Source organism: Hippoglossus hippoglossus, chromosome 7 (assembly GCF_009819705.1).
Source record: "Hippoglossus hippoglossus isolate fHipHip1 chromosome 7, fHipHip1.pri, whole genome shotgun sequence".
Lineage (NCBI taxonomy): Eukaryota > Metazoa > Chordata > Actinopteri > Pleuronectiformes > Pleuronectidae > Hippoglossus > Hippoglossus hippoglossus.
Window position 1 is genome coordinate 18,987,572 of NC_047157.1, and position 573,629 is coordinate 19,561,200.

General features: G+C 41.8%; 31 protein-coding genes and 1 long non-coding RNA gene across 96 annotated transcripts; 16 read left to right on the forward strand and 16 right to left on the reverse strand.

Annotated features, from left to right (window-relative positions):
* The first annotated feature begins 524 nt into the window (after positions 1 to 524).
* LOC117764600 (metabotropic glutamate receptor 7) lies at positions 525 to 62,439 on the forward strand. Of its 2 annotated transcripts, none has more exons than XM_034590514.1 (10): positions 525 to 2,212; positions 24,666 to 24,882; positions 30,316 to 30,451; positions 31,091 to 31,245; positions 35,793 to 35,930; positions 37,841 to 38,041; positions 44,790 to 44,929; positions 48,728 to 49,663; positions 58,103 to 58,355; positions 61,448 to 62,439. In XM_034590514.1, the coding sequence occupies exons 1-10, from the start codon at positions 1,709 to 1,711 to the stop codon at positions 61,549 to 61,551; spliced, it is 2,784 nt and encodes a 927-aa protein (XP_034446405.1). In that variant the 5' UTR covers positions 525 to 1,708; the 3' UTR covers positions 61,552 to 62,439. The 2 variants fall into 2 exon arrangements, with proteins under 2 accessions (XP_034446405.1, XP_034446406.1); XM_034590515.1 differs by having other exon boundaries at positions 694 to 2,212; positions 61,351 to 62,439.
* Positions 62,440 to 72,797: 10,358 nt separating this feature from the next.
* LOC117764664 (dystroglycan-like) lies at positions 72,798 to 84,747 on the reverse strand. The gene is made up of 3 exons (XM_034590626.1): positions 84,444 to 84,747; positions 77,893 to 78,457; positions 72,798 to 76,686 (listed from the first exon to the last, which is right to left on the reverse strand). Exons 2-3 carry the CDS (start codon positions 78,313 to 78,315, stop codon positions 74,377 to 74,379), a joined length of 2,733 nt encoding a protein of 910 aa, XP_034446517.1. The 5' UTR covers positions 78,316 to 78,457; positions 84,444 to 84,747; the 3' UTR covers positions 72,798 to 74,376.
* Positions 84,748 to 98,510: 13,763 nt separating this feature from the next.
* Positions 98,511 to 131,238, forward strand: pcbp4 (poly(rC) binding protein 4). Of its 6 annotated transcripts, XM_034590738.1 has the most exons (15): positions 98,511 to 98,646; positions 98,763 to 98,902; positions 110,997 to 111,186; positions 111,377 to 111,400; positions 112,718 to 112,750; positions 114,588 to 114,704; positions 118,289 to 118,420; positions 120,050 to 120,178; positions 121,368 to 121,442; positions 122,987 to 123,058; positions 124,840 to 124,896; positions 124,997 to 125,093; positions 125,598 to 125,647; positions 129,009 to 129,178; positions 130,232 to 131,238. In XM_034590738.1, exons 3-15 carry the CDS (start codon positions 111,079 to 111,081, stop codon positions 130,566 to 130,568), a joined length of 1,401 nt encoding a protein of 466 aa, XP_034446629.1. In that variant the 5' UTR covers positions 98,511 to 98,646; positions 98,763 to 98,902; positions 110,997 to 111,078; the 3' UTR covers positions 130,569 to 131,238. The 6 variants fall into 6 exon arrangements, with proteins under 6 accessions (XP_034446629.1, XP_034446630.1, XP_034446634.1 ...); XM_034590739.1 differs by lacking the exon at positions 98,511 to 98,646 and having other exon boundaries at positions 98,697 to 98,902; positions 111,002 to 111,186; XM_034590743.1 differs by lacking the exon at positions 98,511 to 98,646 and having other exon boundaries at positions 98,697 to 98,902; positions 124,997 to 125,072; positions 130,232 to 130,568.
* Positions 131,239 to 133,580: 2,342 nt separating this feature from the next.
* On the reverse strand, positions 133,581 to 180,791 carry dock3 (dedicator of cytokinesis 3). Of its 6 annotated transcripts, none has more exons than XM_034590970.1 (54): positions 180,044 to 180,791; positions 173,677 to 173,760; positions 172,487 to 172,527; positions 169,793 to 169,848; positions 167,494 to 167,590; positions 165,903 to 166,051; positions 164,235 to 164,319; positions 162,869 to 162,910; positions 161,599 to 161,825; positions 161,314 to 161,395; positions 161,172 to 161,232; positions 160,916 to 161,063; positions 159,816 to 159,904; positions 157,562 to 157,687; positions 156,133 to 156,257; positions 155,822 to 155,984; positions 155,578 to 155,684; positions 154,402 to 154,573; positions 154,206 to 154,303; positions 153,682 to 153,765; positions 153,478 to 153,578; positions 153,299 to 153,380; positions 152,708 to 152,878; positions 151,899 to 152,091; positions 151,641 to 151,768; positions 151,294 to 151,440; positions 151,076 to 151,174; positions 150,893 to 150,987; positions 150,625 to 150,700; positions 150,358 to 150,458; positions 150,204 to 150,262; positions 149,511 to 149,659; positions 149,291 to 149,376; positions 149,156 to 149,182; positions 148,949 to 149,044; positions 148,807 to 148,867; positions 148,630 to 148,723; positions 145,665 to 145,813; positions 143,483 to 143,569; positions 143,158 to 143,262; positions 142,080 to 142,221; positions 141,414 to 141,580; positions 140,142 to 140,228; positions 139,821 to 140,000; positions 139,611 to 139,694; positions 139,398 to 139,514; positions 139,072 to 139,193; positions 138,836 to 138,971; positions 138,128 to 138,209; positions 137,798 to 137,913; positions 137,629 to 137,713; positions 137,425 to 137,547; positions 137,234 to 137,316; positions 133,581 to 136,461 (listed from the first exon to the last, which is right to left on the reverse strand). In XM_034590970.1, the coding sequence occupies exons 1-54, from the start codon at positions 180,078 to 180,080 to the stop codon at positions 135,853 to 135,855; spliced, it is 6,312 nt and encodes a 2,103-aa protein (XP_034446861.1). In that variant the 5' UTR covers positions 180,081 to 180,791; the 3' UTR covers positions 133,581 to 135,852. The 6 variants fall into 6 exon arrangements, with proteins under 6 accessions (XP_034446861.1, XP_034446860.1, XP_034446862.1 ...); XM_034590969.1 differs by having other exon boundaries at positions 139,072 to 139,196; XM_034590971.1 differs by having other exon boundaries at positions 139,072 to 139,214; positions 161,599 to 161,753; positions 180,044 to 180,790.
* Positions 180,792 to 183,665: 2,874 nt separating this feature from the next.
* Positions 183,666 to 197,695, reverse strand: LOC117764870 (DDB1- and CUL4-associated factor 1-like). Of its 2 annotated transcripts, none has more exons than XM_034590975.1 (25): positions 197,479 to 197,695; positions 195,986 to 196,106; positions 195,814 to 195,890; positions 195,656 to 195,729; positions 195,430 to 195,543; positions 194,561 to 194,698; positions 193,786 to 194,382; positions 193,068 to 193,169; positions 192,814 to 192,972; positions 192,311 to 192,490; positions 191,919 to 192,128; positions 191,574 to 191,743; positions 191,327 to 191,451; positions 190,722 to 190,957; positions 188,827 to 189,902; positions 188,540 to 188,738; positions 188,193 to 188,275; positions 187,591 to 187,675; positions 187,266 to 187,499; positions 186,686 to 186,779; positions 186,196 to 186,300; positions 185,935 to 186,008; positions 185,708 to 185,803; positions 185,369 to 185,613; positions 183,666 to 184,742 (listed from the first exon to the last, which is right to left on the reverse strand). In XM_034590975.1, exons 2-25 carry the CDS (start codon positions 196,096 to 196,098, stop codon positions 184,691 to 184,693), a joined length of 4,638 nt encoding a protein of 1,545 aa, XP_034446866.1. In that variant the 5' UTR covers positions 196,099 to 196,106; positions 197,479 to 197,695; the 3' UTR covers positions 183,666 to 184,690. The 2 variants fall into 2 exon arrangements, with proteins under 2 accessions (XP_034446866.1, XP_034446865.1); XM_034590974.1 differs by having other exon boundaries at positions 183,666 to 184,746; positions 185,373 to 185,613; positions 197,479 to 197,694.
* Positions 197,696 to 198,145: 450 nt separating this feature from the next.
* On the reverse strand, positions 198,146 to 203,581 carry ssuh2rs1 (ssu-2 homolog, related sequence 1). Of its 5 annotated transcripts, none has more exons than XM_034590984.1 (14): positions 203,352 to 203,556; positions 203,228 to 203,259; positions 203,063 to 203,130; positions 202,410 to 202,529; positions 201,052 to 201,127; positions 200,746 to 200,875; positions 200,545 to 200,605; positions 200,043 to 200,164; positions 199,873 to 199,935; positions 199,693 to 199,775; positions 199,515 to 199,607; positions 199,230 to 199,335; positions 198,562 to 198,669; positions 198,146 to 198,461 (listed from the first exon to the last, which is right to left on the reverse strand). In XM_034590984.1, exons 2-14 carry the CDS (start codon positions 203,248 to 203,250, stop codon positions 198,321 to 198,323), a joined length of 1,194 nt encoding a protein of 397 aa, XP_034446875.1. In that variant the 5' UTR covers positions 203,251 to 203,259; positions 203,352 to 203,556; the 3' UTR covers positions 198,146 to 198,320. The 5 variants fall into 5 exon arrangements, with proteins under 5 accessions (XP_034446875.1, XP_034446878.1, XP_034446874.1 ...); XM_034590983.1 differs by having other exon boundaries at positions 198,321 to 198,461; positions 203,228 to 203,250; positions 203,369 to 203,581; XM_034590986.1 differs by having other exon boundaries at positions 198,321 to 198,461; positions 203,369 to 203,581.
* A 147-nt stretch (positions 203,582 to 203,728) lies between these two features.
* Positions 203,729 to 207,012, forward strand: rpl32 (ribosomal protein L32). Its single transcript, XM_034590988.1, has 4 exons — positions 203,729 to 203,864; positions 204,531 to 204,631; positions 204,741 to 204,922; positions 206,848 to 207,012. The coding sequence occupies exons 2-4, from the start codon at positions 204,536 to 204,538 to the stop codon at positions 206,975 to 206,977; spliced, it is 408 nt and encodes a 135-aa protein (XP_034446879.1). The 5' UTR covers positions 203,729 to 203,864; positions 204,531 to 204,535; the 3' UTR covers positions 206,978 to 207,012.
* Positions 207,013 to 208,530: 1,518 nt separating this feature from the next.
* Positions 208,531 to 241,664, forward strand: LOC117764871 (glutamate receptor-interacting protein 2-like). Of its 5 annotated transcripts, none has more exons than XM_034590977.1 (24): positions 208,532 to 208,937; positions 215,736 to 215,816; positions 216,529 to 216,667; positions 219,100 to 219,245; positions 220,966 to 221,049; positions 221,148 to 221,223; positions 222,175 to 222,320; positions 223,331 to 223,478; positions 223,553 to 223,722; positions 227,323 to 227,451; positions 227,648 to 227,809; positions 228,524 to 228,710; positions 230,578 to 230,723; positions 230,825 to 230,905; positions 231,254 to 231,317; positions 231,719 to 231,864; positions 232,354 to 232,498; positions 232,767 to 232,906; positions 233,469 to 233,651; positions 233,745 to 233,904; positions 236,383 to 236,497; positions 236,814 to 237,041; positions 238,094 to 238,240; positions 239,571 to 241,664. In XM_034590977.1, the coding sequence occupies exons 1-24, from the start codon at positions 208,766 to 208,768 to the stop codon at positions 239,766 to 239,768; spliced, it is 3,393 nt and encodes a 1,130-aa protein (XP_034446868.1). In that variant the 5' UTR covers positions 208,532 to 208,765; the 3' UTR covers positions 239,769 to 241,664. The 5 variants fall into 5 exon arrangements, with proteins under 5 accessions (XP_034446872.1, XP_034446868.1, XP_034446869.1 ...); XM_034590978.1 differs by having other exon boundaries at positions 216,532 to 216,667; XM_034590979.1 differs by lacking the exon at positions 208,532 to 208,937 and adding an exon at positions 211,722 to 212,291.
* A 969-nt stretch (positions 241,665 to 242,633) lies between these two features.
* On the reverse strand, positions 242,634 to 258,139 carry slc6a6b (solute carrier family 6 member 6b). The gene is made up of 14 exons (XM_034590276.1): positions 257,925 to 258,139; positions 255,614 to 255,843; positions 255,375 to 255,509; positions 252,997 to 253,231; positions 252,304 to 252,436; positions 251,489 to 251,623; positions 251,126 to 251,229; positions 250,861 to 250,985; positions 249,322 to 249,434; positions 248,154 to 248,291; positions 247,626 to 247,728; positions 245,917 to 246,017; positions 245,601 to 245,771; positions 242,634 to 244,372 (listed from the first exon to the last, which is right to left on the reverse strand). The coding sequence occupies exons 1-14, from the start codon at positions 257,933 to 257,935 to the stop codon at positions 244,217 to 244,219; spliced, it is 1,890 nt and encodes a 629-aa protein (XP_034446167.1). The 5' UTR covers positions 257,936 to 258,139; the 3' UTR covers positions 242,634 to 244,216.
* A 9,992-nt stretch (positions 258,140 to 268,131) lies between these two features.
* abtb1 (ankyrin repeat and BTB (POZ) domain containing 1) lies at positions 268,132 to 274,510 on the reverse strand. Its single transcript, XM_034591773.1, has 12 exons — positions 274,255 to 274,510; positions 272,990 to 273,052; positions 272,851 to 272,906; positions 272,587 to 272,731; positions 272,250 to 272,409; positions 272,081 to 272,126; positions 271,505 to 271,621; positions 271,227 to 271,339; positions 271,033 to 271,131; positions 270,766 to 270,933; positions 269,957 to 270,157; positions 268,132 to 269,490 (listed from the first exon to the last, which is right to left on the reverse strand). The coding sequence occupies exons 1-12, from the start codon at positions 274,308 to 274,310 to the stop codon at positions 269,284 to 269,286; spliced, it is 1,431 nt and encodes a 476-aa protein (XP_034447664.1). The 5' UTR covers positions 274,311 to 274,510; the 3' UTR covers positions 268,132 to 269,283.
* Positions 274,511 to 276,194: 1,684 nt separating this feature from the next.
* On the reverse strand, positions 276,195 to 279,217 carry LOC117765325 (deoxyribonuclease-1-like). 2 transcript variants are annotated; one of them, XM_034591782.1, is made up of 10 exons: positions 279,087 to 279,217; positions 278,908 to 278,990; positions 278,490 to 278,578; positions 278,304 to 278,390; positions 278,109 to 278,221; positions 277,777 to 277,889; positions 277,448 to 277,605; positions 277,213 to 277,309; positions 277,005 to 277,131; positions 276,195 to 276,398 (listed from the first exon to the last, which is right to left on the reverse strand). In XM_034591782.1, exons 2-10 carry the CDS (start codon positions 278,986 to 278,988, stop codon positions 276,277 to 276,279), a joined length of 987 nt encoding a protein of 328 aa, XP_034447673.1. In that variant the 5' UTR covers positions 278,989 to 278,990; positions 279,087 to 279,217; the 3' UTR covers positions 276,195 to 276,276. The 2 variants fall into 2 exon arrangements, with proteins under 2 accessions (XP_034447673.1, XP_034447674.1); XM_034591783.1 differs by having other exon boundaries at positions 278,908 to 279,008; positions 279,087 to 279,197.
* Positions 279,218 to 279,899: 682 nt separating this feature from the next.
* LOC117765321 (keratin, type II cytoskeletal 8-like) lies at positions 279,900 to 283,577 on the forward strand. Of its 2 annotated transcripts, XM_034591774.1 has the most exons (9): positions 279,905 to 280,253; positions 280,364 to 280,572; positions 280,657 to 280,717; positions 280,879 to 280,974; positions 281,105 to 281,269; positions 281,478 to 281,603; positions 282,394 to 282,614; positions 283,179 to 283,225; positions 283,320 to 283,577. In XM_034591774.1, exons 1-9 carry the CDS (start codon positions 279,996 to 279,998, stop codon positions 283,421 to 283,423), a joined length of 1,287 nt encoding a protein of 428 aa, XP_034447665.1. In that variant the 5' UTR covers positions 279,905 to 279,995; the 3' UTR covers positions 283,424 to 283,577. The 2 variants fall into 2 exon arrangements, 1 of the variants encoding a protein (XP_034447665.1); XR_004614555.1 differs by lacking the exons at positions 283,179 to 283,225; positions 283,320 to 283,577 and adding an exon at positions 282,765 to 282,904 and having other exon boundaries at positions 279,900 to 280,253; positions 282,394 to 282,695.
* Positions 281,884 to 282,366, reverse strand: LOC117765329. Its single transcript, XR_004614556.1, has 3 exons — positions 282,091 to 282,366; positions 281,955 to 282,011; positions 281,884 to 281,910 (listed from the first exon to the last, which is right to left on the reverse strand). It is a non-coding gene; the product is annotated as an uncharacterized LOC117765329 (long non-coding RNA).
* Positions 283,578 to 284,215: 638 nt separating the features above from the next.
* On the forward strand, positions 284,216 to 289,192 carry si:ch73-233m11.2 (NACHT, LRR and PYD domains-containing protein 12). 2 transcript variants are annotated; one of them, XM_034591772.1, is made up of 10 exons: positions 284,216 to 284,437; positions 285,039 to 285,171; positions 285,226 to 286,676; positions 286,762 to 286,923; positions 287,029 to 287,202; positions 287,316 to 287,489; positions 287,860 to 288,033; positions 288,140 to 288,313; positions 288,397 to 288,564; positions 289,021 to 289,192. In XM_034591772.1, the coding sequence occupies exons 2-10, from the start codon at positions 285,046 to 285,048 to the stop codon at positions 289,088 to 289,090; spliced, it is 2,673 nt and encodes an 890-aa protein (XP_034447663.1). In that variant the 5' UTR covers positions 284,216 to 284,437; positions 285,039 to 285,045; the 3' UTR covers positions 289,091 to 289,192. The 2 variants fall into 2 exon arrangements, with proteins under 2 accessions (XP_034447663.1, XP_034447662.1); XM_034591771.1 differs by having other exon boundaries at positions 285,039 to 286,676.
* An 84-nt stretch (positions 289,193 to 289,276) lies between these two features.
* Positions 289,277 to 298,267, reverse strand: LOC117765323 (ceramide synthase 5-like). Its single transcript, XM_034591779.1, has 10 exons — positions 297,694 to 298,267; positions 295,426 to 295,528; positions 295,077 to 295,207; positions 294,889 to 294,946; positions 293,024 to 293,074; positions 292,780 to 292,872; positions 292,153 to 292,281; positions 291,196 to 291,302; positions 290,556 to 290,712; positions 289,277 to 290,181 (listed from the first exon to the last, which is right to left on the reverse strand). The coding sequence occupies exons 1-10, from the start codon at positions 297,867 to 297,869 to the stop codon at positions 290,038 to 290,040; spliced, it is 1,149 nt and encodes a 382-aa protein (XP_034447670.1). The 5' UTR covers positions 297,870 to 298,267; the 3' UTR covers positions 289,277 to 290,037.
* A 2,632-nt stretch (positions 298,268 to 300,899) lies between these two features.
* On the forward strand, positions 300,900 to 308,207 carry slmapb (sarcolemma associated protein b). 3 transcript variants are annotated; one of them, XM_034591776.1, is made up of 11 exons: positions 300,901 to 301,116; positions 301,431 to 301,491; positions 303,511 to 303,639; positions 303,738 to 303,812; positions 303,923 to 304,225; positions 304,638 to 304,678; positions 304,733 to 304,908; positions 305,060 to 305,231; positions 306,691 to 306,825; positions 307,251 to 307,338; positions 307,719 to 308,207. In XM_034591776.1, exons 2-10 carry the CDS (start codon positions 301,440 to 301,442, stop codon positions 307,332 to 307,334), a joined length of 1,167 nt encoding a protein of 388 aa, XP_034447667.1. In that variant the 5' UTR covers positions 300,901 to 301,116; positions 301,431 to 301,439; the 3' UTR covers positions 307,335 to 307,338; positions 307,719 to 308,207. The 3 variants fall into 3 exon arrangements, with proteins under 3 accessions (XP_034447668.1, XP_034447667.1, XP_034447666.1); XM_034591775.1 differs by having other exon boundaries at positions 300,907 to 301,116; positions 304,638 to 304,684; positions 304,739 to 304,908; XM_034591777.1 differs by lacking the exon at positions 307,251 to 307,338 and having other exon boundaries at positions 300,900 to 301,116; positions 304,638 to 304,684; positions 304,739 to 304,908.
* A 1,495-nt stretch (positions 308,208 to 309,702) lies between these two features.
* abhd6b (abhydrolase domain containing 6, acylglycerol lipase b) lies at positions 309,703 to 316,371 on the forward strand. Of its 2 annotated transcripts, none has more exons than XM_034591780.1 (10): positions 309,703 to 310,025; positions 310,906 to 311,012; positions 311,295 to 311,421; positions 311,832 to 311,988; positions 312,535 to 312,648; positions 312,761 to 312,893; positions 314,299 to 314,456; positions 314,617 to 314,671; positions 314,766 to 314,866; positions 315,984 to 316,371. In XM_034591780.1, exons 3-10 carry the CDS (start codon positions 311,297 to 311,299, stop codon positions 316,161 to 316,163), a joined length of 1,023 nt encoding a protein of 340 aa, XP_034447671.1. In that variant the 5' UTR covers positions 309,703 to 310,025; positions 310,906 to 311,012; positions 311,295 to 311,296; the 3' UTR covers positions 316,164 to 316,371. The 2 variants fall into 2 exon arrangements, with proteins under 2 accessions (XP_034447671.1, XP_034447672.1); XM_034591781.1 differs by having other exon boundaries at positions 310,985 to 311,012.
* An 89-nt stretch (positions 316,372 to 316,460) lies between these two features.
* Positions 316,461 to 320,345, forward strand: kctd6b (potassium channel tetramerization domain containing 6b). The gene is made up of 3 exons (XM_034591785.1): positions 316,461 to 316,627; positions 318,108 to 318,209; positions 318,883 to 320,345. The coding sequence occupies exons 2-3, from the start codon at positions 318,183 to 318,185 to the stop codon at positions 319,567 to 319,569; spliced, it is 714 nt and encodes a 237-aa protein (XP_034447676.1). The 5' UTR covers positions 316,461 to 316,627; positions 318,108 to 318,182; the 3' UTR covers positions 319,570 to 320,345.
* A 1,448-nt stretch (positions 320,346 to 321,793) lies between these two features.
* Positions 321,794 to 325,165, forward strand: LOC117765328 (small integral membrane protein 4). Its single transcript, XM_034591787.1, has 2 exons — positions 321,794 to 322,130; positions 324,533 to 325,165. Exons 1-2 carry the CDS (start codon positions 321,977 to 321,979, stop codon positions 324,622 to 324,624), a joined length of 246 nt encoding a protein of 81 aa, XP_034447678.1. The 5' UTR covers positions 321,794 to 321,976; the 3' UTR covers positions 324,625 to 325,165.
* ognb (osteoglycin, paralog b) lies at positions 324,738 to 326,807 on the reverse strand. The gene is made up of 6 exons (XM_034591784.1): positions 326,627 to 326,807; positions 326,464 to 326,539; positions 326,024 to 326,188; positions 325,733 to 325,935; positions 325,537 to 325,629; positions 324,738 to 325,438 (listed from the first exon to the last, which is right to left on the reverse strand). Exons 1-6 carry the CDS (start codon positions 326,723 to 326,725, stop codon positions 325,271 to 325,273), a joined length of 804 nt encoding a protein of 267 aa, XP_034447675.1. The 5' UTR covers positions 326,726 to 326,807; the 3' UTR covers positions 324,738 to 325,270.
* A 1,793-nt stretch (positions 326,808 to 328,600) lies between these two features.
* Positions 328,601 to 333,097, forward strand: LOC117764408 (14-3-3 protein beta/alpha-1-like). The gene is given in 7 exon segments (XM_034590152.1): positions 328,601 to 328,878; positions 330,005 to 330,249; positions 330,251 to 330,307; positions 330,430 to 330,553; positions 330,766 to 330,929; positions 331,082 to 331,177; positions 331,269 to 333,097. Coding segments are annotated over 6 exon segments (735 nt in total). The 5' UTR covers positions 328,601 to 328,878; positions 330,005 to 330,012; the 3' UTR covers positions 331,326 to 333,097.
* Positions 333,098 to 333,272: 175 nt separating this feature from the next.
* Positions 333,273 to 343,274, forward strand: LOC117764407 (embryonic polyadenylate-binding protein-like). Of its 7 annotated transcripts, XM_034590145.1 has the most exons (17): positions 333,273 to 333,414; positions 334,752 to 334,956; positions 336,441 to 336,634; positions 336,948 to 337,063; positions 337,215 to 337,298; positions 337,641 to 337,780; positions 337,872 to 337,966; positions 338,517 to 338,654; positions 339,312 to 339,407; positions 340,062 to 340,322; positions 340,831 to 340,918; positions 341,005 to 341,124; positions 341,219 to 341,355; positions 341,973 to 342,081; positions 342,180 to 342,310; positions 342,603 to 342,678; positions 343,133 to 343,274. In XM_034590145.1, exons 2-16 carry the CDS (start codon positions 334,764 to 334,766, stop codon positions 342,663 to 342,665), a joined length of 1,965 nt encoding a protein of 654 aa, XP_034446036.1. In that variant the 5' UTR covers positions 333,273 to 333,414; positions 334,752 to 334,763; the 3' UTR covers positions 342,666 to 342,678; positions 343,133 to 343,274. The 7 variants fall into 7 exon arrangements, with proteins under 7 accessions (XP_034446036.1, XP_034446035.1, XP_034446038.1 ...); XM_034590144.1 differs by having other exon boundaries at positions 342,603 to 343,274; XM_034590147.1 differs by lacking the exon at positions 337,215 to 337,298.
* A 1,013-nt stretch (positions 343,275 to 344,287) lies between these two features.
* rbm39b (RNA binding motif protein 39b) lies at positions 344,288 to 353,840 on the reverse strand. Of its 6 annotated transcripts, XM_034590014.1 has the most exons (17): positions 353,707 to 353,775; positions 352,832 to 352,899; positions 352,169 to 352,226; positions 350,584 to 350,633; positions 350,298 to 350,489; positions 349,342 to 349,395; positions 347,739 to 347,804; positions 347,524 to 347,641; positions 347,285 to 347,437; positions 346,807 to 346,944; positions 346,657 to 346,722; positions 346,371 to 346,575; positions 345,889 to 345,975; positions 345,721 to 345,817; positions 345,214 to 345,319; positions 344,923 to 345,001; positions 344,288 to 344,813 (listed from the first exon to the last, which is right to left on the reverse strand). In XM_034590014.1, exons 3-17 carry the CDS (start codon positions 352,217 to 352,219, stop codon positions 344,713 to 344,715), a joined length of 1,563 nt encoding a protein of 520 aa, XP_034445905.1. In that variant the 5' UTR covers positions 352,220 to 352,226; positions 352,832 to 352,899; positions 353,707 to 353,775; the 3' UTR covers positions 344,288 to 344,712. The 6 variants fall into 6 exon arrangements, with proteins under 6 accessions (XP_034445905.1, XP_034445904.1, XP_034445909.1 ...); XM_034590013.1 differs by lacking the exon at positions 352,832 to 352,899 and having other exon boundaries at positions 353,707 to 353,840; XM_034590018.1 differs by lacking the exons at positions 347,739 to 347,804; positions 352,832 to 352,899 and adding an exon at positions 351,919 to 351,994 and having other exon boundaries at positions 353,707 to 353,803.
* Positions 353,841 to 354,628: 788 nt separating this feature from the next.
* On the reverse strand, positions 354,629 to 395,192 carry slc12a5b (solute carrier family 12 member 5b). Of its 4 annotated transcripts, none has more exons than XM_034590011.1 (26): positions 394,853 to 395,192; positions 375,306 to 375,409; positions 375,064 to 375,204; positions 371,753 to 371,899; positions 370,281 to 370,335; positions 369,939 to 370,069; positions 369,380 to 369,627; positions 368,765 to 368,976; positions 368,513 to 368,680; positions 368,061 to 368,159; positions 367,886 to 367,943; positions 367,329 to 367,503; positions 366,731 to 366,849; positions 366,511 to 366,609; positions 366,157 to 366,276; positions 365,819 to 365,923; positions 365,230 to 365,398; positions 364,914 to 365,109; positions 364,006 to 364,175; positions 363,718 to 363,849; positions 363,441 to 363,548; positions 363,127 to 363,243; positions 362,010 to 362,221; positions 361,756 to 361,770; positions 361,555 to 361,672; positions 354,629 to 356,246 (listed from the first exon to the last, which is right to left on the reverse strand). In XM_034590011.1, the coding sequence occupies exons 1-26, from the start codon at positions 394,905 to 394,907 to the stop codon at positions 354,948 to 354,950; spliced, it is 4,572 nt and encodes a 1,523-aa protein (XP_034445902.1). In that variant the 5' UTR covers positions 394,908 to 395,192; the 3' UTR covers positions 354,629 to 354,947. The 4 variants fall into 4 exon arrangements, with proteins under 4 accessions (XP_034445902.1, XP_034445899.1, XP_034445901.1 ...); XM_034590008.1 differs by lacking the exon at positions 354,629 to 356,246 and adding an exon at positions 359,419 to 360,417 and having other exon boundaries at positions 361,539 to 361,672; XM_034590010.1 differs by lacking the exon at positions 354,629 to 356,246 and adding an exon at positions 360,279 to 360,417 and having other exon boundaries at positions 361,539 to 361,672; positions 362,010 to 362,194.
* A 14,033-nt stretch (positions 395,193 to 409,225) lies between these two features.
* On the reverse strand, positions 409,226 to 421,960 carry eif2d (eukaryotic translation initiation factor 2D). Of its 2 annotated transcripts, none has more exons than XM_034590966.1 (15): positions 421,657 to 421,960; positions 420,254 to 420,444; positions 420,080 to 420,163; positions 419,895 to 419,985; positions 419,708 to 419,815; positions 418,332 to 418,609; positions 417,913 to 418,030; positions 417,333 to 417,378; positions 417,131 to 417,237; positions 416,869 to 417,027; positions 414,227 to 414,316; positions 412,558 to 412,653; positions 411,339 to 411,459; positions 409,497 to 409,671; positions 409,226 to 409,404 (listed from the first exon to the last, which is right to left on the reverse strand). In XM_034590966.1, the coding sequence occupies exons 1-15, from the start codon at positions 421,710 to 421,712 to the stop codon at positions 409,334 to 409,336; spliced, it is 1,791 nt and encodes a 596-aa protein (XP_034446857.1). In that variant the 5' UTR covers positions 421,713 to 421,960; the 3' UTR covers positions 409,226 to 409,333. The 2 variants fall into 2 exon arrangements, with proteins under 2 accessions (XP_034446857.1, XP_034446856.1); XM_034590965.1 differs by having other exon boundaries at positions 412,558 to 412,689; positions 421,657 to 421,872.
* Positions 421,961 to 426,756: 4,796 nt separating this feature from the next.
* Positions 426,757 to 430,227, forward strand: fmodb (fibromodulin b). The gene is made up of 3 exons (XM_034590824.1): positions 426,757 to 426,826; positions 427,005 to 427,898; positions 429,256 to 430,227. Exons 2-3 carry the CDS (start codon positions 427,010 to 427,012, stop codon positions 429,405 to 429,407), a joined length of 1,041 nt encoding a protein of 346 aa, XP_034446715.1. The 5' UTR covers positions 426,757 to 426,826; positions 427,005 to 427,009; the 3' UTR covers positions 429,408 to 430,227.
* A 1,332-nt stretch (positions 430,228 to 431,559) lies between these two features.
* csf1b (colony stimulating factor 1b (macrophage)) lies at positions 431,560 to 440,449 on the reverse strand. Of its 10 annotated transcripts, none has more exons than XM_034590825.1 (9): positions 440,214 to 440,449; positions 436,202 to 436,321; positions 436,059 to 436,121; positions 435,782 to 435,952; positions 435,403 to 435,601; positions 435,175 to 435,311; positions 432,212 to 432,252; positions 432,048 to 432,120; positions 431,560 to 431,950 (listed from the first exon to the last, which is right to left on the reverse strand). In XM_034590825.1, the coding sequence occupies exons 1-8, from the start codon at positions 440,253 to 440,255 to the stop codon at positions 432,084 to 432,086; spliced, it is 810 nt and encodes a 269-aa protein (XP_034446716.1). In that variant the 5' UTR covers positions 440,256 to 440,449; the 3' UTR covers positions 431,560 to 431,950; positions 432,048 to 432,083. The 10 variants fall into 10 exon arrangements, with proteins under 10 accessions (XP_034446716.1, XP_034446721.1, XP_034446719.1 ...); XM_034590830.1 differs by having other exon boundaries at positions 440,210 to 440,449; XM_034590828.1 differs by having other exon boundaries at positions 432,083 to 432,117; positions 440,214 to 440,438.
* A 5,354-nt stretch (positions 440,450 to 445,803) lies between these two features.
* On the reverse strand, positions 445,804 to 451,053 carry ren (renin). The gene is made up of 9 exons (XM_034590823.1): positions 450,860 to 451,053; positions 450,322 to 450,472; positions 449,746 to 449,869; positions 448,818 to 448,936; positions 448,511 to 448,707; positions 447,877 to 447,999; positions 447,643 to 447,784; positions 447,445 to 447,543; positions 445,804 to 446,793 (listed from the first exon to the last, which is right to left on the reverse strand). The coding sequence occupies exons 1-9, from the start codon at positions 450,931 to 450,933 to the stop codon at positions 446,632 to 446,634; spliced, it is 1,191 nt and encodes a 396-aa protein (XP_034446714.1). The 5' UTR covers positions 450,934 to 451,053; the 3' UTR covers positions 445,804 to 446,631.
* Positions 451,054 to 464,919: 13,866 nt separating this feature from the next.
* On the forward strand, positions 464,920 to 558,414 carry LOC117764102 (membrane-associated guanylate kinase, WW and PDZ domain-containing protein 1-like). 15 transcript variants are annotated; one of them, XM_034589603.1, is made up of 25 exons: positions 464,920 to 465,737; positions 492,855 to 492,971; positions 518,773 to 518,892; positions 520,837 to 521,025; positions 522,161 to 522,428; positions 522,728 to 522,775; positions 523,036 to 523,118; positions 523,718 to 523,756; positions 526,162 to 526,219; positions 526,355 to 526,485; positions 527,918 to 528,037; positions 528,499 to 528,684; positions 528,924 to 529,535; positions 537,493 to 537,527; positions 541,151 to 541,406; positions 544,419 to 544,510; positions 545,150 to 545,345; positions 545,457 to 545,759; positions 548,558 to 548,761; positions 550,963 to 551,047; positions 551,138 to 551,195; positions 552,863 to 553,006; positions 553,230 to 553,368; positions 554,005 to 554,096; positions 554,906 to 555,107. In XM_034589603.1, exons 1-25 carry the CDS (start codon positions 465,440 to 465,442, stop codon positions 554,960 to 554,962), a joined length of 3,930 nt encoding a protein of 1,309 aa, XP_034445494.1. In that variant the 5' UTR covers positions 464,920 to 465,439; the 3' UTR covers positions 554,963 to 555,107. The 15 variants fall into 15 exon arrangements, with proteins under 15 accessions (XP_034445494.1, XP_034445496.1, XP_034445481.1 ...); XM_034589605.1 differs by lacking the exon at positions 522,728 to 522,775 and having other exon boundaries at positions 523,721 to 523,756; XM_034589590.1 differs by lacking the exon at positions 554,005 to 554,096 and having other exon boundaries at positions 464,924 to 465,737; positions 554,906 to 558,414.
* A 1,728-nt stretch (positions 558,415 to 560,142) lies between these two features.
* On the reverse strand, positions 560,143 to 561,604 carry LOC117764105 (rhodopsin). The gene has a single exon (XM_034589607.1). It carries the CDS (start codon positions 561,539 to 561,541, stop codon positions 560,483 to 560,485), a length of 1,059 nt encoding a protein of 352 aa, XP_034445498.1. The 5' UTR covers positions 561,542 to 561,604; the 3' UTR covers positions 560,143 to 560,482.
* Positions 561,605 to 564,216: 2,612 nt separating this feature from the next.
* Positions 564,217 to 566,340, forward strand: LOC117764104 (kinesin-like protein KIF3A). The gene has a single exon (XM_034589606.1). It carries the CDS (start codon positions 564,229 to 564,231, stop codon positions 566,338 to 566,340), a length of 2,112 nt encoding a protein of 703 aa, XP_034445497.1. The 5' UTR covers positions 564,217 to 564,228.
* Positions 566,341 to 570,357: 4,017 nt separating this feature from the next.
* LOC117764106 (SUN domain-containing protein 2-like) lies at positions 570,358 to 573,216 on the forward strand. The gene is made up of 12 exons (XM_034589608.1): positions 570,358 to 570,417; positions 570,506 to 570,562; positions 570,749 to 570,820; positions 570,937 to 570,951; positions 570,985 to 571,019; positions 571,518 to 571,613; positions 571,742 to 571,834; positions 571,949 to 572,027; positions 572,168 to 572,283; positions 572,419 to 572,592; positions 572,731 to 572,820; positions 573,093 to 573,216. Exons 1-12 carry the CDS (start codon positions 570,390 to 570,392, stop codon positions 573,207 to 573,209), a joined length of 972 nt encoding a protein of 323 aa, XP_034445499.1. The 5' UTR covers positions 570,358 to 570,389; the 3' UTR covers positions 573,210 to 573,216.
* Positions 573,217 to 573,629: the final 413 nt, after the last annotated feature.

Sequence of the window (573,629 nt, forward strand, 5' to 3'; positions counted from 1 at the left end):
TCACTCATTTAGAGCCTGACAATCATTTCATTCTTAAAAATGACATTTGCTTTAAATCATCTCCCTTTCCAAAAAAAAAAAAAATGATTGCCACAAATTGCCAAGTGAGTCCCTGGCTGGTGCGTGCTACGAAAACGAATTATCATAATCTGCTTGTTTGTAAACGCACCATCTGTGCAGTTAAATAGTTTGGTGATGATAGTGTTATGTTAAGAAGATGTGAGGGCTCCTTGCTGCTAAAGATGTGGTTAATTATCACCAGTTCGTGTGCCAGTATGCTGCCTGCATAGTGTGTGTGTGTGTGTGTTTGTGTGCGTGCGTGCACAGGATGAATCAGGAGTGTCTTCTGAAGAAGGGTTGCCTGGGAGACCAGCCTGGACCCCTCCAAACGTGTCTGTGCTGCTCTCCTCCCCCTCTCCTCCCCTCTCTTCCGTTTTTTTTTTTAAAGGTGCATCAGTGATGGATCCAAAACAATTTAAGGAAAAAGGCACTTTTTAGTCGGCGGGTGCAGGCTCTTCATATACCTCCAGCCCCTGATCTCCGTTTCATGCCTTCCACCGTCAGCATTAGAGGAAGAAAAAACGCTCTTAGACTTTGTGAGTGCGTTTGCGCGTGTGTGTGTGTGTGTGTGTGTGCGCGCGTGTGTGCGCGTTTGATGGGGGAATAAAGGAGGGGATGGGAAATAGCGAGAGAGAGAGAGAGAGAGAGAGATTATATGCAGGCTGAGACGCAGCGCGCAGAGAAGAACAATTGTCTTATTCAAGTCAGTAAGTGCATGTGTTCGTCTTGTTTACCTTCTCGTTCGCACTGATGTTTGAAGACACTAAAGCTCCAACTTCCTGAAAATCCTGAAGTGATGCTACTTTTATTTTTTATTTTTTTCCTCCACCCAGCCAGCTGAGTGACGTCTCGCAAGGAAAAAAGGGGGCTGAAAACTCGGCGCACGCAGTGAATCCCTCGCTGTGACTCATTCATTTTGTATAAACGCGACCGGTTGCGGAGAACCGAGAGAGCTCCGGCTTTAATTAGCTGGATCTCCTCCGTGCAGGGCTGCTCCGTGAAGGCACGTTACGGCTCCTCGCTGTAGACGCGTTTTTCTTTTCCTTCTCTCCTTCCATTTTTTCCCTGAGACCGTGGAGATGATATGCGCCCCTGGGAGACGGACACCACAGCCGACCGAGCCATCCCTGCGCTCCCGTGGAGTTGGTCCGAGCGAGGAGAATGTCTCCCACTTCTGCCGGTTCTAACATCTAAGTGCTGGATTTGAGAGATATTCACCCTTTTAAACCACTACGTGTTATTCGTTAGGTCTCTGCCGCTCCAGGCTGTGAAGATATGCCAGTTATTAGCGGAGGCTTCGTTGTGTTTCAATAAGGCGCTTTGGTTTCGGCGTAAACGGACAAAATTAGGCCAGTTCATCCGCGGCGGCTGCTCGTGCTCCTTCACTGATATTTTAATTTCTCATGGATGTTTCCTTCCTTCTCGCGAAGGGACTGATTTCACCGTCTCTATTCAACAAGCTGCACTCGCTCCTGGCCGCAAAGCGATGGGCGCAGTTTGTCTGAGCCATCCACAGCGTCTTGGTTCCCCAGCCCCGCTTGTTGAATCTCCTCCCTGGTGACAGGAATGGGTTCGTATTAACACAACTTAAACTCTGGTTCTATCATCGGCGGATTGCAGACTCCGTCCTTCCCTTAAAAAGTTCGCCATGGCTCGTCCCGGGGTGTGCGTGAAGCTGAGCACCGTGTGGAGAGCGCTTTGGCTCATGAGGACCGTGGTGGATTTCGCGCTGCCACAGGAGACTTACGCGCCCCATTCAATTCGGACTGAGGGCCACCTGACCCTCGGCGGACTCTTCCCGGTGCACGCCCGCGGGGCCGACGGCACACCGTGCGGGGACCTCAAGAAGGAGAACGGCATCCAGCGGCTTGAGGCCATGATGTACGCTTTGGACCAAATCAACCAGGAGGATCAACTCCTACCCAACATTACCTTAGGCGCCCGGGTGCTGGACACTTGTTCGAGGGATACCTACGCGCTGGAGCAGTCTTTAACTTTCGTCCAAGCCCTGATCACGAAGGACACCTCCGACGTGAGGTGCACCAACGGGGAGCCACCGGTGTTCGTGAAGCCTGAGAAAGTGGTGGGAGTCATCGGCGCCTCGGCGAGTTCAGTATCGATTATGGTCGCCAACATCCTACGCCTCTTTCAGGTAAAGTCTTTGAGCGTGTGCAGTACTTTTCGTGTGGACACTGAGGATAGTCTAATAGCTGAAAAAAATGTTCGTGCTCTATAATCAGCTTTTATGGGAAGAGAGTCACAGTGATGCGCCTCCTCACTGCTTCCAGTAACGGGAAGCAGATGAGAAGGGATGCCAAGTGGTAAACAACCCAAAACCTTATCTTAAATGGAAAAAGATTGTTGTTACAAGAAAAACAAATCTGCTTTCCGAGCCGATAACATGCATTTATTTTTACTTTACTCAATTTTGTATTCATTTTGTGCAATGGCTAATTCTCGTAAAGAATTCTCTCCATGTGAATAAATGGAAATAAGAGGACGGTGAGGGTATTTCTTTTTCTTTTACCCTCTTCTAATCTATGTGGCTGAGACGGCTGAATGTGCTGTTGCTTGTTCCCGGTGGTGCTGAAAGAACAGCTCCCGTCTGTTCCAGCCTCACTCTGGAGTCTGGATGAGTGGGCACTGGCAGCCTGACACAATCACACCCAAACTCAACAAACCCCTCCTGAGAATAACAGGCCTGCTCCGTGTGATTGCACATGATTATATGAGCCTCCTACATGGCAAGACTGCAGGCATTTTATGAATTGTTTTGAACCTGAAAGCCGTGATTTATGGACGAGTTGCCTTGTTTTTTATCTACGGGGTTCCCATGGTGAAATGAGGTGGTTTCAATCTGTCTGCGCCCTAATTGAGCTCGATGACTGCAAAGTAAATGAAATGAATTTGCACCACTAATTTCAAAATGAGTTAGCTCGGGTTTATGGGAACACATCTCTATTCCTGTTGGCTGCGAGTCAACTAATGGAGTCGGCCCACTGCTGGCGCTGCAGTGGAATGGGAAACGCAGCAGGGCACCAGTGCAACAGATTAATTATTTAACGTACATCTCCATAGCAAAACATCTAATAACTTGAAAATGTGGATGCTTTTGCAAACATACACACTCCCCTTCCGTTTGACTCGTGTGAAGAGAGCGGTGTTCATTCGAGGAGGATTACCTGAGCTTCAGTGTTGATGCCAAAGATTTGTGGTTTGCGGATTGTAACTCAACGTCTTGTCTGTTTTGTTTCGGTTCAATCAGACAAACCATGGGCCTGGCTCCAAGTAGCTGTTTAAATGCCACTGTAAAACCTCAAAAATATTTAACACGCTTTTAGCAACCATCCCCAATGACTCCATTGGCCCCATTGGCTCAACGGATAGACTGAGGGTCTCGACTGCAACCCTCAGCCTGCCTGTGGTTCTTCTTCATTCTTTGAAGACTGAGTTTAAATATTTAATTTTTTTATCATACCAAGTTAGTAAATGCCTCCAGTCATGCTTTGAAGCATCCTCACTATACACTCTTAGTTTGTTGCAGAATGCGAGTGTTGTAATTCTTCCTTTTTTCCAGGCAAGCATGTGAAATTGAGAGGGTTTAATGGGAGAAAAAAAACATCTTGTAATGCCCACTTCTCTTGCCTCCTCACAACAGGTGTAGCAGGATTTCTGTAAGTGTCAAGCTGTGGGAGTGTAGGTGTAGACCATGTGTGATGTTGCACTGCAGCTCAGACTTTTTTAATCAAGCGCGAGGAATGTGTGGATTGACAGCGGTTGTCATGCGGCTCTGTCCATCACTCTGTGTTTCTTCTCGTTTCTTCTGATGCCAGAAAAGTGGATTAATCACCACAGCCAAATCTGCACACTCCAGGAAAGAAAAATTCAGTCTACCTCTGAATCTGCTTGCCCTTCAGCACGCTCATTTTTCCCCCCTCCTCTGGTCCCAGTTGTGATGATAGGACGGATAATAACGATGATCAATTAAACATGAAGCAGCGTGATACTGTATAATCAATACATACCAGGAGTGAAAGCTCCCAGCCCATTTACTCTCATTAGTCTTACAGCATTTGATTAGTGTGTGGTCGCAATTACAAGTTTCTGAGATTGCTTTGAACTGCAATCCATCAAGTATCAAATGATTCCAGTCAAAAGTGTCAAAAGCTCGAGAGAACACCTGTTCAGATAAAATCAGAGAAGCAAAGCTGATATTTTTTTCTCCAATCAAAGTGAAAGAAACATCAAATGGGCTCAGTGCAGTGTTCAGTTTCACGTCTTACCTGATTCAAATTAGGATTGATTATTGGATACGCTGCATAACTAAGCAGTGTAATGAACTTTGCATTCAATTTTCTACACTTGAAGCCTGCGGACAGTGACCTCTCCCTGAGCTCTCCTCCCACCTACTTGTCGCTTTGTTCTCAGTGAAGCTCATCAGGTCATTTTCTGTTTCACCCCTGTGATAAATGAATCATCTGGGAAGCTAAATAGTGATTGTAGATTTTATTGCCAGACGCTGAATATCATGGCTGTCTATTCAGGACATGAGTAGCTGCTCAACTGTTAATGCTGGGAAATTGACATGAGGGATAGATTTTTCTGAGGACCCAGGAGGGTTGATCAATACAGTTGCCATGGTGAAGCCGATTTGCTGCTAAGATGTTTTTATTTCACTGCCTTTCATGCTGTGTTGGAAATGAGAGGCAACAATGCCACAGGAGGAAAAAAAAATCAATCAGCCGAACTTTTGGATTGTTACCAGGAGCTATGATGTTGTGCACCTTTTTGAAAAATCGTCCGATCCTTTACCCTCTGCACCCAGTCATACTCAGGGAGGACAACGCTGCACCTGAACAGACAGGGCAACTTTATCCATTTGTAAGTCCTGGCCTCTTGAATGAATCATGAAATTGATTTTTATCCAGATGACATTTACATCAGGGAATGCCGCTTGCTGTCCTCTGTCACATCTCTTCTCCAAAGACCAAGACAAAACTTTGTTCTGAATGCAGGTGAGCTCCGTCTCGCCCCCCCCTGTCTGGGGAAGCAGCCCCTTCAGATGAGCTGTCTAAGTGAGGCATTGACGTTGTCGGCCCTCATAGCCCTGACAGGCTCCGGCCGCCTTTTTATCTCCTTTTCTTTCACACAATCATATCTGTGATTGATTTGAAGGAGATTGAAGCCTTGCAGTGTGATCTGCGCAGCTGACACGGGTAAAGAGGGACACCAGAGGACTGTGTGTGTGTGTGTGTCTTACATAACAAGCTCTGAAACTGACACCAAATGTCAGAGGTTAAATATGTTTTTTTTTTTCATACACGGTTGTCATTTGTACACAGATGCAGGAAGCGGCACAGCTCAATTAGTCACATCTCTGGTACTGTATTTAGCCCAATCGCAAGAGATATCACAGCTGTCAAGTATGCAGCATATGAGGAGATACACACACACATACTCTCCACACACAAAGAGCTCCATTACCACTGCTGAAGGAAACTGTCTCATGGATGTTTCATGATCCACATCAGTGATGTTGGTTGTTGCATTTTCGCTCCATCATTTACTAATTGAGTGCGACACACTCTGTACATAATAACTTCATGAAAGAAATTTATTCCAGTTTCTAAACCAACTTAATAGTAATGTTCACTCTCTTCCTTAAAACGTAAAAAAGCTTAAGCCAAACATGTAATGTTTTTGATCTTTTGTTCATGTTTTGAAACATGTTCTTATTACGCAACAATCTGCACAAAAAAAAGACAAAAAAAATGCCCACACAAACACTGCTGTGTAGATAATAATAGATTATTATAATTATAATCTACTATAGTAGTAGATATTAGTTAATAGTCCCCAGTTCTTTTATTCTTAAAGGACACGGCAACATTTTACCATAACTGGTCTTCCTCCGGTGGGGGTGTGGGTGTGTGAGCTGAAGTGTATTTATAGATTAGCTGTGATGGCACGTCATGCATCATCTGTGAATGTGGTCATTCATAATAACACTATACATGTAAGGACAATGCTGCATATTATTGAAATACAGGCAATGATCTCTTAATACCCACATCAATCATATGAACATTACTTTTGGAGGTCGACTCTCCAAATAGTTCACATATGTAGGTACTTTCTGTATGTGTATTTTTTTCTGTCATTAATAATTCCCTTTTCGCACGCAACAAAATGGCTGACCGTCTTTAAAGCGTTATTGAGTCATCAGTTACACTAACACATTTATGCAGATTTTGTAGAAAAGCTACTGATCATCATTCTCAGTCCTTGGGAATGAGAGCCTGCTGGTTTTCATTCCAGCCATTTAATCAGACGCTGACTTATGGCCCCGTCAGACCAGAATTGGCAAGGTGACATTTACACTGTTTCAAGGAGCAGGTGGGACAGGATATATTGTGGGCAGAGTTACAAGCACAACCAGCATGTGTTAGCATGGATAAGACGCTAACAATAGCATTCCACAAGTGGATCAGTTGCCAGCGATTTATCAATTACATTATTCTCTACTCTGTCTTTCTTCATCAGTGTCCTTGTCCTTTCCAGCCACACAGCATGAACCCTCTTCTGCTGCTTGGGTTCTTTCAGCATGCAGTTATACAAACAAGGATACAAACAATCAATAGGTACTTAAGGGGAGGTCAATCCCACCTGCTCTTTCCAATTGGCTGGATATCGTCAAATCACGGTCATTTCGCAGGTCACAGTTGAATCAGATTAAACTGTGCGAGAAGCCGACAAGGTGAGACTTCGAAATGATGGGGAGTTAATTTATGACATTGGGTCTGGGACGAAGGGGGATGTATTTACCTGAAATTGTCAGGCTGGACAGAATGGCAGCAGGGCAGAGTTTAGAAACCAAACAACTACTGATCTAGTGAGGCGATGAAATGCATAGGTTTGATGACAGAATCGTATGGAGACAAAACGAAATAAAACAAACATAGACTGACAGGGCGGCACAGTGCAGTGATTACCATGGTCACAGCAAGACGGTTCTGTGTTCAAATCCCGGCTAGGGGCCTCTCTTTGTGGAGTTTGCCTGTTCTCATTGTGTCTGTGTGGACTTTCTCCGAATACTCCAGCTTCCTCCCTTACTTCAAAGACATGTGGAATTGGGTTATGTTAATTCTAAATTGTCTGTAGGTGTAAATGTTCGGGTTTTTTGTCTCAATATGTTGGCCCTGCGACCTGTCGAGGGTGTACTCCACCTCCCTCCCAATGCTGATTATGGTCGGGCTCCAGCTCCCCCATGACCCTCAAAACATAAGCAGTGTAGATAATGAATGGAAAACTAGAATGGCAGTAAATAGAGCATATACCTCTGCCAAGGCCACCAGTCCCTTTCAATTCAATCAAGCAGCAGCAAATGGCGCACACTCTTCGACATCAGTCTTCAAAATATGACAGATCCTTTTCCCATCAAGATCCAGTCATTATTTCCTGGGAAATCGGGGAAATTGTCAAATAAAACACAAATCTCCTGGAGCTGCCTCAACATTTAATTGGTTCTTTTTGGCCCGTGTACCAACCTTCAAGCAAGTTTCGTGGAAATCCGTTCGGTAGTATTTGTGTAATCCTGCAGATACACAAACAAACAAACAGACAGACAGGAGCGAAAACATAACCTCCTTGGCAGAGGTAACAGCATAAAACCGGAGCAGGAACTGTGCTCCAGCAACTAATCTGATAACCACACAAAGAAATGTGTGCTTCAGTCTGATTCTCCAAATGTCCCTTCATTTAGCCTTTTAGGTAGAAACAGTGTTGTGAAGGAGCGCTGTTGCCCTCAGCATTCAGGGGAGTAGGTACAGTCTATACTCGCACACGCAAACACAATGCAGTGTGAGCCGCTGATGCAATATTAATAAAATGAATAAAATATCCCTGTGTCAGACAAGTTGTCATTGGTGCTGACATGGGGTCATTAGGTCAGCAGCATGCCACGGGGAGAATATGAGAAACCATGCACGCCTTATATTAAGGTCTTGGCTATTCCCACAGGCCTTGGGGGGGATGGTGCACTTGATTATTCAGCTACATAATAGCATGCTATATGAATAAATGTTTCTCAATGGAAAGAGGGGTGGTAAACTCTCATTTGTGTTCAGACATATTCGAGTTTGTAGCCTTGTAATGATTCTATCACAGCTGGTAAATATTGATTCAGCTTGTGTAATGCAGGGCCATCCCTCATTAATGCTTGGGGTGTGGGGTCTTAGCTTGATGATTGTGGCAGCTTGACTCTCCCACTCGGGTTATTACACACATTTTCCCCTTTTGCATCAGAGGGGGAGGAGGGCACCTGCTTAACAGCTTAGCTCCGCTCACAGTGAGGTCACACCGGCATTCCTTCAAAGTGTATTGTCGGCGTGGCTGTAAAATGTGACCAGAATAGCACTCTTAGACTTTGCTGGAAGTTTTCTGCGGTTTAACTGGCGAGCAGAGTGAGCCGGAGAAGTAGAAACCCCATTACATCCGATCCTCTTACAGAGATGAGTGGAGAATCATGAGCATGTCTCGGCTGGCTGCTGGTCTTAACTCATTCATCGTACCAAAAGTAAAATTGTCACCATTGCTTTAGTAGAAGACAATCCTCACAGCCATTTTTAAAGGGGTCAGTGTTCTGTTGTGTGATCCATGCAGCATTATGGACAGAGCCTGGATTTCCAAAGTTACTCAACCATAGTGGACTTCTGCGCCGTTGAACTAAATAACATTCAAGACCCTTTTTCACAGCAGAAAAATCTCATAAGAGCTCAAAATGTTTTCATAGATCGATGAGAAATTTGCCTTTTAAATCTGTTTTTTACCATGGGCAAACACAGTTTCTCCGTTCCTGGCAAATGAGTCAAGTGAATTTGTTAGAAGGCGGCTTTCAGAGCTGCCCGTGAGAGTGTCTGCAGCTTCAAAAGGAGGAGGATGCCGCATGGTTCCTCTTAGACCTGGGTTCTGTGCTTTGTTCTCTGTTTGATTGCTTTCTTGCCATTTTCCACATCCAGCTCGGGAATCACAAGGCACCTCAGAAATTACACTGCACTTCACACTAATCCGGTGGATCTACTTCTCAGGGTGAATTCCCTCTCAACACATAAAATAAAGTGTTGGCCTTGTTTTATTCTGTCTGCTTCCTTTTTCCTTGAGGTCCAGCATATTTGAAGTCCCCCTATTCAACATTTATAAGCAGTATGATACACATGTTTGTACCACACTAAAATGTATGTCCTCAGTTGTTAATAATTTATCAACAACTACGTAGATGTGGGTGCAGAAACAGATAATTTAGGAAGGAGTAATAAAATGCAATTAGCCTAACTGCTATATACATTTAATTAATTAACATCCCACCTAAAACCACATATGTCAATCTCAAATGTCAGGGACTCACCAGAATCATAAGGATTCATCCTCTGGAGATCTTAAACATCCAAACTATTTCTAGATTCATGGCAATACATCCAATAGTGGTTAAAATGTCCGGACCAAAGATAGTCTGGACCAAAGCGGTGGATCGACAAACTAACCATGATGAAGTTCAGCACATTTTCTGTGTCTAAATCCCACTCACGCAACAGCAACAGCCACATGTGTCTAAACGGGGCCAATGCATGATACATTAGCCAACATCCTCAGTCTGTGGCTACCGTTAGATTCCTCATGGAACACGACCTTGGCACGTCTCTCCCTCTAATGATCTGTGGATGCACTTTTAGATCAAGTACACTCTAGCTGCAGAAATGCTCTTATCTTGTGTCCATCTTACCAAGGCTAAACTGGCCAAAGATTTACCCCAACACCAATGTGCCAGGTGCCTAATACATAATTTTTAACATGCCTTGCTTTATGCACATTTTGGTTTGCAAAAATAAACACCTAGAGTGACGCATTCAATATTGACCCGATCCTGTAACTGCTATATTCAGCATATGTCTTGAAGATTGATTGTCCCTCAAACATATATAATGCGTTTGCCTTCGCTAAGTCATTGGCCTGACGTCTAATATTTTACACCAGAGGAGTTCAAAACCTCCGTCTCATGACAGATGGATCAGTTGGAGAAGATAAAATTCACCTTGAGCAGCGACAAGGATTAGTCTCTGAAAGTCGAGATGCCTTTTTCTGATTTACTTTGATGATCTAACCAAAGTCAAGAGATACCACTTGACTTAAGTCTCCACGGCACAACTTGTATTAAATGCTGGATGTTAGTACTTCTATACGTTTGTTTGGTGAGCAATATTGAATCTGTGTTTGTTTGTTTTTTGCTTATTGTCTTCATGTTTGTCTCTTGCTTCTCATTTTCTAAATTGGATTTCAGCGAGAGGAGTTTTGGGTAAGGAGGGAGGTGGTGGGATTTGCTATCTGAAAGTACTTAATGTGTGGTTTGTCCACCACATACTGAACACGACGTTGAATCCCAAAACAAACTTTGTGCAGTGTTCTGTCAACTTTTATAGGGACAGGAGGTGCTTTTGTCACATGGCAGTCTTGCCGTCCCCGGAGTCTGGTGGCACGAGGCTGTGTTTAGACTGCATGCCCATGTGAGGGCCCTAATGTAGATAGGGCATGCCACTGAAGAGCAGCAAGAAATAGACACAGTCACTGCATGCCAGCTTGAGCTGCAAGAGATGGAAGAGAAAACACAACAGTCCTTCTGCTCCAGTGTTTGTAGTTTCTCAGTTAGGTCTAGTGGTATCGAGCCGTGCAGATACAGTCGTTTTTCATTTTATGTGCTCTGCTTTTGACGTTATTTCTGAAAACAAATTTGCACTTGATTCGGTTGAAAGTATGTTTTTTTTCTCTTTCACCTTCATTGCATTGGAGTTGTGGCAGAAATCTTAGTGGTGCATAGTGCGGCAAGAAGCAATAAAATTACACAAAAATAAAGTTAAATGGCACTCAGAGGGCGTACCTCCAAGGCCCAACAGTCCCCTTAAGAAACCACATTTATATTCATTTGATCTGGATTTTTTTTGCACCAAATTACACACGCATTAATATATGAGTCCCCTAACTATCCCTGATATCTTTTGTCATCAAGATCCATCAATTATTCTTGAAAAAAATCAATACAAATGTTGAAAAAAGAGCATCTATCTCACAATGTTAAAGAAAGATAAAAGAATTTCCTGGATCTGCGCTCTGATCTTTGGGTCGTGCTCTCACAGTAGTTTTTGCACAATCCCGCTAACAAACAAACAAACATAGACAAAAACGTAACCACCCTGGCAGATCTTCGGAAAAAAAACGTCCTCATTCAAAATCTTACATAAAATAGTGCTGCAAGTAAAAGTGCAGCACTATTGTCGGCTAAATCACAGTCCAGTGCAGTATAAAATGTTTTTACAGTTACAGTAATCATAATGCAGAAGATCTGGTCTTGTGAATGTTATTATATGTGAAATATTATGTAAATATTATTTATGATGTGCTAATGTGGAATTAATCATAGTATTTGAGTGTTTACTTGTAGCGAGCTGGAGCGAGTTTTGAAAACAATATATTTTGATGAGTTATTCAATCAATAGCGTAAATGTTGTGTGTATAAAATATATGTAGTGAAGTAGAAATACGTTGTTATCCTTTAATGTTAAGCTATTACAAAGCATAACATGTACAAGTAGCTCAGAATTGTACACTTAATACAATCCTAGTAATCATACATTGAAAAATATTTGACATTGCCCTGCCAGTGTTAGAAATCTAGGCCTAATTGAACTAAAACTACTGTGTGTGTGTGTCCATATCTCTACAGACAAGTGATGTATACAAAATGTTAAATTCACTGTCTGTGTGTGTGGGTGTGTGTGTGTGCGTGCACTGCATTTCTACGTATCTCAGTGATGTCCTGGCCCAGTGTGCACTCGCACAGCATATATATAATAAACTGTCATCAGGATTCACTCCCTGTCCTTCAGTCGTATTATTGCGGCAGAGCCTGGGGGTGCATCAGACCGGTTGCTAACAACAGATATTAATATATTACCATCATTATCGGCCTGGGCAATCTGGACCTTTACAAGGAGACTGAATTATTAGAGTGCCACACAGGCTTTGGTTTGCTACGCTCAAATACCTGTTGATTTTACATGACACATTGTGGAACTTGGGATTTCATTAGATCCATTTTGTCATATTTTTGGTGAGTGTGTTTTTTCTCCTCGTCTGGCTGGATGCGCAGTGGTGTGTGAGTGTGTGTGTCTGTGTGTTCTGTTGAGCTTGAAAAGTATACTGTGCAGCGGAAGCCAGAGCATCCATAAAAAAATCAGTTGAAAGGATTACTGTTTTCAGATGCAAATCCCGTAGGATTTGAAGTGCTCTCTGAAACGCCTCCAAGTGACAGTTACATTGATTTGGGGGAAGACCTCAATCACCACTGACATTTTACAAATTAGGGAAGCTCTCTCCTTTCAAACAAGGTTGCTTAAACGACAATTGACTACTGGACAAGAGCTATTGATGACAGAATATAGTGTTTTTTAACTGCCTTATTAGAGCTGGAGCATTCACATGTGGCCCAGAGAGAACCTAAGCGGATCAATAGCGTGTCATTTGTCAATAGATTATGCATAGAGGTGTAATTCGCTCTGTACATGGAGGTCGAAGGCCAATCAGATGTCATGTTTGAAAGTAGATTTACTTGGGCTTCTGGAAATGAAAACCATCCATTTGCTGCAGCTGCCAGTCAAACCTTTATCTCCCCGCACTGCTGCGAGTAGAGAAAATAAATTACATTACTTTTGTACAATCTTGATCAAAAACCTCCATCAGTTTTGTTCAGTTTTCATACTGCGGCTGATGGTTTTTTCTTGTTAGAAACCTGCACATGTCCTGATCACATTGTTGGGACAGAAATACGTTTGAATAATCACATTATGGGAATTCACCTCCCATCTTTTAACCCCACGAGGTTTACCAGCACATTTCAGGTGAATGTTAGTCAGGAAGTGGTTAAGGTTAGGGTAGATCGAGACTGTCCTCCCAAGAAAAAGGAAAGCATTGTTAATTCCAGCAAATGCCCCAGAACAATGACTGTTTGCATTTAAGCAGTAAACCTCTGTAACAGCTGCAGTAATTATCACACTTGTCCTTGGGGACTAAAGGAAGAAGTAGCGTGATGTTGTTATAGAGCAACAAGGAGCACAGAGGAGGGAGGTCGATGTGGATGAGTGAAAACACGGTGATGTTGTCCTGTCAACTGTGGCATCGGATCACAAAACACTCACACTGTGTGTTGTTCCAAGGGGCAGTTACAAAACGACATATGCTGTAGATTAATTTGGGTGCTGTAGATTAAGTTGGGTGAGGCCGCAGGTGATAAATGTTAGTCCACATTAGTGTTTGCATGTTTCCTTTATTGCATTAATCATTTACCCTTCCTCTGGGGACAGATGAGCTGGTCCCTACAAGGTAATTTTATTTGGGGGGGTTTCCTTTAAGGATGGGAAAGGGTTGAGGTTAGCATTGTGGTTGTGGCTGTGGTTATGCTAACTGGTGTATGTCTGTCTACACAGTCACATAATGGGGACTTCCTTATGGGGCCAAAAGTCTCCACAATGTAAAGGTTAGGTTAAGTGTTAGAGAAGCAGTAGTTATTGTTAAGGTTAGAGAAATGCTGGTGTCAAAGTAGACGAGATATTTTTGTCTGTTAAAATGACCCCTGTGTCAAAGGAGGAGATTATTGAGTCATAAATTCTTGCCAAGTCTTGGCGAGAGATATGACAGATTACACGTTGCTTCTTGACCAATCAGTGTTTGTCGTCTTTTACGACGTGCTTGTCATCACTGGAAAGGAAGTGCACGTGACTGACTTCCAGGGCCTCCTGGTTTCCCTCTGTAATCCTTTGAGGAAACATTAAAAGGTGGGAGGTGCAACCGCTTAATGAACCTTTCCTCTGCTTCACAGTTCCAACATGCGACACCAAGAACAACATTCCTCTTTCGCTTCTCCATGTTAACATTAGCAGAGCACTGTCAGCTGAGCTCAATGTCACAGCGGTGAAGAAAGATCAGACATGCTAGTCTCTCTGTTAGGCTGTTATGAGGCGTTCCCAGATGTGGTGTAGGTTCTCGTCCATGACGGCACACCACACAAGATTAGGCTGATATTGTGTAGTCTGAGCCCGAAAAAGTCTACAGGAAATGAATGTGTGTCAACGTAATGTCCTCTGAAGTCATGGAAGCGTGTTTGTGTGAATCCTCAGGGTGGCAATAATCCTACCCTCTCAGTGCTCAAGCAATTTTCCAGTTACTGTGCACATTTGGAAACACGCTTTCTTATTTAGAGAAACCCTCCACAGAGAACCGTCCATGAGCCAGACATGGTTTTGAACAAACAACAAATGAACTTAAAGTCAAGAACTAAATGAACACTCACTCTTTGGGTCATACTACCATTGGCTTGGAGCAGCCTGTTTACCACAAGACTTTGATGTGTTTATATTCACCTGACCTGTGATTATGTGTTTTTACATCCCGGACATATGCAGCTCACATAATACTATCTTGCCTCAATACTGTATTCATGGGTTTAGCTTCAGTAATACTGCTACAGAGGAATTTTCCTTCTCTGGACCCTGTCATCATTTCTTTTATGTTTTATGTATTTGAATTACTGTCTGAAATACTTCTGATGGTGAAAGCTATGGGTTTCTTGAAAATAAACTGGATTTAAAATCTCCTTTTAAATTCAAAAGCAGTTTTTCCAAAACACGTTTCGGATGATCAATGAACCGATACGTATAAAAGCCTTGTTTTCTGATCTTTTAGATATATATATATATTTAGGGTGTTGTTGTGTTTGTGTTTACTTCAGCTCTTCTGACAGATAGTGTTATTAGCAGAGTTGAGATGCAGGAGCTGTATTGAGAAAGATGCATCTTAGTGCTCCTGTTGAAAATAAAGATAACCCTTCAGTAGTCGTGTGTGACAGTTCCATTGTGTTTGAGTATGGCCCATTCCTGTTACAGCTGGTTAACTTGTCTGAGGGTAATTGTCTGATCTGGTGTCTGTTGCGCATCTCTGATTCTGGCTCTGAAAAACATGTCAATGCGCTGCCTTCTGACACTTTGTCTCACTGCGAGTGGAAGTTATGTGAAATGTGCGTGTCACAGAAACACATTCCACATAAATCTTCTCGGTCCATTAGTCGAGACACTTGCTTTGATGAATCATAATCTCAGTGAGAATGAGAGTCTGTTTACACAGAATAGCTCCATCCAAAAGACTGTGTCCAGTTTCTCCAGAGTTGGCAGGTTATTCAGTGCGGCACTGGAAAAAGCTTCTTGTGCTCGATAAGTGGACAATTGCCCATTGTTCTGGCTGTGCAGCGGAGCCAGTGTGTTGCTGAGAGGACTACCAGATCAGAGGCCAAGTGATGCACCACACCAGCAGCACAGAGCAGAACAGAGAGCCCATGGCAGGCCAGGTCACGATAGGACAAAGGATCATTCTCATCAGTGAGAGCCGCAGGGCGGATGGCAGACGTACGGAGACTTTAATAAGCTTCTACAATGCTGCAGCAGTCACCCCACTATGTAGCAGCAAAAAGAATGGCCTATGTCTATGTCCTTACAAAATTTCATGGCAATCCATCAAATGGTTGTCGACATATTTTGGACGTGACCAAGGAAATAGACGGACAGACGGACATTGCCATCCACATATCAGCGCTAGCGATCACAGCTAAATAGCAGATTTGAAAAACAACCATTTTTTAAAAACTAATAGGATCAGGAAACTTTTGCTCTCACATTTAGAGAATTTTTCCACTTTCTATTCTGTTGCCTTGAGCAGCCAAGTAATTAAACATGCAGCAGTCGGAATTTTAACCAGGAAGGGACGATCCAGCCTTAATTTTGGCATCGCATCCTTGTTTACAAGATTTAAAGTTAAACCTCTGATCAGAACTTTTATTTCAACATGAATCACACTGAGATCCCCAGGCTGTTGCGACTGTCCCCTGTCGTCTAGACAGAGGAGGTAAGGAGACTGTGCTTTCGTCATTAAAGGACCCAGAGTCTGCAGAGTAGATGGGCTTTATGGCCCTGAAGTGAGCCTCCCGGGCTGTTGCTACACTTCCACTAAAAAACACTACCAAGGAAATACATAGGGTTAAAATATGGGGGACCAATTAGAGTCCAAGTCCAAGATCTTTGTGTTTTATTTGACAACTCACAGTTGCCTCTTTATAAACAATTTTATAGCTATGTTTTGAATGTTTGATCCATTTCTGCATTTGTTTATTAATTTTTTCTTTCATTTGCTCTTCCAATTCAATTTAATTAGTTCTCTTGTGAATGTTTTTCTGGGTTTTAATGTTCCTTTTATAGATTTTAATGTTGTTTTAGCTGTTATCTCAGTTGTTGCAAAGTGGCAGTCACCAAGTATGAATATTTGACTATGAATGTCAGTTTAAGAAGCTAATTCTGCTTATTTCCTGTAATAGATGTCTTTTGCTGGAGCATTTATTAATCTGCACATTGTTGTTCGACTTCCCTGACACAGGTCCATACAGGCTGAGGGTGGATTTTGGTGTGTGTAGTGAAAAGCAGGTGTGGCTGATGCAATATGATAACCTTAACGCTGAGAGAGTTCCAAGGCAGCATTGCACGTGATACCGACTGAGAAAATGACTATTAAAACATTCTGCTCTGTGCTAAACCAGTACATACGGTATATCCAGTACATATATCTCCAGTCGGTGGGGCTCAGTCACAGTAACAGAAGGAATAGGATATCTGTGATATTTTCCACTGCTGTGATCAGTGTGTAATTACATGGCCCTGCTAAAGAATTCTTTGTGAGGAGCAGACAGAGAGGAGCGATAAGATTGAAGAGCCTCACCCTCATTGTCTGCGCTATTAGGGGAGAAATGGGCCTGGAGATGATGCTCTGTTGAATCCGAGGAGAGAGCTATGCAGGGAGAGATGGGGGGGGGGATAGTACAGAGGGAATCATTGGGATGCAGGTCAGAGTGTTGCAGGTGCACTACTGACAATGAATGTGTCAGACCCTGCATGCTCCAGGTGTAGGTTGGAAAAAAACATGCACCTATGCTCGCTCTGTGGTGAATGATGTGTCTGGGCCATATTAGGGTTGGACGGTGTAATGAGGCAGAGCTTGTATAAAACAATACCTGCAGCTTAAACGAGAACATTTGTATTCTGATGGCTCTCGTGAACGAGTGCTCTTGTTCTAGGCATAATGGCATGCAGATTTCAGTTTGGGGTTTATTGATCTTTCATATTTCTCCGAGAAAAAATAAGTTTTCATCCAGGTTGTAAAGAGCACCGTAGAGATAACAAAGCTCTGTCCAGTGCACTTTGCAGTCAGGAAAAATCAATACAGCCATCTGTAATGTGAGACCCTGTGGATATAAAGGCATATATTTAATAACACTTAGTCATAAACCCGCAGGCTGTGTTTTATTCTTACTGTGAGTTGAGCTTCTGTCGCACCTGGAGAGAGCACACAGCAGCGCCTCGACGATAAGGGATGTTTGACTGAACTCCATTGTTCTCTGCTCTGTCTTGTGCGAAGCCTGAATCGGAGGTTATAATGGAATGACTTTAAGTGTCGCTGCGTGTTGGCTCCATTTGCAACATGTAATCTACACCTTCACACCACTGGATAGGTACAGACTCTCCAATGGAGCTTTGAGACCTGTTGGGAAACGTTTATTTCTTTGAAATACCAATAGAGTTGGAATAGCAGTCTGTTTACCAGATGGAAAGATGGAGGTCGGTCGGGTTCCCTTTGTGAGCTATCCACACTTTCCTCCCACGCTTCGGCTCTACTCTACTGTGTGGCTCTCCTGGTCAAATATCTGATTTGTGAGTCATACCTAGCCTCTATACCCATGGAGAAACATGCTGGTTGTCTTAAAATACACTCTGGCAGTGCAGCCATGCAAGAGCTCAGGCCCAGCACAGAGGACTGGAGCTGCCCAGGGGACTGGCATGGAGCGAACAGGAGAGACGGAGGGTGAGGGAATCGACGAGGAAAAAAGAGGAGTGGGTGGAAAGAAGGAGACGGTGGAAGGTCGTGTTAGAAAAAAGGATTATGAAAGCCTAACATTCTGTCATGTAACAGCAAGGCTAGTTCAGTGGTGTGGGCAAGTCTAAAGGGTGGTGTTTGTGATTCCTGTAGGAAGAAAGCTGCAAAATACAGTGAGGTTTCGACAAGGTAAGTTTGCTTTAAGAATAAGGGCCTAAAAAACTGTTGAGAGTGTGTTGGGAGGCCGGCTTTGGTAAGGTGGAGAGGGAGAAAGTACAGTAGGTGCTTGGTGGTATTTGTCAAATACCAGGTTGAGGGGGAAAAAATCAGCTTGGGTTATATTTACCACCAATGCTTCTGGGCGATACAAGGTTGCCGTTGAAGGTTGGCTGAACAAAGCACAAGGTCTCTGACAGTGGAGACTGATCCTGTGTCTTATGTTATGGTATTTACAGCTAAAGCACTAAATTATGAAACACGTGTTTTGTCTCGTCTGATAATCCAAGTCAGCAGTGAGTTTCTCATTATGTGCAAGTGACCATGATGTTTCGCTCAAGCTGTATAATCCATGACTATGTTGATTCTAGTGATGAGCAAACTGAATTATCACACAACTCTGCAGTTTCCCTCTAATAGACAAAGTATTTCAGTGTCTTTCAGCCAACTTTAACATTTTTCATTAGCCAGTGGCAGATGAACATACTGGAACATTTTAGCAGCTACAGCACCAGATGTTTTCTCAGGACTTGGTGGGAAACAGAGCTAACGGAGCACTCACACGCACACGTTGGAGGCTTAAACAGAGCCAGGGCTCATTCACTTTAAATGGGGTGATGTTATGCATGGCCACACTGCATTGTGGTTCCGTGGCTTAATTTTGCTTTTGCTGCGTAAGATAGAAGTTCAGAAAAGCTCAACTTTTCTAGTGCATACATCACCCAATCAAATGCCCGAGAGCAGGCCAAGCCAATCACGTCATGCAAATGGAAATACAGGTCCAGCCTGACATCAAACATCAAAATGAGGATGGGGAGAGGAGGCAGAGGCTGCTGCGTACTTCCCTATAGCATTGCATGGACAGCTAGCATGGCAATGTTGGCAAGAAAGCCAGCTATGTGATTGGCTGTCGTTGTTAGTTACAGCAATGTGCACATGTGAGTATTAAAAGGAGGATGTATGTTGCAATATCAAGCTTTAATTGCTACAAGTGGATATCATAAACAAATTCTTGGTTTGCAGATATGTTCATGTGAATATTTTTGCATTGGCAATGAACACTGGAGGCTCATTATTTATTAAAACACTGTCAATTTTGAGGATTTAGGGTTGAAATGAAAAAAAGGGACAAAATTGGGGGGGAAAGATAAACACTAAGGACATGGAGGAGGGGAGTGTTGGCTGGCCTTCGAGCCAATGACTGAGGGCAGATTGTCTCGACTTGGGGGGAAACTGGCAGCCTGAGGACCTCTGTGGGCAGGAAGTGTCTGCTGATCATCTGTGTGGGCGTGTCTGCATGCAGATAGATGACCGCGAGGGAGGGATGGAGAGAGAGACACTCTGGAAGACGGGACTCACTTTTGTCTCTTCGATGGGGCTGAAGCACACAGAGGGGCGGGGAACAAGGGCGTGAGGCAGAAAGTCACAGGTTGCGTGAGGCCACAATGATGAAACGCAGCCTTGACAAAAGGAGAGTTTGAGTGAGAGACACAGATGGGCAGGAAGAGAGGGTGAGAGAGTGACAGAGAGAGGGAGGGAAAGCTGTCGGTCTCCGCCGCCCTTCCTCCCCGCCTCCTCTGCTGTGCTGTGCTCTGGTGAAGAGAGATTACCAAAGCCCAGCCCGAGGTAGCATGTATAGACACAGTCATTACCTCTGTCCTACTAACAAATGGCGCTGCTGTGTGAATGCAAAGCAATGACTGTGTGACCCCCGCATGTCCCTGCTAGATTTGCAGAGCCTTGATTTAGCAGGAACGGTGTAAAACGTGATAACTGCTCAATATCTTTATAGGCCTGTTTATCATACTGATTTTTTTTGTTCGTGAGATATTGACCGTTGCTGTTTTACAGCACCAGGCACTGGGGCTACAAATAAATCTTTTGACGGGGGACCCGAGAAAATATTTATTCCACTGTGAATGGGGGCGTGGAGTGTTTCAAAATGGCTCCTCAGCCTGTACATAGGAATCATATTTACAGTTTGTGTGTACGTGTCGTTGTGCTGGTGTCACAAGGACAATCTGTGCATTGGCATCCGGCCACTGGCAGCATGGGGCTTGAGTCGGGTCTGTCAGAACCCGCTGTCATGTCCGCCGTCACCGTGGAGACTCTTGCAAACAGCCTAGCCGAGCCTGACTGATGTCAAGATATACTTAGAAGCTAATCATGCAGCAAATAGAGGCACAGGGATTCCTGCAACAGGAACTGCCTGGCTGCCCTCGCTCCAGTTAAAGCCGCTCATGGGAAACTTTTCAGCTCTGCCACTCACAGCTACTTTTCAGCTGTGTTTTTGAGTGCTGTTCATTAATCGATACCAAAGCCAGTCTGGACAAGTCTCTAGTTTTCCATGCCTCATTTTTTGACACTAATGGTGTCTAGTCAGTGCTGCCTTTTGTAGATAAAAGATCTGTGTTTGAAAGATAGCTTTTGTGTTTTGTCATAGGTTTTCTTCTGTGTAGACAGGCCGCCTTTTAATATCTGCAGACTACCTTCTTCTCCGAAGGCAAGGATAGATGGTTGCCATTACCCCGACCGAGAGTCGTGTGGTGCCATATGCTGCCTGCTTTTCCTCAAATAACATTTCTTTCTGCATCAGCCGTGAGAGAGTGAGGACGGAGCCGGCGCGGCACAGCAAGCTGCATCTGCACGAACTGCTCTCAGCTCGTCAGAATCATTTCCTTCACATCAGCAGAGCAGGACGGTTAAAGCACAAACATTTCACTCTCTCGCCTTTCTCCGCGCCTACCCCTGGTGCATGTGGGCTGCTGTATGTGAAAATGCGACGGAAAAGGCCAACACACTCTAATTAGCTTCACCTGGCATTCCGTGTGTGAACGTGTCTAACCTTTGCACAACCTTGCTTAGTCACCTCTTCTCCTAAAACACAGGTTGAAATTCTCATTTAATGTCAGTGAGCAGATTACCTCCCCCCCCCTAACCCACCACCGCTTCCTCCCACCCGGCCTCCCTTTCGTCTTTTTCTCAAAACCCCCTTTAGACTTCAGCAACAGATTTTTTATTCAGGGCGGCCGCAGCACTTTGTGGTGGTAAATCAATATAACAGTGTCCCCTATAACAGACCTCTGTGTTTTCCTCCTATCGATCCTGTCAGCCCAGATACATTCAAGAGCAAGCCAGTGCGATTACCCTCAGCAATCCGAACTTTGATCTATACTGCAGATGACAGGTGCCAGACATCAGCTTTGGGTAATTGTGATACTGAATGGGGGCATTGTTAACCACTCGTTCTTGGCCTGAATTCAGTCGCTCGCGATCGGTCTGCGGTTCTCGTAGTCGACGACCAATGCCGGCCGCTCGCAGGCATCGCTGTCACACTTTGCCCTCGCTAACGCTGGAGCATTATCATGTTGTTGTGTGTGATGCCATGCTTCACATGTAATAGCTTCAAATGAAATGATGTGCAAACAGAGTCAGGTGTAACTGAGAGAAAGGCAAATTCCTCATACGTCAGGATTAAGAGAAAATAATCCCCTATTCATACACATTCTAATCGAATTATTTACAGAAAATAATTGAAAAATCTTGATAAGAACATCCTGACTTATTATCTCTGTTTTTTCAGCTGCGGTGAAGAAATTCAGATCTGCTGCAATTTGTAGCAACAAGGGCTTAATTGCTATTTTTATATGGGTATCAATCATCAAAACTCTGACCAAAGTGTAAAAGTTAAACTTTGTTGCTTGAAATCTACTGAGGCATTATCTCTTTCAGAAAGGTTTAACTTCACTCATCTATTTCATAATGAAGGTTGAATTACTAACTTGCATTCAACTTAATTTATAGTCCATTAGCTCTCAGGGAGGTAAAAAAACCCCACAAAGATGTTAGATTGTAATCAGTGTCAGTTAGTCTGCAGCTCCCTGTGTCGTGATTCCAGCAGGTTTAATCCTCCCCACACCTCTGCATTTTCTTAATCAAGGTTTCGATCAAGCCCCTTTGTTTCCTGGAGATCGAAGTGGTAATTAAAAAAGCAAAAGGCTGTAAATGTGGATGTTTGTTCTGCCAGCTGTAGATTCCTGGGGAATTGGGAGGATTGGAGAAATTATATCGACAGGGTAGCAGCCTGGGACAAAGTAAAAAGACATCGCCATCTTAAATGTGTCCCGCAGCAAAAAGCTCCAGTGAGACAAATGTTCATGCAGCTTTCTATCACAGCTGGGGCGAAGATGGGACGCGATCCAACAAACGTATATCACCCTTTGACTCCATAGTATTACTGTAGCAGCTCTGTTAGGATAGATCCAGTATCAAATTCTCCAAATATATACTTTACTTTTCGGAAAGAAGGCTCTTTTCAAATGCAAATCACCGGAGCTGTTGCTTTTCCATTACTTTGCTATGCTCCCTCTACGACCCGGTGCGCTCGGTCTAGACGGCGCTGCAGTGATTCACCTCGTGACATCGCCGTCGCGTTCCCACGTGTGAATTTGTCTAATTGCATCACTGATTTTGCGCTCGCTGATTTTGCGAATTAGCTTTTTATTTTTATTTTTTGTTGAAGTGAAACATTTGAGTCATCTTGAGTTCAACCACCTGCTTTGCTCCTCAATTTGTCAGCTTTGTGCAGTTGACCCCCTTTGAGTTGTGGGTCAAAGCTATAACTCACACTCTGGGAGTTGAAGCAACCCCATCAGCGTGCCGCGGTGTCCTCATTCCTGTGTTTCCCCAGCGTCCGCCTGCTTTTGATCACTCTAACAGAAATGGATGGCATTCATACAGTGCTTAGATTAGGCTGTTTGATGAGGTACAGCGCTGGGTTCAAGAGAAAGAGATGCAGGGCCCTGCTTGTGCATCCACTTCTCGAACAGGAGGTGGACATTTTGATCCGAGACAAACCAACAGGTGTGATTGCTTGTTTCAAAACCTCTGATGATGAGATGCTCAGGACTTGATCAGGCAGCAATGTGCAATCAATTGAATTGATGCTGGGCTTTTGATGATTACCATGAAAAATGTTAGTGCAGACAGAGACATTACCTCCTACATTTACTTTCCTGAGTTGCTGTGCTTGTGTTTAACAAGACTGAGGGTGCGCCCAGGGAGAAGGTGAAGTGAATCTAACCCTTGCACCATTTTTGTGGATGTGACCAAACTGCCCCCAGCAGCCAGTGTACTGCACCAACTGTTCAGATGTTAGCCGTGAGCTAGCCAGCAACAGGCACACACGGCGACTGTGTCTGCGGGAGTGTGTCTGTGTCGTTCTGCTCAGCATCAATTCGCCAGAGACTCCTCGTTATTTCTGTAATTTCCCTCCTGCATTTCCCCCTTTTCCTCTTGTGTTTATGAAACAGAATGGTAAAGCCATGCGAGACATGCAGATCTTTCAGTAAAGTTCAAACACGCAGACACGTTTTTGCAGCAATTTGCGACACCCGCGGTGAATTAGCATCTAATCATATCTTTCTATTCCCTTTGTAGGCAAATTTCACCACCTCCAAAAGTCACTTCACACTCTGCGTGAACACTCAGTCGTCTGCATTGGCTCTAAGCGACTGTGTTTGGTCACAGAGGTGATTTGAGCTAAATTTGCATACTGACATGTTGACAGCATCTCAGTATGCTTTACCAATTAGCACTAAACACAAAGTACAACTCAATACTTAGTCATAACCCAAAAAACTATTGGACACATTTTAATGTGATGATGACGTTAAAAAAATTAAATCAAGGGATCACAAAACACAAATTAACAAATCAACTGTTACCTCCATAGAGTTTTGCTGTTAGCTTGGCTGCAATTTCAAATGTTAAAGGGTAAGTGCAACACCTGAGGTCTATTAAGGAGTCTGTTGAACATTAAGAAAAGTGAGTGTGTTGCATCTTTCTGCAGAGCTTGATTGATAAAACCTTTCTGTATTTCCTCATGAGATACCCACTGTTAGGTTGATTGAACGTGGCAGTTGTTAGCTGATCGTGATAATTAAGTGTGATTACGCTGCTTTCCGTTAGAAGGGGAACATTTTGTACAACTGCAAGTTAACTTGCACAACCTCTACTCACAAGATCCAGACAAAGACTTAAGATTATAACAAAATCCAGTTGAGAGATTTATAAAAAAAACGTATTTTCTATCCCCTTCTGTAGCCTTCAACTGCATCCAATGGTCCTCGGTTGATGGACTTTTCTCAGTTGCTGCACAGATAGATTAGTTTCAAGGGTGAAAGGTTGGACACTCAAATAAAATGGTGAATAGCACATCTCAGTGTATAAGGAGGGATTTTGTACTTGGCTATTCAAAAATGTGTTTTTATCAGAACAGTCACCATAGCAACCAAATGTGATGCTGAACCACAATAACACCAACACATGAGCGAATGTATTCCAAGTCTCCCTAATGCCACCTCTTCTCTTCCAAGATCCCGCAGATCAGCTACGCGTCCACAGCCCCAGAGTTGAGTGACGACAGGCGCTATGACTTCTTCTCGCGGGTGGTTCCTCCAGACTCGTTCCAGGCCCAGGCCATGGTGGACATCATCCGAGCCCTGGGATGGACGTACGTCTCCACCATTGCCTCCGAGGGCAGCTACGGAGAAAAGGGAATAGAGGCATTCACACAACTCTCCAAAGAAGCAGGTGAGGACGTCATGGACACCACAAAAGGTTCTAATACTTTTTTCACATTTTTAATCAAATATTTTTTTTTTAAACATGAACTTGCATTTTTGACCCAGAGAAAGTTCAGTGTTCCTTTTCACCGTGAAATCGCTTTTCGCTGGATGAATTATTGATCTGTTTGGCAGCTTCTGCCTTGGTTCCCCAGTGAGTTGTGGAGTGTTACTGGAAATGTAGACAGAGAAACAGCTTGTAGCGAAGATGCCACATAACAATAACGAGCATTTTCTATACCCTGCTTTTTTTTCTTTTTTTTAAATGTAAGCATTTCAGCTTTTTGCTTGGTGCAGCCTCAGAAGAGGGATTGTCTCAAATGTTCTAATGTAGTCTCTTTGGCCAACGGAGTGGAGAGCACGTTCTGGCAACTAGTCATGTGGGAGAGTTTTGTTTTACACTCTGCCTTCCTGCTTCACCCAGCCTCATTTTTTATTCTCGCTAGTGAGAGTGCACAGCTCTAAGGACGTTAATGATGGTCCGTCAGCTTTACGGGCAGTCAGTTCAAACCACTCTGTTCCAGTCGTGTGTGTGTGGGTGTAGGTGTGTGTGAGAAGCAGCGGGGATCTGCATCTTACATATTTAGTCTGTTTGAGAAAAGAACCCGGCTTCTCTGCTGAATGCCTCTAGACATTTTTTCCGAGGAAACCATGTGAATAAAGCAGACGGAGAGAGAGAGAGAGAGAGAGAGAGAGAGACTGTATGGTCTGGGAAGCAAGCAATTAGAATCTTGTTTGTTGGGTCGTGTAATGTAACATTAATGTTGATAGTTTAAAGTAGCAATGATCTTTGCTCAGGCCCTAGCAGTTCAATTGTTATGTTTCGATGTGTCTTTGGAGAGGTTGTAAGGACCTTGAAGAGTACTTACAGTACAGCAGAGATTTGCATGCAGACAGGATGTTGCAGTTTCGCCTGCAACTGGGCTGAAAATTGTGCACATGCTTGACTCAACTGCTTTTTCCACATTGATGCCGTTGTTGACATGTGGTGGTACATGAGAACCAGGAGCCGTTCAGGATACATTTCAGCAATCACACTGGATGATTGCAAGAGGGTTTTTAGTGCACAGAGGTCAGCTATCGCTGTGTTCAAGACTCCAATTCAAGTCTCCATCCTTTTGAGAGAATGCTACCCGGGTTTTGAAAAATGACCCTCCATTATCCTTGATAGCACAATCCATGCAACAAGTATTTGGCTGCTTCTCACCTTCCCCCTTTTGGGGATCCCAATCCATTTCCTATGAATCTGCAGGGAGTGATCTCTGTCTCTTCTAATAGACTAATGTGCGGAAACCTCTAAAATGAGGAAAGCTAATGACATCCCACAGGCACCGATCAGAAGTCCAGCATGCATGAATATTTTATCTGTGTGCATTCATGTCCACCGTGATCACTCGTTAAAACCTTAAGAAGCTGTTTGTGGTGGAGTAATTTGCATTGAGACAGAGACAGACAGAGAGAGACAGACAGAGAGAGAGAATGAAGCTCGTATGGGAACAAATAAATAAACGCCCTGCTTTAAGGCTCATATTGGAAGTTTCGTTTCATCTTATATCCTGTGATAAAGGCAGTTTCCTCCAGCTGGTTTTCTCAGATACATTTCCCGCTTTTTTTCTCGGTAAACATTATGACTCCTGCATAGCTATGAGGAAAATGGAATCATAAGCCACTGTTGTTGTTGACTCATCCTGTTGCTTCCGAGCTGCAGTCACTTTGCTATATTTTGTATTCATGTACAAATGGGAATTAAACCCTCTACAGGAAAGCTTCCGGTGCCGAAGCCATCTTATCGTTAATAAACACATTAATTATGTAATAGCAAGACTATACATTCACAGGATTCACTCAGAGGAAGCCCTTCCGCACCAGAACTGACTAAGATGGATTGAATTTAAGAGGCAAACATCTTAGTGAATATGGAAAGGGAATATCTAGAAAAGTGTGTTATAAGTAAATGTATGCATCATTTTTAAGAAATTGCTCAGCTGCAGAGTCACACTTTTGGGTGGATGTTGTTGCAGCATCCCGGCCACTTGATCAATGAGACCTTGAGACGGTTTTTCGTGGCTGCCTTGTTTGGTTGCAGTGAAATGTCAGATGCATTAGTAGGATTCTCGCTTCACCACTTCAAGGAGAACCTTCCAGAGGACTAATGCAATATGGCTGCCCATTACCCCAAGCTGAGACCGGAGTGATGGTCAGCCTGTATTGATCTCTCCTGTTTTCTCCATTCTTTTATTCGCTCTGCATTCTCTCTCCAGTTTAGGCACTGTTCCATTGCGCACCTCCATCCTGGCTGCAGGTGAAGCTGGCAGAGATTAATCTTGTTTGTATTTTTCTGTGTCTGTCTGGACTCAAGCCAGAACGATTGAGTTCAGTTTTCCCATTTGATAAAAAGACTTGCATTTGAGGAAAACCTCCCACAGAATATCCCTGCGGAATTGATTGCAGCAAGTTGCCAACACGATGCTTGCTTACATCAGATCTGAGCCGTGTGAGGGGAGAAAATATCCAGTAAAAGTGAACCACTCATTTTTAGCAGTAGGTATGGACAGTGGGAAGAACCCGGTGCATCGGGAAAATGGCGTAAAATACACCATTACATGATCCCCCAACATCTGACAGGTCCCAGAACAGCAGTGCAAAGGAATGCAGGGCACACAGATGCCAGTTGCGTGTCAGTGCGTTTTGATGTTCTCCCACGTGTTCAGGCAGGAGAGACTGGCGGGAGCAGGTTTGCCTTTTGACTGTCAAGGTGATAAATATAATTGCAGTGTTGTGGGTCCCCTAGAGATTTGGGTTTGCAGGGTGTTGAGTAGGCGGGAGAGGAGACCAATCGGGAGCTTCTAAAATTAAAGGCTTTTGTATTTCACTAAGCTAAATTGCAATGTTAGATTTCTCGCCCTGCAGTGCATTTTCAGAACCAAGGGCACAGAGGATGAATAATTAAAGCAGTTAATGCAGTGCATGACCTATGGCACTTAGACAGATAAGTGGAGAACTTCCAAGACCTGAGGAATTTAACCATCATGATCATTAAGCTGCCATTGATATATTAATCAAATATGGAGCAGAGGGTAGAGGTTAACAATGTATTTACATTTTGTATTATGTTGTAGAATCATCAGGTAAATTAACAGGGTGCAGCTCAAATTTGCACGTCAAACCAGCACGTCCTTACTTCTATTGTCAGCAGAAATCTGATGTTTTCAGTGTTTTAGATGGATTTTAAACAAACATCATCCTCACTTTTTTTCTCACTGTCTCTTAGTGACAGCTGGACAGTGCAGTGTTACTATAGAAAACTTTAACAAGTGGTAATAAAACACTCTTTTCTCCCAGAGCCTGACATTTATCTGTCCCACATCTCCAAGCCAAGACAGACACTCGCAGCTCCTCTTTAAGTCCACAGTTTGAATCGAGGACTCTTTCAAGTCCTCACATCGCCTTCCAGTGGCAGGTGAAGCCAGTTCGGCCCACAGCACAATGCACTGTAAGCACACGACACAGTACTTGCATTTCCATCATGCCGGCCTCTTGAACTAAAGGACCGTCTGACCATCTGACTGACTGACAGAGGAGGCATTCTGCAGGCGTTCAATAATTTAGCCACCACTGCACAACCACCGGTCCGCAGCCTGTAGGGCAGTCGAAAGCCAGCAAGCCCGTTCAGCTCTGGTGCTCTTTTTTCTCTGTAGATGAAATCTGCTCCAAGCGCTTCTTATCTTCATCAGTGGCTTGTGTGGTCGCTCCCTCTGTTATTAACTGTTGTGACGTACAATACATCTCTGTTCAAGACTTTTACCATTGTAACTCCTCAAACAAGGTTTATGTCATAATGGAGATAATGGCAATAATACATTTTTCTTCTAGTGTGTGTGTATGTGAGTTATACCTACCTGCAGACATACTGTTCCCCCTAGAGCTGCTCATACACCAGAATCAGATGTTAAACAGTGGAAGTGCAGTGTCATATAGTGGGATTTATGGCTGAAATCAACTAAAATCTCTGCTCTGAATCGTGTCATCCCTTGGAGACCTAACAATGCAGGCTGCGCCGCTCAAATGACACAGAGCACGTCTCACTTTAACAGGATGCCACAAACCCTGAGCAACAGCCAGACCATTGGCAGCGTCTCCATTTTTGCGTGTGGTCCATTTAAGCAGGATAACAGCAGCCATCCCAGAGTATTTTTCTTGCATCAACAAACATCACTAATCCTGCCTGCTGATAATAGAAGAGTGTATAGTTAAGATGCGGTTCAGGAATCCTTGTTTTGCTATCTTCTGCCTTTAGAAATGCCACAGTAAACTGTGACTGGAGATGTGTGATCTGGCAGCTAAAAGCTGTTTATATCAAAGTAATGAGCCTGAGGAGAACGGCAATTAGGAGATTCCTTCCATTTCTTTGTCTACTAGGGGAAATTCAAACTGAAAGGTTATTGGGTAGGCTATTAAAATGCTTGAGTGGGAGAAATTTTAATTGGTTTTTTTTGTGTAAAGTTTTGTTGTTGACTCAGGACACAGGCTGCTGCCTCGGTCTAGGCCTACAGTAGTTAGGATGTTCTCTCACACAGGTGATCGTATCTGTTTATCCAAAGTGCTTTAAAGGTTAGCCTGTACTTAGCGCTTGTAATTACCGAGCGGAGCAAAACTTTTTTACTATTACTTTGCCTCTCTATCTGATAATGAGCTACGGAATATAACCCAAAGGACAACCACAGCTAACAATTTACACACTTGCAATTATATACCGTGCTTAATACAGTATGTAGCAAATATTTAGCAACGCACGGAAACGGTCGGCACCCTTCATCCTGTTAAAACTCATTAGTGGTGCCCTGTCTGAGAATGATTTATTGTCAGTATTAATATCCTCTTTGTTTGTTATTGCCAGCTGTGCTATCTGATTAGTTCAGGGTCCAGCAAGAGATGTTTGATAATGACTTTAAATGAAAAGTCAATGAAAAGCTGCTGGATTTTCACCGATCTATGATATAAAATCTGTAGCTTTACGTCCCTGTTGGTGTGGATTATTGGATTCGCTATAGCAGATATGTTTATAACTCCCTCACTCTGTGAAATGATGCTGGTGCTCAGTCGGGAGGCGCAGTCGGAGTGTTGTGTTGCATGCTGCTGTGGTTTGTCGATCATTGCCAAAATGTAAATGTATACACTGTAGGACTATTGTTCAGACTGTACAGCGAGCATGACGGCATCTTTAAAACCTCGCTGTTTTGTTCAGATGCGTTTTTTCATTTCCATATGGGGGAGATTTCCATAAGAATAAAAGCAGCCATTATGACCTCAGGCTTTGTGTGTTTGTGTGTGTGTGAGAGTGAGTGAAAGGGCGAGATCATCCCAGAGGCCTAATCATTTCTTACTCTTTCCCCATTAAAAGGTGGGATCTGCGTCGCCCAGTCTTTGAAAATACCCCACAACCCCAAGGTGGAGGATTACGACAAAGCCATCCAACAACTGCTGGAAACGCAGCACTCGCGGGCAGTCGTCATCTTTGCCAGTGAAGAAGACATACGGTGAGGAGCACAGTGCATTGTGCCTTCATCCATGTCGCTCAGGCGTGTTGATGACTTGCCATGTTGGGGTCTTTAATCTCCGAGTCGCAGCTCCTGAAGTCAGGCTAGAGGCAGAGATTTACCATGTGCACAGGATGTCTGCTACACAAATACACCTCCAACAACACAAACACCAGCGCGCCTCGGAGGAAAAGAGGGAATAGAGATCCCAACAAAGCAGCAGAGATATTGTTTCATTTACAATGCCCTGTGGGGAATGTTTATGTAAAGAAACACCGAATCAAACATTTAGTACCTATGAAGTCAGAATGAAGGATCTAGTGGATACTCCAGTTAAATAAATTAAAAAAGTAAAGACAAGAAAGGGACGTGGAGATCAATGACTTTAACTCATACGTCCTATTGTGTTTAAATGAGATGTAAAAATAACATCTTTCATTCACACAAAACAAAACATAAACCAGTTCATGCAAAATAACCCTAATTTCCCTCCTTTATTTTTCACCTATGATGTGAAGAATGAATGAAGAACGGTAAATGACAGAGCTGTAATGTCCAAGCAGCTCCTTAAAGCCAGCTGTTCCTTTGCGTGATAGGCGTTAGATCGCTCCCTCCTAATTCACACGGATGTCCTTGCAGGGGGGTTCTCAATGCCACCAAGAGGGCCAATCAGGTGGGCCATTTCCTGTGGATCGGATCCGACAGCTGGGGAGCGAAGAGCAGTCCCATCCACCAGCTTGAAGACGTGGCGGTGGGAGCAGTCACTATACTGCCCAAGCGCTCCTCCATTAGAGGTACACACACACATACACACACACACACACTCACACGTATATTGTTTGTCAGTAGGATTATGCAAAATCTACCAAATGGATTTCCACAAAAGTTGATGGAAGGTTGGGATGTGGGCCATAAAACAACTCATTATATTTTGGCGCAGACCCAGTCATTTTTTTTTTCACTTTCTTTAACAATTCAATTTTATTTGTATAGCGCCAAATCACAATATACATTATCTCAGGGCACTTTACAGAGAAGGTCAAGACCTTAAATATTATAGATAAACCCAACAGTTCCCACAATGAGCAGCACTTTGGCGACTGGGGAGAGAAAAAACTCCCTCATTAACTGGGAGAAACCTCCTGCAGAACCAGACTCAATGTGGGCGGCCATCTGCCTCGACCAGTTGGGGTGCGCAGAGAAAAATGGGGAGAAGGGTGGAAGAGAGGGGAGAGAGAGGAGAGAGAGAGACCAGGAACAGTTGTGCACCATCAGGTTAACTTTGCAAGATGAGGTTTGTTTTTTTTCCACCAACAATTTCTCAGAGAATAATTTATTGATCTTGATGAAAAAATCCGTTATGTTTAGGGGACTGATATGTGTGCAACTTGGTGCAGATGCAAATAAAAATCCATATCTATCGAATTTGAATTAAAATTTCATAAGGGGACTGTTATGCCTTGGCGGAGGTTTGGGCTCTACTCAGTGACATTCCAGTATTATATTGTATAATAATAATCATAGTAATACATTCTATCCGTATAGCATTTTTCAAAGTTACAAAGTGCTTCACAAGCAAAACAACAAACACTATAATTATGCCTAAAACTTTTACTTTATCGATTACAATTACGTATAAAATTTCAATGTAATTTTATTACATATACACTCACTGCAAGGGGTCACATTTAATGAAGGGTTTTACTTCATGTTGAGTTGCATGGGAATAATCAAATAAGAGTAAGAATGATTTTATTCAATAAAGCGTGAGTTTAATGCATATATTTATGTATAAATGTAAGCACCATTGTGTTTGTTTTATTGTGAAAGTACGCTTGCTGGTTTCATAGACAGGAAGTTAGGAAGTAATCTTTTATGGGGAAAAGCTTCCGTAAAAATAAACTAGCTACGGCCGGGAGCAACACGGTCGTTTTACCGTTGCAGACTCGACGCGTAAATCAGTCTCTTGTTGACGCTCGTAAAGTGGTTATATGGAGAAGGAGTAAGCAAGAAAGTTAAGATAGAGGATAAACCCAATGTAAGAACAATAAAGCCACAATAATAACTTTAACTCTGTTATTAAATCACTCTGAAGTTATTTGGTCTATTCACACTAACTCGACATGATAGAAAACACTCAGGGTTATTAAATGTGACCCTTTACATTGAACTTGGGAAAAAGTTACATGGAAATTTAAGACCTAATTATTTCTTAAGTGAATGAAAGGAGAGAGATAAAATTAATAAGCAGTGCAGATAAAATCAAGAAAGGCTCTCTGGGATAAGTACGTTCTGAGGTACTTCTACCAGTAGAATAATGTCATATTATATTATAATTATTGTATACTATATACTGCAGTCCACCACATGTACTATATGATTTTATTGGTACAAATTCCTTTTTTTTATGCCTGGTTTGCTTTCGTTTGTGTTAATAACAGTTTTTAAGAACAGCCCACAAAAATGTATTTAGTCTAATACAACAGTCCTGCAGTAACTCCCACCTGATGACGGTTATAATGTTCAGTTTTTAATGACGCTGTTTCAGAGAGGTGTTGATTCTGTGTGAGTGAAACAGTCTGATCGTTGTGGACAATTTAGTTTGTGGTGCTGTTGAGCTGCATTGTAAAGAGATGTGTTTCTGTTATTTAGCCAAACATCACCGATATAAATGGGAGAGTGAAATAAAAAGAGACACCTGTCCGTATAATGCAATAGAATTCAATAACAGCACAAACTACATCCTCCCTGTTGCCTATTGAAACCTCCAGCAGATAAGGGGGAACTTAAGCATTCATTTAAAGTTGTGCTTCTGGCCTCTGAGCAAATGTTTGATCAATAGTCACTCTCCTTTTAGCTCTGTCTTAGGTCTTTACTGACTCCTGAGATAAATATCTGGTTCTTTAGCTGCTAAATGCTCCCCGATGTTCGCCAGCTGGTCTCTAAGTGCGTCTGTCTGCCATTTGATGCTGAGCAGGTAGTTTACAGTGAGTGTTTAGAGCGTTTTGTGGGAAAAAAAAAAAGATAAAGCAGCCCGATGCAGCTTGAGATGATGCTAATGAAGGAGGTGAGAGTGAATCAGCAGGACGGTGAAGTAAACGGTAAAGTTTCAGGTAAAAAAAACAATGAGCTCAGAGACAATGAAACGCTCCTCAGAGCCGAGGGGAACCGGAGAGACAGACGATAATTGTCTCTGGATTAATGAGCGATCCCTTTTACATTCAATAAGTAGCACCATTAATACAAAACATTGTTAGTACCACTTGAAGAACAGAATAAAAAATTTTTAAAAGCATTTTCATGTGTCCCTGACTCACTCACAAGACCATATAAAACTGTTCAGACATTAAGTTCCTGGAAATTTGGTGTGGACATTTTTTCCGGAGTTTGCCTTTCACATTAGAAGAACACAGCAGGTGATCGTTTTCGGATCCCCTATCCCCCTTGTCAAACTCAAAGTTGACATCTTCATGTGCGTCTTTTACGCACATCAAACCCCTTTTGTAATGCAATTTTTTTCAGATTTGCCTCTGTTGCACATTAGAAAAATGCCCTCTCGCTCTCTGTGAATTTTCTGGACATTTTCCTGCTGTATTCTCGATTCTCACATGCAGGGCTAACGCGCACATGTTCTGGATATTTTACAATCCTGAGCAACTGGCATCTCACATACAGCCCCTTCCGGATCATTTCAGGAAAACGTGATCTGGAGTTCAGTGCATGTCTGAAAGCAGCTTCAATGTCTGGAAATCAGTGCAAACACTGAAAGAAATTAAATGTACGATCTAAGAAACACATTATAGATATACTGTGCTGTGCAGAACTCTGCGATAGACGATGCATTTCAGAGATGACATTTTATTTCGCTTCTTTTATTCTCTGTTCTTGTCCCTCTGTCTCATCTTTTCTATTTCAGTCGGCAATTTCCAACTTTTCTCTGAATGGCTTTCAACAGTCCTCAGAGAGCAAGAATGACCTTTTAACATTAGTGCTTATTGTACACGACCAGACTAAAATCCGTTTGGATAATATTGGCTATTTTATTATTAAATGCTGAACCAGTGAATGTCACATACACATCGATCAGCGTGGGCTTACTTGCTTTACAAGTTGATAATCTCCTCTCTCAAACTGCTTGAAACAATTGGCATCACTGATCTCTGCATCGTTATGGAAAGAAACACAATATAAAAAGTCTATAGCTGGAATTCTCTTTGCCCTTTCGATCATTTCCAACATTTTATGCCGATAAACTCCAAATGAAATACCATTACTGCTTGTTTTTATGTGCTTAGGTGGTGGATTTCTCTCTAAAGCTGCAGCATAAATAGTCCACCCGCAAGAAAAAAGGAAGACGATGGGGAAATTATGCTGCTAATTATACGCCGCATTTGCCAGGACATGTACAAATTCACCACACAAATAGAAGGTCCTCAGCAGGAACCACCTCATTTAATGTTCTGTCCAGTGTCACAGGCCTAATAACCGTTCATCACTACAATTGAGCAAATTTTTAAGTCTGCGTTTTGTGAAGCTTTGCTTAATTAGGGGAGGTCTAGCCAGGACGACTGTACACTCTGACGGCAGCAAGAAAAATTATGAATCCACCATGCATCACTGATGGTCTTTTGAAAGGAAAATAAGCTGAGTCATTCAGCTCTGATTAGCCATTATCACCTCTACCCACGACTCGGCTGATATGACTGCGTAAGAGAGTGGAGACGTGGACGGAGAAACTTTAAAATGTGAAATTCATAATTCAAAGACGGATAAAAGACACTGCGCCGTGAATCTCGCAGTGACGTTTACTTCCCTGACCCACATTGGGTGGGGAAGTTGCACAAACAAGAGAGAAAAATCCAGCACGCAGGCTTTCTTTTCTTTCTGCTTTGTCGCTGCAACTTATCTCTCGTTGAGCTAATGCATCATACAGGCACCTAAGCCCTATTAGGCTAATATATCATTACTTCAATCTGATTCTGTTGTAATGGATTTTATGAATTGAAGAAAACCTGTTCAGCACCTACAGGACCTCACAGCCCGAGGCAACAGGCTGTGGCACCACTTACAATCCCTGCGTTATTTATTATGCATCCTGTTTTTTAATTAATGTAATTTCCTAGATGAAAGAAGTGATTAAAGTTCCATGGGGCTTGAGAGGAAGAGGAACCACCATGGTCAAATTGTGATGAAGAAGCGCTTGCTGGTGTACTTCCAACACCTAGCGGCCCAGCATCACGCCGCCGCCGCCGCCACACTGCTGCGCTTCGTTTCCTCCAGGTTTGAATTGGTCGATAATTGGTCCGGATCTTAGCCATTCTCCTCCTTCCTCTCTTCCCAGGGTTTGATGAATACTTTACGGCGCTCACCCTTGAGAACAATCGCAGGAACGTGTGGTTTGCTGAGTTCTGGGAAGAAAACTTTGACTGCAGGCTCCTCAGCGCCTCGAAGAGAGAGGATACCAGCCGCAAATGCACAGGTACATGAGTTCTGACATTAGCAAATTAGGAAACATGTCTGTAAAACACTAAAGGATGATGCATAATTTCCCTCTCCTGAATCATGCTCAAGTGAACTTGACCTTTTGTTCGTATTAGAAGCTGCAGATAGACTGTTGGGGTTTTAATTCAACCTCTCTTGTCTGCGGATCAGCCAGGAAGTCTAACGCCAGGTGTTTCTGCCCAGCGGGTGCAGGACAGGCAGAGTTTATTATTAGAATAATAATGCACCACGTGGTCTTAGTCATAGTACAGTTACAGACCGTCTGCTCCTGTGGCTAATGTCCTGTATCTCTAAAATCCCATTTTCTCTCTATATTCCCCCTTAACCCAGTCACCTTGACAGCTCAGCACAGTCATGACGCGTATATTAACTGCACTGCGCCACAGTGGACTTCATTTAGGTTGGAAATTACAGGAAGGGAAACTAAGTAAATACTGTCCATGCCCCCCGTTCTGCTTTATTGCCACCATTGTGGCAGCATTAATGACAGAGCTGCTGATAACATTCTGGGATGTTCCTATTACTTAAACTGTGGCTGCCAGCATTGTGACAGGCAATGCGCTGCGTTTATCATCTATGCGGATGATGCCTGTGATTTGGGATGCTGTATTAATCTTGCTTTCATATGTGACGACGGTAATAACAGTGTGACACAAATTACTGTTTGCTGAGGGATTTTGTTTCCTTTATCATCTTTTTGTTTGGCATCTTTAGTCATGCATCAAAGACCGAGGATGGTTGTCCCACTTCATGTGCCCCACAAACCCTCTGTAAAATGACTATTAATGTCTGTTATCTTTTCTCCAGTTGCTCTGAAGACGACTGCACCACTGTCAATTTATTCTCTCTTTAATTTGTTTTTACATCTAGAGTCAAGCTCGGTATTTATGAATGTTAAATACGAACTGAAGGCTTTTGCATTGAACCACTGTCCATTGAGCGCTCTATGCGCAGCTCGAAAAGGTAAAAAGGTTACGTGTGGGCTGAAATGTGTGTTAAGTTCTGAGAAATTGGCAGAAATGTCAGCACAGATTGCCTTTGACCCTCTTCAGTTTATGCAAGTCTCCCACATCATCATATGTGTCCTATTAACATAATGCGCTCCTCCACTCAGCTTGGAAATTACGACCGGCTATCACCGAAGAGAAAATTGTCTTTTAGTATTCACCGTAATTCTCTTTATGTTTATGATGCAGGTTTGTTATCCGGGAGCTTGAATAGTATGATTATCTTGATGATGATGGTGATGGTGATGATTATCATTAAAATTAGCAGTAGTATTTTTGTTGTGATTATTTCCATTCACCCTTTGAAACACAGCTTTTATCTACCCTGAGTATAAAATGGCTAATTCGGTTGGTAACAAAAACAAAAATCCAGCAGCGGTGGCACATTAGTTATTCAAGCGGTGTCTCAGCAGCATGAGGCAAAAACCTTTAGAGCAGCCCGTGAAAGAGCAGTAGACTGGGAGGAGGATATAAAAGAGCAGGAAGCCACTGTAGCAGAGCATGTTACTAAAGTTCACGGTGATCTTCATCACCTTGCAGATGGGACAAATGACATACATTCTTAGCAACCTATTACTTTGTAATACACCACAGTAATTCAATCTGAATCTGCTCTGTTTGCCACAAACACATTTTCTCACAGTTCAGCCTGATATCTTCCACTCCGGGACAAAATGTGTTTTCTTATTTTCTGTGCCACGTCGTCCCTTAAGGTGTTATTCCTTCAAAATCTAAATTCAAAGCAAATGGTGAATGGGGGACGAGAAACAACAAAACCAAGCAGGAGATGATGAGGCGTGCTGAGAGAATGTAATGTCTAGTGGCTCGTGGTTTATTTGGTTGTTAGTCATCCCTCTTTCCTTTTTTTTCTTTCCCTCAGGCCAGGAGCGCATCGGGATCAACTCCAAGTACGAGCAGGAGGGAAAGGTGCAGTTCGTGATTGACGCGGTGTACGCCATGGCCCACGCTCTGCACAACATGCAGAGGGACTTGTGTCCTGATCATCTTGGCATTTGTCCACAAATGGAGTCTGCGGAAGGGAAGACGCTGCTGAAGTATATACGCAACACCAGCTTCAACGGTGAGTGACACGCGGTGGGAAGATTCCTACAGAGAGCATGGATCATAACAGGGAAATAGTCTTGGAGACTCAAATTAGATCACTTGCTGCTTATCATAGCTGCAGATGATTTCTCTTCAGTTGTTTTCTTCCAACAGTATGTTTCAGGCTCTATTGTGTGGATACAGAACAATCGAGCATACTGTCAATTTGAGAAATACCAGAATAATGTGCTTACGGATGAACCAGCAATAACATAATATGAGATCTGTCTTTAAAATTATATAATGTTTTCTCTCAGTGCATGAGTGTAAATGAACTTATACAGCCACTAGAACATTAAAGGAAAATTTTGTGTTATTGCTGAGACTCATATGAGAAGATGGATGTCATTCTCCCAACTGTACAGTAGATATGCAGCAGGAGCCGGCAGCCAGTTAGCTGAGCTATTTAAAACATTAATAACCATCCATTATCTATACCACTTATCTTTTGAGGGTCACAGGGGGAGCTGAAGCCAATCCTAGCGGGCATTGGACGGACATCAGGTTACACAATGGGCAGGTCGCCATTTTATCACAAAGCCAATATACAGAGACAAACAATCATTCATACTAACATTCACACCTACGGTCAGTTAAGAGTCTCTAATTAACCCTAACCTCAATCTGCACGGCTTTGGACTGTGTGAGGAAAAGCCCGGAATACCTGCGGAGATCTCACTCAGACACAGGGAGAACATGTGGGAACCTCTTTGTTGTTAAACCATGCATGCTGCACCAAAACATGTTTTTTGAATCTGTTAAAATAAAGTGTGGTTATGGTTTTACGGACGATTACTCTGCCAATAGTTGCTGCTCCTACGTGTGACCCACTGTAAAATGGAAAATTGCTTTAACCCTTTAGTTTTTCAATAGACTAAACTGCATAAAGATGCAATGTGTTGATTAATTGGGTTTAGAGGTGCTGGTGAGCGACTGTTTTTTAACCTTTTGGAAAGAGCCAGGCTAGCTCTTTCCCTTCTGTTTCCAGTCTTTATGCCAAGCTAAGCTAATCATCTTCTCGCTTCAACAAAATCTTTACCAGACAGACTTGGCAAGAGAGCAAATAAGAATAATTGAAATACCAAACTATCTTTAACTGCTACATTGTCTGAGAATATTTTTGCACAAAGGTGCTGCGTGTTCATATCTCTCTCCAGTGTCAAGATAAAATATATCTTAGAGAAAAACTAAATAAAGGACATAAAAGCCAGAGTCATCTCGGACTATAAAAATTGGGTAATGAATTCTTACTTTACCACCTCCTCTGTGATATGCATCATATGCAGTCGCTTGTGGGCTGACTACAATTTACATTTGCATTTAGATTCATTTATAGTTAAAAGCACCACAATGTTTTCTTGATCTATGTAATATTTTCAGCCTATGTGATGTATTATGGGTCTACCGGTACTTGAACCTCTATATAATTCAGCCCTGTGAACAAAGTGATGTGGATGATACTTAACAATTAATTCCAAGTAGCTATAAATGACAAATACTCTGGAGTGGAGGAGGAGAGCCAAATGGGAGCTGGGGTCTAAAACAAGAGAAACTTTTGTCTTTACAAATATGCTGGTATGTGTGTCAGCCAGTGATCATTAGAGCCTCCTCTGAAGTGCATCGTGTCTTTACAAAATGTTCTAGATAAGATTCTGCTGTTTAAAATCAGAAATCCGTGTAATCTTCTCTGGAAACTGTCCTACTTTTAGAGGTAGACCCAGCTCACTTTGAGCTTTAAAAAAACACTGATGTAATTTAATGGATCGTGTAGGAAATGTAAACTTGTTTCGACATATCGTTCTAATGAATCCCTTAATATCCAGGTCTTTTATTTCATTTCATTGTCTATTTCTCAGCGTAATTATGTGTACACTTCCGACATGATTTCTCACGTATATAATATAAACTGCAGGCTCCCATGGCTGAAAACGATCAGGGAGAAGACAAATCTTGGTTCGTTGCCAGGTTAAATAAATGACTGAAGAAAATATTAACACAGACAGGCTTTTTAAAAAGATTGCACCATGAAGAATACGAACTAAGTGTGGGCAGCAGAGATCAAGTCATTAGTTTTCTCTTGAACCTACAGTTCATCTCAGGTCTGATGATCAGACTAAATTAGGATTTGCTTTCACTTCATTATTCAGTCAGAGATGTTTCACGTTAACTGTTTTCTGTCTGACAGGTGGAGATATTTTGTTTTGTTTTGCCCAAACCGATCGGTGCCAGCCAGGTCCCCATCAACACCCTTTTCAGGCTATATAGGTAGTGGCTTGCTGTCGGATCACACAGCGCAGTGCTTGACCAGTTAAAGCTAAAAATAGACATTAACAATACTGTTGCAGAAGGGATATCTCTCCTTAGATCTGATCTCAGAACAGCAGTCTGTCTCAAAAAGGATCTGATATTGCCCGTTTGCAGTCATCTCTGAACATAGGGCTTTTTGTTTGCATTCATGTGTTTTCTTTTAACTGAGGAACATGTGTTGCTCTTCGATATTCACGCACTTGCCGTATTTGAATCACAGTTTTATTCCAGAGGGCCTAATCCCTTTATGTCCATTCATAATTCTATCTACAAAGCTCTGATTTGCCTTATTTTTGTTTTGTTTTTACTTCCATACACCAACAGACCGACTTGAAAAAAAACATCAAAAGATGTTGGCAGTGATTCAAAGGTCTGGAGTCAGCCTTTGAAATTCCTACAAGCATTATATATAAGATAAGGCTCAAATCCCAATAAAACACCATATGCATTCATTTCTCTTAATACTTTCTGACTGCTCTTCTTTTCCTGTGGCGACCATTTGTTCCTCCCTTAATCTAAAGACATGCAGACCGGGGTGATGTTATTTGGAGACCCTAGATTGTCCGTAGATGTGAATGTAATTGTTTGTTTCTGAATCTTGGCCGTGCGATTCACTAGCAACAGCCATCAGGTAAAACCTTTTAAATTCAGCTGCGTGAGATAAAACAAAGAAACCTTTTGGTTAAAAAAAACAAAAAAAGGTCGGGGGAAGGCTATTATAAAAAGACGTGTCTTAAGGTTTCTTTTTAAACCGTCAGTAGATGCAGAGCCCCTAAGACCTTCAGGGATGCTGTTGCACAGTTTTGGGGCGTAATTAACAAAGGCTGCCGCTCCACGACTTTTAGTTTTGACGTCGGGAACGATCAAAAGGTTTTTTTCTAGTTGGAGGATATCAGCGACCGCGCAGGCACATATTTTTTAAGCATGTCTGCCAGGTAAGATGGGGGGGAAAGCCTTCCAGTGATTCAAAAGCTAGTATAAGAATTTAAAAATGTATTCTGTGACTGACAGGCAAACAGTGGACACAGATTAAAATTGGAGTGATGTGGGCTCTTTATGTGTTTGTGTTTTTAAGAACTCATGCTGCTGGATTCTGCATTCAGACAAACGGGAGTGTAGAGAGGGATGGACAGTTTTTAAAAGCCCTAAATCAAGCTAATGTGACATTAACAGGAGTCATAATAGCAGAATTAAATGGTGCATTGAGGACGTTCAGTTGTATATTAAGTGTATCAGAATTAACTACTGAAATAAAGGAACATCCAGAGCAGTGATGCATTTTAAAATAGTTTGTGGATAACACTGTAGGCCTGTGGCACAGAGGTATCAAATGTACTACCAAGCTACACTCGGCCACACTAACAATACTGTTGGTATTTCCTCATTACATTGTTAATGGGATTTGTTGTCAAAAAAGGAATAAGATATCACTTAACATGTTTTGGCATAATTAAAGTATAATAAGGATCTTGATTCATTAAACGTTTGGGTTCTAATCCTGTAGTGCATCTCATCTTCCTTTTGTTTTGTGTACAGTCAAGGCATCGTAAGAGTTACACTTTATGATTATCTATGTACAAAAATGTGTGAAAGCGACTTCCCAGTGAGCTAAGAGCTAAAGACATGCCTGCCTTTGTCTAATTCGGTCGCTATGGCAGCAGTGCAGAGTTCCAGAAGGCAAGAAGCCCACCGATTTTAAGGTGGAACTAAAGGAAGAAAATAAAAAGTCCAAGGACACCTTAACTAGGTGCAGATTCATGCATGGGACCGGGAAGCTGCTGTTCAATCTCAATAACCATCTGGGCTTCTGTTGACTTTTCTGGGGGTTTTCAGCGTCTGAGTGTGGCTCTGACAAAGGAGCCTCATTTCACCTGAGTCAAACAATAAGATGTCCACCTTCTGCATCTACTCTACCTCTTCTCCTGTCTTGCCGTTGTATTCTCTGCCATTTTTTACCGGCGAGTGAATGTTGCTCTCCCGCAGCTCCGTCAGGCATATCTCGCTGTCCCTCATTGCATTTCGACTGGAACCACGCACATTATCCTGTGTACGTGCCACCGCTAATGTGTGTTTGAGAGTGAAGGAGTGTAGGCCTCCTTTGTTGATCCCCCCACTGCGCCGGAGTCACAGAGCTGAGGAGTGAGAGGCAGAAAAAAAGAAAAGAAGGGGAGAATAATGATGCGAGAGAAACACAGCAGTGGATCCCCAGTCCACCCACACTGCTCAGCACAGCAGCCGTGCACTTTTGTTAGGTCTTAGTTCAGAGCCTCATGCAAATGCATGAATCTGTCATCTTAGACAGCGGTCTCACGAAGGTGTCTACACAGACAATTTTGTTCCCGCGAAAATAGCCAACAGAAGATGGGAAGGAATTTCTAATGCCTTTTTATCTGCACAGACACAGACACAGCACTTAATTATTTGCTCTAAAGCTGAAGAGCGTCAAGTGCCCAATCACTCGTGTCACTTAACTGAGCAACTGTGTGTGTTTTTGTTATTTGTGTAAGCTGTTAGATTTTTCCCGTGCTGGGGGCGTGGAGTAAGAATAGTAACCCCGCCACGGTTATTGCCTCAATGAGTCAATACCTTGTCAACATCTTTTTACAGTGTGTCAACAAGTCGGTCGTGTGTTTGGTGGAAGCAGAAGTGACAGGACGGTGACTGCCACCCGCCAAGTTTTAGTTTGGTTTTCATTAGGTTTTTCACCATGGGCTTCACAGGGGCTTCGCAAGGATAAGTCCCACGGCTAATTACTTAATGAACGAATGAAAAGGCTTCATAAGAACAGTTGAATTCATTTTGAACACTTGTCCAGATTCATTCCCTGTGCTGACACATGGTTTTTCAATGAAATAGTCCCCGACTTTTAAATGAAAAGACAGATGGTTCAAATTACTCCAGCGGTGCCATTTCTGTATTGTTAATGTGTAATATGTGTGCTGCCACTTTGCATAACAGCCGATAGTGAGGGATGTGTGGCTGCTTTAAGTCTTATCAGCTGACGTTAATGCACAATAGTGTCACAGAGTCAGGGAAAAAAATAATTTGGTTGCTTGTACTGAGCGTTTTATTAAATTGGCCTCACTGGCCTGTGAAGGTTTTTTTTCACTGGCTAGTTCTGCTTTTCTTTCTGTTCTGCAAGTCTTTTGCCTTGAAACTTTTGTACAATGTTCAATGACAAACGTCCTTGGAAAAAAAAAAATGGAGGGAGATGAAATTCCCTCCTGGCTTTAAAAAATAAGGAAAAGGTTCAGTGGCCTTCCATCCGAAAGCCACGAGCTCTGTTCTAGATACAAAAGACAACACGTTCCCAAAAGTGTTTTGGAAGTATGCTGCTGCTCCTTCCTCTCCACTTTTTATAGCCCGAGCTATTAAAGTACTTAATTCCCATGCTAAGTGTTATCAGGCTCCCCCGTCCCATTTCAAAAATGGTATCTCCATTCGAGCTGATGAACTACTGTATTCAGTGCCAAGGTGAATAGACTTGCAGCATTTTTTTTTTTGTTCTCTTGCAGCATTGTGCGAAGGTAGAAATGACCTCATCAACCATTCAGCCCTCATGTATAAAATACAGCACAACCATTGTTCCCATTAATGCCTTTCAACATTCACTGCTGCGAGGGAGAGCTCATGTTGAGTGACATCTGCATTAAAACGCCGCCTTGCACTCACTCCGCAGCCAAGAGGATTGTTTTATTGAATTAACCTGCACACATCCACACACATTAGTGGAGGCACAACTGAGGATTGAGAGCTCCCACAGCTACACATTAAAAAAAAACTCTATTACTATTTTATTCCTTTCCTCATGCGTGTGTTCCAGGTGTCTGCAGTCCTCTCTGAGCTAATTAGTGAAATCTTCGGGGCTCTGCTTGACACAGGCTGCTCCACGCTGAGAGCAGATGGGGACCATATGATGCTTTGGCTGACCTGTTTATCCTCGCTACATCTCCTGTTGTTGTCCACTGCGTGACTGAAACGCGGTGCTTTTAACCCAAGGAGGTGCACGCTCATTGTAAACAGCGGTCGATGTCGGATTTCAGGGCGCAGCTGAGAGTCCACATGTCCGACCGTGTTTTGAATGTGAAAATATTTCCCCCCCTGTCACCGGTGTGCAGCCACGGTGATGCATAGGAAGCAGGTGAGTGAAGCGTTATGTTGGTCAGTGGGGAGCCCGATTCCCTGCCCCAGATTATCATGAAGGTTCAGCATGTAGGTCATGATGTGTGGAGGAACAGACGCACACACACTGAGATCCTTCATGTTGTCCACGTGTGGGCTGCCACGCAACCAAAGGCAAGGGGTTAAAAGTTCATGTTTCTCCTCATATAACAGGAGGTGTTTTACCCTCTAAAACCAGCGTCTAACACCTCTCTCCTCTGCTGTCCTTTTGTGTCCTTCTCTCCTGCTATGTACAGGCAGCGCCGGCACCTCTGTTGTGTTTAATAAGAATGGCGATGCTCCAGGACGCTATGACCTGTTCCAGTTCCAGGTGACCAACTCCTCCACCCCAGAGTACAAGATGGTAGGACAGTGGGTGGAGTCGCTTCAGCTCAGGGTATGACACTTTTCTGATACCAGGACCCCAAATGATGTAAAATGGTGTTTGTATGCTTGTGTCTAAACAGGGTATCTACACTCAGTGATGCAAAAGATTCACTTGAAGCCACTTGATGGCTTTATGTGTTTTTCCAAAATTGAAATTTCCTATGTGACAAGGAGGTGCATATTATTTGCATCTCAAGTACGGAGAGCACTCAGCTGCAGACAGGCTTTACTTACATTCTAATTGATGCATATTAGATGCAGAAAATGAATCTGTTTGTGCAATTTAGCAAGAAAAACAAAGTGTTGCTCTTTACCCAGCAGATAACTCTTCAAAATTCCATCAGGTGCAGTGTTGTCCTCCAGCAGTTAACATGTTCAAACACACAGTGTTGTTGATGTGCAGCCTGCTTACGCATTCAAATGATGAATCATATCCCATGTTCCTACAGAGAGTTACTTTTAGACTTTATTTCACAAATTAAGTGTTTATAGTCGTACTTGAAACACATTTTTTTTCAGAGGTTATTAGCGTCCAAACAGCTGCTCTTAAGAAGAGAAAAACACGCAATTAAACCCACAATAGATTTTAAACTCGGGATTGTGAAGAAGAATAAAAGGCAGTAATTATAGTGCGATGCGTGTTGTGTGCTATTAATCTGTTTCCACCTGTAAATGAATGTTGGGGCAGAACAACAACCTCAGACAGGGATTTGATTTGAGGGTCCCAACATTAGAAAGAAGAAAGCAGTAAAGAAAAGAAAACAGCGAGGCTCGCTCTCACTCGGTTGCTGGAGATCACGCTTCTCCCACTTGTATAGGTTGGAGGAGTGACGGTGAAGGAGAGTGGGAGGAAGAGAAAAAGAACATGTTTTTAACCCAAGTGTCAGTCCGTATATGATCAGTCTTTGGCAGCAGAGAGCAGCTGAAGATGTTGACGCTGTTAGAAACCGATGTCTAAATACACATCTCCCGTGTCACAGTTGGTGCTCGGCAGCTTTTACTGCAGGTTTCACTGTACTGTACGTGATGGAACTCAAAATATATGATCCAAAAATTGAAATTTAAAGTGCACCCCAGAGTGAGAGATAAATCATATGGAATGCTCTAGGTACTCCAAGGATTTTAATATAAAAATAAGTGAAAATGTAATTTCATTTTTGGCATTTCCAAATGATAGGAGTGGAACCCATGGGGTAACAGAATGGAAGAGTCATTTTTCATTTCGTGGAATCCTTAAGTAACTTGAATTCACCTGTAAAAAAAATATTTTTACTACCACATTAGTGGTTGGGGCAGCGCTAACTTAAAATTACACATACTCTATGATAGAATGACACCTGAGCTGGAAGTTTTATGTTTTTCCATGGAACTCAAATTATAATAAAAGAAAAACATGACATTTACATACAGATGAGGTAACATTTGCATAATAGTGCCCCGGATCAGAAGAATTAAATTCAGTCGAAGGGATTTGATAGCACAGGTGGAACAATGTCTGCTGCTGTAGTTTAGTGCTTCATTCTGTTTAAGTGTGATTACAAACCAAATGCTGTTACAACACAATTATATTCCGATGCAGTAGACATTACCTTGTTCACTAACACATGAAGAGAAATGTAATTTAAAGGTTACCCCGGAACGAGCATGCTGATGTACTTTGCCACCGTCCATAAAGCTCAATATTAGACCAGCCCAGCTCGCAAAGGCTCAAATTAACTGTAAAATGATCAGCTACAGCAAAAACCCAACTGAAAACTATAGCAGCCATACGAGTCCAAGGTGTCAAAAAATCTTGCTTCTGGTTTCCATGGAAACAGAGCATTTGGTCTCATTACTGTTTCCACACTGTGTGTAATCGGGAGGTTTTCCAGAGAGCTCCATTTATTGTCCAAATAACAAATTCACCTTCATGCCCCCAGATAAATGGCAGATGATAATCTACACAGACACCACAGAAACAACGCATTTGTCATAAAGGTGTGTGTGTGTGTGTGTGTGTGTTTGTGTGTTTGTGTGTTTGCTGCATACCTGCACCTTTTGTATCTGCAATTATAGGAAGCTGTCACATTGTGAGAAGGCTATTCTATTTTTGTCAGTATGTTATACTGTACGTGATGGTATTTGTACCTGGAGAAGTGATATCTACCGATGTTTTTTGATAACGAGTTATGGTTTTGCAGGGGATTTTGTGCAGGACTATTTCTAGGAGTCTTCCTGGAGACACGCTATCATCATGACATTGCCAGGCAATCAGCAGTCAGTTTTTGTCTTTGATCACGTGAAAAATAACAGTCAGTAACTAGTATGTCCGCACATGCTTCCACTAGGGTCCGACAGCCTAAGTTTAAAATCAATCCAACTGCACCAACTTTTGGACATTCACTGATATTGATTCCCAAACTATGCCTGGTTTTTTCAATCAGGCTCTATGAATTATTCCGTGGGGAAGTTGTGAAAATACTGCAATTTTAAAGTCAGCCCCCTGTTTTGGATTTGCTCCAAAATATATATTCGGTTCTTCCCTGACCCATATCACACCAGTGCAGTTTCATGCAAATCTGTGCCGTTGTTTTTGTGTAATCTCGCTTACAAACAAACAAAAATACAAAGGTACACGGGTGAAAACCTAACCTCAGCAGAGCTAATCAGTGAGTTTTAGAGGTGTTTGATTTACCTTTCCTCTTGTTTCCAGTCTTTATGTAAAGCTAAGCTCACTGTCTCCTGATGGTGGCCTCAGATTCAAATGATAGATCTCTCAGCAAGAAAGAGAATAATACTTCAAAATGTTGAACTATTCATTTAAGTCATGAATTCACTTCACATCAAGGTGTAATGTAACATGAATTTCCCGCTGTTGTGACTTTAATGCAGGGATTAATGCACCTTTTAATTGTTTGATATCAGCAGTTTTAGAGGATAATAAAAATATGTTTAATAATTTTACCGGTACTAAGCTTATTCTATATTTTAATGATTTTATTTACCCTGGTGTAATCACTGATACTGTATATTGGTGTGAAACTGCCTAAACCATGCATCTTTAATCTTCTGGTGCTTTAAGAGTCATGGATCAGTACATGTTCATAATAAATCAAAAGATCGGCTCCGAGTTTTATGAAAGCTTTTTTTAACTCCCCCACCAGAATATGCAAAAGCCCTAAAAAATTCAATTTCTTCATGGCTTTTTTGGGCCGAGTTGTACATTAAAACTACAGTTTGAGCTTAAATCATGAAACAGCTCGGGGTGTTTTGGATCGGGGATCCAGATCGTTCTTCAGTGCATCTGTATACTGCACTTTTTTTATTTTGATGGCAGGATCATAAATAGAAATAGCTCTGCAAAATCCAAATGAGGCATTTTGCAATCCCAAATCCCATTCTCTCTCCTTCTCATCACATATTTCATACCTCACTGGCTCCTGTATTAAAACATAATGTCTTTTGCATTTCACATTTCTTTATTTTTATTTCAACGAACAAAGGTAAGCTGCGTTGCCATGGGGATTTCAATTACTTTCAAGTATTAGGGAAAGGCAATCCCTCTAAGAAATTGGCAGGAGAGATGTTGCACTGTATTAGGTTAATCGTTTTTTTGACTACTTTGAATTATTTTTGCTCCTCTGATTGCATTGTTCCTTGTTTTTGCAAAGAAGGCAATAGTAGTATTAATTAGTGGCCAGTTAATAGGCTGTGTCGGAGCAGTAAAAGTATTTTTCACGATCCACATGGTTGCTTATCTCTATTGGTAACTCTGGTTTATCTGCCTGTCTCTAACTTTTCTACTCGTGCTGTGTCATCTCTCTCCCAGCTGGAGGAGCTTCAGTGGCCAGATGGGGAGCAGGATGTGCCCATCTCCGTGTGCAGTCTGCCCTGCAAGACTGGAGAGAGGAAAAAGAGGGTAAAGGGCATGCCATGCTGCTGGCACTGTGAGCTCTGTGATGGTTACCAGTACCAGTACGACGAGACCTCCTGCAGACTGTGTGCCTATAACATGAGGCCCAACCCCAACAGAACCGCCTGCCAGCCCATCCCCATCGTCAAGCTGGAGTGGCACTCTCCATGGGCGATAATCCCCGTCTTCCTGGCCATGCTTGGAATCATCGCCACCATCTTCGTCATGGCGACATTCGTGCGCTACAATGACACACCCATCGTGCGGGCGTCGGGCCGAGAGCTGAGCTACGTGCTGCTGACGGGTATCTTCCTGTGTTACATCATCACCTTCCTCATGATTGCTAAGCCCGATGTGGCCGTGTGCGCCTTCAGGAGGATCTTCCTGGGCCTGGGCATGTGCATCAGCTACGCCGCGCTGCTCACCAAGACCAACCGCATCTACCGCATCTTCGAGCAGGGCAAGCAGACGGTGACGGCCCCGCGATTCATCAGTCCCACCTCCCAGATTGCCATCACTTCCAGTCTGATCTGTGTGCAGCTGCTGGGCGTGCTGGTGTGGTTCGCAGTGGACCCACCAAACACCATCATCGATTACGATGAGCAGAAAACCATTAACCCCAAGCTGGCCCGCGGTGTGCTGAAGTGTGACATCACAGACCTTCAGATCATTTGTTCACTGGGCTACAGCATCTTGTTGATGGTGACCTGCACCATCTACGCCATCAAGACGCGGGACGTACCGGAAGACTTCAATGAAGCCAAACCCATCGGCTTCACTATGTACACCACTTGTATAGTGTGGCTGGCCTTCATCCCAATTTTCTTTGGCACAGCCCAGTCGGCAGAGAAGGTGAGTCATTTTTTACCCTCTTCGCTTTCTCTCCCTCCCTCTCCGTCACCACCCTTCTCTTTGTCTGTCTCTCCCTCCTCTCACAAATTTCCCTTTCATTCCTTCAAACCTGTTTTTATCTTGTCCAAACACATGCAGACATGCACATTTGTGCAAATGCGAAATGAAAACACAATCAGAACATAAAGAGGGCACACACACACACACGCATGTGCACTTATTGGTTCAATTTCTTTTTGATTTCCTATTCACGTGGTGCAAGGAAACCTACACTAGGACACCGCAGACAAAAATAGGCATTTACAGTAAAGGCGGAGGATGAGTTGATGTTCATGCCTGAGGAGTAATACGGATGGGGGTGCCCGCAGATCCAGATGCCATTATCTTAGCTCTCACGCGTGGAGCTCAACATATAGCATCAAGCCTTATTCTGCAGAGGGAGACAAGCGGGTTGAGGACGTGGATGAAGAGGAGGGTGAGGAGATGAAGGAGGAGGAAGCCAGGGAGGAATGGGGGGGAGGGGTTGTAAATAGAAGTTGGATTCGACACATTCCATCTCCTGACAGCTGCGCTCCACTCAACAAAGCATTTGACATTGGGTGCTACTGGAGTTGATTGAGAATATGACATTTTGACCTTCTGTGCTAGTCATTGCTTATCTCACCAGCGCTGGGCAGAATACAGATGCATTCATCTGCCGGACTCATAAGTTGCGCGTGCCGCATGGCGGAGGGGGGAGTTTTCCACCGACAGGACATCGATGCTGACAGGAAAGTGTTACTCCTAACCTTTTGAGAGGCACACCGTTCAATATCCTTCCTGCTCGGCCACTGAACTGAGATGGATCAGAAACTGATTTTCCTCATCTCAGTTTGCCACTGATTTCATAGATGAATTACACCCTCAGCAGCGATTAGGAGTTCATTATGTTACTCCCGGTGACGAGCAAGCAGTAATGTGTTTATGTTTCCCCTTTATCCAGTTAACTCTTTCTTCACACCAGCTCCTGCACTCCCGCTCACCTCCAGTTCACACCACATTTTCCTGCTGTAATGGCCTTTGCGGGTGCATTTCTCCACACTCCCCGGCCACTGCTGGTGCGAAGTGCCTTTACATGTCTTCATAACATCCTTCTGCAAAAGCTGCAGTGTAGTTAAGGTGAAGTGAGGCCAGGTTATCCATCATTTCAGCTTGTTTATGCTGAGGGTTTCAGCACACATTCCTCACATCTGTTTCTGCTACAGCTGTATTTACTGGGGAACAAACCTCCGTCATGAATACTTTACCAATGGTACAAAATACAAATTTATAGGAAAGTCGTGTCATTAGGTGATAAATAGCGTTGACGTTGTATGTTTTTGTTTGCAGACTCGCACATGAATAAACTACTGGAGGCTAAATGTGATAGTTTAGACTATATCCTCATTTAACGTTCTTTGCCCTATTGGGTTTTTATGTGCAGATGTGGCTCAACACCCACACAGATTGGAGTAATCTCTCTCACTGCAGGTTGTCCAATATCAAAAGACACTGAGATGATGTGATGCCAGTTTCCAATTATAATAAAAGAGAAATGCTGCGTGTACGGCCTCATGTTGTTTTGTTACATTCTGCTGCAGTGGAAGTTGTGTGTTTCTTTTAACTCAGCACCATTAAATGCCCTTATTTTCCACACCTGTGCCTCCCTCCCTCTGGTTTGCTCATTCAAACTCATGTTGTGGGAAACCGTGTGGAAATGGTAGCAAAAGATCACAGAGCAGCCCCCCCCCCCCCCCCTGCCCGTCCGCCTCTTCTGCACCTGCGTGTGCTCAGTGAGCTACTCAGCACTCTCAAGTTAATGACTGTGAGAGTCACCAGCATCAAAATTCATCTGTCCTCGGGCCAAGAGATCAAATCACTTATGAAAACAAACCGCAGGCCTGCGAGTCACTACAATCACACACTCGGAAACAATCACCCACCAGAGACATCTGCAAAATGCTGGAGCGTGTTGTATATATACAAACATTATGAATCTGCTGGATATTTTACAGTTTAACCATAACCTTTGTTTTAAATAACTATAATCCAACCAAATAGATAAAACTGAGATGAAGAAAATAAAAAGGAATTCCTGTAAAATGTAACCCTAAATGCATTTCTCTACTGCATTGTTTATTCTGTAAAATAAAATGTTTCGTGCACATCCAGTAAAAAATTGATGGTTGCTGGATTATCGGAAAAAAGAACAGAACTTTGGGAAAATGTTTGCATGTCTGAAAAACATCGACACGCCTACAAGCTCCTGGTAAATGACTTTATTTGCTGTAGTGACTTTTTGAAAACTTCTCATAGATACGCCATCTTAAATACCCACAATCCATGTTGACTCAAATATTGTACAAAATACATCAACCAAGGTTAATCATAAAAAGTATATCATCAAACACATCATTTAGGGGAAGTCAGGGTAACACCACAGATAACAATACAACCTTCAATAGGACGTGATGGAGGAGGTAAAATCACAGAAAAAGTCTAACATCTAATATAATAAGTCTTTGTGTAAACCTCCAAGGGCTGGAGTGCCCATTGTGTTCATCCTCAAAATGTCATGCTTAAGGGCACAGAGTTGAATATCTCCCCCTCGGCCAACATCAATACCAACATCGATTAGTCTGCTCACGTTGGTCAACCAATGTTTCAGTGACACCACTACAAAATATTGTTAAACCCAGTTTTTTTACGTGACTCTAAATGTAAAGATTCTGTCAATGAACACGAGAACCAGCAAACAGAACAACTGATAATACAATGAAACACTTTCCCTGAGGCTCCGAAACTTTCGAGTCAAACACCCACACGAGTCACGCTTTAAAAGAGAACATCATGTCACGACAACTCACACAATATACAATGAAACTCGCATAATAAATAAATAAAATTGACGTACATGTCTGGAAACCACTTAGGCTCTTGTAAGACGCCTCCTGCACCCGCATGAACTTCTCAAAGATGGACCATCCTGCCAAGAATCATTAGCAATGACAAACTATACTTGCGAAAGCGTTCTCACTCCATCTTTCAGGTTAAACGACAATTGCAACTTATAATCCTCTTGTCTCTCTGCAAACAACTGCACTTGACAGGAGTTCGACCTGACACTTCCTGCCGAGATGTGGAGTTCTTTTCAAAGTAATGTGAGATTTCCAGGCCGATCAGTTTTATGCTTGAAACCTTCAGCGGATTGCACCAGAGGCAAACTGCAGGCAAAAACTAAACTAAGTCGAATTGGTCAAGTGTAGTGCAAAGACAGACAGGTTGCAATTTCTATTCTGAAATCGATGTAGAACATTCGTCGTGATGAAGAACATACCATGACCACCAGCTTCTTCTTCTTCTTTTTTTTATCAAGCAGGAGAAAGCGTGACGTCCCTGTTTTAAACGCCTCAGCTGCAAAGTAGAAGTTGTGATAACATGCTGTAGTTTTCAGTTGTGGTTTTACAGAATGAGACAAGGCGGAAAAACTGTCGTGCAGAAAGTAACTACACTTTTTATTCCTAGCTTTGCTCTGTACTAGTGCTGGGTCCATTGTAAACCTGCCTGTTGGGAATGAGCTGTTGGCTCTGCTGGTTGCAGCTTTGTTTCTGCAACTCTAAAAGTGACTTGCAGTTATTTAATTTTACACGTGCATTGTTATGAACACTCTGTGGCCATGATCAACAACGTCACTTACTTTAATTAGTCTAACGCTGCTACCACAGAGCCTGTTTATTTAAAATTCATTAATATTGAATGAATCGCGTGTCCAAATCCTATCAAACTCGACACTGCACTTCCTTGGGCTCTGAACAATACACACGCAAGGTGTGAAGCCGACAAGATAAACAGTAATCTCAAGGAATGCGAGCCATGGACAGACAGACGGAGATTTCAGGAATAATTAGATAGAAAGGCTAAAAGGTATGCAAAACTATAATTCAAAATATTTTTTAAATGATAATTAGTTTATCAATTTGCATATACAAATTGAAAATAACAAATGTTAAATAAACAAGTACGATGTGCAGGCTTAGGCAAGATGCCTTGGTGGTCTGGGAATCTTCCTCTGAAAGATGAGACAGCAAAGTGTAACCAACAACTCCAAAATAATAATACAATTTTATATTTCTATCTGACCAGAAATAATGGGATTCAAGTTTGATTTAATTTATGCTAGCTGTAATTACTGCTCCTGGCAGAACAGTGGTTGATCTGGGGGGGGGGGGGGCAATTATATGTCCAACATTAATGCACAATTCCTGATTCGGTAAGGTTCACATTTTAGTAACACCTTGTCTACTTTTAGAAAATGGTGGTTTTGTTCAAGCACATTGTAAGCACACATAAATTTAAATAAAAAAATATTTTAATTTACTTATTGACTTTATTGTTTGTAAGTGACGTATTGACAGGACAGGGGTCAGGGTTTGACAGCAGGGGCCAGTTCGATTTTAGTGCCTCCCTGGCCCCCGCCCCCCCCTGGAACCGCCCTGTGACAGAATCACTGTTGCAACCCTTTATTTTCCTTGTCTGGGGAAAAAAAAGCCTAACATTGTGAGGACATTGCTTCTTGTTCCCCTCTGCTCCAACACAGTGTCAGCCACAAAATTACTATGTTTTCTTCAAAACAGTATCGCTGGAGCTCCCATAAACTCTGACCAGGGCCTGACCAGTAAGGAGTTATTTCCTCCTCTACGGTGCTTGCTTAAATAAACATGGGCCCATGAGCTTTAACACAGGCGGAGCAGGTTTTATGTCGCACAGCCTCTTTCTGTGCGAATGTTGCAGCCAAGAAATGGGGATCACCCGTTTAGAGTCAAAATAAAGGGAAGACCATCCACACACAGAGCTGTGTCTCCAGTCGGGGTGTGCTGCAAAAAAGCCAGACAGAGTTATTCATGACACGAGGCGGGCGAGAAAGTAGGCCACCCAAAACAACAGGAGACACGCAGGTAGTCGAGAGGAGACTTCAAATACTCTGGATCCATTATTGAAGGCGTTCTCTAATGGGGCAGAGAGCATCCTAATCGCCGCTTACAGAATCAAGTTCTTCTCTGTGTGCATTTATACTAACCATCCACAACTGAACTATACCCAACTAAATTGCTTTTGCGGTAAGTATATCCCTCGTGGGCGTAATTATGAGAATTACCCTCCACAGCTTTTTGTCTAATGGAAACACATGCCGCTTGTTGTGGCTGGCTGTTGGCGTTTGTCTTGTCAATGAGATGTAAAAATCTCAAAATCAAACGTTTGATTCCTGATGAGGACGTGAATAAATCATCACGCCGGCTATAAATAGAGGGTTGCCAAGCAGTTGTGAAAATGACTTCATGTATTTATTTATGTTAAAGCAACAGAAATTAATTATGAATGTTCTGTGACAAGCTAAACATTCCAGTGGTGGGTGAGAGGGGCTACGAATTTGGGTCAAGCTCATGGAGAGGCAGAGAAAAACCCTGTCTCGCTGATTAGAGACGGGAAGAGAGAGATTCTAGCTTCATTAGAGGGAGCCTATATACCAACACGTATTTATTTATGTGTGTGTGTGTTTTTGTTTGTGATATATCTGAGCAAGCACCTAATGCTCACTGTGTGTCTGCTCAGTTCTCCTGCGTGGTCAATAAATCAGTTGCGATAGGGTCAGCATTGCAGTGTCTAGCACATCAGAATCTCATTAAAAGCGTATTCCAGCCGTGTTTAGTTGCTCGCACCAAACTCTGAAGTGTTGCTATGGATACCAAACAGGTTTCCAACCACCAAACATGGAAACACGGCGCCGGGCGGAGATCCTCCCGTGATTTATATTTGACACCGTGTTGTACTTCTTGCAATACTTTGATCACTTGTCCCAATATCTAACGGTAAAAGCTGCCAACTCGCAGCTCAGGACTCTCAGAGTAGGGACAACATTTCTGTCCTCCCCCTGCTTAGAGCGACGCGGCTCCGAGAGCACCGAGAGCATTGTGAAATTCATACAGTTATTAATGCATGGTGCACCAGCCAGATGACTGCCTGTGATGCCGCTCTCCACAGACTAGCGGGGAGGGGGTTGGAGAGAGGGGGAAGCAGTAGAGTGTATTGGCATGTTGATGATATCAGGCAGGCGAGTGATTGGCGGAGATCGGAAGACAAAGGCATGACTGGCATGTAAATGGCTCTTGTATGAAAGAAATTACCATTAGTCGTGATGTTTACCAGGGAAAAACTCTATGCAAATGGTGACATTTCTTCCTCTCTGTGAATCTGTGAGCGTTTTGCTGCTCTGCAGATACTCTGTGGTGGCTAATGTGCTTACGCTTGTATCCTCTCCCCGTCCACATTACCAGTGGCTGACTGGAAGGCTGCATATAAGTGACATCTGATGCTTTCAAGTGCAGTAGATTAGTGAGGAGCATTCGCTGACGTGCTCTTGAAACAGTAATGTCCCCTCTTGAAGGGATTCTTTCTCATTGAAGACCCTTAAATCAAATAACAGGGTCTCATGTGTCTCCTGAATGACTGACTTCACTACCTCAATGTGAAATCATTACCTTTTTAATGAAGTCACTGTAGGATACCCTTGCTAACCTGAATCATGGCGTGACGCGGGTTACGTAAGCTCACAATTACATTTTGCCAATTATGTAACCTCTGAAAAGGAATGTCATGAAAAGAGAATGTACGAGTGTGAGGCTCACATGAATGGTAATCTTGTGAATGATCTTACCACTTAACGCAGTGAGAGCCTTTCACAGGCGGCACTCCAATGCTTGCAGAGCTGCGAAAAAAATAACAAACGCAGACCCGCCGTATACTGCAGATACAGTGCTTTAGTCTTTTATTGTATTTTGCATCAAAATGGGCCCGGCTACAGGAACCGGTAGAGGAGGAATGAGATGCTCGGTGGCTGCAGATTGCAGCGGTCACACATGAGACAGTCAAAAGCAAATCTCAATTCTTAATCTACAAGTCTGAGGCAAGTGCATGTAACTGTAGTCAGAATTAAAGTCAAGTCACCGATGATTTACTCCTGTTTTCACATTTAAATCAATTCAAACATTTTATATGGAGCAGAAACAAAAATAGTCTGGCTATGTGTTTGCCAGTGTGTTAATAATGCATGTTAGACGGCAGCATGTGAAACTAATAGTCACCATTTGTGACCCGACCCGACCGACCAGGTTATGTCAGATGGACATTGTGTGAACTGTTGGATAACCTAGTTTAAACCTAACGTTAGCACTGCAGCTAACTCCCCAGCTGAAAAGACACATATCTGTATCCGTGGGTTTTACAGTGATGGATTAAGGTGGATTTGGTGGGAGCCATGTCACTGACTTTTGAGCTGCAGACCTTGCATACCACGGCCATCTTCTTACTGCTGTCATCAACACCATAATAACATAATCCTCAAATCCACATCTCAATATTTTCGGACTATACCTCCTACATGAAAGCTACCCTGTGCATCGGCTCTGCGGGTCTTCAGTAGGTTGTTAGGTTTGCACACATTGCACTGCAAATCTATTAAAGGGGTCAAAAACAAAACGTGATTAAAAATGTAATTGTTTAATTAAAAACATAAATTCTATCAACTTATCGGTTATAAATCAAATCCAAAATCTTAAATTTTAGTTTGTCTTTTTATGACTCGTGTCCTCTGGTCTGACGAATGCTTGAGTGGTGAAATATAACAAGTGATATAAAGGTAAAACAGAGGTGACTGCAACATGTCCCAGTCAGGGTCAGTAGTCGGGGGGTCCGAGCGCACAGTGTTGTAGAAAAGAGGCCATGCGAGGACATTTCCAAGTCACGGTGATGCTTCCGCTCTTGTCATTAATACGCTTGAACCGTCTTTGACTTGAGTGAGTTGCTGCAGGTCAGGCTTTAATAAATGCTGCTGGATTATGTTACTGTGCGCATGGATGCTTCTGTCCCCACAGCTACACACAGCAAATATACAGACCACCTAAGTATCTGATAATAATGTTACAGCGTTAAAACAGGAATTTTGTTATTTAATGAAATTACCAGGAAGTTTTATATTGTACCCGTAAATCAAACAAAAATATCTCCTGATGACGCCAGCTCCTGCGTCAAGGGATGTTTCTTCTCTCCAGGTTTGGAAAAAGGACGACCAACGACCGTTTTTCACTGGATGCTCATATCGTGTTAACAGGCGGTGGTTATTATTAGGTCTTGCCTCATTGCTGTGCTCAACAGTGTGACTGTTCTGTAATTGGCTGCAGATGTTTGGCCATCATAGCTGTCTTGTCCCTCTTTTTTATTGATTAGAATTTAAATGCACATCCCCATTTTAAACCCATTTTTTAAGAGATGTCAAATTAAAGTTTATGCCACAAGGAATTGTTCAAGCTGCTTCTGCTCTTCCACTCTGCACTAAAATGTCTTTTACCTGTCTGTGCTTTGTTCCAGCTGTACATTCAGACCACCACCCTGACCATCTCCATGAACCTCAGTGCCTCGGTAGCACTGGGCATGCTCTACATGCCCAAGGTGTACATCATTATCTTCCACCCCGAGATGAACGTGCAGAAGAGGAAGCGTAGCTTCAAGGCTGTGGTCACAGCTGCCACGATGTCGTCCCGTCTGTCCCAGAAGCCCAGTGAGAGGCCCAACGGAGAGGCTAAGACTGAGCTGTGTGAGAACCCCGCTGCTGACCCCATGAGTAAGTGGCCCACCGAGACCATGGCACAGCCTCAGAGCCACATGCATATGCACCACGAACCATGTTCAGTCAAGCTTATATTAGATTACAATGTTTAAAAGATGACATCTGGTCAGAATGGATTTAACACAAAAGTTATACACTCCTTCTTAGTTAATTATTAATGAAAGTATTCAGATATTTAACAGTAGCAAATCACTATAATATAAGTCGCTATAAAAACTGTTTAAGTGCTCATTATTAAACTAAGACTTGTCCCATTCTGAGAACAGCGTCTCACTATATTGTCATTATTTGTCTCGAGACACCAGCCGACACATATTAATAAACACTTATATTTGCTTATGAGGACATGATACAGTAGTGTGTTATAAACCCTTGTACCTCTATACCACTGATTCATGCAAAAGAGGTGATCTTAACTATCGTATCTGCACAATAAAAGTTTCTATTGGTTATAAATGTTAATTTCCCAGGAAGAGCGAATGAGATGTCTCCCCATTCGGTCTCATATCTTTCTCATATATCCTTTCTTGACTAGAAAGACCCATTCCAGCAGTTTAATTGGGTGGCTGCTTGGGTAAAAAAGTATGTATAATGTCCCGTAGAATGGACGGAGTCATCTTGTCTCCTGATAAATGGTTAGACCTTTAGCCCGCTTGCACGGCAGAGAGAATGAGACAAGATGGGGGACTTGCTCTGTGAAGAGATTTGAAGAAGCAGGGCTTTGTCACCAAGAATAGAGGGAGATAATCTGCCTCTGAAGCTGTGTGTTACTCACACCACCCTTCATCTGAAACAGTAAGCATGATCCTGTTAGCAAAGATAATGCTGGGTATTAGTGCATGAGTGGGGTAGCCTGCACACCTTCCCAGGTAGGTGATGGGGAAACACCAACTCTAATAACTGGCAAACTGCAGCAACTGTATTTGAACCCAGTGTTGCCATGGAAGCTCTAAGCTGCTCTCGTGTTGTCACGATGGAGACAGAGATGATTGACAGATCATGCAAAATCTCACATCACAGGCTCCAAAGGTCTCCTCTCCTGCAACGCTTCTAATCACAGAGAGCGATCATGGCACCCACAGGTGCACCAGCCCCTCAGCCCCTCTTTGAATTATGCCTGTGTGGTGACAGATCTTCCCGGGAATTTCTCCAAACAACCAACAGTTGTCACACTCATCTGTCATGAGCCGAATGAGCTTGTGTGTGTGCGTGTGCGTGTGTGCGTGTGTGTGTCCAACTGTGACAGTTCATCTGTGCGTGCGCTTTGCAACGTGTGTATCAGCGTGTGACTGAATGTGTGAGTTACGCACATTCAGTCAGAGAGATGATGCAAGTGTATCAGGGGGATTGGGAGTACATCCTTGCCAGTCACACATGTGGCTCCTCCAGCACCTACACATTCTGCATGGAGGGCGAAAACCTAAACATCTGTCGCGGCAGCACATCAAAAGTCCCCGAGCAGGGCACGCGGTCTCCGGGAGGCCCTCCCAAAAGTGCAGCGTGTCATCTGCTCTGCGCGTCTCTCACCTTCTGTCTCCCCCTACACGAATGTCTTATCGCCTCGTCGCTCCTCCCAGCGCACTCTCTCCCCCTCTCGCCCTTCTTTTTCAGCAGCAGTGGAAGTGACATTTATTAATGCCGAATTTATGTGCATGACCGACCCGAAACCTGAACTGTGCCATGACCGTCCCTGGAGACTGTCCGTCAATTCCTGTAAACATCAGGGAGCCAAATATCCCCCCCCCCCCCCCCCCCCCCTTCAGGGCCCGTCAGCGCCGGACCTGACCACTTGCTGTGATTTATAGGATTAGGAGCATTAACGGTTCTGCTGATTTCTGGTGGTATTGATACAGTGTAATGGAGGATTTCTCCTGAAATAAATCACCATCCTGTTTTTCTCACACGCAAATGAATAAAACAGGCACACGTGGATGCTCCGATTCCTTCCAGTAATAATTCATTTAATCAACAAACGAGTGCTGTGGTGAGAAAACCTAACAAACATGAATAATCAACAGTATTAACAATTGAGAGGATAGTGTAGGTAGATCCAAGACGAGTCAACACACACAGACACAAACGGAACCACCTCCATCAAAGTGGCAGCTCTTCCTGAAGACCGTTTGTGGTTTACCCGCAAGAATCGGTTGTACATTTCCTAATGTTTTATTCATCACTCTTTCTGGCCGAGACTACAAAATGCAGCTGTAAAGAAATGCTGGGACTTTAATTGCGTAGCCCATGGGAGTTGGTCGGCATAGCGACATTAAAGCAGCAGAATGTGAATTTATAGCAATGCCTGTGATTAAGAAAATGCATACTGCACTGCGTGTGTGAGTGGAAATACACATTCCTCTGCTCGCTTACTACATTTTCATTCATCCTATCCCAGTTTTACCCACCGCAGCATCACACCCTGCCCAAATATCAACTGAATCCAAAGAAATAACCTTAACACCAGTGGATTCATGCCCTAAAACAGCCGTTTAAAGAAGTCATGAGAAGCCAGAGGGGCCGGCGTTTACAAAAGAATTCCCTCACCCTAAAGGTTTGAGACTCAAATTGGTTTTCACAACGCCAGATATAACGAGAGGACAAACACACACAGCACCTAGGCTCTCCGCCACATTCAGATATGTTTCCATGGCAATGCAGACTGGGATCACATTGCATGCCCTAGCATTTGTTTGGTGCCCACTTGTGTGGTGTTTGTGTTTTTTTATCACTAGTTACCATCTGAAAATAGATTCTCAGGCTTTACACGGGGGCACTGAGAGTTGGATTAATACACCGGGACACAGAGCGATGCCACCGACTGCACACAGCTGATGATAAGACGGCAACAGCGTCGTAGGATGAGTTTCCCAAAGCGTTTTGTTTGTCCGCCTCTGCTCACAAATTTGAAGGATCTTTTTTTTCTTTTGTTTGTTTTCTCAAAGTAAATCTTAATCTTTTTTCTATTTTTTTTTTTTTCATACTCTCTTCTCAGGTCAAGCAACCAAGAAAACATATGTGAGTTACAACAACCTCAGGATCTGATCTGCTTGCAAATCAATGCAGTTTGTCCTTTATCTGTGATTGAAAAGGGGAAGGGAGCGGGAGCGGAACAGAGGAAGACAGACAGAGACAGGAGAGACAGCGCAGGCATCCCAGCACCTGCAGTACCTATGCACTCCAGGACTGTGGATAGCATCCAACCTTCATCCAGACATGATACATGAGTCCTGGCAGCAAACTAGCACAGCTGTAGGCCGGTGTGTTGTTGGGCCTCCAGAAACCAAACTGTAGTTTTAAAGCTTGTGTTGTGGCCCCCTTCTCTCTGACAGAGAACAACTTGCCTGCTAAAAGGGGGTCACTGTGAAAGAGGACCGACGCAAAAAAAAAAAATAAAGAAAAAGAAAAAAAATACAACGGATCTGCTTACGAGATATTTTCTTTTGAAATGTCATTAAAGCCATATTCTCTTGGGGTTCCCATTATCAGATTTCTGTTTTGTATTGTTTCTGAGTGATTTTCTTCTGTGCCTCTTTTAAGTTAATTTGATGACCTTGAAACAGCAAGCTCTGCCACATACAGTATTTTGTTTTACCAAAATCAACTCCGATCAGTCCCAGATGATTATTATGTTAGAGTGATGGGCATTGTAAGTATATTTTTTTTGTACATATTTGAGAGTATTTTCATGTTTGGAGTACAAAACTAGATATCCAGTCTTTGTTCAATTGGATTTGGATGGTAATGACAAAGTACCACAAAGTGTTCACTTTGCATGTGCCAATGTATGTCTGTTATATTTGATGTAAACAAAAGAAGAAAAAAAAAAAAGTGAAATAAATTCTGAAAATGACGATGAGCTTCAGCATCCTTCTGCGGTGTTTTCTTGACCAGGACTGAGCTGCAGAATATGGCTTTGATCTGTTGGTGACCTTCCCCCGTCCCAATCTGCAAGCATGTTTGTTTTACATAGTTTCGTACATTATTGGGTGACATTATTAACAGAGCAACCATGCAAGTATGTTGTGATATCTGTCAAATTATGAACATGTAATAAAAATCATTTTGTTATCTTTTCTACAATGAAGCCTGACATCATATCACAGTTATTTCTGTGCGTGTGTGAGTCCCTGTGTGTGTCTGTGTGTGTGTGGGCATGTTTGTGTTTCATATGTTGACACTGGCCTATGAATAAGAACAATTAATCACTGTGTTGTTGACAGGTTTCTGTAAACCGATGTGAATGTCATGTGCTCGTCTACTGTCTCACCCCGTGACGGGGCACATTAGCGAGCTCGCTGAGCAGCGCTGTCACGCAGAGACGAGACCCCTGCGAGAGGAGGGGACGTCCGCTCGTCCACTCCTCCGCTCACCCTTAGCTCGGTCCGTCTCATCCCCGTTGCTTCTCCCTCCACGTCTCACCACCGATCCCCCCACATTAATAATATAACATGTCAGATCAATTTGTCCTGCTGATGACCAGGCCTTTACGAGCTAACCGTTCGTCATCCCCGTGCCTGCCTGCAAGCATAATGTTGGTGTTTTCGACATTGATTATTATATAAAAACATGAATAGAGCACTCATAAGGGGGACTCCTGTTTCCACAGCCGGTAAGCCTCTCCCTCCAGGCTGGCACATGATATATGACTGAGAGATGCTGATTCCTCTTTTCTGTCTGTGTGTGTTTGTGTTTTGGGGGGAAATAGAGGGATAGAGGATCCTTTCCCACACAGGTTTTCTGTTGTTTCTCTTTCTATTTGTTTGGCATCTCGCTCCGCTCCTGTGGGACCAGATGGTCTTTACTTCTCATACACACAGTCTGTCATTTTCTGCTGCACGCGGCCAAGAAAAATCCCACTTATGCCCAATTAAGACTAGCCTCTCCCCCACCAAATTAATTGGCTGTGTCAGTGTCTGTGTAAGTAATCAGCTGGGGCTGAACAGAGTTTGGATTTGCAGCTCAGCGAAAAGAACAGAAATGCTAAATGGCTTGAGCCATTGCATTCTAGATCTTTGGAAATAGAGAAACTGTGAAATGCAGTAAATATTTAAAGGTTCAGTGTGTAGAATTTAGTGACATCTAGTGGTGAAGTTGAATGTTGCAGCTGAATACCCCTCACCTCACCTTCCCCTTCCAAACCTGAAAGAAAACCTGTGGAAGCCTTCAGTCGTCATAAAAACTCAAAAGATGTTTAGTTTGTCCAGTCTTGGCTGCTGTAATAAAGATGACGGCCTCCGTAGAGAGGACCCGCTCCTGATGTAAATATAAAGTATTTAAAGATAAAGGGCCCATTCAAGGGTAAAGAAAACATCTTTAGGATTATTTTATATTCAAATTCTGACAATAGATCCCTTTCACCTAAATCTCACACACTGGACCTTTACAAACCGAAGCTTGGCTCGTTCCGGGGGAAGGTTTCTCCCCTTGAATAGCGTGAAGTTTGGTCCCCCCCCCCCCCCCCCCCCCCCGTGGCTGCAGCGCGAGGGGCCCACCTGCTCCGTGTGCACCTGTTCGGCAGGCTGCACTTCCCTGGGAGAAGTCGACAGCGGCAAACATCAAAGGGATGAAACTAATCTTGGTGGACGGCGAGGAAGGCGCGCTCCACCGGGACCTGAATGTTTCAAACTCTGACGACTGTCACTCACGGATTATTACGCATGTGGAACATTTGAAGTTGAACAATAGAGTTTATGGACTTTAAAAAAAAAAAAATGATGTACGCTGTGCATGCTTGCCAGGAGATCTGACTCTTAAAAGCTGTCTAGTTACAAAAGTTGTCAAAACTGTCCGCACCGTGTAGGAATTACAAGTCTGCATGACCCAATTCAGATGACAAGGTGACACCGCTGCTCTATTAAACGCACATTTCACTTTGCGCCTCATGTGAAATGTATAAATGGCAGCATCAAAGTCTCTGGGTGTTTTTTGGGGGGGTATTTTTCGCTGTCTGAGTTTTCATGTCACTTCGGTCCAGCTCCGCCTTTGAGGAAAGCCTTCTTTATCTTGTCAGAACTCCTGATGCGCTCTTTCACAGACAATTTACTGATGCCGCCTCTAGATTAGCTCTGTTTCATGGCTCCTGGGCCCCGGGCTCTCCTATCTCTCCATAAATGTCCAATTATCCAACTCCAGCCAGAGTGAAACCTTATCTGCTTCCTGTCAGTGACCAACTGAGGCCTGATGTAATGCGGGCTGGATAAAGACACTCTTCACTCTTCTTATTTTTTCCCCCCAGTTGCATCTTGTACTCACAAACCTCCTTACGAGGCTTTTTTCTTTATCCGGCGTCTTCTCTGCATCTCCTCTGTTCTCGGCAAACAAGGCCAGTTACTGTTACCAGCACAGTGACACTGGGATTTTCATAATTAGCCGCACAATAAGACAGAGAGTGATTAGATGTGACTCAAACCTTCCTCCTTCTCACAGGCCCTAATTATCACCTAGAGGAAGCTTACATGCAAATCTCGGGAATGCATCTCCACTGCGTTTGTTTGATTTGTTGTTGTTTTTTACGAGGGGACCCAAGAATCAGTTCCTATGTTTCGGAGTGTATGCATTAGTTTGGGGTCACTTGGTGCCACTTCAGGGAGCTACTCCTCGCCCCGTCGTGCTCAGGCTGCACCGTGTGTTTGTGTCACGGCTTTATTGCATTTTTAATCGGCGGAAGGGACCAGGCATCATTCTCATCACATTAGTGTCTCCTGGTGTTTATTCATCCCTCTCTCTCTCTCTCTCTCTCTCTCTCTCTCCATCTCTTTCCCTGCATCGCACCATCTTTTCTCCTGGGGGGGAGTCGGGTGGGTGGAGAGAATACATTATAAATTTGCTCACTTGACAGTGGTGGGAGATATGGATTCTGACAATACACAATTAGCTCAGTCACCTCCTTTATCTCCACTCATCTTTTGGCTGGGGCATTTCGAATGTGTTGCCTCTACTGTAATTACTGTTCTACCTCTCTCGCTGTCTCCCCCTCTTATCTCGTCCCCATCCGAGTTTCAATTCCATCTCCCCTCCAGTTAATGATTGTTTGAAAATTACATATCTGACTTCTTTGTGGATTTAATTGACTGTTGTGTTATTAAGACGGTGGAGTGAGAAATGAAGGAACCGCTCTCCTGAATTCGCAGCCGAGTAGGTTTACTAATCTGCCTGCTTCTCCCCCCCGGTCCCCCCCCCCCTGTCTTGGAGAAAATAAAGTACAAAGTGCTGGCGTACATCCTGCGACTGTGCTGCATGTTTGTTGTGATTCGGCTGCGTGAACCTTTAGAAGCTCATGTAAAATAAAGTGGTCGATTTTTTTAGCGTCGTATCGCAGCTCAGGTTCACGACACCGACAAAAGCCAGCAGCATTTGAACCGAGGCAGATCATCTGTAGCTTAAACAGGAGCTGACAGAGATAAGTGCTGGCTGGCTATGGAATTTGACTAGAGAGCTAAGCCCTTTCAAGGAGCACGGCATAAACAATGCATTTCCTCCTCCCACGCAGATCACTGTTATTTCAAAGAAAAGTAAATCCCTTAGAGAAACAAATTTTGAAATGGAAATGAATAGTTAGGGAGGAGTGATAGAAATCCACATCAAACAAAGATGAAGTGACATTGAGAAGCCCAAAAGGTGCAGAGAACAAATCCCATTCCTGCTTTTTTGTTTGTCTCGGAGTAGATTAGTAGAAAACAAATGTCTCTACCTCGTGTCCTTCTCCTTAAAAACTGATCCCAATTCTGCCTCCTAATTCCCTCACAGGAATCCACCTCTGAAAGCTGAGCGGCGACGGGTGGGGTTGGACTCTGGGCATTGTGCAGGACACTGTACACTCAAATGATTATGAATCAATTCAAAGCGTGAATTATAATCTTTCCTCGCAAACTACATCGCTGAATATTCTGTGTCTCATTTTTCAGTTGGCGCTGGAGTGTGGAGCGCTCTCCATTTGATTAAACTCTACCCAAAGGCGGCATCAATTATGTATCTTCACAATGGAGTTAATGGACTGCAATAACAGCTGAAGATGACTGGACTAAATTTCCACATGACATGGCGGAGAGAAATCTCACGTCGGTAATGCAACCCTCCTCAACAGCTTGTCTGAAACGATAAAAGAGCTCCTCCGCTCCGGGCACGTTGAATAAAATCACATTTTCTTTTGTTAATTCCATTGTTAATCTGTAAACATTCTGCCCTGTGACAGATCTATCTCCTGCAGGAGTTTGCTATGGAGCTCACGTCGGGCCTGCTGTGCACGTTGTAAATGTACCTGCGTGTGCACTGAATTCATATGCGTGTGTGTGTGTGTGTGTGTATGTCTCAGCTCAGCTTGCGACCCATCTAGCTTGTGATCCCACTATGATTCCGGACTCTGGGGTTTCAATCCCATGAGTGGACCCTCGCCGAGAACAGAAGGGGCCTCGCCAAGCCCCAGCTACAGAGCCACTGACCCATCTGGTCATCGGGCCAGCAGGGAGCACGCAGGACGCCGAGACCAAAGCTCTGCACAGACATCCTGCGCTAACACGAGACTGGCAGATCACACGGCGCCTGCAAAGGAGAGAAACGCTGCACCGTGAGCGCATACCGAGCAACCCTCATGTTTTATTTTCAGATCTTGTCTGTTGTCTGAGCTCCAAGTAATGACGCAGGAAAGAGTTTCCAGATCAACGCAGACCACAGACAGGAATGTGGTGCACGGTGCGTGAAGAGACAGTGATCCCGCTGCTGCGTTGTGTATAATTTAGAAGAAAAGCATCATGTTGATTCAGCTGTGATCTTTGCGCGTCAGGCGGGCGGTTGCTTTTAGACGTTGCAGAGCAGGGGGGGGGTTCTAACCTGACCTCAGAACCGCTGCTTCCTCTCTGCACTCAAATGCACATCCATGTAAATGTTTCTAATAACCTCTCACACGGCGAGTGTCTGCCTTTGGCGCCTGCAGCGAGCCTCGGCTTCAGATGCTGCTCACACCATTAACGCCGATGCATGCAGCCAGTACAAGGAAGCATCTGTCATGTTTTCTCCTCTAGTTGGATATGACCCCCCCACCACCCCACCCCTTCTATGCCGCAGCCGCTTTTTCAACGCCTCTGAAAATCCACAGCATGCACACGAATGGGCCTCCTTCTTTGACTGAAGACGGGGATTTCCATCCCCGGCTCGGGAATGGATCCAATTTACGAGATAAGAAGGAAAATGCAATTAGTCTACACTTTCTAAATCTGTGACTGAATGATGACAGCTATTCTAACTTATCTCCCTTTCCAATTACGACTGCGAATCGCGGCGAGTCCGCACATTTTATTATTAACAGGAATTAACACTCGCTCGCTGATGATCTGTAATAAAGATGCAGACATCAGTCACATGTTTTGATTCACATTCAGGTTGGGAACTGATTTTAACACCAAATATCTCACGATGGGATCTTGTGGTCCACACACGCTGCTCCTGATAAATGATCGTGGCTGTACTTTGTTTACCACAGCTCAAGGCTACTTGTTCCTTTGTCTATGAAAGATATGATGATCTCATGTAAAGGTTATTAATCAGCAGCTGGGCCTCAGTGTGATGCTACTGCCATCTACTGATGCTGCAGTGATGTCTGTCTCCCTCTGCTTTTCCCCCGTCGTGCCTCAGAGCCACGCTTTCCCCACTGTCTGTCTCCAAATGTAAGATCTGCACGACCACCACCGCAGGATGACAACACGTACTTCTGAACAGACTTCCTGTTCAGTGCTCGGGGGCAAACAAGCTCATTGTGTCTGCACTGACGAAGCAGTCAGATGAACTTGCTTCGTTCTTTCACAAGATGGAGCTGCAGTCATTGGCAGTGGGAGGAAGAGCTGCAGCCTGAGTTGAGATGAGGACTTTGCTTCATCAGGGAGAGAGTCAGTGCTGCACCAACAGACACAACACACTTGTTTTTATCACCGAGGACGACAAAGCCTTCAGTGACAATCACTTCTTTAATAATAACTTAAACCGACTGTTTTCCAACCTGAAAAGCCTTGAATTGGACCAGTGTTTGGATGTGTTGTTAGAAATGGAGGCCTGGTTTTAGATCAGGTGACAAATGCCAAAACTTCTCCAGAAGAGCAAATGCTCTAAAAGATCCTGTATTTTTAAACAAAAAAGCAGAAGGACACTCAGTAGGGAGCAGAACTCCGCCAAGGCCCATCAGTCCCCTTATGAAACCACATTTAAATTTTAGATTTTTATTTGGATCCGCACCAATTTTCAAATATCGGTCGGCTGAACATGCCTGATTATTTTTCATCCGGATCCATGAATTATTCTCTGAGAAATGAAGGAACATGTTGGAGAACTCACTATTTTGCATTTGTTAAAGAGAGTAAACAAAAAAATAATCCTGTATCCGCCCCTGATTCAGATACTAAATGAAATGTTTTTTTCCCTGGGTTATGCCCCCCCCCCCCCCCCAAAAAAAATATCATAAAATTCGCTTATGTCGTTTTTTCATAATCCTGCTGACAAACAAATGAAATGTGTGAAAACATAACCTTGACATAAAAATCCACATTGAGAGTCAAATAAAAAAACAACCTGCATTTTTACTCAAAGCATCAAATCAGTTCCAAATAGAGTTAAGAACACTTCAGAGACACAACAAACCCGACCTGCTGTGACCTCAGGGTTCACAGGTCACGACCCTGAGTTGATTCCTTGTTCGTGCTTTATCTAAAACCACGTGAGAAAAACAAATGATCTTATCACTCTCTAGGAAAAGGAGAGAGGTGACATTTCCTGAAATGCTGCGTATCTTTCTTTTCCCACCTTCACAAAATGTTTCACTCAACTGATTTACCGACTATTCACATTCTTTTTTTGGGCAAACACCAGGTAACTATTCAGTTTATCCCTCGACACCAGACTGCACTCTAATAAATGATCCAACGGTTTTGTACCCAGCTTCTTCTCAGCAGGGAAAGAGATGATACAGCAGAAAATCAACGAGACTGAGAAAGACATCAGCAGGAGACATTGGGTGAAGTCTGCAGTTGTTGTCTTCACCATATTTTCTGAGTGAAACATAAACACAACTGTGTGAAACTCTGTTCCGCTGTTTTAAAAGGCTGATAATGTCATTCCAAATTACAGACTGTACTTTTATAACGATGGTAAATCCGTTTTCTACGTCCCTCACACCTGATTCTTTTTGTTGTTATGTAAATGTTGAAAAGAGGTGTCAACACGTTGTTAAAATACTTTAAACACATAAACACTCAAACACATTTTGTTCACAGCGTCACATCCCAGTGGGAATAACGACTTCACCTCCAACAGCAAAGTGAAACTGTCAAAGGATCAACATGCTTCATATCAGGATAAATGAAACTGGCTTCAATTTGATTCACTTCCTGTTCGTTATGCTTAACCGTTAGAATCTGTATAGTTGGTCTCCAGTTGAACTGTATCTGTAACAGCACATTATTTATGATCAAATATGAAAATATGAAATATATATATACAGCCCTTGCTTCTCTGACTATAGGATAAATCATCCTTTATCATCACGGTGTCTTTTGATCATTGTGCTTTCAGCTTAATGGGAAACAAAGTGACACATTTCCTGGGCTTTGGGGATCTAATGAGGCCTATTACTGACTTGTCCACATCGTGTGGTGCTGCCCACCATCACACAGCGGATCACCTCCCCGCCTCCTCCAGCTCGGTGCTGCACACGAGGACTCGTTCCTTTGTCATTTCTCAATCAAGAAAAAATACATTTGTGTCAATGAAACTGAGAGGGGAAATAATGATCCTCCTGTTAACACTGAGGCTTTGGCCTGGCGCGGCCACAGGCCTAATTAGAGGTGGTTACGACCACAGGATCTTAAAACACACTTATAAAACGGTGGTTTAGATTAGTGCCCTGACAGAAAGGTGCTGCGTAAACAGCGACTCTCTGAAGCACTTTCCAACAACCACACAGCAAAACATTCATTCATCTGCACTTTTTAAACTGCTGTCATCTCCCTTCAGTGGTTTTGTGCGCGGCGATGCAAGCGACCACAACAGGAGGCTTTCAAGCCCAGTGCAATAGACACATCAACAACTTATAGGTCACTCCCTCCTATAGGTTTTCATGAGGTTATACATTTTTCATCACATACATTAACATTAATTCCCTGTACATTATTTATGAGCGCACACAGGAGGTTGATGAAGAAAGAGACTGGCAGGGCATGAAATAGCCTCGGCTCCACATCTTGATACACCCACATTATCCCTCCTACTGGCTGCTGCTATCGATTAGCTCCAGTCCATTTGTAGATTCAAACTACTCAACCGCTGTTGTAGCGCTTAGATGATCCTTCAAGGAGTATTAATAGAAAGCAGAGCCCAGAGTTCAGGAGATGTGCTTTGAGAGAATTACAGTAGGTTGTGTACTTGTTTCAAGTCCCGGTGTACAAGCTGCAGTTCATTGATCCACTGAGGCATTAAAGAAGTCATTAAAAATACAGGTGACTCGGTAAATTTGAACAAGTTCGACTTTGTCAATACTTTCAGATCTTTTTTTTTATAAGTTTGCAATTGTCCTCGGTTCTGTTCTTTGTTCCAACCTCAGCTGCAAAGAGCTGCTCTCAGTCGCAATATATCAAAGGATGTGACTCGTGTCCCTCAGTGACCAGCAACCCCCCCCCCCCATCAAGTCCATCATGTGCTGAAGGATCAAAAACATCCAACAAGTGTATATTCAAGAGCGTCAGAGGTCATTATTCCTGCAGCTGTATGTTTCCAGATGTCTTACTGAACACGAACTATGTGTAATGAAGAGTCGATTAAAAAAAAAAAAGACTTGTCAAAACCTTTTTTAAAACCTTCTGATCTCTGCCACCGACAATTATTTTCATCACCAGATAATCTGATTGTGGAGTCAATTGATTCTTCTATAAAACCTCCCAAAGAAAAGTGAAATATTTCCTTAAGTTTACATCATCACCTTTATTTATATGGCAACTTTCAAAACAGCTGTTGCAAAGCGAAGCTTGGCTGTTTTGAAAGGTGCTGCATGAATAGTTATTATTATAATAAATAGATGTTAAGAAAAAACAGCAAATCCTTATAACCATCAATTAGCATAACAGCTTCAAACTGACTTACAGAATTAGTTGTTTCTAAACGTATATATTAATAAGACTTATTGTTGAAACTCCATTCAAATTGGGATATTAAAGCTGGATAATCTAAAAGTCAGATGTAATTTCCGTTCCTTCTTGAACAATGTTCTGCTTCTAAAACTTACTGTGGGCGACATCGTGATTATATTGTGATGTAATGTACTGAATGTTTTATACTCTTTGTATATTGATACACAGAATGAGTTGTGTTTAATAAGGCTGTAGCTACAAGTCCAATGTTACTAATATCTGCTGTGAAGGAGTCAGTCGCCCACACTTAGACGATTGTTGCCTAATTGATAAATGACTCTTTTACTCAAATTGCAACACAACCTCATAATTACCAATTATGTGGAGTGATAAATTGGACTGGTGAGACTGGAGCAAATGAGATCAGGACAAAACGTAATTATAGCACCGTCATTAAAAAATACTTTCTCAGTTTCAGTCCCTACAGTAAATTAATCATAAATATATACAACCACTGTGAACACGATTGGTATGAGCTTTTTTCAGGGAGCTAAAAATTATGTTTTTCCCTTTCTGGAAGATCAGTCAGGAGACCACCAGGGGGTTTTGAGTTATTTTTTTTGGATGGTACAAATGGGAGAATATTTTGATGAATTCATAAAACATCGTACATTATTGACAGAAGCTTTCACAGCAGTTGAGGGATTTCTTTCTGCGACATCACAAGCATAAGGTCTCATTTTGCAATTTTCTCTGAAAATGTTCATTTGTCTGCAACGAGACGTCCAAAGGAAGGTTTTGACCTCTCCTGAGTAAGTCATCATCACACGAGCTCAGTGCTGAAAGAATTTAAGGGCAGCTATTAGTCACCGTTATTGATATTTCTCCAGAACAAAAAAAAGCCATGCCCACCTGAATGCCACAGAAAGGGAGCGCTTCTCTAAAAATATCAGTGTCTCGCAAGGGCAGCCTGCTGTGTCTCTTTATTACAACAAAGAGTGTGAAGCTCATGTTATAGCCAAAACGCAGCCGAACATTCCAGCCAAATGGGGCTTTTCTCCCAGACTGTGTCAAGACTATATTTTTTAAGCAAGACTACAAAAATGACACAGGTCTTTGATTCGCTGCTGTAGATTCACAGATGAAGAATGAGTGGCTGGACTTCTCATGAAGTTACTGCTTTGAGTCAGCTGCCGACTGTGAAAACAGAACACAGTGACTTTACTGTATTTTGCATTCTACTTACCTGACATGTTGTTGATTAGCCCTTAATATTGTACATACAACATAGTAAATCCACTTGCTTCCACAAAAATGAACGGTACACCATCTTTGAGGCTTTACAAATAGTATTACATTTTATTAATATATTTTCATAAAACAAGTTTAAGACTGTATCAAAAACTCAGTAAAAACATTAGATCTTTAACCATTTTTCTTATGGTGATATCAGATATGAAATGTACATAATTCACATATTGTTGTTGTTTCTTTGTTGCCCATCATATTGAGATAATGCATTATTTTTTTTTTTGTGATGGGTAAGTAAACGTTCTTTTTGTACCGTCACAAACTATAAAGTCTTTTTCATGATTGTGATCATAAATCTAGACATACAATTAAAAAATAAAATAATTTCCCACGCTGGCCCTCCCCTTTCACCCCCCCGACTAGGTTTACTGATAAAACACTAACATTATGGAGTTGTTTAATTTCACAGGCACACAATTATGTACATCCCCACGTCCCCATGCCTCATCTGAGCCGACAACAGGCAGAGCACTCAACTGAACAGTGCAACCCCTAGAGGCAGAGCAGTGATATTACAGTACTCTTGTCCACCCACCCCACACACACCCATACAACCAATTCAATATAAGACAGTGGATCCGCCTCGTTGACAGTTCCCCCCCTCGCTGTGGACCACAGAATTCCATTGGCCCGTTCATTATTGTTGTAGCAACCCTCAAAGGATTGCCTTGTGCCCACAGACGTCACCTTGGCAACAGCAAAAACCAGTCATCTCACAAGCAGATTCAGTAGCACAAACATTGAGAAAAAAAAAAAAGAAGTTATTTGTCTTGTAACTTAATTAGGCTACATCCCCAACAGGCATGATCCGTGTAATGTCCTTCGTGATCAATTACCAGAGGAATCTCAGTCATGTGGCGAGTTCAAGGATACAAAAAGATATTTTCTTCTCTTTATTGGACTACCACCTAAGTGTGTTCAATTCTGTGCAAGACACATAGTGCAAGGTTTAACAAGAATTTGCATAAGTGCAAGGTTTGCATGTTATTATCGAGAGGGAGCAAAGCATAAAACAGAACACAGAAAGATCAAGAAGAAGAAACAAACTGATTCTTGTGTAAATTAAGTGTTTCATGCTTTCAGTTTGGCTTTTTGTATTTCATTCCCCTCTAGAAATAACAGGTGCAAAATCTTAGTAAACCTAGCTGAAGGACAGATAGAGTGATATAGAACTTATAAAGATTAACATTGTGAGGGAGAGCCTCGAGTCTGTTGTCATGGTGACATCTGCTCAAAGGCCCCATGGGCTTCAGTCTTTCCTGCTTCTTCATTATTTTCTATACAATAGAAATAGTACGTCATTGAAGATAAAACTGACAAAAAAAGAATATGCAAGAAGTCAAAAGCAGATTTGAAGGACAACAAAAAAAAAAAAAAAAGAGTGCTGGCAATTACAAACTGTTCCCCATCCATTTGCCCTGTGCCAGTAGTAGAATTTGAGAGATACAGTGTTTTATCCATGATGGTCAAATATATGGGTATGGTTGCCTGCTCCTCTACAAAGTCAAAGCCATTTCATTGAACATTAAAGTTGCTCCTGCAGTAGTTTTCAACAAGCATCCTTACATTGCACCTGCTTTCCAAACTGAAAGCTCCAGTGTGCGTTAGGGAGGCACATAAGGAGGTGGTGACCTGTACGATGTCATGTTCTTGGGGCGAGAGCCTTTTCCCTCTATGGGGACAGTAAATGGTGGTGGGGGCATGTAAGGAGGGGCATTAGGGTCATCATCTTGATAAACAGAATACTCCTCTAGCAGATCCTGGTTAAGCAGGGTACAGTGGGGGCCAGCCATGTTAGGGTACTCTGGAGGGGGAAGGGGGGGCTTTTCCTCCTGAAGGATAAGGGGGATGCTGGAAGACGGGGGTGACTTGGAATCATCTAACTCATCTGCAAATATAATAGGGACTCCTTTCTTGATGAAAGTGGCCTGCTCCTCTATGGTCATCTTCCCTCTGCGCTTCTTCCGATAGCAGACCATAGCAATGATCCCGGCGATGAGCAGTAGAGCTGCTACCACTACAGCTGGAATAACAGTGTGTAGGTAAACATCATCACTGCTCCTACGACCTGTCCCAGGTGAAGGTGTAGCTGTAGGAAGGACAGGCACTGGCACCTCTCCTGGTGGAATGAATATGTAGCTGTGACATTTATTAGTACCACGAATGGAAATGTTGATGGGTTTGAAGTCGGGCTCCATGGCTTTGATGAAGGCCAGTTTAGGTGTACCTTGGGGATCAGAGATCCTGTTGCTCAAAACTGTAATCTGGTCCTTTGGGCAAGGACTCTGCTGCAGACTGTTATTGGTCCATTCAACCACAATGGAGCCCTTTGTGATGCTCCTCAGGGTCACTGTGCTGCTATTGCGATCACCAAGGGCATAGGCCAACTTTTTAGTCAAAAGAATCTTCTTCTGAACATCATTGCTTAAAGTTTTGGGGTCACCATGAAAACGAGCAGCAAACACAACTGATGGTTTGTCGTTTGTAGACCATCGGTTGACTTGTACCTCAAAAGCATCCATGATGCTCTTCCCGCCCTTATCAGTAGCCAACATAAAGTACTCATGTTTCCCCTCATGCTGCTCCTCTGGAAGCCCATACAGAAGTTGAATAGTGCTGTTGAATTGGATCCAAGATGTTTCGCTCACTGCTTCTTTTGGGGTCTTCTTCAAAGTCAAACGCAGATTATCAGTTGTACCATCCTCCTTGTCAAAGAAGGTATCGGGAGGAATCTTAACCTCAAAGTAAGTGCCAACCCACGCATTCACCTGATCAATGGCATTACGGATCTCTGGGGTTTGATTCAAGTCTGGAGGCAAGGGGGGAGGAGTGGTGTGTTTGGGCGGTTTAGTTGTGGTAGACTTGGGTTCCCGGAGAGCTGGAGTGGAAGCTTTGACTTTCTTGGGTTTCCTTGTGGAAGAGGGTTTGGGTTTTTTGGTGGTGCTTGGGGGTGTTGGCACAGCAGTGGCCTCTACAATTGTAGGCCTGGTCATGGTTGGCTGGATAGGGATGGTGCTTGTAGTTCCTAGTACTCTTGTGGGTTGGGGGGGGGCAAAGACAGGTGTGTGGGCAATCTGATCCCTGACCCTCATTGTAGGCTTCACTGGAAGCGGCAAAGGGCCTCGGACAGGCGGAGCCGAATTGTCTGTTGCTGGGGCAATAGAGGGCGAAGTCGGGGTGGGAACAACACGTATAGGGGGCTCTGGGTGGGAAGTTGGAGGAAGCAGGGAGGGCACTGGTGTAGGAGTATTGTTCAATTGCCGTCTGACCCGTTTCACTCCATGGGGCTTTTTGTTCACAATGTGCCAGCCAACCACTGGGTACCCCAGCCTGGCTGACATGGTCCCATCTTTTGCTGAGGATTGAACACTGCTAATATCAGGGATGCTGCCCTGGTCAAGGGCACATCCAAGTTTCCATGACAGTAGAGCACCATTCTCCACCACCTTCTTAGCATTCCCTGGTCCAGCCATGAAAGCAGACATGTCAAATAAGCGGTTGTTAACAACAGGGACCACCCTCATGTGCTCCAGGGGCACGTGTGAGAATTTTCTCATGATGCGCAGTAAGTTGGCCCTCTGTTCAGCAGCCATCTTTGTCAAATCAGCATCCAAGATGACAGTGAGGACAGTGACAGGTTCCTCAGAGCCACAGGTGAAAGGCTGGAGGCCACTGATGTCAGACTGTAGCGTAAGCAGGGCTGGTTCAGTGTCTGCCCTTTCTTCTGGGTATACTTCAACAGAGAAGACTGTACTGGGGAACACTTGGCTGCCAGTCTTCTCGGTTATTTCCTCTCCAGACACCAAGATATGATACACACCTTTATCCTGCTCCAGGGCCAAACCTCTCAGGATGCAGCTTTCTTTGTCCCAATATAACCAGGTGGGTAAAGTCTCCTTTCCCGTTTCAGTGAGCTACAAGAGGAAAAAACCATATCATCAATACCATTTTACACTATAGAGAAACCTCTGAGATAAAACTTAAGTACTGAACTGCAAAACTCATTACTAACTTTAAGTGATGATCATATCAGAAAATGAACATAAAAAGTTCCCAGGACCCAAGTAATGACTGAAAAGTGCTTACCCAGTCAGACTAGGAGCTTAACTTTTATTATCATTTATGAGAGAAGGAAATCTTTGAAGTATAAACTGGGAGATGTTTGGTTTTATTTGATGCACAACTAAAACAGTGAATCAATGATCAAACATATAATTCTGTATTCAGTTCTCTGTTTCATATTGACCAAGTTGGCAGTTAAACAGCAACTACAAAATTCTCGCAGATGAATGTTAAACATTCAAAATATGTAGAGCAAAAGCAGAAAAGCTTTCACTACCTCTACAACCTCAAACCCCTCCCAGTTCCATTCAGTTTATCAAATCGTGCCAAATGTGAACAGGAAGCAGAGTGAGCTGCTATTCATAATAACCACTATGTGAGTCATCACTCTTTATTTTGAGTTATTACTGTATGACAGGATATCATTCTCCATCACCACTTGGGCCAATAATAATCTCATCTCATTCAAAAGTCTGACTGGAACAAATTGCACCACAGGCAGCTTCAACCAGCAGTGATACAGTGATCAAATCTGACTGGAGGAATACAAACAGTATATCGTGTATTTCTACAATGACAAAACATATTTTGGCCATGTGAACAAAGTAGTCCCTGTGGGGACATAAATCTACAATAACAAATGTAATAGTGAATTTAAGTTCACATAAAAAATGGCCTCATCTTTCATGATACAATGAGTATAGCTGAGGCCAAAATAAAGTGTTATTGTATATACTGTAACAAAATTAGGCTCAGCTTTTAGTCATTTTATTTAGCATTAACATCCGGGGAGGAATACATTTTAGATAGTTTTAATGTTAACCATGAACCTTGTACTGTGTTGTGTCAATTCAAACAAACAAATAAAAGTAAACGTCAGTCCATCGATACAACGTAATTCCACACCACATTGTTAGTCTCTTTTCATTCACACAGATGCTGCTCTAATTGACTGATTCCTTGTGATCTCATTGAAATTAAGGTGTTTAATGCAATTATTTGTAAATTCCACAAAAAAATTAGTTTTTCTTGTTATGTCAAATCTATAGTGTACTTACATGGACATTACAGCTTGCATTGGCAGGCCCGGTTGGAACCTTCAACTGGAACACCTGGCCCACGATTGCAGAGGAGTCAGGTATGCCAGTGTGCACTCCCCCATTCTTTGCAGAGGAGTCTAGGATAGCTGTAGGTGGCCCTTCACCCATAGATGATGAAGCAGCCTGGAGCTCAGCGAGCACAGAGGACTGCATGGAAGCCTCCAACTCGAAAGGTATCATCTCCACCACTGTCTCTCGCTGTTCTGGCAGAGCGCCCTGGGCCATGGTCACTAGAAGCCCTATTACCAGGGGGATAGTCCTGCATGAAGGAAGCCCGCTCCTCCAAGCATCCCCTCGGCCCATGTCTCTCCTCTTAAAGTGCATAGCAACAGGGCTTTTGGCTGCCCAGCAGATGTCTATGAACAACTGACGAGGCCACATGCACTGAGTCAGTCTGATGATAAACTGATGAGTCAGATTCCTTAGTTATTGGCTAAGCTCACAGATGTATTTTCCTTCTTTGTTGTCCTTGGTGATCCATGAATATATCTCCGGCAGCCTGTTAGACAGCCATATCAGCCAGCTACGTGAGAAAAGAATACAAAACAAATGTCAGTGCCAAAAGACAAAAACATCAGTGGAATGCAAACATGCTTACACAGTAAACTTTCTGCTCATAATGATTCATATCCTGCTCTCCCCACCACAACGCTATTAACACAAGTGTATGTTGCTTCTTAGAACTGCATCTTGTGTGTTCAACACCAGTTTAAAAGGATTCATCAGTATCCTACACACACACCTTCAGTAATGACACTAATTGACAATGATTTATAGGTCATCTCAGATATTCATGTCCGAAATTAAAATTTACGGCTCATTACAGGGCAAACTCCACAGAGTGTCTATTATACATGAAGTAATGAATGAGTCAACAGCAGAGTGGTCATAGTATTTGTCTTCCCACGACAATTTTTAACTGAAGCAATATTTGGAAGTAACTCTCCCCCTTGTCTTTATGTATTTTTCTTAAAGAACAGGTTCTCCTACTGATACGGTATTCACTTATCTGTCTTTGTATTTTGAGTAACAGTCTTTTCATGAGATGTACGAGTGTCAAAGGTTGTTTGTAAGTTTTAATTAGATGCCCTGAGGGTTGGAACCAGAGCCTCCGTTGTGCTGACCCAGCCAACCCCAATCCTGTAGCACTCACAAACAGACAGAGCGGGGACAGCCAGTAGCCGGGAACCCTAATGCCTGACTGGCACATGGCTTCTAACGTCTGTGCCGTGTTAGTAGAAGGTATTTTATACAAATTCCTCCAATAATTCCTCTAATATTGTTCTATGCAGTTTGAGCTCACCCTTCCACATCCCTATGACTCATGACCAATGAATGATCAAGAAATGACCAGTAAAATATGGCTGCACTGCAATGGGACAGTCACCTCGCAGGCCAACAAACGATTTATGTATTTATCCAACACAGGCAGTAAAAGTCGCTCAGTTTCAATGTTTGAGGCTAATCTATCAAATTTAATAAGCGTAATAAAAAGGCAGTGATTCTTTAAATCAGCCGTGCATGCAAACCATGTCTTGTAGTTCAATCCTCTCACTCGCCCAGTAAGACAAATTAATACATTTTGCCCAAACCTGAATTACATTAAAAGAAAGTACCATTCCAATCAAATCCTAATAAAACTATCACTGCTGATGTGATATATTACATTTACGCATTTAGTTTAAATATGTTCCTACAGGAAATAAAATAGTAATAATATAAATACAAATAGTAATAATAAAAAAGTATCTGACACACAAGGACACAATCACCATAACGTTTGTGTTCTGAGTTAGTTCTTACTATCTGAGCCATTTCTAAACACCTTTACAACCCATTTAAAAAGACTTGTTTGCAATTCATGTATTCTAACTGTGCCCTATTAAACACATGAGTGCCTGTATTTACCCTGCTGAATGGGGCAGAAGGATTTTCAATAGAGAACACTGTTGCAGGTGGAGCGATCAGATCTGTGGGAACCGGCTGTGAATCCTCAGAGTCTGAGTATAGACCTCTTGGTGTCAAAGTAAAACTAGACAAATAAAACACAGAAAAATTTATCAGAATATCCCTTCACCTTTTTGGGAACACATTACATATAAAACATTAGGTCAATAATCAACAACACAGCCTTTTGTATTTGTATCTCGCTTTTATAACTGAAACGATGCTAATACATCAAATGTTTCACTTAATTCTAATTCTACCAAGGCCACTAAAAATCAAGTGCCTGTACAACTATGAATTGTGTAGTTGCAATTATCTCCTTTCTGACAAATTAAATATCAGCCTTTTGTTAATATGCCAAAAATCTTACCACTAAAATCTATTTTTGCTTGAATTTGAGCCGAGTCCGTCTCCTTAACTCTGCTTTTCTTTATTATTCAACTGCAAGGAGCGCACATCTCATCTCATTGCTATTGACACAGACCAACCCACTGCTTTTGCATTTAGAAATGTATGATTCATCACTGGACAAAAACCTGTAAAGATAACAGAGGCAGCAAATGTGTACTATATATTTGCTGGGAACATCTATTCTGTCAGATGGTCTACTTTTGGTGACTAATAAAAACATGTAGGCTATTAAAAGCAGGACAAAAGAACTCTAACTATATCGTGAAATTATGTCCTCAGTGGAAATGATGGTGATCTACTGTGGGTATATATTGTCTACAGAAGTGGACTGTTGTGACTAGACTGCCAGCTGGGACAACTAAAACATACAATCAATTCACATCCGCAGGGATCCTGTAGCCTCCGTCACCATTTTGTCTAGTTGCTGAATGGAAGTCTTACAGAAAGAAAAATCTGTGACAATCAGGTATAGCGAGTCCTGAGTCATGTCTCTCCTAACCCATTAACCAGGTTGAGACATGTACCTTATCTGTGATCTTTATCTACCCAGTCACTCAGAGGGATTTACTTACACCCCGTGACCTTCTCCCCAGTCCACCTCCTCCTGAATCAGAAAATCTCCAAAAGATAAAAAAAACACTAGAATGTCACTCAGTAAAGTGCATATCTCTGCCAAGGCCCAACAGCCCCCTTAAATGAAACCAAAATGTTATGGGTTCTTTCTTGGCCGATGTCTCATCCTTCCAACAAGTTTCGTGGTAATCCGTGCTACAAACAAACGAAGATGAAAACGTAACCTCCTTGACAGACATTAATTGTGCAGGGAAACATCTTACTTGGTGCATTATTAAAAATATTAGGTCTGCCTTCCACAATGACAAATTTGGACCATACACTGTCCCAGATATGATTGCGATAAATGATATTATTGTCATCTTGAAACCATTTTACACCACTGACATATTGCAGCATAATCATGCAAGTAAAACCTTTCACAGAGCAATGAACCTTTAGTTCTTGAATGTTCTGTCTGACATTCGAAATTCGAATTTAAAATAGCCAAATATCCTGAATAAATAAAACATTATTAGCTCTGCTAACATAAATTGCTCTTGAATAAATATTAAACATTTGGCACAGAATATATGTTACCAGCTCGGTAAACAGGATGATTATGCTTTAGATGAGCCTTAAGGTTTGTACTGTATTAGGTTAGTATTCCACTAACCTAATACAGTGTGTGTTTGTGTGTGCTCATCTCTGTTAGCTATTAATCAATGGTGTTGGACTATGAATCTGGATCGTTCCAGTCACTTTAACCCGGATGTCCTGGCTGTGTATGTCTTGTGTTGTGTGAAGCAGGTAAAAATGTTGCCCTTTAACATGGTACAAACCAACTGCTTCCCATGTGCGACCAAAATCTTTGGCGTGGCTACCCGCGATGAAGACATTTTACCAGCGGTAAACTACGTAAAAATGAAACTTTAACAGTTTGATAAGAAAAAACGATCAAAGGCAAATCTTCAATGACTTACAATGTCAGCTGAGTGTAAACGTATTGCTTGATTCAGCCATCCTTTGGTGTTCATATGTAAAACACAAATTAACATCAAAATAGATTTAGCCCATAAGCTTAATTTAATAAAGATTTGAGCACTACACTTCACCTCAGGCTGTTGCCATGCAAGGAAAAAAAACACCCATCTGAGCATCAAAGTAATCTCTTCACAATGTGGCCTAGATTTTATCACATTCTCATTTAAAAGTGTGAGTAATTCAGAATTCAATTCAAACAGCTCATTAAGGAATATGAAACGTTTTCATATGCTGACTTGCAGTGTTTCAACACGCCGTTCTAATGAGCAACTAAACAATATTAAAATGAAACGCACACAATAGGTTGCAATTGAGATGGGTAAATCTTAACAGTAACAAAGATTTGTTATTTGAGGAAACAGGTAACTGAAACAGGACTCGACAAGATTAGAAATCAAGCTGTGTTGCCTGTAGTTCAGCAGATTGACCTTGAGAAGCTTGAGCAAAACTTGCTTGTTTGAGGCGTTTGATTCTATAAATCCATGATTCAGCTCAGACATCGATCTGTGACTAAAGGTCCATTCAGTAAAGTTAGGGTATCGTTTCATTATCCTGTCTCGCAATACGATCACGGTTTGAGTCCCTGTCTGAGACCTGTTACACCCTCATTCATTATTCTTCATCACAATCACTCTGCCTGTAAAAGTATCCGTGAACACACCCACTTTAAAGACATTCACATGGGTCATTGAGGGAGTAATTGTGCCTCATTGTTATCATATTGATCATTTCTTTATAACAGAATTGGGCCCCAAGCTATGTGGCACTCATGCTAGAATATAAAAAAAAAAGATATAGTTTCAAAAGCCTCAGTATCAAGGCTCATGTAAAGATCTTCATTCTGGGGAAATGAGTATAATAAGATGGGTGTATTTTCCAACTGTTTAAACTTTAAACACTTTAAAAACCTCAGTTTCTATGACAGGACCTTTTTGTATTTATATCATTGTACTTTTTGTAATAGAACAATGAAAGTGGCTGGAGTGTGGGTGATTTCTGCCCACTACGCTCTGAGGTCTGCACGACTAGGGGGACAAAACCATTTACAACCACAGTATCCATGTTTTCTGCAATTCAACTGTAGTTAAAACATGAAAACCATCAAAAATAATTAGGACACCGATGCACAGTGGCACTCGGGGCCGATTGAATTGACGTACCACATCCAGCAGCCTCTGGATAGTGCATGAGCTGAATAACAAACATATCCACAAGACAAGCTTGCTCTGCAATTGGATGTTTCCCTTGTGTTGCCCTCCGCACTGTTCAGCAAAGTGATGAAACATGTGGGGAGAGGGAGAACACAAAATGGGCCTTGGCCGAGTTAAAGTGTAACCTAGCGTGATGACCACAGAGCAAACTCGTTTAGCCACCGCCATGTGCTGTCAAACCCCAGAGTGGAAGTCAACAAATCATTTGTGTTTTTCATGAATTGAGAGGAGCGTGAGGCGAGAGCACAGTTTCGAGCATGAAAACAAAAGGCGAAGATAAACATCTGTTCTGCTGAGCTTCTCAACAACTTATCAGATGTTCAGATGATCATCTCGCTTCCTGTGAACTGAATCATTTCCTGCTACTAACAACAAAAAAAAAACAGGTCATTTGCGGCCACACATTTACCAGCTCGTTACACAAGGTGAAAACAAACCTACTGGATCTACTGCAACGTCAAACACGTTGGGGAATCCAGGCTAATATTAGGTTAGGCTACATCCATCCTGCGAGAGGAAACATTACCAATCATGTGTTGTAATTACAACACATCCCAATTCGGTGTGATTGAATAAAACAGACATTGATGTTATAATCAAATGTGTCAGTGGTTAAAGGTTGTTATGTCCCAGTAGCCAGTTTAGTCCTGCAGCTAGCATTAGCTAACTAAAAAAAGAGAAAAACCTTAGCTACCGGGCCCCGCTTCACTTGCCCCCGTTTCTGCCGGACTCGGTAGACGAGGCCCTTGGAAGTGTTAACACCACCTTCGACGTTCCACCTTGATAAACCACCCAGCTGCCCGCACTGGTAGACCCGTCTTCATGGTGGAAGTATCCCCCCCAAAGACTGCGCACAGACGGCCGCCTTGTTAAGTGGCTGCGTTAAGTGTTTTGTCCTGCGTCTGTGTGGTTAGCGCAGAGGTGCACCTGTTTTTATTCTAGGCGGAAACGAAAGAAAAAAAACCACCGCTCCGGCGCCTGGCTCTTTCCAAAACACTGCGGCTAACGTTAGCCCGAGCCCCGGCTACACCCGCCGGTACCGCCGCCTCCTCCCGAAGCCGTAACCTCCACACACCGCAGCGGTTACCGTGAGTCAGCGCCAACCGCTGCCCGAACGTGGAGCATCAAAGGCGGGTGGAGAGGAGAAAAAAAAAACCGACCCGCGGTAGCCACCGAGCGGGGCTAACCGACATGCTAACGTGCTAAGAGTGAGCGCCCGATGACAAACATAGCCGCGGTTACCTGTCCTGTGTGGATGGTGTGGGGATAATGAGCGGAGTTAGCGAAGGGGACGTGGGTGCCATTTTTAATAGGAGAGCGACAGAAGCCACCATTCAAACTGACCTTGTTGTGGAGCTAACGTTAGCTAACTCGCGCCGTAATGTCTCCTCTTGTGCCCGGGGAGCGCCGCGGAGACTTTCCCAAACGCCATTAAAACCAGCGCTGTTTCCCCCGCACCGCCGCAGAGAGATGAGCAGCAGCAGCGTCTCTGAGCCCCCGACGAAGGGAAGGTGTTATTCCTAAGATTTGTTAAATCACAGCAGCAGGTCCACCGCTGTGTGTACTGTAATTATGTCGGCAGCTACCCCTCCCTGCCCCGGCTGCCTCTGTCCTCCTCACCGACAGGTCCACAAGTTGAGCCCGGTCCTGTGTGACTCCGCCTCCCGTTGATTTGGAGACATGCAGGTGAAAAGATAACACTGGTGGGTTCACTGACATTAACTGGGTTAGAACTGATCACTAACTGGGTTAGAACTGACATTAACTGGGTTAGAACTGATCATTAACTGGGTTATTACTGACATTAACTGGGTTAGAACTGATCATTAACTGGGTTATTACTGATCCATAACTGGGTTATTACTGATGGATGCTTTTAATACAGCACCACACCTCACACTAACCACTGGACAGGAATTCCCCCGACTGAGATTGAGGTTTAGTCGTCATCTGAGTGATCTGGAGTAAATCACAATCATGCTCATAATTATAGCAACTTCAGCACCTTTCAAAACAGTCATTTACAAGGTGATTCACAAAGAGGACGGATAGAAAACAAGAATACAAAACAGCAAAAACAAGAATCAAATCAGTCCAATGTCTGTGTGGAGATTCTCAGTCATCCAGGTACTTGGATGAGGCCAGTTCACCTGATTTTTTTTAGTACTTGGACAATCCAATGTCATTTAAAATCAAAGACAGCAAATGGTGTTATATGAATATGTGCTGGCAAAAGGATGAAAGAAACATAAGTAATAGTATAAAAAAAAGGTAAAGGCTGGAGTCTACAGATTGAACACATTTTGTCTCGATGTCTTTGTCGGGACAAAAACAAAAGTTCCCTGTGTAGCCCCCCCCAGCAATGAGGCTTCTTCATCATATCTCTAAGAACACTCAACGCCATTCAGTAACAGTGTGTGGCCCTTGCAAGCTTATGCATTTACGACCTTGAAGTCGTTGCCATGATTTATTCGTTTTCATGCTGTAAAAATGAAACAGAATACTTCTTTCTATAAACGTTGTGGCTGTGGGAAAGTCGCCGTGGGCATGTTTGTTTTATGTGGGACACTCTGTTGTTCCTTTATTCATTTTAAAAGGACAAAACAAACATCTTGACAATAGAATAGACGGAGAAATACATAATATTTAATATCCTCGCTTCCTCTCTCTCTGCGATATTGCATGGCGACTATCAGCCAACAGGAATGGCCTGGACCTTCACGGCTTTATCTCCTGCCATTACAGATTACTTATGGTTGTATTTTCTTTCATAATACAGTGAGCATTAAATGAAACGTAAATCCATTCATTATTTGTAAAATGCAGCGCAAAGATTTACTGTCACAGATATAATCATGACTTATCACATTTGACAAGTTAAAGCTGGTAGTTGTTTCTTAAGTGCCGGCCTTTCTCGAAGGACAGTTTAATAAAGATTCATTGTATTTCATTTAAATGTCAGGTTTTTTCTTTTTTTTTATTGAGCCCTTCACCATAAGTATATCTGGAAAGACTTTAGAGAGAATGATCCTACACATAATAAAAAGCACAGAATGAAATGATGCAGCAAAGGGAATTGTACACAGCAAAGGATGCATAGTGGTGCATTTTAAAGACATAAATGAGGTGAACTTATGCTATAACTCAAAACTTATATCGGCTTCTCTGCCCACCCAGAAGTGCAAACAGTGAAGACAAGTATAAACCTGCAGAGCCTGTTCTGTTTTATTAAAATGTATCTCAGTGATAAAGTTTAAAACGCCAATGTCCTGCCTTGGGTGTTCTATTTTAGTGTTGAAAATAAAATACATTCCTGATTTGATCCCTCTGTACTTCATAGCATTACCTGTAGGGTCTAATAGCTATAGATTGTTAATGCGTGTAAAAGTTGTGTGTCAATGTTTTCTCAAGTCACACAGTTGAGACGACACTATTCACAGTCTAAAGGTTATATTTGTCCAAAGAGCCGTATTGAAATGATTAACAACACAAAAGACTTATTCTCTCTTTTTACAGTTGCAAAATGATGTCAGCATTTACACTAATCGTTGAAATATCTCTGTACCGCCCCATATCTACATTTAAGATTCTTTGTCAATACAAAAGTCTCACGTTGATTTTAGCATCGATATTTATAATGCCATGGAGAAAACCAAACTACAGAGGAGGCAACTAGATGAAGATCATATTGTAGCCGAGCTGCTTGGTTTCTCTCTAATATATTGATATAATATATCTGTAAAGTGCCTTAAGAACTTTTGTGTAATAATTTAGCATATTTGAATTGAAAATCGAGACATTGTGGGATTTGATCGATGAGGCGTGTAGTGTAGTTTGGCACAGAAGGATTATCATACCACCGTGTTGCACACAGTTTCCAAAAAAATGTGGCCCTGCATCAGTGCATTCAGAGAAACACTTGACTGCTGAGTGAAGGCATCTGTGATAATAGTCACAAGACACGAGCATGTGGTTGTTTAAAAGTTCAAGGGTTCAAACACCAAAGGATGAAGAGCTGTCAGATCAAGTTAACTTAGTCAACGTCCAATCCAGGCTTTCATATATTAACTCTTTACAATCTTTACAAAAAAAGAAATTATTTAACACTGTTGTTGTCTGTTACTTCACTTATTGTTGTTGCGATCCTGGAGAAGTCCGTATTGGTTTGGGGCTCTGTGGGCCAGTCATTTAAACCACTTCTTGCTCTCCAGCATTCTGCACTGCAGAGGATTTCTTGAGATTGTTTCTTTTTCACCTTGACGACTTCCTACCTTCCTCTTTTAAGGTGAAACGGATACATACAAAGAAGCAGCCGTTTCATTGTTGAGATTTCTTTGAGCTTTCATGAATGACTGGTTATATTAGCCTGTATTATTATGGGTTTAAATAGGCCAAGAGCTCTATTGGGAACTATACTTTAAAGAGCAGGGAAAAGTTTAAAAAAGAGGAACATCTCCTCGACTGACAGCCAGAGTTGAAGAAGCAGCACAGAAAAAACAAAAACTCTGCATGAAACAGCAATCACAGATTGCATTATACTGTCAAATAAAGCTGCCAAATAAAACAGAGGAAATGGCTGTTCGTATCACTCGCTTTTGCCAACAACTGATTAGCTGTCTTTTACCGCGCTGACAATATTTGCGTGAAATATGTAGTGCCATCTATGTGATGCTATCATCGCACATTAACATAAACTGTACACTGTATGAATATCTTGGAGCGAAAATGAACTTGATGTTCATGGCAACAAAGAAAGGGCCGTCATATACTAATAAAACCCTTGGCAAGCCTGATTAGGATTTTAAGATAGAGAAACAGAGTCTGTCTCTAACAGTTCATGGACCTGTCAATCATCGGAATCACTCTGACTGGTTCACCCCTGCAAGGCAACAGTAAGAAAAAAGCATGTGCACTCAGTGTCTACATGTAGACATTTAGAGAAGAGATTGTTTGATGAATAATAAAGTAATGTTCTATTCAAAGCAAACGCTTGCATGTGATGAAATTCCTTAATAATTTTCCTAATGTAAAATAATCACGAGTTAATAAAAATGTATTATCTCATAGAGTATACATTGATGTTCAATAGATTCATTTTTTTAAATACCTGATTTAATTTACACATTACATAGCGCATGCAGAGTAATGAGAATCTCTCTCATGATTATATTACGCTTCTTAATTGTCTCTAAATGTAATGAATACATCATCAGAACAGACACATGTAAATTATATCATGTCCGCTGAGAAGAATACACGCATTTCCCCACAGTTGCTGTTCTCTCTTCCTGTTGTTTACCCTCGAGGCATATTATGGATGAGGGATTCCCATTGGAAATGCATCGCCCGGCTCTCATTTCGTCAAAAAGACAGATACACAAAAACACCTGCAGCTTTACTAGACCATGATAGCCCCACCGCAGAGGGGCTTTCATGTGATTGCACATATCAATCTGACTCTTGATGTGTGAGCACAGGGCGAGAAAGCGAGCGGATTAGGAATCAGCTGACTCCCCACATTTTCTTCCAAGTGACTTATTAGAGGGGTTATTCTCAGCAGACTGTTGGACCACTAAGGGGTTTGGCTGAGTAGCGAGACCCTTGAATGGAGCCAATCTCCTCTCTCTCACAACGCTGTATTACTTTAGACAGCCCTTCTCGGCTTTAATCGGTAACAAACGGAAAGACCCTTTTCTGCTTTTTCTACGCTGCGCTCGGAGATCTCTCTTTTTCTCAGAGATCTCTCTTTTTCAACACAATTCCTGTCACGGTCATAATTTAAAATATCTGCCATATAATAGCTTTTTTTTGTTCCTGTTGTGGAAAGAGAGCTGGCTACAGTATTTTGCAGGAGCATTTGATCAACGTTGTCACACGAACGTAAAGAATGTTTCATCAACACACCATTTACCTGTTAGGTTTTGTTTCGGGTCTGCAGTGGGTGTCTGCTTGATAATAGAACAGGAAGAGTGAGGATTTCCTTCAGGCACAGTTTCTATAGACCAGAGTGCAGCTCTTGTTTGTTCCTGCCCTCTGGTTCTCTCTTCTCACAGCTCAGCCAAATAAGGTTTTCCAAGAGGTTCCATCGTCACTTGAACATGTTGACACTGAAAATGATTGTTGGCGAGCCGCCGCTCGAAAAAGTAATGATTTACCGAATATTATGTCTTATTGAAATGCAAATTGGGACTTGTAGTTTCATCTTGTCTTATTTATATGTACGTATCTCACTGTAATTTAATCCCGTCGGAGACTTGCTGAGGCAATTTAGCTGATAATTCACAAATTGCACTGCATAATTAATCCACCCTCAGAGACCCCAAAGGCAATTACAGTGGATTCTTCATTAGCATTTCTGTACGTTCGACCAGTGGCAGATCAGGCTACTCCATTACATAGTAAACGCACAACCCTCAATGAGGCCACATGATAAATGAAAGTCTGAGGGAAAAGCCCCTGATGGCTTTTGTTAGGGGGTAATAGTTTTGTTATCAGAGAAACAGTCCTAATGACACTGAAACGCATCAAGAGGACATCAGCAAATACAGAGATCAGCAAATGGCGTGGCCACAGGATGACCCCAGTGAGGAGCAGAAATCAAATCAGAACTCAGATGAGTGATTAGCACTCCATTGTAGCCCCTAAATGTGGAAGGCAACTCTTCAGCAATCACCTGAAATAACTTTAACCCAATCCAACGTTGTCGTAACGTGATTGCACTTTTCTTAACAGGAGTCCAAATTACTCTCTCGCACGTTATAAATATTACCAACGGTTGAGAAACTGTAGTAATCAGTCTAATGGGTTCGACTCACAAACACTTAAGTTTAGTTATGACTGTAATTCTGTGTGGAAGTGACATGAATACATTAAATCAAGTGATTGGCGGGATTACAATCACGATACTGTGGACATTTTTAGCCGTGCTAGTGGCTAGCAGCTTGTCAGTCATTATTCACACACATTATGTTACACTTTACATAAATCATAATGACTTTGGTCATGACTTCACTTTTAACGGCCACCATCAAGTTTGAAATTGTCCAATATTGGTGGTTTATCACTAAAATGACATTCCTGAGCTGAAATTTGTGTTTTGTGCCAATTTGCAAATGTTAGCATGCCATCACACAAAAGAAAGATGGGCAACTTGGTAAACATTATACCTGCTGAACATTATAATGTGAGTTTGTTAGCATTTAGCTTTAAAGCACCAAGTACAGCCCCAAAGAGCTGCTATCACTGCTGTTGACTCTAAATCTTTTTTATTTTTCCCTTTAGGTAACCTTAGATGTCAGATTTACCTCCAGTGTGCGGCTTATATATCTGGGAAAGTCCAATCCCTGCACAAAGTGACAAGCCTGTTCAGTGTAACCCGATTCGTGTCCTCTTCTGTTACCTCTCTGGTCTAGATAATCATCACCTTCCTGTGTTTTCGGTCCTCGGCAGGCTGAGAGATTTATTAACCAGCAAAGACTGTGTAAGGTCTCAGGAATGTGCTCTAGTTTCGTCCATTGGACCTGACGGTGACTGGCACTCACGCCTAATGTGGCCGGCAGCTCTGTCTCAGTAGTCTGCATGGGCTGCCAAGTTTGCGCTGGAGCCCTTCTGCTTGATAACTGAGGCCCTGGGCTTAGGGAGAAAGTTTGGAAAACCTAACGTTGGGTCCCAGGTGTGCACTTAACACCGCCTATCAATTCCGGCCCGGGGTGAGGTAGACTACAAGCCAGATGAAATCATGAGACCGAGATGGAGGGTGCATTTCAGCCTGCCTCATTGCCTGGCTAGTCACATGGTAACACTGCAGACCGAGATGGAAGGAGTTAACAGCTTCGGGAATCACAGCCACACATCCAGGTGATATGTGGGAGAGTGTGAATTAAATCTAGACTCTGGGGCGAATCACTCGTAATCCCATGTTTGTCGTATCCACAATACAAGACAACCAGGAGGAAAAAAACTGCGGCATTCAGGGAGAAGGAACAGCAGCGTCTGAAGCTGCCTATTATGTCTCTCGCCATATCCACCCACTGCTTGGTCCAAGGCTGCCTGTGCTGCTTAGCTCTTGCACAGGGACTCTCTGTTATAGAGCAGAGTTCTCTGTGCACAGAGCGTGGTGCTCAAGCCAAAGCACTGTTATTCAAATCCGTCGGCACTGTCTCATTTAACAGATAAGGGGCTAATCTACAGGGTGGGCAGGAGATAGACCTTCAAGTACAAGGCCCCTCTTGTTGTTCGCTCACCATTCTCCACATTCCTGGAATCTGTACCGACATGTGCAGACAAACAAAACCTTGAGGAGCTTTTCCTTCTTTATCCCCTCAAGCTCAGACGTGCCCTTATAGAATGTAAATCACAATGTATTTGAAAAAATGTATCCACTATAATTGTTATCTTTTCTTTTGTATGTGGTCATTAGACCTTCTGTTTATATTGGAGTTCCAACCAGAAGGATAATGCTGGTGCAAAAACATTTGTATTTATTGAGTTAATCAGTGTCCAGCATGAAAATGTTGGTTGCACTAAGCCTCTAACTGTAATTTCTCACCATTTATTGTATGGATGCTTTATAGACCTGATGAAAAATAATCTGTGGTCTAAGTATGCCCATAAACCTAAAGTCTGTTGGCTCCTAAATAGGCCGCCAGTCTTTTCTCTACTATCGACTCACTTTGCGTTTAAGCAGTACAATACTATTTTCCATAAACACCCCAAATAATGCTTTTACTTTGAGAATTATACACTTGTTGTTTATTTATTATAAAAACCTTTTTAAGTTCATAAAGAGAGAACTCTTGAATATTAAATGCAAGCAACTCTGCAATTGCATGCTTCTGTATTCAAATTATGTAAAACTAAGTTTAAGGGCCTACCTGATGACAGATAGTGCAGATGACCTGCCAGTATTTAACAGCACTTAAAGCTCTAACATACTTTGATACAAAGAAATGTCACCTCTCACCAAGGTATTAGCGGTTTAATACTTGGCCCTGATCCCCTGCTCATACTGTTCATTAGATAACAGGAGAACATTACTGCTAATCTAGTTAGCTTTCATTATGTGCCCTGCATAATAAGGCCTGGGACAACACAGGGTTAATAACCGATGAATAAACAATGGTTTCAATAATTAAAGCCCGGGGCACAGAAACAGGCACAAACTGGCACGCTAACCAGCTCTCTCACAGCATGTTTCTTGTAAATTGTTTTTGTCCTTTGTTGGCATAGTTACAAACATTTCGGCCTTTATCCTTTATGTCAGCCCTTTATCGCCACAAATCATGTGCTCTATTGTTGGCCTGACAAAACCTTTGTATATGAGGAGCTCATTATTAAGCTGCTGTAGTGTAAAACTTGTGTTATTTTAAGTTGCAAACATATCCATAATTCAATATTAGTGTGCATTCTTTTGAATATTGTTCAGCCACAATAACTTTTTTTTTGCCAAAGTTGCTGAAGAACTTCAAAGTGGTTGGTGTTGCCACACTGTTGTGCTATTGTGTACAAGTACAGTATTGTGCTCGTGCACAGATCTCATTACCTGTTTCCCCACCTCAGTGCACTTTCAAGATCAAAAGCTGTTTGAAGGTGCTTTTCCTACCTGATACATGAGACTCTGCAGATAACCCTGTCTCTGACGTCACAGTCAAGAGCTTTGATGTCCTGGGACAGCAAGTTATCATCAAGCTGTGTAAAAACTTTATTTCACACTTTTCTGTTTGAATTTTAAGATTCAATACAAATGACTGATACAAAATCTGCTCCGTTCTATGTAATGAGCTCCATTTTATCCTGTGCTCCTCCTCTGACACTCCATCCTTCAACGTTGTCTGACATCGCCATCCTTGTGCATAAGGCAGTTTCAGGGTGTTGCAACATGAAGTGCAAAGCAGGCAATTGCCCTTGGTCCCCGAGCTGAGAGGGGGCCCCAGAGAATACCTCATTACACTTCACCGATGACAATTCTGTGAGAACCCCCTCGAATTCATTGATCAGCTATGTACAGGCCACTACAGCAACCCTAAGGTTGGATACCACCAATAAGGCCCCTTGCCATTAGCTTTCTAACAACAGCTTCGTAATTTATTTAGTAATAGTTTGATTTGGAACAACGTAGCGCCCTCCATCTCCCTTCTGTCTTGGGACCCCAAAGTTCCTTCAAACACTACTGGACAGCTGCAGTTGAGAGTATTCTTGTCTGTGATTCCCTGATGGTGGCACAAGCCACCGAATGCTATCGGAGCATTAAAACAGAGCCCCGCTCTGTTTTCAAGAACCTCTTGAAAACTCATCTCTCCTAAGAGCACCGAAAGTGCACTTACCGTGCACTTCTATACCCGATCTCCTACTATTATTGGATCTAGACTCTAATTGAACAGATTTAGCTCTTTGTACTTAGGTCTACACTTAGGCTCCAGTGTCGTTCCTCAGTTATAAGTAGCTTTTTATAAGTGTCTTCCCAAATGAGCTAAGGTAAATGTACATTTCATCAAACTGATTATTTATTCCGATAATTTTGGTTTCATTTTGAGTTACTCTTCCCTCTCTTGCACCTCTTTGAAAGTCAGAACTTCTCACACCTTTCACCATACTTATCAGATTGAGTTCCTGCCTTCAGGCTGTTTCCCACCGCAGCATAGGAACTACACTGTCGTAATGTTGCCTACCTTGCATATTTGTTCACCTGCTGATGACACAGGATCCTTTGGCCTGTTCTAGACGCAGCCTGGAGGATCACTTCCTCTCACATCTGGCATGATGTCATCATCTGCCTTTTTTTTTTCTTTTTTTAAATCAGATACTGATTTCAGGGACCTACAACCAGCACCGTGGCTGTGTCTCGTCATTGAGACATTCACCAGTTACATGTTCGGCTTTGCTGCATGATTGTAATAATGGAAAAGTGGAACCTGCATGAAATCTTAATTTTTTTTATTGATTCAGTTATAACTGGAACACGGTTTTGAACAAAGCTTAATTTATACGGGTGCAGGAGGAGACTCATTATTGTTAGATGAAAGAGAAATGTAGTTATGATCTTTCTCTTCAATAAAAGTAAGGAGGGCATTAAAGTATTGCCTCCACAAGGCTTTAAAATATTGTTTTTTAAAGTCCTGTCCTGAAGATGTTTTTTATCATAAAGGGGTGCCACGGTGTAATGTTCAGTTTTAAATCTAAGGACAAAGGCGATAACACAATGTCATGTCAGCTCTGTGGAAATTGCTTTTAAATCTTTATTTAAGATATATAGTTGTTTTATCATCTGTGGTGTGGTTACATATCACTCTTGAACACCACATATACCATGGTAAAAGTGTACTGAATATTCTGCACTTTTATCGTGATAAATAAATGTGGAATATGAAATTATTATTTGTTTGCAGCAGTTTAAATGTGCTCATTCACCTCAAAGCCATGTTTGTGAAGTCAGAAGCAAGCGAACAAGCCTTGTTCAAGGACATGTCGATGAGAGCTGAGAAGAGTGAGCATTCATAATTCACTCTCCAGCCCACATTTCACTGACCAATGCTGAGATGTGACCTTTCACCTCACTGCCTCTGTAACAACTAGGCCAGCACTGCTCCTTACAAGATGATGTAAGGACTTAAGTAGATTACATCGCCATGTTGACATATTTAATCTTTTCATATATTTGTCCATGTCACGTAATTACTTGACTGTTTTCAGCCACCAATGCTCTCTAGTGGAAGAAATTCTCTGATCTTTTACATCAGCCCTACTGCAGTGTAGAAATACAAGTAAAAGTCCCAAAGTAAGAGAATAAGTAAATAAAAATAAAGTAAAGTAAACTCCAACTCCCGAAAGTAAAGAGACTCTTTTTGTAAAAAAAAAGAGTCTAGTCAGTGTTATATTGGAATATGATAATTGATGCAATAATTCTTTTCACCTATTACTTTATGTAGTACTGGGTATATTACTGGGTATATTGTGAATTTCCCAAAGGGATTAATCAAATTAGATTTTATATAAATCTATCATACATCTTTTGTGCTATCAATCATAATATGCAAAGTAAGCACCCGGCTGATGTAGTGCCATGAAAAATATAATATTTGTCTCTTAATTGTAAGTATATAGTAAATGTCATGAGGACATTTTGAATCATACTGTGAAGCAAAGAGTTGTAGATGACTCCTGTTAAATTCCATATATGCAACATAATTTCTTTACTGCATTAATGAAAATATCTCTATTGGTATTAGTATCACACCTAAAATCTGGTGATTTGGTTAACTGACCATGTCAGAGGACTCACTGACTTACTGAAAATACTGAACACACTGAACACAGCGGAAAATCTTTTATTCCTCTTTTTTTTGTCATAGTGATCTTAGATTTGATTCAAACATCGAAAATACAACTAAAAGTTAATTCTGTAGATTTATTTAAAGCTGCTTTTGTTGAACTGTCATTTAACTTTTATTTAATTCGATCTTTTCTATTTACTGTCTCCAGAGTACGTTTATTATATTTTGACTGATGGGAAAAGAAGCAGGTAGAAATTAAATCTGATTATATTTCATTTATATGGAAAATAAATATGGAATCAGCTTGTCGTCCTCAGTGCTGAGCATTATTTTCCTTGAAGTATATACAAAACAACACTTGCCGAGCATGGTAAACATAATCCTGTTTAATACTAAGTCTTCTATTAGTATTCCAACTCCAGTCTGTTCTGTCCAATGTCTCCTTCGCCTCCATTGTTGTAATTAATATACTTGCTTCAAAGCAAAGCCTTAAATCTTCAAAGAAGGATATATGGAAATGTGCTTTCTAATATACATCAACACTCAGCATCTAAATGCAAATCACTGTCACGGTGGCAAACCCTAAATAGGACTTCACTGTTCAAGTGTATTTTATTTATGGGACTGTTTTGGTCTTTAAACAGATAGAGCAGACACTGAAACACCTGTAGCGTCTGCGGTTCATATCGTGCGAATCATGAAAGAAGTTATTTTGGAGTTTTCACTAGAACTCGCTTTCATGTTTAATGAGCAAACATTAAAAAAGAAAAAAAAAGAAGAACGTCAATTGCTCTTTGTTTGACAGGGAATGAAAGATGATTTCAGCTTTCAAGAAGATCAAGCTCCCGCAGGAGTTCCTTTAATGAAAGGCAAGCCCACTTTGAGCTCCGGCATGTGGAAGCAGACAAAAGCTCCCCCCCCCACCCCCACGTGTCTTCAATCACCATTTGTCAGGACACACTTTTTTTCAAAAATGCCATGAAATCCAATGTAGAGAATGTTAAACTGTGTTTGTTTGTGCATGAGAGAAGAAGAGAGATATTCCACGTCTGAGTAATTGTAGTAATTGTGTTGCTGCCCTGGTGTCGTCTCTCATTGTTTCAGTGCCATTTAGTATGAGAGGTACTTGTTAAGCTTATATGCTCCCAGACAAGCAGGGATGATGTACATTGTGTTTGCCAAAGCAAAATGGGAGTCTGTATATTATGGCTGATTTCATCGCAAACAACGCTTTTGTGAATTTGACATCACTATCTAATTTCCAGCTCTATTGGATTTTTCGAAAATCGTGATATTACAGTGAAAACGCATGCAGGCAGTTCAGGCTGAGCCAAAGTAAATAGGAATTTATTCAAATGCAAATCCCCCATGTGTGTGGTTCAGGCACTGAAAAGTGAATCCAACCCATTCAATTCAACCTAAATTAACATGTGAATCTCTGTGATGCATCTGCATTGCATTGTACGGATGCAATCACAATTCCCTCTCCTAGTTGATGGCTGCGTCAAATCCAACTGTGCACCTTGGCTGTTCTGAAGCCACATTACTGTGACTGATGGCTGTTTGCAGCGGGTCTCGGGCCCACACCCCTATGGTGGTTGCACTTTTTTTTATTTTCATAACAAAGTGCCCTGTCTCTGCAAGATGGATTTGAAATCACACAGCACCTCCTACTGTTTGAAACACAACATCTCACCCTGTCAGTGGGCCAGGTGGACCACAGCGAGTTACTCAGTAAAGCTTTTACACGGATAAGTGCTTGATTCATAGGGTGCTATTATCTAGAAGCTATAGATATGCCTTTTGCAGTGGTTGACATATTATAAAATATGACAGCGTATAGTTCTGCAATTGCTTCCTTCAGTGTTATGTTTCCCTGCCAAAAGATTTGAGACACATGATTATTTGTCTTTCCTCGAGCTGAAGGTCTAATGTGACTTTATTCACTCTGATCTGGGTTAGAGTTGTAATCACGCCTGGTAATTCCATCTCTTTTATCTCAATAAGTGACTCTGCGAGTGTTCAAATTGAGCAGCTCCCCGAGTCATAACTTTCATCACACATTTAGGAAATAAACGGCTAATAACCTTAAACAGCGTGAATATATCTTCCGTAAATATCTGCTTCTATTCCCAGAGCTGATCTTTACTCACTTTAGACTCTCAGTCCTATTTTGCCAGGACAGAACGTCACCATCAGATAGACAAAGCCAATAAAACACAACTGACGATAATACAAAAATGTCAAGTGACGATGAATGAAGTGTGTTTTATTTCGAATTATAAATACAACCTCACATCTGTCCCCCCTTTTTTTTATTCTTTTATGTGAATGAGAGGCACCTGAGAAACAACTGAGATAATTTGGGAAATAGATGGAGATGTCTCGCTCAAATTAACCGTCCACCCAGCAGCAGTGCGAGCTGTCGACATGTCTTCCTCTGAAGTCTTTAAGTTGATGAGTTATTTTGTCAAACGGAAATTCAAAACAGGAGCGTTTTGCTTACGATCTAAATATCACTGGGTCCCAGTCATGCTGTTTGTCTCACAAATGACAAAGGTTTAAAAGCATCTGCCAATTGCTATGGATACCCGGACTTTGTAATGGTAACTGTCATGAAGATGATGATGATGATGATGATGATGATGATGATGATGATTATTATTAGTATTAGTTGTAGTATTTGTGATACAACAATCCAGAGCCTGTGCAGGTATAGAAGATGAATGGATGGATGGATAGTTGCATTGTTCTGCTTTGCCCAGCAATGAAAAACTGGGTCGCTTGGGAAAACAATGCAACACCACGACTAATACGCAAGATGGCGCTGCCTGAGAGAAAGTGAACCGATGATCTCACACCGAAAACTTCAAAAGAAAACGTCAAGGGCATCAGCCTCACATCTGCACCAAGTTTGATGAAGACAATGAATCATGTCTCCGGTTTAAATTCGGTTTGAGATTCATAGGAGGCTTATAGTTGCCTAAACCCTTAGATAAAAGGTATGACTTCTCCTGAGCGTTGTAAATAATCCAGTTGACACAATACCGCACATTTCTGATCGACATGGTTGATTCATCTGATTTATAAGCGCAGCTCCTGGATGTGCACATGTGTCCTGCAGCGCACGGTGCGCTCCCAGCAGCTCCTGTGGGGACAGGGAGGACCACAGCCACCGGGGACACTGGACGCACCGGAGGCTTGAACGCAGCTGGGCCACAGGATCTATTTTACCCAGAGAGCACTCGGCCCTCTCCCACGGGCTGCCTCGGTTAATGGTGAGCAGGGTGGTCGCTGCGTGCACGTGCACCCCCCCGTATCTCTCCCCCCCCCCCCCTCTCTCTCTCCGTGTGTGTGTGCCTCCTCCTCCTCCTCCTCCTCCCCTGCACTCCAGGCTGCTGACACACCGGGAGGACAGTGCGCACTACAACGTCCGCGTCACTGGACTCTACATGGATGCAAAGCCCGGTCAACGCAGATACATGGGGATACTTTAGCGGGAGCTGCAGCCTGAGACCTTTTACAGGAGAACCGGTAAGTGGCTCCGATTGTTTCCGGACGGCGTGTTCCCAATTCTCCAACTTGAAACCGCTCCTATCTAATAGTGGGTGACGGTCTTGACAGCTCGCGACCGTCAAAACGCAGTGTTACAACCCTCCACTGTGTTATTAACTGTATTTAACGAATAAAAGCCTCAATCGGGTCTGTTAACTAGTGGGACCCTTGCCTCTCTGAATCACCACAGTGTGTCATGCTTTAACTTGGACGCGCTCACATGAGTAGATTAGATTCAAGGATAAAATAATCTGCTATGTTCACGCGTCCGAGCTGAACTAATGGAGCCATAAAGTGACCGGGCTGTTACACCCAGCATATGGCAGAAAGTCGCCAGATGAGCAAGGGGACAACAATGAGACCGAGGAGACAATTGGTCTCTTGTGTGTGCGTGCGTGTGTGCGTGTGTGTTTTTACGATAATGAAAGTGGACCCCGTTGGCCGGGCCAGCCCTGAACACAAAGATCATTCTCAACAAGATCCTGTGGGCGCCTGCTTGGTGCTGAGGCAGCGAGTGTGTGTGACAGCACCATTATTCACCAGGATGCCTTAATTGCATTAGTCTTACAGTGGATGGAGAAAAAAAAAAAAAAAACTGTCCTGATGAGCTGACCCAAATGAAATCAAAAGTCAGTGCAGATGTTGTTTGGTTGGACTCGTTTTCTTATTTTTTTTTTATTCCACAATTAGATTTCAGATTTAAGCAACATACAGTTAGCCTCCATTAGCGTTAGTCTTCCTGCTTGTATGGTTTCCAGATTGCTTAATTGCTGGACTCAATAAACAGCCAGTGGCTTATTTTCATTCAGCATAGATGGCAAAACCGACTTGTTATCATATGAATTCTTTGTACTCTGGGTGGTACAAATTCATTTTGATATTTTCTTTCAGATTTTTTTAAATTGCTAAAAAAATCTGACCTGTTTTTGTTTCTTTCATCTATTTTGCATGGTGTGGGTACAACAGGCCCATATAAAATTCATCTTTAGACTTGTAAGTACAACGCAGTCGATAAAAAAAAATGTCAGGCGATTGATTAAGGAAATCCAGGGTCTTGCTGCCCTGAGGAGAAGCTCGTGAATCTTACATGTGCACCTCCACTATGCATCTGCTCAAACTGAAATAGGATAGAACGGGGACACGATTGGAGAATCGCTCGTCAGTTAGGGAGCAACAGTGTGATTATATTCCTGATTTATCTTCACAGCAGGCACATAACGGATATCAATAAGGAATGGGATTTTATTATGTCTCTCTGAGTGTGTGTAGTGAGGGGGGCATCTGCTTGAGTGCAAAAAAACACTGTCTGTTCTTGAAAAGGGAAAAGGGAATGGCACGTACAATTTGGCTGATTCGAGAGGCACACGTACCTTTTAGCGGGACTCCAGGGGGCACAATAACAGACCATCATGCATTGCTGACTCTCCGTCCAAATGCAATTCCTTAATGCACTCTGAGAGTCGGAGATCTAATAAGAAGTGGAAGAGCATCTTCAATAATGAAACCCCACCTGCATCCCTGCTGCAGACTGAGGGCTGGGGCTGAGAGGCTTCATAAATAACAGAAGCCAGACCTGACACGTGCTGCTCCGACATCTGCGAACTGCCAATATAATCCCTCTCATCTACTAAGGTGCTGTTCTTGCAGACTGAAGGGGGGGAGGGAAATCGGCACAATGCTAAGTTTTAGTGTGCAGTCATCAAGTAAATGCAGCCCAGTTGAGTGGCTTCACTCTATTAAACAGATCTGCAGAGAGAGCTCGTGGATATTCAATCAACTTTTACTGTCGAGCAGGATAAAAGACGAGCTTCTCAAGATAATTTCAACATCACAGTGGAGCGTAACTGTTCCCAAACATCTTAATTCGTATAGACTTTTTGTTTTATTTTCTTATGTCACGTCAACTTCATATTCAGTCTCGAATTATTTCTATTCCGACTTAACACCTGGAGTAGCTTATAGGGCTTTTGGGCTTTGCATTTTACGAGGCAACTCAGCATCCCCATCATTACTCAGACATTCATTTAGATGTTGTTGTCACAGGAGCGTTGTTGTGAAACAAATTAATTTCCTCTCCAATATTTGAGATAACCCCCCTGTAGCAATTAACCTGCATTTGGGTAATTAACCTGTGCTTGTCACTATCTAATAACTCCAGACCCTTGAGGCTTAGCTCCCATACCTTCCCCGTTTTTTGCTGCGCTCATTACCCTTTGTTTTACCATGAAGTAGGCCATGTCGTGCAAGAAAGTCATGGACCAAAAATCACATGAACGCCTCTATGCAAATAAACAGCGTAGATTTCCTTTTGTTTTGGACTTTCTGGCTCTGCAATGAAGGGAGCCTTTCTTCTAAAACAGAGTGTGACCCTCCCCGTCGTTCTTAAGACTGCTTTAGTGGCTGACAGAGCCGCGGGCTGTCCCTGCTATGAAAAGATAGCACTGTGTTGAGCTCCGGAGATTGACCCAACAGGCCTCATGACTCTGCTGTTGTGTCTCTACAAAGAGTCTCATGAGCGTGATTTATTTAGTTCAGAAGTTACCCTGAAAGAGCAGCTTTCATGCCGCCTCTACTGTACAGAGAGCGCCTCAAGAAATGAGGATAGGTGCATGCTAAGTACGCCACTCCAGTGAGCAAGTGCTGTATATCAGGCGAATAAGCTAAAAGTCTGCCTTCGTGACGGTAATCCGCTTTGCTGCACACTACGCTAAATGGAGGTTTTTTCTTTCAATTGGCCATCTGCATCTGTGTGTGTGTGTGTGTGTGTGTGTGTGTGTGTGTGTGTGTGTGTGTGTGTGTGTGTGTGTGTGTGTGTGTGTGTGTGTGTGTGTGTGTGTGTGCGTGCGCGTGTGTGTTTTTGTATTGTGACCAAGGAGGAGAGATGCTTTTTATCCCCCAGCCCTCCCTCAGCTGCTGAGTGCCTGAAATATTTAACAGGGACTGCACTATTTTTGGGTTTGTGTTCAGTTTGTTGTGGGGCTTATGTAATGTGTAGTTTCAGCTTGGCGTGCACAGTACCACTGCACACTCAACAGCACACCATTGGCTCGGCTGTAAGTTATGCTGTGAACAGTACGATTTTGCAGCAAGGCTGTACGCCACCATAAAGAATATTGTACAGTAAAATCGGAATGAGGACTCCTGCAGCATCTGTGCGCTGATGAATTTAATCTCCATGTTTTTTGCCTGCTGCCTTGTACGTCGAGGAGGGGGCAGGGGCAATCCACATCTTCTTGGGTTACTTGTTTCTCTGAAATATTGATCAACTCCCCTTTCCTCTTTTCTCCGGCTGCATGTCCCCATCTGTCCCTCTTTCTCTCCCAATTTTTCTCCCCCATCTTTATCTCCCTCCTCTCTCTCCCTCTTTCTCTCCCTCCGAGGTGTCAGATTCTCTGACTCATGCCCTGGTGTGGAGGATGGGAGGAAAGCAGGGATGAAAGAGAAGAGAGGAAAGTCATTTTGCAGATAGAGAGTGTGACCTTCATCCAGTGAGAGGGATGGGATAAAAGCTGGAGTTAATACCCTGCCAAAGTGTATTCTCCACCATGCCAAAAAAAACCATTCAGAGTGATATATGGTCCCTAATAGAAGCTCTCTAATAAGGAGAAGCATACCATTGTAAGTCAAGGCAAAGCAAATGACCAGAAAATTCCAACGTTGAATCCAGAGGGACAAACACTCTGGAGAAGTCAAACTGTATAATCGAATGAAAACAGGATGTGACATTCGGACCCAGTTAGTTATTTCATTAAAATAACTGCAAGAGACCTACAACATGGAAAACATCAGTTTACAACTGAGAAAGAGCTGAATTAATTAGATGATTGATTGATAATCAAAGCAAAACCTTTATGGTGTTTGCTTCTTAAATAAGATGACTTTCTTCTTTTCTTTTAATATAAATAGTATTTTAAATATCTTCAGGCTTTGGACAGATACTTGGAGATAAAACAAGGAATTAGAAGACATCACACATGTCTGGTAAGTTATAAAGATAACTATTCATATCACAGCCTATGGGCTCGGGCCACACTAACCCCACCACTAAATGAAGCTAGTGTAAATTCAGGCTCCGGCGGTGTCACTTTGTGTCTGGAACCAGCAGCCTCTTGAGAGAAGGCAACTGTCGGCTCAGAAACACGGCCCTGCACGCTTCATTATCTGTATGTTTGTGTTGTTTTATCCTCAGCGGCAATAATGAGAAGGAGGAAGGAACTTAGTTTTACCTAATGAGGAGACAGGATCCTTTGTGTAAACAACACTCGATCAATGTACGTTTCTCGCAGGGTGGCCATGTTCTTTCAAAGGTATTCTTAATAATAACCACTGAGCCTGAACTAACTTAGAACCAGTCTGACAGTCACAGTCGCTGAGGGCTTAGGATAGACCGCCATAATAGAGTGTCAATTACCCTGCTGTTCATTAATTACCGGATTCACCCGTTATTATGCAGACTCTGACTCAGAAGGTGATCTGTGTCGATGCGGCGCAGACAGATCGACGCGATTGTGAGTCGGTGTAACACGACGAAGCCCCCGGAAGTATTGATTGTCACTTTGAGATATGACAGGATTTGCAAAAAAGATGCCGTTTCTGGTGTCAATTATTTGTAAATGTTGTTGCTCCAGAGCTGTCATCGCTCTGATAAAAGGGGAATGTGTTGATTATATATTCTGCCTCTGTGTGTTGATAAGAGACTTTTATTTCTGATCCAGTCAAAAAAAACATGGTTTAGGCATGAGGGAGAATTTTGTCACAAACAAGAAGCTCATTTACTAAGCAACATGACAGAGCTCCAAATTCTTCACGTCAGCCAGTCAACCCACACAGCTTTTGAAGATGCTTAGAAATCCCTGCGACAGTCATTTTGTCACAGCGGTTTGAATTAGAAAACTTTCATTGCAACCTTTCGGCAGATTTGTTCGTACGGTCTGCAGGAAAATCTTTTTTGAAACGCCACAGAGTATGGATTAAAAAAAGCACTCAGGCTAATCTGATCAGCCCACATTTAGGTGCAGTGGCTGCAGTGAATGCTGCCGTTGGACTCCTCTTCTGGTGCAGGGAAGCCGAGCTGGCTCCAGGAGCAGCGGGCAGCCCCGAGGTTCTGATAACCTTCTCTGGGGCCCTGAGGTTGACTGGCGGCTCGCGTTGTAGGCCGACACAGTTGTGTATTAACACCACATAAAGCCAGAGGCTGATAGGGAGAGGACAGTCCCCTCTGCGCTGAGGCCTGACCCCTCCCATTACATATGACACAGCCGAGACAGACATGCTGAGAGATGAAACACTGCTCCATATATTCAAGCCTCTCCTGTTTCACAGCTTAAGACCCCCCCCCCTCCCCCCGCCTGGTCTCTTGTTCTTCTCTCTCTCTCATCTCGATGGAGAGATTTTGGAAATACAGAAACCATTTCATCTAATCAAATGTTTCAAATTGTAAGCGTATATAACAGACAGGAAAACATCAACTTATTATTATTAGTGATGGGGTCCAATATGGACGCACAATTTCATACCAAAGACAGATCAGCTATGGTGGTTCTCTTATAAAAAAGTAGTCTTTCTTTTCTCTGTGGATCAAAGTGGGTGAGATTCAGTGATGTCTTGTGCACATATTTCAAATTGATGATATTTAAATGTAAATATTGACGGTTGTCAGCACTGTGTGAGGAGGAGGATTAGCTGAGGTTTTGAGGATAAAACACTGAGGGTTCTTGACTTTATTGTGTATTTAGTCACACGACAATTTAAAGACACTGAGAAACACTCGAGATTTGAAACCAAGTGTTCGGGAGCTCGAACAGTCCAGTTGGCTGTAGCTGCAGCTGACAGTAAGATACATGAACATCTGAGAGGAGGTTTAAGAGCAGACTTCATTTACTCGATTCAGTCGGCTGAACCCCTATCTGTTCTTCTGTCAAGTATACTTACTCCTCTAAAATGACCTCTCTCTCTTTCTCCCTCCCTCTATCATTCTATCTATCCGTCCATCTATTGATCAGACTCTAGCTCTTTCTAAAATAGGATTTACTACTTGTTTACTTGGAAACTTGTGTCAGGTGGAACATGGAACTATAAGGGATTGAAAGTGCCTTGTCTGTTTGGATTCAGCCTCATTTGTACGTCAACTAAGACATTCTCCAAATAAATGAATGCACGAGAGGTTAATGTTATCTATACATTATCCTCTCTGCTGTTTTAATAATTCTCTGCCGCACAGCTCATAAAGCTAATCCAAACATTCAGAGCCTCTTTGAATATTTCATTCCACTGGAATTGAGTTCATTTAATCAAGGAGCCTTTTCAGCGTCGTGTTAATATGCAGTCGTTAGCTGTGTTAGTTCGACGTCTTCCTTTATTTAGAGCTTCTACACAAGCTCGCTCGTGTACAGGATGTAGTCAGCTTCATAAACGACATGTGTTTCTGTGTGCACCCTTGTGTGTCCTTCTGTGGATTTGTGCGTGCCCCGTGTTTTTTCCCCGGGCGTCTATTTTAAGTTTGGAGGAGAGTGACTGATCACTAGCGGAGAGGAATCTAGAGGTTTACTTTCCCATTTGTTCTCGAAGTCATTTTTCCCTTCAGCGGACGACACTCTCATTGTGTCGTCCACGTAGTCATGTCGGCGGAGTTTGTCCGTGACGGATAACTGCAGAACGTCGTGTGGCCCTTCTCAGCAGATCAAAGTCTGTCCACACTTGGGCTGTGCACTTCTCTGTGTGTGTGAATTGCTGCCTTCTTTCATCCCAGCAGCTGTATGTGGGTTTGTGCGTTCTTTGTTTTGGTGCACAGAGACATGGGAATGTGGCTTCATGCGTGTGTGTGTGTGTGTGTGTGTGTGTGTGTGTGTGTGTAGGGTCGCATGTGTCAATGGTCTCTCACCTCTCGCCCTCGCTGTGCGCGTGTACACACGTTGACACCCTCTCAGTTATGGCTCCATACGGTGTGCGCCCACCCGAGGAACACCCCACCCCATCCCGGCCGACTCTGTGGGTTTATCGAGCAGACACTCAATACCACCGGTCCTCTGTATGTGCTGTATGCAGAAGGGAGCTCTGTTTTCCTCCTCCGCCATGGAGACCAGGCGTGCCCTCATTCCTTCTTCGTTTCCTCTAAGCTGGTTCAGAGCCCGTCTGTTTGCTGGTTCTGTTGGGGACACAGTTGTCTCAGAACAGGTGTCCAGTCCTCCAGACAAGCAGGATGAACAGCATCCTTTTCATCTTGACAGTCTCGCTGAGTAGATGCTTCTGAAAAACAGGGCCAGGAAAAAAAAGAAATACTGCTGGCGGCTGTCGAGGGATGTATACTGGCTGCTTTTATCCATGACATCTTTGATGCACGCCTCATGGAAGTCAAAATATACTTCTGGATATATTAAAGGATATTTTTTATTTCATTGTTTGTTTGGTGATAAAAAGGGTCTTTTTTCTATAACTGCCAGAATTATAATTATAAGAGCCAGTAAGGCAGATATTTGTGTCTTGTAAATTATTCATGCCATCACATGTTATTATATAGTTTTATGTATATTTTGAAAAGTGTATTATGGGTTGGCAGTGCTAAACCCAAGTATGTATATATATATATATATATATATATATATATATATATATATATATATATATATATATATATAAGGTAGTACTCTTACTTTGAGTGTTAGAATAGCAGTATATTTTTTAATTACAGTAAAACATAAATTGCATGTAAAGGATAAATGTCAGTTGGGTGAATGATGAATGGAGAAACACAACCCAGTTATTTATCAGAGCAATAGTCTATAATAAAATGTCAATAACTTAATCAAATCACATGAGAATTTAACACTCCATTTTTCAATTCACATGCATCTTCATCACCTCGGTTATTAATTTAGAAGCCCAATCATTATGTTGTGTTATTTCCACCCTTGAGGTACTTTCCTCAAATGATAAATGGCAATTTTAAGGTTAAAGGATGAATAATGTGAATATGAATAAACTGTTTTCTGTTTTCATCATATCACAACTGTTTTAATCAAATCAGCTGTAAATCAATCGTTGATCAATTATCACTTGATAATTCATCACTCAGCTTTTCATTTCATATCCATTTTTAATCGCTCCATTTTTCAGTTCGTACGCATTTTCATCATCTCCATTTTTATCAGTTAATTTCTGTTACTTCCACTCCTCATGTAGCTGTAGCACAGAGGTGGTTTAAGGTCTGCTAACTGTCTCACAATGACAGTATTACATGCAGGTGTTAGGCTGATGTGATGGTCACCATTTTCCACATCTATTGTTAACATGCTGACATGTGGTAATGTGCATTAAACACAAAGTACAGCAGGTACGTCATTAGTTGTGCATGTTTTTTGTTATGAACAGAGTTTTAATTTTAACACAATGATCCAAGGGTTGGGGAATTTCCCTCAAAGACACTAATGTCAAGCTCATGGTTGGCACTTAAGGAAAAGTCAACGCATCACCAAAGTCACATGGATTTATCCCAGTGGGCCGGTGTAAAAATAATTCACTGTAAAATGTTGACTTGCTGCTGGTACTACAGGAAAAGTCAGTGGATCACCAACGTTATCAGGGTTTACCACCTGGGGATCATGAATATCTGTACAAAATATTCATTGCAGTCCATCCAATAATTTTTTACATATTTTAGTAAAAGGCATAAATGTCAACCTGGTGTTGGCGCTAGACAAACAGTGGTGGATCAACCGATAGCGTGACGCTCGCATCCCAAGAGCAATTGCTGCTTGCAAGGCTAAAAACTAAATATAACATTAATTCACAGACTGCCCATTGTAAGCATCTAACACAATGAACAGACCAACATTGTAGTTCAGCTTTGACCTAGTACACACTGTGCAGTGAGAGATCATCATCAACAATTCAGGTGGACTCACTTACAGCATCATCTCATGTGGGATCATAACTGATAGACGTGATTGCCAGTTGTGCAAAAAGTCTTGTTTAAGTTGTAATAGAGCAGAATTTGCATTTAATGTTGTTGTTTTTTTACATCAGCTGTGTATTAGCAGACTGAGAGGAGGCGTGGCTTTGTGGCCATTTGCTTTCGTGTCATTTGATTTCACAAAGTCAAGCTTATTATAGTTTATATAAATATGAATACAAGCAGTGACTCACAACAGGGGCTCCTGCACACTGGGTTCAGTCAGGCAGAGCAGGACCAAGGTTAACAGTCAATGATAGAGGAGCAGGACAGGAGATGGGCTCTGTGCCTCTCTCCTGGTCGGACTGTATTTTGGCAGCCCGGCACTGCAGTCTGCACCACGCTAATTCCCTGTTCTGTGTTACCAGGTCTAATTTAGAACAGAGGGGCTCTGTTCATCCCGGAACGCTGCTGCTTGGGATTCTGGAAATGAGGAGTTCAGAGGCTCACCACCCTCACACAAACGCAGAGCACATGCCTTGTTATCAACCCACAGAGCAGCACATAATGATCCCTCAAACCATTAACTCCTAATGCAATAAAGTGCTAACATTTTAGCCATGCCCTTCAGTGCTTAAACATAATGAAGTTAGCCCACGGGTTGTACAAATGTGCTCTGTGATATGCATCGATCAAGCTTAAAGTCATGATTACTTGGCCCCGTGTCTGTAGCTGACAGCGAGCGAAATGTTCCAGTTTTTTTTGTTCATCTCCAGTCAACCCCCTGGTCTTTGTTTGATATTTATGGACGTCGTATGGAGATCAGTTTCTAAATGATAGTTTTTTTTAAAAATAATATCAATGAGCATCCCTTCCAAAAGAGTAGAGGGGGAAGTTGGATTTACGACAATCTAATACAGCAAAATGACACCATGCTCCACTTACTGCCACGTTTTGACAGACTGCCACGTCAAACTGTGTCACAGCCATGGAGGGAATACAAAACTCACACAGGCAGCGAAGCTCTTAAAGCAGCGAGCATGCGAGCGTCTGAACGTGGCTTTGAAAGCATCCAGTGCATAAATAAGTCAGCGAAGCAGCAATGGGCTTGTGCACTGAGCAAAGGCAATAAGCCCACCTACAACAAGTCTCATACGAATTGGATCTTGTAAAATAATACCAATTTATTAAACATGATATGCTCACATGGCTCAACAGATCTGCAAACAGCATGCAGATTTCTATAAAACACACACACACACACACACACACACACACACACACACACACACACACACACACACACACACACACACACACACACACACACACACACACACACACACACACACACACACACACACACACACACACACACACACACACACACACACAGGCCAGGCGCTGTCTGTAGCACAGGGCTGGTATACAGTGGCTCTGTAGGCTGGTTGGAATTCACTTGGCAGACAAACAAGTGGCCTTGATAAGTCAAAGAGGGGAGAATAATTTGTTTCTGTGTTGTTTGTCAATGCGAGTGCTTAACATGATTTACGGCAGTAAAGAATTCCACAGTTTTCACCCGAATGATTGAGAAGCAGCATTAAAAACATTTGAATGACGCATTTAAATGAGAACTGGCATAATTATATTATTCTTAGTTTAGTGGTTAGTGGAAATTATATGCATTCGTCAATCATCTGAGCAGTGGTGGGAGAAGTGTTCGGATTTATAGAAATACTTTGTTGCTATTAGGGTCTGCATAACGTAACTGAGATACAATTACAACAGTGTAAGTACCAAGTGTAGAAGTACTCAGAATGGCCCCTCAGAATAAAATGTATTGAATTATAATTATTGATTTATCAGTCTGTACATCACTTAAATATTGCAGCTGTTGAGATGTGGCTAGTTCTGACTTCAGTTTATAATAATGCATCATAATCAATTTGTGGATTTTGTAGCTGAAGGTATCAAATTATTGTAAACTGTTCACGACTTGAATACATTTACTGACTTATTTTCTACCTCCACATCTGGAAAATGTGTTCCGCTAATCACGCAGCTACTTTTAACTATCACATATTGATCTATCTACTTCCTCACTGACAAATGTAAGGAAATATAGATCAGGGTGGAAAGTGAGTCCATGAACTAATGGTACACATTATACTGAGAGGGTGAGCAGCTGGCTGACACACACGTTCATCATACTGTATGTCACACAACTGACACGCACGTAGCTGCCACCACATTGTTATTCTGGGATCATTACAGATGCTCTTCATTTGCTGTCGCTCTATAAATTCTGATCTGTCACCTCAGAACTATTTGCATATTTTTTCCTCCAGCTGACTGTGATGGAGCCGATAACACCAGGTCCCCGAAGAAACTCCACCACTTTCCAATGTTACTTAAACTATTTCAAATTGAATTTGATTAACGTTGCATGAATCTCATGCCGCGCTCGTCTGAAAGGAAAATTCCTTTTCTCTTGTTTTTTTTTTTCTAGTCCAATTTCAAGAATCACTCCTCTCACTGTGAGAGAAACTGCTTGTCGGCTAATGAAGACACAGACAGTGTGTTAGTCATCAATGGCCGCCCGCAGTCTGTCAGGACCCCAGAGCTCTGGTGAGCTGCAACACTGCTGACACTGCTGGTGCTTATGGTCAATATCCTGCACACACAATGCTCCTCGTTATGACTTTGTTATGAATCACCATCAATATTACATCGACTCCAACTAATGAAGAAGTTCCTCACAGAGAAACTTGAGCTCAGCGCCGCCTGAAATGTCTTTGATGGCATGAAAGTGTTTTTTTTTTATATTTTATTTTTTTATCTGTCCTCTCTTCGGCTGAATGTCTTTCATCTCCGGGAAATTATCATTCAGTCAACAGTGCAGTTAAATACAGAACAAGCGTGTGGTTTCCGAGAACTAAACTAGAACACAGCCATTAGTTCTAATAGTGGTACATGGTGTTCAGTGAATAATGATGTTGCTTGATAAGGGAGTCCCGTGTGTGCAGCTATGAGCTACATCGTGATTGTACGCTGAGCATGAATGCACATGTTTATGACTTTATAACACGAGAGAACAGTCGTGTTTTATGCTCCTGAGCAAATTCCTTTGAAACACTTGACAGTTTATTTCAACCTAGGTTTTTTCTCCGTCTCTCTCTCTCTCAGAGCAGCACTGAAGAACCTTGAAGAGCCAGAGAACGAGCGCTGGCCTTCGTTTGACTGTGTGACCAGCGAGTGAGCCTTGTTCATGCGTCTTCCTGCATGCCACTCCCACATCGCTATGAACTGTGAGCAGGACTTCGCAGACGGGGGCTTGGGAGTGACCCTCACACTACGACTGCTCATGCATGGAAAGGTACAAGCCATCTGCTCGCATTGTTTATGAATGAATGCCTGCTGTAGCTCTCTGGGCTTTTTTTGCACATTTGTTACAGCTTCATGGTCAATAGACATGATGAATTATGAAAGGTTATTATCAGGATTATATGCATTTTTTAAAAACTATTTCTATTTGAAATAAATTCTTTAATCTTTTTGTCTTTTAGGAGGTTGGCAGCATCATAGGAAAGGTGAGATGTCCTATTTTCTTTCTATTATACAAAATACTGCATATATTTCATATATTATATATTTTATACATAAAATAATCATAAAGACAGATGAATAATCCTTAGTGAGATCAGGTAGATGTATTAAAATGCTACACCTGTGTCAGATATGCAAATCTATACTTATTTCCCATCGAGCAAAGCCACAAATTTATTTATGTGAATTCATAATAAGCCGTTGTAAAATAATTTCCCCCTCTGTCTTGAAATCAACGCAGAGCACAAAGCCCTCTTGTTCTGAACATCCCCATCCTAAATGTAATTGCCCTAAAACCAACCCTCTTAAGACCTCCCCACCACCCCCACCACCCATAATGCAACACAGTAATCCATCAAACAAAAACATTAGTGCATTGACTGCAAGCCTCCTGTTGAAACTGAGCTCCAAAGACATATTACCGTCGGCCCCTTGTGGGCACTTTCAGCGTCTGTTAGGAAAGGGCCCTGCTGCACTGTGTTCACTGGAAAACAACACATACAACACACATCAATAAAAGGAAGAATAGATGAAAACAAAATGCGTGAAGAGCGTTGGAAAGAAAGACATCACAATGGATGCTTCGACGTGCGAGAGAAATCAAAATACCTCGGAGGAAATTGAGAATAAAAAGAAAGAGGGAGGAGGAGAGAGATGAGCTTGGCTCACGCCGAGCAGCTCGACAGAGAGAGGCACTTGATCTGCAGCACTTCGACTAATAACTTGCCACTCCACCCTCCAAGCATTTCTTTCTTCCTATCTCAAACCTCTCATCTCTTTCCCATCAATAGAGGGCCGACACCAGTCCACAAATAATAGGCTTTCCTACAGCGTAACATAAATAACGGTGTAGCCCAGGGTGTTGGATGATACTGGTTTTGATGCTCCTGTAAGAAAGTGATTGTCAGTGGGTGCATTTAAGGTGGGAAACGAAGGGTGCGGCAGCTTGGGTGGACATTAGCCAAAAGAAAAATGGGGGCGAGGAAAAGAAGCAATCCCAACCAGAGCTGCGACACAAGTCTGACAAAATGCGCTTTCGTCTCACACACTGAATACACGGCCATTATAGGGCAGGTGTACATATCTTTTTCCGACAGCAGTGCAGAGGCCACCACCGCCATGTATCGCAAATTGAAACTCTAGTGCAAACTCGCTGTGATGAATTCTAATCAGACGCGGGTTTGTGTTAGCTGGTTTCACTCGGACATCAAGGACACTGATGCAATTGTAATTTTCAAACGGAGCGCATTTGATTCTGATTAAAGCTGTCCTTAAAGCTGTCCTTCATCTTTCTTTTTCAGAAAGGAGAGACTGTGAAACGAATACGAGAAGAGGTACGTTAATTTGTGCATTTATGAGCATGTTCTCACTGATCTCAGAGTCGGTGTGTTGAGCTGTGTGCGTGTGTCAGCAGCCGTTCAGCTGAAGTAAGCCCATTTTGCCCCCTATTTCCGATACTAACCCTCAAACCGAGGCCACGTCTCTTTTATTTTCCACAAGCAGGTCCATCTGAAGAGAGAACCATGATTTAATTTCAAAGGCTCATTTTGAAACTGGTCAGGATTTATTTCAGATGCGTGTATTAATAATAAAGCTGTGGGAGGAAGCTGATAATAAAGCCTGTTTGGGAGTTTTGAGTCTGAAAAGCATACAGGACGTGTACATTGTCCAAATTGCCTTTTGGGCAATAACAGCACCTTTTCAATTTAAATCCTCTCTCTCCATCAGTCACTACACCTCCCCTCGCTGCTCTCTCTCTCTCCAAATCCCTTTCTCTTTCTTTGCCTGCTTCAAACAACTTCCCCTTCTCTCCTTCCTCCCCTCTTTATAAATCTCAAGGGTGCAGCAAAACTAATGCCGCTTGGTTAACTCTTTGTAAAAAAAAAAAGTAATTCGGCTGACACTGTGGCGGCACATTTGATTCTTTCGCTTGCCGCTAAGGTTTTATGTTGTACTTTATGAGGCAGAAGGATAAACAGGGGAATAGTGAGGTCATGGGACAATGCAGCCCCACAGAGCTGCTGGATAAACCACTCACCCATGATAGTCATCCATCCATTCATCCAGTCAGCCTGCCAGTTTTGGCCTTTGTCACTTCCCAACTGCATGAGCCTTATCCTGTCAGTCCGTCCCCCGGGCTTACAGCTACAGTGGGAGCATGACTCACTGGAAAGACTGGAGAAAATGGCCTGGAGGTCAGAGTGTTGTCCTGTTTCTGCTCACGTGAATTTAACTCAAATACAAGGGCACAAAATGGAGGGAGAGGAGCGCAGTATGGGAGCTCTGTCGTCTGAGGGCAATGCCCCGAGGAGAAACTTTATTAGATTTACAGATATACAGAACTGTGCTGTATAGCTGTCAGCCTCGCCTCCTTTACGTCATGTCACTTGACTTCCCTACCTGTGGGTGTGCCCTGCAGCCACTGTGCCTCTGGAAACCCAAACCACGGGAAGGTTAAAGGGATAGTTTGACATTTCAGGGAAATGTGCTTATTTGCTTTCTTGCTGAGAGTCAGATGAGAAGATGATTCACATCTTTATGCTGAATATGAAGCTGCAGTCAGTTTAGCTTATAGCTTAAAATAAAGACTGGCATGAAGAATGGCACTCGATAGAACTCCTATCTCAATGCTTAACAATCCCCTTGAATTAAATTACGCTGAACTAAATTCAAACACTCATAGATACCAGTCCCCTAAATATGCCAGATTATTTTCATCAAGAACCATGAATTATTTACTGGGAAAAACACCCTATCTTGCAACATTAAAGATGGTGATCACACATTTCTGGCTGTGCCCCTTTGGCTGGATCTGCTCCAAAATTCACAGGTTATTTCCTTGGGTCACCCCCCCTACCCCCCCACCCCTCCAAGAAATGTCATGGAACTTGGAAAATCAAAGGTTAAAAAAACAAATATCCACTAACATGTGCCACCAGGAAATTACTCACAGGAGATTAGTTATCCAGCACGAAACTCCCTGGACAACCAGAAATGATTTCCTATAGTTTCTATCCAGATACAACATGTTCATTAGTGAGCTCCGTAGCTGCTGGTAGTTGTGGTAACAGTAGGTGTCAGGCCAATAGGTGAGGTTAATATGTTGTGTCTGTGACTAAGTTAAAAAGGGTTTATCCCAAAATGTTGATCTGATGACCTCTGTCCCCACAGAGCAGCGCTCGGGTCAACATCTCAGAGGGATCCTGTCCTGAGAGGATCATCACCATCACCGGCTCCACAGACAGCGTCTTCAGAGCTTTCACCATGATCACATTTAAACTGGAGGAGGTAAGTGTCTCATACTCATTTCCATCACAAGCTCATGTCGTCATCTCCTCTCAAACAAGCCACCATGACAGTGCTCCAATCCAATCCAGGTCATTCTGTGTCTGACAAAGTTTCTTATATAGAGAAAAAAAATCGATCAGGATACAATGAGACAGAATTAGTTGTTTGTGAGAGATGGAAAAAAAAAAGTGCAGGAAGCAATTTCATCACCAGTATTGCAAAAAATCATTTCCCGAGCTTCAACATCTCAACATTAGCACTAATGCACTTTACTGCTATCGATTATGCTCTGAAGTGAAGTGATGGAAGGAAAACATTTGAAGTTTTGGAAGTGGACGGGCTCGTCTGGCTCGTCGAGTTGTTTGTCTTCAGGCATTTCACATTCAGTAGATGCCTTTATGCCTTTATTGTGCTGCACGTGCTCAATCCACTCGGCGCATATGACATGAATTTCCATCTGCTAATGAGAAGGATTCGTACATGTTTTCATGGTATTTTAATGAGTTATAGATGACAGGATCCACATGCTCTTAATCCCCATGGTGACTGTCCATCACTGTGCTAATTAATACGGTGGAGCGAGAGGCGCCCTCGCTCTGATTTAGCATCACAGCAGACCCTGCTGGCGAGGAAACAGGTGCTCCCTGCTCAGGTCAACAGCCCTCGGTAAACACACTCTGGCTGGGAGCGCGGTGCAGTGTTAATAAAAGATGTTTTCAGACTCACCTCTTTTCAACCCTGAAACTTCCCTGCGTTTCCATGGCAACGGGGTTTGGCCGACCCACGGCCTCCACCGTAGTTGAATTATTGTATGTCTGACACCTTTAATTAAAAACAAGCGGGAGTAATCGGCTTTTTGGCCACCGAGTATTAGACGCAGAATTTGTTTCTGTCTCGATAGTTTATGATTACACGGCAACACAGGCTCAGTTGTGTGTCTATGTTTCTCACATATATAAAAAAATAGAGATCTAATAATCTGTTAACACAAGACACGCACTACAGTATTATGTGTGTGTTTTGTTCCCAGGTGTCGAGGCACAGCATGCATAAAAGCCCCATAATCTCTCTATATCTGCATCCTTATCCCACCAGAAACACAATATGCTTCGGGGATTTAAGATCACCAACTCGTTTCGCAAGCGGTGCTTGTGTAACCCGCTGTGTTATTTCTGCCAATTTGCTGGGAGTCTATTTTCCCTGCGAGTGAACAGGAGAATATGGGGAACGTTCGCAGTTGTTAAGATGTGGTTTATATTTTTAGATCAAATCAAGAAAGTCTTCTGATTGTACAGACAAGCTGTGTGCTCCTCTTCTAATGAGACGAGACGTCAGAGAGCCTGATCCGCCTCACTAAATATAGACATGGAGCAGAGAGGCACAGGAGCCACGTCAGAATGTGCTTTTCAAATTTAAAGTTATTGGAAAAATTATACGGCTCCCTTCATAAGTAAAATCCACTGAGGCTACACATCCACGCTGTCACCTCTTAAGTCAAACTCTAATTTTACTGCAGACTGGCCCCAAACGCAAACCTGACAAACAAAAACATCGCTCCGTGACACATTTATTGAGTGTTGAACTCTGACGGGAAGAGAGACAGGGTGATGTATTTACATTTCAAAGGTTCACAGAGACACTGTTCATTAATTAAAAGCTCAATCTCCACCCACAGCAGCCGGCAGACGTCTGCTACCTGCTCAGTAAAAAACTGTTCAGCACTCTGGAAATCAGAAGGTCCCTTGTCAAAATACCTAATTAACACGTTCTAGATAAAATGGACATGTTCTGCACCTATTCTTTTTCAGGATGTTATTAAAATCTGATAAATCTTGGCATAGATCTTTAAAGTATAAAGTATAATTAGACTGATAATCTATCACAATAAGCCTCTTGAAAGGGTTTGTCCAGTTTACATGACAGCTTAAAGGAATAGTTTTAAGAAAGATCCTTATTTACAAAGAGAAGCAAAATTAGGAAAAAGACGCAGGCTTAAGCATTAGATTGTGTTTTTTCAATTCGTTTCATTTATTATTATTTATCAGGATTTTTGTTATTTGATTAGATTGCCACCAAAATGTGGTGGAAGGATGCAGTATGGGTCAGGAAGCATACCCAGGAATTGTTTCACTTTCTTTAACATTGTGAGATAAGTGTGTTTTTCAACATTTTCGTTCCCTCGGAGATTAATTTATGGATCTTGATGAAAAAAAACCAGGCATGTTTTGGAGTGATATCTGAATGTGTGCAGTTTGGTGCAGATCCAAATAAAAATCTGGATCAAGTGAATTTAAATGTGGTTTCATAAGGGGACTGTTGGGCCTTGGTAGAGGTATGTGCTCTACTGAGGGCTGTTCTAGTTTCTAAATGCTATGCATGTGTGGTTAGATTGGTTTGAGATTATTACATTTTCTTTTTGTTTAAATGATGTTAAGTTGCATATGTTTTCTTAAATTGCAGTGTATTCATCCTTCAGTGCCACCATGTAATTAGCTTTCTTGCTGATTTAAATGAGAAGATCGATACAGCACTCATATCTGTTCATTAAATATAAGTTAGAGCTTAAAGGTTAAAAAAACAGCAAAGTTCTGTTTTCACTCTGGATGAAATAAATGAAGAATAATCACGACATATCTTCACATTGCATGGGCGTGATCCCTGTAAACCTTAAATTCTACAAATAAGAAAAGATGAGATAAGATAAAAAAAGATAAATGTCTTCATTCTGGTTCATTTCAGAATATCTTTAGAGAGAAATCTCAAGGAGAGCAGGTTCAGCGTGCTGACACCAGGAATTACATGTAGACAATGTGCCCGGGCTCAGCTTTATGTTGCGGAGTGAAAAGCTCAGAGCACGGTTTGCTCACCGCCCGTATTGCACTTAATGTTCTCCCTTTCATACAGAATTCAGCATTTTCATAAAGAATAATTTAAAAGACTTTTTCAGATCCCACACTGAATATACATCACTGACCGGCCTCCTGTGGACGTCTGTGGACTCTCAATGCACCGACTCAAATAGCATTTCTCTGCTCTGCGCCCAAAACTCCACCTGCTAGTTCTATGAATCAAGATCTACTTTGAACTGTGACTGATATCAACGCTGTAGAAACTATCTATCTATCTATCCATCTATCCATCTATCTATCTATCTATCTATCTATCTATCTATCTATCTATCTATCTATCTATCTATCTATCTATCTATCTATCCATCTATCCATCTATCCATCTATCCATCTATCTATCTATCTATCTATCTACCTATCTATCTATCTATCTATCTATGTGGTCATGGACTGGGGTTGGTGCCAAAACATTCAGTTTGTTACGTGTGGAGAAACAACTTGATAAAACTGAAATTGATGTGGGTTAAGATACGTATGAATGGAATTATCCATCCTCCTAATTGTTGGAGTGAACACCAGTGGATGTGACTTGACTCTCCCTCCATTTCCACTTTGACCCCTGCAATTTGATCTTCTTCTCTGGGGCTCTCTCTCCTTCTGTCACTCCTGTTTTTCTTTCCTGCCGACTCTCACCAATCTTCTCTTGTAACCCCCCCCCCCCCACCCCCACCCCAGGACCTCACTGCACTGGTGGCCAACGGCACCATCAGCTCCAAGCCACCAGTCACCCTGCGGCTGGTCATCCCTGCCAGCCAGTGTGGCTCTCTCATCGGGAAGGGAGGGGCCAAGATAAAGGAAATCAGGGAGGTGAGCGTCCAGAACACAAATCTACCACATCCTCACTTCACAGATTGGTCGAACACTGAATTATGAAGAGAACAAACCTGCAGGATAAAGCTGCAGAATGGAGAAATATTTCACTTCATACAGTCTTGCTGTTTTGTTTTTTTTGCCCTGCTGCATAATTGCACCAATATATTCTTGGTGCATATTAGATGCTCTTATTGAGAATCACTGCAAATACAGTTCAAGTATATTGTTTTTCTGAGGCTGGAAATGTTGGGATCAAGTTAGTTAACACAAGAGCTGCAAGCTAAGCACGTATGTGACAAATTTGAATTACTGAATTTGCATAAAATAGAAAAAAAAATACAGTTGCACTCACATTATTAGTAATTTAGTTTAGTAAATGAAAAAAAAAAATTACCTTGCAAGCTACATTTTACATCAAGTACAAGTCTGCAGCCATGTCAGCAGCTCGGTGAGGCTGCGATGCTTTGAGCTAAATGCTAATATCTTCATGCTCACACTGACAATGTTATACTGACTACTTCCATTACTAAAATATTCACCATCTTTGTCTGCATCACCTATTCCACCACCTCTCAGATCTGTTAACCAATCAATGCTCTTCATTTCACACTCCCACTAAATATCCAGAGGTGATAGTTGTTTATTGTTGACACAAAACCATTGGATAGTTTTCTCCCTTCACTGAGATCTAACGAGATTTATCATAAGAGACAAAAATGAACGTGAAAACACGATTGGACTCAGCTGAGGCTGATGGGAATATTATTAGTTTTGCAGGTATTTAGTTATAAATGAGAATTAATCCTGGAAAACACAAATTTTGTTTTTCACAAAGCACGCAACATTAAAAAAAAACTAAAAACAATAGGAAATAATGATTTGAGGCAGATACCATGTGTCTGCACTGAGGTCGGTGTCTGACTAAAATTGGATTGAGACCATTAAGGCAGGAAATTAGTGAAACAATGCAGCCAAGATAAATCACTTCAGCAGCAGTGGCAGCTTTGAAAGGGAAAAACAACTCCTGACTACATTTAGGCTCAGTTGAAACATTAGGATTAAATTTATCAGATCTGTTGCCAGAGACATATGACGCAGTTACTTTAACTCCGTGCCGCTCTACAAATAGAGTCTCTCGTTTTAGCCTTTACCTTCAGCAGCATGATTTTACGAGCTCCGATGGACTTTCTCAACGTGTTCGAGTCCCAGATTAGTTTCAGTTGCAGGTTTTCTTCTGTGTGTTTTGTTTCCACGGACACATGTTCCCTTGCAGAGGCACTTTTGTGATATGTGCAGTTCAGCATCGGCCTCGAGAAATCCTCTGTTAGCGGCATCAGCATATGTAGATGAATTTACCCACCTCCCCTGCAGACGTGCTAAATTAGGGATGTGTCAGCTAAAATGAACAGAATCACATTTTTCTTTTCGCGGGTGACTTTTCACTTATCTCTAACCTGACGCTTAACACGTACCACGCGGCAGACCGTCACCTTCAGAATACAAAACTAAAAAAGCCAGCAGGGAGGCTTGGGAATAATAAAGGCAGAATAATCACAACTTGTCTTATCTCCTGAATCAAACTAATCTCTCTTTTTTTTTTTTACCCCCCCCTATCCTTTTCAGAGCACCGGGGCTCAGATACAGGTGGCAGGGGATTTACTGCCCAACTCCACTGAGCGAGGGGTGACGATATCTGGGAATCAGGACTCAGTAATCCAGTGTGTCAAGCTCATCTGCACAGTAATCCTGGAGGTAAGAAGCATGCAATTCCTCTCTTTACTTCAAATACTCACACCTATAGCTGACATCCAGTCGGAGCGCTGCTGCTTCAGCTACATTAAAGGTAATAACTGCTTTTGACGTTCATGTTTTCATTTTTACCAACATGCACTTATTTCCTATTCCACTGCAGCAGCCTCTAATGCATTTTTAGCAGCCTTATGTAACGTTACCAACCGTGATGTTGCATAGAAGTCAACGAGATCCTGCAGCACTATCCTCCACTAGAACAAAGGAAGCGGTCTCTTTATTGTTTTGACCTTCTGTTATGCAATCTGCCGTCGGGGAAAAATATGATGAAGTCAGAGGTGCAGTCCTCCAATCGGAGCTCAGTATTTTTGGAGAAACCCAAACCGACCTGCAGCAGAATCTGTCCACCTTAAGACAACAGCCCTCTTGAGAAAAGCGAGGAGGAGATGAGATAAAAAAAAAAAACAGCCCCAAGGACAGTTTCTGCCTTTGTGTTCGTGGAGGTGCACAAGTCCTTTTTGTTTTAGCGTTGCAGCTGGACCTGACTGACTAATTGCCAGCTTGATCCAGTTTTCCAAGGCTTTCTTCAAAGGCTTGCGAGTTTCATTAGGATTCTGCACCAGAGGCTTCTTGCTTTTGGCTCGGAGATTTAAATTATGCAAAGTTATACAAAGAATTTACTGTGTCTGTTCCAGCAGAAAAGATGCTCTACATTTTAAACCCCAAAACGCTATTACCAAAACTAGAGTTAGTCGATAAGATACCCACGGTCATGTACAGCATATAATCTCCTCTTTTCTCTCTTGGTGTTTAAAGAAATTTATCTTAAAATGTATCCTTGTCTGCGGATGCTCGATTTACCCAGAGGGCAAACCACTGCCGAGCCTTCAGGTCTGATACAAACTGAAGCTCCGAGCTATCATCCACAAAGACATCTCACCACACTGCTTCAATTATTGAATGAATGATTAGTTTAATTAAGAAAAAACAAGGAAGGGAAAAATGTCAGTGGCATTAGCAGTTTACTTCAACAATAATTTTTACTGTAGCAGAGAGTTTAACAACATTTGACCTCATGAGGCTCAATCTTTAAGAAAAGAAAAAGATGTGTACAACATTTTCATGTTTATGAAATAAATAATAACGATTAATTACAACCTCTAACCCCCTTATTCTGTTTTTGATTCTTTAGTCTCCACCGAAGGGTGCCACCATCCCCTATCGACCGAGCCCCTCACCAGCCGCCCTCCTCATCGCAGGGAACCAGGTAAACAAATAAGATTTTACCGCATTACTTGGAAAGCAAATGTGGGTCAATCTGATAAAACATGCAATTGATTCCTTTCCCATTGCCAGTGGAGGATTTTGCTCTTCTGCTCTCCTGCTGTCCCACAGTGGGACATGCTCGATATCAACGCACCAGAAACCAATGCGGAACCAGTGTTGCAAAGAAGAATATTGCTGTTGTATGTTGTTCCCAAAATGTAAAAAACGTACACGTAAAGTACACAAACTGTAATGGATATTTACGCACAAACGCCCGGAGGTTCAATGCGCGTCACAAAGTCCTGCTAGAACACGTTCAGCGTCTTGAATGCCAAAATGAAGAAGTCATTTGTTTTATCAGGTGTCATGTTTTCATCCTTGTTGATCGGAAACAAGAACCGGTTAAAACACATCCCGACTGTTTGCATTCCCATTGCAGACAAAATCCAGATGTTAGTGGGTTTTTCAGTGGAAAAAGGGCTTTTCAAACTGTAGGGTGAGGCCCCCTGTAGGAACATAAAAGCTTTACAGGGGGTTAGGAGTTATGGGGGGGGCAGAATGGGACAAATTTGACCTGCTGGAATTCAGATTCATGCTTCATGCGCCATGGCTGCCTGTTGAAAATTTTATGGTAACTCATCCTATTTTTGTAGAGATATTTTTGTCCGCACCAAAGTGGTGCATCGACTGGCAGCTAAAACATTTGAGAACCACTGGATTAGTGTTTGGAGGTGACACCCTTCACCTTCACAACTTACTTAAAGGTCCAAACGGTTATTTGAGAGGGATCTGAGGAGGCATTGTCAATAATCAAATGTCTCCTCGGAGTCATGGCGAGCCCCTGTGATGAAACAAGACTCGTGTAGGTGCTCCTCAGTGGGGGATCGGGTGATTTGTGTCTGTGTGTGTGTGTGTGTAAGAGAGAGAGAGAGAGAGGCTAGGGTTGAGTGCTATAGTTCCCTCTGTTTGAGAGGGGACAGATATCCAGCCTCCTATGGAGCAGGTCACAAGATTAGCAAGTGGGACTGGAGACCTGCCGTCTCCTCTGGCTGCAGCAGCACCCAGATACTCTGCATAGCTGTCAGCAGTCCTGACAGTGTTTGTGCTGCCTCAGACTCTGGTCAATGTCTGGAATGGCCTTTTTTTTTTTGTTGATATCCCTCATAATAGGCTATCAAATTAAACCTGGGGCGAGTTTCTGGTCACCGGGAGATGGCTTTAACGAAGGCGGCACGGGGATAAGGGATGTTTGTGCAATTTGTCAGAGGGTGAAAATGAAGTGGAATGGGAAAGGGCCTGCAGATGAGTCATAGCCCATAAGCTTGTTAGGTGTGTTAAAGTGTCAGAAAATGCAGCTCGGACCAAATTTGATCTGAAGTGACGCCCTGAAAAAGACGACATTGGAGGTTTTCATTTATTATTTTCACATCAAGTTTATCATGGAAGGCTTTAGCTGATAAATACACACTAATCATCAATGTCAATAAAATATTTCGGTAATGAAGAACATATTTCATTCTCTCCTGTGTTTCTGTGTGTTTGTAGGTGTTTGATGCATCAGAATATGCCCCCCACCCTATGTACTCAGTCGCCCAAGGTGGCATGGACCTCCAGCAGGTAACTGACAATAATTATTCATGTTAAGTCTCTGTTCTTCAGCTTTCACGCTTCTAACCCTAGCCCTTAAAATGTCCTGAGTTTTCAGGGCTGTGAGGATTTGAGTGGCGAGTGAGGGCAGGCGGTCGTGTCCAAATATACACAGTCCATCATCTGGCATGAGGCATTAGCAACAACAGCTGAGCGTAAGCTGCGGCTATTGTTCTAGCCTGTCATAAGAGCTATAACCTCGCCCGAAACACGACGCCATCACACCACCACCACCGCCGCAGCTCTGCCGTCTCTTTTTTAGTCCTGTCTCGCTCTGCACCAGAAACATTTGGGCTTCAGGAGAATTCCTCCCATGACAGCAATAGCCGACACTGTCATGATATCAGAATGGACACAGCAGCGTCTGATAAATCAGGCCGAGATTACAAAGGGAATGTAATTGTGGGTAACGATATGTAAATAGTTCCAAAGCTTGAGATCACTCGAGCCGTAAAAGAGCTGGATTATTGCTGCTAATTGTTGTTGTTTGTGTGTTTTCCTTTTATAAAAACAGCTCTAATGCAGTGATACAAGAGCTGAGCCCCCTCCCACACACTTTACGACCCTACAGGATGCTGGTAATAGTAGCCAGACTGTTGGCGTCAGGCAGACCCGAGTTAAGCTAAGTGCTGTCTGCTCAAACCAATGAGTGTAACGACGGAGAGCTGCACAGACTCCACCCTCACTCATTACTGTGGATAGATATTAGAATTTCACATAATTAAATCATAAACCATGTTTTTTTGTGGAGAATAAAAAGATTTTAGGCAGCTTCCACTATCATTTTTTACATTGTGAGCAGGCAGAAGGCAGGATATCACAAATGATCTTTTACAGCGCCCAACAAGAATACATACTATTAGAAAATCGGTTTACCTTAATTACCTTAATAAGGAAATGCACATTTACCCCATGAAATTTCCTTTGGTTTTGAGACACAGTATTTGAGTTTTTAGACGACTGTTGGCGCCTTGATATGACGGACAGGAAGGGAATTTTTTTAAATAATATAATAATATATATTATAATATTATTGTTCAGGCATAGGCTGTAGAACATGGACAAATAATTATTTGGTGTTATAACAATGATTAAATTCTCATTTATGTATTTTCTCAACTTCATCAAAAGCAGCAGCAGTTTGTTGTAAAAGGGGAATTCACCACTTCAGTCCTTTTAAACATATTGAGATTTTAACCAGGTCAGAAGGGAAAAATTTAAAACGAGCTATAAATAGTTTGACACACACAGCACTGGAGTCTGGGTATAAGCCCCTCTTAAACATATGGGTTAAAATAAAATCTAACAGTTGTGAGTACCTCACAAAACTGTGTCGGTTCCTCAGGATGTTCCACCAACAATTTTCCCTGATCAAACAGTCCCACTGTCACATTGAGGTCTGTGTAGAATTCAAAGTAACAGGGACAGAGATGTTGAATCATTTATTTGTCATCGATGCTGTGACAAAATTCCCCTGACTATTTGGGCGAAAGGCAGAAACCTGAGACAAGAATTTTCCAACTGCGGCCAATTAAAACCATAACTACGACATCTGCATCGACACAGACGTCTGTGCACATGAGAAAATATGGTTATTCTTTGTCTGTATGCGTTTGGGGCTGAACTATAAAAACTGATTTAACTTATTCTGGAAAAGAAAAGCAGGTATCGACAGTGAAGCACTTCCATTAAGAGGCTGCGGATTTATTGCCTACGTGTAATGTTTTATTACTGTAATTTGCCTAATGCAGGACGCTCTCTTCCAGGCCTACACTTTGCAAAACCAATACGGCATTCCACACTCAGAGGTACGACCATGTGTAGATATGTTATAATTCAATATTAAATTAATGCTTTATACTTTATACAATGAATTTAAGTATTTTTTTCTCTTTTTCTTTTTTACAGCTGGCCAAGCTACATCAGCTGTCAATGCAGCAAGGCCTGAGTCCTATGGCTCAGCCGGCTTCGACTATCATACCCGGTATGTACGGGAGTAGTATCAGTAAGTATTTGCTCTAACTTGTAAAGTTCATGGTTATGTTTAAAAATGCTTTAAGTAAAATTATCAAACTCAAACAGTATCTTTGCGTTGCTGCTTTATCTGTACCTTGTCAAAGATGTGCTACCTGCCTTCAGATGTGAGGAATAGCGCTCGCTGTCATGAGCGGCTCTGATTATGGGGTGGTGTCACTGAGGCAGGAGTAGAAGAGGCTTTATAGCTCTCTCATATCTCCCGGTCTTGGAGCGAAGCTATTACATGAAATGATACGTTCCACAGAGTCGCAGAACTGGGAGAAAGAAAAGAGTGAGAGCTGTGTTAAACATCAGTCCATTAAAATGGAAATTACTGTAACAGCTTCACTGTATCTGGCAGTTCTCCACTGAAAGGTTTTTTTTCTTCCCAGTATGACAGTGGCAGATTGTGTGGCCTCACTAAGTAAAGGAGAGGAAGAAATATCTGACTTGTCCATTTTATTCGGTTGTTGCTTGTGTTTTCTCTTCTCAGGGATGGACACGAACTCTCACACGTCTCAGGAGCTGCTTATTCCCAATGATGTAAGAAAAAAAGAAACTCATAACTTGAGAGTTTTCTGTCTTTATGATGTTTGTTTGGTCCCACGTGAGCCGCGAGAAAAACAACAGGAACGTCAGCGCTCATCTCTGCACGTACACCGCATCTCTGCAGCAGGTGACTTCAGATGCAGATGCTGCAAAGTCATCTGCTGTGACTTCAAAAGAGACGAGAGACATGTTGGCAACCCGCTCATTACCCTCATTATTCTAACCTCCGACTAACCCAAGGTTAAAGGGATTTTGAGCTGATATAGATCCTTTTGCATTATTGTCTGGGCTGCAGTTGCAGTGCCTCAGAGTGAGTCCCACGAGTGCTCAGTAAATCCTCTCATGTTCCCTGACCTACTTAGAAGCTGTCTGCTGTCAAAACAGCCAATAAGAAAACAGACAAAGATCCTTTCCCTCTTCACTTAGCCCTCGCCGGGGTTTGAAGAAACGACGTCGCAATCTCAGGGCAGAATGCGTAGATTCACTTCTTCACAATAAAGTCAGACCGCATTTCCCTGCATATGATCTCTGTGAGATTAACACATGGTGAGCATCTGTTTATTAATCGCAGTAATTTCCCTCTTTTTGAATTTCATTTAGAAGTATAATAACGAAAGCTCAGTTATGAAGCCAAATTCATAATGAAGCTATTTGTAATTAATGATTTCATAGCAGCAGCTTTGATATCTGGTGTAATAACCGAACCACAATCCTTCAAAAGAGCGACATGCTGAAGATTCAGACGATTCAAAGCTACAGCTGCTGGTTTTCTGTGTTAATGTGAACAAATGAAAAGACCAAAACTAACAAAGCGTTCCTTAAGCTCATTAAATCCTTCTGAAGATTTAACTTTTCAAAATGTAATTGTTTGAAAATGCTCAGTAATTTCCTAAAACAGCTGGGCATTGTATTCTCTAGCAGACAGGAGCTGATTGTGCAATTGTCGGGGACTATTTTCAACTGCGGAGGGATACGCACTCAAAGTATTTATTGCAGCAAGATAGTATTCATGGGAGTGCCTCAGAAATACTCTACAGCGGCCATGTTGGGTGATAAAGGGGCATCATTCAGTTTATGGAAAATATTAGAGGTCTGTGTCAGAGAGGAATAAACTACAACATATCAGGGCTGAGCTTCATACTCAATACTTGTTAGTAGGATCAGTTCATTGTTGTCATGGGATTTATGAACAATAAGAAAAAATAGAACAATGTAGGACAAACACAGTGTGACTCTCAAATGTGTAGTTTGTATTTAAGTTATATCTGCAGAGACAATACATTAATGTCTCTTTGTTTTACAATAGAAATAAGACAAAAGCACAAGTGTTGATTACTCAAGGCTTCACTCAGCTCTACAGGATATATCCGCCACAACCGTACAACATTTCTGAAATGCCCGAAGGCTTTTTTTTCTCCTCCCAAGTAAAGCCCCACATGGCGAGTGGCACAATGCATCAGAGGAATGAGGGAGTCCAGTGCTATACGTGACAGGGACAGCTGTAAGCTCCAGCCATTGTTCCACAAGAGATGACTTGTAGCCATGACTGAGCCTCCTCAGCCCTCCATCCCCCCCTCAGGCTGGCCACACTCAACGACTGTACAATCCCGCTCTGTGCTCTCTCTCTCACACACACACACACACACACACACACACACACACACACACACACACACACACACACACACACACACACACACACACAGATGCATTGAGGAACTGCTTACACCCAGTCAGCAGGATGTACTGTAATACTGCGCAAAGGAAGATTTAGCCAGAAGAAAAATGGCTGCACCCTCACCATCCCATCCTTCTTCCTGTGTCCTTTCAAATGACTGCCTCAGCAGGAACTCAACAATATATAGGCCACTTATAGTTGACGACCAGCAGCACCGTGCAGTGTTACCGTTATTTGAATGCTTAGGAAGAAATAATCACTTGGGGCGAGCACACGCCCGGTGTCTCCTGTGTCATTTATTTAGCTCTCGTAGCATTTTAAAAGTGTTGTTTCAGGTTGTTTGCGTTTTTTTTTAGGTTGTTCATACTGGAATGCTTTTGAATGAGGTCATGCTCGCCAAAGTGGGCGAGGGGTTGACAGCTGGTATCCATTGACAGCTGGTGTAAAAGGCCAGAGGCCAGTGGGGAGTCTTGGTCCCAGTGGGGTAGAGACGTTATCAGTGATTCGAGGGGCTGTCCTGGCCATTGTCTCATGAGATGCGAGTTGCTCTTTAGGCTTCAAGCTGTCTCCCACCCAACACACACACACACACACACACACATACCACACACATACTGAGACGCACCTCTACCCCACCCCCAGAATAAACTGCTGAGCCAATAATAGCCAGGCGGACCAACCAGGTCGCGGTGTGACAAATCAGACATTGTAGAACAGGCTGCTTACTTCTCAGGAAAGGAATGTGAAATGCAGGGACAAGTGCAGCAAGAACACTGTGTGTGTTAGTGTGTGTTTGTGTGTGTGTGTGTGTGTGTGTTCGCATGCGCCTTGTGTATTTCTACCTCCATGTCAGCTGCTGTTAAGCTGCCAATACACACAGACTACAAGTACTTAATCACTGTCTGTCCTGTTCACTATATATCTGGCAGCGTAACCATGTCACTGAGCCCTGACACCCCGCACTTGAGCTAATACGCAGCCTCCAGCTCTCGGCCTGTTAAATATCTATTGTCACTAATAGCTGAGGGTCCAGGTTGGTTAATAGAAGCAGAGAAAAAGTGATAATGTATGTGGGGATGCAATAAAAACTTGTGTCTCTGTCTAATCTCCTCTTGGTATAGTGAGAACGCTGCAGCCAATGGGACTGTACGTTATATATTTGAGTTATTTTCCCATTATGTTTTCCATTAGCGCAGAGATGCATCTGGCTGGCATGTGTTTGGGAAGTGATTTGTTTGGGAAGTCATCACCACACCAAGGAATCAATAACCTTTTAGCCACTCAGATTAATGACAGGCAAATGTGCCGTCTCTCGTCTCTTTTACCGGTGCACACGCAGTAGCAATTAAGGGAGACTCTTGGGGGGAAAAGTGCTTTTGACATGCATGATGGATGACCAATCCACTGCAGACAAACAGTCTTACTGCAATATTTGAAGTGGTCTGCATGAAGTCAGCTCGACTACACGCCCTTTTTTTTAAATTTTTTATGGGTCGTAGTGTTTTTTTAAGGCCCTTATCAGAATCTCTTCCATCAGCATAACAGATCCAGCTCTGACAAAAAGCTCAATTCAGTCAAATGATTTATTGAAGCCTCCGCTCATAAAGCGTTTCCTCTGCTCCTTCAACGCGTCAGTGAAACTGACCGATCTTCCTCACCTCTGTTCTCTTCCTGCAGCTGATCGGCTCCATCATCGGCCGTCAGGGCACTAAGATCAACGAGATCAGGCAGGTGTCAGGAGCGCAGATCAAGATCGGCAGCCAGCTGGACGGGACAAGTGACCGCCATGTCACTATCACAGGAACGCCGGTCAACATCAACCTGGCCCAGTACCTCATTACCTCCTGGTGAGACCCAGCAGCACGTACAGCCGTCTAATGAGTCAACACAGGGAGAAGTGGTTTCTCGGGGTCAAAGGTCATGCTATGATATGATAAGCAGTAATGAGGCTTAGTTCTTGTGCAGCCGTTAATTGGCCTTGTGGGAATAAGTAAACATGTGGTTGTATTGTATGACGTAGTAAAGGTTTGGAATTCAGTATTTTTGCAGTGTGGCTCTGAATATAAATTTTCTTTGTCCTTATTTTTTATGAATCTTTCTAAAATATAAAGAATATTGTGCAACACAAGCCGAAATGTGGCAGTAACTCTATTTACGACCTTGAGTTAAGATCTGACTCCAACAACACTGTCAGGCAATGGTGCTTTTTTTAATTCCACAAACTCTTCTCCTTATCAAATCCTGTTGCCTATATTACCCACAATGCAACCTGTCCACCGACCGTGTAGTGGTACATTCGAAACTCACTTTTTAATCCAAATCCACACCGTGTTTTTGACTTTCTGATTATTAGTCTTCAAACCCCAAACAACACTGACTCAAGTTGTGTCAGATTTCACCCACAAGTCTGCACCAACAGAGGATTTAGAAGTTTTTCTTCTCAACAAGAACATTAATCGACTTTACAGTAAACAGTAATCGACTGCACTCAGTGGACCGCGTATCTCCGCCAAGGCCCAACAGTCCCCATAAACTCTACAAATTTTGAAGACACATATTAACTGCTGATTACCCTATAGCCTTATTTGTTACCACACAGAGGCGGAAAATCACCATCATGAAGATCCATGAATTATTTCGGGGGAAATCAGTGAAAATGTCATAAAAACACCTCACGTCACAATAAAACTCCTGAATCAATGTCCCATCCCTCCACCAGGTTTCGTGAAAATCCATTCAGTAGTTTTTGTGTATTTCAGTCAACAAAGTAGTTCCACTTTAATAATTTTCCACAACCTCCCCTCAGTGTTGCAGCAACAGTATAATCCACTAATCTTCATTTTCTCCCCTGTCTCTGTCTCCTCCTCCCCCCCCCCCTCCTCCTATCTCTGCCCTCATAGTTTAGAGACAGCCAAATCCACAGCCCAGGCAGCCACCATGGCATCTCCGGTCGACCTCAACATGGCCTTCACCCAGCCAGCCTCCCCAGCTGCCTCCCCCACTCCCACCCTGGCCACTATGGGCGGCCTGACCCCGGCTCATATGCTGGGCTCCCCGTACGGAGCCATGCCCCTCTCCGGCCTGCTGGGGGTGAAGTCTGTCCCCTTCCTGACTCTGTCCAGCCCCGCCCCCAACACTGCAGCACCCTCCCACTCGGCTCTGGCCGCCTACACCGCCAAAATCTCCTCAGCCAACTGCATCAAAAAGCCCGAGAGACAGAAGTTCGCTCCCTACTGATGTAGCCTCGGCGTCTCTCGAGTCCTGCAGAGACGGACGAAGGACGGCCCGAGCAGTGTTCTTCCACAAACGCCTGATGTAGCCATATCCGCCGGCAGAGATGCTCTTGACTTTTATTCTGTGATGCACCAACAGAGAAGAGACCAATGGAGATGTGGACAAAGCTATTAAAACAGTTATTTACGGTTATAGATAATTTGTGAGTTCCCCATGAATTGATGGACTGCTTTCATCGTCACCTCATCCCTGATATTGATCACACACACACACACACAAAAAAAAAATAAAGGGCTGGAACCTCACCTGAGAGACACATGTTTAAATGAGAGTTTTGACATGTGTGTCTCAAGTTAGATAATCAGCTGTGAGTATTTATCCTTCAATAAATTTGTAAATTATACTCAGATGACAAATGCTCTACTGTACGATGCTTTTATACAATGTCTATGTTTGCCTCATAAAGTTTTTAAGAAAATTTGTAAATGTCTTGGGGGGAGGGGGGGGGATTTTTTTTTAATAATCTGTGCTATGGTACTGTACTTTACTGTTCAGTGTTATGTTCTTTTTTGTTGGATTTTCTTTTGAATGAGCGACTTGATTAATCTTTATTTATTAGTATTGTTTCCTTTATTAAAAGTCTTTGTTTCCTGACATGGTGGATGCATCGTCTCCAAGTTTATGTCTTTTTTTTTCTTCTTGCATCACAGGGATTTAACACTAAAATCTAAAATCTGTGATAAATGTAGCACACACACATTCAGGAGGACACAGCCTTAACAACGACATCCAGGTTATTTTTGTTTCCCCTCCAAACACAGTCTGGATGACAGCTTCTCATTCGGTTTGCCAGAATTTATGAGGGCTGCTTTTCCCATCCCTGTGCTCCTGTGCCCCGAACAATAACTGCAGAATGAGACGGTGCAACTCGGGGAAGAGACAGGAGCTCTGCCCACATGCCGAGCAATAATGCAGCGACATGCAAGTGAGTGTTGCACAAACAAGAGTAGATACTGAATCACACGCACGCTGCTCTGTGTGGAGAGCGCATTGTTATATACTGAAATCAATCCCTTTCAAGTCCCTCAGGACAAAACACAAGCTTTCTGAGGAAGAAATAGAAGAAGACGCTAACAGAGAGAGAGAGAGAGAAGTGGAAAAAATTAGAAGAGCCATAGTGATGCTGCAAAAATAAAAATTCAGTATCTGCATCAGCATGCAGCGCAGCATCATCATCATCCTCTGGAGAGGCAGCACGGATCCTTTCATCCCAGCTCTTCTGTTTTTTTGTTTTTTTTTATTCCTGTGACTGCATCATGGATATGCAACACACAGAGAGCATCGTCCTCATCGGTGCCAAAGACGTTCACTTCCAGAGGCGGACAGACACAGCCCACGCCTGCAATGTCACTGTTATTCAGCTGAAGTCTTCCACAGCCTGGAAATTCTTGATTTTCTTTTGGCATTTTCTATGTATCTGTCTCTCCACCGGCCTTTGGACATGTCTATCTGTCTCTCTGTCTAGCTTGGTCTGACATATCGCTTTAGTTTGATTTTGTTCATAGCTTTTTTTTTGTTCCCTTCTTTCCACTCATCCCTCTTCTCATGATTACCTTGAACTAAAGCTCTTTCAAACGTTAGAATCTTGTGAATCTAGTCTCATCAGGTCACTTGTGCCATCTGTAGGCCACACACCATGCCTCAGTCATTATGTTCATGATATATGAAGAAAGATGTGTTAATTCTGCCGGCTGTATTTATTTGTAAAAAGCTTTTGAGGGTTTTCTTTCATTATTCGCATAAATAAAACTTAATCTCCAGTCGCACGTCAGATGAAATATACACAAACACATGGATTTACATTTGAATATCAAAGTGCGATGTCAGTGACAGAGTTGAGCTTGAGTTGGTGCAGAGCAGGGACCAGAGCTGTCACTGCAGCTGAAGAGTTTGTCTTCTCTTTTCATGTGCGGTGGAGCCACTGGGATCGTGTGTCATGTTACACACACGCACGCATGCATGCACGCACACACGCACGCACATGCACAAACACACACCACTCAATATTCCTTTTTTATCTGTTATGTGCTTGTGAAGATAAATATATGTGAAGCTTGAATGTTTTGAAAAATAATCATAATTTTTTTTGTCTGTCTATAGTTATGAGGATACACAATTTTAATTATTCAATTGCTTATTTTTCAAGTTTGCTTATCTATTTTTACATTTTTAGGTTTCTTTTATCCCTAACCTACTCTATACCTAATTCTAAAACCAAGTGTAAACCTTTAAAAAGCTCTGTGAAGTTGTGACGACATAACAAATGGTTTGTAACAAAAAATTGGTCTTCACAACCACAGAAAGACGTGTGCACATGTGAAGTTGTGAGGACACTGATTGACATAATGCATTCCCTAGCCCCTTACCCAAACCTAAACCATCACAACTAAATGCTTAACACTTACCCTAACACTTACCCTAACCCTAACCCTAAAACCAAGTCTTACCTCTCAAAAAGGCCTTTGAATTTGTGAAGACCAATCAAAATGTCCTCACAATGAGGATTTTGAACCAAAATTAGCCTCATAACAATAGATAGACAGGAACACACACACACATTTTATATTTGGGTGGTACAGTCATTGAATTGAATTAATTCCCTACCTATTACCTTAACCATGTCAATTAAATGCCTAATTCTAACCCATATCCTGATCCTAACCTAAACCTATTATTAACCTGGACAACCTGAAACATTAAACCATTAAAGCAGCATTTTGAAGGTGGGTCACAGTCAAAATGTCCTGAACCAATAAGACACAGGTACACACACACCCACACCCACACCCACACCCACACATATACACACACACGCACACAAACACATTACTGCATTTTCACCACTTTGGTATCACAGTCTTGTAATTCCATGACAGACAGCGCCCTCTACTGTCGACGCCGCACACTGCTCCACCAATCACAGCCCAGCAAAGGTAAGGAGGAGGGAGTTCGAGCTGATAAAAGATTGTCTTTAATGTTTGGCATTGTTAATGAATTCCATACCACAGCAGTTATGGGAGTAGGAAAACCACTTTTACAACCAAACACTGTTTGATCATGCTAACACCATATGTACAGGAAAGCACATTGAAAAGTGTATAAAGTATTTATATGAGAAGACTCAAAGTCAAGAACGGTGGAGACAGCCACAGTCTAATGGATTTGTCCTTTTTCAAACACTGATTATAGATATTTATCAATTACATTGATCTCTGGAGTACATGTATATACACAAAACAATGGTAAACCTTTTTGGGGTGTCTGCAATAATTCTCAAAAATATTTCACAATACTGCCGTATGTACAATAACAGAATTTACATTGAAAACTCTATTGTACGCATATTTTGAGCATCACTTCAGTCACCAGTTATCCTCAGTGCCATCAAGCTCACAAGAGATACTCACATACTGTATATATCTAACCTCAGGTTCATCTCCATACAAAGTACAGCTGCAGTACCTGGGCCTTCTGTCTCGGTCTGAAATATGTTCACACAACTGATGATCTCACATACAAAAATAGATTGTTGTCTAGTCAGCTGACAACTTGATGTACAGTAACACAAAGCATCCACCTGCAAAAAAACAAACAAAAAAAACAACCAGGAAAACAAGTAATTGTTAAAATATTAGCTATATCCTTCCACCCTCACTACGTCTCAATAAACAGCGCTGTTCCTCCTCTCCACGTAACGTGAACCTCCCTCTGAAGTCCGGGCCTCAACGATCTTCTTAAACACGTCATCAATTTTCGCACACATCGAGAAAGAGCCGCAGGCAGAATAAGAAATATTAGCGCAACAAACCAAACAACAATCTGAAACCAAAGCGGGATGAAACCATACGAAAACATCACTACTTGTAGGTAGATATCTTTTTTTTTCCCCTTCAGGAGGTACAGCGGACAGAATGAGAAGGAGAGCAGGCCGTCGCTAAATGAACATCTCACAGTCTGGATGAGGGGGTCAAACTGCATTTGAGTGCACTTAAGGCAGGTAGGCAATTCCAACGCTGTCTGAGTGGGCCCCTCCACCGGCCACTCAGCGGGACAGGCTCTAGACAGTGTCATCAGATGCCAGTGCAACTGTCCAGGCTCAGCCCTCACTGCTTAGCATGGTCTGACAACCATACAGAGAAGGAGAAGATGGAAGGGAAATGAAGAGAGAGAGAGAGAGAACAGTACTGGTGTTAGAGTCCAGCAGGTGGTTGAGGTGTGAAGTGGAGAGTCCTCGTAGGGACCTGCCTGTCATTGTCCTACCCTCCCCATCAGTCCGCTTTGACGCTCTCATTCCCCCCTCAAGATATCTTTGTCACACAAAAGAGACAAATAGAGACTTCTTCAACATAGACTCAACTTAAAGCACTTAAAACGAAAAACCAGGATTGCAGCTTGTGCAATACGAATAGAACATCTCATCTGAATACATTCACGTAGGTTTCCGTACACGCGGTACGGACAGGAAATCGTCAGTCTGCCGTCGACTGAAGTTCGTATCCCTTGAGAAGCCGGTCCATGAGGAGAGAGTCCAACCCTAGAGACCTGCTGTGTATGACAGCCCAGCAGCAACACGTATTACAGTGCGCCATTTGATATGATTCACTATTAAGGAGCACTTAACAGTGTTTTGAAAAACATAATGGACTTAAGCCTTTGAAAACACTATAATGTAGCAAATTTATCAAAATAAGAATATCGTATATATGAAGCATTTAAAGCAGAGAAGTCACTTCACTGTGAATAATAACCTGTCGTTGTGAAAATGACGTGAAAAGCAGAAATCGAGGGAGTTCAGAGCTTATACTGCACCTGGTTGGTTCTGATCATCATATTTCACAAAACTGTTGCTGTATTATTTCTCAAATGAAAAAAAACAAAACATGCTCACAGACGAGTTGTACAGTCGTGTACAATCAATATCAAATGTTTGAACAAAGTTAATCTGTCTCGTTCAGCTGATCATTTTCTTCAAATCATTTCTGAGAGGCCACACGGAGCAGTGGTCGAGCCTCAGACTGTGGATTCATCGAGGTTCACTCCTTTGTTTTTTTTTTCTTTCACGTGCACTGGAATTAAAACACAGAGCGAGAAGCGTTGACTGAACACACAGATTCATGCCGGACTCTTTTCTGGAACTGCTCCTTTAACTCAGTGCAGATGAAGAGAGAAAAAACGACAAGGAGTAAAAAGCTCTGACTGAAATCAAAGTGGAGCCTCCTCCTCCTCATCACTGCGTCTCCTCGTGCTCCTCGCTGATGCACTGCTCCCAGGCGTGTTTGCCCTGGTCCTCTCTGTGGCCGTGTGGCGAGTGGAAGATCCTGCGGGGCAGCGGGATGGGCTGGGGGGGCAGCTCCTCCTCTGGGATGCAGCCCTCCCTCAGGTAGGGTTTGGGCGGCACAGCTGGGGGCTGAGGCCGGCGGTAAGGGATGTGGTGAGGGCCGTGGGTGGGAGCGTGGTGGTGAGGCGGCGGCCCGTGGGAATGGCTGTCCAGCCCCGGGTGGGCGTGAGCGTGAGGGTGTGGGTGGTTGTGCGGGTGAGAGGAAGGGCTGCGGTAATGGAAGGGGCGCACCGGGTCCACGGAGTCGATTTCTGGCCCGCCGTAGTGGATGTGCAGGTAGGGAGAGGCCAGGTACTCGTCCGGCGGGGACCACAGGTGGCTGGGAAGAGGCTCCAAGGCGTCGTTCCGGATGGGGCCAGGGTCTGGATACTGACCTCCGTAGTTACTCTCACTCAGGGAGGAAACGCCGCTGCTGGCGCTGCCTGACAGGGTGGAGTTACTGCCCCCCAGAGCTGACTGAGGGCTGGTGGGGGAGCCGGGGATCGGATGCAGAGGAGACTGGCGACAGAGATAAAGAGACAGTGAGCATCATGGGAGTCTTTATTTTGAGTTACAGTCGAGGCAGAGACTCCAACAACCTGAATTTCAACCTGACTCATGCTGCCTTCACATGCTGTCAGAAATATTGGAATTCTCTTCAAGTAAAAGAAGATAGAGAGTCAGCAGCTGCTTCATCTTTCACGCTTCAAACATTGAAAATTGCTTTGTAATTATGACTTGGCTGGTGTCGACACTCAATCACAGGCACTTTGGGATGAGTCGTTTAACTTGCAATGGTGTGTATATATAATAAATTGACTGTAAATTAAGACAAAGTGCTGATAATTTGAGAAAGAGGAGCAAGAAGAAAACGAGAAGAAGGAGGAAGACAATTAAGGAGAAATACAGAGAGAGCCAGTTTGACTGTTAACAAAATTCAGTCCAGACGAGCAATTAAAACACGAACACAGCAAAAAACTAAATAAATCTAAAAAGCAGTTGACGAGATGAACTTTTCAACAATTGCCTCCACAAAACTGACGAAGCAACTCATATGTGGAATATATTGACTACAAAAAGTTGCTAAATAGCAGTTTTATCAATATTTGAATGTGTTATTGAACCCTACATATATTTTAAATTCATTTTAGATTACTGAAAAATAATAACTTAATAAAAACATGTACACTTACTTAAAATGTACATCTTAATTTAGATACATTTATTTTGTGCAACCACTTGACATAATAAAATTTGGTAAATTCAACGTAACAAGATGTTTCTCACGCACCTTTCGTAGAGAACGGACAGGCAGGGCGGGGGGAGGCTCGCTGTTCTGGTGGTGGTACGCATCACAGTGCATCAGGAAGTGTCCTGCAAGAAGACGTCAAAGTCATACGAGCGAAGAGAAGATCTCAAAGCCTGTTTGAAATGAAAGTACATGTTCTGAACCCTGACGATTAAGTGAAAAGATGAAAGTACCTGGTGGGAAGGACCTGGGTGGGACAGGGGGCATGATTACCCCTCCAGTAGAGCCTGGCATGTAGGACATCTGCTCCCTGTTCTCTCCATCTAGACTCCAGCTGCTGGCAGCATTGGGAAAGACTGGAGGGGGAACATACAAGTAAATCAACACATACTGTGATAGGAAGATCTTTTTTTAACATGTGTGTGGGTGTGTGTTACCTTTCTCTGGCAGGTTCATGTGAGGATCAGCACACGGCTTACAGGGGCTGACTTGCTGAAGTAAGGCACGCTGCATGTGGTTGTTCTGAGAAAATAAAGTACAGTTAATAATCCAAAGCAGGTTAATATGTTTAAATGCCAATCTGTACAGTTTGCGGTTGTGTCTCACCTGTCCGTTCTCGGCCATGTTGAAGTACATGGCGTTGTTGACCCTCTCACGATGAGACGGCAACAGTATCATCACCTCTCGGTTGTGTTTGGCCTTATCTGGTAGAGATGGAGAGCCTGGATGGAGAAGAGACTCATGTTGTACGGATGATTCATGAGAAATCTGTGAAGGATCTTTTTTAATTTGTGCTCCCCTTAACTCCCCTTATTGGTAAAACATGCAAGAAGAAATAGAATATACGCAGACACAGAAATATTGTCGTTGGTCCCAATGATCATTTCAGTCTCTGTCTCCGTGTCCGGTGTGACTCTGTGCAGCTGCGTTACTCACCTCTGGCACTCGAGGGAGCCGAGGTAATAATCTGAGAAGAGTTGGAGCGGATGGAGCTCAGGCTGGAGGAGGAGGGGCTCGGCTGCAAAACAGAAAGTACGCTAAATATAACAAAAGCCATTAAAGCACTGATCTGGAAAACAAAACATCTTTCTATCTTTCTCTTTTCATCTAGGGACAGAAAACTAGAGGTAAAGCGTCATGTACATTACAAAAGCAGCATTAATAACATGGTAACACTTTATTTGGGCTAATTTCTTGGAAACTTTCATTATAATTTTCTCGATCTTAAGTAATATTTAGCTGATTATTATAGTATACTGTATGTGCACTCTTAAATATATAGGATCTATTCATTAAACCTATACTGCATAGTTTTGTAGTGTTTCTTCTTGAATATAAGAAGTTGGTATTTAATAACTGTAGCACTCACCAGTTTCACCACGACCCTTAATACTTAGTATCAAATTAGTACAGAATTTTGCAGTAATTTACAGATAAATACCAGATATTATTTTAGGAAATTAAAAGGAAAGTTCCCTAAATATTAGATAGAAAATATAGCATGTATCCTATAAATGCAGTAATATACAATTAGCTATATCTTAAGTACTGTCTATATGTTTTACAAATACCAGTTTAAAGTGAGTTGCACTTGTCAACAATAATTTCCATTCCATCTATGTGTGTTTTTGTTCCAGGCCTTACCTGCATGTGTAGCCCCTCCTCTGGGTGCTCCCCCATCAGGCCGTCAGTCATTATGACGAGGTTTCCTGCCTCACTGGACGTGTGAGACGACAGGGAGGACGACGAGTGACGGATCGAACCCTGGAGGTTCAGGGGGCTGTGGACAGAGGCAGTGTAAGAAAAACATTTATCACTGCTGCAGGGGCGGTTGAGGTTCGGGCCGCCGTTGCAGATGTGCGTCTCTGTGTGGGACTGACCTGTGTCTGTGTAAGAGACGCACGCTCTCAGGGCTCATGTGGCTGTGGGAGGAGAGGATGCCTCGAGAAGAGTTGACCCCTTGACAGCCTGCGGTGCCAAATCGATCCACGCTGGGCACACCCTGCTGGGACCCAACCATATACTGCTCTGAATAACTACACTGCTCACACAGGCATTAGGGCACTTGCATGTAAACACACCGCAACCTTTGTATCATCACATCACATCTTACGTTCTGCAAACAGTTTTATGTACGTGAGCCAGGATTGAAAACAAAACACTGCTCAAAACTGAAAGATGAGAAACCTCAACCACAAGTACTTACATGGTGTAAACCTGTTCTCATCATGTGGAACTGATCTACCAGCTTTTTGTGCAGGGGACGCATTTCAGGATGCACCAGCTTCTCGTGAACCGCCAGTCCCACTCCGAGAATGTGCACCTGTTATAAAGTCAATAAAGATATTCACTCTGTTATCACGTGAGTCTGTTAAACCAGGGCTTCGTCGTATCATGAATGTGAAAAGCCGCGTCTGACCTGCTCTTGCATCAGATCCTTCAGATGTGTGATCCTCTCCGTGTCCTCTGGGTGACTGCTGATGTAGTCTTTGTCAAAGAACGCCTGGTGTAGAAGAGGGTGAGTCAAAGGATGACGATCACAGATTCATCATTTCTGTAGCTTTCACCCCCTCCTTCCCTCCCTCCCTCCCTCCTTCCCTCCCTCCCTCCCATTACCCTGTGACAGTACCTCCTGATATCTGGCGATGCCTCCGTTGACAGCGGCATCTATGACCCCGTTGAGGCACATGCTGAGTGGGTTGATGTTACCGTGATGCTGCCTGTGTTGGTACTGGCTGATCAGAGTCCGCAGCTCCTGGGTCTTATTCTCCACCACATAGATGGCGTTCTCCAGAGGGCTCACCTCCACCTGGACAAAAATACACATATTCAAACACAGCATTGAGAAAAGGGAAGGAAGTGTGTGTGTTTGTTTGTAAACTACACGTTAAAGAGAAAAGTTTATGTGCAATGTAAGATGATAGAATAAATAACTGTTCGAGCTCCTCACCACTTCTCTCCTTTCCACCTCCGCCCAGCGGGAGATCCCAGGCAGAGGACGTGAGAGAATCAGGGTCGTTCTCTCAATCCACAGACTCTGTTGAAGAGGCAGAGAACCACATCGTGCAGTTTACTATCAACCACATCCGGTAGTATCATGAAGATGGAGGTGCAGTGAAGAGCTGACTGTGTCCAACCATCCATAAATAACCAGAGCTGGGCAAAGAGATAACTCAGTGATGTAGCGTCACATCTAGTTCACTGGAGAGTTAAAGTTCTGATGTGGTTTGATTCCTAATGTGGGTCAGTGTGTCAGAGGGAAGTACAGCTCATGTCTGGTCCAAGTCTCTGAAGCCCTGCAGGTTGAATGGGTTTTTTCTGTTGGCTGTAGTCACACTAGAAAAACTGGGTGGAGGGAACAGAACAATGGAGGAGCACACTGACGAGGAATTATACTCTGAAACAAATCAGTCTGTAAATTCACAAACAGGAGAAGAATCCTCAACAATTCTAAAAACTGTTTTATCATTGAAATTAAATAAAATGTGCTTTACTTCTATTATTTCAAACCTTTTAAAAATGATTTGACAGCTTTGAGTCTTATATAATTATAATTAATATATAATTGTAGAGTGAATATCATTGTTGTAATGGGATGAATATCTAAAATCACAATAACAATGTTAAGATTTTAACATATTAGGGAATTTACCAGTTGGAGAGGATTTAATGGACCAAAGTCAACAAAGTCTGGAACTTAGTGGCGACATATGTGATTGTGACATGGCTTTACAGTTGATGTTTAGCGGACCTGATGCGGCTGTGACTGACAAACATCACAATCCCATGACAGTCAGTGGGTTGCTCATGTTGCCAGGCAACTGTCAAACCCACATATTCCTGATGAAGCTGTTTTTTTAGCGTTTAACTCTCAAAAAACAAATGCACCCAGATATTTCTTTACCAACTTCATCTTTTCCTCTTTAGTCATGAGGATTTAAATTTACAGACAAATACTTAAGATTTACAGAATTTAGATTTTAAAGGCATTTCTGCCTAAAAGCTGAATGTCCTCCACTGTGGCCACCAGGGGGTGTTACACCTGCTTACATCATCTGCAAGGCCAGATTAATCTAGACAAACAAATCTCTGCATGAATCAGCAGCAGTTCTTTGACAGTTTGGTCAACCTTGAGACTTTTTCTATTTTTACATTTTAATTTTAAAGTGTCCAAACTGTGAGGCAGCCGTGGACTGAAGGTGGCGCTGCTGGCTCACCGTACCCTGAATTCATTCTCGCGGTCCTTGGGCCCCTTGTGGAAAGGTCTGTCGTAGTGAAAGCGACAGACGTTGTTTATGCGGTAGAAGCTCTTGATCCTCTCCGGCACACGCTCCAGCTGAGGTACATCAGAGATGTCTGACACTGGAGTGACCGCGTAGATCTGCAAATCTAGAAAGAGAGAGTCAAGGAAGCGACAGAGAGACGAGTCCGCTCGCAGAGGAGGAGGATGGACGGTCAGAGGAAATGCTGACATCAAACTGGAAATCAAACTCTAAATTACAATCCATAATCACTGTACCCGATTATCTTTCGTAAATTCTAATATAGGCTTATAAGAAATTAATTTATCAAATTAATCATTAATCAAAACCAAGTAATCATTACATTTATATACTGTAGCCTAAATATATATATATATGTTGCATCAGGTGTAAATTGGTTAAAATGCCAAATATTCTTCTCAAATGCGCAGATTAGAAGTTTTCTATTTATGACACAAAAAACAACTTTGTCCAACTAACAGTCTTAACAGCCTAAATATACAATAATAAACATTATATGAAATTATAAATAAGTTATATTAAAAACAAACAACACATTAATTCATAATAGAAGAAACATAAACAAGCAAACTAAACAACTAGCCACAGTGACACAAGAAGGATACACTGAGCATCGCTCTGCAGGATGGTGTCGTCGGGTTGGTTAGGATGCTGCATGGCAATGGCTTGTGGGAACTCCCCCAGCATCCTCTGCTGGAAGTCCTCGAGCCGCTCATAGTCATAACCACGACAGACAAACTCCTTATTCTGCAGAGAGGAGACGATAACAAGAGGAGTTAGACAAGACGGACAGTGACAGGCAAAAGTCAGCAGAAATAAATACAAATCACAATCGTATAGAGAAATCATTTTGCACATTTATAACATCACTGATTTAAACTCAAATTTAGTAACTCGCAAAACCATGGCAACAAATAATGTAGATGTTTCCTGACGTCTTTATCACTTTGAACTGTTCCCAACGACTTGCACTTTTCTTAAATACTGTATAAATGTGTCTCCATAACTGTGTGAGCTGAGCTTTCAGTCCCACAAGGTCTGAGGAGTTCTGCCAAAAATAGGACGCTGCAAATCTCCGGAGAGTTTTTAAGTTAAGAAATAGAAGTTTATAGTCTGTCCAGGATGAAACAGGAAGCCAGTGAGGGGACCATAAAAGTTTTTATGTGGTTTAAATCTGTTCATCAATTTAGATTTGTAGCAGCTGCATCTTTCACCGCTACACAGTGGAAACAGCTTGTTGTTCAGATTAGATAAATACTTAAGTTAGAATTTTAGCATCTGACATTGTAGGAAATGGGTGAACAGAGGTGGAAGAAGAAGCTTCACTGATGCTGTTGATGTGTTTCTTGAATGTAAGAGTGGAGATAAATTGCGGATTATTTGAATTTTTTAACATTGTCACCCTTTTAATAATGAATAGATAGCGATGAAAATAAAATCAGGCACATTTAGGGGACTGATCTTAATGAGTGTGTGTAATTTAGTGTGATTCCAAGGGGACTGTTGGGCGTTAGGCTGAGGAATGAGCTCTACTGAGTGCCACTCTCATTTTTGACATCAATTTCCCATCCAGGCTGTCTGTCCTGCTGAAGCATGACTGAGCAGTGAGGCGGCGGCTGCTTCAGCAGAATCCAAACTGTGTCAGGACAGAGAAGAGGAAGACGAGCTTTTCGTAAGTCTTACCCTGAGGAAGAAAGGAAACTTCCTGCCGTAGAAACCCATTCGGAAAAACTCGGGTTCAATCCTCTGCTGTTCAATGATGTTGTCATAGTAGGCTGCCTCCATTTTCTGTCACAGAAGGAGAAATGCGCAGAAGAGTCACCGTGAATAATGACTCAGTCACACACGTAACTGAATCCTCTGCAATTTCTGGTGAGCGTGGGCGTGCACAGGTAAACAGGACATTGTGTTTGACGCAATACACACACACACACACACGCCATCATCACCAGAGGATGCTTGTTCGATAATAACGGCAGGAAGAGGAAGCGTGCAAGACTTCACTCACCCGAATCCAGCTGAGGCTCTGATAATCGTATAAAGTCTCGTACTGGAAAGCGAGCTCCCGGCAGAGAGAGATTCCATATTCCCAGCACTGCAGAGTCACATACAAATGAGATAAAGAGCAAATGGAAGAAATCAGTGAAGATCAATTTATCATCTACTATCAAGACAAATCATTATTTAAATAGCAAAGTTGGGAGAACTGGAAAACTTTGGCATTAAATGTTCCAGAAAATACACATTTATCTTAATTTTATCCATGTTAGAGCCTCTAATTTCTTTATCTATCTTTAGTAGGATTAGGATTAAGATACACATGTTTACAGTGAACAGTGTGATCACTGCACAGAAGCCAATATGATGTCTATGATGTGATATGAGGCTCTTTTTTCTTTCCAAGAGGTTGTGTGTGGATTAACATGCATCTCTATTCACTGCATTTTGAAAAGATGGTGTCATAAAAACACTAGTAACACAATTTGGGTTGAATTTCTTACTCAGTTAATCTTTATCTTTCATGGAAATAATCATTTGAAGGGTTAATATATGACATAAGGGGGAAAAACCTTTCCACTCTCACCTGAGTTAGTTGTTTCACTGATCCTGCGACAGTGCACGTTACGGCACTAGGTGGTATTGAGTCTGAGCATTCGTCATCGAGTGAGTCATTTGGTACTTTTAATTTGTATTTGTTGTGTTTTTTCAGGCTGCACAGATTCAAGCCTTTCCCATGTCAGTGAAAACTGAAGTGAGTGTAGACCTTTTCCCCCTAAAATCCAGTTTCTACATCATTTTTTCATCGTTAATTCACTAAGGTCGCAAACCTTCAAGTTGGTCTTACTGTACATTACGATTTATATTTCCCCTGGACGAATTTTGACACAGGGATCTCACAATGCTTTTTTGTAATTTAAGGGCAGTGATAAAAACACGAGAAGACAAAGAGTTCATGAAGGAGGCCACATTTATTTCCATCAGCTGCTCCAGAGTCCAGAGGGCATTGTCCTCTCCGAACGACAGAGACCAGTCCACTAATGTAATTTAGTGGATGAGAACCAGGAGGAGGCAAATCACATTTTATTCAACTGACCATTATAGTATAGTTGTGCGGGTGAACCCTACGTGTTAGTATCATGATACTCAGTGTTTGATTTAAAACAAAAAATTATTTTAGAATTCAGGAGGTACTCGAAAGCAATAGGATTATTTTGGGGTAACTTTCAGCATCGTAGAAAAGACACTGCTGTATGTTACAGGAGTAGATTCATTTTAAGCTGCTTCCTGCATCTACATCATTACATGTATCTGCTTTACTGTGATTCTGTGATGCATCAATAAAGATTTTGCAACTCAACAGTATATAAAGAGTTTAAAATAAGCTCCACGTCCACAAGGTACAATATTAAAGTGCTAAAAACACTTTAACATACAGTCTATATCAGTAAAACATCAAATCATAGTCTCTAAAATGTAAAAGAAGTCAATGTAAAAAGCTACCATGTTATTATTAGAGTACATTTTTACCTAAATTACTGTATTTTAAACATATATTTTCACACTGTGCTATTGCCACTTGTACTTAGGTTAAGGTTTTGAGTATTTATTCCCCCACTGTGTAAATTTAAATTTGTTCAATATAGTAAATGAAGCATCATAACAAAGTAACAATAAAATTCACTGGGGACTTGAAAAATGTTTGGAGATAGATTAGAACTTGGAGGAACATTATACATAACACTACAGGCTTCTGTTTCTGTGCCAGTGTTAATGAGGGCAACATTTAATTATCTTAGGAACAGCTGCAACAAACAGCTACTGGAATATTATTTAAATATATATATTTTTTAAAAAGCTATAAAACTTAATTTGTGTTTTGTAGTGTTGAGCACAAAGCTCCTATTATTGTACCATCACTATTGTCTGGATCCAGTAAAGGTTTGTTTTCTCCACAGTTTCCAGTGTTTGCTGAGAACTGTTTCTCAACCTTACTATTTCAAGAGCCTGGAAAAATGTATGCTGTGATTTGGTGCTGTACAAATAAAACTGCATAGAATTGAACGATAAGTTCAGATGCAGTGAAGCCAAACACAGGTCAGACATTGTCGGCCTTTAACATTTCCACGAAGCACTGCTTTAAATGAGTAAAAACAGGAGAGAGAGGTGAAGCTGTAAAACAATCCACTTGCCTTGCCCTTGTTGAAGTAGTGGAGGATTTTACGACTCAGGTTCTCCTTGCGCTGCCACTCGCTCTGACAGGGATAGTGGAGGAAATCCCTCAGGGGCCGGTCCTCCCACTGCAGCAGCTCCCAGTACAACAGCAGTGTGAACGCTGCCTCTGTGGCAGAGAGGGCAGAGAGGGCACAGCAGGTCAAAGGTCAGCACACCGACAGCGTCTCGTCCTGCTCGTCTGCTCTCTAGCAAAGCTGCAGATGTTGAGGAGTTTTACACAATCTGGCCGCAGTGATGAACCGATACCTCCCAGATATTTCGGGTCCAGATGGTGTGTGACACAAAGCGCAGTCAGTGGCACAAGATGTTTTGGTGTATTGTCGACCAGAGGTGCAAAGAGCACCTGGACCCTTGGAATCATCTCCTCTCATTCCCGCTCAGAGTTTCTCTCACTTGTTGTGGCACAATCCTCAAATGTGAAATTATGTCTTGTTCATTTTGTCACAACTTAATATGAACAGTGTTTCTTGTTGCTTTCACACAGATATCGAATGTGTTGAGGGTGTGAGTTATGCAGACAACAGAGAGGGACAAAGATGTTCTGTGTCTCCTCTGCAGTGAGCCAACCAGACTGAACCATGACGTGTTCCCAGCAAACAACTGTGAAACTGTCAAAGCAGTACTGGAAAATTATCAAAAGACATAATCAACCAGCCTATTGAGCGACAAAGCTTCTCAATGGTGAGAAGTTGCAGTTTTTCTTTATCTTATGACATAATTGAAATATCTTTGGGTTTTGTTCGGCGAATTAGAGAAAACAATCAATTTGATGACATCATCCCTAGAAATCTCGAATGTTAAAGATAAAATGATTAATTGATTTATAGAAAAAAACAGCAGATCAATAAACAAGGAAAGTAATAAGTAGCTGCAGCCCTGAACTGACCAATGCAACAACATGAATCCATTGCCTTCACAACATAAAACCAGAAGATACATTTCCCTTTCTGAAGATGAATGATGAGAATCTATGTTTTTGGCAGACAGTGATTCACAGAGAATCCACATGTGCGATCACAGCCAACTCTGCACAACACTGAAATGTGATTTCAATATATCGCCAGCTGCCTTTTGTTTATTTTACAAAAGTGATGGATAAGGTTGCACTCAATTAGTCATATTTGGCTGCATTTACATGCACACAATAAAAACCACCACAGTCAATAATGAGGGTAACGCTGAAACACTTAGAGTTATTTACATGATTACACAGATTGTCAAGCTCCTCTGATTTCTTGTTTACATGATTAAAAGTCACCTTAAGTAAAATCTGCTTCAACCTCAATCCATATAACAAATTTTGTTTTTTCGAATGTATAATGAACGAATACAATTTTAATGTCAGAAATACAAGACACATCTAAAACAACTGGTGCCTGTGGAGACGATGAAGCAATAATCTGATGTCTTATTTATCTTTTCCCATCTTTGCCTGACATCTACCTTTAAAATGTGTCTCTACCATGGACTGTATGTAAAGATAGATGAAAAGACTGCTGACCCAAAGCGAAGCCAAAACATCTGGATCATCACCTGGTAAAGGGTCATAGATCCTGCCTCCTCCATGTATGTGTATGGGACATAGACCAAATTAAAAAAACATGTAAAATATAATTTTACGTGTATTAAATGTGGTTTCTGTCATTTCAGGCAGTTATTATCACACTGATGTTCGTTCAGGATCTCGCTCCATCCCCCGATCGCTACTGTGCAGACTCCCAATGCTCAAGATGGCAGCGTTCGTATATCCAGGGTATTTAAGTTTAATTTCTGAATGGAGAGAGGAACTGGAGATGCGTCATCTATCTTTAAATACAGGCTAAGGTCTTTCTGTGTGATAATTAGCTTCCACACCTCTGCTTTCATGATACGATTTTCTTATCCATGATCTTTCATATTTGAGGCTGATCAAGAAATCCAATCAACTATGGTTTTGGTTTCAGCAATTTTCAAAGGATGCTGCCCCCAGACTCAGTCTTTGGTCTGCTGAGGCTTATTTAGGATTATTTACAGAAAACGGTTTGCTGAACAAAAGAGGGTCTGGGCCCTGCTGCTATCACCTTTAAAAGCTCTGCACACACACACACACACACACACACACACACACACACACGCACACACACGCACACACACGCACACACACGCACACACACACACACACACACACACACACACACGCACACACACGGTTACAGTCACTCTTGTTATTTATACCTCAGGTTAAAGGCGGATGGAGCAATGAGAAGTACGTGAGGTTACTGATCTCCATTTGCTAATAATAGCCATAAAAGTTAATGATAAAGATTTGTCCTGCCCTGACAGGAGCATGAAAATTAACTGACAGAGATGTTGAACAAATACAGTCACACACACACACACACACACACACACACACACACACACACACACACACACACACACACACACACACACACACAGACACACAATCCTGCAGAGTGGATTTACCCCCAGGGAAATTCTTTTGTCAGTGGCGTGGCTAAAAGCTTGCGGGTCGTGTCAGCAGCGTGGGTAGAGTTGCAATCGTTAAATGGATGATTGTCATTAACCTTCACTGTGCTCGCACACACACTAGGACAGAGCAGCATCCCTCCTTCTCTGCTGCTGTACAGTCATGAAACAAGATCACAAATGACGAGTGTTTCCAAAATGAGCAGTCGGTCCCCCACCTCCCTCCAACTGACTGGAGAGCCTGATGAATTCAAATGTCAAATTTCAATAAAACTGAATTCTGCATGAAGCAAAATCAGCAGATCAATTCATAGAAGACATCTAATCATCTAAGATAAGTAAAATCAGCGCCAGACCAAAAGCGGCTTTGTGAAAACCTGTATCAAGCCAACAAAGACACCACCAAACCTTCGACTGAACCGCGTCACACCACAGAAACCAGCACCTAGTTACCTGTGAAGTCCTCTGCCTGAAGATGCAGGTCACACAGCTTGTGGATGTAACGGATGTACATGTCCTCCTTGTTCACCTCCGATTTGTAGAAGTTCTGGAGGTGAATGATAAAATAAAAAGTAAATCAGTCCATGAATTATTACTGTACAAATCCAGACACTCTCAGTAATGTCTTACCATGAGGTTGACAGAGCCACCAATTTTCTTGTTCTCCATCTCATCTCCTTTCATGCAGTCCCTAAACATAAAGATTCAGGATTCTCATTGTTCTGCAACACAAACTAGTGCGTTTATCAAGCGTGACATAATCTCAGTGTACCTGTAATCCAGTAATCGCTCCACGAGTCGTGTGACTGATGTGACGAACGAGATCCCCGTCTCTCTCCAGGTCTCCTGCTCTATCTTCTCCAGCAGGCTGCACAGAAAATACAGTGAGGCGTTCTTACTCAAGATAAGCAGCAAAGGAAGTAAATAGACATGAATCAGGACGTCTCTTGGCCTTGGCCGTGCAGGCGGCACACCTCACCTCGGATAAGGGCCGAACAGCTGGGTCCTGGGTTGTGAAAAGCCAGACAACAAAGAGAAGTGTGTTAGGATAGTATGAGAGCAGCTTCACTCTGAATATCACTCCACAGGCCGAATAAACAGGTTTGATGCTCACAAAAGGCTGAAGAGCTCTCTGTGGTTATCATCGCCTTTCCCATCTGACACCATGCTGTCCAGCTTATCCATCAGCTCCGCTTCCACCTACACACACATTAACACATTCAGACGAAAAAACCAAAAGGATGATTACAGTGCGTGGCAAAAAGCTGTCCATTTTTATCACAATAGCCCCAGTGCACAGTCTGTGTTCCTTGACACGATAACGTCCTAATGACCTGTTTGAAGTTGCCGTTTTTCCTCTGTTCCCAGTCCATCATGTCGTGGAAAATTGGGATCATGATATTTCGAACCTCAGTTTGAGGGACGAGGGTGACTCCCAGGAAGGGCCCCATCATTCCCGGGATGAAGTGGGGCTTATTGTCACCTGGAGGGCGAGAGAGAGAGAGAGAGAGAGAGAGAGAGAGAGAGAGAGAGAGAGAGAGAGAGAGAGATTCATGTTCATGTGAGCAATTGTTCTGGCTGATTTCATTAAAGGTCCAGTGTGTAAGATTTAGGTGAAAGGGATCTATTGGCCGAATTTGAATATAAAATAATCCTAGTGTGTTTTATCTAAATTATATGAATTTTTGTTTTCTTTACCCTAGAATAGGCCTTTTATATTTAGATACTTTATATTTACATCAGAGTGGGTCCTCTCTACGGAGGCCGCCATGTCTTTTACAGTAGCCCAGACTGGACAAACTAAACACCTTTTGAGTTTTTATGACAACCAAAGGCTACCACAGGTTCTCTCTCATGTTTGGAAGGGGAGGGTGAGATGAGGGGTATTCAGCTGCAACATGCAGCTTCACCACTAGAGGTCACTAAATTCTAGACACTGATGCTTTAAGATCTAAATGCAGGTAGCAACATATACATGTGTGGCACGTTGTGGTGTGCACTGTGGTACTTGAAGAGAGATGACACACCTAATTTTTGCCACATGCTGAAGAGCTCATACGCCATCATCACTCTCATATCTCCATGCCTACAAAGAAGACAGTGGATAAACAAGTGTTAAAGAGTTAAATCAATAACAGAACCAGAGTCATAAAGAATGTTAAGTGTTTGGTAGTTTCTCACTTGTCGAGGACTTTCTTTCTCTTAGCGGGGCCGAGGGCCTCCAGCTGCAGACTGGGCTGGTTGATGTACAGCACAGTGAGACTGAAAAAGGAGTTCCACACCTGACACACACCACAGACAAAAGCAACAATTAGTTGTCATTGTTAAATTGTACAAATCATTGTGAGTTTCATGTGATAAATATTGATATATTTTGGTTTTATAGTGTAGTGAGTTCCCCAAAATGCCAGCGCCCCCCCCCCCCCCCCCCGCTGTCGGAGCACACACCTTGAAATCAAAATCAGCCTCTGAGAAGTTCTTGTGCAGCGCCGGAGACAGGAACTGTGTTGTCACTACGATGATTCTGCAGAAGGCAAACATTACACTGTCAGCTTACCAAACGAGGCAGCGGCCAAAAATAGATGAAACAATTTGCAACACGAGCGTCACCTTCAGAGCAGGATTATCTGAAGAGAGTCTGATCTAATAGTTGGCTGTGCATCCTTACCATCTCTGGGACAATGACAGTGTGACAGAGGAGGAAAAGCAGACTCACTGACTAGTTAGAAGCCTCATGACGCTCCAGTCTCGGGGGAAGATAGTCAGTTTCATCAGGTTGCGAAACACACAGAAGATCTTCAACAGGAACTCCTGCGTGAATATATTAACAATGTTTATGCAGTCTAGATATATGTGTTAAACAGGCCACAGAAAACTGCTCTGCTTTGAGGTTTCTCACCTTCAGCTCCTCCTTGCTGTGGAAGTTGTTCAGTAGATGGTGAAAGTGGAGCTCTGTCATTTGTCGGAGCAGAGACAGGAGACAGGAAACATACTCCCCCTGTACGAGAGACAGACATGGACGTATATGATTAGAAAGGGTAATCAAATTTGAAAAAAATCACTAAATCCAACTTGTTTTGACTGCACATTGAAGAGGAGCATGGAGCGGAAGCTTACAGTTATCTCGGCAGTGCACTGCGGACAGCGTTGTCCTCTGGACGTCTCCACAGAGTGAGACTTGCTCATGATGGACAGCAGAGTCTGCAGCAGCACGTCCAGGAGGCTCTCCACCATCATCTCCACCTCCTCCTGAACCGAAGAGTCCTGAGACACAGAGTACAGGCACAAGGAAGCAGGGAAACACTGAGTCAACAACTGAGATGTAAACATGCTGCTTCATGGAAAGACTCCAGTCTGTTCAAGCTACAGATGTATTACTGTAATTCTGTAATTAGAAATAACATTTTGTTGTCATCAAATGGGTTTTTCAGTCAGATGTGTGTATAAAACACAGTGTACTTTACCATAGAGCTGGTCTTGATTATAGAAAAGATGCTGGTGAGGATACCAGAGCAGATGAGCAGCTCCCTCTGCTGGCGCAGATGCAGGTGGATATGATGCAGAACCACCGGCAGCAAAATACTACGAGACTCTGAATAAAAAGAGAAAGCATGACAAATTAAATGCTGCATACACAACCATATACAGACACATATACACATGGTTGCTGTGGTAACTTCAGAGAATAACAAACACTTTGTTACCCTTCATATTTGTCTCACCGGGGAAGAAGAAGAGGCGGCTCTCGACTGTACGAGCTATGGACTGCAGTTTGACTACATCCATAGACTGGCCAATGTCCACTGTGCTGGGCATGCTCCCCAGGGTGCCCCTGACGTATTCTGCCACCTCCTGAACAGTGAACATCTGCAGCAGCTCATCAAAGATATCAGGGAAACTGTTCAGCAGCGCTGCCTGAGGGGGAAAACAAAGAGCACGGAGATGAGTTTTGTAGAGTGTAGCATGTTATACTTACATATATAAAAACATCACAAAAAATTATACACACACTGACATGAGAGAATATCCCAGAGTTAAGATTTTTATCAATAATCCAAAAGGAACGAGATCAAGATCTTACTGTCGGAAAACTTTCTTCATATTCAATCTCGGTAAAAAAATCTAAACCACTCACTGCTTATCACCAAAATATACATCATCCTGTTATAACAGGCTGCTATTCATGACAGCCTCTGTTGCATTGTCGAGCCAACACAGGGTGGCGCTGTGACTTACTGAGATGGACGAGAGCCCTTGAGCGTGACCACAGACAGGCATGCAGCTGGTCACACCCCTAAACTGTCCAAGAGCAAGCCAAGGATGGGGCAACAGGGGGGTCGAGGGGTTAAAGCATCAATCACCAAATGCACAGAACAAAAAGGTGGAATAAGTCACAAGAACGAAATGAGAAACAAGTTAATAAAACAAATCAATGAAACTTGAACTCAAACTGTGAAGATGAATACATGAAAAACATAAACACATTTATGAAAGAAAATAAAGAAAGACAGGTGACATTCATCTGTCTGACCTGCGTGAAAACCAGGTTCTCTGAGCTGCGGCTGTCCAGACTCAGGACGAAGCGAATGGACTGGAAGAGCTCTTGGATGCTCGCCCTGAACTGCTCCTCCTCCATCCCGCAGGTCGCCCTCGAGTACAGGATGCGAGACTGGACGATGAACTTGAACAGGTACTCCAGAGCCTGACGGAGACACGCAGTCAGCCAAGGTTCACGTCACATGGGAGGAAATGATCAGCTCCGTAACATAGAATAACAACTGAGCACTAAATCGGATTGTGATTGGAAATCAATACATTAATGAAACATTTCCAATTTTCAGGTATCGAAACAGAAATTTTATCATCTCATCAGACAATTAAAAAAACGTGTAAATGTTGCACTTATCAATACCTGCAGAGGTTTCTTATGACTTCCTTTCATTAGCTTTTCTCTCTGCAGGGAATTCACTACTCACATTACTCCTTATCAGCCCTTATCTTTATCCTTATTGACCATGTCCACATGTCTTATACCAATTAATCCCAGTAGAAGGAGCCAAGACACTTGTGTTATTCTGCCTTTCTGAAACTAAAGCAGACAGAAGTCCGTGTGATTCTTTACCCTCATGGCTTCCTGGATGTGGTCCTGTCGGACGACCTCGGCCGAGCGGTCCATGTACCACTTCAGACATCGAACCAGCTCCCTGCAGAGACGATGGCAGTCAATATCACATGTAACGGTGTTGGTATGTATTTGAATTGTCATGTTTACCGAGATGAATCAAGTAGATGTTGTCGTACTTGTATGCCAAAGCTCCAGCAAAGTGGTTTTGAATGTAGGCGTCCATGACAGGTCTGAAGTGGTAGAAACGGCTGTCCCTGAGTAAGTTGATGATGAACACCTGAACACACACACGTATATAAAGATGTTATGTCTATTTCCTCTGCTTCAAGTCACATTAAATTATTCAATTTGTGTTGTGTGCGTTTTATTAAATTTCCTACCAGTGACTGGAAAACCAGTGGCCCGTATTTATCTGTGTTGTCATCTAAAAGACAGAAGAGTGTATCCAGGACATCTCGCAAGAACTGTGAGGAAAAAAACAGAGACAACACTTAGAACAGCCGTCACATTAAAGGCCTCGCTGAGCACTAGAATAGAAATAAAGGGTAGCCCCCTTCATCCAAAACACACACGGCAATAAGTCCTGAAATAATAATGTGTCTTCTTCTGTCTCACACACTAACAGATGTTTTATTCTGATTATTTATGAACGCTTAAAAAAAGTCAGCATGCATCGTAATTCTAAAATTTAAACCTGTAAATACCTCATCTGATCAATACATAGATACTATTATCATTATTACTATTATATCATCTATAATCCATAAAGTCAGTTTTATATTTTTCCCGTTTTTAACCAGGGAATCTAAATATTTGATGTAGTGTGTGGTCAAGGAAGCCACAGAGACAATAAATATTCTTTACATCCTGCACATCATTAGATACATGATCTGAAGACAGCGACCTTGACAATCTCCTCGCCGCTGGTCTGACGCAGTCGACCGAGGATGTCCAACACCCGGTCCGGATGGGCCTTCCAGTTCAGAAGAGCCAAAAGGTCGACTGAAAACAGAAATCACACAGAGTTTAATCCAAATGAATATGGTCAAGTGAAAATGTAGGAAGAGTATAGTAGGTAAGATGAGATGAGATGAGATCACCGTTTTGTGTGAGCTTGGTGGAGCAGAGTATGGTGGAGACGCAGAGGGCCTCTTTGGGGCTTCTCTGGAACGGCAGGTTGGCCGGCAGGTTGGGGCAACTGTTGAAGTCCTCCTTACAGCAGGGCAGGCTCAGATACAGACCCTGGTTACTGAAGGTGGCGTTTTCATCACACTAGTGGGTCGGACACAGGAGGTTTTAGAGATCGTTCATTAAGGCCTTGGAGACTGTTAAATATCATCACACACGTCACTGAACAAAGTGTTGGTGGATGAGTGGCCTTCACATAACTACAGCAGGGTGTCAGTGAGGTTGGTTTTTAACGTCTGGCCTGAGAGCACAGACACATTTTATTGGCTTCTCCATCTTGCAGCAGTTATGTAATTGTAGGAAATTTTTGTTGGGCTGCTTCTGACCACTGACAAAACCAGAAATGCATATTTTATAATAGTTGGCCCTTGTTGGTGATTGGAGGTTTCTGATAGTGGGTTTTTGGAACGTTGTGATCTGATAAACAACTGCTTATGTTTTCAGAAACCTGGATTAGGCCCGATACCAGTTTTGAGTGGTATGAAAACATCTTATTCAGGTTTGTGAACTGCACACAAATGATCAGAAAGTAAAAAAATACGTTATTTCTTTCCTTTTGGAACTGCCTAAACCCTAAAAACATTTATGAAATTGATTTATTAATGTGACAACCCTAAAGCTGTGATCATTTTTAAATTTAATGGTATATAATGGTAAAAACACCTTTACCATTATACCAAATCACAGTGTTTGTAGACCATGGAGGGCTGATCCCTGATCACATAGCAGCTACAGTTTTTGATGATGGAGAGCAGGAAAAAAACACACATTTCATCACGTTGTCAAAATCTGACAAGACTCTGAAAACATGTTATGAAGCTGTCTCCCAGGACGGGACGCTCCATCAACACAGAAACACCCCCCCCCTCCCACCACCACCGCAGCCAGGCCATCATCTTTTTTATTGAAAACCTAAAAACACACAGGTCAAAGATAAAGGCAAACCAAAAGGTGTCTTCGTCTCACACTCCCAGCGCGAGTGTGTGTGTGTGTGTGTGTGTGTGTGTGTGTGTGTGTGTGTGTGTGTGTGTGTGTGTGTGTGTGTGTGTGTGTGTGTGTGTGTGTGTGTGTGTGAAACCTGCTCATACCTTGTACACATACAGCTCATGGCTCTCATCTGACAGCGTGGTCCCATCTTCCCTCATCAGAGGCGTGAAGGCAAAACCAAACAGTTTTTTCTCCCCTTTGTCTTTAGCTGAAAGAAAGCACATCATAGTATCATGCATCATCACTGCGCACGCCACACTTGCACAGCTCGGAGCGTGATCCAGTCTGTCCTAATAAACTCGTGTGCTGAGGGACGACTGCCACTGGGCCGCATTACTGACTCACTGGAGCAGTGTCGGAACTCGAAGCGTAGGTGGGACCCTCTGAAACGATCTATGGGGATGGGCAGCTTGACCATCTCGCTCCAGCGAGGGCTGTTGTTGTGGTAAAGGACGAAGGAGCGGTACTCGCTGTTGCTGGGCTCCCCGCTGCCCAAACTGATGCAGTCCTAAAAAGAGAAGAAAAGAGATTCATTTTTAAACGACATACGCGGTTAATCAAATTAACGCGTGGAAGGATGGGAGGAACATTACACGCATCATGAGTCATGCATGGGTGATATGGGACAGAACGACTAGTGTACATATGTGTCATACTTTGAGCGTGTCGCCGTCAGCATAGAGCACGTAGAGCGTGACTTCGATGTTCTTCTGGACGCTCTTGCCGCCTCTTTCAAACTCGCCACGCTCAAGGGTCAGATAGAGGTCATTGCGTGTGTCTCCTATGACAATTAACACAATAACAAAGTCAAATCTCTAGTTCTGCTGCGACAGTTTCACTCTTTATTTAAGTGTCCGTTGTTGACTCGACAATGTTATAGAAGTACATGTTATCCTGGTGGAATATCCCCCCCCCACCCCCCCGCCCCCTCAGCTTGAGGTTCAATTTTAATGACACCAGCAGGACATCTCAGACAATTCATAGGACGATGATTACAATCATGTCTCCTCCCAGGCGATGTTAATAAGTACATGTCAGCCTCTGCTCTACAGATGGACTGCGAGTGGTCAACATAAATTAAGCTGCTGTGCGGACTCAGATGTGCAAGAACACATTGTTGTTCCCGTCAATGAGAAGTGACCCTGCTGAGCCGTAACACACTGTAGCTCATGACTGCAGCAGCACCTTGTTTTGTGAGGTCAGTGTTTAATGGAATAAATATCAGTGGCAACGGTGCAGGAAGATATTGCAGTTATTTATAAAATCAGATTATGGTTATTTATATCCAAGTCATTTCCTTGGGGACAGATGAGTCACAAGGAGTGATACTGGGAGGTATTTCAGGCAAAGTGGAAAGAGCTGGAGGAGAGGAGGGGAGAGGAGAGGAGAGGAGAGGAGAGGAGAGGAGAGGAGAGGAGAGGAGAGGAGAGGAGAGGAGAGGAGTATACATTCTCAGTAGATACAAAGCGAAATATAAGGTGATGAAATATACCAAAATAAACAAACTGTCACTCCTCTTTTCTTTTTGAAGACCTTTTTTTATATTTTACTGTTGTGTGTGTGTCTATTCTAACAAATGCATGTACAATAGTTATGTATCCATCCTCGGAGTCGACCCCTTCAAAACATTACCAGACAAATCTCAGGGGCTGTGGGATGATTAATGAGGTAGGAATTAAGAAAAATCTAATTTCTCCTCACAGAAGAAAATCTAGACTTAATCTTTGGTTGTTTTGTAAAACACTGAAACTATATAACCTCTTTGAACCTGAAACTTGAGTTGTACAATAACTATCTCACATTTGGACTGTACATCGTGTGCTGTGAAACAGACAATGTCCTCGTCACCACAGCCCACTCTGCTCTCCTGCATCCCTTTAAGGCTATTTCCTGCTGTTTCACTCTTTTACCCCCTAGATCTCACTCGTCCCACATCCTTCCTTTCCACTCCTCGTTCATTTGCACCCTGAGTACCCTGGTCCTTTCATTTGCTTTTAATTCATCCAGAGCAAGTGGCCTTTCATCTCCACCTCCTCCCTGAACCTCTCCATCCCCATTACCACCCACTGCTCTTTGCCTCCTTACCTGGCAGGATGACGTCTGGGAAGCCTAGCTTGCGTGTGAGTGCCAGGGCCCTGCTGAACACAGCCTGGTTCTCCCGTCTGATCTGCTCCAGCTCGCCCCGCAGCAACTGCAGGGAAATGATGAGGCCTGGGGGCAGGTGGTGGTGGTGGGAGTAAATGTGTGTGTGTGTGTGTGTGTAAATGGGGGAGAGGCCAGATGAGGAGGTGTGGGGTTGTGGGAGGAAAGTGGAATTGAAGGGGAAGACAGCGAAGAGACAAAAATGGAGGGAGGGAGGAGAAGGGAGGGACAGAGGGGTATTTAAGAGACATTAGTCAGAATGTGGGGGAGGTAAAGACAAGACAAGAGAGAGGATGGAGAGACGTGATCAGAGCCAGGGAGAACGGAGAGAGGGAGGAGGAATTGTGTTGTGGAATTACACAAAGAAACAAAGAGAATTACGGGTGCTGCACAAACCCTGTGACAGGTTTTTGTGAGGCATGAGTCATAATTTAAACAGTGAGTCGCTCATGAGAGTAGAAGTAACAGTGAATTAGAAGAGTTCAGCTAAACAGTGAGTCCAGTTTGTAAAGTCCTGCTCAGAGAGATTGTTTCATCCCTAAGATGTGAAGTGACCTGCACTGACCGGATTTCTAAGATGTAATGTTTCTTTCTTCTTGTTATTATAATTGTATTTAACGTGGGTGGGCAATTTTGAAACAATCATCTGTGATGTTAAGTGCTTCAACTTTATAAAACTTTAACTGCAGAACCATTTAATGAATTCACAATAATTGGAAGGGAGTTTCTGTTTTTGGATGGAATTGCCTGACGTTTTATACATATTCACTTTTAGAGTAAATAACAGTAGTCGGTTAGTTGATTAGATTATCAACGAGAAAATAATTGGCAACAACTTAAGTTCAAGTTGTTTCAACAGATTTCCCTGATAAACACAAACTTAACATGTTGTGACTGACTCATGTCAGAGCAGAATGAGAGAGACTGTGATCGGGGAAAAAGACTTAAAGCTCATTAAAAACCACTCTGCAGCTATAATATTTAAGAAACTTAAGAAAAAATAAAGAACTATTAACAGTTTGTTAAAGCGACAGAACTTCCACTTCCGGGGATCATGAGGAATTCACACTATTGATTTGGCCACGTTTCAGTTCAGTGAGCGCGACATAGACGCAGTCTGAGCTCCGGTCAAGCACTGAACGATTTGGTGAACAAATCTTTTTAATGACCTGATTCTAGTGATTCGGGACAGTGACTGAAGAGAACTCACATCACCAAAGAGCCTGGGAGCTTCAGGGCTCACCACGTTCATGTAAACCAGAATCCTAGTGGACTCTGAGACTGTTGGCCAGTTGGAGCTTGTGCATATTATCCTGGTGCCTGCAGACTTGGAGCGACTTGCTGCAGCAGTTTGGTTAATAATGAATTAAATGTTTTGGATTTTGTTTGAAATACTTCATCACATAAATCTCCTGCTGTCATATACAAGCAACAGAATATATAGGTTTTACTAACCTATATGTTATGTTGCTTGTGTATGCAGTTTTAAAATTAAAGTAAATACACTTAATGTGTTTATAGGTTATTATTAGTTAATTTACTTCACTCAATACTGACATATGCACTCATTTGGCCCATTTAAATACAAGGGTCTAATCTGTTGTATCCAAAATTGATTATTTTAACTAAAATATAACATTTTAGACAAATGGATACCTCAGTAAAAACAGTACATCAAAACCATGTAATGTCATATTTAGCCCAACACTCGTCACAGTGAAAAGTACTGTTACATAGTAAGGGATGTTTAATGGCTCTTTATGAAGTCATGGTTCACATATATTATAAAAAACATTTTGTCTCTGGTAAGTGGTTTTACTGCAGCTCACTGAGCACAGTCTTCCTCTGAGCAACTTCTTGGAAACAGTAAATATAAAAAATAAATGAATAGTGTATAAAAAATGGCGATAGTGTGTTCTGTAGATTATTCAGGGTAAGTGGGACAAAGCAGAGAAACGCTGCTGAAGAATTTATTTCAAATGTAATTTTTCACAGTTTTGCACATCAGAAGTGACGTTTTGATTCAGCTCTAAATCTTGGAGTTGTGCTTCTCAAACTCTGGGGAAATTTCTAGGAATGCTTATTGTATGATGACTGCATACCTTGCTTTTGAATACATAAATATCTTTGTGACTTCAACCACAAAAAAGTGACTTTATAACTATAATTAACAGATCTACAGAGACAACAAATTTACCATAGTTGGTGCTGGGAGCTGAGTACTTGGTGTTGGACTTGCGTATGATGTTCTCATGTATCTGGTACCACTCGTTCTCGTTGTTACACCTGGAGAGAAAAGACAGGAGGGTGCAGGGCTGTAGCGACGCGCCCATTAGTGGGTCCAGATGGAGGGATGGGGTTTCTGTGCATGGGGACTATATGAACAGCATGTGTCCCAGAGCCGATTTCCTCCTGGAGAAAAGTAGCAGCAGGGGGAGGTGCTATCAAGCAACACATTAGCCCAAATGCACAGCACACTAAGCAAACCTGACAGCCAGCCCTCTACCAGCCTTTTTCATTACTGTGGGCCCGTAGGCCCCTGGGAAAGGCATGGGGAAATGCACAGGCTGGAGCCTTATAGGAGCCGACAGTTTGGAGGCAGCTCACTACTGAATCACTGCTTGCTCTTCAAAGGGAAGAGCTCTGCGCGTCAGCAGAGAAATCCAATAAAAACGACAGCTTTCTATTCCAGGAATCTAGAATTTCACACCGAGATGTAAAGTATACACTGCTTCACAAGAAAAACGTCATGTAACAGGATGGAAGTGTATGAATGACCTCTGACCCCGAGCGGACACTGAGGAGGACACACCGGGAGACATTCTAGCTGTTGACTGGCAAGAGAAAACGCTGAGCTTGTTGTTATTTTCCTTTGTCCTCTAACTTTGCTCAATTATCCATGTGTCATCGCTCTCAGTCTCTTCCTCTCTCCTTCTGCGTCTCCTTCCTTCCCCGGGTCGGCCGGTGGATAAGAGTGGCTCTCTGTGGCGAAGCCTAACAGAAGCAGCCAGATTCACAACACGCCAAGTGTCCTATCTCAGGCCTGGGGCGAGCAACTATTGATTTTCAAGAGGACACTTCATTATCATTCTGGTCGAAACACAGCCGGCATCAACACTGAGGCACTAGGTTATCATGCACAACATTTGCACAATATTTACACCTCTGTAGCTCAATACTTAGATGCTTTTACTTCCTAAAGGCCAGAAGTCATGCAACCAGCCATTTTTATTCACTTTTCAGAGGAATTTATAATCCAGAGGAAGGAGGAGGAAGAAGAGCTTCACTTATACTCACGTATAAACTTTGAGCACAAAGTCCTTCTCCTCTTTTAGGTCTGTGATGGTGTGGAAAACATCGCTCATGGCAAGAACAGCGCAGCCATAAGGTCGTCTGTACTGCACATGGGGGGGGCCTTTCTTTGAGTCGTTCAGCAGCATACGACCTGGACACAAAAAGGAGAAGAAGATGCAAAGAGGGAAACACGGATAATAAAAAATAAAAATCTCTGCCATTAAAAATAAGGAGTATGACACCAAACTAGTTTATTTACCAGTTCTTATGACGTGTGCAACGATGTACAGGTCCTTCTTCAAATCTTTACTGCTCAGGTCCTGAAGAGAGATGAGATGTCAAACGTCAGCAGAAGAAATACTGAATATTTGTATTCACAGGGAGAAGGGGAAGGATGTTACCGTGAAGAGAGCACACAGACGATCAACCTTCTCTGGATTCTTTGGTCCGCCATTTTTGTTCAGTTTCACCATAAACTTCTCACTGCAAAGGAAACCGAGAGTCCGTCAGCGACAGAATCAACAGACAGTGAGTAGATATATGTGTGTGTGTGTGTGTGTGTGTGTGTGTGTGTGTGTGTGTGTGTGTGTGTGTGTGCGTGTGTGTGTGTGTGTGTGTGTGTGTGTGTGCGCATGTATGTGTACCATTCAAGGCCGTTATGCTTTCACTGACATTCCTCCACATACCTGATCTGTTTGGCCTCGCGAGTGTCGTACAGAGAGAAGAAGACGTCGGCGTCCTCGCTGATGCTGTTGTAAGTGAAGCTTTTCAGATTGATGAAGAGGTGGTGCGACACAGGGACACGGCAACCGTCGCCATGGCGCTGTCTCGTGCTGTCGCCCTGGGGACGCAGAAGACAGTGACCGCTAAGTAGACGGGTCCCAGCTGAGGAGGAGTCCAAGCAAGTGCTCTTCTGTTTATAGATAAAGTTATTTAACAGATCAATGATGGGTATCAACGAAGTATATGTTCTATACTTTATTACATCCTGTCCATCAAAGAACACACGATTTACTGCAGGGCGACATACAGGGTGTCGTCCAGATAAAGAAACAATGAATGAACGATTGTGTTTTCCTATGATCTATGACTACTGAAGGCTAACTATTAAAAAATAAACCATTTAAGTTGAGGTGACCGACAATTTAAAATTTCAGTCAAAAATTTGCCCCAGTAAAGACTCAACTGAATTCACATTTATTGTGCAACATGTTGTCATTGTGTTTTATCTGTTGTACTTCATTTAATTCATCTATAAAAGTTTACGATTGTATTCAAGGACAGATATAGCTTTTCTTATTAGTATATCATTCATTATTAATTGTGCTATTATGTTGTGTTATTTATTTATATAGGAAAAAAGGCTAATATCTCAATATAAAGTATAACTGATATCTTTAAAATAAGAACATTTGAATACATTCTTTTTATATTTGATAAAGTCTTTAACTTCCATCGAGGGGAAAAACATCTGGCTGATGAGTTGCTTTTTGCCCACTTCTGCTTCACAGCCTTCTCTCAGTATAAATAAGCTCAGTTCAGCCTCCATGAGAAATCGACTAGAATTTAGATAACGATAACTATGGCAGAAAGTCAAATATATTGCACTTCTTAATGGAGTCAAAAATCAACAAGTCCTTAAACCGTTGTTCGCAGACAAATAAAATCCAGTGGACACTTCTATTCAAAGTGACTTAAAGCACCATTCATGCATACTTTGGGGCATATGTGGTCCCAGTGGGAATCAACCTTCACTTCCTGGCAGCGTTGCTGTGAGCTTCTTATAGAGCTTGGCAGTGACGCCTTGTAATTTTAATTTTAACCCTACATGCTCTTATAGATCACCAGGATTACAGCCAACCAGCAGATACGAGTCTGAAGGGGATGGCATGTTTGGGAGAAGAAATATAAAATGAGAGATGAAGAGAAAGTAGAAGAGCTTTGAAAAGACTGTACCTGATTTGTGCTTTGCTGACCACAGTGTCTGCTGGATACGTGCTAGAAAAGAGTGAAGTTCAAAAGAAAAAGAAGTCAGATCAGTCGGCCCGTCCTTTCCTCTTCCCACACAGAGCTGAACCTATTTACCTCAGAGCAGCTTCAGACACACGCTACCAGAGTAAGGCCTCAGCTGAAGATTCAAATTGGACAGAAATCTCACCTACGTACATGCAGAGTGGCGGCACTACTGTTCCTGCGGCGCTAAAAGAAGCCCACATGAGGCAGAATGTGAGCGTGTGGGAGAGGAGAGGACAAAGCCGCTGTCGCCCACACATACCTCTCTGCTCAGCAGCCTAAAAGAACTCCTCTACTCCCCTACCTGAAGAGGTGCCAAGACCTCGTGCCCTGCCAAAAAACGAGCTCACTTTCATCGACAGAGTCAGGTGGCTTTTTGCCAAGGCAGAGCTACGCTGTTGTTTCTGGACAGAGCATTTCGTGCACAAACACCGCGTGTGCGAAGCTGAGAAACATGGCAACGGGATAATGGGAGGCTGCAGGGCATGTGGAAAATGTTTTGATCAGCATATGGAGCTTCAGCTACTAACCTGAAAGGATCCCCCTGCTAGATAACCATCTCCAGCAGAATTACATTATATTTCATAACATCTGTGCTGTAATCACGTGCTTCTAAAATTAGATCTGCCTCTGAAAGTCTCCCCTGTGTCCCTGGACAGGTTTGGAAGTCCAACACCGCTACAGCCAAAATACATTTGAGACATTATTTATTCATGGGAATGTATCTCCAGTCTGTTTGGGGGGGTGAGAGCAACCAGAACTAAAGTATGTTATGTTAAGTTATCAAAAAGAAACAATAAATAATTCATTGGTATGTATTTACCCCCTGCCTCACCTGGCCCTGTCACTTTGCATTACGTCTGCAGTGCGAGCCAGCAATCAGGCTGGTGGGAGTCACGTGGACGCACGGAGAGGGACACGCTCAATATGGCGGTAAGATAAGCATAAAGAACAGGTCACATGAGGCGGCTCCAGCAGCTGCATCGTGCTCCATCTCTTGTGAGTCACCTTCTTATGGATGATTTGATAATCGGTACAGTCACACATCCCTACACATCCAGCAACACTTTCTTATATGTAAAACCGCGCTGTGCAATGGAAACAGAGGCGCACAGTGGGAAAGAAAAACTCATAAAGGCAGCATCATTTGAGTCACGGCTACTGGTGAGTGTGTGCATGCGCTGGGGATGTGTTATTGCATTTTTAATCATATGCACACGTTCACTTCATTAATTTAATCTATTTAATAATTCAGGGTAGGAATTTGTACAGCATGCACTTTTTTAAAATATGATGTTATCTAACGTACCAGTTTGTGTAGTTCAGATACGCTGATCTGATCTGGATCCACCATTTCAAACTCCTTTCTGGGAACAAGGTCTAAACCCAGGTGCCTGTGAAAGAGGGTTCAGGAGAGAAGGAAGAAAGAAATTAGAGTTTAAAAAAAAAAGAGGTTCTGAGTCAAACAATATCACATAATACAATTTCTAGTGAAAAGTGAAAGTTTATCAGATGTTTATCTCAACACATTAAAATCTTTAAAAACCTTCTTTTATAAACACTTTTCAGCACATTTACTTGCCTACATTACTTTGATATAATTCGGAGGTACTTGTACTCTGAGTATTTATACTACATGGTACTTTATACTATAACAGTATATTTCAGAAGGAATAATGTACTGTTTACTCCACCATTCATCGGGTATCCGTAGATAATATCCTGATAGTGAGTAGTTTGGGATATGAGCCTGTGTACTGGGGTGGTACAGTTATGGTTGGTCTGTGCTGGTTGCAAAACAATTGTTCATGGCCAAGAAACAGTGGTAGCAAATGGTTAATAATAGTTAATAATAGCATATTTCCTTAAACTTCTTTGTTTGAATACTTATAGATTTCATAGCAACAGGATTTAAAGTTGTTAAGCTCCACCTCAGAAAAGTAGAGGAGTAAAAATGTCCCAACTTCCTGCCTAAACAGCTCAACTTCTATTTATACTGTAAATTAAACTGTATTCTGTATCAGTTTACCACAAACTCTGTAAATATTTAAACAGAAGACTCCGGTTGCTACGTCATTGCGCCCGAAGGATAATTTTAGATTTGACGTGTGCATCATTTTATTCCAGCTCCTTTGCAAGACACGTTTGGCATCATTGGGAACAGTGGGATTCTTCAGTGGAACGAGGATTCATGGGTTTTAACAGTGATGTTTCACTCAGTGTGGGAATGAAGGGGTTAAGTACAGTACTGCAGTGAATATACTTGGCATACATGTACCACTGATTCATGCTGTACTAGTGTATATATATATATATAACCTTTTACTTAAGCAAAATTGTTCAGCCTGAAGTCACAGAGTTCTCTCAGGGCTGCGGTGACCATGAAATCACATCACTGCAGCTTTCAGGTCAGTGTGCACCACAGACCACTGACAGGCTGAACACAGTATCTCAGGCTCTACTTCTGAGTGTTCTAAACATTAAAACATACTGTTCAATCATGACACCCACACTGTGACGCTGACCAACCCTGTGATGTAGCTCAAAGTGAACGTGCCAGTGTTTTTATGTGCAATTGTGAATCTTATGTTAAATTGACAGATGGCCCGTCCACATAAAGTTCTTCCTCTGCCGAGCTGGAGCCCTCACATCTTTATCTCTGATATGGATGCCTGTCTGAGCTCAGTTGGATGGAGTCTGAAACTGGCAACAGTAGGAATACAGCTTTACAGTTCCTCCAGGGGGATGTGCGTTGACTTTAAGCTGCTTGAAATTCACTCATCTGCTAAATGACCATAAAATTACATCATAGAGGATGCTATTATGCACCCACTCAGCCGGCATTGTAGATCCCTCCTAGTGCCAAGGAAATATTGTATTCTTTGGTGGCCAACAGTTAAAGACAAATGTTTGTTGTGGAGCATTCAATCCCGCCCGGTCTCTTGATGCAGTGCGTTCAGTATTAAGCGTTACTCACTCGTTGCCCCAGTCAAGCCGCACTGTGATGTGCCGCTTGATCTCACGAGTCTGGTCCTGGGCGAGATGACCCTGGATCAGCTGCCGACGCAGGTCGATGAGCTCGTTCATCACATGACGGAGCTTATGGAACAGATCCACCTTGTGTTTCTGTTGAAGCAGCCAAAAGAGACTTAGCCAGGATATGTCATATCCTACTACTGTGGCATTTGTATAAAGACTAATACTGAAAATCATCCCAGAATTCACCTCATACTATGTGTAATATTACAGCTGAACAAGGAAAGAATAGTATGTGCAACAGAATCTGGTGATTTATTTTACAGTGAGTTTAAAAAACAACTCCTGCAGCACATAGAAGAACAACATGTTCCACGGGTTTTGTTATCGAAGCAAAAAACTCATATCCCTGGTAAGTGTGCTTTGACCCCCTCACGGTAATGAATTAAAATCAGTGTTTCTCACAGAATAAGGACAACACTTTTCTGCCTAATGACAGGACAGGCCCACATTACCTCCCAGGTTTGTTTACATAAATGGAAAGATTAAGCACCGCCACAGTGCCCGTGTAAATTTAATGAGGACAACAGTACATGTTCTCAGCGGCTGGTTGCTGCTGAAAAACAAAGGTTTTTGTCAGGGTTGATGAGCCCTTTTGGACGACTATTCCACAGGGCTCATTGTGTACATTACAACGGATACACAGTTCTGCTTAGGCCATTGTTCCCTGAAGTCGCACCATGAATTCTAATTGGCAGCAATAAGGTGAAATGCATCAACATCCAGCCAATACGAAAACCCCCTGTTATCGTGGATGCAACTGCGGCAACATGGCCCATATCACACAGGGGGTGAGCACCAAAACAAGCACTGCTAAATCAGCCCTTCACATTAGTCAGGCTTCAGAAGAAGTTACATCACCACACCAATGCCTCGGGCTCCTTGGTTGCTCAGAGCATGAGCAGTCCTCAGCGAGAGGTTATGTAAAAACTTGCTGCCAGCTCTGCAACGTATCCACTCAGCTCCAAACTCCAAAACCCTACCAACCACTTCTGCCTGCCCCCTCGACACTTAGCGGGATTAAGGACGCCTTAAGTTTCCAGTAATCACGTTTGCCCGGCAAGTAAAGGCTGACTGAAGGTGGTGGATTTGAAGATGATGCAGAAAACGTTGAGAGGCAGGCCGGGATCAATCAATGGCTGAATGACACAGCATGAAATCGCATATGACAGGTCTGCGGGCCATTATCCGTTCCCCAGCCACCATTTCTGTCCCTACGCAGATAGTATGTGAAAATGTAGGGTGAGATTCAGAATGACGTGCTATGGGGAAATATGTAAAGGAAGTGTCAATGCGTGTTTGGGCTAAATCCCAGGCTATTCACCACTCCTGAGTGCGGAGAAGAAACACATACTCTAGAAGCTTAGTCCATCAAACCCCCTCAGGAGGATACAAATGAAACAATGATAGATGCAATTTCTTCTCGCAAAAAGCCGTTTTTCTTTCACCTCCCTTGGAAATCTTGCTAATGTCGAATCCACTCTCACATTTATTTCAGCTTAGTGTCTTGTTCTGATGTAAGTGCTACTGACCACGTAGAGCTGCTTCCACAAGACCCCCCATTCCTGCAGTGTGGAGGTGGTCTCTGTGATGATAGGGTCCTCGAGGGGCACCACCGTCTCACACAACCTGCAGTGGAAGAAAAAGACTTGCATGAATATGAGCGCGCACAAGGACACACACACACACATACAGATGTCAGTGTAGAATCTACATTGTGATTTTCAAAACATGCACATTGGGAATTTTCAGGAAATTCAGTTGAGGAAATAGACAATGACAGAAATTTGTATTCTAGTTGTGCCTCTATAAACCACTTGAAAAAGACTGACAGTATTGTGCCTGGAGATTTAACTAAAATATGACGTATCTAAGTATTGTTGGATGCTAATAATAGCAACAACAGTACAATCCTCACAACAGCGCCCTCTGTGGTCATGCTTCAATGTGGCCACAGATATGATGTGTTATTGACATGTTTTTTGCTGAATTGCTCATCTTACCTTCACCACTGGGCCACATTCAGTTATCACCTGCTTTAGTTTAACGTTAGGGCTCAGTTCGCTATTGACGGTCAGTGAATACCTGCTGTTAAAGTTAAGTTTGTTTGTTTAACTACAATGTCACAATATTTTTAACATATGTTAAATACAGAAGATGTAAAATGTGACCCCTGTTCGGTTTGTGTGTTTGTTTTTAAGCAGGATTAAGCAAAAACAATTGAACCAATTTCCATGAAACTTGGTGGAAGGATGGAGTTTGGTTCAGGAAAAAGAACCAATTACATTTTGGTGCGGATCCGGAATCAAGGGAGCAGATCCAGGAATTTTGTTTTCCCCCCTTTCTTTAACATCATGAGATAGGACTGTTTTCTCAGAGAATAATTTATGGATTTCAATGAAAAAATTAGGCATAGTCCCATTCTAGTGATCAGTACTTTTGCTCTTTAAAAGGAATTAGGTACGTACAAATTTGAAGCAAGCATACAAAACAACATGCATGCAGTTCACTGCTTCAGAACAACTTTATAAGAATTCAACATCTTAAAAAGAACTATAGTAATGATGTTCTCTCTGGCTGCACTTAGAAACAGGGGGTGGAGCTCTCCGGTACAAACCACCACACACTTCCTGCCTGTGTGACCACTTTCATAGAGGAACATTACACCAAAGGTTAGATCTCTTGTGAGACTTTGCACTTTGCTCACTAAGCTCTGTCCTACGCTGCAAAGAGTGAACGCTGAAACTGTATCAGTGAAACATCTCAATTACACTTTGAGTCGGGGTGATTGTCTGTGGCGAGGAAGCTCTGGGAGAACTATAGAGATGCAGTAGGTGTGTCACCTCATTAACTCCATGAGACAGCAAAGCAGATTTCCCAAAGTGCAACTCCCAGTGCGAGGGAGTATAATAATGTCAATTTCCAAGTCTGCACTTTTAATTGTTTGAGTGCAAACAAGAGTGCTCCTGCTATGTGGTGAATCAACTGGAGGGTGGTGATATAACAGCAAAGTCCCAGTCTGCACTGAACCACAGATCCCAGGCTGCAGATTTAACTTCTATGAGTTTAGGCTGATAAAGAGCTCTGCTGTCTGTCTTTGTCTCCGTCTTTATTCTGGCCTCTGCAGCCATGGACGGCCTTTCTGACAGCAACTGTAGGTGACCGCTGTGCCTTTACATGTACGTACAATATCTTTGTCAATATAAAGTTCTGCATCACAGTCATTCTAGAGATCACTGTCATCTTATCGGCACTCGTACCCACACAGGATTTATTTGAATCAGTATCAAGAGGAAACATGTTGGGTCAGAGGTGAGACCCTGCAGGTCAATCAATGTTTGTACAATTACACTTTTAATCACACATTTTTTCAAGAGAATGCAAATCTAACTTTTCCCCTTGTTTTAAGAAGTGGCTGGATGATATGGTTATGGAGGAGATTAGGTATTCATAAAATACATTTGTGGTCCTTTTATTGATAATGTCATAAAAGCAAATATACTCCACTTCGACTAAATAGTGTATGCTGAGTGATGCCCCCTCTTGAGTGTAGCTTAATGTGTTTATTTGAAATGCACCATTCAAGTTGTCTTTTAACCCTTTCAGGCAATTCAGGCCGACGTCTCTGTCAAAAATAAAAGTTACGTTTTGCATTTCTTCTCGAATATCTGGTTTGTTTTGTTTTTTTCCTCATCACTCTTTGTGAATAATACTTTTTTTCTGTTTATGCTCGAATGAATGAAAAATAATAAAAGCTGGATCAGCAGTTTGCTCTTAATTCTGATACTGCAAAAGCTGAAATAAACAGAAACACTTTATCGTGCAACTCACCCTCTGTTGGTCACTGTGGATTTCTTCAAGTGGACGTAGCTGACTGGGAAAATCCCCTGTGGACAGAAGAAGGAGCAGAGACGTTAGCAAGTGTGACAGGATGGTGTCTTTAATTCTCCCGCAATAGAAATGCATGGTTACGTTTGTGTTATTAACTAAATCGTCTTTTTTTTTTTTTATTCTACCGGTGTCACATCATATGTTGAAGGAAATGCACAATGTCTGCTTGACGTTCTCATCCATATGAAGGGGGGGAAAGGGATTCTGAGCCCACACACAGCAACGTGCAGGAGCCCCATTGTGGCTCGGCTTAGCCGGGGAAGGGCACGAGAGACCGAGCGATGCCAACTGCCACCCTTGCAGTTCATCTTTCTAATTCTAATCTCCCAGATGTAAGGAATTGGCCACGGTGAACACAACTAATTCTCCCAGCACAGAGAGAGTATGGGGGCGAATGGCTGTGGGCAGCAGAGAACATAACAAAATGGAGGGGTGTTAGCGAGAACTGTAAATAGCAGATGAGAGTAGAGAAGGACAGCATGTAGCCACTAACACCTACATTTACCAGGACTGGACAGATTTCTGCTTTCTTAAAAACCTTTCTGCAGCATCACATAACACTTCAGCTCCTGACATTTCAGTTTAAAGCAGAGTCCACATATAGAAGAGCAGAAATTACGTGCTGCTCTCATGCTTCTAATAATATATCTGGTATTTTTGCTACACCACTGTTTGTTCTGCGGATGGACGGACATGACATCTTCGCTCTCTCTCTTTGTACCGTGACTCTGCAGACTGCTCTGCCACAGGTTCTAATTGATGACACCTATCATATACATTCCATACTGAAAAAAATATGGGAGGAAAAGATTTGTCAGTCAGATTTAATAACCATTTACTGCAGTGCAGGTTATTGATCTCTTGTCAGGAGTGATGCTGTTGTGTTGTTCAGAGTTCTGCACCTACTGTATGTTCTCCTCCGACTGAGCATGATGCACAGGATCTATCACAGTGATACTGGATGAACAAACTCTGTGCTGAGACCTGAGACATTTACCGTGTATATCTTTATTGGATTTTATATTTTTATATCTGTAGTCTCTACTCTTGTACTGTTTTCACTTTTTTTTAAAAATCCACTTCTGCTGTACCATCATTTTACAGGCTATGTTAGTCTAATGCACAACTTTGTGCAGCTTCAGTTATTTATCTTTAAATCCATATTTATATTTGACTTCGATCCTCTGCATCGGTTACTTGAGTCTTTCAATCACCCTTATAATTAAAAGATTTGTATTGTCAATATCTCCATGAGCACAAGCTTCTTTACAGGGACAGCTTTGTAGTAGTTCTGGTGGCGAGACTTTCATCTCAGTGCAGTGAACTTATTATTGATTAATTATTACCTTTTATTATTCCTATGCTCTTGTGTTTGACTGTTGTGCTACTGGAGGCCTAAATTTCCCTTGGGATCAATAAAGTATCTATCTATCTATCTATCTATCTATCTATCTATCTATCCATCCATCCATCCATCCATCCATCCATCCATCCATCCATCCATCCATCTAGATTTAAGAAAACCAAGACTTCTCTATGCTTCAATCAAAAACATTACATCCTAATGTTCTTTATATATGTCCTGCAGCAGTCATTTAAATTTACATCTAAACTGCCATAAAAACCTTGTTTTGGTAAAATGACTGGTTTTCAAATTACTAATTGCACCATCTGCTGGCAGAAAAGAAAACAGAATTTGATCTCAAACTCTGCACAGGAGGGAAAACAGTGCAGTAGTAAATGATAAATGGACTGAATTTATATGGCTCTTTTCTGCTCTAAATGACCACTCAGAGCGCTTTACAGGTCACATTCAGCCATTCACACACACATTAAGTGCAGCACTTTTTCCATCACACTGCCAACACAGCCATCAGGGGCAATTTAGGGCTCAGTATCTTTCCCAAAGACACTTTCGTGCAGACTGGAGGAGCCACGGTTCAAACCACCGACCTTTTAGTTAGTGGATCACCCGCTCTACCTCCTGAGCCACAGCCACCCACGATACTAGTAATACTGCACATCTGTACAGTTTCATATTGCAATTTAAAAGACAATGATGGGGCCGTCATACCAAGGTGCGACGTACACTTTTTTTTCACTGTTGTAATCCTTTTTGGGGATGGCATTATATTTAGTGCCTCTGTACTATGAAGTCAGAATATCATGGTTAAAACGGTGCCTTTGTTAAAGCACCTCTGGAAATACAGGTCAGGAGATTTCTATTTTTGTCTGTTCAAAGCTCTGCTCAATAAGTTAATCGGTCATTAAGCTCTTTGTTGTCGAGACAGAGTTATTTCTGGGATGCACGTCTCTCACATCATATTATCATTCATAAAAATGCTGTGGTGTTTGATAAAAGCTTGAGATTCAGATTTCCATTTACAGATGTGCTGCTTTCACTGCATTTGACGAATGAGCTTATGTTAAACAAGGGGTGGCCAAATATTATTTTTGTATTTGTATTGTAGTATTTGTTAATAAGAGGTTTAGTCATGTTACATTTCATATCACAATAGTTTTTATCTTTGTCCCTCGTGCTTCAAATATAATCAGAATACAGAAACCTCTATGTAGCCAATATATGAATCAACACAGTGTAAACTCAGTATCTGTGTATATTGTTATAATTACCTTGATGGAAGGCTTCTTGGTGGAAAAGCCTCTGTACCAACCTAAAGGAAGATCAGAATACACATTAGTAAACATGCAGCCTCACAATAAAACACATTCTTGTATTCAGTATGGGACATTACACTATTTTGCTGTGGTACTTAGTTCTATGGTTTACAAATCAGCTTTAAACAAACACTACATTTTATTATCTGCTGTTCTAATATGGTTTTCTCACAATTTGTCTTACAACAAAATATGTGTATTTATTCATGTTTACCTGTTACATCACTAAGCTTAAACAAAAAGATTAAAATGATTTTGCCTGTATTTTTTAATCAGTACTATATTATCAGAGACTTTCCACTGAACAGCCTAAACAAAATGATTAAAGTGTGTTTGCCTCCCTTTTTGATTAGCACTATATTATGTAGTTCTTAGTTAATTAGGGAATTATTAGTTAATTACATTCCTGTAAAATACAGAGTTCAATTTTCACTTCTTAATGTAAAGGTCTAAAGGCACGTTCCATTAAACCTCGGTGCTCGGAATTTCTGACCCCCGAGTCGGAAGTTGCAACTGGAACGCCCCCTCAAATCGGAATTTCGACTTGGAAGGTCGGAAGAACCTCTTCACATGTGAACAGTAGTGAAGCTCTAGTTTTTACTGTTTATTAGCACTTCTGTCATTAAATGTGTCGTACACATGGTACTGTGCAATGTCTGTCTGTAGATGTTTTAATACACGTAATGCGTAATTATTAACTGGTTTTGCTAACAATGGCTAGCTGGCTAACGTAAACATTGTTCCTGTGCGCTATCAATTCGGGTTTTTTGGGTGTGACGTCATGTAGAGGGCCGAGCTCCGAGGTGTCACGGAACGTAGCATAACACATTTTTCAAAGCCCTCTCAAGTCTAGGAACAAATTGACTGAGAAAGACGCCTACGAAATCCTTTATTTACCAATTTGCTTTAAAAGTTGTCTAATTTAAATAATGACGCTAATAGGGCTAGAATATTGTTTATGCTTTAACTGAAGAATAAAGACTTTTCTTATGTTGTGCAAAAACCTGCATTTTCCCACTAGTGTTCACTTTAACAACCTGACATCTCCCTGATAACCTGCAGTTAAGACCTGTGATTATTTACAATCACAATAACTGTGCCATATAACATGTGTGCATTGCCATAAGAGATGTGACTGTCATTACCTTCGCTCTTCTCCAGAATCTGTACAGTTTCCCCAATCTCCAGGACCAGGGCCTGACATATTGAGGACCGGAAGTTGCAGATCACTGTGCGGAGAAGGAGGAAAGAGGGAAACAGATAAAGAGACAGCCGCGATGAAGAAATACTTGACCTCATTGTAGTTCTAACTCCTGACATCACAGATAACCATCTATGTTTGCAACGTGTGACCTGTGATCAAACGAGGTGCAGCCTCCACGCTGTCGTGTCTCCTCACAGAACGTGTTTTGGGGTTGAAGCAGGGCTGTTTTTGCCGCTTTTTTTTTAATAAGCTGTTTAATGCAAACATCTAAGCACAGTATCATGCGGGAACCACTGCTTAGTGAACTGTAAACAAGCTCCCACCCTGAAGTGGGAAGTCATTTTAATAGGCAATTAATTCTTAAGCGGCCTGATTTTTGCGTTAAGTTAATTGAACTGTCTCCCAAAGTAAAGCCCACACGGGCTGCTAAGTAGTGTGGCTTAACGCTGCCTTGTCATAGGCCGTTATTAGCGTAGACCCTCTTTGCCACCTGCTTTTGCAGCATCATGCAATCTTTGACCGTACACAGGAAAACATGTGACTCTCACCCTGACTAGGAACATGATCGGGGATAGATGCCACAGTAAAGGCCTTCGCAGCAGGATATCAAGATTCAAGATTCAAGGTCTTTATCGTCATCATACTCAGGTGGTACATACAATGGTGCAACCCCTGGAACCTCCTTTCTAATCAATGCAGCACTGCAGTTTGCTGCGTAATATACAGTGTGCAATCCTCAGTAAGGACAGATTTATCTAATAATGACGGGGCTCCACTGACTATTCTAAAAAACCTACAAATGGTGGCCCTTCAAGGAGGGTTTGGTGTGAATCATTATGCTAATGAACTAGCCAGGGGACCCAGTGAGGGGGAGGAAGAGAAGGAGGGGCTTGGGCTCGGCTCCGTTGCCTGTATGAGGGTAACGAGTGCTCAGTTCCTGTGCTCGGGTAACTATGGCAACAGATCATCTACAAACTGGAGGGCTTTTCTTCACTGTAACTGCTGCAGGGATCTAGGCGTTTTTAAAATGGCAAGCTTATGAATGCTGCGCGGCACTAGAGTTCAAGTCAAGCATATTTCAGTACATATTAGAGGGACAGACGGATAGTCTTAAAGAGCCGGCTTGTCACCTTTTCCAGTCGGCCTCTGGGACTTCTTCCTGCCAGGGCTAAGTATTTCCTATTTGAGAGACCTATTCTATAATGGCCTCTATTTCATTTGAATAGCAAAAACCCCGCACTGAAAACTCTTCAGTGGAGGCCACGTCGGAACAAGATGAGATTGTCATGTTCGCGAGGGATGGGCGCATCACACAGGCTCATATTTTCATAGTCCTCCCTCACAAAAACCTCCAGGCTGTGCAAACACTATTTCATTGTGCCTAAAAGCTGCAGAGCATTAGCATATCCTCAAAAACAAAACCGACGAAATTCACCTTTGGACTTCAACATGCTGAACGTAGGATGTTGGAAGGACTGACAGGACGGGCAGCGAGAAAAAATGCTGGCAAAAGCAAACGTTTCTACTCAGCAACGGATCAGATCCAGACTGTCCCTCCATTCAGCTGAAGTCTGCACGGTCATTATTGTGTAACCAGGTACTGGGAGGAATGTTTGCCTCTCTTTCTTTGAATTATGGGGTTTGAGCGTAGGAGGAGACTCCCACTGTTCCACACTTTCCCATTGGTCATAACTCAAACCCTCATATGCAGTCATATACTGAAAGCCTGTGAGTTACAAACTGATATTCACCCAGGTACAACGCTTTCTAATCAATCAATAATCAAAGGTTTGATGAGTCAGAGCTTTTGCATAAGTCATATAGTAATTCTTCTAAAAGCTACAAAAATGTTAAAGTGAGATTGCAACGTAAAGTAAAACAAGATGACTTTAAATGCTTTTAGATTTAATGAACTAAACAAACTCATAATAATAGGATGTTCATGATGTGTTATCCAGAAGCAAATATAATGTTAAACCTTTTCCTCTCCCTGTCCAGTTGTGTTCTTTTGATATTTACCAAAAAGCCTGAAAACGGTCTTTTAAGAATCCATTTTGTCTATGTTGGCGTGAAGTGAGAACACAGGACAAATAATAATCTTGGGTTATTTCATCCACAAAGTTACAATAAATAAGCCGTGATGTCACACTGGTCTTATATATGACTGAGAATCACAGGGGGAGAAATCCCAGTGTGAGTATCAAGCATCGCTGTTTAATACAAACAGACTCAGTGAATTGAGTAAAATAAGTTTAAATTATTTAGGCAGCCTGCGCGAGAATTATTATCGCTCTTTATTATGCCTTTGTTTTTCTAAATTCTCCCCCCCCCCCCCAGTTCAGCGTGGGAAAACATGCCTAATAAAACCAGAATAAAAATGGCATGTGACAGACATGTGTTTTATTTTCTTCTTCAATAAAAACGAGGTAAAAACGACTAGGTTCCATTGTTGATTAAATCCTGCAGTGTAGCGGTGTACAATGGGATTCGGTGTGAATGTGAAGATTACAGGTGTGTGAGGTAATTCAGAGCTCTCCAGGTTGTTGGAAGAAGAAGATGTAACACCACCAAGATCGTGTCCATGTTGAGAGGTTTGTCTTGTATCACATCAGCAAACTGTAATAATGTTTAGAGGTTCGAATATGTTCAAGTCCCATTTATTATGCATCTGCTCCAGTTTTAACTTCAGTCCAACATATTCAGGCCAGAAAAGATAATCTCACTCTGTTTATTCTGAGCGACCTTTAAGGTACTTCTTTGTGTCTGAACTTTGATCCGTTTCCCTTGTCGGCAGTTCACGTCCCTGTTTCGAGGGAAATTTGTTTTTTTCTCTAATAAAAATTTATTTTTTTCTTTTATACAATAGAGCAAGTGAAGCTCATAACTCAGTGTACACACTGACATGCTGTCACCTCTTGAAAAATGTTTACCTCTATATGTAATATCGTGAAGATTAAAACAGAACAAGCATTGCACATACAGGGAGTAAATGTACAATGACCCGCAGGGGAGGAACATGCTGCAGAGAAGGGACAGAGGTCATCAAATACCTGCTACTACAACAGCAAACACTGTTATAGATTCTAAATGTTCTGCTGTTTGTCTTTCTTCAAAAGCACAGGGTGCTAATTGCACCGCTGTGAGAACATTTTATTAAAAAGGACACTGTGCTCATCTCAACTGCAGCAATGAATGAACTTAATTTCTTGAGCTTTTCTTTAGTCCTTTTACTTCCAGTCTCAATCAAAACTGGTTCAGCTGAAGCTGAAGTGCTGACTGAAGGCTTCCTTAAACCTCTCCAGTAATGCATTATGAGCACAGAGACCATGGAGGTCCTGCTTCCCTGGCTTGAATATAGTCCTGTCCCAGATCTAGCAAACGTTCAAAATTACCCAACGGTCTTTGGGCTTCACCCTCTGAGTCATGGTGTTTAGCACGACTTGAATGCACACTCACTTACTGGGACACATTACTGCACGGAAGTCCTGCTAACCTCAGGAATTCTGCCACACAGGCGGGGGGGGGGGGGGGGGGGGGGGGGATATTTCACCATATCTGATCTCAAATCAGTGTCACAGAAGCCGAGGCATGCCCGACTGCAGTGCTCTGAGATGATGAACTTATCATGAAGCACTTTTTGGTTTTGTCAGTTAAGCCACAGAAAGCTACAGTCGTACACAGGTTCGTGATCCGGTGCCCATGGGTCTAAAAGGTGATCACCAAAATGAAACTGTGCAACTTCCATTTGGAGGTTTTCATGAAGGGTTAAAATCGTGTCCAAATTTATAGGGAAAAGCTACTTTAGGCAAAATTAATCTCTCTAATCCCGCTCTCAGCTGAACATTAGTTCCATCCTTTGTTCTGCTATGAACATACAGTGTTTGGTCCCTTTCAGATAATGGTGGCCTCGTCAGCACGACTATTTCATGTGGCGCTACAGAGCTATGAGGCCATGAGCCATCTGATTCATTTCACTCTGTCTCATGTGGGCAGGTACTGACTTATAGTCACAGCTCGGCCCAATTACAGTGTAAAGAAATACTGTGAGTGCTGCTGCTTGAATGAGAGAAATCCATCAGTGACTCATTTGCACATGAGTAAAAATACACGTCGAACTTATAGAAGCAAAATATTTAATGAAAACTGTGATGATGATCGTGAATATATATGAATATATAATGAATATGTGTCATATCTGTGCTCGAATGCTGTGTGATCTTCAATTTGCATTTAAATTGTTTCTTATTGTTTGTTTTTAGACTGTTTGTGATTTGTTGCATTACATTTTCCATGTCTAACTTGTAAAGCACCTTGTGACTGTGTTTTGAAATGTACTCATATCATGTATTATATATTTGATAATCTATTAGTCATTTATCAATCGAAATTCCAAATATCTACAATATATTTGCTTATACTTCATGGCACATTGACTATCAGCATCTGGATACTTTTACAGACTTATTATTAATTGGGGCACAAAACAAGTAATTATTAGTTAACAAAATAATCATCAGCACAACAGTACATGCGATGCCGGCCTTTGCTGCCACTCTACAAGTGATTTACGAACTAATATTATCATTATTTCCTGCATAAACACAACAAGGAACAAAATAATGAATAGGCAGCGATTCTAAGAAAGGCATTAACGTTTCATGAGGTGGTCTCCAACTGTTTCCTGTTTAGACGGAGCTCATTAAGATAACCCAGGAGGGGGAAAGGGAAAGAAAAAACAGAGAGGAAAGGCCCGGCTGGCTGATGACAGACCACAGCTCTGTTTCCTATCGGTGTTATGGTAACACTGGTGAGAGACAATTTACGGGCAATGACAAGAAGAATGATAAATGTGCAAAATGGTGCAACTAGAGTCACGGCTGAGGCAGGAGAAGCGATGATAACAGACATACGGGGATTAAACTTGGCAGAACAGCAGCGTGGGCTTCATCCACAATGATGCTGGGGAAATATTCAACATAAGGGTCGACCACACTAATTACATTTTTTTTTATGGGGGGTGGGGGGGGGGGGGACTTTTACAAGGTACAGTGTGTTCTGTGTGTAGGTTCACACACAGCGGCTCCTGCGTTTCAGCACCGCGGACAGCGCCAGGTCACTTCACACCGACTGATGCGGAGGCTGTGCCGAACTGTTGCTTCATCACACACACACACACACACACACACACACACACACACACACACACACACACACACACACACGCACGCACACTTACCGCTATGAGAGAGCCGCAGTGATTCTATGATGGATGCATAGATGAACCTCACAGCAGAAGTGGCGACATTAAATGTGATCATGACACATGTGAGGCCTCCAAACAAAGTGAGGCTGTGGGCGTGTGCATGTACATGTAGGTGTGTGTATGTGTGTGTGTGCGTGTTGTCATGTGCACGCCAGCACGAGTATACCCTGCAACTAACAAGCTGTATCTAGACATGACTCATTCCCCAGATGAAAACCTTCTAGTAGAATCCTACGCTATAGACTTTTTTTTATTTCTACTGTGGATCTCAGCAGTCAGATTATAATCATATATGACACATCTCCCTTGTGATTGGACTCTATGCAGTGCCCCCCCAATGAAATGCAAATATGATTGGACCTGGAACTGTTGATCTGTGTGCACGTTTCCCTCCTAATCAAAGGTCAAAGTGCACATATGCAGGGGGCGTGCACGGTGTGGCCCAGCCATTGCAGCAGTGCATGCAGCTCTCTGGTCCACAGGTACTGTTTCACTCCAGCCTACACCTGTTGGAGGTACGCAGTCACGACGCCCCCTCGTGGTTTTGAACACGAACGGCATTTTTACCCCCCCACCCCCCCCCACCCACCCACCTCCTTTTCTCTCCCACTCGCCGCCCCTCCACATATGAGAAGAAAAAAGGGCTCCAATGCTACACTGACGCATTCTTTTTAAACCACAAAAACTAACAGCACGAAGCCGAGGTGAAGCACCGCCTGCGCCCGTGTGGATGGGGTCTCGGAGGGTGGTGGGCTGGAGGCTGGAGGCTGGAGCCCATCAGCATCCCACGCAATCCCCCCCCCCCCCTCCCATACATCCACTGGCCCGCGTATATCAGCCATTATAAGTGTTTGCCATTGGGGTGTGATGGCCATAATAACAAAGGGGGGGGAGGAAAATCAGATGAGGAGATGTCGATGAAGAGGATGGAGCTGCTTCCTCACGCACGAGCTGCCATCCGAACGATTAAAGTCAATTATAAATAGAAAGCGAACGTCGCACATGAACAATAATGGCCCCAAGAGGAAGAGATATACTGACTCACCAACTCCGATCTTCTCCTCTTCTGTAGGTATCCACATATTTGGTTATTTCCCCTCCGGTAGATCGAGCCACATTATGTCGATATGGTGCTGATGCTGCTGCTGGAGAGAAAAAACACAGGAGGGCTGAAGGCTAGAGGCGATCCAGGCTGAACACACACACACACACTACATGTCTCTGTGTCCCGAGGAGTGTGTGTGTTAGTGAGGGAGGAAAAGGACAGAGAGTGAAGCCTCGATGTCTCCTCTGTGTTATGTCCCGGCGTGCGTCTCCAGTCTGATGCAGTCTCTGTGTCCACCTCATGCAACGCGCACAATTACGCACGCACGCATGCACGCACACGGTGAGCGGGTTTCTGCCCCCCCCCCCCCCTCCAAAAAAAAAAGACAAGAGGTGCTATTGGAGCTATCGGATATTATCTCTTCTTCCTCGGTTCTTATTTATTTCATTTCTTCGTTTTTCCCTCTTTACAATCTTTTTTTCTTTTCTTCCTCCACCTCCTCCTCCTCCTCCTCCTCAGCCGGTCGCGCGCAGCTCCAGCTGATCCACGGTATTTGGCCGCTCGTGCAGCGCGAGCGCGGCTCGATCCGCGGGTGATTAGTGGGTAATAGGTCGCGGTGCTGCTCCGCGATGTGAAGTGTCGAGCGGCTGCTGCAAGAAAACACGGAGGGAGCTGCAACACACCGAAAGATGCGCCATCTTCATGCTCGTCACATGACTCGTTTTGTCAACACTGATGTGTCAAACATTTGCAAATATATGCCTCCTGCTCCTCCTCCTCCTCTCTCTGCATCCATCACAAACACAACCTGCATTATTTCCCCTCTCCCTCTATAGGACGCTGGACCGTGGCTGCATGGTGAACAGGCCTTTTCTCTGATTCAGTGTGATGCTCTGGGAGCTGGTGGCCATGAAGTGTTTTACAGATGAGATCAGGTCCATGTGGGGGAAGCTCCTCCTGGTTGAGTCATTTCAAAGAAACAGACCCACTATACACCAGTGGTGCTTCGTCATAGTGCAGTCATGCCCCCCCACACACATCAGATGCAAACAGTTCCAATACAAGTCAATTTCCCCTTTGTACTTGATTGATAGGTCCAAGACCTCCAACAACACTTTGCTGTTTATGTTTTAATCCATATCAAGTGGTGAGTTACATCACAAGAACTGAATGTGTATAATATTTTGTTATTTGTTGGTTATATTTATAAATGTAACTTTTCCTGAAGGTCTAAATCAACTTTTGAAGTCATCACCCTGCTTGGAACAAAGTTCTTGAGAAGAATTTCGCATTTATTATACTTATTCATGTCTTGAAAGCCTAAATGTCACATTTCAATATACTGACTAAAGAAAATACTGTGTCTTAAAAACAGTTTCTTTTTATCGTAGACAATAAACTGGCTCCAGGATTCTATATCCATAATGTTCTTAGTGTTGTCAGTAGTAGATGCAGCCTTGAAATCAATTATATGCCACCTCTGACTTAGAGGAAACTGTTAAACCTTCAGCTTATTGGTTTAAACTAAAGTGAAATATTTAGTTGAGATTTGTGCACAAAGTAACATGTGGATTTACGGCACACTAGTTGATTATGAAGGGTGTTGTGCTGTTAAAATAGTCTGTGGGGTGATGATAAATATGACACACACCCTTTAGCTGTGAAGCTTTAAGCTTGTGGAGCCACAGGCTGCGGAAATCCACCAATAGGGTTCTGATTAGTCAGTGAAGCTGAATGGTATTAAACCTTATAGCACAGAACATACTCATCAAACAGTCTAATACTTGTGTGAATGTTTCAGGAACACCGACGATGTTTTAGCTTAAAAATGCTCTTATCCAGATGTTGATTTGAACTTTTAACACCACTTCACTGTGCAAAGACGACAAATGATGTGTTAAAACACACAATATATATAATTTACACATCCCAAGAACTATCTCATGCAAAGCAATCATGAGTAGAATAAAACAAAGACGAGTGATTCTGTAAATATTGAGTTTCCAGTGAGTCTGATGTAGTGTGGGAGGGAGGGAGGGCAGTATTCAGTAGGGTAATTTCTCTCCATCACAGCGACTCTGTGACTGACTCCCATCTGTCTCTTACTTCAAGTGGAACACTGTGGGTGGTGTTCAAATCACATACATAAAGCTGGAGGCTCGTGGAGCATTTTATAAGCGAAATAAATATGCATCACTGCTAATAAATATCTGGGGGAAAAAAATGTAAATATAACAAACTTGCAGAGAAGGTGCTCAAGTGACACAACTGCATGTTAATGCAAAAACAAAGCAAAGAGGTTATCTTAAATTATTACATAATATTTTTCAGAGAACACTGATGTACTTTTTAATTGCAGTGGCTACATTCAGCTCCTGCTCTGATGCGGCAGCGCTGCGAGGACGAGACACTGTTTCTACTGCAAACAGGGATCGTCTAACACAGTGAGAGCTGCTATCTGCTCCAACACTCCCAAAGCCAGCAGACAACAGGAGCAGCCGAGGAGGTAATAAGAAGCATGTCCCACCATCTCATCCATCACCTGCCTTCACACACACACACATTCTTATCTCTTTATACTCCCCAGGATCATACGTTTCACACACACTAAGTGCTCCTTGCACACATGGACACACACACACGTGCCTCTGCATGCAGGCGCACACACAAACGCCCAATTTAAGACTATTTGATCCCTGTTTAAGTGGTTCTGGTGACTATTTTAATGTGTTCTATTATTAACTGTGGGGGAGGTCACAGGGAAATTTAGTGGCAAATCCCTGCATGCACAATCCAGCAATCAAGAGACATGAGCAATGCCCCTTCATGGAAATGCACATGTAGAAACAATTAAAGGGCATTACAGGCTCAAAGATGCAATTGTTCTCATGCAAAACATGTAGCATGAGATATATAACCTCTGTATTAAATGTAGACTGTCCCTTGAAGAATTCTGTAAAATAATTTTATTTAAAATGGAAATATTGGCTTATTTCTAGGGATCCAAACAGACATTTGGAATAAATGGATAAAATGTATAACCTCACTTCAAGCTGACTTCATGCCACTTTACTTCATGGTGAAATTGGTTTTCAGTTTTTACATAGTTAAGATGTGAAAAGATATAAAACACTTAGAAGCACAGACACACATCCATAAAACTGTATAAATTATGTATATGGGGACATATAAATATATACATTAAGAATATGTGATATTATGATCACATTTGTCTTATTTAGTTTTCTTGGCACAGTTTAAAAAAACACAAATGTTAAGACATCTCTGCTGTAACAGCTTATCAACCATTGACTGATCCTCAAGCATTGTTCACACGTCATTAAAGAAGCACACACAACTTATTTTGCAACTTTATTTATAGTAAAAATACTTTTAATACATACAAGATGTACATAATTGTCTCAAGAAACTCAACATAAGTCTCCCTATGGAAAAGAAAACAGGCAAAATTATTAGATACAAATCAAAACCGTGAGAAAAGTCATGAAATGTTTGCACAGCTTTCAAAAAAGTGTGCAAGTGAAGGCATCTGTTTTCACAATGTTGAAGTACGAAGCCTCCTGTCAGTCAATCAGAGGAAACGCACGTGAATATGTTTTGCTGTATCTCCTGTTTTTCAATGATTCAAGTTCTTTTTAAAGATCGAGTTAGATCCAATGAATGAAGCTTATCATATTTTCAGTCCTGAACCAAAGACATTGAGATATATCCTCAGTTCTTGAACATAAAACTAAGTTTAACTGAACCTGTGCTGTCATCAACTGAACCCAAATGATGGCACGGCTCAGTAAAAGGTGAGTGAGATAACACAAAGGTAGAGCGCTGCACAACCCTGTGTCTGTCATGTGCTGACAGTGAGCAGATGTAACAGTTTGGTTACGATGGCCACACTAGTTATGGTGTCTTGAGCGATTCAACAGCACCGAGCTGATTTATCTATTTACACAATGAAATCAGGAGGCAAAGTCAGAAATGGCACTGCTGTGTGTGGCAATTTGGTCGTCGGTTTGTGGTGAGAGTCAAACCTGAAAGTGGGATTTGACGCTTGATGAACCATCAGCAACATGTTTGTGCATCACATTAGCTGCCTAACTCGGCACTTCAGTAAGTTCTTGTGATTATTCCAGGTGTGGTGAAATACAAGCATTGTAACAAGTATACAAGTATTGTATCCTCGGTTCTACAGTTGCAGGCCCACAGCCCGGCAATGGAAGTTGTTTCCCCCACAAAACACTAATCTGTGGCCAACCAGAGGCTCACAAAGTGAGTGAATCAATATCAAATAAAGAAGCTCATTAGAGAGCCGCTAATGTGATCAAATATAAAACTTTTCTTCACTGCAGCTACACACTGGCTTTTTCAATCACCATCAAGCCCACTTTTGTTTTATAAAACTATATCATATACAATCATTTCTTTTGCCCACCACTTATTGGATTTCCCTGGTCCTGTCACTCCCAAAGTGTGCAGACACCTACAGTTACAAACTGGCAGTGCTCCAGATTATCTCCCACCTCATCTGCTGATACTCTCTTTTTCGCGCCTCCTGTTCCGCAACTCAAATGTCTGTGAAGCAGAAGTCTTGACATGTTGTCCAGCTCCTCGGTCCCAGACGCCGAAGTCTCCTCACTCGTTCAGGGATAACATGATGTCATCCTCAAGGTCAGAGTTGTCAGAGCTGTCTGTTTGTGAGACAGACAGATATACAGATTTAGAAGCGTAGGGACACAGATGTGGCGCCGGAGAGGTCAGAGGGTGAAGAGGAAAAACTAAAAAACAAAACAGCTCCGGCATAATGTGAACCTGATGCAGCAGATTAAAGCGCTTTTCAAATGTTCATGTGTTCAAATGACAAATCTTGTTTTCTGTTAAAAGTCAAACAGTTTCAACTGAATTCATGTTTTTCTTTTTTGGGGTAAGTTTAAGGGTACCCATTTTATTTTGCTATATATTTTACTCTAAATTATAAAAATTTAACACATTTATCACAAATAGATTGTAAGAATTTTTCACTTTTCATCTAAAATCATCCTCCCTCGAAGACAGAAAGCATTTGTGTTTCAAATTACTTCTTATATGATTAACCCTAAAAAAATCTTAAACAGGTAACTGTGAATTAACTTGTATTTTTGCAGGTTTAGCTTTAATAACTTTTTCTCCACACACATAACACAACCACCAGGACAATTAAAAACTAAATTACAGAATTACAGAATAACCGAGGGCAAAAAAAGACATGTTCAAATTATGGATCAATAGAACTCGATGCAGTGCAGCCAACAAGTAGCTAAAATGAAGCGCTACTCACCATTGTCGCCATCCAAATCAACATCATTATCAGAGTCATCGTCGTCATTGTCATCGTCATCGACTTCAAGAAGACGAGCCACCTCCTCATCAGAGGGAGAAAATTCCTCATTCCCATCATCCTCTTCTTCATCATCCTCGTCTTCTCCGCCGTTCTCTAGCTCAGCGATAAGGGGGTCTGTGTCGATATCATCATCCGAGTCGTCATCATCGTCATCATCTTCCTCCTGATCATCATCCTCCTGGTGCACAAATGACAAAAAAAATATTATTATCAAAAATATTATTATTGTATCAATTATTATTATTATAAAAAATAAAACAATAAAGTACGACCTGGTCCTCCTCGTCCTCCTCCTCTTCCTCTGCAAGTCTCTGCCGGCCAACTTCATACAATCTGCACACCGTGTCTGTGTTAAATGAGTCTTGGTTCTATGAGACAGATAAAGCAGGAGGACAATATGAAATTCTTCATAATATTTACAGATAGACATTATTACAATCTAATAATAGTAATTATTACAAAGTACTTGCATTTTAAAGCCACAATGATAAGAATTTACCTCAATCACAGCTAAGTAGCAGTCTTTTGTGTCTGTGCAAAGGTCAAATATATTCCTTTTGACATCAATAGTGGCTGAGAGGAGAGAAAAGAACGTGTTAGGAGTCAATATACAAGACAAACAGCAACATACTACAGAAATTAAATTATCACCAGCTATTACAAGGTATAATATAAAAGGTAACGAAGTGAAACATTTAATTATCTTAAGACTTTTGGGAAAAATCAATTGAAGTGAAGCAAAAGCAGAAAGCCTGATTACCGATTGGTTTGTAGTCTGTGGCATTAAAGGTCCTGAAGGACGAACCGAACGGACTTTTCATCTGCATTTCCATCATGTCGTCCTCATCATCGGCCTGTAACATTGCTGCAAAGACAGAGAGCCACAGAGGAGTGGGAGAGAGAAAATAAAAACTGTGCACAGCGAGCTGGTGAGCCGGGGTTCTGGCTCCTGAGAGATTAAAGTGGTGTTCGCGCGATCAGAGCCGCCACGCCACGCCACGCCCCTTTCTCTCCCTGTGAGGCAGCGTGAACCAGCTGGTTTTGTCTTTTGCCAGTCCAACACTGTTCCCTCTGCCCATATGGCTCGAAGTGACAGTGGAATCGGGCACGCACACACATACAGTCTCCAAATACACACACACGCTCCATAATTACACAACTTCACACACTTGCACTGACTGTAAAAAGGAGTTGTAGGCTTGATGCCAAAAGCTCTACATTTCCCATCATGCAGCGGTGTCCTTATTTACCTCCATAGATGACGGTGCCGTTGTTGTTGAAGACTATTCTGCACTGGTCCAGAGCGGGAACAGTGTGGAGGAGGTGGAAGGTCCGCAGATCCCACTAAAACTCCAGTTAAGTTTTTGTATCAACTAAATAGGCCACAAACTTAATTAGCCAGTGATTAAAACGGTCCCCTGAGAGGTAAAAATCAATTTTCATTGCAATACATATTTAATGGTTAGCAGTGAAGTAAAAGCTCAATAGTCGTCCCATAATTGAAGCGACAACAAATTCAATCACTGATACAAGCTTTCTTTTTTACATCCTGAATGCAATCACTTTTAGCCGATAACTTTAGCAATTTATTTAGCACTAAATTAAATCATCAAATGATTACTCCTGCAACTTTAGACTTTATATTTAGAGGATTTAAAGATCCATGTTTTTACCACTAATGCTACAGTACTCAATGCACTGCCTCACATATTTTAATAAGGCCAATTACATTTTATGAAGAGATAAGGGATGAGTTTGGGCTTTAATTTACTCCCCAGTCGATAGGCATGTCTCTTACTGTACTGAATTCTCATCAAGTGTCTAGGATACGATTTCCGTGTTAATGATGACCTCCAGGCTGTTGGGATGGAACACGCCGCTGATGTTCATGTTGAACTTGTCAAACTTGTGGATGGCCTGAGCCGTGCGCACATCCCACAGCACGCCGTCGTTCAGCACCAGGTCGTCCGTGGGGTTGAAGGTGGCACAGTTCCTCTTGTAGTTGTTAGCCAGGTCTGGGTTGTTGAGAGTCAGCGTTACCTGTCCCGTCTGGATGTCATAGATCTGACGAAGGGAAGAGAATCATGTGAGCGTTTACCATTTTATTTCAACTTATTCTGTATTCAATGATTTCAAAAAATGCTGACATACGTACTCGTGCTACATGCTCCTTAGTTCCAATGACGCGATCTTGTGAAAGTTTACTGAACTCCACATAATGGTCACCGAGAAAGGAATGCCTGGAGACAACGAGAGCAGCATTTCAACATTTAAATCAAAAACACAGAGTCAAGTATGTGTGGAAAATCTGAATAGTTAAAACTGTAACTGCTTAAAGACATGGTACAACAAATCACTCCATCGGCTGAGTCTCGGTAATGCCTTGGTTAAACTGTGCGGATGAATGAAGCCAAGTGCTTGTGTTCCATGAAGTGAAGACTGCAGCCCTCAGGCTGTTAGCGTGCATAATTAAAAAGCATGTCATCTCTTTTTGGCAGCTCCCTGTTTTGACATAAAAAAAAGCTGCTTTACCATTGGACAGAGAAGACCACATACATGGAGGCAGTGGAATCACAGACAAGTTCCTAACTGAACTGTGGATCGATTGTCTGTGGTCAGAGAGCTGTCATGTGGTCGGTGCTTTCTGGGTAATTTTCTGCTCCAAATAATTCAAGAAATATTTTATTCAGGATTTTTACGTAAAAGAATTTAGCTTGTGAAATTATGAGTTCAGCCTCATGTGAAAACATCACTTACTTCATGATGAACACTGATTTCATGCCCCACAGTGCAGACAGGGGGTAACTCCAAGAGGCTGACGTTAAGAGCAGAGAGCCATCCTAAAAATACAAAATACGATTGTTGAAAATCGTCCACAAACATATTTTAAGACATAAACACACTGTGTTTGAAATAATATTGTGCCCAACATGGATTTTCCACAAAAATCCAATCCTCGGACAAAGATCCCGGTTAAATAACAATTGGCAAAACACATTTTCAAGTAGATCGTCAAATATCTTACATGCAGGATTACACACAGCAACTGGAACTACCAGACAGATTGTGAAACAGATGATGTATTGGTTGCTGTCCGTACTGACCCGTGAGGGCTCCAGGTGAGTGATGGCTGAACTGTGACAGCTGTAGCTTGCTTCCTCCTGGCCTGTAAACACATTGTAGAGTTTGAGCTGCCCTGTGCAGGTCCCGAGCATCAGGAACCGTTCGCGAGCTGAGAAGGCACAACACATGAATCCACTCTCATCCTCATCAGCCTCCCTGAACACGGAGATGGGACGGAACCTAGACAAAAAGAAAATAAAGGATGTAGGAAAAAAAAAAAAACTGTTGTAGAGGAAACGGCAAAGCCTAAAGTGAATTGGAAACCTACCTGCTGAAGATGAGATGTCTGTCGAAGCAGCCTCCATCTACTCCTCCGTATTTAGGATATATGACTCTCCGTGTGTGTCGGGATGTAAAGTTAATTGGTGCTTGGCGTCTCTGTTTGGGCTCGGGGCACTGATGGGGTGTAAAGAGAGAGAAAGGCGGGCACGTTGCGACAGGGTTTTTACAGCGCGCGTGCTGCTCCCTCAGGTACTCTGTGATAATGCCGTCTAATGCAGGGGGGGAGGGCAAGAGCCTGTCAAACTGCTTCTTCATGGCTGGACTCTGGCTGAAGGCCCCATGGTCTGACTTCTGCCTAAGAACACGTGGTTTCTTGGAGCTCACCACAGGGCAGCCCGCTTGTCGCTCACGAGAGAAAACGATTCGTCCGATCAGTGGGGATCCATTGCTACAGAGGGGGACAGACGTAGAGGGGAAAGCAGTTGAAGAGGACCCAGTGGATTGTGATGTTGAAGGACGCGTTTGTGGATGGCTGGAACCGGGGGTGGATGAAAGGGAAGGATGGTTCACGAGTCTTGAGCCGACACCATTGGCCAGCCGTGGTGTGCGGGGGAGAGTGGCAACAGGAGTGGCAGGTGGAGGAGGAGCAACCGAAGGGAAAGCAGAAGTAGAAAGTGAAGTAAGAGACAGACACGCCGTCGGGAGTTCTGCCTCTTTGGTAAGTATGGTGGCTGTGTCATGAAGGCCTTTGGCCACAAGGTGGTTCCTAATAAGCAACAGCAGCTCTTTCTCAGGGAAAGTGATCCTGGACTGGGCGACCACACTGGCCCTCTGCAGCCACGCCAGTGACACGTCAGTACCGATCATCAGCGGTTTCCCAGAGATCCTTTCTATCAGCTCAGCTGCAAACTTACAGAACTTGACGTGTTCGCTGCGTTTGTCCTGAAGCAAAGGCTCCTTCATGAGCTGCTGGATGTGTCCGCTGCTGAACAAAGGCAGCTTGCTGATAATCTGTCTGACGGAGCTGGAGCGAGACAGACCCACCAGAGCCTTACAGGCTAGAGCTCGGATCTGATCTGCATCTGTAATGGGCATCTTCACTGTCAGCAGGGACAACAGGACCTGCAGGACAGGCGCAGAATGCAGGTTAAAAAAAAACAGTGGCAGACAGAACTGAGGGAATGCTTATAATTATTTTTAACAGAAGGCTCCTAAATCAATAAATTGACCCAGTTGTGTCTAAAAAGCACCCATCATGAGAGGTGGACAAATACCTTTAAAGGTAAGGAAGTGAGCTTCAGTGATTTCTCTGCTCTCACTTTTATCCTTGGAAGGTGCAAATGAGAAACCTGACATCAAGTATATAAAGTAAACCAGTTAAAACTACTAAAAAGGGAATGTATTGCATTATACTGACAGGTGTTTGTATTATTTTCTCTACTCCATTGATATAAATGGGTGTTGGTTAGATTCCAGAAACAAATCTCTGTAGGATGCAACACATTTCAAAAACATCACAAACTTCCTCCTCTAAAATGACTGTGTACTCCATTCAACACGTCTCTAAAAGGGTTTTAATAAAAACTAAACATTCTTACATTTTTATTGCAAGCTGAGGACGTCCATCCTTCTCCTTGTAAATTAGCCTGTTATACTGTTTCCCCTGTTTTAATTCTGTAATGTTCTAACTACATCTTGTTACACTGAGCTCCAAATGTCCTGAAGTGCAGGTCAGAGCCTTGCATTGGATCTCTTGGTGTGTTAATGCGTGTGTAAATCCTGTCCAGTTACTGCTGCAGCACCTAACAGCTTCCATCCAGGTGCACAAATCTACCTCAAACGTTTTGGCCGCTGGGACAACTTCAGACACAGTTTGACTGAACCAAGCCAATTGAGAGAAAAATCGAACACGCTTCAGTCACTGGTATAATTTAACTCTACCTTGATGCCATTGTTGGACTGCACCACATTCCACATCTTGGTGAGCACACTCTCGCTCGCTTTGGTCTGCTGGGGCAGGCGGCGGCGGGGGGTGCCTGCAATGAACTTGCCAATGCTGGACATGCGTTTGTCTGGAGCACAGACGCAGTTGATGACAACCTGCAAAGCCGACTTCTGAATCTCGGCATCATTCACAAATACCTCTCCCTCTGCCACTGCCAAGACGATACTGATTCCTGAAAGAGCAAAATCCAAAAATGAAATGAAAAACCTTGCAGAAAAATAAAACCTGGAGTTTTGCCATCTCTCAGCAGAGCTGGGCACAGTTTTATTAAATGAACAAAAATAGGGGGGTAATAATAATTTTTATTGTGCTGTTGATAATTGAACTTAATGTTCACACCATGCAAGAAGTATTCTAATGGTTTATTGAACTCATGTCAGCACTACCGAAACATTTATATTAACTGCTGCTAACACAACATTATATATGGCATGGTGCCATACACTTTTACACTGTTTCCGATAAAAGAAAACACTTTTTAAATATCCTCAAATGTCTAACAATAAGTCAAGTTTATTCATAGTTAACTGATAACACCTACCTACGGTGGAAACACTGGATCCTCCTTCATCAAGCACAGCAACAGCCTCAGACAACAACAGCTGGGTCTTTGGAACAACTGTTAGAATACTCAGGATGTCGAGGGCATAACGAACTGTATCACTCCTACAGGGAGAAGAAAATCATAAAACAATAAGTATCACGATGTCACTAATCACTCTCTCAGTCTGGAGGTGGGAAATGTTAAAAGATGTAAACAGGATGTGAAAGGACAGCCATATCTTTACCTGCCATAGTAGGTCCTCCAGTCACAGGCAATGGAAATGAGCTGTAGGAGGAGCTGAACACACGACAGCTTGTGGAAGACCTCAGCCGGTTCCCAGTAAAGTCGCAGTGGTCCGTACTCTATCAGAAACTCCATCATTTCCACCACCTGTTCACGAGTATAGCTGACCGCCTGGGACACAGACGAGAACACAAATGGTTACTGCAGGAATCAAAACTCCTGCATCAGCTTTACAACAACATCAACATAAAGAGAGCACTACACGTAATATCTGAATAATACATTAAGAAATCAGGTGTACAGTAATGTCAGGCTCAGATATTGTTTGTCCTCTGTGTGTGTGTACCTTGTAGTATGGCTGAGAGTGAATGGGGGCACCCCCCTCCGTGCGCTGCAGGGATTGCTTAACCTGCTCCACCTTGATTGCCAGATGGGCCTCAAAGTACCTGCGCAGGGCCATGCAGGTGTGCTTGGCCGTCTGCCTGCTGGAGAAAATCTCATCATCACTCAGCAGCGCTCCCTGGTCCTCAAGGTTCAGGATCTCCAGTGTGCTAATCTGAAAACAATCAGTTCGACATCATATATATTGGTACACAATCAGCATCTGTTACATCTTGATATCACAGCGACTGCTCGGCTTATCAGTTCTTGAAACACACAGTATTTTCTATGAATGATACACATGGTTAGTTTTACATGGTTGGGATCGCGAGAAGGCAGCTGCTGGTTTGTACTTACCAGATTGACAAGGCGCCGGAGCCCGTCCTGCCTGTCGAAAAGCTCCAGGACGGCACGGAAAGAAAAGGAGATGGAAAAGAACATTGTGGCATGGCAGCAGCCGGATGCATGCGAGCATTCCAGCAGCCACAGCGTGTAACCAACCACATCGGACAGGATGGAGTGGGGCAACATGCACACCTTGAGAGGAGAAGATACAGCAGTGAATACAAATGTGAACTGCTTCTGAATCCAGGAGATACTGATAAAATCAAAACATAATTTTCATTAAATACAGAGCTACAGAGGATTTTCTAAATAAATGACCAAAAAGGTAGAGGAATCTGTAGTTAATTTCTCTCACATACAAAAGACAAACAAATGCCGATATAGAATATTAAATTAAAAATTGGCATATGCACCAAAAGAATTGCAATAAAAACATGGTTGGCACATTTTATAAATATATGTACATATTACACGTAGCTCGCAGTGTATTTGTGTAGTGTGTGTCTGTTCTGTACCCTCTCCATTGCATCCTGGTTATAGGCGAGGTAATAGAGACACAGAGACACTCCGGTGGCCGACATCGACGGTCGGGGGATTTCCAGCAACTTCTGAACTCCTCCGTGAGCCACAAACTCAGCAGCAAACTTCTTGTGCAGCAGCAAAGATGCCAGGTACTGAGAGAGGGGAGGGGAGAAGAGAGACAAGTCTAGAGAGCTTGACCTTGTGTTGCAGCACTTTGGGGGGGTCAACTACACGAGAGTGTGTTTACCTTGAGAGCCTCAAAGGTGAGCTGCACATCATTGGTCTGCTTTAGATCCATATAATGCATGAGTAGCTCGCGAGCTCCAATCTGCATGAACACTGCCAACAGCTGCAGATAAGAAGAGGAGGAGGAGGAGGAGAAGGCATGAAGAGCACATAAATGATGTCACTGTCACTTTTGGCTAATTGCTATAATATATAGTTCAACTAAAATAATGCCTGCTAAAAACATGTCCTGTATAAACTGAGCATGCAGTGTCCCTTCAAAAAGGACTTTTTTTAATGTCACAACAGAATCATATCTTTAATCATAATTAAAGAAGACTGACATCTGCTGGTAAGTCTGTGACAACACAAGGAAACACATACACAACCTACAGTGATAAGTTACATATGCTGCAAAATACCATGGCTGCAACAAAAGATCATTTAATTTGATCAATCTGCCAATCGTTTTCTCATTATATCCTTTTTTATATGAATTTTCATAAAATAGTAAAAATAGTTTGATATCATTTCTGTAGTCCAAGACCCAAAGATGTTGTGTTTGCTACAATATATGACAAAGAAAAGCATCAGCTCCTCACATTTGAGAAACAACTAGCCAAAACGATTAATTGCTTTTCAAAATTGTTGCAAATCAATATCTACTCATCAATTAATGACTAATTGTTGCAGTTCTAAATGCTTCTGTAAATTGAGCCGGCTGAGGTCAATAGACCCACCTCCTGATACTCCCCCAGAGGAGTGAGATACTGCAGGATGAGCCTCTGCTCGATCTCTGGGGTCAGAGGGTACAGATGGTAGTTGTTGCCTATCACCCAGGGGCTCATTTCGGACCAGCTGCTGTTGGAGAGCTCGCTGAAGTTCCTCTCCGGATCTGGCAAAGAGAAATTTAGCTTCTGTTTTGAGGTCCTGCCAAGCTCCCTGTCTGCCTTTCTTTTTAGGTAACTGCTGCCATCCGAAATGCCAGGGTGTAACAGTGAACTTGGGGCAGACATGGGCTTCATCATGGTTTTAACAGCGGAGTTGGCATGGCTGCTGGCCTTGTGAGGGGAGTTGAGACGGAACGAAAGCTCGTTTTCAGGCTCAATGGCCGAGAAGGGAATTTCTCCATCCCCCTCGGGCCCCGTCCCCTCCCTTTCAGCTCCGTTTCTGCCCAGCATGAAGGGCTTCTCTTCAAAGCCTCCGTCGACAGTCTCCTCATCTAAAGGTAGCAGAGGCTCACTCAAACTCTTCCTGGGGCTGGGCCGTTTGATTTCCCTTTTGTTCTCAGCATCCTTATCCTGAAGCTCACGTAACCGATGCAGCATCAAAGGCACCTGTCGAAACAGAGCATGGAAAGTTAAAAGTTAATCGACAGCTGCGACTTCACACCACCTACTGATGATGAGCAAATAGTTCTAATGCTTGTTGAAATAGAATTGTATTGGCTGTTGTAGTACATTGTCCACCACTATGTACTTTCTGACATTTGACACAGGAGAATCCCCGACTCACCAAAACAGAGTTCTCCTCCCTGTAGTTGGCTGCAATGTCCTGATTCTCCATGGCACCAGCCAACAAGCCTGTGGCATAGATTCTGAGGGGCTGCTCTGCCTCCTGGGCCCACTTAAAAAGACGCTCAACAATACCCTCCTGAAAAACACAAACACAGATTAAAAGTCAATTACATTTAAAAACAAGAATATGAACCAATAATTAATCATTTAAAAAAATATAAAAAATGTAAGAGGGCTTCAAAAACTATTTGACAAGCATAGTTCTAAATAAAAGTTACATTTAAACAAATATTTCAGTTAAAAAAAAGAATCAGATATCAATCAATTTCAGTTTACAAGGTGTTCAAAGTGTAATGAAGTTTGCAGGTTGGACTGTGACTCCACAAACAAATATGAAAGCTGTTGCCAGTTATCTGAATTTGATGGGATTGTCAGGTCCTGCGACGATGAGGCTTCAGTTCTTTACTTTATACAACTAATATTTTTTTAGTGAAAACTTCATGGCCACTTCGGCCTTTACCATCTGCCCCTACTGCATTTGAATCTTCTTTAATACATGGGATAGTAGAAGAAATAGCTTCCTGAAAACTCTTGTAGCTTCCTGTTCACTGTAGTATGTGTGATTTTATTATATACCAGCCTGCTACACATGAATGAGTAATGTTGCCAGTAGAGGTCATGTAATTAAATGTACTACATTACATAATTTCCTTACGTGCATTTAAACACTAAAAAGGGCATATTGGATATGTATTTGGAAAACTATAACAATACAGGCTACCATAATAACTGAAATAAAGGAAACACGTTGTTTGGGCATAAAAAAGGAGAAAAAAGGGTCTAATAATGAAGTCAGGAATATTGTACCTTTTCTTGAAAGACCACTGCTGTCTCCAGTCCAGGCATGATGTTCTGAAGCAGACGACAAGCCGCTGCATTGAGGGAAAATTCTCTGCTGGTCATCACATAGCTATTCACCAGCTATAAACAGAAGAAATTTGTAAAACATTGAGAAAAAAAAAAAAATCACCTTCTGACTCAGACGCTAAGAATGGCTCTATGTGTTGTACAACAAGTGTCAGTTCACTCTTACTGCGTTCATGAAGTCATCATTCTTGAACAAGATCTTGAGCAGGTGTCCCAACACACACTCTGGATCAGCTCTCCCTAGTGGCCAAGAGGGAAATGTCAGACACATTCATAACATTTAACTTCCCAGTGATCTTGGCTTTATGCGTTTCGTTGTCATACCAGGATGTCGATCATCAAAAGGGTCTGGGTCTGCTTTGTGGTACTCCTCTGTCTCCTTCTCAACAAGCTCAGAGATTCTAGAAGTTACAGCAAAGTAACACATTTAAATGTCTTTGTGACTCCATCAGCTCAGCCCAGTGACATCACAATAACAAGCAGCAGGACTCCTTACTTTGTGAGGATGCTAACCAGCTCCTGGGTGCTGCCTTGTTGTTCTCTCTCCCACTGTTCCAGTAGAGCAGTCAGCTCTGCCTTGGAGTCTACGCTGGCAGATGCTGACGCCATAGCGTTGCCTGTCAGGATGGCATACATGTAATATAGATTACTTTCATTATTGAAACCAGAATCCTTTAAATCAGGTCAAATTGCAAATGCTAAAAAGTGCTTAAAGTGTTAAAATGCAAAAAAAAGGCAAATGTGATTGATCTACTATTATATCTTACACGATCAGATCATTATAACTCATTCATTAATGTGAAAGTGTAATGTAGTGAAAATGTGAGTCAATTTCGTTTTGTTGTTAAAGTCTAAAAGTTGTAATAAAAGTACTTCTTTTGTCCAACCAATGGTTCAAATCTCTAAATCATTAAAAACAATAATCAAAACGATTAAATCATTGAATAAAAAAATGCAGAAAATCATCACACACGAGAAGCAGGAACCAGGAAATGTTTGCACGAGAGATGACAAACAGAAATGAATGTTCTGTTGTTGAATAAATGAATTTTCTATTCATCATTAAACTATATTTGTATGTATTATTGAGCAATTCCACTATTAAAGCATCATCTACCATCAAACCACTCATATGTTTTGTATGGAGAAAGTGTAGTAAGTAAATTGTAGTGTGATGGAGTAAATGCTGTAGTAAATAGTGGAGTAGAAGAATAAAGTGGCATGAAAAGAAAATACAAGTACCTCAAATTTGTACTTAAATGCAACAGTACTGTAAAATATACTATAAATGTTCTTACTTACATGCAACCACAGATTAATATTGTCTCTACAGTTCCCTCTCCACACGCATCTACAACTCACAGGGGCTGAAACAAACTCTGCTGCAGCACTTAATCAAACAATCACATAAAATACTGTTCGTTACGATCCAGAGAACAAATATATAGAGATTTGATCCAAAAGCTTCACAAACATCCGAGCAGGTGCAGCCTCTCTCCGGGGACTTTAACTGTCAAACACTGTCACTCTCACTTAGCATTTAGCACCTAGCTCGCACTTCCTCATGCGCTTCTCTGGGTTTTGTTTGTGGAGCTTCACTCTCGGCTCCGACACGTTCCACGTCCCCCCCTGCACCGACTCACAGGGGATACTCACAGGGGATACTCACAGGAGATACTCGCAGGAGATACTCACAGCTCCAGGCAGCAGCAGCAGCAGCAAACTCTCACAGAGCCTGTTGCGATGTTGCTCCAGCTCCACTCTGGCTAAACAGGGAAGCTAATCTATTTGGCTTTGCTAGCGAACGCTGTTGACGGTTTCCGTGCTTCAGACCACCGAGCCGCCCCGGACATGTTTCTATTTGCTGTGTGAGATTCAAATCACAGTCGCACCAACACGAAACCTGCCCGTACATGAAGCCAGGCGCTGGGGGATGCTAGCTAGCGAGCATCACAGGTAAGCCTGGCTACGTTGAGCTAGCATGCTAACCTCGTTGCTCCGCTCAAGCTCTTCCCCGCTTTCTCCCAAAATGGACCGAGACTCGCGTCCACCGGTGTCGGTCCGACCTCCGTAGCTCCTCGGTGTCTCCGTGTGGATCCGCGTGTCACAGCAGCAGCTTCATTTGCTTTATTACAGCTTCGTGTTCACGCTTTATTATCATTATGGCGAACACGTTCCTCACGTCGTTTAGCCAGCGACGGTCGACGTTTTATGACGTAACGACTCGGGAGCAAAACAGTTGTGAAAGCACATTTATTAAAAATTATGAATCATTGCATACAAGTTACATGTTTTTTTGTATTGTATTGTAAGAACATAAACATTTAATTAATATAAAAATAATTAATGTTGCAAAGACAGCAAACGGATTTGGTTAAATGCTAATTTAGTGACATTAAAATATCAAGCAAATAATATTCTGTATGAAATATCTGCTTTTACTGATTATAAATCACTGATATCATATAAAAGTACAAAAGTGTCAGGTATAAAGGGATGTGGTTTAGATAAGTAAACATGATTCTCTGTGATGCACATACAAATGGCACATAACAATGTGAATTCTTGACATTAGATGTTGTCATGATTAGTCAGAGGCAAATTGACTTTCAGTGTAGATTGCTTGCTCAAATAGCTACACGAGTTCTACTACCTCATTGTAGCTCATCAATAAAATACCTCTATGTCAAATGACAAACTTAAACAAGGTCGAGACTGCCCACATCTCAGGGAATGCTCCATTAATCCATAGAACTGACCTGTGAGTAACATATTTAGAAGTCTATTTGCTTGGAAAGTGAGCCCCTTCATACACAGCCACTGCAGTCACATCACATTACAGTACAGCAACAGGTGGCAGGATAGTTGTCTGCATTAACTTTAAACTCGTTCCCGTAAACAAAGTAAATGTTTGAATTGGCTTTCCACACGTAGGTCACTTTGGTGACAGGGATCAGCTCGATGGTATGACGCTGCAGACAAGAAAAGCAGATATGAGCATGTTACAGATGATCAGAAGATTTGTCCAATCCAAACTAAATGTTTGGCATTACATGAAAATATTGTAAATACCTGTTGTAGAACACGTGATGTCTGGGAGAACTTGCCCTGGTGTTCACTGACAAGGCGCTGCGAAGCATTCACCACTGCAGGGTCTGGGAAGCCCATCACTGGGTATACCTGCACAGGGGGATCAGAAAAATATAAGTGTTTAAATCCCAATGAATATGGTTGACAGATCATACCAGGTGACAAACATTTTAGCTGTCCATTTATTGTGAGGAATGCACAGGGTCAGTATTACACTCAACACCAGCAACAGTACACAGGCTGAAGAGTAAAAGCAGCAGATAAGCAGCAGCAACTTCCTTCTTCCATCAGTGTCACACAGGATGTGTTCAGCAACAGCGCTTTTGTGTGGACCACCCATTACTTCACGGTGTCGAGAGCACAACACACAATCAAACTGAAGGAAATAGACTTGAAGCAGTTACCCTCGAAAAGCACCAGTGTAACAAGTTATGTGAGCTGTGAAAATTGCTTTATTGATTAGAAAATGACTGAAACACATTCTGTGTGGAAAGCGTGTGAGCCTGTTTGAGCAGATGTATAGATGCAGGTGAACTGAGGACACCAGTACAATTTCCTCACCAAAATCTAGGTAATGCGTTTGTTCTGTGTTTTTACACACGCCCACTTATATCTTGTGCCTCCTGTAAAAGTAAGAAACAATATTTTACCATATACTGAGAGTCTCTGAACATCTCCTTCCCAGACACTGTGCTGAGGTTGGTCACCTGCAGTCCGCTCAACTGTTCAACAACATAGTTGTCACAGTTGTTGATCCTGAATGCATATAAATAGAAAAAAAGAGGATATCCAGTTGAATTTTAGAACTATTAAACATGGATTAACAGTATAAAATAATCATAAATGTTGATGAGCTCAGGATCATTACGAAAATCCACTCATTGCTTTAGTTATCTCATATTCTTCACAGATAAACCATAAGAAGGAAACAGCACCATTTCACAGTGAGCTTGATGTAGACCAGAAGCTGTTGTTTTCCTTGACACACTTCACATTGCTTTGCTCCTTGCCCCCCACAGTGGCTGCAGCTGTAACATAACAACGGTTAATAACTACCTGTATGTTGTAGAGGAAGCACAATGTAATGTTCAGAAATCTGTGGGTGATTCTTACTTGTCCCTTCCTCTTCCATTGCATTGGTGGCATCGGTCGTCTCCGCTGCGGAAACCCGACCCATTGCACACCCAACAAACTTTCTGACAGGAGCAAGAAAATAAATCACATGATCATGTGATTGCCCAACTACAGGTATTGTAGTAACATTTGCTGTGGTTGGTTGGTGGAGTGACTTACATTACCAGCACCGGCACAGTCTTTGCAAGGTTTTCGCCCCATTCCCACACAAGCGTGGCAGGTCTGTAGATGAAATGTTTCTTATCAGGAAAGAAAATCTCTAAACACAAGGAGAGGATGCCTTTCTTCTCCAGACACATTGTGTATTTTGCAGTATTGTTATTGTTTACCTTCATAGATGAAGTGTAGGGAACCTTGATAACCTGTTTGTCCTCCAGAAAAAAACTGGGGGTTTTAGCCGGAACATCCCAAGGCCCTGGAGGTGGTTGGGCGTAGGCATCCACTGTCTGCCCTAAATAAAACAACATATCAGATCGTCACTGAGGAGTCAAACTAAATGGCTGACTGACCTTAGAAAAGAGTATTGAAATAATGTACTGATAACCTGATCAATAGAACCATCAAGTACTTGATTGATTATCAGTATTTTAAATTGCAACATTTGCTTGTTCCAGCATCTCTAGTGTCAGGATTTGGACACTTCTATCTGTCCAAATCTTTGTGGTTAGGACTGTTGGTCTGGCAACACACACAACTTGAAAATGTTCTCGTTAGCTCAAGGAAATTCTGGTGAGCATTTTTCATTATTTTCTAACATGTAAAATAAAAAATGTATGGTTTGTTACAGATCCAGAGCAGAAGATGCTCAAAGTGACAGTAAAGTGACAGTACCTTTATATGGCTCATGACTCCACTCTGTAGACCTTGTTTCAGTAAAGGTTTCCAGACGATACTATAACAAAGCCGGAGTGTAGAAAACACACATGATTAAACAATCTACTTTCATTTCTTTGCTTATTATCCAAAACTATCATACAATTCAATAGTGTCCAACACTAATTCCCAACCACACATGAACAGACATTGTCCCACCCTGTATGTATTGAATGCCTCCATGTTGGTGATCACACCATCCTTGGCCGGTGATGTACTGTAGCAGCACTTGCTGGAGGCATACAGGATGAATGCCGCACGAGCAGTGTCTTCAGTTATAGACGGGATACTGTGAGGAGTGAAAGAACGACATACAGAAAGTCCTCAAGTCTCAGTTTTTAAGAGGAAGGGATACCACCCAGAGCACTGAGCTTGCATAACTTTAAATCTTGAATTTCATTATCATGGAAAATATTCTCAAATATTCGGGTAATATTGAAAGAGAGGGAATAGTGTGAGACTTACTTCCAGTGTGGTTGTTCAGGTCCAGGCTCAGGCGCAGGAACTGGGTAAGCAGGCATTGGAGGGGGCAGAAATCCACCTACAGGACATTTTGAAAGTTTTAGTAGTGTTTCATTTATCATTTATCAGAGCGATCATTTATTTTACATTCAGTATATATTTAGTGACAACTTTACTTGGTCCACATTTAGACCTAAAACAACAGTTTGGCCTTAAATTCTAACTTTACTGAGACAATACTGTTCAGGGAGGTATTCATTTACCTTTATGATTATTATCAAAGTGGGCAGAGGTGTTGAACTGGACTGTGTAAGAGGTGTTTCTAATGGTATGTGTGTACCTACCCTATAAACCAACACTCAGGGAATACTTTATTACAACACATCCTTGTGATCCAGTAAAACACCACCACTGAATATGACTCCAGTACAAAACACACTGATGAATCAACACCTCTCAAGAAGTTGAAATGACAAACAGGCCATTATAGGCGTTGTAAAGGTATATCATGTTACAGAGCTGTTGTATCTGGATTGCTGGGATCAAATGAAGGGACAGACGACACTGAGACAGACTCAATCAACAGAACTGTGGTAAAGTTCACCAAGATGTTGACCAGGAACAACCTGCGTGACAAGTAAAACTGTGCAACATCAAGAGAACTGGTGTTTTAAAGTCAAAGAGTGATCACATTACATATGGGTTTGAGTTCTTACTGCACTTTTGTATAAAGTTAACGATAAAAGCCTCCTTACTTTGCTGTTAGAGCTCGTAAAGCTTGTGCACAATAAGATGTGTAACTAATAAAGTGATCACCACATCATATTATTCTTCCAGTTACCCGAACACCTACATTCATTTAGTATTTTACTCAAAATCTAATTTAGGATAACGCATTTATAAAGCACAAAACAAATGCAGAAATAGGCTTACCCGTATACACGAGTTGTCAAGTCATCTATCAGTCGTTGATTGATAAAAATACTAGATCGTGATCTCAAATTAATTATCCCGTTATCTCGAGGGAAAAAAAGGTTTGTTATCTCGAGATAACGAGTTAATTATCTTGTTATCACGAGATAACAACTCAAATTAACTCACGGAAAAACAGAGGAAACATAATGTATGATTCCATGTCCGTTCAGGGCTTCCGTATGAAATGAATTTATATTTACCAACTTTATGGGTGAATTTGATTTACCAATTATCTGCAAATAAAAAGCTCATTTAGATTTACTAATAATCTGAGTGAAATTGATTTGGATTCACTAAATATAAGTCCTTATTCCAATTTATATTTGAGCACATAGTTGTGCCATCCTCTGTGTCACAGAGGATGGCAGAGGTGCGGCTCACTTTACCTCCTCCCGCCACTGTTCCCTCGTAGCCCGGCATGCTGTCGAACATGCTGGCCGGAGGAGCGCTGGGTCCCGCCGCGGTGGCTGCTGCTGCTCCCACTGCTGCGGGTGGGGCGAACATTGCTGCAACAAACCAGAAGAACAGGTTCAGTCGTTTCCACAAACGTAGACGTTCGAAAAGATTTGATTCCACTAAACCTTTATTGCATTCTGACACAGACGATCAAACAAAACCACAGTGTGACTCCACCCTTCTCTTCTCGGGGAATCCAGTTGAAATATGAGGCTCCGTAGACACATAACGATAAGACGGTAGGAGAGAAAGAGACTTACCCTGCCCCTCCGTGTTCACATCCATTCTCAGAGGCTCTACGGCAACAGTGTGAAACTAAACACTCGCTATCTCCACCTAGATCTGGTAAAAACTTCAAGTCATGCGGTAAAAGTCGCCGCTCGTGAAGCTCGCGCAGCTTCAAACCTCAAATAACCTGGAGATCCACCTGGAGATCCACCGTGACGTCACTCTAGGGTGTGCGCCGCACGGAAGTGTGTAATTACCACACTAATGCGTGTTTTTTTTTTAAAAAAACAGATCATTATCAGCAATTTCTTTTTACACTCAGTGTCAACTGACACATGGACCTTCCATGTCTTACCGGGTCCCGCTGCCGCTGTTGCCGGGACATAACCGGGGTTGGCTACTCCGTAGTTTCGGTTTTGCTGGCTGCAAAGTAACGGGAAACGAAAGTTAACTCCGGTGTGGTGGGATCCACAGAGAACTGCCTAAAAAAAGTGTGGTGTGAAGAACTGAAGACACTCACTTCCCAAGGTGCTGATACGCCATCTGTAGGCGCTGAAACACGACAAGTAAAAGATCAATATAAACTCTGCATACGTGCTCAGTGTGTGCTGCAACCGTCATGTGACACCAAGTAAATCACGCACCTTTTATCACAACACACCCTGACTTCCCACTGCTCCCAGTCAGCTGACTCCTCTTCTCTGACAGCTCGAAAGAGGGAATAAAACTTCACCTCTGTTAGATTGAACAGATATTCGATGTTAATCCGACCACTCCGACACAAAGCCCCCTCTGCTACCTACCCCCGATGCGCCCTCTTATGTCCGGGAAGTGCGCACCAACCGCAGTAAACAAATGCGAGAAGTGGGCTTCCAGATGTTGTGCGCAGTTTTTTTTTTATACATGACGTCACATTTGATACACATTAAAAAGTTTCGTGTTGTTTCACTTCACACGCTTTTAAGGCAAAATGAATAAATTCCACTTGAGCACAGACGCTGTAAAAAAAGTAAAATAAATAGAGACCAGATAAACTGCGCTAACGTGCACACAAAGGAAGGACAACTACACTACCCACAAGGCTTTGCAGCACTCGCGGAAGTCCCTTTTCTTCCCTTCCGCCGTCTCTGAGGTCCTTTTCGGATCCACATCGGCTGGTGAGTTCACGCAATCTGTGAGAATCCGAGTGATTCTGGTCTTTAGTCGATCATCCTGATGTGGGTCGTGCATCAAACACGTTATTCACACACATGTGGGATTATATCGACCGTTCTGTTAGTTTATTTCCATGATTTTTAACGTGTGAGGCGCCGCTGCTGCTAAAGCGGCTGCTAACGCTCTCACCGTGAAATGGTGCTGTCGCCGTCAGTGGACGCGGACACGTGAGCTTTGAGAAATAAAATAACTACCGGTTTCAAACATGGGATTTATGTGAATTTATTATGAATGAACCACTCGGGCCAAACGGCTGGAGCTGTTGCTGCTGGAAGTACAGTAGCATGGGCTAACGAGCTAGCTAAGCACTGTAGCCGATAGCTAGCTAACGCTGGTAATCACGTTTACCTGCATGCTAACTCAACACGTTGCTTTATTGCTGATCGTCAGACACTCAGTGAGTTTAAGTCCTTTTAACATGACAATAAATAACCTTCAACAGTCGCCATAGCTCATCTCAATGTTGCTGCTAATTATTATGTTTGCTAGTAAACCGCTAATCATTTCCTCGCAGCACAGCACGTTGTGTTATAGTCACAACTCTGAAGTTGACGTAACATCTTAACTTGGATCTTAACTTGATTCTGACTTTGTTTCCCCCTCCCCAGCCACCATGCCAGCCCTCAGGCCCCTCACAAAGCCTAAGATTGTCAAAAAGCGAACCAAGAAGTTCATTCGCCATCAGTCTGATAGATATGTCAAGATTGCGGTAAGTTTTTATCTCACACAAGGTGCACGTCAGATTTGGACTATTGCGTTTTCTTTCTAGGATTGATACACGAGGAATTAATCTGTGCATTTCAACGTATCTTCCACAGAAAAACTGGCGTAAGCCTAGGGGTATTGACAACAGGGTCCGCAGGCGGTTCAAGGGCCAGATGTTGATGCCCAACATCGGTTATGGTAGCAACAAGAAGACCAAGTACATGCTGCCAAGTGGCTTCAAGAAGTTCCTGGTTCACAACATCAAGGAACTCGAGGTCCTGATGATGAGCAACAAGTAAGTAGTGGGAGCGCACACAGTAACATGTGGATTACACAGCAGGGTTATTGGTATCAGACTTGCAGGGTTGTTGTCTGCAGGGTTTGAGATACTTGCAAAGACTTTTGCTCTCACTTCATTATAACAGAGTTTTGTATAACGTGTTTATATATTGAAAGGTAACATAAAAAACACCCATTAATTCTACAGTTATGAATTAGAAACATGTTTTTTTTGTTGATGTTATCATACCTCTGTAGCAATATCCCTTGCAAAAGTTACCTCTTGTGTAGCAACTATTTAATGTGGTGTCATGCTGAACTCTTTCTGTGTCTCCTTTTGTGCTTTAAAGATAAGCCTGTGAAATGATATGCAACTATTTGTTGCACAATAGATGAAGCAGCAGCTTTGAACATTTTTTATCTTTTGCAATTCAGATGCTTGGTCATTGCATAAACTGCCCATGTCAAGCTGACTAGTTTTTATAGAAAACATGCAGTTCACACTGTAAGTTTCAAGTTTGAACCGATTTATTGACCATTAAATTGATCAAGGAAATGACTTAACATTAGCATTTCCTATCTTGTTTGACTAGAGTACTGTTGTTGCTGTTTAGTTTTCCAAATATAATTTTTCCCCGCCTTGAGCAACTTAAAAACTACAATTTCTTTTGAAGTGGCAGCAGAATTCTGTCACAGATCTCAAAAACCAAAGCTAATGAGACGAACAACATGTTTAGAAACCCTATGGACAAATTGAGTAAACTCATTCCTGAATGACAAGATTTGAACTGACATTTTCTTTCTTTGGATTTGATTAAAGGGTGATTTAATACAATACTGCATGTTGCTGCCTGTAGAGCAGAGTTCCCAAGTCTTTGAGCTTGGTAACACTTGGGTAAACACCTAGATACTTGGAGGGCTTAGAGTCTGATCTTTGGGTATTTATAAAACCAGGAAGTTGAAAAAATCAATAGCAGACAAGTTGAGGCGAGTTGCTACTTTCACCACATATCCCAGTAGTCGCCTCATCCTGGTAATTTAAGGAAAGAAGGTAAAAACAGCTTTTACCATTTTGATCTCAATTAATCTTGGAATGAGCAGAGTTTGACTGACTGACCTACAAAGTTATGACCATCACCATAGTCCAGCAAACTTCAGAGCAGAGATTGATCTGCTGTTCAGAGTATTGACCATTTGTAACTGCATTTTAAAAGAATTCAACAGAGCAGGTTATACAGCATACCTCAAAGTCAGCGCAAGGCCACTGGAGCGAGTCGACCATGCAATGTAAACCAGGTCTTAAGTCTTTATGGAAACAATTTGAGAAATCTCTCAGAACGAGCTTTAAGATTTGACTTTCTCTGTCAAGGCAGATGTTTGACAATTTTAGGAGTTGGTCACTATTGAGTAAATACATCCATGAAAATGCCATTTTGATTTGAGAAGTAAGATCTAATCTTAACAAGTTAAAGAAAAGTCTGCGAAAGTATAATTTGTCTCACTAAGCTGTTTTATGAACCAATCTGACCTGGATTTAGTGCCTGTGATTATGTGAGACGAGTTGAACTTTCAAACTGATCAACTGTTGGATCAATATTTCAAACTTTTTTTGACAGCTTTCCCCACTTGTAAAATGATTATTTGGACAAGTGGTGAATTCAAACAGGCTGTTAATGGTAGAAATGTTTAAAGTGTGTTTTTAAAGCATAAACCCCAAAACACTAAGGATGTTCTCCATCGTTCTGTGGTTGAGCTTCTACAACAGGATGATATTTATATTAAATTGTCCTTCATTAATTATGACACTACTGTATTAGTAGTCAGCATTTACATTTGGTTCTAAGAATATGGACTTGAACCCTCAGCACATCACCGCCCTTACTTCATCACATTCAGTAACATTGGTCGATGACTAAAACTGTTTTTCTTAACCTTTTGTAGGACTCACTGCGCTGAGATCGCCCACAACGTCTCCTCCAAGAACAGGAAGACGATTGTGGAGAGGGCAGCTCAGCTGGCCATCAAGATCACCAACCCCAACGCCAGGCTCAGGAGCGAGGAGAACGAATAAACTGGTTATTAACAATAAATGTGTAAAAATGGAAATTGTCTCATGGATCTTATTTTCCTTATGATAACTTGATTTAGTACAGAAATGGATATGAATGAGCATCTGCACATCTTTTCAATTTAGTGGGTCTCGGTGTGTTTAGATGAAAGAAAGGCAATCTGGGAACATATTGGTGTCATTTTAAATTGTACACCTACAATTCATGTTGAATGAGTAACATTTTTCCTCGACATCAAAACTGGTTTCCTTCTGTTTTTTAAACTTCTCACTGGTTGACTGAAATCTAATTTCACAAAGGAACATGAACATCCATTGAAGTAGACAGGGAGTTATATATAGTTTTTATGGGCTGTGATATTTCCATGACAAGCTAATGTTGCTTGTTGCACGCGTGTCAAAATGGTAAAGAAATGCTGGTGAAGGCCACAGCTGGTACTATTCTCCCCCGGGGTAAACGGGTTATTCCTCATCTGATTCCAGATGACTGGATGCTGGAGCAGAACAAAAGGGGCAAGTTGCCTGAAGAAGAGAACTGAACCATATTATAAATGGAAGAGCCTTCATAACTTTTGTAGAAATTCTGTTCTGCCTCCAAGATTTGATCTGGGGTTGCTTATGTAAAAGGGCTTGTACAGTTCGGAGGGCTTTTTGCTGTCAAAGAACATTCTTGACTGAAGTTTCTTTTAAATTTAACAAAGTTGGTCAAGTTCTTGCTTAAATAACTAGGGGGGAAAACTGATAATGAAGATGTAAAGCAAGTTAAGAACTAATTTAGTCATTTAATTGAAGGTTAAGCCAGAAGCTGTTTGTCCTTCATTGTAACGGTTAGAAATCAATAAACAGAAACAGTCAATCACTATTTCATATTTTTCTCAGCAGAAAATGTTAATGATTCTTCTGTTCACTTGAGGCATCTTATTTATTCAGGGAATTTTTTTTGACCTTTCTGTAATTATAGCTGCAGTTACATTATAAAATGTGCCAAATGAAATTCAAGCTAAATAACACACCTTAAAACGACTTGTGTTTCTAATCAGCTTTTCTTGAGTCGTATATGAGCGTGACACAGGTCCACTTTACTTACCCATACTTTGTGTTGAATTACTGAAGCACCTCCCATTTCTCCTTTGTCACCAGTTCCCACTTCTATCCCACTGGATCTTATTCCCACACATAAACAATATATCCTCGACAGCAGGGAAGATGCCAGTTCACAGTCGCCTCACAGGTTTTGGACCAAGTCAGTTTGGCACCATGTATCTGCATGTTGAGACAAACCCTCCACTGACATCCTCCTCTAATTGCTTAACTTGTTTTATCAATAATTTAAATGGGAGATCATCAGAAGCAATTGCGCTGAAATGGCCAGCTCAGAATGTACATTGTTGTGTTCAGAGCCGACTCCCTGCAGAGAAAGTTTCCATTGCATTCTGGCAGGCAAGCTGTGCCCCACAGCCCTGAGCCCTCTGCCATCTGTTCATGTAAAACCTGACGTTGCCAGAGATGCAAAAATATAACATTTATTAGCCAGTCAGCTTGTGGCTGTTTGGATGTGGCAGAGTGTTACCAATAGTGGCTGGGGGAAAAAAAGAGGCATTGTTGGATCTGAGTGTTTCCTCTGTTTGTGGAGTGGGTTTGGTGGAGTGGGTTTGGAGGACTCACCTGAGAGGACTGGAAGTTCTCCAGAGAGGGAGGAGAACATGAGAACAGCAGGACAGGCAGAGGCTGCAGAGTCTGAGAGATGGTGAGAGCACAGAATCCATTTATTTCCTTGTCACTGGTCATAAAATGAACATGTCAGCACGGGTAGTGTTTGGAAAGGGACACCTCTCTCCCAAGCAGCTCTCCTTTGCCTTCCCTCAGACTGATTCCCTGAGGAAAGGCAGCCGGTCCTCTGGAGGAAAGAAGAGGATGTTCTCCTTTTCTCTCAGATGTCGCCTGGGCATCATCAGAGGACGAGGTAGGGTAAAACCTTTGGGAATTCAAGCTCCAGTTTTCAGAAATGGTAATGTCTTAAATTTTGTGAAGAAAGATGTGTAAAACCTGAAGATAACATATTTGTTTATTAGTTTCGGTGGGGAAATTTGTTGTGTTACAGCAGCAAAGGGGATTCCAAAATGGAAGATGCAATATGAATACAAGGAAAATCTGAAAAATAAGGGCAATACAAACATAAGCAAATTTAAAAATAGCAATAAATATACAGGTGTAAACAGTTTTTCAAAGTATTTATAATGCACTATAGATAAAAGCAGCATAAGTGTTTAGTAATGCATTTGTCATATAACTCCAGTTTACGAATGGCAATATATTAAAACACAGTTGTAATAATTTGTGTAATAAAATGAAAATTGAAAGTTCTGTATATCAATAAACACTTAAAATATCTGAGTACAACTATATTACACTGTGTTATGTGTACTATATATGTTTTGTTGTTGCTTGTAAATGCTAAATAGGGGGAATGTAAAAATTTCACCAATAAGATTTTGTCGAAACAAAATAACTTGACTTCAAAAACTTTATACATTAATTAATAATTAAAGAATAAAATAATAAAGAGTCGCCAGATGACAGAAATGATCTGAAGTCATTTTAAAAAGAGTAAAAGTGTGTGTATGTTTGCAGCAGAGCTACTATTACTAAAATCGGACCTTTAAGGTTAAAAATAAATTGCGAGGATGTGTCACACATCCGTGTCCTCAGGATGTTTGTTTTTTTGGACACACACTGATCTGTGCTGGCTGACAACTGAGTTAGTCATTTGGCTTTTTCTGATTTTTCACATGCAACTGGAGCTGATCACCTCTAGGTGGCAGTGTGGATGAGGTTGTAGTTTGTAACACTGACTATAGAATACCTGCCATGTACAATAACATGTAAAACACAACGATTTCTTAAATAATCTAGATGAAAAATCTGCAAACACTTACAATCAAATACTGCAAAAACACATTATTCTCTTCTTTGGAGTTCTGCACTTCATGTTTTTTTTTTAAGAATCTCTGTCTCACTGCAATAATTCTACTTTCCTGATTAAATGATTACATTATCCCCCCCTCTGCATCAATAATGTGGATTTCTAGTCTCGAGGAAGTGCAGGAAAGTCAATTTTTATTATAGCCCAACACTTGCCACCCTGTTCCCTGAGGTTTTTATCAGTCCAGCACACTGCTCCGTCTCCTGGAGCTCTTTATTCTGTTGGAAATTAATTAGTCTCGCTCTGAAAGACTACACTCACTCACATTGTAAATGGGGTATTAAGGACAAAAGTCTCTGAGGAAATTATCCACACTGAGGTGCATTGTGTCCAGTGACTAATTAGGCTTCATGCAACAGCAGGTAGGAACATGGGCATGTTTGTTTTGAAAATACTTTACACATCTATAATATTGGCAATTGTAGAATACAGGCTCTAATTTCACATTGAGAATCACAGAATTTCTTTGGATTGTATATTTTGGTGTGCTGTTTGGTTTTGCTGGTGTTGATTTCCCTGCTTCCACAGTTTCGGACAATCATAGTCGTGCCTCGCATTTTCTTCACAAACAATGCAGATGAAGGTTCGGCCAGTGAGGCTGGAGGAAGGCATTGGTTGTTGGGGGTATTGGCTGCAGTGGGAGGTCAGGAAGTGGCAGGCGTCGAGGCGTTTGTGCACGACACATATCCAGACAGGTGTGGCCATGGGTCAGTCGGCACAGCCATTAGTCCGTCTGTGTTTGGGTGGAGGTGTCTCAAAGGGGCCCTAGGATTAGCAGTGGGTCATTTCAACCTCCTGAGGGGGAAACAAGAGAAGTCGAGCCTTGGATGACGTACATTTGATTTTCACACAGTTGCCACAATTCTACTCACTGCTTTTTATATATTTATAATCATGCATATCATTCATAATTTTGTGTTTTTCACATAAGGACAATCTCAACCCACAGCCCTCAACAACTGCACAGCATTTTGAATGGATTTCAGCTGTTAGACGTGTTCTCAAACAGCTGCACGGGAATTTTCATTTGCTGTAGAGTGAGCTGTGTGTGTGGAGGGGGGTGTGAGAAAGAAGAGAGTGAGAGTGAGAGTGAGAGAGACAGAGAGAGAGAGTGAGAGATACTAGAATTGTATGGATACACGCTGTGTGAAAGGGGTGCAGCCTGTGTGTGAGAAAACGTGACACTGTGAAAGGCTCAGTCTGACAATGCATGTGGTGTTAATTGTGCCGAGAGTTGAGTGTATGTGTGTGTGTGTGCACACATGTCTATCTATAGTTATGAGGGCCAATTACGGTTTAATATCATCATTGTGAGGACATTTGGACTCTTTGGCTGGTCCTCACAAATTCAAAGGGCTGTTTGAAGGTTAAGACTTGGCTTTAGGGTTAGGGTCAGAATTAGGGTCAGGGTTAGGCATTTAGTTGTGATCGTTAAGGTAAGGGCAAGGGGCTAGGGAATGTATTATGCCAATGAGAGTCCTCACAACTATAGAGAGACAAGTGTATCGGTGTGTGTGGGTCGGTTGGTGGGTGGGTTTGAGGATGTGTTTGACTTCGTGGGAAATGGATAAAGTGTGTGTGTGTGTGTGTGTGTGTGTGTGTGTGTGTGTGTGTGTGTGTGTGTGTGTGTGTGTGTGTGTGTGTGCACGCTGGGGGAGGGAGTGACTATCGTGTGCGCCCGCCTCACTGAACCCCTCTGGCAGAGTGAGGGAGGGAGAGAGAAAGAGAGAGAGAGAGAGAGAGAGAGAGAGAGAGAGGGAACGAGCAAACACACTCACTCCAGCTCTGTATGAGAGAGCAGGGTTATGTGTGAGCTCATGTGTGTATGAGCGAGGGATGATAAATGCTCTGGAAAAAGGACGAGTGATTAGTCTGAATAGCTCAAAAGCAGAACCCCAGCAAGATGGCAAGACCATCTCTTTCCATGCTTTGGATTTCGTAGACAGAGTTTAAGCAGATGCATATTTTTGAGCACTGAGAGGAATTATCCAATCTTTTTGCCAGCAACTTTAAATAGGGAAGGGAACTAGAGACCATCTGAGGATCAAATTCGCCCTCTGGAGCTCCAGACTTCACTGGGCTTTCACACAGGGACAAGGGTCAAACCAATGTTGGACTGGAGATAGAAGGAATGACGAGAATGAAGAAGGTCTCTCTGTTTTGTCCGAGCGGCTGAGACTCGTGGGTCTCTCGGGTTGCCTGCTTCTTCCTCCAGTGGATCCTGGTCCTCTGTGCACCACTGCAGATCAGCAGGGTTACTTCCTGAGGGTGCCTGTGCTGACTGAACTGCAGCCATGCTGTGTGGTCTGAGGAGGGACAGCAAGAACAGCACTGGTAAGAGCAGCGCACGTTGATCCTCTTAGTGCAGAGTGAGTGAGGTGTCAGCTGGTGTGTTGTAGTGGAGGATTTTATCGCCGGAGGGGGCGAGTGATCACCTGGATCGTTTTCCTCACCTGTGAACAGCAGCTTGTGTCTGAAATGAATTAATCTGATGGTTCAGCCATAACAAGTTAATTCAATGCCAATATGTTAAACTATTCTTATTAACTAGATTTGGGGGATTTGTTTATGTTGGTAATCTATTAAACTGTTGAGTTGTTTCAATGTTTGCATAATGGCAGTGATGGATCATAAGAGATTTAAATGTCACTGACCTCAGCCACCAGTGCTCGGTCATGTGTATTCGGGGCAGATATAGCAACACAAACTGGGTCTGGCAGGCCCCGGTTTATAAATAAAGTTTTACTTTCCCAAAATAGCATTATGATTTCAATGTCATTGTGAGCGCTGCCCCCCATATTTAACCTACATTCTGATTGGATATGACAGGGATGGCGCAAACTGCCCTGAATTAAATCAGGAGTTAATTAACTCACCACATATTCATGCGAGAGTGTAGAATTGTATTTTTGTCCTTTGTTTTAGCTGGTTAATCACGTCCTCAAGCCAAAAACTAACTTCCTCTACAAAGACAAATGTATCTTTCATTTCTGGATGAATTTTTGGGCTGTTTATTAATCAGCTCCATCCTGATCACTCTCCACGTCACCAGGGTGAATTGGCTGTTGTGAACTGGAGGAGGATGGCTGGGGGATTGCCTGATGGTACAGTAGTGTTTGGTCACGTGCACTGCGTCGGCTCTGTGTAACCCAGAGCTAATGTTGCCTTTTGACTGCAATGACAGCTGCTGGACTGTCAGGGCCCTCAGGGGCCCGCGTGGGTACGAGGCTTTTGCTCAGCCCAACGTGTTTGTGATGTGTCACTCGCTTTGTGTGTGTGTGTGTTTGTGCCTCACAGCTACTGGACAGGGATATTTGTGCAAGGATGTGTGCGTAAATTAGTGTGAAATACCATATTACGCATATGTACTGTATGTATCACTAAAATATGCAAGTCCAGTGAAGATATTTCTGCAGCGGAGGTCTGACTCATGCAGCCGCGTGCAAGAGAAGGCTGGATTTTCTTCATTACGCCTCATATCCAGAGTTTGCCCAAAGGTTTCAGGTCAGGGAAGGTTTGACGTAAGATCTGCCTCTGAGCTGTCGGAAGGTGTCTTCCTCTTTAGCTGGACACACGTGGCGAGTTGATGTGGACAGAGAGGAGACAGGGAGTTGACTGTCCTCCCCCAGTCCCGTCTTTACAGATCAGCTCAGGTCAAAGAGAAAGACAAGGACATGTTAGAGTAACTGAAATGTGTTTTTTCATGTCAAATGGAAAAACCTTCTGAGACGTTACCTTGAAAACAATGACTGACTCCGATCCGATATAATATAATATTATATAGGCCTTAAGTATACAAGTAAAGATGAAATTAACAGATTTTATTATTATTCATATTTTGGTGGAGTATACAAAGGAAGTGTAATGTAGTGTGGACGACAACTTGAGAACAATTAAGTCAGTATTTCTCTACATTTTGGCAAATTAGCAATAAAAGTTTGCAGAATTTGCTAGTAATTTCTGTTTGCAATTAACCCATGGATGTACAGACTGGATTATTTTAATAATATATATAATTTTAAACTTAATAATAATGACTCTCAATCAACTCTATCTCTCATATCTATGTCTGGAGCATCTTTTTCAGTAATTCCTGATCAGACGTTTATTCAGATGAACGTCAGAGTTCATGATATCTTTGGATGGAGCAAATTGCACGAAATCTAGGAGTTATGAGAAGGAATACGATTTTTTGACACAAACTGAAATATTTGGGCTCTATGGGTTTTAGAAGTATCTCAATAGCCTCTGTGAGCTGTGTGTAACAGTCACTGCTACTGTGTGTGTCAGGCCAAATCAATGGTACAGACGGCAATAGCTAACATTCCATTGTTTGAGAATGAGTATGTAGACGTGTCTCATACTTTGAATACCTCTGGTTCAAAGGTTACACTATTTCTGAAAGAGCTGTTAGGAAACCAAGATTTTAGTGTCTGCACTTATTGACACAGTAACTGGACACCAGAAGGAAGACGGGAACTCAGAGAGCGCATACCTCCACCATGTCTAACGCTTTATTTCACCTTGTTGGAGAAAGTAAAAAAACTAATTCCTGGATCTGCCAGTTTATCCATATACATTTAATAGATTCTTCCTTGGGTCATATCCCACCCATTCACAAAATGTCATAGGCATCGGTGTAGTAGTTTTTGAGTAATCCTGCTTAAAACAAATAAACGGCAATGAAAACACTAGATTGGCACTCAGGTCTCATACCTCCGCCAAGGCCCAACTGTCCCCTAACAAAACAACATTTACATATTTTTTTCTTACAGAACCATGAATCAATCTCTGAAAAAACTACAAAATTTATGAAAAATGTCCTGGATCTGCCCGTTTATCCGTATCCACTCCAAAAATGATAATTTGATGGACATCGGTTGAGCAGTTTTTGCTTAATCCTGCCAGCTAACTAGCTAACTAGCAAACAAACAAACAGAGATGATAGCATAACCTCCTTGGCAGAGGAGCTTGATCCGCGAAGTGTTCGACACTAACATGCACCCTCCGCTCTTAAAAAGAGGACTTGCCAGTCCTTCCTTAACTTTGCAATATACCGTTCAGTCGGTGCTGGAGAGCTGAAAAGGTAATCCACAGTGGACAGGATTAGGGAAGTGCCAAGTCAGTTTTCTCATCACTGTGGCTGCTGACATGTCTCTGCGGCTGCATTCATGTTCAGATGGCCGTGCAGCGGCTCCGCTAATCTGTGGCCAGCCCAGTGCTGCGTCAGAAATGAAATAAAAAACACACACACATTTCCCCCCGAAGAGCAGATTGAACATTCCGAGCTTTCTGTAGCAGCTGCTGTAAATGACATGAAAATGATAATTTTCTCTCTGTGCACAAACAGTCCATTAGCCGCATGCTGTTCCTTCAGGAGAGTTTCCATGCTTTAGTGCTGCAGACATCAAGCTCTCAGAAATTATATTCTTGTGTTAAATTAATGGTTTTCAAGGGTCTTTGCTGCAGTCGGAGAGGAGCAATTTTTAAACCCTTGACCCTTTTTTAGGGGGATTTTGGTGGAAACAAAGTGGAGCTGCAGGTTCCTGAGTTCAGGCTGATATAGTTTCATCTGCCTGGCAGACAAATGTGGTTGCTGGCTTAGGGATGTTTCGCTCCCAGAGCCCCCACGTTACCCAGGGAGCAGTTCAAGGCATTAACTTGTCATGATGTGCAAAGCACGGTGGTGTTCATTCAGCCTTCTGCTGCAGAGTTTCTCTATACAGTGTAACTACAGTTTCCCAACAGCACCTCTATACCTCACTGCTGTCTCCTCAGATGAAGGACCATATTCAAAGGGGAGCAAGGAGTCCGGGGGACCTGACCAATCACATTTGTCCAGGAGGCGCAGCCTTTCAGGTACGATCCAGTCAAACCTGACTTAACATCATGTTGTTTTCTGTCTTTTGTCTGATTCATGCTACTGCACCTATTTCACCTGTGTCCTTAAAAAGAGAAAGAGTCTGACTGGGATTTTTGTCTTTGTGCACGCAGAGTCGTGCGTCTGCTGCATTTTGTTTGATGTTGCGTTGTTTTGAACGCTTACGTAAAGTGAAAAAAGCGCTGGTGTGGCACACCTGTCATTGGTACTAAACCACACTTGGTAGACTTCACGTAGAGTAATCTGAGAGCTCAGCACAATGTGGACGACAAGACAGAATGAGTCCTCTGATGACAACATATAACCACATATCCACCAGAGCACATGAGGAATTTTCATTCACTTACGAAAACAATGGGCTTTCAATTAATGACCTAAAGAATCTGCTGTAATTCTCAACTGGTGTATGGTTTGTAATCGTGCACTGATTTCAGTATTTAGTAGGACTCATCTCCCTCGTGCTCCTGCTGCTGAAGCCGTCACACAGAATCACTCACACTGAGAAATTTGAAGGGACAAGGAAAAGACAGCAAAGTGAGAGAATAAAGTCTGCGGTTGTGTGTCAGCGAGCGTTTCGGTGAGAGAGTCAGGAGGGAAAGATGATAAAGAGTCTTTCCTTGCCTCTCAGACGGGGCGATTCTGTCAAGCAGATGCTAATGCTGACTGCGGATCTGTGCCTGTGTCTGTCAGCAGAGGAGTACCGAGGGGTGACCACGGTGGACCTGATGAAAAGGGAAGGCAGCAGCCTCGGCCTCACCATCTCCGGAGGGTCTGATAAGGACGGCAAGCCCAGAGTGTCAAACCTACGGCCAGGTGGGCTAGCTGCCAGGTGAGATCTCTGCCCTGTGATGTGATTAAAACCTGGCAACCACACCGAGCTGTCCGGACGTGTCACACGACTGCTGTCACAAACGTGCACGTGTTGCAAAGACACACCAGTCCCCCCTTACTGCAGAACTGTGGGCGTTGACTCCAACCTGCAGAGTAAAACCCCAACAGAGGCTTGTTTTTAAGTAAGGTCTCCAAGAAACAATGATTTTTTTGGGGGGGTATCTTTGCTTTAATATATAATACGTTATTCAATTCTTCAGTGAAATGTCTAAAAACAACCTATATATTTAACTTGTGTACTTACGTTATCCAAAATGTTTCCAACAATGTTCAAACCTGAGAAATTCCCAATTTTATTCAAGGTAACGGGACGTTTCATTTTTGTTTCCTCGTCTCTGCTTCTGGGACGAACAGTGTAGGAAGAAGGAAAACACACTGCTAGCCAGTTAGCCAGTTAGCCAGTTTTTTTCCGCCCACTGTTTGTAATGGTCACTTGTAATGGATCAGGTATATTTTCATCGGCGATGGTCGTGAAGACAACAAACCCCCATGATCCCACGAAGCTTCAGAATGTCACCAAACAGGTCTTCATTATTAGCGTTTTGATTGAGAGACCCCTAGTGGTCAAATTGACTTATCGTGCTTTTAATGGTGAATCTTTCATGGGTTTGCTCTTCATATTCTGACTTTATCCATCAACAACATGAAAAAAAGTAGCAGAGGACTTGCGTTTCATGATGATTAAGCAGCGTGTGACTGAAAACACACACACACACATTTTAAGAATGACACACACCCTCTGAAGATTTCCTGGCCAAGTATGCCATCGCCTGTCAGGTCCACGGAGGTTTAAAGACAGACACTGTGCTAATTCTTCCCAGCAGCTTGTCTTCACACAGCCGACTTCCTGCTTGTGTGGAAGTGCTCGCTAATTTACTGGGTGGAGGGACAGGAGAGAGGGGGACGGGCGGGGACGTTGTGTGATGAGGCCGGAGCGGGATAACAGGCCGCTCGGCTCTGCTGGTCGAGACGTCTGTCTGTCTGTTGTCAGTGCTGATTGGCAGCAGTAGCCCAAAGGTGAGCGGGCTGAGCGGGGCAGAACATCCATTTAATTAATTAGCTCTCCAATGAGCAGTGTGTTGACTCAGAATGTCAGATGTGAGACACCATGTACACTCATCTCTGAAGACGGGAGGCTTTCAGCTGTCGCACACACACACATCGCTCGACACAGCTGCCTCTGTGTGTCAGTCCACATACTACAAAATGGTTTATAATTACACTACCACAACGGATTAACGCAACAAATCATGATTGCCTCTGTTGATATTCAACGTATCGTTATTTCTGAATCAGTTTTTTATTTCTGCTCCTTTCCCCGCCCCATGAGATTGTGCAGTAAAAACCAGCTTGTAATCAGATTTAATGGCTCCATCTCATCTCATCATGATTAGATCAAGTAAAAAGGACATTTGTTGCCAAAATGTGCAGTTGAGCTGATATAGTTGGGCCTGACTGTGACAAACACGTGGCTTATAAAGACTTTAGCTAAAAAAAAAAGACCAAGACAATGAGCTGAATATAAGCGTAACGTTAGTGCGGTAAAAGAAGGCTGAAGCGGTGCCTGTAGAAAATGATTGGCACTAGCTGTTCTCGACATGTTTCACAACGACTGGTTCATTCACAAATCATTCAACTGCACAACCGGAGACTGTTACTCACATGGCGACGCTGGAGCCAGTGACGTTTTCTGCCACATCTTCTTCCACCAGCCCAACCTCAAGGTTGTCTTCACCCCTACCCGGTTGTTTCTAGGTCGGTTTGTATGTTTGCTTCTTGACAGATAACTCAGATCCAGACCGGGGGGCGGATCCAGGAAGTTTGTTTTTCACTTTCAGTAACACTGCAAGAAGGCACATTTTTGCCATTTTCTTCAATTTCCTAAAGAATGATAATTCTTGATGAAAAAATCCGGCACATTTAGAGGACTAATATCTATGAGTGTGTGATTTGCTGCAGATTGATTAAACACAGGGGGACCTTTGGGCCTTGGTGGAGGTTTGTGCTCTACTGAACATCATTATCTTCATGTAGGTGATCATTAATATGGAGATTAGCAGAATATGTGAATATCAGCAGAATCTTCATCTCTGCTCTTATTCCTTTCAAACAGCAGAGCAAGTTTCTGCTAAATTCAACTGTTTGTTAAAATGGTCAATTCATTGATGCAAAAACTAAAAATCCTTGATAATTATCAGTGGGTTCATCATTCAAGTCAGATTACAGATGTTTGCACATTTAAGATGTTAAACCCGACTATAATATCAGGTGCTAATGCAGAATCAAGCTGATATTTCAGCATCACCAACAAGCCTGCAAGGACAGAAACCAGCAGAGTGAATGTGTGAGTATGTCCGTCTCTTTCCACAGGAGCGACCAGCTGAACGTAGGAGACTACATCAAGTCAGTGAACGGCATCAACCTGTCAAAGCTCCGCCACGATGAGATCATCAGCCTGCTGAAGAACATCGGGGAGCGAGTCGTGCTGGAGGTGGAGTACGAGCTGCCCCCGTTCGGTGGGTGCAGTCAGTGCCTGAAACATTATATTGGATTTTTAAATGCACAAAGATAAGATTAAGGTTCCTAATCAACAAGACTATATAACTTTGGTTTGTAATCTGCAGACATTTAACCTTCAGATGACTTAACATTAAATGTTGGTGTAAAGAGAGAAGTCCATATGTAGAAAATATTTAGATATTCACAAAGAGAACACAATCTGATTGTAAGTTCTCCCCCTCGGAGCAAAGTTAAAGACACCAGGCTGTCGAGTATCACTTCAAACCAGCGTCTCTCCAGGTCTCTGCACTCTGATAATAAAATAGAAACTGGGAGAGACAGAAGCCTCAGCAGGAAAGTGTTCTCTCTACATCCCTCCAGATATCGTGAACATAGTTATATCATCACTGGTTGTAACCCACATTGAATATTATTCTTTTTTTTTTAGCTGCAGCCAGAAGGAGGGATGCAGAAAAGATGCAAAAAGAGCTGCTGGACTTGCTTTAAACTGTTCTTATCTCTCTAGCATTAATAAAATGCTTTCCAGACGGTCTTATCCGTCTGGGAAAACCAGACTTCACTTAGTATCCTGGTGTTCATTAGAGAAAACATCTTCTTATGTGAATACACCACCTAAAATATTTGACTAGAACTGGTATGAAGGGTCAATTGTCATCCAAGAACTGAAACATATTATTTAAAAGGTCTATTTAAATACAGAGCTGTGTTGTAATAACGTCTAAAAGCATCTGTTAATGAATAGAGCTTGTCTCAAATTATATGTGTTGATTAATGGACCCCAGGAAGATGAGAAAGTCTGTTAATGGCAGCTGAAGAGGGTCCTCTTCACAAGAACTATAAACATGCCACTGAAATAGGAAATACGATTTGTTTATTTTTTTATTTCTTTCCTTAATTTGTTCTCTTGTTTTTTATGTTTGTTTCTGTTGTGTTCCATATTATTTACCCCCTTGAAAACAAGACGATACATCTCAATGGGTTTATCCAATGACAATAAAGGTCTAGAATATTTAGCTGAGGGACCAAATTGTAAAAAATGTAACAAATTCAGACCTGGACATCTAGATGAACGAGTTATGTCGAGGCCACTGAATCTCCAGAAGCACTGAGGTCAACATGTTTGCATTTCTTTTCTGTTTTCATGTGTTGCTCAGCTGATGTAAAATCCTCCCTCAGCAAAACACGTGCATCTAAGTCACGTCAATTTATTCACAGAGCACATTTATAAACAACATATGTAAAGCAGCTCAAGTGTTTTGCAGAGATGAGAATTACAGTTGAACACACACGTACAATTAAAGACATCTAGGTCACGTTAAATTTAGTTTTTTGCATTTGCGTGTTTTGAACCACAGTTGTAACCTGTAGTCATCTTTGATATTTTTGTTCCTTTATTTTATTTAGTCTCATTTTAACCTCCACATCTCGACTTCTTTTAAGATGCAAATCACCAAGTCGATACTTATCGTGTTTCCCAGATCAAGGCATCAGGCCTCAGACGCAGAGCTGCTCCCCAGGGGCCGCACCGTGTCCACTGCTCACTGCATCAATAACATGGAGCAAATACTGAGAATTAATTTCTCCACTGAGATCAATTAAAGACATTTTCTCAAGGTTTCGTTCATTCCCTTGATTCAACACACAACACAGAGAACACCAACATTCAAACTTTACAAGTTTTGTAGTAATACTTGTTTATTTCCTCTTTACTCTCAGTCCAGTCCCCTGCAGGAGTCTTAACCAAATCCATAGAGGTGTGTTTACACAAGGAGGGAAACAGCTTTGGGTTTGTCATGAGAGGTACGTGTAAGGTGAAATAGTTGTTATGAACAATTCAGACAGAATAGTAAGCTTTTTATATTTGCAATGATTTATTTATTTGATTTTTGGATTTTCAGGAGGCTTCCATGAAGACTGGCGCAGGTCTCGTCCACTGGTGGTTACTTACGTCAGACCAGGGGGTCCTGCTGACAGGTAAGGACGTATACACATTTATATATATAGAGAGATATATATATACATACAACTCGCGATTGAAATGTCTGTTGCAGCAGCAGAACACAGTCACACATAGAGCTGGGCATCTAGGCTCCGACTTAAGTGATGAGCAAATATCTTCACCCTCCATGTCAGAACCTACAGGTGGATGCTGGGGGGGTGGGGTGGAGGGGCTGAGTCGACAGGCAGTGACACTGACGCAGGGCAGCAGAGGCATTGACAGGCAAAGGGAGAGATGGGAAATCTTTGCAGCTTAAATAGACCAGATTGGGAGGGTGTGTATGAGAGAGGATTGTGGAGAGTGAGCTGCTTGAACTAGCTCACTAGAATTGAGTGTGTGTATGTGTGTGTGTGTGTGTGTGCGTGCACAAGTGTGGCAATTTAGGCTATTTATATGGCTTGTATCCATTTTATCTCTTGATCATGCATGAATGAGCCTATTCACATTTTAGTCTCTGTGCCTGCATGTGTGTTTCCGTATTGTGTGCATCTGGATGTATAGATGAATGTATATGCATTTTACTAATTGCCTTATATTTAAGAATTACTTCAGGTTTAAACAACAATACATTTACGTGCACATTAATGTGGCCTGTGTATTAGTGTGTTCTCGGGCCCCTGCATGAAATTGTGGCTGCGACACATATAGCGTATGTTATCTTCCAAGCAGAAAGGGCAGTGCTCATCCTGAGGCTAACGCAGCGTTGCACTTCCCCATGAAAAGTGCGAGGATCAAAACAGTGGAGCAGACATAATTCAACATCAAAGACTTTTATGGCCGTTTATCTTGTTTATCCTTCATCTCACCTGGGAGGGAACTCTCATGTGGAACTCTTGAATGATTTACTGTGACCGGTGCTTCAACGCCTGTATGGTCAACCATGTTCTGTGCTTCTCTCTCTTTCTCCTTCATCTGTGTGTCTGCAGAGAGGCCACGTTGAAGGCCGGGGACCGAGTATTGAGCATAGACGGGATGCCTTTAAACAGGGAGAAGCACGCTGACGCTCTGACCATGCTGATGCAGAGCGGCCAGGAAGCTCTGTTCCTGATTGAGTATGACGTCTCTGTCATGGGTGAGCACACAAACACAGGGAATATGTGGAGGCATGGCAGGGCAGCGTTGCTCTGAGGGTAAATAATGTGGCCGTGTGGATGCGGGGGAGTGTCGGTGCTGGAGACGCCACCAGGGGAGTCACTCTGGCCCCGAGAGCACACTTCAGCAGAGAAAGGGTATGGGTAATATCCAGGGCTTTATTATAATGTCTCTCTCCTCTCCTGAATTACAGCAGGTTTAATCTCTGTTTGTTCTAGAAAGTATTATTCTTTTTTCTGTCATTGCAAGGCTTGACTTTTATTTTTCAGGCAGACAACTTCCAGGAACATTCGTTTACATGGATATTTTTTAGAAGATAAAACAAACTGTGTATTAAATCTTTGCATTAAAGGGACACTCCAGTGATTTAGTGTTGCACTTGTAAGGAAGTTGGGTTGTGAAGTTGTAAAGTTGGGAGATTCATTCTGAATAGTTATTAAACATTTAAGCAGCAGAGGCGGAGATAGTCATTAAGTTTTAGTTCCTCGGTTTATCCTACAGTTCCCATGATGCAGCTTGTCAACATCTTTTTTATTAACTAGGGAAACAAACCCCAAGTTTCTTACACAGACTTTCTGTTAGAAATGTGTTTTATCCATCCACAGTAGTAACGGTGGAAAAGAGCAGTATTATAATATTATTTATGGTAATGTCCAAAGAAAAGAATGTTAAGTCATAAAAACAAAAAATGTTTAGTAATCCATCGATGTTATACCAGATTAATGAAAATGTGAAACAATTGAGTGGTTATGATGGTTGGGTGTAATATTTTGAATGTGAGAAAATGTTGAAAAATGTACTGTCAATATATCGCTGGTTTCAAGCAACAAGAGATTCATATAATGTTCTGAGAAAATTATTCAGGATTGGAGAATTACATTTATTTGTAATGCAATGGAAATGTGAATCTCACCACAGTGTTGTGATGATTGTGTGATGTTCAGACACAATCTTGGCCTCTATCACCTCTGTGTGTATTATCCTTTTCAGAGGCGGTGCAGCAAGCCTCAGGCCCTCTGCTGGTGGAGATAGTGAAGGGTCCCTCTGCCAGCCTGGGGATCAGCCTCACCACAACAATATACAGGAGCAAACAAGTTATTATCATTGACAAGATCAAGGCAGCGAGCGTGGTGGAGAGGTGAAACCAGCCTCCTGTGTTGTACTGTTCCACAGGCCTCTCCCGGCTCAGTCTGACTAATGTCTCGCTGTCAGGTGCGGAGCGCTGCATGCAGGGGACATCCTCCTGTCCATAGACGGGACCAGCACTGAGCACTGCCACCTGATGGAGGCCACGCAGCTACTCGCCAGCACCTCAGATGTCGTCAAACTAGAGATTCTCCCAGCGAGTCAGAGCAGACTTCCTGTCAGGCCACAAGACACAGGTACTGTGTGTCCTGCAGCCGCCACAGAAACACGGTGTGAGACATTACATCATGTGACACAAGCTGTCACAGAGAGTGTCAGTTACATTTTGTGGACGTATCATTTCCAGAGCTCAAGATGACAACTTCACATGACCAGTTTCTGTCTGACCACATAAAAAACCCCCCACTACATTTAGATTTATTACTTTACAGTACGGTTATTTAACATATCTACCAAAGATACTTTTCTTCTCTAAACTTGGATAGATAGATAGATAGATAGATAGACAGACAGACAGACAGACAGACAGACAGACAGACAGACAGACGCATAAACTTCATTGTCTGTCCCAAAGTGACAGGGCTCAACAATACAATTCACATTTGAAAACACACAGTACATATTTAACAACAAGGCTAAAAAATTCACATTTGAAACAAAAAACATAGCACACATCTTGACAATCTTAAAATGCAGTGTCTGTTTTATAAATATACAAAATTGCAGCACAATGCAAAGGACCTACAGAGCACAAAGTTTACTAATTGTTGGGACTAATTGTTTTTACCACTACATCTTTTATATCTTTTGCCGTAGTTCGTTCTGTGTGTAGAAAATCGACAGTATGCAGACTCTAGCTCCAGCGTGTTGCCCTCGCCTTATTGTGACTGTTCTGCTCTTAGCTGCGTTACCTGCAGGCATAAAGAGCCATGTCCTCCCACATGCCCTCTTCCATGTGAATCAGCCACTGTGTGTGCGTATGTGTGTGCGTGCTGCCAGCCACAATCCCCCTGCCGTCGCACTTGACCTCATATGCATACCAAGAAGATTCCCACACATGCAGATACACGCATACATTCCCCATTCGGATATCATGTTCATGCCATGTTCTGCAGACCTATTTGTGGGTCAGCAGCTGCAGGAGCTATTTAACATGCGAGCACGGGAGGAATCATACAACATGACAAAGGGAAATAAGCTGCAGTTTAATGGGATGACGGAATCCTCTCCTCTAATATCTTTCTTTATCCCTGTCTTCGTGTATTTGCCTGGTCCAGCCTGCAGGCGACTCTTCCAACTGCCTTTGACACTTATTTTCCATATGTGCCAAATCAGTTTCTGAGATTAGTAGAGAGTGAAATCCTCCAGTGTTGGAGGGAGTACTAAGACCACAGTGAAAATGTACTCATTCAGATTAGAATAATTGTGCTAAGACAAAATAATATTGTAATGCCGTAAGTTGCACTCATAAATCAGTAGCATTCAAAAAACTACTTTTATTTGTCAATTCCAATGGACAACAAATCTGAACGTGAGAAAACACGGCTTTGTAAAAATGATGATAAATACTCTTATCTTATATAAAGTGATTTTATTATTCGAAAATCAAATCAGAACAAATCTACACAGTATTTGCATTTTGATGATCTTATTTCTCATCCACTGACATTCAAATCCTCTGGACTGGCCTTTCCAATGGATGGATTTTTTAATCTGTACATATTTTTTATGATATTTTGACATGTATAAGTAATATAACATTTTAATGGATTGATTAAAATTTGTGCTATGTTTCCTCCATGCCCAGAGATAAAGATAAAGATATATATAAATACTCTTCAGCACATCTCAGTGAAATACTTGAACTGTATGGGCTCACGTTGACTATTGAACCGTCTCCATTCAAAGCAGCACATGCGTCATTCCTCTATAACATTTCAGTCGTGAATCTTGTCTTTGAAATTGAAATTCAATCGTCACGATGAGACGATATATTTTTTTACAGTTTCCCCCTCGGGACAAGACGCGATTATAAGATGCAATTTGTCTAATCTCCTCTGGGGATTTAATAAGACTGATATGGCCACTAAGAGATTAAGAGTTAATGTTTCCCACCACCAGCACAGACTGAAAACACCATTTCTTGGAGAGCTTCCCCTAGGTGGGCTTAGCGTAAGCCGGCAGAGCCACAGCTTTACAGGTTTGACTGAGTCCAATGGAAACCGGTTCTCAGGAGAAGGGCCCGAGGTTCTCCTGCATGTATTCTGATTATATACAGTCAGATTTAACCAGGTCCCCTGAATGTGGCAAACATCCCAGGCACTAGTGTAGTCCCCAGCAAATCCCACCCCCCAGTCTGTGTGTGCGAGTTGTCAGCGATTAGACCCCTGCAAATGAAGCAGCAAGGATTACTGTCACATGTAACACTCAGTGACAAATTTAGCTGCGTGAATCCGCAAAGGAAAGTTAATTATTGAGGTGTGTGTGTCTCGCAGTAGGTCAGCTTCCCTTTGCATACTTCATAGATACTGTTTGAGTGAATGCACAGGATTTGACATGAGGGATGAGATGTCGTTAAGAATTAAAGAGATAGTTCAACGAAAAATGAAAATACACTCATTATCTACTCCGATGGAAGGATTGGGTGAAGTGTTTGAGTCCACAAAACACTTTAGGAGTCTCAGTGGTACACTGCGTTGCAGCCAAATCCCATACAGTTGGATTAAATGGTGACAGATTCTTCAAACGTCCATACAGCTCCTGTGGTGTCATCCAAGTGTCTGTAAGCCCCGACATTCAGATTTGACTCGAAACTGTGTAATTTACACCATCTTTAAGCCTAAGTGATCCACACGTGAACGCGGTTCCAGAGGAGGATATCAGAGGACATTTATGCTAAAAACATGGTGTAAATGATGCTGTTTCAAGTAAAATCTGAATGTCGGGGCTTACAGACACTTGGATGACACCACAGGACCAGTATGGAGCCATTAAATGTTTTTTTTATGTAGTTTCTTTACATTTAAAGACGTTGTCACCATTTACTTCATTTGTATTGAATTTGGCTGCAACGCTGTTTACCCCTGAGACCCCAGAAGTGTTTTGTGGACTCAAACACCATCGGCACAATGGTGAGTAGATAATGAGTGAAGTTTCATTTTTGGGTGAACTATCCCTTTAACAACAATCTCTGATCTATCTTTGGTTCAAAGCAGGAAACATCCCCAGAAATGCTAAAAAGAGAAAGAAAAAAAAAAACACATGCATATGAATCAAGTAAAAGATAAAATCTCGGCACATTTAGAGCAAATGGTTTTGATTGGCCCTGATGCAGACACTGACCCTGCATCATCAACCATCAAGCATTCAGCTGTGACCAATCAAGGTGCAGGCACATGCATCCGAGCAGAGTTCCTCTCTCTGTCATCATGAGAGCCCCCGGTCAACTCTCTCACACTGTTTTCGCACCTTTGGGCTGTTTGGAAAATGAAATGATAAAAATGATCTCCAATCTACACTCAGTTTTGTGGAAGCTTGCTAGAAAATGTAAGACTTGTTATTTTCTTCTTCCAATTCAGCTCCCAGTGTCTAACTGATTCTCAGATGCTCATCAAAACACATTTAAACAACAGGATTACATCTAGTGCACCGTGACGACAACATTAAATATCAATTACTCTGCTCCCAATCTGCCTCCAGGCTCTGTGTGGTGTGGTGCAAATTTAGACGTGGCGAATGAAAGCGTGATTTCATGGGTCGTATTTAGAAAAATGTGTGCGGCTGGATCTAGAGGAGGGGATCTGGTCTAACTTAATGGATTTCTTTTGCCGCTGCAGTAAAAGTGCAGAAGAGCAACCATCATCACTGGGACCAAAGCAGCAACTACTGCCATCCCCCACACGCCAGCCACAGCAAGACATGGAGCAGCCCCAGCCACCCACACAACCAGCAAGACCACTGCAAATGTAAGTTATCACTTGTGACAGCAGTGCTACTGGCGAGACACCATAGCAGGAGCCTTTTTTCTCCTGCATGTTTGTTCCATCTTATCCCTCCGACACTGTTACCTCATCTCTTTTGTTGCATGTTCCCAGGACTGTATGCTGCTGTGATTAAAGCTGTCATGTGGTGTACGCTCACTGTACCAATGTCTCCTCACAGCTCTGGTGAGTGGGGGCTTCTCCCCTTCCTCCACTGCCACCTCAGGCTTCAGCAGCCAGGGCAGCAACACACTGCCCTGCTCCGTCCCTCCGATGGCGCCCAACAGCCCCCGCAGCACGACCAGCAAGAGGAGGAACAGGAAGAAGGACCACAAGAGCTCACGTATGACAAAACTCCTTTTATCTTTTTTTTAAATTCCACATTAAAGGGTCAGTTCAAGCAAATGACAAAGAAACATATTTTCTTGTTATTAAATGGCCATTTGCTGCACAGAGTTTTGGTTTTTATCTCCTCAGGTTTGACGTATTTACATCAAACCAAACCTGATGTTTCTATTGTCTCTGTAATTTTGGCTGCTCAGTTTATATCAATGAGAATAGACTGAATAACAGAAACACCTTAGCACCACAAAGTGCATCCTCCAAAATCTTAAACAGTTTAGATAAAAAACATTATATCCTCCATGGCAGTGAGATTTACTGCAGGACTCTTGAATTGGACTGCCACCCATCTCAAATCGCAGACTTTAAAATGCAGCCTATAGGTTTAGAATCTAAATCAGACTTCGAGTGATAAAATGTTTTCTGTAATTTGAGTGTGCTGACCCTTGAAGTGCTGCTGCAGAGCTGTTGAAACACCTTTTCTGTTTCCTGCTTCTCCACCACACTGTGTGAACACATGTGACTGATCACTGACGTAAAACATGACTGACGTACACTCTGATCCGTGACTCATTCCCAACGTCTCTTCCCCTAACCCTCCTGACTTTTTTTTCTGTGGCTGACAATCCTTCTCGTGCTCCATTTATCTGCCACGTCTCCACCACTATCTATCTCTGATGTGTCCCCCCTCCTCCTCTCTCTGCCTCTCCCTCAGTGTCTCTGGCGTCCAGTTCTGTCGGCCCGGGGGGGCAGATTTTTCACGTGGAAACGAGCGAGGTCTTCCTGAAGGGGGATCCGCTCACAGGTTTCGGGCTCCAGCTGCAGGGGGGTGTCTTTGCCACAGAAACCCTGTCCGCTCCCCCAGTCATCCGCTTTATTGAGCCCGACAGCCCAGCTGAGAGGTAGCAAGCCTTAACACCTAACCAGTAAACACACAGACAGTCACCTTGAACCAGAGGACTGCAGATCATTCAGCTCTGCAATCAAACATCATGTGTTTTTAAAAAAGTCAGATTATAGCCTGGTGCAGGAGAGATGCATTTATCTCATGTTGGGTCTGGACCCACATAACGGGTCGCAAATCAGATGTTAGGGGTCATAATATCTGTTAGACAAAGTTATATGTATTATTTTCCATATAGTACTTGCTTTATTTTAATTTAGCTGTGCTCGCTCTGTACAACAATTTTTTCCACCATGAATCTATTGTCATATAAGTTTACATAGACAATCATGGTCCCCAGAGAATGAACCCTGCAGTGAGTTTGGTGATTCTCCGACTTTTACTATAGCACCACTACAATACAACTTGACAATGAGCTTTTTTAATGAGCTCAACACGAACTCAGTCATTTTGACACATGTTCCCTCTAAATGATCAGAGCCTCAGGGAAACAACATGGTTCATAATCTACTTCAGTGTTATCCGACAAATTAAATTATCTAGGGAGAGAGAGGGAGAGAGAGAGAGGAGGGTAAACCTGAGGCTTGTGGGGCCTCGCAGGGTCTGAGGGCGGCTGCTGACTGTACCTTCATCAGGAACTCACTTTCAAATACTTTAAAAACTACAGGGGTACTCGGAGAGCACATACCACCAAGGCTGATGGGTCACTTTATCACCATATTGCACATACATGTATTGAGATCACATACATATATGTGGACAGATGTTTTCTGCAATCTGTTGACATCAAACCTCACTTATTCTATGACATAGTTGAAAATAATTTCATTCAATTTTATTTTTTTACTCTACAGTAACCGAATAAATATCATGGATGGCTGATTTTCCTTTTTTCATTAAGATCTCAGCATTTTAACTTGAGAAATTCACAAAGATGTTAAAACGAATGGCTTCACAATCACAAAATGTTCAAGAAAGAGAGACAAATGCTGTAAGTGCTCCCTGATCCGAATAAACAACAAAATGAAACGGGCTCTTCACTGACCCATTAAACATCCTTCCACCAAGTTTAATGCTCATCCGTCTGCTAGTGTTTGTGCAATGCAGCTGAATAACTAACAAAACAAATCATCTTGACACATCAACAGAAAATCATCAGGACAGTTACTCTAGTCTTGAGTGTTTCTGACAAATTAAGAGCAGCAGTAGTGGATCCATGGTCCACTGAAGCAGCCAGTGTTTGTATTGGTGTGTTGTACATCGATCGACTCTACGTGTTTCAGTCCAATTACCACACAGCTCTGATCAGGCCAGCGCGTAGTATCTGTCCTTGTCTGGTACGATTAATGACGGCGTCTGTGCCGGCAGCTCTGGGCCTCCTCCCCGAGGTCTGGTTACATGATGAGTCCAGCAGCGGGTTGGACAGGAGTGAGTCAAGTACAGCATCCGACCGTGATGCTGGCATCTCAGCCTCCACGCAAGGTTAATGAGCAGCGGTCATCGGTGAATTAATATCAGTTGACAGTGCTTCTGCGTTTGCCCTCACAAATGGGAGTCTGATCAAACGTGTGATGTGTGTGTGTGATTCTTTTTTTTGTCTCGCTCTGTGTCTGTCTGAGATTATGTTGCAGGTTCACATAAGGTCAGTTTGAAAAGTGTGTATTTCAAGCCGAGAGGCTGTACTCTGTTTTGTAGATGGTATTTTAAACATTCAGCCCATGATTCGGTGTTAAATTTAACTTTACATTCTCAAATCATAACCTTCTTCTGACACGTGCGTACACAGGCTCACTGAAAATCTGTCGTCCTATAATAAGTTCTCCAACAATTCAAACTTGTCTATTGATTTGTGTGTCTGTGTAAAGGTGTGGGCTGCTGCAGGTTGGAGACAGACTCTTGTCCATCAACGGGATCCTAACTGAAGACGGCACTTTGGAGGAAGCTCATCAGCTGCTCAGAGACTCGGCTCTGGCCAATAAGGTCACAGTGGACGTTGAGTTTGACGTAGCAGGTATCCTCCAGCCGACATCCTCCATTTAAACCCGGTTAACTTCATGGACTCTTGTTTATTTGTGCCCTTCTGCTTAAATCTTCACCCTGAATCTCCCGTAGAGTCGGTGGTTCCCAGCAGTGGCACCTTCCATGTGAAACTACCCAAGAGGAGAGGAGTGGAGCTGGGCATCACCATCAGTGGTGAGTTTGTTGGCAGCAAAGTGTACACCAGGGGGCAGTGTTGCTCAATAATCCCACACGGACCGGCATACAGTAAACTTCCTTTGAATCAATGTGCTGTGATCCATAAAACTCAGGGTTGCAAAAGCATGAGGGCGCATAGCTCATTAACTCCGAATAATAATGGTCTGTACCAGCATTCATCGTGACCCTTTCTGCACTAACTAGCTCGGGAAAAAGACACAAACAGGAGGCGAAGAATGAGCAGAGCAGCAAAGAGAAAACAAAGTTGATTCATTTAAAGTATTTGCTCACAGTTACCGTGGTTTTTATCATCACATAACAGTTTTCTTTCCTCTGTTTTTCCAGCGAGTAAGAAACCTGGCAAGCCCCTCATCATCTCCGACATCAGAAAAGGAAGTATAGCACACAGGTAAGTCCTGTCAACAAAGAAGTCAATTGCATTTTCTTGTAAATACAAAAACAGTCCGTGGCCTTCAGTTCGGATGCTGGTCACAGTTGGGAGCAGGTTTTTCTGAACACTTCAGAGTGAACAAGGCTCATGAGGGGTTATTCATGAGTGAAACAAAATAGTTTTGTGAATCCATTGTGTAATACTAGCCTAATTGGATTGAGCAATCATAACTGGATCAGTAGGGCAGAGCAGCAGAATTTCAGCAGGGCTCAGTGTTGATTAGGTTGAGGGTGAGGTTAGGGTCACCCCCAAGGATCCCACCGAGACACCAGGCTAATAGGATTCCCACCGTGAGTCAGGAGCTGCAGCTCTCTGGTCCCAGTTAATAGTTGTGATCCTCTCGCTCTTGTGTCTGGCAGAACAGGCACCCTGGAGCCCGGAGACAGGCTGCTGGCCATCGACAGCGTGCGGCTGGAGAACTGCACCATGGAGGACGCCATGCACGTCCTTCAGCAGGCCGAGGACATGGTCAAGCTGCGGATCCAGAAGGACGAGGACAACATTGGTACATTAATCACCTAAAACACACACCATGGTATTTTTGGGTTCATTTAAACATTTAGAAAATGACGACATGATGATTTCAAGTTAAACATCATAGAAAATAAGTAAATCCAACAAATATCCACATCCATTTAGTATTTTTTTCTTAAAACATTAAACAGTTCATTGACCAATATTGTACGACAGATTAATATTCTGTCAACTCACTAATCATTTTATCAACTGTTGGTTTCAGCTTTACACTAAATAACTATAGTTAAAATTAGCTCCACCGTGTCCAGCTACCACAGTAAAATGCTGTTTATGCATCAATGCATCAGTTTAAATAAGCGTTTTTCTCTTAAAGTCATATTATTATGATGCTTTAAGTATATTTTCCCATTAGCTCAAATAAATTACTCTTTTAAATAGTTTTGTTTCTTCTCAGGATTCTTTGTGTTTTATATAATCTTGACTCTTTTTTTTGTTTCTGTTTCTCCATGTGCTGTAGATGAGTTGGAGATGTCCGGCTCTATAATCTACACAGTGGAGCTGAAGAGATACAATGGACCACTGGGCATCACGATTTCTGGCACAGAGGAGCCCTTCGACCCCATCGTCATTTCTGGCCTCACTAGGAAAGGGCTGGCAGAGAGGTGAGAGGAGGGCGGGGGGGATGAGGATGAAGATGTTGACACTTACATTAAACAGAGGCTGGTCAAATCTGTAGTGACCCACTCTGGAAGCACTTTTTTTTTAACGTAAGCGAGACAGTAAACAATGGCTGTCTCGTCTTTGCCTATGACAAGAAGCCTCTTTGTGTCCGTCTCAGTCAGCACATTGGCAGCCTGACCGGTCTCCTGGCCCAGCCTGTCAGTACCGTCTGGTATACTCTGGTGTCTCTGTCTCCTCCTAACCCTGCAGGACCGGGGCCATCCATATAGGGGACCGAGTCCTGGCCATCAATGGGGTCAGTCTGAAGGGAAAGCCACTGAGCGAGGCCATCCACCACCTGCAGATGGCCGGGGAGTCCGTCACCCTCAAGATCAAGAAACAAGCAGACAGTATGTTTGGTTTTTCATTTCAAATTGTTTTCATTTTTTATTTCTTATAGTTTCCAATTGCAGTAACGAGGTGAGATAAGAAATTCAAACAAAACAAAAAAGTATAAACAAGAACAATTTTAGATTTAGATTAGATAAAAAAGTGCAGATAGATTGATAATAATGACACAATGAGAAACTAATATTCACTTTTCTTTTTTATGTTGTGTGCTCCATGGGCAAAAACATTATTTTAATGACTGGGTGCCATTTGCAATGAAAAATTCCAGTGCTTCAACTCTTTTAAAAAATCGAATTCACTTCTTATATTCGACACCTTCCCTTTTACTGATCATACATTTCCTAGCACAAAATAAACTTGATTTAAAAAGCACTTTCAGTAAAAAAGGGGAGGGGAAAGAGGAGGAGTTATTAAATGAGACAGAAGACAACATGGACATAAACATAGACACAAATGTCAATCAGAAAATATGCTATAAAACATGCTTTTATATGCTTTTTTAAAATGTCAAAGTGCACTTTGTCCTGTGTCATCGTGACCTGAGTTAGTGTTTGTTCTCAGAGTCTGATGGTCGACAGTCTCTGGACAGAGAAGCTGGGTTCCTCAGTGATCCAGAGGACGAACTGATGGACTCCCATAAGATGAGTAAACACTCAGAGGTCTATTCTGCCACTGTTCCCAGTATAGACTCTGCCATGAGCTCCTGGGACAGCTCTGGGTTCGACGCGGGGTACAGCAGCCAAGGTGAGGCCCACTTGGATGGTCACTGCCTAAAAATGATCCATTTCCCCTTCATCAATTTAGACCTCTGCCGTTTTCTTGTGTTCATATTTCCAGGTACATATCTTCACAAAACCTCCGATATATTGCTCAATCCAAATGACTGGAGGCGCACTCAGCTCAGGAGCCACACGAATTCAAGCTCTGCGGGTTTAGTCCACCACTCGGCACTGTATGACGGGAGGTTCAGTGAGGATGAGTGGGACAAGATACCAGGGTGAGTGCAGTTTCATTCCTGTCAATAACTTGTCTGATGTCAGTGCAGCTTTAGGTGTTTTTGATTTCACAGCAAAAAACATGTTTAATCTAATTTAAGTCATTATGTGTATAAACAGTGGTGGAAAACTGTACTTTGGTAAAGATTTGACTTGAGTATTTTCACTTTATGCAACTCTAGACTGCACATTTCAGATGGAAATATTGTACATTTTACTCAACTATATTTATCTGAGTGCCAGTCATTGCTTTTCATATTCAGATATAAATACAGGTTTGATATGTGGGTTGTTGATATTTCAACAAATACATCCCCTCTAAACATCTCAGAGGTCATCTCAGCTAAAATGGAAAAGTTACCTTTAAAATGTGTCTAAGATATGGACAGATCTCCTTGTATGTTTCAATTATGACCAAAAACAATCTATATGAACTAATACAACTAAATCATTGATTCATTACAGATGTATTGTTTTTGTCCATATTGAATATATCATTCAAGCATTCACAGTGTACGTCAGAAAAAATATGTGAACCCCTTGGAGTCAGGAGGTGGTAAACTGAGTCCAACCAATAAATCCAGATCGTGGGTTTGAGCTTCTTTAATCTATAAAAAAAGCATGCAAATATTCTGAGGTTAATCTAGTGACGTGAACCAATTATCCCAAAGAAGGGATCTCAAGAGACTTTGATTAAGAATTTCTAATTTTCATAAAACTGGAAAGGGTTGAAAAGCAATGTCAAAGGGTTTAGATATTCATGGTCCATATATCTCAATTAGAATGGCAGTAGAGGACGTCCCTCAGCCCAACAGTTCTCTAAATATGCCTGATTCATGAACGACCCTATCTCGCTTCTTTCTTGGCCCATTTCCCATCTTCCTGGAAATCTGTTGTAGTTTGTGTGTGAACCTGTAGAGAGGGGTGAAAACATAATCTTGTGCAGCGGAGGTAGCAGAGTGTCTTTAAATAGAGACGACTTGTTACTCTCCCTCGAGGCGGGCACCCAGCTAAGATGGCTCCGAACACAAAACCCAGATGCTCAGTGAGGTAAAGACGGAGGAATCATGGGAGCCGTTTGACGTCATTGTTTGAGTCCAACCTGTGCTAATCACGGTGCGTGGTTGCATGAAGCATGAGCTTGACAGCGGGAGAGGAAGCTGCTGCTCCTTTCAAAAGGAATAGAAGAAGACGTGACTTGAAGTTTGCCAAAGAGCAGCTTGACACTTTGTAGCCCTTCTGGGACCAGTGAAGTAAATATTTTACAGAATTCATTCAAACGAAATGATTCCACCTCCTGATGTCCGAGCCCAGACTCTAACCCAGCAGAAATTCTAAGGAATGACTTCAAGAAAAAGTCCTCCTGAACATTTGTGCAGCTCTGACTACAGCTCCAGTACTTGTCTGAGATCGTTGCAGCCAAAGTAGGTTCAACCACTTATTCAATTTAAGGAGTCACTTATTTTTTCCACCAGCACTGTAGATGATTGAGCGTGTTCCATAATTAGACTATAATTGTTTGTGTGTTATATTCTTAAGAACATTGTGTTGATTGAGCATTGTTATAAGAGAGCCTGTGACCCAAGCATTTCATTGCAAGCGACTGCTTAATGTTATCGTTGTGCATATGACAATAAACTCTTGAATCTTGATGAATATCAGATCACATTTTATGCCAAGTTAATACAGAGATCCAGGTACATATATTCCAAAAATTTGATTTGTCCAAGGAGTCATTTTACTGCAGAATGAATACTTCTATTTTGGATTCTAGTGTATTTAGCTCATAATACTTATGCACCTAAATTTTGAATGCAGTACTTTGACTGTAATAGCTTATTTTTACGTGGTGTATCGTTGCTTTTATTTTGATAATCTGAGTACTATTTCCACCACTGTGCACGAGTAAAAGCTTCTTTCCTTCACCTTTTACTTTTCAAAGTCACTGACATAAGCAAACTGCACTGTCTGAGCTACTTTCTCTTCATTCTGTATTGTATGCTTTCATATTTTGTGCTCTTCCAAACTGTCCTCTTTTCTGTTTTCTCAGGTATTCTCTCTCTCATCTGCTTTACTAACTGCCCACGAGCTCTTTGGTGTTTTCACATAGACGCATCTTTTTCTGTCACCCCCTTGTCCACAACAAAACCCCTCAAAACGTCCACGGATACATCAGGCTTATGTCTCTTCACATTTCAATTATTTTTCTCCCCCTGAACTCTTCTGTCACATGTTCTCACTTTTCTGTTTTTTTGGGGGGGGGAGGCGACGTTACTTTTGTAAACCTGAACTCTTTTAAGAGCTTTATCTAATCTAGCGGATTTACAATAAACCCTCACGGTTGGTCCTGTGAGATTTTCAAAAGGGACTCTCCAGCGTGCGGCCCAAAAAACGGCATCTCCCATGCTGCCTTTGTATGCAGTACCGGCCTCCAGACTGCAGGGCTGCTCTCACGTTCTGGTTCCTGCATTGTCATATAGATTCGTCAGCCCTCCTCGTTGCCATGGCACCCTAAACCATGACGACAGCTTCTGGTCCCAGGCTCTGCAGGACCTCGAGACCTGCGGCCAATCGGAGATTCTCAGGGAGCTGGAGGTACGCTCACCCCTCCTTCTCCTGCTTCCTCTCCTCCTCCATCTGCTTCGTCCTCATGACCAGTGTCGACCTAAATGATCATGCCAGATGAAGCATTATAATAATCACCAGAGTGTAATCTGTTATTAAATCTGACAAGACTGGCCAGGCACTCGCTGCCATACTGACCGAGGAAGGGTTTGTGCAAAGCGTCTGCCTCTAATCACATTGTGTGCAACATAGTAGAGATTATGCTTGTGTGTGTACTTAAGTAGTTTTTTTTTGTCTTTTTAGTGCATGATGATATAATAATCAGTTTCATTTTGTGCTCTTTCAGGCATCCATGACAGGTAGTGCACTTAGTCTATACCTAGAGGAGACCAAGACCAATGAGGACTTGATGTTTCAGTCTGAATTTAGTCCCATTAAAAGGGAGGGAATCAACCACACGGAGTCAAAGACTAAAAGTAGCCTGAACACATCGGCTGGAGCCAGAAATGCAGCGGCCAGGGGCAGAGGGGACCTCTGTGACGGTTTGTCCAGTACGACCCTGGCACTGCACAAGGTAGTTTGTGTTCACTCTAAACATCGCTCATCAGAACAAGCGTGAATAAGTGTAACGTGTCCCTCTTCAACAATAAGGTTTTACACCTTATGACCTAATCTCTATAAACACACTCCACATGTTAGAATCGGTTGGCAAGGGACAAGATTCTGGGCCGAAAAAATCTTCCGGTTTCCATTCTTTAGTTTGACCAATTACATTTGAGCAGAGTTCAGTTGTCCGTAGCTTAACTGTATGTGTGGTGCAACCCATTGACTGAAATGCATTGGCTTATGGGCTTTTTAATTCATTCATATGCAGATAGCTGTAAGCAGATGTTCGCAAAAATGTCCTCTGAACCTAAAACCCCTACATGAATACCCCTGTTTTGTGTGGAGAGATGTTGGATTCATGTGATAGAAGGATCAGACTATAAATAGTGTCTCGGCCTGAATATCCACTGTCTACACCGGAAACCCTAAAACATTGGCTGTTGCCCTCTTTTCTTATTCCCTTGTACTTGCATGCAGCCACCTTATGCATTCTATTGAAACCTCATACTCTATAAACAATATACTCGTAATGTAATCTGCAAGATGTGATCCGAGGCGTGATCAAAACATCTATATCATTATTGACTGATCACCCAACTGCTCTCACAGCTTGATGAACAAGGTACAAACAACAGCGTCCTGAGGGAACCTGCCCATTATAAAGTTTAGACCTGCGTGCCTCCTCCACTTGACTCACTCCTGCTTTCAGTTCATTATAACTGGACCCAGTGGATACCTGGCCAGTCAGGACCTGCACCGTGTGTATGACAAAAGCACACAACACCCATTATTACAGCATTACCTGAGCACTGTTTGCTGTCATCACTGCTTCTCACCCTGTGACATGCACAAGGTGCGATGCACAGATGTGAAGTTTTGAGGAGTCAGCATTGATTTGCATTCTTACTTCGATTGAAGAGTGTCCATTATCTTTGACTCTTGCAGATAGAGATAGATATTTATGAATATGTGCTGTGCAATGTAATCTCTGTGTAACTCTAAGGTCCCGTGTGTTTGCAGGTGACCGTAAGGAAAGACCTGGAGAGCCATGACTTTGGTTTCAGTGTGTCTGACGGGCTCCTGGAGAAAGGGGTTTTCGTCAACATGATCCGTCCTGATGGCCCAGCTGATCAGGCGGGTGTAAAGCCTTTCGACCGCATTCTTCAGGTACTGTTCTCGCCATAGACCGTAGATAAGGATGGACAACATGAAAGTACCCCAGAAGTGAAACTAAAGCATCTCCATCGCCATCTGGTGGCTGGCTGCAGTGTAGCTCATAATCCATGTTTCCTCCATGTTAGTGGCTGGGACATTGATCAAAGTTCTCGTTGAAGGTTCAGTGTGTAAGATTTAGGTGAGAGGGATCTATTGGCAGAAATTTAATATAAAATAATCCTTGTGATGTTTTCTATACCCTTGAATGGGCCCTTTATATATAAATACTGTATCTTTACATCGGGAGTGGGTCCTCTCTACGAACCTTTAAAACAAAAAGTTCTCAAAGATGGTTTCTTTCATTTTAAATGGTTCTGATCACACTAATGTATTTGTTAAATTACTGGGGGTAAGTTTGGTCTTAATTAGTTATTTGATGCCATATAAACATAAACAGCTGAGACTGACACGATTGGTCGAGCATGTGTATCGACCTCGCTACCATTGGCTCCATCCACCAATCGCTACAGTGCACACTCTGGCTCCAAATGTGCAGGATTCCAGCATTTGCATCATTGATGTTTTGGCTTCATTTCTGGATAGAAGGAGGAAGTGCACATGTGTCGTCCATCTTTATATACAGTCTACGTTTTTTGCCCATAGACCTGATCCTTAAATCAATAGTTTGACATATTGGGAAAATGGTCTCTTTGCGTTCCTGCTAAGACTCAGATGAGAAGATCAAATAGTGTTTGTTCAGTATGAAGCTGGATGTCGTTAGGGTAGCTTAAAGATTGGAAATGACACAATGTGCACTTGTAGCACTCAATAATTAGCTAATCATGTCTTCAAGTGCTAAATTAAAGGGACCAGCTGGTTATCTTGGTTTGGCATAAAGACTGCAAACACAACAATTGCTATAGGTTCTGTGCACTTCTAAATCTCACTAATTAGCCAATCACATGAATGCTAAATATGTGCTGAATAAAAGGCACCAGCTGGTTAGCTTTGTTTAGCGTAAAAAGTGGAAGCTGAGGTGACGGCTAGATAAAAATGTCCATTTTAGCATAAGGACTTCTTATGAGATTATTGTGATATTTCCAAGCAAACAGCAGATGGACAAGAAATAATCTGGAACACAACCAGAGTCTTTTCTTTTTCTCACCTCAGGTTTTGGATTCAACAGATGAGATAAAGGATAATTGGCTTAAGTGGTTCTGGCAGATTTTATTTGTTTTCCCGAAGCTCAACGAGCCCTCTCCCGTCTCAAAATGTCAAACTGCTCTCATGTGAATGTAAGAGCACGTTGAACGTTGAGTTTTCATTGGCTCTGATCTTCCAGGTGAACCGTGTGAGAACCAGGGACTTGGACTGTTGTCTGACTGTGCCCCTAATTATGGAGGCTGGAGACAGTCTGGACTTGGTCATTAGCAGGAATCCACTGGCAGCAGCAGACACCGGGCTGCCTGACGACTGTGACGAACCCTCAAACTCACTGTTCTGCTTTCCCGAACACATGACCAGCAGCATCGCCCTGTGATCGCAAAGAAAAGACACCAGTCCTGGGACACACACCAAACGCGTCACGCACAGTTTAGTTTGTCACATTGTACCTCTCAGAGAGACCTTCACACTCATGTTCCGCACGCAGAGCATCCGCTCACATGCACAAACACAAACCTCCACTCTCCACCCCCTGAAAGCATTTGTCACTCACAAAGCTACAAGTGCATGTTGTTCACTGTTCCCGGTTTTATGCACCGTTCCGTGGAGGCTCTGAATCTCCCCACCGCCCCTCCTCCCCCACAACACCAGAGGCAAAGCCACATGTAGAGTTATATAACAGGGGTCTCATGGCTTCTGACGGAGCCAGGATGTCATCACACACACACGCACGCATACACACACACACACACACACACACACACCTCTCCGGTCTGGAGAGAGTCAAACGCTGCACGTACGTAACCACTGCATACATTTACCTTCCTTTCCTGTAATGGGTTTCATGTTCTGATTCAAAGAACAAGAATCCAGTTGTGCAAAGTGGATTTTTTTTTTCTTTATGTTGAACACAAAAGACTCATGCATTGCTCTATATGCATAGAACACACACATGCCCACCCACACATAGACGGGGGGTGGGGGTGGACTGAGTTATTTCAGCCATGTCTTGGCTCACTGCCCCTGTTTCCAGTCTCTCCTCCACACTGCCCCCCCCCCCCCCCCCCCCAGAATGGACAGTGCCTCCAAATAGACAGAAAGCTCCCAGCTACTTTCCAAGTATCATGAACTATAATTTACACCCCTTATATCTAAATACCACAAATGCTTTTAAAGACACTCTAACCTTCCTGTTTTGAAGTGAAATGTCCCTTGACAAATAGTTATTTGTATTAATTATAATTTTTTGGTTACTTTCTTTTTTAATCCACACACAAAGTTTACAAAGATTGTTTTGCACGTTCTGCAAGTTTTTTTTTTAAACGCTGCATTTTCATTCACAGCCCACGTTTTCATCCAAAAATTCACTTTCACTTTTTCACGTTTCACGTTTCACGTTTCACTTTCACTGTGAGTTTGAGTTTCTGTTTGTGGCACCAGAATATTTTTTTTTAGGATTCGTGGTCTATCACAGATTTTTCCTTAAATGAATCACATCCTTTACCGGAACAAAGGATGAAATGCCTTTTACATTTTCAGTGACGAATGATTTCACTCTACATCTGACAAGGTTTTTCCATCAGTGGGATTTGTTTGTGCCATACCAGTATCTATAAGCATGTTAAGCATGCATAAGTAGCTCTTCCTCGTAAAACATAAAAAAAAACAAACACTGGATTAATCTCTGCACCAACTGGATTTCTGTGCGAGTGCTTCCCCCTTTTTCTTTAATCATGAAATTGTTTTTTTATAAAGCATATGTGTAACAAATCTGGTGTGTCGATCAAGCTGCCTCTCTGGAAATTAATACTAATTTAATACGTCTTGCCTGATGTGAACATGTGAGATCATTGCGGTTTTATTAAGAGCATTCTCAGAGACTGGTTCATCCTTTTTCAAATCTTATTTCTGAATCATGTCTTTTATTAAATGTCATGTACTGAGGTCGATTCTTGAAATTTTATATTAATTTAATGTATTGTACCTTTTTATTTTTACTGTATAATGTATCATGGTATGCAGTGCTTTATTTTTATTGATCGTACATGCACATACGGTGTAGTGTCTTCATTTAAGCTGTGATACTGAATGTGGCTGCACATTTCTTTGGGTTGATTACCACATCCTCCCTGAATATGTCAGGAATCTGTTCGAAAGAACTTGAAAGATTAATTGGATATTATTTTATTTTTGTTATTTAATTTATTATAAACTAAGAAATGTATTTCTTTTTATGGAAATAAAATTATGAAACCATAGATAGTTTTTCTCAGCTGTCTCAACAGTGTGTTGTTTAATTTAATTTAACCACAGCGATGATTCACACTGAACCAGGAAATGTGTCAACACTTAACAGAAGGTGTAATGCCAAGTTATCTGATTTTAATTTGACTGCTCCACTGAACTGTCCAGACTAATATATCTCAAATACTGGAAGGATTGTGATGAAATATTATTTAGACTCTTTCTCCCAAGGATGATCACATTAGCGTCTGATTTGTTCTTTAAATGCATAAATTTAAGTCTTTGGGGGTTCGGCTTTTCAAGCCCTTAGGATGGACAGTGGGACACCACAGCCATGCCCAAATAAGCCAGTCTCCCCTTTGTGAGTGAGCTGTCAATGCAGTTCCCACCTGCTAGGGGGGTGTAAGACTAATGGTGGGACGGACACCCTGAAAATGTAGGACAAGTGTCAACGAGCTGTCACAGGGGAATGGCGGGGAGTGGGGGTGGCATGGGTGGCCTTCAAAGGAAATAAATATTATAAATAAAGAGCGCTATTTCAGGGGTGGAATCAAAACGTGCTGCGATTCGCACAAGTAGTACTTCCTTGAAAATAGATTGATGAAAGTTGTAAGTGGGAGCAGTTCAAAACAGATCTAATGAACAGTTTGCAGTCCAAGACTCATTAAAATGATTCATGGCAGTGAACAAAGTATGCAACAACTTACTAAACAACTGCAGCCTCTGTGGCTGTGCACGCATGTGTATTGAATTTAAGCGCTGCAGTGATATGCCCTGCAGGAGTGACATTGAGCCGGATGTCTGTGAAGACCGATAAGATGATACTGCACGGAAATTCAGTCTCTTTAATTATCTGTACATACACGTGTGAGATCTCCATTTTACAAACACAGGAAAGAACAGAAAAAACAGCCATTTATTCACTTCGCAGGTGCATTTATGAGAAAATGCTTCAGACATATTGAGAGAAAAAGAAAGAATCATTCAGACAAATGGATCCAAAGAAAAAAAGACGTTTATTTGTAATCTCTATAGAATGATGCAATATGCATCTCAAAGGGGACAACTGTGAGACAAAATTACTTTGGTACACATGAATTTCCAAGCACAAGATTTTCATGGACAAAGCAGCACAGTACTGTGATGAGTCTTGCACATGCTTCAGGATAACAACTCATTCGGACTTTACATATAACTGTTTAGGCAGATTCAGTGATAAACATTACATTTACTTTCAATTTGATGCATTTTGAAGGAGCAGAGAATGTCATTGCTTCATAGAATAGTGGACGCTGAAAAATTGAATCTTGGCTCACAATGTAATCAATATTGAAAAGTGAGATTGCTGAGTTTTAAGTAGGATCCTTGATGGTGTAATATGATGTACAGTATAAAATTGTTACAAAAAGGCATATGTGAATTACAAACAATTCAACTTCTACAAACAAACGTCTACAGTGAACGTTAGACACTAATCCAGTGGTAGTTCTGATATTGAAATGAGCACGATGGAGAGTCAGTCTGTTTAGAAAATAAATGTTATTAATTTAAGTGATGTTCTCACAGGCCCTACTACTAATGATGAGTCAGAAAATTTGACTTTAGATTTCTACTCTATTTTGTCATTGTCTTATCATTGGGACAACTAGATACTGTATATCAAAGTTTACAATATCAAAAAGTTAGAAGCTAAAAATATATCCTCCTGTAATGTGCTGCAAAGGTATCTGCAATACCTTGCAACAAAAACAACAAATACTACATTAAAGGTGAAACGACATATAAAGTGCAAAGAGAGGTTTCAATAAATGCACTGGGACTGACTATAATAGTCACACAGGCAGTGTACAAATACTCTAAAAATGCCACTTTCCATTTCTCCTTTTTTCTTCCTTATCTGATTTTTCCTTATTTTTGTCTTGGTAGTTTTTGAGGATGTATTTTCTTATGAATGCATTTCTCACAGTATTTGGCAAAGGCCTTGTTGAACTTGAAGGATGTCAAGCAAAATTCAATCTATGCCACGCATGTTTCCACTGAACATGTTATGGATATAAACTAAGAGCTGTGGCTGGTTTGCTTCTGCCGCAAGCAGAGGTACATTCATTTTCACTGTGGGATACACAACAACAGTAATAGATTAGAAGTTAGCTTGGGCAGCGAGGGCTGCCACGATCAAGTCAGAGTGTTAAAACATTTTCTTACATTTACATGGTTAATAACTTGTTTAGGTTAGTTAATTTATGAGAAGTGAGAATTCCATAATTTCTTCTTATACAAAAATAAAATAAAATTCCTCATCTCTCCAGAAATCAACAGAAAGGTAGTAAATACTGAATATGTTCTACCTCAAAATACTGCCTAAACTGAGATCAGTGCCAACTACAGCGACAACAAGTGTAACATCAACAATATTGATATAGTAAAAAATAAAAATAAAAACAATAATAACTCTTCATAGAAATCAATCCGGAGTTTCTCTAAAGTGAATATATGGACAATGTAAACCTACCATGATCAAAGTTAGCAAATATGATATAGCAGAAAGCACAACAATCGTATTCCTCTCACAGAGAGCGCTCACATCATTGTTTCTACAATGGTGTGGGTGGGCTTGATCAAGCCATTGTTCCCGTTTGGGTCCAGGGGCTGTGTCAGCTCGCTGCCCTTCACGTTGTACTCTTTTGGGCGAGAGCTCACACCGGACTTCGCCGGGGCTGCCACTGCTTTTATCCTCTGAGGGAAGGAGATCAGAGGTTGGACAGTCATCAGTAACCAGTGTTATACAAGGGGCGGTTCAGAGCTCAAAGCCGTTTTAAATGTCCAACATCGTAATTGAACTTATATCAATTCTGTGTCAACGATTCATAACTAACGTCATGTTAGCATTTTATTGAAATAATATTTCAATAAGAGAATATGTTCCTCTTTCTTTCGCCAAGACGTCGATTGATACCACTTTCCTATCTGTAGCCACCTGCAGATTAGCATAGCTTAGCATAGCTTAGCATAGAAACGGGAAGCAGGAGTAACCAGCTAGCCTGGTTGCTAGATGCTAAAGTAGCATGCATTGCCAAGTAACATGAGAAAATCGATACCACACTCGTTAGTATGCTAAATGGGAAGCTACAGCTAGCAGCAGATTAGCTTAGCATAAAAAGAGGCACGGGGAGTAAAAGTTTGCCTGGCTGCCTGGCAACCTTATGACAGGTGACCCATGGTGTTAGCATAGCGACTTATTAGCATGCAGACTGACAACATTGACCAAGCAAGACTGAAATATTTTGCTGTCAAATAATTATAAATTGGTGTAATAGAAATATTCAACCTGCTACTTTGTACAGTCCCGTCTGTGTTTGCAAGTCTATGAATCACCAAATGTTTCAGCTCAAAAATATGTTCTTATCTGTTTGCATAGAAGACAGGTTGACCTGACTCCCTACCAACTGTTTCCTTTCACTGAGCTCTGTCCCCTTCATTCAATGATATTTCTGTGCACACCAGATGTTGAGTAATGTTATCCCAAATTAACGTCTGACACTAAAGCAGCCTCCCATTGCTTTTGGGAGTGCTGCGGTTACATTCATTATAGTGCTGGTTAAAGTCATTAAGGGGGAATTCTACGGTGGCCGAGAGAGCTCAACGCACTGCAAATTAAGAAAACACATACAACGCATCTAAATATAGAATAGCACTGCAAATTGCGAAATTGTCAACGGAAATGTTTCCGAGGGACCCAAAGAAGTGATGAACCTGCCTGTACTTAAGTGCTTTGTGAGGTTCCATCACCACTGACGAGTAGCAGACCTCAATAACTTCAAAGCACTACAGCCAGGTTCAGCACTTTTTTGGTTCCCCTGGAAACATTGTAGTTTTCGCTAAGTCATTGATCATCTCATCTAATTCTAGACAACAGAGCAAATATAAAGAGCATATTTCCCCAAAAAGGGTTGTGTCGGCTAACCTCGATCAGGGGTCCCTCAGACTGCAAGATCTTGATGACCATCACCAATGGGATGCAGATCATGGAAGACAGGGCCAAGCACCAGCCCACACCGATGGCCCAGTCAGGGTACTCGTACACCTTGTTATACTTCAGGGGCTTGTACTTCACCAGGGAGAAGATAAAGCAGCCCTATAGGAATCAAACACACACTGCTTTTAGTTCTTCAGTTGCACAGCTCCCTGTGACCTTGAAGGTACCGTCGACATTTGTCACTTGTCATCAACAACAGTATCTCTGATCCCTCCGACACAATAGGCCGACTCTGATCTCTCACCATGCACAGGACAGGAGTGATTACGGTCCAGCTCCATTTCATCCATGGGTTTGGTCTGTAGCCAATCATATCCTCAACTGCGTCGTAGAAATTATCGACTCCTGTCAGACACAAAGACACAAAAACATGAGACCTCACAGAATCAAAGTGTGTCAGTATAATGAATATTGTAAGATAGGTTATCATCACTGTACTGTACTCGTGTTATTGTTTGCTGTTACAGAACAACCTTTATAACTACCTATGGAAATTAGAACATTTATGAACACTTTATCTCTATTGTCCGCCATAAATTGCAGCATATATTTCAACTGGGCCATGTCCCAATATAAGATAAACTGTCTGAGCTCTATCAGTTAAAACTAGGATACTAGGTCAATATTGATGCTTCCTGTGTTGATTGCGATAATAATGTGTTTTATTGCTTTGTTGACTGGGGAGTGTGCTGTGTTTTACACGTGGCTGATGTCCCTGATAAAGCCTGTTTGTACATGTTAACAATATGTTGTTATCAATACCAATGAGACAATGTTTTCATTGTTGTTGGTCTGTTTTTCAGCAAAGAAAAATACTCAACCGATTTTCTTTAAACTTAAAAGGAAGAATGGGCCAGGGCACGACCCGTTAAATTTTGCTATTGATCCGGACAAAGGGGTGGATCCAGGAATTTTTATCATTTTCTTGAACCCAATGTTTTCTGATATTTTACCTGATTTACCAGGGAATCATTTTTTGATCTTGATAAAAGAAATCAGCCAAATTGGAACCGATTTGTACGTGTGTGTAATTTAGTGAGGCTTAATTGTTCTGGGTTTGTACCCTCATGGTTGGATGCACTTATTGTAAGTCGCTTTGGATAAAAGCGTCAGCTAAATGAAATGTAGTGTAATGAATTCATGGAGACTGTAGGGCCTTGGCAGAGGTATGCGCTTTACTGTCTTTAAAGGAGAAAATCCTCTATTTTGTTTAGCCTTTAATTTTGTGTAAATGCACTAAATTTGTTTAAAAAGCAAATCAAGCAGATTTGATTGACAAGGGCCTGGGGATAAAGACAAATATGCCTACACTTCAAACACGTGAGAAGAACAGAGAGAGTAACCAAAATACATGAATTTGATATGTAAAAATATCCAAAAGCTACTCTCATTTTGGCAGAAAATGTGCATGTAGTACTCTCACAGTAAGAAATCTTTCACTTCCTTAGATCTTATCTTATGCTCCCTCGAGGGATCCCAACCCTCAAGTTGGGAACTAATAGTGTAAAACACACCCAACCAAAAAGTGAGAGGGGCTACTGTTGTGCATGATTTAACCACAGTGTCATTAACACAGGCAGTTGGTGGAAAACATTTTGGAATAATAGGGCCTTTCAGTGTGTACACTATAAATACTGTGGTTGCTGAATGATGTCAGATGATGATTTATTGTTATTGAAAGATGTTGATCTCAGTAGTTTATTACTGGAAGGCTTGATTTAGTTTAAATAAGGATTTTTCTTATTAGACTCGATGTTCTTCCTTCATGATGATGTGAGAGAATGTAATGTGTAATGTGAGGGGAGAGAACCACGGCTATCCAATCACACCCCAGGACTACCACCCCACTCGTCACACCCCTGCAGGCAGTTAAACTTATTTAGTGCTGAACCCCAATGGACACCTTTGATTACGCACGACAGAAATCTATCACATAGAGTTGTTTCCACTTACCATAAACCCAGGCTACAGCAATGCATTCAAAGAATGCAACCCACAAAAGGCACACACCACTGGCTGCATAGTAATCAAAGAGTTGAAACACATACATGCCACCCTGGAAGAGGAAAAGACAGAAAAGAGCATAAATTATCCTTCTGGTGTGTATGGAGAGAAAGAGAATCACAGAGATAGATGGGGACATTGAAGCAGAGGGGGCAGGCGGGGGGTGTTGAAAGCAGTGTACAAGGATGCTGGCACTTGACCAATAGAGGCAGAGTTCAACAGGTGCTGCGACGTCATTGAAACACGGTTAACTGCTAAACGGAAAACGGCATTCCAGCTCGCTCCATTCAGACACACAGGACGCGAGTGGTGAACGCCGCAGGGAGCCATATTTGGTCGCAAACGCGCAGCGGCCGGCGAGCAAGTGGAAAGTCTGTTATCTCTGCTGTAGAGCCGAATGCACAGGGTCTCTTTTCCTTTTCTAAACACGGTCGAGCAGCAGAGGAAGCTCAGCGAGGAGCCCGCTGGTGAACTTACTTTGGTTACCATGGCGAGTCCCAGGAGATAGCTCATGAAACACATCACAGCTATAAAGATCTCCCGTCGGTAACCCTTCCTGAGGACTGATGGATACAGATCCACAATAGAGGTGATCTGTCCTTCCACTTCGACAAACTGTGGAGGCAAAAGCAACTGGTTACTTCTCAGAGGACAAAAGAATAACTAAACAACCAGTGTGTCTTTTTATTCAGAGCTCTAAAAATGAGATCTTGTAAATAAGACTTATATCTGTAACACTGGTTTATGTTATTTATATACCAAGATACAACAGAAACAAAACATTGAATCACTGTCTGTGTCTCTGCTGTGCCTCCTCATAAGCTACATAATGTCATAACATTATGAATTTGCTCCCATTTATCAATGTGCAGTGGCTTTATGCTCCGAGGGCAGGCCCTCTTTGTTGCATGAGGACCAAACAAAAACCCCTTACATAACAGTGGCATGTGTGTGTGTGAGCCATGTTAACAATATGTAGCATTCAGGGCTACAAATCTGCATGAAATTTATGGTTGAGCAAAGCACCCACACACGCACACGCACACACACACACACACACATGCATGCACGCTCGCATGCCGTCACTGGCAACATTTCTAAATAGCTGCACTTGCTTGACTATTTACATAGGCTCAAATTTAGAGCATTGGCCTGATCTTGCATTTGGCTGAGATGAGTAGCCGGCCATTTGCAGGACTGAGTTAGCACAAGACTAGAATTACACATGGATGCAGGAAATGTGATACAGCCAAATAATCACTCTGGTGCACACTTGGGTTTTGTCTACTTAGATTATCTCGTCTCAATCAAAGCTCTGCCTCCTATCATAGCCAGATAATGGCTTGCGAGCTATAATGATGACTCCTTCTGACTAAATGTTTGACAAACAGCTTCTAAAAACTTAATTCGTGGCTTTACAGAGCACGAGAAGGGGCCTTAGACCTTACACAGAGCATGGCCGTAAAAAGTCTTTGTGGCTGCATTACTTGGCTGTCAGATATCTGATCTCTTCAAGACATTAGATATGGATCAGAGGGACACTAAATGTGTTTTACACATTGAGGGTTTGGCAGGAGCCATCTAACCTATACCAAATAGCTACCCTGCATAAAGCTGACAGCAGATTGATTGTGAACATACCGACCTGGCTGTCAAGGCCCAGCAGCAGCAGCATGATAAAGAAGAGGACGGCCCAGAGGGTTGGCATCGGCATCATTGACACAGCTTTGGGGTAGGCGATGAAGGCCAAGCCGGGACCTGGAAGCAGAACAGAGTGGGGATGGGGAGAAGGGGGCAGAGGACAGAATTAACATTTCTATCTGATTTCAGCTTGGACGACATACGGTAAGGGGATCTGAAAAAATAATGTAAAGGCTGAGCTGAGCTAGAGGAAATGCGATCTAATTTGGCCATCAGTTGAGGTAAGATAAATTTAACTGGATTGAGTGTTGATTTTTTGGTTACAGGGTTTTCCCACTCTACAGTCGTCTTGCGTGTACGTAGCTGCAGGGCAGATATAAACAACTACATTGTCTACTCTTTTACTCACGACATACTGGATACCTGCCGAAAGTATTATCCATAAAATAAGCAGAACACTATTTATTAGGCTCTTTTGATGCATTACATTTTACGTATTGTTCTGCACATGTCACAGCTACATCATTTTTTTCCTGCGCTGGTGTATCATCCATTCTTTACATTAGATAATCTTTATATATATTTATATATGCAATTGCTACTGTCTGTAAGATGTTAAACTGTATTGTGTTGTACTGGTGCTAACTCTGTGCAATCAAGGGGATTCTGAAATAATCTAATCTAAATAATGCAGTTGAAGATTTTAGCAAAACCATGAACTGGTTTAACAGGTTATATTAAAGCAAGAGACACAAAGTCAACAATCACATAGACTAATGCCTCAATTGAGGAGTTTAGCAATACAATTCAAATAAATAGTTTCTGTGATTTCATATATAAAGGAATACGTATGTACAATCTATGTGTTTATGTCGCTCACAGAGTCTACATACATGTACGACTATGTCCATCACAGAAACACCGTCATTGTCACTGGTTTCACATCATTATATTCAAGTTGCAGTCTTACAGATAGCAAAAGTTTGATTTTAAAAGAAAAGAGCAGGCATGCTGAAATAAGACGCATCTCCTTCAAAGTCCACATGAGAAGCAGAAGCAGAACCGGTGGCATCCACCTCGCTCAGGAGATCCACAGCTTGTTAACAGAACAGTGCACACACAGTAGAGTACATACAGGAGGGTGCCCAATCGTCTCAGCAATGTCCCCTGGTCAAAAAGACGTAAAGTAAACTACATGACATAAGCAGGTTGGATGTGGCACGTGAGGACACCGGGTGCAATTGACCGCCTGTAAATAATGATGATGGAGCAGAACCACAGTTCGTTCTGTGGCTTAAACACGCAGCACATGAGCAATTCGATGTTTGTTTCTTTGAAGGCTTTTTTTTTTTTTTTCAAGGAGTGTGCAGTTGCCGATACCTCTACATTTCAGCATCATGATTTCCGAGACTTAAATATCTATATTTTTTCCATCATTTTAAAAATTTTGCTTATTATAAGGTTTCCAATTGTCTGTCTTTCTCTTTTCCGCAGCAGCAGCAGCACCCACCGTTACTGCTACTGTCACCTTCGACCCTCGTACCTGACTCTGCCACATCGGCAATGTCCACCCCTTGTTCTTGTGCCATGAAGCCCAGGACGGAAAATATTGCGAAGCCAGACACAAAACTGGTTCCGCTGTTGAGGCCTCCCAGCAGCAAACAGTCCCTATGTCACACATATGTCGAGGAGGTTGTTAATGAACACAGGTGGAACCGAAGTTCCCATTTTCTTTTCACGCAACCGTCTCTGACACGAGTTGCTGTCACTACTACAGTCTCACTCATCCCAGCGGAAACGCAGCTCACCTGTAGCAGTTGTACTTGTATTTGTTGTAGCTCCCCAGTGACGTCATGGCTCCCAGGCAAATGGCGTAGGAGAAGAAAATCTGGGTTCCTGCATCAATCCACACCTGAGGAGACAGAGGAAGAGGACTTGGTTTTGAGACGACTGGTATCACCCTCATGAAGATGGTGGATGTTGTTAGTTGCTTTCTGTCTTTATGTTAAGATAATCTAACTGGCTGCAGGTTATAGCTTCAAACTTTGCTTGAAAGTTTGATCTAGTTTACCAGCAACTCACTAAGTAAACATCTTTTCCAAGATGTTGAACTTTCCCTTTAACACCTGAGGACAGAAATGTTAATAAAAAAAATTGGTTTTAAAATTTACCTCTGGATCTTGGAGTCGGGTCAAGTTGGGGTAAAGGTAAAATTTGATTCCTTCACTTGCCCCAGGCAGAGTCACACCACGGATCAACAGCACAATTAACATCACGAATGGGAAAGTCGCTGTTATGTACACCACCTAGACAGGACACAGGAATTGTTACTAAAAATGCAGGAGAACAGTTATAGACTTAGGACTCATCAACCTTGAGATACAATGGAATAAGCTCTACCTCCAAATAAACACGACTTCCCTAAGTTTTTTTCCTCGACTCTTACTCATATTTTTTCCAAATAGAACAATGCATTTCTGGTGATCAAATTACAATGAGAAGGAGTTTGACCACATGAAACTACAAGTGTAAATTCACTGAAGATGCATTGAGGGTGGGTTGTGATCCAATCAGCCAGAAAACCTCTAAAGTCAATTATTTCGCATTCACCTTTTTGGCCATTTTAAATGTAACAACTGAGAATTTGCATTGTCCTTTATATTATAATATGTATCAGTGTGAAAGCACTTGTGCTCAATAGCAATAATGAGTACAGAAGAACACAAACTGAGACACAGCAGCGGTTTCTGTCCAGCTAACAGAAACACACTTAGGGCTGAGGAGCGACACAAAGTCTGGCCAAGAAACAACCTCCAGGGCAGCGCTGAGACTTGTGTCTCTACATCAACTAAATCAAGCTTGTTTCTAAAACTGTGGCTGTTCTCTGAGCAACAGGGTTTTGTCACCGACTCGTTGGGGTAGAAAAGTAAAAGGCCAAACAGCTTCCAGGCAACACAATAAGTAAAGTATACACTACATCACTCACTTTCCCAGTGGACTTGACTCCTTTCCAGATGCAGAAGAAGCAGATAACCCAAACTGCCAGGAGACACAGGGCCAGGTCCCACTTTATGGGTCCAATGTCCTCGATCCCATTGGAGATGCTCAGGACATTGCGTCTACAGACGACACAGAGGCACCAGTTAATGGTAGTTTGTGGGATTTGAAACGTAAAAAAGTTATCTTGCACATTTTTAAACACTCTCAAAGACAGAAGTCATGTAGTAACTCCAAACCATGAACACAAGAGAATGATTAAGAGGATAAGGAATAGGATTCGTTGAAATGAAACAGGCACATAACTTGGCCTTTCATCAGTGTTCTGCTACTTGTCCAGAGTCTGAGGACACTTAAATGTGAAGAGGATTATCTGAAAAACTTTGAAGCCGAAGCCTTGACGCACCATGAACACTTCTAACTTAGTGCTAATTGTTGTGATGAATTACCATCAAATTCAAATGGGTAAAAAAAGGCCATGAAAAACATTAGTATTTCAGTTTAGTTTGACAAACTCTGATTTGCATGTAACACATGAAAGGTGCAGTACAAATAAAGTCTATAATTAACTGGCAGACATTTAACATTCTAAAGTAAGCAAGCGAGATAAGGTGGCAGTGTGTTGCTTGCATGTTCTCATGTGTGCATGTCTGCGTTAGGCGTGCCGTCCGTCAATACTCACTCCCAGAACTCAGTGACGGGGGATGTAAAGTTGGTAATGTTGGCTGCCAACCAAAGGGTCTTGTTCTTGCGGACCGTGTCCTCCACACAGAACTCTGTGTTCCAGGGCTGCTTGCATTTTGCCCAGGGGAGCTCCGGCTGAAAGCAGTGAAACAGGTAGTAGAGACCCCAGGCCAAGATCACAATGTAGTAGACGTTCAGGAGAGATACGATGACAACAGAGGCGTATCCAATACCTGGGGAGAAACAGAGGTTGGATTTCCACATCAGCTCTATATCAACCAACTCGGCTGAGCATTTTGATTTCTGCTCTGGTAAAAAGACATTTTACAAATGAGCTTTTGTTTGTGGGATGACATAAGCTGCTTTCATACATGCGCTGAAGTTTATTCTCCAGAAATTATCCTAAGAGGGTGTAAGTGAGAATGTAAATCACAGAGTCAGAGGCTCTGGAGTTTTTCCTGCCAGCCCCCTCACAAAAACTCAGGATTAAGTCCATTTCCAATTCACGGCAAGTTGAGCACATTGAGGATGTTTCTAGAATGCAACAGACGCAAGACTGAAAAAAATCTTTTGGTGATAAGGGTCAATGTGCTGGAAACAAAAACACATGATCTCCGAAGCAGAATTTATAGATTAAGTCCTGCCTCACATGATCTGCCCAGGAGCCACTCCCCAGACATTGTCTGGAGTTCATGTCAGAAAATGTCTCTAGGGGAAAGGCCTACAACATTTTCTCTGGTCTACCTACTGTCCCTACCAGTGGCACAAGACTCCAAACACACATAATTCATATTTAAGATGTAATGTGATGCATTGTTGTAGAAATGAAACTTCTCATCTTGCTGCAATGATGAAGAATTATACTCCTGGGCGTGTCAGTGCAGTATGCCATCACTGATGGGTGTGGTTGCATTGTGTAATACAGAGCACTCTATGATGCAGCACATTATTAAATTACTCTTTAAACTCAAACAATTTGACTTCTCATGGGGGATAAGGCTGCTGAGCAAACTCTTAACAACTAACTCATAATGAACTTACCCGACTACATTACCAACTGTTGTTAAGTTCTTAGTGTTAGGCTATTTTTAGATGACTTTGCCATGAATCTGGATGCAGAAATCCCCGGTACTCTTCCACTGCTTCAGAGTATTTATAAACTCATCATCTCTATTGCCCCCACCTCCTCATTCCCACATACCGAATGCAAACAGATAGACAACTAATTTCTAGGACTTGCATGCGCGTGTGTGTGTGTGTAGTCCACAGTGTGTTTGTGTGTGTGCTGGGTAAAGTCATGAATTCACAGTGTGATAAAAACACAAGGAGGTGGGAGGAACAATAGGAGACTTGTGAGTCGCCCGTTTTGTGGCCACTTGTGGACTTTCACTCCCGTGTCAGACGCCAGATGGACAGGCAGCAGCCTCAGCATTTCTTGAATAGCTGAGCCCATCTGCAGCTGCTGGAGATCCGGTACCGCGCAGTTTCCTCCCTTTTCATGTAACGTTGCCCATGTGAACATGAGTAAAGGCATCACGGCAGCTGCTGAGGCTGCTCAGTGCGACAGCTGTTGCTCAAAAGAAGAGGGGCTGCACCTTGGAGGAATGACGGGCCCTCGGGTGTCTTAGAGTAAACTTATGGTGAGAGAACCCCACCCTGACAACACGGCCACAGAGGACATTTATAATATAAAACAAAACAAGTGGATCCACACTGCAGCTCCATGTCAACAAAGACCATCACATAATCGTCATAAGTCCCCATTGCTCGGCAACTTGACTTATTTATGTATTTATTTATTGCTTTCGGTTTCCGTGGTAACCAAGACCTCATCAAAACCATTACACACACCAGATCTTCCATCCAAAGATGACTGTATGACATGGGGTGCCTTCAAGCATGTGCTCTTTGTATTTTTTTATATTTAATGTAATTATGTTGCATTAAAATGTATATATTTATACTTATCTATATTCATTTACATGTGTGTGCATGTACGTTTGTAATCCCTCTACGTGAGGCAGACCGCTGCAGTTAAATATCATTCATTCTCCCTGATTGTCCATGTTTCTGTGCTTTCGTTGTTCAGCTCCTGCTTCATTTTGCTGTAAAATGTTGTTTACACAAAATAAACCACCCGAAGGAAGTAAAACTGTTCTAATTACCTGGGGTGTTGGCCTTGGCACAATACAAAATTTGACTGTTGAATACTGGACTGAAACAGGAAGACAACCAGGGCTGAATTCTTGTTCCAGCAAATGAGGCTTTTACTCAGCAATGAATATTAGATGATCTTGTCAGGGGATATTTATACTGCGATAAACAGCCTCTATTTCTGTGTGTGAATCTATGCAGTGTTTATGTGTTTGGACTGACCAGTGAAGATGGGGCAGATCTTGCCCCAGCAGGTGATGCCTCCTTCAGAAGTGTACTGGCCCAGTGCGACCTCCAGGAAGAAGACAGGCAGGCCGCCCCCAAACAGGAAGATGAAGTAAGGAATGAGAAATGCACCTGGGGAAGGGCAACAGGAATCAGCTCTGAGTAATCCTAGAGCTGCAGTGATTTCATCGCAACATGTTTTTAGCTCTGGCGTTTGTTGTGAAGCTTTTGCTTACCTCCACCATTTTTATAGCAAAGGTAAGGGAACCGCCAGACGTTTCCTAATCCGACAAAGCCTCCGGCCACAGACAGGACAAAGTCGAGCTTACTGGACCACTTCTCCCTCTGAGGAACCTTGCCCTCTGCCTCGTCCTCGGGCCGCGTGCCCGGGCTCTTCCCCGGCGAAGGTTTCAGGGTGTCCTTATGGAAGTCCTTCAAGCATTGGAGCTTCTCTTTTTGTGCCATGCTGTGGACGGCGGATGGGAAAAAGGACACATTGATGGAGAGAGAGAGAGAGAGAGAGAGAGAGAGACAGTGACAGAGGTGAGAGGGATAAGACGCAGATAGAGAGGAGCATTAGGGAGATAATGCTGTCTCCTGATTGCGTTACAGCTTGCGTACATGATATACAGCACTATGCAGCTAATCTTGCTAATCTGAAAGACTGATGCATTGAGGTCATTCAGATTGGAGCAACGATTGGTGGAAACATGGAGCAAAATCAAGTTAGAAAATGAAAAATATATGCAAGCGTATGCGATGGAGACTAGTGATAAAAGACAAGCCCAGTCACACACGGTTTTTGCATTTCACAGTTTTCCGGGGCAAACAAACAAGGAGAATACCCAGTGTGTTTATTTATCAGCCTCAATCAACCAATCACTTTCTAGATAAGTAAAAACATCTATATATCATGTGTTTTATTTTGTATTCATGCGGCACAGCGAGTAGTGTGACCCTTCGCTCCCAGGGTGAGTTTTTCTGCTCAGAGGGGGGGCACATTGTCACTGGAGGAAGAGGAAGGGAATGTTTGGACACACTGCCGAGACCTCGCCTGAACCTGGGGCAACGTTTTTCTTTTCGCTTTCTCTTATGCTACTGTATCAGCAACAGGTCAGCCCTCCGTAATCCAAATTTAGAGGGGGAGGGGTTATATAACCCCTTTGCATTCCCTAAGCACTGGCCTCACACAGGAAGACGCAACAGCTTTAAGTTCCCAGAGTGTTTACACTGTAAACTTTCCAAGAAAGACAGGATTTCTTATACCGGCTGAGGTGTCCTGTATCCCCCTGCTCGAGCCAAAAAGAAACCCTAATAGGACAGGATAAACTATGTGTCAGGAGTGACTGTGATTTAAGCTCCCAGGCTGGGACACCATATGGAACAAAGGAGGGGACAATGAGAAAGCTCAAATGAATCATCTGCTCTAAGATACAAGAGTAGTAGTAATACAAGAGGAAAATACCTCTTTTTTAAAAGAGAAGTTGGCAGAGCGACTTCAAATACTCCCCCTTAACTCTTGTGGGCCAATGGAAGAAGAACAAACTCAGACTGCCTTGTTCATTGAAGCTCAGATGAAAGAACATTTTGTACGGAAAAGTTTCTACGCTGAAAAATATGACAACCTTTGCTGAAAACACAGTGGAAAACTGTGGAACGTGCAAGAAGCGGAAGGCGGTGAACAGATTTCAGGATGGCAACTTGAGACTTTACAATAAAAGAGTGATGATGATCATACTAACATCCACCTCTCAGGAGCTGCCTTGTACATGAAGAAACCTCTAGCATTCCTACTGGGAACTGTGCGTTTCCTCACTTAATTAACGCTTGAACAACAAGCCCTGCATCCCCCTTAGAGAGAGAGAGAGTGTGTGTGTGTGTGTGTGTGTGTGTGTGTGTGTGTGTGTGTGTGTGTGTGTGTGTCTGTGTGTGTGTGTGTGTGTGTCTGTGTGTCTGTGTGTGTGTCCCATCCTTTTCTAGGATTTTTTTTTCTCTTCCTGTTATGCATGACAAGTCAACATGAACCGCTTTCCATTCCCAAACCTTCTTACGTAACTGGATCAGTAGTTGCCCACTCGGTTTCTCATCCTGTTTCAATCCCTCTCTCTCTCTCTCTCTCTCTATCTCTCTCTATCTCTCTTTATCCCTCTTTCCGTGCACTCCTCTCTCTCTCACCTGGTTGCCTGCTGTCACGAGCCCGTCAGATAACACCGAACGCAAACTGTCCCTGACAATAAACCCAGACGCGCACTTCACCTGAAATTCCCTTATAATAAAAAATAAAAAAACGAAAGATGCGCGACTGAAACCGGTCCAACACGGATCGCTCTGATAACACACTCGCTGTGCTTCCTTTGTTCATTCAACCTTTTCAACATGCAAACTGAAATCTTAAACACACCAACTAACGGGTTATTCTTAAGCAAACGAATGCAACAAATAATAAATATAAAATGAAAACAGACCACCAAAAAAAGCGCATCCAAACTAAAGGGTAATAACAAATCAAGTTTCTTTTTCCAGCAAAGCAAATGAGAGTAAACTTACATTTCCTTCATGGCTGCGGCTGTGTGTAATGTCCCTCTCTCTCAGCTGTCACCATTCCACTGTACTGAAAGTCTTTATGCAGACACGGGTCACCAGGAGTGGAGCTGACAGCAGGACCCGCCCCCTGACTGTAAGACAATTAAATCCAAAGTGGAGATTGGACGCAGCCTCGCTGTGACTGACAACTCAGGTACCAACGTGGTAGACTGTAAATTTCCACTTCCCACTACTACACACATACACACACATACATACACACACACAGCCCAGTGGTGGTGGGGGACGAGTGTGTCACACATACACACCCACACACACACACACACACTCTTTATTCATGTTGGAGACACAGAGGACAAGTCAGGGGAAGAGAAAAACAGAGCTGTGCTTGGTGCTTGGTCTTGAATTATGATCTGCTACAAATGCATTGAATAAAAAGCAGAGTTGAGTTTGTTTACATTGTTATTTACTGTATATGCAACACAGTTTCATAACCAGCTCCCTCCGTAACATCGCCATGCCACGTCCGAGTATCTTCGAGTGAAAACTATCTTTATTCATGGTTGTGTGTGTGCTGCGATCAGTCTGAATCACTGTCCTCCGCTCTGGTTTGTTATCTGGGAAATGTAAACCAGTACAGTATCAGCGTATAACAAGGCCTAATAAGGGAATATGTCTCCTCTGCGTCCTTCGTCTGCAGTCTGTTTGGTTACCACTCACTGTTCTCAGAGAGCACAATGGCCTGACAAAGTCTGGCACTCGACAATCAACTCAAACTGATGAACTCCTCATAGGGGTTTATAATGTTAAACATCAACTGATGATGAGACGTACACACACACACACACACACATACTCACACACAAAAACACAAAAACACACAAACACACACACACATTGTGGGGAGCAGATGTGTGTGTTCGTGACTGTGTTGTTTTGAGGAGAGATGTTACCTGAAAACCATAAAACTTAAACCAAATTGATCCCTGAGGTTCCAGGTCCACAGTCTGGGAACGTTGTTTTCAGCCCCAGCAGCTAAACAGGGGCAGCCACACCTCAGGTTTTATCCTGCTGAGAGGGCGGATTGGGTTTATGAAAGGACACATGTTAATTAATCATACACTGAATGGGGCAGTGACAGAAAAAGTAGGTTAAGTATGTGCCAGTAAGCAAATGGTATAAGCTGTAAATGTCTTAGTCCATCAGACCTACTTCAGCAGACTCTCCTCTATACAGTGCATAACACACATTCATTGACTCATCCACTCATCCACTCATTCATCCAGTGGGTGACTTGCAGATATGGACAGTGAAGGTGCACCTAGAGCATGCAGGGAAAAAGAAAACATATACTTTTTGCCCCAAACATGGAATATCCCGAGATGCTCCTGAACGCATCACAGCAGCCCTCCAAAAATGAACAAACAGAATCAAGGAACATGTTCTTATCAGTTATAAACACAGGAAACAGGGTTCAAAGACCAAACTGCTTTTTCTTTTTATAACCAAACAGCATTTGCTGTTGATTTTTTTAAAGCGAACTTAAAACTCATGATTCGGCTTTATCTTTCGCGGAAAAATAAAAATCGATAACACGTGTGATCTGATTCATTTACATGTTGATTTATGTTCACTTGCAACATTTGATGTTTGATGTACAAAGTTTGTTCGATTAGAATAATTAAATTTTTTTGAAACATTCAATCATTTCTGAGGCACAGTTTATAATGGTTTTATGAGGTGTAATTAATAGATTTATTAATGATTAATACATTTAGATGAATTTTTAGTAAGTATAACTTTTTTGCTGCCAGATTGTTGAAAAAACAAAATCAAAATACTTATTTAATGATTTATAATCATTTATAACTGTATTATTACTTGTTAAGTTTTAAGTTGTTACTAAACAGAGACGCCAGAGAATTTGTAAATAAGCGGAACCGGAGACCGGAAGAAACCCAACACAGTAGCATAGAAACTCTACAGCCACTAGTGTTTCGGCGGTGTAATTGCAGAGCAACGCACACACACTTACTTAGTTTTTTTATGCTGTACGAACAGGGTGAAACGTCATGACGATGGACCACCCTCATCGGACTCATCTCTGCAAATTCCATGTATGTGTAAAACCTACTTGGCAATAAACTTGATTCTGATTCTACAGGTTACAGACATGTCATAGGTGTGACAACAGAGAGGAACGACTTAACAAGTTAACATAGATGCTGCTATAGCATCAGTTAATTTAGCACTGCAGAGTATTTCTTCATTAACAGAAGAGCAAGAAACAGCACTGGAGGCTTTTCTCCATAGAAAAGAAATGGAAACGATTTTGCCCTTCGTCTGACTGGCTTCAGAAACTGTGATAGACAGATGGTTCATCCAATCACCTGCCAAGTATTTTTTTTTTTTAAAGCGCCTGCCCTTCTACAAACAGTTTCCAAGGAAGTCCTCCAAATAAGTCTGTGTAATAAACCATCTGGTGCTTCAGGTTATTAGATTTTAGCATGTAGCTGAAAACACTATACTGTGTACAGCCTCACTGTGCTGATAGCATCGCTGTAAGATAAGGCGAGGAGATTTTATTAATAAAGCATCTGTCATACACAGAGATTCAAGCTGCTGAAAAAAAGGTCAAAGGGTCTAACCAGTCAAAGTGGTTTTTAGTTTCTAATAATAGTGTAAAACTCAAATACATATAACATAAAATATTCATCATTTATGCCACTGGAGTAGACGAGACTGCAGTTCACTCTAGCGTCTTAATCCAGAGCATCAGCCAAACAGATGGCACCAGCACATGTTTGTACGTCATCTATTGCAGGAAAAGTGTCTCTTCAATTAATACAAATTATTATGTTCTTATTAAAATATTCTAAATAAATCATTATCTGCTGTGATTAGTGAGATAAGATCAACTTTATTATTGATTCAAAGCCAGGAAGAGAAGGCGAGTAATCTTTAAAATGATCAAACCAAGGGAGCTGTTTTTATACTGAAATAGAAATGAAGCATTTCATTGTACAGTTTTATTACAGAAATACACTCAAATCAGGAGTCCAGGAACAAGTAGAGTGCTTTTTACTCCTTATTTTTATGCTGTGCATGGGTTTTACCCGTTTCAGTGATGGCTTCTTCTGCAGAGAACAAAAGCTCTGTCAAGTGCTTTCCTGGTGCCTGAGGTGAAATGGCCAGGAAGCAGGAAAGTGAGTGAAAGAAATCGCAAGTTTGGACGCTCACTGTTTGTAACTGTGCAAAAAAAACATCCTTGAATCTAAAGTAGCTGAACACACACGGAGGAAAGAGAGCTTTGTATCGAGTTATATTAGCAGGAAAGAAAACATCGGAACCATCAAAGCAAAGTCATGTTTCTAACTATTGCTGTGGATTTACCATTAGTCTTTGCAACTCTTAAGAGGAGACTTATTCATGTGTTTTTATTATGGTTCCACAGCTCAGACATAACACTGTTTAAAACCTCAAAATGAAACCTTGACCCATCATGTAGAGAAAAGAGGACTAAATCCTGCTGTGTTTGATGCATCTTGATGATCCAGGTCTCTGTGCAGGCGTGACAATGGGATGTATTAAACCCACTGAGGCTGCAGCCAATGAAAAAAATAAACAGCAGAAACTTGAACTAGAGAGGCCCCCCCTTACATGGAGCACATACCTCCACCAAGACCCAATAGTCCCCTTAAATTGAAGGACACATTATGTTATCTCAGCTGCACATTGTTGGTAGCTACAGGTTTGTAGCCATTGTTACTGGATAGCAACTGAAAAACAACTTCCGTCCTGAAACCACAATAATCTCTGCTACCAAATGTCACACCCGAGATAGAAATCCCCTAAATATGCCAGATATTTTTCATCAAGATCCACTAATGATTCCCTTGGAAACACTGAAAATACACCCCCCCCCCCCCCCCCCCCCCCCCCCCCCCCCCAAAAAAAAAGAAAAAAGAAAAACACCCTATCTCGCAATATTAAAGAAAGTGAACAAAAAAAGACCTGGATCTGCTCTTTTGTCCTGGATTCTTTTTTGGTCTCATTCCACCAGGTTTTGTGGCTGCTGACAAACAAACAAACGGAGAGGAGCAAATATCTAACCTGCTCTGGAGGTAACAAGGAAACATAAACATCATCAATTTGAACAGAGGAATGTTTTTGTATGTTTCTTTGTCATTGTTTGGATCTGCATTGGTAATATACTCAAATGAAAGATTTTAAATCAATAACTTTTAGCAGAAATCTTGATGGTGATTTCTTTCTTTAAATTTCAATTGTTGTGCGCCCCTTACATCTGATATTATAACTCCACTCACTTAGATCTTTAGTTTGTTTTTGTTTTTTTAAACATAGCCTCAGCAGACACAGACACTAAACTCCAAGGTCACGACGTGTCATCCTCGCAGCAGCTTTAATGAATCCACACCCTCAGAAGTCCGTCTGATTGTTTCTACTGAACAGTTCTGGACCAGAGCTTGTTGTCCTGGATAGATTTAGCCTGTCTTTTGTTAGAGGTCTGTCTAAGGACAGACCAGTCACATGGTGACACTGTAATCCTGTCTCACATGCAGACGCTGTTTGTATATCTCTGCAGAGCTGGCTGTGTTCTCTACTGGCAACCTTGTGACTCACCTTGAGCGGAGCTTTCAATTGTGCTCTACACAAACAATCAAAGAAGATAAGACACACGATGAAGAATGATTGAAAAACTCGGACATTTACATGATAAATAAAACCGCTAAGATTACCTGTGCTGCAGCTTGGGATGCTGCCATGATCTGTGTAAGCACGGGCCGGATATATTTACTCAGCTTTCTCAGAGGGCCTGCTGTCTTTGTCAAAGCTGACTAATAAGACCACTGCTCACTCGCTTGTCTGCGTCCCGGCCGCTAATACTTCAAGGGAGCGTATAAGGCTTAATCCCATATTACCGTGGCTATGTTAAGTGTAAGCATCTGACTCTCACACACGTCCAAGAGGAGCCTCTATGCAGTGAAAGGAGATAAACCGAATCGTGGTTGATAAGCTTCAGCGGCAGTGTCTATGAAACTGTGTAGGCATACCCAGCCTGGTATTTACATGACAGGACATGGAGATGCTGGGGGCAAAGCGTCTGGCTGCTGAGCCCCTTCTGGTTTCAAGACAACCCTGTAAACAGATCTTCTTGGCGCGAACCTGTTGTTTAATTTATTGCGTGTATAGTCTTAACTGTGCCATTTCCCAGCCAGCCATTCTTACGTAATCGCTGGCTGGGATGAGGCTGCACCGACTCCAAGTCCTACGACTGATGAAATTTAAGCACAGGCTTTCTGTGATGCCAAAATAAAACTAAGATGTACTACGTTGATATGTCATGTAGCACTAATATAGTAAGTTAGTATTGCAATATTGTTATTTTGAAGGTGTTCATTTATGGAAATATAAAGTGGGGAATACAATAGAGTGGGAAGGAGAGACAACACTTTTCAGGTCAGTCTCTGGCTAAGCATGGGCTTACCTCTCTCTTTCTCTCTCTCTCTCTTTGGTGGTAATCCCCAACTAATTGCAAATTAGGATATTGGCAGTGACAGCAGCAGTGAGTTATGTCTTCCGTCGCCTGGAAGGACGCAGCAGTTGTCCGCGCCATCACGTCGTCAATGTGCACGTCTGTCCCTCACAGAATACAACGCAGTAATGGCCAACACCTTAAAGACAGATGTCAGAGGTGAAATTGTAGACTGTGTGGTAGAAGTACACTGAAAGATATGCTAAACACTAGAGAATTTGCAGTACTCCGGTGTGAAAGACGTGTTTCTTTTATATTTTTCTTTTATTTATATTAAATATTACTTAATTTCTCAGTTTGTGACCAATCTGTTCTGTGTATTTGTTTGTCCCCTTCCTTGTTTATTTCCTAGTGGCTCCCATACTTGCAACGACAGCTTTCTCATACAAATGACCAAGAAATCTGGTGTTGTTATACTGTGTAACTGAACAAATTGCAAATATAGTTACTTGCAAGTAAAACAAAAGCTTTGTACTCAGAATCCTTCAGATCTTATAGATGCATTATGCTTGGCATGATGCTCAATTTTAATCAATGCCAATTTCCTCCACTATAAAACAGAGAAACTCAAGTTTGAAAAATAGAATAAAAACAAACATTACAATAACAACACTTCATGTCCATCAGCTGCAGCTTCCTCAACTGCTCCAAACACAGTGAATCCTACATGTGAACGTTATGGTCAGCCATAGACCACCCAAGGTGAGTTATGATGCACTTTAAGAAACCACCAAAATAAGTCAGCGAGAGGACCTTAGAGTTGACCATTGAAAAAAGAAACTGCGGGAAGAGAATCTGGGACTATACTTACACATTTATTGTGAAATAATACTGCTGATCTTTATTGCTGTGTGCTGGGTCTAACCAACACCCAGGCTAATAATAACTTTACAGATTTTTACTGGTTGAGGGAATATGCAGAAAACAGCTCTACCTCCATTTGTCTGGTATGTCAACCCTGTATGAAGGGACAGATGTCACAGTGACGTCTCGGTGAGTCAGACAGAACTGACTGTGAGTCAAGGGATCATAACCTTTTCTGCCCTGGAAATTGTGATTGGAAAATATTTTTTTTTACTGACTTTACTGGACACATGACCAGAAATATGAGTCATAACTGGGACAGAGAAATTAGTACCAGTCAGTGTTCTTTGGCTTCAGGCTGATTTGAGGATATTGTTGATAACAAAATATGATGCCATTACTTTGAAAAGGAAATTATTTGAAACCCAATCAAAAGTGTCGAAATAAGTTTTCAATGAACAGACACAAGTCAGATGATTGTGTGATTATTTGATGTCACTGATGAGATGGTCTCACAATTTCATGCTATCCAACATCTGATTCTCCTAAATCAGATAAACTGGGTCACATCAGCTGATGATGACCATTAACATCAACAACAACAACTGGTAGGTTATGTGAGAACTTTTATTAGTGAAAACCAAAACGTTCAGCCTATATATACTGCTGAGGGTCGTGGGCGGAGTTGGGGCTAATCCCACCTGACACTGAGCAGGAGCTGGGGTCACCCTGGACAGGTCGCAAGGTCACCACGGTCAATTTAAAGTCTTGAATTAACCGAGACCCAATCTGTGTAGAATTACTGTGAGAAAACCAACATCTTCCCATGCAGACACAGGGACAACATCTATACTCCACTCTGGGTGAACCGGGATTCGAACTGGTAACTTCTCGCAATGAAACCACAATGATAACCACTGACCAACCGCCCTCCCATTGGAAGATATCATTACGGAGGTCAGACCTCTTGACAGGCTGCAAAGAATGTTTTACAGGCCTTTGGACATAAACTAAACAGGTACTTCACAGAATCATTAAAAAATATATTTATTTGCATTTCTGCCTTCATTTTATGGTGATAGTAGAAAAAAGTATGATACGCAGCAGAGAGCCCAGGATGGATTTTAACCCAGGCCACTGCAGGAAGGACTGCACCTTGGTACATGATATGTGCTGTACCAGATGAGCTACCTGATTATCCCAAGACTAAGTGGAAAATTTGACCTGATGGTGGCACTAGATTAACAACCAGTGGGATCAGCAAAGCTAGAACAAAACATCCTGAAGACTCCAATGATTGCAGCAAAATTTAAAGAAATCCATCAAATTGTTGTCAAGATTTTTAACTGGAAGGCCCTTTAAAGTTGGATTTAACTGACAAAATGTTGCTTTCCACAAACTCCACACTCCCAGTTTTCAGGCCTCACTCTCGCCTGCTCAGACATGGAGCCAGAGTTGAGGCGTTAAACAGGAACTAACTGGTGTCAGTTCCACGTGCAAACACCGTCTCCATGGGAATTGAATAAAATAACAAGAAATATAAGATCTTCCTGCACACAGCGTAAATAATCATTTGTCTAGTCTGAAACCCAATAAACTGGAGTTTCCCAGCCAAGACCAAAACCTTTCTGAGTTACCTAGCAACAACCGTAAAACATTTGTAAAGGGAGCTTGCTGGGGTAATAACTAATTGTGCTGTTTACTCTTGTCTTTTTTCTACATGTAGGCCTTGAAGAAGTTAGGCTGGAGGCCAGCGGTTTTGTTGTCTAACGGATGGCCTCAGTGTTTCAGTTGAACTGCTCTTTAATGTGTTCTAACAGCAGCTCTGCAACACAGTGGGCTCCCGCTGGGATTTGAGCTTACGTGCTATTCAGAACCTCAGGGCACCATTAAGGTGACATACAGCTTTGTCTTTGCCTCAGAGACTCTTTGAAATGGAAGTGATAGAGTCCAAAGGGGGGCCAGTTATAAACTGTACAGTGAGCACAGTGATGCAAACGTATACACTTATTTAAATCACCGCAGTGACAGTGCCCCGCCATTTACTGACCTTGTGAACCTGTGATGGACGAGTGATGTGAAAAACGGACAACTGTCAAACGGCCCCTTTCAGAAACTGTTCCCATGAGTTCAGAGCTCAAGATGAAGGATTTAGTTGTTTTCCACAATGTATGAAAAGATTTGTTTCCTCCATGAGGCAGCTGCTGTGTGACAGGCCACACACTGACCATAAACTGAGAAGTGGCGCCATCTTTAGGTGGCTTCCTCATAGACAGTGGATCACACAGCTGTATCTGTATTTTATTTAGATGAAAGAATAGAAAAAAGATAGAAGATGAAGATAAATAAGATACAGGTAAAGCCACCTCCAACACACACACACACACGTTTGTACATCTATCATGAGGAAACTCATTGGCATCATACATTCCCTAACCCCTTACCCTAACCCTAACTATCCAAACTAAATGCCTAACCCTAACCTAACCCCTTAATCTAACCCTAACCCTAAAACCAAGTCTTAACCCTCAAACAGTCCACTGAAAAATTGAGGACCAGTCAAAATGTCCTCACTTTCCCTTAATGTCCTCACTCTGTGGGTTGTAGGCTCAAAATGGTCCTCACAAGACATCTGTACAAATGGTAAATGGTCTGTATTCACACACACTCACAGCTGTAGGACCTTTTCTGGTGTTTTTGCTTTATTTTTAAAGTAAAATATTAAAATGTTGAGTACACTCACAGTAACACTCCTCAATCTAGCATTTGCAGTTTGATAAATAGTTTATGAAAACACTATAACAAGCAGTAAGCACATTTAAGTGTGTGTGAAAGCTCACGACTCCTCGTGGGGACCCTCATATGTGGCTGGTCTGTAATAATGAAGGACAATATGGAAAAACACATTTATAACATATATATCCGGTGTCTTTAGGGAAGGCATTGCATTCACTGCCCCCTGCTGGTTGAGCTGTCACATTCCCTCACTACTCTAATTTCATGTGTACAGTTTGGCTGGTGCAGATCAACATTTGTCAGAGGGGGCAGGACGTTTCTCTCTCTCTCTTCAGTCCTGGTTGCAGCAGCAGACAAAATCACCTCATCAGGATCCGTTTTCTTGTTTTTCTTCTCTGGTGGCTGCAGTGGTCCAGTTTTTGTAGATATATTTCTGTTAGGTTTAGTTTTGGTTGTTGGTTTATGGTAAAGGAGGATTCCCATGTTGGTCGGTTGGGTTTTCTTTCTTTTGTTTTGGCCACACAATCAGACCACTATTTATCTTGTCTTAAAGTTGGATGTGTTTGTTATTTAGTTATAAATTCATGTTCTTTTGGACCGTTTCTCTCTTGACTCTTACTTATGGTCAACCTCCTTGTGATGAGTCGCTTTTGGGGTCGTAAAAGTACATAAATTAACATAAGAAATGTCATTATACCTGCTTAAGACTTCATTATAGTGACCAATAAATGTTTAATTTAATGTTTGTACAGTATAGGGCTTATAACTGTTAATAGGTGGGGTTGTCAGTGTTGCTGAGGTTGATGAGGATATCATTAGTTTTGCAGGTATTCGGTCACCAAGTGATGGACAAGAAAGAGATTTGAACTGAAGATGGCACTAGATGACAAATGAAAGGGGGTTACAATTCCTAAGACACATGTGAACATCTGCACCAAATTTCATGGACATCACAAACTGATAGCTGTTTAGATACTTGACTTTAACCCACAAATCCCCAAACCCTCATGGTGGCACCAGCGTCTGGCTTGAAAAAGAACGACACAATGAATTCAAATGAAGTTATAGTGACATACTTCAAAATTCATGGAGATATATTGAATAACACACAACTCGTGCTCACTGTACCACGTTTAATTTCAAAAATCCAAAGCTGTTATTTATTCATTTTTCTAACAGCAGGCACATCAGGACGTTTTAAAAAACAAACCTTTAAATATTTTGCTGTGTCGATGGTAAATCTAACGTGCAAACAGTAGAGTAACAGCTTCATTTTTCTCGTGGACAAACTGGGTAAGAAAGGTATGCTGTGATACAGAGCTGCGGGAAATAGATTCATCATTTTTGAATTTACACAAAGTGCAAGAGTATGTCGAGGGGGAGGGGTTAATGTACTGTAAGTGTTCACACTTGAGGAATGTCATTGGTTGAATAGTGAGGTGAACTAAAGTCACTAAATCCAGTCAAACAGCAAATAAAAACTGCAGTTCATCTTCACTGCTGCTGTGCAGGAAGTAAAATATCATAAAACCATATTCTATGCAACTTGAAAATAAAAGCTGAAATTAAAAATATTTTCAGGACAAATGAAGTCAACGCACACTTCTTCTGACTCGACCACAGTCCAACACAACATCCCAGAATGTCTGTGAACAGACTTCACCCTGCCAGCTCCCTAAGTACAAAACTCTGAGCTGCAGTTTCACAATAGTTTTTAAGCAACGTCCTCAAACGACGACACAGAATCCAGCCATGTACTAGGTTTAGACCTAGTTACCAATAGTTCTCAAGTGTGAGCCAGTGCATGGCATGGACTCACTCTGCTTTCAGTTACTGTCAAAGTAAAATTCCAAGCTTCATTATAAGTGCCGGTGCTGAACGTCATTGGGGCCAAACCATGTTTTAAAAACGCTAAATAAGCGGCTATCCCAGCAGCTACAAATGATGTGTAAAGTAAATTCATGCATTTGCTATACAATGATAATAATAATCCGTTGTAAATACATAATAAACCACTAATGTATTTCCCCACACATGGTATATCTTAAACAAACTGAGAGCAGTCAACATACAAATCTGCCGCTACTCATCACAACCAGCTCCCACCAAAATATATACTCTGTAAAATATACTGTAAAAGAAATAAAACCTACAAACATACAGAAACATATGTTTTCTTCTCATCTCATTGTTTTTGTTCCGGGCTACAGATTCGCCCACTGTAAGCCCCCTGACAAAAAATGCACCTCGAAAACCTCAAACAGTTCAACAGTCAATATTAATGCTGGACAGCAGCTCCTCTAAGGCCTCCAGCTTCTGGTTGGCCTCCTCGATGGCGCTGTATGTCTGTACGTTGCTTGTAATGTGGTAGCGGATTTCATCCACCAGGGGGACGGAGTCGGACTCGTGACGGTCATCAAGGGATGCGGCGTCCTCTTTGATGATCTCTGCAAACTCAGGCTGCTCCACCAGCTGCAAAAGACCCGTAGGACAAGTAGGACAAGGATGTGAATTTGTCCTCAAACTCAACCTAGAGCTGTTTGAGTTTGAAAACTGGGATCTCACAAACAACTCCTCATGCTCACAGCTACAGTCTCCAATTACCCTAACCCCAGTCTGCATGTATTTGGACTGTGAGAGGAAGTCGCAGTACCCAGAGAAAACCCACGCAGACATAAGAAGAACATGCAAACTCCACAGAGAAATACTTCTGATTGACAGCACTTCTAAAGGTCACATATCCACACAGTATATCCTGTTAAATCTGTACAAAACCCACATGTTTAAATGGCCGTTTGTTTAACAGGGAGTTATGAATTGAACAAAGTATTTTTGACCAGATGTAGTAACTTCTCCCCTGCATTCAGTCTTAGTACCAAGCTAATAACCTACTTTCTCTGGCTTCATATTGATCGGAGACGCAGAGACCAACACCTACCCGCTCAATGATCTTGGCCATGTACTCAGTGCATTGATCCTCCAGCCGGGAGAGACGGAAAAGCTTGGCCGTCTTCAATATGTACAGGACGTTATCTTCACATATAGTCATACCGAGCGTCTTCCCACACAGACGCTTCAGCCCCGTCAGCAGATACATGTCAGCCACAAACAGCACGTCCAACACGTTCTCCGTCGTCAGCTGGACACGGAGAACAGATCAGGTGTCACACAATGATTTGCATTCGAGAAAGAATAGTTTTGTTGTATAAGGAGCTGTGTGTTTTAAAAAAACTCTGTCATGTCAATGTTAAACATAGACTTGTTACTATACTTATAATGCACCATATAAAGGATTGGTCAAGAATCCAATGTTATGCACTTAATAATTTCACTTAACCAAATGCGTGAATTTACAAATATATATATCACATTTTCAACAGAATTTCCCAAAACATATGTAACAAAAATTCCTAATAACACTGGACAAAGATGTAGAAGATCGATGAATTTACCTGCAGTATAATTTACATGAATTCTACATTATGTCACAGGTCTGGGAAAATTGTTTTGGAAAGAAATTACCAACAAGAACATTTTATAAGTAACATTATTGCCTGTGTCAGAGCAGAACGAATGTTCCCTTGCAAGTTGTTAACTTCGCTTTCAGAGGTTTGAAGCAACAAATTGATCCGTGAAAGCAGCGTTTCTAGTTTCCCATGTTTTTATGACTCCTGGGCTCGTAGCCTGGGAAGCAAGTGTTTCCACAAACTAACGACTACAAACGTCAGACTGAAGCGGGTCACCTACCTCTGTGGTATTACTGTAGATGTAATACATGACATGGATAAAGACTTCATGGGAGATGTTGTGTAAAGTGATCACTGGAGTGCTGGGCAGCGACTGCAACTGCCCTCCCTCACTGAAGTGATCCAGCAGTAAGGCTTTAAAGTAGTCGCTACGCCCGGAGAAAAACACCTAGTGACAAAAACACACACACACACACAATAAATCTATAATGTTCTCTTTTATTTATTTTTTAAGTGACAGTTTTTGTAGTGTTGTGTGATTTTGTACCTTATGACACAAAAAATCATAACCATCCACTCTGAAGCAGAGGTCGGGATAAGTAGGGAAGAGGTCGACTCTGTTGAAGGGAAGTTCTCCAAATCCAACCTAGAGAGGATCAACAACACAAAGTTTGTTCAGACTGTCAGACACTCACAAATATAGTGTGACCCAATTCTTATTCTTTGCTAAAACGTCCTTACTCTTAGTTCAGTGGGCAGAGCACAGTCTGCTAACTGAGCCATCTCCTCCGCGAGCTGACAGCTCTGAGTCTCCACAGTCAGGACTTTCACACAGATTCCTGGCTTGTTGGACACTGAAAAAACACACGGACACACATCATGCAGGCGGAGAAGATTATTTCATGCTGCTGAAAAAATGGCCATGAGTAAAAAGTGTCCCGGTACACTGAAGCTATTTGAATAAGCTCTAGATGTGTCACAGTGATAACACACAACAAGTACAAAGAGTACGGTCTTACCAAAGTCATACACGTGTTTACATTTATTCTCCAGCTCCTCTATAAAATCTGTCATCTTGCACTGTTTAGCAATCCGTCTGCACTCCTCCACGAGGCTTATATCGATGTCCATTCCTCCTATAACACAGAGGAGAAAAAACAACAACACTTTTTACAAGTTGAAAATGGCAGCAGGAACATGTCTGGCTCCGTTTGTTATCGTTTTAGATTTTGTGCATTTGGCCTATTTTGCTTTTTAAAGGTGACAGTACGATGGTGTAAAATGGGAACTTATTTAAATTAACACTCCACAGAGCAACAAATGGTCAGAAACTCTATAGGGCACCTTTGAAAACAGTGAGTGCTTCCAGCTGCAGCTTGAAGCCTGTTGCAGCCACTATAGTTTTAACTGGTGATGAAAAAGAAACTGAGGCATCTACCTCTGTGTCATTTAGGCAAAATACAAAAAGGACTTTCTCACTAACACCCGGCATGGTTACACTCCTGTCCTATTTTTCACACATGAAAAATAGGACAGGCTAAATTTTCAAACGAAACCGTGACGCCTGAACATTTTCCGCTCTTAAACACACCAACCTGTGTAGAAATACTGCAGGATGGCTCCAAAGGCTGCAGGGTGGATCTGGAATCACAAACAGCCTTCATGCATTTTGATACAGACGATATGACAATATTGCACAGTGTAATAGACATGACACTGTAACAGCAGCACAGAGGGAATCAAAGAGAATACATATTTATCTACCAAAGGGTGTTTGAGAGTTATCAAGTTCTTTCCCTTCCATTTGCTCTCAAACATTTCAGTGAAGTACTCGGAGCGTGCGCTGAGTACACAGCGGTGGGCCTGAAATGTCTGACCATGAACCAGGAACTTGACATCACTGTGTTGGCCCTGCTCAAGTAACCTGAGTGCAAAAACAAAACATACAAATGTTTGGATTACATTTATGTACTCTGTGTGGTCCTGCAGATGTAAGTACAAGCCATAAAGGTAGTATTCTGTGCTTCTGATACAACTGAGGAAAATGAACAGCTCTGTAGAGAAGGCGGATCATTTCCATGCCCAGACACTTGACGCTTACATGTGCAGGAAGTAGTTGAAATCATCCCGCTGCATAGTGCGGGCACTGACACACTTGTAATCTTTGAGCAGGCGTCGAACTGAGTCACTCAGGGAGCCGTACAAGCACCTCTCGCCATCAAATGTGTTGGCTTCACACTTGGCACCTGAAAAAAAAAAGAAATCTGATGATACTACAAAACATCTCGGTGCAATTGTAAGAATCAGCAAAAGGTCACGGGGAAGTAGTTTCAGTGTTTAGTCTTTTATGTATTAGCAGCCTCACCACTAGCCAACAGGTACTCGACCAGTTCCTCATGACCACAGAGGCAGGCGTAATACCTGGAGAATAAACATGTACACAGTTCAACATAGGATAATGATGCCGTGTTGGGATTTGACTACTCGCCGAAATTTGTACTTACAGCGGGGTACTGTCCCATTTATCTCTTACATTGAGCTCCACGTCTCTTTGTTCAACGAGGTATCTGAAAGAGAGAAGAAAAAGTAGAAGTTAGTAGTGGTGGAAGTTACAGTGGTTTCAAAATGTATGTTTTACGTTATTAATATATATATTTTTTACATACATGATATCATTAAAATATCTGTATAACTGCACACATTATGTTTGTCAATATACACGTAGAATACATTCACTGAAAGTGATATTTTGCATGGATATGCAAAATATCCTAGACCTTGCACAGCTGGAGAAATGCACCACATTGACTAGCCCTGCATTCCAATTGCTTGAACTGAATGAACTAATTACTGGTCTCCTGGTATTTAGCAGGACATACCAGTGTGTCCCAGAGCAGAGTTAGACCCTCTTTCTTTAACTAACTACAGACCAACTCCGTACTGTCTTCTTTATCTAAGGGTCGGGTAAAAGTAATCTCTTCTCTAATAATAATAATAAGCGCTTGTTAAGGTCGCTAATGACTAACTACTAAATCCAGAAAGAGGTGAGTGCTCGACTTTAGTTCTAACAACTTAAGTTCTGCCAATGATGTTGTTGATCAAAACGTTCTTTCACACCGTCAAGACACTTGGGTAGGAATCAAGGGCACTGCTTTAACCTTACTATGGTCCTAACTCTCCCTCAGAACTTTCTCAGTCACTCAGCTGAGATGTGGTGTTCCTCGGGGCTCTGTCCTTGCCCCCTTTTGTTTTCTATAGCATAGCAGTCTAACAAATCTCACAACCTGCAACTCTGACACTAAATCCTGCACATCCTCCGATTTCCTTGAATAATAATTATTGTAGTAGTTGTTATTGTTATTGTTATTATTACCGAGCTGACAGCCACAACCTGATTTGCAGCAGGAACCCGAGGAGCTGACCTACAAACGTTGGCTTGAGTTCCCAGCTGGGTCATCAGAGCTAATGTTAGCAGGCTGGGCTCAGCTCCGTGTTTACATGCTGCTCACAGTCAGATTCATCCAGCTGAGGAAACTATATCTGAACAAGCTAGCAGCAATAACACGTCATGTAAATCCAGTTAGCATTTAGCACACACACACACACACACACACACACACACGCACGCACACACACACACACACACACACACACACACACACACACACACACACACACACAGTCACACACACAGTCACACACACACACACACACAGTCACACACGCACATACACTCACAACAACAACAACAACAACATCATCTGATTACCTGACTCTAAAAATGTCGCCCTTTCTGCAGCTGCTAAACAGATCGTACACATCCATAGTCTCCTCGGTGTTTTCGCGGCTCTGTGATGCATTGAAACGGCCTGTCGACGGGACAGGTGAGCGACAGTTTGCTGGAAAGCCTCCGGGTTTGCAGGGCTCGACGCTGGGGCAGTTGTCTGAGATGTCACGCCTTCCTGCAGAGTTGTTTACAAGCTGCTCGGATCCTCGGTGTTTTTTTTTTTCTCCCGTCCCCGAGGTGGGCGAGGGCCCGCTCCTGCGCCGCGTCTGATTGGCCAGTGCCCGTTGACTTCCTTGTTTGGGTTCCAGGAGAGCGGTGATTGGTTGAGGGGAGCACATCCGCGTCTGGTTGAGCCAATCAGAGGCAGCAGTAGGGGGCGGGTCTTGCTGCTACACTTCACTTCAGATGTGCAGAATATGTGTAAACTGGTTCTGTCGACTTTCCTGCAACATACAACAATAAACCCTGAATTATGTATTATCATCATCATCCCCACCCACAACATGTAACTAATACAAGACACTGCTCATGAAGTTCCTCCATTAAGTGACCTTTTCTATTCTGGCTCAGTAAATCCTCCTCTCAGTGGTTTTCCTGTGTACAAGACTGTAATGTGACATTTTGCTGCAGTGCATGTGGGCACTATAAACATCCTGCCTGACGGGCTGAGGAGCTGCAGCTCTGTCATGACTATTAAAAACCAAACTAAAGAGTCTGTTGAAAGCTGCTCAGCACTGACCCTGAGCTCTGCCCCTTTTCAGTTGATGATAGTCTTTGGACAAGCACACTCTTGTGTTGTGCTGTTGTGTTTGTGTTATATCATGCGTAGTCTTGTGTGTTGTCTTTCTGTTCTGACCCGCCAAGCGGCTGCAGATGTGAACTGTCTTTAAACTATAATCTGGTTCAGTGATATTAATGTTTTTAACGAAACAAGGACCCTTTTAAATAAACTAGATAAACAAATAAGTATAATTCATCTGCAGGTCTTTGTGTTGAATCTTAAAACACTTTAGGGGACGTGTTGCCGAATTTCATTATATTTCGTGGACATATGGATGTTGATGTTTCTGATCTTAGTCTGATTTTTTCAATTGAAAATAGCACACACACGACACAGATGACCACAAATGTGTCATAATAAAACCATAACTGACTTTTTGTAATATACACAAATAAAACATATTAAACAAGAAAGTAAAATTAAAGAATAGAAAAACATAAAGGCAAAAAGAGTGGATGAAAAAGAAAAGGATTCTGTGTTGTGGCTTTTCAGGCCCATCAGCCAGCTCCTCGTTAGACAGCTTCAGTTCCTTTTGCTGCTCTTGTCTTGACCTGTCACTCTACGCCTAAGGGTGTTTTTTCAAAATCACCAGCATGTTTCGACATTCAGTGCTTGCACAGAATAGCCACAATACACTCTTTCATAACTTCTTCTGAATGATGTTTCAGCCTCTATTACATTGATCATTACAAAACTTGTCTGCGCATTTTTTGTATTTCTGTGTTGCATTTTTTATTTATGAATGTTCTTGCAGGAAGACTGTGAATGGTCTGGCTGGAGATTCTAACACTAACCATAAAGTTTTTAAAGTTGTTCCCAATATGCCATAATATTTGTGTGTCATGCCATGTTATCACACAGGTCTGAGTGCATCAGAACATGAATGATCCAGATCTTAGTTTACCCACTCGCGTAACAAAGGTTCATCTTGCATCTCACAAGCTACTGTGTACTTTATTGATAATTCGGACCATGCTGTTTGTCGTTAAAAACTTCACTTCCTTCTCAAAAAAAACCAAGATGAAAAATTACCCAGACACACAAAGGGATCACACAAAATGACCCAATGCCAGATGACCAGAAAATGTGTTGTATAAAAACCAGACCAGTTTCAAAACAGTAATTTACCTCAAGGCAAAAATATGTGTAACAAAACATTATTTATTTATTTCAAAATGTAAAACACGTAAAACACGTAACTCGAAGCGTTTCAGAGCTATTATTCATTCCTCTAATTCCATTTTGGAAAGTTTCTGTTTTAATATGGAGATCTGAAGTTGAAGTTTCTTTCGTGACAGCAGGAGGTTTTCCTTCTGTAGTCTCAGCACGTCGACCTGCAACGTCTCTGCGAGGAGAAAAACACACACAAAAACACACAGCTCATGATTTCACAGACACAACAATGTCATTGGACATAATTCCCTACTTAAATAAGTGTACTCTCCATTCAACAAAGATTAAAACAGGAATCTAAAGGAAAATAAACACTGACGCACACATGATTCACCTCTTTTCTTTTCTTATAAGCGCACAGTTCATTCCATAATGTTGACAAATTAGTGCTTTAGTGTGTAGGTTTGAAATGCTCAGAAATAGAACAAACTGAAATATAATAGAAAAAGTGACTGAAGTGGAGCAGAGAATCTTTCATCATCATGCATCAGTCGACTGAAATTATATCTGGTGAATTTAAATGTGGTGTCAAAGGGGACAGTCAGGTCTGGTCAAAGTACATTAGTATGATAACTTCATAAATATTTTTTGCCTTTTAATGAGAATTCTAGATAATAAGGAAAGATAGAACACAAACAACCTGTAGGTCCTATTGTAAAAAAAAAAGATTACTACCCCCAAGGTGTCAAATACATGTATTTCAACTCTCGTCTCACTTCGCTCCATGTCTGCAGGGGAAAGAATGTCAGAATGAGTAAATTACAGTGTTGCTCGTTACCTATGACGGTTTTGTTGACAGATGCATTCTGGGTATCGACTATGTCACAACTGTGGTCAGTCATCCAGAGAGGTACAGCGATTTGTAGATCTACCTCAACAGGGTAGTGATCGCTCACTCTCAGAGCCTGAGGATGATACATATTCGTAATTAGTGATATCACCAAGAAACAGGAAAGTAATAGAGGTGCATGAAAACATAAACTTACCATTTCCTCTGTCATATCAAACTCTGTGTGGAAATTGAACGGCTTGGCTGAATTCGGCACAATAGCAGCCAGCATGTCTTCACCATACACAACAATCCTGTTAGAGAAATATGTATATAATGTAAGTCATTCTGACAATACACCGTACATACATTTTTCTTCCATTCAGAGATAAATATTGCACTACTCTTTAAATCAAACATCTTTTCTTAAAAGCTTTACAATGTCCACCTGCCTGTCGTAGGTGTGATCATTTGACATATTTGCAGTGGTGTCAACGTCATCCCCAATCAGCCAGTGGAAGTTCTTGTCACTGCGAATGCGGATCTCCTTCATTTTTTTACGTGTGACATACGCACCATCTGCATTGAAGTCCCCCAGGATCATTATGTTCTAAAGGAAATCAATAACAGTAAGTGTTCAATGGTCTATATTTGCATTTGCATTCATGTGCAGTACTTTCTCTATGCGAAGGGGCAATTTCAGCATGCGGAATGGGGAAGACTGGGATCGAACCGCCTACTAAGAGGATGACCGATACTGCAGCGGGCCGTCGTAACTCACATCAGTTTTCCACTTGTCTTTAACCACCAGGACGACCTCGTACAGCTCATCCAGCTCTTTCTCCGAGTCCCAGGGTGTGGTGTGGACCGGGATCAGCACTATGTCCTCCAGCACTGAGACAAACACAAAGGACAAATGTTTGTCTCCACCGACATGTCCCATCATGACTGTCTAAACTTGATCAACTTGCTGCTGGCTTTTATTCTCATGTCAAACTGGATCCCATCACAAACACAAACATGACTCAGACATACCGCAGACGTCACAGCAGCAATCTGTCTACAGCAACTCAACCCTTAAACACTGATAGAGCGACTCCCTGTTAAACTGACCTGTGTTGTGTGGTTTGAAGTGGAGAATGTACGGCTCCCTGGCAAAGGCATCAATGTCGTTGACCTGGTTGTCTTCATATTGGTAGCAGTCAATCAAGTTGACCACATCATCCCTTCCAGTGGGAGAAGATGTGTTTTAGTGCAAATGGTTACACTTAGGGAGTCTTATCGTCAGGTAAAAAGATTTGAACTCACCTGAAGAGAAACAAAAATTGTTCCTTGTATCGGGTCCTTCCCAGGCGGGTGCTGAGCTGCAGGGAGTAGTGATGGCTTGTGTTGACCCTGACGTGAGATAAGCATACAACACACACAGTAAACACCAACATCAACCGTGTTTGCTTCATTCAGAGATTAAAAAAGATAAATAAAAAATCAACTCACCTGTTCAGTTCGTTCAGTAACAGTTTGACAGAATCTCCGCTCACGTCCACAACCTCCAGAATGAGGATGATGTCATATCGAGACACAATCTAAAACAAACAGTGCCAGAGGTAAGTAGAAGTCTGAAGTTACGAGGAAGCAAGTTACACCTTTCAGTCTTAAATATGAAATCATGAGGAAACAGAGATTTGGGGGGTTTTCTGTAGCACACCCTGTCACACCAATAACAGCTAATAAATTTACTTTGTGCTTTGTTTGTCACACTGCCTCATTAAAGCTCTTTGGCTGCCTCCCAAAACTAAACCCTTGTAATTATTACGCATCCGAAATTGTGCTCTGTTTAATTGCCCAATAAATCACTGCGGAAATCAGCCTCCTCACAATTTACTATGCCACAACCAATGAAAACACGTTTTACCTTAACCAGAGTCGACAGCACATCTGCATCGGAGACCTTTGCCAGTCCAAACCTCTGCACGTTGAATGAAGCTATCTTCATGCCTGACACGAAAAAAAACTCAGACATTTAAAATAGAGTCAAAGATAAAACATTTACATTATTAATTATCGCTTTACATAAATGTACTTTTTACCCACCTCCGATAATGTATTGATGCTATGCGTCAGTGGCACACCAACTCCAGAATGGACCGTATGAGAAATGTATTCATGTGTAGCTGTTATTTTAAAGGAAGGAGATGATTGCGTAAACGGTCTGAAAAGGGGAGAGAGACAGTTTCCAAAGAAAGCAAAGAGAGGACGGACCAGTTTTATTGTTGACAGCCGGCTGTAACCAACAGTGGCTCTTGACATTGCACTTAACATGGAATTACATCTAAAGCAACAATATGAATCAGTCTACTTTTCTCTTATGATCTTAATTGTTGTAATATCATCCGAAAAAAATTCTAATCTACAACATTTCACAAAACACAAAGTATTCTTATATTATATATGATTTTATGACGTTTGAACACATTTTGTTGGAAATGATGTGTATCCTTGTTGTTTAGGTGAAGCATCTTTTGTGGGCTTAGTTTTCAGGAAGGACCTGTGACCCTCCTGCAGTTTAAATCATCTCAAACTTCCTGTTTTTCCTGCTTCCTTTACATCTCATCCAGCACCACTGTAGACCAAACTGAAATCTCATTTGGACATTAGGCCAATATAAATATTCAATTAATTAACAGTAATGATTTTTGGCTCTTGTTGATATAATCAAATGAAGAGTTTTTCTTTCTAATGTTGTAACTTATGTCACGGAGAAGGCCTGGAATCCAGCATGAGAGCACAAACAAAGCATCCTTCAGAGAGGGGTAGGTGGGAGAACAGGTATGTGTCCGACAGGTTGAACCACATTGGGGGAGCCACATAACTTCCCTATCAAGCCACACCTATCCCTGCCTATAAAGTAAAACCCAAGAGATAAGAGATACACAACCGAGCTCGACCACTGCCCGACATCTTCATCTTCCCCATCAGAGAGATCTCCAGAGAAGCACCACCATGAGTCTGAGGAGAAACCCCACCAGCCGCCCAGGATTGCACTCCAAGGGCTTCAGCAGCTTGTCCATGGGATCCTACTCATACCACAAGATGAGCACCGGCACCGAGCAGAGGGCCCCGATCACAGCTGTGACTGTCAACAAGAGCCTGCTCGCCCCACTGAACCTGGAAATCGACCCCACCATCCAGGTTGTCCGCACCCAGGAGAAGGATCAGATCAAGACCCTCAACAACCGCTTCGTCTCATTCATTGACAAGGTGAGAATCAGGTTTGCAGATAAATAACCACAGTGAGATTTTTGTTTGTGTTGCCCTAAAGTATTTGAGGGCCAGTTTTATGTTGTGGGTCCTTACTCCCCGTGTCACAGGTGAGATTCCTTGAGCAGCAGAACAAAATGCTGGAAACCAAGTGGCAGCTGCTGCAGAAACAGACGACCGCCTCCTCCAACATCGAGCCCATGCTGAAGTCCTACATCAGCTCCCTGGAGAGACAGCTGGGGGGCATCAGCAATGAAAAACTAAGGCTTGACATGGAGAACATTGTCATGCACAAAAATGTTGACGACTATAAGACGAGGTAGGAAAGAAGCACTTGTTGTTGAGTCAGTAAACACGAAGTGTGAAGATGTGCTGGTGAGATATGACCTGTGGCGTGTTTCAGCTACGAGGAAGAAATCAACAGGAGGAATGATGCTGAGAACGAGTTTGTCATGATCAAAAAGGTAGAGTATGCAATCATGGTGGCTATGATTGATGTGTGCATGTTTAATGCTGATGAATATTCAAAGATTCATTAATCTCTCTATGCATGAAATGTAGCTGTGTCTTTCATAAAGTCATATACTAAAGCAGAGGTTGTATGTTTTTCACTGACTGCCTGCAGGATGTGGATTCAGGTTATCTGTCTCAGGTGGATCTGAGCGACAGGTTGTCTTCTAACCAGGATGAACACAACTTCCTCAGGGCGCTGTATGATACGGTACACAACCATTCATTGAAAATCCTTTCAAAATGTCATACAGTATTCAAAAAGGAAAACATGTAAACTACACGTGTTGTACTCTGGAGTATGTCTCCTCATTGCTGCCGTGTCTGTTGTTTGATAAAAGGAGCTGAGTGAGCTGCAGGAGAGCCTGAGGACGACCTCTGTGGTGGTGCAGATGGACAACTCCCGCGGCCTGAACATGGATCAGATCGTGGCTGATGTTAAGGCTCAGTACGAGGACATGGCCGCCCGCAGTCGTGAGGAGGCTGAAAGCTGGTACAAGAACAAGGTGAAGTACTAAAGCATATGACCCCAGAACAATTATACACCACTGTTAATGTCATGCAATTTTGTGGCAAAACAGGTTTCTCTTGAAAAGTTTAAATAAATGAGGGGGGTCATTATTTAGGTCAAGCTCATTAATCTACTACACAAGGGACTCTCTTGTCAAACCTGATAATTACTGGACTAACACCTTTCTTCCTGTTTGGTACCAGTTTGACCAGATGACTGCCGAGTCGGAAAAGTATAGCAGTGAAATGCATAGCAGCAAAGGAGAAATATCTGGACTCAACCGAATGATCAGCCGCCTGCAGAATGAGATCCAGAATGTGAAGGCACAGGTGAGTGAAATAATGAAAGTCAAAGGCAGCTGAAAAAACACCCACATGTTAAAAACAATTTCTTCTGATCAATGTTGTAAATGTTTTCTTGATGCGTTCAGCCACACTCGGCATCATTCTGATAATAAGAACTATGACATGGAGCAAAAGCAGAATTTTCAACAAATCACACACTTTAAGAAAAACTAAGTTAATTGCTCGATGCAAATTAAAAAAAAAAGATATCAGTTCCCTAAATATGGCAGATTTTTTTTGTTATCAAGATCAACTAATTATCCTCGGGAAAAATGTGAAAATGTTGGAAAAACTCCCCATTGAAAGTGTGAAAAAAAAAAACTCCTGCATTCGCACCTAAATGTATTGGGTGTGTCCCTGACCAATACCCCATCCTTTCAGTCTGTCCCATGGCTTTTGCATATTCTTGCTTAGAAACAAACAAACAAACGGACAGGGATGAAAACATAATCTCCTTGGTGGAGGTAAAAACTGCCTGTAGTAGGATGGCAGAAACAAATGACTCAAAAAAGTATGACACACACAGGATCTATTATTACAGTTGTTCTGTTGTAATTTGTCTGTCTGGCATGCTGACTACATACTTAACATTACTCTTTATATTGTGAAATCGTATCTGGCTTTCTGGCAGCCTCTAAATGTTTTGGTCTAGGTGTCACAATCCACATTAACAAAGGTACATGACACAGTGGAATGGTCTTTGAAAGAATTCCCTGTCATCTGTTTTGAAATGAATGATTGACAGACTTACACCTCCCTGCACATTATTTTTCAGTGTGTCAGTCTGGATGGCCAGGTCTCTGAGGCAGAGCATCGCGGGGAGGAGGCCGTGCTGGATGCCAAGGCTCGCATCAAGGACCTGGAGCTGGCTCTGCAGAGGGCCAAACATGACATGGCTCGCCAGCTGAGAGATTACCAGGAGCTCATGAATGTCAAGCTGGGCCTGGACATAGAGATCTCCACCTACAGGAAGCTGCTGGAGGGAGAGGAGGAAAGGTGAGTGGCTCGGGTAGATCTCCGATCACAGTCTAATGCAGGTGTTTCTGGAAAAGAGTCTCAAAAGGATGTGTTTGGCTCAGCTCTCCACTCCTGTACATGGTTTTCATTTTCAAACTTCAAATTGGTCTGATAAAGAAAAGAAAAGAAAAGCTTAGCATGGTCTGGCTCCCTGTTATATTACAGCGATAATAACTTCCTTTGCTCCAAGCTTTAATCTACGATCTTCCAAGGATTTTGCCAGCAAGGTCCCAGAGGCTTTGGAATTCTTTGTCTGAGGAGATTAGACTTGCCAGCACTTGAACTGTCTTTGAAATCATTGCTTAAAACATGTTTGATTGGAAAACCTTTTAATGCTTTTTAAAATTTTATTTCATCTTTTGACTTGTTTCATTCTGTCCTGTTTTACTTCCATGTATTTTGGAAAGCACTTTGTAACCTTGTTTAGATGGTGCTACAGAAATAAATTAATAAATAATTGTTAATTATTGTTGTGTTAAATTGGTGAACTTGACCTTTGAAAGACTTTAGCTCACAGTGTATTTCTTCCTCTGTCACTAACAGACTTGGACAGGATTCTATTGTCAAAATCCAAGAAGTGCCGGGCCAATGTAAGTACTGTGCTTTACAGCTGCAGCTCACTCCATTATCACCAATAATCAGATCAGAATGACCTCATGTCCTGTTTGTATTTGCTTTGTCCAGCCTCCCAGGTTTACAGCCAGCAGCGGCGAAGGTCAAGTCCCCTCCTCATCAAGACAGTGGAGACCCATGACAAATTATATGCTACAGAAAACGCAGAGTATTAACCTGCTGAATCACCGTGGCAACATAACTCCCCCTTTACAATAACCTCCTTTTTAACCTGCAATAATTCCACTGCACATATGAGCCAAATCTGTCTGTTCCTCGTCATGTTTGATGTCACATGTTGTGTTTGAAATAAAGATGTGTTCAGCTCTACGATCGTGTCCTTTTATCTTTTTGTCCTTGGTAGTTTAGAGGTATTGGTATTGTTTTATATTTATATTTATATTTATATTTATATTTATATTTATTATTATTATTATTATTATTATTATTATTATTATTATTATTATTATTATTATTATTATTATCTTCATGAATAAGCATGGTGGGTGTGGGGTTAATTGTAATTATATCTTCTTCTTATTACTAATCTGGATCATATTATGTAAATAAAGCTGTCAGATAAATGTAGTGGAGCAAAACAATTTACTCATCTACTCAAGTGAAGTAACATCATCATTTTCAAAGAATATAATACGATCATAAACTGATTATGTGATTATTACTATGGCAGATGTGTAGGACCAAAATGTACTAATATGATAAAAACAACTTTTTATTCACTGCCTACCTTTATTCATACATTTTTATTCTATTCATTATTTGCATATTATGATTATTATTATTATTTATAATCATAGTGTGACTTTGAGACGTTTGTAAGCTATTCAATGTTGAATAAAGTTTTTTTAAAGAGTAAAAAATGAATAGATGCACCGGGGGCGTTTGCCACAGTTTTTTTCTGCTATAACTTTATTGATCAAACTGCTGCGATAAGGAGGACAGTCCCTGTGTTGACTCTAATGTCCGTGTTGTTGGACCATGGACTGTTTATAAAGGGTTGGGACCAGGCTCCTGCGGATGTTAACCACACTTTACTTCCTGTTGGGAGTCAGTCGTGGTTTAATGTTCGGGAAGCTGCTGATCATCATATCTCCACCATTTAAAAACTCTTTATAAACCGTCTGTGTTAAAACTCGTTTCCATCGTTTTCCAGCGACGCTTCGTTCAAGGTAACTTTACTTTTAACTTCACTGTTAAAACAAATTACCACGTGAGCATCGTATCTGTGTTTTAAGACACGAGGCGGAACAGCTTCAGAAACAGGGAAGTTTATTACTCGTTATTAATAATCTACCTGCGGACATGTTGTCTGTCTCACCCACAGTCACTTGTTCTGTCTCTCTCTCTTTTTGTCAGTCTGTCTGTTTCTGTCTGTCTTACTCTCTCTCTCTCTCTCTCTCTCTCTCTCTCTCTCTCTCTCTCTCTCTCTCGCGCGCGCTCTCTCTCTCTGCCTGTCTGTCTGTCTGTCTGTCTGTCTGTCTGTCTCTCTCTCTCTCTCTCTCTCTCTCTCTCTCTCTCTCTCTCTCTCTCTTGCGCTATCTCTCAGCCTGTCTGTGTTTTTCTGTCTGTCTGACGGTCTGTCCGCCCGTTTGTCTCTCTCTCTCTGTCACTCTGTCTGTCTCACTCTGTCCATATGTCTGTTTTGCTTCCTCTATCTATCTATCTATCTATCTGTCTGTCTGTCTGTCTGTCTGTCTGTCTATTTATCTATCTATCTATCTGTCTGTCTATCTATCATATCATATCATATGTTTTCTCGTTTCTCCGTAGTGACACGATGGACAAAGATGCTGTGCTGACTCATGTCCTGAAGCAGAGAAGAACTCCGTCCCTTCTTGGAGGAGAGCAGCCCGTCAGTGTGATGAGCAGCAGTAGGTATGTATCCCAGCTGACAGACAGAGAGGTGGAGAACCAGCTGACAGACAGAGAGGTGGAGAACCAGCTGACAGACAGAGAGGTGGAGAACCAGCTGCCCTCCCTCGATCACGCCATCCGCACCGCTCTGTCTGGTGAAGTCCAGACCGTGGTCCTGGTGGGTGGAGAAGGATCCGGTAAAACCACTGCTCTGGAGAAGCTGGTTGTGGACTGGGCCAAAGGAGAACACCTTCAGAACTTTACATATGTTTTATACTTCGGGCTGAGGGAGATCAGGTCTCTTAAAGACGAGCTGTCGTTGGAGACTTTACTGCAACACCATCACAGTCCCGTTCCCTCTGAGTCCATGCAGCTCGTTCTGCAGAAGCCTGAGGATGTGCTGTTTGTTTTCGATGATCTGGATCAATACAAACTTTCCCTGGACCCCTCCGTCCACACCCTCTGCTCTGACCTCAGCCAGGCAGTGTCAGTGTCCTGCATGATATCCAGTCTGCTTCATGGATCACTGCTGAGAGGAGCCGCCTTTGTGGTGGCGACCAGGACGACGGGATGGCTGGAGTTTCTGAACGGCACCAGGGTGGAGGTTTCTGGGTTTTTAAAGCCCCAAAGAGAGACTTACTTCAACGGGTTCTTCAGTGACCCGGCTGCAGCTAACAAAGCACTGCTGCACATGGAGCGGACGCTGGGTTTTTATGATTTCTGCACTTCCCCTAGATTCTGTTGGACAGTTTGTTCTATTTACAAAACTCTGATGGATGCTGGAGCAAAACTTCCTGACACATTGACTCAGCTGTATGTAGATATCCTGGTTCACCTGATGCAGGCGCTCTCGCTGAAGGAGGCCTGCAACAGAGAGCTGGTGCAGGCCCTCGGTGTCATGGCCTCACATTGCTCCGTCAGTCAGAATTCAAGCTGCACCAAAGAGGAACTCCACTCCTTTGGTTTTCAGAAATTACTCAGCTCTGTTGGTGCTTTCTTGAACGTAGATGGTGACCTGGAGTCAGATGCATGTGTTTTCTCTTTCACCTCCCAGCTGATGCAGGAGTTCCTCTTGGCCGTGTCTTTCTTTTTGGACATGTCTGTGTCTGAGGGCATGGAGAAGATGTGGGAGAAGCACAAAGGTCACGCAAAGTTTCTAGATCTCTTCTTGTCAGGGCTGTCGGAGCCGGTTCAGCGCAGACCCCTGGTGATCCTGCTGGGGGAGTTTAACTCGGATCGTATCTCGGATTTTAAGAGTTGGTTTAAAAGCAGCTCAGAGGAAACACTGAAGGGATGTTACAACGACAGGCACCATCGATGCTTCCATCTACTTCATCAAGCTCAAAATCAGAGTTTGGTGAAAGAGATCATCTCCCCATCAGCACGGACAGGCATCAGCTATGGCGACCTGAGCCTCCAGGACTGTGTCGCCCTGAACTACGTCTGGTCGTGTCTCGGTGAGATGAAGCTGTTGAATCTGTACAGGACAAGGGATTTGACAGATGAGAAGGCAGAAGTCCTGGCTCCAGCTATGAGCTTATCACATAAGATACAGTAAGTCATGGTAAAAACTCATATATTCTGGCATCATTTAGTTCACATGTCATCATATGTAACATGAGGCTCTTCGGTCCCTCAGGTTGTCATACAGCACCTTGAGTACCGGGGCCGTCTCTCATCTGGCGTCAGCTCTCAGCAGAGGACGCACCGAGGAGCTGGATCTCGCTCACACCAGCCTCGGAGATGAAAAGTTGAAAGTGCTCTGTGCGGGACTCCGAGACTGCAAACTGCACACTTTAAAGTAAGGTTTAAAGTAAGCTTCTCTAATAACAAAGATTTCTCAACGGCCAAAAATCTGTTCGTCAAATGAATACACTCTTGATATTTTCCTTCTTGTTTTGCCCAGACTTCTGGTATGCAGACTGACTGAGGCGGGCTGTGAAGATCTGATGTGTGCGCTGACCTCAGGCTCCTCTCAGCTGCGTGTGTTAGAGATGATGTTTAATCAGATCGGTGACCTGGGCTTCATGAAACTGTGCAAAGCGCTGCAAAGTCCTCAATGCAAACTGCAGCAGCTCCAGTAAGTACTTTGAAAGTGTTGAATTATATTCAAATTGTAATATTTTGTCAGCACCGTCTATTTATGTCCGAACCATTGATCTGAGAAACAACTTTATTGTTGTTTATTAAAAGGCTACGAAGCTGCGAGTTGACTGCAGTATCCATGGAGGCTTTATCGGCAGCTTTGTGCTCTGGAAAATCCGAGCTGAGAAAAGTGGACCTGACATCGAACACAATCGGTGACGGTGGAGTGGAGGCTCTGTGCAAGTCGCTGCAACACCCACATTGTAAACTTCAGAGCCTCAAGTGAGTCTGTGCTTCGGATGTTTTGCATCACTGCCTGTTGATTGTACGCCTCGCTAACCAGTGCAGTTTCAGTCTGCATTCCTCACCGTGAGTTCACCATGACCCTCTGAAATCAAATCAGTTCATCTTCGAGTCCAAGTGAAAACTGGTCAAAATTAGGAGAGGTTCAGGCAGCTTTGAGATATCATGTTCAAGAGGCCTAAAACATGTTTTATGAGGCCATTGTTACCTTCCCTTTGATCGCCAAATCTACTGATCAGCCACTAGTTTTCTCCGTTAAACAGAGAGTGAGACCCTGACCTTCTGGGATGAGTTCATTAATTTACCTCCCCTCTGTGACTTTGAATAAATCTTTCATTTCTCTGTCCAGTCTGTTTGATACTGAGCTGACCGGTGCGTGCTGTCCTCATTTGATGGAGACCTTGATGTCAGAGCACTGCTCTCTGTTAGAGCTGGATCTGTCAGTGAATGATTTGGGCCATGAGGGGGCGCTGCTGCTCTGCCAAGCCCTGAGTTGTCCTGGATGTCCAGTGGAGAAACTGGGGTAGAGTCACACTCTTGATTTTTCAGTACCACAAATTAAAGAACCACCTGTCACAAATATCTGGTGAAATCCAGATAACATTCGTACTATGTGCTCCACCCTGCAGGTTGACACGCTGCGAGTTAACGCAGCAGGTCTTTAAGGAACTGGGCTCATTGCTGAGAAGTGGAACTTCTCGACTCAAGTCCCTGATTGTGGGTTTAAATAAAGTCGGAGATCAAGGGGTTAAACATCTTTGGGATGCTGTTGCACATCCAGCCTGTCTGCTGGAGGAACTGGAGTAAGTTCACAGACACTCCTTATATCATTTTGAACACCACATTGCAGTGTGCACTGCATGAGAATCCTCCTCCTCTGTCACAGTGTTGAAATGACAGATTTGACGGACGCCTGTGTTGAAGACCTGTGTGCTGCTGTAAGAGCCAGTAAGACTCTGAAGAGCCTGGAGCTGAGAAACAACTCCTTGACTGATGCGTCCGTCCCGGCCCTCGTCCAAGTCATGCAGGACAGCTGCAACATGCAGGAGATGAAGTAAGTCTGATTCTCTTCAGCTTAATTAGAAACTAGAAGAGAGCGTGTAGCTCTGCCAAGGCCCAACAGTCCCCTAATGAAACCACATTTAAATTCACTGGATTTTTATTTGAATCCGCAGCAAATTGCAAACACTCATAAATATCAGTTCCATAAACATGTGATCAAGATCCATGAATTATTCATAGAAATCAATGGAAATGTTTAACGCCCAATCTCACAATGTTATATTGATAAAAAAAAATCCTGGATCCTCCTCCTGATCCGAACCAACACCAAAATTTAATGGATTCTTCCCTGACCCTTCTACCACAAACACAAACAAACAAATGCAGACAAAACAAGACATAACCACAAGAAGTAACTACTGCCAGCCAGTTAAATACAGTTTTTAAGCCCAGAAAAACATCTTTAAACAAGAATCTAACAACTGCTTTTGTTTTCTGACTCTTTCAGCCTGAAGTACAACGACTTTTCAGAGGACGTTTTCGAAATGTTGGATGAGTGCGATAAAATAAGATACTGAAGAAGGCGGACTATTCCATCTATTCTCCACACGCTGCTACAGGGTCACATATTGTAATGCTGATTGATGATATTATTACAGCTGAAGAACTGGGGGTGAGAATCTGTTGCTTGTCTGTGTCTTATATTATCTTATCCATCCATCCATCATCTATACTACTAATCTGCATGTCTTTGGACTGAGGGGGGAAGTGGGAGGAACCCCACACAGACAAAGGGAGACACACAGGACTCTGGTCGAACCGGAATTCAAACCAGGAATCTGTGAGGCATCCCCCCTCTGTGTCATATGTGAAAGTTAATATCTTCATTTTCTGACGTTGTGGTTGCTTTTCTGACATTTTGTAGCCCAATTGATTAGTCGAGAAAATAATCACATTAAATCACAACGCATTAATCAATAGTTAACATTACACATTGTTGCAGTCATTTCACAGTCGAGCGAAGTCCTTCAACACATTCATTTGATGCAGTAATAGTTTATTAAGAAAACTTTGGCATTTTAAAGAGATATTTCTTGGCTTCATTAAGACAGATACACGATTGCGTGATTTTGATTTACAGCTATAAAATATATTTGACCAAATTCACAAATGAAATCTATCTCTGTATAAAACCAAGTGTCACACGCTTGCTGCAGTTTCTAACTTTGAGAAAACACACACACATACACACACACACACACACACAGCGAGGTGCAGACAGACCACACAGATTTCTCCGTCTGCCTCTGTCAGCACAAAGCAGGAGTAAACCTCACACAGTGTAAACCTGACACAGGGACACAGTGCCAAATCCGATCCCGCATATGGAGTCGCCCTGTATCCAGTCCTCTCCATTTGAAAAAAAAAAAAAAAAAGAAGTTGGTCAAGTGAGGAGGGTGGGCCTCACCGGCACACAGAGCCTGAGTGAAAGCCACACTGGAAGTAAATATCCTCCTCCTGGTGCTCAGTGGTCATGAGTTTCTCCATTAAGGTTCCCAGTGTGACTGCGGCCCTTTATGTTCAGGGTCCCTGCAGGACTTTTAATGCAACTGGAATTAATCTCTTCTTCTGAGCTGCTGTCGATGTCACTGCGGTCGTCTTTTGACACCTGTAAAATAAAACGTGACCGTTTTACTGACATTCGGATTTGTGAGGAAAGTTACAATACAACTAAAATGTCTACGACCACAACTTTGAAAAATGACGATGTGAGATTGCAGATTTCCGGACTTTGCCTTTCATGCAGTTCTTGCCTGAAAATAGCTTTAGTGTGGTAGTGGGTATTTGCACTCAAAGTTTCAACCTGAGGATACTGCTAGATGAAACAGGTCACTACAGTTATTCATTCTCTCAGGACGATGATTTATTTGTCAATCCAGTTAAGTCTGGACCAAAGTAAAGGAGCCACTGACAGACCACAATGCCACCTTGTAGGCATCATGGCTAAACATGATCCTGCTAGGATAAGATTCCCAGACTAACCTTTCCCTTGAATATGGCTTTGATGGCAATACGAGCGATGAGGTAGAACCAGATGATGTGAAGAGCCTGCAGGACCAGCAGCAACCCATTGAACAGCCACCAGGCCTGGTATGGCCCGCCGATCTCCCAGCTCTCAAACAGAACACTGTTAACAATCCTACAACAAACACAGACAAACAAACAAACAAACAAACAAACAACGGTTACTAGAGCCTTCAATATATTATTATTATTATTATTATTATTATGGTTTAAAATACATCATCCCTCCTGTAGGACACTTTGATCTTGGTAGCAGAACTTTAATGAAGTTATATATAGTTTTAAATCTCTCTCAGCTTCTTTCTGTGCAAACTATTTCAGGATCTTAATATCACCTCAAGTAGTTAAAACTTGTGGATGGTATTTTCGTTTTATTTTATAAATGTAATATTCACTTCTTATGCAAAAAAACAGTCATTCTTTTGGTTGTAAATTTCAAGTAGTAGCCTTCAAAGGGCACCGGATAATGAGTGATCGATCTTTTTTATTTTGGGTTAATTCTTTTTGGGCTTGCACAGAATAATGGGAGTGGTAACAGGTTATGAAACTAACCAACTGTCACAAGGCCAGTTATTTGTTATGCTTGTGTGTGTCTCACCAGAAAGGATAGATGACAAGTCGAGTGATGAAGAAAACTATGCTGAACATCACAAACAGGCCATCACATAGCCTCTGGTACTTGGCATAGTTAGCCAGCTTGGCTGCCTTGGGAAACAAAGAAGGCTTTAATGAATCACACTGATAGAATATCAAACCAATATCTCCAAGTTGCAGAGAACAGTATTCGTATATATATACATTCACACTCATGCTATATTTTCATTGCTGTTTGTTCATTGGTTGTTACTGACTTGGTGGAAGGGTGGGGTGTGGGCCAAAGAAAGAACCCATCAAGTTTTAGTGTTGATTCAATTAAGGGGGCGGATTCAGGATTTTCTTCTCTTTCTTTCACATTGCAAGATAGGGCGTCAGCTTGGCAGAGCCATGCTCTCTCTTAGTGCCCTTCTAGTTGTAGATGTGCTATCTTGTCAGACTGGTACCAGAAGTAGCTCACAACACAATTATATCATTTACATGCTCCCAACTGTATTCACCTACATTTTGTAAAAACAACTCAGAACCCCCTCAAATCTGCTTCATGGAGCAATTAAAAGAAAAACTAGAATGGCACTCAGTAGAGTGCATACCCGTGCCAACACTCCCTTTTATGAAACCAAATTTAAATGAACTGGATCTGAATTTCCAAAATAAAATAAACAATCATAGTTATAAGCCCCCTAAACTAAACATGCCTGATTTGTTTCATCAAGGGCCATGAATCATTCTCTGAGAAACCAAGGAAAATGTTGAGAAACGCCCTCATCTCTCTGTGATTAAGAACGAGGGAAGAAGAAAATCCTGAATCCGCGCCCTGATCCGCATCAAACTTGAACAGATTCTTCCTCGCGTCATGCCCCACCCCTCTGCAAAATGTAATGGCAATTGGTTGTGTAGGTTTTGTGTGATCCTGCTAACTAACTAAGAAACAGACAATATCCTTTACTGAGTGCTTTACCTCAAGGAAGATGTCGGATGCATCGTGCACACACATGACCAAAGTACCAGCTCTTAGCATGTTGTTGGCATAGGAGAAAGTGATGAGGATTATGGTGGCCATGTGGTGGACAAGCATGATCATGAAATCCTGTCGTCGATGAAGTGAAGGGGGATGACAGAAAGGAAAAAGGATGTTAAAGGGACGTATTCAGCCACTGGAGATGTGCAAACTCATAAAAACTCCTGCAGCTAAATGAGCAATGAGACGAAGCTGGTTGCAGAATCATCCTCACTCGTTGGTCTTTGTCTATCACAACTGAAATACATTGTGTCGATACTGGTAGGACACACCGATGTTAAACCATGTGTAAGGAGTATCGTATCTTTACGGCACTGCAGCATTTCATTGTCTAACCTGTTCTGTCAGAGCACATGACCACGGCTCTATTCTCATGCACAAAGCTGGGAGCAGAAACTAGTCTGACAGTTTGTAAACACGCTGTCAAAGAAATTTTACAAAAGGGGAAGTGAAACAAAGTTAACGAGAAAAACTGGTGAAACCGCTCTGAAAGGAGGTGCATCAAGTATTCAGCCGAGCTCCTGTGAGGCAGCACAATAGAGTTGTGTTTAGCCGATGATGCCTCACCTTGCGTTTTATGTCTGTGAACTGGGAAAACATCAGCGACCAATAGAAAGCCAGCTCAGCTACATAGTGGGTGTACTGTCCAGGGCTCAGCGCCTACAGGGGGAGCGAAAAAAAAAAGAGAAAAAACAGCTTAAACAAATATTTATTTGTGCTGACCTGCAAACATTATGGCGTTGAACTGGTTGGTGATAGTATAGACAGCTGATTATAATGATTGTTGAGTTGATTAAAAAAAGAAACAAACCTGCAAAGGAAACTTGTGCCAGCATATTCTGGTATCCCACATCCACGGCGACTGGGAAAAAAAATAGATAAATATGTGGGATTTAAGGACAAGTTATATATATATATATATATATATATATATAAAACACAACAATAATCAGGTGCTCATATGAATATATGATACATGATATTATAATTCCTTAATTTCATTCTGGCTCTACAGAACTGTATTCCAGATGTCCTTCCTGTGTAAGTGATGACAGTCTTGTTTTTTTGTTAAAATGTTTTTCTGTTTATCTGGATGTACTGACAGCCTTCAGCAGTCTGAGTTAACAGTTTTTTTTAAGCAAAAAATTCCCTCTATGTTACAATCCCTCAATGAAACTCAACATGATAAACAGACAGTATTGACCAACTTAAAAACAAACAACTTTGTCTGCTGAAAGCTTGTTGAGCTTGAGCTAAAGTTTTTGCACAGAAAGAGGACTTTGGATTTTCACTTTCAGAGGCCAAAAATGTTTACCTGAAATTTTTAAATCAGGAAAAGAAAAGGCAAACTAATGTGTTTCCATCCACCACTGTTATGCGATCATAAAGGAATAAAGCACATCCAGATGAACAGCTGATAGCACTGTTTCTCTAGTTGTGTGCCATTAAACTATTGCAGAAGAAGAGGACCTAGTACTAGTGAGCGCTAAGTTAAGCTAAGTTTATCTTACTGTGGAAAACTGGCAAGAAAACCGGTTTTAAAAAACGCGCTTGTTTGTTTGTTTGTTTGTTTCATCTATCAATGTAACAGATTCCTCTTTGCTCCACACATATCGGATGTTTTCATCTGCAGCTGCTTTTCTTCTGCTCGGTAGAAGCTTGAGTTCAAAATACGTTGCTTGCAAGTCACGATTTTTTCACTAATGCTGGTTCCACTGCACTTTGTTGCATTTTGGTGTAAGTCAATACTTCCACTTCAGCTACGGGTAGAAATGTTTTCATGAGATTTGAGATTTGTTTGCCTCTGTGCCTGTGACCGCCAGTAGCCTGAGGCTTTTATGTTTTGGGGTTGTTGGTCCTTCCCATTCTTATGAACATGATATCTCTAGAACGCCTTGAGGGAATTTCTTCAAATTTGGTACAAACTTTCACTTGGACTCAATGATGACCTGATCATTATTTGATTGTCAAAGGTTCTCGATGACCTTGTGTTCTTGTGAACGTGATCTATCTGGAGCACCTATAGTAAATTTTGTTTCATCTAGTACAAACATTCACTTGGACTCAAGGAAGAAGTCATTAGAATGTGGAGATCAGAGGTCAACGTCACTGTGACCTTTCAAACCCATTTGTTGCCGCGTGAGAGCATTATCTTAAGAACGCCTCATGAGAAGCCTGTCAAATTTGGCACAAATAATCACTTAGACTCATGGAACATGATATCTCAAGTTTGCCTTGAGAGAACTTCTTCAACCTTTGACCAGTTGTCCCCTGAATTTAAAGATTAACAGATAAGATTTCCATGGTCAAAAGTCACCATGACCTTAAAGGTATGTAGACGGAAACTGCACTGGTTGGCTGAGGTATACAACCGCAAGGAGGTCAGTCACTTTTCCCTGAGATCAATACCCCAATTTAAAAAATGCACATAAATGCAGGTGGATGGAAACAATAACTGTAGGTGCTTTAGGAAGCCATCTATTGATGACAATTATAAACTGGAGGAAAAAAACTACTAATACATATGGACACCTGATAATTGTTTTAGGACTGACTTTGTGAAGCTCTCCTTCAAGCCTGTCTCACATACAGTGTGCTTAGTACATGTCCAACTTTCAATATAATGTCATATGGTACAAAAACAAAAAAAACATAATATGCAAATTCTCAACTCACCACCCACAAATGACGAATGGAATAGATAAAAATCCCCAAGTAAAATGTAAATCTCCACCTGTCATTAAAGAAAAGACGAACTGGTTAAACAGACCAGTTACATATTAACCTTTCGTAAATAGTTTGTTCACTCATAAACTTGATTCGTACGACTCAGCAGATTAGTGGGAACCTTTGGAAGAACCTACATGCTCTCACAGAACTTTGTCTGCGTACTGGGCCTGTCCTGGTTCCGGCGGATGCGAAACCATCGCTGTATTTTTCGTACATCCCAGTCCAGCTGCTTGGACAGACCCTCCAGTTGCCTTGTGTCTGGACTCTAAGGGGGACAACACATGAAAATTACAAATGACTTGCTTTCCGGAGCCTCTACTTGTAAAACCACAATAGCAGTAGATATTCCTGTCTCACAACTAAGAGGTATTTACTGAACACGTCATTATGCCTGTGGTGGTGTGCTCCTAAGCAGTAACACTGGTGTTGCAGTGTGCAGAGGAACATTTAATGGACTACAGGACAAACGTGGGCCTTATGTACCGTTTTGGACAGATACAGCCTCTCCAGGGCAGCGTTGGGCAGAGCTTGCCGAGGCACTCCCGCCTGAATCTGAAGTATGTGGGCACAGGGCTTGGCCACCAGCCTGTATACACACAGACAGAGGCAAAAAAAAAAGGAAAGGGAGAAAAGAGAGAGAGGGTGGGGGCAGGGAGGGGACAGAGACATTTGGGGAAGGAGAGAGTCAGAGAGAGAAGTTTAATACTTTCAGAAACAGATGGACGACAAAACAAGATTTGCCAACAGACATGATGCGTTGAGCTTTTGCAGTTGGCCTACAAAGTTATGTTTGACGTGTGTGTGAGTATATCTGTGAGTGTGTGTGTCTTAATGGGAGGGAAAGCGAGCATAATAGAGGCTACAGCCGGGACACAGGCCAGGGCTAGAAAGCTGGAATCCTGGGGAATGTAGCACCTAGACTAAACAGCATGATGACCTGTCATGTGAGCGTATGGGAGACGGAGATGGGAGTTCTGCCTCCAACTAAAATAGTGATGTGTGTCACAAGATCATCTGGTTGAGTTACCCGGTGTTCAAGCTCCAACTCGGAGCCATTTATTACATCTCAATCTAACAACCCCCCACTTATCTGGAGGAGCTTCCACAACATGGAAACACGCTGAATGAATAGAGGCACACACTGCGCTCTTGGCCTGCCCCGGCAGTGGTGATTTTCCTGCTGAAATGAAGCTGCTCTTTACACGACTGGTGTTGGCTCAGTTGCCGTTGCAGCACAGACCGTTTTTTTAAACTCCATAAAATAACACAAAGAATTTTGACTGTGCAATTATTATATGTCACTTCTGTCTTTTCCTCTTTAGCTATTTATAAAAAAACTGTAATTGCTGACGAAGGTAAACACGCGCCATAAGCCAGAGGGGTCATTTTCATATCATCACCTCGCAGGAATGAGAACAGTGTTAAATAAGAGGCTGAGATAAAACCAGGAATGATCTAAGAATTATATTCTCATCTTAAAAGAGGCCGAAACAGGTTATACGAGGAGACAAAAGCTGAAATATCCACAACAATTTGTTTAAAAGGGATTTTTGCCTTTTTTCATTTCAACTACATTTGTGTATTTGTCAAAAATAGCAAACTGAAGGATTTTAGATGAAGATGCATAACAAGACCACCGAGATATTGTTCTTTCTGGTGTCCCTATAGTTTTACAATTTAAAGTATATATCCTCATATAGATATGATTACCTGCGATGAATAACATTCATATTTTTTTGTAGTGCTTTTTTCTTTATGATCAACAGTTTCCACTAGAGCCTGAACCTCACACAGAGCTTGTTCTTCATGTGTTGATTTAAATGACATTATATAACCTCATATAGAAATCATTAACTGCACTTAAGAACCTTTGACTTGTTATCCTTTGAGTTTTGTTATATTCAACAGTTTCCCAAAGAGACTGAACCTCTCACTTGTGCTCTCACACAGAGTTTGTTCTTTCTAGCATCCAGATAGTTTTAAATTTGATTGATCTATCAAAGATTGTGTTTATTAAAACTACGACACTACATATGCTCACACAGGAACCTGCAAGGGTCAACATTAGAGGTGTTATCTTCAGATAAGATAAGATCATTTTATTGTCACTGCACCGGTACAGTGGAATTCTGTTCTAAAGCCATCCTGTAGATGCCCATTAGAATAGAATAAAAGAATAAAACAAAAAAGATAAAACACTAGATATTATATTATTAAACACTATATTCATATTGTTATAGGGGTTTTTCTTTTTTCCTGTGTGATCAACATTGTCCACATGAGCCTGAACCTCTCACCTGTGCTCTCTCACACACGCAGTTTGTTGACTCTAGTGTCCAGATAGTATTAAATTTGACTGATCTATCAAAGATCGAGTGTTTATTTAAACTGTGACAGTATAAATCCTCATATAGAACTGATTAGCTGCAATTAATAACCTTCCTGTATGATCAACATTTTTCCCATAGAGCCTGAACCTCTCACCTGTGCTCTCACGCACAGTTGTTTGAAGCGTCCAGGTAGTTTTCAAATGTGACCGATCTATCAAAGATCGTGTTTATAAAAACTATATCAGTGTTTCTCCTCATGAAGGAACCAGCTGGGGTCAACTTCAGAGCCGCTGTGTCCATGTTGTTGTAGCGTCTTTTCTCTTTCTCCTTTATGATCAACAGATGCAACACGAGCTCTGCATACAGACGGCGGACATGCGAGAAGAAAACTTCGGTGACATTTCTCCCGGCGGTGTTTTACCTCTCGAACAGCAGCCTCAGGAGAAACACCCCGGCAGACAGAGGCAGGGCGTACAGGACGTCTCCCGCCCGGGGATACTCCTCACCAGGTGGGGGATGTTCCAGGTCCGCCCATGTAACATTTTCGGGAAGCCAGAATCTATCGCTCCAAAACCAGGCCGAGAAAGAGGAAGTCATCGGGGGAACAGAAGAGCACCCGGCGGCAGCAGCAGAAGCGTGTAAAAAAAAACAATAAACACAACCAGCGGGGTAACGCAAAGCGGACGGATTTAACTGTCGCACATCTGCTGCGTGGACTTCACTGAGATTAAACTTTGGCAGCGGCGTCCCCACCTCCTCGCTGCGACACGACAGGAACCGAGCATCGCCTCTGGTGAACTAAACTGGCCGGACCACTCGCTTCCGACGTAAGGCTGAAACGGCGACACCCACCGCACTGATTAGGCAACTTTCAATGAAGTTTTTCCACTCGAGCCTCCCACACGCAGGCGGCTGCTGCCTCCCACAGACACGCTGCAGTCCGCGGGGGTTTGTGCGGCGGGTACACGGCACCTTGAGGAAGTGGAGCTAACTCACAGGCAGCTAACTTCAGCTAACTAGACAGCCACACCTCCCATTCACAATTAGCCAGGGCTAGTTAGCCGCTACAGCCAATTAACCGCTGTAACTCTTAATCCTTGAAACTCACCACTAAATGCACCTTAACGTTATGTCAGGTAACAGTTAACTATTGTCAGTTTGCTATAAATAACCAAACTCACTAAAAACACTTCTCCTGTAAGCTAACTTTAGCTAACATGATAATTACGCTTCCAATTCACAGTTAGCCTGGGCTAGTTACCCTAATAGCCAATTAATGCTAGCGCAAACTCATTTCAAAGTTGTTTGGTGGTTATTTACAGTGCACAGAAGACTTTTTCTATAGGTTAAATCACACTTAACTCTGAAACTCACCATTAAAGGCATCTAACGTGATTTCAGGTAACAAACCATGTGAGCTTGCCATAAATAACCAAATTCAATAAAAACACTTCTCTAATAAGCTAACTAGCTAACTTAAGCAATCTAATACTAGTTGTGGTGGACTGTACAAGATGTAAAGTCAAGTAGTCTGGTTTTACTCAGGGTTATGTCTGAATGTGGGGCTGGAATAATGTGTTTAACAAGAAACTATTCATTCCATTCGAAATGACCATCCTTACCTAACAAACAGACACATGTATTTGTTCTTTAATAGTCCTACTCAACTGTCTGTACCATGTGGTTTTTATTTGTTTTAAATATGAGTTGTGTATGTTGAGCCCTTTTGAAGAAGACAAACCTTTGGAGCAAACAAGACATTCAAATAAGCCTTTCTTCAAATATGTATTTGCAATTTCTGCAATTAACCCAATTTTTCATTCAGGTTTCGATTGACCAAAATGATCATAAAGTTAAACAAATTCTGCTAAAACATAAAAGCGGTTGATTATAATCTTCTTGAAGGGAGGATCTATAGCATGTTGCATTAGATTGCATTTGTTTTCATGTAGATCTTTGCTGAATTCAAGTCAACCGAAGTGTGTTTTAAACCCACCGATATTAAATAGGTTTGCACTTTTTAGAGAAGACCTGTGAATAATCTTAGTCACCTTAACTGCTGCTGGGTTTTTAAAATATTACAATAACCTTCATTGTGGGGCTTTATGAAGATGGTATTTTTTTCAGAAAAAAGAGTAGAGGGTTTATTATTGCCTGAAAATGTCAATGATTTGCAACTCAACATCTTGAACCTTTGCTCCATTACTAACTTGCCCAACTAAGGTTAAAGTCTCAGGCTTCAGAAGTCTATAGGAGCCACACAGCAAAATCCAGACCCATTACAATATGTTCCTGAATGTTAAATTTCACACTTTTAGTCCTGAGGTAACCTCTTTAGCATGAATTGTTTTGTTTGTTTTTTTGCCCCAAATTAACAATGGCAATTTCGAATAATTGGATATTCCCTGAGATAGTTGTTCAACCATAGAAGTCATTGGCTGTTTCACCAGAACATGCATCACAATGATTTGTATTTGTGCACTCGCCTGTTCCTTCTCTAAAAAATCATAAACTTATCAGAGTAGAGCAAGAAAAGTTAGCATAAGAAAAGGCATGTGTGGCATGAGACTGTGAGATCTGTTTTAATAGCGTGAGAGTTGGCAGCCCCCTGAGGAAACTTCATATCTTGTCATTGGAAGGTTATGTGTTAGCATCTTAACCCATCTGCCTCTATGTCATATTATAAATACTTATTTAATATTAAATATAAATGTTATTAATATTATTTGAGTCATGGGAACGTATTCATACCAAACTCTTGTGATCAGGGCTTGCATTTTGCATCGCTCTGGTGGCTGCATTTACAATATTTAAATTTAAAAGTCTGATTTTCCACTGAATATATTTGAAGTTCCCCCTGCAGGGGCACTGTTCATCTCTTACTTGGCATTAGCCCTAGAAATACAGCATTGGTTGGGCTATTGAGACACTTTGACATGATATTAGAGTTGCAAGGAAGAGGCAATTGATTTATTACTATTTTCTGATTGCTAACCCATCTTTATTCACTTTACAGATCTAATGTTTAATTGAGGAAATAATCAGCAGATTAATTGTAAAGGAAAATAATCCTTTTGTTTCAGTCCTAAAAGCTTTTCAATACAAGCCCCTTTTTTCATTATCTTGATTTTTACCCCAGCCTTAGAATCATTTCAGAGCATGTTGAAGCTGGTATTTTATAGTCCCTTTATAAATTAGCCTAACAGTACATATCCTGTATTAGTTACATAATTCCCCTCTTCAGAATGACACGCGGATTTAACCCTGAAGGCAATACTTCATGAATTTAAAGTGAGAATAGAGGGACCTAGAGGGCAAAACAAAAGAGGAGGTGGAGGCAGTACACATGACGCACACTCTCACACCAGCAGTCCCTCGTCTGTTTCATCATCCTGTCGGTTTTTACAACAGTACCAAGTGGCCAGAGAGCAGCTCCCTGAACAAAACCTCTCTGTGTCAGTATGCAGCTGCAGCTTCCGAGATGCCCTATTCGGATACATGACCTAGTGTTTAGGGGCTGGGGACTTCAGCCACAAACTAAGGGGGGGTTTGTTTTTGAGGATATTCATCTGATTTACTTTTAGTGTAGCATTTGAGCCCCACTCCAAATATTTGTCCATTCACTTCAACCAGCTCTTTGTCCTTACTGGCTTCAGGCCAACTATAGCAGGGGAGGTCTTGTACACAGTGCTTGTCATCCCCTCTGTGCCCACCCCCCTCCCTTCATTGCTTGGACTGCTCCATTTCGCATCTGAAAAAATCAGATAGTTGGTGAAGTGTTCTTCATGTCAGGGACTGCTGTAGCCTCAGCACACAGAATACTGTAGCTCCTGGATCACTTAAGGTAATATCTCATGCTAAGTTTGATTCTTGTTGTGTATCAGCACATTTTCTGTGACCTTGTCCTCAAAAAGACATTTCTCAACAGCCATGCAGATGCCTCTTTCTGAAGTACTTGTGATGTCTTCGTGGATGATCATGCAGTTTTGTGTTCATCTTAACAAAACAAAATTTAAACAAATCTTTAACCATAAAAGCAGCAATAATGGTTTTAATTGGTATAGTTATGATAATAACCTATATATTTTTTTAAAACATCTAAAATGTGTTTTTAGATATATATGAATGTGTATCTATTCACAATACTTTTTCTTACAGAGCAAACAAATGGACGACAAAGAGTTCAGTGATCCCCTAAATAACGTATCACTAATTAAAGGTAAACCAGTTTTTTGTTTTTTCTCTCTAAAATGGACAGCAATTATTGTTATAAAGTTAAAACTTGGTAATGTTTGGTGTTGTTTTGCTCTTCAAATCAAATATCTCTTCCCTGACGCAGCATATCTTTCTATCAGACAAGATGAGGGTTTAAAAAAAAGCATGAGTCACAGTTAAAATTTGTGTCTGGACCATCAGGGACAGTTGGTATGCTTTAGAGCGTACAGTGCTGTGGATGGCCTTGTTTTAGAGGCTGATTTCTCCAGTGTCAACAGCAAATCAGAAGATGGAGTCTCTTTGCACAGAGGGCACATCCTCTGACTAATATGTCTCCTGCTCTGACATTTAGGGAGACGGACTAAAATAAAATCCAGGGGGTAATGGAGGAATGGGTGCAACACGGAGAACATAAAAAATCAACCGTGTGAGACCATATCTGCAAGCATGTTACTGAACGAATACATTTTGCATGATAGATGCATTTGTAATGCTACACTGCACAGCTTATAGGAGGCACAAAGCGAACTGTCCTCGCAACAACAATAGCTCAGTCATTTCAGTATAATGCGATGTTTTTCTGTTTCGGTCACATACAGCACATGTTGTGGCTGTAAATATCACCTTCTGGCAGTTAGGATTAACAGTTTTATAGATTCACTGAATACTGGAGGCTTTCAGTGGTCGAGCGGCACTAACCCTCTGATTCGGTGAAAGAATGCTGTCACATTCATTGGGGAGGAAACCGGCAGCGGGGAAAGATAGACCATGATGGCTGTAGCCTTCAGCGCTTGAGCTAAAAAAAGACTTTCCCCTAGAATTCTTTTCTGTCATCACTTGAGGCAGGGTGATGCTGCTCAATATCCCCCAACCAGTCAGAGAGGTATTTTTACCCCAAGTCTAATCCCATTATTACTTTGTCAGATGTCATCCTCTGATCCGTAGACATAATGGCTATAATTACTAATGTTACTAAAGATAACACGTTGGGTGCCCTCGACGGAGTTACTCTTTCTCCCTCGTGCTGTCTTCAGAGGACTTTCATCTTTCACACAAACTGGACTCAAACAGTTGAACTTACTGGGAGCCCACTCGCATTCTGACTCTCACTCATACATATGCATGCAAGAAGGGACACACAGACCTCATACACACACATGCCGGATACAACACTGCCCGCCCATCCTTTGTCTGGCACACAGCAGGGTGGTCATGTGCTCGAGTCAGAGGGTGCCACCAGTCTCCATCAGTCACTTCATACCCATACATTTTAAGGGTTATTTATCAAAGCCATCTTGTGGCACTACAATGCAACACGTGAGTGCTGAGACAATGCAATCACAGTTGTCAGAACAAATGCAGAAATTCTCAGCAGCCTCAGTACACTCATGTGTCCTTTTATGGTGCACATGCTTGACCTGTCCCGACACTTGTTTTCGCCCCTGCCAAATGCTCGGTATGAGATGAGGTCATCTCTTTTCCGAGCCACGGCAGATTAGGGGATCAATCTACTGGGCATTCGCAAAGCCCAAGTATTTGTGGAGTTTGTTTCTTCCTCTAGGAAACACAACAAACCCCTGGCAGTCTTGGCCAGTCCATTCCCTTTGTGTATTGTTTGCAGCAACATACTGCTGAAAGGCACTGTAGACGTGCCAGAGACTCATGTCGCTAGGTTAACTGACAAAATAGCTGGGATAGAAAATGCAGATAATATAGTTGTGTCTATTCCTGGGTCGGCAATTAGTTTATGTAATAGGCCCATTTTAATATCTTGGGAAATCATCTAGTATGCCAGCCGTGATGAAAAGAATTGGGACTGAGGCAGAATGAACATGGAGAAACGTTTAGTTGTTTTAATGTTGTTTTGCCATATAACCTGATGTATAAGTATAGTTTAAACTTTACTTTCTAATATTTCTGTATGTGCTCCAGTGCAGGAAAATATGAAGCCTTGCTCTTACAGCTACTCTCATGTTAGCAGAATCGATCTTGTTGTATTTTTTGTTCTCCTTCTCTTTCTCAGATGACTTGACCAGGTCCAACATGGGATCCTCTGGTGACTCAGAAAAAATGATCAAGCATTTAAATGATGATCTTCGAGATTCTCAGGAGCTTGCTAACACTGAGAGACACAAATGCATGGAACTAAAAGGTAACATTATAAATATTTGATGCTAAATATACCCTGTTAACACACATACACATAGCAACCCATCAAATGCATGAAAGTAATGCAGTTATATTTTGCAGGTATCTTGGATGGAGAGAGAAAAGAAAATAAACAACAAGCTGATGAGTCTGCAAAACAGATAAAACATCTTCAAGGTATTTTATCTGCTTGTAGTTTTATCTTTGGTGGCTAAATTGGGCTATTATCTTGTCCACATGAAAACGTCAACACTACTAATTTAACTACTGTCCCTGGTACGGAACAGGCCAGCTGCGCCAGCTCCAGGATGAAATGGGCGTTCTCAAGGGGCAGATGGATGTTTCCTCCAGCTCACGTGATGAGCTAAAAAGTGCACGTGATGAGGTGAAGTCCCTGAAACGTGCCCTGGAGTCAGCCACTGCTGAGAGGGACCGTGACGTCACTGCTATCCAGACTAACCTGGCAACCGCCTCGAAGGATCTGGACAAGTGGCGTCAGACTGCCAGTAAATATGAGCATGAGATTGAAAACCTGCAGCGTGACCTTCAGCAGCAGAGCAAGCAGTGGCAGAAAACTGCAGAGATACAAGGTACTACTCCATGGTGCAAATACACATATTTATACTATTGTATGACTCACACAATAATTGTTATTATGATGTTATTTAATTTAGTCATACATAAATGAAAGATACTATTGAGGTTTTTCTAAATATTTAAAAATGTTATAACATGGTAGTTGTAAATGAGATTAGACTGTGGGGTTGTAGCTGTTTTCAAATTATAAACTTAAGTTTGTTACATGAAATCTTGACACTTTGTACTCGAGACGTGCTCAAAGGGCACATGATTTAAAATGTCTGTTTTGTTTCTAGCTTGAAGAGACTTACCTTCAAGCTCATATGCACTAGCCTGTTCAAGATAATTTATCTTTATGTTAATTAACAAAAGAGCATCTGCTCAAAGAATGCACCATTACATAACCCCCCTTTTTGTTCACAGCCAGTGAGCTGCAGTCCATGCAGGTGGAGTGTAATGGGCTTCAGAAGGAATGCTCTGTCCTGCGATCAGAGAAACAGGACATGGTGAATAAGCACCAGAAGGAGAAGATTAGTCTGCAAAATGAATGTGCTTCCCTCAGGGCTGAGAAGGAGGAACTCTCCAAGTCCAGCCTGAAAGAGAAGACCAACCTGCAGAGTGACTGTGCAGTACTGCACTCTGAGAAAGAGGCAGTGCTGCATAAACAGCAGCAGCTGGAGAAGGACCTTGCCAGGTCAGTGAGCAGTATAACCACAAATTCAGCTGCACCCTCCACATTTGTGTCTCATTTGCTTAACTCTGCTCCTTTGCTATACAGTATACCAAACACTTTGCTGTTTGTCATCCTCCACCTATTGAACTCGGTGTTGTTTTGTTTCTCACAGTTCCCGTGCTCAGAATGCTGAACTGAGCAACAACCTCAAAGCCCTAGAGAGATCCCAGCAGGAGTTGGAGAAGAGGCTGGCAGCCCTGCAGCTCCAGCACCAGCAGGATAGTACCAAGTGGCAAACCCAACTGGATGAGGCAGACAGTAGCAACAAGGCTCTGCAGAGAGAGGTATGCTCTCAAAATAAAAAGACATCCACCTGAGTGAGCATCTCACACTGGTTAGGCTGTGTGAGATTATTTCAGCCTCGAACCTGACCCTTACTGTTGTCGCTGTCCGTGCCTGGATGCCTTTCAGTTTCATATTTCAATCCTGCCACTGACTGGAGACAGAATGACTCACACTTCACCTGCACTATCACACATACATGAAGCCCCAAGGGATGTTTTAGGCCTTGAGTCTTATTTTATTCCATTTGAACATGCAAGCACATGATTGTGTATAGATCTGTGAGTTAGGTCAAAACAATCCTGAGCACACAGTAGCAGTGTGGCAGCTTATACACTGCCAGAGGACTGCAGCTTCTGCTGACCATGCTTCTTTACACAGTAAAGCTACCGATGTTGACAAGGTGTTAAAGTATTTATGAAACTTCCCACATGCACTCTCAGTTACGGGGTGTAAGGTTTTCGTTTTGAGAGCCAATAAAGTTGGACTCTACCGACACGGAACCATAAAATGAAGTTAAATTGTGTACTTTTTTGTTTACAATTTCAGTTTCTGATTCACTATAGTAAAAATACAAACAAGCTGTTACAGTAATTTAATGTTTTTTCTTTGAACTTTGCCCCAAGATTAAATGTTAAAAATATTTTTTTGAAAATATATTTATTCTACAGTAAGATTTTAGAACTGACACTTTAAACTGTTACTTTTCTCTTTTTTTTTTTTTGTATAGGTGTTGAATCACTGCTCAATCTGCTCAACCAGAACACATTATACCATATCATACCCTTGCTCAAAAGCCTTGAAGTAGTATGAAACAGGCCCATGTGAAATCCAAAGCATTTTGGACCCTTTAAGACTTTCTACTTAAAGTCCATCTAGGCCACTGGCTACTACTTTAGTGCAGAGCCTCAATGTTGCTCTAGTAATTTATTTACCTGTATACATTAATGAATATTCTAGTTAAGCTGACACCAGTTTCAGTGTCTCAGTATTCTCAACGTTAGTTCCAAATGGAAGGCATTTCAGCCTTTAGGGTATGTTGCTCTACGCTTGCATGACTACAAGAAAGACAGGAGACCTCTGTAGTAGCGTTTAATCCTGACATTTTGTTCTCTTTTTTTACTGACCATGAAATTCAGTTGTTTACACTTGGAGACATTATTATTTCTCTAATTAGACAAGCCTTCTTTCATATGCCTAAAAGTGATTCTAATTATGTGTCACTGGGTATTTTGGGCCAGTTAGGGCTGATTTCCTATATTGAAACAGCTGATAAATACAGTTTCTCTCTGTGACTGTCACTGATGTAGTTACCCAGACCAGAGTTCTTCTGCTGGTTATATTGCTAGAATAAGGCTAGTATAAAAATAAAGTGATTTACTGTTGTTTTTTAGTTAAACTTTTACTAAAACTCTAATACGACTATAATTAGTAATACTTTTGGTGATTTTCTTTGTACAGTACGAGGAGACTAAAACTGAGCTGTCGGACCTGACGGAAAAATATGAGAAGACTGAGCAGGAGACTCAGTCGCTTACAGATGAACTTGAGTCGTGCAAAGCCAACATGAAGGAGCTCCAGGAGAAAGGATCAAAGGTGAGTGATTATCTAACACTCAACAGAAAGGAGAAGGCCATCTTTTTCTCATAAAAAAACACATTATTTTTTGACAAAAAACACATGAAGAGTTGTACAAAGGGTAGAAATATGTGATCTTTTGTAGTCGTATTGGTTTTGGGAGCATGAGCTTTGTTTCTAATTTAGCAACCACAGTAAACTGAACATGTGTTCTATTTGTTAAAATGTCTTCAGGTTTATTAGATTCACAAAATGTTGTTTTAACCTCAGTACACCTGCTCCCTTCTACTCATTCACTGTCGATGACTGCTTTTAGACATTGAGAGTTGTATAAACACCACAGACACAGACTACTGACTGAGGGTTTATTAATAAAGCTACAACGCCCAACTAAAGTATGTCCCATTGCAGTTGATTACTATAATATCCCTTCCCTTCTGTAGACATCCCTATTGCTGCCTGCACAAGCCATAGTCATCGGCCTTTTCCTGGCTTTGCTGTATTGGTGCTTCGGTGCATTGTGGTAGTAAGGTACACTCCTGTCAAGTCGGCCTACATCTTTCATTCTCATCAGTGTCTTTTAGCTCATTGCATGAATTAATCAGGTTTTCCTTGTTTCCCAGAATGCCTTCCTCTGGGGAAATTAATGTCTCAGAAATCTAACCTCTCTGATCATACAGTTCCAACATCTGACATCTGTTTGTCTTGTCTGGATGTCTTAACGCTTAACAACTGTTTCTCTCTTGAATGGGCTTATCTTTATCTGAAAGAGCCGTTTTTAACTCACGTCCTCTGTGCACTGCATTGATCTCAATTGCAAGCTCCCTCTGTCAAAGCTTTGGCAATCCTCGGGTGGGCGGTTTCATGTGGTGAGGCTCATGTTTCCATTTCTTTGTCACCGCTTGTTTCAGAAAGCGTGGATGATCTGGGGGCCGGCGGTCGCTGTGGCTCTAACGGCAGTGACTGCTGCTGCACTCTTCAGAACCTGAGGGCAACTCGCTCAAGCACACACACAAGTGAATCCATGTTTGTCATCAACTTTTGTCTGCACTAAAACTGAAAAACTTGCCCCCTCATCATATCTGCACTATTAATTAGGAGGGCTCCTACTTAACACTGTTTGATTATTAAGATGCTCTATTTTAGATTGCAGAGACGTTAATAAAAGAATGTGAGTTTTCGTGGAAATGAATACCTTCGCTTGTATGTTTGTTATGTGAAGAAACAGTTTTGGCTACTATTTTGACTTATAGGATTATCCTTTAATGAATGTAAAGAGACTCTACACAATTAATTAATTCTGAATATATATGATGATATTTTTGGAGTTTGAACCTCCCTAAATGTAACACATCTCTGTAATTGTCAGAATAATAAATATGATCACAATAACGCAGCCCCTAATTGAGTGCATGATGACTGCCCTAGTTACTGTACATAACAATATTTAATTGGATGGTTGTGGTGCACACTGTATGTGAATATAGATTTTTTTTTTTTATTATTCTAAGATTGGTCTGATAGGTATATATTTAACCATTATGAGAGGACTGGAGAAGCAAGGAATTCATATTAACTTCCTTCATGGAGTCAGTTCAGGACTGCAAATATCCATCTTTATTTTAAATACATGATACTTCCTTTACTTAAGACACCTTTATGTGGTTCTGCACCATTTGTCCGCATGATGCTTCAGACATTTAATGAATTATGCAACTAAGTAGCGTGATGAGAATTGTAGGATATAAGGGACTAATAGGGACGATATCTTTTCCTCTGCTGCTTCAATTTCGACAGTCCTGTTTTAGAAATCTGTCTCTTTTGAGACCTCAACTCTATGTAAGTGCTACAGTAAATGAATGGAGTATCTCTGTAAGTGAGTGGAGGTGTGACATATAGTATCACGCAAGCACAGCTTGATCCTCTAATTTAATGTGACTGCTGTGGTGGCCTTTAACTCTACTGGAAGATTACAGGGTTAAGCAGTGAAAGCAGTTCCACCTTCTAAGTGGGCCGACCACCACACTGATAGTAAATCTCTGGAGGACGATGCAGTCTATTTCCCAACAGGATGAGATGTCTGTTGCAAAATGTACAATTGTACAATGTCCTCAAGGTCATAGCTTTAGAAGAAATTGCTGTGTCTCTGTGGATGAGCAGTCATCACCTGATCCACATTTGTGTGTTGCTTTATTGGCTCGATCACTTCTGCTTTGCTGTCTGTGCTGTGTCATCGTACCCACCATCATGACAGAGACCAAAGTAACTTGAGATTCTTGATCATACAACCCAGGGGATACACGGTGTGTGGCCTGCGAGCAGATCGAGGGCTGCCCCTATATAAGGATGAGAATCATTCCCATGAAAGGCGAGCCTCTCTGCAGAGTTGTCGTGTCCATTTGTTCTGCTCTAGTTTGTATGTAGGTCATTGGTAGTAGACCAGAGATGCAGCAGAATGGCAGCCGTGCACTGCATTAGAAGGAATTTACATACTGTGTAATCCTGGGCTTCATATAGCTCTGATTTACATTCTGACTAATGCTGAAGTCGTACACTATCATACTGAGAATAATTCAGCAAATTTCCTACATCACAACATGAGGAAAAGCTTAAGATGCTTTCAGCAGACCTCTATGTTATTAAATTGAAATATGTTGCTCAAATGTTGAAAAGACTTAACTCTGTCTTTCTATTTGTTGTTCGCATATAAAAAAAATACATGAAATTATGCTTTTTGTGAAACAGCTGTATACAGAATGCTAAATTATTATTTCACTTATTTTTCTGTTCATAGTTACACTACAGGTTTTTATGAGTATATATATCTTCATGTATCAAATGAATTGGTCAGCACTTGCAAAAAACATTGGTTTGTACATTAGCAGTCATTTTGATATTCATTACACAACAACATCCAAAGGATCAGCTGAGTTAATGTCACCTCTGGAGGGCAGTGTGTTCATGTGAGGCTCCACCGGTGCATCAGCAAGGTTTCTTCCCCTCAGTCAAGGAAACTTCCTCAATGTGTCAATTGGCAACACCTGCTTCAGACTTCTCTCAAACCTCCATCATCACCTGAGGAAGCCGTGATGACATCTCACTGCCTGCACATGTCATGGCAACCAGGGGTCTGTGCCAGAAGCCCTCTGCTCTTCACTGCTGACTGCAACAAACCTGGGACACTCACTCACAGCCTGCCTCCATCATGACACCCAGTGGTAAGTTTTGGACCTCAAGCTTGAGCTCGATGTGGAGGAGAGAGTGAGACACGTTCAAACTAATAGTGGAGACTGAAAGCACAGTTAGTGGAGGAGGGATCCTAAAGTCAGAGGGTGAAACATAGCGGTGAGAAAGAGTTCAGTGAGACTCAAAGTTAAACCGTGCTCTTTCATCTACTTATACATAGCTGTATTTATAGATTAGGCAGATTCTTTAATTTGAGGGTATAAGATTTAAATTTAAGTTCAGAGGAGTTGGAGCCTGGGAGCCAGTCGGTAGCAACGGGCGGCTCTTTTGAGATTTTTGCAGTGGTATGTCAACGTCAGCATTATGTCACACTCACTAATAATATTCTGGTCTGAAATACAGTTTTCCCTAAATATGAGCTCCTCTTTACACATCAAACATATACAGAACTATTCAGAAACCAACACTGCCTTCGTCACAAAGAGATAGAAGCAACATTTACCAAGATCAAAAACTGCAACTCATTACCAACTAATCTGATGGTTATTTTCCCAAATAGTTGATTAATTATTAGGTCTAATAATATATTTGTACAAAACATTCTCCTCTTGTTTTGATAAGTTCAAAGATATTATTTCCATACTGCATCTCCTGGGATGTATCAAATGTAAAGGTTATTCCTGACAGGTTTGACCGCAGAGCGCCTGGTCAGAAGCAGAGTCTGGACTGTACGTTCACTTTAAAAGATTGATCGAGTTCTCTAGTTGGCCCAGTTTTCCCCGATGATGAGTAATAATCAATGGGTTTATCCAGAGCAAACATAATGTGTCGGGATGAACTGCACTCCAAAGGGTCAGTTTTATTTCAAATTTCTGAAAGATAAATGGACTAATAACACTATCTGTACATCAGTGATACCTGCAATCAAATTAATCTACCGGCTGTTAATCTAATCCGAATCCCAGGTGAACCACATGTTTGTCTGTGACAGGAGAAACAAGGAGGGAAAAAATAATCAGGTAAGTAAATTTGTACAGCATGTTGTGGATAAAAAAAAAAATGTTTTAGTTATATTAAAATGTGCACAAATATGCATCTCTATTATTACTTGTAAAATGATTTAATGTACTGCGTATACACATTGTTAAAAAATGTCTCCTGTTTGTCTATAATCTGTAAATTATTCTTTTAATTCTCAACCAAACATTGTCTGGATGTCGGATACTGACTTTTCTCCTCCCCTGACATTTCATCTTCACGCTGTGTGTTGCATGTGTTCATGCTCTTTCTACGTGAGGCAGCCATGGCAGCTGATCTAGATGTGGCGAACCTGTTCGTCATTGCTGGGGCAACACTGGCGATTCCCATTCTGGCCTTCATCGCCTCCTTCCTTCTCTGGCCCTCGGCTCTCATCAAAGTTTATTACTGGTAATGTAAATTATTGTGTTGTCCCGTCCTCCACTGTATGTTTGTTATTACTGGTGATATTTGTTCAGAGCACAAAAGAAATGCAAGAAACGATAATTCTCCTGCAAGTGGGTTAAAAAATGTTACTGGGAAATGATTTCATTGCATGAAGACTGGCTAGTAAAAATGTGAGCCTGTCATTTGAAAAGGTTATTGTGACCTTTTTGAGCGTATGGTGTGAGAATCTAAATGTCAAGTCAGGTCAGTTTTATTATTAAGAGCCCAGAAAATCCTGAATTTGCCTCAACATGAAGCATATAACTGCAACCCAAAAAATGACATATAAACCCGTCATCATTTGGCCCAAATTTGATTTGCAGTGAAGTTGTGCCTCTGCGTGTCAGCTCAGATGTGTCTCTGCTCCTCCGCAGGTACTGGAGGAGGACTCTGGGCCTGCAGGTTCGCTACGCAGACTGTGGCGGGTATCGCTTCTGTTTCTCCTACAGAGGAAAGCCTGGGATGAGACCTTCCATTTTGATGCTGCATGGCTTCTCTGCCCACAAAGACACGTGGCTCACTCTGGTCAAGGTCAGGGAAATACTCAGCATTTGCTGCTATGGATTCATGACGCTACCACTCGGCTCATTTACCCTGTGCATAATTATTATAGTTCTGCCATTTTGAGGAGGTTGAAACTATGTGAAAGATGCGCATAACAATGAACCCTGATAGAATCGTAACTGAAATGTGTAGCTCCCCTCGGCTCTTCAGAGTTTAATACCTCATTATTTAGCTGTCTGGTCCATTAATATTCACTTTCACTGCTATAGTGCTGTTTTTGACAACAGCAGGCAGACAGACACAGTCAGAGACTATAATGCACTAGAACATTTAGCAGCTAAGGAGTTGGTGGGGACCAAAAACAGAGCTAAAAGGAAGTGAATATTTCACCCAACATTCACCACATGGCTATGAACAGGATCCCAACTATATAAACTTAAAACCTGATGATAAGCCATTGCTCTCCAGGTGGATAAAATGATAAGTATATTACAGGTTTAAATTTCAGGAATACGTATTCAGTTGCTAATGAGATTTAGAGTTTTTATCACATGGTTTCTTCTACTGCTCTAGTATCTACCAAAACATCTGCACCTTGTGTGTGTGGACATGCCTGGCCATGAGGGAACCACACGCACCAACACAGAGGATTATTCGATCCAGGGCCAGGTCAGAAGGATCCATCAGGTACATTGAGAAAACATATACCTACTGAATCAAACACTGTGTATATATATGTATTCATCAGGTCACTAAATCATATCACTGTAAATGTGTTTCTGTCCCTCGTTCTTCTCAGTTCGTGGAAACTATTCGCTTGAACAGAAAACCTTTCCATCTGGTGGGAACGTCCATGGGGGGAAACGTAGCTGGGGTTTACGCAGCTCGCTACCCCTCAGAAATCTGTAGCATGACTCTCATTTGCCCAGACGGTCAGTCACAGTGTGTGTGGTTGTGTGTAGAAAGTGTATGTAAGTGTGTAAGGACTGCATGTTCACTGTATGACAAGCCACGAGGTTTTAAATATATGTGTGTGTGTTTATGTGGGATTGTGTGTGTGTGTGTGTGCGCATTTGCATGAAAGTTTGAGAAAATAACCCTGATGATGTCATAGTGATGTTAAATGGTTTATCTCGGATTGGGCTTGTAGTCCCAACATTTATATTTATAAAAACTTCATTAAAAGCTGGAGGCATTGAAGGTGAATCAAGGTCTAAACTCAAGATAGATCCCAACTTTTAGTTTGTAGCATGTGTCAAGAAACGATAATTTGAAATGTTATACCTTATTTTTCCCATCGTTCAACTAGATAACAACTTTCACTAGACCCTTCCTGTCTGTGGAGGGTCCAATTGCAAAGTTCATGTCAGATGTGTTGTGTGTCCCTTTTTGTAAGCTAGATCTGATTAAGAGTTTAAATAGCATTAACATAATGCTTTGTAGTAGACAGACAGATGGACGGATGGATGGATGGAGAGAAGAGAGAGAGAGTACTATTTAATCCCAAAGAGAATTTTTTTAAACATTATTCGCAAAAACAATGAAGTAGGTCAGAGACATTATCATGTTTGTGTAAAGACACAGTATGAGAAAGATCAGTTGAGTCTGAAATATAACATATGTGACGTGTGATATAATATATAAATGTCCAGGTGAGCCGTCTGCCCTGGTATGAGGAAATACCATGTTGTCAGAGAAACCCCCCCCCCTGCTGATACAGAGAGAAGTCAATGTAGGCTACAGTATAGAGGCAGCTGCAGGAGCATCTCTTTGTTTAATGCAAAACAACAATACCACAAATACCATAAATCATCTGAAATATGGATCATTATAACCCTTACGAAGGAGGATTCATTGCAGGACTTTTGTATTAGAAAAGAGCAGTTTTAGTTAGCTGTACCTAATAAACTGCTAACTGCGTGTATAACCCAGCAGGGTTTTGGTCATTTCATTAAATTTGATCATTTTAAATTCCTTTAACATTAAGGTTGTGTTTATTGACCAGGTGTTTCCTCTCAGGGTTTTTGGCCTCTTTTGGGTTTTTGGCCCACATAGAATTGTTAAGTTGTGAGATCATTTCAAATTCTGAAACAGTGTTGAAAGAGGGATTAGTCATGAGTTTTTAAAAATTTTATTGTACCTTTTATTGTATTGTTGGCTCATCTAAAGACAGGCCTTGTAAGTTAGCTTTGAGTATACGTGCGTACTTTTATTGCATTGCAGCATTAGCTCATATACTAGTACATGTACTTCAAATTTATTTCACTTTTCTTTTGGAGCATACATTTTTGTTTCATGTTTCCGTATTTGGGTGAAAACTGTGGTTTTATCCTGCAGGTATCAGACATCCGTGTGAGACCAAGTTTGACAATCACCTGCAGGACCTGGAGCACAGCAATTACACATTAAATATCCCGCTGATCCCCACTACACCTGAAGAGATGGAGGACATGTTCAGACTCTGCTCCCATGTTCGCTTTAAAATCCCTCAGCAGGTCAGGTCCAGACTTGAAGCTGGAAGAAGCTTACATTCACCATATTTGATAATGTTACAATGTGTTTAGGATCAGCAAAAAGCTGTCAGAGTAAAATTCACCCTTACTTTTTAAATGTTACTGCATCTTGTGGTTGTGTAAACGTGTTTTTATTGTTTAGATTCTTCAAGGGTTGGTAGATGTTCGGCAGCCTCACAACACATTTTACCAGGATGGTTAGTTCACTTTGCCATGAGACATTTTAAGATTTCCAATGTTTAAGCATCCATGTGACTTCCCAGTCATTTTTTTCTTCTTTTTTTCCATTAGTATTTATGGAGATTGTTGGTGAGGAGTCAAGATACGCCTTACACGATCACCTACATCTGATCGCTGCACCTTTACAAGTGATATGGGGCAAAAAAGACCAGGTAACTATGTAAAGTGGTGCAGCAGCTACATGTGGGCTGTGTACATTTGTAGCCTCAGTATTGGCTTGACCTTTTAATACACCGGTTTCCGTTGCTCTAGATATACTGAATCAGCACAGTAAGACATCAGTGATGAATGGTTAGGGACAGTTTTAAGAAAGTCTGTACAATCTGAAATCTATTTATTTCAGCCTCTTTTCTCCAGTTTTTACTCTGAAGAACATCACAGCTTTGAGGTCTCCATTATTTCCAGGCCACGAGACAGAAGTCATCTCACTCTGGCCCATATTCTGAGAGAGGCTTACAGCACTTCCTGTCAAAACACAGCCTAATAAGATTATACTGATCTTTCACCCTCTCTTTTGAACAATGAGGTACATTTGTGTCGAACCACTGTTACATATGCCTGCTGCAACATAGAAGGAGCATAGCTAAATTTAAAATCACAATCCAAACACAAATGAAAACAAAAGATTAGACCCAGCTACATTCCCAAACTTACTCGACGTAATGATTGTACAATTTAACTGTCCAATGTACTGCTTAATAGTCATTTCAAGATAAATCCTGTTACATTAGAAGATGGTGATGTTGGACTTACAGTTGATTCTATAACAAAAACAAATGAGGCAACTTCCATGTTTTTTAGGGCCCAGCTCATGTGGGTACTGAGAACTACTGTTTGTCTTCCTACTACACCCTTGATGCTGTTCCACTGATACAGTGACTCAGCAAAGCTTATACAAATACAGAGGTGATTACCTACGAGCTTCAGATTCTGAACTAATCTCAAGAATCACATGGATGTGTATCAACTTGTAACCTGAGGGTGGTGGCTCAGGTTTCTCCATCTGCTCAGTTAATGTCTGACGAGAGAAGTCTCGTACTTTCAGTGCACAAGTATGATAGTTATTAGGGCTGGGCAATCAAACATAGAACAATATCAAAAAATATCAAGAGTTTAAAACCACAACCTTTTCTCAGGAGCAGAAACCAGTCCTTCAACTTAAAATAAATATAATGTTATATTTACAGTGAGAATTACTGATGAATGGTATAAATGTTTGTATCCTGATATAATGTTGGGCCATATCGTCCTAACCCTGCATGTCTCCAGGTGGTGGATGTCTCTGGGGCTGCGGTGATCGCCGACCTGCTGCCTGGGTGCAGGGTGGACCTGCTGGAGAACTGTGGCCACTCGGTGGTGATGGAGAGGCCGTGTCGGACCGCCAAGCTCCTCCTGGAGTTCATCATCCTGCAGCAGGGGGCCAGGGGCGGCTCGAAGAAATCCACCTGAACGAAAGACTTTAAAATCATTCACCTGCTGTCGCACCGGGTGCTCCTCATACGTGACGTGCATGCACACACACACACGTGCGTGGACACTTTGATAACACACACTAAAGCAGTTATCCAGCTTCGTGCTCCACAGTTTCTCAGATGCTGAAATAAATCACGTGTGATGTAAACCTGACAATGATAATAAAGAGCTCATGCATGTTGCAGTGTGTGAATGGATGTGTTTATGCGGGGCGGGCGGGGTGTGTGTGGCTGCAGCAGGACCTCCTCCTCCTCTTCCTCCTCTTCATCCCCACCCTCCTCCTGGTGTGCGCAGTTTTGCTGCAGCCCGGAGTCGAGCACATCTGCCCGGTGCGACCAGCGGTGAACATCACTCCCCCTGAACCGCAGCGTTACACAAACCGAGGGTCGCTGCTGCTGCTGCCGGGGAAGAGAAGCCGAGTGTTCACCAGGAGAAGCCAGGTGAGGCTTTGTCTTTAGTTTAATGTCTGCTTCTCTTCCAGTTTGTCTAATGAAGACCCCGGCGTTAACCTCCGGAGGAGCAGCAGCTAACGTTAGCCACTTTAGCATGCTAGCTAGCCACTAAGTAGCCATCGAGCTAGCAGGCGTAGGATAAGCATTTGCAGTGTGGTGCTAACGTTGTGTTGAACCCTGCTAACCTCAGTGCACACAGGTTGAATAGATGCAACAAATGCATTTAGTTGCATTTGTTGTAACAACTCATTTGTTCGCTAAATAGATAGAAATACACCCGACGCCGGATGCTGATCAACATTAGCCATCACACAAACATTAGCTGCCATCAGTGGACAGTTCAGTCTCACTGGAAACAAACGAGTTCGCTTTCACTTCCTCGGAAGAGTTTATGATTTCAGTCTCGATCAATAAACTCATTCAAAAGTCAAAGTTTAATTTTCACCCAGGAAATGAAAAGTTGACCGGAACAGTGATAATGGATCATTTGAGTCACTGATTAAAATCTGGCACTTAACCAGTCTGTTGCATCGTTCAGTTTCACACGTACACATTTCCTACAATATAAAACTAACCGGTCTGTGTATACTGTACATTATATAAACGCACAACTGTCATAAGGTTCACGTACCTTGTGTCTATATATGCATCATGTACATAATGATCCATACTTGAACCAGCAACTTTACACTCTGCACCATATGATTCACCTACCCACATATAAGTAACCTCTATGTTATCGACCAATATTTGTTTAGCGTCTTTGCACCACTGCACTATCGTCCTCAGGTCATAATAAGTAGTTACATGTTGTCCACCCATGCACATTTTGTTTCCTGGTGCACTGCTGTCGTGTATGGTCTAACTCTATTGCTCATAGTGGCCACGCTTATCTTGCTAGTTTCTGGTAGTTTGTTTGTATGTCAAATTCTTGTATAGAAACTAGTGTGTGTACTCATACATGGCAAATAAAGCTGATTCAGATTCTAATACTTGATATTCAGAGCCTCATTCGGATGTGTATTTCAAGGACATATTGTTATCAGCGAACAGAACAAACAACAAATATAGTTCCTTCTACACACACTCGTACACACGTTTGTACAGCTATGTTAGTGAGGACACTCATTGGCATAATGCATTCCCTAGCCCCTTACCCTAACCATCCAAACTAAATGCCTAACCCTTAACCTAATTCTAACCCTAACACCAAGTCTTAACTCCCAAACAGTCCATTAAATGGGGGTCACAAAGTGAGGACTGGTCAAAAGGTCCTCATTCTCCCAAAATGTCCTCACTCCGTTGGTTATATGCTCAAACTGGTCCTCACAAAGATAGCTGTACACACACACACACACACAGACACACAGAGAGCGGCTGCACTGCAAAACATGAGATGTGACTGTGTCCCTCATTAACTGAATAACTTTGTTACAGCTCATGTTAATGTGATTTTGTTTTTCCACAGGAGAAATTGAAGTAACCCAAACCATATCTGTTCCCTCTCTATTTTGGCTCTGACCAAGTGGGTATTGTTCTACAAATGGATAATGGAGACTGGGGCCATAGGGTAAGAGATGGATAGAAGTGAAGTCCGTCTAGATCAGGAGCCATTTCAGGTGTTTCTGATGAAGATATTCAATCTGGTTTTAATGTTAAACTAGCCAAAACTAAGGCAGTCAAATACAACGATGCAGCAGTAAATGCCCAGATTTAGTTTTAATTGTCTTTGACTTGAAATACAATAACTTTTAGTATTGTGCACCAGAAAAAAAAAAGACATGGCTGATCCAGAACTACCCAAGTCCAACCCACTGAAACAGAAACAGGAGGGGGCGTTTCGTAGGAATGAATCAATGAAGGCAGAAATAAAGGGACAATATAGGATATCATCATCATCATCAATGGGCTTATCCTTCATCACCCACACCAATGCATTTATAAAAGTAATGCATCTCATATATTTTACATTCTTTGAACGCTGCCACCCACTCCCTGAAAAGAGGCTCTCTGTCAAATCATTATTGTTGTTGTCTGCGACCATTTCCTCACCAAATGTGGAAAAGCTCATCACACATTAAATGTAAATTTTGGACTGAAAGGTAGAAGTTGACGCCTATGACATCAACAGCGACTTTAACATTTAGTAATAACAATGAATCAAATTGTGTGCAAATGCTGACTCAGTTTAACTTCACAAAAACCTGATCCTTAACTTGTCCTCTGCTCCTTTTTTGTCCTAGATGACTTCTCCTGTTACTCTGAACGTGGGAGGCTGCCTCTACACCACCAGTCTATCCACCCTGCAGCGCTATCCAGACTCCATGCTGGGCGCCATGTTCAGGGGAGATTTCCCCACCACTCGCGATTCCAAAGGGAACTATTTCATTGATCGGGATGGAACACTTTTCCGATACATCTTGAACTTCCTGCGGACGTCCGAGCTCACCCTCCCGGTGGATTTCGCAGAGACAGACCTCCTGAGGAAGGAGGCGGACTTCTACCAGATCGAACCCTTGATTCAGTGCCTTAGCGATCCCAAGCCGCTGTACCCTCCCGACATCTTCGAGCAGGTTGTAGAGCTTTCCAGCACTCGGAAACTGTCAAAATACTCGAACCCTGTGGCTGTTATCATCACGCAGTTAACGATTACTACAAAGGTTCATGCCTTGCTCGAAGGCATTGCCAACAACTTCACCAAGTGGAACAAACACATGATGGACACGAGAGACTGTCAGTTGTCGTTCACTTTCGGACCATGTGACTATCATCAAGAGGTGTCATTACGGGTTCTCCTCATGGACTACATTATGAAACAAGGCTTCACCATCAGGAACACGCGTGTACATCACATGAGCGAGCGTGCAAACGAGAACACAGTGGAGCATCACTGGACTTTCTGTAGACCAGCTCAAAAAGTTGAAGACTGAGTTAAAGCACATAAAGCACTTTTTTATACTGCATAAATCATAGACAAAAAAAGTTTCAGTATCACTAATAATCATTTAAAACTATTTAGTTCTACAGTGCACAAACTTCAAAGTCCAGACTGAGCATAAGAAACAGCCAATCTGTGAAATATTGATTTATTCCCTTTCTTATCTGTGTTACTGAGACATATTTGACATTCCTTGCAACATAAATTACTTGAGGTTACAAAATAATTTTATAAAGCAATGCGATCACAATTTTATCATTTAGATACACTGTGTTATACCCCAATCGTGCAAAAAAATGTGGCTACATTGTTTTATTTTCTAGGGGTAATTGTTTGTTTTAAAGTGACTCCAAAACCTGCGTCTGTTTAATAAAGTGTAATAAAGTAATTGTGATCATGTAGCCATGAATGTAAATTTATACCCCGATCTTGGAGAAGAATAAGTCCAAAAGAAGAGATTGTAAATCTGTCATTGTCATAAGTTAAGTCCTGTCACGAGTCTACTTTTTTAACTTGATAATAATAAAGTATAATTGTCTTTAGCCCAGTGTCTTTCTGGACGGTTGACAATCGATCTTAGTCCCTTAGCTCTTTATTATCTGGAGTACGGTACTGTTTCTGAAGACCCCAGTAGTTGTTGCATGTGTGTCTTGTATATGTATTTGTTGTGTGTGCTTTGCAGTACAATGTCTATGGTTACACTTTAGAGTTCAAGTCAACAGTGATGTGTTTGGTCATCTTTTAAAAAATAAAACCATTTGTATATTTGTCAGTTATTACATTTTTGTCTTGTGGTTGAACATTTCACTGTGTTTCTGTAGAATTTAGCTCGAGAGCTGTCGTGTTTGAGCAGTTTTTGACTAATAAGAAGCTGTAGTTTATTTTGAATTTGCAGCTTTCAGTTTGGAAGTTAAGGAAAATTAAGTTTGAATATTGAGGGACTGATTGAGTTTGTTTTCCACCTCTTACCAATTTGAAAGGTTGTTTAAACACGGTTAAAACCTGAACACTTTCATTTAGGCAGAACAAACTATTTGTCTTTTTCCATCCTGATCATATCAGACCAGGGATTGATAAAAAAACACCATAATTGGATAAACTGGGAGAGAGAAAAGAGAGTCCAGATTTGACCAGTTTGAGTTTAATCATTTTTGAATGGCCCACAGACCTTTTTCACACCCATATTGACATGATTCTACTGTGTTAACCCACTAATCTACAGCAAAGTGGTTGCTATGAAAAATATCTTGTGTTAGTATGGAGGACACTGGCAGGTCTTTATTTTTGCCTTGATACATGAAATAGACGTTTTGATACATTTAAAAGTTGGTTTTAAATGGTCTTAAGGCTTTAATTTGAGCATATGACACTATTTCACAACAGTAAGAAGTGAATAAAACTGGACTGTGTTGTAATATAAGTTTCCCCTAACATGCTGAATTGTCAGCTGTGAATCGAAACCAACTCCAGCGTCATCAGAATAATGTAGCATATGTGTTAACAACAGGGAATTAAATCTGTCCTGTTTATAAAGATGAAACAATGAAAAGCTTCATGTCTTATATAACCCGTGGCTCCTATTGGACGACGCTCGAGTCAAAGGTGGCAGTTAATGTCTTCAAAAACATGTTGTACAAAAGAAAATCTTTGTAATTGGGGGTTGAATATTTAACTGGGTGAGAATAATGTGTGTTTGTGGAAGCACTTATTATAACTCTGACTTTGTGTGTGTGTGTGTGTGTTTTGTATGCCAGTGCATCCCTAGGGCAATATTTGATTTCCACCCAGTGACCTACTTCATAGATTATTTATTGAATTGAAGAAGAGAAGGCATTAGAAGAGAAGTGTGTTTTTCATTCATTCATTATTGTGTTTATTAGGTTGAAATACATGGAAAACTGCAGAAAAAAGGGAAAAGGTATATCTTTACTCTTAATATGCTGCATTTACTTGATGTCGGCAGAAAACTGAAAACACCCATGTATTCCATATATTCCCAATTGGCAACCATGACAGTCGAGTCAAATATGAATAGAGAAATATTTGAATTTAGTGTAACATCAAACATGTTGTCTTGCGATCATGATCTGCATCTAAACACATTCGGCTTCATCCGTGGTTTAAACGATGCGGCCTGAACGCAGCATTGCGAGTGGTGCGTTCGTTTAAACTTCGAATTCCGCGCTGCCAACCCTTCTGCTCATAGGCTCTGCTCCGCACTCCAGCTCACTCCGCTCATCCGCTTTACGCCGGATGCCTCAGCGAGCGCGCCCCGTCACGTCCGTCTCTCATAACACACGTGAAGGACAAACAGAGGGTCCACGCTGTCCTGTCCTCTCACTAACTCACATTGTGCAGTTTGATCTGTTTACCCACGTGTGGCATGTCCCTTGGCCAGGATGCTTCGCCAGAGTCAAACACTCAAGTACTTCCTCAGCCTGGTTCCGGGTAAACGTCGCCTCGGGACGTACCGGTTCCTCCCCGTCTTCTTCTGCATCGGAGGAGTCATGGAGTGGATCATGATCAACGTGCGGATCGGAAGAGAAACTTTCTGTGAGTGAAACGTGAGGCGAACTGTTAAGTGGTGAAGTCCCTTTAACCAGGTATCCAGCTAGCGTGTTGTTAGCATGTTAGCCTCTGTGTTTACCTGTGTCTGTGGATACAAAACACATGAGTACACCTGGACGTGTCAAGCTGTCACCTGATCTGCGTCCAACACGTTCAGCCCCGCCATGTTGGGTCAAATGTTACATGTCCGCCAACCTGCTCATCTTCACTTCACATGTTTAAGCTAATGTCGCCATGTTCTACATTGAAGCTGTTACCATGGACGGATTGACCTCCGTGGCTGCCCCGGGGCAAACACCTGTCCTTGGGCCTCTAATGCCCCCCCTCCCCAGTTCATGTTAAATTATTAGTTTGATAAGATGAATAGATTCATATAAACCATTAAATGAATTGGTAACCCCTTTTCTCCATTTGATAAATTACTCACACAGAGATTCTCAGTCTTTTGTCTGAGTAAACTCAACATCTGTGTCTCTTTGAGCGTCACAACAGGGAATTTTAATATGTTCATGTTGGTGACGTATTATTTACTGAGCAATTGATCGATTTAGTAAAGAAAATAAATGTTGGATGTTTTCTTCATGAAAATAATTGTTGGTTGCAGCCTGACAGTTCACCTGCGACTGAATACTGCTCCCCATGGTCTCTAACAGCAAACTGCCTGTGTATTCATTATTATTATAACTACACACTGTAATAATTATTTTATTCAAAACGGGACATATTGGAGACGTTTTATTAAAACAATATTACAACAACACAAGACTAGATTCTGACCCGTTTAGTTGGAATCCACCCTTGTGTGTTGACTAATCTTGTAAACTTAGTTTATGTGCAGGGTCTTTTTAATAGCATTAGATTTTCTTTTAATGACCGTGAAACAGGTTAATAATCGTTTCATTGTTGTAAATCTTTGTGGTATTAAATAGTCTTAAAGAGTATTGAATTCAACCAGGTCAATGTGCAGAAACTCGGCTATGTCAAACAGGTCAGTGAGAAGTAAACCATATAGCAGTATAAAAAGAAATGCTCAAGTATATGTTACTCAAATGTAGTATTTAGGAACAGTTATTGAGTAAATGTACCTTTATGTCCTCTTTATAACTTTGTTGACATTATCTGTCTGCAGTTATACTTGTAGACAGTAGATTTACCACAGAGTTACTCAAAAGACTGAAAAGAAAAAAAGGAACCCTTGTTTTTTTCTTCTCTCACTGACTGAACCCATATTGCATTTTTCCAGATGTGCTCAAACCTGCCATTTCTGGAGAACTGAGAGCGCTATTCTCTTCTGTTATAAAACGAGAAGAAAAACAACCCTGCACATTTTCTCCTGTTTTAGGTCATATAGGGATACAGAGAGATGTTTTCCTCTGCAGAAAGCAGACATGTGACAGTAGGAGAAAGCACAAATGGAACAGAAAAAAACCAACACTTTCAATGGAATTTGGTACTGACGTTCGTTACATGGCAGTTTGAATTGTCATATGTTGAACAAATTTAACCGATGATGACTCAGGGCTGTTGGAATAAGCCTTGACAGAGATAAAAGCAACCTGGAACGGGCTGATCTAAACGAAATACAGTCATTATTACAGTCATAGAGTGTTTTAATTATGTGTTTTTCCTATTGTGAGAAGCCAGAACAGCTGCGCTGGGAAGAATTGGTCTGTTTTGCATTTTGGCTCATTCAGGGCACCTGAACAAAACGAAAAGAACAGAACCACTTTTCATTTTATTATTAACATCTGTATGTTTGAGTGATGGAAAAATAGTCAGATCCTTTACTTAAGTACAAATACTGTTTTGAATTTTCAGACTTTTTGATGGGATATTGGATAGTTGGAGCAAATGGATTAAATATTGATAATCATTGGGAGCTGGCTCTTCCAGCGCCGTCTCAGCCGACACTTGCTGCACCAGACGTAGGCTTTCCCGGGTCAGATTTGAATGCCTTCCCCTGATGCTGGGGTGACATTTATCAACAAATAATCACTATTTGTTGATATCTGTTAAAAACCTAGAATTTATAAGAAATGAAAAACTAGCAATTTTAATCTTAAAAGTCAATAGTAACTGAAACTGTCAGAGCAGAATGTGTAATTATCAGAGAGAGAATTTCTCTCTGAAATGTAGTGGAAGTTTAAAGTAGCATTAAATGGAAATACTCAAGTACCCGAATGTCAAAACTGTAAATTGTACTTGAGTAAATATGCTTAATTACTATTCTACACATTTATTAGTTTGATATGTCAAACTGCTGTTATTATGAATAAGGCACGGATGTCACACATCAGCCATTCACAGTGTAGTCGAATGTAGCTTTTATAAATCTATATTACAGACATCTTCATTTCAGCTTCTTAAATGTATTTTTCTCTTGCCAGACGATGTCTACCGAAGAAAACAATCCGAACGGGAGTACCAGCAGAAGATAGCAGATGGACTGATTGTTGTCAATGAGCCTGCAACCAAGTGAACAACAGTCGGATTTAAAGTGGACTAAACATGTCGTATTAGGAAATATACTTGGACTCTGGTTTATTACAACCACCGTATCACAGTTATAAGCTGTCAGAAAGACGCTGATGATCTCTTCCAACATGCAGCTTTTATTGTTTATATCTTTGGTTTAAGAAACAGCAACACACAAAAGCTGAAAAAACAAAACAAAATCACAACAAACGTCATATTTATTCATAACAACCACAACCGGATCTCAGTATTGGTTTGACAGTGAATCTGTAAAAATGTTGCTGAGCACCTGCCAAGACGGCAAAGTCTCAGCCTAATTGTAACAAAATGAAAAGCTACAAACATATTGTGTTTATTGACATCTTGGATGGTTTTGCACGGATTTGTCTTACACTGGCAGAAAACACCGATAAGAAACAAAAACACGAGCTCTGTCTTCCCGTCTGTTCAATAATTTCATCATTTCTGTCATATTCTACAAAAAAACGTTGCATCATCTTGAACTGTATTGTAAATTTGAGTATATAAAATGTAACTTAAGAACAGTATTTTGTTCGTGGTATTCTTACTAAGCGTCCGTCTGCATCAGTTTACATAGATCAACCTCCCTCGCCCCCTCTAAGGTTTGAAAAAAACATGCTTTGGTCATTTCAGTTCCATCCGAGAGGGAGATACTGCAGACAGATGAAGCTGTTGGGGTGCTGCGACAGCTTCAGCGGGTTCCCGTCCAGTCTCACCTGGTCCAAGTTGTGGCGGATGTAGTGACTGGTGTTGCCTTTGCAGAATGTTTCATCTGTTATTGTTGAGATCTTGTTGTTCTGCAGGAGATCAACCCAAGGACACAAAATTATGGCTCCACTGACTCCCCGAAGAATTAGGATTTGCTGTTATTTCAGTGAATTGCGGATGGACTTACGTGCAGGTGCGCAACATGAAGAGACTCTGGAAGTTGGGGCACTGCTGTCAGTTCATTGTTTCCAAGGTAAAGATATGCCAATCTGGTGAGTTTCTGCAACAACAAAAGGATCCAGTGTCTTAGATCAGGCCACTTTAACAATTATCCAAAGTGCAAAATGTACTTTAGCATGAGATGATTTAAATCGCTCACTCACTTTAAAAGCTGTTGCCTTTACACCCTGGGTTCTAAGCTTGTTGAAGTTGGCATTAAATGACACTAGCTTGTTGGGAAGTATTGGCAGTTTGGTGAGTTTATTGTCTGTGAGAGTGAGCTCCTCAAGATTGAGAAGTTTGGAAAAAGTTCCATCTTCTATGTCAGCGATGAGATTCCCAGTTAGATCAATTACTCTTATTGTGGCTGAAACAAACAAAACAAAGGACAGAGAGCTTGCAAGATGACATTCACAGAGGGAAAATCTGTAGAATATTTTAACGATTGTATTCACCCATGTCTGCAAAGTCTCGATTGCGAAGTTTTGTGATTTTGTTGAAGCGTGCGTAGAGATATGTTGTTTCCTTGGGCAGTGCTGGGACAGATGACATTTCAGGAGACACATCCTCACAGTAAACAGATCCAGTCAGGCAAACACACAGTAGACACGTCGGCAACTCTGAAAAGATCACATTTCTTATTTCAAATCACATTGGCTTTATTTTTCACCATTTTTTTTCTATTTGTTCTTTGAATAAGTTGACTAATTGGTCCCAGCCATGGGACTGGGCAGCTGAAACGCTCCACATACAGTTTAGCAGAGGACACTTGATCGGCCCCATTATTACATAATAGCTACATCCACAAAAATGTGGGAGAATTCCTCAGCAAGTGTTGCATAAGCTGCTTTGAAACTGTTGTTGAAAACTATTAATCAGTTGAAACAAAACTTACCATCAGCTTTTGGATCGGCTGGGTCAGTGTCTGATTCCTGAGGCAAGGCATAGTCGGGATACTTCATAATGTCTCTCTGCAAAAAGAAGAAATCGTCCTCATAACAGCTTCTCTCAACTCACGACACTTGTGCATTTCCAAATGCAAGATATATATTTTTTACCCCAGGTTTTCTTGCTTCCATGTATTCATGTTGTGCTGCAGAAGACCGTATCCACGGGATCATAATAGATGTGAAAATTAAAGTCCTTAATTGCATCATGGTGTCTTGGAGGGAGAAGAGAGCGCTGTCTGCTAGACTGAGTTCTGAGGTACATGTGAGCAGGAAAAGTTTCCATCCAGTTTTTATTCAGCTGCCAGTGAGAAAAGGAAACAGACTTTAACTCAATACATGCTGCATTTGTCTCCCTCTCAGTGTTTATTATGACACTTAAGACTATAATGCTTTATTTATTTTTTCTTTCGCAGCAAACACAGTAAATCACATGGAGCACAGAGTTATGATTAAAATATTGGTAGAGGGGAAATCACCAAGTAAAGCTGTTTTGACATTTTACCGTCAGTGACAAAAGAATGTTTTACTGGAAAAACAGAGAGCGCAGGTTCCAGTTACTGGTATAAAAGGAATTGCCAAAGCAAACACAGAACTGGAGAGAAAACTATTTTGAATTTGTCTGTTTTTCAACTTAAAACTTCTTGTCACATAACAACTTATTAGGTCAATACGCTCTGTCCTTTCAGACGATAGCTCACTTTCCCATGAAGGAACAGACATTTAAAGGCTGATGGAATATTTTTATTTAGCTTGTTTATTAATTATTTTTCCACTGTGTGAGTTCTAAATTTGTTACAATATTTCTCCTTTCTGAAATTAGATGATTATTTTACACTTCAAGCAGCTGGACAGATGTTCTCTTTAACAAAAAAATCATATAACACAGTTTTGTTAGTTAAACTACCAAAAGTGCAAAGTGACTTTTTCCTATTGCAGGCATGAGTTAACATTATATGGGAGGTGTCCACACATCTCACCTGGAAAACACACTTGCTTTAAAGCAAACCATTACAGCTACTCTGCATGCAGGGAAAGGCCAGTTAAGGCCACTCACTGAGATCATGACTGTTTTTTGCATAACATAAACCAATCAGATGGCCATCTCCCATCCACTTTAAAACCAGATGGTAGATTATTATCATAATGGTGGATTTGCCAGCTAAAGAGAGAACTTTCCTGCAGAGGAAATGGATCTGCTCCTGTGCAAAGTGAAAGCACGCAAGTGTGTGTGTAATAAGCAGTTAGGCTCACGTTTCTCTCTTGATAACGCAACTTTAAAATAACAATAAAATATGGTGCTGTTGACTTCAGACCCGATTTCTTTGGTCAAAAGTGCAATCGCTCTCCACCTCCTTAAGATAGAGAGGCACTAACAATACTTCTGACCACATCTCATGTTAAGATGGGCATAAGTGCATTTGCTGGACAAGTAAACATCAACTGCAGTGTGTTTTGTCCTGCGTGTGAGATCAGGCTGTGGGTGTGTCGTAATCAAAATATTGATGCTCAATTGTGCAAGTATGACAGCTCTACAGTGAAGTTATTTTTTCCATCTTAATGTTAATATACAGAGGGCAACTGGTAAAAGAATGCAGCAGTGTCCTTGTGCAAGCTCCAGAGGTGCTGTTCACCTTGACCTTTGAATGTGATGTGCAGGATGGAAAGCAAATCCAGCTTTATACATAAACATGGATACAGCATGATGCATTAATACAGCATCATTATTTAGCTGTAATCAGAAAATAATTTAAACTGTGATTAAATAGCAATTTATTAATACAAATGACCCCTTGTAAGTCTCCCAATATGTTTAAAACATGTGCAAATGGCCCCAGTGTGAAAGCTGAAATACCAGAAGATGTTTAACCCACAGCTGTGTTTTAAAAACATCTGGATGATGAATGAACACATCCCATTCATTTGTGTTCTTTCGCTTTAGGAGAATCCACAGACCTCAATCTGTTTAAATCTATATATCTGTGATTATAACATCTGACTGTGATATAATCCATCTGAGTTGGCTACATCAAGTGAGGATCTTCATTCGTACTCTGTTGCTGAGCAGCCGAGGAGAGACATTAAAAAACGGGGGCTTTTATAAACGTGCTGGTGTGTCCCTGTTTAATCAGACTGGTTGTGTGTAGCTACACGGTGTTTGTGTGGAGCTGCGATCGTCGTGTAGTTTCAGATGTGAGCTGAGGGCAGATGTGCGGTGAGAGAAGAGGAAACAGAAGTGCCAGTGTAACGGAAGTGGTACTGCCCTGAACGAGACGCTGACCTAACGGAGGACGGAGGCTGCATCGTCCACAGAGAGGAGAATAAAAGCAGGAGCAAAAAAAAAAGATAAAGTCGTCAATATTGTGAGTATAACGACCCCGCGGGCACGAGTAGCGATTCTTCGCCCGTGGCTCCGCGGCGGAGGAGCCATTTCATCGCGTCCGGTTGAATCCCGAACGCGAAGCCATCACGCTAACGGAGCGGTGCTAGCTTGATCTGTGAAAGGCTGGCCGTGCTAGCCCGCTGGTTCGCGGTAGCATCCGCTGCTAGCTTAGCGCTGGGATTCCATGACACTTTGTTCCGACAGGCTCGGCAGCCTGGGCGGGCCGCGGCGCAGCCCCCCAAAATGAATTAAACGCCACATTAATGCACCTCAGCGCCATATTCCCCCCTCGTGTGGTTATTAACGGCAACATGGGCTCGTTGCCTGCGTCCCAACCGTGGTTTTTTTCTCATGGAAAGGCCGCCGTTGCTTGTGCTGGCCTAGCTAACCACCGTTACCGTTAGATAGCGGCAACCACACAGCAGACGACGGTGGCTAGATTCGCTGCTAGCCGCTCCGTTGTCACGAATACGACAGATTAGCTCCAGCAACAATGTCCGCCCCAGTTATGTCGTTGAGATGTAATGGGAATAAAACCAGCGATGCATCATGTCGGTTGTAGTTAATGAAACCGACGCTAGCAGTCGCTGAGCTAAATGTCACCCCAGCATCAGGGGAGGGCATTAAAATCTGACCCGGGAAAGGCTACGTCTGGTGCAGCAAGTGTTCGGCTGAGACGGCGCTGGAAGAGCCAGCTCCCAATAATACAGGATAACAGGTGTAACCAGTGATCGGTGAACTGGGATCTGCCACATGACGATCAAATATTTCAATAAATAATCATATTCAGGAGACAGGATTTGAGAGCCATGACTAGCTAGCTGCTAACCTTAGCTAGTGATGTGTATGGTTGACCCACTTGCCAATGGGCCCAGTTCGCAGTGCCTCCCTTTCCATTGAATCCTGTGGTTTCTTCCATTTAAAGATGTGATTTAAAGCAAAAATCAAATCAGTTTATAACACACTTCAGAGTATTTGTAAAGGTGTAATGAATGTATAATTTAAAGGACATTGTGATACATGCATCCTTGTCTGTTGATTAAATACATGCATACATACCACACACTACATACATGACTTCTAATGCTGTGTTTTCTTTTATCCAGTCTAGAAGATGGATAAGAGTGACCTGGTGCAGAAGGCCAAGCTTGCTGAGCAGGCTGAGCGCTATGATGACATGGCCGCAGCCATGAAGTCGGTGACAGAGCAAGGTGGGGATCTGTCAAACGAGGATCGCAACCTTCTCTCGGTTGCCTACAAGAATGTGGTAGGGGCACGCCGCTCATCCTGGCGCGTCATCTCCAGCATCGAGCAGAAGACCGAGGGCAATGACAAAAAACAGCAGATGGCAACGCGAAATACCGGAGAAGATTGAAACCGAGCTGCAGGAAATCTGCCACGATGTGCTCGTAAGGGTTTCTAATTTCTTGTGTGTTCGAAAACAGTGTAATTCTTATATTTGTGACGACAGTACACCTGTGCTATTAAGCCTGAATCTCACTAAACTGAAACACGTCTATGTTGTTTTCAGGGCCTACTGGACAACTTCCTTATTGCCAACGCCTCTTCTGCTGAAAGCAAGGTGTTCTACCTGAAAATGAAAGGCGACTATTATAGATACCTGTCTGAGGTTGCATCCGGCGATACTAAGAAGGGTAAGTGAAGACATAATCTATATGATGATTGTGCTCCAATATAATTATATGATTATTTGTGTGACCAGTTATGTGTACCGTGACATTTCTTTCCGTTTTATTCTTTGCATCTTTTTTGTATTTTGCAAACAAAAAAGAAAAAAATATGATACCAATATAAGATGTATTGGAAATGATGACATTGATTTTTTTTGTTGTTTTTCTGCCCACAGATACAGTGGACAATTCCCAACAGGCCTACCAGCAAGCTTTCGACATTAGCAAGGGGGAGATGCAGCCGACACACCCTATTAGGCTTGGTCTGGCCCTCAACTTCTCAGTCTTCTACTATGAAATCCTCAACAACCCGGACAAGGCCTGCAGCTTGGCTAAGACGGTATGAAGCAGTAAAGCATCGCAAATTGCCCAAAATATCTCATTACTTAGATACAATGGAAGCTAATTTCAAGCGTTTATTATCAAACAGAGTTAACGGGATGCTTCCAGATGATACAAGTTTAATTAACAAGTGGAATCTCTGAATTTCAGGCATTCGATGAAGCCATCGCTGAACTTGACACTTTGAACGAGGATTCCTACAAAGACAGTACCCTGATCATGCAACTACTAAGGGACAACCTGACCGTGAGTTTTAAACCTCATGCTTTTTAAAACCTCTCTGTCCTGATGTGTTTATTCAAAGCAAATCATAACGTTGTCCTCTCTCTATTTCTAGCTGTGGACATCAGAAAACCAGGCAGATGAGGGAGAGACTGGAGATGGGGAAAACTAATGGAATTGCACTGTTAATCCACCTACACTCTTATCTTAAACACAGACAGCTTATATACATCCCCCTCCACTCCATCAGCCCCTCCCACTTCTGTATGACAAGCAGCCTGAATTGCTCCTGACCAACTAGTTTACCCCTCTCAGTTCACTGTGAGGTGACAGGCTAATTTTCAGTTGTTAGCAGATTCAGTCACTTTGTGGAAACATGTCGTATTGATTAGTGAGTCCATGTTGCTGTTGTTTTTGTCGGCTTTGTGTGTAAGTCTGTATGTAGTGAATGAGCGAGTGTGAAAGGATGCGAATGACTGTGCGTATGATCTAGGGGGGAGGGGGGTGTTGTGAATTCTAATCGTCCTTCCAAATTCCTTTGTCCCAACTAGTTTGTTGTGCATTTCTCATCCCTTTTTTTTTTGTTACTTTTCTTATTTGTGATTCCTCATGATATTTACAGGTTTTATTGTATGGTAATTGAACTGGCAGTTGATTTCCACCAAACACTGTGATGGTAGGCATTTCCATTTGCTTCACAACCCCCCAAAAAACCGTTTTGTGTTTGAATTTCCAGACACATCCAATCCTGTATTCAACTAACTGCAATTCTGCTGTGGGCTCATACAGAAAGGAGGCAGGCTGTATTGTGACACTGACATCTTGGTGTAATGCTTCTTGATCTTGTTCACAAATTTCACAGTTTCAAAGTTCCAAGGGCCCTTAAATTGTCATTGTTAGATCTGTTCAGACATAAGACATTCCACATAATTAGGCTTTTAAAAAGGCAGTGATCCTTTTTATGTTTTTTTATTTTATTTTTTTAAACTAAGTACGGATTGTCATTGTAGTTTCACTGTTCAGGTGCTGCTTGATCTCAGTACAATGAAAGATGTTTGTGCGTAAATGTGGTTCCATGTATTTTGCAGGATTGACTATCATCTGTATGTAAAACCTAAAGTAACCTTTTTATTGATGTTAATTGAAATGTCTTACCACACTGTATCAACCCTGCTTGCAAAATATTCCTCTTAAAGCGTTTGCTTTATCCCAAAAAAAATTGTTGTGCCTGGCTTTCTCTTGCAGCCTCTATTTTCATTAGGTGTCAGCATCTGCTTGATGTTTTTAAGAAATCACAAAAGAGAATGAGTTAGACTAGACTAGCTTTTTAACTGGTTGACGTCAACCTCATTAATTTTTTTTTTAAACCAGGTGCATCACTCTGCTGTTAAAGGTAGTCGGTGTGAACAATCACCTCAAAAATCAGGTTTCACATTTTGATGGTGCGATCTGGAAAGAAGCTCAGTGTCACAATACCATTCATCACCACTACATTCCACATATTGTAGTTGAAGACACCATTCCACATCATAGCTGACAGTCTCTTTACCCTGACAATGCTCCAATAAATTGAAATAATCTTCTGTTGGGGGAAAAAAAAAAAAAAAGTCAATTTATTACTATGCTTGACGAAAATGCAGTTAGTGAATGTGGAACGAAGCCTGTCTGTATATCAGGTATCTACTTGCTTTGTTTTTACTGACAAGTCTTATGGCTAAACATTTGCTTCTGTAACAGTCTATTACCCAGTGCACACACGTGGTTGTGAAAATTTTAGATTAGTTCTGAAAAGCAATGATGACATGGAGATAAACAATGGTTGGTGTAATTCTAGCTTTGTGTTTATGTATCTTTAAAACCATTCTAGTTTCACTATACGTGTAAGAAATAGGAAAAGTGTCAAAGACCATTCAGTGAAATAAAGTTTCGTTTAAGATAACGGGGGAAATTACGTCTGCATTTTTATTCACAAGGAACATTTTTATTAAAAGCGATGAGAAGATAATTAAACTCTCAAAGAAAGCGACACGAATAGCATGGGGGTTCTGGCATTGCGAGGACTAGTTTCCATCGCGGATTGACACGCAAATCAATCTCAGCCCCCTCACAGTTGAATTGAAACGAGGATGCGCGGAGGAGCGCGGCTGCAGGTGTTCCACGGTCATAATTGACAAACGTCCCGCACCTGTTGGAAGCGAAGCTGCGGCTCTGAGACTCAAAACTGCTCCAAAGACATTTCTCTCTCCATTACTTAAAAAGCCGTAAGTAACGTTTATCCACATTCACACTCAGACTCTGAAGATTGACTGGGTCTGGTTAATTCAGCCGCTTCACGTGATTCTCGACGAGCGATTGACCGCGATGGGATTCAAACCAACTTCAGCTAGCGCTCGTTAGCTGTTTGGGGAAACAAGCAAATTAGCCCGTTTTGAGTTTTTGAGCTAACTCGCGCTAGCCCGATGCTAATTATTATTAACTATTAAAGCTACGAGACCAGTTAAGATCAGTTGAGTTGGACTTTATTGATCCCACGTTGGGGAAATTCTCTTATTTCAGCAGCAGATTGTCAAAATGTGATTGACCAGATGACACAGAAAGTATAAGATAGAATAAAACAGGCAATATAAGTCAAATAAGCATAAGGAAGTACTTGAGTGAAATGCAATATCACAGGATGATTGTATACAGTATTTGTACATTGTATCTAAAGACTTATTGAAATAAATGTATCTGCATATAGACAAATATCAGTACATAGCCAGTTATGGTATAATATATATGAGTGTATATATACAATATATATGGTTTAATTTCAAAGTAGTGTACTACATGGCAAAAAGTTTCACTACTTTGAGATTGTGTTGAGTCTCTTTGGTATTGGAGTCGAGATATGAGTGTCAACAAAGTATATATAAGTATTCATAAATACAAGTATTCAATAATATAAGTATTCATACATGTAAGTTTCACAGATTTTAAAGTAGGAAACAGGGATGTATAAAACTCGTTCTCAACAGTAAGTGGACCAGAAACTGGAGAATCTATTTGGTCATTTAATTAATCTAATTTTAGTGTTTTTTATTACATGAAGATCCTCCTTAACCACACATACACACAGTCTGCAGTTTATTTGGTTAACCTTGCTTAAACTAATTTTGCAATACCAAGATTAATAATTTTTAGAGAGGTGCTGATTTAATTGTATGGACATTTTGGTGAATGTAGTTTGTGGTGCTGTTTAACTATTAATCTTATGCAGAGATGTACCCTCATTAATATAAATGGGCTGGACTTAGTAAACTGGGAACTGATTGTGTAAATAGTTAAATCAAATCTACATTTTATTTTTGTCTTTAACAAAACTCAATGTGTTGTATCCAAGGGCGATCTGCATATTTTTAGTCTGGAGTTACAGTTACACCATCCCCCTGTAGTTAAAACTTTTAAGTTGCTGCTCCTATGCTGAAGCACGTTTTTAGTTTCACTGTTGTGTCAGAAACAACCATGAAGAGAAAACAACTCTATCAACAACAAATAAAATGAAAGTGTAAAAGCTAAATATTATGCCTATAACTGTTTTTCTTATCTATTGAACTAGCTGTTTCCCAAGATGAACAGCAGTGGACCAGCGTATCCCCTCGCCTCTTTGTATGTAGGGGACTTGCACCCTGATGTTACGGAGGCGATGCTCTACCAGAAATTTTCTCCGGCTGGACCCATCATGTCCATTCGTGTGTGTCGAGACATCATCACCCGCAGATCTCTGGGATATTCCTACATAAACTTCCAGCAGCCAGCTGATGGTAAAGTAGCTGTTTAACCCAAATCCACTTTAATCAGTACAACTTTATGCCTTTTTATCACTGGAATGAGGGAACTTCACTGTTTCACTAATACACTCATTGGGTCCTGGTCATTGTGTTTTTCTGGCCTCATATTTACTCAATGAGCACTTAATTTGAAACGTAACTATTACCAAGTAGGACCTCACTTTTAGCTTTCAAAATATCCTAAATTCTTCAATCCACCAAGTGCTGGAAACATTCCTTTGAGATTCTGGTCCATGTTGACATAATCTCGTCACATAATTCCTGCAGATTTGTCAGTTGCACATCCATGCTGCCAATTTCCTGGTCTACCACATCCCAAAGGTTTTTCTTTTGGATTCAGATGGGGTTGACTGGGGCGTACACACAACCAATTTTCATGATCCAAAAAACAGTTTGAGACATGGTGCACCATCATGCTGGAAGTTGCTGTTAGAAGATGGTAAATCATAATAATTAAGTGATGTACACGGTCAGCAACAATTCTCAAATGGGCCGCGGCATTCAAAACATTATAGATTGTTACTAAGAAAACATTCCCCACACTGTTGCCACTAGCACCAGCCTGGACTGTTTACACAGCAGGGGTCCATGGATTTTTACCATTGATGCCAAATTCCCTTGACCCATATCATCAGTATGCATCAGCAGAAATCGAGAAGCATCAGACCCCAGGGTATGTTTTTCCAATTTAACTGTCCAGTTTTGATCACCCTGTGCCCACTGCAGCCTCAGATCTGTTCTCAGCTGAAGGAGTGAAACCTGGCATGGTTTTCTGCTGCCCGTCCGCCTTAAGGTCCAACGTGTTGTCTGAGATGCAAATTTGTGTTTTGTATATTTTTCTATTCACTGACTGTTTATCTATATTTTATATTGTACTTTTTACTTTTATTCGTAATGTTTTCCCTCTATGACTGTGCATTGTGAAACTATGCAATGTCCCTGTGGGGGATCATGAAAGTTTTTCTTAAATGGCGACTACTGAACATCTTTGCAGAACAGTTATTTATTTGTGCTACAACATTTAGACATTGAGTTTAGATTTGCATTATTACATAATTAAGAAAAACATAAGGCTATTGAATGTGGACTGGTACGTGGTTCTGTGACATCAGCCTGATGAGTTTTGACGTCAGTATCAGCATTCAATAACAATATTTGATTGTTTAGTTCAAACTCCACATTTTTAATACATAATACAATATATACACAAGTAGCTACTGTGGACCTGCAACTATCTGAATATTACAGAAAAAAAGACTTACTTGGTTTCTGATCATTACATTGGACAGTTTTTTAATCTAACAAGCAATTTCCACACATCTTACTTATTGAACTCCTGCCTCATTTGAGGCAGGAGTTCAATCCTCCCAGACAAGAAAATAAACATGGTTATAATATATATATTTTCTCATTAAAAGGTGTATGGTAATAAGTTGTTTTTCAAATTTTCTTTTTAGCGGAGTGTGCCCTCGATACAATGAACTATGACGTCATCAAGGGTCGGCCAATCCGGATAATGTGGTCTCAGCGTGACCCAGGACTCAGGAAGTCCGGTGTGGGCAACATCTTTATCAAGAACATGGATGAGTCTATTGACAACAAGGCACTGTATGACACCTTCTCTGCCTTTGGCAATATTTTGTCCTGCAAGGTAAGTGGCAACTGTTGCTTGGCTGTCTTCTGTGTGCAGTGATGTAACGATGAAATGTGTATATCTGGGTAGGGTCTGTGTGGTTTTAGTCTGTTAGGACAATTATGTTGTGCAGTGAGCCTTTTTTCAGAAATAATATCTTTAAAATTGTTATAATTGGATTTTGAATTTCTATATGATAAAAGCAACACCACTAGAGTAGCATCCAGTTCTATAAACGACTATTGGTTCAAAACTCAAATGCAAGTTTGTTTTGTTTGTTTAGTTTTTTCTGTTTTTTCTAGAGTTGTGAACATTTTATTTTTCTTTGTAGGTTGTTTGTGATGAAAATGGATCAAAAGGCTACGGCTTTGTTCACTTTGAAACTCACGAGGCTGCACACCGGGCCATTGACACCATGAATGGGATGCTGCTGAATGATAGGAAAGTGTGAGTGAACAAAATACTTTGATTTGACCTGTTTTTCAGTGGCTTCTAAAGTAAGTTCAGGCAAAGAGCAGCACAGAACATGTGTATACAACTATATGAACTGATGTGAATCCTGATCATATCTCAGACTTTTTCTGTGTGTTTTGCTCAGTCAAAAGAAAGGTAGTCTTCAGTTGGAAGCTGGCTTTGTGAAACCAACGGTCAATTTCCTGGGAGAAAAAAGTCACTTGACTAGGTCAGTGAATAGGTAGGATCTATGCCAAACATTGCACAAAGCATAATCATCAGAAATATAGATACAGTTTCTCTTCATAATTTCATTCATGATTGAAAGAGAAACAAAGCTTTCTTGTCCTTAAATGTTATCGTGTGCCAACAATATTTATTTGTAAGTTATTTCTTAGTTGTGTTGATGCTTTGTTGCTGATAACTGACTGTCCAGGGTGATTGTGATGCTGTGTGCTAAAGCAAAAGTCAAATTTCCATACTGTGAACAATCAGGTTTTTAACTGACTAACTTATTCTTTTATCCTTTCATTTATTGTCCCATGGTTCATGGGATTGATTCTGTCCACAGGTTCGTTGGCCACTTCAAGTCTCGTAAGGAAAGAGAGGTTGAGTTTGGCACCAAAGCTATGAAGTTCACCAATGTCTACATCAAAAACTTTGGTGAAGACTATAGTGATGAGAAACTCAAGGGAGTCTTCGCTGCATTCGGTAAGAAATCCTATTTTGTTGTTCCTATTTAGATGCATTGTCTTGATCAACTAATAGTAAGCAAGTGAATTTCCGTACATTTCTCTCGTAGGGAGGACTCTGAGTGTGCGGGTGATGAAGGACGAGAGGGGGCGTTCACGAGGATTTGGTTTTGTTAACTATGCAAACCACGAGGATGCTCGGAAGGTAGTGTGCCAAGTGTCTGTGTCCACCTAAAGTAGATACCTACCAACAGTACCAGTCAACTATAGAGATGTTTATACTGGACCTGCAGCATTGGTTTCTTTTTTTAACCGCTTTATATGCTCATTGCTTTATTTCATTGCATTGGCAAAGAACTATGTGCTAAAAATACCATCACTTCCTACAGTTCTATGAAATGCCACAAAATACCTTTTTATACCTTTTGTTTTTCAATACTTGAATGTGCAGTTGTACTCCCCAATAGTTTTATTTTTTTCTGAACCATTTCTGTGGCCCAGTATTCATGATTTGATTCATTCTTTCTTCACTCGATTACTTCTTCTGCCAACACCTGTGATGTCGACCGTCCTGATTTATCTCCTGGACATTTGTTTTGGGCTGATACTACATGCATGCATAGATACATACTAGAGAGCTGAGCTAAGTCTCTTTTTAAATTCAGTTCATGCAGTTTTAAGTCTCTAAAATGTGTGATCTTCTTTAAATTGCAGCAAAAGTAAATGTAACATTGATGCTCTTCTGGGTTTCACAGGCAGTTGATGATATGAATGGAAAGGAGCTCAATGGAAAGAACATCTATGTGGGGCGGGCTCAGAAGCGTCTGGAACGCCAGGGAGAGCTCAAACGCAAGTTTGACCAGATCAAGCAGGACCGCATCCAGCGCTACCAGGTACTGCTGAATTGTTTAAAAATGGAAATTGTCATTCGATGACTCCTTGATGACTTTCATTGTTTATGGTCTTACAACTCAAGAGTTGGATATTAGAAGGATTTTAAAGGTTCAGTTATGTTCACAATAGAGGCCTCAGTTTGTTTGTTTTACATAAACAAGGCAAGTTCAGCTGACTACAGATGTTCTTTTACAACAAGGCGCTGTTAACAGTTACAATTTGGTGGCTGCTAAAACATCATCCAATCACTAATAAAGTGAGTCAATTTTAAAACAACAAAGATCTGTAACAATGCAATTTCTTATAATGATATGGAAGAAGTCACTGTCATCAAAGAACAACTGACTTAATCAGTAGAATATTATCTCCAATATGAAGGTAAGAGGTAAATGGTAAATAAATTAAATGTTGAGAGTTGGCAGTGGCATGTTACAAAACTTTGTTTAGGCACAAATCCAATCAGGGATTTCTCTGCTAAATACTTTAGTTTCCAGTACAGTACACAACACATCAATTAATCAACCCATTTTTTTGATTACGTCCATAAATGCTTGATAAGCTTGGATTTGATGCTCCACCCTTTAATGTTGATCAGCTTGACAAACAAAATTGTCGGGAAGAAAAAATGTTATACTTGTCATGCCTTCTGTCTCCAGGGGGTGAATCTGTATGTGAAGAACCTGAATGACACCATAGATGATGAGAGACTGCGGAAGGAGTTTGCCCCTTATGGCACCATCACCAGTGCCAAGGTATTGTAATAAGGTGTGTGTGTGTGTGTGTGTGTGTGTGTGTGTGTGTGTGTGTGTGTGTGTGTGTGTGTGTGTGTGTGTGTGTGTGTGTGTGTGTGTGTGTGTGTGTGTGTGTGTGTGTGTGTGTGTGTGTGTGTGTGTGTGTGTGACTCAATCAAGAGCCTGCACAAAAAGGGCCTTAAAATATCCACCCATCAATTGTCTATACCACTTGTCCTTTGAGGGTTGCGGGTGGCTGGAGCCAATCGTGGCTGGCATTGGGGGAGGGGCAGAGGACACCCTGGTCAGGTCACTAGTCCATCAGAGACGCATTGAGACAAATTTACACTCACCTTCACACCTACGGGCAATTTAGAGTCGCCAAATAATTATATCCTGAAGTAAAAACTTTACTATTTGAAGTTATTTGCCCTCTGTACGAGAACAGCCTTTTGTATCATCATTACAAAAAAAATTCTAACATTTAACCATTCCCACAGCATAATTAAATAGCAATGCTTGACCACTGATCCATCTGGGTTTAAAAATACAAATCATGAAAATGACAAAAACAAGCCTCTTTAAAAATAACCTGGTGAACACAACTGAGAAATTCAGATCCTTGTCGGTTCTTAAGTGTCTATCTCTGAACTTCAGCTTCTTTGCTTCTTGCAGGTGATGACAGACGGTTCGCAGAGCAAGGGCTTCGGTTTCGTCTGTTTCTCTTCACCTGAGGAAGCAACCAAAGCTGTGACAGAAATGAACGGGAGAATTGTTGCAACCAAGCCACTATATGTGGCTCTGGCTCAGCGGAGAGAGGAGCGTAAAGCTATCCTTACCAACAAGTACATGCAGAGACTCGCCACCCTGAGGACCATGCCAAGTCCCATCATTGACTCATACCACCAGACCGGATACTACATGACTGTACCACAGGTATGTATGTTACAGCAGTGACAGAGGAGAGGGAGTTTTATTGTAATGAGCCATTCCTCATTGGAAAGCTTTTTAGAAAATGTTTGTTGACTAAATCTCATCTTATTGATCTATAATGCAAAATGAATATATTTCATTGCAGTGATAAATGCAATGTCTCCATTTACATTTTTGCCGATGAAATAGAATTAAAAGAAACGAGGACTGTGGAAGTAGGGGAGCTGAGGGGGCTGCAGCACCCCCTACTGGCAAGAGTTGTAACCACAAGGGAGAAAAGTTGTCATTGATTCAATTCTCCTCTTGTGTTATTTCCTTTCAGCCTTTTCTTTTTCACAAAACCTTTTGAACTCGCCCACACTCCTTAAAGCCATTTAGCATCATCTTAGTATGCAGTTGCATTTTCATTTAAATTTGTTCAGTTCTGTCGAAAGACTCAAATATTCATTGTGGTTTAGAGATTGAGCTGGATTTTGATGCCATGCATTCTAAACTGATTCTTATCTCGTAGCCTCCTACTCGCTCCTTCTATAACCACAACGTCGTCAGCAACATGAGGCCGGTACCTCGCTGGACAGGACAACCACCAAGACCACAGGGTGAGTGGACACTTTGTGTTGTGTTCACATAGATACATGTCTATTTGAAGTCGGTATGTATAGATAAATATTGCCCATGTTCTTAGGCCCGTACTCAACCCAGTTTGTTGGTAATTCGGTTCCCCGGCGTGGATCGCCAACCATTGCTACAGTCAGACAGGCTTCCACCCAGGCTCCACGTGTTGTCAGTTCTTCACAGAAGACAAGTACGTACCTGGATCAAACATGATGAGGGCTATTCTATTAAAATATGCCATTATGTCGCTGGTGGTTTGTGACACATGTAATGTCTCTCTTTAGATAACATTGGGACCCAGACTGGAGGAGGACGCACAGACACGTCCGGTGTGATCAGAAACAACCAGTACAAGTACTCGTCTGTTGGGAGGAGCCCTCAGCATGTCATCACTGTACCTGCACCCATGACAAGACTTCAGGTCAGTAGTATGAACTAGACTCTCTTGTCACCAGTCTCACATACGTTCAGCATTGGATTGCATGCAATACATGTATGTCCGCTAGTTGGCAGTCTTCTTACATATTACTGCTGCCAGCTGTCGGCTTTAGGACCTTTTCCAGTATAAACACTGACCTGTTCAGGACCAGTAGACCTGATGGGGACCAAAGCCTGGTCCTCATGAGGCAAAACATCCTTTCTGAGGTCCTGGTTACGGTCCACAATGAATGGAGGTCATTGCAGTTCACTACTTCTTCCCTTTTAATAACAAACTGAACCAACTGACAAAACTGTTTTTTATCTGTCCCGTTAAGAGTGAAGTGTAAAAGGGGTCATACAAAGTCCTGCTGACATTTCTTAGACTTGGAAATTTCTGTTTAAGAATGATGCAAATCATAAAGATTTTAAATTATCCCTCACAAAAATAACATACCTCAAATTTTGAAACCTAATGCCAATAATATTTTATTAAATTAATACATCTTTTTATAAAAAATCTGATGCACTGTATGTATACTAACTGAAAAACTAATTGTCCTCGTATGCCGACCTAAATGAAACAAAATACCTGCATTTACAGAGTGTGATTTGTACCAGGTGATTCCGGCCCCAGTGATGGAGCCACCGGTGCACGTTCCAGGATATGAGCCGCTCACCGCCTCCATGCTGGCTGCAGCTCAACCAATGGACCAGAAACAGCTCCTTGGTCTGCCATCATTCAGTTCTACGTCTTTCAAAATGTTTTATGTAGATTGAAGCAACTGATGCATTGAGGTTGCTGCTCCTCTTTGCTGTGACACACAGGTGAGCGATTGTATCCAATGATCCATGCCCTTCACCCCAGCTTGGCTGGGAAGATTACAGGGATGCTACTGGAGATCGACAACTCAGAGCTGCTGCACATGCTGGAGTTGCCCGAGTCTTTGCACTCCAAGGTATGATCGTGGTCATTTCTGCAGTCTAGTTGATGTCCCGCTATCAGTTAGTGTTGAGAAAACCCAAGATGAGTCAGGTCTTTTCTTTATTGAATGTGATAAAACAAATGGTGTAATTTAAACAATCTACACGAGGCATCGACATAAACAGCTCTCAGGTTGATGCCAATTGCAGGAGGCAGGAGTTGCTCAGTGGCCAGACCAGAGAGAAATGGAGTGTGTGGAGGTGGAGGACCATGATTGGGCCTCAACGGTATCTCCCATTGTTTTTTTTTTCCCCTCTTTTGTGCAGGTTGATGAGGCGATTGCAGTCCTTCAGGCTCACCAGGCCAAAGAATGTTCTACAAAGAAGTGAAGAGCTCGTACAGGTCAGCGACTTTTCAGCTGCACAAGATGTTTATTTTTTTCCCTGTAAGTTTTGTTTTATTTATTTGATGCAATAAAAAAAAGGGTAAAACATCATGACCGACAGCTGAGACTGACTCACGATTGGTTGAGCGTGTGTATCATCTCAATTCTGTGGCTCCACACCACGATCACTGCAAAATGAGAACAAGAGTGCAAGATGGCAGCACCCGTACCTTGGATATGGTTTTATTTTCATCTTAATCCTTTATGCTTGTATTCAGGGGAGCAGTATTAATATATACTGCCATTTATTCTGTGGTGAAATGTCTTTAAAATGTAACGCTCCCAACACTGGCGAGGACTTCAGCTGTACTTGTAAGGTTCAGTTTGATAGTTCAGAGAATCCTGCACAGCTCTGTCTTACAGTGTGGGACATCATTACCTGAAAAGACTTAACACTGTCATTTTTTCCAGATTTCAACGACTCTGAGGAGGAAACAGAATCAGTAAAATTGTTAAAAAAAAAAAATAGAAAAGAAAATGTTATAAGACTAAAGAGCAATTTTGTTGTTGCTATATCTTTTGTTGTAAGATAAAGTTTACAGAATATGCATTACACCCGTCTTGTGTCATTTGTTTAACACAAAAGTTCGATGGTGCAGTTCATCCACTTCAGGTATGTACTTTTGCAAAACTGAAAAATTGTGACACAAATGTTTTTGTGCCACTTGTCCATATTAGTTTTGTAGTGCTGTAATAGGCTCATTACTACCCCCTTGAGGCCTGTTGGTGCATTGTCACGTCAGTTAGGATGGGGTCAGAAAGCCACGACATCACTGAGGTTAGCATAGTAAGACATTAGTTGGGTGTGGTCAGTAATATCCAAAGTTACATGAATACTGAGTACCAGTTTTGTTTCTCCAGCCACAAGAGAAGTCATTCAAACTCAGTCTAGAACAAACCAGAGGGCGACAGTTTGGCTTTGAGTTTCAAATGAAGATAAACTGGTTTGGCACGATAAACCACGATACCTGTGAAAGAGCTGGATCAACTTGGCAAATACCTTTTTATAAAGTGAATAAAATCCCTGCAGCAAAGAAAATGAGCCATTAAATCGTGAATTAAACTAACCGGCTTGTGCTAACATTGGGGCCGCCTACGAAGTCTTATGTAGTTTGAAGTCAGCAGGGCATATGCATCCAGACTTTGTAGATACTTGATAGAATCAGTTTCTGTATTGAAAGTTATTTTCATCTAGTCTCATGAATGACATTTGATTTAAGTCTCATGTCTGAGCTGTTAATCAGATCACAGGACACGTGGTCGTCTGGTGACTGCAAATACAGAAAAAGACTCACTTGTTACAAGGAGCTGAAACAACCAAACGTTTAAGTAACTGAAAAGAGTAAAAGTGCTTCTGACCAGTGGAGTGACATTTGGGTTTCATGACTGGTTAAAGGTGTAAAACAGAACTTAGCTTAGACAAAAATCTCAAGACGTTTTATGGTAAATTAAATTTATTGCTGAAAAAAAAAAAATTGCATTGATCAGAGAAACATTGGGTCCTTTGAAAGTTTTATATTTGATCCTGGAATTGACAAACTCCCAAAAAGGAGACGAATGGAAAAATGAATTGTCAAATTTGCCAAGTTTATTGGGAGCCTTCATACAAAAAATGAAATTATGGCTGTAAAAAGGTACAAAGGATTATTGTTGACATTAATATACTTTTGGCATTTAAGGCCTATTAACCCAACACATTTTGTGACTCTGCAATTTTAAATCTAAAACTGGATTTAAACAAGCAGATAAGACGGTAATATTTAAAAACATACAGACCAATAGATACCTGCAGATTACTTCTCAGTGATAGTTACAACACAAACCCACAAACTTTGAAAAGCAACTAAAAAAACCAAAACCTAGTTTTCAATGGTGAAGTTGAGGCAACTTTTATTACGCACAGCCAACTAATTTCGATGCGTCTGTTTCAATGACAGCTCCATGAATGCAAACAAATGTATTTACACTGCCCTTCAGAAGCATGTCTCAGACTATCGACGTGTCGGCATAAGAAGCTGCTTCGCCGTTACGGAATCAGGGAAAAGGTTGTGGTAGGTGGGTAAGGGAACGTAGGCAGCTGTTATCATTTTGCCTGGAAGGGAAAGAAAAATGGTTAAAACCTAAAGAAAACTCCACATTTTTAGTAATAAGTGAATTTTCTTTTTTTCGGTGAACTATACTTTGAAGGATTCAAGACATACCTGCAAACCAGCGTCCATGAAGTGCATTTACAGTTGCCATCGCTGCTGGTATCGAGGGACACTTCACATACACATTACCCTGTGTGAACAGAAAATAGATTACTACAACAACCCATTGCAGTTCGCAGATTTGAAATCGAAGATGTAGCAGTATCCTTTATATACCTTCTCCGCCGCTTATTACCAGGTTATATACACAACTAAGAACCAACACGTGGTACATGATTCATGTACGATAATGTGTCAAATCTTCTATCTGGATGATGTGACATTTTGTGTGCTTCAACTTACTTGAGTTGAGTTCTTATCCACATAAATGTGAACTATTCCTCCGTGTTTGTTGCACTCCTCGATCACATCGTCTTGGATCTCAGTGGCCCAGGTGGGATCGTTTTCCCTGGAAAACAAGTCAGATTGTTAATATCAAGCAAATCTTAAAATGATCTTGACATGTCAACGATGTACATTGAAAGAGTTCGTTACTTCTATTAAGACGGTCCAGTTCTCGTTCTGTGTAAAAACTATTTCTAAAGTTCACCTGAAGATAATGAGGCTTCTTTAGTTTGTCAGGCAAAGTGTGAATCTTCCAATGTGATATTTTTAGTGTGAAATCCAAGCTGTAGCACAGGGTCAATACAAAGGAGGCATTTTGTAGGAGTATGATTGTAAGTTGTTGGTCGGGCCTGCACTAATATACAATTCTACACAAAGACCCACATTCACATTCTGGCCACTGGAGGGGACACATGATTATCATGACAAAAAACATGAGCCCATCTAACAAGATAAAATGCTTACGCTTGTGGGTTGAACAGGTTGGACAGCTGGAGGCAGTGTGTGGCCAGCGGCTGTGATGGGAGGTTCAAGGCTTGGTTTGAAGCTGGAGTTGGGACAGCTAAAGCGATTAACAATTATTTGAAACAAGCCTATTACTAACTAAAAATGTTCAATCATCTAAGGTCTCACATTGTTGAGAAGACATGTTTCCAAACGGTATGGACCCAGTCATCTGCAGAGCCTGCTGAGCAGCGGGGGGGATCTTCAGACCAGTTCCTGAGGAGGGAGACAAATAACATTTTTTGCATAAGTGTAAATTCGAATATTAAATCAGACGCATGCTTCATAATACTGACAGTCGGTGGCATTTTGGGAAACTGGCACAAGACGACAAAATCAATATCAATGTTCTGCATTCAGCAGTAAAACACAGGAAAAGATAGAACTGGATTTCAAAACTTCCTCTGCTATTTTCTTACTTGAGGCCCCCTCCAAAAAGAATTTGAAAACAAAGTTGACTTTATTGTTCTTGTCATCTTAGTAAAAAATTCAATGCCCCACCCTTCACTAAGGTTAAAAGTAATTGTTTGTACCGCAACTTTAAATGATTAAAAGTATTATAAGTATTTTTAGTAATGCTGATTTTGTGCTCCTGTTCTGTTAAAACAAACCTTCTGCTAGTCGAGCCATTAGCTGTAAACGCCCGGTGGTGCCCAGGTCGATGCCGGTCCTCTCTAGTTCGTCGTTGTCCAGGAAGGAACTGGCCGTCGAGGAGTCTGAGCGCTCCGTCACATGCCCCACCTTCATCGGACGCCCGGCCAGCTCGAAGCCGTTCAGCTGCTCCAGGGCCTTTTTTGCACATTCTGCATCTGCAAACTTCAGAAGACAAAGTGGTGAGTGTAAACATCGGCTACAGACTCCACAGCACTGTAAATAAAACACAGAGGCTCTGTTTACCGATATGAAGCCATATCCTTTGGATCGTCCAGTCTCACTGTCCATCATGAGCTGGATTCCCTCAATCTGTGAAAACAAAAAAGATTGAAACAAATGCATCTGCACCGAAATTTGGAGATTCTAATTTAATAGAAGAAATTTGTTCTTGACCTTTCCAAAGGGCTCAAAGATCCCTCGAAGCATTTCTTCGGTGATGTTGAAATGCAGCGAGCCCACGTACAGCCGCATCGGACCTGAACTGCCCTTCTGTAAATTGTTAGCAGCCGCTGCAGCTCTGTTTTTCTCTGCCTGTAATTACACATGGAAAGTGAAGCATAAGTCTGTTAATTCAATATATGTCAAACATTAGGAGCTGCAATGCAGAAATGCCCAATTTATTCCAAATGAATGTAAACTGAGCTAATTATGATCTTAAGTCTGTTTAAATGGAGGCTGGTGAACAAAATACTTGTTTTAAAGCTCTTCACTGCATTTCTAGCAATTTACAAACAAGTCATGTCACCCTGAGATCCTGCGTGTGCTGACATTAAAACTGGTCAATGTATCAGACTGAGTTTTCTTCTGCTTTAGAGCCGTCCATTGAAAGTCCCACTGGATGAAGTGGTTACAGTGAGGTCAGGACACCCACCTGAGAGGCCTGGACGATGATGGGAACTCCTAAAAGCCTCTGGCCGGTCAGTCCGATCGCCAGAGGCACAGAAGAGGAGTCCACAAACTCGATGTATGCGATGCCCTTTGACCTCCTTGAGTTTCTGTCTGAGATCATTCTCACGTCTCTGACCTTCAGAGAGAAACAGTGATGGTTTAAGATATTTTCTACAGACTGACTTTCTGGATATATTCACAAAAACAAGAAAATAGACCGACTTTTCCGACAGCTGAGAAAAAGTCTTCCAGGTCCCGAGCTCTGATTCTGGCAGCGAGCTGCATACAGAAAACTGTGCGTGCATCCCGCTCCTCAGGTGTTAGATTGTCAATTGGTTGCCTGAAAGGACAAAAACATCAAACTTGTTAAAAACATGAATGAAACAGACTTATTCTTCAGGAATATTCACAATCCATCCAACTTTTCAATAACAAACCTGTGAGTCTTTTGATTTTCTTGATAATCACGCATCTGAGCTACATCAAACTTGCTGGTGGTATTGCTGAGGACCAAAGTAGATGCAGGATCAACCGTGAACTGTTAACTACACTTTGTTTCTATGGCAACTATATTTTAAGACAACACTTTGACAGTACACTTGGTGACATCAAATGTCACAGCCCAGCTTGATGGGCACGGCCCTAGAGATAATGGGTGAAATAATAATTTATATGGCACTTTTCAATACAAGTAACAAAGTGCTTTACAACAAACAGTATGAAAGTCACAAAGAGTAATTTGTAAAAGTGTATCATTTGTAATAATAATTATAAAGATATGGATAAAAACTCAAACACATGCTATAAAAGATTAATAGCATAACTATAAAGTTAATAGATGCGTGTCTTAGGAAGAGAGATAAAACAGGTAACCGATTCTAACAGTCTAATCTTCTCTGGCAGATTGTTCCAAAGTGAAGGGGCCCTCGCAACAAAGGCTCCATCTTCCTGCAAAACACGATTGTACAACCTTCTTAATGTGAGGTTCGAAGCTCAGGTTGTAGTCAAAGACCACAACCAGATTTCTTGCTGCAGACTTAGTAAATTGTGCTCGTGCACCAAGGTTTGCCGTGATATCATCCGGGATGAGAATGCATATTAAAATTTGCCAGCTGTTGAATTAATAATGCAAGAGCGAATGGGGGCCGGTTTAATTTTGGGGGTGTAACACAAATTCAAGCAATTTGAAGAGGTAAAGAAATTCCCCTGCCAGAGTCATTGCACAACATACACAAATATTATAATCACCAATATTGCAGATCCTGTCATATTTAGGCAGAAGTGGAGAGAGCAGATCTGAGAATTCAGATAGAAAATCTGATCTGAATACCCGCTGTTTGTGGAAGTCACTGACAGACTGTGGTGACTGAAGGTGACAATGTGACGAGGGAGCAACCTCAGACTTGGATGAAGGATTCTCTCCCAGCTCAGGGCAGGGAAGAGATCCAGATCTGGGCCAACAGGCGCTGTTTAAAAAAAATGATCTAGAGAGGGAAGAGGTTGCAGACAGGTCTGCTGGATGTACCAGAGTCATCAGACAAGTCGGTGAAGCTGTGGGAAAGATTAAGTTGAGGTGGTGAAGTAGCCTCAACCTGAGCCCCTCACGCCCGCGGACTACGATACCTCAGCCCAAGAGGACTGGTGGTTTGGAGTAGAGCAGGATTAAAGCCGGGGACAGGTGGCGGGGTCTCAGAGAAATGTGTCAGGGATGTTTGCCTTGAGTATTTTGTGCTGCTTGAGACAGAGTCTCTGTTCCGCAGTTCATTCGAAAGCCGCAGGATTTCCTCGTTAAGGTCAGCAATCTTTTTATTTGCTTTCTGAAATGAGGCACAGTTGCAAGTCACAGATGGCATGTTTGTTAGTTTAGCTACGAGGCCAAGGAAGGTGAAAAGTTATGCTAGCAAGAGTAGGTAGCCAGTGTGTAAGATTTGGGTGAAAGGGATCTATTGGCAGAAATCTTATATAAAATACTTATATTAAGTGTGTAATCACCTAAATAACAGTTTTTGGCATTATATAAAATGTGAATATTCATCTTACCTGATGGGACTCTTTTCCTTTTTGAAGGGGCTCCGACTTTTGGAACGTTTGCGACTGTAATAAAAAGAGTAGAATAAGTACGTCTATATATATATATATATATATATATATATATATATATATATATATATATATATATATATATATATATATATATATATATATACACACACACACACACACACTTGATTTTCAAGAGAAAAGTCATAAATGCAATCCCCACAGCAGATAAGCATATTAATGAAATTCAAAAAGCAGTAGCCTGTGCAAAAGTTTGGGTTCTCTACTAGTTATCTTCTTTTGGTATCAGAGTAAGTAAACTTTCTTTCAAGTCTAGAGTCTTAATTTAGAATTTTTTTTACCCACCCTTCCCCCAGGTCACTTCCATCTATATACAGATTTACAGTGATGTTTATCTGGACCACTGACTGTTCCAGATAAGCTTCCTCTTGTGTTTGTTACAGTAGTTAGAGGATTCAGAGGTCTGCCTTGTGTCAGTTTTGTTGTCGAAACCAGCCTCTTCAGTTTCATTGATTATTGTCCTTGACTGACTGCATTACATTTCTTCTTCCCTCTGCCTGTTCAATGTTTCCAGTGCTACTAGTAGCCACACACCCCAAAGCAGAACATTTCTACCCACCTGCTTAACAGCTGGCAGGGGAGGACGGGGGTGGGGTATTTACTAAGGACTAACTTAGTAGGGTGCCCTTGCTTTTGCACATGCCACAAATACTTGGGTTTGTTTAAGAAAAATAACTACTGCCCTGTGGTTGAATGCATCCATCAACCTGTTAGGTTGCAATTTACATCCACGTCAGCCAGATTCAGAATCTATGTAGTTAAGACTTTGAAGGAATTAAATAAAATGTATTACGGGCATTTTGTTATATTTAGCATATGTACTCAGTAAAGTGATAAATGGGTGTATACAACAGTATATTTAAAGTGTCACATACATGGGGCTCTTTCGTGCTCTGTAACGGCCAGATCGTTCCTTGCTCCGGGAGCCGCTGCGATGGCGCTCTCTGCTGCGGCTTCGTTTTCTTTCTCGGCTCCGGCTCCTCTTCTTACCCTTCTTTTTGTCTTTGCTTCTGCTTCTTCTTTTCTTAGAGCCTGGGCTCCGGCTCCTACTTCTGCTCCTCCTTTTCCTGTGAGAGGACACGTTAAACCCACTCTACTGAGGTGCAACAAAACAGGTATGAACCAAACTGAGTTTGTGTAGTTCTGTGAAATAAAACTTACTTTTTATTCTGGTCATCATGGCCATTTGCATGAGAGGACTTGATCTCATCCTAAGCAAGGTTGATAGAAGAAGATCATGAGGACGTAGATGCAACATTTCAAGTCGTCAAGGTAAAGGGGATGGGGTGGGACAAGAGAAAATGCAGAATATATTCAATTAATAATAATAATACAAAAAACTTCCTACTGTCATATCTGGACAGTGTCCCTCCACCACCCCAATAGCTTCCCATCCCACCAGTTTTTCTAAACAAGGCTGCTTAGTACTTAATGCAACTAAGCAAGAGATAAGGGGAGGGTGTCCAACATATTAGCTGAGTTCAGGAAGTTGTCAGGTCATCTCCAACATTCCCTTTCTATTAGGTCGTACCAATGCCACAATTTGTGCCTAATCAAGTGACCACATATGGCCCACGGGCCACTAAAAGAGATCCTGTGTGGTTGATGTCAGTCCAGTGATCTTCACCCATTTTCGTTCTTGGACTGTAAGAGCTCGATGCCACCTCTGTCACACATCTTGCCCTGAAGCAAACAGGGATTCACACTTCTTAGTAATATTGACGCCCAAGAAAATAAATTAATGAAAAAAAATGTATATTAAAAATCCATCAATTCAGCCAGGTGTTACACTACCAATATATTTGAATTATGAAATAATACTCATAACCTTTTGACTTAAGGAATTATCAACTACGTAAAAGTAACTCACTTTATAATAAAATGTTGCTAAATAGAATAATCATTCTAGTAATATATCAATATCTGTGGTGTAGTGTAGCATGCAAAAATAATCAAGATGCTTATTCACAATACAGTTGACTAAGGCAAGGAGGCAGTATTCATATTTACAAGCGAGGAAGTGATGCATGTTGCTTCTCCGTGTAATTATGACATGGTTACTTTGTACAGTGAAAAGAGCAATCTTTTCATTTTCAAACATATTGTCAAACCACAGGTATTAAAATCTAAAATTTACAGTTTGAAACAAAGTTGTAGTAATAAAACCTAATCTAACACATTTTATGATTCTTGTTTAAGACTTTTTGGTGAAAGTTTAATTACCTTTTCTTGTTGTAGCCGTACACTGCAGGACCTTTGTTTTCCCTCTTTGGGATAATGATTTAAACCTGACCGTAAATGCCTGTACATCCAGAGCCAGTATTGGAATGCAGATAGTAAACCTGAATACTGCCTCCTTTGCTGGTAAGGTAAAGATGGGCTTATCAACCATTGGCATTCACCTTGTTGAAACCGAATAGGGATTGGATGTTCTAGGTTGAATCTCTTTTAGTCCTAAGGTGAACCACAGTACATCAGTATATGCACAATAACTACCTTCCTTTTTTTCACAGTTCACAGTGGAATCAAAGATGAATTCATGGGAGTAGAGGTGAGATATCATTAGGGAAGTCTATAAAGAGAGATAGATGTGGATTTATTTATAATTCTGTATTGCGTTTTAAATACTCAATCACACACACCACACAACATTCAAGTAAACTTTGTCACAGTAGCAAATATAAAAAGGACTCTAGAGTAAAACATAACAGTGAAACAGGCCTTATCTCTGTAGTCCTGTACCCACCTTTCTGTATGGAGCCTCCAGCATGGCCTCAACGTCAAAATCATCAGCCATGATGATCCTGTGGAAAGGAAGCAACAAAAAAAAAAACTTGTATTAACGAGTGATCAAGCTGACGCAAAAAATGGTTTTGATACAGTTGGTCACAAGTTCTCTTCCCAACAGAAAAACAACAGGCAACTATTTTGATAATTCACCATTGAGTTCATATGCAAGACTAGACTCATGTAATAGTAGGTTGTGTTTTCAATGGTTCAAACAAAGCAGGCGGGTTGATGACCCTGCCTTACACAACAGGAAACATCAGTATTTTCTATCACTTTTCAGGAAAAACTGTTGATCAACGTAGAGAATAAATTTGCAGCCCTATATGCTAAACAACTGATAGCTCCAATGCTTTCCTTTTGACAATTAAACACTAGTAAATAAGTTGAACCAACCAAAACCAACATGCAGTTAAAAGCTATAATTAAAACTGCACACCAGATTTGTTTATGAAAAGTAAATCAGATGTTACCCAGTAGCTGAAAACAACAACTCCATTGATTGATTGGGAGACTGTAGACTCTGTGGCCTCATCAAAATTCAGGGCTGAAACTAATATCTGATTTCACTGTAGATAAATCTATAAAAACATATTCTGTGGATTAGTAGTTAAGTTCGTACCGTGTCAGAGAAATACCCACATCTCACCGTTTCTCAGACTGATTTGACCTCTGCAGACAATATTTTGTCTACCAAAAACAAAAAAATATTCAATTTACAGTTATATATAAAACAAATAATAATCAAGAAATCATTTTTTTTATGTTTAAAAGGTGTGAAACTTGCAGTGTTAACATGTGGCGCTAATTCTCTACTTAAATCGATGATCAATAGAGTGCAAGCGCATTTACTGTCGGTGGTCATGTCGTCGCAGGTCTGATGAAGATCAGCATTAGATTAAAAAAAAAGCCAACACAGGAAATAAAACGACGTGGTTCAAGCTGTTCATTACGATCACACACATCAGCCAACATCCGATAAACTGCAACGTGTTTCCCTAATGGAACATTTCAGCGTCAACACAACTCACAGTCCCGTGAGTGTTGGGAGGAATCAGAAAAGATAAACATGCGTTACAGTCGACACTTAGCTAAATGCTAACTAGCCACATCGCTCTCGTTTCACCGTTAGCTAAATTCCAGGATCCTGATCACGACTCTACGGGCACGTTTGACTCGAGTGAAAGGACAAATATGAATAATCGTGAATACTCGGGCCACACGTGTCCGATCATAACCACTCCGACATGTTCGCAGTCAAACATTTTGACGCTCACTTGGGGGACAAACGGGCGCTAACTTGGGAGCTGCCAATATGGCGGCAACGAGCTAGCTGCGTTAGCAAACATCGACGTTACCGTTTGAAATTGACGAACTGAGGTCCCACAGTCAAAATGTCGCAGGTGTGGCGCAGCGGAAGAGACTCGTCTCGACGGCTCCGTGTCGGCAGGTCGCACACAGCGCAGGTGAAATGTGATTTATTCGGAGTTATGTAACCTTTTGTCGGAGGCAGGTCGCGGCCTGGGATCAAATCGTTCTCTCTCCTCGTCTGCTTCCTTCTTTCCTCGTTCACTTCTTCTTCTGGGAGCTGTTTTGCTGCAGCTACGGTGCTTGGCGTGGCCGCACTGCCCCCTGGTGGATTTGAGAAGGACGGCATGCTACTATCAGTTACTAGTTTTGAGGTACTTGCACTTTTACTTGAGTATTTCCATATTTCCCCTTTTCACACTTTTAGTTTACTCCATCGCACTGCGGAGAGAAATGAGACCCTCTGAATGTTTCACTACCCTCTCTTGGCATGTTCAGTTTTCATAGGATGATGAAGTTGTTTCCTTAATTTACTATTCTCTATTGATTTGTTTGTGTCTTTTCTGTACTTTGCTCCAATCACTGTGTTTTGGGTGTGTGCATGAAGTATAACTCATCTGCAGCTATGAATATATCCCTTTAGGGGGGTTTGGATTTCATGGTCTTGTGTACAGGTGCAAATGGATGTTGATGAAAACGGTGAACATTTTATGTAAATCAAATTAAAGTTGTAAAACGAGGCTTACCTCCTTTTGGCAGTAGGTGGTGCCATCACTACATACAGACTAATAGATGTGTTCAGGTCAAAGTTGTTGTTTGTTCATTGCTGTATACGTTTTGATATACACTCGAAAATTCCCTGAAAAGTGACCCGCTCAGTTTTTATTTTTTCAGTGAATTCATTTCATCATTCAGTATTTCAGCTATTCCCCAATTAATCCTTATTCAAATTTTTTCTTTGTTAATTTTTGAATAAAAATCATTTTTGTTTCACTACCCTTCTAATAACACAGGAAATGACCCATATTAATTTCCTGTGTTATTTCATGCATGAGTGTTTTCATTAAATATCTTGTTTTTAATAACCACAAATCATTATTTTCCTTTTTCCTTTCTTACTTTATAAACAAACATAAATTTTGTGTTTCTACATCACTTTCACACACATGGGTCAAAAATGACCCAAACAGTATGTTTTCACTAGGGAACACCTACCATTCATTTCACACAGCTACTTGTGACTTCACAGCTATGACACTCAATTTCCTTTCATAATTGCATGCAGGACAATAAATACCCTCTTCAGTATTAGACAGTGTGATTGCATTTTATCATTATTGTCCATGATCACTAGTGCAACTTATGTACAATGTAATGGATGTAAACATTTGATTAATAGTCACTATAATACACAGACTCATTGATGACACTCAGGCAGCAGAATCCTCAGTGATAGTTTTGTGTTTGAGTCTAAGCGGCGCATCGTAGTCAGGAGGAACATCAAAGAACAGCTTATCATCGAAGCACAAGTCATCTGATGGAGGAGCGAGGAGCGGAAGTTTTAAGATGAAGCCTGTGAGGATGCCTGCCAGTGTGGACACTCCTATGGTGGAGAACACAGCTGCGACCTGGAACAGAGCCTGTTCCCGGGCAGTCCTCCCCAGACCGGGCCGCAAACCAGGGATCAACATCTGCAGCTCTTGCAGTTTGGGGTCGCCCTCCACTGGTGCTCTGTGGGTGAAGATTTCATAAAAACTGGGGCCGTAGACTTCCTCATCAGCCGCCAGTATAGCGCATATCCCTGCAGCACAGGATATGAGTCCTGTTAGACCGTGCAAGTTGTGTATTCCACATTGATCCTGGATCCTGAAGCGCTGTGCAAGGAAGGGGCTCAAGTACTTGTAGCCCAGCATGCATGCAGTGCAGCCCAGTATACCCAGAGCATATGCAGTTACAGGTGATATCATCATATCCACAGTCGCTCCGACTGTCACACCTCCGGCCAGCGTGACGTTCTGAATATCAGTCATGGTGATCTTACCATTTTTGTTCAGCATCGCAGAGAGAGCGAAGGCCGTGAGCGTGGAGGCGCTGAGGCCGATGAAGGTGTGGAGGATGGCTCTGTGCTGGTCGTCTCCTTTCAGGGTCAACGCTGAGTTGAAGGAGGGCCAGAACACCCAGAGGAACAAGGTCCCCATCACAGACAGGATGTCAGACTGATAGCTGGTGTTCTCCTTGGCATGGCCTTCATTCAGGTGAGGCCTGTAGAGAACAAAGGTGACACCCAGGCCAAAATAACAGGCAAAGAGGTGAATGAGAATAGATCCTCCCGCGTCATTAATCTTGATGTACTTCAGCATGGCCCATTCTGTGGCTGCAAACACTGGCACTTCCAGCAGAGCCATGACCAGCAGCTGCAAAGGACTGGTCTTACCCAGCACTGCCCCGAAAGATATCAACACCACGGCACAGGCAAACTCTGCGTATATCAGGTTGATCACTCCGAGGTGTATCTTGCCATCGTGGCTGAACTGGAAGTACCCCTGCACCAGGATGGCCCACTGGATGGCAAAAGTGGCCGTGAGGAAGTTGAAAACCATCCCTCCGAAGCCATACAGTCGGAAAAACGCCAACAGGCACCCGAAGCCGAGGAATATCATGACCTGGATGTCCGTAAAGACAGGGTAGTCCTTGTACACTGCGTTGTCCATGGGGTTAGTCTGGTTGTTCTGAAACCTGGCATCTGCATGCTCATCGTAGGTGACAAAGGCAGCGTACAAGACAACAATGACCACCTCCATGACAAAGACAAAGGCAGGTAGCTTCACGCGGAGGTTGGTCGACCGTGTCTTCATCCTGACGGCTCTTGGGAACAAATGACACAAATTTCTCTCGCAGTCTGGATTATCCCTGATTAGATAAGACAGGTAAAAGGCAGCGGTCTAGCCTGCTCGCTCTCTCAAACAAACACAAGGACTCTTCCTCTCAGAGTTAACCACTGCTGCATGGACTTTGACTGCTGTAATAAGACATGCAGCGGTTCTGATACATCAGCGGTTTCTGATTATAGAACAGCACAATACAGCAAGTACAATACATGTGTAAAAAACAATTCATGTGACACAAAGTACACAAGACTGTAGAATCAATAATGTTGAGATAGTGATAAACCAAATGATGCATTTACCACAACAAGTGTCCTCTAACAAAGTTCAATGCACATACATTAAAAACAGGTATTATAAGGATTTATATATCATGTGAATTTCTGCAATGGTTTTTAAAACTGATGACATCGTGTGTCTGTGAGGAAACATTGTGCAAGAAAATTGTTGAGCAACAAATTGACCTTTGATTCTCTCCGTCAGTGCAGCACGTTTTGTCCAGATTGATCACTTCGACTGAAAACCTGAAAAAAAAGTAGGATACCACAGCTGGTCTCTTTTAATAAATATCTGCAGCTTCTTATATCAGGGGCTGCATGTTGTTAGCACTGTGACACTAATGAGCAATTATATTATGTCTTAAAGGTAAAACAGTTATTTATGTCATGTTAAACTAGTTTTATTTGGGAACAGATTTAGTTTGTGTGCACAGGATTTGGGTTTAGGAAATGTCCCTTATTAAGCTTCCAGGAAATCTTGAAACTACAGGACCTGTCAAACATTACCCGTGAATCTATAATCAGACACTAAAAGAAGAGACAACACACTGTTATTGTTGTATTCAAATGATTTATTGCATTTTGGTGCTGACATATAAAATGGTTTTGTTAAACCATTACTTGTACATGATTGCATAAGACATGGTGGAACATAAAACCGACTTTACAATTTAAAAGACAAACTGCCTATTTTATCTCTATAGAAGATGTATTGACTCACATATTACACATAACCTCTAAACCTAAAATCACACATCTATTTACAAAGGTCCCGTCTTCACTTGATATTCAGCTGTACAGTGTCCTCTTCTCAACAAGTGTGCCCATAATGTCAGGCTCACACACACATGCACACATACACACACAGCATGTAATCTGGGGCATGTAGTCACAACTCCCTGTTTGATAGAGTTTAAAAATGGTGGCTTCTGCAGATTAATGTACCTGCAGAATTACACCATTGTCCTATGAAACAAAAATAACGGCATGAAATGGGATTCTTGGTTTTCAGGTACCTTTTGTGAACCTTGTCAGGTTCTGTATAAGCTACAGCATAAAAAACAACACATAGACAATAAATCTACAAGACAATAGAACATGTACAAGTCTTATGGTTCCCTGTAAAAGATAGTGAAGGCAAATGATTTAATTTTTGCCAGAAATTGAGGCTTTACTGCAACAACGGGCCAAGGGAAAGATGCAAAAACTAAAATAATAACACAACAGTATGAGTGCATGTTTGGATCAAAACTTCAATCATACAAAAGTCAACACTTTGTTTCCCTATGGATAACATATGTTCTAAAGTACAGTGAGCCAACTTACATGTGCATGAATTCATGTTCTAAAGTGACAGATAGACACTAAACATTCATTGTATATCACACTCAATACACACAAGAACGAACGACTGAGAGGTGATCTACAGGATCATCTGACTTAATGCAGAAATCACTCCAAAACTGTTTAAATGCACCTTAAGAGATTCCTCTAAGATTCTATTCGTAGATATCGTTGTATTTTCTGCTTCTGTCGGCCTCGTCAACATTGTGGAGAATTCTTTCACATAATCAAATGGAATGCATTAGTATAGTCGCAAATTAAAATGAGGATTGTTTCATGTTAGTATTTCAACATTTGGGAAGTTGGCCGGCTGTTTCCAGTGTTAATGCTAAAGCTAACTGTGTGATTTACCAAACAAACAGTGTTATATAAACTTTCTGATGAAAGCAAATAATTGTTTTTCCCATAGTTGAATTTAATAAGGAATGTATAAACTACAGTATTTTTAAATAAGTAAAATAAACGTTTCCCTTATCCATACCGTTAACCCTTAATGACATATAGTAGATGTTTAAAACACAATAAATACTATTTTAGCGACTGTGAAGCCTATAGATTTCTTACAACTGGTTCAATGTTGTGCATCTGTTCAAAAACATATAAAATAAATTAGGTTTTTTAAATATCTCTTGAGCTCTTTACATTATCATATTAAATGTTTTAAAGTAGTAGAGATGCCTGATCTAAAATCGGTTAAAATTTCACATTTCTATTTTTATCAAAAATATTGTCACATTATATATTGGCACATTTTGTTTGAAAGTAATCACAAAGCTTCATTTGTTTAAAAAGTTGTGAAGATAATTTTTTTCCTGAACCCAATAAGGAATTATAAGTGATATAAAGACTTTTGTGATTAAATGCTGATTTCATGTGACATTACATTTTCTGTGCATTCCTCTGGACACACTAGGAAACATGGCTACACAACTTTGAAGGTAATACACAACAAATAAGGGAATGTGCAATATTTAAATAATCCAGCGCTGAGCTCAGAGTCTGATCGATCTCTATGATCCTGTCCGACTGTGAGGATTAGTGAAGTCCAACATGGGATCATTTTAATCTCTAATCATTTTGGTTTTAATTTCTGTCTCTGCAACAAGAGAGTGATGCTGACAAATAAACAAACAGATAAATCGCTGTCACAATAACAAGGACAAGTCAGATTTGTTCATAAACTCTACATTGCACATATCAGCCCTGCTCTTTCACAGTTGGTGTAAAGATTTTGGGGGGAATTTATGTACATATTAACATACAGCTTAACCACCCCAGCCTTTTTAAAGGTTCAGTGTGCAGGATTTAGTGGCCTCTAGTGGTGAAGTTACATACTGCATGTAGCCTGCGGTGGCCTTCAGGTAACTTAAAAACACAGAAGGCCGTCCGAAAGGGGTCATTCTAGGGTAACGAAAACATAACAATTCTGAATTTCAGGTAATAATGCACCAATAAAAACATATTTATGAATATTATATAACATTTCTGTTGATAGATCTCTCTTAATCCTAAACAATGGACCTTATACAGTTACTTAACGTGAATATATTACATGAACAGATAAAAAAACTCATCTGACCTTTTTCCACAATGAATTAGCATAATTTCTAACACTCTGATTACTTGTGTGCTTCTAACCATACAATTAAATACAAAAACAGACCAGGACAAAGACAGACATGGTTAGATGAACAAATACATAAATAACATCAATAATAAATAATAATAAATAAATACAAAGAAAAAACATTCCTTCCTTTACAAATGGCCGGGGAACAAAAGCAGGAGGACAGAACAATGATTAAAACATGTCAGAATGTTTATAAACCATCTATTGTCTGCATTTTGTTTTCTAAGCCTGAAGTTTTTATTTATATTAATAGTCAGTAGTTGCTTTTGTTTTATCTTTTGCTCGTCAGCTTTACTTTCTGCAATTACTCTGTTTCATATTAACATTTTTATTAGAAGGAATAGATTATTATTTTCAATGCTTGTATGTATGTTGGTCCCATATATCCCCAAAAAATAAAAACATTTCAACTGTTTGAATTTTTCATTTTCAAAGTATCAAAACTAACTGCTGTTTTCAAGCTGACGAGCCAAGAACAGAAAATAAATATCTGTGTATCCTGATAAAAATGAACAGACACAGCTCAGCCTACATGAGTGGATGTCACCTGTAAACACTGAAGTCTGAGCAAAACAGTTGGTGGCAGCTGACTGGACGAGTGTGGAGCGTTTTCCTGGATCGATGGAGCGGGAGGAGCGGGCAGAGTCCGTGTAGGTGTTTGTAAAGGCCCTCTAGGAGTAGATGGTGATGACCTCACGTCCACCTCCACGCACAAGGAGGACCCGATTGAGACCCTCAGTAAGAACCTCCAGGAACTCCATGTCTGAGAGACATGGTGAAGGAATCGTTATACCTTGCACACAATATGTTAATACAACATGGAGTTACAACAATAGTGTTTCGCAAACATTTTACTCTGACCGACCATCCCAGTCCTGTCAGATGAACCAAAGTAACCTGACACATCATATGATCAACTGGGTTCAATTAAGTTCAATGTTATTTATTTAAAGGTTCAGTGTGTCTAAGATTTGGGTAAACGGGATATATTGCCAGAAATTGAATATGAAATAAAAATGTTTTTACTGGTGTGTTTCATCTAGACTATACTTATTTACCCTAGAACGTGTTCTTCATATTTAAGTACTTCATTTTTACTTCGGGAGCGGGTCCTCTATACAGAGGCTGCCATGTATTTTTACAGTAGCCCACAGGTTCTCATTCATGTTTTGAAGGGGCGGGTGAGGTGAGGAGTATTCAGCTGCAACATGCAACTTCACCACTAGATGTCACTAAATTCTACAAAATGAACCTTTAACACTATCAATTATATAGGTGGAGGTTGTTGAAATATTTGGTTGTTTGGAAGAGATTAATTTGGACAAGTCTGCATTTGTTGAATCTGGTACTACTGAGCAAGGGAACTTAAATGTGCAAAACAGGTGCTCTTAATGTTAATATACAATAACCTGTTCAGTCCTCCTCTTTTTTATACCAGTTTTTCTGCAACTTATTCCTAAATCGGTTTTGTACAATCGATCAACATATTATTCCTTTCTGTAATCCTTGAGATGTTTTCTAACACCAGGAGAAAGAATGGAGGTTTCATACTAAGAGGAGACATGGCACAGATTTAAAATTCTGCCTGACTTTGATAATCTAGGACAGATCACTTTGTAATCTGGGACACTTGTATTAGGCTTTAAAAAAGTCTAAATCACCTTGCTTTATGCATGCCAAGCTCAATAAAGCTAACATTTAAAATGTATTATGAAAAAATGACGGTGAAGGTTTGATGTACAAGCTCTTTTCATCAGTTGTCTTGTTGTTTTTTAAATGTGTTTGTGTTAAGAGTTTTTTATGCAGCAAAAAGAATTTCCTCGATTGGGATCTGAACTGATCTGACGACACAAAGATAAATGAAACAGAGCAGGTGCAGGATACAGTTTTCGTTGCCCACACGGTTCTTCGGTGGCCCGGGCATGTTGAGCAGGACGAGCTTCGCCTCCTTGGACTTCTTCGTGATGACCTCATTGAGCCGCATCGCCGTGTGCATGCGTCTCACATCAGTCTGGTTCCTGATGGAAGAAACATCAGGTCACACTTGGGTTTATAAATCAGTGTGTTTGCTACTGAAGTCACAAAAAATGTTGATACTTACAGGTGCTCCCATTCCCTGAAGCAGCATGTTTGGTGGAAAATAACAATAATATTACATATGGGTCATGTGCTCGTAGGAAGCTGCACTTGTTTGTGGTTCAGGTTCAAAGTTTTGTTGGTCACATGCACAGGAACAACTCGTATCCCCTCTAACTTTGGGACATGGGTCGATAGGCACAAATATTTACAAATGACCCGTGTCCTTGTGTGTACGTCATGTGTCTTGTCTGCTCTCTGTGCAGCAGTTTGACTCACGGTTTCATGTTGAAGAGGTCCCTCCCAGACTCCTGGTTCCCTGCTAAAAGGTTCCTCCCCTTGTCTGCACCCTTGTTGTCGGTCCAGGTGGCAGCACCCCCTGCAGGGGACGTGGGGCTTGTGGGGCTTGTTGGGCTTGTGGGGCTGGTTGGCGTTGAGGCGTTCTTACTGTGGATCAGCTGGACCTGTTTTGAGTTGGAGACAGCCACAGACTGAGACAAAGACACCATGACATGACAGCGTGACAGGGTGAAAGAGAGGAAAGAGACACCTGTCAGTAAAGATGGAAGTGTGGAAGGCGTTCGCCAGTGGGAAATCACAGAGAGGCCACTGGGAAGAGTGAAGCATTGCTGTGATGGCCGTTTTGTGATGAGACAAACCATGTCACATCTCAACAAAAATAAAAAAGGTTCTGCCCAAGCTGGAGCACAGAGAAACATCAGGTACAACAGGACAGACGTAGTACAAATAAACAGGTTATTGCCCAAATATAAGGATGAATAATGGAATAAATATCATGTCATATTTCAAACTGAAAAAACTGAAAGCTTAAAATCAAATAAATAAGGTTTTGCAAGATTAAAAAAAAAATCTCAAAAATAAAATGATGTTTATGGAGAATTAAATTCTATTTCAGTCTCTCCAAACATTACACAAACTTTCAAAACTTAGTTCCAAACATGCAAAACTTTTTTTTACATTTCATTTTATGGTTTCAAACCATAACCTGCTAAAGACGGACGACACGTCTTCACTTCCTTTCTGGCTGAGGTACTGAGGTGCTTGATGCACATGCTCGACTAATCACGAGTCTCAGCATAAAATAACTAATGAAAACCAAACTAAACTAAATGAACACAGTGTGATAAGATCTACTTAAAATGACAAAAAACACCTTTGAGGAAAATGTATTTAACATTTACTTTGACTTTGGTCCATCTCCCACCCATTAACATGGAGGAAGTGGAACCAACATGACATATGACCTATTCTGCAGCCAGCCACCAGGAGGCGATCGAGACATGTTTGTATACGGTGAATGTTTCAAACACAGTTTCAACCTTTTTTCAGTTTTAAATCGTGACATGATATTCATCCCACACAAAGGCAGCGTTACCTCCTCTTCAGGTTTCTCTGCCAGGCTGGTTCCCTCCTCAGTGCTGTGCTGGGAACGTAATTTCGACGGGTGTTTACGTCGGATGGAGCCACGGGATGAATCCGTTATGCTCTGGATCTAAAGTTGTGAGAAAAAAAAGAAGAAGAAAGAAGAAAGAAGCGGAAAATACTTAATTTGTAATTTCCCTGTGGAAAACAAGTCCAGACACAATCACTTTATTGTGAAGGGGATTCCCAGCTCCAGAGCAGAGACAGTGATAATGAACGTGTCTAAAATAACATCATGTCGTTAACTAACAATTAATTCTTGCTTACCTCTCTCTCCTTCTCATTCTTGGTCAGATGCATTTGTTTGAGGATCTGTGACCGCTGCTCCATTACCAGTGTCTTCTCATAGGTGTAGGCTGAGATGTCGCCCTCAAGCTTTAAAGTGGAAAAACATGTTCAAACATATCGGGTGTTTTTAAAAAAGAAAACAGGTTCCACAGATGAAAGTACATTTTATTTAAATTGAAAAGTATTAAATAAAAAATGTTGTAGAATCCTCTCCTGTGTTTGTGATGGCAGATAACGTGTCAGACGAGTCTCTCACCATCTCCACCACCTCCACCTCAGCCTCGATACGCAGGTGATAGAGGAAGGTGATGAGATCTTTCTTCATCTGGATACTGTTATCATCAATCTGAGCGACTGTGAAAATGCGCATCTTGCACTTCCTCCACACCTTCGAGACAAAACGGGAACAGTCACGGACAAAATGTTCTCACTGCTCTTTTTTTACCCTCTGTGTCTTTCTGAACTCGTGTTGATCATTTACAAAAAGTTTCCTCAGTCATACGAAATCTCCTCAGAGAAATTCAGTTTGAGTCTTGTTTCCCACCTTGTGTTGGCGCAGCAGGAAGGGCAGGAGCATCAGCATGCCTCCGTCGTGGACGATCCACCACACGTCGATGTGGCCCTCGGTGAAGCGCTCTCCGTTGGACGGGTAGCTGGAGATGTTCTTAGGAACCAACAAGGCCAGACTGGCTACAGTTGTCTCTCTGACCACCTCTGAAACCAGACACAACAATTGACACCGTGACACCGTGATGGCATGTAACCGGTGCTTACATGCCATCCCATGTCTCTTCACTGATTACACTGTCACTGTTAGTAAAAGCTAAAGCTAATAGGCCTAATATATATTTGTTTTTAAATAAATTGTGGCCAAGATATTCTGAGCAGGACATTATATAATTGAAAAATAAACCTTAGTTTGTATGTTGGTGGAGAAACTGTATCTTAGCAAAGATAGATTATGTTATTTTATAAAACATGAACCACACACAACGTGTTGATACTGATAGTGTCTCCGTGGTGAGATATTGCTGGCAGATGAAACAAGTCCTACCAGGTTTCAGTTGAGCTATAATAAGATCAAGTTAAGTTAGTTTTCCAGTTAATTTCCCAAACATGCTGCTGCTGCCTCACAGAGATACAAAATACCTCCTGCAGTTTATTAAACTCTCAACAAGGGTTAAAGAAAAAGTTTAGCTAAAAAAATCTTATGATCAAACTTAAAAGATTTTTCAATAGAGCGTCAGTGGAAGATTCATTGAAGATAGATGAACTATCTTAGGGTAAAATTTGTTTGTTGCTCGGTTCTTTTATGAAAAAAAGCCTTTCAGTGAGACAAACCAATAATGGGTTAGGTTTAGTGATTCACTTTTCTCAATAATCAAAATCAGATGTTGACTGGCTGAAGAGAGCAATCGCACAAACTTCACATTCATCAACGAACAGATTTACCAATAAAGTTCCTGAATTGCTGGTGGAACTCGGGCTGCTTCCAGTTGCGGGGCCAGCTGACCATCACTGTGTTGTGCTTCAGGCCTCCCAGTCCTCCGAGCTGGATCAGGTGGGACGTCCCGTCTCGCAGGTTGGAGGAGATGACCACCTGGGAGAAACCCTTCACTTTCTCCGTCTCCATCAGCTTACGCAGAGACTGTAGAGACACAGAGTGAGTGAGCTTGTGATGACAAAACTGGTCATTATGGAAACATGTGCTGTGCGGTGAACAAGGGGAAGCGTGTGTGTGTTGAGGATGAATGAACAGTGTTCGGACCTGGTCGGCCCTCTGAGCCTCAGTGTGGTTGTCGAGGAAGGTCCCATGAACTGCAGTACCAACGATGGTCAGACCTTTTCCTGCTTTCAGCTGATTGGCCAGAGACAGCAGACGAGGCTGCTCTACGTTCTGCTCGGCATCAACACTCAACAGAACCAGGATCTGAGGCCTGACAAAAAATGTAAATAGAGCAGCAGGTCAGTGAAACAAGAGATTCAAAAATTGTCAAAGTCAAACATCTCAAAATATGAGTTTAAAGCCGAAATGAAATCATGTTGTTCAAAGTGTTATGCAGCAGTTGCTGTCTGGCTCAGTGTGATGCCATTTCATGCAAAGTTTGTTAGGCTGCATCCAAAACTAATTTATTAGAAATGATGCAAAATCACAGGGCACATCACCAAACAACAATAAGTAAAGAATACAAATTGTCCCTCTTGGGTTCTGAGTTTTTTTCCCCCTTGAAGTAGAACTGAAGTCAAGTAATTAACAGGTGTTAATAGGTGTTTATTAGATGAAAAGATGAATTGAGTTGGACTTTAATTTGAGTGTTAAATTGAGTGTTAAACTGTAGAAGATGGAGCTGACCAACCTCCAGTTCTTGGTGTGTGGTGGTCCCTCCTCCAGCCTCATGAGAGCGAAGCGAGCGGCGCTCAGCGAGATGCCACGTATCCCATCACCCCACTCCTTCTCAGCTCTGTTACACAACACAATCAGGGTTAGTGCATGATGTACCGTATGAAAACTACAAATAAATTAATATTATATAATAATTAATATTATAAAAAATGTGAAATTAAAGGCCAGTCCACCACTAAAACAATTAAACTAAAACAACAACTGAAAAATTGTATTTACTGCAAAAACTGAAAAACAGGGTGACAATTTTGCTTTTACAGTCTTACGTCCGATGCTGTCATGATGACTTACCCACGGAACTCAATGTATTTGTAGATGCAAGTGGCGATGCCCATGGCAATAATGGCGTAATACCAGGAGCAGATGAACATCAGCGACAGGCACAAACTCATACCTAGGAAAGACAGAGCCCTGTGGGGGGACAGGATGTCACACGTCCAGTCAAACTGTTTCTGTCAGCTTCACTCCACTGGCTGCAGCACATCAAAGACCACAGCTTGTAGACAGGACGTTTTATGAGATGTGTACAGCAGCTCATAAGTCCAGTCAGCCAGGCTTCAGCTGGCCATGGTGATTCCGTTGTACACAGCACAAGTGACGTTCACTGCATGTATTGAGTGTCGTTAAACACCGACACACACTCACCAGTGGTAGAACTTGAAGCGCGGCCTCCAGTTTGGCGTCCTCAGCAACGTCTGCAGCGCACAGGCCAAGTTGACGAACATGTAGCACATCAAGAAGAACCTAAAGAAAGAGAGGGAGAAAAGATGAAGAGAAAAAAGATAGAAGTAAGACAGTCAGACGACTCATCTACAGTGTGTGTGTGTGTGTGTGTTCAGGAATTAACGTATAGTATTGAACTTACATGGAGAGGATGGGTGCGACTGAATCCAGGGAGGCGATGAGGATGCCAATCTCACAGATGCTGACTGTGAGCAGGAGGGCCCAGGTGGGCTCTCCGTTTTCTTTGCCATGACCAAACACCTGCAGCAACATCCAATTAAATCAAACTTTATTGCAATTACTTACATTTTTGATTTGGGCCATGCATATAATATGGCAGAACACATGGACAAACACAGAATGTCATTGTTTTGTTGAATATACTGGAGACGGTTTTCTCTAACTTCAACGTAACCTCAATTGTATAAATAAAGATCTTTGGCTGATGCAACATATGATTGAGAAATATACTTCTGTTTTATATGCAGACATGTTTTTAATGTTTTCAAACCATTCTTCTTCAAACCCGGATAAAAGATGAGTTTTAAGAAAAATAAATATTCCTGTAAATACACCACATTTATTGTCCACCTTCAAAATCAAATGAAACTCTACAATGAGTCATGCATGATCTACTCTTTATAAACACATCTATTCTCTGCCGTTTAATAGTAATATTTGTTTCTACAGCTCAGGGCGACAAAATTCTGCTTTAATAGATGAATCTTAACTCTACTCACTCTGAGAAATGGGATGATGCCGTCCCTTGAGATGGCCTGCAGCAGACGTGGAGCTCCCGTCAGACTCTGGAGTCCAGCTCCGCACGTGGAAAAGAAGGAGCCAATCACAATGACCCACGGAGACGGCCACGCCAGCGTACCAATCACCAGGTTACCACTGACGCCTTCACCAAACCTGTGAAGTGAAATTAAGAGTCAAACCTGCTGAAAGGAATTTACTATTAATCTACATGAACAATATTTTAAAATGTTGCTGGTAAAACTGGGGCTAGTTTTGTAACCAGGTAGCTTAATCCATAATAATAAATCTGAATTCATTAGCTGATTATATTTAGCATTAATATTAGGCCTATTAATCTGCAAAATTAAACTGTCAATAAAAAACAGTAAAAAAAGTAAAAAGTACAATATTTACCTCTGAATTGTAGTGAAATATAAGTATAGTGCATGTGAAGTAATGTACAATGAAATACTCAAGTAAAGTACAAGAAGTCATGTATCGGCCTGTACTATACTTCAATATATTTTACAAACTTGTTAAACAATTGAATACTTACTTGTCCCTGAGGACGACTCCTTCTATACAGGCACCAAACAGCACCACACTGGAGATGTCTGGCATTAAAACTGTTAAGGAATATGTTGTGATAACATGAAAAAGTCAGAGTGCTCAACCGGCGCTTTCAGAGGCTCACAGTTTCTTTCTAAGGTCCTGGGCTCGGTGAAGGATACACACAGTAGAAGTGGTGGTGATGGCTGCGATGGTGCCGATGGGAATTGACTTCTGAGCATCACGCAGGTCGCCGGAGCGGTTGGAGCCGGCCATGATACCTGAGAGCGGAGCGAGATGAAACCATCAGGGGGCTCTAAGCTTTTGATTTCTTTTTGTCTTTGAAGAATAACCCCCGAGGGACTCTTATTCCACAGTTGAGAGCCCCACCACCTCTGTTTCATGCTTTGCTCTGGGGACTCGGAGCAACAGATGCTCAACAGTTCAAAGAGAACGAGCAGAGGTTTAAGAGGTGAGAGGGTCGGTCATATAGGATGGAGCAAGGCCGCTCTGGGATTTAACAACAGTCAAACTTTAGATTTAGGGGGAAAGAAAGTTGCAATCTGCCACTTTACCCGCAGATGTCACTAAATCCTACACACGAGTCCTTTCAGTGGGCCTGTGTGATGCTAACCTGTGACAGATGGGAAGTATATCCCCACCAGCAGGGTGAAGAAGCTGCTGATGTCAGCCAGGACGTAGCGGTTGGAGCTGATGGTGGGACTGTCCGGATCCACATCTGACACAAGTCCGCGCTTTTCCAGGATAACCCCTTTTTCTAGGTAGTTACCAAACAGGTTTTCTGAAAGGTGGAAAGAGAACATCTGATCCCTTTGCCACATTGACGAGGAATCATGGGTAACTGTCATTTATATTGATCTCTTACCGGCCAGGATGCCGCTCATGACCCCCGGGATGCCCTGTATCTCGGTGACGTTGTTGTTGATGAAGTATTCGTCACACGTGGCATTGAGGGACTCGGAATCACAGAAGGACATCCACAGTTTGGTGGTGACAGTTTCATTATCAATCTCAATGACCTTTGCACACACGTCGTATCCTTTAGAGAGAAGGGTTCGATTCCCCAGCAGGCAGACGCTGCGAAGAAAGTCAACAAAAGCATCATTGACATAACGCTGTTACGTAGATGATGTAGAAGGTTCAATTCAGACACATGAGATGATGGTTCTCAGTTGAGACACTAAAATACAGCATTGGGTCAATGTTCATCTCAGCAGGGATTCAAGAGGAAATCGACACTGACAAAGAAAAGCAGAGTATACATTGCTGTCTGTGGTGTTAGACAAACAACACAGGAGACATATATCATCATGAGGCACTATAGACCTGTTTCTTTCCGAAAAGGGACACAGAAAGCAGGGAAAGTATTTAGATTCTACAGGAGGACCATGACTTTCTCTTCATCAGTGATGATATACATCGAGCAAATGGACATAATCAAGAAAAGCCAAAATCTTGACCAGTGCATCAAGTCACTTACGGGAAGACAGGGGGGTCGATGGCGGTCTTGATGACTCCAGCGTAAACAGACAGGATGGAGAGGATGACACAGGCCAGGAAGACCAGTGCCAACTTGTTCACATATTTCACCCCCACAAACACCACCAGTGACATGAAGCTCAGGACGATGGTGCCGTACACCCGCATGTTGTTGAGGAGCGCCGCCTCCGCCTCCGGCCCCTCCAGACCCTCAATCTGGAAGATGGCTGCCTGAGGAATGATATAAATCTGAGAGGATGGAAGATGGAGGGATGAAGGTGGAAGGAGGAGATGTAGAGGGAGAAAGACGAGGTGGTGTGGGGCATGGTCGAAACGAGTGGAAATTATAATGATAGAATATTAAAACACAGTAAACTGGTGCTATTGAATGGTTTTATGTTTGGTCTCAAAAGTAAAACTGTAAAGTTTTGAATCTTGGGTCCAGTAGGTTGATACATTACGTCACAGTGAGAAATTAAATGGTCATGTAAGCAATGTTCCATTAAAAAAAAGAGCCCAGAACAGTAAACGTGTGTTATTTGATAATTAAGGGAACTTACCAGCAGAATTTCGATGCAGCCAAGGATGTACATGGCACCTGCGAAAGTCGTCCCCAAGTAGAAGCAGATCCCAACAGCTCCACCGAACTCAGGCCCCAGTGAGCGAGAGATCATGTAATATGAACCTCCAGCTATTAGACAAACACACACACACAAGTGTCACCGTTCTGAACTGTTCTGTCACACACACACACACACACACACACACACACACACACACACACACACACACACACACACACACACACACACACACACACACACACACACACACACACACACACACACACACACACACACACACACACACACACACACACACACACTCAGACGTCCACTCACCTGGTACAACTCCATTTGTGGCGATGGCACTCATGGAGATGGCTGTGAGCATGGTCTGAGAAAACAAGCCACACACACAGAGGAGGGTTACAGGAGCGTGAGATGCTGCAGGTGGACGTCAACTAAAATCAAACATGGCTGACGGCGAGACCTCGATGAACTGAGGGAGTGAGCGCAGAGTAAACCTCCAGCAGCACCAGAGTCTGACTCAGCTGGTCACCATGAACTGTTCATCACAGTGATGACTACGGCTGCTTAGTCACGTTCTGTCACTTCATGTCATCCTGTCTGCTGCAGCCGGAGGTCAAAAGGAACTGATCACATTTACTGGCTAATTTCAAGGAACCTGCACAGAGTGGAGGAGGAAGTACTCCATCATTTTACTACTAGAAGTAAAAGTACAAATAAATAGAAAAATGTAGTAAAAAGTAAAAGTACAACATTAACTTGTATGCTTGAGTAAATGTTAGTTATTTTATTATGCAGTCTAATGTCACCTGCCTGCTCTGATTGGATCACTGATCAAATTCTCTTTTGTCTATTTTGAAATTATTAGAAATAATATGAACATGTAAAACAATGCAGTGTAAAAATGTGGCGGAGTAGAAAGTACAGATATTTGCTAATATGTGAAATAAAAGTGAAACCTGAAAAGAAACCTACTTAAGTACAGTACAGATACATGACCAGTGTACTTCAGTACAGTAACAAAGTAAATTTGGTACATTCCATTACTACCTGCACTCCAGTACTTCCAGATACTCAAATACATATTTTGATTGCAGCACATTTCAAAGGGATTTGCTTTTTGCCAGATGGTCGACCACTGAAAAATCTTAAAATACTATTGGATGGATTGAACTTTTTTTGCAGACGTTTCCTCAGCTGCCACGATGAGCTTTACATGTCTGACGTCTCCTTCGACAGCTGGATGGACCCGTTACATTTTGGTGACAACATTCATTTTTCTGTCTGGCTGAACTGGGATAAGTAAAACCCCACACCTATCTCGTACCATCGACAGGTCAAACTTTTTCAAATCTATTCAAATCTAATGATATTCACATATCTATCTTATATATATTATGAAAGCATGATATTAATTTAATAATTTGTACACATGGATGCCGACTGAGCAGCATGTGACAGATTCCATCATGGGAAAATATGGCAGTGGTGCAGTGTTAGTGGATTTATTGGCGATCTGCCTCATGTCAGGATTTACTATGTCACCTTCAGCATCTGTGCAATTCTAATTATGAGTGTACCACCTGTTCAACAGTACAGTACAACAGCCTGTGGTTTAATCGCACACTGCCCTCATGTGCAGAGGCACCACTTTACATTGATAATCTCGCAGATGGAATATTTACGTTTTAAATATTTTAAATGGATCATCTGTTTTCGGAGCGAACAGGGGTCGAGTTGCACAACAAACGGACGACAGTAGGGAAATCTGCACTTTTACTCACTGTGGAGCAACACATGAAGACGATTATGAAGGAGCCGAGGACGCCTCCGACCCCGACCATCCAGGTCATCCGTAGGAAAAGGATCACCCCAAAGATGTTTTGGATGCACGGCAAGTACACCCCCATCAGAGTGCCCAGCTGTGGAGCCTGGAGAACAGCAAAACTACACGTCAAACCTGGGAAATAATGTGTTTCCCATTGAGCTCATTAAAATAAAGGGGTCAACTCGATTCATTTGTACTTTGTTGTTGAGTCTTTTTCTCTTTAATCTATTCTGCCCTTAAAATTCATGAAATCACGTCCAACTCTTTCATTTGGAACAAACGTTTTTTAACATTTTAAAACACAAAGAGTGTTTTTTTACCTGTGTCCTTTGAGTGATCTCTGTGATATAAGTGGGAAGATAAAAAAATTATTTTCCTTAATTGTCTCTGTGTCTGTCAGTAAATCTGTTTGTAGCTTTAAAACAGAAATGTTTGCGTTGAGGTGCTGGAGCAGATAATACAGGTTTGTGTGTGACTGGCAGCAGCAAACTCAAACTTTTCCTTGTAATAAATATCTACACTCATCGGTTCATTTATTACGCACTTTTAAACAATGATCTACAAACAATAAAAGATAAAACCTGGCATTGGATTGTGAAAAAAAAGATGAATGCCTCTTTTAATAATTCATTCATCGCTGCACTTGGTGACAGCTGCGGCCATGATATTAAGTCATGAATTGTTTGTGTCAATAGCAAAAAGTCAAGGTGACATGAAGAAACCATCAAGTACCCGTTTGTCCTTCAAACGTATTAAGGGGTTGCCGCTGAAATTCCGCAGTGCTCTTTATGAGGAGATGTGTTTGATGGGAAGGAAGTGAAAGATGAACAGACTGATGAGTGAAGCCCCGACTGCCCACACTGCAGGATCTGTCAGGTGACTCGGCCTAGGTAGCGTCTGACCCTCACTCCGCATGACAAGTGTCCTCTGACTGACAGGTTTTCTTAAACCAGTCATCAAGGTCTCATTCGTGTGCAAATATACAAAACAAATCTTGATGCTATGCCTGATTCATCTGTTGGTTATTATATGAAATGTAATATTTATCTATTAGTTTGATTTTAAAATTACCCAATTTGTATTTGAGGAGTTACTCTCAGTCTGAGCCAACTTGTGATTTCACTGATTCTATTTAAGTATTAATCATTAATATTAAAGTAAGAGGTTCATTAGAAAAGAGTGTATATTTAAACTAAACATGCAGAGGAGGAGGAAGTACTTCTTTCAGACCTGAGTAGTGTCTGCATTCCAACTCCAAACAGCCTCAACTTTATCAATAATGTAGATTTTTCATTATCTATTCCCCTTGTGATCTTTCTGTGTGATTTTGCTTCCTGTTTTTGTGTTTTCCCACCAGTTTACTTTAGCATATGTGACTTATTTCTCGTTTACTTCTCAGTGTATTTATAGTATTGTTTTCCCTTTTTGGATGGCAGAGCATTATAGCTGCTTTCACCTGAAGTTTTCTGGAGGGGCTGTATGTGAAAGCGCAAATGTTTGAGTCAGTTGCTCCTGGCATCCCGAAGATGTCAACTTGGAAGGGCTGCCAGATTTGTGAGCTTTTGGTGATAAGGGCAGACGCCGGTGTCTATGTGCTGTGAACAAAAACATGTAATTTTCTGCAGTGGAATTTATCCTGCATTCTCTACCCAGACTTCCCACCTCGCCTGAAGTTTCTGCCTGTTGCTGTGAACGTGTCTGACCCAGACAATCTTCTGCTGTGTTCTTCGTATGTCAAAGCCAAACTCAGGAAAATGTCCGGACCCAATTTTCCGGACATTTTCCAGAGTCCATGTCTGAAAACAATTTAGTTTTTTACCTTTCTAGTCTGAGTTTCCTTTGACTGCTTTGATTGTTGGACTGTACTCTGTGGGTTTTGGATGTCTGCCAGCTCCCCTCTGGATTTGTTTGCTGTTTGAACTGCTCTCCCTGCTGTTTGACTCTTGTCCCTTGTTGTAAATCACACACTTTAAATAGGTCATCTCCCTTGTGTCTATTTGCACCAGTCGTTAAAGGATCAGACTATATCTCAGCTGAAAGGTGAAACCTCCTGGTGCTTGTTTAAAGCATGTATTGCACTCCTATCACCACCACTAACAGACTGTAATAAAGAGGAAAATTTATACAGTAGAACCACAGATATATATCATTTTATTTTATGTTTCATGCCTAAGACTCATTATTTTTTAGGTGCATTACTCCGGTAACAGCGAATGTAACCTTGAGTTAGACTCAAGCAGAAATGAGAAGCAGACCACAGAGGTCTGCTAAACTCACTTTGTAGCCTTGTGGGTGGTGGTGTGTGTAGGCGGGGTTAACCTTGATGGCAAAGTAATCAGACAACTGGTGAGAAAGCAACAGAATCATCCTTCACCGACAAATCCAAAATGCAAAAACGATGGGACATTTTTACAGCCAGTCACAGATTGAGGGCGGCGGCGTCGGCTGAGCTCCGGCTAATGAACGCAGTACCTGCATGTGGGGGAAGCACCTCTCTCTCTCATTACTCACCTCCTACATGCATTTTGAAATTAAAGGCAACAGCGTGCACCACAGGCAGGATTAGACACAACTAGCATGTCAAAATCTTCATGAGAGACAGTGGGGGGGGGGGGGGGGGGGGGGGGTGACAATCAGTTCAGGGCCAGACTACAGTCATGTCTGGGCTGCTGAGGTCATGTGGTGAGCTCTCTTACACCTGGGCATCTCTTGATACAGCTGTATTAAAATGACCCCAAAGTCAAATCACAAATCGATTATTTAATATTTGCTCATTTTCCCATATTCTCTCTCACGCCTATGAGATTAAGCAGGTCATGCACCAAACAGCCACTATTGGATTCTACTGTGGTATAGATTTCTATGCGTTTCAGTGGATGAATCTTAATGACTGTGATGCTTCCTTTTGACTCCATCATCTGATCAAAAATTCTAATCTGATTATGGTCAAACATTTGGAAGAGTTATGTCTCCATCAGCCTCAGCAGTATTTTGTGTTTAGCGCTACCAACCGTGCTAACACTTTAAATAGAAAAAGCTAAACATTACACCTGCTTAACATCAAAATTACGTCATTTGATGCAAACTGTACTTATATTTTTGAACTGCCAGAATCTCAACATTAATAAGAGAATTGATTTGATGAACACTGATCAATTCCCCCGACATGATGTTGAAACTCTTACATTTATATATTAAATAACACATGTAACCTCTGGGTCAAACCGCTGCAGTTTGAGTGTCACACTGTCACACACAGTACTTTACCTTGACAGGTTTTTTGGACGGACGCGCCCCCTCCTCATTATACTCTTCCTCTTCATGCTCTTTGCTTCCTGTTGGCAGATTGGAGTAATTGGCCAGACTGCTAAGCAGAGAGGAGACCATTGGACTGGTATCCATCTCCTCCTGTAACACACACACATGCAGAGAAACACAGTGATGACAACAGTAGGACGTGGTGTCACACTGGTACACCAGCATATTCGTATATTTGTTACTGCACCCACCTCAAACAGAGCCATGTTCTTGCCGTCATACTGCTGGCTCTTCTCCGCGTCGCTGGCTGCACTGCTGTTGATGAAAGGACTGCTCTCTTTGGGGTTACCATCACCTGAAACACCAAAGACACCAACCAGCAGATTTAGAGCTGACTCTTCATCTCTCACAGCAACACACACACACACACACACACACACACACACACACACACACACACACACACACACACACACACACACACACACACACACACACACACACACACACACACACACACACTATGGTGAGTGTGGAGAGAGTAGGTTTACAATCACGTTGTTCATTTGGTCTTTATTTGGGCTGAATAATTCATCTATAGCAGACGATTGACTGATTTACTCTGAGTTTGTGCTGTAACCAGGAGATTTATTGAGTTACTCTTAAAAACAAGCTTTTGTTCCCAATCCTTTGACCCAATCACATTTTTCAAATGAGAAATAACAAGGTGCTACCTGTGGCCTGTCTGTGTTTTGAATTGAATGATCCCTGGTTGTGCTCCCTGCCGTGCACACTCAGTAATGATTAATAATGTGTCACTTAGTAGCAGCAGAGATGGACTCGGAGTGATTTTTCTCCACATGAGTCCCAGGAGAGACTTTCCTCCGGCTGCTGCAGAAGATAATCTAAAAAGCCTACTGAAGTGCTTCAAAGCCACTTCACAGGCCTGAGCAAATTAAGACGTTATTTTTTAGCTTTGTTTTTTTATTCTGTTTTGAAATCCCAGCTGCTATTTTAACGTCTTCAACCTATGTCGGCACAGTGGAGCAAAAGAAAATCTAATTTTATGTGAATGTGTAGTGTTGTGAAAGTGAATTTCCCCTATCAGGGACGGACAACCCAACCAACCAACCAACCAACCAACCAACCAACCAACCAACCAACCAACCAATCAACCAACCGCCAGCCAACCAACCAACCGACCACAAACCAGCTAGACAGTCAGTAAGACAGCAAACCAACAAACCAACCATCCGGCCAGCCAGTCAGCCAGTATCATTTACATTGAGTCAATTTGCAGGCAACCTGGTGATTGCAAGTCTGATATTGACTTTTCTTGGAGACTTCAGGACCCACACCTCCCCTGCATTTTGAGAGTGAAGTGATAATACAGGACTATGAGCAGGTGGAAGAAACTGTCCTTGTGACTTGTTTTGTGTGTGATGCCACAACGAATCACAAACGTTCAAGAGAAACCCATTCAACGCTCAAGCAGTTCTAGCCAAGCCATGACATGTTCTGATTTCACAACCTATGCAGAAGTCACAAACCAGTAAATTCAAGTCCTTTGGAACAACTTTGGACAGTGAGCAGCTCAACTTTAATACGAGTCTGACAGTGTGGTATTTATGTTTGAATTCTGAGCATTTAGAAACTCTTTCATCACCGTGGCAAATCCCTTTACCTCAGAAACAACAAGAGCCTAAGCACCCTGCAGAATAATGGATGCATCAATTCGTCCCCTCTAATATCTCAGAGTGCAGTAACATTTAGCCTGTTGTAGAAAAAAGCAACATGAGGTGGCGACCTGTTGCTCCTGCTAGTTCAAAGCAGCACAATTTAGTTGAAGATTCCGATTCCCACCAGCTGCAGAACTATTACACAGTAATCTTTAAAGCAAAGAGGGGAGTCAAATGGCAGCTAAACCGCTCTCACACAGAAGATAATCCTTTAAACGACTGACCGGCCTCCAAAAGATACGTTGCCTGTAAAATTGGATTAAAAAAACCTTTCATTTTTATGTCGTTTTGAGTTTGCATGAAGGTTTAGATTTTTCATCAGCGTTCCATCAACACAAGTGCTGCTGGACTTTGGGAAATTTTTCAAGACCAAAGTTCTTTCATTTTCTTAAAGAAAACACTAGTAGTCCTAGTTGAAATGCCGTTGTTACAGCTGCAGTGTACGATTGCATCAGTTAGATTAATCTAAGATTAATCTAAGCAGAACTGACAGTAATAGAGATCGCTGTCTTATACCTGTTGTGATGAGTCAACTTTAACATTAAGACCGACAGCAGGTCTTTTACTTCTACTCGGAGATATGGTTCAGATTATGCCGGAGCACCACCTGAGTGTTCTGTAATCCATCCTGGTTTTTACATCTGCATTTAAAGCTCATTTCTGCTCTTGGCTTAGAGTGAAATCAGCTTTTAAAAAATTGCAATTTCACCATGTCATACTAAAAGCTGTTGTGTGTGTGTGTGTTTCTCTCTGTGCAAGTTTCCAGCATAGCATGTCAAACATATTTTCTATACAAGAAGTTCATATTCTCTCATGGGACGTACAAGTGAAAATGCGTCATCTCATACATCCATTAGCTTGACCCCCCCAGGTCGGACGTCATGTTTAAACCCAGAACTTTCTTGGTGTGAGGCAACAATGCGAACCACCATTGATCTGACACAACACACAAACACCAAACACCAAACAGTGTGGTCCTTGTTCTGGCTCTTTGATGAACTGCTCTATAACCGTTTCATGTTTCTCATGCAGCAGAGTCAGGGAATAAACAGCGATGGCTCTTCGCCGGCTGAAATATTTACAACAGGATGGAGATGATTACAGGTGTCTATTACATGTAAAGCTGAATTAGTAGAGCCTATACAAGATCATGTGTTTTCCCCCCTGTAATGTTAACAATAATCAACCATTTACAGGCTGCACAATAACAAATGTCAGTTGTGTGTTTCTGTCCTGGAAACCACACCTCCCTCCTCTTCCTTCAGTGCAGAGTCCGAGTGGAACCAGCCAGAGCCCTCACTCGAAAGACAACCACGAAGATGCAGAGTTGTTTAAAGTAAAGCCACAAAATACAAAAAAACAACACAAAAAACGGCTACACACATTGGAGTCTGTTTTGACGCTTTCTTGCTTCTTTGTAGGAACGGCGGGGGCCTTTTGCATGTCTGTGTCGGGGCTGCCCTTTTGTCCTCATGATTTTCTAACCTCATTATGAAGTGTTACAAGTCTGTCAATATTACATTAGGCTAATTTCAGTATTTTCCCCACTGTGCACATGGTTTCAGGTGAGATCTATGGTTACAGCAAGTGCGCCCAAAAATATGTTACATATTCTTATGTTCAAAGAAAGAACGGCATAAGTTATGAACATCTGGAGCAAAGCTGGAAGTCAGGTGATGTTATAAAGCCACGGTCTGCAGAGAAAGGAGGCTGGTGGTGAAAACATAAGACTATAACTGAGATGATGGCTCAAGTACAGTTGAGTTTACAGATACAACAATCTTTCCCTGACCTTGACAGTGTGTATTATTGTAACCACGATGAAAACAATAATGAAGTATTCATTTTAACACAAACCACCATGTTTCCCAAAACATAACGTTTTCTGTTTAACCCCCAACCAAACAATAACCCCAGTGTCGACACATCATAAAACCAGGAGACACTTTTTTGGACGACACAGACGACACAGATGATTGAGGCATCAAAATCAACAACATTTCTACACACAAAACCCATAATTTAAAGATTAAATTGAACTGAATTCAATATAGGAGAAAACAGTTTCACCAGAGCTGAGGAGTGAGGAAAATAAAGTTTCCATTGCTTTCTAATCAACAAAGAAACATGATGAGGTTCAGCTCTCTGCAAAACAAGAATCCTTTTTTTTACACCCATACAACCAACTGTCAAGAAGCCATAAGTGGCTCTTGTGCTAACATAATGTAACCACATGCAGAGGGATAATATTTCACTTCCAGGAAGAGAGGCCTTCTGGTACAGAACATGTGGAGACCCTCAACGCGCTGCATTCACCTTCCTCAGCTACATAAAAAGAGCGAATCAATGATCAGGGTTCTGATTCAGGCCAGTTCACCTCAACAGAGGGCATCAGCAAATAGCATCATTTGGTGTTAAATTTGTCAGAAGGTTTTCGTACAGTCACTTTAAAGTGATCGTGCACAAGTGAACAACTGTCTAGTGTCACTTTCATCCAATTAAACCAGCTCTTTACCGCTCTCTTCATAAATCCTCTTCCCTGAGTGGAAAGTTCGTCTTTCTCCCTGCGAGGCCTCAGCTGTTTGAAACCGTTGCTGCTTCACTAAGGTTAACTTTGCATAATGTTCTCCTGCAGGTTGACTTCTGTTTCCTCACAGACATGTGCATTCAGGACCAATTGGCCTGCTGCGATGCACAGTGAAGACCTTACAGTTGAAAGTAAAGCTGTTACTCTTAGTCTGATAAGTTGTCTATATGACAACAAGTAGCTAATTTCACCTGTCGTATAACTACAACTATGATTTATGACATATGCTGATGACACAACTTGATATTTAGCTTTGACAGCCTTTATCCAAAAGGTTCATTGTTTTTCACTGGATAAAGAAACGAGTGACTACACTGACGTTTTGCAGCCCTATTTTGATCATTGAATCATCAGTAATGTTCTCACCCCTGTACGTTTGTGTGTTTGTTGGTTTCTATGCTTGTTTGTAAGCAGGATTATGTCAAAACTATTGAACAGATTACCACAAAACTTGTCATAAGGATGTGGTGTGGATCCATTTTTTTTTAAGGGGATATTCTGATTTCTCAGAGAATAATTCATGAACCTTGATGAAAAAAATAAGCATATTATTAAGGGGACTGTTGGGCATTGTATGGAGTGACATTCCAGGTCCAAAAACCTGACGACTGTGCTGCATCTCTTTTGCATCTGTTTTGACCACAAATTACAGGAACCAAACATTGTGCATCATATTCATATACATATAATAACTTCCCCATGCTTACACATATAGAACAGGCCTGGGTGTTACCCTCCCCAACCTCCCAGTCTCCATACTCGTCTAACCACATCAAGGCATGGTTTGCAAAGCTATTAAAGGCACTGCGGTGTCTATCAGACATGTTTACTCTCAAAGGTTTGAGCCAGGCTAATGTCATCAGTCAATGCAATGTTACTATAGCTTTACAGTTTCTTCTCCAATAACAATTATGGCCTAATATATAATCCAGATTCTGTATATATATTTTCTACAGCTGTATTCTCTGTAGCACTTTGATGCATCTCTGCAGAGGACACAAATGCAGCCCACATTTAATGCAGAGGTAATCCTTCAAACATTTAGTTTGAAGAACTGGGGGCTGTAATACAGGCAGGGAAACATAATTACAGTCTTTGTCTTGCTCTACATGAGGATTTAAGTTTGAGCTCATGAAAGGCAACAAAAATGTAGCTTTGCCATTATTTCAAAAATGGTTTTAATAGCGATTTAGATAATCGTCCTATGAAACAATATTACTTGTAGCCTTTGGGCTCCATTTATTATCATTGAACCTTGTAAATAACTTCCTTTACACAACACAGATGAACAATGGGCTGGGAGATTAAACAGTGTTGAAACTGACCTGGAGAGTCCTGCGACAGAGAAGCACTAAAAGGTTTATCGGTTTATTGATTTATTTTCAGGTATAAAAGCTTCAGACAAATGTGAATATCCACAAAACTGGAAAGTGGAAAGTGCTTAAAGGTTCAGTGTGTAGAATTTAGTGGCATCTAGTGGTGAAGTTGCATATTGCAACCAACCCTATGCCAGAAGGTTATGCAGATAGGTGAAAGGTCCTCTCTAGCGCCACAGTTTGGTTTGTCTACCCTACAAACATGGCGGTACAACATGGAAGAGGACCCGCTCCATATAATAGATATAAAGGGCTCATTCTAAGGTAAGAAAAACACAATGATTCTCAGTTTCAGGTGATTATGCACATATAAACACATAATATTAAACATTTTAATCCGTTTTGACCCCTAGATCCTACAAACTTTATTTTACCTGTTCAAGCGAGAGGAGAATATGAACAGAAAGGATCTCAATATGGACAATGGAGACACATGTTGATAGCGAGCGTACATGGAGTCTCAAAGACAGAGGTTGTCTGACCTGATGTTGTGTACTTCTGGTCCAAGGAACTCTTCACCTTGATATTAATACTAAATAGTCAATAGCAGTCATGCACTCTGAAGTCCCACTATTCACTTCTCTGGACTGTACCAGTGAGTCGCTCACACAGTGAAGTGGATCGACCTCCATATTTTGTGATTGCGAACAAAGCTATTGCAAATCTTAAAGTCTGAGTCACAGGTTGGATGAAATACTTCTTGACTTGAAAAGTAAACCAAAGAATCCAGGACACTATCCAACAGCAAGATATATATATAGAGTCTGCAGACCTTCACCTGGAAAAAACACCAGTCAGATGGTGTCAGCAACAGGCTCATTTCAGTGCACACAAATTAAATTCATTCATCATCTCAAATACACAAACCAAACCAAAAATACATTTGCCAGCAATTGGTTGAAATGATACAACAGGGCCCTCTATCGACATCCTATAAAAACACATTTACAAGCTAGAAGGTTTTTTTTATAGTGTTCGCCAAGGCTCTGTCCAGGTTAAATAAGATGAGAAAAAAAGAAGATCCTGGATCCAGATCTGCTAAAACATTTCACGGGTTTTTCTCTGCGTCATGTTCCATCATGGAAATCGGTTTAATAGCTTTTGAGTAATCCTGCTGACAGACAGACAAACAAACACATAAATGGCAATGAAAACATTGGCAGAGGTAAACAGTCACACATTACACGATGTTAATCCTATAGCCTTTAAAAGGTAAAATAAGGCACCAATGGCATTTAAAACATGCTGAAGACATATTATCTACAACCCTCCAACTGTGTCTATAAGAAGAAAAGTGTTTGGATAACTAAATTCAGGACATTTGGCATGGGGGGGGGGGGGTGGGGTGATTAAGGAAAAACCCTCCACCTCGAGTCATGATGCTTGCGGTTGCCTCACTCTTACAATTTGGAATTTTTGAGGCAAAGAGTCAAGCTAAGTAGAGCGAATACCTCTACTAAGGCCCAACAGTCCCCTTAATTCAATAGAGCTGCATCAAATAACCCACACTCATCAATATCAGTCCACTACATGTGCCTGATTTTTTTCATTATCAAGATCCACGAATCATTTCCTGAGAGATTAGTGAAATAATATAAAATTCACCATCTCATAATGTTGAAGAAAATAATTTAATAAAATCCTGGATCAGAGGCGGATCTGTGCCAAAATTGAATGGGTTCTTTCTTGGCCGAGGTTTCATCCTCACACCAAATTTCATGAAAATCTGTATTTTTTTCCTATTATTCTGCTAACAGACAAATCACATTGTTTCTCAGTTGAGTGCAAACCTTCCCCAAGGCCCAACAGTCCCCTTAAGTTCAATCACGCTGCACCAAATTGCACACACACAGAAATTAGTTCCCCGATATACCTAAAGTCTGAAGGAATCCATGAATTATTCCCTCGTAAATCAGTAAAAAATGATGAAAAATGCCAATGTTAAAGAAAGAGTTAAAAAATATTGGGATCCCCACCTCAATCTGGAGCCACACCATAATTCAGTTGGTTCTTCCCTGATCCATACCGCATCCTTCCACCTAGTATCGTGGAAATCCGTCATGTAGTTTTTGTGTAATCCTGTTAACTAACCAAAAAACAACCAAACATAACCTTGTTGGCTGATAATGTTTGAGGGAGATCTCTGTGTCGCGTTAGTCCGACCAAAAACACAAACAAACACATGCAAATATCTTAAGTAGAAAGAAGAAATGTCCCAAATGTACCCCCACTTGTCCCTGGACACAAAACCTTTTTTAACAACAGATAATATTTCTGTCTACGTCACTGTTTGAGTCTCTGGACCGACAGTTATGACCCTTTTGATAAGAAGCAATGGACCCAGAAGGATGGAGATCTGATCTTGTTTATACTGATGCCACCGCAGCAGGCAGACCTGTGAAAGGCGGAGGGCGGTGCAGATTTGTACCCTTGATGTGACATGGCTATTACAAAATGGTCAGTTTATACCGGCTTTTAAAAGCTTAATAGGACGTGGGCTCAAGGGGATTATGCAGCAGCTGCTGGAGGCCACAAAGACAGGCAGAAATTAACTTTAGCAAGTGAGAGCACTGCACCAATCAGTGGCACAGCAAACTCATAATTACATCCACCACATACCTCGTTCATTTTCACCTCGCCTGCTGCAACTGAGGAATTAAAGCTAATTCCATGAAGTCATTTGTTTAATTTAAATCTGTCTCCTCTCTCCGCCTGCATCCTGCCTGGCTGTGTCTCTGGCTCTCTAGCTTAGACTGCCACACTGAAATGTGACGCTTCCGGCCAAAACACACATCAAATTCAAATGTTTAACTTTCCATTAAGACAGAGAATGATGGAATGATGAGTTGAGGAATGATATTGTATTTTCTCCAGCAGGGGAAACATTAAACGGTGAATTATGGAACGGTAAAGTCATAAATATCCAGTGTGTAAATACGAGTGGAAATTTATTTGAAACAGAGCAGTCACATCTAGCCACTAGCTGCACGGGATGTTGATCTGTCTGTGGATCCGTCAAGAAAGAAATATCTCAACAACTACTGGATGGAGGCATTCACATTTCTCATGTTTCCCAGAAAATGATTGGATGACCTACGACAGTGTACCAGGGTCATTTTACATGCAGAGCCTGGAAAGAGGTTGTACATTTTTTTTCCCTCGACAATCCAGCAGATTGTTGTTATGACATTTTAGCCTGGACTAAAGAAGTGAACTGAACAACCATCCATAGCTTTTCCATAGGCAATAAAAAATGTGTAATTTGTCTTTTTTGAAATTGATGAATGTTCCTCCTTCGACGTTGCCATAAAAACATCCAAAGTCTCTGAAAGAAAGCACGTCGCCTCCCTGACCACTGCCACAGCCCTGCTCAATAAGTGAAATAACGTGCACCACTCCCTCTCTTTAATGGTTAAACTCAGGGGTTAAAGCGGGTTAAACTGTCACTAAGTTTGAACGCTCTGATGTTGCCTGCAGACACTTCAGGGCTTTAATTCTATTCACTCGGGCTGTCAGTGATAAGATAAGGAGGATGGATGGGAGCAGCGGGGCAAAACTCTGTATCTATCTGTATAAACTTTATCTGTGAAATGACCGCCTCTCTAATCTGACAAGATGCTATTGACAGACTGATTACAGCTAATGCCAGACTCAGAGGGAGTGAAGGAGTCACAGGCTGCTGATAGGTCTGACATGTACTCAGCTGGGGTTATTACATACTGATTACATACTCCCTCAAAAAGTGAGGATAGCGATACAACAGAAAAGCAGAAACTCCTCTGATGATATGAGCAAACATTATCTGTTCGATTATTATTTGTCATTTTTATTTCATAAAAAATCCTATTTCACCATGTTTCTGTCTCTCTTATGTTTTTCTTATAGTTATGTAAACATGCAATTTCTTTTGAATTCCTTTGTGCAGAGAGAATAAATTAGCAAGTTATTTCCTTCCTTCTGAATTCCACTGATAAAAACAATCAAATGAAGTCAACCACGCTCAGTCTCTCTTCATACCCTAACGGTTTGCCCGCTGACAAGAGCAAACTCCACATGTTGCCTTTAACAAGCTTGAGGACTTGATTTAGTTACTTTGTAAAAATGTGAAAATGTTTTTGACAGTTTATGGGATTTATGGGATGTGATGTTTGAAATTGCCAAAAAAAACCTTTGTCAGTGTTTTGACATTTTCTCCTTATGCACGAGCACTTTGACCAGTTTTCACCTGGAGTTTGTATCAGAGAGAAACAAAATATCCCTTTTGAAGGCACACATGAGATTGGTTCTTTCTGTTACCGACTATAGTTTCACTTCTCCATTATGGTGATGAATGGGCAAACATGGGTACCACATTAATAAAAGTTCAGAATCTCTGGCGTCGCTCCACTTCCTGTTGTGCCTTGATATCAAATCCAAGTAAGATCCGGTTCAGAAGACGCCTTAAAATTGTCCCTTTTCTGAATATTTATGTAGAAAAGGTAGCACATCTCCTCGTACTCAAAAGGTGGAAATAAAGTCGTAGCTTCAAAATCAAAATTAGAAAAAACAGACGAGTAAACAGCCAGAGGAGCGTCAAGCAGACGTCTTCCCCCCCAAACGGCCTCAGAACCACCAATACGTTTTCATTATCTGCCTTTGAAAATGACTGTAGCCCGAGAAGATTTTATTGATTTTATGGTTTAATTAGAGCAGGAATTTTGGGAAATATATTTGTTAACTCAGCCATACAAGGCGCCATTTCAAGCTGACGAACTCTCCAACCTCCCCACACACAGCGCAGAGTGTCATTTCGGAAACATTTAGCCCGTCTTAAGGGAAAATCATGGTCGAGGCGTTCTTTTCATAGCATTACAGTTTCAAATTTTATAGAAAATAAGGACAAAACCTCATCCACGGACAAGTTTTTTTAGTAATCAGGACAAGTAATCAGCCCCAGTATGGGGCTGATTCATATAGTCACTGACTCAATGCTTTGATTTAAAGTAGGGATGTTCTGCCTGGCACCAGTGTTCACACTTTATAAGTTTAGTTCACTTATTGTTCATTGCTTTAATGAAGTTTTAAACCAAGATGATAAACCTAAAAAATAAAGTTCACGATCATGTCTCCTGTTTTTAAAATGACTGGCTCTATCTGCAGCTGGACCTCCCGTAAGAATAATTTGATATATTCTATAATTTAGAGGCATTTCCACCCTTTTTTCACCTTGTGCTCATGTGTTTCCCCTTAACACTTGTGTGTTGTTCGTCACGTCTGTCATACCTGCCCCCGCCGGCACTCCTGTGAATCATCCATCAACCGCGCAGCAGGATTTAAAACCCACATCTTCACATTGGTGGTGCTAAGGTTACATTTTTGGGTGAACTATCCCGATAAGCAATGTGTCAGAAAGCACAAAAACTCCTGAAGGTACCATGACCTGGACGACTGAGAATCGTCACAGATATACAGGTATCTTTATGCAGAAAGTACAAAGATAGATGCAATGGAAGTTTTATCTAGCCTGCATGTACTGTTTTCAAAATCATGTTTAAATTGCCAGCATGTTTCCATGCCAGCCACATGGCAGGTGCTGTAAACACTTGGGTGCTGATGTACATTATTGTTCTGATGTTTTTTGGTGATTGGTGAACAGCTTTCCTTGCATTATCGCCCCCTTCTGGTGTGTGATTGTTTATTTTTTGCAAAGAGATCAAAAACCTGAGCATGTTCAATGAAAGCATGTTCATGCACAACACTACCTCTCACACAGATCATAATCTAACTTCCTAAACTTCTTAAACACTGCTCTCCCCTTTCCACAATAATCTGTAGAAGGAATTTTAAAACAATCTGCAGCTTCTTCAGTATTTGTAAAAAAACAGGAAGCTTTATTTTCGAAAGCAGCCAGAAATAAAAGCATCTGCTCCATTTGCCGACCGACGGTGGATGAGAATGTCGGTCTGTTAGTCATTGCACCACTTTTAGTCAAGACCAAATTTTCTCAACAACAATTCAGTGGGGTTGCCATGACATTTTTTTCTTATTCCCCAGAGGATGAATCCCAAACTTAAATGATTGATTACATGCAGTAAATAAAACAAAAGATAAAATCTCAGATGCCTGGTGTTTCATTTGCTCAAAGTCGTTATGTGTGTGTGTGTGTGTGTGTGTGTGTGTGTGTGTGTGTGTGTGTGTGTGTGTGTGTGTGTGTGTGTGTGTGTGTGTGTGTGTGTGTGTGATGGCTATATATATAATTTTATCACCAACAACACATGACATATGTCCACTTGTATGTAAACGTGGGTGTATTTATTAACCTGTCAGCAGATCATTCAAGTAAAAAAAAGCTGCCGCAGAAAAGCCATACCAGCCTCAGCAATTCCAGATGTGAGGCTTTTTCGTGTTAAACAAAACAAAATAAAAGCCTCTGAAATCAATTCACACATCTGCTGCTCCGACACATACGAGCGTGATTACCAAAGAGAATAGCTTTCAATTACTGGCGGAAATTCCCGGCAGCTGATGAGACCACTCTGTTCCTGTTAGTTAACGTGTTTGTAAACGAGCAGAGGCTGGATGTGTTGAGGAGGTGCAATGTGATAAACAATCAACACAACATCCAACTCAAAATAGCCCAAACTCAATGCAGGTAGAGTGTAAACACTCTGTATGTTTGCCACGGCTCAATTAAACAGATTTATTTTGTAATCTGATTATCCGTTTGTTGGAGCCAATGCAGTGTTTCCCTCAGCCTGGAGAAAAGTGTCCTGAAATAATGAGCTGATGCTGCAGAAGAGTCACACCCACGAAAGAATATAACAGTTTTCTACTTTAGACTGTGAGGTGGCAGCCTTGTTGGCAGATTTAGTTACTGAGCCAGAATATAAATAATTCTATAAGCTAGCTGAAGCTATATAGCATTCAGATACGCGAGGTATGAAACTTCTCATTTAACTCGCATGTTTTCACATGTGATAATAAACTTTTTATTTAAAAATGTAATAAAATTCTTTGGCCACCTGGGGTCAGTAGAAACAAGCCATGAACCACAGACTGTATATGTAAAGATGTACTGCAAGACTGCTGCCCTAAAGTGAAGCCAAAATGCCTCGATCACCACCTGGTGGCTGGCTGCAGTACTGCTCATAAAACCTGCCTCCTCCATGTTAGTGATCATACATGGACCAAGTTTAAAAATCAATTGGCAGGGTTCATATCCGGGATATTTTGGCTTCATTTCTGGATAGTGGAAGGAGGTAGAGATGCATCGTCCATCTTTTTATACATGTCTAAGAATTAAACCTGTAATTACTACTTTTTGGTCGCTTGGGGCAGCAGAAACAACTTGTAAACCAAAAAATTAAGTTAATATGGTGTACTAGTTCGCAAGCATTTGCATTTTTACAGGTTCAGCAGATATGAGCAACATTAGTATTCATTTAGAGTCGTGTTTCTGTCAACCTAAACAATATAAATCCAATCATCACGGTCTCTTAGAGAGAATAATTTGGCTGATAAATGCTCCACTATATTCACCAGCTGTCTGTCTGTCATCTTATACTGAGCAGCTGTTGTACAAAGTTTTCTTTAGATGTTTCCAACCAGGTGAGAGTGAACCAAAGCAGTAAGTCTGTGAGCCAGAAAGCTAAACAGTGACCAGAAACTTGATATGAGCTCAGTAATGCCGAGGGAAATTGTAGATTTGTGTGATAATTATTTCATTCAGGACCACTGGGATATTTCCTAGTGACCAACAAAAATAAAACAGGCAGGAAATTGTTCACATCCCTCTTAGAATTAACAAATCAGGCGTGACCCACTCTCACAGCAATGTCAAAATTTACATCATCACATCTCCCAGGGACGTGCGCTGTCAGCAAAAAGCAATAAATGCACTGATAAATGGTTGTAGCTTATGTTGAAATTCAGTGAAAATGTGTGGAAAACTTTTTTTGGATGGTCTTGATATCTTGATGCTTGAATATAGAAATAATGAACAAGGAAACAATTGAGCTAACTCTGTAGGTCATCAACTTAGCTGTTCGGCTGAGTACTTATATTTAAAAATACATTTTCCTGATGTTTTTGACTCGCTTGCTGCTGCCATTTCCGTTTTGAAAAAGTTTTTCCCAGAAGCGCAATGACTCATTGGACATGTTGGGCTGGGAAGGATCCACCTGGAGGAGCCTTCGAATTTGGACAGTCTTGTCACGCTGCTGTGATGCAATCGGTCTTCAAATGCAGCCTCCTCAGGATGCGGCCCGCAAATTGAAACACAGCTGCAGCCCCTCTAGAGAACGTCCAGAGGATCTCCAGAGTTCAGTGCATGTCTGAAAGCAGCTTTAGTGTGTTTTTGTTCCTGCCTGCCAGCATCGTCAACTTGTCTGCTTGTAAACCTGCCTGTTTCACATTAAATCCCCTTAACCACATCAGCCTGTCTTTACATTCAGGTCCTTTCCTTATGTTCCTGGCCTTGCTGTTACATCATGTCAAGCAGGTTATTAAAAGAGTTGATCTGAAGTGCTGAAGAGCTGTGATGGAGGTGGTTGCACTTCACAATAACACACATGCATTAACCACATTGAATTTGATCAATCTGTAAAAATGTGCAGAAGATGTCAAGACCTTCTTAATCCAACTTCCTCACGTTGACCTTCTCACCCTCTATTGATTAAAGTCAGTGTTGTGACACACTCTTTCTTCAATGCTCAGTAATTGAAGAGCCACGGACAATACGTCGGAGGATTACTGACAATCACTGACATGGTTTGTCTGCTCTGTGCCAGTTTATTAAAGCTGTGCATCAGCTGAGGATACATCAATGAAATTACCAGGAAGCAGTAATATTTAAAAATCCTCTATACAGGCAGCTTTACATAATGCAGCGCTCCTCTGCAATGAGATAATACCTGATACACAGATATATGACTGCTCAGGTCAACTACAGCTCAGACAAACCTACAAAAGACAAACCACCAACTGGACAAACACTGGACAAACACTAACCGGGAAGAAGGACACAATATCCTGGTTATGAACGCTGCCATCTTGCTCATTTGGAACCAGAGTCTGCATAGTAGTGATCAAGGAATGGAGCCTCCATAGCAAGGTCTCACTAATACATGCACTCGACCAATCACAAGTCAGTCAGAAAATACACGTCCCATAAACCATTGCAAATGATCCCTTTCCAATGATCTCCAGCTGCTTCATCTTGAATCTAACCTCGTAGTGATTTTCCACCCCTTTGGACAATCTTCTCGTTGACTCTAAAAAAATGCGGTAGGCATTAGAAAAGGGAAATCGTTGTTGCTCTGTGGTAAAAGTAACGTAAAGATCCAACATTATTTTCATTGTTCTTATAAACATTAGCTGACAGCAAGCTCCACCAATCAGAGATGTTGCTTCTACACCCGAGGATTATGGGGAGTATTTCTCCTTGACATCACGGATAAAACATGATTTTCAATAAACACAGTTGATATCATATCATATGATTTGTGACTTCTACCGGAGCATGTAACATGGCTACACAGCCTCGTAGCTCGTGGTAAGCCTACGGTGGATGGTTACAATATTACAGCTCCAGAAGGTTGTAGATCACCTCCTCGACATTCACAGCTGCTCCATCATTCTATCCCCCGAGGTCCGCAACCTGGCTGTCATTCTTGACCCTTTCCAATTCCACATCAAATCGACACCAAATCCGCCTTCTTTCATCTCAAAAACATTTCCAGACACTCGCAGACTCTGTGACAGAAACCCTCCTTCATGCCTTCATCACCTCCCGCCTGGATTACTCTCCTCAAACACCACCTGCTCACTAAGGGCTTGGCCTCAGTTAACGCTCCACCCTGCTATTTATTTCTATCCTGTTCTGTGCGAATTACTTTCTTATCTTTTTTTCCCCTCTTTTTTCTCAAAAGGTGCTGTATAAATTCAAGCTATTATTATTATTATAATAATAGCGGATAATTTAAATCTGATGAATGATGCTGTTGAGGTCTATTAAGGAAGGGAAGGTAATCAACAAAGGGAAACAGGACAAAGGACGTAAAGTAAGAGAAACACACAAGGAGACAAGTTTCAAAATAAAACAGGAAGTAATGAACTCAAAGTGCACAAATGTAAATATAAAAACCAAACACAAGGAAAACGTCATAGTCAAAGTTGATAAACACAACGATTCCAACAGAAGATCAGCGAAGGCTCCAGACAGTCATAATGCTAACCTTCACCTGCAGCTCCATGTGTAACAGACAGTGTGTTATATAACGATCTTCCCATCCAAACCCCAGTGAGCATTTTTTTCCTAAAATTTCAAACTATTCCTTTAAAGTTCGTCAGATATCCGATGCCCCTCCTGCCCTTTGTAACACAACTGCAGCGGGCTGAGCTGGATCTAATCTGCTGGCCAGATGTGGCCTGCTCATCCTCCTGGTGTTTGAATCTGAATCAATTTGTCTGATTGTCAAAACAATAGAAAACCTATCAGGGAAACTGCAGCAGTTATTTAAAGCTTAAGCATCTCAGCATGGATGGAATATGTGACAATGGCAATTTTGCTTCAGTGGTTAATTTTCTTTTTAGTCAGTTCTGTCTTTGTGGTCTTTTTTTCATCTCTTTTTTGTTGTGCTCCTATTGTGTCACTTTAAGTCATTTTGCATGTTGAGTATCGTTGTAGTTGTCGTTCTTTGTATCTTTGACATTGTTCTGAATCTCTCACTGATCATTTTACTTTGTGTGTGTCTGTGTGTGTGTGTGTGTGCAGGCACGTCCATCCAAGGTTTAATGTCTCACTTTGAAGAGGCTCAAGGGGGCAATTCCACACCGTCCGCCCCAAGACATCCACCGATCAAATCAAGGACACGTTACAATTAGAAGCATCTGCTGCTCTGTGAACAACCCTTTAAAATAAACAGTGGTGAAAATTAAGCTTTTTTAATGTACATTTGTCTTAATTCATCCAATTCAGTTTCATAATAAAATCCTCACCTCTGAGTCTGCATTACTCACATACGTTGCCATTAGTCTCCATGCTTGAATCGATCATGTGCTTTTATAGAACTGCGAGCCAAAAATCAACAATTACCAGCGGCTACAGCTCAATTGTAAACTCCGTAAAACATGGAGTAGCTTTTACAGATTAACCGTCATGGTCAGTATTAGTGTGTTTTTCCAGCCTGAGCTTGTATCAGCTGCAGCCTCACATTTCTGTTCTCCACAGACAGGGGTGGAACCCGACATGATGTCATCCAACTGCCTCAAGTAATGGCGTGTCGAGGTTTCTGAAATAGTTTTCTGGTTATCGGAGTTATCACAACCTTTCTGTCACCTCCAATCAGTCCGACCATCCTCCTCTGACCTCCCTCATCCCCCGAACTCCTGCTCGTTGTTTACACACCATTCTGAGTAAAAACCTTAGAGACGTGTGAAAATGTGAAAATGTGAAAATCCTCGGAGATCAACAGGTTCAGAAATTCTCACACCAGCTGTCTGGCTCCAACAACCGTTTATCCAACGTCACATATGTTCCCCATTCTGATGTTTGGCATGAACAATAACTGACCTGTATCTGCATCATTTGTCGAACTGCACTGCTGCCCCCTGATTGGTTAACATGTAGGTAAACAGGTGTTCTTATGAAAGTGCTCTTTAAGCTCGTATTTACCATGCACCTACAGGTAAGTCAACTCTGACTATATCAAAGTCCCTGTAAGTAAGACCAGGCCCCAATCTAAAGGAATGGGGAGAGAGCTACAACCACACTAGAATGTCACCTATAGGAGGGTGATTACCTCGGCCAAGGCCCAACCAGCCTCTAAAATTCAATCAAGCTTCACCAAATTTCACAAACTCATAGATATCAGTGGTGGACATCCGTTGAGTTGTTCTTGTGAAGTCTTGCTTACAAACAAACAAACATAACTTACAAACAGATGGACAGGGGGTAAAACCTAACCTCATTGGTTGAGGTAATAATACAGATAAATACAAAATGAATGTATTCAATCACCATTAAAATACGATAAAACCTTCTGAAAAACTTTCTTCCAACAGGTTATTTCAGGTTACCTTCTTTTGTTGCTCAATCCCACCAGAGCATTTCAGTACATTATTGGTTTCATGGAAACACTACTCATGGAAACACTACAGCTTCATTCCTTCCTCATCATCAAGACCACACAGCACTGATTTGTACACACACACTATTATTTCTGCCTTTGCATTCCCCCTAATCACTGATTACTTCCCCCTGAGAAGACGTGAATGTGTCACAGCTCTGGTTGAATGACGAACAGCTCTCAGAGAATAGGGGAGGGTCACTGCAGCCTGAATTTTCTCCTCAATATAATGTTATTGTTCTTGTGATCCAATTTTCTGCCCTAATCCTTTCAAACAACAGGCCCAGGGAGGAATGCCAATACAATACAACAGAGAAGAGGAAAGTCCTCCGGCAACAGAAGAAGTTTTTGTCCTGCAATTACACATTAGACTTGGCTGCACATGTGTGGATTTCCAAATGGATTATATTCTGATGTTTAACCCCAAAAAATCCACTTAATCAACTTACAGCACGGGCGGATTCCTGAATTGACATTTGTGTTCACAGATGGAATTATAACATTATTACCAGAATGACACTCAGAGATCACAGACTTCCACTGAGGCCCAACAGTCCCTGTATGAAACCATATGATTTCACAAGATCCGGGTTTTCATTTGGATCAGCACCAAATTGCTTATCTCTCCTAAGATGACTAATTGATCTCATCAAGATCCATGAATTATTCTGTGACAATTCAACAAAGATCTTGAAAAATGCCCTAAATCTCACAATGTTTAGGAAAGAGCGAAAAAATCTGCCCCTCGATCCAGAGCCACATTTAACAATTGAATGGTTTCTTTCCTGACCAATACCACATCCTTCCACCATCTTTCATTGTAATCCCTGGAGTCATACAACAACAATGATCGCAACTAATGTTTTTTTTCCTGCAGGTTATTTTCTTTATTAAATAATTATTTGTTAAGTGTGTGTGTGTGTGTGAACGTGATAACCTTTTTTCTCTGTTTGTGTGCAATCTGCCTATTATCCAGCTTCAAAATAATGAAGTGACCAGTCATTGGTCAGTGTATGATCACATGATTATCCAGTGTGCAGGTGGAAATAGTTGCAAATGTGCAAACTGATGCTGAACTGATGTGAAAAAAAGACATGAACATGGGCAAGAGGTACCATACCTTTTATTGATCTTTTATTTTATTCTCTTTTTTAGTTTTGAATTTTGAGCTCATGTAATCATTATAAAATTTGTAAAAAAAACAACAAATCCTATGATCCAATTTATTGTAGCTTTTGCATTTTTATGCCATATTAAAATGTGCATGTTTGAGTTCAGAAAAGCACATTTCAGAAGTAGCAGAAACCTGTGCATTTTCCTTGACAACTAAATAAAAAACCCATGTTACCATTTGTTATTTATAGTCACAAACTACAGGATTGTCCACTATAATCATAAAATGACTTTTTCTGCTCAGAGCCAAGCTCTCTGAACATTATGAAACATTATGAGATGCAGATTTTACCCCTGGGTGAGATCTTCTTTATGGGGGGGAGGGACATGAATGAGTTTGAGAATGCATTGTCTGGGCTGCACTCACTCCGCTGTTTAACCTTTTTGTTGAATGCAGAAAGTGTTGGTGACATGGGGGATTTGAATCTTCAAGCACAGGATGAATATAGATATCTGGGAGGAGCGGTGTGTGAGAGCTGAAGCAGTGGTGCTGTGGATCAAACAGATCCGTCACTGGAGCCCATCCACCTGTTTCCAATCTCACAGCATATGGAGCATTCATATTTGAGTCTGACCCAAACCCGAACACTGAAAGAGTTTTCAGGTCCAAGAGTTTCCTCTGATTATCTCTGCCTTGCAAATGCAGATGCAATTTTGCAAGGATTAATCATTTGTCTCTACATCAATGAAATGACATAATCTTGTTTCCCTAACTTTCCCATACTCCTACGTGTGCGCTCACATGCTTTCACTTCATCTGCAAAGTGATGCCTCACACTCCTCTCTCATCAGCCTGTGGCAGGTTTCGTCACTCACCCTGGCTGTTGGGTCCCCCCTCTCCCTCCTCGCAGTCTGTTATGTTGTTCAGCATCCTCTCTCCTCCTCGGGCTGTGCACACGGAGCACGGCTCTTTCTGAGAAAAAAAAAAGAGAAAAGCTCCTGTTGGGCTGGAGCCAGCAACAAGACGGACTTTACTTTTGCTTCCTGATGCCCCTTTCCTCTTCCTTTCCCAGTCTAAAAAAAAGCAGTATCCTCTTTTTTATGTGTCTGCTGTGTGATTCCCTCCGTCTCTCTGCGGGAGGAGGATGGAGAGACTGAGAGCGGCTGCGGGGGAGAGTTGATGATGGTGCTCGCTGTCACTCACATGCACGGTCTCAGTCCCTGTGCACCACTCACCCCCCTGTCAGTTTAAGCCCGATGACTACATTCATCATGTATTCAGAAGGTATTATCCCTCTCCTCCCCCCTCCCTCCCTCCCTCCCTCCCTCTCTCCCTCTCTCTCTCCCTCACGCATGTTCATCATCATCATCCATCTCATCATGAGAGAGGGATGGATGGAGAGGGATTGAGAGACAGATGAAAAAATGCTGCCTCCTGAGAATAAACATCTATTTTGATGTTCTTTTCAGACAGAAGATGAGATTCCATTTCATTACTGTGTATTCATCCCTCTTTTGTTATTTTCCCCCTGCGATGCTTTTTTCTTTTATATATTTCCTGCACGACCATGGCCCATTATCTGTGAAAGGCCTGCAGGCTGCGCTTGTATAACTTGCAAGCAAGCGCGCGCACACACACACACACACACACACACACACACACACACACACACACACACACACACACACACACACACACACACACACACACACACACACACACACACACACACACACACACACACACTCTTCTTTTAATTTAAAAGATATAACTGAAAGAAAAGTGCTCGGCCTCCGCTCTGAGTGAATTTGTAGCCAGTAGTCGGAAACCTGTCATCGCTGTGCCCCTTCTGATTAAACATCACATTGTTTGACCAAGACTCTGACTACAGGTGACATATCTCTGAACAGCGGTAGGTCACAGAGAGGTCACGGCTTCTGAGGAAGACAGTGTCACTCACCCGAGGACGGATGGTTGAATGAATAGAAAAGATAGATTGCGAGAGAAAATGATGAATGAGAGTAAATAGGGTGAGGCAGAGCTGGTTGATTGAGAAAAGGGGACAAAATAGTGATGAAATTAAAGGGGTAAAGTGAGGACAGGCCACATGATGAGGTGATTATGAAAAAGTTACATAAAGAGGTGTTCAGGTGGCTTTAAAAGACAGGAAATCTTTGGGCTCTTGCGTTGTACATTCTTGTGTGGTGCGTGTATCATCCCATCCTGAAGTTTAGAGAGCATCTCTAATCCACACCACCTGCCTCGTGATGAAATGGCATGGCCAAAAACACAACTGGCATTTAATGGATGAAAGAAGAGGAGGGAAAAAAGGCTTTTTTTTCTCCCCAAACCATTAGTATTTGAATGTCACAGTGAACTGTGTGTCCATGTCTGGTTAGATGATCTCTGGGTTTTGGCAGATGTTAAGAGAGACTTTATCCTCACTGACTGAAACCAGCCACAGACTGCATCAGGCTCACATTGTGATGCTCGGGCCCGGCTGATATTTTAAACAGCATTCGTTAGTGCAGCTCCACTGTAATTGCTCCAATTCAGAGCGTAGTCACGATGTTTGAGTGTGTTGCAGGGTTAAGGAGTTCCCGACCCAGGTGCACTGAAGGATATATATTCTGCTCCAGTCAAGAGGTAGGCAGGAAGCCAGGCAGAAAGAAAACTCACAGGCTGAGGAACAGAGCTGGAAACATTGAAACATTGGGCAACAGAGGCACAAGGTCAAACTGAGGAGACGAACACGTGAAACTGACCCAGAGGACGGGAAGCACAGAGACTGATCGTGCGTTCACATGCTCCTCGGAAGGTCCCGTTTCCCGAGATGTGAAGTCGTTCCAGCTTCAGTGTGTTAGTGTGCTTTGAAGTCGGAATGTGGAGAAAAAAAACACTGATGCTGTTAATAAATTATGGGATTTGAAGGTTTAAAGACCTTGACATTTCTTTCCAATATTTACATAAAATGAAGAGAGAAGAAAAAGGATCAGGGGTAACAGGCAGCAATTTAAAATAAATGCATATTAATCATGAAAATGTCTGTGAAAGATGGACGTGCTGGCTGTAGGTGACAAAGGTGAAATATTTGAATGTAGATACCCTTTTATTAAATGCTTACTGTACACTTATGTTATTTGGTTTATAAGCGATGACATCAGCAACCTAAAGAGTCCAAAGTTCACAACAAAAGAGTCCAAAGTCCCAGTAAAGAGTCCAAAGTCCCATTAAAGAGTCCAAAGTCCCAACAAAAGAGTCCAAAGTCCCAGTAAAGAGTCCAAAGTCCCATTAAAGAGTCCAAAGTCCCAACAAAAGAGTCCAAAATCCCAGTAAAGAGTCCAAAGTCCCATAAAACAGTCCAAAGTCCCAGGCAAAGAGTCCAAAGTCCCATAAAACAGTTCAACGTCCCAGGCAAAGAGTCCAAAGTCCCATAAAACAGTCCAAAGACACAACAAAAATCCTAAGACCCAACAAAGTCCAAAAGTTCAAAAAGTCCCTTAGAGTCCATTAGAGGTGCAGGTCATGACAGGGAGATGAGGAAGGAGAAAGTCATACTAACATAGACAAGGAGAATCGTGCACAAATGTGTCAATAGTTTGAATCTGGCAGATGGTTACAGAGGGAGTGATGCTATTTTATTATCATGGGAGGATTTCAGACTATAATCTATCATCTAATACTACTGACAGAAGCACATTCAACAGACGACACACGAGGAAGATAAACAGCCTGCTAAACATAAAATAAATGATTTTCACGAGGTGGATAAAGGCGAAGATCAGGATTATCATCACCACAAAGTAAAGCTTTATCAACGCGTGTCTCGTTTATTCCTTTCAGTGCTCGGACAAGCTCACAAATCTCAGCCCCAGTCACTTCCCATGTTTGTAGATATCATCTCTTTTATGAATTGCAGTGATTTAAGTGAAAGTAACTTCTATCAACGCCAACTCCAACATGTGGACAGACACAGACGCACCCGAGCACAAGTATAAATGCTTTCAATGTTGTAGGCCCCTACAGGTGAACGTGACGCCTCAGGTTCTGTGCTGATCCTTCACGGAGGTATGAACAAGGCTTAACTGTGTAGAAAGAAAGGACACAATTTCCAGGAATGAGAGTCTGAGCAGTCCAACCTGCAGCAACTATAGTTATTAAGAAAATGCACATTCACATGTTTTTTTTGTGTACACGCCCCCAGCCCCTCATGAGAAAGTCCCAAAATTCTCACAGTCTCAACTCTTAAGACAAGCTTTATGAAGTTGTATAAAAATTGTACTTTGAAAAATAACAATGTCACTGAACTATCATTGCATGTGTTTTTATTTGTAACTCCATAACCATAACATCTATAACCAAATAATACACTAGAAATTACACTTTAACTTCAGAGTTGGTTATAATTTAAAGAATTACTTTTTAAGTGTGTTGTTTCCAGTGTTGGAGGGAGTAATCAAACGATTAACTTGAACAAAATTACAAATAAAAAGACAATAATGTATTTAAGTAAAAGTAAAAGCACCATATGAACCTTTCTACATGAGTAACAAGTATTTGCTTTAAAAGGTAATTGAAGTATTAAAAGTAAAAGCACTTAGAGATTGTAACCTATATTCCATTATGTAGTAGCCTATACATCTTTACTGTTTCTATATTCTTAAAGAGTGCTTCAGATGCCTTAAATACCTTAGTATAGTTACCAAGTAAATAGGCTTTGTTATATTCCACCACTGGTTATTTGTGAGTATATATGTTGATGTTGCTGAAAAAGAGCAGGTACGCTATAAATAATATTCATTTCCTAATGTCTACACGTGATGGACAACTTCGACAAAGGTCGTAATGAGTCACTGTTGTCGCTTCCCCCAAGTGGCAAAACATCTGTTGATAAAAGTTGAAGCAGAGTGCTCACTCTTTCTCTCCGTCCCCACAAAGCTCGGATATGCACCGTACAGTGTCTGCATCATATACTCCATAGCATGAACATGTGGTATGCGTGTGGCCTAGCTCACCATTTCCCTGCCCTGTCAGTGAGAGTGGGCTGTTGGCTGGGTTCTGATTGGCAGAAGGCCTGAGAGCCATCTTCATCCGGGCCAAGCGGCTTTAGCTCTTAACCCACGAACACCTCCCTCCCTCCCTCCCCGCCTCCCTCCACCCCGCCTGTCTGCCTACTGCTGCTGCACTTGTGGCTCTGGATACTTGAATCAACGAACTCATTCACACCTACAGTATGTTGGTGTGAAGACGGTGTTCCACATCACACGCTACACACATGTACGTTATGCTTTCGACTAAGAAAGCGCCGAATGCACTTGCATGTGCACAGACGCAAACACACAGCGCAGGGAACTTTCTGATGCTCTAATCCTGCAGATTAAGGCCATGGAGCGATGGGCTGAAATCCACATTTCCTTTTTCATGATCAAGCACAGGGCCTGCTGCTCACCGCCCTTTATTCAGGTCCTGCAGCGGCCGAGCACCACGCTGACATCTAACCCCCGTCACACCTATTTAGGTAAAAAAACTTCACACAAAGAAATAAAAAAAACCCAGATCAGGTTCGGTAATCAGTTGTGATGGGACTATTAGTTTGTCACAGTTTGTTTTGAAATGTCTTTCTCAGTGTTTATTTTCGTTTCATATTTGTTTGGGGGGGGGGGTATTTGTAAATGATGACTATACAGACAATCCTTCACTAAGATCATTCAGACTAAATGAAAGATGATAGACGTTAAGTATGAAAAACTCTTATCTTATCTCGTGTCAAAAAGCATTTGCTCATACAAAGTACATTTTTGTGTCTGCTTAATGTTTCCTTGATCGTCTCCTTCAGCAACTTGGAAACCACCTTTTTGAGACATGTCAAAATCTGGCGTGTTGTATTTACTGATGTATATAATATCCAGACCTTTTTCAAACCCATATGCCTGTGTCCATCACTGTATAGCCCACTGTCACCCCGGGCTGCAAGTGTTGAAGTTGACAGAGTGCAACATGCAAAATTCCCTCTACAGGGACCACTCTGTCATTATTGGCAACGCCGTCCTGGGAGATTTAAGATTTACGAGTGATAGGGGGCTCTGGGAGCAGTCAGGAGGTGGGATGAGATGGAGCTCGGAATTTGTCCTCAAGCTGGACTCAGCCAGGAAACCCAAAGACCAAAAATGATCTGTGGTCCTGTCGGCCAAACCATCTGTCTGTCATCGCTCGCATTCAACACCAGGGGGAGAGAGTTATGTACAGTGTATGCCCCTCCTGCAGCTTCCACCCGCAAAACATGCGTCCTCCCACACAAACCCTAAAGCACAGCGGCTGTCAGAGGAGGTTTCAGGCTCGGTCATGATTTTAGACATAACGTATTTCCAAGAGGGGGGGATGAATAATTCAACGTGGTTCCTTCCTATTAGACAGAATTGTCATTTTAAATTCACCCTAGTTTCAAATCTTAACACCAGAATGTTTTTTTTATGCTTTTACTTTTTTAATGTTTCACTTTCAACCTGTGAGCCCCCATGTTTGCTAGCCCATTTCCCTACACTACCACAACTACAAGGTATTCAAAGTTTATGTAGATGCAGGTGCTGTTCAATAGAATTTTTTGAGCATCTTTAAAGAAGTCATCTCTAAAATTGGATAATTTGCAGAGGTCTAATGATTGATAATGCATTTGTGTGGTGTTGGAACAATCAGCGAAATGTGTTCAAACTTTTTTCAAAAGATTTATGTGAATGTCCCAATAGGTGAATGTAGTTTATTTTACGTATTAACTGATACATTGTTTTTCTGTCTTTAGTGCTTCCTTTTATTTTTTGTATTTATTGATCCTTTCTTATAATAACTTTATTGTATTATTGTATTCTCTTATTATTGATTGCTTTGGTAAACATTATTCTCTAAATCCAAATGTTTAAGTCATTTTTAATCTCCTATGTACTGTCAATCACCTTTAAAGCACTTTGAATTGTATTTGATTTGTTTGTGATAACATTTTATTAACTGATTTAGAACAAAGCTGGAATAACTTGGGAAGTTGAGTTGTTTTGGTGAAGAATTACAGAGTTGTTGGAACATGTCATACAAAAGTAAATATTGCCAAAACTCAATTTGTTATATTGTATTTTGTTTTAACAGTATGTTTCTACTCATATAGATTGGTTTGAAAAGTTATTTCTAAGCAAAATCCCTAAGTGAGGTCAGGTAAAACATTATTCATCTATCAATATTTCTTCAATAACTATTTGTTTAAATTCTTAAAGTGAAAACATTTCAAAAATGTCTTTTTTTCAAGCGTCCATATTTTCCTATTCCACTTCAAAAGCAGAAGACAGAGGAATTTCCCATCTGGACCAAATTGGAGCATGAAGGTAACGACAGTAAAACAGGGTTTTTGAAGTAATTTACTTTAAAAACTTGTTTTATGTTTAAGTATGTTGAATATTGGTCGTGGAAAAGGCCCGTGTGCATACAGAGAAGTTTTCAGACGCAGTTTGTGAGAAAACAAAGGTTAGGTTGCCTCCGATCAGATGAAACATTGGCTACGTCACTGGTCGTGGAGATTAACCCTCAGTACACTCAATTAATATCACTGCTTCTCACAGAGCTGATTCTCTCTGTGTCATTTATAACACACAAATAAACCCGACAAAGATACTAAAATATTGACGCTCTCACTATGCATTTCTTATTGCACTTCTACAAAAGTGTTTTTTACTCCCTCTGTCACATACAGATACGCCCCCCCCCCCCTCGTCCTTGAGAGTCCTCATCAAGTGATGATAAATGAGGGAGGAGATCTTCATTCCGACACTTTGTCCCCATCACACTAGCAATGTCAGGCAACTTGCACAAACCTGGAGCACAAATTATTCTGAGTCTACATTTGCCAAATACTGCCATTGAGTCATGTGAGCGAGTCCCCCAGATTCCCAGTGCTGTTAACCTTCTCTGCTCCTAAGGCTGCAGCCTTTATGTTTTTATGGTTTTATCCTCTGACTGACCCCAGTTAAATATTTGCCATTGAGATTTTACAAGATTACCCGAGATAGTAAAGGCTGAGGTCAGTGTATTGAACAGTATGGATTTCACATTGAAGTCTAGGCTTTTAAAAAGGTGCTGCACAAGTAAGTGAGCAGCGTTTAGTGAATTCAAACGTAAACAAATAATAACCCATTTAGATATAGTTACTGGATGAAATTAGAGTCTAAAGCGCTAAAGCGGCAAATATATTTGTGTAAGTGAAAAAATAATGATAGATAAGGGATAAATAATAATTAATAATTCTTTTCCAATAATTTTGCAAATGAATCCTGTGACACAGAGGCCAATCTTCTCTTTCTCATTCATGTATGTGACCTGATTTGGCTTCTGGCAGTTTTACATATAAATGGTAGCAGACATGTTCAGAGTCTTTCAAACACATTGTGTAATCCCAGCTGTCCAGAAAAAGCATGTGAAAACATTTTACATTTCTTATATGATGGATGACTGCTATTAGAAAAACCAATCACGGCATTTCCACATCTATATTGAATTTTTATCAGCACAGCAATTATGGGATGATAAAGGAATCCAATACACCTTTATCGTGTTTGAGATCTAACTTAATGAGTAGGAGTTGGATGGGAAACAACTGCTGAGAGAAGACAGAACACAGGCCACATCTGGAACCGATCAATAAATCCCCTCGTATGTTGTAGAGCGCCAGATAGGTAGTTAGCTGGTGGATATTAATATGGATACAATTAGTATTCAAGGAACTGTGTAAACAATCACTTTATATTTCCGTGGCAGAGAAACCTGAAGAAACCAAAGAAATTAAACTTCAACTTTGAATTCTAACAAAGTGTGGCATGTCTACAGCGAAAGAAAAACGGCCTATCTGTGGTTATATGGCAGGATTTACGTTCCGTATATCTGTTTCACTTCAGTAAAAAGGACTCCTGCAGTTTTTCATCTCTGTTTTTACAGTTTAAGTAGAAACAGACAATGCAAAGCAGCCTTGAGGGAACTGCATCAGAGGCTACAGGGCAACACGGGAGATAATATTTACTTTACATTGTATTACATTGCCTACACAGTGGGTGGATGGTGCTACATGTCCTCAAATAATCTTACATTGATCCCAGATTGAGCCACATCGGCCCCACGAGAACATAATCAGGCCCTAAAAGTATCCCACACTGATGCGCCTTCGTCATGAATTTATCTTATTTTATATTTTTGGGTCTCTAATCAAAGTGGTTAAGCACTTTGGTCGGGGGAAAATGTCAAATGGTGTAATCCTTTCAAGCAGCGCAATCCTCTCAGCATGATGATGTGCTGGGGCCTGTCTGATGGATCAGCGACTGGCAGCAGCTTCTCCCGACTAAAACTCAGAGGGCTCAGCCTGATTTGTGCCGTGGTTCGATAACATTAATTAGCCGTTGGAGTCATTCGTCGCTGTGAATTAATTAAATAACATGTTCAGTTATGCAGCTACATTTTGGGATGTAAATTTGTATGATTCTTTTAGATGGTGAGACTGATTTTATAGTACAGTAAAAAGATAATATACAACTATTAATTAGCTTAGCACAAAGACTGGAAACAGGTGGAAACTGCTAGCCTGACTCTGTTCAAAGGTTGTAGCACCTGTAACCTCTTATATCACTTTTATACTTTATTAAGCAAACATGCTATCTAGTGAGCTTTTAAGCCTCTTAAACTTATACTTTAACTTACACTTATACTATACTTATGCTGCCTATGATCCCTTTGATGTCATGGACCTCGGATATTCCACCTGTTACCACTTTTTTTGTATTTTATGGCTTCCTGAAGAACTTTACTGCAGATCTCAGAGGTTTCATTTCTGTCCAGGCCTTGTAAAGTTAACCCCGGGAGTAACACCGGTTCTTCTTTTATGATTTGTTCTTGCTGTGCTAACTGGTGACCAACAGAGGGTGACACAGACTGTGTGTCCGCTATTTCCAAGGCTAATGACGGCTTATTATTTGCACCTTTATATTTTCTTATACATCACCACTTTGCATATATATGGTACATATTATACTTCCGTGTCTTCTTGTGTTCACTATTCCTGGTTTTAGTCACGTTTTGTGGTTTTTTTTGGTCCCGTTTGAAATCTGCCTCCTGTGAATTTCTGCCTTGAGGTTTTCATTGTTGTGCTGGAATTCGTGCTGGAATTTATATTTAGACACTCGATCGTCCGGGAAGACAACTGACATTTAGAATTGTTTGACCCTAGTTGGTTGTTTGTTGGTAAAAAAAGAAAAAAGATCTGCATTGTTTCATGACAAGCTACAAAGACCTGACAGTGGTGCTACAACAATTTCATCTGCAAAAGGTAATAATTTAATGTATATGTTTATTTTAAAGAAGGATACTGGTTTATTTGTGATATGATTTTTTTTGTCATTTCTATGAGCCACATTAGTTCTGCTGGTGGATTATCAGACACTATTAAAAAAAGACAGATGTGGCAGATTAATATTTTCTGTAACTATATCTAAAGCAGTTTGCTCTCCTCATCCTCTCAGCTGTAAACTGGTCTGGCAGTGACGACCTCAGTGAAGCACAAGAAGCATTGCCACACGCTGGTTACGCAATCGGGTCAAGTCTAAATTGAAACTGATGCAAGTGGGTAAAAAAAGCCCATAAAAACCTAATCTCGTGTTTAACATGCAACAGTCAATTCAAAATAAGAGCTTCTTTATTTAAAGGGATATTTAGTCTTCTTCAGGGGTTTTTAATGAATGTCGAGTGGCTTTCAATTACAGGAGGCAAATGGTGAGCCAATTAAACAAATTTCCACGTAATTGAAATCACTTAAAGTTGATTTTATAGGCTGCAAAATAATGTGTGCGAGCGCATGTGAATCAGGAATGGACTGCAGGCTTTACTGTAACAGAAAAGGTGAACGAGAGATAATCTTCCACAACAAAATGACGCCATAAACACCAACATCCCTCACTAACAGCTCGGCGAGTGCCAGATACAGATTTCAGAAATGTTTATAAACATCTTTCCTAATGACTGGCTTACAGTCTTACGCAACCTCCGCACCACACTGTAATCACAGTCATATTTTTGTGCAGTGTTGCTGTCACGGTATCAGAAAACTAAGATGCGTCCTCAGTGGGTGACTGCGGGGAGGAGCCGGGACCCCCCCGCTGACGGAGCCAGATCGCTGTGGGCAGCCTGGGAAGGAGCCAGTAAATGTGAATTATAAGATGACCCTCCGTGCAGCCACAGACATGAAATCCAGATGAGCCGTCAAATTCTTCCGAGAGCTCATCATGGAAACCTGGTTTCCATGGCAACAGGGCATCAAGTCTAACATTAGCACCCAGAACACATGTCTGAAGGTGTGTTTGCTCTCTGTTCCTTCCGTACTTTTAAATTTTTGTCCTGTTGCCTCACACACATACTCTCTGCTGTGAAACCCTCAACTATGAAACAATCAAAAGCCTGTATTATTTCATAGGAATAGAAAGAACCGCAAAAAATATGCATAACATCTACAAAGTCATGCAAAAATCTTCTCCGAAAGTTGCGAAACAGCCGCAAAGGCGTGCGAAACGTCTGAGAAAGAGATGCAAGAGACACAAAGGAATGTGAATGACACCGATGTGTTGTTTGTGGTTGATGTGTGTCCCTGCAGTCTCTGTGTCTTAGGGGGTCAGGGGCCTCTTACATGTGCTCATGGACCATTGCAGCATAAACTGTCTGTGAGTCTTGTGACATCACAAGGTATCATAGGGATCCCCCATAAGTAAATCCCAACTCAATGGGACAGTCAGAGCTGTTGGCTCATTTTATGCCAAGTGACTTAACCATCTTAGGAATAAAATAGTAATTAAACTGATAAATTGCGTTAATATTGGTTCTTAGGTTGATATAAGACATAAGATGCCTCAATGGACATAAATCCTTCCCTCAGCCAAACACCATCACCTCGCTCACATGGAGGATGAACTGCATTCTCTACATGTCCAGCGATTCTATCTGACGGCCATTTCCGTGGCTGTCCCCCTTGTTCTAATCTTCATTGCTGTTTTTGAACCTTCTGTTGAGTATAACCAGCAGGGGCAGTTTGGGAGTTATGGGCCACGGTGCATCCTGAGGGACACTTTTAACTACAGCAGCTATAACACCTCGACATGGCTGGTGCTTGAGTTTACAGTTGACGCCATCCTCACATGGACAGATCTAAAATCTCCCACTCAGATGTGGTCATTGACTATTACAGCCGCCTTCCAATGCAGTCACCTTTCTGCCATTCCTAATTACTGGTCTGACGCAATGTGAACAACCAGACCAGGTGTGTTTACAATCCTCACACTTAATGGGCTGACTATATGCCTGTGCTCCACCAGCAATCAGGTTCTAGTAACTGCAGAGTTATTGGTCAACAAAGTAGGGGCCCTGCTGTGCTCCAGGAAGAGGAAATCTGTGCTGCTACTAGAGAATGTTTCCATGAGTCTCGTGCTCTTGTCTGTGACCTGACTCACATGTACACTTATGATCGTAGTGATTACAATCTTTAGATCAAAATAGCAGCAGACAGTGGCACAGTGTTGAGCCTGAGGCAGCTGCTAACATGTACCTGAATGTCTGCATCCAACCCCAGTTTTGCGAAATTTTTTTTGCTAAATTTGTGTTGTTCCTTTACGAATTTTGCACAGGTTCACTCTCTTGGTGTCGGAGAGAAGAGCCAATTATTTCATTCCAGTCAGAACCAGTTGATGACTTTGTGACATTCACTACTAAACATCTAAAAGCCTGTTCACTTTTTGCAAAATTAATGTACATCGCTCTCACTTAAATTTTCCTAACCTGACTTTTTATGTGAAGACAAAATATGCCCACATTTAAACTTGAGGAACAAGGGTTATAAAGACTTAGACATTTATAGGCTGATACATTGATTTAGGACCAAAACTGACAATAACTGACTAACCCTTCAGGGCCGTAAGCATTTACCCAGAAACTAATTTAAAATTGGAAGAGATACAAGAAGAGAACTAGAATAAACCCCAACAAACCCCTAACTAAATGATGGTAAATATGTTGAATCTTGAAATGTTAAAAAGGGAAGAAAAAATTAAAATAGTGGATCCATACACAAACACTTTAAGGGGTTCTTGCTTTCGTCATGCCCCACATTAATATTTGTTTCCACTCAGATCTTCTCTCATGTGGTAACATGAAAGAGGATCTGAGTGGAGACAAATAAAGTAGATACAGTTCAGAACTTGACCTGAAAGCACAGGCTAAAGATTAAAGCGACAAAAACTGAAGTGAGGGGACATTCATCCACTCAGTCCCTGAAGAACTATATATAAATTTCATATTGGAAAAAATTGCCTCTTCTACCACCACAGAAACATCCTCACAAACACTTCAAACATGATAAAGACTTTGAAAGCAAATTTGCAGATGGAAAACTACATCGCTCGCCACAACATAGCTGAGGCTGTATAATTGCAGTTTTACTTAAAAGTTGAGTCAATCACTTAGAAAAACAGAGCAAAAACCTGACAAAACCCCCCCCCAAATCAAGTGAGGATTGAGAACAAATTCTGTGAGGAGCATGAAAGAATTTACCACAGGAGAATTATAAAATGGCCTTTGTTGTGGTGGAACGCTGGAGTTTTGAAGTCTTAAGGAACAACGCACAAAATACTGGCAAGCTTTGTTTCGTTTCTTTTATTGTATCCATATTTCTTTGCGTTTACTTTTGTTCTTTTCACACATAAAAACTAAATATTCTTAAATGTGCTGGTTAATTTGTTGACTTGGAACCATGAATGCGGGGTGTCAGTTCCCCCCTGACTTCACTGGTGGTGAACAAGACCTGAAAGTTGCTGGGTGGGAGCCCTTTCCCCCGACCTTGTGACCTAATCACCAACACAGTGGAGCTCTTGTACCAGGGCTAAGACCCTTAACTGCTCGGCTTCCTGCTGCGAACATGGACAAACAGGTTAACAGTCGCAGCACCGAGGCACCACACTGGGTCTCGGGGCTAAAGCACAGACCATGACCCTCTGTTTCCCTGCTGGGCAACTTTGATGTCTTTCATTTCATTGCTCTCTCCACAAGTGTTAAAAAGAGGCCTGAAAAGCCCCCCCAACATTCTTTAAAAAAATGCTGTATGTTGATTCATTATTTTTTATATTGAATAAATTAATATGGAATTATGGAAATATTTAAAATTGATTAAATATTGTGAATTTCCTTTTCTTTTTATTTAACTTATCTGTGCTGATGAAACTTGTTTATTCATATTTGAGACCATCCTCTCAAATAGGGGTGGAAATAACTCACGATACAGTATCACAGCTCACGATAACAATATCACGATACAGCGATACAAATATAAATGATTCTAAACATGATTGATATATTGCAAGACAATCATATAACGATACCTCACGCTATCTGTCTAACTGAAGAATACCGAATGCCCTTTGAGAGGTAAAGTGAAGGATTTGCATTCCGGTGATAAACACCACTGTGAGAAGTCATGAAGTAGTAACGCTGGTCAAAGTCAAATTGACGGGGGAATCTGTTTATCACGCCATATTTTGTAGAATAAAATATCATTATTTGGCTCCAGCATATCGATAATCAGATCTCACGAGTCAGGACGACGACATATTGCCGCGTCAATATTTTGTCCCACCCCTCCTCTCATATGTATTTATAACTGAAAATACAAAACTGTGTTTGGCACAGCAGAATAAATGTTTCACATAGAGTTCCAATATATTTATTAAATTATGGTGGTTTGTTTTTCATCACTCCTCTGCTTATGATTGGTTCGTCTTTTCCAATGATCCGCTTGTTGTTATCTCATTGGCCATTGCTTGTTATTGGTCATCATTACTTATTTTAGTCTCATCTGACTTGTATTAGTTGTTATTTTTGCCTTTAATTAGTTTAGTTGTTATTACTTCAGTGTAGTTTACAGTGGTTTGTACTGTCTGTACTGAGAAGAACTGGATTCACTTTGGGATTAATAAATGATATTATCTAATAATATCTACGATATCAGTGTTTGATAGTTTAACAGATTAATAGTTTGAACATGTAAATCTAAGAGTGTTTTCTCCTCATGTTCTCTCTCACCATCAGAGATGTACCTTCTTACCGGGACACAGTATTGATCTGGTTTAGTTAAACTGTCACTTTACTCTGAAATCCTCTGGGAGCCAAATTAATAACTATGAAACAGTAACAACTTCATTTACCAACCTCAAGAAGGCGACAGGTAATTTATTACATGAGTGACAGCAGCAGTTTGGTGTTGTTGTGGTTACATACAAACAGCTTTAAAGACAGTGGAGATGTTACTTCTTCTTGCCACCTTTCACAGCTTTGTCTAGTCCTTGGATGAACTTGCGAGGAATTTGATAGTGATCTGGAATTGGAATATTAGATTAGACAAACTGAAGCAATTAAAACAAAAACAATCAAGTGTTTAAGTTAATTAAGTATAATTAAGTTTCAAACCTAAGAGCAAACTGCCAACTTTGTGAATCTGGTTGCCTTGGATCTGGACGAGGACTTTATCTTTGGCCCCGGGAATGGGCTGTAAGACGGAGCTGGCCTGGACTCTGCGCTGCAAAGCGGTGGCCACAGCTGCAGGATCCAACTGGTACACTTCCAGGTTCTTTATTAGAGTCACCTAGAGATGGCATGTGAGAACAATTACAGCTAGAACAACAAATAAGCCACAGAGAACTGACCAATCAGCTTGTCATAGTCATTTTACCCCAACATACCTAGAACCTCCTACTTCATGATGTGGAGTTTCCAAATTAGTTAAATTAGTGAGACCTTGCCAAATCTGAGTTTTTCGCCCCTCAGAGCTAAATGTGATCATCTTTTTGATTCTCTGTCTGTTCTCTAAGCTTCAGCAATTGCTTGTTTTTCACTGGATTAGGTTGAACTTCCAAGAAACTCCTATTCTTGTAAATAGTTGTTGCTGTTAGTTTCCGGCAAATTCAATCCCATCCTTTTCATTCATAGCTTATTTTTAGACGACAAAATCTCTGGACAAAGACTGAAAACAAACCCTTCAAGTCTATGTATGAGCACTTTTTTCAGAGTTCAGCAAACTGCTCTTAAGGTTTTATCCAACTGATTTTGACAATTAGAGCTGGAAAGAAGAAAACAAATAAACAATTGCCAATGTAGCTGCCTGAGCAACTGTTCCACTGTTGTGAGACGCTAATAGATAAAGTTACACCACTGCCTTTACAAGTTGGCTTTAAAGTAAAGTAACGTTAATCAGAATCTTGCATTGCCTCAATTTAGTGATGCAGTGTTAAGATGTCTCTTGGGTTCTGTTCCCTTCCAAGTGTCTTGTAAGGGCTTCTCTTCCGGAAATAAACACGCTTACTTTCTCTCTTGGCGGCATTTTATTCGAAATGTCAAACCTTTTTGTAGACATCATGTTCTTTACCATTTACTGTGCGTTATCCCATCTCCGAGATTACATTATCATCAAGCGTTTCCATTCATAAAATAAAGGACTAAGCAAGTTCACTGGTCAAGGTTTGACGCTTTGCTATATTATGAGTTTAATATCTGAGCTGTAGAAGTGGCGTCTCAAGATTCCAAGGAGTTTTTGGAAACATGGTGACAATGGGTGTCACTGACTTTTTTTGCATTGAGATGTGTGGATTTCAGTTGATCATCCACAACTACGTCCTCAGTAAGTATGTGGAAACAGTTCTATGCTGTCAGGTATTCTGCTGTGGCTGGTGGCAAAGTGGTGCCACTCAGCTGTCAAGCTAAAGTCTTCAAGGTAAATGTCGAATGGATTTAATAAAAGGTTTTAAATTGGGGGAAAGGTTTTTAATTCTCAGTGAGTCAGTCAATAAGCAACAAGAAGCTGCAGTGCAGAAATGATGATAAACAGTATTTCAGATTTCTGTAGGCATGACAATGTCAGTCTGTCACACATAACAGATTTTACTCAACAACTATTGGATGGATTGACTAGAAATCTCTAACAGACGTTCATTGTCCCCAGAGGTTGAACCCTAATGATTTTGGTGACCCCCCTGACCTTTGAAGGTTGACCTGAAATATCTCTGCAACAATCCGATGGACAGACATTCATGTCCCCTAAATGATCAATTGTAATAACTTTGGGAATCCCTTAACTTTTCATCTGACGTCATCATCAGGTCAACTGACATTCCCAGCAGCCTAAACATCAGCACGGCAATATGGTCACTATGAGAATGTTAGAATACTACAGTTAGCATGGCAGTGTAGTGTAAACTATCAAATAGAAAATGACGAAAAATAAATGAATGTTAAATAAATATCTCAAATTGTCACCTTCTTATTGGAGCCTCGAGATGCCACGGAGATGTCTATGGGCTCAATGTGGCCCTTCTTTACAATGGCCCTTTGTCCAGGAAACACAACCTCATAGCACTCCTGCATTCTTCCCATCGTCCTGTGAAAATGAGATTTGATTTTTTAATCAGCACCAAATGGGGCAGGGTCCACACTGCAGGCCCTGTTTTTTCATATTGAGATTGCCTTTGATAATGGCCATTATTAAAACCAGTCATCCAAATACTAACCAGAAAGCAACCGCAAGATTTTGGTTTACTGTCGTTTGAACGGGGGGACGGGGGTCAGTTTTACGTAATGTTGCTGTCAATATGACAATGAACAGATCTTTTCCATTGCTGTGGTCGTGTGAGTCACTTGTGAAAATCAGGCGAGATGCCAAAAATTGGGACGAAGCGTGTTTAATGTCTCACTGACACAAGTCTGTGTAGGAGCTCTAACCTGATAACATGGGCACAGAAATGAAAACCTTAGATGTTCTGCGACCCAAACCCTAAGATTGCTAGCAAGTATGGTCCCGGTTACACTATAAAACAATAGCCAACTACTTAGGCTATAGTTTCAAACTCCATATATGCACACTGCCTTTGCCTGAGTGAGGCGGTTGTCAGGTACCCAAGAAAACTAATATCTGAACCCCAAAATTTCAGGAAAGTTTGTGAAAAACTCATTTAAATGTTAGCTGAATTTCATATTTCTTTCATCCACATTCAGAAAGTGTGAGGCGATATGGTTTGCACTGCAACTGTTTAAAGGAGATGATTACTGAGCATTGGAGTAACTAGGACTTCCATGAAAACAGCTTAACTAGATCACATAATCTAAATATGAGGCTTTCCTCACTTTGCTCTCTTGTCTTTGTTACAAACAATCTGTGCTGGCTGAGCAAATCTCAGGTCTCATGTCTCCATGTATGTTCATGGCCCATAATGTGTTTTCACTTATACAGATGGGGTGCTTCAGAATCAGCAGCTCCTCCAGTGCAGCTGCAGATCTGGAGTAAAGGTGGCCTTAAGGAGATTGTTTTACCTCATGCTTATCTCACAGTGATGTTACTGACTGCCTCCACCTGCCCCCCTTCAAAGTTTATTAGCATGCAGACTCAAGTTGGTATAATGGATGATGGTATTGGCAAAAAAAATATTGTATCATACATGGTCTATTGAAAAGTCATATAAGAAATAAAATAAGTATTAACCTGCTAAAAAGGTCATCCCACTTGAGAGACTCTACCTCATGGTACTCGGATTTCTCCAGCAGGCAGTCACACAGAGTCGGGTTTATGGTCACGTAACTGTAAGAGGGGAGAAGAGGATTGAAGCTATTTGTTCTGAAAAAACAAAACAAAAAACACACAAAACACAGCATACAGTTGATGGATGGCACTCAAAAGGAAACATGCTGCCCTGTTAAGCTTTGCCAGGTCCATGACATTTGTTATTTAATTTCCCCCACCATTTATCATCAAATCGTTTCACATTAGATGATGCATAGACTTTTATCATCTAAAAAGGACACATGAGATTAAGAGTAGGAAGGAAGCGCTAGACGGCTCAGGCTCATCTGACTGGAGCTCTTTACTGAATTTGTACAATAGTAAAATAGGACAAAAGATGCCTTAAAGGGATCTTAATGCAGCAGTAACTAGGAGGAAGAGAACAGCGGACATTAAGGCTAAAAACATGGTGTAAATGATGTAATTGTGAGTCGAATTTGGATGTTGGGGCTTCACCCACCCCTCCATCGGCATAGAGGTGGGTAGAGGTTTTGGAAGTTATGGAAGTTTTCTGGGAGCTGGTGAAAGGAGAACTCAGACAGGAGCTGATGTCTTATGCAGAAGAATTTAATTTAGACTTGATGCGTCAAGGAGACCAGAAGGTGCAACAATATACAAACGTCCAACAGAGTAACACGAGCAATTGTCACCCCCGAGTCTGAAGATGTCTCCCACAGCCTCCAAGTATATCTCCCTCTACTTCACCCATTCCAACAGCACATCCATGAATTGCTAGGATTGCCGTCACTCTCTATGTCACATGTAGGTGTTGGCATTCTATTGGATAGTTAAGCCTAAAGTATGCGTAACTAAATCACATTGTGTCCTTAAGTCTTGCCACTGGTGAAATACGTATAAGAGTTAGAGTTGGTGCCTCTCTCTCTGGGGGATCTGAATTAGATATGAAAGCCCCTAAACGTAGACACTACAATGTACTGTTGGTTGGCCCTTTATCCATAACCTGACCTTGGGCATTACTTGGAGAGATAATATCTAGTGGCATATACAGTTATGTGTGAGGATGGTCAAAAATTCCTCAACAGTTAGATAATGAGTGACTTTAGATTTAATTGTATCTTATCAGCTCTGTGGCTTCATTGCAGTCTGACAAACACAATCAGTGTTTATATATATTCATGTGATCCTGATGAAGACCTATAGCTGATATGCGTTGGTCCTGCACAGTCGAGTTATAAATTCCTATAGTTTCGTCTGGAGACTGGGTGCCTTTATTCAGTTTTTTCCACGGCTGTCTACATTATTTAAGAAAAACTTGTTGTCTGCCCCATCTCAGAGTCACATGTAAGCATTTTAGCCAGTTATAACATCATCACATGGCCCAGGGTCAGCCCTGCCCTTTCACCACTGCATCCAGTCATGGAAAAACTGTCAGGGTGGTTATATTTAGAGCGTTGTTCGATTACGCTGAAAATGGAGTCTGTCAGCTGATAGACACAAAGAGTTTGATTACGAGATGGCAAACCATTAAATCATTGTTAAAACACCCTCATGGGCAAATAAGAGATACAACTAAAGCATGAGCTCTACCAAACTGTCATACTGTTGTTTTCAGACACAAGAATCTACTCACTTTTGATTGATTTCATCCACCAGTTCATTCTTCTTCACGTACTCTGTGATAAACTCTCTCACTTCAGCCGGCTGCAGAATTGTTCCTTTCCTATTGGGAATGGGTACAAAGAATAAATATGAGGAAGCTGTCAAGATATTTTCAGCTCAAGATTTTAAAATATTTTTGTAAAGCAACTGAATTCAACACCAACTCAAAAGCAAAGGCATAATTGGGTATGATAGTTTATATTTATCAGTGCCGTTTCACTCAACATACAGTTTGTTGCATGAGGTCCTTTGAGCTTTGACTGACATCTGATCAGTTCATCTTTGAGTCCAAATGACAACTGGTCAAAATTTGAAGAAATCCTCTTCAGGCACACTTAGGATATTATGTTCAAAAACCAAAAACATGTTTAAGGAGGCCACCAGGACCTTGACTTCTGACCCCCCAAATCTAATCCATGAGTCTAAGTCAACATTTGTGCAAAGTTTGAAAGGTTTTTGTGTTGGGGTGAAAACATGTTAATGAGGTAAAAAGGGTTTTCCGAGCTCACTGTGACCTTGACCTTCGATCTTCAACCACCAAAATCGAAAAAGGTTCATCTCTATTCATATATTGTCACGGTGTTCGTGATGTGTTTCAAGACGTTAACTTCACAAGACCAAACATCTGTATCGTTAGGTTATAGTGAGCTTTGACTTTTTCTAATGAGGTCTTTCTTGAGTCAAAATGAAAGTTGAAAGCAAATTGGAAGAAGAATAACCTCAAAAACGTAATACCTGGGGCCACTGGCTGTCACCATGGAAAAACACACAAGATTAAAAAAGTTAAAAAGTAATTTAAAGATCTTTCTTTAGATATGTTTTAAGATATATTCAAATTAAACAACCGTGATGTTCATATTGGACCACGACTGGCTCCAAACTAATTGTGATTTGGAACATCATGTTCATATACAGAGTATAAATTCACATTTAAAGTAAAGAAATGTTCTGCCCTCAACAGATGAACTTGCAAACAAACTGTGCACATACATCATGTTTCTGCACATATTACTGAGTAAAAAGGAACTAATAGAATAAGCAGCAAATTAACTGCGCAGTCATATTTAGTTAGGTTTAGGTACTAAGACTTAGAAACCTTAATGCCCATTAGTGGATATCACAGATTGCAACCAATCTGTTGCCAGTTTAGAGACTTTCTATTCTTGGCTTTGGAATTTTTATCAACTCGTCTTGCAAATCGAGTTCTGATTTGTTTGGGCTGTCTTGCAGACACAGTGTGTTTAGGTCTACCGGACGATTCAACGTGATGTTCAACATTTACATTCCATCAACCATGAAGCATAAAAAAGGCTTTATAAGATTTTGTTACATACACATCGATTCAGTTAATGATATTTTTTTGAACAATACCAATTTTGCTTGTATATGAAATAAGTTCTCAGAAAAATAAAGTTGAAAACTGTGCTAGGAAACCTCAAACTTGGTGCATTATTAAAAATACTAAGGTAGGCCTGTTACAATAACACATTTTTTGTTGAATGACATATTGTCCCAGAAATTAATGCGATAAATAATATTAGTGTCCTTAATATGAGACCATTCTATACCACTGATATGATATTACAGCATAATCATGGAAGTACACCCTTTCAAAGAGCAATGAACTTTCAATGAAATTCTCAAGAATATTCAGTTTGACTTTTGAATTAGAATAAAAAATATTAAAATAGATAAATAAAACATAATTAAACACACACAACCAACACAATAAATTAAAATGGACTCTCTGGCTCTGTTAACAAAAATTGCTCTTGAATAAATATTGAACATTTGGCTCAAAATATATGTTACCAGCTCGGTAAACAGGTTGGTTATGATTAGTTGGGATGAGCTTTTAGGTTTGTGTTGTATTAGCTTGACGCAGCAGAGGAAATGTCCTCTGCTTAAATAGACGACCTAATAAGATGGGTGTGTATTATAGATGATTGTGGAGAGTGAGGTATGCCACATGAAGTACGTCACATGATTGGAGCAGCGCAGCTCGAGTTGGCTGCCTGAACGAGCTCGCAGGCGTCACTCCATATATGAAAAATGTAGTCTCATGACACTACAGCTGTCAGTAGTGCTGTAAAATGACTTGAAGGGAGCTCTGAGCGTGCAAACTTCCACCAAGGCTAACGCCCTTTCTCACCATGTTCAGAAAAAGTGAAAAAAATAAAAGATCGTGGATCCGCCCATTTATCCAGATCCATTCCAAAATTTGATGGGTTCCTCCTTAGGTCATGCCCCACCCCTCCATAAAATGTCATGGAAATCGGTGGTGTAGTTTTTGCGTAATCCTGCTGACAGGCAGACATATAAACAAACACTGACTGGCAGAGGGATGAAGTCAAAACACAGACTCCATGGTGGAGCTCCATATTAAATGACTAATATATATGGATATATATGTGTGAACAAAGACCAGATTTTGGACAAACTTTAGGATGAATAACTGTGTCTTGTGTCATGTGGATTTGTCTTAACCTCCTCACAGGAAGGTCACAGGTCGAGGTCAGCTACAGCCTCCTCGAGCTTTTAGAATTCAGTGTCTTGTGCAATAAAACTTGACACTGCTATATCCCTTTCACACCCGCACAGACAGACACACACCTCTTGTTTACATCCAGAAAGAGAGGCTCCAGCCGAGCAGACACAGAGTACAGGATTGTAATCTCAGGAGGATGGTACGGAGTTTCTCCTTCCACTTCATGCTGCGCTGGAGCCGCTTCACCATCATCTGTCTCCACGGGGACCCTGAAGAAACGCAGCCTAACACAAGAGGCAAAGCACAGGCCTGCTCAATCTGAATGTGAGAGGTGGTGAGTTTGAATCTGAACCAAAAATGTCAAAGCTGAGGCAAGACTCGACTCACTCTGGATTTTTCCAGTCCACCTCCACAATGCTCTCCACGCCCTTAGTCAGTTCTTTCACTCGCACAAGTTTGTGCTGCTGCTGCATGGCCTGAAGAAACTTGGACAACTGTGGGAAGAAACAATGAAAAGATGCTTTCTGAAGAAGGGATAAATTAATCTCTATATATATATAAATGTCACATTCTAGACATCTGAATATACCTTTTTATAGCTGGATTTCTTGATATCAAGTGGTTTTCCTTTTGGGCTGAAAAAATACAAGATATTTTAGGATTTTAAAATTGTATTCCTCCTTAACACTTGTTATTGACGATAATATGCCATTATTTAGATAACATAACATTGGCTAGATTGGGCTACCATGTTTCCCCTCTGTCAACAACATTGTGCTGTTTAAAGGGGTCTGGATGTGCTGAATCTGAATCTGAATGTTAACACTGGACATTTTGGGATGACTCATGGTGTTTCTCAGTATAATTTAAATACCTGTAATTTCAAATTTCAAATAGAAAAGCCAAACATTATATGATGTTGTTGTTTTAAGGGTCAGGATATAAAAGTTAATAGAAGCCTTTATTTAAAAGATTATTATACTTGCTTTAGCACCATCTTAAAGAGCACACACTCGATATACTCGATATATACATACGATTTATTCAGTGTTGATATTCTGCATATCCAGAGCCTTTAAATCAACAGGTTTGTTGGGAGGTGTGTGTGGGGGGTGGGGGTGGGGGGTGCACAGTGGCACTTTCAAGCCCATGGCCTGTCTGTACTTTACCAGCAGGCGAACATGTGGTTGCGGAGAAATGAACTGGTCAGCAAAGGGAGGTCTGACTTCTTCACCTTGCTCTTCAGAGCATGCAGAAAACACTGCACCAGCAGGGCGTCCATTATCTCTGTGAAATCAGTGTATGATCTGGGTCAAATCCTTCTTCTCTATCAACAAGATCCAATTTTTCCACACCAGAAAATCCTATTCTCCAGTTGAATCAACAAAACAAAACCATATGGTCACATTTGGAGCCCTCAAGCCGGCCAACAACCACCTAGTGGTGAATGTGTGAAACTTTGATTTGAATCTGGGATAACGGGACTTTAGATGTTGTGTCAAGTGCTTAGAAACCAAAAACCACACCGTGAAACACTTTTAAATGGCATGATAATGAATGTGATGGGAGATGTGGCTGAATCTTTTACCTTGTGGCGTTCTCTGGTCATCGTCATTCTCCTCCTCTTCCTCATTACCCTTTTCACCCTTCTCTTCCTCCTGCTCAGCCAGGTTCAGCTCCTCGGTACCAGAGCAGATTTGATCTGTGACTGATTCGCCAGGATTCTCTTCCTCCTCCACACATTTCTCACCCTCCTCCTCTTCCTCCTCCTCTTCGTCCTCAGACGTACATTCTTCTCCGTTCTGCCCTTGCCCTTTGCTCTCTGTATCCGGTAAAGAAGGTGGACCTGACTTGTCTCCAGAAGCCCTAGAAAAGGATTTCAACAGACATCATGTGCAAAGTTTACTCCAATGTAGGGCTGCACAATCAATCCTGGAAATGTGATCATGATTTTGTCTTTTGCATTTAAGATCATATCAGTTTAGAGAAAGACTGAACATAATGAAAACTAATTCTCAATATTGATGTCAAACTATTTTGGTATTAATATAAAAGCAATATTCCAACTTTCTGGGAAAAATGCTTATGAGTGATGCGATACTGTTGGGGGATATAATCTGTGAAGGAATTTTACCTCCCTGGAGGGATTTTTGAATATTTTATCTCATTTATTTTGGCGCAGATCCAGACAAAGGGGTGAGATCCAGGATTTTTTTTTACAATTTCACAGTTTTCCCAGGGAATAATTCATGGAGCTTGACAAAAGAAAATCTTTCAAAAGGGACTTTTGACCGTTGGTGGTGATATGGCTCCACTGAGTGCCGATTTAGTTTCGACTGTATTCAGTTATTCAGGGAATGTCTGTCCACAGGTCACACAGGTCCTTCCCTACAAACAGACAGTTCACTGTCTCTGTCTGGGATAGCTGTGAAGATACTGATAAGAAAGACGACCATAACAAACATCCTGTGTCTCTGTATCTCATGGTCTCTCTTAGTGGGACAGAGGTACATGGGATCTACAACAAGAGTTAGGGAAAACCTGAGTTTGTGTTGAGGATTAAAGGCCTAACAGAATCTTCACAGGATTCCTTCCTGCTACTATTGCTAATCTCTTCTCCTCAGTAGAGTAGCATCAATAAATACATCTGGCCAAGATATCATCGTCTTCTGATATTTCTTCTAGCAGCTCACACACTGTCATGGATGTAGTCACATAAACAAATCAGTTACAAAATGAGGGGTGCATATAAAAGAAACATGCCTCCCACCCTAATTTTCTTTAGGACCACAAATGTTTTGAAAATACAAACCAAAGACCAATGATATGAAAGAAATCTACATGATGTTTGGAGCCATATCTCACAGAGAAAACTTAATAAATTAAATTCAATTAAATAAGAATATTTCCCAAAATGTCAAATGATTCTGGAAACGTTCAGTTTGGCAGATAGAAGCTACTCACCAGAGATTATCCATGTATGTGTGGATAACACACACTCCTCTTCCCTTCATACCCGAGCTGTACATATCTGCACTGGACAATGCAGCTGTGCCGACTGCAACAGGAGCTCTACAATCAACCAGGAGAACAGTGTCATACTTAACTTCTTTGAGGAACAACTGTTTACGAATCTTTTACTATAACTTACATATTGTTCACTGATGCGACAGCACAGCAGTCGCCCCGTTTGACATGTGGGAGTCCACTTGAAGGCACCACTACGCCTGGCAGCATGAGATCTTTGGGGAAACGCAGTATTTGTTACTTAAAGTCAATCAAACTGTGCAGCATCAAACATATGTTCAGCTCTTGATCTCAGAAAAAGAAGCATACCTGCTCCTCCAATCAACTTCTGAAGTACAGGAGACCATGTCTTGAACGTTGGCAGGAAAGCAGGGTAGCGCCAGAGAACATACACTGAAAAATATAACAGTTACAATATGATTATCAATGTAAGTCACTTTGTAGTAGCTCAGTCATGTCAGTGTAACTTAATAGCTTTGGCACCTGTAGGATAAAGTCGTTTCTCCACTTCGAAGAACAGTGGATTTTTGTGAAGGACATAAAGTGTCACAGCGTCTCCTTTATGTGCATAAACTTTCACTACATTTAATTCCTCTTTGTTGGGGACCAGCTCTGACAGCTCCTCAGCAGAGAGTGAAGGGAAGGATGCAGATATGTCGGCTTTCAGCTTCCGCCTAAAGACAGAGACAATAAAAACAAATCTCATTCAGTCACACTAGTAATGGCTCCTGCTCCTGTTGAAGAGTCTGTGAAGCAGCTGCCCAACTTCACTGAGACAGATCCATCATGTAACTACAGTCAGCAATGCGGAGTGATATTTTAGCCAAAACCTGTTATTCATCCTGCAGCAAAAACAATTAAGTAATCAATGAACTAATTTATCAAAAAAAATATTCGAAACGATTTTAATGATCAATCAATAGTTTGAATATTTGTTTTCAAGCAGAACAACTCAAATATTTAATTGCTCCAGGTTCTCAATTGTCAATTACATCAAGATTTTTTGTTCAATCAGTTGAGATCAATCATTATCATGATAAATGTCACATTAATGTTTCTTTTAAGATTAAAGACTGTTGTTTTTGCTCCCGGGTGAATGTTGTGATTTTAAAATCGTCTTGATGAACGCAGGACAAATCTTTATATAAACATGAGGTCGATCAGTATTATCTCCTCTCTGTGCTCCCACCATGCATTAGCATTATATCGACATACATTGGACTTATAACGCTGTTAATGAAAATCATTAATAGTGTTTTATTGCCCAGCCCTGTGTTACACAATATTAAAGGGATTCGTTTAGTCATAAAAAACATATTTAAAGTGAGAATATGCTGCATTTGGACAAATAATTGTAAATATATTCAACAGATTTATTAATAATAAAATACAAGAATTTGCTGCAGCAACAAGAAAAGAAAATTGGACATTTTCAAATGCAATTACAATGTAGGTGTTTCAGAAGATCATTCTGTGAGAAGCTATTGACCGATGTTGACTTTGTGGTGTTGATGTAGAAAAGTAAAAACACTGTATTTCATTAAAGCATGACCCAAATCCCCAAACTACAAAGATCAACAGTCCTGAGCTGAAGACACACTGACAAGGATCAAGTTTTTCAGTCCAGATGCTGAAATTTACAGGTAATTCAAAACAGTCAAACACAACTAGCCAACAAAACACACACACTCACTCACACACAGCTCAAATCACATGGGACCAACATGATGTTTAACATAAGCAGGTCTCTGGAAACGTCAGGTCTTATATGTCAGCAGCATTTTGATTTAAGGCAGTTTTCAATGAAACGACCACGAACAGAAACACGAGGGAATGAATGGTTGAGAGTAAGAAGTGAACGTGTATTAGTTCTGAGTCTCTGTCACCTGTCCGATCCTTTAATGACGGTGTTGGATTTGACTCGGAACGGTTTGGAAAACATCCTCTCATGAATTAAACATGTCCGCCTCTCTGATAACCTGTGATAACCTGTGATCCACGTGACCTGACACAACGCCTCTGGTCGGGAAACACTCACTGACACATTTCTAATTCTGACTGTTTACTAATCAGCGGCTCCTTGCTGAGGGAGACGGTCCGACGCCTATGTATGTCCGACGTGAAACTGCACCGCGGCAGCAAGACGCAACTTCCGTTCCGCAGAACGACTGAAGCACACAGATTATTGTCACCGTGACAAATGCACTGCTCGTCTTTTAAACAGGAAGGAAACGAGTTGTGATTTGCTGTTGCGTTTCCCTAATTGCTCTTGTGTTTATTATTCGTCGTTGTTATTTTTATTCGTCATTGTGTTTTCTCATCTGTCGTTGTGTTTTCTCACTTGTCATATATATATATTTTTTTTAATTTGTCGTGTTTTCTTATTTGTCATTGTTTTGTTTTTTTGACGTTGTCTTTTCTTATTTGTCATTGTTTTTTTGTCATTGTGTTTTCTAACTTGCCGTGGTGTTTTTTGTTAGCCGGTGTGATTTGCACCTCAGGGCCACCGTAACATTTACTCAAGTTCCTGTACTTGTTACTGTACTCCATTTATTTGATAGTTAACTCAAGACATTTACTTGCAAATCACAAGAAGAGCTTATAAAAAAGATGATGCTTGGATACAAATCAATCTGCACTGAAGTGATTAATCAATTCATTATTTTTATTGATGTAAAACTAATAAAAACTACTTTGATCATCATTTCAGTCATACTAAAAAAACAAACATTTAATGGTTCCAGCTTGAAGAAATATGAGGCTTTGCTGCTTTTCCTTATAATTATTTTAATAATGTTAGTTGTCATTGGTAATTTTTTAGTTTTAGTCTATTATCAAGATAAAGAAAGTGAAGATGTCACTTTGAACTCTATTTGTCTTAAATTGATGCATAACAATGATCTAATGATACCCCAGGGAGAATTTATACAGTGTAACAATCGTAGTTTTATTTGAGTACAGGCCCTGAATACTGCCTCCATCGCTGATCAAACATCAAGCATTTAAAACTGCCTCAAGAACATGGTTTGGATTTCCAAAAATTGCTTAACAGTGTCTAGAGGGTCAACCTCCCAGCATTTAAGTAAAAGCAGACACCTTTTTTTTTACACCAAGGTTAATATGCAGCAGGTTTAAATGAAAGCAAGAAGGTTAGAGTAAGTAGCCTATATAAATGTTCCTGGCATGTGTGCATTTGATCTTCTTGTTTAAATTGTGCACATTCATATGAAATGCATAATGTGTACAGTGTGTTGTAATGGTGAACTCTGAACTATAAACTCAATCGACTTGTTCTTCAACAGTATTCCTAACTGGAAAGATTTGAAAGATTTGAAAGAGAAGAAATCTGTATTTATGGATTTGGAGCTCAACCAATCATGTCAGATTTTCCAACAGTGGATCATGTCATGAGCATAAAACAGCCGCTCAGCTTTTTTGTTTTGTTTTGTACATTTGTTGCATAAACCTTGGTTAAACTTACACTGCTGCATTGATTTGAATGTTGCTGCCACATGCAGTGTGGGATGGCGTCATCTCTTGTAAATGATGGTCCAGTGGATTTCATGCGAAATGAGACAAGAAGTTTTGAAGAACTTTTCCATTGTGATGTGAGAATTTTCCTTCCAGCTCTCATGGTTTCCACTTATGTCTTTTCACCCAGTCAACAACTTTCCTGAACTTCTAAACCTAAGTCTGCACGCTCCTATATGTGGCTGGATTTTGACATAAAAAGGCAAATACACTATGAACATTGTAAAAGTTTTATGTTGTCTTCTCCGGATTATTAGCATCATGCACTGACAGCACTGGGTGTCTTTCCAAATGATATCAGAGATCACACATGTCTGGGGCACACTGTTGCGTGTTAAGTGATTTTTATTACTTTTAGTTTCAACATGATTGAAAAGTCAAATCCAGTAGTTTAGAATTATTTTTATTTTCTTTGTCTGACACTTCAATGTTTGGTATTTTTGCTTTAAAATGACCAAAATAGTCATTTGATTGCCAAAATATTGGCACATCTAGATTTCTCCATCTGTATATAGATTTTTGGGGTTGGACGACATTGTACATCTGCTCCATTCAGAACATTCCTTTCTATTATTTATGCTCCCCTCGCTCCATGTACATGTTCGTAATGTGAAAAAGATTTTCCTTAAAGCCTTTGAAACTCGGTTTTCATGATATTGTGCAGTAAACAGGATTTCAGTCGGGCTGCGGCTGATTAAAACCTCTGTGCATTAAGCTCGTCTGCATTTTGTCACATTCTCAAAGGCTGACAAAGAAATCAGCGGAAAAGCTCAGAACGTATCAAGCTGAGCTGAAAGTTAACAGATGGTCAGTCTCTTATCTTTAAATTTAGAAAATGTGCTTGTCATTGGCTGTTTCCTCTTTCCTCGTCTCAGGACAGTGTGCGTCCTCCTCTGAGTCTGAGTTTCAGCCAGTAGTTAGAAATAAATAAGTATACTGTATCACTCCGCTGCATTCCTCTGGAATTAATCAGCCACTCCTGAAGTGTGTGTGATGTGTATCCAGAGCAACTGTTCTGCTCCGTGCATCTGGAGTGGCGGCCGGTCATCAGAGTCAGAGCTGAGAGCTTCCAGAGTTCATCGAAGGGGACATGTGCTGAGGATGAAGTCACATTCATACACAGCAGAGGTTTGAATTCTGCTCCAGGCTCTGTAAACTATACATTGTCCAGCAGCCCTGGCCTTTGTTCACGTGTTTCCTTTGAAAGTGTCGACTGTAAAGTGCTCTGGATGGCAGTCTGGCATGACTCCAACCATAACCCCCCCGCCTTATCTCACAGATGATGTAACAACTGGGAAATACATTCATAATAACAGTAGAGTGCAAATTGCTGCCCAGGCCCAACAATCCTGTTAAATTCATCGCATCACTCTACTTTGTGAAAATCTGTAGTATTTGCATAACCTTGCTGACAAACAAACAAACCTATTAGAATGTCAATCAGAGGAGTGTCTACCTCCTCCAAGGCCCAACAGTCCCCTTAATTTCAAACAAGCTGCACCAAAGGAGAAATAACATCCTGTCACCATCTGTTTCGACTCTCTGTTGACATCATAGATTGTGACTCTTTGATTCAAGTTTATCTTTGTGATCGGATTCTCTATCAAGTCAAAGTCAATTTTATTCCATAGTCAATTCTGCTATGCACAGGACATAGACGGGATTGAAATGCTGTTTCTCTCTGATTCTAAGTGCAAACATATACTGTAGGTAGACAGAACATATATACGCAACATTAGAAGTACTGAAAACATAGTTCATAGTACAACATAGTCTGCAGTCAAAAGGCATGAGAGTAGTGCAAAGCGGAATAGTGAAAAATTACTTCATGGAAAGAAATGTAATGATGTTAAGATTTATCTGTAAACCAGATGTCATCTTCCCTTTGAATGTCCTGTTTCAGATTTATGTGAAAGAACATTATAATTGTATTATTTAAGTTGTGAGAAGCAAACTTACACAAAGACAAAAGTCAAATGATTGTAAATATTAATGTGAAAGTTTGCGTTGCAGGATCGCCATGTGATAAATCGATAAAATAGCAATGTGAGGATTGGGGTTATTGGGTTTATTCCTTAAACTGGGTGGTTGTGGCTCAGGTTAAAGAATGGATCTTCCATTAACCAGAATGTCAATGGTTTGAAACCCGGCTCCTCCTGTTACTATGCCAAATTGTCCTTGGGCATGATACTGAACCCTAAATTGCCCCAAGCAGCTTTAACTGCCTCATTTGGAATTGAAAAACCATCATGCTTTCTGTTGCTGTTATTTTTCTCTACCCACATCTCAGATGCTGCATCCAAAAGCCAGATGAGAGATGGAGATCCACAGGAGGGAATCACCTTGATCCCACATTGTCCCCATCAAAGATTTTTATTACTAAGAGAGGAAATGCCTTCTCATTGTGATTGAGTGGTGTGTTGGCAAAAAGTGCAGTCTTCAAAATGGATAGCGTGTGTGGACTTCCTTCCCTGGATCTTGTTTGAAAGGCTCTGGGGAGTTTTGGATTGGATTAGTCAGTATCAGTTGCATTGCGTGATGATGGGGCCACTTCCCTCTTAATGCACACCAACTGAGTATGGAGTTTCCAGCAGCGGAGGAATAAAAGAAATTCAAGCCATAAACCAAGGAACCAAGGAGTGCATGCTCAGGTTCGTCCTCGCAAATGAGATGTAATGTTTGGTGTGTCTATGATTAAGGTGCATTATCCACCGACTTGTGCCTCCACAAAGAGGGGGAGTCGACTGGGGAAGAATGATTATAATGATTACAATTTTGCTGCTACGCTGGCGGTCATAAATGTCAAGGCCCATGCTGAGGTCAATCCGCAGTATGATAATGGCTCTCCTCTGTCTGCAGGCGCCAGCACAAACACATGTTAACTTTCTCCACAGCTTGAACACTGTAATTGAGGAAAGTAGTGAGTACCTGGAGTGAGCAGGAACAGAGAGAGCAAAGAAAAACATGGGACGTGTAAGACGAATGACTGTGAACAAATAACAGGGTTTGACATACTTTTACATGTCGAAACATACAGCGCTTGATACCGTTGGTTGTTTTCCAAAATCATAATGCAACATAAGCGTTAAATTTCCAATTAAAACCGAGTGCCAACACAACGCTAATTACAACGTCTCGCCTGGTTCGTTAAATTTTCTATATCATAACCCCCACCTGCACCATAACCACCTCACCACCACAATAAACAGCAGGCCAGACTCCGAGTGGCTGTGTTAATGATAAGGCATGACAAAGGGAGGGGAAACCAAGGTTGTTAAAAAGCAGATGTCTGTACCAGCTCACAGATGGGACTGATATTGACATGGCTGGAGGTGATATGTTGTTGCGTACATTCGACATGCAAGGGAAAAATGTATGCGCTCTAATGAGACAGGGTGGCGGGGACTGCCACCGTGGGGAGAGGGGGGGATATTTACTCTGTACCAAAGACGTATTCTGCTCAGTCTGAGAAGGACACAGGCGACGTGAGCAAGGAAGGAAGCATCGTCTCTGATCAACCACGTGGTAGGTATGCTGTGCCGACTTTACCTTTGAGGTGTTTCATTGTTTAATTTGTGTACTGCAGAGTTAGTTGCAAAATTATTTATCAGTGGTTACAGCTAAGGGATTGGGTAATCAGGAAATACCTAGATTTAACATCATATTAACTATACGTAACATTTTTGTCTATGGTATCCATTAGTGATCATGCAGAGAGTGGTGCTCCTCCTCCTGATCGGAATCGTGGATCTGAGCATTTGCCATCATAACAGCCAGTTCCAATGGCTGTCCCATCTGCGAGGGCGGCGTCGGCACGCCAGCTGGCAGGCCGGCCAGGTGGACTGCCCCCTGGAGTGCGACTGCCCCTCAACCTATTTCACTGCTATGTACTGTCACAACCGTAACCTACAGCATGTTCCCTACGTACCCTCACACATAAAGTATGTCTACCTGCAGCACAACCAGATCACTGGCATCCAGGATGGGGTGTTTGACAACGCTACCAACTTGGTCTGGGTCGTGCTGTTTAACAACCAGCTCAACTCAGACAAGATTGGCAACAACGTCTTCAGCAAGCTCAAGAGCCTGGACCGGTTGCTCCTGGATCACAATGAGCTCACCCATGTGCCTCCCAACTTGCCCAAGTCCATCACAGAACTGCGGCTCGGTCATAACAAGTTCTCAAAAATCCTTCCCAAATCGTTTGAGGGGATGGCCAACCTCACCTCCCTTCAGCTCCAAGCAAATGTCATAGAGGACGTTCGAGATGCGTTCAAGGGGCTGAAGTCTCTGACTTTGCTGGACATGAGGAAAAACAAACTGAGGACGATCCCTGACAAACTCCCTGAGAGGCTGCAACAGCTCTACCTGGAGTTTAACAGCATAGAGAGTGTGCCCGAAGGCTTCTTGGCCATGTATCCCAAACTGCAGTATGTCCGGTTGGCTCATAACAAGCTGACAGATAAAGGACTTCCATCCAATGTCTTCAACATCAGCACACTGACTGAGCTCGACCTGTCCTTCAATAAACTGGAGAAGATCCCTGTTGTCAGTAGGGATCTAGAGAACCTTTATCTGCAAGCCAATAAAATCAAAGGTATGGACACATCTCGGTCACACAGTATGTTCACATATTTGACATTACACAAATACACTTTTAGCTGTGATAACTGTAGTGTTTTTACTACTTTTTAAAAATCGAAATAAATTCGTATTTTTTTAATTGTGGCGCCAGGGTTAGACTGTGTAGTACTGTAGCTTTAATGCGTTGCAGCAGGTTGACCCAAAAAGTTAGAGAAATTTTTATTCATATATTAACCAGGGACGGATCCAGGTGTGGGGCCAGGAGGGGCTGGGAAAAGCTGTAATCTGATTGGTCCCTGAAGTGCTCATGTCCTGTCGATAGTCACGTACTAAAACTATTAACAGTAAATATAATAATTAGTTGAGTTACAAAATGTGCTTTAACAATGAACAAAATAGTATAAAAAACAATGAATAACTTAAATGTGCACCTTGCTGAATCAGGAAACATGCATGAATGCTGGGCATATAATCAGCCCCTGTTGTGGCCCCTTTATGGCCCCTGATTTAGAAAAATCCTACATCCGCCACTGTCACCAAAACGTAAATAGTGGGAGAGTTGGTAATTGATTTAGCAGAAGCTTCCTCCTCTGCCTCTCTGACAGATCGTCAAACATAAGTGAACTCAACATGCCCACCCTCCACTGATTTAATGCACTCCAGCTGCTCATCTGATTTTGAACTGAAAAACACACGGTCAGACAGTTTACCCACATTGTTTTGGTCTGCCTCGGTTCAACAGTACTATTTAACTGCGTTATTAATGCCCTCCAGCTTCAAACCCTATCTGATCATTTTTTAACTTCCTAAAACGTCATGGGTTTTCTGTCGTCTCCTTTTTTTGAAAAGTTGTATTTGGTGCAGCAACGGCCACGCCCCGACGGTGATGTAACACCGCACATTACTTCCGGGGTCTTGGCTGAACATTCAGCGAAGTGGAAAAAATTCAATCATTAGACGACAACGAAAGCATGATTTTCCGAAAACATAAATCTTCTAAATGTCGCCCTTTAGAGTTTCCAACACACACTTTTCTTCTCATACACAATACAAACACAAATACCAAATGTTCACAGTAAAAAAAAGGGACAATACATAATGCAGATCATAAAACAAAGTACAAGAAGATACTTTTTTATTGATCTGTTGCTCCATGTCTCCCAGAAAAGTTGTAATATAGCAGTGTGAGAGTCGCGGCTTGCCTTTTAGCCCAGTCATACTTATAACTCCCAGGAGGAATTTACTGCAATGCTCATTTTTGTTAAAGTTGGCTTGGTTTGATAACCCTCTCGGCGTGACTCACATAATGACACACTGTGAGACAGCACGTAGCCTCCCGTTTATATTTCTCTCCTTTGTGTGTCTTCCAGAGTTCTCCCTGCGCAGCTTCTGCAGTGCAATCGACATGGCAAACTTCTCCAGGCTGAGAGTGCTGCGCCTGGATGCCAATAAGATCAGTGCCAGAGACATTCCTGCTGAAGCTGCCTACTGTTTGCGGCGCGTCGCCTTTGTTCACGTGTAGAGCTTCCTGATGTCTTTCCCTGATGTGTCTCAACTCTTCAAGGGTGTTGGTCCTCCCGTCACACCCTGATGTCCTGTTACCTGCCACCGTGGTTACCCACTGTCCACTGACGTCCAAACATTCTTGGAATAACGCGTTGTGAAATTGTTGTGAGAGCTACTATTATTATTCCAAATGATTAAATAGTTCCAGTATTAGTCAACAGGAAATACCACAGTTGTATAATCATGTATCCAGATGACAGGCAAATGGATGAGAAAGAGAGAGAGAGAGAGAGAGAGAGAGAGATGACTAACATCCTTTCAACAAACTAATCATATTATCAGAACCGGTATTCTGGCTAAATATTAGTCTATATAAATTAGTATAACTAAGTTGTAGCTGATGACGAATTCTGCTTGCGTCATATCGAGTAAAGAGTAACTTCTATAAAATTAAACGTCAACAGCGTTAAGCGGGAGATTCAGTTAGGATCTTTGCCTCCACCATGTGGCACAAGGTGATAAAAACAGTAGTATTTTATTGGGCAAGGTCACATTCTTTAACATACAATCAGTGTACACTTAATGACTCTAAATAATAATGACTACTGTTCACTAACATTTTCCATTTGAAGTTATTTCATCAAGTGTTTTTGTCTTTAACTGCTTCTCAAGGGTTGAAAATGAATCTGTTCAAGATAGATTACTAGATTGAGTGTTATCTGAAGTTTTACTATGTTTTCAGAGTCTGAGTTAAAGCCAGTAAAGATACAATCAAGCTTATTAACCTGTGAACTGACATGATTCAGTGTATATCCACTGACAACGCCATGAATTATAATTTTTTTGTTATGTAATGTGATTCTTTAATCTCAGAGGAAAAAAGGTTTCCATGTGTCACTGTAACGTTTGTCAACACGTTTTTAGAATTGAAGACGTGTTGTGTTTCCTCTAATTTAAAGATAAAAGAGGCAGAGAGGTGGGAGAGAGAGAGAGAGAGGGAACAGCCCTCTTGACAGTACTAACTGGTCTTAGGCAGTTCCCACATATTTATTGTTGAGGACAACTTGCCTTTTCATCTTCATCAGCTGCCTTTAATCCTCTGCAGAAAGGCACTAAATTGAATTATAGAAATACTTTCCTTGTTTTGTAATGGAGCCCTGACTTGGGATGAATAATGGATTACTGCCAGTGAAACACTGGTTTGCACGCTGATAAGCAGTAGCCTGTGAAATTAAGTGTGTTATACTGTAGATCATGTTATATTGCAGGCTGCACATGGTTCTGCAGAGGTTGGGGGGGGGCAGGGCTGTACGCTTGTTTTTTCTCTTCTGCTTTACGCGGATTCTTTAAAAACAAAATAGGGGCCAGCACATATGCACATGATTAAATGTGGGAATATTTTTGACAGGATTTACTGATGTGGCCCATTCTGAGACAAGTACAAATGTTTAGTTCGGTGGGAATTTGTCAAATTTTCCTCAAAGTCAGACATTATGCAATTTATTATTATAAAACATTAAGGATGGATCATCGTTGAATAAACATGAGTGAAAGTCACGACAGCATTATGGAATACACATGCAACAATCTCCCTCTCTCTGTTTGTATTATCTTATTATTTACCACTTCCATGTGGCAATAAATAAATGTAATGCAAGCATATTGGTAAAGCTGTGGTAGCACGTTATTCCCACCAAGTTCTATCACCCCTCAGTGTGCACTGGTGTGAAGCTATCAAATCGTTTCTCCACCTCTCTGCCAGTAACAACAGCTCAGTGTGTTAATAACTAATAACACAATATTCTTGTTTTGAAACTACTCGGATTGTTTTATAATAACACAGGATTTACACATCCTTAGCCTTAACATTTACTAACTGCCGACTTGGTGATGACCAGCAGCGTGGGCTGATAATGAGGGGAACTGTAAGTGCTTTCCGGAGCGGTGGGAAAGACGGAGGATAAAAGCATTTTTGACTCCTCATAAAGTGTTAAGTCAAACAGGGTGTAGGCTATAAATTAGCCTCATCCGTGAATGAAGCCGTTATCTGCACTTTACATGTGACTTCCCTGTGTTCGTGTCCTCTGCTCAGCCACCAATCAACCATACATTTTAACTGGTTTTAAAGCTGTGGATGATGAATACACTGGTAGCTGGACAGCAATGCATTTAGGATCTAGTCTTGATGGTAACTTTTTATTATCAATACGGTCATGGAATAGAGTCAAACTAATAAATAACTTGTGGAAATGTTTGGCAAACAACATTACAAACAGTTGGTTAAGTGGCAGCAAATGGAGACACATTATTCAACATTCATAACTAGTGTAAAAATAAAACTTTTTTGTGAACTGCAACAGATAACGCATAAACATAATATACATAGCATATTAATCCAAATAAGGTCCATCTTTGCTTTCAGTCAAAGCGAAGCTTCCGATTAAATAGGTGAGCGTGATATATTACACACAATACTGATATGACATCTTGTTTGTGATGGATAAAATGTACAGCTTCACAAGTGTTCCGTCTGCCGCTGCAGTGATGGCCATGTGTCACCTGAGGAGAGGGAAAAACATTGAAAATAGAGGGAATGCTCCACGTCGAGGCGAAGACAGATGATGTGCGCTGTGCCAACTCCAGCTGTTTAACTGACCAGAGAATTTTGATGTGGGTGAGAAGGATACTCACATTATTGTGGCTCCATCTCTATGTCCTGCAGGTCTCTGCTTGAACCCAGATGACAAACACATGCATTAGGACAACAATAAACATGGGCAGACCAGTCATTTTTAATTGTAATTAGCCCTGTGCTCCTACCTTTGGTTTGTGTATCTTGATCTGTGGGGGTTGTGGGTTCTCTGTTTTGGAAAGAAAAACAAATCCAATGAAGGCAATGGACACATAGGGTGAGTAACAAAATAAAAAGAAATTGAAATTTGAACTAACAGACTGAAGCATTTGCAGTTCTGACTGATGAAAAATCAGGAGGAATGCGACTGACGGAGGGTTGTGTGCAAAGATTGAGACAAAAATAACTGTTTTGCCATAATTGAGTTGGAAGATACTGAGCAACTGGACAGAGCAGTGCACAGTAATGCTGAAAAAGTAGAAAGGTTGCAGTGGGCTAATTCAATATTTTTTTCTCTACCATTACAACTTTCTTTATAATGACTTCTGGAATTCATCGAGTCCAGGCTGCCCCACAGCCTGTGTTCTCCTTGACTGAGTAAACCCCAACTTTTTACAGCCACCTTTCAAATTTAATGCAGTTAAGGATTTCGCAGCCAAAGGATATATATATATATTTTTTAACGTGCTTGGCATCGTGATGTTCACGTTACTTTGCACCAGCCCTGTATAGAAAAAGCAGAGCTAGACATTTACAGGGTTGCACTTAAGGATTCTGACACACGGCCTTTTGCTGGAGGCAAACTGAGCAGAAAGAAACGGATTGTTCGGCTCTGGAGATTAAAAAAGAGCTGTAAGTTTGACCCCTGTTTTGACCTTCATGAAGTTACAGCCTCACCTCCAGCAACATTCATCAGTAAAGCTTATTCAAGATATCAACACTGGTATACTGCCCAAAAGATGTGGAGATTGAAGGAGCTTACATGTGACGGAAAACTTACAGAAGTTATTTTTTGCCAACCCTGTCAGTGCACCCAACCTATATGTTATGACACAGCTGTTTGAACATCTGCCTTTGCACAAGACAATAGATTCAATTACAAGGAATACTTTGACTAAGCCCAATTCCTTCTTTCATATCAGAAAATGTAATAGACCTGCATGGACATTAATTATGTTTGCTAACGTAGGCCTCAAGGTCCCAGAGCAAATACAACAGTCGACACAAACACCGATTTTGTAGGGTTTAAGATTATTCACAGACATGGCTCTGCTCCAAGTAACTAACATGTCATTTCTAATGTTGTCTGTTCCCTCACACAGCATTTGAAGCCCATGCCCCTCTCTTTAGTCACACATTCTCACTGCGCACACAGATGATGTTAATTAAAGTCAGAGAAGGTTTAGTGCCGAGGCTTCGAGGGGCAACGTTTACCCACACGCACACTCTGCTTCGCAAAAGCTTTGCTGTGCCGTGTCACTGAATGGAATCAGTTAAACAGGAATACAAGCAACCAAGACCTCCCAAAGGAGAGGTCAGTTCCAGCTGTGCTCACAAGCTGCTCAGTCAACTCTGAACAAGACAGGATCAATTTATGGCAGGGAGCAGCGCATTTCCCCAAAGTCATTTATATAAATCAATTGCAACATTTGGCATCCATAGCCCCAAAAATCACTGATTTACAATGTTCCTGTCTACACCGTTTATCCTGTACAACTGTTTACCAATGTTAAAAAAAAATATTAAATTATTGTTAATATAACCTTAAACAACATTTGGTGCAGCAAGTTGGTCCAACAATTTTCTTTTTCATCACTGTCTGAATATTTCTCGTTTGTCACTGATTACCTTGGTTAGGTTTTGCCAAAATCAATTTGTCTGCCAACAAATTAAAATGTCTGTCTGAAGTCTGATTAAATCAAAACTAAAAGTCTTTAAGAAGCAATTCTGGTTGACTATGGAATCATGCATTTAGCGGCACCTACATCCCCATTCACTGTGATCCTGCAGTGGATTTGGATGGAAACCCCCCCTCCCAAAACAATAACTTCACTGTGAGAAATCATCCAATACTGACTTAAAAGAGCCACTCAGACAGAAGAATCTGTTTGAAATTAACCCACCACTTGTGTGAAGCTCTAATGTGATTACATGCTGATGCTCTTTCAGTTCTAGAGTAATGTGATAAATGAGAACCCTGGCTCCCATGTGATCAAAATCATCCTGCCATTCAACATAATGCACATTTGTGGAAGAACAAACAACATTCTGACTCAGCTCCAAACTGCAGGAGCTCTTACTGCGAGATCTGTGTACAGTCTCGAGGGTACCATAGTTACGTACCGCAGTAAACACATGCATGACGTGAATATTAGGCATTAGCAATACTTTGCTCCATCAAAGCACTGACCTCAGAATTACTCAGTCTGCCAGCATTTTTCTGCGACAAATCAATGCTCAATATATATCTAGGTCAGATGCAGAACATGATTTCTAAACGAGGATTAAAGGATCAAATGCAGCTTATTGAACTTAACAAAGTGAACAGTAAATGCAGCCATACAACAACTTTGTTTACCATCACACCAGAATTTTAGATTTCCCCTCAAAAAACAAAACCATTCACAATTTCTTTGCAACTTTCATTAGCCAGTAAAGACGGAGCTAGTTCCTATATGTGGACAAAATTTGATTTTTCCCACATATAAAATGTAAAGGGAGCATGCCATAAACCAAGGCCGGGTTGTAATTAAAGACATTTGGGTCTCTGCTTTTTCTCCCCCTTTGAAACACAGTTGCTTTAGCAGACCTGCTATTGCTCTGCAGAGATGCTATGTTTTTACCAGGATTACTGCAGCTAGGGCTGTTTCATTGCCTTCATTTTATGGGGTAGTTTAGCTGTTATTACACCTTTTGGTCTGTTTCGTGTTTTAAAAGCACTGTGGTTGCCACATCACTCATTTGTGAAATATATTACAGTTGTTTAATCGCCAATAAAGTTGAAGTCATAACTACGGGTTTATGAATAAACACAAATATGGGGGGCCGGTACATGGCTGCCAAGACCTACTTTTTTGCAGTATGACTGGAATGCTTAACTTTATTAGGGCACATGTGATGTGGGAAATTAACAAATCAGAAGCACCAGTACCTTTTGTGAGATGAGACAGTAGAGCGTGAGTATGAATAGCAGTCCTCCGCAAATGGAGGCAATGATGAAGCCAAGCTTGTACAGGTCTTTGACCGGTCTTCTCTGAGAGGCCTTCACTGACTTCCTACCATAACTGTCTGTAGAAAAGAACAGGAAATCTGGGATCTCAATAGCTCCAGACATCTGCATAAATCATCACAGGACTTTCCAGTAGATTGAGATTCCCACCTGTAAAATGTGCGGGTGACTCTGTGAATAGCTCTGTGGTAGAGCCAAAGGTTTCTGTGTATTCGTGCTGGCATCTCCAGTCCACTGGTGCGTTGCTGGTTGTGATCAGCTCCCAGTAAACAGACAGCACCTCTGAAGCCCTCTGCAGCGCCTCTGAAGGAGACCCTCTGTACAGCGTCTCAAAACTCTCTGGCTTATCCTGTGGTACATTCCAAGAAACATACCTTAAATATTTTCACAAGTATTGCAGATTTATCTTCTCATGCTGGGCAGTTCCTCATATCACATATTTGTATTTAATGTTCTATATTTATGAAAATGTACTCCTTCACGCGCATGAAATGGGCTACAAGTACAACACATAAAAACATATACTCACTTCAACCTCTTCATTAATCTGTGGCACACATTTCTGTGAATAGATGTTGAGGATGAGCGCTCTCAGGGACTGAACATAGCCATCATTGACTGACCCCCGGTTATATTTGAAGTGGGTGGTGAGAAGCTCCAGGATCCATGGTAAAGCAGCTTTTACAAAGCAACATTTGCTCTGTGTAAAATCACACCACAAGGTAATTAACATAAAAACACACAGGGCAATTATTGGAAAGTTTGAATTTAAGGGAAACCATAACAATAAACAAATGTTACCTTACCAAACTTCTCCGTTCTATGAATGTGTAGGTTATCGAACAACCACTTCTCAACTGGTTATCCATCTGCAGAAACAAAGGTTTTGTAGTGGGATTGACGTTTCTACTTTTGTTTCAACAGCTGTTTCTGATGTTTCAACACATACCAGGTTCCTGACTGTAAGCAGGTGCTCCCTAGTGATGGAGTGTCTGCATGGACCAGGGACCTCAGCCATATTCAGAGGGAAGCTCAGGAACATAAGCACACACAGACACTTTACCTGCAACTGAAACAATCATACATTATCTTTACATTCAACCGTCCGAGGGGGGTTTGACACAAATGTGTACATTCAATACCAAATATCCCATTAGAAGTACTCAGACATCACTCAAGTAGATAGTCAAGAGTCAATGATTTTTGGATCCAAGTGCAGAAGGAAGGTGCTTTTAATAAAAGAAAACCAGGTCTTGTGAAGGTGGCTAAAAAACAAACAGAAGAACAAGCAGGTGGGCAAACATCTAAAATAGAAGACATGTGAATATTTCATGAACAAATGCAGGAAACTTAAAGAAACTGACAAAATGTGAAAGGGAACTCAGGGGCCTCTATTCTCTAGTAAGGGGAAGAAAATAGGATTTAGGTGACAAGGAGCTGGGCAGGCAGACAATCATAAAGCAGGGGGGGGTGACCACAAAAGCCACACAAGGACAGTAAAGTTAAAATAAAGCTGGAAATAATAAACAGGGGCCAGTGAACAGGGAGAAGAGAAATATGTGGAACAGCAGGAGGACTGGGCAAGGGCAAAGTGGGAAACCTTTTGTGGACGCCCACAGAGGGCAGGGCAGGGGTGGAATAAGAAACCACAGTTCGCAAGATGAGGGAACAGAGCAGAGGACCCTCAGTGGATGGCCCAGATGCCAGGAAAACAGGCTGAACTTCTCAGACCGGTGAAGGCAGGACCTCCGTGAAGGTTAAACATGAGGCTGACAGGGAACACAGAAACTCTCAAGGACCAGCAGGAGACCAGTTCTGCCTCACTAAAGAACGATTTGAAGACCAGTGATGTAAGCAAGGCCTCTCTGGAGGACAGCAACATAGGCAAAACGACTCTGGATGATAGCGGCGAGACCGGAGGTCAGGAAAGGCAGCTGGCACTAGAGGATTCATCCCCAGGTTGGTGCAGGCTAGATTGCAGAGCTGGGTATCGTCAAGTGGATATGCATCTGATGCCCAGAAGTCTGGCTGCCTGTCAACAGGGACTGTCCACTTGAGATCAGGATCTGGTATCTGAAGATCTGGAGCTGGTGTTGGCTCGGCTACCAATGGGAACAAGGATTAGGTTCTGTAAGGACCATTGACAGGAAACCAGGGGCAGGTGTCAACCATACCACCAACTGGTGATCAGGAGTTGGTGTCAACTGGGATCAGGATCAAGCCTAGTTTTCGCTAATACAGGAGCGTACTTTTTAGGAGCTCTGAGCCCCAGATGTCTAGGTAAGAAGGTCTTCAGGGTCAGGAAGTTGGTCATCTTGGTAGCAGAGACAGACGGTGGATAACTGGCTCAGAAGAAGAACTAGGAAATATGCTAGCCAACTTCTGTGCAGAGCGGAGGCTGGACGGAGGCCAGTATGCTGATGGCTAGCATGATGAAGGATAGCAGGTTGAGGTGACGGCATAAGGCAAGCATGCTGGTGGTTATCATACTAAAAAGGCAAGCAGACCTGAGGCTAGCCAACCGGAATGCAAAGTGGAGACTAGCAGCTAACTGAGTTATATCCAGGTTGGGAAATAGGATGGAGTCTTGGGGGCCTGGGACTGGCCGATAGGATCCAGGCTGCAGGTTAGGTGGCTCAAAAGCTGACAGCAGGTCAGCAGACAATGGAACAGGCTGCTGGCTAACAGACTTTAGGCTAGCTGGAGCACTGGCTGTAGGATACATGATTTAGAAGCAGACTGGTGGCTTGTCAGCTGGAAGAAAGAGGCGTGGCTAGCAAACACGGGACTGGCATGCTGAAATCGAGATAGATGACTCAGGGATGTTCCTTAAGCCACTCAGGCAATAAATTCACAGCTTTCTGGACACGTTGCATGCCAATGTCAGTGCTACTTCACTGTCCTCCTTACCCAGCCCCCTCCTCCCCTCACCATGATGCGGTTTATAGAGTGTAACACAAATCTTTTAGCTCTATAAAACAAAGCGCCTGTTGCGTCCAAATGGTCAGTTCATACTGTCAAGATTCGAGGTCTGGACCCAAGTGCAGTCCCCACACACGTGATGGAAGACAGCATGTAGTGACAATACTATTAATAGGAGAAAGGTGGTTCACGTGACGATGAAAACAACAGAAGAACAAGCAGGAATGCAAAAACTCAGGAAGACCAATCTCCGGCTATCAAAAACTAAGGTCGCAAAACACATGGGGAAGAAGTCAGGAACAAATGCAGGAAACCAAAGAGATAAACTGAGAGAGCGTGAAGGGAATCCAGAGCTTTAAATACCCCAGGGGAAGACAATAGGACACAGGTGAAACTAATTAGGGCGGAGCAGACCATCACAGAGGCGGGAAAAATAACAAAGACAGGAAGTAAATAACAACAGATGTGCAAGGAAAGTAATTTCAAAATAAAAGAGGAAATAATAACACAGAGTCCAGCCATGAAGTCACTCGAAGGGAAGATTGTGACACATACAATGGAAAATAGTCTCAAACACCAATTCAACCAGGGCAATGTTAAGAGCAGATCTTGGCATCCTGACCTCAACCATGTCAACATGAAAGTAATCCACATAGCAGTGTCGCTCCGGTTCAGCAATCCCTCCCAAACTGTGATATATTCCCTTCGTAAGAGAGCTTTCTTCCTTTCTTTCCTCTTATAAGTTATTTTAAAAGGAAAAACAAGTTCAAAGTAAACCGGAGTGGAGTTTCCTCTTGTTTTGCTCCGTAAGAGAAGGCATTTGAGCAATTTGTGCATTTCTGTCCAAGATTCTAGTGGTCCATGTTATGGGAAAAGACAGCAACAATGCTCTCTCTCCACCCCTGCACATCAATTGTGCATAACATTTCTGTTTCTCAACTCGGGTCCTTACACAGTATCGGGTTTCAGATTTAGTCTAACGTGTACAGCGCCTTTTTCCTGCGATATTACCAGTGACAGATGTTTAATGTGTCTGACCTAAGAGGAACCCAGCCTGGTGTTAGATAAATTCCACTTATGGTCAAATAGTGCCCTCTACCATAGAAATTTGGCCAGAGAGAGCAACATGCATAGACTCCTCCTGTAGCCAATGATGCCTGCTACCAAGCACCTTTTGGCAACTGTAACAGTAAAATGGCTCCAGATGAAACCTAATCCTTCTACTCAGGATTTAAAACATGGTGACAAGCACATGTTCCTCACACTGCAGGCAATATGTTTGCACTAAAAGGTATTCCTTCCTAATTAACTCCTTGAATAGCTTGACCTGAGTTCGATGCAGCTTTTACAACTAACAGCCCAGACAGATTCCAGAGAAACAGTAAGTTGAAACGATAAAAAAAAAAAGATTTATCTGTTGCCTGGTCGACCTCGGCCATATATAAAGATAAAAAGGACAGTTCAAAGCCGCTAGAGACGAGAAGTACTATTTTCATGTTTTGTCGTGTGTTCCTCTTTTAAAGCTGAGCTGGATGGTTTAACTCTTTACTCTACGGTTCACGTAGTTTGTGTGTCACGATTTACCATGAATCTAAGTTGTTCAGTCTGTGCATGCAGACTGATGCCAAGATCCGAAGGAGAGGAAAAACATCATGTGCCATTATGTGTTTTAACTAACTATTCAAGCAAATAGAAAAACAACAATATAAAAATAAAACAAGATGCTATGCGTGAACTGAAAGACTATCATGCCAGCCACAAGTTTTATTTAATGACTAAAGATGACACATAATCAAATTAATGTAATCTAATAAAACTATTGATGTGACTGGTATGTGGCAAATGCAGGAGCACATGATGCAAATGTCACCTATCACATGAGTTGTTTTCTCTATGCTGCTATGATATCTATGTAGGTCAGCAAGCTGCAGGATCACGCATCAAACTTCAAACTCCGACCAACACTTGCAAGCCCTTTTCCTGTCAGGCAGCGAACTTGGACTTTTTACTGCAATAGTTATAAAAAATTTCTCACCTACCTTCGCTTTGCTCTGAATCAGGGTTGACACAAGGATGGTCATCTGGTACGTGTTTGACAATGGAAAACACCAGACTCCTCTGTCACACACATTGAAGCAAAGAGATCCTTTTCATATATTCAATTCCACTCCACAGAAAGAAATTCGCTGTTAAGTAAATTTGACACTTCGTCATGTGGCGCTGTTCTTCAAAGCATTGCCTGATGTGCTCCTCCTGCACAGAGTGAGTTCAAACCAAGACTAACTGTCTCAGCTGACAGACAGCCCTTTTTAAAGACCTCCCTTCTGTCTTCTGTTTGACAAGATACAGTGTCCTGGTCTCTGCAGATGTGTTATAACAAATTGTTTTTTAGGCAATAGATTAAGGGGATAATTAGTTTTTGTTTAACAAGTCGGGCAAGAGACGCCACGAAGACTTTTTTTTCTAAAAAAGGACATTTGAATAAAATGATTTATTAGAGCTTGAATACGGTGGTGGGAACATCTGTTGTTATTCTTGAAACTCTATGACTTGAAGCCACGTTCTTTTAAATTGCGGTTCCTCAGATGAACTTTCAGAAAAACAGTTGTGATTAGGGGCCATGCACTCTCGCTTTCTTCTGGATAATAACTGCTGTGATTGACTGGACGCACTTGAGTCAAGGCGAGCAAGAAAAATAAGATGCACGGAACCCTCAAGGATACGATGTGTAGTCGGACACATGCTCCTCAATTTATTCCCTGATTTATTAACTATATTTTTTGTATTAATGTCATGTTGCACCAAAAGAAACTTGGTTTATTGGGACAGGGGGCGTGCACTAGTATTTGTAAGACCCGAACTAACCCAACAGAGAGAGGGATACACACACACATTCATATAAATACCTTTAGGAGTTATTTTTGATGGGGAATTCTTCTCACAACAGATATGCGGACTCCCATCAGGCCTGGCATCTATTAAGACAGGAAGCGACTTCTTACCCTTTGTATTGTGAACACATTCCTACTCACATCACTAACTCATGAATCTTAATCATTAATTGGTGTCATACTGTGGAATGTATGTTTTTTTTTCACTTTAGAATTGAATCAGTGGTAGGAAATTGAAATTGGGCACATGCACTCAGGTACAGTGCTGACCCAATCCTCAAAACATATTTATGATCTAATAATATGTAATGTAATGCTGGAAATTAGTTCATCCAAAAACATGAAGAGCAACTAAAATGAGATCAATCTCAATCAGCAGAAACATTACAATGCTGCTCACATGTTACAGCATCAACGGTAACAATATATAATATATTTTTATTCTATTTATTTATTATATATTTACACATTACAAAATGTATTTATTAGAAATTATTTGACATTTGCAGAAATGCATTCACATATGTACTTTAACCTATATATATAGATACTCTGGAATTTAAAAGCTTGTATAGAAGAGGCACAAACTCTATTGTACAAAAACCTGGAGTTGCCATAAACTGAAATGTTACACTAATACACTATCATGTCTTTTTTATAAATAAATTCTGCTGATAATACTTTTGCAACATCTGTCCTTGAATGGAGGAGTTTTTTTTGTTGCCCTGTGGTAATGTTATAATCAGGATAAGTCTTTTATTTTTATAGTCAACAAATGATTGACCATGAAAGACAATAATGAATACATCCCGCTAACAAGCGTTGTCTGCTATATCGTGTCGTTCACCACCTGCTACTCATTACAGCATCAAATGTGTATTAATCCTCAGCAAAAAAAAATTGTCCCATACAAATGCACAATTATTGCACAGCTGCTTTTAGGACATAATTTGGGCCATTAAAAAATACATATAATATATATATGTATATATATGAATATATATTGTTTTAATCTGTAAAATATTCAGCTACAGGCCACAAACAGAGGTAAATCAGAAAATAATCACATTTATGATACTTGTTGACAGTTGCTTTTCATTAATTAATTATTAATAATCAATTCGAGGGAAATATATCCAACATTTTATGTGGCTCCATTTTTCAGTTAAAAAAGGCCTGTAAATTTTCTTCTGTGGCTCCATTTACTGCCTTTGCCAAAAGGTGAGGGAGCAGAGTATTTCAGCTCATGGCTAAAAATGACACAAGTCAGTATTACAGTAGAAATCTGTACTGGAACATTTCAACAGTCACTGTCCATCTGTTTCACATTAGCTGTTATACAATTTCTAGCACTGCTACTTGTATCATTGCTGACATTTCTGGAATTACCCCTGGAACTCCCCAGATACTGCAGATAATTAACACTGCAATACAATGCTTGTGTAGTAACACTAAATCTCAGTGCATCTATACACTGAATTTCAGTTGCAATAATATTTGGAAAAGATCTCATTTGCTTTCTTAGAGGGATTCAGATAAAAAAGCTGCAGCCACATTGGTTTAGTGTAGCATAGAGAAACAGATTAGCCAGGCTTCGGCTGAAATTAGCACAATCCTGCACATATCCGCTCGTAAAACCCTGACATGTAATTCTACACTCTACACTATAGAACATACTAAACATAATCAGATATAAGCGGCTATGGTCTCGCTCCAACGATGTCAAATCTGGTCAGGACCACGTAGGTGGTATTTTATTTTGTCATACTGATGGATAGCCCTTTAGCATCACACGAGTAAAGCACAGTGCAGCTTAATGCCTGTTGATGTATATGGGGCATGACCGCATGATGGTTTAGAAGTCGCAGTGAACTTTTCCTGTATTAAACCACACCACAATCTTTCTGTCGCCTGAACCTGACCACAACTTGTAATAGATGCACACATCCCATAAAAGCGCAAACAGGTGTCTGGATAATAAAACAATGTGAAGAACGAGAAATAAAGGTTCACACACTGCAGCTTCCTTAGATGCAGTTTGAATGAGACACCAATCTAACTGCAGACCTAATCCAAGCCTCTTGTGTACTTTCTATGCCCTCCATCAACCACTGTGACTCTGTGGCCACTAATAAAAGTAACGCTTAATTTATTAAAAATGTTACTAAATGATGCTTAAGGGGAATCCAATGCGTCAAAATGCAAATTAAAGCCTGTTGATCATAGATTGAATATAAAAAATAAAGGAAATAACAGCTTCCCAAGAGGGAATCATCCTTTATCACCCCCTGGTGGCTGGCTGCAGTATTGGTCGTGAATTCTGCTCCACCATGTTAGTAAATGGGACATGCGAGTATGTGATTGAATGATTATTTCTTTCTGAAGGATGGTTTGGTCATTCTAGGTAGTACATGTATGTCCAGTAAGTTTGGTTTTAAGTAGTTATTTGATGTGAGGTTATGAAAACTGGGTGAAACATCAAGATTGACACCTGAGACTCACTTGTGATTGATTGCGTGTAAAGATGATACCTTGATACCGCAGCTCCACAACACAATAAATACTGTGGAGACTCAGAATGGTGGCGCCTGTATCCAGGATGTTTTGCTTTCATTTTTGTACAACCGGAGGAAGAGGAGACGCGTGGTCTGTTTTCATAAACTATCTATGGTCTTGACCTAAGTGACCGAATGTGATAAATTGGGAGGGAGCCTTTGTTGGATGTAAGATGTTTATAATGGAGATACTGTTTGGCTGATCTCTGTAGTTTTGGACATAGTGAGACTCTTTAACCATCTGATAGTTCCAGATTCATGTTGATTTGGACAAAGGGGTGGCATTGATCTTCTCATCGAGTTTAGGACAAGAAAGTGAATAAATATACAGTAGGGTATTTCCCAAAATGCACAAATGTATGCAAATTAAATATGTAATTTGCACTGTATGGTCGGTAGTGTCATCATTAGGCTCTGGGCATCTGAGGCTACAGCACTTGAATGTACATCAAAAATAGCTCTGGGTGTATTCATCTCTCACTCTGATCTTGCATTAAAGCCTGTGAAAATAAAAGTATGTTTTGAGTCTGTTCTGCATCACGATACTTGGCACATGGGTGAATTTTATGTGAGCATGAAAGAGAAAGTGAGTTTTGTCATTTTAGGCATGGTGGTAGCTAGCCAGCTAATTCACTGAGGCAAATCCTGAAGACCATGAATTGAAGCCTTTTTTTAAATAAAAAAAGATGAAGTTAATGAGGCGCAGGAAAAGGAGGAAGAGTCATCTCCTGTTGTTGTAGATGAGTCAGGAGAATAAACCAGTGAAGAAGAAGCATCTTCAGCCAGTTTGACTGACTCAGGGGCTAGGACATGACTAGGACATTTTTGTCACAAGTCCAAACACTCATCAAAGCTACTTGTGAAAATGTCCAATGTACACCTTTAAATATGATTATAGCTGCTGTGTGTAAATACCCATAGCTGAGTGATTCCAAGATACACTGACGTGAAATAGATTTAGATTTAAAGTGCTTTTTATGACCAGGACAGGAGCGAGGAGAGAAGCGGAGGACAGAGGAGACACCAAAAGAGAGGGAGCTTCTGGAGAGGTGAAGAGGAGAAGGACGGTACGAGATAAAACAGAACAGACACAGAGTCAACACACTTTGTTTTTGTTCAAATGTATCGCAGCCAAAAATGAGCCCCTGACACACGCGCACGCACAAATGAAGCAGAAGCGATGAGACCGTGCAGTGTTGGTAAATGTTCAAATCTGAATTGGTGACATGCAATCCAGCATATGACTGATTCATCAACGTCACCCCTGTTTGTTTGTTTGTCAGCAGGATCGCACACAAACTACTGAAGGGATTTTCACAAAACTTGATGGAAGCATAATATTTTGACTATTTAACCAAGGGAATAATTCATGGATCTTGATGAATTAAACCTTTTGCTACCACAGGGTGACTCATATCTTATATTATTTTGTGGGGAAATATTTTAAGATAAAAATGCCGGAATTACTGGGTGAAGAGATAAGACTTTCTAGGCTGTCAGCAGTGTTTCGAGATCCCAACCTTTCCTCTGCTGACATTTTGAAACTGTAGCCTTGTATAAGTACCGAAGAGGAGAAAGATATCATGTCCTTTACTGACTGATTTCTTTGATAAAGAATATAGTAAACTTCACAGAGTCCCCCAACTTGAAATGATAAATAAGTACATCAATGATATAAATATAAAAGCCATTTGTTGTAACGGTATGTTAAAACAACAGCCAGTTTTAGTTTGTGGTTTTGTTAAGCAACAGGGTGCGATTGTTCAAGAGTCAAAGCATGAATTCTGCTTGTCAGAAAACATAAGTAATATATCTTATGAGACATCTGCATCGGGTCAGTGTATTAACGACCACCAATAGATAAAATCCAAAGCAGACAATTCATGGAAGTGCGAGCGAGGAACCATGACATCCCCACCATCATTTCACTGCAGCACGAGATGGCTTTCCTGTGAAGAGGAGACAAAAAGGATCTGACAATAACGTCTGATGAATATGCTTTTATTGTTTTGTTATCTCTGTGTCCAGCTCAGTAAGCAGAACACGTCTTTGTTGATTACTCCTGACGAGGTTTGAGGTTCAGAGGCTTTTCTGTCGAGATTCACTCTGATACTAAAAACAGGATATCAGCTCCATTGTTTCCTAGGTGACAGAATGATTTTCTTATTTTTTTGATACACTAAAAATAACTCTTTCTGCCTCAGAAACAGAAAATATCATGTGTCAGAGATCACAAGCTGTACAGAAAACATGAAAAAGGGGTGATTGAATTAGGAAAATGTAATTGTGGTATTTTATCAGCCACTCGCTCCTGCTGTAACTGTCGGTTAGTGATGATAAAGCGACGCTGGGTAGAAGCAACTTTGGTTTCAGAAAAGTGAGGTTTCACATTACACTGTGAAACACACGTGACTCCGACACTGTGCAAACATTTTTTCCAATTGTTTATCTTTTTAACTAAAATGTTTATGTGCCGTCATTCACCAACAATTCCAAATGTTTATATGACTGCTCTGGTGCGGCAGCTTAATCCTGCTGGAGCGATCTGTTTTCAACTTAAGCCTGGACTTTCACTCGGTCACAATTGCATTCGACAGACTTGGAAGGAAACAATGCAGTCTTTAATGGAGTCAGATGTGAATTGATTTGAGATCCCAGTAAACAAGTTTATTCTTGTTACGTCATTACAATACAGATATGCATTTCTACCCTCGCTGTATGTTGATAATCAGCAGATTCACACACATTTGCTAGTAAACGCTTATAAATAAAGACAGAAGGTGTTCAGTGCAACTGGTACAAATTACTATGTAAAAGGAGACCAGGGCTTGCAAGAAAAGTGAGGATAAAGATTTCCTTTGTGTGCATGCTTTTCCATTTTATAAAACAGATTAATTTTGATTATAGCAATGCAGAGGAAGGGAGAACTGGAAGTATCAATAAAACATTGGGAGATAGCAGCAAAGATTGGTGGAGAAGAAAAACAGGCACTACTGATGTTTAACTTCCTGTCAGACTGCGGTAGCAAAGCCTATCCGATTGTTGTGACGGTCAAACTCAGTGTAGTAGCGGGCAATGAAGTTGGCCCCCAGGATCCAGATGGGACCTGTAGGGGGCGGCACATCCAAGCCCCTGAATGTGACGGTGCAGACGTCCCCCTCTATCTGTGATTGCTGTTGACACGAAGAACAGTTTTAATATGATTAGCCACTGTAGCATTAACATTCACAGAGATGAAAGAAATATTCAGATAAATAAAAACTGCGATAACATTAACACTTAGCAAGTACAGACGATTTATCAGGAAAATGTTCTCATAAATTTAAATAAAAATAAAAATACTTGCTAAGTACACATGTCCCCTTTCAGCGAGTTTAATTGTGGAGCCCGAGATACTTTTATTAGATTTTTATCTTGTAAACCAAGATCAAAGATTTACCTCAAGGCCTCCTCTAGCTTTGTTGTCGGTCAAGTTGTGATTTGTTCAATTGCAGAAAGCTGAAATACCAGCCTGTGTAGCTTTGCACCATTCACCAGGTCTAATGAGCCACATAACCGAAAACATCTGTGCGGGGTGCAGAGCAGCTAATGCTCATATTTTTTTAAGGTGATCATATGGTTGGTTTGTAAAAAAGAACCCAGAAATTGTAGCTGTCAGATGAATATGCAGTAAAAAGTAAATGTTTCCATCTTGAATGTAGAAGAGTGTAAAGAAAAAATAAAGTGGCAATATCTAATGTGAAGAACCTGAAAATGCTACTGAGTTTTGTGACATTTCACCGCTGCATCATTCAATAAAATGACTCAGTATTGGTCATGCTTACCCACAAGATGTAATCCTCCTGAGTGAGTGAGTACTCCTGACCACCCAGGTGGAAAGTGACACTGGGCAACGTCTTGACAATGTCACAGTTGATTTTGTACTGATGAACAACACAGAGCAATGGGAGATGACGGGTACTGATTTTTTTTACAGCCAAACATTTTTTGCGGGGAACCATGTTGCATGTGTAAAAACTTACTCCACTTTCATCCAGCTGTGCTCCGATGGTTTTCATCAGCACAGACACAGAGGAGGCCGGGCCCGTGATGTAGGAGGAGCCAGTGTCGATTACAGCTGTGCAGCCCTCTGCACAAAACATCATCTCCGTCCCCACAGACACACTGACAGCATGAGAGGAGATGTCGAAAAATAAAACAATAAAACAGGCATTTCCGACACACTCACGCACACACACACTAAGTGAAGATCTTACCCTTTCATGGTGATTTCCCATTTGCCCATCTCCCTCGTGTGCATGTAGTTGAAGTTTCCTGTGTAGTAGTTTGGGTCTGTGCCGCCGAGGACCAGCTCTCCACCAGGGGAGTGTTTTGGGTCCCTGAAAACATTCAATAAATCACCCTTCAAGTCCACTTTTACTTTTGCATACGCTCCCTGTTGATTCCAAAGCTGTGACTTTCATGAACACGCTCCTTTAGCTAAAGTTCCTGCATCCTCTCATTGTTTCGATGCTTCCCACGGGAAAGGAAATATTCATCTTTTTTTTCTTGGTTTCCTCTGCACATAAATGAGCATATTAAATCAATATGGATTAAAAGAGGTGTTAGGAAATAGACATACATTTTTCTGTTTTCTCTAAACACCCATTTGTCTCACCAAGATCCAGATAACTCTTTATTACGACGGCCTACCACTAGGATCAAAAACTAAACTTTACAAAGGTTTAGACAACACAATGTAAGCCTATTCCCCTACTCCCCCTAAAGTCTATGTTTTCTTACCAATAACTTTTTATGTCTTTTATTTCTTAAATGAAAACCATCTTCTCTCATCTGCGATTCCATACAAAACAGAAACTAGAGGAGCAGAGTTGCCTCAGTTCAGCCCACCTGCTGTAGTAGACAGAGAAGACCTCCTCCTTGAGGACATGCTGAGACATGATGCGATCAAACACTGGCGTGATGCCATCGATGGCCGAGTTGGGGTAACCCATCCCCAGGACTCCGTCGAACTTGGCGAAGATGAAGGGCATGGCAGACAGGGAGGTGGCCTCAGCAAACACCTGCACCACAGGAATCCCACCGATCTGCAGGAATGAAAGCAGCAGGGGTTCAAAAGTTTAACTTGCAAGAAGAAGTTCAAGCATCTCTAAAGAGGAACGCCCTCTGTTTCACAAGTCATCGATTTCAAACTCACCACAACCACGTCTTCGCTCAGGAATCCCCTGATATTTCCTGAGGCATACTGGATGGAAAATCCGGTTCCATTCTCAACATAGGTCCAGGACTTGGAGGCATCGTACCTGTTGTGAGTAACTAAAAGTTCAAAATTCATTTGAGTCATAAAACCACCATGTATGAGGAAACTTTTATGAACAATGTATTCTTCAACATGTCATTTACATGAAAATAAAAAACTTTTTTATACCTGCATTAACAGATGCATTGACCACTTGAGGGCAACAGAAACAAATTGTGAGCACAACACTGCTGTATCTTGACACTAGTAACTTAACTTGCTTATTGATTATAATAATAATATAATAATAATAAGCTTTATTTGCAAAGAGCTTTAGCAAAGTTACAAAGTGCTTTACTAGAGGATAAAACACAAATCAAAATCCAAACAAAGTAAAAAATATGAAGTAAAAGTAAATACAATTAAGATCAAAATGTATGGAATGATTTGAGTAAGTTATTCCAGAGTTTGGGGGCCTGTGCTACAATAGCTCGATGCTTTACTCATCCGTTGGAGTCTAGGAACAACCAGAGGACCAGAAGTAGATGTATTGATACACCAGCATTTTGGAAGCAGCATAATCATTCAGCTGGAGTCATGTCTCTGGCTCGTTAACAAATATAAGTCCAATTTTCCCTCTTTTCTTTTTGCTGTTTGTGTTCTCTACTAAATCCTGAGGGAAACATCAGGGTCCAGTGGGTTTTTAGCTGAAAACAGCTGCCTGCTGTGGCTGAAACTGATGCTGTGAGCAGCAGTGAGCAGCAGAGACAGGGACCCATGACAGTAACACAAACATTACGATAACGAAACAAAAAAAAAACAAACATATATACATATTCTAACTTCAGGGGATTTTTCCTGCTTGTGTGTTCAAATAGACACTTACAACAGGCAGTGGAGAAAGGCGAGCAGCTGTGCGACGGCACCCACAGGTTGGCTGAGCCTGTGTCAAATACTACGTTGAACAGCTGGGCCGGAGAGCCGATACTGATTTCCCCAAAGTATTGAGTCTGTTGAGAATAAACAGAAAAATATAGTATGATTTCATTTCTGACTTTTCTAAACCAATGAACTCTTAATGCTGTTTCTTCAAAACCTCTTTTCACTCTGCGATAATGCACATGTGTAGCTTGAGGGTGTGTAATAAGTCACTGAGGGAGTAACTGACTAGTTTGAAGCGCTAATTCAAAGGCAGCCGGTTCTGCTGCTTTACTCTTTAAGAAGTTTTGAGTCCCATCCAAGAGAGCTGATGAATCCTCTTGGATGAGTCGCCACTTCAACCTTCAAAAACAAAGTCTGTTTTTGTCTTCAAGAGTAAAACCTCAAATCCAGCTGTTTTTGACTAGGCACAACTAGATTTCCTATTATCTGCGAGCCTCAGAATCTTCTAGGTTCAAACACATTCACAATAAGCTTTAAATAAGACATGCAGCACGATTTAAAACGCCCAAAAGTGTCTCACATCCAAGTAGTTGGTTAGAGGTGTAGGAACAGTCCCGTTGTTGTCGCTGTCTACTGTGCTCTTCTGGGCCAGCTCAGTCAACACCTGCTCTGCAGAGACACCCATCTCCCACAGAGTCTCTCTGATGGACGGCAGCTTCTTCAGGGTGACTCTGGAGACGGGTGAGCAGCACAACATATCCTCAGGCAACTTAAACAAATTCCATCCCAAGGAGGAGCTGATTACTGAAGAAATGCTATGTCGGATATATACAGTATGTTTGGACATCGTCTCAGTAAAACAACGAGCATTTAATAAAGCACATAGTGCTTTTCTGTCAGCGCCTGGCCAGAAAAATAAACCAAGACACATGTTTTGCCAACACTGAAAACATTAGCTTTTATAATGAACCAATAAAACACAGTCCACAATTGTTTTGCTGTTTGCTTTTACTACTTTGCCGTAGCATGTTTTCTCCTTAGCAAATGCAATTAAACAGTAAATCCTTCCCGGTATATATGTGTTCTGTCTTTAAGCTAAAGGTAAATGCATTTCTTACCTTCTCAAAGCTCGGCTCGTGGTCACGGTCAATGATAGAGCAACCAAACACATCCAGTAATTCAGCAGTGCCATGGTGTCGGTATAGGCTCAAGATTACAGCTCAGAGATAAAAGCTGTATATGCTCCGTTGATTATTTAATCGTAGTTAGTGAAAGCTGCCACTTTCTGTCTGTGCTGCCTGGTCCCTCCACTCTTTTTTATATCATGTCCTCTTCACCATGCTGTCCCCATGGGCCACTGACTCTGGCTGGGAGCAAGCCTGGAGGTGATCACTTGAAAACAACCTCGGCTCCCCGCCACCCACCCAGCCCTCTAACCCTCTGCCTTGGTCACACAACCCCTACTGTGATAAACAGGGCCCAGTGAGAGGTCTGACCTTTGACCCCTGGAACACAGTGGAGACAGAAAGCAGGGGTGCAGGGCTCCTGAGATTGCTGACGTTGGTAGGCCGGACACCTTGTCCACGGTGCTGTGAGAACCTTTGGAGCTGGGGAATGAAAGATGCTCTGAGCTGTCAGGGAAGATTAGCTGGATGTTGTTTACTGAACTCAGTTACACGTCATTTCAGAGCCAGGCTGCTGCTGCGGGTCGTCCCTTACAAACATGAACTTTAAGACTTCATTTCTTTTTAGAAATAAAAAGGAGGCAATGTTCAAATGTTGACGGTTGTAACAGATTTTTTTCAGATTTTACTGTTGATAACATTCAGCTTATCTTATTTTATCTCTTTTTCCCACAGTCAATAATTACCTTCCCGTCAAGGAGGTTATGTTTTTATTGCTGTCTGTCTGTTTGCCCTCCTTCCCTCCTTCCTTTTTTTCTGTCTATCTGCCTGTCTGTCTTGCGTCCACCCATCCATGCACCTTCCCTTATTCCTCTCTGTCTGTCTGTCTGTCTACTTTCCTGTCTGCCTACCTTCCTTCCTTCCATCCGTCCTTCCTGTCAGTCTGTCTGTCTGTCTGTCTGTCTCTCTGTTTGTCTGTCTGTCTACTGAATCGCTTTCCATCTGAGGAAGATGTGGGGTGTGACCCAAGAAGGAACCCATTAAATTTTGCAGCAGATGCGGATAAACACACGGATCCCAAAATGTTTGTTTTAGGTCTCTCTGCGAGGTAGGTGCTCCCTTTACTTTTTCTGTAGATCACACAGGTTTTACAACTCTCTGTTTACTCTACTTTGTCTAAAGACTCCTCATGTGAAGTTCACAGCAGCTCGTGCATCACTTTAGTATTCATTTTCATATAAACAGGCAAAGAGGGAAGAAAAATACACATCTGTAGGTTCAGTTCAAGGTCTTGAAGATCTTTGGCAGGAGACGGGGCCCACGACACAGGAGATTGGCCGCATGTTGTATTTTCACACTCTATCTCTCGCTGCAATGCTCCGAATCGACAAGGCCGAACATCCAATCGTCCTTGTTTAGTTCTCACCGCTTTTCAAACTGCAGGGAGTATTGCCCCTGTATCTGGCCTGTCAGGCTGGGATCGTACTTGTTTGCGTTAGTACTGTACCGACCACCCAGTCGAGCCAAGAAATATGCGGGGGTCCACATCAGGCACAGCCTCAGACAACCATGGCAGAGGTCAGAGGTCAAACACTGAGATACCCCCTGTGGGCAGGGCTTCCAGAAAATGATAGCGTGGTTCCACACAGCTTATAAAGACAGTGATGACTTACAACAACACTGTGTTGCAGCAAGTTAGACAGGTAATTAAAGGTCTTTATAATTTATAAGTGGTGGTTATTATTTTTGTTGTGGGGAACTTGTCAAAACCATTATATGGAAGCAGTCTCCACATTGACTAGCTTTTTCTAATTGTTTTTTAAATACACTTTCCTCTAATGTGGCTTTAATCAGTATTTAAAGAGTGTATAAAATGACAGTGTGATTATATGAAAAGGCATCGCTCATAGTGATGAACCGTAACAGCAAGTTACAGCTCATTAAACAACACTGTTATTGTTCTGGTTCCCCTAATCGCCTTAAAGTCACCAGCTGCAGCTGTTGTCAACAAACAATCCACTCGTGCACAGCACCAAACAGCAGAGGGACACCCCTGTCTGTTTGAGCAAGATTACAAAAGAACAGAACGGATCTCTATTAAACTTAGTGGAAGGAGCCATGGGGCATGGGCCAAGGAAAAATACATCAAACTTTGACACAGATATGTACCAAGGAATTTTAATTTCTTTAACACCGTGAGACTCGGCTTTTTAAAAATATTTTAATAGATTTTTCAGATCTTGATGAAAAAAAATCAGGCAGGTTTAGGCGACATAAAAAATAAATAAAAACCTGGATCCAGGGAATTTACATGTGGTTTCATATAGGGGCAGCAAGACCTTGGTGGGGGTGTGCGCTCTCCTTCGTGCCAGTATTAATAATTTTTCTAACTGGTTCTGCAAGTTGTGGGCTGGTTAGTGTGTTTTCACTGAAAGCAGCGTCCTGCTGCTGCTGGAAATGAGACGAGACAAGCGAAATCAAACAGTGAGCTGCCTGAAGGTTGCTCAACAGCCCTTAGATATGAATTTTCATCTGAGGATTAATCAGTAAGCGCGACTCCCATTACACAGTTATTTGATTCATGATGAGTCATTTTGCAATCTGATGATTATGAGGCGTGTATACCTGTCTTATCTGTTCTTCAATTAGCTCTTCTGTTTTGACAAGACCTTTTGGGGACAATCTCACAGACATCTGACCCTTGACCTGCTTGGCTTCATGGATACCCACAAGTCTCTTTCCCACACTGTCTTGAGAGACACATGCGTCACTCCTGACTGGCCTCCCACCTCTTCTGCTTGTCCATTCCAATGGCTGGCCTGGGAAATGTAAAACGCTCCCCTGGAAGATGATTTCTTTGAACTTTATGTTTTTCAGTGTCATTCATATTGCCTTGAAGGCCCACTCGTCAAGTTAATAGTCATTGGCTGTACTGACATCATCAGAAGTATATGGCCATTACGAAACTTTCTTAATCAGAAAACAAACTAAAGCCAAACATTTTTTATTTATGAAAGAGGATCTTGTCAGCTATCTATCATGATAAGAATGATATCAAGCAGAGCAGTGGGTGTTTGCAGGAAATGAGAGTCGAGGGAAGTTATCACTCAGGCAAACAATCAAGTCTGACTCCAAATACTCGACTCAACTCTTTAAAACCTGACCTGATATGAGCCTAAAATGTTTGGCTCACTGCTCGCTTACTTTCGTTCTCTAGACAGTTGCTTCTTACAATCAAATGCAGGAAAAGCAGAGAACAGTAATTTGCTTTCACTGATTTTATACTCACTCATGTTTTAGAATGTGAAGCCAATGAGCTCCCAATTAGGAAGCACGGGACTCTGATTCCATCTGGAGGCAATATGTATGCAAATATGTGGGACAGTCTTCTCAAGAGGTAAAACCAGGAATTCGAGAGCAAACAAGGCAGTAAAATATGTTTGATTTAAACTGTATTGTATTTGTATCCAATAAGAATGTTTGATTTTATTATTATCATTTATTTAGTTTTCAGTTTTTCCCTTTTCCTTCTTTTCCTCTTTGTTTCGTCTCTGGTTCCCTGTTGGGGAGTGAACATGCTGTATAACTTATGGCCAGCAGGGTGCAGCATTGGACTAAAAAACACAATCTGTGTTCGTGTGTGTGTTTTTGTTTCCTGTACTCATACCTTTGTGAGGACCGTTTTAAGCAAAGACCCTACAAAGTGAGGACATTTTAGGAAAGTGAGGACATTTAGGCACGTCCTCACTTTTTCAAAGGGCTAGGGTTAAGACTTGGTTTTAGGGTTAGAATTAGCTTTAGGTTAGGGTTAGGGTAGGGGTAAGAGTTAGGGTTCGGCATTTAGTTTGGATGGTTAAGATTAGGGTAAGGGGCTAGGGAATGCATTATGCCAATGTCCTCACTAAGATAGAAGTACAAACGTGTGTGTGTGCGTGTGTGTGTGTGTGTGTGTGTGTGTGTGTGTGTGTGTGTGTGTGTGTGTGTGTGTGTGTGTGTGTGTGTGAGTGCGTGCGTGCGTGTCGGTCAGTCTGTGTGTGAGTGTCTTTGTGTGAGAGAGAGAGAGAGAGAGAGAGAGAGAGAGAGAGAGAGAGAGAGAGAAGTCATATCTATCTTAAGAGACAGAACAGAAAGTGTCACAGGAATAAATCCTGCTTAGTTGAAATAATAAGCCTGAGAGATTTTAAAAGTAACAGACAGTCTTATGCACATTTCCAGTATCATAAGTGTTGATTAAATGTTCATAAAAAAAACTGTTGCCTATGCTTCTCTGTAAGAATGGTTACAATAGGAGTATCACAGCATGAATGTACAACTGACATATATGTATTGATGTTAAAATGTACCAGGCTCCTAAACCTCTTGGGATTCACAGGTTAAGCACAGGTTAACAACATTAAACTGAACCTTTATGCCCATGACCAGGATCCTTAAACTGAGACTTTTCTGTGTTGTGTTCAAATGTCTTCTGTGAAAAGGGCCTGTTAAAGACTGACATCTTTTCAAACAGGTAATTGAGCGTAGTAAGAAAAAAATCAATGAAGTGTGGAGTTACAGATTTTTGTTGTGTAATTCAGCCCTGGACTTCACTGCAGGGAACGGCCTGAAGGGGGGGGGGGGGCTTGCTCAGGTTGGGTCAGGAGGTCAGAATAAATCAAAAGAAAACACATGAACACTCTGTGTGCAACGAATTAAGGTTAACTTGTGAATGTGTGAAAAACCTGACTCAGCCATATGTTTTCCAGTTCCGTGTCATGGTGAGTGTATGTGCGGTCTGTGGCTTATCTGGGAGAGATAACAATGTGAAAGTATGTGGTTTGAGTCTGCACTTTGATTATCAGGGAGTTCCATGTGTTCAGACAGAAAACATCTGGCGAACACACGAGAAACCATGGCAACTGCACTTGTTTTTCTGCTCAGCGTCTGCCACACAGTAACGTGTGCCAATCCATCACCTGGACTCATGAATATTTAACGGCGACAGCCTCGCAGTCACTCGTTAATGAACGTGTGGGTCACCTACTATTAAGTAGCTCTGATGGGTTTGATTCAAGCGGGTGGGGGTATTTTAACTCCTTCCACACCATGGGTTGTTATTGACAGGTGTGTGTGACTGTGAAAATAAAATTCCCTGTTGAAATTTAAGGGACAAATTGGACACAGTTTGCAGGAAGCTTCGGTTTCTTTCAGTTTTCTAATCTAATTCTGTCAAATCAAGAGTTCTCGACTCCATTTAAAGAGTCGGCTCCCTCAAACTTGTTGTGCTATCCTCGATCACATGACAGGATTGTGCGCACAGGATATCCTCATTAAAAAAATGCATCCTCCTCTAATTGCTGAGTTTTGTGACTTCCTGGATAACACCCACCCACCAAACATCCTCTTTGTGGTGAACACAATAATTGGCTGATTGATCTCTGAAGGAAAACAATGGAAAATTCGACTTCAACTTCTATTGTTGTGATCTCTGTTGTCGTGTTATTCTTTGTTTTGTTTTGTTTTGTAATAAGCACTTGTGCCCATTGTCTTTCCCAAAGCCTCAACCAAGCATGTTCTGAAAGGCCTGAAGCAACAACAGCACCTCTGTGAGGATGTTGTGTTCATAACATTTTAAAAAAAACAGCTGGATGAATGAAATAAAGACACAACTTTGTTAGATTTAGATCCTTAGTTGGGTGGAAATATGAATAAATAAACAGTGAAGCCAAAGCCTGCCACCTGGTGTCTGGCTGCTGTATAGGTCATAAATCCGGCCTCCTCCATGTTAATGGATTGGAAATAGACCAAATCTAAAAAGTAAAAAAGCAAGTCATATACATTTTTCTCAAAGAAGGTGTCTGATATTTTAGATGGCGATGTTTGTTCAAGTCTCATTTTTTGCTGGACCAGGACGGCTGGTGGGGAAAGAAGGATGAAGAGATAAAGATAAAACTAAAAGAGATGGGAAAATATAAAGATAAATCTGAGAGGGTCTAACGTGTAGCCTGTAAATAAATAGACAGATAAATAAATACATTATATAAAATTCAGTTTACCTGTGAATTAGTCTTCTTATCCAACTCAACAAAGCTAATCTGAATATTTCCTTGTCAATTGCAAACATTGTTTGTTATTGGGGACAATATAAAGGTGGAGTATGTTGTGTATGTTGTGTTAGCTCTTGTATGAATTCAGACATGATTACAGAATTATGAAGAAGACACTCACGTTAGCTGAGAGCAAAACCTCAAGATCAGTTGAAAAGAAAACGATTCATATCAGTTCATCTCTTCACATCTTTTGAGAGCTTTTCATCCTATAAAATGTTCGGTCTACTTTTAGCTCAAAGACGGTAACGTTGCTTTCAACCAGGTTTGCTGAATATTATAATTCGTTTCTCTTCTTGGCCTTCTGTTGATGCAATTCAGCTTTTGTGGGTATTTTTGATATTCCCTTTTCTCCCTCTCCTAAATGAATGAATGTCTATAGAAGACATTATCACATAATTTGTCCCAAGTAGCCTGTTTTTACCCCAAACTGGTTTTGTTCCTAGATGGAGCGCAGATGGAGTGCTTATGCTGATCATAACAGCTTAAATCTGCATAGGAAATGTTCATTATAATAAAATTGGAGAAACTTACAGAGAGAAATTTAAATCTTTTTTGCCAGAAAGCCTTGAGGGATTTTCTTTTTTGACATGGTGTCCGCTGAGATTTGTCACAGTTTGCCCGATGGCCAGTCTGACTGTCTTGCACCCACAGTCGCCTGGCTGCTAAATTACTCTGCACCGTCAACAAGCCATTCTTTTCCTCTTTGCTTTTCTAATCACGTAGAGCTTTGTTTGTGTGTAAAACACACAAAATAAAATAATTAAATACTACTTTTACTTTATGGCTGTTGGACATAAGGATTTTATTTGTGTTCAAAAAATAGTTGACAAGTTAGATCCTGGATTTTATTGAAGGCAGTTGTTTCGTTAATAAGCTATTGAAGACAAACATCAAGTGTGAGGGAAGTGTGAGGAAATCCAATTTGGACTGAGTCTGTTCACTCAGTCCAAAAGACAAAAGCTGATAACTTGAGATCAAAATTTATGTCCACTTCCTTGGCTGAGCTGGATTGTCTTTCCCCTGTTTGAAACTCTGCACTCATAACAAGTAGAGGTGGGAGACAGTTCAGTTATCTCATTAGGGGAAACTATATTTAAGCCAAGCATGAGGTCTGTTAGTGATGTGAATCTCGTGGCTGCTCATAAAATACATCAGGGGCAAGATCTCCTCTTGTGTGTTAGCGTGGCAGCAGGGAATGTGTTTGTGTGGACACCAGTGGTGGAGAAAGTGCTCACACGTAGAAGTAGAAATACGCAACCTACAACACCACATGATAAAAAATGTCTTGACAGAAATTACACAAGGTCCTTTTTTATTTTTCTGGGGCCTTTTCACATGACATGGTCTGTATTCAAAATGTTACTCAAGTTAAAAAGTTAAATTGAATAAAAGTACATTTTGTCTATAACGACACAAAAAAGTACTTATAATGATACACTTAGGTCCAGTTGTACACGGCAGTATAATCTATATTTTATCATATTATCCCTGATGCAAAAGAAACATTAAACACAACACTGGTGTATTAATACACCTATATCAGCTGAACTTTCTCATGTATAGCCTTTATTCAGTCCAGCACTGTTTCAGATACAGTCTCGTCCTCTGCATGATAAACCATGTATCTCTCCAAGTCCTCGAGGGTTCCACAGAGAAGTTCAAATAAGTTCAAGGAAGCAGCTGTGTGCTGCTCTTAAAACAGAGGACAGGCAGTTAACCAGCAACATACATGTGCAACCAAACATTTCATCTTCATCTTAAAGTCTTTTCTCTTGTAAAATTGAAAAAGTACTTTTGTGTTTTTCTCCCCACCATTGATTTATGGGCTAACCATGCTTGGAAGTGGGAAGTTGTATTTGTTTATGGTCAGATCTGACACAAAACTTCACAATTGGTAATAGTCCTTCCCTGAAGACATCTACAAAAAAACATTAAGTCATAGTGCCACCTACTGGACTCAAAAAACGTCCATGTGCTCCTCCTATTGGCAGTTGCATGCCACAATGCATGTGATGGTGTGCAGGGTTTGATCATCGCTATTTGCAGCTTTAATTAAAGTTCTGGTGGTTGTTTCCCACCTTACACGCTCAGTGGGAAGTAATGATAGGCTTACGCCTGGGCCGTGGTGGATGCATAAGCAGCACATGAATGTTTCAGAACGTCTTGATTTAAATTTTATCAGTTGAAAGCATCCACAGTTTCTGCATGAGACCTGAGCTGCTCTGTTTCTCCGGCGTCTCACCTATTTTCTCCACATGCAAAATCGACAGTTTCACCACAGTGTCAAGGTCTGTCGAATACGTTCCCAAGCATAAATATTTGCAACCCTTCCTGTACCTGTCTCAAAGTGAAAACCTTTTATTGTTTCTGTTGACTGAATCCATTCATTTGTCTTAACAAGACTTTTATTGTGAAATATTTGCAGGACTGGAAGATGCACAGCTTCATACTGTAGATTCCTGGCATTTAGTTGAAATATGAACATTTTAATGACACACAGAAAAACACGCCGGGAATTTGCACGAATAACCAACTTTGCCTTTTTGAATTCTCACTGATGTGCTTTTCCCGACTCGAAGTCAACACAGCCCATGTTCTCTCTATTGCTGCAATGTTCTCTGTGCCTGAATAATTCAATATTGCTCAGTGTCTGCTCCTGTTGTGTGCTGCATGGTTAAAAACCAGTGAAGGGGAAGGCTCAATGCATGGGGACAGGCCGTGTTTTCTGTGCCCGCAGCCAAGCGTGTGTCTTATGTAAGGGGGGGGGGGGGGGGGGGGGGGGGGGAGGAGCAGAGTATAACAACATCCACATCCATGAAAACTCCCGTCGCTTTGTCATGATGTGTCTGTCCCATCTCCACTCTCACTCCCTGTGCGCTACAGCCTCACTCACGCCCTAATTTTTAATGAGCAGTCCTCTGTTGTGACGTGACATTTTCTGTCATTCTCTAGTTGTTCTGAGGCTCTGTTTGAGTCAGCCTGTGTTCCCATATCTGCCTTCAGCTCTTTATCTTCATCTCTTTTGTCCCCACCCCCACACTCTCCTTGGTCTTCTTTAACAGGCAGACATTTTGACAGGACATCATGATTACCATTTTAGACTTCTGGAGGAGCAATTTTCTTTTTTTTTATTGCATTTCTGTTTTTTCCACCATGCAATCCTGCTACATTAACATTTCACATGAGCAAATGTTGTTTGTGTAAGCACAATATAAATACATGCACTCGTTGTAATGTAGCTGCGGCTCAGTGCGGATTTGAACCTTGTATCCTCTGAGACGTGAGGATTCAGATGGTAACGTCTGCATTATTTGACAAACCAGCCGTGTACACGAGCGTTTCTCATGATTCCACTCCACACAAACACTGTGCCCCTCAGGTATTTCTCTGGATTGCACTGAATCCATTTTTGTGTCCACATTACCCCAGCTTGAAATTATTTCTCACAGTTGTTGCTCAATACACTTGATGCAAGACATTGCATCTATAACAGCATAAACTACTGATAAAGAACAGAAAAAGTCCTTCTAAACTCTGCTGTTTAATTGTGTGGCACAAATCTCCCTCACATGTACTTGAGGTTAACTGCCCACACACTGCAGACTGACCTGACTTCACATTATCAATAGGGATAGTTCACCCAAAAATGAAAGTTCACTCATTATCTACTTAACACTATGCCAATGGAGGGGTGTAGTGTTTGAATCCATAAAACACTTTTGGACTTGAATACAGACCATGTCATGTGACAGCGTTGGCGACCACTTCTTCAAACGTAAAAAAACAACAGGAAAAAAACACAAAATGCCTCCATACTGGTCCTGTGGTGCCATCCAAGTGTCCGTAAAGGGCATACATTCAAAATCAACTTGAAACTTGCTGCAGCTCTCGCGAGTATCGGGATAGTCAGTTGTATGTCCCTATGGTTGGGTATGACCCTGTAGGAACACACAACCGGCTGGTGTGCCAGACCTTCATTGTCATGGTAACAATAATAAAAACACAGTTAAGGTCGCAGAGTGGTCACAGATTGGTTAGTTTTTGGCACAAACACTAGCTCATTCAGAAAAGACCGTGGTTTGGGTTGAAATAACTACTTAGAGGACCTTTATTGCCATAGCAACAATGGTAAACATGTGCTTATGGTTGTGGTTCGGTCATGGATGAAGGAAACATCACTGACCATCAGTTTCGAACAGGAAATAACTGGGAGCTCCTGTATGAAAGTCAACTCATCCATCATTGTAACATGGACGTTATCACACTATATACTACATCACCTGACTTCCTCTTTTGCTCCCTGTATAAATTTCATATACACTAAAGGTAACATAATAAAAAAAACATAAATGTAGGTCTCTTAGGAATTGGAGGAGAAAAAAACACGACAAGCAGTTGTTTTGTTTGTCTTTGTCATAGCCTTCATTAATTACAAAAATAATAATTTAATAGGAGCTGTACAGTTAGAGTTACTGTACAGGAATACTGTTACTAACTATTATTATTAACTCTACCAATGTTTATCACTTTTTACAGCTACAACTTCAATTTGGTATAAAATCAGAGGCATAGAAAATCCTCTGTAATGCACCAATTGATGACCTGCATTTTTCTTCAGAACATTTTCACATAATTCCAATTTATGATTATGAATTAATTTAAAAGTTGGGACCTTCCTCTCTACTGTCCCTAGTGTAAACATTTTGTCAGTGCAGCTCAGTGATAAGAGGCCGTTTTAGATTGGATAAATATTTAATTAATTGGATCAGTGGGTAAGTCAGTCTGTCTTGGGATGCCAGACTCCTACGGAGCAAAAGCCTTTTCACTGCCACTGCCACTGGAGAAATAAAGAAGAAGCTGGAAAATTAAAACAATCTTTAAGATTTTTAAAAAGGATCACCTCTTCCAAAATAGTTTTTTCACTGCGATTAATAAACCCTGAATATTCCAAAGGCAATTCATGAATCACTGTGTGTGTGTGTGTGTGATGGTTTCAATGGAACACCTTGAGTTATCCGAGCATTGTGTCATTGTGTCTTTGTTGTCACAAGCAAGAGCTTTGATGCAGTATCTTTCACCGTCTGACCGCAACAACAGATCAATACAATGTTTGACCTGCTGGTTAATATGTAATTACTGTGCATTGATTGGGGACTCACGGCATTCCCAGGGTTTGAGCGACCGATTACTGTCGCTCATAAAAGCAAACACGGTCTCTGTTACACAACGTCGGGGCCTTTGCAGTCATTATTCCAGCAGTTGTTGCCACAGGCTCACCTTTATGTACCACTCAATGTCAGGCTTTTCTCATTAGTCTCAATACAATGACTCTGTAAACAACGTATCACTGTTTATTCTCTATTATTGTAAAAGAAACTCGAACAAGTTGTTTAATGTTGTTTAGTCATCAAATAGAGCAGAGGTTTAAATATGTTGTTGATTATGTCTGTCTACACGTGGAATTAAATAAAACCAAGGACAAATAATATGCAGATGATTATAATTCTTATTTAAAAAGTCTTTTATTCAGACAATTTTGACCAGGTAGCTCAAAGTAAATACTGGAATACACATGACATTTTTAATGATTTTAATGATAAATGGGCAGATTAATTTTCTTTAGGTCCCGACAGTAAGCTTTATGTGTGGGTGGATTTAAAAGACCAGAAAGGGAATACACCAGCATAGGTAAAGTTTCTTTGGCTTTGGCTTAACCTAAATTGCCGTCAGTCTGGTCATCGAGTGTAGAAGAGCACTGTATAAATACAGACCTTTTACCAAAGCAGGCGGGGCAGGAAATAGCGTGTACAGGGTTTTAAGAATAAACTGTGGCAGCTAGAATGGCTAGTGAGATAACAACATTGGGCGAGAGGCGGGGTGCATCCTGAAAAGGTCGCCAGCGTATCACAGGGCCAACATACAGAGACAAACAACAATTCACTCTCACATTTACATCTATGGTCAATTTAGAGTCTCCAATGAACGTTATCCCAATCTGCATATTTTGGGACTGTGGGAGAAAGCCGGGGCACAGGAGGAGAACACGCACACTCCACACAAAAAGACCCTGGCTGGATTTGAACAGTGAGCGTTCTTGCTAACAACTGTACCACAGCAGTCTGAAAAGTTATAAATACAAAGCTATAAATACAAAGCTTCATCGAACACTTCATCGTTATCCTCTGTCAATGTCCTTACACTACCTTCTGCTTGCATCATGTTGCCATGACATTATAAAACAAGAACATATGTAAACAATCAATATTTGCTGATCGGGAGATCAATCGCACCCCCTCTCTCTAACCGGCCGGACACTGGAGAGCTCTGAGATTTCACGGGTCAAAGATAAATCAGATTGAACTATTAGTCGGTTCAGTGGTGGGCCGTTATTTTCAAGTCCAACTTTGCAAAAGAAGTTTATGAGAGTAGTCAGACACTTACTTTCTTTTACGTCCATGTCCACTGGACCATTTCAGATTTATGTGGAGTTTTCAGATGGCTCTTTGATCTCAGGGCTGTCTGCTAAAAAACAATGTTCACCTCACTGGTCAGAGCACATCAGCGCCCTGGATGTGTGTCAAGTTCCCTGGCCTGCAGCTGCTACCTCTCCACATTGAGAACGCCATGGACCACGTGACCAGCAGAGTAAATGATAGAGTGTCATGTATGTCATGTTCACCATATTCACACAGACCGCACAACAAAAACAGAAAAACACAACCATATTCCAGCTATTTGAGGCAAATCATTTCCATACGACGAGCAGGAGAGGTAAAAAAGAGACAAACTGAACACTTCAAGCACTCAGGGCTGAGATGAAATGGGATGGAAAGCTGCCTTTCATGCACTGCTATCCAGGCCACTGGCCTTGCAGCCTGTGGTAAAGTGCCAGATACTGCAGTTTATCTGAAAAGGCAGAAACCCTGCAGTGCCTTGTGGTTCTCGTCTGATCCGTCCCCACTTTGTCCAAACTGAAGAGGACGGCCCATATGTTTGCATATTGTAGATAATGTTACTGTTAAACATTGACAGATACTCTTTTGTCTGAGTCAAATTGGTTTGTCTTCTTTATGATCTACAATGTTTTACGGTTTCAGCAGCCTTATCTACTCAAAACACTTGAAAACCAGTCATGGAAGTTGACTTAACAATATTTACAATATAAAGTACAATATCTCCTGGTTAAACCGAAACAGAAAATAAAAAGTACAATGTACCCAAAGATATGAAATAAATATGACTTTCCAACATTTTGTCTTAGTATTTGTTTTACAGTGTGGTACTTTTACTAAAGTTACGTTCTGTATACTTCTTTAACAACTACAACAACAAAAAACATCATCATCAGAGAAAGGTAGAAAACAGGGAGGAAGGGAATTGCTGAGTTTACCAGGCCACAAATCATTAACTTCATCCCTGTCTCTATACTATTAAAACTACTACTTCTATGTCAAATTATGACAATAGAAGTAGTAGTAATAATAACAAAGCCTTCTTGAGTCAAGTGTCTCCGTTTTGTTTCGTTTTGAGTGGAAGATCAAAGTGTTTTGAATTTCTTTTGCACAAAGTTCAAGCAAATGTAAAGAAACTTAGAATTCAAATTTTGATTTACAAGAGGTGTGTTTTCTCCCATCGATCAATATTCCTGTAAAAAAACACAAATAAACTTTGACTGAGAGAAATACATTTCTGAGTTAAAGGCTTCTGGGGAGTCACCAGCTGTTTGGACCAATAAACCTGGGACTCTACACAGTAAAACCCAGTTCCCTGTAAATGTGTGTCCATTATTTATGAATATAGATACAGGCTGGAGGCTCCTGGGGGGGATTAAACGCACGGAGATCGCTGTGTAATCCGGTTGGAAACGCGTGCAGGCCGGCGGGTGGGGAGGAGCCTTGAGACCCGGGACATGTTGGGGGAGTCGGCAGGGTTTCCCCCGATGGAGCAGCAGCAGGACGCATGCGCTCCTCTCCACCGCCGTGTCTCCATCCACCCACAGCGCAGGAGCGGTGGATGAACTTGTCGCGTTACCTGCTTAAAGGCGCCGCCGGCTGGGAGCGCTCAGCCCAACCTGCTCCCCGGGTACGTGGACGCTGACACTTTTCTCTTTCTCCCGGAAAGTTGCAAAAAGAGGGTATTTCACGCGGAGAGAGGATGACGCACAAGTAGAAGATTAATGGGGAGAAGAAGCGGGTAATCAGAGCGGATTACAGCGAGGAAACCAGAGCGTGTGTTGTTTGGTGAAGATGCGGAAACAAGAGGAGAAGCGACAACAACCTGGATTTTGAACCGTCCGGGGACACTCAGACGCACCGGGAGCGCAGCAGCATGCCTCGGCTCAGGAGCAGGATGAAGACGATCCAGTTTGTTGGAGACACTTGCGCCCAAACACCCTGAAGTTTCCTGGACTGCTGTGTGTGCTATGCCTCGGCTGACTTCGGCCACACCATTCCGCGGGACTGACGGGTTTGGCTGGACCTGAGTCGCCATGTCAAAAGTCATTCAGAAGAAGAACCACTGGATTACCAAAGTGCGCGAGTGCGCGGTTGTGCGGGACGCGTGCGGCGAGCTGAACGTGGAGCTGCGCGGCGGAGCGGAGAATGGAGAGTTCCCGCACATCGGGCCACTCCGGGAGGATGCGGTGGATTATCAGGAGGGTAAAGTGTGCGAGGGGGAGCTGCTGCTGGAGGTGGAGGGGCTGCCGGTGTCTGGATTACCCCTGTATGACATTTTAACTGTGATGAAGTGCTGCCAAGGTCCCGTCCGGTTCAGGACTGTGCGTCAAGGTAAGAGCCACAGGGAGTGAGAGAGAGTCACCAGCATGTGTGTGTGTGTGTGTGTGACAGAGATACACACACACACACACACACACACACACACACACACACACGCACACACACACACACACCCTAACAATGACTTCAGTGAACATTACATTGACTTACATTGATTTCTTGGAGACTTACTCTAACCTTCACCATAGTTACTACTTGCCTAACCCTGCACCTACACTTAACCTAAAACTTTTAATTTATTATCACATCAAAATGGAATTATTTATGTTGTGGGGACTTGCTTTTTGTCGCAATAATAACATGTCCCCATAGTGCGACTGTGTAAACAGATTTAGGTTTCCCACAACTAGTAATACCTGGACCACACACACACACACACACAGTCCTGTCTCCATTCCATGACTTTAGAGGACATCACATTGACTTCCGTAGATTTCCAGGAGACTTGTTTCCACCTTACTCATGGTTACTACTTTCCTAACCTTAAACGTAACCCTAACTTTGGCCTAAACCTAAACTTAGAACTTGTCTTTACCTTTTTATTTATTGATTTGCCTTATAGGGAGTTGACTTTTGTCCCCAAAAGGAAGACAAGTCCCCAGAATGTGACTGTGTGAACAGATTTATGTGCCAGACAACGTGGGTAATATGAGTAATACTTGGACCACACACATACACACACACACACACACACACACACACACACACACGTGCAAAGTTTTTGCAGCTATCCTTAGACCCCAAAGACATTGTATTGGCTTCCGTTCATTGTGGACAGCCGAAACCGAATCTTCACCATGACCAGTTAACGTCTAACCCAAACCTTAACCTAACATCAATTCACATCTTACCCATAACCCTAACCAGGACCTCTCAAACTAAGTTTGTCCTCATTGGGACTATATGTATTATTGGTCCCTTTGAGGACTACTGGACCTGATTATGGTCCTAATGAGGTGACAAATACGAGTACACACACACACACACACACACACACACACACACAAAGAGTTTAGAAATCCCACTGGAAGTAGTTTCATAATCACCATGTGGCCCACTGTTATAAGCACACAACAAAATGGTGATTTATGTGAAGTAGGGCAGCGGAGCAGTGCTACTGCTACTGCTGCTGCTGCTGCTGCTGCTGCTCAGATTGTCTCCACAGCAGCCTGGAGTTTTCGCAGCTTTGACGGGAAGCTGCTCTGACAGTCCTCCTGCCCTCGTTGCTAAAGACACTGGGGGTCAGACCTGCAGGATCACAGATTAGGCCACTTATACAGCTCTGGGGCTTCATCCATAGCACAGTGAGTCTACTGTGACATGTAAAGAACAAAATCTCAAACCTGCTGCAACAATTACTTGTTTAATTGGTTTTTAGATTGATAATCAATCAATTATTTTATAAATTCTTCAAGCATAAAGGCCAAATCATTGTAAACTGATCATCTGGGATTTATGTTGTTGTTGAGTCCAAACAGGAGATGTGAAGCATCTTGTACTCTGAGAAACTGGGATGGATATCTTTCTCTTTTTGGACTAAATTATTTATCAAGAAAATAAAAAATAATCGTTAGTTGTGTCTCCAGGTTTAATACTTTTCTCTCTCAGCCTAAGATTGAAAGTCATCTGTCACCTTACGGCAAACTGATAATTTTATGTCCTGGTTAATCTTGAAGACATCCACAATCTCTAAGCAAGTTTATAGAGACGCTGACATTTTATGACATTTACAATCTACCAGTCTACCATAATAACATGGATCCACTAACCAACAGTATGATTGGCGGTGCTGATTGGCTCAATTCCGTCATGTGTCTCTATCATAGGGTCTCTGTCATGCTTGACATATTTGATGGTGGATGAGGAGCCAGTGCTGAAAGAGGACTCAGCGTCTGTCGTGTGGTAGTAGATTGACTCTTCACAGTCAGATATTTATCAAAGCATCTGTAAAGTCTGTAAACTGTCAGGCACTTCCAGGGAAAACACGACAAATCTGCTCAACCACCTTAAAAAGTAACAAAACATAAACAGTTAAAATACAATCAACAAAATACAATAAAAGCAGCAAACAATGTAACAAGGTGACTGACGTGGTCACGTTCTATGTAGGTAAGGATATTGGGATTTCAAAGCTGTGGACAATGTGGGTTTTAATACACATTGTCCATGCGTACTATAAATGCGTGATCTGATCTGCCAGTGTGTTTAATTAAATATTCTTTAATGGTGCAAATTAAGACCATAGGCTGGTTCCAGCCTGGATATACATTGGGAAGAAAGATCACAATTTGGATTGAGGATGGTGATGGTGCCTTTAAAAAGATCATGATATGATTTTTTGGAAAGATTGTTCACTAATATTGTATTTGGGTTATCATCTGCCCGGCTGATAGTCTCCCATCTGCTGCTTAAATGTCGACAGTGGTTCTTTCAAGGGCTGCAAGTAACATTTATTGTCATTATCAAGAATCTGTTGATAATTTTGGTCTGTGAAATCCAAGGGGATTTCCTCAGATGTCTTTTTTTCTTATTTTTTTTATCTGTCTAATAGCCCCAAAGCTATTCAGTTTACCCTTAAAGAATAAATCGAATCTTACTATTCAAGGAGCTAAACCCTGAGCATTTTGTAGCATTTTTCACAATTTTTACTTATCAATTGAAAAGATTTATTGCTCGATCATCCGATTGTTTCAGCTCCACTTGCGTCTGTAAATTAATGTATTGTTTATTGTAAACCGAGGACGACATTGTGTGAGAGAGCGGGACACCACTCATGGGCAGATGGGGTTGTTTGTGGACATGCTCCGTTCGTGTCGGATGAGCTTGACCCACTGTCCACAGTCTGCTGCATCTGCATCTGTCCATGAGACAGGCCAGAGGGAGCGGGACACGGCCACACATTCAAACCTATTCTCTTTTGGTCTCTGAGTATCATGCGTGGCTTTTGTTGTTTGCTACTCTGGCTAAATCTGAATGTTCTATGAGAGATACTTGTCTCACTCTTCTTTCATTCCCTCGCTCATACACTGACACAAAGCTTCCAGTGCCTCTTCTCTGGGGAAATCATTAACAGCCTTATATAACCATGGTTTAGGTCCAGCGTAGCATCATGGCGTTTCTGGTCTACTGTATGTCCGTTAATGGCTGTCAACGCTTGACCTGTGAAGCCGAAGCCTCGACCCCTGGGACAGGAGCTCAGCACTGCTCGCTGCTTTGTTTGCAGAGCTGGCGTTTGTTTGACATAATCAGACCAGGCTGGCACCACAGGGAGATTTTTTAATATCCACAAACGGTTTTCTAATTAATCTGAACTCCAATGGAGAATGGTTTGTACTTTAAAATCCTGCTGCAACTCTCGCGTAGACATTAAGGGCAACATGAGTTGACTTCATTGCTCCGACATTATATAGTGTCTTGCTTGAGGCAGCACATTTTCCTTGTCTCTAATTAAAGGAGAGGGGTATTCTCTGACAATCTGAGTCGCTCACAAAACCTTCATTGTGCCCCACAGTCTGTTAGGCTGTGATGCAGAACTGGCCCGGGACAGTGATCCACGCCGTCCCGGACCAGACGAGTGTTGGCGGGATTGATTGGACCTCTCTCCTTTCCTCTAGAAAGAGCTGTGGGTCTTATTACAGGAGACCACATCGCCTCTGTAGCGTTATGGAAACCCTATCAGTGTGCGCAGGTAGCGAGGTCACTGCTGTGGTGGACTACAGCGCCCACAGGTGTGTTTCTCCCACTGAGGAATGCAGAGAGAAAAGAACACCTGAATGAAATCGGAGCATTCCTGCAGAGCAGGTGAAACATTACCCTCCTGTGGTTTTGGCTGTTTATTAAGCTCTTCAAATAACACTTCAAATTGGGATGGAATGAAAGGGATTTGAGAGCTTTTTATTTATACAGCAAATGTATAATGAGTGTGTATGTTTTTCTGTTTAAATCCCATTGGCCTGGCGGAGAATACACATTACTGGGTGGTTCGCTTTTTCTAGGGGTTTTCAAAGTTTTACCCCATTGACAGTCTTCACAGTTTGAAGACCTAGGGCTGATTGAAACCAAAGTACATGCTCACAAAGTACACATTACAGACAAATATACAGAGTGATTGTGCAACATACTCTCATTTTTTTACCTTCCAATAGACTGTGTTTACTTCATATTTAATTACATCAATCATTCTTTGTTTGCAGAGGCCCAGGTGAATCATGAAGGGATTCATATGTTTGGTATCATTTGAGGTTAAAGTACAGAGAGGAAGGTCTTTGATGCACCTGTTTAGTGCCTATCTTTTATGAGCAGTTGAATTTAGCCCCTGGGTGAAAGGTTTTGTCGTCATTCTCTTGTCCTGGCTACATTTGTTGAACACCTGAGAACAGCGATGTCCCTGCAAAAGGTTGTGCGTGAGAGTGCACTGATGAGTCAAGAAACAGCTGTGAATTAGTTTTACAAATTCTTCGTGCCTACTTCTGTTTTTTAATCTTTGAAGTGAACCACTACCCCCGCCAGCACCCAAAGGCTCTGGAGGTTTATGGTGCTCTGATCACGGGTGGGTTAGGCCGGGGGTCTGTCTGATCTCCGGGACAAATGGCCTGTGGTCGCCTTAGATCTTTGCATTCAGTTGAACTCAGCCAGAGCAAATGCAGCCTGTTGGATGCCTGGCATTCCTGAGATGTTGGGGCCAGGAGTTCACTGGTACACCCTGATCACCCTGATGAAACAGCAAAACCTTTATACCCCAATTTCTGTGGGTTTTTTTCTTACTTTCTCCCTGCTCACTCCTCCGAGAGAGGGTGGGATAGTGATTTGGGAGACCATCTGTTTAATCATTCAAACCTTCAGGGTAGTAAGCATCTGTCCTGGTTAAGTCTCCCTGAGCCCAACTCAGTGTGGACCAACTTCAGGGTCACTAATAATCGACCCCGCACTGTGGCGGAGGCAGCAAAGCAAAAAGCAAATCACAGAGCTTTTATCCTGTAGACAAGATAGAGGAAATGGAGTCATACATTAATCTGTTCATTTAAGGCAGACTAAAATTTGTGCAAGAAAACAAACTGTAGTGATGATGCTGCTATTGGGGACACTTATACGTGACTGCAGGAGTAACGGGTGCTACTCGTTAAATCTCGCTCTGTCGTGTGAATAGCGATTCAATGATGTTTTCATTTGCTATTCGATTAAAATAACATATTCTGCTGGATTTAAAAAAACATTTCATGGTTATTTTTGCAAGATTTTAAACTTAAATTTATGAGTGTTATAACCACAGAGTTCACCATGTTTATTAACTTCGTCCGTTTGTAAAGCATTTGGGAAATTCCATGTACCGCTTTGTTTTTAAGACGATCCGGAAAATGAAGGGTTAGGGCCAAGTGGTAGGGCTGAGCGGTGAATTGGGACGGTGCATTAGCGTGTTTAACTCCTGTGGTGACCCTGATGACCCTGTCCTCACCATGAGTGATGGCTGTTGCCATGATCAATGATGTCGGTTATGTGGATGCATCATCCCAGCTCTAACCAACTGTTGTTTAATGTGTGTGTCGACACTACTTACCTGGGTCCTCAACAACACACACGTGAAGTTTGAAGTCAAGTAGATGAGCAGTTGTCAAGACAATCGAAAGGACAGGTGGACAGACAGACAGAAGGAGACTGCTCCATATTTTAGTTGGATGTGAGGACTTTGCAGACAAACATCTCCTCTGTGATGTGCTTGTCTCAGAAAGTCTCCAACAATTGCTCAAGTGTGAGGAGTTTGTCAGATTTCATTAAGTGTGATTACATTAGTAATTTCCCTGAAAGGTTTGTCAAAGGATTGTGACATGAATCCTGCGGCTATTTCTCTTGCTTTTCTGTGTAGCGTTCACTTTTTCCTTTTCCTCCGGTGCCCACCGTCACTTTATGGGCACTGTGTGTGTTTGAGGAAGCAGTGGTTTTATATGTCATCTTTTCAGTGGTTTTTGTGCCCAAACTGTATCACAGACTGAGACTTTGAGGTTATAAAAATTGGTCCAAATAACTGCTTGTGAATATTGATGTTCAGACAGTATTAGTTTGACCTTCATAAACTTACTTCCAATTAATGCTATCAATGGCAGCAAACCTGGGAAGAGGCTCTACTGCCATACACAAGAAGACATATATATACACATTTAGATGTGCAACTTTCTGAGGATACATATAGACTTTTCCCCAGGTGGTGGAACAATGAAGTTGAAATGAAACAAAGGACAGACAGGAGTTTATTGTGTGTACCCTGCCTCTCACTCAATGTCAGCTGGGATTGGCTCCAGCTCCCCTCCCCCCGACCCTCACAGCATTAGTGGTATAGATAACGGATGGATGGATGGATTGAATAAAAAAAATATGTTGCAGAAAGTTTGACACTAGTCGGCAATCGTCCTGCAACTCTTTCCCTGCAATTATTTTCATATTCTGCTTCAAACCGTGTGCATGCGTGTGTGTGTGTGTGTGTGTTTGTGACTGGAGGCTTGATGTATTTGTGCATTATTTAATTGGGGCAGAAAACAGGTGTTACCCCACAGGGAGGCAGGAAGTCTCATCTGACCCTTCGTGTCCATACAAACACGCAAATGTTGTTTTCAGCTGAGTTTCAGCTGAAGCATCCGAGAGCAGTCAGGTTGTGTATTTCTCACAGTAATGACCTCAGCTTGAAATGAATGCTGCAGCTGATAAAAGAGGGTGAATCCATGTTTGTACAGTAGGTTCATTAATAGAAACTCCTCCACATCACGTGAGTGACATTCTCAGTAACACAGAGAGCCCCCAGGGTTTCTGAACGAGTGTGTTCCAGTTTAAATGATTGCAAAACTCACTGTTCTCAATAACAATGTGCACATTTTCTTGATTATACCAATTATAATTTTGCAATAAAAGTTAAAAGGAAAAAGTTACTATTAAGCGGATAAAACTTTCTTCAGTTTTCCATCGTGTCCCTTTCTTTTCTTTCTTTTCCTCACCTTTTCTGAGCCGCCCCTTCTTACATAAGGTTTTTATTAGTAATCAGCGTAAGGTAATGCTGTAAAATGGATACATTACAATGAGTTGGTATAATGATGTAATTGTTGGTATAAATATGATTTCCAATGGGAAACAAACAAAAATAGAAGCATAAACAGGCAAAGAAAATGTTAACTCCTCTAACGTATCAGTTTATGCACAGTATCTGATATTTAAGTTGTAACAGGGAATTAAATCAAATGTGTGGTACATCTGTAACATTTAAATTGTGTTATGTAAACTCCAGGATACCTGCATATGGTAATTCCTATTTTATAAATGATTGACAGGTGTTTCCCACTAATGACTTGTGGTTGTGTGATGATGCAGAATAATCTCTCTGACCTCTGAAAGTGAATATACTCTACAGATGTTCAGTTTGCATAATGAATGACTGAAGACTGGACGTTTTGAGACCTGCTCAAATGATCGGGTCTATTTCTGCTCTTTGTTGCTTTGTTCTACCTGTGATTGATTGTTGCTGATAGAAGTAGAATATTTTTTTTTCCCAGAAAGATTTGTCTGATCTGCACATTTACTGAATATTTTATTCTATCGAACACACAGCTCTCAGGTTTCTTAGCTCAGTGATACAACCAAAAAAACAAAGTAACCGGGACAGAAATAAAACAACATCACACACAACAAATGAGCCGCTTTGAGTCAACAAGAACAATCAGATGTATGACAATAACAACACACAGATGTGTTTAGGAATCATATAGTGTTAATTACGTTATGTGTGTCATCTCTAACTAGCTCCTACATGTTTTGACTGAAATGTCAACTGATCAAAACTAAATTGCAGAACTCCAACATGAAGGTGTGTTTTCGTCTGGATGGGCAGAAACCGAGACTTTTGGAAATAATGATGCAGACACCTTCCTGATCTCGTCTTATCAGTTACGATGTATCTTGATTTGTCATTTTCCTTTTCCAGAGGAAAACAAACTCTGACTACAAAATAATGAATTATTAGCATCGCCGGCCTTGTTGTGTGATTGACATGATATGCAATTCTTTTGATTATATATCCGTCCATTTAGCAAAACATCGTAACTCACTGGCTTACTTTGCTGATAGGTCAAGATAGCATGCCATAGGTCGAGCTGCCAGTAAGCGCCCTCTACTGGATGACGAAGCAAACTACTTCAGATGGTTTCATTATCTCTAGACTGTATATTTTGAATTTTAACTGCTATTAGATATTATTACAGTTTGAATATACTATTACTGCAGCCAGGTGACGGTTTCTTTTAGATCTGTCATGTCATCCATCTTTAAAAATTGTCAGCTGTTGTGTGGTTAATTTCTATATTTTATGCTCCAAAGCACAGGAGGTGAGAATCTGCCACAGTTTCATGCCCAGTACGTGAATGGTCCTCTGGTTTGTGTTTTCTGAGGGATTTCCCTTTTCTGCAAGATTATGATGGTTTGAATCAGGTGATCCAGGAAAACAAAAACAGAGATACAGCTTTAAGAGCTCATAGGATTCTATCGCTCACTCAGTCTCTCAATGATGTACTTAAACGCACGGGCACTGACCTACGCTCTCACACATGCTACTACTAAGTCAGTCACACACACACACACACACGCTCTATGCAAGAGATTCTCGTATAGTGGAGATAAATTGACCTTTAAGCTGTGCTCCCTCTAGATTCACACATCTGGAAGGGATTAGGCACCATTACAGGCCCTGATTTATACACATGAATCATGGTTCTACTTTTAGTCCGGTTCTTTGGTTTTGTTGTGGTTTTCAGGCTCAGTAATTGCACCTTCCCTCGGATGCAAATAACATACAGTGTGAGAAACGCTCTAATTTTCCCAAAGCTCCTCTGTCATCAAGCGAGTTTTCAGGAAACTGGAGAAGAGACTTCAGAAATATTTCTAGAAATGAATCATCTGTGCTCAGTTCATAGTTTGTTAAATAAAATTCTGCTTCTCTTATAGCATTACTCTCCTCATATAAACCTTGTTGTTTTGTTTAGCAGAGGGAGGAGAAAGGTTTGCGGATGATCCTTAGAGGATTTCTCCTGCAGCTGATCTCTCTATCCCTCCCCTCCTCCTCGTCTGTCAATCTCCAGAGATTCAGGTTGTTCATAAGCTCTTGAGGCTGACCCGACCCTGTTCGGTTTACCAGTGTATAAAACGCTTTATGCACTATCATCGGATATCCTGACACTAATGTTCACACTGCTCTCTAATCTGGACGATCACATGAACAGTAATCATTTTTAAAGCAGCACAAAAGACAAATAATAGAAATAAAAAAAGTTAGATTTTGTTCATGAGTAATTTAAAACTTCACTTTACCCTGGATGTACTGCAGTGATGGCTGCACCAGATATGAAGCTGTGAAGACTTTCTATTGGCACAACACCGCTTGTTAATATTTGATGAGTTTCAAGGTTAGTGATCTGATGTGGTGCAAGATTAACTTGTACCACATTAGACTTGGAATGTTCCTCTAATGTCTCTTCTACAGGCAGTGATGTTTCTGTTTACTATTATTTAATGTATCCATCTATGTAATGCAATTGTGCAGATTTAGATCAATAAATGTAATTTATGTTTTATATTTAGTCATTAGTATTTTGAGTCAGTGTCATTAAAATGAGGAAGTACATGTTGTTGTCAGCAACATATTTGAACATCAAGTGCAAACTGTGTCTTTTTATATCTTTATACGAGTGGATATTATTATGTTTATCCAAAACAAACGACCATTGTTTCCTGAGTTTTTCTTCGCTTCCTGTGTTGCACGGGCTGGTTGCTGGAGGGTCGGACGCCCTCTGATGGAGTAGAGCATGTTGGATCATAGTTATATTGATATGAGTTGGCAGGGGAACATCACAACAAACGTTTATTCGTGCAAAACATCTGGTTCCCCGTGGTTACTGGAGTGCAGTGATGTTTCAGGTGAGGCTGTCAATAAAGATATAATCCCATTAACAGAGCCCTCTAGTGGTAGAATTGTGTATCAATATGATGATGCATCCAAGGGACTGAGAAGGGCCTGTTGTGGGTAGTAGCAATATAATATGAATATTTTAACATTGGATTTGCATGATGACGGCGTGACAATTTATGAGAAATATGCAAATGATGATAATTCTGAATCATTGTGGAAAATAATTAAATTAAACATTGTCCCAATCGAATGTTGCTGTCTTGAGGTTTTGTGTCTATAGAGGTGTTGCAGAGGGCTCTGATAAACTTAAACATGCTCAGTGGGCATTAACCTATTAATTCTGTGGTTATTGGGGTCGACTGGTTGTTTCATGAGTTACATTTAGAGATGTTTTTATTCAGAAGTTGAAAGGAAGTGACCCGTTAGCTCAATCATGATGTGAATATCATATTTCAGGTGTAAAAGTCTGTTTGAGCAACACTGATCATTATTTGAAGCCACCACCATAATCATCAGTTAACTTGAAACAGATTGGAACTTTTATGAGCATAAAAACATAAATATGTTTATAGTCGTATTGTTTTCGAAAAATCTGCCTACAGCTGGTTTTGTTTACACAGACTCTACCAAAAAAGTCCCTGTTCTCAATGTTCCACCTAATCCCAAACACATACACAGAAGCTAGAGTCACAAAACAGAGACAACTTTGATCTCATGAGCTTCAGAGCAACCCGACTACTTTTCCCACGATCTTGTTCTTCCCAGGGTCTTTTACCCTGGAAAAGGTGAAAAGGTTCCGTCACACCAGAGGACAGACAGCTTCAAACAGGTGGAGAGGAGCCTCCGTGGGTTCAAACAGCTTCATGGGCTCATGTGTGTCCATGTGTGTGTCGCAGCATCCACATTATGTCATGCATTCCCAATCGTATATATCTGCGACCTGTGGCAGATGGACGTCTAAATCAAAGGAGCTTTGCAGGAACTGGCCTCCTCAGTATCTGATATTCTCATCACTGTCAGGAAGTCTGATGACTGTTCCGGCTGAGGTGGTTTGAGTTGGTCACAGTAGCAAAGAAGAAAGCCACAACAATGTAGGTGGTGAGTGTTGTAAAGGAAGTCTCTCTGTTATGGTGTGTATCCTCCTGCAGCTTCCTACAGGTCCTAAAAAACCATGACAGGAAAGTTTTAAGACGGAACAACTGAAAAACTTGAACATGCTAAAATCAACACCACCTCAGAAATCCATGTGTTTAGCAGCTTCACACTGTGTGATTGAGGTGTTGCACTTAAACAGCTGCATGGAAGTCATCTCTCTGTTGACTGGCACACCAGGCTGATCAATCCCCAACCTGCCACTGTGACCAGCTTTCCTATTTTTTCTTATTTAAGTTTTTCTTTTCTGAAAGTATGTGGAATTTTTTGTTCTCTACTGGTTATGCGCCACATTTGTCTCCTCAGTAAACAGTCAAATCGCTTATTTAACAGATGTCGATATGAACCAGTAAGAAAAGAGTTAAGTTGTTTTTTTCTCTGTGTTCTGAGATAATTACTTTAAACCAAGCAGAACTTCACAGGGAGCTGTAAAAGTCATGACAGCTCATTTTATAACAGTTGATGTTTCGGTTTTGAATGAATGATTGATTGATTTCTTGTGAACAAATAAACATGAACCAAATAATTTGAATATCCTGCTTTGTGAAAATTCTGGCTGAGCAACTTGAAAACATATTTTTCTTTTAAAAGAAAACAATGTTTCATGAATTATTCTGTCATTGTCAACTTCTGCTAGTGGACAAAAAAAGTCTGTTATTGCAGGTTTGAAAGATAATCAAATCTGAATATAAATTGAATATAATTGATTAATTAATAAATTAAAGCCGGTGCAGATCCTCCTATAGAGATAAAATTTCTGTCCAACACTTGCTGTCATCTGCTACAGAAGTCATGTCTGACTTTCCTGATATAGAGATTGAACAAGTCAAACAAGCCTTCTTTAAAACCTATATTTTCCCTCCGCTGGCCTGCTTTCACATACAAATCTACCACGATCCGACACATGCCTCCAAATATCAAATCACTTGCTGCTTTTCCTCCAGCTGCGGCTATGAATCACTGCATTTCCAGGGTAAATTTAGACTTCACAAAGTGAGATAATGATGGAAACGTTTTTCCTGAGCAGTTGGTGTCAGCTACATTTACTTTGAACGCTCAAGTAACTCGCTCTCCTTCTCATCTTGTGCCGCGCTGCTTTTTGTAAACTTGACCTGAAACCGACACGAATCCCGTCGAGCTCTCAGAAGGAAAACAATATTTTATCTTTTTATGTTTGTCTCTGTTCTCACTATAGAGCTTCATCGTGAGGTTATATATGGTATAGAGTGTGTTTAATCAGTAAACTGTCACTGCCTTAATCTGAATCAAAATGAAAAGCAGAGACAGAGGTGTATTTTTAAAACACTCATCAGGCAATGACGATGAAAGGTAAGCATGTTTTTCTGCTGGGGCTCCGAGCTAAAACAGATATCGTATTGTCCAACTCAAACACAGTGACGATTTGTTCTGTTAGCGTCCGGGACTGTTTGCAAGCTTCCCTCTGTCCGAGGGAGGGAGTGACCTTGGGCTGCAGCTGTTCGTCAGAAGTTGGCAGCATCTGTGCTGTGCTGAGGGGTGAGGTGAGGTGAGGTGAGGTGAGGTGGTCGGGGGAGTCGGGTGCACAGAGTGGAGAGATACTTGGTGCTAAAGGCAGGTCAGGCTGGGTTTGGTAGAGGACTGGGTTTTGGATTGGCTGTAACATAAAGGACGACTGGATGTCAATTTAGCACTGTGAGAAAGGTTGATGCAAGTGTTTTGCAATTTGTTGATGGTTTTACATGCGCTATTTCAACATCATCTATAACCACTGTGGAAAGTTCAATCCCCAGCAGAGATGTGACACTTGCTCATACACAGGACATTTACTTTTCCTTGAGGTTTCATCACCTGTTGTATACAAAATTTCATGAAATAAATCATTTAGGTTATCAGGTTGTCCTTTTGTCGGTGTGGGTTTTCTCCAGCTTTCTCCCACAGTCCAAAGACATGCAGGTTGGGGTTAGGTTCACTGGAAACTTGTGATAAGCTGGGATTGGCTCCAAACAAGAGTTATAGATAATGAATGGAATGGATGGATCGATATAAGAACTAGATAATCATGTGTAGGATTGTTGGGCCTTGGTGGAGGTATGTGCTCTACTGAGGGCCATTATGTAAATAAATGAACTTGCTTACAGTTATTGAAAAGAAGCGATCCGAAGAGACTACAGAGGAAACACAAACAACGTTTCTGGTGAGCTGTGGGACACCAGCATTGACCTGCTCATATGTGATCTTGCTGGTGACCAGGTTAGTGTGTTTTTTGGGTCAATGTGTTGGTCTAACTGGTGACAGGCCTATGTTTGGTTGTTTAAACTGGAATTTGTGCTTGTGTGTGCTGTTGGTTTGCGCCTGTATTTAAAGGGGGTCTTGCTGGTGACGAGCCTATGATGGTGGTTTTTGACTGGTTTACTTATGCTGGTATTTATTCAGGGACCTTGACTGGTGATCGTGGTGAAACATAACCATAAACCTTTCTCACTGACTCTTCCGCACGAATTTACCAGGAAAGGCTTTTAAAAAAGGCACAAGGTCTTTACTATGTTTGGCTTTAACTGATTCACATCCTTCCTTCTCATAGACCTTGAACTCAGCTCTGGCTTCAATATGCCTGGGTAAGCATTGGAAATTGTCCAGTTCTATTGTCATCGCCTCTCCAGCTCCGGTGGCTTTCTTGTCATTAGAATGAAGGATGTGGGAAGGAAGGAATTACTTCTATTTACCATTCATAGGACTTCAATGGAGCAATAGTAGCCACACGGGAAAACATGGGGGAAAAAAAGAAGATTGAGGAACAGACTCCATTTTAAAACCATATTGGACCAGTTGACTGTTGATGTTGGGCCATCAGATCCATTTATAAATCATCCTAATTCAGAGCAATATCTTGTTTCCTGATATGATCATAAATCTCATAATGATGGAGCTCGAGTGGACGAGGACTCGACATGTAAATGTTCCATCAAACACAATGAATCAGCGGCTTGTTAAAAAACTCACAGCCGCCACAGTTTCTACAGAGGCTGAGCTGCAATGAGCAGCTGATCTCAACACATTAACGTTACATGTGATGATGTAATCATGTCTGATTCAGACAACTGTTTATTTTACTGAATCTATTTTAAAACTTTCTCTCCATCGTCGTACCCGTTAAAGAGTCGACAGCAGTGACTCTCAGTTTGTGCATGTTTCAGATGTACAGCTAGTGCCACATAATTGAATTATATATATATAAATATATATATACTTTACTGTACAGTCAGTGCAGAACAGGAAAGTGTTAAATCCAAAGGTATATGGACAAAGCAATTCACTTTCTTTAACATTTTGAGATTGTTGTGAGTTTCACAACATTTTCAATAAAACAATAAATGGATCCTGATGATAGAAATTAAGGGACTGATATTTATGAGTGTGTGTGCAGTTTCAAATATAAATAAAGATCTAGTAAATTTAAATGTGGTTTCACAAGGTGTTTGACCTTGGCGGAGGTATGTGCTCTACTCAGTATCATTTTAGTATTAGGTGTTAGTTTCTAATCAAGTAATCTAGCAATGTTAAGTTAGATTTTTTTGATCTACTGTAAATCATCTTCGAGAGAATGTTCTGCAAAATTAAAATACATGAAGTAGGTCACACACTAATGTTTTCACTCTTTGATTACTTGGTAGAAAACAATATAATGGTGAAAGTAAACTATTTGTCATTTTGGTGGAAAGACAAACTTTTTCAAAGGTCTTTCCATCTTCATCGCCACTCACTGCTCCATCTCATCATCCAGTTCTTTCCTGTTTTCCCTCTGTCTCTCGCTCTGTCTCCATCATCTGTTGGTTATCTCGATCCGTTCTTCCATCTCAAATGTCTGGCATTCATCTCTGTGTTCGGAGCTTTCCAGCTGTGAAGGAGAATCTGTGACTTCTCACAGTCTGAGTGTCAGATATCTGATGGTTTGATGGTGAGTGAGTGGTTTATGAAGGAAGCACAATGTGCGACTTGAGACTAATGTTGCGCGCGCACACACACACACATACACACACACACACACACACACTCACACTCACACTCACCTTTAATCTGTGGCAGTTCGACCGCTGCAGGCAGAGATGGGTCATGTCAGTACGTTAATGAATGCATTAGTTTTGTCTCGTCACTGAGCACAATGAGGCGCTCTAAGACACGACATGGTTTATGTCACATAAAATCTGCTCTGGACGTCACAGTGCACATTTGCAGAAAAATCGTCATCTTTTTTTGTATTTCATCTTCATCATTGCACCTCTGGTTGGCTCTGGATATATTTTATTTTTATAAATCTTTTTTTTTAACGTTGGAGTCTGTCCATTTCTGGATGTTTTTGTTTACACACAGCACTGACAATAATGGACAGACTCCTCTGTTGTCTCGACCATCTGTTATATCATCACCCATGAGGAGAGTTGGTAGATTTACCCGACGAATCACGTTGCATCACCCAGAGCCGGAAACTTTAGTTTAAGAAACAGAGGCTCATATCATGGGGTCAGTTTTTGCTCTTGGATTTACTATTTGATTGATTGGTCAGTTTTTATTTCTGTTTAAAGGTTAATGAACCATATTTTTAACTGAAGCTTCAAATTATTTTTTTTGTTAACTTAGAACAAGCCTGAAAAACCCGCTGGCTCACCTGCTGGTTCAGCTCCGACTCGGCCCTTTGCTACATGTCCTCCCCAATTCTCTCTCCAAATTTCACGCTAGTACTGTCCTATCAATAAAGACAAAATGCCCCAAAATAACTTTAAACCTAGGATGAGCCTTTTAGATCTGGACCTTTTTAACGTGAACTTAAAGCCACCGTAACCTTTTCTACCACGAGTGTACCCCCCCCTCTCGCCTAAAGTCATCTCAGATCGGCTCCAGCCCCCTGGGACCCTTAAAGGACCAACAGTTTAGCAGTAAAATGGGTGGATGGACTGATATCTACCTGAGTTTGCCGCATCATAACCACAAGGATGGCAGTCGAGATCCAAGGCCTCTCTTTAATCTTATCTCCACAGCTGTCAGCCTGCTGTGCGTGTGTGTGTACGTGTGTTTACTTGTACTTGTATATTTGTGAGGACCATTTTGAGCATAGGCCTTACGAAGTGAGGACATTTTTGGAAAGTGAGGATGTTTTGGCTGGTCCTCACTTTTTCAATGGCTTGTTTGAGGGTTAAGACTTGTTTTTAAGGTCAGGGTTAGAATTAGGTTTAGGTTTGGGTTAAAACGGTTAGGTATTTAGTTGTGATGGTTAAGGTTAAGGTAAGAGGCTGGCAAATGCATTATGCCAATGAGTGTCCTCACTAAGACAGAAGTACAACAATGTGTGTGTTTGTTGGTTTGAAAACAGTTTTCTTTATCCTCCGTTTAAAAATTGTAATTCCTTGTGATGTTGCCTCAGGTTTTTTAAAACCGTGCTTCCTCTCAGGACACTGGTAGCAGCCTCTGTTTGGTAACTAACTTGAGAAAGTCACATGACATATTAATTTAATGAATCTCCTTGTGGGGCGTCTTGTCTCTCAAATATCTCCCCACACACGACTCTGTAGATCTGATGGAGAGCCCCTTGGTTAAAACAGCTATTTTTGTAAAAGTGGCTGTTCCATATCTTAATTAATGTTAGCAGAGGGCTCAGATATATATTTAGGTCACTGGATGTCCCGTCTCCTGCTCTCCACCAACTGCACCGGTTTGTTTGTGTGCCACATCAAGAAGCTCCTTCAATTACAGCCCTCAAGGTACAAATTAGTGGTTATTGCACTCGCTGGAAAGGCGTCTCTCTTTCCACTCCTTCATCCAGATGCACATAAACTATAATTTAAGCCTAATGTGATAATTTCTTGTCTTGTGTTGTATTGTGAGTTTCATCATATTAGCTGCCTGGTGATGACACACTCGTCCCTGTGCCATTAAGCGTTCCAGTCTGCTGCAGCAGTCGATGGAGGGAGGAGGGAAGGAAGGAGGGAAGGAGGGAAGGAGGGAGGGAGGGAGGGAGGGAGGGAAGGAAGGAGGGAGGGAGGGAGGGAGGATGGGGGATGTGTATCTCATCTCCGTCTCATTGCCCATGGTCATCGGCTCCTGTGAAAGAGGGGACTTTAATGACAGAGGGGCCCTTTGTGTCAGGCAGGCAATGACATTTAACAGAGGCAACCAGTTAGAACTGATGGCATGTTCACACCGCAGCAGCTTGATGCTTTCTGTGAGCGACAGGGAGCATTCAGCCGCTCGATGCTCCCCTGTTTTTACATGTGTTGCTCACGGGAGGAAAATTGCTACATTGGAGATATTAAAATAGCTTAGTGAGCACTTTTTTTAGAAACCTGGCACAAAAAGGTGTTTTTCCTGCACTTTAAAAATGAGCCCAGGGGATAAAAATAGAGATCCTGCCATCTGGAGTTTTGCCTTGTTCCAGTATTTGACAGGAATCATGTTTAGTCTATGTGGAAGTATGTTTGGGCACAGGCAGAGTGGTGGGATGGTGCCCACATCGTTCAACACTAACCCTCCGCTCAACTCTCTCCGTCAAGTTTTTACTATTTTATTCTTCCATCTCACCAACCTTTCGTTCTCTTCTTTCTCGGCCCTGGCTGTTTTCCTTCCTCCATCCTTTGGCCTGCTCAGCTCGTAACACAGAGCAGAGGGAGCGGTAGGCCTAAGTTCCTGTGGTTATATTTAGCAATGAACAGATGCAGTGCACTGGAGCGGAACACACCGCCTCTGCTGCTGCTGCTACTGTGTGATTGTGTGTGTGTGTGTGTGTCTGTCTGTGACTCTTCCTTCCGACCAGTTCTCCCATCATGCACTGCTGACTCTGACTCAGCAGCACAGGACCGGAGAACTGGGTCAGAACATAAACCATCCGTATGTCTCTGCACGTTCAGTCGTCAAAACCTGACGGTCCGTCCAAAAACAATGTTTGTGTTCATACAAGACCTGTTGAAAATTCTCTATAACCTCTTGTCTATGCAAAAATAAAATCATACTGCTAATTGATTTTTCAATTAACAGGGAATCAATCAATAATTAGGTTGATAATTTATTGAATTAGAAGAATTTTTCAAGCACTTATACTTAATATTTTGTGGATCCAGTTTTTCAAAAGTGACTATTTTGGACATCAGCAGCCAAAGTTACATATTGCATGTTCAAGAGGGAAAACAGTTCATGAAAATCTTAATAATCCCTCCGGTGCTGTGAAATCAATATTTCCAACTGGTGTTACTTGTTCTTAAATGATCAAATCTCTGTCGGCTGATTTTCCAGCCTTAGTTAAATTAAATTTCTGGTTACCCGCAAGGCCAATAAAAGCACTCGCCAAATTAAAAAGATGTGCTACGTGATACGCTTTCTGGATCTGCTCAGCAGTAATGTGAAGAAGATGTGATTTGTAGTATTGGGCTAAAAAAAACACATATGTTTGATTGAATGACGCACTCACAGTAAGTCCGTTATATTAGATGAGAATAAAGTGAAAAGGGTGGAAGGAATACAGTTTTGCGGAGCACGATGGTGTCATTCGGAGCATCGGTCTGGTTTCTCCACGCTCCCTGGACCCAATGAGAGAAGCTGGAACACCATGAAAGCTGCTGTGGGTGGGGCTGGTTATGGAGGTAGTAATTATGGAAGATGGAGGCAGAGGACCGGTCCAGAGCTTTATGGCGGACCTCTCTATGATTGTTGTTTTTTCCTCTCCACCCCTCCCCCTATGATTGCAGGGCCCATGGCAGGCAGCTATAAGACGACAAATGTACAGACTGAAGAAGCTAAATACAGTTACGTTTATATATGTGGCCTCTGCTTCTGGGTGTTTTAATCGACATTAAAAGAAGTGGTTCCCATGTTTAACATCATTATCATCACTTCTTCTGTATCGGCTGTCGTGAACTCTCTCAGCCAGGATAATGACTTCGTAATAGCTGGAGATTGCAGCTACGTTTCCACACCGAGCAAGCAGAGAGGAGCCCATCACCGAGAGCCGGGGAGCTTGATCAGTTTTGTCTCAGACGGCTCCTCCTTACTTCTGCTGGATAATGTCGAGTTAAATGCTCTCATGTGTAACTGGAGAGTCCTGTGTTGACTGACGGGATGTCCTGAGACCCACAGGAAGCCGCTGAAACAATGGAATTTACTGTTTAAGAAGCAGCATATCCAGTTCCTACTCGGTGGTCATTATTTGGAATTGGCCAGAGGAAATACAATATTATTTGCCCTGTGGAGGAAATGCCTTCTCTTTGTGTTCGTGTTGAGCTCTGCAGTGTTGTCGGCCTCAGATGGTTGTGGAAGCTGAATACTTTTAGGTATTAGCTGCATTCAGGTGATTTGTGGATTAAGAAGATGTCTGAGTAGAGATGAAACTGTAATTGCTCTGATCAGTGTGTGATTTTGTGTCTGTAATTGTGTTGTGTCGCTCCTGTTGTGCCAGAGCTCACAAGGATGCAGACAAGAGGGTGCCTCCTTAATCTGAATGTGATAACGGACCGGCCGGTGAAATCTACAAATGACCCTTGCTGCTTCACACAGATTTTACAGAGGAATTCCTTTTATACTACTGAGAATACTTAAGTTATAATGGTAAAGGAATAACTAAACATTTTGGGAAATGTTCTTATTCACTTTCTTGCTGAGAGTTAGGTGAGAAGATTGATGCCACTCCTGTGTGGAGGTATCAAAATTAAAACACCTCAAAAGCTCATTAATTAACAGGTTACTGATTCAGTCTATACCAAAACAAGAATACAGTTATCTTAACTTAGCATAAAGACTAATAGGAGGAAAGTACTAAAATATAAAAATGACAGATTGTTTTTTCTGGCCTGGAACAGAAACTGCTCCTGACCACACTTTGTGTCCGTTGCGTCTAAGAATCGTCATTGGCTCTCACAGTGAATGTCCTTTAAATTGTCCTGCTCTAATCTCACATCGGCTCACTTGGACTTTCTCCAGACATTTGAAGAGGGGGCTGGGAGGAAAAACTCAGCAGCTGACTCTGACATTTACGCTCTGAAATACAGCCCCTTTGGATAATTTCAGTCGAATGTGGGCAGTTCAGTCATATGTCTGAAAGCAGCAGAGTGAGCATGGATTCTGTGAGTCACGCTCGCCTCCTCCTAGTGTTGTCAGTCTTGAACATAGCCTGTAGTGTGCCACACTGTGTATGGAATAGCTTAGCATTCTTTCATTAGCTATCCAGTTGCTGGCTTCATGTTTAACAGACAGATATGAGAGGGGTATCTGTCTCCTCACCGAATGTTCAGCAAGAAAGTAAATCCCCCAAAATGTGTGACTATTCCTTTAAAGCCAGTCGTATCATTTGCATTAACACTGGAGAGAGTCACCTCAGCCCAGCGGCCTCGGCTTGGGAGGGCGTCTTGTCTTGCACCGTAATCCTCTCTGTCATCACTACAGGTGGTGTTTAATAAGATGTGTGTATGTGTGTCTATACGTGCGTGTGCAACTGTGCATGTGTCTCCCAATTACTGCAGGAGTCTGGTCTCCTTGACCCAAAGTAACAGTAACCTGTCTGTCATTTAACCCTTAATGTGTGCCAGCAGAAACCTACAAGGGAGATAGACAGACAGGCAGACAGACAGCAGGCACAGACAGGTCGGACACGTAAGAGTGAATTTCTTCTTAACGTGTGTAAACCACTGTTGCACTGACTTGATGCATGCATGCAACGTTTTGGCATCTTTGTGGTTCCTCCCTGTGAGTTAACTCAGGAAGCTGCATTTGGTTTTCTTCAATGAATTTGTTTGATCGTAATTAGTTGAAAAACAAGAATTTAAATTCCAGTTTCCATTCTCAATCGTACAACGCATCTTATCTTAATGTGTATTTTGGTTGCAGTAATTAATCGTTTAAAAGCGGCAGAGTGTTTACTGTGTAGCGTTCTCTCAGGTAGTGGCTATAATTTAAGGATTTAGAAACCGGCACCTGTGGTCTGTATCTGGAAGGAAAACAGTTGTGTTGATAATTTCACTGAACACATGATAACAGATTTATTTGTAATAGCATAGTCACCGTGTTTGTGTTTGCTATCAAACATGATGACTCTCAGATGGTTTGAGGTGCATTTCAGTGCTGGAAGAGATAATTACCCACACTCAACGCATTAAAAGGAATACAAAATCTATTTTTGAAATATTATTATTATTATTATTGCACAGCAGGCAGCATTTTAATACTACAGCTGGTAGATATGAGGATGTATGTTAAATCTTAGTCTAACAAGGAACCAGTCATTCCAGCTGTCAACTAAGTGGAGTAAAAAGTATGAAGCTACATGAAAGCACAGAATGTTCCTGGTTCGAATCCCATCTTTCTGTGTGGACTTTGCATAATCTCCCAGTGTTTGAGTGGGTTTTCTCAGGTTACTCCGGCTTCCTCCCACAGTCCAGAGACATGCAGATTGGGGTTCGGTTGATGGGAGACTCCTAAATGTCCATATAGAGTGTGAATGGTTGTTTGTCTCTGTGTGTTCTCCCTGTGCTGCTCTGGTGACCTGTCCAGGCTGTAACCTGCCTCTTACCCAGTGTCGGCTGGGATTGCCTCCAGGCCCCCCTGTGACCCTCAAAAGATAAGCAGTGTAGATGCAATAGTAAATTATAGTTGGACTAGTGGACAATATATAGTGGACATATAGTGGACAATGCATAAGTAAATTATCTTAGTTACTTTACACCACTGCACTCTCTTCAGTCAGTATCTGATATTACAAGGTATTTTTAATCTAATTCAAACTGCTCCACTTCGGATCAGGAATCACATCTCTGAAGTCACATTCATGTCATTTTTTTCCCAATACCTATGCTGCAGCTCCGCCACTGGGGGGCAGCAGCCCACAGTGACTGCACATGGCTCATCTCATTCACTAATGGCTGGATCTCAGGGTTGCCAAGGTAACTGCCCTGCATGGAGCAGACTTATTGGGTGTGAGGCTCCGAGATACAGAGGGCAGTGTTGAGCCAGAGGGCGGGAGCGGAATCCCAATCAGCAGCTGAACACACACACACACACACACACACACACACACACACACACACACACACACACACACACACACACACACACACACACACACACACACACACACAGAGACGCTGACATTTTTCTTGACTTAACGTTCATTCTCTGCAAGCTGTTGATTTTATTTGTCGGGCTTGCACATACAAATAATAATAATGATAATAAAAAAACAAATCACAACTGCTGTTTGCATGTGTAGCACTGCTGTTTTGCAATGACAACCACCTGGCATGTGTATTTTCACAGGCATGATTGACTCGCGGTGATGGCAGCTGCTATGTGGCACTATAGGCTGCAGCTGCTTGGCCCAGTGTCGTGCTGATGTTTCAGTCACAGCCGCATGTTTGTGCTCTCTTGTGAATAGGCCGTCATATTTTAATGCACAGTTTTTGTAGAGCCCACTTAAACCGGGACATTTTTACCACGCTCCAAGAAATAAAATCATCCAAAACTTTTTTAAAATGACATCAGGGAGACATCATGCTGTGCTGTCATGCTCACAGATATATATATATGAGAATGTGTGAATCAGTCTCCTTAGATGTTTGAGAGCACACCCCCACCCCCACTCCCAAAATGAGACAGGGATGCATAACTAGATTTAAGGTTATGTAATGGGGACTGGAGGCATGGAGGATGTGTATAATCCACTCTTATTTGGGTTAAACCCATCTCTCTCACTCACTCTCTATCTGTAAGAGGACAGGGGCCTTTCCCCTCCGCCTCATCCAAGGCTGAAAATCACAGATCTCTTGTCACTCAGTCTTTTACCAGTCGACTCCCCAAACATCTCAGCTCCCAGGAAACGTCTCTCAGCGCCGTCATGTCTCTGGTGTCTCGGGTCCCCCCCCCCCCCCCCCCCCCCATGGAGTGATTGCATTGTTTTGAGATTCAAGAATATCCTTTCTCCAAGCTCTCAAATGATCCATCTTATCACCCAGAAACATCGTCATTTAGCGCAACGTCTTTATTTAGGATAACGATTATTGGCTCGGTCAATAAAAGAAAAACATCTCTTACAATTCAAGATGACATGTTTTATTTGTTTGACACTAAGATATCCCTCAAGTTCTCACATTTAAGACAAACTGTGGGTTTGTGACATTTTTGCTTAAAATATGAGTTTAAATAATTGTTACAGATTCATTGAGCCAGAGGATCTTAACATTTGACTTAAAGGAGACATATTATGCATTTTCAGTTTCCTCTAGTGTGTTATAGAAATAAACAGCTTTCTAGGCAGAGGCTGACAAGAGCAGCTGCAGCAGTTGACAGTATGAGGGAAGTCATGTGTTTTCTGAACATTAGAGCACGTCAACCTTTGCAAGTAATAACCCAAATAAAAATAATGAACCTGAATAAGATGTCATATATAAAATATGTCTTTACTATATACTGCTGTGCCTGTGTACAGCCTCACAGAGCTCCTAGCATGGCTGTGGACACGTGGAATACCAGGATGGTTTCTACTGGTGCACAATTGTTGTTTTTTCTCAAATCAAAGGTTACAATTCATCCATTATCTCTACCGCTTATCCTTTTCTGAACATTGGGCGAGCTAGGGCCAATCGACATTGTGGCGAGAGGTGGGATGCACACTGGACAGGTCACAGGACCGACAGGATAAACAAACATTCACACTCACATTCACAACCACAGGCAATACAGGGTCACCAATTAAACCGACCATGCAGTTAATAGGTTTTTTAAATTATTTTGATTATTTAAATAACCTTGTAGCAAACATATCAACAGTAATACATTAATATCGATGGACTGATTTCTCTGTGCTATAAAAGAGCTTTTAAGTCTGAGTTTCATGTCTTCACATGGGGTCTCTTTAGTATTCAAATCAAATTCATGCCTGTGAAAAATAATCCATTATTATATATATATATATATATATTTCTTTTTGGTTAAAAATATCAACCCCTTCAAGATTATATTTAGAAGAGACAGCTGTGGATTAGCAGACAATGTATGTATAAAAAAAATCCAGCACATTACCAGGGAGAACCTGACCGACACAATAAGATTGTGACTGGGATCTTATTGTATACAAGACAAGGATCTGCATTCAGCTCACATGTTGAAATGAACAATTCAGCTTGTCATGGAACAATTCACTGTGTTTATTGTTCGAAAATCTGCAGAACACTGCAGCGCTGTGGTTGCAGAGCCCAGATAATATCGCCTGTTTTCTCACCACATCTGGTTGTTTTTGTTCGATTTTTAAGCTTTGCATTTTGTCACATGCTGCTGAGAAACCACTCCAAATGGACCATGGAAAAAAACACACCATTGTTTCAAACTCCATAGAGAATATGGGTTTAAGTACATTTAAAAATAACAGGGACATTTTCTGAGGCTGTCTTCGAAATGTATCACATCAAACTGTGAATTTGTTGCCTGTCTGGATGAGGAACAGAATAAATAGAAATAGATATCAGTATTTTCTTCTGTTTGAGATGCAGAAAACCACATACAGCACCATAACTTCTGCTTATTTGTTTAATGAAACAGCATCCATGATTAAATATCCAGTGTAATCTAGGTGAACGTCCTATGAAGCCTACACACACACGCCACAGTGGTGTGATTGTAATCTCTGATCCATGCAGCTTAAATCCTCATAAATGTTGAATATTTGATGACTTTCCTATTGATGGAGCAGGAAGCCTGGGCTGCCTACCCTCCGCTCGCTGTACAGACCCACAGGAGGGTGTTGTTCCTGACAGTGCTCCTTATCTCCGGGAAAGCATCTGAGCCAGCAAAGCTGACACGACAGTGAACGCCAACGCTAATGTGTGATCGCATGATCCAATCATAATTTATTTGTGATGAGGCATTTAGAATGAGCTATTTATATCAATCAGAATGCATGTATGTAAAGTGTGTGTGGGTGGGTGTGTTCAAATGTCAAGTCAAGTCAGTTTTATTTGTATAGCACCAAGTTATCTCAGGGCACATTACATATCACACTCTTTATAATATTATTGACAGAGAAACTACAATCTCCCTTGAGCACTCGGCGACGGTAACGAGGGACAACTCCCTTTGAACAGGTAGAAACCTCGAACAGAATCCGGCTCATCGTGTGTGGTCGTCTGTCTCCACCGGTTGTGTTGAAAGAAAGAGAGGAAAAAGAGAGAGAGAGGGAAGGAGACAGAGAAAGAAGGAGAGAGAGAGAGAGAGAGAGAGAGAGAGAGAGAGAGAGAGAGAGAGAGAGAGAGAGAGAGAGAGAGAGAGAGAGAGAGAGAGAGAGAGAGAGAGAGAGAATGTGTGTGCTGTTGTATCTGTTTTTCCTTTTACAGTCTGACTGCTGCTTGCCTAGCAGGGACCGTAATGATGGTCGTCAGCACTGGCTGGTTGCTAGGTAACAATTACCTGACTGTGCTTTGCTTGCAACGAATTACACTGTGTGTGTGTGTGTGTGTGTGTGTGTGTGTGTGTGTGTGTGTGTGTGTGTGTGTGTGTGTGTGTGTGTGTGTGTGTGTGTGTGTGTGTGTGTGTGTGTGTGTGTGTGTGTGTGTGTGTGTGTGGAGAGAGAAACGGAAAAATACAGCAAAGTAGACCACGGCCAAGCAAGTGTCTCCACTTCTGGGCAGAAAATACCCCACATCAGAGTCAGGTTCATAGTGGTGATAATATTAGCTCAGCTGTGTTTCTGAATTGGAATTACACCTTAAATTTATATTATTATTATTGTCATTATATGCCTGTGTGTTTTGTCCCTACCTGTGTTATGTCAGTATTTATAGTGATGGTGTTTACAGAGGATGAAGTGACCATGGGGCCACACCTCATGTTCACATTATTCCCCTGCTTTAAGATCATTTTCACTGTATCCGCTGCTACACTGACACATTCACTCTGTTTTAGTCATATTGCAAAAGCTAGACATGCTCAATCTGCTTGTTTCCCTTTTTTTAACGAACCATCCAGTACTTCATATCAGCCGAGTGACCCTGTCATCCCGAAGCCCGGAGCCAGGAGAAACTCCTCTGCTGTGGCCCAGAGGCTGACAGGAGGCCGTGGCACCTCCCCTCAGAAGTGCCTGCCAGCTCCCCCAGACATGCATGATATATTTGGAGATCATTAAATGGTCCTAAATGAGACCCTGGCGTGAGAGCGGGCTCTGGCCATCTGGCCCCATTGTGAACGCCTGAGCTCTGTTCAAACCCAGCCAGCAGCATCAGCACCTCTGATTGGCCGGATGCTGAGTAAGCCTGGGAATTGTGGCCAATCAGATACTCTTTTAATCAATTAGCCAAACCTCCCTCGACCTCTAAATTTCTCTCTAAATGAACCTTCCCGTTATCTCTCCTCTACTCTCCTCCCAGCATTGATATGGTTTATTTCTTCTAATGATTTGATGAAATAAAAGCAGCTGGAAATTAAATCCAGTAGGTTGAGTATCAGAGGGGCAGTCTTTCTCCCTGTGTCATGTTTGATTCAGATGGCTGCAGCGGTCAGTCTGTTTGTTAGTTCCTCCTCCCATGATTCCATGCTGCTTTAAGACGTCATCAAACTAGGCTTTTTATTGAGACCCCTCGCAGCCAAAGTTACATATTGCAGGTTAAACTATGTTTAATGACAAATAGATGATGTAGGTCACTTCCTTCTTTATTTTATATTTCTACCATAAGAATTAGAAAATAGTGTGTAGGACTGTTGGGCCTTGGCAGAGGCGTGTGATCCACTGGGTGTCGATGACGCTTCTAACGCGCGACCGATGCAAAAATGACGGCTTATGTCAATTGATTTTTCAACCAATGAATTTGTTTACTACAGATCTAATGTCCTTTTAAATTGTCTTAGAAATATTAGCATGGCCTTTCTCCTTTAGTATCCAGGAGCACTTTAAGAATAGAAATGTTATGACCTCTTCATGACCTTGCTTTAGGTCAACATGTACGTAAACAGCAAAGAGACGACTTTGTTTTCTTTACATGGAGTTTTGTTCACCTGAGCTGTTTGTGTCCGTCTCTTGTTTCCAGGTAACAAGCTCAACAAGGACCTGAAGCACTACCTGAGCTTGAGGTTTCAAAAGTCTTCGCCCGACCATGAGCTGCAGAAGACCATCCGAGCCAATCTGTATCGCCATGCTGTGCCTTGTGAGTAGAAATGTCACGATAATCAGAAGCTGGATGCTTGAATTGGGACATCTGGCTCAAGAGTGATGTCCTTAACTGCTCTTGAGCATCATTTCCTTATCTTAGATGCAGTGACCCACTTTCATTTGGCTCCTGTCTCATTTGTTTCATCTCCATTTAATCTCATCCTCCTATTTCACTCACTCATAATTATTCTGTTGCATTCTATTTTGCTGTCGTCGTTTGAAATCGTCACCGTTTTCCGAATCTGACAAACGAGAAGAGAAACAAACGCAACAAGCAGTTCACACCAGCGCCATCTCTCATGGGGCATTTTGTGTTTACTGCCCATTAAAGCCACTCGTGTCAGAGCACCGTTTTTGCAGCTGTCAATGAAATATACAAAAAGTGTGGCTCAGGCCAAACACCCTGCACCGTGCCAAACTCCACAGCTGGGCTCGGTTACGTCACAAACCGTTAGATCTGCGCTAGGGTGACACAGTCCAGCGCTGCTCTGTTCATTTGTCTACTGTACTCATATCATGTCTGTTGTTTCTTTAAAAAAAAAAGTTGTGATGACCACAAAGCTCGAGGCAGAAAGTGTTTCAACAAAACTAGAGAGTGGTTTTTGCTCGCTTCCCCCTTCCCCGGGGAATTGTTTTGATTACCACACATATGCATAGACATGATTTAATCAGCCAAGGTTGGGATCACATCATTATTCATTTAAAAAGCCACATCCTCCTGTGTGACTGTGTGTTTGTTTCCATGTGTTTGCATCGCGATGCTGCCTGATAAAAATGTGGCTTCTGGAAAAGATTGATGTCACTTTCTGCCTCTCGGCCTCTGGCTGTCTGTCATCCTGCGCTGGGCCATGTGACCTGTAAATCCGCCTCTCTTAGCCTCCCCTGGTGCCCTGCCCGGGATTATGATGTTCTGATATATTGAAAATAGATTCCTGCCTGATTATGTGAGGAACATGTCGGGCTCTCACAGAGATCACAGGACGATGGGGAGGCCTCCGTGTGCAGAGGATTGACAGTAATGACATTAAAGTTGAATATAGGCTAAATATAAACGCTAAATATGTTTTGCCGGTGATGGTATTATAAGGCCGTCAGCGGCTTCACCAGATGATTAAATGGGTTGCAATTCTTTTTTTTCGTACTTCTCACAAATTTTTACGATGAAAAACTGGAGACATTCAGCCCCTAAAGCCTCTTAAATGCCCTGAAATGTACATAATAAAATTTACATGCTGCATTCATTACCTCCTCAGGTCTGTAAAATCTTTAATATAAGTAAGGCACTGAATGTTATCACCTATTCAGGACTAAGAAAATACTAAATTAATTGAATCATGCCTCTAAAAGTGCTTCACATCAAAGACCCTTAACGATATAACCTGTGATGAAGGGTCACAAGCAGCCATTGCTTTTTCTCAAGGGGTCAGAAGGTCAAATGCCACACAAGGACATTGTTTAGTGTGACCCTTTGAGCCGTCTTTAACAGAATAATCTATGATCCAATCTGTTTCTGGCTAGTCGTAAAATATAAAGTGAAATCCGAAAAGTTTATCATTGATGGACTGGTTTGAGACGTTAGATTGGAATTGCGTTGGCTTACTTTTGCTTCAAATGAACAAAGACAATATCGATGTTCAGTGAGTAGCTGAAGTTCGGTTTGCCTTTCAGTCAATGACGTGTGAGATCACAGAGAAGAGGAACAATGTGCAGCTTCAGGACTCATTTCTTTCTGTTGATCTCAACAAAACAAAGTCTCATTATTTTCTGATCTGTGCTCTTTCATTTAGCTTTGCTGCAACTATAAAGAAGTGAGTTGCTCATTGCGATAATGATTTAGACTCTTGTGTAATACTTTTTCTCATCTGCAAGCATGAGAGGGTCTGTCAAGGTAAATTGTATCATTTGATGTACAACTTTTTGACTCTACGCGGGCCCTGGAGAAGTGCACGCCACTACACAACGGCAATAACTGCACATGCACACATCCACGTGCATTCCAAAGTAAGAAGCGCCCGCGGTGTGTGCAGCTGTCCATGTGTGCACCTGCAGTAATGACCAGTAATGAGGGAGTAATGACCAACATCCACATTCTGATTTGCAGGAAAACATTTTGCACTTTTAGCTGAATGAAAGTTTGCTACTTGTGATTAGCCAAACTCAACAATCACTAATAAAACAGTAGCTGTGTCATCCACGGATGTGATTTAGAGACTCCAGCTGTGCGAGTGCAAAATAATAAGTACAACTAGATGGTTTTTAGAGTTGTTTGTGATGCTACTCAACAATGAATTAAGTTCCTCCATCTGGACCAGCAACGACATTACAGTGCTGTTTAGACGTCAATGCAGAATAATGATATAATAATGGAATAATGGAACATTGACTTGGACCATTCTTCAAAATGAATACTATCAATTTTAATATTTTGAATTAATTTAGTTTCTAGTGTTAGTGAGTTTAGTTTTTCTTTGACTGTAGGAGATTTACTTGTAATGCAGTATTTTTACAGTTAGATATTGATACCTCTCCTCTACTTCTGTTTCTCAGCTAACCAATGCAAACAAAGGTGAACACCGAGCTGAGTGTTTCCTCAGTGCTATTCCTGGTGCGTGGTTGAGAAGTGACTCACAGCAGTAATGTGTAGACCACTTGAAACACCTGAGCAAGTCACCGCTGAAATGAGGCATCAGCTGCAGACACGTAACAATGAAATATACTCCGTCAATGTTCCATGTTGCACTTTGTGTGAAGCAGGATGGAAGAGTTGTTGTTGAGTTGCAGTCACGTGAGCACATCCATGCAAGGAGAGCTGCCCCAGATGATTCATTAATTTGAAAATGTTCCTCTTGTTCTGAATTGCGTTCTCAAAATAAAAGACTCCAGTGTCTCTAGATCAAACTTCATTAAATGGCAACATAATGGACTCACCCACTCTGGTTATACAGATGGATCATTAAAAGATGATGCTTGCGTTATTCAATATTTTTCTTACTGTCAAGAAATCAAAATACCAAAACTAATTTAATTTATGTAAAATTTTCCATTAAGACTTGATTCTTGACTCTTATGAGCCACAAGCTCACTGATTCCTAATGAGAATGTAAATTATTTGGGTCACAATTATATAACTTTTTAAAAAGCTGAATATTTTCTCACACGCAATTCTTTTTTCAGCTAACATTTCTCAAACAGGAATACAAATTGTTGGGGACTATTTTCAGACATGAATTTGTTACATAAGTGAGTATTTACAGAACCAAAGTGTGATTCACTTAAAACTAGTACAACACTACAAACATCTGCCAAGGTCCAATCAAGCACCAAAATTCACACACCCATTGATAACAGTTCCCTAAATGTGGCAGATTTCTTACATCAAGATCCATTAATTACTTCCTATGAAATTGGTGAAAATATTAAAAAGCGTCATGTCTGTGTGTGTGGGGGGGAGGGGGGGGACTGTGGATCCGCCCCTTTGTGCAGATCTATACCAAAATATAATGGTTTCTTATCATATCCAATGTTTCCAGCAAGTGTCGTGGAAATCTGTTCATTTATTTTTTGCGTAATCCTGCGAACAAACAAACTAAATATTCCGACAAACCAAGTGTGCGGTAATCTGTCTAGTTGTTTTTGTGTAATGCTGCTAGCTCACAGAAAAACAGCAAACATACTGATGAAAACATAACTTCCTCGGTGGAGGTAATAAAATACAGAACCAATGTCATGAGGAGTGTACATCAGGCTTTAGATACACAGATAATACATTAAAAATAGTTTTTGTTTAGTTTTGGTCTTTAAAAAACGATATCTGTGTTTGAGGTTTAATAGTAATTTTTAAGTGACGTTGCAAATTTGTTGACTGCGTATTATACCCGATAAGGACTTTTTAAAACGTCCACATGGTGCACGACACAGCACGGAAATGTTGATATCGCCACCCCCCCTCCTCTCTCCCTCTCTTTCTTCCTGCCCATGCCTCGCTCCCTTTCTTTTCTCGGTGACCTACTCTCGTCGCCACCTCCTGTTTATTGTCTCTCGGCCTCTCACACACATGCAAATATTTTCTTGGCATGACAAGGCAGAATGACAAAAGCAGTCAAATAAAAGCCACACTTCTGGGCCCTCTGTTTCCTTTGTCCGTGCCTCCTCCCCCTCTCCCGGGCACATGTGTTGCTCTCTCTAAACCTCGTGTGTGACTCGAACAGGTGTCTCTCCCTCCACCACAGGCCGAGGTGGGGTTTCTCTCTGGCTCTCTGGTTTTGGACGTGTGTGTGTGTGTGTGTGTGTGTGTGTGTTTATTGGAATAGCACCACCCCCCTCTCCTCCTGTCAAACCCACCCTTCTCCCCTCTACTCCATCGGCCCGCTGCTACAGATGGCCATTGTTATCATGTGCAGCAAATGTCACAATTGATAGAGAAGTCTCTCTCTCGTGGGATTCATTTCCCTCTCACGTCTACAGCTGCTGCTTGGGGATGAGGGTTATCTCGGCGTCATCCCAGCAGTTGAGCCACAGCGCGAACCAACCCACCCCACCTGATCTCCCCCTCCCTCCCTCCATCTCACTCCCTCTCTTTCTCTCCCTGCTCCCTCTCTCTCTCTCTTTCTCTCTCCTTCTCTCACCATCGTTCTCTCTTCACTTTAAATCCTCCAGTGAGTGTCAGCGTCCCTGTGGCTCAGCGGTGGCTGCTGCCTTCCTGTCTCTCGCTGTCACACTCTAGCTGCTCCCACTGTCTCTCTGCCTCTGCTGCTCTCACCCTCCATCTCCTCCTCTCTCTCTCTCTCTCTCTCTCTCTCTCTCTCTCTCTCTCTCTCTCTCTCTCTCTCTCTCTATCTCTTGCTCCCTCCCCTCCTCGCTGTCCTTCACTCCCTTGCTTCCTTGTTTTCCACTCCACTGCCGATCTCGGGGAAAATCATTGTTGGAGACAAATTTCTCTGTTTGCCGCTCACACAAAGAAAGGGATTACGGCTTGATTTGCTGGCTCCGGGCACGCTCTGCATCCAGGCAAGTGGCAGCTCCTTATTTTCTCCTTGTGCCCTCCTTCTCCTTCCCCCCCCCCCCACTCTCATCGCCATCCGCCATCCAAAGCCTGTGATGTATGCATGGCAGAGTGTGTGTGTGTGTGTGTGTGTGTGTGTGTGTGTGTGTGTGTGTGTGTGTGTGTGTGTGTGTGTGTGTGTGTGTGTGTGTGTGTGTGTGTGTGTGTGTGTGTGTGTGTGTGTGTGTGTGTGTATGGATGATGCTGTGTATATAGGCTAAGGGAATCAGGGAAGGTGGGGGTAGGGGTGGGAATTGTGTGAGGGAAATAGAGGGGCAGGCTCACTCGGAGCAGGCACGGCCAACCCAGAGGGACAGATGGCCAGTAGCCGTGGTGCTTTTTCCTCTTTGGTTTTCTAATTCACCCTGCAGGCTTTGTGTAAGGCCCACTAGTACACAGACCTTCTTTTCAAGAAGCAAGTGATGGCTGCACTCCTGAGCTAGAAGGGGTGGGGGGGTGTGTGTGTGTGTGTGTGTGTGTGTGTGTGTGTGAAATGGACAATGTATAGGGAAGGAGAGGAGAGGAAGGAGAGGGAGGAGGAGGAGGAGGAGGAGGAGGAGGGGGTTGCTGTAGAGGCAGAGCAGGTTTTTAAGGGGAGGTTAGGATAGGAGAGGAGAGGACAAGAGATGAGATGAGATGAGGGGGGGGGGGGGGTCACGAGCCTCAAATGCATGGAGGTCAGGTCCAGATGCTGCTCAAACAAAAGGGCTTCTCTGGGGGGAACGGCAGGGGGAAGCGTGGCACTCGCCATTGTGTGTGTCGCTGCATTGCAGGGTGCTGCCGGGGAGCCTCATGCTAATGACGGCCATTCATTCTTGTAACGGTTGAGTGGGCCCCGGCTTCTGTTTGCCTGCTTTTCACATATGCAAGGTTCATATTTTGTTAATGTGACCAAATATCTGCTGCGCCAACGCACGATTCGCTGTGAAAACGCCGAAGGGGTGGGAAAAAAGGACGGCCTCCGAGCTCATTGAGGAAGCTGGTCAAACATGTGTTTATGCATCGTAATGATGTATGAAGACAGGTGCAGCCTGTGTGTTTGTGTGTGTGTGTGTATGTGTGTTTACATGGGCTATGTGTGTGTTGTGAACGTTTGTGTTGTCATATTAATGGCCATATTTAGCACATTTTACACATACACTCACAGGCATCATCTGTTCCCATTGAAACAAATCACATTGCACACACAGGCCAGAAGAACTGCTCATCTTCCTTCCTCTTTATCATCAGTGTGATTAGCAAGTGGGTGGAATTTGGCACCGGGGGCCGTGGTCTCTGACGTCGCTTTTGTTATTGACAATCTCCTCCAGGCCCATTTCAAAGGCATGTTACGGTACATTATCCAGAAGACACCGTTGCATTAACACAACCTCTGGTTCTGTATCTTGCACCTGCAGAACAGACTGCACCCTCAGCCCGTTCTTACATGCACTTAATCAATGCTGATCGGCAACCACTGTGATCGTTAGCATCAAGTGTAGCTCACAGTAATGCTCTTGCCATTCAAACTACTCGTATACACGGTTCCTCGCCCGTGTAAGACAATGGGCCTTTGATCGTGTGAGTATTCTGGTAATGAACGACGTGATGACAGGATCACCCCAGAGTCACTCGGCTCAACTTAAAGTGATCAGTCTCTGATTAATGAGCTACTATCTCGTCCCACAACAGCAGAAACGTATCATGTGGTCGTGTCTGGACGAATGTTGGTGAGATCAGTCCAGAGCGTTCCTTCGTCCAGACAGCAGCTCTGTTTACAGCGTGATGGAACAAAAACAGAGCTCGGGATTGTCGGTGGAAGCAGGTGTGAGTTCTGGTCACTGTTTGCAGTTTGACGATCACATTTAAGGCAACTAGCTCAGTGTGTCTCGTCTCTGCTGTTGTCGGCGGAGTGTGGTGACGATAACCCTGTTTTTGAGGTCAGGGAACTGAACTGTACTAATTCACTGACTGAACAAAGATTCTCTGTTATGATCATGAAGTCTTTTGAAGACTAATCTGTGTGTGAGAGTCTTGTGATGATTTGGATGTGGCTCTACTGTGGCGGGCCAGCCAGCATATATACTGTAGCTCCAGAGAGAGAGAGAGAGAGAGAGAGAGAGAGAGAGAGAGAGAGAGAGAGAGAGAGAGAGAGAGAGAGAGAGAGAGAGAGAGAGAGAGAGAGAGAGAGAGAGAGAGAGAGAGAGAGAGAGAGAGAGAGAGAGAGAGAGAGAGAGAGAGAGAGAGAGAGTGTGAGCCTCGATGCCTCCGAGCAGTGAGCGGGATGATGGCAGATTGATATAAAAGCGGATATGCTCCACACAGAAAGTGAAAAAGATTAAAACCTTTGAGTTCATGTGGCTGCGAATATGTTTCCACCATCTTTACTCCTGCCGATAAGCAAACTCTTCTTATCCTGGTCATCATTTGATGTTTATTGTCTCAGCAAAGGAAGTTGTGTTTTCATCTGGGTTTGTTTTTTTGTTAGTCAGCAGGACTACCGGACTAATTTCCACGAAACTTGACAGAAGAATGCTGTATGGGTCAGGATAGAACCCATAACATTTTGGGGTGGATCCAGGATTTTTATCGTTTACTTTTTTTATGTTTTCAACAATTTCTCAGGGAATAATTCATGTATCTAGAGGAAAAACTCAGACATATTTAGGGGACTAATATCTATGAGAGTGTGCAACTTGGTGCAGCTTGATTGAATTTAAGGGGACGTCTGAGTGCTACTCTAGTTCACATTAAAGCAATTCCAGCCGTTGGATTACACACAAATTATGCAGCATTAATATAGTTTTCTAATGTACAGATCTGGATGTCAACAAGCCTTCAGCACTGCAGGTTCTTCAACATGTTTTATACAATTAAGGGGATTTAAGGTGTTTGCTTCAGGATGACACTGTAAGACTGTAAATGATGAATGACATGATTGTTTGAACCATTATATCAATGTACGTGATCCCTTAAGAAACATTTTAAGATTTGGGGAAATTCTCTTGTTGCTTTCCTGCTGCGAGTTCGATGAGAGGATTGATGCCAGTTTCATGTATGTGCAATAAATTTGAAGCAGGAGGCAGCAAATTGATCTATTTTAGCATAAAAACTGATTTTCTGAAGACTCGTGTTATATCTCATGTATTTTTGGACATGCTGGTCAAAAACAACAGGATGCTTGCAACAAAGCATATATCTCCAGATCCCAAACTTTCCCCTTAAAAACTGAATTTGTGTGAGTTCATTGAGTGTGGCTGAGTCCGGACCATGTGAATCCACACAGAAAGCTGCAGTCCTCTTCCCTCAGGGCAGCTCCTGGGTTTTTGTGGTCAGGTTGCCTGGGAAACGGTCCATGTCCATGCAGGTACAGGCCTGCGCTGCCAGGTACAAGCTTTCCTTCGCTCTGCCAGTGGACTCCTAATCTCCCGAGAACCTAATGAAGTCCAGGCTCTCTGATCCAGTCAAAGCATAGTAAACAAATTCAACCTGCGGCCAACTCCGCACAAACTAATCCCACACCAAGAACGCTAACCATCAACTGTCACACTTAAACCTCTGCACTTGTCTATTTATACCTTTTTACAGAGCATGATGGTGTATCTCCGTCCTATCTTGACTTCTCACCCTCATCCTCTTCCCGCTGGCCTCAACGCCCTTAACCCATCATTCACCCCTGAAGACGTTTTCTCAGTCACGAGAGCTGCATGAAGCTTAGTGTTTATCAGGAGAGACCATGTGTTAGGTAATGACAACAGTCTATATTTATGGCTCAGATAGCAGGAGAAGGAAAAGGGAAGAGGAGAAAGACGGAGGGAAAGGAGAGAATGAGTGAGAGAGGGAGGGAGGCAGTGGGCGGGAGTATGCGGGGGCTGTGGGGCTGCAGCCATTGGCCTCAGACAGGAACTGGAGTGTGAATAGCTCACATTGGCTTAGCCACTAAGCTGGGCTGGACCTCTAATTTGCTCTGCTTGTGGAGCTTTGAAGAAAAACGGCAGCTGCCTACTAGCTGCCTGCCTGAATGAGCTCACAAGCCGGGAGGTAGCAGTCACTCACTCACTCACAGACAACTGGATGATCCATGGACGGTTTGGATGGAAGAGGGAGGGCACAATCCAGCCTGCTGGGATTTATCTTTTTGAATATTACTGTGGAATAACGTGCAGAGGGGAAAGCAGCAGCAGCAGCAGCAGCAGCCGCGGCGGTGGCGGTGTAGAGGTAATTCTGTGACATTTGCTTCATGTCCTGGGAGTGATGTCCTGGGCTTCTGGGATTAGATTGGAAGAGATGTGGGTTGGGGAAATAGATGGATACATGCAGAGGCAGAAATACAGAGGCAGGTGTATTTACTATTTTATTTTATTTGAGACTGAATCAGTGCGTGTGCTGATGTGCTGTGGTATTGATAAGCTGTGATGTGTTGTACCATGTGTCTGTGATGATGGCGGATCCGTGTGTGCACACATATGCACGTTTGTCTGTCTGAGGTGGTGTTTGGTTAGGGGCTGAATTTAAACACTAATCTGTTGACACACTCGCCTGCTGTTAGAGGACATTATTACCAGTGTCTGCCATTGGCTCGTGCTGCCTCATCTTCAGCTTCATCTTTTTTTCATCTTCCCTTCATTTTTATCTCTTTAAGCCCCCCCCCCCATGCACTAGCTCCCTAGCTTCACTATTTAATATAAAGCTCCCCTCTCCTTCCTTCACCTTCACGTGAAAGACAAACAAAACCCCTGCCATCTTTTGTGTGATTTCCACAAGATTCCCAGCTTTTCATGCTTCAGATTGTGTATGTGCTTTCCCACAATTCATTTTCAGCCCCCCGCCCTTACTCCCTCATTCTTCTCCCCCCCATATTGAAAGGGGAGAGACTGGGAGGGAGCCGGGGGAACAGCAGGAGAATAGTGGCTGGGACTCAGCTGTGAGGAGTGTTGTGGCGCGAGCTGAAAGAATGGCCCGTTGTGTTGGGCAGCAGCAGTATTGTGTGTCTGGCCTCTCTCTCCCTCTGTGTCCCTCTCCTCTTTAATGGGTAACTCCATCATCCCTTCATTCAAACAATCACAGCGAGGAACCTGCTCTGCGCATTCAAAAAGATAACATAAAATAGGCTCTTTGATACAGAAAGCTCTCCTGAATGCATTTTTTGTTGCTATAGTTCCAATAAAATTATATAATACCATTTTTTCATGTCACAAATGTAGATCCACAAACAAACTATGGGACTTAGAGCACATACCACTGCCAACAGTCCCCTTAAAATCAATCAAACTGCACCAAACACTCGTTTTCACAGATGTGAAATTGTCAAATATCTCTTAATGTTTAAGAAAGTGATAAAATAATGGATTTGCCCCCTGATCAGGTTCTGCAAAAAATGTAATGGCTTCTTCCCTGACCCATGTTGCGTCCTTCCATGAAGTTTTGTGTAAAAACCGACTAGTAGTTTTTGTGAAATGAGGCTAAATAACAAACAAACACAGATAAAAACATTATGTCCTTGAGGCAGGTAATTAATCATCAGTCATTTTTTAAAGCAAAAACATCAAATCTCTACCTTTTTCCAGTTCTTCAGATTTAATGATCCAATGATTTAATGATCTTAAATGTTTGATGCAGCCGAGAAACAATTTAAATAATATTATAATAGGAATATGTCTATCTTAGTACATTATACTCAGGCCACAGACACTGAGACCAAAGAAGTGCATATTTTTTCTAAATAACTGTGAGATTTTTGTGTTACACTGCAGTTATACTCCTCTGGTCGTCTTGGAGCTTGCTCTGTTAAATCAGGGGTTTTGACTACTGTTTGCATGTGTGCATGGTTTTGCATGTGTGCGTCATCTTGGGAGGCAAGAGGAGGCATTAAAGGTCTTCGCTGAAGCTTCCCCCAACCCCGGGGCAGTTAATTGAACCTAAAACAGCACGGCGTGCTCCTAGCAGCACCTCGGCCTCTGATAGGATCTGGAGTGGAGCTGCTATTTGCTTAATCATTAATCTGAGGGCCTCCGCTACATTGATTCTCTCCCCGTTCCCCTTCATAAATCATTATAGGGCAGCAATCCCTTTAATGGGGGGGTGGTGGAAGTGCTGATTGAACACAGCCACGGCACTCAGGATGTAATACTCACCTTGGTCATTCAGGTCAGATGATCAGGACCGAAGGAAGCAGGACCAGCATCTCAGCAGTATTAGAAGTCCAGCCATGACTGTGAAGATGATGTGAAACACGCTTCAGTTACAATGAGCTCAACATCTGTTCCTAAGAAATACATTGTGATATTCTGTATTTGTCCTATTAGCATCTTTTCGCTGACACCGTAATGGAAGCAAATGGTCATCTGCCCGTAGTTTGTGGTTGAGACACTCCCATCATCTGACCAGTGTATTAAGGGACTACTTGTGTAGACGAGGCCTTAAAGTGCTGCCTCAATCAATGCTGCTGCGGTAATTGGCTTAGAGGCCCAAGAGAGTTCCCTGCTAACTCCCTGTGTGACTGTTTGCTTTCTCTGCCCCTCATCTCCTCCATCCGCTCTGAGACGTGTACGTAATTTCTGCTCACGTCACCCCTCAGCCTCTGTTTTCATAACACACACACTTCTCCATCCACACCGAGCTTGTGTTTGTCCTGGAAACACGGCGCGATTCGGGCTGCAGCTACTGCTTTGGCTGTTGTGAAGGAGACAGAGTTAGCAAAACATTAGCCTACTGGTAAGATTAGTTTTTTTTATAATGGTGATCTTCGATGTGACACGGAAACCTAAACTATTTTTATTATTTAGAAACCGTTAGAGCCCTGTTTGGAGTTTGTCTCTTAAAAGAGGCCTTTTCTCTGCACAGTTTACAGTCCCGCCATCGGGCTAATCTTGCTCTCTGGTCAGTTGGAAGTTGCTTGTTCTCGTGTGACCCCCCCAACAACCCCCACCCCCCCACCCCAGTCACGCATCAACAGCAGGGGTTAAAAACAGCAGATGTTTGGCTGAACCGGTGGGTGTGTGTCTACGAGTGTGTGTGTATGTGTGTGTATGTCTGTGTTAGACAATGAGTGGAAGCTCCCCAGACCATCAACAGCAGGAAGGCGATTGAGGGTATCAAATGTCACCAGAGTGCTGTCAGGCCCACTGTCTATTGTTAATACACATAGGAGGATGTTTTTTCACCTGGTGTGGGGGGGGTGTATGGGTGTGTGCATATGTAGGATGGTATTTCTGTTTCTATACAAATGCAGAAAATCGGCTTTTACAGTCATTATATAGTGACATGATCAAAATCATCTTGTGTCTCCGATGACAGAGATGTGAACTGTCAAACAGAGCGTGAGGTCATGTGGGTGTTGATGGAAGGGATGGTGTTCAGGTTATCTTGGCCTCAGGTGCCAGTGAACCAAAGTGAACCAGAGGTCAGAGCAGGACACCGGAGAGAGGCTGCGGAGCATGAGGACACATATATATATATATATATATATATATATGTGTGTGTGTGTGTATGTATATATGTATATATATATACATATATATATATATGTATATATATATATGACTTTTCACGTGTGCTCCCAGAAAACAAACTGAGAGTCGAGTTTAAGAGCCATGAAGTCCGGGTTGGTGTTAATGTTTGTCACAGGAGACTAAGTAAATTTATTAGGAGTTTGCTGTTCATACTTCTAAAGTTGCTCAAAGGATCAAAGTTGAAAAAATAACTACTCACGCATTGATTATTCTAATATGTTGATTAGTGTTTGCCTTGTTTATCGTAGAGTGTTAGCATGCTAGCATTTGCTTATTGGCACTGAAACAAAGTACAGCTAAGGCTGATGGGAATGCCATTATTAAAAAAATTATTATGGGGTCACTTTGGCGAGTCAGGGGTTCACTATTACAGACGTACGGTACTCAGACTTCATCGCAATGCATCTATTCCTTCTGTCCTTCGATTTTCTCAATAACCTCTCATCCAATTAACTTTGAACCTTGTGTGTAACTAAAGGAAGTGCAGTGTCGACTGTGAAGTTTTTTTAGTTGTTACTTGATATGACTAGTACTACACTCTACAAGGGCAGGGCAACACCCACAACATTTACAGCATGAACATGTAGGGTTTAATTTCATTATGTTACATTGTTTTATTGTGGTTTTCACTTGCAAACCAAGTAATTTGTGCACAAGATTTAAAGGTAGATTTTATGCTATATTGTTTCAGAATCTGAGAGTAAAGTTTATACTGTAAACCATATTGATACCTCCAAAATATGTCATATAGCAGATCAAGTTGTTTTGATGATGCTCTAAATAAAACTGCACGTTGGATCAACACTTTAGCCTCTGCTGACACATTTTGAACAGCCACTACTATTTTATCAAACCATAATTGTCAGCATCATATATATATATTTTTTTTTTATTTCATTACTTTATTTGAAAAGGACAGTGCATATTGATAATATTGCTGAAAATATAATTGAATTTGCAAGTAATGCTAATGTAAATTTTGTCGTCCCTGGGCAGGAAACAGTTAAAAAGCATCACTTTTAAGAATGAAAGCACAGAAAACACAAACAACAACCACAAGCAGTGGAAATATGCAAATAGAAACAAAGCCCTGCACTATTGGGACAAGAGTGATCACTCCTAACACAAAATCAACATGACAGCACATTCAACAAATAGCATGACAGCAGTCAACAAATCCACAAATACAGACAAACGAGCAACATGAAAACACCTCTTTCTTCTTGTGTTCACAAGTTTGATTTCTACACAACCAGGCCTCTGAGAATCAATGGTAGTTTGTGCAGTTTCCCATGTGTTCCTGAGGGACTCTGACAAAAAAATGCAGATGGGTAAAAAATACTGTGTCGTCTAGGAGAACGACAAAAAGAAGACACAGTCTGTTGGTGCTGGACATGTTGGCAAATCTTAAAAGTTATGATGATGCATTCAATAACAATTTCAAGGCAATCCATCTAGTCTATCTGAGTCAGGACCAAAGTGAAGTGCCAACCAGCTATCGAGAACAGCTAAAAACAACAATGTAAATATAGCGTCACTTAAAGGTAAGACCTATTCAATGTAATTTCAGATTCCGCAGTACATCACGTTACATGTGGCTCTCTCTCTGTCAGGCTTGAGCCCCTTTTAGACAATACAAACCTTCACTCTGCCACGTGAATGAAATATTTAGTCGGCCTCCACAGATAACAGCTTCCCTCTCACCCGCCTTGCATCAGCCAACCAGAAATGGCTGCAGTGCAACTTCATTTCATGTAAAAATTTGATCTATTTAATCCTATTTTTTACAGTGCACAGTAAAGCAACAGCCAAGTAAAAAAAACTTTTATGGGTTTTCCTTGACCTTTTGTGCCGATACTCGTTTAAGTGAATGTATGTTAGCTCAGTATTAGTGATGATAAAATGCCAAACGATGTTGAGCGATATAAGGATTTTTGGCTGTGAAAACAGTGGAAGTTGAGCCTTGTGCGTTGTAAAAGATTCAGTAGCCAGATGGCCTTAGAATCTGCTTTTCTCTGAAGCTACATAAAATGGCCTCTGAATGTTTTTGCACTAGTATACACTCTCATTCACAGTGTGCAGCAGCATGAGCCTTCAGAAACATTCGAAAAGTGCAAACTCCTCTGTGCTGGTTTAAATCAGATAAAGGAACTTCAAAATGGTTTCTATTTACTATTTAATTTGCATGTTTTATGCAAGTGGAAATCATTTCATAGCAAAACTGGATTATAACGTAAATGCAAATCAATCTAGTAATTACCTTGGTATTTAAGCACCTGCTCTCTGCTCTACGCACTGAACTCTCCTGACATTATCTGCAGGGGCCGTATGTGAGAACACAAATGTCCGAGTCAGTTGCAGCAGATATTTTCCAGAGTTTTTCGAATGAGAGAATACAGCAGGAGATTTTTCGTAAAATTCACAGCGATTTAGTGGATGTGTGCATGGAGTTTGAACAAGAGAGAGAGGTAAAAGCGAAAAAATTCAAATATCTCAGGATGAAAAATAGTTTCCATACACGTAGAAGATGAGGACGAAAAAGACAACGAGATGTGAGTGTTTTTGGTGATACAAGCCAACGCCGGTGTTGTTGTGCTGTAAACAAAAACATACATTTTTCCGTTACGTCCTGCAGCCTCCTACCTGCTGCACCCCCCCCCCTCACCTGAACGCTCTGGACATTTTGTGTTGTTTGTTTTGAACGTGTCTGACCAGAGAATCTCCCGCTGTGTTCTTCACGTGTGAAAGCAAAATGCAGAGAATATCCGGACCCAATTGTGCAGACGTTGTGTGGAGTTCATGTCTGCAGAAAAAGCTTAAATTGGAGGAAGATGAAGCCAGCCAGTCATAATTGTTGTTCAGAGATAATGGTCATCAGTTTTATTTGTATGTTTTGCTGTTTTCTGTGGAACATCACTGAGAAATGATTCCTGTGACGTTAGTCTCTTACATCCTCTTTCTGAAAGCTTTTCCACACTGCAGATTCAGAATCAGCTTTAATGGCCATGTATGCGTACACATACAAGGATTTTGACTCTGGTTTTTCCATTGCTCTCAACGTACAGATGACAAATAGTACAAATAGTGCAATCATGCAGAGATGCTAGAAAAAATATGGGAAAGATTGTCACAGAAGATAAATATCAGAAAGATTGTCACAGTTCATATCAAGACAAGCATGATTCATGCACTGTACACAGCGCACTAACAGCAAGGTGATAACGCTCCTCCTCTGAAACACCAAGGTCTGTAATTAATGACTTAGGAGAGGTGGGATGCTCCTGCAGTTTATGATGCGTGTTCAGTAGCAGTGAGTGAGTGGCCCAGTATGAGGAGGAAGGATGTGGGTCATAGCATGCTCTCAAACAGGCCACTTCAGGGACACATGTCCCCTGCTCTGGAGCCTTTTATGAACAGCCAGCGAGGACAGAAACTGGCTTCCACAACCTGCTATTTATAGTCCACATGCTATGTATGTGTGTGTTTACACTCTCGCTCTCTCCTTGATCTGCCACTCGGATTGTGAGTGTGTGTCAGTGTTGATGCTCGTAGAAGCAACCGTGTGTTTGTTTACTGTAAATTTCAAGCCATATAAAGAATGTAGCTTAATCGAGGGCAGAGTACAGTGAGGAGAACAACTCTACTCTTACGTTTTACACACAAAATACTGTAGCTCTGTTTACCACTTCATTTATGAACAAAACACACACACAGAACAGAGCAATGCAATGTAAATCAACTCTAATATTTGGCCCTTATCGCTCCACAGGAGGGACATTGAATTTGCTTTTGCATTTTTAATGCTGCAACCTTTATTTATCTTACTATGAATCAATATCTGAATTATTTCTTTGATTTCGTCACTGGTCATTGTGAATTCTATAAAATATTCTCAAATCGGATAATTTTCTCTAGTAATTCAGCAAAAGACCAAATGCGTTGTTGTTTTGAGCCGGTCTCTAACAGCCAGTCCGACATTGACAGACGAGTCCATTGTCTGTGTGTGTGAGTGATTGAAAGAAAGAGAGAAAAAATGATTGACGACGGGGAAAGAAGTGTCTGACCAAACCAACGACATTAGATTTTGAAATAGTGAAAAATACAGTGTAAAGTGTTTGGTTCATCGTGTCACTGTAGAGGGTCGGAGGACGTCAGCTGAGAGGGTCGTCCTTCAATGTGGCCCAGGACCTTTTTGTGTTCACACGGCTAAACCAATGAGGCAACATGTGTCCCAGGCCTCCTCCCAATGTGGTGGGAGTGTGGTCAAAAGCGTCCTGTGTGCGTTCACACCTGTGCTCTGATTGGATCACCAAAGATATTCATGCCAGGTCTGAACGGGACCACAGAGACAATGTTGATGATGTGGCGGGGACGAGGACAGGCCTGCCCAGACTCCTTTATCCTTTTAGCGATGATCCTTCAATCAATACCTGCCTCACACACACGTGCATCCGAGCACACATCCAACTTCATCTCTGTGAGAAAGAGAGTGAGATGCTCCTCACTCGATAACACGATGCCTAGACATGATGAAAGTGGAGATGTGAGAATCAGCACAGAGAGTGTGCTGCACCAAAAGGTAGAGGTGTGTGTGTGTGTGTGTGTGTGTGTGTGTGTGTCCTCGTAGTGTGACCGTTGTTTTTCAGATGGCAAAAGTGCGAGCCGGTTGTTGTGTCAGGGATTTCACGTGCCCATTAAGTGATTGTTTTTGTTGTTGTGTGTGTGTGTTTTTTAACGCCCTTGTCCTCTTTCACTCCCTCCATCTTTCTCCTCTGTGCTGTTTTCCACCATTTGGTAAAGATGCCCCCTGTCACAGCAGCTCTGTACATCCTCCCCTCTCCTCCCTGTGGCTGCAGACTGGAGCTGCCGATGGACTTTGTTGTTAAAGAGAATAACTGATCATGATTCGATGTCGTGTGTTTGGTTTCCGAACTCGCCAAAGTCGCAGGGAAACATTCGTGCTGTGGTGGTCACTTTAGTACCATTCATCAATACTGCTGTGCCTGCCCACTTTATCCTATGGTATATTTTTCAAGAGCAAGAAGAGAGAAATGAGAAATTAAACTTCCCTGTGGTGTGAAATGAAGATGAAAGCAGAGGAGGAATTAATGCTGAGACATAGATCGAGCAAAGCAGGAAAACTGAGACACCAAGAAATGGTGGGAGGAACACAAGCTGCTTACAAACTTATGCTGGGCGGACAGTTAGAGTTTTATTTATTCATCGCACAATAAAAGTTAAAGGGTAAAAAAAGGGAACCGTGGGCGAAAAGTGGTTTCTCCTACTACTACTAGTCTTCTTCTCTTTGCCTTAAAGCCATATGGTGCCGAATATTGATGCATTCCAGTTGACTGATTTACAACATTACCGTCACCAGAAAGATGGAAAGAAGAGCAAAATCTCTGACAGTAGAAAAATGTCTGCTTCGTCATGGTATCAGCATCTTACCAAACCTACAGTTTACTGTGAAAGTCGAGCTGAATATATGTTTGACAACAGCATGATGATTTTATCACTGATGACGTTTTCAAAAGAACTTGAGCAGGATAGTGTGTTGAGAACTGATACAGGTTACAAAACACACAGCATCAAATGACTCTCAGCGGATCTGTTTATTTAAAGTTTATGTTCTGCAAAAATCTTCCTCTAAATCACAGAAGCACTGTCATGTCTACAATGTGTGTTTGTTCAAGTTTGTGAAACTGGCGGCAGAGGAAGGAAAACATGTGGTTTTTACTAATGGTGGCGTGATTTCCATGTTTCCTGTCACAGGGGCACACACATATTTTTTATAATTTATATTTTAGCGGTAAACAATCATTTCCGTTGTACAATGGCCATGTTTGATTTGAGACAACACTGCTGTTGTTCTGTCTTCCTTTATCATGTTAGGATATTGTGGACGTTTGTTGTACAGTTTTGGTTTCAGTTTCAGAATCGTTCCAGCACTTGTATTGGTTGATTTAATTGAATTCTTTTATTGTGATGATTTTCTATGATCAAGGCTGTGAGTCTTTAGAAGTATTAAACACGACGTCTCTCATAGTCCTCCCTTCATGTGGCTGCAGGGATATAATGACTTGGACTGAGCTTTTCATGCAGTAAACAGCAACTCACAGATCACAAATTGTTATTTTTATTCATTATTTAGATGCATATGGAGTGTTTGATGGAATATGCTTACTTGTGTTTGAAGTATTAGTTACTAGTTACTACTACTACTAGTTACTAGTTTCTAAATTTGCTCTTGTTGACAACATCACATTGCCTCAGAAACAGATGTGGTTCTGCAGCAGAACTGACGTGTTTTATTATGTTTGAAGAATCGGTCGCCATTTACTTCAATTGTATTGGATTTGGCTGCAATGCTGTTTACCCCTAAAACACCAAAAGTGTTTTGTGGATTCAAACACTTCACCCACCCTTCCATAGGCATTGTGGTGAGAAGATAATGAGTGAATTTTCATTTTTGGGTGAACTATCCCTTTAATGTGTGTGTCAGTGTGTGTGTGTGTGTGTGAGATAGAGAGAGAGGAGCCCCGAGGAACTAAGCTAATAAAGCGGCTGTGTGCTGCTCTGCAATGAAATAAATAAATCAGAGCATGAGAAACACAGAGAAATGTCAAAATATTTTGGGTTGCTTAGGAAATAGTTGCGGGCCAGAGCACATCAGCTGAGGAGGCGGTCGTGTGTTCTCACTTAGAGAAACTTCCACTTGATCAAATCACCTGAGACGGATCTGAGCGAGGCCTCTCTCTGCCAATAATCTGCATTACCTCGTTATAAAGTAACCTATCGCACTTTCTCTCTGCACCCAGCCTATCATTTATAATGCGTTAAGCTAGGCAAAAAAAAAAACTCTGACCTGCACATCACTACTAAGCTTTGGATCCTCATAAAAATCAGCACAGAGCCGTTCACAAAAATCGTCTGCTTAATATGTCCATGAGCATTTTGCAGAATATAAACTCTTATTGTGAAGACAGAACCTTCTGACCTTCTATAGAGGAGGTCAATACCAACCTCGTGTCTGTGTGCTAAATATGACGCCAACCTTAGCTTAGAGTTAATTTATGCTAAGCTAAGCTATTCTAACAAGGGAACCTGCTTGCATGGATAACAAAATCCATATACCAGCAGCTCACTAATCAACCCATCATATCTTGTGAAGTGTAAAAATGACCAGTAGTGGTTTTACAGGAATGTATGTGGGGGGAAGATAAGATTAAAATCAGAGACAAGATAAGATAAGATAACTTTATTGATCCACACACCGGGGGAATTCTGTTGTTACAGCGGCAGCAAAGTCAGAATGAGGTAGACAAGAGAATAAAATTGTTTAAAAAAAACAATAGAATACAAATAACAACTTTTAAATAAGTAGAGGATAAGAGTATAAGGAGTTTTTACGTAAAACATACAAAATTAACTTCACCATTTTAATCAGTGAGCTTTAGCAGTGCTGCTGGGTGACCTCTGTTAGCTTCTGACACAGCCAGGCTAGCTGTTTTCCCTTGTTTCAAGTCTTTATGCTAAGCTAAGCTGACTGCTAACCGTCTCCTGCCTGTATAGCTTCATATTTAGTGGACACACTTGAGAGTGGAATTGTTCTTCCTGTGTAACTCTGCAAGGAAGCAAATCAATCAGTCGGTTATTCACTGCTGTTATGTAATAACATAAGAACAAGGATGATTAGTTGATGTTAGTATCAGTAAATGTCATGATAAACAGAGGAGTAAATATTATGTGAGACTGTAAAACTCTTTTCATCATGTTTTACTAAATGTGTGGAATAGAAGGAGCTCCATCTTTCCTTATCTGTAATGAGCCATGATAAAATCCCATCACGCTGTGTGTCTGTTTATTTGCTGTGTTTGTTTTATGGACAGGACACTTTACGTTACTAGATGTGAGTAAGTGTGTCTTCTGTGTGTAACCACAAATGGAAATAAGGGCACAGGAGAGAATGGTATTACTTCAAGGAGAGGTTAGGAATGTAATCCTGTTCAACAGCTCCAAAATACTATTTGATGTTCATTTTTTTTTAGTAGTGGCAGGATTTTTTAACTCCACCAAGCAGGATATGTTTCCGTCCCTGTTTGTTGGTTTATTTGTTTGTTTGGTTTTAGCAGGATTACACAAAACCTACTGAACAGATTTCCACGAAACTTGGTAGAAGGACATGGGCCAAGAAGGAACATACCAAATTTTGGCGAGGATCTGGATCTGAAACTTTTATATTGCGAGAAAGGGCTTTTTTCCCAGTGAGTCATGCATTGATCCTAGTATAAAGAATCAGACATATGTCAGGGACCGCAATGTTGTTTGGCTTTCTGCGTTTGCATTGAAAGAGAGATTAACACATATTTATACTGTCTTGTGGGCTCTTTGTTTTGGTGGTATTCAAAGACATTTCCGAATTTGCTTGTGTTACATTTTTTCCCATTCATACATGCACAGGCTGGTTTCTCACAGTGAAAGAATGAGCCCATTGACGATTGTCAGTGGAAGTTAGTTCATCAGATCCGGGGTCAGTGCAGAGTATCACCCAGTCATTGTGTCTCTGGACTGAGAAAATAGAGACGAACCACAGTGGTAGTGAGCCTGGCCTCGCAGCTACTGTCGTACACTAAGAGTATTCAGTGTCAGTGTCAGTCTCTGCTGTGAGTCAGGCTGCTGGGTATTCAACAAGAATTTACTCCTAAAACTTAACTGCGATCTTAGGTTAATTTGTAATGACATTTCTAAAAAGACACTGGTCTGGAAAATTACACTTTAGCACCAGTGAAGAGTATATCATTCTCAAATGGACCTATACTGATAAAAAATTATATTCGATAACATAAAACATTTTCTGTGGACTAGGGGTAGGTAATATGATAGTATGTATACCAGGATTAATTTGTGCTGTCATGTCACCCATACCCCTTTTTGTTTAAAACTGTTGCCATCTGGGTGACGACATCCATCTCTCTTCAGCAGAAACGTTTCCCAATTTTCATTTGTTCCACAAGACAGTAACTAAGGCAGAGAATAACTGAGGAAGGTGTGTGGCTTGTGGGATGTGGGTGTGGGCATGTGTGTGAGGATTTCCACTGGTGACACTATGGGTACAAGGTTTTATGCCATAGGTGACTCTGTGATAGCGGCTCTATGATGTTGTGTTGAAGGTAATTATGCAGCAAACCAATTTCCCCACTTGGAGAAATTAAGTCTCTAACTGTCTAAAGCTATTCCTTTAATATCTCTGGGTGTAATTGTGGACATCGTTAGGATCAATATTCATTTTCCAGTAAGATTCCGCTGGTGTTATAATAACTCATCTTAGCACTGAATGAGTGGGAATCCAATTCTGTGACCTCATCAACATGTCATAATATGGTGAGCGATGACAAACTGCTCGCTTGCAACAAGAGTAATGTCCTCCTGCTCTGAAAATATTCAATCAGCCTTTGAGGTCTTTGCACGACAAGTCCATATTCTTTGCGTGCATCTGTCATCATATAAAAATCATCACACACAGAAACCTTGCACACTGAGTCTGAAGCTTTTTTTATAATCGTTTTCTTTCCAAAAATTCATGGTAGGAGATAAAAAATGGAGTCGAGAAATGAGGAGGATTTTGTGGTCCGCTTGCTTATTGAAAAACATAAAGATTTTCTTACCTTTGTTTTGTGATCAGTACCTACCATCCCAAAATCCAATCTGTTCAGCATTCACCTGCCTCAATTTATTTCTAAAATCTCAGATGCCATTTTAGATGATGATGATTGGTGGCCCTGAGTGCTCAAACAACTGAAACAACATGATCGACACAATGTGATGTCATATTCATTTTTACAATTGTGCGACAATTTTTGTCCACAAATATAGACTTTAAACTATGCAAGAAATCAAAGAGTAGAAAAGAACCAGAAACCAGAAACTCAGATTGTCCTGTAAAAAAAATGATGCAGTATTATTAATCATAAGGGTTAAAAGATCAAAGTATTTATAGAAATATATACTGAACATTTGATGACGATGTAACGTAAGATGAAAGATTTGAGCTAATGAAGCCGTGTTCAGTCGTCTTTACTCTGTAATACAGCCACACTAGAATTAGTCATCCTATCACTGCCCTTCACTGTGGGGAATAGCCTGGAATAACAACTCCATTCCCTGCTCAGTAGACATCGTCATTAGAGCACACTGAGCCTCAGTAACATCTCCCATCCTGGGACCACCCAGTCCTATGACTCAAACTTCACTTTCATCTCATCTCGGTCCACTGAGGTGAATACAAAGCAGCGCTTTTGTTCTGCGTCACTGCTGTACACAGTCAGTTAGATGATTTTATAATGTTCCTTGCTTCATGTGAGCGACTTGTTTGTTTCTCTCGGTCTGAGCATTACATGCTGTCAACTAAATTGCCTCTTGCTTATCAATTTATCTGGAGTATCATTTCTAAAATGGCAGGAAGAGCAGCGATAAAGGGAGTCAGTGTTGCAGTGCACTGACTGCAGCACTGACTCCCTTATCAGGTGTTTGTGGTCTGGATTGCACCCTGAGGGATGGAGTGTGAGCTTGCATATTGGAGATGTTCAGGTAAACACTTGAACATGAAATAATCTTGTATCCAACATGAGCTATGTCATATGTTTGGAGTAGAACATGGGGATGATGTTTAAGTGTTTGAAGAGTGAAAAACTGCATTTCTGCAATGAATTGCCACCACATAGAAAAAAATGAAGCCTTAATATCCTGGTACGGGTGCCGCCATCTTGTGCTTTTATAGTCATTTGGAGCCAGAGTCTTCGCAGTTAGATCATAATTTGGATGTGGTTGATTTAAAAGACTTGACAACTGTTGGTTAAAGTGCCATTCAAATTCGTCCAAACATTAATTTTCCCATCAGGATCAGTTGGAATAACATTATCTGACTTTGTTCTCTCAGGAGGGGTTCATAGCAGAAGCCTTCATGGGTCCCGAGTCACACTGACTTTAACTCAGTTTAATCGGGTCAGGTAGGCTCTCGTTCAGCATGTGCATTTGTAGACATGGTCTGTGTGTCCATGGTTACAAATGGACCCGAGTGTATGTGGTATTGACTCTGGTCACGTTGTATATCACAATCACCACGAGAGGAATAAGTGGGTTGTTAGGTTGGAGTTAAAGTTCAGAGATCAGCACAGCTTCGTTCTGACAAGGAAACTACACTTTAATTTTAGTTTTTAGGGAATTCAGCAGCCTACAAGGTTTATGTTATTAAATCACAGTTTTATAAGTGATTTAATTCATGTGGATCAAATAGGTCAGATTGTGTCTGTCGCCTAGCTGGCTACAGAACGTTGTATTGTCGGTGCAGAAGGTGGAAATAGGTGGAAACACTTTAAGTTCATTATTTGAATTATTGTTATTAGCAGTAGACGTAGTAGTAGTATTCTTGTATCTGGATTCGCTTGGGAACAACCTTTCTGAAGAAACAAAAAACTTACACAGAAACATCTTGCAACTCTATAATTGGCTTCACGTGTGATATAATATCTAAAACTTATTATCTATAAGTATATATCACATTATCTAAAATGTTTCCTACATTGTTCAAACCCAGAGGAATCCACACTTTTATTCAGGGTAATGGGACTTTTCGTTTTGGTTGCGTTATAATTGCGTCATATCCACTTTAGCTCTGGCTCTGTCTGTCTCTGCTAAAACCTCTGGGGCAAAACAACGTGTGACGAAAGAAAAACACACTGCTAGCCAGTTAGCCAGTCGGACGTTTTTTTTCCCTTCCACTGTTCATAATGGTCACGATTACTTATTGCTGTTTGCTGAGTGCTTTGTCACAAAGCTCTCCCATGATCACATGCTGCTTAACGACGTCATCGAACTAGGTCATTTGTTTCAGTTTGTTTTGATTGAGAGAGGCAGAAACTACATATTGTACATTTAACATTCTAGAGTAATGCAGTAGTGAGTATATGTATGTCATCAACTCTCCATGATGCCCCCACCCTCTCCTTTAGAAGATTTTTTTCTTTAATCCCTGAATCCAGTGTCAGGAAGATGTGGGGGGAGGAAGTTTCTGATGCTGTGCAGCCATCAGTTTTGACAGAGGGGACTGGCAGCTTAAAGCCTCTCTATGAGGTCGTCGTCATTTTTCTTTTCCTTCCCAGCAGAAAGTGTTTGGCATACAGTGGTTTGTAGGTGTGTGCATGCATGTGGATGCTCCTGTCCTGATCACAGATGCTTTACAACTTCCATCCACCATCTGCTCGGTCATCTCGTCTCCTCTTTGTAAGGACAGAGACACAATAGCTGCTGTCTCCTTTTGTCTGGGGTCATCTTCCTCCTCCAAAGTGTTCTCACTACAAAGTAAAATGCAGCACGGCCGCTAATCATTAACTCCAAAGAGGGATCAGGCTCAGGGCATTCAGACCAGCGGGGGAAATGATGATGGTTTATTTTTTAAAGAGACCAAAGAGTTGATTCAAACCTCTAATGTGCAATTATCTGAGAAGTACTGTATGTGAATTATATTGAGGTTCAGTGTCTCGTGTCTTCTCTGGTTTCACAACATGAAGGAGTCGGTCTTGGTTTATATTGCCTCCGACTGAAAAGCTTTTATTGTGCTACAGTTACACCTAACAACACCTAGGAACGCAGTGAGTGTAGCTGTAAAGCACTGCGGTCGTAACAGGAACAATGCAGCCTGAATATTCAATACCAGTTTAAGCAATACGACTGTAGTAGTATTTCGTTTGTTACGTTGCATTTTACAGTTCCACGCTCCCCGTGAAGAAGCGGGTGAATTGATAAGCGTATCAGTACATCGGTAAAGGTGACCTTTATCTTCTGACTTAGCAGGCAGCGGTTTCCCGTGAGGCGGAGAGAGAGGCAGCTCAAGATGTGAGCCCCAATTTAATTTCCTGACACGATATTCGCAGCCACTCACCAGCCACTGTAATTCCAATCACCGCTCTGAATTACAATCACAGCCTCTTGATTTCATAACTCTCTCATTTCCTGCTTTAGAAGCTCTTCCTCGTGACTGCTCATCATCTCAAAAAGCTGAATGAACGCTGCGATGTTGACTGCATTTTAACTCTGGTGACAGCATCTCAGCGTGGAAGCTGTGAAAGAGGAATATTGAGCGTGTTGTCGAGCCAGGAGGGAGAAAAAAAATTGGATTTTTACCTTTAGTCAACTGTAAGCACACGACATGAATTTTAAACAGTTTTCCGCAGCCACTTGAATTATTTTTTTCTTTCTCCTTACTTTAGGTACAACCCGTCCCCCTCGAGAAGGAGAGGTCCCAGGGGTGGATTACAACTTCCTGTCTGTGGAGGACTTCCTAGAACTTGAGGAGAGTGGCACACTACTGGAAATAGGAACGTATGAAGGTGAGGATGACGGGGATCATTACTGACGCTCCATGCGACTCGTGATAGCGCAGGTGTCCTGATTCACCACAGATACAATAAGCGTAGCGGCAATCAGCCTTTATTTCTCCCTACATGCAGGAGTGTGCACACGGTTGATTCCGATTAGACTGTACATGATGGGGGAGATGCATCCAGGAGACAGCAGGTCACTCCACATTTGCCCCCCTCACTCTGATAAGGACAGTGTTGTGCAGTGCTAAGTCTCAGACTGACACAAACCTGTGTGTCAACGTGTGCACGTGTGTGCTCTTGAATTGTGTGTTTGTTTGGGAGGCAGTGTGTGATGCGGGGGCTCTGTCTGATTTGTGTGTGTGCATGGCAGAGAATGTTGCGACACTAATCTGCTTGGCACCGGTTCTGCTGTGTGTTGGCACGGTTCTCTCGTTCACGCAGACAATGTCAAATACCTGTCCACGGGAGTCTGCTGCCGCCCAGACACCCGGAGGAAGTCGGAGTTATTGACTCATAAACATATCTGGATTTAATGGATAAATCATTATGTAGAGACATCTTTCATTATATGGAATTTCTTAATATGTCATTTTCATCTCAATTTTGTTTGGCTATGAAATGTAGCCTTTTTTACTTGATAATAAAATGGTAAATGGTCTGTATTTTTTCGAAAGCTTTTAAAGATCACTCAATGCGTTTTACAGCACAATTCTGCCGTTCACCCAATCATACACAAATTCATACAGTGCATCTATGTGCACCACGTTCATTATCACACTTCACACTATCACAGTCATCAGGGGCAATTTGGGATTCAGTATCTTGCCAAAGGACACTTATGCAGAAAGGGGGAGACTGGGATCAAACCGCCGACCTACTAGTTAGTGGGCGACCTGATCTACCACCTGAGCCACAGCCGCCCTAGAAGGGAGTTGACAGGGAATGAGGCAAGATGACATGCAGTAACATATTTAATTGAATTCAAACTTCATGAATCATTTGGCATTCTAGGGGAAAATGTTGGATAAATATGAAGCTATTTCTGGTTAGCTTAGCTTTGCATAAAGTCTAGTAAATAATCGTCTGCTTACCAGAACCCCTTAAAGCTCTTTAATTAAGATGCTCCAGCTACGCTAACTGGTTGCTAACTGTAGCTTCATATTTAGTGTGCAGATGTAAGAATGGCCTGTCCAGGGTCTACCCTACGTCTCGCCATAATATCAGCTGGGATTGGCTCCAGCCACACAACCCCCCAATGACCCTCAAACGATAAGCGGTATGAATGGATGGATGGACAAAAGATTGGTATTGATGTTCTCATGTAATATTTGCCACACAACTAGAGGAGAACATTACTGCCCCTGGACCAAAGTGAAAAAACTGTGTACATAAATAGCAGAATAGGTACAAGTATTTCCCCAATTTTCCACCAGTCCTTTAATATTGCCATTTCATGGAACGCTAGACCACCAGGGCCTCTCTCTCCCGTCTCATATTGACAAGGAATATATTGATGCAGGATTGCTACAATGCCAGAACAAAACTTGATAAATTCTCTGTTTGCACCACTGACAAATAAACAACAGTTTCGGCGAGAAGAAGCTGCTAAAACAAGCCGAGTGCTGTGGGCTGGTCCGTTGGTTTTGCTCAGGATGCTTTTCAGAGTCCAGACAATACAGCTCTGCGGCCTCAAACACGAACTAGAACCATTTTGCTTCCCCACCAGCTGCTCATGTCTGTGATGTGTAGTCACACTGTGATCCAGCTTTATGTCTCTTCCTCTCAGCGAAGGAAGATTAGGAGTTTTCATAGATCCTTCGCCTGCTATCTCCCTGTCCCTCACTCTGCCTGTTCTCTATCCCCAGCTTCCCCTCTCGCTGTCTCGCTCTCCCCTTCTCCCTCCTTCTGTGTCTCTCTCTCAAGCATGCTAATGTCCTTCTTGTTGCCTAGGTAACTATTATGGGACCCCCAAGCCACCAAGGCAGCCCATCATTGGGACAGTGATTCTCAGTGATGCAGGCTCCCAGCAGTCCACCCCAAAGCGCACCAAGTCCTACAATGACATGCAAAACGCCCGAGTAGTGCCTGCTGACGACGACGATGACGACCAGGCCACGGAAATGAACAACAGTTTTACAGGTGAGGGCGTCGCAGCTCCTGCCCCTCTCTCTCTCTCTCTCTCTCTCTCTCTCTCTCTCTTGCTGAAGTTTCTGCATCTGCAGCGTTCTTTGTCTCCGCATGTGTCGTATTCTCCATCTGTGCCGTGTTTGTTCTCGAGTGGATGCTTGTTTAGGAGTATCAGTGTGTCCAAGGTTAGGAATGCAGAAGGAGAGAGAGAGGGAATGTGTGTATGTTTATGATCCTCTCCTCTTTCGTACGGTGTCTGCCGGTTACATCATGTCTTTGTGATGCTGATTCCTCTCTCCGTGAGCCTCCAAACACCGCCATCTGCCTGTGAGGAGGGGTGTAGTGAGGGAAGAAGTGGATTACAGGCTTCACTCACGAGATGCATCATTTTCTTTTCATGCCACAACCATTCAACTCCTCTCTCCTGTCTGTCTCCACACCTACATGTTTTTCTTTCTCTTTCTCTTTCTCTTTTCTTATTTAGTTTATCAAACCCCCCCTTGCACATGTTCATGTTTGTTGAGTTTTGATATTTCTGCCTCGGGTCATATTCCAAGATCTTCTCAACACATTGTAACAGAATTGCCGTCTGCAAATATGATTTCTAAAATATAAGATACGAAAATAGGCGACCTGTCTGTCACGTCTTTTCCTCTCTCCTTTGAGCTCTCTCCTGTTTTGTGCGTGATAGGTGGTGTGTTTTTTCTTCTTTCTGCTGTGAATCTATGCCCTCTCTGTGTCCCTCTGCCAGGCTGCCAGAGTGTTGAATTAGCATTTGATCAAGCCTGAAAGGCCCACGGAAGTGGTGGAGGACACTGGGCCAGAGTCGGGGAGCAAGTGGGAGTGGGGGGTTGGGACTGCAAGCTTTACAAGAGAGGGGCTTATGGGTGGAGAGGTAAAACAGGGTGGGGGTCAAAAAGAGTTTGGGAAAGACTCTGGCTGATAGAATTAGCATTTTCCTGGGGCCCTTTCAGTACACTAAATATGGGCGGGGGTAAAATGCAGGAATAGGGGGAAGGGGAAGTGCTGTGAGTCTGCTGTTGTTAAAGTTGCATGTCTGCTCTTTTCATTCTTTTCTTGCATGAACAAGACATAAACTGTGTTTTTCTGTTGTTGTTTCTCCGTGTCGTGTTGTTGTGTTACCCAGGATCCTTAGTGCGTAGTCTCTTCCCCTCTCCTTTGTTGTGCACAGGTAACCCTAACGATCAGGACGAGAGCCGCGGCGGCATCCTCCGGCCGTACCCCGCACGTGACAATGCTCCATCCTGTGGTTTGAACAATGCGGCCACCTCCACCGCAGACAGCGGGCAGCAGACCCTCGCAGAGCCGCAGGTCTCTCCAGAAGAACCGCTGGGGCCGCTGCCTGAGAACTGGGAGATGGCCTACACCGAGAACGGAGAGCTTTACTTCATAGAGTATGTATCGACAACCTGCAATATTCAACACACAAACTCCTAGCACTGCCCGTGTAAGCATTTCTCACCACAGCTCATACCATAGTTGGTGTTTTCTGTATTTTACCTGCACTATTATCCCTTTTGTTCGTCCAGTGGCTTGTCTTCCCCCCCATGATTTGGTTTTTAGGCCTCCCCAAGCCAACCTGCCCAACCCCCTGGGTCGCACTGCTTTCCTGTTAATCCCTGCATGTCCCGATCTCTAAAGGAGATCACATCCTGATCACCTGACTACCTCCACCTCTCTGTCCTCTCTGCAGCACGGCAAAGACACACCAACCGGACATGGCTGTGTATTTTCAGAGCTTGTATGTTCATTTCTGCTATCACTGAATTACAGTATGTTCTTGTGTAACAATAGATGTTTATTGCTGATATCCTGCCTGTGTCGCTCTGTTATCCTAATTTTCCTCTCTGCAGCAGATGCCCTCTGTCCTCTGTAAACTTGCTGACGCAGTTTACTTTCTAATTCTTATTTATGCATACGTGGTTCACTGCATTGCTTTTATACGTCTGGTTGGCGGCCCCCGTGTTGAATTGTTCTGTTGTGTTGTTTGTTTTGTCTCAGCCACAACACAAAGACGACGTCGTGGCTGGATCCTCGGTGTAGAGACAAAGCCTCCAGGCCTCTGGAAGAGTGTGATGACGATGGTAAGCTGCTACTCGTCATTTACACAATAAAAGTGTACATTCACACGTCTGTGTAGTGGTTCAGGAATCAGCAGGTGGTGTTTGAGGTGTCAGACACGCTCTTCATGTGTATTAAGTGGTGACACATTTACTATTTCCCCAACAGTGAATTTAAAAGAGGTTATATCACAGTTTGGGTTTGGTTTTTATTGTGTGATTTATTGATTTGCTGCGTGTCCTACTTTTGCCTTCAAAACCCTTAAAACCACCGTCGGAAAAACGACTCCACTCTCAAATAATTCAGGCATGCTTGAGAATTTACAAATGACAGTTCACAACTTCTGATTTCTGAGCACAAATTGAAAAATTGCACCATCAAGTGGTGAATTTTTAGGCAGCACACTGCACCTCTCTTCGTAGCTCAAAGTGTTGTTTTTTAGATGTTTCGTCTTGATATCAGTTCTGAAACTAAGGGGTTTCTGTTTCCCTCCCTTTTCTCTGCCCTGTCACTTCATCCTTTATTTGCTCTAAATTCCTCCATCCCCCGAACCACCTCTCTCCTCTGCTATCCATCCCCTTTCCACTCTTCATTCTGTTTCATCTTTGCTTTCACCTTGGAGAAGAAGGGATACATACGGAGGACCTGGAGGGTGATTTAGGTAAGATTCTTTTAAATGTGCCTCAAACAAGGAGGATTCTTCAGTGATTTCTTAGTTAACAGCTTCAGTAAGAGTTCTTTTGATCGTGCTGTTCGATTCCGTCAGTGGGCTGCGGTAGAAAGATGTTTGATTTCGTTAGGAGGAAGGAGAGACGGGCAGCGCAGTGGTTAGCACTTCTGCCTCACTGCAACAGCACAGGGTTCCCAGGTCAGCCAGGGCCTTCTGTGCGTGGAGTTTGCATGTTCTCCCCATGTTTGCTTGGTCTTCTCTGGGTACTCCACCCTTCTCCCACAGACCAAAGACATGCGGGCCGGGATTAAGTTAGTTTTAAAGACTTTAAAGTGACCGTAGGTGTTGCTGATTGGTTGTTTGTCTCTCTACAGTATGTTGGCCCTGTGGTGGGCTGGCAAAGTGTCCAGGGTGTGTCCTGCCTCTCGCCCAGTGTCAGCTGGGATGGGCTCCAACTTCGAGCCTCAAAGGTATAGGCAGGATAGATAATGGAAAGATGGAAGGAATGATGCAAGCAGTTTTTGTATTGTGTGATGTACTAGTTCACATTCTGGATGCCACAAGCGGTGACATGATCAATGTTTATGACATCTGCAGAAAGCAGTGATGCATATTGACAGTTGTTGGTATGCTTCCATAGCAACAACTTCTGAAGAAGATCACAGTAGAACTATGCATGTTTCGTAAAAACAAAAGAAGAAAGATTTTAGGCTCGCACTGAAAACTCTTCAAACTTCAAAACATGAAAGATTTGAATTGGATTTAATGGTTTGTGTCTGGAGATGGTAATGAAAACCATCTGAGGGAAAACTGACCAACATAAATTATGTCTTTGTCGTGTCATAAGTGATTATAATGTCTTTTGGCAGTGGGCTTCATCACGTCTTACTCTGCTCACCAAATGTCTCCCTCTAGAATTTCAGCTCGTGCTGGAGCCTCGCAGCATTAATGGCTCACATGTATTACTGTGGGATATTCTGTATGTGGTCTGGTTGTATGTTGTTGATCAAAGCGCTGCCTTAAACTCTAACATCCATACCAAAGGTTGAGCCTTTGGGGATTTGGGGATAATTTCATTTCCTTTTGATGTAACAAAAACAATATCCGACTCAATGGTCATAGCGTGACTAGCGGGAGTTACTGTCTACAATTCACAAAAAACACATCTGGAACATTTTATGCTGAGGACTTAGGCTGATAGATAACTTGGATGTTGCTTCACAGACTGGCAAATGGCTCTGCTGTAGATTTTTCGTCCCATATGCAGGTAGAACAAACAACCCCCGTAATGGAATGAGCGCTCAGACTTGAACAAGGTCTTGGATGTCTGGCTGTGAGCCGTTATTATTGCTGGCTGCTCAGATGCAGACACTCTGATTATTGATTGTGAAATCCAGTCTTGCGTGATAGTGTTTACTGGACTTGGGAGGTGCCCACAGTAACACGAGAATGTAATGTCTTTGTCCGAAATCAAATAGTCGGGTGGGGATCGGAGATGCCAATGTCTAAATGGGAATGTGTCAGTTTAATAGGCCTAATTTGTCCATCAATTCCCAGTTGTTAGAGTGTGTGTGCGTGTGTGTGTGTGTGTGAATAACATTATAGTAATATTTAGGAAAAGAATTACAATGTGCAGACAAATCCAGATGTTAACACTTCAGTTTTTAAGTTCCCACACCAGGCGTGTGTTGTCTGTTATCTGTGACTTATTGACTAGATTTGTAAATGTGTGCATTTGGGTTAAACAGAAGTAAAAACAGATTTGGGCTTGAAATATTTTTTAGTGCTGTAATATGCAGACGTTTTAAAGGAAGCCTTTACCAGTCTGGCAAATCCTAAAACCAAAACAGCTAAAACTACAACGGCACTTAGTAGAGCACATACGCCCACCAAGGCCCAACAGTCCCTTAAATTGAATCATAGAAATCAGTTCTCTAAAGGTATCAGATTAAAAAAGAAAATCCAGTCTATGAATTATTCCCTGGCACATTAGTGATAATACCAAAAGAAAAATGTTAAAGAAGGTGATAAAAAATTCTGGGAAGAGGCTCCTTTATTCTAATCCATGCCAAGATTTTATGGGATGTTTCTTCGCCCATCTCACATCCTTTCTCCAAATCTTATGGAAATCTGTTCAGAAAATTCTGCTGATTGATAGAACTCAAAACAGCAATATGCAAACAACAGTAAAAATCATTAATGTGAAACCTCTATCGCTACAATAAAGTCCATTAGATAAGAGAAAATGTGACATTATACCATTTATCTTACTGGGTGTACTCTAAGTATAGAACTACAACTATATTTGCTGTACTGATAGTTCTGTGGAGTCAAGCTAACCACACTAACCCACTGAACTCTGCCAATAAACCAATGAACTACCTTCTTTATTTCAGAGCTGCCCCCAGGATGGGAGAGAATAGACGACCCAGTGTACGGAGTGTATTATGTAGAGTAAGTGTCTCCAACTTAAAGAGCGTCTCACAAATCTTCCGTCTGTCTTTAGACAACATTTGCTCGTTTTTACTGCAAAGACTAAACATTTATTTTCCCCTATCACCTTGTTTTCCTTCCCTCTGTCTGTCTCAGTCACATAAACAGGAAGACACAGTATGAGAACCCAGTAGTGGAGGCGCGGCGTCGGAAAATCCTTGAGCAGCAGCAGCCGCAGCAGCCGCAGCCGCAGCCGCAGCCTCCAGAAGGTGAGCGGTATATTCGAGGTTCGTTTCCTGCCCTGGCACGGCACCATTTCTTTCTTTCTTCATGTCTGTGAGTGTCATGTCCTTCTAGTTCGTCCAGTGCTCTCCAGGGATTGGGCCCGGCTGTTGTTTTTCTCTTTGTTGACTTCAACACTGTTAGAGTCAAATTTGAATTCTAATGCAAACTATTTTTCGAACAAGATAGAGCTGGCCCAAGCCCTGGTGTCGTCTTTGGTGTTTAGATTTTTTTTACATGATTTAAAACCATAAATGCTATTTATCATTCTGTATGTGATCATTTAATTTGCTTTAACATGAAAATATACGAGATTTCTACTGAGATATCCAGATGTTTTGCACCTCTGAGGCTTGGATAGTTGCAGGGAATGAGTGAGAGATATAAGGAATATAAGGAGTGCGTAAGGTGAAAGGAACAGTTGCATGCTGGTCCTCTGGAGAACAGCTGAGTTATTGTAGATTTGCCAGGCGTTGTTGTGACCGTATTGATCAGCAGTTGGAGCTGCAGCATCGGCTGTGACACACAGCTGATGGAGGCAACTACAGTAAGTTACTTTAAAACATTTGACGTTTGACTGAAGTCTCATAGGATATCTCTAATCTCCACTGTGGATGAATTAATATATCTACTCAGATATCACTGAAGAAGACCTGGCTCTTGTACTTCCAGAACTCGTCTGGCAATAATCACTTATTAGTGATTTTTAGGCGTAAAAGAAATCTCGTAATGAATGTTAGTAGATAAATGGGTACAAAACAGGAACTGTTAATTTCTGAGTCAGTATACTTTCCATTAATGTCCCCTGAATCCCTAAACGTAAAGACATACAGTCTAGAGAAACCAGGCTCCAGATGTAGCCATGGCAACATTATCAAAAATATTTTGAAAAGATTCGGGTCACGTTGGTTGGGCTACTTTTTATGCTGCACATACCTGTAATCAGGGAAAACATCAGGCTTTTATCGGGCTCTGCTAATTTTCTCTCAGGCTCGGATAGAAAATTGCAGACAGAGCTGCACTCTAGTTTACATCGCCTGCATGGGAAGTGTAGTTCCAAAGCTTAAAAAATCCCAAATTCAAGCAGACAAACAATATAAAAAGTGCCAAAATCCATTTATATGAACCTTTTGCATGTTGTTTTATCAATAGTACAAACCCTGTGTGCAATTTCTGCAGTACACGCACAATAGTATAAGTACAATACTAGTACAATACTAGTACAATACAAGTACCGCACATTCAACAAAAACACGATGAGAAACTGATGTAAATGACTGAGCGAGTATTAACAATGTTTGCTCCAAGCTCTGTGTATGTACACGTGTTGCTGTTAAGTGTCTATGTGTGTGCATTTGTGTGGCATGTAATTACAAGTTTGTGTTGAGTGTGTGTGGATTAATGTGTAAATGTGTGTGTGTGTGTGTGTGTGTACAGAGTGGATTGAGGAACACTCAGCAGCGGTTCCTTTGGCAAACTACGCTCCAAACCACCTGGAGACCTACAGGGACCCACAGGTCCCACCAACTCTACCTCCCGGCCCTTCAGGATCCAAACGTAAATGTTTACACTTATAAATAGATTATGTCTATATACACAAACACACCTCACCACATCTGCCTGATTTATCTATCATGTGCTTCCAACGGTGGCTCCACATATGTCAGATGAATAATGTTTATGTTTACTACATCTACTTTGGATAGAAATACTCATGGTATATTTTCTTGTATATTTACAGTTTTTTATGTTAACGTGTGAATAGGACACCGATGTTTTTAAGAATAACTATATGAGAAAGTAAGTGCATGCAGATGAAGTGTGTTGTTGGACACATGTCAAACTGTTCAAGCTGCCTTTGCCTCCATAAACACTTCTAATAACTAATCAATCAACGGTTTGACAGCCAGTGTAAGTGATGCTGTGACCAACATTTGAGGAATGAGTTTTCACATTATTCAGACACTTTGAATGTCTTGTATATAAGACAGAAACAAGCACAATATTAATTTCTGCAGGAGGGAAACCTTTCTTCACAAGAAACCCAGCTGAGCTGAAAGGAATCTTCATCAACACGAAGCTGAAGAAGAGTCGCCGCGGCTTCGGCTTCACTGTGGTCGGAGGTGACGAGCCAGACGAGTTTCTACAGATCAAAAGTTTGGTGCTGGACGGGCCTGCTGCTGTGGATGGCAAGATGGAGACAGGTGCGGTACATAACCACCGTCCACAGGGGGCACTGTTTTCATATCAACAACATACACTGTGGTGTTCTGAGGACACATTACATCCATTTTCTATGAAACTTCACCAGTGCACATCGGTGACGACAAATAACACCAACAGTGTAACATAACTTTTACCGAATAGACAAAGATAAAACTACTTTTAATAGAGATGAACTATAAATCACTGCAGTACTAACGGATCACTTTCCCTGGTGCAGGTGATGTGATTGTCAGTGTGAATGACACCATCGTGCTGGGCTACACCCACGCTCAGGTGGTGAAGATCTTCCAATCCATCCCTATCGGCTCCATGGTGGACCTGGCCTTATGCCGTGGCTACCCGCTGCCCTTTGACCCCGATGACCCCAACACCAGCCTGGTGACCTCAGTGGCAATCTTGGACAAGGAGCCTATCATCGTCAACGGACAGGAGGCGTTTGACTCGCCTTCCAACCTGGTTGGACCCGATAACTGCATGAGGGAGTTGCGGTCGCACAGCCCCTCGGCTGATGCAGCGTCTAACGGTTCACACGGTTACTCTAGCGATGTGGTCAACCTGGCATCGTCCATAGCCACCCAGCCAGAGCTGATCACCATCCATATGGAAAAGGGAGACAAAGGATTTGGCTTCACCATTGCAGACAGTCTGACGGGCGGAGGGCAGAGGGTCAAGCAGATAGTGGACTATCCGCGCTGCCGTGGCCTTAAGGAGGCGGACATTCTGATGGAGGTCAACAAGAGGAATGTCCAAAATATGAGCCACAACCAGGTGGTGGACCTGCTGAGCAAATGTCCCAGAGGGAGCGAGGTCACCATGCTGGTGCAAAGAGGTACGTGTCGCATCAGATATGTACAAGGGATTAAGTGCACAAAAGAATGTAGAGACAACAGCTCAGCTGTAACAGCTGGCACAGGTAGAGTGACAGAATGTGAGAGCAGCAGAGAAAAGTGAGGCAAAGGGTGGGAAGCAGGTTGAAACTACTCTGACTGGATGGGATGAAACGAGGAGAGGTACAGGAACGATGATCTGCGTTCGTTAGTCTGCCAGAGGGTGTGTGTGGGAGGGAGTGGGAGGCTGCGTAAAGAGGCCAGAAGGATGAATGAGAGAGGAAGGGAGGAGGAGCACATTAGGTCAGGGACTTGTATACGTTCTGAATGCAGATGCTGCTCAATTAGATCCCAGAGACGCTGTCAGTATGTATGTTTGCTATTGTCCTTTGTAGCCTGTATGATAATTTAGGTATCGGGAAGGTTGTGGCTGTTCATTATCTCTGCAAGATGTGTTTTATTTTTCTTTGGAATAAATAAGTGAGAGGACATTAGAGCCTGTGAATATGAAAACAGAAAGAGTAGAGTGTTCTGGTTTTGTTCAGAATACTGAGTATTCAGTTGGCTTATATTCTGATGTGCTATTGTAGCCACACATTATTAAACGCTGCTATTTATTGCCTGGATTCTCATCCCTCTCACTTCTACACGGTTCATGCTCCTACATCGTTGGCCTGGAGTGACCCAGAGATAAATGTTTTTCTCAGTTTTGAAATGTCAAAACAGACAAATTGTTTTTTTTCCTGAGTGCAGAGTGTCCGTGTCGACGCTGAATGACATTCTACGTTTCTCATTTGTGCTCGGTCCTTCTCGTTGTTAAACTGCTGGCCACGCTGGCTGACCCACAGCTCTGTTAGTGGCAGGTTGGAATATGCAACCCCACATCAATTATGCCCTCTAATGAGTTGACCTTGTGCACTGCTGCTGGAGTAACGCTGCTGTATTGTGTTAAATGTCAGCATCATTATGGTGCCTCTGTGTAAGAGTGTGTGTGTGTGTGTGTGTGTGTGTGTGATGAGATGAAGAGTGGTATATCTGCTACCAGAGCCTGGAGGTAGAGGAAGATTACAAAGAAAGCAAGAGCAGGGCAGAGAAGAAATAAAGGAGAGGATGAGAGGAGAGGAGACTACAGGAAGTCACGGGGGCAGACACAGCGACGGACTGCAGCGTTTACTTTGATACCAGTCATTAAGGAGTGGTCATGTGATGAGGGACAGAAACTACACACACACTCACACACAGGCAGCCAGCGGGTTAATATTCATTTCAACAAAGGTCCCATGACTGACTTGAGTCTGAACAAGCATTCGACATCAGCTATCGTTGGCGGCAGAGGTTTGACACCCACCTCAGACATGTAGGATAAGATCTTATATAAGTTCTCAGTTTCTATGTTTGTTAAGCACTTTGTAAACTTGTTTTTGAAAAGTGCTACATAAATACAGTTTTTTTCTATTATAAGAAATTTGCCTTGGATAAATAAATGACAACAAAAACTACAAATATAACCACACAACAAATACATATACACACACACTTGTTGCATCACACATTATGAATAAGGGGCTGCTGTGCAATCGATATTGTCACTTTCTGTGACATTTGCTTCTCGGTCCAATCAGGGAAACTGAGGCTACTTAGAGATCTAACTTTGATTAATAGTTTGACAGATTGAGGAACAAATGACGTCTGTTCAGTCTGTTCTGTCTGTTCTGTCTGTTCTGTCTGTTCAGTCTGTTCAGTGGAGCCTGTGGGACTCTTCTGCTTGATGAAGCTGATATTCTTCAAATAAGACACGAGAGGGGTCGGAGGTAGAATAACCTGCCAGTGACAAGATTCTTTTAAAATACGCAGCTTGACAACTTGACCCACCATCTTTAATCAGATATTTAAAGTCTACCCAGTCGAGCTTTAAGCTGAACGGAGAGACGCACTCTGATTCCACACTTTATGTGTCGCTGGTCTATGAATGAAGATTACAGCTGTACCCAAGTAAGAATTTTGTCAGTGGAATCAGATGAGTTTTTTTTTGTTTTGGATTGTACGTCAGACAAAACAAGTTAATTTAAAAAAACCTCAACTAGGCCTCTGGCAAACTGTGATGCGGCTTTTCTGACATTTGATTTCGAATGCACAGTGATTAGCACTGTTACCTCACAGAAAGAAGGTTGCCGGTTCGAATCCCACTCCAGCCGGGGTCTCTCTGTGTGGAGTTTGCATTAGATGGATGGATGGATGGATGAATCCTTAACATCATCATCATTGGCTACAGCTGTACTTGATAATAAAAGTTTTAGAATCTTTAGAATTTGTGCTTTGCTTTGCTGCTTTCTGTCTCAGAATGATGCAGTGACCTTTGCAGTGATCGCTAGCAGCTATTGGGCACAGTCATTCACAAACAACGATTATAGGAGCAAAGAGGAAAGGCAGATAAGGAGAGTGTGGAGGATGAGAAATAGGAGCACCGGGGATCATGTTTTGAGAAAGTGGCGGATTAGAGAAAAAGAGTGTGAGATTTGCTCAACAGCACAGGAAGTTCAGCGAGGGGAGCATGTGAGAGGATTGGTTTAGATGAGTATCGTAGGATGAGAGGAGGAGGAGGAGGAACAAGGTGGACTTCTGCAGGATGAGAAGATGCTTTAATCTGCTCATCTGTGACTCATCAATCTGCGCCGACTGACTCAAAGTCAGCACAGTCACTTATTATGAGAGAGCACAAAGACCAAGGTTAAACAAACAGCATCACCATCATTTACTGCAGTCATTTTTTACTTTTAAGTTTTCTGTGTGACTGTGTGAAGTTAACTGAGTTGTGTCACAGAAGTTGAATTCATGCCAAATGATCTGTGTTAAGATTACAGATACAACGCTCTGCCACAAACTTATAACCAGTGAGCAGTTTTAATACTGTGTGTAATTCCTGTTGTTTTAGTGATGAAGTGATTCAGATTGCTGTGTTATCTTGACAAAGTGAGAAAAACATTTGCAAAACTACGCCCGTTCCATTATCTCTTAAGCCCCTTTTCCACTTGTCAAAAAGCTCACTAACACCCACTAACATCTGGCTTTTGTCTGCAATGGGAATGGATACGTTTCAGTCCCGGGTCAAATGACTCCGCAGGAGACGCAGGTTTTATCGGCTCCGGTCCTGATTGGCACCGATGGAAACATGATATTCGGTGCATTTGTAACATCAAACATGGCAAACCAGGAGGGAAAGACAGAAAGGCAAACTCCTCTGGGAAAGGAGTCAATCGCCTTTTTTAGCTGGTTCACGTGCGTTTAAGTAACCGCACGTTACACCTGCTAATTTTGATGTAAAAAAGGCATCGATTTTACTGAATAGCACAGGTCATTTTCAGAAGTCACAGAGGTCGCCTCACAACAAGAAGGTTCCTATTTCTCTCTGTGTGGAGTTTACATGTTCTCCCGGGTACTCTGGCTTCCTCCCACAGTGCAAAGACATTCCGATTGGGGTTTGTTTCTACACGTTGGCCCTGTGATGCACTGGGGACAGGGTCCAATGTCAGCTGTCCTCTGTTGCGGGACTCCCACAACCCAGATAAGCAGTATAGATAATGGATGGATGGAGTTTTTAGAGGTCTGTGGTGCATTTTGCAGTTACCTTAATGCTCTCTGCAATAGCCAAAGAATCTCAAAGCAACACACCCACATTTGTGGCTCTTTGATTGCCTAACAAATGAGCTCTCTAGTTTCAATTGTGTGGTCATTTAAAAGCTAAAAGTGGGGGGAATAGCAACGTGTAATTTGTGCAACAGAAATAAAGGAGATGTAGAGTAGGTCGTTGTGGTAATGAAAGAAGTAGCTGCTAGAGAACTGTGAAGTGACAAAGAAAAGGGTTTCGGTTTGCAGAGCACCTGCACTCTAAGGTATTTGCATGTGTGAATATGCATGTGTTAAAAAATAGCGTATTACCTCATCTCTCTAGTCTAAGAAATGTTATTTTCCAATAAAATTTTAAAGATAACATCTGGTGTTCTCAAACACAGTATCCGCTCCTGTAAAGGAGGCCAGGCCAGCAATGACTCCTCCATCTTGTCTCCCCATCGTTGTTGCCATGACAATCGTGCACAGCGTTCCTGTCCCCTGAGAGAAAGAGGAGAGAAAATGAAAAGACAGAGGGGAGGGAAATAAAATATAGAGGAAATGAAGGTGGAGGAATGAAATGTGATGGCAACAGACACGCCATGGAAGAGCGAGAGAATATCACTGAGAGGAAGAGGAGATGAAGAGAGAGAGAGAGAGAACAGCCAGATAATAGGACGATCTTGTAAGTAGAGCAAGGGCAAATATTTACAGGTTTGGCTCGACAAAGTGGAGCATTACTCATGTTGCACACCCTCTGACAATATATAGAAAACCTGGAGGAAGGACCATTCAGTCCCCGTGTGTGGGCTCTTCACAGACCCACCAAGGCCACAGTTTTAACGGCGTACAGGAACACAGGGCCATTCACTGAGCTGCAACACTCAGATTGAAAAGCTACCGTTTTTTTCAGTGTTTCTGCTGCAGGATGAAAGGCTCTGTTCCGGCCTGGCATTGACATCAGTCTCAGGTGATCCGATCTCAAGCGGTCAGCTTCAAGTACAGGTGTGAACGCCAACGGCACATTTAAAGAGCCAACCGCTCCGAGCTCGTTGGAGGTGGTCTCTGCCGCACGTGGCCACGTTCTGTCCGCTGTGTGAATGCAAATGTGCCAGATTGCTGGACCGCCTACTCAGCTGACGTCCTCTGACCTGCCGTAGTTTAATAATGAAGACATTTTACAAATCTTAGTGTTTCCCCTGCAGGCGTAGATTTATTTCTGGCGGCCCGACACAAATAAATCAACAACCACTAAATCGATTTATATCTTTTTTTACAATTTCAAATGGGTAAAATCATATTTCATTGAGGAGCTGCTTGAAGCCCATTGATTCACTCGGCCCCTGCTTGTCCTGCTCTTGCTCTCTTTCTCTCTCTCTCTCTCATTCACACACACACACACACACACACACACACGCAAACACACACACACACACACACACACAGTGACGTAGCTATGTAGCCACGTGTTAGGTTGCTTATAGAGCAGGAAAGTGACACATGTTGAGACGATTGTAATTCCAGGTGTGAACTGACGTAGTTGTTCAGTCCAACAAATTTTCCACTTGTGATCGGATCACCCCAACCATCGAGCAGAAACAGTGATGGGCATGTGCTCATATTTTTCATTACGTCCACCAAGGAGGTTCTGTCCATTTGTTTTTTAGTGGGTTTGCTTGTTTGTGTCTAAGCAAAATTACACAAAAACTAACAGATGGATTTCCATAAGATCAAGAACCCATAAATATTGGTGCACATCTGGATCCAGGGGCAGATGCAGGAATTGTGTTCTGTATTTTTTTTTTAGCATTGCGAGCCTTTCTTGACATTTTCACCTTTTTCCCAGGTTAAAAATTCATAGATCTTCTCACATTTAGCAAACTGATATCTCTGTGCTTTCAATTTGATGCAGCTCGATAAGTGGCAGCGTTTTCTTCACTTCCTATTTGTTTACTTCCTCTCTCATTTTAATGATAATGGCTTCAGCTGTAGTTGTTTTGGTGGAAGTTTGCCTCAATAATAACAAAATCAGGCCTTTTAAACCAGTATTGCATTCTCAGTGTTCAGTTCAGTCTTAAAATGGAGTAGTTCTGTTGTATAATGCTGTATAATGTAAATGCCGTGTGTGTAGAACTCCCCTCCTGTGTATAAATGAAAGCTCGCCTCCTTGCACACCTGCCTCTGTTGATATTACACATGTATAGCATGCATATGTACTGTATATCATTTATAGATGCTCCTGCAGAGTTGCGTGTGTGCAGGAACGTGCGATTCCCATATTTCTTCCGCCGAGCTTCGGCCACTCATGAATGTTACATCCTGCCAGATTCGATTAACGCTGAGTTGTACCTATACATCAAGCTAAGCAGATTTAAAGACTGCATCATGAATTTAGATTTGTGTCCCCACCATGCAGCATGTAAATCAGCTATACTAGCTGACACAATCTCGAGTGGATTAATGCAGAGTCGGGGTCAAACTACACCAATTTCCTGAAACGTAATTCCCCTTCAGTTCTGCGCTCCCCAATTTATTAACCATATGGCCATAGTTTAATTCAATTTCTGTCCGTTTAATGGGAATTACGTTGACCTCGTTGCCAGTTTGAAGATATTTCAGAGGTTGTTTCAAAGTGAGAGGTCGCTATTGGCGTTCCTCACTGTGTAATTTAGGGCTCCAGGGCCACATGACCTGCTGTTGTAATGGGAAACAGCTATTATTGACATCTCACCTTATGATGTGTGTCCTTCCTGGGTTCACACACACACAAACACACACACACAAATAAAAACATTCATCAGCACGTGTGCAGCTGAGACATTCCACACGCTCCAGTAGCTGACACCCCGTAATCTGAGGGAGAGAGAGCGAGCGACGGAGGGGGGGGGCAGAGAGGATAAATTATGAATTGTATAGAGAGAGGGGCTGTGCTGCAACAGAGAATTTTAACATTTAATGATTTTTTTGCCAATGCAGCAGAAAGAGCCCTAAGATGGATGCGTGCATGTTGTTGTATGTGTTAATGTCGCTGGAACCTTCCATTAATACTCCCAGTAGGGTTTTCCCTGTGCATGCTGGGTAGGAAATAATGTTTCCTTCAGTCCCCAAAGCAGAAAAGAAGAAGAATGAGGCTGCAATGGATCAGAGGTTGGGAATTAATGTAACTGTAGTTTACCGCCGCTGCCACTGCCGCTGCTGCTCCTCACTCCACATATTTAACAAAGTCGACTGCTGCCACTCTATACAGAACTACTTGATTGCCTTGGCAACAGCGAGACTTTGTCCTAATCCTGCCTTCGTGCATTCATTTGTATATTTTTTGTCTCAACATATGCTGCGTGTCGTAAGCAGCAGGAAAAGGAGCTCCAGGAAGGGAAAGGGAATTTTCTTGGAAAGCGGTGCATCCTCTCGGTGTGTGCGGTAAATAACCAGCTCGAGTTTGAGTAGGTCGGTGTAGAAATCTTTGAGGACAGCGAAACCAACACAATGAGTGGATTTGTGACCGATGTGGAGAAACAGGCGGTTGAGTTGGGAAACGTGGATTATTCCCCACACTGGTGTGAATCCTCTCCCCTGACGACTGCCTCCAAGTATTAATATTTCATTAGCACAAATGAGATTGATCTTCCTGGTGACTCTCTTCAGTGTGTTAACTGGTATAAAAAGAGAGAGGGAGATGGAGACAGATAGAAGGAGAACAAGTGATGGCGTGTGGAAGAAGAAGAGGAGGGGGAGGGAACGAGGGAAAAAGAGAGAGAAGATCTCGGTGTAAGCCTTGAGCAAAGCAGAGGAGTGGAGAGGAGAGGAAACAGCTCTGTAGTTACTCAGAGTGTGTGTGCATAGTCAGGCACAAGCTCAGGCGTTCTTTTGATATGAAGCTCAAGCAGCCGAGCTCCCTGTCAGTTAGTAGTAGTTGAGATTCAGCCTTGTTGGAAACATCTGGCGAGCGGACTGAGGGGAGGAGTGGGGGGGGGGGACCTGTGGCTTGGACCAGCAGTCGGGGGGCTGCTGCAGCATCATTCAGCCCGTCTAATGCAGATAGATCAGTCGCCGCTCCTCTAATAGCGCGGGTGAGAGTGGCGAGTGGAGCCGGATAGAGCACAGGGGGAGGAGATCACTTAGATTAGCGAGCAGCCGAGTGCAGCGTGTTGCTCAGAGAGAGAAGGCAACAGAGAGGAGGAAGAGGAGGAGGAGGAGGAGAGAGAGAGACAGCAGGGCCAGTTGCTTTCTGCTCTGTAGCAGGAAACTGAGGGTCCATCCTCTTCGTCCTGGAGAGTTTTTGATCAGAGGGGACCAGGCAGGAGCACCGCAGGTCATTAATGCTCTCTCTGTCTCTCTGCCGATGTTTTGCAGGAGTGGTGCCAGCCAAGAGGAGTCCAAAGCTGGTGGTGAGTACTATGAGCCTCATCTCTTTAATGTGTGTCTTTCAGTGTGTGTGTGTGTGTGTGTTCATGCATGTTAAACGAGCGCTATTTAAAGAACAAAAGAGAGAGATATGATATCTAACTCTTGCTCTACTGCTCTGCAGCCATGAGCTTCAGAAACCGTTTCCACTTTGTTCTGCTGCCACGATTCCTCGTTTACTTCTTTTCACTGTCTGTCACTTTAACTTTCACCACATGCTTCTCTCTTTCATTATTCCCCTTTTCTTTTCCTGCCTCTGTGTTTGAAATCTCTTTGTGTCGTATCCATTCTCTCTCTTTCTCTCTCCCTCCCTCCGCTCCTGCCATGCTGCCATCCTGTGACTGATTAAGCATAGCCGAGGCAGAGCAGTGTAACAGTGGCCAGCTGTTGGAGAAAGGGATGAGGATGAGAGAGGGGAGGTCCAGTGTGGAGCCGCTTGTCTTACAGCTGTGAATCACTACGGTAGCCCACAGATACAGAGAACACACAGAGGCTAAGAGACAGGGAGAAGGGGCGCGATGATGACAGAGGGGGCTGCAAGCGAAGAAGAAGGAGAATGCTGGAGGAGATATCGCAACAGATTGCAATGTGACTCGTAGTTGTGACGGATAAGAGGGGACGGGGAGAGAGGGGAGGAACAAACAGCTCTGTGAGCCGTGCAGGGGTCTCTCTCAGGGGGCAAGGCAGGAGTTTAAAGAGCAACTGCCTCCACATTTTTACAGCTCATCTCAACCTGATAAAAAATCAATGCAGTTTCAGAGGGGAATCAGGTGCAGCTTTAAATGACTGTCACCCCGTTTCACCCCCGGAGAGCCGGCGAGTTATAGTGAGAAAGCAGAAGGACGTTCCCTTCTGGACAGAGTCGCCCAAGGTCAGTGATGGGTTCAATTCCCAACACTTGAGTGGGAAGAAAAAAACTCCTGTGTCTCTCAATCAGCATTAAAATCCCTCCCCTCAGATGGCTGGATATTAGGATTAGGATTAGTTTGAAACGATTTCAGTCAGAGCTGTGGGTGTCACCTATTCAGGTCACATGGCACGGGGGGATGGAGGAGGGGTGGGCGCTGTAAGGGGGTCGGGAGGGAACCAATAGAGGCCTTGCCTGACTGTCACTTTGGATTAGTTTTCCACTGAGGAAAAGCCACTTTTCCCCCCTCTGTGTTATGTCAGTGAAATGTCACGCTGCATGCGACTTCGTGTCAACCCAGAACAACCATTTTGCCTCCAGTTCAGAATCTGAATAGATGCTCACAGTAAACTCCCACATACAAGAGAGACTGTGCTGTCTCAACCCATTAAGTGCGGCTCCAGTGATCAGATGTTATCTTCATTAAGAAGTGTTGCTGGAATATTTGACCCTTCATCTCGTTCACTGAGAAAGTGCAAGATGGTGCCAGGACTTCTCCGCCGTTTCATGCACTAGTTTATTATTCATATAAGACAGACAGAGATGGATTCAGTTGCTGTTTGCACTTTCTCACTGTCAGTAATTACATTTTGTCAGTAAGGCTCATTTTTCATGAAAGGATTTATAAAGTGCATCTGCAAATAACAACGTGATAATCAAAATCAATAAGATTACAAAGGTTACAGAAAATCGTCAAGTTCCCAGCAGCACAATAACCAGCCATTAAAAAAAAGAAAAACTCCTGGTATTAAAAGAACACAAGTGGCTTCAATATTGGGGGTGTGTTGGTAAAGTCCCCAGTCACACAATGAAATATGATTCAGGAAGTTGACCAACAAAACCAAGAAGTTTGAAAATCGTTACATCAGCAATTATTTTATCTTTTGTTGCAACAGCCACAAAGTAAAAAGCTAGAAGCAAAACTGTATCCACAGTTATATTAACAGTCTATCAACGCATCAGAGTGTTTGACGTAATTTTCTTTGTGGTCCAGTTTGACTTGTTGCATTCCCCGTTGAGCTCAGTAAATGAAGCAATAAATAAAAATCAGGGAGGAGACCAGTGATCAGATCATCACAAAACCAAAGCATTCGAGAAGCAGTGTGTGGATGTTTGTTTGATTCTTAACCGTAGATTGCAAAAATACAAAGGGAAAGCAAATGATAGCAAATCTGTGGATTCACCTGTTAGCTTCAGGATTTATGTTCAAATTAGTCCAAAGCTATTTGGATTTTTGAACATGTGTTCATTACAAAGTAATTTCACATTGTGCCCCTGCACTTGTTTGATTGTCCACTGCAGCAAGTTGAGCCAGATTTTTTTTTTTAATTGTTGAACCCTCTGAGCCTCTGTGTGTTGTTGCTGGTCCAGTGTCCAAATCTCTTTCCTCTTAAAAAATCGGTCCTCTCCTGTTTAAAATGATCATCAACATCATCCGTGGTTGGGGTCTTTCACAACCTCCGAGGCACGGCCGATATCTGGGGACTTCCTGTGTAGAGGGCGGATGTCTCCTGTTCACTCTACCCTGTTTACAGTTCGAGTCAAACGTTTCTCCACACAAAACACAAGCAGCGCTACCTTTTCACATAGCAAAAATAGTTTTGGCCTATATTCGGGCCACAAGTAAGCCACAGCAATTCAGCATGTCAACCAAAGGTGGCCCCATGTCAACCAAAGGACGCCCAAATTTGTAATGTGCTAGGCCCACATTTGTTTTGGAATATTTTGGCTACTAAAGGCTCATATTCATTTAGTCCGGGCCACAAGAAGGAGAGAAGTGCCGCATCATTGCCTGAAGTGGCCCTCATCCATATGCCATCAGGTTTTTATAGGTGTTTAACGACATTTTGGCTAATCTCCATTAACAGCTATCTGAACATGAATGCAGGCAACTTTAAAAGCAGATAGCCGAGACTTATTGGTCCATGTGTTCCACTTCTTCTGCTCTCCACACACACACTGTTTACCTGTGAGCAACCAAAGCGTGATCGGTCAAACTAGAAATAGAAAACAGAAGGCTTCTTGCCCCAAAGTCCTGTCTCTCCTACAGACTCTGCCTATTCACAATATGTTCACAGAGATCAAGCGTTTCGTAGCTTGAGACAGAATCATTGAAATGAATGAGTGGGCTCTTTCATTCTGAGCTAAAGTCATGAACACTGAATATTTTCAGTGCCAAACTCTTTTTGTTTTTTTAAATTCACAATTAAAACAGCTAATTATCTTTTTACTAATAGTAATACTAAGATTCTTTTCTGTTGTTTGGATTTTACATTTTGATTTCAGACCAGATTTTACACCTTTCAGCCTCAACTATGAGACCAACCTTGATTCTGTTTCCAAAGATTCATGGGATTCATGAAGGCTGTATCTTTATTCATTAAAATTCCCTCACATTTCAAACTGTCCTTGTCTGGCAACCATGGAAACCAAATCATTTCTCTTCACACTCCAGCAGATGTTTAAGAGAAAGATAGTGAGAGATTTTCTACTGCAATGTCTAAAAAAGATGACCTTGGTCGCTTTCTCTTTCTTTTTGTCCTCCATCAACACTTTTCTCACTCGCCTCTTTCTCCCCTATCTCGTTCCTTATCACCACCTCGCTTATCACTCACGCTCTCGCTGCCCTCTGCCTCCATCCTCTGCTCATGTCTGCCCCCGTCGCTCACACACCTCACTCTCTGCTTTCTGTCCACCCAGCACCAGTTAGAGAGGAAAGACAGCCAGAGCAGCTCCCAGCACAGTGTGTGCAGCCATCGCAGCACCCACACCGATTCCCCCAGCCACCCACCCTCTGCCATGCCGAGCGAGGCCGTGGGTCCCACTCCTGCTGCCCCCACCCAGCCTCTGCCAGGCCTGCCCCCTCTGGACCCCACAGATGGCACCCTCACCCTGCAAAAGAAGCCAGACCCCTTTAAGATCTGGGCGCAGTCCAGGAGCATGTACGAGAGCCGACGTGAGTATAATTCAGTCTAGTCTTATTTTATGTTTTTGCTGAGATGAGTTGAAAAAAGTTTACCTTTCTTTATGTGTGAATGTGACCTGAGATCTTCTGTCAGGAGACGAGTAGCTAAAGATAAAAAAGTAAAAAGAAGCTCTCAGCTGTGGAATGACGCCCAAATACCTGAGGCTGTATCACAATTTATTGTGTATGAATTTTAAATTCTGTTCCACAGCATCCTTTTTTACTTTTTGTACTGTATAAAAGGTCCATTGCATGATTTTGGGATTAGACGTAGAGGTCAAGGAAAGGTTATTTTCACAGACAACAGTTTTTTAACTACTGTATTATATCCACTGACTAAATCTTCAGACTCTTTTGATGAAATGAAGACATGTAAACATCTCTGATGGCTTTGCTTGGAGAATATCAGCAAATTGAATTCTTAATTCGTCCAGAGTTCGGTGTTCACTATTCAGTGTGATCACCACAGGCTACATCTCTCTGTGTGTGTTTGTGTTTGCTAAACAATTGTGTGCTTACTGAGTCACAACTGATCCAGTGACAAAAGATGCCTCCAAGAGGAAAGTCTCCTTGACAACATGCAAGATGTTTCTGATGAGTGGTGTGTGTGTGTGTCAGCATACGAGTGTCGCCATTATGTGCTTTTGACATCATTTGGGGACAGAGTCTGCACAGTAATGATCGTGTTGTATCGAGGTCCTGATACCGTGGCTTAACCGATCGTGAGTCAGTCTCAGCTGTCAATCATGACGCTTCACCCAAGTTTTTATAGCATCAAATAATTAATAAAAACCAAACATCCCGGAAAAACATCAGTATGATAAGAACTACTTAAAAAAACAAGAAACCATATTCGAGAAAAATGTATTTAATGTGTACCTTGACTTGTTTTGCCTGGTCCATGTCCCAGGGCGCTGTCATTCATCTTTATATACAGCTATACTCTATAGCTGTGTTTGAAATCAGGGGCTGCATCCTTCAGAGGACGGGGTCTTTGTGGGCTGGGTAGACCATGGAGGCCCAACCCTAAAGAGACGGTCTTGTCAACAGAGGATTTCCTTGATCGGTGTCACCAGCTTGTCCCACCCTTACCGCTGTCGCCTAGCAACAGAGCTGCAGTTGTACACCACAAGAAAGTTTTTTCTGACATCTCGTCGCCTGCCTCGGCCATTAAAGCGGTTCTTCACCAAAACACACCCATTAGGTCCGAGAAGGATCCGCCCCTTAAAGCACTCGTTTCTAAGGGATGGAAGGACGCATTTGGAGAAACCTTCAAAACGCCACAGTCTAGTGGCGCCACAGTGACGCAATCGCTCTTCAAATGCAGTTGAAGGATGTGTCCCCTGAATCAAGACACAGCTTCTGGTCCAAACCACTTTGCTGGGAAGTTTAAAACTGACCACATTTACATCAGCAGCAGCAGCCAAACAGATTGTCTCGCACTGGAAAAACAGATTAAAAAACACCAGAAAGCCTGCATAAAACTCCTCAATATTATTTATCTGTTGTGGCCTATTCTTGCATTACTCTGCATTGTAAACCACTGTTTGGATGTCAAACCACTTCTGTTTCTAATGGAAGAATCTCTGAGAAAGAGGATGGATCCTCCGAAATAACAGGTTCACTCCCGTCTTCAGACTGAAATACATTTCCCCTCTCCTGTACTCGTACTGCCGGTGATATTAAAGATGAGGTCTGCATATGCTGTGAAATACATCTCCGTGTTGTGAAATATTGCATTGTTATTATAAAGGGGCGATGTCGACGGTAGGACTGCTGCGTTAGCTCGTCGCACACTTGTGATTGTTGCCAGCTCGACATTCGAGTCGTGCTGGTGCTGGTTAATAATCATGGCTGCCTGTGGAATCTAGGGCTGCTTATGATTAAATATTAACAGGGCCCGGAGAGGGCTGCTTTAAGCTGCGGCTGATTGGTATATCTGGTTGATAACCCCTGAAGGAGCTGCAGCCCTTTTTTTTAAGTCATCGGGGGAGGGGGGCGAGACACAATGAAACAGAATAGGGAGAGAGACAAAGAAATGAAGCCCAGATTCTGTGTCTGTATTTTATGTCTATTCAGGCAGGCTCCCACATACAAGGACACACTCTTGAATTCAAGAGTAGGTGCATCCATGCATCAGTGCAGCAGGAGCCGTGTGTCAGTGGCAGGACAGTGTAACTGAGAGGTGAGCTTTGGGGAATCCTGCTTCCTTCAGCGTGTCATGTCACCTGTTGCTTGATGCGCCCAACGTCCTACTGTTAGTTTACTTTGATCACAACTCCATCGACACGGGTCAGCGGAGGGTTAATTACAAGTCTAGCCGCTGCAGCTTAAATCACACTGAGTGAGTTATCGAGGGAACCGCAGAGCTGAAGCTAATGGGTTCGACTGCTGGCCTTGTGTGGCAGCCGTGTAGACAGCAGGCAGTGCAGGGAAAAAAATGGCCTGTGCCTCCGGTGCGTACTGCCCCCCCTGGGCTGAACAGACCGTCACCAAATTGCCTGTGTCCTCCTCCACGGCCTGCTTTGTCCATGGTGAGATGTAAGCTCGTGGGTAGTTTTGTGTTTGTGTGTATCATGAAAAACGGTGAAAGATTCTAAAAATTCATGCTTGTATATAAAATTTGGTAAATTAGGGGCAATAGTGGAGACTGACATTGATTAACTCTTCAGACTGCAGGTCTCCGAGTATGACATGTTCACAGCATGAGACTCCACAGCCTCCTTTGTCGTCTACACAAGAGAACAAGCAGCTCAACGAGGCAGGACTGAGGAGGAGGAAGGAGCAGCTGCTGGCGTTGCCTCCTCTTATACTGACGCTAATAGAAAAGCACCGTACTGATCAGCAATAACACAACTAGACAGGGTTTTATTAGAATTAGACAAAACTGGAGTTAACTCGTTGATTAGAGAACAAGCAATCAGTGATTAGCGTGCTAATCGGTCAATCAGGTCTTTGGGCGGTTTGGTGTCGTCCTCTCACTGTTCCTCTTGTGTATTTCAGTGCCCGATTGCCAGGAGCAGGACATTTTCCTTTGGCGGAAGGATACAGGCTTCGGCTTTCGCATCCTGGGAGGAAATGAGCCCGGGGAGCCTGTAAGTATCCCTCCACATTCATACTATTGCTGTTCCCTGAACGCTCCGTCCTTTTCCTCAGCGCTCACAGTGTGTTGTTGGTCCTTGTCCGTCTTTCCTTCTCCTCGTGCTTCTCTGTGTGGATTAGCCTGTAAACCATCACTCTCCCTCTAACTGGAGTTGTAGTCCCTGGAGGATCCTATAGACAGCTTGTTAAGAAAGTCAAAGGCCGTGCACACCAATCCTTCTGGTTGCACGCCATATTTGTCTTAAAAGAAGGGAGCAAGAGGGGGGGAGGAAGGCAGCAATTGAGGAATAGAGGGAAACAAAATGGAAGCAGGCTGCAGGTCCACCCCACAGGAGTTGGTACTTGTTGTTTGTGCCAAAGAGTAGTTGTGCGCTTGTTTCTGTCAGAGCCGTGTGTGCACTCCCACACGATGCCTAAAGCACACCAGCTTCTGCATGGCCGCAATAGGCTGCACTTGCCTTCTATATTTCTCCAAAAGTCAGCCACAAATACCTTTTAATGTATGCAGTGATTCATTGTACTCTTTTAGCTTTTAGCCACAGTATCATAATCATGACGCTAGATCATTTGACAAAAGCATTGTTTAACCAAAATCTCCGATAACATGCATTATGTGGGCTTGGCTTTTCCAGATCTACATAGGGCACATAGTGAAGTACGGGGCTGCAGATGAAGACGGGCGGCTGCGGTCGGGTGATGAGCTCATCTGTGTGGACGGCACGGCGGTGGTGGGCAAGTCTCACCAGCTGGTGGTGCAGCTGATGCAGCAGGCTGCCAAACAGGGCCATGTCAACCTCACAGTCAGACGCAAGTCCCCTGGATACGGAGGTGATGAGAGTTTTACATAAAACTTTTCTGTGTGTAGGCAGGCCAAGAAATACACTGTAACACTCATCTAACCACTCTCCTCCTCCTCCTCCTCCTCCTCCTCCTCTCCAGTGTCAAAAGGAGAGGGTGACGTTCCTCCATCACCAGCCTCCTCCCACCACAGCAGCACCCAGGCACCTAGTCTGACGGAGGGCAAGCGGACCCCCCAGGGGAGCCAGAACTCGCTCAACACCGTCAGCTCAGGCAGCGGGTCTACCAGCGGCATAGGCAGCGGCGGCGGAGGCGGCAGCGGGAGTGCGGTGGTGCCCGCCTCCCTACAGCCGTACGACGTGGAGATCCAGCGTGGGGAGAACGAGGGCTTCGGTTTCGTCATTGTGTCGTCTGTTTCCAGGCCTGACGCCGGCACAACGTTTGGTAAGTGAGGCAGACGGAGCTGCAGCTACTAGAGATTGACAGGGATTTCTATCCAGTGTGACATGGGGATTTATTTTGTTTACTATGGGCTTACTTTGTTTGGCTTCAAAGAATAACATGGTTCAAGTCAGACTTTAATCTGACTCAACAGCTTGATTGTCTGGTGGTCTCTAATCTGGGTTGGTGCATGTTACATGAAAACACTTTTTTCTGATGATCATTATTTTTCTCTGCGATTCATTTATTCTCTTATTTTGAGGAGCAGGAACAAATAACTTCTGAGCAGCAATATTTTTATCTGAAAGTAATATTCCTCAAAAGGTTAACGTATGGCACTGACGATAACACTTTACTGAAAACGATGTTTAACTATACCAACATTTGTTAGGCCTTATGACAGTGAGATCATGAAGAATTAAGAGGGAAGGGATTAACTGACTAAAAGGGAATAACATATTTACTCACATTGAGAAAATGAGCTATATAACGTGTCATGACATCCTGTAATCAGATAGAAAACATCACTGTCATCACTAAGGCAAGCACGAGAACATGTTTAAGACTAAATTAAATACTTTTTATCTCCTTATTAAGACTCAGAGATGCCCACAGCAATTTGATCAAAAAGTGAATTAAAGTTACTATTATATATATATTAAAATGATTATATTAAAAGGCTGAAAACACCCAATGACACCAAGGTACACAACCGATGAGATGTCCCCAACATCTGTCAGTGGTCTCTAACATCTGCTGGCGATCCCTAAATACATGCTGGTGGTTGACAACCTTCAAACATACAAGGGATATTCATCTTGTCCTACGTTCTAAAACATGAAAGAAACCCTCAGACTCAAGCCACAGAGATCATGAATGCACCTCTGAGTGAAATGACTGATGCCATCTCCTGGCAGAATGTCAGTATTTTTACAGTCACTCCTCATTGACTCCACTCCACTTTATGAATAGCAGTTCGAGTGACGTTTGACAGGAGTGAGCCACAAACCGAGGTCACACACCTACCGTCACAAGCTTAGGGATAAAGAAGTCTCTTCATGTGCTGAGCTCAGCCCCTCGGGATCAGGCTGGCTGCAGCTTTATCACAAACACCATCATCACAGATTCATGCCTCACAGCTGCCCACAACAATTCATTCAGCGCGTAATTGGAGTCTACTCAGCAAAGAATATATCTGTCTATACCATTTACGCATCACGGAAAACAGCAGAATTGCATGTATTAAAGCTGCTCGGGCGCTGATGAGGAGTTGTAGATGTTGTTCTGGAACAAATTTGGTATTAACCTCCGAGCGATGAATTCCAAACATCAATGTCATGTCAAGGTCCCTCGTATAGCTGGCCATTATGATGATGCACTGTGGCGTGTCACAAGAATGGATGAGACATTAGCAATGCTAACTGCCCAGTGAAAATTTCATTGATCCCATGGGCTAATGGTGTTGCTCTGCAAAATACAATGCAAGGAGTGATGTATTATTCATAGTGGCGGTGTTAGTCAACAACCACGTCTAAAGGTCTTCCAGTCTTTTGAGGTTTCTGTTTTGGCTGCTGCCTCTCTGCGCTCCCTGCTCCGCTCCGTCACTGTTCGTCACGGGAGGAGGAGATGAATGGACTTTCAGCTTTTACGAGCTGATCTGGGATCGTGTTGTAGCATCCTGTACTCACTCGCCTAATGGATTGCGACCATGTGGGACATGAGCTGAAATCTGACAGAGGAATGTGTGTTGAAAACAAAAACAACTACACAGCTCTGAGGATTCTTCCAGGAGCACAAGATACTTTTTTAATTGCGAGAAAAACAAAGCATTCTCTGCTGATTCGATCTCCCACACACAGTGGATACACAAACCACTTTGCTCCAGTCCAGCGGGGCCCATCCCCCTCTCATCCCTCCCTGTAATGACCTGGGATTGGTGTTGGGTTTAGCAGCTTTGGTATTAAATCTTGGGGACTTGCCACACCCAGTAAATGATTCATATCTCATCATTTAGACAGTGACTGGATACAAGTGCATTTATTTCAATCAAGACAGAGACATAATGTAATTGTTGCGGTACTAAATGGACGGGGGAGAGCGAGGAGGAGCAGGAGGGGGAGGGTCTGACAAGGAGGGAGGGCGTGGAGAAGCTCGGGTCCCCAGGGTCTGTTCAGGGCTGCTGTGCAAACAAGACGTGTAGTATTGAAGTGTCATTCAGGTGCAGAGTGTATGTTTTGTAGCGCTCGCATTGACCACATGACAAACATCTCGTCTCCTGTTTACACAGCCCGGTCATTTTACCTGAACATCTTAAATTGCAGCAACGGCTGTGTGTTCTCCGATCCCTGGCAGGGAGGTGTGTTTGTGGGAACAGCCAGGATGCAGTGACCAGTGTATTGATAGGCCGTCAAGTGTTAACCTCAGAGGACCTTGAGTGGTGGCATATGATTCACAGTCCATTGATTAACATGTCACACGATGGGGGCAGAGGACATCTGTGTATTCCCAAGGTTTTGATATTATACTGTTTTTCCTCCTCTCTGAGTCAGGTTGTGTTTTGCATGTGTACTGAATGTTTGCATACAATGTGCACACAATTTATGGTTTTCTATGGGTGAACTGAGATTTGGTGATTTGACAATTAACCTTCCTTCTTCCTTTCTCCTTCTCTCTCCATGTTTTCTTTCCGTCCTTTTCCTTTCAATCAAATGAAATCAAACAATCACACAAATCAATTTGTCAAACCACCATCACACCTTATTTCTGACACATGTAAACGAACATATGGGTTCAAACAAAAGCTGGAAATGCTTGTGTGGCCATGCCCCACAAAATAGGACGCATCATCGAGGGCAGCCCGGCTGACCGCTGCGGGAAGCTGAAAGTTGGGGACCGAATACTGTCCGTCAACTGCTGCTCCATCACCAACAAGTCGCACTCGGACATCGTGAACCTGATCAAGGAAGCCGGGAACACAGTCTCGCTCAGGATCATCCCCGGTGATGGTAAGGCTTTTGGCTTCCAGCCTCACATGGCTGTTTCATAATGTAGCATGATGTGACTTATTCATGGATGCAGTGGGAAGAAAAGGGCACTGCTGCTCTTCACAGGCAAGAGCACTTTTCATCAGGGTGTGAACCCTGAGAGAGTGAGTCACTGAGTAGGAGTGAGATGAAGTTGCCCCCAGAAACTAATGCAGCGCTTCCACAAGAACTCTTTCTCCTCTCTCTCTCGCTTTCTCTGTGCTTTTTGTTTATTTTCTTTGCCGGATGTTTTGCCATTTGCAATATTTTGTCAGTCTGAAAGGATTAAAAGCACTGCACACATTTAATCAAGTGCTTCCTGTTGGTGTTAATCTCCTCAGCTTAGTTTAGGAAAGGAAATAGAGCTGCATAATACTTCAGCACAAGCAGGTTCCTATAGAAGCTTTTAAAAGGCTAAATAAAAACAAGTGCACTTCCCTTTAATGTATGCAATTACTGTCATTATTAAATATGAAATGGCAGTGAGTCATGCTTTTTTTTGGATAATTATCCACAGTATACTTCCATCAGCTGTACCTCTTATCCTTTGTGGGGTAGATTGAGCCATTTCCAGTGAGTAAAAGTGGGGTACACCCTGGACGAGGGATGTCACAAGGTTCAATACTTTGGTGACAAGTCGAGGCTCTAAAGTTTAAAATTTCTGACGGTATTTGTTTATCCACATCACTTTAAGTGCCAAAGGTACTGCAGCTCTCGAAGGTATTGAAGATGTGATTCTTCTGTGTCTGACAATGGCAGCATTTAAACCCTCTAGGTTTTCTAGTTAGATGTCAAACTTGAAATAAATAAGAAGGCCTCAGTTGTACCATGCAACATACGTTGGAAAGATCAGGCTTTACCTGACTCAGTATTCACCTTAATCTCTGGGCCAGCTCATGGTTTATGGTTCTCATCTCTTGCCCTGCCCAGTGCCTCCCGTCCTGCACAGTGGAACCCTTACAGATGACCCAGAATGCCGCAGTGACTGCATGTGCAGCACTCAGTTTTTACTATGGTAATTAATTTGGTAATGAGAATTAATTAATGAGAATTATTCTAATCCTGTCAAATTTCAGTTGTTATGACATCCCCTCCTTTTCAAAATCAAATCACAACAGTATTTCAGTGTTGTCCAGCAGAACGAAGCATAGACCTGCCGACAGTAATTTTCTGTGCCAAAAGGATAAAGAATTACAATAGTCTAATTACAATTTTAGGGCATGACTCAAAGGTTTAGTGTCAGTGATGGCAGCATACATTAAATTAATAAAATTTCATCGCTGTTTTTAATCAGGGATTTTAAATCCTTTAAATGTAGTTCGTGACCCAATGCTCCTCAGTTTGTGTAAAGTAAGGTTAAGAGTTGTGACTGAGCTGAGCCACTGGTCAACCAATGACAGCACTGAGCAGAGCGATGCAGCAACATCCTCCACAGAGGCAGAAAATATAGCGTAATTAAGACTGGAGGTGAGAGAGGTGGGAACAAACTCCTACACACACATGTTCACCAACCCACTGGCTTGTGCATACAAATGCACAATGTAAGGGACCCTAGTAGAAAAACAAGGCATGGTCTTATAAAATGGGAATGGTGACATTTGTGAGTCCAAGTTATTCTCATTTCAGATGCTTCAAAAGATGTGTGCTTTTAGAACACTGTTCATTTTCTAGCAATGAGGGGAAAGTGAGAAAAAAGCCATAGACGAATGAGTCAGGCTGACGTTTCCTGCTAAACAGGGACTCAGCTGTAGCTGTGCCAGTGTCAGTGGAAACGAATGTGTCCTGCGGTGTTCTTGCTGGTGAGAAGATGGAATTAAAGAACAGCAAGACAAGACAGTTGTCCTTGGGGGGTTTTTTTTGTCGTATCCTGGATTTGCAAATGAAACAATGATGCAAGTCGTGAGTTTTATTTTTTCCGTTACTGCTGTTCTTTTGGTTTGTTTGTTTGTGCAGCCAGCGTTGTTCATGAGCAAATGGCAAATGACAACATCACAGGCAGTTAGCATCAGGTTGAAAACAGTAGCCCGTGGGTGGTTCAAGCGACTCTTCTGGACAGTAACGTTTTTCTCTTCTGAGTAGGTTTTTGAAAACACTGCTACGGGCAAGTGAATTCAACAAAGGCAGTCGTTTTGTGTTTGATTTTTCTTTCTTCATCTTATATATTTTGGGGTTTTTCTCTTCAGAATCTTCCAATGCTTCTCTGCTGACTAATGCTGAGAAGATAGCTACCATCACCACCACACACACACCACAGTCTACAGAGTTACGGTAGGTGATCGCCTTTCCTTTTTTTCCCCTTAAATTCGCACAAATCCATCTCCCTGTCGAGGATATATTCTTTAATCTCTGTTTTTATAGGAATAACTCCAAGTCGAAAGGAGCTCCTCCTCCTCCACCAACACAAAATCAGACACAGGTAAGAAAACATGTTTTCACCCCACAGCTATTAAGCATCTGGGTTTTCGGCACCAATACGTCAGTCACAGTGCATAAAACAGACTTTAGCAATAAGCAGAGGAAAAACCTCTTTTGAGTTGCCAGATAATCGTGCACATGTTCAGTCTCCCCCAGAAGGCATTTTCCTCCCAGAAGAATTGGTCATGAATAGTGGCAGAAATAACTGTGTTCAGAACGTGAAAAAATAGAGGAACAGAGCAAGGTTGAATTATGATCAGAAGTTATTGGACATACCAACAATCAATTTTTTGCAATGACGTACATCCAGCGTGTCGAAGGGCGAAAGCAAGTATCCTCGAGCGAGGCACCGGACCCCATAACTGCTCCTGATGAGCACACAACGTCCATTGTATAGCGTGAGCAGTCAATAGAAAAGCACTGTGTATTTATCCTGTCATTTACCATACATGCTGGGAAAGCTACACTTGTGCAGCCTGACCCAGTTTTGGGAAAATGTCCATTGTGACAGCATCGTAGTAGATTTACAACTGAGATAATCAAGTATTTAGCAGAAGAGAAATAAGCAATAAACTACAAATACTAATCTTTCACGGATTAAGTCTTCATTGTTGTAGTTTCCATGTTTTCATCTGCTCAACAGATTTCCATGAAATGTTGTTAAGGGGTGGGGCATGACTCAAGAAACAACCCATTCATGGATTATCTTTAACATTGTGAAATGAGGCGTTTTTCAACATCTTTTTTTGATTTCTCAGAGAATAATTTATGGACCTTGATGAAAAAATCTGGCGCATTTAGGGGACTGATATTAATGAGTGTGTGAAATTGGCGCAGATCCATCTAAAAATCTGGATCTAGTGAATTTAAATCTGGTATCAGAAGGGAACTGTTGGGCCTCGGTGGAGTTTTGTGCTCTCTGAGTGCTAATGTGAAAATCAATAGAAACACACTTAAATCACAATGTGCATCAAACACGTTGTTATATGTCCACTAAAAAGACGAAAATAGCAAACAACTTGTATTCAAAATCAAGGTTATGTTTGCACATAGTCCATTTTATGTACAATTATTCTCATTGCACACACAGCAGTATTTTAGATTCATTCTTTGTCTAAGTTGAGGCGTCATCTCCCAAACTGCATTTTTCTGTTATCAATGTATAGATCTCTCCCACAAAAATAACCTATGAAGTCATTGTTCCTATAAGTGCACAGAAAAAGCAGTTTTTCTCAATCCTCACTTGAATTGACCTCTTTTGTTGATCTTTATAAGTTTCTTCAGAATCAGTAAAAATCTGACATTCAAATGTGGTTTACTGCTGAGTAAAGTTTTGCACCTGTAAGACCCAGAGAAAACGATTTTGGGGGAGACCATGTTTCTCTTGGGAGGGAACATTTGATGAGTGCGGTGAGTTTTGGTCCAGCCCTTGTGTTGCCCTTGCTTAGTGATCTGTACCCTGCTCACAGCCTCTTGTGGCATGAATTATTCATGCATTCCAAGGTATTGTACCGCCATTGACATTTTGTGAGTGTTTGTGGGACATGGTTTGATTAGTCCTGACGTTTTGGACTCACCTTTTGACTCCACTGCACCACGGATTAGTCGATCCTCCTCTCTGGTCACTCTCTGCGACTTTCTCTTTATCTCTTCTTCTCTGCCTCGCAGGATGCCGAGTTCTATTCTGTCGACCTGGAGCGGGACAGCAAAGGGTTCGGCTTCAGCCTGAGAGGAGGACGGGAGTACAGCATGGACCTGTACGTGTTGAGACTAGCAGAGGATGGGGCTGCTGTCAGAAACGGCAAGATGAGGGTATGAAACAGTTTGTGACCACAGGGACTTTTTTGCTCAAATTCCTCTCCTCTATAGATCTTGGCAGACTGTAAATCAATATTGAATAAAAATGCAAAAACTCAGCAATTCTGTAGTGACTGCTGCCTGCCTTTATGGGGCAGCATAGGTTAATTTCTTTGCACACTGTTGGTGAAATATTACCATCCGGCTTTGATAATAACAGGGCCTCTCTTTGGTTTAGGTGGGAGATGAGATCCTGGAGATAAACGGTGAGAGCACAAAGAACATGAAGCATTCACGTGCCATTGAACTGATCAAGAACGGGGGTCGGAGGGCGCGGCTCGTCCTCAAGCGGGGAGATGGATCTGTACCTGAATATGGTAGGTTAACACGCTGCAAATGATTTTCTCTGCTTCCTGTAAATAAACTGCTAATGTCAGCACTGGAATCCTATTAATGTCGCTGCTGTTCACACCGTGGACTAGAATAAAGTTTCTCATCTGCTTAGCGCACTGCAGAGAAACTTCTTTTTTTCTTAACCTGATTTTCATGAATGTTATAACTGCAAATAATAAATATTTAACACAGAGATACTTTGATACATTATTTGAAGTAAACTGCCTGCCCTGGTTTCAGCACAAGACTGTCAGAGATTATTGTTTAATGAAGAAATAGTCACCACAAAAGCTCATCCAGTGATTTATACTCTTTAGGATTTGTATGTTTAAAAGATAGGTTGTTACGCTCACAGTTTGAGTCACATTGTTGTACTTCTCTGTTATATTTTCTGACATATGTGCGGTTTAACTTAACTTGACACTTAAATCCCTCTCAGGTTTCTTTTAAAATATTATATCAAGTGAATGTTTTCTTGTCTTTCACAACAAACATCTTCTTCTCTGGATTAAGCTGCACTGTAAATCGGCCTCTTGTCTGTTTTATTTCTCTTCTCCTCTCTTCCTCCTGCTTTCTCACTGATTCTCTTCTTGTTGCTGGGCTCTTCCTCCTCTCTCCAGCGATGATGGCTCCTCATCTCGCTGTTGGTACAATGAGGAATGACAAGATGGGAGAGCCCTGTTTCTACCTAATGGGCCAAAATCAGACCACGGTTTGTAGCCAAAAGTCTGTCCCAGTCCCCTCCCTCTCACTATCGTCTTTTTTTTTCTTCCTTTCAGTTTTTCCCACCCTTCCTTCCAGTCCATCCCTACCTGCATCCCACTTTGTGTGTTTGCGCGTGGGCGTGTTTACGTTGTGTACCTGCTTTACGTCTTGCTATGCCTGAATTGAACCGAAGTAACTTTTGTGAATCAATACACGAGCAAATCGTCTCCCTTACGCCAGTGTCAGTCCAGATATCTTCGAAGGGACTAATTTAACGCCTCTGCTTGTCACATGCTGCTGCCATAGCAACGTGTCAAACACACTTGTTTTTGTTTTACTTTTGGTTTGTTCTTCCCAATGATGCACATTGCGTTGTTCACCATGTTGTCTTGAATGATTTCCCAGGTGCCTGCTGTGTCACTGATAACCCCTGCCCTACACTTATGCCAATGTGTTGCACCTGCTGTTGTTGTTGCTGACATCACCTTGTGTTTCAACCTGCAGCCCTGTAGAGACAACACGTTGAAGTGATTATCACTTCAATGCAATTTATGTGTACTGATGTACAGCAGAATATTATACACACATTTTTATTTGTTTCTGGAGATATTATGAAAGAGCACATGACTGCATGATTTCCATAAATCTCTGCATTGACCTGCTGTCACGTCAATGCAAAAGCTCATCTGAATCAAATTGAAAGTCATGTCTGCGGTACACAAAAGACCTCATGTTATTATTGGTTTTCCGCAAGCACAGTCCTCATGTAAGGTTTTTCTAGTCAACAAGATTTTCCTCCTTTTTCCTCTCCTGCAGACGGCAGCAGTGACGGGCACCCTCCCACACCCGGGGCACAAAACACTCCGGAAGTGAGAACGCTGCCACCCAACAGCCGATATCACACCTCATTGGAGTCCAGCTTTCCACCAGACCTTCACAAACCATCACGCCAGGAGGAGGCTGCGCGTGGCCGAGATGGGGACAGGAACAGGGACAGGGCTGGGTCAGATCAGATGGACTACCAAGGCCGGCAATTTAACCCCCACCATCATCACACCTGGAATAACAATCACAGTCAAAGTACCCCCACACAACAGTCTCCAGACAACAGTAACAGCAGTAGAAGTGGCAACAAGAAGAGCCGAGGCCGCAAAGTCAAAAAGTCAGAGTCGGAGAGCGGCATCTCTAAACTCCTTAAGACTCTGAGGAAAGACAGCTCGGGGAAGAAGGCTGCAGCTGCCGAGAAACTGAGGGGGCGTGAGCTCTCAAGCAGCAGTTCTACTTTGGATGGGAGGCTTCGCCCGCAGCGCCGCGGCTCCCTTGACCGCTCACCAACCCAAAAGCGCACCTCGTCTCCCGATCGTCGGCGGGCCAAGTCGATGGACCGCAGGGCCGAGCGAGCACATCGGGACCGTACACCTGAGAGGGATAACGATGACGGAGGGTTCCTCGCAGTCACTCCTGAACGCAAGTTATATGAGCGGAGGCTCCTCAAGGACTCACAAATGGCTGGGCGAGTCAGGGAGGCCACAACACCCGAGCGCACCAACAACTACGGGGATTCCTTGTCTCTGCCCAGGGGTCGCACACACGAAAGAACCCCGAAGAACGGCAACCTCTTGAGGGACTCTTCCTCTGAAAGGGCGGAGGAGACATGTCAATTGAACGGGACACCAGAGAGACGATACCGGATGGAGCGTGACTCTTCCCCTGACAGCACCTACAGCAGGGACGAGCTGAACTATGCAGCAGCACCCAGACTGAAGGACTACTACAGCATGATGAAGAACAACACTCCAAACAACAATGCTGCCTACAACAACACAGGCCATAACAATAACGCAGTAGGCCGCAGCCCGAACCAGCTCCCTGAGCCCAAGAGAAGGCTGTACAAAGAAAGCTCCAAAGACCTCAGCATCTAGAGCAGAGCAGAGATCCCCCTCGCCACTCTCTCCTCTGTCTGGGCAAACTATGTACCATACACTGGAATTGTACTTCTGAGGATACTAACTCTTGTGCTTTATTTCGGTCCACTGATGTATTGATTAATTTGATTGACTTCACTACTTATGATCCCATCCAGAGATTCCTAAAACAGCAGGAGTACAATCCTTCTCTCAGTTCATACTGGTTGTTTTGTCATTGTTATAGTTATTTTGAACATAACAGAGGTTGTTGTACTATAGTAAAGGTATTGTATGTGCCTGCATATGAAATCAGTGATATTGCTTTTTGTAGGCATTGCTGAATCTAAATATTTGTTCCCTCAGAGTTATGAAACATGCTTCCAGTTGTGGTAACTTCTAACTACTAAACTTGTTTTTAACTTGTTTTGTAGATATTTTTTTCCATTCCTGAATTACTTTACTGAACAAACTATAGCACAAGACACTGATGGTTCACAAGAACTATGAAAATCAAGTTGGACTTGGAGGCAAATAAGAAAATTTAATATCTGATGGTGAAACTAGAGTGATAATTATAGAAATAATATATGACTTTTTGCTCACTATTTATTTTTAATTTGGCACATATCTTGAGCAACCTTCATTAAACCTGTAAGGGCCAAGGTAGACGTATACACTGTACCTGGGAAAGCATGCTGTACCTTTACTTGTGTTGCACCCATGAAATGTGTGGCAGCTCGGCCAAAATACACCCACACACAATTCTGAAATTAGAAAAGTAAATCATACAACTGATGTGAAAATTAATTACTTGCGTGGAGTAGGATTATAAAAACAACTCAAATATTCTGGTTCTTTGTTCCTTGGTGTGTAAAGATGGAACCTGACTCACTTTCAGCTACAGGCAAAACTGCTCTGGTAGATTCTCCATTGTGGGAAAATGAGAATTATCTAAATTTGTTGCTCATCTTACTTTCAATGAAGTACTTTAGATGAGTCTGCATTATGCCACAACACCAGCCTGAAGCTGCCATAAAATATTATTATTCAAATATGCCAAAAAAAAAGGAAAAGAGGTTTAAAACCTCTGCACATATTTTATCCACCCACACAGGTATTTTCTGATTAGACCTCTTCTCAGAAACATGTGGGTTTGACTGACAGTTCCACTCTCCTGTTAATTTTGTAGCACCCGTTTGGGCGGGATGACTTGTTGGCGTGTTATGATAATTGTTGTTGGTACTTTTTGTGACATCATAAATTTCCACCATGGTTCAATCCATTTTCAACCAGCCAGAGTAGTTGAAAACAACTCTGTGGGTGTGCAGAGGTTTTAAAACAAACCAATGTGTAAATTATCCCTGTGCAAGCTGCATGTGTAAATTAAAGTGTAGTTTAACCACTTTATTTGGTAAGTCTGAGTGAGAATAATCGATAAGGAACATGCACTGTAATCCCACAGTAATTGTTAGCCCTGTCCTCATGTTGATGATTTGTGCACCGACCACCTCCTGGGTCCTGACACAAAGAGCTGATGTATTGTATGTTGTGTTGGTAACAAATGGAGAGTCCTGGTACAGGAGGCGACCAATCTGCCATGCTGAGCCATGCTGTCACGCCACTGGAGTCGAACTGCTGCTTTATAATGTGTTTTGTGTGTATTCTCTGTTTTATGTTTCATTAAAGAACTGAAAATATATTGGATAAACCACAACAAATGAATTGTTTGATCACTGTTGTTGCCATGGTACTGTATTTAACAAGAAAAGTCACAAAAAAAGGAAATACATCAACATAACCATCAACAGTAAAGAATTTTCCAATGTAACTATTAGGAACCCGTAAATAAAATAAAATGTTGCCTTTTTCTTGTACAAAAGAGAAATTTATGAAAAACCTCAGCAGTGAGGAATGTGATATTGTGTTTATATCTCTGAAATGGACCTGATGATTTATGGGAAATGTGTTGATTTACTCTGGATCAGGTATGTAAAGACATTTTAAAATGAAAACCTGTCTTTGGTCAATCAGAAACTGTTTGATGGTTTGAATCTCTCTCGATGGTTAGCCTGCCTTTGTATTATAAAGCACTTGTATGCAGTCTGTGTTCTTCAAGCATTATTTCTTGCAATTTGCTCCAGACATAATGCTGTCTCTGTGTTGATAAAAGCAGTACATGTATATGGGCCAATCTTTTTTTTTTTTTTTATAAAACTATGCATATACAGTATAGATACTACATTGTTCATAGCTTTATTTGACCCATGAAGCTATACATAACATTAGTCTAAGTACAAGTAGATGTGGACTTATCCAGCTTCTTTCCTTGAGATGGATTACAATGTATATGTAGCTATCAAAAGAAGTCTGTGAATGCTATTTTTATTATCAAATAAAGTTTTCCATACAAATTCAAAAGGATTTCATATTTCTGCACAGATGGGTTTTTTTCAGTTATGCGTCAGAAGACTTTGTTCACTCTGATCAAATGACTCTCGTGTGTCAGTTGTGGTCACGCTACATTTTAAAACGCAGCTTTTGCCCTTTATTGAAGACTGAAGGAAAATTTACTACATTTTGAAGTGACGGTAAGTAGGAATATGTGCTGCCTTGCTCGTCTACTTCGAAATCGTATTTCATCTTACTTGAACAACACATAATGATGAGGTATAGCTGTGCAAGCTCTGCTACTTCCCTTCAATTGTGTCCTCCGTGAACTTAAAAACACTAAATTTGTTTTCAATCATTAAAAAGTTACTAAAGTGCTGCAATAAGACTCTGTCACCTCCAATGATACAGTCTAATATATTTAAAAAACAATTAAGTCATTACACACTGTAAAAAAACAGCCCTTTTTAAGGGGGTTATTTTGGATTCTATTGGACTCTTATGATCCTATCTTCTATCATTTATTTACAAAAAGCTAAATTGTATTATTACCTTCATGAAACATTTTAGAGCTCGAATTTGTGCAACCACATCAAGAAAGGCTTTTCTGTCGGCACTAAATTAAAGCAGCGAGTGATTTGTTTTTTATTTGTTTAGCTCTCAGCTGGAGTCTGACATCAGATTGCTCTGAGAGCATATCCGTATTCCACAAAAGATCCACTAGTATGACGGTTGCTATAGCTACACATGAGGGTCATTATGGGAGAGATCTTGAGGTATTTGTTTTTCTCCCAGTCTGGAATACTAAACAACTGAAAACAGAGAAGTAGGAATCAGTTTGTCATTTCTGTCGCATACTGGTACACCTTATCACAATGCCTTTAGAGAATTTAGCATTGGACTCAAACAATAAAGCTTTAAACCTAAACAGACCTTAAATGGGTAAATAGTCATAAATAAACTTCCCCATAATTATCTGCATTGTCTTTCCTCTGGCAGTATTGTAGTAGTTACTATAGAGCCATTACAACTCCTTTGAACTTCTATCAAAACTCTGTTTTACAATATTGCCATTCATCATCTGCTTCCCCTGATCGGTGCCCACATGAGGGGATATAGTCGTTGACAAATATATTAATAAATGCTCACATCTGCTTAATTCTATTAGTTTGTGTGCTAAATCTTATGAGCGTTAGATGTTTATATGCTATATATTACCAATTCTTCCTTTATGAAGGTCTAGGACTGTTTTTCACCTGGTATGATGAAGGTAATTAATGCAGGCGATGACTGTTTCCTTTCTATAACCTTTTGCATCACCTTGGTGATACAGATTTGTTTTATCCAGTAAGTCTTATGTCTGTGTTAACCTTTAAATAATGTGATTAATATTTGTCATAAGATAAAGCTGGATGTTGAGTCATATGTATTATTCACCCCTGACTAACAATGTCATAATCTCATTGCTAGGCCAAGCTCTAAATCCAAGGTGACCTGTGTTTGAAATGAGATTACAGTAGCAATGCACTACCACTATGACTGAAACTCACGCTGTTCAAGTTTTTTGTACAATTCTGTGTATCTGCCTCAAAGTAGAAAGGGGGTCGTCCCTACGATATCTCAAATATAGAAATTGACTCAAGACATAAATGCGTTCTGAATAGGTCATTCACATTTATTCATTTGATTAAATAAACTACAGTCATATGAACTTTCCCACCCAAATTGTAAGTAAAACATAAACAGAATGACTCATTTGCAAAGTGCGATTTATTTTACATTGCCTTGGTTACATGCCTCTACATTCAAAAATAAGCCAATATCATAGGATGGGAATCCAACTGTAAAAGATAAAATTTTTCCACTTTACTCTCAGGAAAAAAAATCATAGATTGATGAGTTGGATATTCTGTACATACAGGAACAACTCTGTAATGGGCTGACCTTTCCTGCAACTGTCTTTAGGTTGAACCAACTTGTTCATAAAAATACAAAAAGGAAGTTATTTCTGTAGACATTAGCCTTCAGTCGTTTCCCTGGGGGAGCAGAAGTCTTCTTCTTGGATAGTGGATCATGGAGCCTTTGTAGATGGCCCTTTTTATGCTGGTGAGACAGAGCTGGAGGAGGCAGAAGAGGCCTCGGTCTTGGTACTGGACGCTCCCTCCTCCTCCTCGAAGGGATTCTTCCCACAGCACAAGGTGGTGATCATGCAGTTACGGAACTGCTTGTTCATGAAGATGTAGATCAATGGGTTGTAGACGGCGGAACTCTTGGCAAAGAAGGCGGGGATGGTCATTAAAAGAGGTCCGAACTCAGAGCCCTGATTTAGGAAGATATACCAGGCCACACTTGCATAGGGTAACCAACATATCAGGAAACCGATAACCATGATCACAACCATGCGGGTGACTTCCCTCTCAGCCCTTTGGGTGGTCTCTGACTCCTGCTGGGCAGCAGCAGCCTCCTTGACAGCACAGAGCAGACGGCCATAGCAAAAAAACACAATAGTCAGTGGAATGAGGAAGTGGCAGACGAACATGTAGATAACAAAGGATTCATTGTTGAAACCTTCTGCACGTGTGTAGTAGTCAACTCCACATGAGCACTGCATGCCCTCAGGGATGTAACGAGACCAGCCAACAAGAGGGGGTACAGCACAAGCAGAGGCTCCAATCCAGGTCCAGCCCAAACCCATGATGGCATGATTTTCTCCAAAGCGAAAGTTGCTGATTGGCTTGCAGACAACCATCCACCTTTCAACAGCCAGAACAACAAGTGACCACAGGCCAATTTCACCTCCGAGGGTTGCAAAGAATCCTTCCAGGTTGCAGCCAAGACGACCTAGAACGAAGTAGCCATGCATAGAGGTGTACATCGTTGTGGTGAATCCTCCAAACACCATGAAGAGGTTAGCCACCGCAAGGTTCAGTAGGATGTAGTTTAGAGGGGTTCGCAGCTTCTTGTGTTCGAGGGTAACGTAGAGAGTGAGGAAGTTGACGGGAAAGCCGACGAGGATGAGCAGGAACATATAGGCACCCAGGGCAGCATAAGCTGCTGGGTTGACAAGGTAATACTGAGGGTAATCATAAGGACTCCGGACAATGCCGGTAGTATTTACCATAGGGACATAAAAATATGGTCCCTCTGTGCCGTTCATGGTTGCGGCTTGCGGTTTGCGATCAGCCCTTCAGTGGTGTTTCTTCTGGCTGTTGAGGAGAGTGATGGAGAGGGACCTTGCTACAAATGGACCCAGGGGGCCCCAGTCTGGCTTTTAAAAAGGCACACCTTGGATTATCACTTTCCGAATCCGTCAGCACAAAGCGATTTAGGCCACAGTTAATATCTAATCCAGCCACCTATGCAAACATAACTGATCACTCATCAAGATATTAAGGTTACACCTGCTCACCTGCTTTATCATGTAGCTGTCCAACAACGTATTTTAAAACATGACTACAACATGCTTAATTAAAAATATCTATCTTGAACACTGAATTTAAAAGCTACCATTAAAGGCAACTGTTTTTGTGCAGAGTTCAGATGTGTCACCATGTTTGTGCAAGTTTCCTGCAGGCCAAAAACATGCAATGATTCATAGTTTTTCTTTTAGTAATTGTAGTATCTTAATATTTTTTAGCTGGCTGGTGGACAGGTCAGCTGTTCATTGTGTTTCTATTGCTGGCACCATCTCAAACCCCCAACCCTGAATAAAGCAACAGTTTTAATTCATAACTTGACTTTGTCACCACACACTCTTACACTGTATATCTAACAATATCATAGTGTGTATATTTCATGTTGAAAATAAATTCATCCCAACGTCATCAATTCATCCCAAAGTAATGTTGTTTTACTCAAATTCTGAAAATGTTTTGTAATACATCTGCAAAGACTTTTGTGTATCTTAGACACTATAGTGTACTATTATAGATTTCTGTACTATATTGAATGTAGAGCGGAGGCAATGGTACATCTTAGCTGTTGGTAAAGAGCTCAGCACTTTCCTAATGGGTGTTGTATTAAAGAGATTTGTGGCTTATGGACATGCTACTTTCACAGGCCTGTACTGGATTTAATATCTCAGAGGGTCAATACCACACAGGAGGATGTTGCTGTCCTCAGAAGCACTTTTATTTTCTGTCCTTTTTTTTAAGTTAGAAATAAGTTAATGAATGGACAGGGCATCAAAATAGTCCAACTGCATAAACTTTGACAATACTTGAATGTGTTTACAAATCTCGCTTTACTGATATTTAGGGTGAATTTGGATAATGTGGGCCATTTTTTGCAATTGGTCTTCTGAGACTTATTCCTATATCTGTTTTACACATTAGATCAACCAAATATACATTTCTCTAATCCTTAAGATGTTTAGATGGTCTAACCACACCAGAAGAAAGAATGGAGATATCATTCTCAGAGGAGACATGACACAGCTTTTAGTGTTCTTTGTGCCGAAAAATAACAATAACAGTTTAATCATTTGGTAATTGTATTGGGGCTACTCTGGGAACAAACAGTCCTTGCAGGTGAGAGACAGGTCATCATCGATCAGCCCATTGGAGCACATGTTTAGTGAAACCAATGGCTGCAGACCACAGGACAGACACTCTGCTTTTAATATCATCTCTGTCCTAGAGACCTAACTGATTATGGACTAGTTAGCTAACCAGAAGACAGAGTCTGACAGGGACGGACTGTATTTACCATGAACTGACAACTGCAGACCATATGTGAGGATTTTCAGTTTTTCTTAGTCATAGCATCATCAGGTTATTGGATTTTTGGTCAAACATACAAGATATTTAAAGGTTAAAGTTATTATGGTTGACATTTTTTAAATATTATTTGACATTTCTTAGATTGAACAATGAATTGGAAAAATACATTTGTGGTCTGGACAGTAAATGCATTTTAATGCCAGGTGCAAATGAAGTCCAGCATGAAATCAAGGAAGCTGGAACCAACTAATATTTGATATTTAATATATTTGATTTGCTCTCTGAGTAAACTGTGCTCTCTAGTGGAGAATAAATGGTATTGAATATGTGACCAATATGACAATTTACAGAAATATATGAAGGCAAAGCATCATTGTGCTTATATGTATTCATTTAATGAACTATGAAGTCCATTATTCACAAAAACGGCATCTACATGAATGACAAGATGTGTTTCACTTCCAGTGAATGAGATAAAGCAGAAGAGAAAATTTGATAATATCTATTAAATAAAAGATTAGTGATTATAAAGCTGGTTTGGTGTGTAGATTAAAATTGTAAAGACAGGTAATTAGTGCGGTCGCATAGACTTTGGTCACCACAGAAAAATTATCTTTATTTTCACTTATTATTAAGTGGTCACTGGATACCATTATTGAGAATATTTTAGTTCATGAGCTATACATAATATACTATACACACTGCAGTGCAAATGTTTCAGGTACCTCAGATGTTTAGATACCATCCATGTGACTGGACCATCATTCATTCATGTCTTAAAGAGCCAACTCCAGTGACCAGAATAAGAGAGTTCCGCAACAAATGTTAATGGGTCAACATAGCCCATAGAGTCCATAGAGTTATGTGACAAGTTCTTTAATATTTATATATTTAAAAAAATGTGATAGTTTCAAAATATTCAGCTTTTTCTGGAGTAGTGAAATCACACAAGGACGTTGATAGATAGTGGCATGCCTTTGATCTTTGTATTGTGGCACCATAACATACCTTTAATCTGTTCTATAATCACATTTCTTTGATAACCGGACACTACGCTGTACATTCTTTGGATAACCTAGTGTCCAATGAAGACTTATTATAATCTCCTCTGAGCAGTCTCACCATGGCGAGTAATAAGCTTGAGAAACATGACAAGCAGGAGGTCAGTGATAATGTCAAGGTGGTGGTAAGATGTCGTCCCCTCAACCAGAAAGAGAAAATGATGGCCCACAAACAGGTCATCATGGTGGATGAGATCCATGGGACCATAACAGTCAACAAGCTGGAGAATCCTAATAAGCCCCCCAAGACCTTCACCTTTGACACTGTGTTTGGACCAGACAGCAAACAGCTGGATGTCTACAATCTCACAGCCCGCCCCATCATCGACTCAGTATTTGAGGGTTACAACGGCACCATTTTTGCATATGGGCAAACTGGCACAGGAAAAACCTTCACCATGGAGGGAGTGAGAGCAGTGCCAGAGCTAAGAGGGATTATCCCAAACTCTTTTGCCCATATTTTTGGTCACATTGCCAAGGCAGAGGGGGATACCAGGTTTTTGGTCAGTGTTTCATATCTAGAGATTTACAACGAGAAAGTGAGGGACTTGCTGGGCAAGGATCAGATGCAGAGGCTTGAGGTGAAAGAAAGGCCAGAAGTTGGCGTGTATATCAAATATCTATCTGCTTATGTTGTAAACAATGCTGACGACATGGACAGGATTATGACAATGGGACACAAGAACCGGTCTGTTGGTGCCACAAACATGAATGAACAAAGCTCGCGTTCTCATGCTATCTTCACCATCACCATTGAGTGCAGTGAGAAGGGTGTTGATGGAAACCAGCATATGCACATGGGAAAACTTAATTTAGTTGACCTGGCAGGTTCAGAAAGACAGGGCAAGACTGGAGCCACGGGTCAGCGTTTAAAGGAAGCAACAAAGATCAATCTCTCCCTCTCCACACTTGGTAACGTCATCTCTGCCCTGGTGGATGGCAAGAGCAAACACATTCCCTACAGGAACTCCAAACTGACCCGTTTACTGCAGGATTCACTCGGAGGGAACTCGAAGACCATGATGTGTGCAAATATAGGCCCTGCAGACTATAACTACGATGAGACCATCAGTACCCTGCGCTACACCAATAGGGCTAAAAACATCAAGAACAAAGCCAGGATCAATGAAGATCCTAAGGATGCCCTGCTACGCCAGTTTCAGAAGGAGATTGAGGAGCTGAAGAAGAAACTACAGGAGGGTGAAGAGATCTTAGGTTCTGAGGGGAGTGGATCAAATGAGATGGATGAAGGTTATGATGAAGGAGGGAGGGCAGGAGTGGTATGCAGGAGAAGAGGCAGGAAGAAGCTTTCTCTAGAGAAGATGGTGGAGATGCAGGCAAAGATAGAAGAGGAGAGAAAAGCTCTGGAAGCCAAACTGGACATGGAGGAGGAGGAGAGAAACAAGGCAAGAGCAGAGCTGGAGAAGAGAGGGAAGGACCTGCTTAAAGCCCAGCAGGAGCATCACCTTCTGCTGGAGAAACTGTCAGCTTTAGAGAAGAAGGTGATTGTGGGTGGGGTGGACCTCTTGGCCAAGGCTGAAGAGCAAGAAAAACTTTTGCAGGAGTCCAACAATGAACTCAAAGAACGTCGCAGGAGGGCCGAGCAGCTGCGGAGGGAGCTGGAGGAGAAAGAACAAGAACGCCTGGACATAGAAGAGAAATACACAAGTCTGCAGGAGGAGGCTCAAGGAAAGACCAAGAAACTGAAGAAAGTATGGACCATGCTGATGGCTGCTCAATCCGAAATGGCAGATCTACATCAAGAAAATCACAGAGAGGTCGATGGCCTCCTGGAGAACATCAACCAGCTCAGCCGAGAACTCTGGCTCGAGATGCTCATTATAGACAAAGTTATTCCCCAGGAATACCAGGAGATGATAGAGAATAATACACACTGGAATGAAGACATTGGAGAGTGGCAGCTGAAATGTGTGGCATTCACTGGCAACAATATGAGAAAACAGACTCCTGCTCCAGATAAAAAAGAAAAAGATCCGATTCAGGTGGATCTGTCTCATGTGTATTTGGCCTACACAGAGGAGAGCATGCAGCAGTCACTGATGAAACTAGAGAGGCCCAGAACCTATAAAAGTAGCAAGAGTGGTCCATCCAAGACTGGACAAAAGAAAAGATCTGCAAACTCAGACGCTCTGCTCGAATCCCTTCTGCAGTAAAGTCTACAGAAGTTACTGTTGAACATAATTTTGGTTCTGGTCCAGGCTCTTGTCATCTCACGCCTAGACTACTGCAACTCCTTCCTGGCTGGTCTGCCTGCTAATGCCATCGAACATCTGCAGCTCATCCAGAATGCAGCAGCTCGACTGGTCTTCAACCTACCTAAGTTCACTCACACTACACCGCTCCTCCGCTCCGTTCACTGGTTACCAGTGGCTGCCCGTCACCACTTCAAGACACTGGTACTTGCGTACCGTGCTGGGAACGAATCAGGCCCAGTCTGCATCCAGGACATAGTTAAACCTTACACCCCAGTCCATCCACTCCGCTCTGCATCGGCCAATCGGCTTGCTGCTCCCTCACTGCGAGGGACAGCTAGCCACTCAACAAAATCACGACTGTTTGCTGTCCTGGCTCCCAAATTGTGGAACGAGATCCCCATTGACATCAGGACATCAGAAAGTCTTCACATCTTCTGCCGCAAGCTAAAAACAAATCTCTTCCGACAACACTCTGGACAAGAAGATGATGTCTAATAACCATCGTCAACTGTGGTGTTTATATTAAAAAATAAATAAATGTTTAATCAGATGCGTTGTGTGACGACTGCCACACAGATTAAGTCTTAACTTCTGTTACACTGATTTCTTGTTTTGTGACAAACTTAATTAGATCAAGTTTAAGCAAATTATTATTCTCTGCTCTACTCCAAACCACCAGTCCCCTTGGGCTGAGGTCGTTAGTCCGCGGGCATAAGAGGGGCTCTGGTGAGGCTATCTCACCACCCCCACTTAATCATCCCAACCGCTTCACCGCCTTATCTAATGACTCTCTGGTACATCCAGCAGATCAGTCTGCAGCACTTGATCTCCCATCTGAGCATCACTCTTTGAAAACAGCGCCTTTTGGCATAATGACCTGTTGTGGGCCATCCAAGTCTGAGTTCGCTCGCTCCTCACATAGCTCACCTGCACAATCATCACTTCCTCAGCCTGTGGCTTCTACACACAGCGTGGAAGCAGTTCAGGCTCACTCCTGCCATGTGAACACACAGGAGTTTTCTCCTGGCCCTTTTTTTCCCCACACAAATAATTATAGTGAGCAATTCCATGATTACGAAGGTCTTGAACAATTTTTTTTTGCTTTTGCTATATCTTTGAAATCAATTTATTTCATCATTTAATATTCATTCAATTTAACATTATATTTAAGTATTCATTAAATATCTTGTTTTTGATTACAACACAAGTCATTATTTTAATTTTTCCATTCTTACTTTATGAACAAACATACATTTTTTAAATTTCTATATCAATTTTACACACATGGGTAAAAAATTACCCATACAGTATGTATTCACTACAGAGCACCTTCCATACTTTTCATGCTGCTTTTGCACATCTGATGCATGTAAGTATATTTTACAATCCATTATTACAAAGAAAGAGAAATATGTACAAAATTTTACAATGCTATTAGCTATTAGCTATCATTACCATAGCTAGATCAACAAAATAAAACTTGAAATAGAACAGTATACTTAAAAGACAATAAACATTCTTGGGCTTTTGACTTTCTTAATCCAGAGTGTAAATACGGTTGGTCGCAATCATTCCAGATTTACGGCTAAAATGGTCATAAACATGCTGCATGAAGAACAGGATGAGGAAGACGAAGAGGCAATTCTTGGTCTTGATTCTGAGTCTGAAATCTCTGATGCTAATGACCTAGACTATATTCCACAGGATCAAGCTGGAGTTGTGGGTGTGTCTTGGAATCAGGCTCTCCTAAATAAAGTGAGGCTTCTTTGGTGACATAGAAGACTCATCTAATGAGTCCTCTGAAGAAGAAACTCAGACCCAGTCTAATAGATTGAGTAAAAATGGGTCTTACTGGAATGAGGAGGGAAGAACTAGAAGCCATAACACCCTGAGGAACTGCCCAGGACCCGCACCTGGTTCAACAGCTGTTTCACCAAAAGATGCCTGGAATATGTTCATCAGCGACATCATTGATTACTACATGTAGTAGTAAACTGTATTATATAGTGAACTACATGAACTACATGCAGTTTTTCTTTCAAGTCATAAAATCAACTTTCAAATTCCACTAAATTTGAACTTAAACTTTCCAAGTTTTGATTCTGCTGTTTAACAGTTTTTTTTAATGTGAATTCATTACAGTCTTGATTTACTTTAAGTACAGAATTCAATTTTAACTCTTCTACTATAACAGTTACACTCGCACTTTATTTTTTGTTATGCAATTCTTTTTAACCTAATTAAATAATTCAGTTCATATTCAGCTGTGTTCAATATTCATATTCTGCTAATTCAGCAAGGACTTCAAACCTTTTCTCCTGATCTTAAATCAGAATTTACATTATTTAAGCAATGGTGGAATCATGGAAAATTTGCAATTAGACAACTGTGTCAACAATACTCTTTAGAACTAGAGATACAAAAAAGTACATTTACAAGGTTCTGCAGAGTCCAAAGCAAATCGAGGCTAATAGAAGACAGAGTCAAGCACTGAAAAGAGTGTCAGCACTGACATTGGTCCAGTCCTCAGAGTGTTACTCTGATGAACTCTACATAACTTTTTGTGGCAATCTGGCCAAAGAGCTCTTGTCTTTCTTTTTTTGAAATATCTAATCAAATATCTCTCTCTCTCTCTCTCTCTCTCTCTCTCTCTCTCTCTCTCTCTCTCTCTCTCTCTCCTTTTTCTGTAGTGGTGACATCACACTGTGATGATAGCACACTGCCAATATCAAAGGTATGGCAAAGATGTCACCATACCTTTGATATTGGCAGTGTGCTATCATCACATACCTTTGATAATTGTTCCTTTACAGCAAAGCAAAAAATAGTTATTCAAAGTGAATTTTAAGCAAGTTTTCTGAAGGACTATGACACATTTTCAGCTTCATTCAGCAAAGAATATCGTCAGCTACATATTTATAACGCATTTCATCTGATGGACCATCATATATTTTCTGCTTGATTCAGCAAAGCATTTCAGCAGGTCAGCATTCATTCACTCATTTTCATCAGAAGATGCATTTTCCACTTTAAAGTGTACTATTTTTAAATATAGTCTATGGATGAAATTGTTTAAGTTTCCTATTGCTTGGGTTGTTTATGGAGACAGACTGGCCTCCTGCCAGCATATACTGTGCAGTTTAAGGGTGTGTAAAACTCTGTGATAATTTATATCTTGTTTCTCTCCGTCTTTCAGTCATGCCTCGTAAGAGTGCCCGCCTGAGGGCCAGTGGCTACTACGACACAAAGGAGGAATTAGACACGAATTGTCTGCCAAATATATCCCACCGTGAGAAACCTGTCAAGTATGTAACACTATGTGTTTGTGTCAAGCTTGAATTCAGCAAGTCTGATTTGCAAACTAACATTGAGCAATCATTTGTCTATTCTCTAATGCCATTTCTTCAACTGTGCGTGTGTGTGTTGTCAATTTTTAAAGGAGTTTCAAGAGGGAAGGGAACCATTTCAATACGTCCCGTGTGGCCGACTGTGCTACTCAATCAATCAGTCACACGCCACCCATCCCTGCAGCCGAGTCTGATGGTTAGATAAATTGCAAACTTGTGCGCAGTGTTTTTTTTGTTATTTTCTAGTTTTAAAAAGTGACACTTTCCTGCAACAAAGTAGTGTCTAGTTCAGTCTAGTATCTAGTTCAACCAGTTTTCCTTTGGTACTTTTTTGTAATTAGTATATTGTTAAGAGGCTTGAAGAGGTAAATGTATGTTGTAATTCACAAAAAGAAAGTCAAAGCCTGAAAAAATGAATACAATTTTGTTTAACATGCTTTTGTCTCTGTCTATCAAGTCAGTTGTCCTGCATTGGTACCATATGACACCACGCGATTGAACTCAAGGCACTTGATGCCTGAGGTCCCGCCCAGTGTCAATAGTAACAGTACTACCGGAAGTACCAGGACTGCCGGCACTATCAGGAGTGCCCACACTACCCTCACTTACACAATTACCAACAATCCCAGGAAAAACTGTTCAGCTCGAAGTTCTGGATACATGACAGAAATCAGCAGGGCTCTGATGAGTGAGTGTCAAAATTATTCGGCATAGTAAAATATAACATGATATCATATATTATGGCATAATAATCTGATATATTATATTTTTTGCAGTATCACCCTCATTGATGGCTGCCAAAGCTAAATCAATGATGCATCTGGGAGATTTAGGTAAGTTGACGGTGGATGTGTTTAAGTTTGGCTTTGGGTTTACTTGATGTGTGCTTCAAGCTCATACTTGTGCTCGTTTTACTGGCATTGTTAAGTAGATTTGTGTGGGGTGTGTTCACATTGCTGCATGTCTTGGCTCCAGATGATCAAAACCTAAAAATCTACTTTTTTTCCCTTGTCCTACAGTGAACAATTCAGTCAGCAGTCGCATGAAGAAGACCTGTGGTCTGCTTCTCCTTCTCTTCCTCATATTTCTATGTAAGTGGCATTGACATTTTACAAGATCCAAGTTTGCAGGTCATCTGGCAAGGAGACTACTTGCTGTTCTCTCAGACCTTTGGAATTCTAAGAACTGTGCCTCCTGTTTTCTCCAGGTGTTTGGTTACTCTTTCCCATGTCGACCCATTTCGTGGCTTTCAAACTTCAACCCAACACCCATCATGATGCTGCTGAGGAGGTAGGACTCAACTGCAGATCACCTACATGTCATTCACTGTGTATTTGTGTCTATAATTTCTATTTACCTTCTGAGGAATTCAGATTCTGAAACTATATCCTTGTGTAAATCATGCATTTTTTCATTTACATTTTCCTATATTCTTGAACAATATAATAGTGCTCTGGTAGAGTAGTCCCTAATCCAGATTTGAGACTCTGACTCTGGGTTGTGCCTTATATCCTTATTGAAACGTAATCCCTGTATCTTCTGTATATTTTTACGTACACACCTCTCTCTGCCTGTACTGAACAATTATGCAACTCTACACCTAAAAATACAATTTCCTTTTAAAAATTTTAAAAAAGGTCTTTGGTCCAAGTTAGATATGTCCATGTAATTAAAGCGGAAAGAAATTATACAGGATTTAAGTTCTTGCTGAGAAACAAGTTAAGTTGCAAAAATGTAGCCCCAATGCAGAGACAACTATTCACTCTGACCATATCTTTCTCCCTCAAAATCAAGGAGCAGATAAATCAAGACATGCAGGACTTGATCAGGTTGATTTCCAGCCTTAGTGACAGGATCAAAGCTGTGGAGGTTAAGAATGAAGTGGTAACAGTGCTGGTAGAGATGTCTGCCAGTGACCGACACACACATACACTTCAGTTCTTGTTTACTTCAAACCTGCTGTTGTTTTTCTTTGAGATGGTGTGACTGCATCTTTCTTGTTGCTTTACCAGGTGGTCAAACCATCGTCTCCTTCAGCTATCAACAACCATCTAAGCCCAGAGCTCCAACAGGCCATAGAGAAGTGGCTCAGTTACCACATCAAGGTAGGTGGAGAGATACTCTAGATCTAGATCATCTCCAAGACTACTAATCGTCTCTAGATGTCACAAATTTCAATACAAATTAATTATGTAACATTGAACGTCTATGAGGAGCAGGATGCATTCATGCTTGATGACAAAGGATCCGGACGTCTCATGGCTGACAAAATGGCTGACTTTGCCCTCGAGAATCAAGGTCAGGAAAATCTCAATGTCACTGTTACTTGACTTAAGTGAATGATACTGCATTACAGATTTAGTCATCACCATCACATATCAGTTATAATTATCACTTCTATTAGCTCAGTATGACCATTCTTGTACCATTCTTTGCAGGTGCCAGGGTGATCGCTTCCAGGTGTTCAAATACATATCGTGGTAGTAGGGAGTTTGCGACCCTGTTTGGTTTCACGATTTTGACTGTCACTGTGAGCCCACGGACTGTTATTCAGGTATAATGAATGATCACCTCCCTCCCTGGTTTCTTTTTATCTTCTGTGGGGTTGGGTATTGTTCACTGCAAGTTGGTGACTATTAGTTATATACAAGAATATATTATTTCCTAATTGCATCTCCTCTCTCCCCAGGGTCGGGCACCACTGCTCCCAGGGAGGTGTTGGTCATTCCCTGGTGCCCAGGGAACTTTTGCCATCACTCTCTCTCATCCTGTGAGGATCACGCATGTGACAGTGGACCACCTATCACGCTACAACACACCCACTGGCAGCATCAACTCCGCGCCCAAAGACTTTGAACTCTATGTGAGTGCTCCCAATGCTATTAGTTGACATCCATTATACGAGGCACTGCAGACGTCCTATCACTCTGTGCTTAAACCTTGGAGAAAAAGGTGAGCCACATACAATAGTCGCCACTCTAATGTATAATTTCTCTCCCAGGGAATGAAAGACATCTCAGAGGAGGGAACTCTTCTTGGAACATTCACCTACAATAAGAATGGCGAGTCCACGCAGACGTTTCAGCTGCCTGTAAGTGCAAATTATCAAATCTATACAGACAACGACACCATGATAATTAAAGAAGTGTAGAACCTGACCTAACTTATTCTGTTCTATATAACAAGTCTAGGCCTGAACATAGTACATGGCTTGTTCTTGTTAAGTCTTGAATGTTAGAATGCAGTAAGGTTTATGTCTGTTTGATTCTATCTCTTTATCCCACTCTATCCCACTCTTAAATTGAATATCTGTCTTCTTTGTTTCTCTCCATTCTCCTCTTTTCTCCTGTGCCCTGGTACCAGAACCCAACTGATGACCTCTACCATTCTGTGGAGATGCATGTCCTCAGTAACTGGGGACAAGCTGAATATACATGTCTTTACCGCTTCCGTGTGCATGGAAAGATTGCTTCCACATGAACTTAAATGAGATGTCTTTCTCAGTCCCTCTCTCTGTATCTTTCTTTTTTGTAATCAAATCAGTTGTAAAAAAAATTTAAAAGTTTTTCTTTTAATTCATAAATTCAGTTCAACTTTCTACTTCCACTAATTTAAACTTTCCACGTTTTGATTCTGCTGTTTAACAGTTTTTGTCTCAGTTAATTCATTAGTCTTCATTTACTTTAAGTACAGAATTCAACTTTTAACTCCTCCACCGTAACACTTAAACTCGCATTTTTTTTTCTCTGTTTTTTGTATTCTTTTCAACCTATTCTACTTTTTAGAATAAAAGACGAGATGGTGAATATCCCATGTACATTTGAAGGGTTAGGGTTAGGGTACGCTGAGGCTAAGGGTAAATCTGACTGGCTACTGGCTTGTATGGCAGTACTATGAAAG

Coding starts and splice junctions, on each gene's coding strand:
- LOC117765323 (XM_034591779.1), bottom strand. CDS start 297,869: ATGACTTCCTCTTTCTCGGCCTGGTTTTGGAGCGATAGATTCTGGCTT. Junction 295,208..295,425: donor GGCTGTATCTGTCCAAAACG/GTACATAAGGCC, acceptor TGTCCCCCTTAG/AGTCCAGACACAAGGCAACT. Junction 292,873..293,023: donor GGCACAAGTTTCCTTTGCAG/GTTTGTTTCTTT, acceptor CTCCCCCTGTAG/GCGCTGAGCCCTGGACAGTA.
- ssuh2rs1 (XM_034590984.1), bottom strand. CDS start 203,250: ATGGCGTATCAGCACCTTGGGAA. Junction 203,131..203,227: donor GCGTATCAGCACCTTGGGAA/GTGAGTGTCTTC, acceptor GTTACTTTGCAG/CCAGCAAAACCGAAACTACG. Junction 199,608..199,692: donor AATGGAAGAGGAAGGGACAA/GTAAGAATCACC, acceptor GTTATGTTACAG/CTGCAGCCACTGTGGGGGGC.
- LOC117764870 (XM_034590975.1), bottom strand. CDS start 196,098: ATGGCGTCAGCATCTGCCAGCGTAGACTCCAAGGCAGAGCTGACTGCT. Junction 194,383..194,560: donor GGGAGGAGAACTCTGTTTTG/GTGAGTCGGGGA, acceptor CTGTTTCGACAG/GTGCCTTTGATGCTGCATCG. Junction 190,958..191,326: donor ATCCAGTGTTTCCACCGTAG/GTAGGTGTTATC, acceptor TTGCTCTTTCAG/GAATCAGTATCGTCTTGGCA.
- pcbp4 (XM_034590738.1), top strand. CDS start 111,079: ATGCGTCTTCCTGCATGCCACTCCCACATCGCTATGAACTGTGAGCAG. Junction 123,059..124,839: donor GTGGCATGGACCTCCAGCAG/GTAACTGACAAT, acceptor TGCCTAATGCAG/GACGCTCTCTTCCAGGCCTA. Junction 125,094..125,597: donor TATGTACGGGAGTAGTATCA/GTAAGTATTTGC, acceptor TTCTCTTCTCAG/GGATGGACACGAACTCTCAC.
- LOC117764600 (XM_034590514.1), top strand. CDS start 1,709: ATGGCTCGTCCCGGGGTGTGCGTGAAGCTGAGCACCGTGTGGAGAGCG. Junction 31,246..35,792: donor CAAGCGCTCCTCCATTAGAG/GTACACACACAC, acceptor CTCTCTTCCCAG/GGTTTGATGAATACTTTACG. Junction 49,664..58,102: donor CAGCCCAGTCGGCAGAGAAG/GTGAGTCATTTT, acceptor GCTTTGTTCCAG/CTGTACATTCAGACCACCAC.
- LOC117764102 (XM_034589590.1), top strand. CDS start 465,440: ATGTCAAAAGTCATTCAGAAGAAGAACCACTGGATTACCAAAGTGCGC. Junction 523,757..526,161: donor GGACCTGGAGGGTGATTTAG/GTAAGATTCTTT, acceptor TCTTTATTTCAG/AGCTGCCCCCAGGATGGGAG. Junction 551,048..551,137: donor CCACAGTCTACAGAGTTACG/GTAGGTGATCGC, acceptor CTGTTTTTATAG/GAATAACTCCAAGTCGAAAG.
- si:ch73-233m11.2 (XM_034591771.1), top strand. CDS start 285,046: ATGGACAAAGATGCTGTGCTGACTCATGTCCTGAAGCAGAGAAGAACT. Junction 287,203..287,315: donor TGCAAACTGCAGCAGCTCCA/GTAAGTACTTTG, acceptor GTTTATTAAAAG/GCTACGAAGCTGCGAGTTGA. Junction 287,490..287,859: donor TGTAAACTTCAGAGCCTCAA/GTGAGTCTGTGC, acceptor TTCTCTGTCCAG/TCTGTTTGATACTGAGCTGA.
- fmodb (XM_034590824.1), top strand. CDS start 427,010: ATGCAGAGAGTGGTGCTCCTCCTCCTGATCGGAATCGTGGATCTGAGC. Junction 427,899..429,255: donor GCAAGCCAATAAAATCAAAG/GTATGGACACAT, acceptor TGTGTCTTCCAG/AGTTCTCCCTGCGCAGCTTC.
- LOC117765325 (XM_034591782.1), bottom strand. CDS start 278,988: ATGAAGATAGCTTCATTCAACGTGCAGAGGTTTGGACTGGCAAAGGTC. Junction 278,579..278,907: donor TGCTGTCGACTCTGGTTAAG/GTAAAACGTGTT, acceptor TGTTTGTTTTAG/ATTGTGTCTCGATATGACAT. Junction 277,606..277,776: donor AAGACAAGTGGAAAACTGAT/GTGAGTTACGAC, acceptor GATTTCCTTTAG/AACATAATGATCCTGGGGGA.
- ognb (XM_034591784.1), bottom strand. CDS start 326,725: ATGATGCAATTAAGGACTTTAATTTTCACATCTATTATGATCCCGTGG. Junction 326,540..326,626: donor TGGAAGCAAGAAAACCTGGG/GTAAAAAATATA, acceptor TTCTTTTTGCAG/AGAGACATTATGAAGTATCC. Junction 325,630..325,732: donor TAAAGGCAACAGCTTTTAAA/GTGAGTGAGCGA, acceptor TTGTTGTTGCAG/AAACTCACCAGATTGGCATA.
- LOC117765328 (XM_034591787.1), top strand. CDS start 321,977: ATGCTTCGCCAGAGTCAAACACTCAAGTACTTCCTCAGCCTGGTTCCG. Junction 322,131..324,532: donor GATCGGAAGAGAAACTTTCT/GTGAGTGAAACG, acceptor TTCTCTTGCCAG/ACGATGTCTACCGAAGAAAA.
- ren (XM_034590823.1), bottom strand. CDS start 450,933: ATGGCACTGCTGAATTACTGGATGTGTTTGGTTGCTCTATCATTGACC. Junction 449,870..450,321: donor CTCTAACCAACTACTTGGAT/GTGAGACACTTT, acceptor TATTCTCAACAG/ACTCAATACTTTGGGGAAAT. Junction 447,544..447,642: donor CACAGCTGGATGAAAGTGGA/GTAAGTTTTTAC, acceptor GTTGTTCATCAG/TACAAAATCAACTGTGACAT.
- slc12a5b (XM_034590011.1), bottom strand. CDS start 394,907: ATGCTGAACAACATAACAGACTGCGAGGAGGGAGAGGGGGGACCCAAC. Junction 364,176..364,913: donor GCAATTCAGGAACTTTATTG/GTAAATCTGTTC, acceptor GTCTGGTTTCAG/AGGTGGTCAGAGAGACAACT. Junction 363,549..363,717: donor AGGTGGAGGTGGTGGAGATG/GTGAGAGACTCG, acceptor TCCACTTTAAAG/CTTGAGGGCGACATCTCAGC.
- dock3 (XM_034590968.1), bottom strand. CDS start 180,080: ATGTGGATACCTACAGAAGAGGAGAAGATCGGAGTTG. Junction 150,263..150,357: donor AGAAAGAAAGTCCTCGACAA/GTGAGAAACTAC, acceptor TCTTCTTTGTAG/GCATGGAGATATGAGAGTGA. Junction 138,972..139,071: donor CGTCTCTTACACAGACACAG/GTCAGTCCCACA, acceptor CTCTGTCCACAG/CCCCCTGAACCTCCAGGGTT.
- kctd6b (XM_034591785.1), top strand. CDS start 318,183: ATGGATAATGGAGACTGGGGCCATAGG. Junction 318,210..318,882: donor ATGGAGACTGGGGCCATAGG/GTAAGAGATGGA, acceptor TTTTTGTCCTAG/ATGACTTCTCCTGTTACTCT.
- LOC117764664 (XM_034590626.1), bottom strand. CDS start 78,315: ATGTGGCCTCGTCAGTTGTTCATAGACATCTGCTGGGCAGCCAAAAGC. Junction 76,687..77,892: donor ATGCAAGCTGTAATGTCCAT/GTAAGTACACTA, acceptor TTCCTCTTGTAG/CTCACTGAAACGGGAAAGGA.
- abhd6b (XM_034591780.1), top strand. CDS start 311,297: ATGGCAGCTGATCTAGATGTGGCGAACCTGTTCGTCATTGCTGGGGCA. Junction 311,989..312,534: donor CGTGGCTCACTCTGGTCAAG/GTCAGGGAAATA, acceptor CTACTGCTCTAG/TATCTACCAAAACATCTGCA. Junction 312,649..312,760: donor AGGTCAGAAGGATCCATCAG/GTACATTGAGAA, acceptor CGTTCTTCTCAG/TTCGTGGAAACTATTCGCTT.
- LOC117764105 (XM_034589607.1), bottom strand. CDS start 561,541: ATGAACGGCACAGAGGGACCATATTTTTATGTCCCTATGGTAAATACT.
- abtb1 (XM_034591773.1), bottom strand. CDS start 274,310: ATGGATGTGTACGATCTGTTTAGCAGCTGCAGAAAGGGCGACATTTTT. Junction 272,907..272,989: donor AAATGGGACAGTACCCCGCT/GTAAGTACAAAT, acceptor TTTATTCTCCAG/GTATTACGCCTGCCTCTGTG. Junction 272,127..272,249: donor TAACTCTCAAACACCCTTTG/GTAGATAAATAT, acceptor TTGTGATTCCAG/ATCCACCCTGCAGCCTTTGG.
- LOC117764407 (XM_034590144.1), top strand. CDS start 334,764: ATGAACAGCAGTGGACCAGCGTATCCCCTCGCCTCTTTGTATGTAGGG. Junction 337,967..338,516: donor ACCACGAGGATGCTCGGAAG/GTAGTGTGCCAA, acceptor TGGGTTTCACAG/GCAGTTGATGATATGAATGG. Junction 341,356..341,972: donor CACCCATGACAAGACTTCAG/GTCAGTAGTATG, acceptor GATTTGTACCAG/GTGATTCCGGCCCCAGTGAT.
- eif2d (XM_034590965.1), bottom strand. CDS start 421,712: ATGTTTTCCAAACCGTTCCGAGTCAAATCCAACACCGTCATTAAAGGA. Junction 419,816..419,894: donor GTCGCATCAGTGAACAATAT/GTAAGTTATAGT, acceptor GGTTGATTGTAG/AGCTCCTGTTGCAGTCGGCA. Junction 418,031..418,331: donor TGACCAGAGAACGCCACAAG/GTAAAAGATTCA, acceptor CTGATTTCACAG/AGATAATGGACGCCCTGCTG.
- rpl32 (XM_034590988.1), top strand. CDS start 204,536: ATGCCAGCCCTCAGGCCCCTCACAAAGCCTAAGATTGTCAAAAAGCGA. Junction 204,632..204,740: donor ATAGATATGTCAAGATTGCG/GTAAGTTTTTAT, acceptor TATCTTCCACAG/AAAAACTGGCGTAAGCCTAG. Junction 204,923..206,847: donor GTCCTGATGATGAGCAACAA/GTAAGTAGTGGG, acceptor AACCTTTTGTAG/GACTCACTGCGCTGAGATCG.
- csf1b (XM_034590825.1), bottom strand. CDS start 440,255: ATGACCATCCTTGTGTCAACCCTGATTCAGAGCAAAGCGAAG. Junction 436,322..440,213: donor TGATTCAGAGCAAAGCGAAG/GTAGGTGAGAAA, acceptor TGATTGTTTCAG/TTGCAGGTAAAGTGTCTGTG. Junction 432,121..432,211: donor TCAAGATACACAAACCAAAG/GTAGGAGCACAG, acceptor TCTGGGTTCAAG/CAGAGACCTGCAGGACATAG.
- LOC117765321 (XM_034591774.1), top strand. CDS start 279,996: ATGAGTCTGAGGAGAAACCCCACCAGCCGCCCAGGATTGCACTCCAAG. Junction 280,573..280,656: donor GTTGACGACTATAAGACGAG/GTAGGAAAGAAG, acceptor GGCGTGTTTCAG/CTACGAGGAAGAAATCAACA. Junction 280,975..281,104: donor TCAGGGCGCTGTATGATACG/GTACACAACCAT, acceptor GTTTGATAAAAG/GAGCTGAGTGAGCTGCAGGA.
- slc6a6b (XM_034590276.1), bottom strand. Junction 251,624..252,303: donor GAGTCAAGTCCACTGGGAAA/GTGAGTGATGTA, acceptor TGTCCTGTCTAG/GTGGTGTACATAACAGCGAC. Junction 244,373..245,600: donor CTGAGGGACCCCTGATCGAG/GTTAGCCGACAC, acceptor TCCTTCCCTCAG/AGGATAAAAGCAGTGGCAGC.
- LOC117764871 (XM_034590977.1), top strand. CDS start 208,766: ATGAACATGTCAGCACGGGTAGTGTTTGGAAAGGGACACCTCTCTCCC. Junction 230,724..230,824: donor CGTTGAGTTTGACGTAGCAG/GTATCCTCCAGC, acceptor AATCTCCCGTAG/AGTCGGTGGTTCCCAGCAGT. Junction 238,241..239,570: donor CTTTCGACCGCATTCTTCAG/GTACTGTTCTCG, acceptor CTGATCTTCCAG/GTGAACCGTGTGAGAACCAG.
- LOC117764104 (XM_034589606.1), top strand. CDS start 564,229: ATGGCGAGTAATAAGCTTGAGAAACATGACAAGCAGGAGGTCAGTGAT.
- rbm39b (XM_034590013.1), bottom strand. CDS start 352,219: ATGGCTGATGATTTTGACGTTGAGGCCATGCTGGAGGCTCCATACAGA. Junction 350,490..350,583: donor CATGATGACCAGAATAAAAA/GTAAGTTTTATT, acceptor GTCCTCTCACAG/GAAAAGGAGGAGCAGAAGTA. Junction 347,642..347,738: donor GAAAATCAAAAGACTCACAG/GTTTGTTATTGA, acceptor TTGTCCTTTCAG/GCAACCAATTGACAATCTAA.
- LOC117764106 (XM_034589608.1), top strand. CDS start 570,390: ATGACAGAAATCAGCAGGGCTCTGATGA. Junction 572,028..572,167: donor CTTTGCCCTCGAGAATCAAG/GTCAGGAAAATC, acceptor CATTCTTTGCAG/GTGCCAGGGTGATCGCTTCC. Junction 572,284..572,418: donor GCCCACGGACTGTTATTCAG/GTATAATGAATG, acceptor CTCTCTCCCCAG/GGTCGGGCACCACTGCTCCC.
- slmapb (XM_034591776.1), top strand. CDS start 301,440: ATGGACGACAAAGAGTTCAGTGATCCCCTAAATAACGTATCACTAATT. Junction 304,679..304,732: donor AGGTGGAGTGTAATGGGCTT/CAGAAGGAATGC, acceptor GTGAATAAGCAC/CAGAAGGAGAAGATTAGTCT. Junction 304,909..305,059: donor CTGGAGAAGGACCTTGCCAG/GTCAGTGAGCAG, acceptor TGTTTCTCACAG/TTCCCGTGCTCAGAATGCTG.